Source organism: Lingula anatina, chromosome 3 (genome assembly GCF_051362555.1).
Source record: "Lingula anatina isolate TDL-2025a chromosome 3, LinAna3.0, whole genome shotgun sequence".
Lineage (NCBI taxonomy): Eukaryota > Metazoa > Brachiopoda > Lingulata > Lingulida > Lingulidae > Lingula > Lingula anatina.
The window spans coordinates 20,054,119-20,535,780 of NC_141769.1; the positions used below are offsets into that span (position 1 = coordinate 20,054,119).

Genomic DNA, 481,662 nt, shown 5'->3' on the forward strand with positions numbered 1-481,662 from the left:
GACTCTCGACGTCTCAAGCAGGGGCTGTTACAGTAAAGAATCTATCCTCAAAGCGGTCGCAAGGCTGCTGTAACGGGCTTCAGGTATGTCAAACAACCCAGCCGGCGGTGCTTACTAGTCGCTGCTTGCAGTTGACTTACCTGAGAATAATTAAAGAGAGATTACAACAATTTCAAAGACATACATTGATCATTTACAAAACATACCGTCAATCCATATTAACCGAGACCCTTACTAGTATGTTTTCTGTCGTTTGCATTGAATAATTTCCGACTTACACGGCCATGTTCATGTTGAGCTAGTTAAACGGCATTTTGGTCAATTCTGTGTGATATCGCGAAATATAAAGGACATATTTTAATTACGAAATAACCAAGCCTTTGTAATTTTGTTTACCGTGAGAAATGTGAATATTAGACCTTAAGATTGCATTGGTTAGCTTCTGTTTAGAAGTAGAACTTCAGTTAAAAAAGGTGATTTCATGTGTAAAATGCAAGCAAATAAAAATAAGAATTGGCAGGTATTGGATTTCACCACGATACACCAGAGGGATATAATTTTTTTATTAGTAATTCAATTGGTCAATAGGTCAAATGGTAATAGGTCAATACATTCGTGGTTAATTATGGCAGATTTAGGCCTATATGAAGTCTATTAATCGACTACTGCGTCATGTAAAGTTACAGGGGCTGCCACATCTAACAGACATTTGGGAAACTTAAAATTTGGACAGGTTTGTGAAATTTAAAACAGATTTTATCACTCAAAAAAATTACACCTGCAATTTTAAGTAATTTTAAGCAATTTTCTGTTGTTACCAACTTTATTCCTTCAAACAACTTTGTACAACATACATGTGTTGTGACATCGACTACATTGTTTTCATTTTCTCTTATTTTCCACATTTTTTATTGTTAATTTCCTAATATCGTATTATTGTTATCGTCATTGTATTTGTGTCCATTCATTTATTTATTTACTTATTTATTATCACAAAATACGAGCTATGGTGACTGTTATATATATTCTTTTCATTATTAGGAAAGAGAAATAGGCAGATTACAAGCAAAAATTTAATAAATACCCGATAAATGAATAAAAAATGCCATGCAATTTATACAAATTTATGCCACATGATACTGCAGACGTATAAAATCTATCTTCACATTGTGTTATTGCTGCAGCAATGATGCTCAAACAGCCTTGCTGGTTTGAAAAACGGGAAAACAATATCTCAATTACATTCTGTGTGAATGAAGTTAATGAAACTTTTCTGACACATCTAAAATGTACACACGCGTATGCAGCCTCTAAGCAAATATTGTGTGCTTCATAACACAGACCTACGCCTGAGAATGATAGAAATGGAGTTGAAAATTGTAAAATACAATTCAAAGTGCGACGCAATCTAAAAACGGCTCAACCAACCATAAACAGCCAATGCGTAAGAATGTGATTGCGTTCAACTGTCACACCTACCACAATCTATGTTACAACAAAGAATAGTAAATGACCATTTATCACAAACTAATAAGTACGATACTCACAGTCGCAACAACAACTCAACCACTGGCGGCAGGAGCAACGTCTGAGCAGACTGAAGAAAATGCCAGATTGACACTGAAACGTGTTTCTGAGAATTGTGAAAATATTAGTTTAGGACAAAAAAAAAATCTGTTACCTTAATAACATTATCAGACCGATATGCACCAATTTCAAAATCGAAGTTACAGTCGTAAGATCACTTTAATGGTGAGGCCATGCTAAGAAGGCAGTTTTTAAGGGAAGAGGGAAGGACAGGGGTAAAAAAAGTAAAAAAAGTAGGCTTAAAACTCTGCCTGCTTCCACATCTAAACGATAATGCAGGAGCGGATCCAGGATTATTCGAAGGGGGTCCGAGGATGCCGTGTCGATCTCCCCCAAATTCCTCCCCTCCCCCCACCCACTCAGCGTGGGGTGCGGGGCCACTGAAGGTTTTGGGTTTTGTGGGTTTTGTGGTTAATATGGGCATTAGTGCTAAAAGATGTGCGGGTAGTGTTAGTAAACGCTTAATCCGTTTATAGGGCCTGTATTTGACTCTCCTGCATACACCAATATAGCATTTATATCACTAGTGCCTCTGTCCCAGTTACATGTGACATTTATGCTGAATACCCGATGCCTCTCGAAACCTGTAAGCTACATGTACTGTCTAAAATGAACTCAATTCCCTAGAGAAATTCCCTTATGTGTCCTTATAAAGTTATTTACCTTTTGCCTACCCGGTGTTTGTATGTGTTAAATCTGATATGAATGTTTTCAGTAAAGCTCACTGTAAGCTTCTCATACTGGAAAGAACAGTTTCAATGCCGCGCGGTCGACATTGAATGTCTTCTGACGGAGATGTTGAGGTTCATCATTTTCATTTAGAGCAATATAGTCTACGATCAATTTTAATCAAAGTGTATTTCAAATAAAGCAGATGATTCAATGTCTAAAATCACTATCCTCTCAAAGAAATGTCTTTAAAAGAAACCTGATCGTGCCAGATGAAGTATTATAAAAGTCTATTAATTGCAATCGGTTGCAACAGAGCAGCCCATTTATGCGGTAAGGTATATCGAGAATGGCTTCTTTGTCATAAATAAAACCTCTTACCGATGCATCAGAGTCGATCATCTTTTACAACTGTGACTGTTCCAGTGGCGAATTTGGGGGGGGGGGGGTCAGGGGGGTCCTGACCCCCCCCCCCCTTCGATTTCTAAAAAAAATCACACGAATGGTCCCCTCTTGAAATTATATAGAATTTTGACTAGCAGAATCATAGTTCTAAACCGTATGAAATGGCACCGTTCGACCTATTAAATATCAATTTTTTTCGGGGCCCTTCAGCGGGCCCAGAACCCCACGCCAATGGGGGGGGGAGGAGTCAGCTTCGCATCCGCGACCCCCCCCCCTTCAAATAAACCTGGATCCGCCCCTCCTGTTCATGCAGTTTTATTTAGGTCATTTTCATAAGCAGTGTTTGGATTACGTTGTTGCTTTGTTTTGACGATACTGGCAGAGCCCGAATTTGTTTTTGAACAATTCTTCTTTGAAGTACGTAGTCACGATAAAAAGCACAGTATTCGTGTCAGTTGGGAAGAAAACCTACAGTGGTGCAGTGATGTAACTGGTTAGTGACGAATCAAGGTAAAACACGTTGACGCGTACCACAATGCCCAGTTCACATTTAGAAAATCATGAGTCGCTTTCTGAGCGCTCCTGTTTCGACCTAAATTTTATCCTCTAAACCATGAGCTAAATATGTGTTTATGCTCTGTCTTGAGAAAATACTCATAAATAGTCCACTTTCTCTCTAGCTAAAACTGGTTCGGTTCTGGCGCGCGCTCGATAGGTTCAAGACAACCAGTGTAAATCCGTTGAATTCCCACGCCTTGTGCCAGCGAGCCACGATTTACGACATCAAGATAATAACTCCATGTGCAAATTCCCACTTGAAGCCAGCTGCCAACGCGGAAATACAGAAACACGTCTGTTTCTCAAGTGGCGTGTTTTACGGTGCATTCTCGTTCGTAGAGCTCGCTAGTTGTAGTCAGAGAAGAAAAGATACCTTCAAGCATTGCGGACTGTCGGTTGACGAAAAGATCAAGGGGTATCTGCCCATATCGATCCTTGTGATGACAAATGACGAGGACATTTTGTAAAAGCTGAATGAGGTCACGGTAAGTAAAAAAATAAATTGATTATCAAACTGAAGTTTATAAAATGTGGAACGACGCACTGAAAGTGTTAATTTCACGTATTTTTCATTGACAAAATCAAATGCGTGCCTTCCATTTGAATCTGGCCCGAGAGGAGAATTTAATGAGTACAATGGCGCAGGGAAAGGCGAGGTTAACGTAAATATGTACATTTATTCCGTAAACATTTTGACTCGTAAAATAGGCATGCTTTATTACGTTCCAGTCTTATCATGAAGATAATTTATTCTGTAGTTTATTCACTAGATATGGCACTGTGAACGATAATATAAGGGAAAGCATGTTCAGTGCACAAAAATAATTCCCAGACTTGTAGATGTGAACTGAGCAAACAGTTACTCGCCGTTTCAGGTACATGTAGTTTCGCCAATGTTACTGAATTAATGCTATGTGTCGTTTCAACAAGTTATCGGAGAAATCAGATATTGGTGATTATTCGTTTAATAAGGCCATCTTGCCTAACCTAAGTTAATTTCCAAGTCATTAAAATATTCCCCTAAGACGCACTAGTGATGAGATCTTGTGAATCAGGAGCTATGTTATCAACAAGCAGCTCATTTAATAACCAGTGCGGTACCAGTTGGTGTTGGTCCTTTATACACTAGGCTATCTTTGTGTTTGCTACTTTGCTGTCTCTGAAAAGCAGATAATATATCAAACGAAACACAGGCGATAGCATACAGCAAGAATTTTTAAAATTCACTCCAATTCAATTGCAACCAACAATTCTATTCGTCTAAATCTGGTAGGTGATATGATACTTCAGAAGTATTGGCAAACTTTTTAAAAAATGCTCGCTTTGTCACCGGCCCCGGAAAATTGGTAAATATAAAAATGCCACTTAAAATCTAACTCGGCAGCAAAGCTTTTTTCTTTTATCTAAATAAAGTGTAATGTGCTCAGTCCTCCATTAAGCGATTACCACATGAATCAAAGAGTAAATTTCATTTGCAGCTTTATGACTGAGGATTGAATTTTTCATAGAGGATTGAATTGTCGAACTGTTTTTGCTATTGTTGAGAAAAGGATAAGTTACTTAGTACACCAAATGCATGTAGAATTAACCTTGATATATACATGTAAGTATAAAAAGTGACTGATCCCTTTTCAAGATAATAATTTATTTGGAGGGAGGGGGATAAACTAATAAAGCCAATTAAATAAATGATACATAGCAATGATTTATTGAAAGTAAACGCATTAAGGTAGGCGTTGTTGATTAAGAGGCCAACATTTACTCATAATGGCATAACGATGAAGTGGCCCTCAGATACATGTAGAACTGCACAGTTGTCCTGAAATGTTCTGATTGAAAATCTCGTCTGGGTGTCAATCCACAGTTGTTCAAAAGACATGCGAGACACACTCAGTGAAAAAACGGAAGCATTAGAAGTTCAGTTGCAATTAAATACTCAAGGCATTGTCTTGTTAGTTTCCCGATGCTCCCGTTGCCTTAGATATGGCCTGCGCTGTTCAGTATAATCCATTTGCGTGATTTGTTGACGTCACGGTAAACACGTGACCTGAGGCCCAGGAAACACACGGGTTTCTAAAAATGAATGGCGCCGAATACCTTTTTTTTTTTTTTTTTTTGAGAGAGAGAGAGAGAGAGAGAGAGAGAGCTTTAGTGACGGCATTGCTTGTTTCCTTTACAAAAAAGACACTGCTGCTTTCAACATGGAAGTCAAAATCGATATACTGATAGTCGAAATGCCTGGAAGGTTACATATTGGATGTGTTATTTTGCACTTCTCTTATATTTGTTTATCCCTCTAAAAAGATTTCATTATATAACTGACGAGATTCGTGACGTGTGCACTCGGTGACCGATGTTCTGAGATTATAACTTTAAATTGAATTACGGTGCACTGTAAACCTAGACTGGGAACAGATATTCATGCCAATAATCAAATCATAAAAGCAGAAAAGCATCAGTCAGTTGTTTCATTCCCATAATGGTATTTTTTTTATACTACAATCATACTGAAGTTCATCCATTACGCAAAGTGCTGAATACAAAAAATGCCATTTAACTGAAATCGATTTGCATGGCTGAATTAACAAACGTATTTTCAATTTCCTCTTATATCTAAACCAAATGCATCTTTGTTTTATTAAACAGATGAAATGCTCTTTTGTTGTCTGTAAAGATTAATGGTGTCACGTTGCAAACCGAACAGAATTATACCAACGTTTATACACATGCCACTATTGTGAACAGAGACACGTCTAGCTGGAGGAAACAAAAAGCATTTCCTAGTAAATAGAAAACAGGAGTCTCTGTGAAGCCATCGAAATCTCAATGTAATCTTCTCGAAAAATTGATACAATTTTCGAGCATCAAAGCAGCCGCCGGGGAACTTTGGGTTTTTTTTGTTTTTTTTTTGTCTCCAAATGCCTGTTATACCTTACAGAATGCAAACGGATAAATCTGTCCACAGAAACAAATGGCATTTTTGTTTGGCAGGGTTTTGTATACCATTAGTAAATTTGGATCCAGGGCTTTTGTAACGTTGTACAGGTGTAACAGAGTCTAACAGAGAATTAAAATTTCCTCTTGTGGTTTCTGGTTTGTAGTTACTGGTATACCGTGTATCTCTAGGGCGTTCCATTAAGAAAAAGATAGAGAGAAAGCAAATGCAATCATGATTTCATTTTAAGACACGCACACGCATGTTGCTATTTTGCTTATATTGAGCCAGTGATCTCGACTTCTGGGTGTCTATTTGGTCACCACTAGACTAAAGTCACTGTTATTCATTGTCACCACTCGAACTTCGAGCCTTATAAAATCATTTTGATACAAGTACGATTATTAATGGCATTTAATTGATTTTTCCACGATCCACAGGGACTGTGTCCTTTTAAAATGCTCTCTTCAGCGTGTCTGAGTTCTGGAAAAGGGCAATACTAACGCTTTCTGATAGAAATAATTGGTACGCAGAATTTAATATTTCGTGTTCTGAACTGTATAATTACACTATTACGGTCTGTTTCGCGCTTACACTTAGGCTCTATTCCCATAGATTTTAGATCGATCTATCCCCGCGGGGAGTCTCACTAGAATACTTTCAGATAATCCGACTTAAATGTCCGTCCCGCCTACTACAAGCTGTAAGGGGATAATTAACTTTCGTGTCCGCCCGGCTGACAGCTATTAAGCGTGAACCCCCAGGGAGTTAGGTCGATCTAAAGTAGGTCGATCTAATCTATGGAAATGGGGTGTAAATCTACGAAGTGCACAGATGGACAACCAGCATGAAAAGATCGTTGTATGCGATTTATTTCACTGATGCCACCATTGTGGTGAACCTTTCAGAATATTCCTGAATATTTCAACACGTCTTTGTGTACTTTTTTAAAGCTAGACAATGCAATTAAAAGCTCCATCTATATTTCACAAAGCACAAGTGTTTTCCATTGTTTTCTGTTTGTGCTTTTTTTACCCCACACTTAAAATTTCATGATTTAAGCTCCTTCCTGATTTTTATATCTCTTTTTTTATTTTTGATGTTATTCGTATTATGCTCGACACAGGTTTATAATAAAGCATTTTATGTGTCTCTTTGTTATTTCGTTAGAAATTATTGATTTTTGACGGCCACCAACCTGATGTTATTTTACTTTCGCTACCCTTTACAAATTAAGGTAATTCTGGCCAGGGTATTTAAAAATCTAAAATCCAAGCATGTACATCATTTCTATCAATTTCAACAACTGCGCCTGGGATTATTTAAGGGTGTCGATTAGCGGATCGCTTGAAATCATTTCTGTCTTCAAGGGTTTCTTGGCACATAATTATGGGTTTGCTTTACCTGCATGCAAATACAAGAGATCGTTTCGTATCTGTTAAAAAGGCGTGTTAACGTTTTTTCCTTGTCTCAGTGCAGTCATTAAGGATCCATTTCACGCAAGAATTGTGTCATGAAGCTCAAAGACATGAATTAAAGTTGAGGGGGTTCATAGTTGTTGTACTTTTATCGATATTGATACGACGGATAACAACCTGGAAAGGTAGGTAAAGTTAACAACCCAAGCTGGCAAACAACAATATGTCCGACATTTATCCAACGTTACTGAAGTGATTGGCTTCTGATGACTTCCACTCCCTGGGGAAAAACACTAGTTAAATGCAGGATAGTTCTCACCAATTTGTGCTGATTTCATTTGAAGCACCTGTAGGCCGAAAAGTTGACGCAGTTGTGATTCGTTGCCAAAACGTGAGACACGACTGCGTTATCTTTTAAATTTGCATTAAGCATCTTTCCAGACAGCCCTTTTTTTTTAAACAAAAAGGGCTTTTTGTGAATATCACTGAGAGTCGTAATTATTTGAGTCAGCATTTCCTAGAAAATTTCTCGCAGACATATATTGACGATAAAATGGAAACGAAGAAATAAATGTGAGCATGATCATTGCTGTCGCTAAAGAAACATGGCAAATGCTCTGTGCACAAGAACACCAGTGCAATTAAAAAAAAAAAAAACTCTTAGAGAAACAAGTCTTATAATGAAAAGAAATTCCCAGAAGAGTCCAACAAAAGTGTGCTTCTTGATTTTCTCCGAATATCAATTCCCCTTTCGGAGTCTCTAACAATATTAGTGGGGCAGGCTGTCTCGTTTTTAGATTAAGATTTCCTTGTAGGAAGGTGCAAAATCTTCTAGGGACTTAATCTTTACTTGTCAATGGAGTAATTGTTTGTGTTAAGGCATCAGAATTATTCACGTTAAGAGCAAATGACAAATTGGCACCGTCCATGACATTTTCACCAAAGCGTGTTATAATGTCAAAAGAGGTCCACATTGGCCGTGTAATATGATATAGCATCGCGCGCTGTGCCCCACTCGACGTCATTAGGTAAAGTGCCTCTTATTCTGTCATCACGAAACGGGTATTACGATGGATTGACTGTCAACTGGAAGCGATACAATACGGTTCACACTGTACATGTATTTAGTCACGGTATATGGTAATAGCGTCTGGTGGAGTACGCCGGTGAAGGAATAATGGGCCCTTAGCGACATTAATGGTATACTATACGCATCTGAAAATGTCCCAGAGTCATTTTTATATGTCTAAATATCCCGGGATGCTACAAATGTACTTATCTTTTCCAAACTGCACCCTAAAAGTAATAAAACCCCTGAAATAAAAGACCCCTGATGTCGTTATTCCTTCTTAAATGTAAGGAAGACTCGAGCAGTCTCAATGTATGCACAAATGCACCAAATACATACATGCACAAATGGTAAAACATATCGAATCCAAGTGCAGGAACGAATCCAGCAGTGAATTTTGAATAACTATGAGAAAATTTTTTTCTGGAGGAAAAATTTATTTGGAGCCAATTTCCGGAAAGTATACCTTCAAATGTAAGATGTACTAGGGCAAACTTAGCTATTAAGGTAAACGGATGGAAAGTGTTTGCACAGTAATGTGGGAGCCAATCACTTGGTTCGTCATTGTACGCGTCCAGACGTTTCGACTCAAGGTACGTGATCTAAGCAATTACCATTTATGTAATCGACTTAAGTGTTTTATAATTACCTATCAAATTAGCGCATTTAATGAAGTGTCTGTACGTTTCCCAGAGTGGATGGATCACTTACACGTAGCTATATCATTTGTATGTACTGGGTACGTGCATTATGTAAGCTAGGTCTACATATATCTGAAGGTGACTTTTTATTTATATTCTATTGTAGAAAATGGCGCCTGCATCCTTCTTCAAATACACATCTAAATTGTATTTTGTATGGGGTTCAAAAAGTACATATATTCAAGAAAATCCAAATTCAACTAACTGACCTCCCATGGCTTTCACACGAAATGATAGCCCTGTAGTAGATTATTACATAAGAACACACCTGGCGTAAGCTGGCCGTGGCTGTTATCACGGAGGGGTCTGGACAGGTACGTGCTTAAAATAATCCTCGTGGGACTGGGCACTACGTTATGTAGTACAGATACCTAGAACGGACCGCAGGTAATTTTTGGCATCATTGATGACGGCGTACAGGCGGTTGTGTTGCCGCTAAATAAATGGCGACAGGTGCGCATGTCTGACGGGAAGTTTTGGAAGTGGACATTCTGGCTTGTTTCTCTTAAGGGTTGCTCGGATATATTTATTTCTTTGGTGAACTTAGATCACAAATTTAGCAAGTGTGATATGCAGCTATAGCTGTCACTAAATGGCCAAGGAATCCCCTTCTATTTGTTAACAGACTTTCCTCATCTGGAAATCATAATCAAACGACTGCTTCATTGCCTTTCAATTAACATTAAATAAGTTCTTGATAAGAAGAGGCAAAATTGAGTAGGCGACATTGTTTGTCAACAGGCATAGGAATACTTCCATGTTTTTGTGAGCTCTGCAACAGATGCTTTTTTTTTTTTTTTTTTTTTTTTTTTTTTGCCAACATGGAGAGGATCCTGCCTTCCTCTGTCGCCTCTTAATCAAATTGCATATTTTCCTTCTGCCTCTTATACTCTGAACACTTCACCAGGCATTCTAATGCCAGAAGAATTCCACCTTAAAATTGACATGAATAATTAAAATCAAAATCAATTCATGGACAAAATTCGGGTAGGAAACATCCATTTCCTGCAGCATGCCATGTTTGCTTGAAAACGGAAGGTACAACTGTAGAGTTTGATTTTGCCACGGTGCGAGCGCATTTGTTAAATTTGATTTGACGAGCATGGACGCAGCTTTACTGCTCCTGGAAGAGCATTTTTCAGTAACGTTAGCACGCCTGTTGTTTTGCTCCAGTAAGAACATTAAAAGATCATCATCTGAATCTGCAAGACGGTTGTTCCTAAAATACACGGAGGATGTGGCGTGGTTGGGGGATTGAGCCAAGTTTTTGTCACGTCTGCAGATGCATTCGGAATTGTTGTCCGCCAGGTTTGTGCATATTTTTCTATTTTCAGTTGGTGCGCACCAGGGCTTGTAGAGAAAGTTACGCCTTTTTCTCAAAAATTCAGAAGGATATAATGATGCTCAGGTACTCAAGTTTTAGAAATATAAAGTACGTGTTTTTCAAGTGATGTCTCCTATAGCACACCAATTGATGGTGTCAGAATACGACTGTGTTTGTGTCACTATCGCGAACTAATATAACCACATTTATCAATCGCGTGTGTGAGCGCGTGTGCATCTCTGTCGCGCATTTTGCAAAACCATGTGTGCGCACGCGGGTATCATGCACTAGACTAATTATATTCATTGCCGGATTTATAAAAACACTGACGTTATTATATCAGATTCTGGAATATATACATGTATAAAACATTCATACAGGAAAGTATCTTTTTAATTGACTTCATAGATAAAAGGTCCGTTCTGCTGTTATCTCAAGATTTTAGAAAGCAATGCATTTTTTTTTCACTCGACAATTATTTACGTTTTGATAAATTATTATCAGATTACTCTTTCTGCGTACTTAACAGCAAAGAGAGCGATTATTTATATCAGTAATGGGATTGATGAGTATCGTGTGACTTTAATGTACCATATCCAAAACATTTTAACTATAAGAGCACCAGTTGTAATGGGAATTATCGACAATTTTGATCACGTACAGAACAATAATAGCAAAAGTAATGGCGAGTAGAGATGGCAACTTAACGGAATTAAGTGACATAGAAAACACTTTTGGACTCTGTTATGAACTAAAAAAGATTCCAGAACCAATTGAGCTAGTAAGGTGATTATAAATCATTTTAAAACTCAATAGTCTTTTTACGATAGAATTCTTCTTTGTGTCACGATATTTCCTGTATATGTAGTCTTTGTTTATCTTTCATAAAACCCCAGCTGTACGTGAGGCACTATTGTCTTTCAGTGGTGTTATACAAAGATCAATGTATCATAATTTTAATGTAGTTGCATGGTTGCTGTGGCCATGGAAATATTTCCATGGTGTGGTTAAAAGAACATGGTGGTTTGATCATGGCACGTGCGCGTTACGCCGCATAAATCGGACATCCCTAAGCAGGCAGTAATGCGCCGGGCGCGCAGACGTCTCATTAATCGAAATCTAGATCTCTTGGCCAGCGGGGATTCAGATTTGCATGATATAAGCTGCTTATTCTCTGGCGAGATGCGGTTATGGCTGAAAACACGAAGTAGGTGTATTAGCTTTTTTTTTTCAACCTAAAATTCAGTAATGTGCTAATGCTAGAGGGATTTTCGAAAAAGGGATATTAATGTGCGTGGCATTCCACGTGATCATGACGTAATACGCTTCTGACTGCTGAAAAACACAGAAAACATCTGAAAGGTCAAAGAAAATGCAGGCCTTATTCTTGGAAATTTACAAACCGCTGATTAAATGAACGGACATGTCAAAATAATTCCCCACTTCCCAAATTGCTGTACATCGTTGGAGATGTATGCGGTCAAAAGTTCACATATCCCGTGTTTTCTCCTGTTTGGGCTCTCCTTTATTTTCATAAATACACTTGAATTATCAAATGAAGATTTCTGGGCAATTTTATCATCTGATTTCCATTGTCAGTCATGATTGTCTTCTATGATCCACGCGTCTTAATTATCCTTGCACCTGAGTCTTCTACAGGTACAAAGACAGCATACTTTTTCATTATTGATTTATTTGAGTTTCCCCTGATTCCCTGTCACGATCAAGATGTGCCACCGCGGGAAGTGGTTGCAGGTGACGGCAACGGAGACTGGCACAGTGGCATTTTGATTTTAACCACTAATGATGTTTTCTCACAAAAAAGGGAAAATTAAGAGAACTGCGAAAGTGATAGGAGAGGGATAACATGATCTTCCTGTGTGTGATGACTAGAAAACGACTGGTTTCCGTGATGTAACGAGAGCGTAGCTATATTAAACGATAATGACAACAGTTTCAGAAACGGTTCTGTGAACAGAAACAGTACCCGTGTGTCGTCTGTGACGAATCCAGGATTTTTTCTAAACGCTGAGTGAAACGGCTTGGTTTCACATCACTGAAAAGGTATATATTCTTTGATTTTTGTATCGATGAGCCTTGCAAAGAGAGCATATTTATTTAAAGTGGTATCTTATTCTTTATCTACGTCCGGTAGCCTTTAGCCACTCCTACAGCAGTCAAATGTGAAGCAACCTGGGGGTAGTGGTAAGTTGGTTTTTGTCATGAATAATCCTTCTGGTATTTTTAACTTCTTTAGATTCCTAAGTAAAAAAGCCAAACCGAAAGATATTTGGGCAAATAAATATGTTGACAATAGATAACAATTGGGTCACTATTCGTATGAGTATCCAAATAAGCATATTTCGCAGATTTACCATTTTTTCAATTACGCCATCAGGAAACGGAGTATAAGGGGCATCCCCCCTCCACGCAACTACTTTTTATGGATTTTCATGCTAACCCGCCCCCTCTACCCCCCCCCCCCCCCCCCCCCACGGCCCTACCCTCTAGTGAGATCTAAGATATACAGCGGGATTTATATACATAATAAAGTTACTTCTAGGGGAGCTAATCCGACTCAGGATGATCTATGTTCGGCTCATGATTCCTGACTTGAGTTATCCCCAAAGAGAAAAGAAACGCAACACCTCAGTTTTGTTACAAAATCCAAACCTCATTTTTTCCAGGACATCGCCACTGGTTTTATAGTAGAAATCGACGTGGCAGAATTCGCAAGATCGTAAATTAAACGTTTAAGTGAGATAAGGACAATTAAAGATACGATAATGGCAACCGATAATCAGACGAATGGCGTGCACATGCATGCAACTCTATCAAAATTAATTTGTAAATTAATTTGGTTATTTGTACATCACCCCCACCCACCCCCCGCCCCACGCGCTTGCCTGGGTGAAGAATAACAAAAATGCCGGAAAACACGCTACAGCATATTATGAAGTAAATGCAAAGAATGATCAGACACGAGTAGCTGTTTTAGGTGAAAAAAAAAACATATATCTGAGACAGCGAAAAGGTCAAATGGCTGTATTCATAAACGAAGTTTAAGCTATTACCAGACATATTAGTATAAACAAGCAGACAGCAAAATGTTTTATCTTGCATGTCAAAAAATTACTTTTAGACAAGAGATGTACCATGAAATAAATGAACTGAAAAAGAGAAGGCAAGCATGTTCAAGATGATGAAGAGTACACGCGCAGTATGCTGAAATGAACGCTCCGGGAGAGGGGTGGGGGTGGCAGTTGTTGAAGTCCTGAAGTTATCAACACGCAATTTGTACCACCTTTTGTAATCATTTACACGCTAAATGAAGGAAAGTAAAAATTGTGGTGGGAGATGCTAAAACTTGATAATCGATCTCGCCCCCCCCCCAAAAAAAAAAAAAAATATATATATATATTGTAATGAATAATGACAACTGCCCACTCCCACATTTATGATCCTCCTGTAGGCCTACATTCAGTAAACTAGAAGTCACGTAAGGCCACCTTAATACAGCAGTGAAGGGCCAGCCTGCCGATAAGGGGGCAACCTGCCAAAAGACCCTTCGGAAAGCACGAAACGCTTGATTTATTAATATGATAGCTCCTAAGCTATTCTCGGTATCATATCAGTTCGGTGTTCAATACCTGACGCGTTTGGCCACGCAGAATTACCTTCGAATCATTAACTTACCGCCATGAACTAAATGGCTTTCACATCCAATATCTGGATATAATTTCTCTTAACCTGATAAAGACAAAATGAGAAATGAAATTGATAGTTCTGTTGTTTTTCGTCATATGACCGTTTTTATCATTTTGATTTATTTGCTTCCTCATGCAGTTTCATTTGAAAAATGTCAAATAATGATTTAAAGCCATGCCCATAACCATCTTTATTTCTAGACATTACAGTTTAATCAGGCATTGAAATATTTAGGTTCTGGTCTCCGTCAACGCTGATGACCAATGTTTCTCTCTCTCTCTCTCTCTCTCTCTCTTTTAGGCGTTGCCAGCTCAACGCAAATTTTTGCCTTGTATATATAAACTTCCAATGGCCATTTGAATATTGTGAATAAGAACAAACAAACCTTGTTCCGCTTATTGTCTTGAGAATACAGCCAACATGTATATATGTAACTTCAAATCCAAACCGACATAAGCGCACTTATGGGGAAAAATCTGTCTCAGGATATTTATCAGCTAACCGCGAAGGCTCTTTGATGCTGTCTACTGTCTTTGTCTTAAGATATTTACTTCATTTTTTAAAACATTGACTTTTTTCATTCTTTTAAGCCAATCACAGAATATAGCAAGTGCTAATGAACCCCTAGTTGCCCAGAGTCCTAAGCTCACGTATTTCTTATATCAGGACCGCTTTTCCTCGTATTGATTAAAAAAACTAAATTCCATGTGGACAAAGCCGTCTTACCTGTTGATAAAACTCGTATATAATCGCTTGAATGCGTCTTCTCAATCGAATGTCTCTTTTCTTCAAATCGACACCGTTCCTTTGATATAAAAGTTGTTATATAATTCGCTTCGTTGCTGCCAAGGGCCCACCGAAATTGTTACAATCATCTAAATGTAGTTTTTTAGTTAACATTATGGACGCACCCATGAACATGACAATTCAGTTAACCTGCTTGTTATTTTGAATCACCATAGCTTTCAAGTGAATTGAGACATTACGTGCTTAATGTCGTTTGATTGATCTTTTGACAGAGGTACATGTGTAGGACAATTTTACCCAATGTTGGCATAAAACACAACTGATGGTTTATTGTTACTGTTTTAAAGACACTGTGGGTGTGGATGTCTCGAAAAAAAAGTCGCTCGACAAATTTTAACTGGCGATTTCAAAAGCAGGGATATGTTTAAAAAATGGTGAGCTAAATATCTTCCATAATTAAGAATGCACACCCTGCTTAACTTTAAAAAACTCGTAAATTATAGTTTTATTTTTAAATGTCCCACTGCTCTTCTTTCGATTTGGTAATGCCTGCTCTAACAGAATTGTATTCATAAATTTTGGAGACTCTCCTTATTTATTTATTTATTTATTTGCCAGGCTTACTATCTATCGATGCATCGTGGACATCAAGCGTTTCCGTCGTCAGAGTGCCTCTGTATTATATATCAACGATGATAAAATGAGTCACGTCTTCCCCCATCCCCAGGGGGACAGTGCTGTTTACGCTGAAATGGTCTTCATAACTCCACCGTGAATGGCGCTCCCTTTTTAAAAGCACATTTAACTCTGAACAGATATCATAATCGGAGAGGACGGCGATCTTTTTAAACTATTAACTGTAGGAAACATCCATTAAGTTTTGATATGAGGCTTAATATGTAGAGTATAGTTTAGAACAGCATCCAAAGCAGAGCACAGCACTGAGTAAACAATAGACGGGGAAAAACGGGTCTTATTTCACTTAATCAGACGCCAGTTAATACCAGCAATCATTGAAAACCTGCGTGAAGCGTTTAGTCACTTTGAAACATTAATTGATATTAATGCACCTAGACATTAAATTGATGACCATATGATGAGATTAGATAGGACAGCTAATGTTTCCATTTGGATTAATAAGTTAGATGCTGATGACACAGCAGTCTAAAGGCAAGCGTACATTAACCTGGGCATGGAATGCAGTATTCATATTTTGACGGGTTATTCAGGAAGTCTGAAGTCGGCTTCGGGGGTTGGCGGCGGTTTATGTTTAATTTGCAATCAGTTGTGTCTGTCTCTATCTTAGTCTCATTTAGAGACAAAATGAAGCAGATCTAGGTCTAACGGACTACTAGGCTTGAAACAAGGATAGTTAAATTTGAACTTCTAAGGTGTGTTATATCTAAAGCAATTTACTTGTATACATTCTAAATTCCAATGTGTGAATGTCAATTATGCAATGATACAGAGACCCCAAGATTTTCACTAATAATGGTTGAATTAACAATATCAAGATCTTCAAATATTATTGACACATTATTTCCCAATGCCTTGATTCCTGACACAAAGTTTAAACCAGGGGTGTTTACTTGATGAAACCAATGTCTGTTATAGAAAGCTTTGCTAGCAATGACTTGTGTAGTTTCCGGTGTGCTCTCCCCTTGCTCGGTGTGTCTTGGGTTTGGCAATAAAAGGTACAAGCGTTTGAAAATTTACCAAAGTCATATTTTCTATGTGTTCATAGCATTCGTATCTACTCATCTTCCCCCATTCACTCACTCCTTTCGAACCATAAAGACCCACAAATAAAAGTACTTGAAGCCGATAGTTCCTTCTGAAATGTAGAGGAAGACAAAACATTAATGGTTGGCCAGTCATTTAGTACCAGATTATTTTCTTTAAGGAACATTTTACACTGTACATATATATATATATATATATATATATTGCATGAAAAACCAATATCTTAAAATCGCTAGATTCCGTTTGCGATTCAACACCCACGTATTTCGTTGAACTTAGATTTATTTAATGCACAATTACTCCTGTCGCCTTTTCGACATTAATTTCCTGCTTGGGCGCTTAAAAGATTGTTAAAGCTTCGAAATGGCAAGGTTTCCTGAGCAAAGGTAAGACTCAGCAAGCCAGATTGTAATTGGTTTTAACAACATGCAACCTCTGGTGGCAGATAATGACAGTAAGGGCAAATATTTTTGACACACGTGGCTAGTTATGACATATAATATATAGCATAGTGGAGTAGCCAGAACGCTAACAATGCAATGTTCATTTCTGTTAACTTTTCTATGCTGAAATGCATTCTCTAGGCCGAGAGAAGCAAAATTAGCTTAGTTGCCACTACCGAGACATTGAACATTTTTCAATATGGCCGTCAATTTTTGAAGAAAAACATAAAAACGACCAGAAGTCGCTAGATATATTTTATTTAGAGCTTTTTTGAACGTTTTTCCTATCAGAAGAGCAAAACAAGACTAGTGAATGCACTTAAGCGCGTAACTTTTAGCAAAAATGGCCGTCAAAAGATATGGCAAAAAGTTCAAAAGAGCTGTTAAATTATTTAGTTTTTTGCACATTTAGTTTTATTAAAACCTTATCTATTGGCCACTCCCACGAGACCCATAGTTAAAGCCTGCTATGTTATATCTTGCAAACAATTTTTAAAGAAATGATATCATCTATGCTACAATACTGAGAAAAGCCAATAAAGCTTGGCTTTCTTAGCCGGTTAGTATTAATTTTCAGATTTAAAGATGCCCTTCAATGTGTCGTATGATAACAAGAGCCCTCAAAATGTATTATTCACTCTATTGTTCATAATTGCATGTTTATGTACACATCCATGCAAATTGCTTTCCTTTTTTACACCTCTGCAATTCATTTCAATAAAAGAAAAACAAAAATGACCTCCAAAACGTAACGGAAAAGGTAAAGAAAGACCAGTAAAACTACAAGTCTTTTAACTGAAAAAACTTAATTGAATCAAATATAAATATATATATAAAGTAAAAAGATTAACCCGTGGTCAAGACAGGGTACACAATAAAACATATTCTTTGGCTAAATAATACAGTAATAAATCAATGCTACTTTATGATCGAACCAAACATTAATTACGGATATCTCAGTCATTTCGTGACAATTAGTCTTCCATTCTAAATAAAAATTTACACTGGTGATAATTTGGAAATGCATTATCGCCTTAGTATATGTAAACTAAGTCATCATTTTGAAATTAAAAATAGCTTTCAGATCGTTTTTCTAAGTACTTTTGGGTGTAGTATAGCAGGCTACATGTACAGATGATGTTGATGAGGAGACATTTGGCATTATGAAGGATGGTTTCGCAGCAAGGAAGACTGTTGTTCGAGGTAATCGGTTTGTTGTCAGGACTACAGATTGCTGTCGATCAAGTAATTGTAACAGTCTGGCACCTGAGTAATTTTAACAGATTCGTTGTCAAAGCAACCCACTTTCTTTCTATCAAGTGTAATTTACATGTTATTTTCCTCATAGACCATTTGAGAAAAGTAAAAATACATAGGGTTGGATTATTCTTATCCTTTTTTTCTAAACGTATTCTTTTAACAGCTATGGATAAAGGTATTTTTCTTTGCTTAAGGCAACCCATCAACACCATGTACTTGAAAAGATTTGTATGATGTTTTGTTTATTGACTCCAACACCACCTATGTAATTTAAAGTGACAAATCGCAAAAATTAGAAAAATTAGAAGTGCTATTACATACTGATGAAATTTGGAAAAAGAATTGTTTTGAAACGTGCAAATTTCAATAAAAAATAAGGGAATTTTTTAAAGTTAAATTATCTATATATATACATTATTCATTATTCATTATTCATTATAGTCATTATAAAAATATAAAATCACGAAAAGAAAGGTGAAGTGTAACCAACGTAAAAACTAAAAATAATAAGGTTAAAATTTTAAACTATAATTAAATGCATTTATAATTGATTTCCCCCTTATCCCCGCACACGGATCCTGGTTGGACTCCCTATAAATGAACGCCCATTCTGAACATCCTGTACCCCTAATCCTGCAGACACATCTGTTGGCCCTTGATATTCTTTCCTGTACTGAACCTGTATCAAAAAGGGAACTTACGTAACGGTCAATCCTACCTAATGGCTCATTTTTATGGAGTTTTAGTATAACTGTAACTTACTAGTACATCTTGTCATCATATTAAAGAGTGTCATATATTCAAGATGGTAAATTAGCAGTTCAAAAACGTTTTTACTTTAATTTTACTGCTCTTTTTTCTTTTTTCAACAGGTTTTAGCGGTCATTTTGTTTTATTTTCCACGGATTTAACGTATTATGTTAAAGTTAAAATCGTATTAAACATCCTTGAAAGGATCAACAGTGATTTTAATATTGAAATGCGGAATACCACACAATTTGAGCTCGACTCTTGCTATTGCAGGGGCGTAACCAGACCTTTAAAAATTGTACGCACAGTTTTTTTTAAAAATTCCCAGCAAAATGTAGACTAACGCAAGAGATGAAGGACAGCGTAATTACATGATATGTACCACACATCGCAGCTTAATTTCCATGAATAATAAAATCATCATTTAGTCAGAAACATTCTCGCAATGAAAAAAGTTTCATTATTCTTATTACCCAGAACGGTAACACTTTTGGAAACAAACAAAAGAAAAACCTTATAGGTAAAAAATAAGTGAATTATAAAATCGGCCTTTTTGACCCATTGCTGGGGCAATACGCCTCGCACCAGGGGGCTAAATGCCTACCGTGGGCGTCTTGCCCCAAACTATAGGCGTTATGCCCCGCCTTTGTACAAAGCAAAATAAAATTAAATTATATTTCTACGGGACAACTTAGTAAGCCTTTAAAGCAACAGATAATTTTTTGTGGTACTGAGATAATAAAAATACCCATCAAATTTAAATGAGCTGTAATTCTACTCTTTACGGTAGGGCACTGTGATACTTCCAAAATTAAGTTCCTAGTACAGCCACTTGCTTTGGCTTTTCCCCATATAAGTGTAATAACTGATGATATACAATAAAAAAAAGTGCATGAAAGAACACTTCCGCATCTTTTTAGAATTATTTTTTATCTAAAAACGAAAAGGGGCAAAACGCCCAGTGATCGGGGCAAAACGCCCACTATAGGCGTTTTGCCCCATATCAGCATGGGCGTTTTGCCCCAAAGTGAGATTTTGTATATTTTTGCAAAATTCGGCGGGAAAGGTTTTATAAATCTGACTTCATCGAGACTTGTATGGAGGTCTGACATCATCCTATCTGTCACCAACAAAGTTTTTTAAATTCGTGCATTTGGTAGATGGTGTCACTGATGTTAAGGAAAAGGCTAGATTACTGTAAACAGGGCAAAAATGAACAAATTATCATAAAATGCTTACTTTTTAGTTTGTGGTTATCTCCGTCATGGAGGATTAGTCTGCTAGAAATCGGAAGTGGACAAAACATCACGAGACGCGTATTTATACGTAATACCTGAAAAAAGCGGGTGGGCATTTGACTCCGACTGGGCGTTTAGCCCCGGTCTACCTATTTATTTAAAAGGAGGCTAGCTTCGCATATGTGGAACCCCCTTCGAATAATCCTGGATCCACCTCTGAGTTGAACTAACATACGGTTTCATTCACCTTACATGTGGATTCATGGGTCCCAAAAAACAACCAATTGTACGACACGACAGAGCTCTGATACATCTAAGTTTAATTATTTGTTTGTGAAAATTGCCCATGTCACTCTGTTAGTTTGGAGGGGTAAGCTGGGTCAAGTCCGTGTCAAAATTCTTTGAAGCTTTGCAGGAAAAATTCTTCCTTTGTTTCTCTAGCTCCTTCTTAAACCTGGTGTCCAGATTTTATCTAGTGCCCCCAGGGTTGCGGGAGCTGCTCTTTGAAAATAACACTCAGGCAGATTTTTACCTGAGATAAATATCCCCAGCGAGAATGCGTTTGATATTCTCAAGAAAGAGGTTACAGAAGAGTTGAGGGCCACTGAACCCTCCAATTAAGGGGTAAAGGAAGTTCCAGTTAGATGGACGATTAAGATAGGACTTGTTAAGGTTACAGGCATTGTTTACCTCAGTTTGCAAGACGGTGGGGGAGGGGGGGGGGTCAGAACAATTGTGCCTATACAATTGATACAGAGGTTTGTACATACAGTTTACTTAATAAGCAGAGGATTTTCTTTTATATTCCGTGAAAAATACGCTAAATTTATATAAAATAATATCATGGTTGGCCAAAAAATTGTACGCACAGTGCATCCGTGCGTATGCCTAGTTACGCCCATGTATTGTACTTTATTTGCGGCCATCTTGAATTTTGAAAATTGAGCAATGTCCCTGAAGTAGCAAATTGGCTTTTGTAGCCCTAAATAATTCAATTCTTCTAAAAAAAGATGACCCGTAATAATCTATGGGACCCATGGGAGTGGCAAACAAACTCTTGGCATCTTGTACACTAACCCATCCGTCAGTGGAATGTCAAATAAGCTGATTTTGAGTTTTGAGTCAAGACTAAGAAAATATCATAATGAACATAACTATAAACGCGGATTTGGTTTTAATGAGACTAAATATGCAAAATACGGACATTTTTGCAGCTGTTTTAATTTCTGCCATACATTTTGACGAACATTTTAATTTTTTGCTTACTAATTTTTTGCTCAAGTGTGTTCACTGGTCTTGCTGTGCTCTTGTGATAGGATAAACGTTCAAAAAAGCTCTAAATAAAATCTATACATGTATATAGCGACTTCTGGTCGTTTTCTTTTTTTCCTCATAAATTGACGACCATATTGAAAATGCTCAGTGTCTCGTAAGTAGCAACCAAGCTAATTTTGCTTCTCTTGGTTTGAGGAGTGCGTTTCAGCAAAAAAGTTTGTCAGAAAGAACATTGCAGGTTTCAACTATTGGGCCTATGGAAGTGGCAACTCGACTAAATAGCACACAGACAGCGCTGAACTCTGCAACGGTATATTGTGATTGTTGAGAGCACAGTTATTACACAACGGGTAGAAGTCATTGGACAAGATAAGTGATCATTTGACAAATTTATCGCTATAAGTAGAGAGACTGCTGTTCGGAACACCACCAAAAATCTAAACACTTTCAAGTACCTTGACCCATTTGTGATCTATCCTGTAAATTGCACCAAACTCCATCAATAATTTTAGGCACGCTGGCGACGAACACAAAAGGAGGTAAAAACATTCATTATGGCTTAAGCGACCAGACTAATGAACGCGTTGGCGAGAGTTAATAGCGGGATAGCATACTCTATCCCCAGTGTAACCGAGGCGTTTAACAGAATACAAATTGACTACTCTCTGGAATTATTCTTTAATCGATTTTAGCCTAACTATTCCATTGAACAACCGTTCATGTTCAGTTTTCAGATAACTCAATATGTTATACTATTAACACAGATAATACAGCACTACCGGTTACTCTTTGAAAGGTAACGGTAGCATATTGTTGGGATACTAATCTTTGGACCAAGGAGGTCATACACTATAGCTGACTTTTTGTAAAATTATTGTAAAGGATATTAGGCCCCTCCATGACTTCTAGGTTCAACGTGCAAACACTTATTCAATTACACGATGATGCACAACGTTACTCATTTAGTTTTGATTTTGCAATTGCAAATTCTTTGAGAATATTCCCGGCGCTGTATTGTATTATTGTTGTGCTAGGTGCGTTTTAAAGACACATGTCCATCAGTCTTTTATAGTGAACTCTGTTATACCAATGGATATATTCTTAACCAAATGGAAGAAAGTGTGATCTCATCTTGATGGGATACAAACTGTTCCAGATGCGACTCTACGTACTGTAGTAAGCGGTTCCAGGTACCATGTATGATACAGATCCAGAAATCAATTAATAATTAACTTAAATTCATAACCCTGTGCCCCATCTGGGCTTATATGAATAATATATCTAGAAATAATGGTCGGATTTGCACGAACGGGATAAATACGCTGATACTGATTTCTGAAAGATTTAAATAGCATTCAACTAAAAGCATCGTATGAAAAAGTTACGTTAGATTCATTTTCTAGTATTCCAGAGATTAATAAGAGGCTATTCACTCTAGTAAATCCCTGGAAATGACGGAAAACTGTGTAATGCGATTTTTTCCCCTTTTTTTCTATTGTGCTCAATCTTCGCCATATCTTCAATCACACTAAAATGACGTTTCGGAGGGAATTGCATTTTAAAGATTGCAGTAGTGAGAAACTGCTCCCAGGGTCCACTTCTGTGTGCAAGTCAAGACAAAAGCCACAAAGCCACTTGAATAATAGGAATTCATGGAAGAGTGATGGCATTCGATATCTGTCTTTATGTTTTGAATGTGAAATTCACGCAGTCAGTCTATTTTGCTTGGCTAATTCCCTCAATTGTTCTGTAAATGTCAATGACTGCTAAGTTAATTCGATACAAATTGATTTTGCAGACAAATATGTTTTTAGGAAGTTATCAATCAGACGTAGTCCACAGTGGAAGATAAAAATGACTAAACTATTTGGTTTTCTAGTGAACGCTCTCAAAAGATTAAGCGTTATTTAGTCTATATTTTACAAAGCACCAGAAGGAATTCATGACAGAATTGGTTTCAAAACTCTCTTTGGAGGTCTCCTTGTGGCAGCAAAAGGATGTATAGAGAAATTAAGGTTTTAAGTAAGTTCTGTCGTTTATCCCACAAGTAGATCTGCTTGCGTTTTAATACCCTACAGTTTCGCTTAGCTGAAACCAATATTTCAAAAATTCATTTTCCGTGCCCCCTAACGAGATTCGGTCATTTAAGATCATGAGTTGAACAACAAGATTCAGGTTTGAGTGTATCAAATTAAATCCCCCGTGTTGCGTATTGAGCAACTGAATACTCTTTTCTCTGATCACGCTTTCAAGCCTATACTTGGAGAAATTGACGAAATTCAACTGAAACACTAACATTGTGGCAATGCAGTTCCAATGATGTGTGCCAGTAAACAGTCACGCCTGTAAGCCAGATACGCCTGGTGGAAGGTAGGTCTTCGTGACATTTAAGCCCAGCTGCGCTGTGTACCTCAAACGGAAGTCATATCGTGTGACATCACAGTGTCGTGCGAAACGGTAACTGAGTTGAAAGCTAGTTTTACAGACACATCGCAAAATGCCAGGATAATACCGGGATAATACAGCTTTATCAAAGGCTCATGTCAGGTAGGCGAATAGCTAGGTGTATTGACTTTTTTTAAACAAAGTTTCGATTTTCGATTTTTTAAGAACTGTAAATATAAGGCCTGACATTTCGGTAGCAAGCCAGACATATGGGTACTATACTGACTTAAATAAGATCGACTTTATTCACATTGGAGCACATAAGGCTTAGAAGAGACGAACGAGTTGTTACAATCAGGTCGCAGCTTATCTTAATGTAATTACGATACATCTATAAATACTGGATAAACCTTGCCAATCTGCAAACAGCTTACCTCAAGAAGAAGGTGCTACAATTTCTACTTAGTTATAGATAGTATACATACTGCGATAGATAGTATACGTGTATTTCTACAGCAATTTTTCAGTTCCAACACGTAGAGTTCTTATCTCTACGACCGAAGATATAAGGTCGGTATGTTACCTGGTGTTTTGCATAAAGTTATCTGTTTCTATTCAGTTTTTTAATCCGTATTATTTTAAAGCATGGCTATACTTCAACGGGCAATAGTTTTGTACTTCGAATCCGTGCGAGTGAGTTTTGAAATAACATGGTTATTTAAAGACACGTAGACATGTTGTTTCATACAAATATATCATTGAGTGTGCTTTTTGGTTTAACAATCCAAACACCCATATTAACATATAGGCAAAGTATCCATGAAAGAGCTGATATAGATATAGTGCTACGAGACGCCTGTGTTAGCAGGATTAATTGAATTATAAACAATTCATATGTCATCATGCCAGATGTCATCTGAACTATGAATAATTAATTGACAATGTACCGTAACTTTCAATAGTTTCAAATAATTTCCGAAATGCCATCGGCGCTTTCTGCAGTCTGGGTCGAATAACGATGATCACTCACTCGAGCAAGACAATTTCCTCCACTGCTTTCGTACATTAAAAACTAGAGACATGTATAGTCGTACATTTACATGTATGGGCGTTCTTGGTACTTGTTGATGATGGTCTTATACTTGAGCAAGTGAAAATTGAGCAAATGTCCAGTGTTTGTTCAATGTAAACCACATTGGAAAATAATGGAAATGACAAGTGAATTAAAATAAAGGTCATTAAATGAAAGTTAAGACGGTCGTTCAAGAAATTAACCTGTGACAGAAGTTGAGTGAAATCAAAACAGTTGGTGTGGTATTAACAAATATGTCATTTATTAGGCACATCACCATGTCCCTTTGCCTTATAGGTATTAGTGAGACCGTACTTTTGCTATACATAGTTTATTACTTATCTGTGACTGGAGCAAATATCTCTCTCTCTCTCTCTCTCTCCCTCTCTCTCTGGCGCTCCCTTTGGAGGACAGATGCATGTAGATAAAGAGATAGATAGTTAGATAGATAGATAGATAGATACAATTGCTATCTGTCTTCAATACTAGTATATCTCAACATACCAGCAAAATATCAGCACATACTAGCAGACACATGTTTAGCAACTACGACTTTAAACCTGCCATATAAAAAGCGCACCGTCTGTACCAAAACAAACATGGCAATGCAGAAATTAATTAGAAAGCAGTGTGGTTGCAATATACCAAAAGCTGCTTGTGTTATACATGCCACTCTCACGATGAAAGCTCGTCCTTGTACATGTAGATATACTCAGATATAGTGTGAACATCTGGGGAATGCGTTCAGATACAGGAAATCGCATCATGTAGCTGTTCTTATCACAGTAGGCCAAGTATTCCAAAAGAGAAAAAGGGAAATGTTCAAATGTTAGTCCAGGTATATTTTTCTGAACCTAGAAAGTTGATGACCCCTAAGGCATTTGTCCAGATTTATCTTGGTGGCCACTTTGGCACATTCGGGCAACTTGAATTTCAAAGAAATATACACTACAGCGCATAAAGGCACTTGGTGTCGACTGGTATATCAAATAGAACACATTCGAAGGAGCTAGATATACCCTGTATACATACTGTATGTCCAGAGGTGTGCGTCCTATACCTTGTGCACAACACACTGTTTTTCTTAGATTTGGATGTGACATCTATTACCCAGTACATTTGGCCCATTTGTTTCTAATAAAAAGTAAATAAAGAGTAACTGGTGACATTTCTCTGTCCGATACATGCTCTCTACTCGATCACTGTGTACCATCCGGACTGCAGTAGTCTCTACTGAGGCGTCGCTCTTCCTCGTAGTCCTTGCCATCACCATTTTAGCTTCTAACTCTCTATCCAATTTTCTCAGGGTCTGTAACTTGACAAATTTATCAGACGCTGGGTACATGTAGTTAGCTAAAGACACAGAAACTCTCAGGGTGGCACTTGATGACTCAGAGAAGTAATGTCAGGAAAAATAAGTCGTCCGGCATTCACCAAACACGTTAGCGTCATAGGGACATTAAAAGAGAAGCTTGCTGAGATATTTAAATAGAAAATTAGTCGACGTATTCAGTTCCGAAACGATAAGTAAGTACGACGTATATGGTGTCTCGAAGCTGATACAGGGGATTGCATTTCTAGGATATCGTGCATGGTGGGTCTATATATACTTATATATTTAGTGCTTTGGTGTTAGGGTTTCTTGCAAAGATTGAAATTACTTTTAAGAACAAACAAAATTTAACGTTCAAACTAGAAGTGTCTTGCTTTGTTTCAAAAATGTAAACGAAAACTGTTTAAGCACCGTACTCTAACCATACTTTCAAAATAATAGATTGCTAGAATGTTAAGTCCATCGAACGCCGAAGGCATCTCTTGGCTCCGTTCGTACATCCAATACGTTTTCGTGTACTACGACATATAGCAGCAGCATTTTATGAAGCACAGGTTTATGGCAATGTCGTGCACTTCTCATTAGTCAGTCTCTGATTTAATTAGTTCTTGATAGACGTTTAACTATAATAGCTCGTTTACTATCTGCGAAGCTGATGAATTATTCACAAGAGCGCCCGCCGTCCGTAGCAATTGTCCACTTTGATTGATATTAATCCAATCTTCGTATCCACAACAGAATGGAAACTTCGCATTGTATGAAAGTAGACTTTTCTAATCATTTGTTTCTTTTAAATCAATTCGGCTCAATTTCTTTCCTACAGAATTTGATCCTCGTCTCAGGAAGTTTTTTGATAACTATCTTTCTTTCAAAAATAGAAAAGAAGAGAAAAAAAAGTTTTGTGGTATGATCAGCATAATTACCGGCGTTATATTCGAAAATCTGAGGATAGAAGCTCTTCCTTATTTTATAGAGTGAATTGACAACTCGTTTAACCTTTATTTCAGTACTGCATTTCTCTTCATTAACATTTGTTCAATTTTTCAGGGAGTTGGAAATAACCTAGGTAACACACCACTGCCAGCGACAGTGCAGCGTTTTGTCCTATAACGCCACCAATTCGACTCTTTTGCGTATCATGCATCCCGAATCATTTCAGTAATACACAATACATAAAGGAATGGTCATCAGAAAAAAAGATTTAATTATCGTTCCTTAGACCAATCAAACGAAAGGAGAATTAAAACCCTCGGCGCAACGCGTTTGCGTGAACTTTGCGTTTCTCAGAATTTGAAGAACAAGTCATTTGTTTGGTGCCGTGTTTAACACCAGAGAATATTGAACGGTTTGTCTCTGGTGGATACAATTCAACGTCGGATCCTGGCACATAGGAAATCAGAATCCTAGAGATTCAGATGCTGGAATGCTCTTTAAGACAATGGACTCTACGTTATTCGATTTTGCCCTAGATTTGGAACAGATTGAATGCAATTGCAGGATTCAGCAAAGGAAAGATTTTGATGTAAAGAAGTAAATATGTAACTATGATTACTGAGAATTAAGCAGGGACATAAGGCTACTTTTCAACAATGATTTAACGTCGCACTCAGTTTCAGAAGTTAGAGAGGACAAATTCTGGGTAAATATTTAGGACACACCGGCCATTTGGCTGCATTGGGAAACATGGAGGAGGCAAACGCGACCAACGCATCTTGGCCTTTTATTCACCAATTTCAAACAGCAGTGACCGCCGGCAATCATTACGTGTTTCCAGGCACGGAAGACGTTTTGGTTGCCGTGGGCATGCTTTTAACAAACACTTCGACGGAAACATTGAAACCTTTTGATTTGTGCAACATGCACGGGAAACACATGGATCTTGATGTCAATTTGACTCGTTCACCAATTTATGAAGCTACATTAAGTGCCCATAGAGCTTATACATTGTCGCATCAGTTATACATATGGCTACTGCCAGTTGTTATAATATTTGGAACTGTTGGCAATGTGTTATCATTTCTGGTGGTAAGACGGCACAAAAAGATGCAGAACTTCCCCATACGTATCTATATCAGTGTGCTGTCGGTGGCAGACACTTTGGTGCTATATTTGAGCGGATTTCGGTACTGGGTCGGTAAGGTGACAGGAGCAGACATCAAAATGCTCAACGATCTCTTCTGCGCTGTTTTTGGTGGCTTTTTGTACCATTTTGTGCGTCACCTTGCTGTCTGGACGGTCGTCGTTGTCACCTGCGAGAGATTCCTCCTCTTAACTTTTCCGACACAAACGTTCACGGTACTTCGCAGGCCAATGGTTATTATGGCGGTGTTATCGGCCGTTATCGCGGTGATAGACAGCTCGACTTTGTTCACATTTAGGATAACCGATGACTGTGTGTTTAACGACGGTTCCACCACGATGACCATACAGCACAGGTGCGTCGCCAATATGACGGTGGCAAGATCCATATGGCCCTGGATCGATTTCTCCATGTATTGCTTTATTCCCGTGACCATTCTTTGCTTTATGAACATAGCGATAATGTTTGGTCTATTTCGGGCGGACACTAAAAGAGATATGTGTAAATATAACGCCATTGTGGCTCATTCCCGCTACCACAGTCATAGAAAGTTTGCGAGGACCAGCTCAACAGCAAGTTGCGAAAGCACCGCCAGTAAACTTAGCTACGGAAAACCAGCGAATAAAAAGGGTTATTTTACAGTCATGCCACTCGTCGTGAGCACGACGCTAATTCTCTTGACCACGCCCATTACTGTATTAGAGATAATTTATTCAGACATCAAAACAGCTGACCCGCACGTGGTGTCCGTAATACGACTTATCCGCACAATTACGTTTCTGTTGATGTACGTCAATCATTCGATCAATTTACTTTTATATGTCATAACGGGAAGAACATTTCGTAAGGAGTTGTGTAATATGTTCCCATGCACTACATCGTGCAGAGAGCAGCAGCGCAGTAATTCTAGCAGAGATTTGGCAACTTTTAATGTTAGCAAAAATCGAAAAACAAAAATTAATGTTTGACGTGATGTCTCCAGTTCCAACATGAAGTGGTAAACAGATCTTTATTTGTTTTAATCTTCAAGTAATGGACTTTACCTCTTATGAGCTATGGGTCTCCACAAACTACATTGAACTATTCATTTGATCTACACGATGTGTGTGAGCTAGAATACGGAGTCCAGCAGGGAGGCAAGTTTCACTCATTGTAGTTTTATGTACATTGTAGAAGTTGCAATTTTCATTTTATTTCACAATACTTATTTAATAACTTAAAGTATCTTTATGAATTAATTCTTCAGTTAAACCAGTTGGTTAAAGAATATATATTATATCCAGGAATTCTTATTTTATTTATGTCCGTTTCGTGATAAAAAATTTCAATAAATTGTCATTATTGTCTTATTTACCCCTTATCTGCTCTCGTATACCCAATGAATGTCAGTTGGCCAGCTGCTCATCATCCATAAGTAAATGTACAAATATGCTATCAGTCAGCACGGATTATCTTTTTTAAAGACGTACACGTATGTATGATTTGCAGCCGGAGTGTACTAAACTTCCAAATTTTGATGGAAAGTAAAGATGTAAATCTTCATCTCAGAATAAAAAGACATCCGTTGGTTACATCCGTTGGAGACAAAACAATATCACATTCAAGTTGGTTTTATAAACAATAAATGCTTATATAGAAAGTGGGATTGGTTTGGATAAGTAATATTTTACCTTTAAGTAGTGTTTATCGTATGAGCTAGAATGTGACCACATCTTCAATATCAATATCGGATAATCAAGCGAAAATGCCAGGGATTATAACAGAGGATTATGGCTTATTCTGTCCACCCCTTGACAAAAATTATAAAAATGTACCATTACTAATTATTTACTTTTCTTTCATACAGTTTCATTGCGCAGATAAAGTGACAGTGCATTCTCTACTGGAGAGTGAAGAAGCACATGTACGTTGACGAGATCAGTATTTAGCGTGAAGCCATCTAAGGGCTCATTCCCAAAAAATATCGTTCGCCCTAGATCGGTCCAACTTCACGGGGACTCTCGCTGAATGCAATGACGTTGAGTTGAATACAGAGAAGCTGGTGATTAGGCCTATACTATACTATACTATACTATACTATACTATACTATACTATACTATACTATACTATACTATACTATACTATACTATACTATACTATACTATCCTATCCTATCCTATCCTATCCTATACTATACTATACTATACTATACTATACTACATGTATACTACACTACACTACACTACACTACACTACACTATGCGTTAGAAACAAGAGGAGGTACATGTATGTTAATCTGTTAATCTGACTGCATTTAACGAGAGTCAACGCGGAGTTGGATCGATCTACAGTAGAACGATAGTTTCATCGGGAATGAGCCCTTAGTGCACATGAAATGAAGATCAAGGCCACGAGCAATATGATCATTTCATACATGTTGCCTTCTGTATTGTATTAAACCCTATCTACAGAAGCTTTTAGAATTTGCCATAGAATCGAGGGTGTTAGGTTCAGTATTCGGTTCAACTGTCGTTATATTATGTTTTTACAAGTGCGAAATGTTGGAAAAATGATTTCCGTTTGGCCTGGGCTTTATTAATCACATATTAACAGAAACAGAAACTAAGAGGAAATGTGAAAATTGGATGAGTAGGTTTTTGGCAGCTTCACTCGTAAATATGCTATCAATAAACATGGGCGGCCTTAAGTACTGGTTATCGCAAGATAAAGCTGTTGGTAGAAAGTGAAAATTAAAAAAAAAAACACTCAAAAAGGGTCACTACCAGGCATTACCAAGACCATTATCAATATGGGCGGACCGGAAGTGAAACGGGACCCGTCCTCGTCCTCTTCTGAAACAGGATGGAAAATCCAGACCCTGCTGAATGCAATTTGCCAAACGGGGTGGAGTCTGCCGACTCACAAAAATACGCCCCCCTTCTTTCACCGTCCGTGATGACCTGACTGCACTAGTGTTAACCCCTGGAGATCTGCTGTATCAAAATGATATGACTTATTTATAGACAATAAAGCAATTTATATGTAAGAGAAGAAAGTAATGTGGATCCGCTCGCGATTCCAGTCCAGATTGCTTATAAAATTACCACTAGGAAGTATTCAACAGTACGAAGGTAAATTAGCACTGACTTGGTTGATGTTTTTTGGCTGTTAATGTAACATTTGAATAATTGTGTACCGATGGAAAAAGCATTGTTTTACGTCAATGATTTAAAACTAAGTAACACTCTGTCTCATCACCGCCTAAAGCAACATTTTAATACATGTACTTTTGTGTTTTCAGGAAATGTTTTATGTAATTGTTGGTAATCTCCCAATGCATTAAATAGTCATTGGCAATGCCACCTCATTTATTTTATATTAGATCATGTTGGCGCATGTTGGCGCGGCCTCAGGTCTAATTGATTTCTATTGAGAGAATCTAGGCACCACAACCATTACGTCATACCAAGAAACGGCTTTGATTATCATGAGGCACATGGTACTGGAAATAGTAAGACTCAAAGAAATAATCCCCTTGGATTAATATTTCGGAGGATGTAATTACTAACAAAGAGTATTGTCAAGCGCAGACCAGAGGGAAAGAAATCGGAACAATAAAAATAACATAGCATTTCACCTGTGACAGGTTAGAAGTATAAATATTTTGATGCATCTAGAAAGATCTACATAATAGTTGTTAAATAATTTCTAGATGCATCAAAATATTTATACTTCTAATATTACCAAGATCTATACGGTGAATCAACATGAATCCACCTGTGACAGGTTGTGTTGTTATGCTCATCAAAAAAAAAAAAAAAAAAATGAAGCTGAAAATCCCTATGAATGTTTTTTCTTCATTCCAATCTTTTTTCGAACCATATTTATGTGTGTAATATGTAACTATCACCATCGGTTGTGAAAAAAATTACAATCACGTTTAATGCATTGGTCAATAAACACCCCCAGTACAACAAACAGTCCTTGCAAACTATTGTTAATTGATTAGGTCTTTTTTAATGATACCATGCAGTTTTTATCTGCACGTTCCTAAGCAATTAAAAGTGAACATAACATATGGTCTGCTGAGTCGCCTGGGATGTGACATCTGTCTATAAAACCTAATTGAATTCCAACAGCCGGTTTCAGGATACTAAAATGGAGCATAAAACATTGACCCATGAGTTGCCCTCTCTACCAGAACTGATGTCGTAAATTCCTTGGATAAACTTTCACTGGATAGAAGAAACGTTTCTTCTGTCCTAGCTGGGACATACTATTTGCATACATCGTAATCCCCTAATAGACACAGAACAGATTCCCCGCGGGGATTAGGCGGCTAGATTTCAAGTGGGTTGGCCATATTTGATCCGCGGATCTGTTGGTTCGCGGATTAACTACGCTGTGAATGCTTTTACATGTAAGTTCCTCACTTACTCTCCAATCTATAGGTTTCATCCAAAAAGTGAATAGCTAACCATATATATGTATATACACACACATCTCCTCGCAACCCTTCAAATTGAAATGTGTGCACTATTCGTTTGGAAATTATATTTTTAATGTGGATACTTCAGGCGCACACATTATGTTAATATCATTTATCAACACTTTTCAGTGTTTATCATTTATGTGCTTCCTTTCTTTTAATTAAATGGACCTTCAATAAATGCGGCCGTCATTGGCCAAATTTCGAACATCATACTTGAGTTTGTTCCATTCTTTTGGCATGTCCTATTACTTAAATCAGCTTAGATCAAGGAGACACAAAATATGTTTTCATAGTTGGATGAATAGCTGCTGGGATAATGAACCCATCCAAGCGCTTTTTTTATGAAATTCTGAACTCGAAAGACATACATAATCCAAATGTGACATTTCAAAGAAAACGGAGATTTATTTTGCCCTTTCGAGAGTCTTAACACTGTGAAAAGACACAACCTTTGAATACCAGATACCTACGACGCATCCTATTGTACGTTATATTTTACTGGTAAATTTGCGCGCCACATGTACAGAGTAGATACCAGTATTGGTGACTGTTGACTGGAGTATACAGGCATAGGGTACAATGTAACGCCGTGCACGTGTCGGTAAAAATTGTTTACACAACTCAAAAGATCCATCAGATCCAGACTGAAAATCATAAGTTTGACATGTTTAAACGTAACGTAACCAGTTTCTATTAGAACTATTTTTAGGACCAGATACCTCATACTACAAGCATGACTCGATTCAAAAAATGCTTCTCATCAAAGTCAATTCATCTGAAAATGACACTGTATTTACATAATTTATAGCTTTTTTAGTTCTTTTATCCCATTTGCAAATTTTACTTTGGGAGAAAACCGGCTGCGTAGATCAGTTGTAAATTAATCATAATGCTTTTAAGGGAAATTCCATTTTTTCAAAGCTTTAAAGCAGCTCTGCTTAATTCACTAGTAATCATCAAATAATGCTGGGATAATGCTAAATCATAAAACGCTCATATATTTTTCATTGTTTCCCTCTAGAAAAGGACATTGCTCTTTTACTGAAAGCTTTTTGGTTGGATTGGATTATTTCGTTGATTGTGAATAATGAATTATTTATATCAACATTTGTCATAAATGCGTTTACTGCAACCGGGTAGTCCCTGGGTTTCATACGTACACCGCGGAACATGTACTAATATATTTTAAGAACATTGCGAGGCATTGGAATTTCTCGACGAAAGTACATGTGACACCGTCACCGACAACAACATCTTCAAAAATGATGGAAGTGTCAAGACGGTAGCTTATCAAATATACAGTGTGTGTGTGTGTGTGCGTGTGTGCGTGCGTGTGTGTGGTATTAGGTGTGTAGTACAACAGCTGAAACCATCACATGAGACTTTTAAAATATAGTTTACGGAATAAACCCAGAAGAAACCACTGTACACAATTAAATCATTCGTCCGAATTTATTGACTAAAGATTATTTTCGTCAGAAGTATATCGAAATTTGTAAACATCATTTCTTTTCAAGTTTACGTTTTTCTTTAAGCGCTACGTAGGCCGAAGAAGTTTCAATATGAAGTCTAGATCCTGATTTCTACTGGTATTTCCCGGCTCTGCCTGCAGTCCGCGCCTGGTTCGATTGTGTTTCTACACACACGTGTACGTATTAATGCCATCTACACAAAGAGTTCCCGGGGCACAGTCGTTGACGAGACAGTCATCATCATCTGGAAGAAAAAAGAATTAATTTGGAGAGCACATTCTGCATACACGTTCATAAATTCTGCTATTAAATAATGTCATTTATCTATAATTCCAATTAATTAACTTAGCGTGTTTTGGGTCAATCAACAAGATTCACAGTGACCATATGTGAAAAGACAAAAACAAGTGTTAGATAAGAGGAAATTTTAAAGTACCCCTTGTGGTAGGTGAACTCAATCGACCGGTAGCACTACGTGCAGGGGCTTCGTTCTGATTAACTGCTTCAGTGGCAATAAATGATTGTTTTTTTTTTTTCACAACAACAGCAATTTGCTTGCTTTGACCCGTTTCTGGTGTTTTCACTTTGTCAATATCAAATCATAATTATTGTACGAATTAGTACTAGTCCAGTTTCAGTTTTGGATACATATAATCTGAAAGCTGAGTCATGGAATAATCTGATTAATTTCGCACCAGTTTACAGGAACTTACTTCACTCTTTAATGCGGGTGCATATTATTCCTCACTTAGGACTAAGCCATAGCACCGTTTATACTACATGTATTACCAAGAGGTGAAAGTTTACTTTTACTCCTAATAATGATTTATTAAAATTAAACAAGTTGATTCAGTAATGGGGGTTCACAGCCTATGAAAATTACGAGCTTATCCAAGATCCCAAATGGGGGTGGGGAGCGAAGACCCCGATCCTCGTTCTGATGCATGCTTTTATGCGCTATTAGCTTAACATTTACCCAGTGGTGTGTGTGTGTGTGTGTGTGTGTGTGTGTGTTTAAGTTTGAAAGGGACACAAGGTTCATGTTCCCCTTTAATTTTTTTAAGTTGCCATTTTGGGGCAAGCTCTATTCATGAAAGGAGCTTCCCCATTTTTAGGAGCTTCCCCAATTTTAAGAGGAAGGGTTAGGTTCATCTGCCACATGGAAAAAGAACCCCACTGTACCGGTGGTTACCACACTTTACACACAAAACACGTTCTCCATTTTAGCCTCACCTCGGAAATACAGATACAGGCTCTTGCCTGGTTCGGGGTAGTTACAGCCAGGGTCGTAGATGTTATCCGGCCCCAGAATGTTATCCCTACCACTGGAGGTGCCGCCACTACACAAACTATGCCCCATCTGTAGAGTGGTATAACAGTCACACTGGTCGTCGTCCAGCATCAGCGACTTGATACCATTCTGGTCGCGGTACATGAAGCTGTCTTGGGCGTACGTTCCGTAGTTTGTACTGCCTGGCGGGGATCAAAGGAAGTAACACGAGGTGTAAGTATAGGTTGGGTTTAAAGTGTTATTCATAAAAGGTTTACATTAAAATGTACGTTTTTTTTTTCTTAAATCCATTGAATCTTGTATCGATCCAATCTCAATGGGCAGAGAAAACTGGTAACCCATTATCATTGAACCCTATTCAAGCTATTTTCTTTCTGTGAGATGCACGCGTATTATTAGATAATAAAAAACAATAAAAAGATAAAAGAGTAGCTGCAATTTCCTTCACTAGTTCAGAAAACGAACTTGATCGTATTCAAAGATTGGGAATTCAAAGATATACAGAAAATTTGTAGGGGAGACCGGGGCTAGTTGGACCCCGGGGTAAGTTTGCCCCCCATCAAGTCTCTAATAAATTTACTTAAATATGCTAAATTATTTCATTTGGACTCACTGCCGACGCTTTCTTAGCACTATTGGATACGGTCACTTTACAAAATGATGTGATCAATTCTTTTACCCCATAGTTACTTTGTCATAAATTGATGGGGGGCCAACTTACCCCGGGGTCCAACTAGCCCGGTCTCCCCTAAATAACGTAGGTAGTTATTTCAGGAGATGATACATGTATGATAGATAAAGTGTGTGCGAGTGTGTGTGTGTGTGAGAGAGAGAGAGAGAGAGAGAGAGAGAGAAAGGAAGAGAGAGAACGAAGAAGTGGCTCACCTGAGTTCCAATACGGTACCCAGTTGTTCTGATCTCTCAGCACGTTATACGCGTATTCAGTGCGCTCAGTCAGTGTCGTCCAGACAGCATGGGCTATGTTGTTATTGGGATCGAAAGCCCAACTGGCGGGTAAAGAAAAATAATATATAAACTATAATCACAAAATTAAAGTATGTTGTTTGTAAAAATCTCTTTATATATATAATTTAGGTAAACGGAAAAATCAGTGTGAAAAAATCAATCAACTTATTAATTAATACATGCATATCGATACATACATGTACTTGGTCCCCTGACCATCGATGGCCAACAACTCCTGTTCGGACTCGGTTAGTCCAGAGGGCAATCGCGACAAGCAGACAGCTTGGTCGGGAGTGCAAGTCCCGTAGTCATCTAAAACGAAAGGTTGAGTTTTCAGAGTAGGCATGGATAAAATGTATATCAAATTACGCTACATAAATAACGCTGTTTTTCGAAATGTTCTTGATGTGTGCATCTAGATGTGATCCGTATGCTAAATGGAGCAGTCATTTTGAAAATAGCAAAATTTTTTGTAAAACAGAAAATAATCAGCATCGACTAAGTATAGGCTCGAAATTCTTGCGAGCTGCTAAGATTAGTCCGTCATTGTATCATTATGCTATTCCAATAAATATTGACCGACCTTTCTTACTTATTGGCAGATCACATTAACATTAAATTAGTTACAGAATCAATAATCAATATCACAGGCCGAGCCAGGATATAGAAAATTGAGGTAATTCTTTCAAACATATTTGAGTAACAGCCCGATATGTACAGTATAGCGCCATCCAGGGATTTTGTAAATATACTGACACAGAAATGTGAACAACAAAAGCATGTGAAACTTAGTGTACCTTCAAGTATTCATAAAAATTGATTAGATGTATGGGCAGGGTATAGGTTTAAGTTCTAATAAATGTGAAGATTTTATTCATCCAGCAGGAAAAAAAAACAACAGGAACATACCTTAAATTAATCGAGTAAAATTAGTAAAATTACATACAAAAAGGTTTTAGAGTGAGGCCGCAACGTCAGTTTTAAAAAGCTTGAATTATACCGAGTAAGTTGTAGCAATTAATTGAGATATATATTCCTGTTTCAAAAGAACTATTCATGCACAGTGTTGTGATCTCGCTGGTCATATTATAGGAAAGAAAACTTATGCGTATTATTAATTTTATTACCCTGTAAGACATCAGTGTATCCAGAAGGCCAGGAGGCTCCAGCTTCCCACCACCAAAACAAACGGAACCGCTTGTTGTTCTCAGTGGCAACGGCATCTGAAATATAATGGAAACTGTACAGTTTCGACAATGCGGTATTGGATATCAATTGTAAGTGAAATCCTATGTAGACCAGTGTGTGATCCGTATCCCCTCCCCCCCCCCCCCCACACACACACACACAAGCATTTTCACTGTTTTTACTGTTTACTTTTTTAATACAACGACGCAGTCACAGAGCATTTCATTCCCGATGTTTATTTTATCCTATGTCAAAAAAGCTCCCTTGATCTAGGTAGGTTGCATACATGTACAATTTACCACATTTGGGTCATCCCCTCTCGAACGGTCTAATATATGACGTTTTTTGCTCATCAGAGATCGATTTGGTTACTTTTTTTTTCAAATTTGTCTCCTAGGACATTGTCTTAAAATCTATTAACAGATAACTGGAGCATTAACTGTTTCATTGTCTCTTTGTCACTATTTTACACTAATTGAATTTAAGTCACATGTCAGGTGTTCCATGTGGTGTTTTATTTAAAGTTAAAGTGAGTACAGACGGTGTTCAGGATATCTGATAATAGAAGACGAATAGCAAGACGAAAAACAAATAATGTATGTATTTAAACAAAAATTTAGTGTTGATTTTTCTGTACATTTTTGCTTAATCGTTCATCTTTGCATCGATTTTTTTAACAGTCTCGTTGGATTGCTTTGCATTTTATGCTCTCCTTTTGTGTGTTTTACTGCAACGATTACATCTATTACCCAAAACGAATGAAAGTACATTGTAAACACTCTATGTTGGATATTTAAGCAGTTGCCTTAGGTTTTTGTTTGTAATTACTTAGGACTTAACTAGACCGACAATCAAGTAAATATAAATTACTGTTGAAAGCATGTCCCACGGAAAACGTTTTAATCTCTGTATTTGACTTGGAACGTCAACTCTGTCTAGTTAAATATCGAGCTCAACGTCGTAAATTAAGTTTCTATCAGTCAGCTAACTTTATCGGATATTTAACCATATGTACAAAAATAACAATGGTAAATTCACAATACAACGACAACGTTTGACGTATTTGCAACGTACAATGACATCAGCACGATCAATGGCTGGACAAGAAAAACAACGACATTGTTGAGAATTAAACCACAACAACTTATTCAACGTAAATGAAAAACTAATAAAACAAATAAAAGTAAAAGTAAACGAATACTACAAACATCAGCAAAAAAGGAAGTCATACCGGTAAAAATAACAAAAACGTCACTATGTATCGCAATTTAACTGAACTTAATACAGGAAAATTAAATCCTAACACACACTCACACGAGTCGCAGTGCGTGGGGTCTGCGTTCGCTCCACATGCACAGCTGGGGACTAGGACGTCACCCTGGCACGCGTACGAGCACGAGCCACTGCGCCCGCACACGCCTCTTGCACACGGATTCTCTAAACGCTGCAAGGAGGATAGTACGGCAAATCAAACAAATATTCCAATCCGGCAAAAATAAAAATCCTTTAGGATGGGTCCTCTTCCCTGTTAATTCTTTATTTATTTATTTTTGTAATGAATTTGCACTATGTAATGACGCAGTCTTACTTTACATTTGACGATTTTTTTCGAGCAGGATTTATACATTAAAATTCTGTGAACGCTCAGGTTACGTTCACTGTTCAAAGGGTCTCTGAAATACTCCGTCAGAATAATCTATTCATCAGGATTACCCGATAAGCTTTATTTCCCTTCTGGAAACTACCCTTAAAGAATTGCTGTACAACTATCAACAAACACGAACAAAGTGAAGCTGGAAGGTTAGATTTCTTAATGAATAAAACAACAAGTTTCCCTAACATGTTTTTCTTTTTTCACAATCATCATCCTGTATTCAAATGCACATGTAATATACTTACAGTGAAATTCTCCCTGGAGTAATGGTGCCAACCCATCAAACAGCTCGGAGTTGTACCGCCCGGGCTTGAAGGCGCGTGAAGTTCACACGTGCCGTTTTCCTGGCGATAGTTCACGCTGTAACACTCAGAATTACCTACACGAAAATGTGTTCGACTTTAAAAAGTGCTCAAGACACGTTCCGCATCATGATTAATAAAGCATATTTAATGAACTGCTGCTATTCCTAATTGTGATCCTTAACACCACTATTAACGCCAAGTTAACGCATTTTGCTGTTGAAAAAGACAAACCATGCATGTGAATACGTGTTTACGCATGCGAAATCAACCAATGAATCCTATTAAAGCAGACCTAACTCCAAAAATTTTAGCTAATGAGGCGCCAACTCTAAAATAAATGTATAAACTTTAATTTACGTACTGAGGCATGACGAGGCGCACTGCCCGGCGCTTACGTTGGCCTTGGTGGTAAGAACCGTCAACGGATCGTCAAGGAAACGATTAAAATCACCATTGAAGTAGACACCACTGGTGTCAAAGCTTCCGTGGACAGCAACTGGGATCAAAACCGACAGAAACCACAGAACGTTCCTTCCCATTTTGATTTCGCTCTTTGACTGGAGAAAAATCAGCGGGGAGTTTCGTGCCTTAATGTATGCATCGATTTCGGATGCTCTATTGTGCTACTTCTCCGACTGGCTATGGCTTGCTTTTCATTTAAATTTTAGCATATCAAACAACATCGACCGTATGGACTGAAATACAGAGGGTATTTCATTATCAGAAGTGGGGTTTTCAATGGCAATATAGATTATTGAATATCTTGACTGATGTTTTAAAGAATCCTTACAAAGGCGAACCTGTAACAATTCATTAAGGATTGAATCCTTGCAGAAAGGTTCTCAATTGAATAATGTTATTGTACCTGTATATCACATTATAAGTTCGTGCACTCTCATTGGCTAAAACTGTCACTTGATATGTCAGTAATATTATGTGGAAAGGTCATGCACGCCCTCCCCCCCCCCCCCCCCCACCACCCCCCGATGCTCTGAAGCACAGAATACCGATATAAAACCGAAAATCTTTGAGCAAACATGAAAACATTTTATCATAATTCGAATTAATAGAAGTTAATTTAATGCCATTATACAGTAAATTATAGTGTAATATAAGAAATGGGCTAATGCTCTCAAAAACTGTACCGTTACGGGTTGTGGATAATTTCATTAGGAGACATTGTCCTCTAGAGAGTACATCTGGTCATACCTGTACATGTATATAAAGAACATCGAATTGATGAACCTTAACTCGTACTCTGAAACTTCTAGCATTAAAGAGATATTGTTAATACTCAAACATCGTTCTAGTGGCATAGTTGTAGTGTAGGTTTACTCTGTAAAGAAAAGATACACATCCTGTGTTTATCTATACACGCAGAATCAGAATCTTTCTACTGTAGACTTGTAATGAATAAAGTTATGTTTTGGGGGTATAATGAACAAACACTCAATATTACATTTTTAACTTCCATTAGTAGATAAAGTCACGCCAGAGAAAAAGTTTACATAAACTATGTAACCCTAGTAGAGGGTACATACAGCGTTATTACATGTAGTATAATTTTGGAAGGAGTTGAAAATGACTACTTCCTTCATTAACTGTTACTCATTCGTCATTTTTTTTTCTCGTGATATATATTTATACATCATCATTTTCGTGTACTGCACTCCTTTCGCTTTCTGCAAATACCAGTATTGACAGTGCTGAGTATAAACAGAGCTGCGCGCGTGGTGGTCACGTCATATACTAAATATAGTCATTCGCCAGCCCACGTGTCCCCATTGTGCTGGCAATGCAAAATATCGGTATCGATTGTTAGTCTATGTTGGCATTTCGACATAAATAGAATGGGTCAACATTCACTCCGTCATAAGCTTACAGCGTTGTTATCCGGATTTTGTGCCCTATATACATCTGAATAGGAGACTGTGTGATTTAGGAGGTGGGCTGACGGAGGTGAGGCCGAGATCTACCTACATACCAGTATATACAGTAGGTAGGTGTCTGTACAATGTAGCTGCAGAGTCTGTGTGCAGGTAAATATACAGGTATATGTATAGGTACGTCTATAGCTTGGTTTACATCCCTGTTGATTTGACGAAAACTGAAGTATATATATATATACAGTGTACATAGTTGTATATATGCCCATCTACATGTTTGTAGTTTATCAGCTGTACTGCATTCATAATGTTTAGATGTACCTGGCGTGTGTGCTCGTATGTCGACCTCGTGGACGATTTTCTGGTGTTACATGTACACTGCAATATCCAAGAGGGTCTTGATGGATATGAAGAATGTACATGCACAAACACACGAACACGTACGCAAAGGCTCAGAGAAAAATATGTTGTAAACCGTCTAAAATGACTTTAACTTTAATTTAGAACTGTACTGAATTTCAGTGTATCAATTTCCATTAACGAATTAACTAATCTATGGGCTCCGACATGACTCCAGATTCGACTCAGTCTTTCACTTTACGTGCACAGAGAAGCATAACAGAACAACCTCACATCTTCAGTCTCAGATCAAAAAGTGTCTTTATTCTGGACAAGCTTCAAGTTATATACAGATTATCTACAGGGAATCTATGTGTACATGTGGCTGCTACTTATTTACATACACGTACATGTGGCTGCTACTTATTTACATACTTATTGTTGTGCAATATTAACAGGTGATATGCATCTGTCTCAAGCATAGGCCTACCTATGGGCCTTTACAGAAAATACTATTTAAATGTATACAGGACAGACGCAAATTAGATAATAACATGTTGATTAACTATGACTACACAATGTGGAATTTATGCAGGATTCCACACGCCTTCCCCTCTTTATAAAAAATAATGGTACATTATTTTAAAATGACATCAACATGAACAACCTATATTCCCAGAATATAAAAATCCTTTTAATTAAACCCATTTAAACAGTTGTGCCAAACTTTAAATTTAATCTGTAATACTTGATCTGTAAACATGAATCCTACAAAACAAATTTTACCTTTTCATGAGGGTTAAAATCAAACAACATATTGAAACTAGATACTCTCACAACGACCACAACAATGAAATAATGATGATTATTATGATAATAACGCCGTTTAAAATGGTACAAATTATACCCCATTCCATCCTTATAAATTTTATATAGGATACTTCATATAATTATATTTTATCAAATATATGTATTCAATTATTGTTACACCCCAATAATCATTTGGTTTAAACCTATTACACTTATAACCTAATATACATATGAATGAATGCTCCACTTATAACACGTCATATATCCTGTACAATACTCTGGAATAATACGCAGATCTTCAACAGATTTTGTTTTTCATTCTGTTAGGGTGTCCAGTTCACCCAACCTCTGCCGGGAAGACCTGGCAGAGTAACCGGATTAGTCGCCGGACTACTCGACTCTTCTTCTGTAATATACACTTTTTCGCTGATTTAAAAAGTTCGGTATCCGGACTGTTTCGGGGTCTTGTGGTGTGGGTGTGGCAGTCTTTTCCTTCCCGGGCCGTCACGTATGAGTGAACTGTTGGATATCGACACTTAGTAAATCTAAGGCTTCGTTCACATGCAATTTAGAAAATAGACATTGCATGTGAATGAAGCCTAAACTTCTGTATTGCATCCTATGGATAGCTAGGCGTGTATGTTTTTCAAATGTGGTGGGGAGGGGTGATGATCTTCTTCCCCCAGGACTAAAATCTATGAGCTTCCAGCATTCTGCTTGTGCTATAACACTGGCGGAGTGGTTTGGTATAGAAGGTGACGCGGATGAAAAAAATGTCGCTTTGCACGGCAGATATGCACGTAGAATAATAGACGAGAGCATTTTTACTGCTAGGTGGGGAATGTGGGGGGGGGGGGGGGGAGGGGAGTAATTCCAAAACTAATATATGGGGGAGGAAAACAAATGACTCGCTGTGTTTCTCCCACCCCAGGTCAACCTTTGTGTAATAAATTGAACGAATAGGTCTACATGTAGGCATACAACTAAGTGGCATGTAATGTAGGCCTACGTTTTTATTGTGAGAGAAAAAAGAACACACAGTAAATGCAGCTTACACTTGATTGAATTCTGATCGAAAATAATCCGTCTACGTACACTTTTTTTACGTTATATTTCAGACTGAAAACTAAAGACTGATCCCTATAAACCTGTGCAAAAATGTCGGCCGCCATTGAAGAAGAGCTGAAATGCCCCATCTGCTTCGAGATCGCCGAGAATGCAATGGAGACCAGCTGCTGTCATAAACTGTTCTGCCTCAAGTGTCTTGCCGGTGTCGGAGAGCGATCGTGCCCCAACTGTCGTCGTCCCTACCAAGCGATAGTGTCACACTTTGCTCGGCGTTTGATCAACACGATGCCGGTGGAGTGTCCACTAGGGTGTGGTCAAACGCCACTGACCAGGGGAGATCTCCCTGACCACAACAGATTATGTGTTAAAAGAGTGTTTCAGTGTCCGGCTCCGGATTGTGACTTTCAGGGCCCAAGGCAAACATTTGTTGCTCATTTATCTGACACCCACACGTCTGCGTTGATCGATCAAGCAGAAAAACTTTTTGAGACACCGGGACAAAATATTGAATCCCTAGATCGCGTTGCTAGGACAACAAATAGTAATGGCGACGCAGCTCGTCTTGGGGAAACGGGTAAATATTACTGTAGTCAGCCGTTAAATGGTAGCTGCAGCTGCTGTAACGGTTTCTGTGGCCCTACCAATGGCTGCAACTGCACTCCTTGTATGAAACTCGACGTTAGCCGTCGCCGGCTTCCCCACGGCTGGCTGGTAAATAGGAAAGGTTTTTCGGCTAGGGTGGGACCAGAAACAGGGCGATTCTACTGCGGACGAAAAGTTATGCCTGTAAACTCGAGTTGTGACGGATACTGCGGACCAACGAATGGTCCGAACTGCGAAGCCTGTAGGAAACTTGACCGCCAGGCCAGGGATCGGTATATGGACGTGTGGGAGTAATCTCAATCTCTGAGCCTATTGCAACTGTATGGCACACTCTGCAAGAAGTTTATGACATGTAGAAACTTGTGAGGCTCATTAATATTAACAATCTGAATAGTGTCGCAGTGTGGTGAAGTTAGATAAATCTTTATCTGTTATGAATATATATTATATGTATTATGATTGTGAATTCAACCTGAACACCAGCGTGATTTTTGATAAAAAATACTTTTAAAAGCATAGAAAATTAATTTAGATATAGAAACCAAATTTTATGTTCAGTAGGCTTTACAAGATGTCTTAAAATATATGTACAATAAATAAATAGCAGTAGGATATAACACAAATGACTACGGAAATACTAATTAAGGCATATTCAAGTAAAAAGTTTAAAAAACTAAGATTTCAATATATTGTTAAAATTTTGTAAATATAAAGCCCTGAATAAAACCTCTAAAATGTATGACAGCTTCTCCTTAAATAATTCCTGCGATTCGCTTTGTCTTTAAGAAATGAATAGAAAGCCTATTCCACTACAGTGCAGCTATGAGGTATGCTGTGTCACCATATGTTATAAGCTTATAGCTTTGGGAGTTTGGTAAAAACCTGTCATCAGATTACAGATCTCTTAGCTAGAACTACAACGTAGCAGGTGCAGAGATAAAAAATATATATTATAACTTGAAAATCATCCTGCAAAGCTACTAATCCTTCAAAATTCAGACCTTAAAAACCTTATAAGCCCCCATGAATAAATTCAGTCGGTACTAGTTTCTTCTGAAATGTACAGGGAGACCTGGCGTTACCGTTCTAAATGACCGGCCATTAGATTAAAAATACAAAAAAAAAAAAAAAAAAAAAAAAAAAAACAATCAAATACAAGTACAAGGACGGGTCGAGCAATGGTTTGTGATACTAGAAATTTTATTTTTTCGCTTGGAAAATTCATTTAAATCCTGTATAGAGTATTTTTATTTGAAGAAAATGAGCATACATTGAAAGAGGGTGCCAGGCCTTCAAACCACTGATAATAAATATGCATTGTTTTTGCCATAAATTTGTCTGGCCCCTTCACCAGTAAAAGTACACTTGAAGCAAAAATGTGTCACCTGAAAATAGGTCACAATCCAGGCCCGTAGCCAGCAATTTCAAAAGGGGGGTTCTTTTTCTGAAAAAGTGAACCTTTTCCCATAAAAACTTCATGTACCTAGATCAAATTTTACCCAGAGTGGTCCTTTTCCTAGCAATAAGGGCGGTTCTTTCGAAACCCCCGAACCCCCCTGGCTACGGGCCTGCAATCGTGCCTTCAACCATATTGGTCTTTTTTCACGGAGCTACATGTACCCTTATCGAACGTGACCCATATTTGACGGATTTGTCACATGTAAACGTCCCTCGACAAGATGGCAGCAGAGGTCCAAGCTAAAACCTTCCCCGGGGAGGTATCAGAAACATACCCGGAGCCATTTACGACCATCCCCCCTCAACCTGTCGATCCTAAACCAGGGCAACTGACGGAGGAACAACTGAAGTTCTTTTTCAGCGAGGTATCGTACTACAGTTTGTGTCATTTCTGTCTATGTTTCCCTTTCAACATTTTATCCTACCGTGCTCCGAAGTCGAGATCTTCTAAACCATTTCAGTAATTTAAACATTTGTTGCATTCTTAAACAAATTTATCAACAAAAAGATATTTAATCCTTTTCAAATTAATGATATACAAATACACTGTATTAGTAACTCGTATAGGCCACCTTTTTGATGAAATTAAATGGACTGTATAATTTATACCTGAAAAGCAACATATGTCTTTGTTCTCACGGATTAAATGCTCTGCGAATATTATAACCGACAGCATGCAGAGTGGGATCTAATAATTTTTGAGTTTTTAGAATAGAAAATTATTTTAAGTTAATGACAAAAAAACATTTAATGCAAAAGAGATAAATGCGTCTACAAATATTAATCACGTTTTTTTTTTTTTCACTTACACATTTTAACTGAAATGTGTTGAATAAAGGGGCAAGTTTCTAAAACGATCCACGCTATGGCTCTTTAGTGCCGTTTTTACGTCTTTTATGGGTTTTTATACTGGAGAAATATTTGATAATTTTAAAAAATAGTTTTTACCATTTTTTAAAACTTGTACTTAACATTTTAAAGTCTGTTGAATATATTTGGATTTTTAATTTTTAATAAATATCATTATTGTTATATCGATGCGCTGGTTTGTAGGGATATTTAGTTGTGGATAAGTTTTTCACCTCTGAAGAGTTAGAACCAGTGAAACATGCAGTCGCCGCTCTAGTAGACGGCGTAGCGATGAAACTTTTTAACGCAGGGAAAATAAAAAGTGAGTTATATTATCTTTCTTTGATGTTGAAAAAATAACATCGAAACAGTTATTCATTATTTAATGTATTGCGCAATTAATGAAATGAGTGTAGTACAAATATAACATGTAGTCAATATATAGAAAGTCATGTCTACATTTGGGAATTGCATAGCGTGTGTGTATGCAAGGTGCATGATTCTAACAAAATGGCAAAATAACCAATGACGCAAATATATACCCATTCCTACTGTTTATTCATATTATTTCGTAATTGATTTTTTCATTCATTAATTTATTTATAAGACGTGTTTTTCAGCGTTTTCAGATCAAAATTTTATTTGTTTGCAGAAATCTTTCTATTTTGCTTTTGTGTTGCTTTCTCACTGTAGGTCTTTACACGGAGTACGGTCTGTTTGAGCGACTTACTAAGTTAGAAGAGGATTTTCCAGGGGCATCTATCGTTATGTTCAAAACTGGAACGTTTCAAAAGGTATCCAAGTGATCAGTGACAAACTAGTGAAATAAATTAAGGTAGCTAGTAAAGCGTATTAAAAAGTTACAATGTAATATTACACTTTGAAAAACTGTAAGAATGTGTACTTTGCGGGAGACATCCGCCAATTTAGGTCGTTTTAGTTTTTTCTTACTTTTTATTTTAATCAGCGAACATCAAGTTGACGGCCTTTTCGCCCTTTCTAACCCGCGCCCCCTTTCACACACCCACCCACCCACCTGCTCCCCTACAGCTCCAGTCCTTATAAACGGATTAGGCGTTTACTAACACTACCCGCAGATCTTTTAGCACTAACGCGCATATTAACAACCAAACCCACGAATAAACGAATAAATGCTCTATGAACAAAAACAAGGACTTTACGGTATTCCTATTTTATAAATTCACTAGGGAAACAGCCCAAACAGAGAGGGAAATTAAAGAAAATTTCTTTATTAATAAGTTTAAACCTACATTAAACAGGTAATAGCTGATCCTAAAGCATTGGTAAAAGCAACAATCAAATACCCATTTTCAGAGACATCACAATATGTCTTTATGACACAACTTTACATGTAGCAACCAAAATAAACAACCCCCCTGAAGATGCATTAACACCTGTCGGGGCAAAATAATTGCTGTTCTTTATTTCTTTTTTATCATATATATATATATATGGTCTGGACTTTCTCAGGCGATAGGCGACCTGTGGAGCAACGAACGCCTGCTGAATATGATGGAGCAACTGGTAGGACCGGATGTGGCGGGCCATCCTGTCTGGAACCTGAGGACCAAGACACCCAAAAATAACCTGTGGACCATCCCCTGGCATCAAGGTATGGGCATCATGAATTCAACCCTGAAATCTGTGAAAACTAACCACCACTATGTAGTTTCCAGTGGCATACTGACAGTGCAAGCTAGTTTGCTAGAATCACCGAAACTCGCGGTGTTACTGGGTTATCATACCGAGTTCACTAATGCGTACAGTCATACAGTTTCTACACTCAGCAGAAGCCAGTACACGCTAACACAGTCAACTGATAAAAAGGCACGAATAAAAAATGAAAAATGAATTACTAGATTGATAAATGACATTTAAAAAATATAATTAGATAAATGCATAGATTGATAAATAAATGAATAAATGGATTGACTAATTGATTCGTCAATAATAGAAGATACATGTATAATCACTTGCTTTCTGATAATGAAGGAACTATTTCAAAAGCCGTAATTCGTATTTCCAGACAGTGCCTACTTCAGCAACGACTCGTATGATCATCTGATTCCTACCGCCTGGATCCCGCTCCTGGATACCAATGCTCAGAATGGAGGAATGCAGGTTATGTTTGTCCTGGTTGTCCACAGTCCTTCCTGGCAAACACGAAACGTTGTTATCACGTTACCATAACGTTTATATAACCAAAGAACGTTATGATTAAGTCCTGTGTTTGCTAGCTATACAAATGTAGGTTAAACCTAACGCTATCTGTCGCCGCACACTCACTCATATTATTAATTTTAATGCATTTCACTTTTTAGCTCATTCTGTAAAAAAATAGATTAAAAAAAAAGGACGGAAGCATTTTATGGAAGTTTATTGTTATAATATAAATAAATTTCATAAAAGTTAAATGCGAAAATTACGTTTCGGTTTCTTTCGCAGGTTGTTAGACGTGCTCACAGGGCGGGGAAAGTAGCCCGCCACACATGTGCCTTCCAGTCCTCGTGGTACGTTGTATTGGATGAGAAGGACATTGAAAATACATTAGGTAGGTTGTGGAGAATGATCACAGTCATTGTTTTATAACACAGATTACGAGTCTTAGTATTAGTAGTTAAGGTTGTGTTTTAGTGAATGTAAAATTTGCAGTTTTTGGGAAGATTTGCTTTCATTAATTAATTCATTTTTTTAATATTAGTTTTCATCACTGTAAAGTTTGTTTATCCAGTTATACGTTGAAGCTCAGATCTGACCATCCTTTCCTTTCCTTTTCTTTCTTTCTTTCTTTTCTTTTTTTTTTCTTTTTGTAGTTAAAATAATAAAGATACTTATATCGAAAATAAAAAAAGATAATTGATCGCTGCGAAAAAATGTATTCATTCACAAAGTTTGCAGTTATACTTATAATTTGATCAGTGCTACAATAGCCTTGAATCACAATCTTTCTCTGTCAGTGACAAAAAAAATTCAAAGTTAAATCTTTGTAAATCAATCTTTAGGAGTAAATATTCAGGAAGACGTGGTCACGTGTGACGTCCCCTACGGCGGGTTCTTACTTTTCCACAATTTAACTCCGCACAGAAGGTGAGCGCTATACCTACACGTTATACTCTTAAAGGGATAATAACTCTTCGTATGAGATCTATATTTAACAATAAAAACATTGTGAATACCTCATAGAAATATAATATATTCTGTGATACCGCAAAAACGGCAGTTATAGCTATTATTCTGATATCTTAGCTTGTCTTTAGACCACGTGATCACTATTGATGGCTATGCTCTGTTAAAATCTCTTAAGAGATTTTAACAAAAAACCAACCTTTTTAGAAAAAAAATTAGGGACTAACTTTGCATGTAAAAATGGATTCAATAACCATTGGTAATTATGGGAAAATTGTTGTTTACTCCAGGAAAATTCATTTTTTGGCCGATACGAAGAGTTATTATCCTTTAAATATTGGGCAACGAAGAACAAACCTCGTGCTGTTTAAACTACAAGATTAATGATTACAGTTAAACCTATCTGTTTTTAATGAAAAGTATGAATATTATCTTTAAGGGAAAATATAAATCCCTGCATATGAAAATGATGAATATCATAAGCATAGTTGCGAACTTACACGTATCATTTAGAAATATTTTGTACGTTATTTTGCAATTCTGTACTGGCGTCAACATAATAGGTTTTTCTCCATTTCTCAAACATTGCTTACACCACGCTCATTTGTCTTTCGACTTTTTGCTATTTCTTGTTCTATTTAACCTTCCTTTTTCATGTCAACATCTCTCAGTCTACCCAACATGTCTTCTCGCATTCGTTGGAGCCTGGATCTTCGCTGGCAGTCGCCGCACCAGAAGTGGGGCTTTTACGACATTGCGGAGGGCATCCTGTTCCGATCAGTGAGCAATCCACATCTGTCCCCAAACTGGAAGAAATTCTTGTCGGTAAACAGGAAGGAAGCATGGCAGAAGAAGCACCTGCAGAAGGTAAAGTTAATGTTCTCAAGGCGTACTCTCAAGGGGTGTTTACAGACGAGCTGTATCGCTGTACCGCGGTAGAAGAACGCTGGTTTTATGTTTTAAAGACTAAAAAAGGGGTAAACAGACTAGAATGAAACGCTGTTTGGTTGAGATTCACAGCAGGCATAGCTTTACAATTTAGGCCGATTTCGATCTAATTTTTGAAATAAAGGCCAAAAGCCATTCACTGGAATGATGTAGAACGTGTGATAATGAAAATCTTTTTTTTTTTTTTTTTAATTTCCAGTATGAAGAAACGGACGAGTTTGACACAACAGTAACAGGGCCTTGGTTTTCAAGGTGGGAAATTACTCACCGCAATCGTCACACGGAAGCATTCCGCAACTGAGTCACCTTCCAAACTATTAGACAAACCTCGGTTACTTCTGTATTTTTTTCCAAATACGGAAACTCCCGAGGGAGCCCGAATGAAATGACTCGAACTACGACAGTATATATGGAATTGTCCCAAGGAATAGACAAAGCAATCGTATATTTTTGCTTCAACTATTGTAATGTGCTAAAAGCAATCAGTCTCTCCTACTGCAATGAGGACCGAGCACAGCCATCACAAAAGCTTTAATACTAAAATTTTCAGCGTTAATGAATTTACAGATCTATATTTATAGGTATTACTGCTGAAAAGTAGAGTTCAAGTAAACGGAGTAAAGAAGTGTATTTTCAGGAATACAGAATGAAGCATTGCATGTTTTGATATTTAACGAATTGTGTGAAAATCTTCTGAAACTGAATGAGTAATAAAATCACTACAACATTTGTGGTGCCCTTAAAAACATTACAGTTTACATTCATACTACAGCTGGCAAATAAAAGTAGCGTTTTAAAGATGTCAGACAACTCAAGGAGTTGGTCAGTCACCGTGAAGTTAAACGATAAAATGTTACAAGAACATGGATGCAACCCTACCAAAACGTCGTTAACCCGGTCAAATATTCCAAAAATACCATACTATCTACCTAAATAGCTGCCTTATCTCCTTAAATAGCACACTAGCTACCCGATATTACCGCCTTGGCGTTTATTTTTAAGTATCCGGTGTTTACCTTTGAAGAATATAGCATGCACAATATATTTATGAATACAAGATATAAAAAATATAATATATTCTGTATGCTATGTGGTGAACCGCAAATACATGTTCCATCTCTATCATTTGTCCCTATCTGACAAAATCTCAATGCCTCCATGCGGGTTTACCATGAGAGGTTAATAACGAATACAACAAAACAAAACGAAGGTTTCAGGTAAATTCAGTGGGTGGATTTACTTAATCGCCTTTAAAGTCGTATTGAATGACGCATTGTCGGATAAAAAGATAGTGTCCTGTAAACTCAATCTGCAATCCTACTTCAGTAACTTAGGAATTGTAAAAAATAATAAATAATAAGTCATGCTTATTGAAACAGACGCTGCTTTTTTGTAAGATCATGACACGGTTTTCTTGTGCTTTTTAGCACTACAGACAAGTCCCGGTCAAAAATCACTAAAAACACTTGTCCCCTTGGCGTGGCTTCCCTTGTCTAGAACCAGGTGACGTCACCGGGTAGGGGGACTCCGTCGACAGGTAAATTATATCACCAAATGTTCTCGTTATCATTTAAATACCAATAAAGATGATTTTAAAACCAAGATCGCGTTCATGTATACTACATGTAAAAGTTTCAATTTTAATTTAAAATGATATATTTTTCGTATCACACATTCTTGGCCTGGTTCGAAGAATCAGTGCATTTTACAAATAACGGTTTCATCATTCAAGCCCAAGAAATTCGTTCTTGTAATTAGACTTCTGCAATTATGTACACCTATTTATTTCTAGGATGGTTTTCTTTATCATTGTTGTTTTGTTCCTGCTATTAGTACTGTATAATGTTTGCGTGGGGAGTATTCCATTCGTCATAATAAGAATGGTTATGGAACACACAATGGTTAAATTAAGTACATGTAATCTAATAAATAGATAATAGATAAATGAGTTCTTTTTGACCACATGGACTTGGTATTATGTCTATGAGCTTTCTAGTCTCACTGGAAGACTGTCGTCTATTGAGATGTTAATAAGGTATTCAAAATCGGTTATTCCTCATCTTTATCAGTTGTCTAGACGGCAGGGGCGGATTTAGGCCGTCTTCTGGGTCTTCCGGAAGACGGTCAGATTTTCAAGTTTACATTGACGGGTATCTGATTTTTCTGTTTGAAGACGATCAAAAATGGAGGATGGATCAACATAGATAATTTGGAAGACTGTCAGAAAATATCTCCATGGACAGGGCTCATGTTGTCTCTTGGTACATGTAAAATAGCACATTTTGCATTTATTACTTTTAGGCAAAGCTCCAAGTATAGTGGTTTCTACATTGCCCGGTTGAATTTGGCACAGAGTCAAGGGACCGCCAGGCTCATAAGCTGCCCACGCAATTTATACAGCGTAAAATAAGTAAGCGGAGGCCATGAGTACAAAATGCACCTATGACTAATTAAAGCTATGCCGAAGGAAGTCAGTCAGCGACAGAGTTACTTTGTAATCACACTGGGCCGTTTGAAACATTGTTTACTTAAATAAAAGGTATTTTGCAGGTATAGGTAACAGCTGTCTAGGAAATCCCCCTTTGCAAATGCATATGATTCATTCTTACTGACAAATTCTTTTCGCGGCTTTCCACACACGTTTAAAGTGAACCAAGAACAGGTGTAGATAAAATACATAAGTTAAAAAAGTTATATTCGCTCATCCTTGGCACTATACTAGATCATCGGGAATCCAAGGGTCATTAAGACTAAATTCGAACACCTTGACTCTAATTATCGGCTAGTTCTTGAAGCTTTTTCATATCTCGAGGGGGGGGGGGGTGTTATACGTGTCTATGTGTGTCTCACAATGATCACCAAATTTTTAACGTCCGACCCCCCCCCCACCCCACCCCTAAGTTCCGGGACAAGCAGGTTATTTCTTTACCTGTGCCCAAAGATAACCGAACCTTCGTGTCTTCATCAAGACACTTGGTTCCTTCCGCGGGGAGCGAGTGGGTTTATCTCGTCACTAAATGTCCTCTTCCGAAATAATTATGCAAATCTTGGCCATCCGACTCTTCAAATTGACCACGACTGACGGCGGTTTTCGTGATATACAGACAAGCATATTGCGTAAAGCAAACCAGAAATCGCTTATTGAATCACTGGACACATAGGGATTTAAGCAAGGAAATTATCATCATTTTATCAATAAAACGTCGCCTCGAAGGGCGTGATTTTGAAACACAAATACAAGCACTAGGTGAGTTTGTAGGCGGTGGGCAAATTTGGATGACTCGACCTTTCGTAGTTTGCTTTAGATCAAGCCATGACCTCGCGGTTTTGTCAATGTGTGACCAACCAATTACAAAAGAGGAAATACCGTTTTAAGTGGTTTATTATATTTTATGGGTGGTGAAATGTACCACCGGGAAAGTCAACCATGTGTTATTATTTCTTAATGGCACTTTGATCGTACGGATGACTTATATCTTGAATCGGCCAGTAAACTTAATTGTTGAGGTAAAATTCCCGTTGTTTCTGTCCAGGAAATGCAGACAGAAAGAACATTTATAAAACTGACTTAAATTTCTGTGCTGTCAATCAGTTTAACAGCAAAACATTTTTGACAGTATTAAAGATATACTAGAAATTGACCGTCGATCCATAGATATTCCCGATTTGTTTGAATTTTTTTACTGAAAATTATACAGGAAGGAAAAAGCCAATTAGTTAGATAATTTCTAATATCTATGAATTAACATATTCCACTTGAATAACACACAAAGAAAAGACGCATTTTGTTATGTGAATTACACAGATAATTTCTTTTATGTTTATTGCAATTAATTTATTTGGTCAACCATGAAAAAAAAGAGCAAGAAAAAAACATTGAGTGGGAAACAAAAGTTCCGTAATAAATTGCACAACCTCCACTTCGTATTAGCAAGGAGTGCCCCTCAAATCATCCTGTGCTACCAACCACGGTGGACATATGACATAATAGCCATGTTCCATGCATGTTTTACTTTCTTACTTAGGGATGCGTTCATACTGGTCATATCAAGCACCTAGGCCCAGCTTTGAACCGGTTTTAGACTTATTTGAATCAGGTTCACAGTATGACGTTAACATTCAAGTTTGGCTGTTTGCAATCAACTTCACATCTTATTTAGTTTAACAACAAACTCCTGGTTAGACTACAGCGAAATCTGTATCTTGCGGTCCTCTGGTAATATGACATCATAATGATGAAATCACGTGCCTTATGTTGCAGATACGGGAAAGTTTACTGCTCAAGTTGACTATTTATGTATGCTTGTTACGGAGGTAACTAAGGAGCACGCGAAACGTTGGTGGTTTTCACAATGTAATGATAGGGACAAGTTTTGTTATGAGAAATTCATCACAGCTTTTTTAACCCCAGAGAGATTCCCTTTGCTCGTGTTAGCGTTGGAAGAAGTAAAAAATTTGGCAATGAAGTCCATAGTCCTCATATTGAAATACACTAGACACATATGTGAAATGGGCCTATTTCTAAGAAAATTCACACACATTCCATTTTGTTTTTGTATATTCCATAGTCGCCAATAATCTGAATCTTTTTGAAAAACAATGTTTTTAAACGACGGGAGCGGTAGTACCTATATATAGAATGTAGTATTTTTGAACCTTCGAATGCGTGTGCGTTTTCATTCTATGGTAACATATTTGATAACAGCAAGGTAAAATGGCTGTGAAGTTTTGGTTATCCAAAGCGACAAAATAAATAGCACCATATTTATTGATATTTATATATTAATACATGTAACATAGTTTTAAAAGGAGAGGTACACAGATTCATAAGGTGCAGTTGTGGCTGTGCCACTAGTTTGATGTCACACTGCACGCTAGCCTGTAGTGGTCATACCAAGGTTACTGGAAAAGTTATTGGAAAAGTAAATTTACAAGCCTTTGCCGTCCCACGTGCGATTGTTCAAGAGGCAAAATAAGAGCTACCATACATATTTTAATGAAACTGAATTTGATCATTCTTTCCAAATTGTTATACTTCTATTTCGACGTTTCTTTTAAAGATATGACGAAATTAATGAAATTACGAACCGATTGTAGAATTTAATGCAAAAAAAAAAAAAAAAAAAAGAAAGAAAGAAAATCGACAATTTTACTGCACTTACCAGTATTTCAAAATGAGCTTTAATATTCATTTTAAAGAACACTTCCTATGTCAGGTGATCGGTTATATGCACCCCTTGCTTTTCCACTTCGAAAGAAAATTTAACTACATGTATGAGCACAAGAACTTACTGCTTTCCCATACTAAGAAAAGAACGGAGTACCCTTTTGGACTTATATACATTTAAATAATGCAACCAAATGCCAGGAACGGACCGGAAAGTGATAGCAACAATTAAATTTGACAGCCTAAGATTATGCCTGAATTGGCTGTTAATCCCGTCACTTCCGTCATAAGCCACATTAAGATACGAAATCTGCACATTCTTGGGCATCTCTAACTCTTAGATATATACATTCCTCTCTGTCATGACTTCATGGTCATTGCCTCATTCGTCCTCGTGAAGTCACCGACACACAACAATTAAAGCAGGAACTATGCATAGTTATCATTCATAATAATTCATACTTATTCGTCTGGTTTTAGCTCATTTAACAACACCTTTTTGATGGTCAACCTCAGTCTGTTTACGGGTCAGGACGGAATTGTTCAGGTCATCTAATGTCTGCGGTTCTACCCGGTACTGGTCACAGCTTCACATCTTTCACAATTGATGAACGATAGTAATGGAATGCACTCACCCTGTCTGGAGCCTTATTGTTAATTGTTTTGAGAACTAAAACCAACGCCATTTAGTTTCACTCTTTTTTGTGTCTACGTCTAATGAAATAAGGACAGTTCAGTTTTCACTGACACATTACATGATAGAAAGAATGCACTGGAATATTCAGTTATAAACAGGGACATTCTATGCTTAAAATGTTAGTTGATTTAATAAACTGCCAACTTCAAGGTAATTAGAAGGGAAGTCACCAGCTCATCTTTAAAAAGTTAAATATTCTTTATTATCGTTTCGTTTAAACAGAATTTTGACGCTACTTTTGTGGAAATTGATTTGAAAAATCAGTTTGCCCAAATTATGTGGCCAAGTTTCATTGGAAAATGTAAAAATAATTTTGCCATCCCATATATTGAAGTAAAAATGGTATCCTTGGTGACGGGCATCTATACAGGGGAAGTTCTTTTTTGCAATGAGAAATAACCTGTGAACAGAGAAAATTGGTAAAATATGCTGAATTTACATCTACAATATCTTTTATACTTAAATATATTTATTTTTTTACATTCTTTAAATTTTGCAAAATTTCTCTATTTTTCATTCATTTAAAAAACCCTATACTCTTTTCCACTTTTTTTCATTTTAAAATGTTTCCACATTGACTCACATTCCATACAATTTTTCATATTCATAACTTTTACGTGTTCTTCACAGTATTTGACATTTCTCCGTACATGACTTTCGCACGATCTTTTTTTTTTTTTCATATTAAGACTTCCATTTATATTGACCTGCATTCCTGGCCACTGTTTTTATATCAACTTTCTCGACCTTTTGAATTTATTTGCGACATAAGCGTCCGCCCATAACTTGTAGCTAACGGGGCTCGTGTTATCTATCATCTTTATTATTTTTTTATCGTAATAAGCTATTCTGTAGTTAAGGGGTAGTGTCTTGCAATGTCAAGCGTACGCAATCTTTTCTCACTGTAGTTCTGTATGACATACATGTATGTAAGAAGTGAAGTTGATAGATGTGTCCTCGTTTTCCTCTAGATGTAAAAAACAAACTGTGCTGATTTCAATCATATTCAACCTATACTGAGCTCTTTGTCATATTTTGCACGCAGAAAAACATGTCTTGCTGAATGTTGTTTTTATTTCGTGACGGACATCAATTCCGATACGATCTCTACAGCAGTGAGATCTTACAAGCTTGAACTGAGGCACAACACGCCTTGTCTAGTTTAGTGAGAATGGCGTTCTGATCACCGCGTTCTTCTGATGAAGAGCTTTCTATTTACAAAAGTTAAAACTGAAAGCGTATAATCTAGTGTAGATCTAAGCGCGTACAATAAAACATGAAACACAACAACTGCGAAGACTGGAATTCTACATGAAAAAGCGCCCTGCATCCTCAGCGACCCTGGTCGAGGTATGGGCGCGCTAAACGGGTACAAAAGAAATCCTACCGATAAGGACATACCAGGTTTTTGAATTAGTCCGTTGTATTTGATAAAATCTAACAGAGAGCGACCCTGGGGCTGGGCAATTAGCCTAAATATCCTCGCATCGCCAACACCGTGACCATTCCTGGCGGCTGCAAGCCTCTTCCGATTTGGGAGGATCTTGACGGAAAACGCCGTGTTAAATGCCCGCCCACTACCGTTTTCTTCCATGTTCGCCCCTATTTGTCTCAGAAAGGCGTGTTGTAATTATAGTTTGAAATGCATATATTTGCATGGAGAAATATTAGGCTATTTTCACCTGCCTCTTAACTCGACAGTAGCTTATTTTGTAGACCTTTTTTTTATTATCCAGATTTACTGGAATTATACATGGATTATACATGGATAGTTTACAGCAAGTTCGTGCGACCTAAACAGTTAGCAAGAAACTGTCCGTAGATTGTTGCAAAAAAAATGTTAATGCAAATCGGCTGCAAATTTGCAAGAGCATCATTTGTTGCAAGTTTGTAAGAAGTCTATATTTCCTTTCATATTTAAAACAGTTTCTCATTTGCAGGGTAAATTATTTCTCGGAAATTTGCAGGAATTTTGGGCAACACTTTGCTAAAAGCCCCAAATTTTGCCAAGTAACATATCCTAATAATCTGCCTCTAAAATAATGAAATAAACTTAGCCCAAACTCTACTGGAACCAGTTTTACGCCAAGTAAAACTCCCCTTTATGTTGCAGTTTGAGAGTGGAAAAAGATTTTTTTTTGGAAAATTTTACTGAAACAAGGTGCCTACCCCGTATTGGTGCCGTTTATCCTATTCACATAAGCCTGTTGTGTATTAATGTTTTTTTCAATTTTATCATGTTTTTTCTTTCAATTTTTAGTGATCTTTATGAAAAGGGAGATTTCCCTGGACAGGACTAAATACACGCTAGCCCTAAAATAAACAATATCCCTGCGAGTGTCATGGGGAAAATAGTATTAACAGGTGTCAAATTGCCTTGTATGTTATGTTTAAAAAAGGTTTATTATTCATTTTCATTATCATTTAGAGCATATTTGCTCATGGTTTAAATCCAACTGCGTGACGGGTAGATTGAGTTTGTAGAAACCTTTCGTGAATGTAGTAAAATGAATCGATGGCAAACTTGTTAATGATTTCAAAAGATGAAATCAAGCAATTTTCATGACGCGAACTTGAAGACGGGTTTCTTTCTTTTCTAAGACATTTCCGACATACCGCAGCGCAATTCATACATTTCAAAGAAAGGTCATCTCTGGCTTATCTGAAATTAAGAACTTCCACGCGCGAAAGATAAAAGATAAACCCGATGACCAGTTACGATTATTATGCCAAAGTAGAGCATCTTATAATGAATCTAAAATGCAAGTTGAACGAAAAATTATTAGCTCTGTATAGTCTAAAGTGACATTATAAAGTATCCTGGATAATTTGACGCTGTTGTGTTTCCCTAAAGAGATCGAAATTCTGACTATAGAACATTAAAAACAAAAGAAATATCTGGGCCTTCTTTTTGGTGTGTGAAAATTGAATTGAAAATACTTAACTAAAATTAAAATATCATATATCCCTTGGAACAATTGAAATGGGCCTATCTGGGTGATCATAAGCGTTTCGCTACTGACATAAAGAACGCAAATGAGGAATTTAAGACATCAAGTGTCGATTCTATTCCATGATAATGATGTCTTTACTTTGCAGTTAAGGTATTTTCTCAACTAGATTCGAATATTCAACGACTGTATTCTATTTAAAGAATATCCCAAGCTTTGTTTTAAGTGTGATCGCGACATTTCGTGTCTCAGATTCAATTTTCGGTTCAGCATCATCAGATAACATCTGTTCACTACACTGGAAGTGGATTCTGATTCTGATGTTTATTTCGTCAAATCCATGGGTTCGACCTCAAGAGCTGGCAAGATTTCCGCATTTCATCATCTTTGGTAACTGGCAAAGAAACTGAAATATAAAAGATTGCAGCAGTCCTATGTCCCTAATGAACATACTGTATGTGTAACATCCAAGTATCATTTCCGCTCAAAAATACATCTCTCTTACGTTTACTCTTAGTACGTTAACCGCATATTATGACTTAAAAACTGACACAAACGTCTAGACGCAAGTTAGATGACAGTGGCTGATATCTGCACTACGCCTGTAAAAAGGGGGTGTAATTTTCATGTTCCATGGTGCGGAGATTATAGCATTGCCTAATGAAGAACCTCCGCACTACATTAAATCTTTCTGGGTCTATAGGCTATCCGCCCAGTATCAAAGATAAAATCTAGCGACAACCACATAATTAAGACGGGTAAACCCGTCTGAAGTAACCCCAAAATATAATATAACAACGGAGAAAAAAGTCCTCATCTATACACAGCTATATACCACTGTATCAGATTCTTCTCTGGTGAAAGTTAAGAAATATATTTGGTTCTGCAAACACACAGATCCTTTACCCAAAGTTTTTAAAACTGAATTAATATATGCACTTGTTTTATTAATCCGTTTGTGCAAGACATCTCTGTAAAAAGTTATGCGAAGAACCAGTATCGCAAAACAGGGCAGCATAATAGAAGTTTTTTCGGTTAAATCTACATATATATTTCAAATACATTCCTTCTGTTATGTCTGAAAATGATATATATTCATATATGTTATTAGGGAAATGATTTATCCGTCTACGACAAAAATGCACAGACCCATTCTAATTAAGTGTTCGCTGATTAATTAATCCAACCGCTCTATTACGGCCATGGCGTTGGCCATGGTTCGTGCCAATAATTATAAGTGAATGTCCACGCACTGCTGCCTTGCGGAATTTCGTTACACTACAATGCTCGCGCGACCCGCTTCGAAATATCTCAATGAAACCGTCAGATACGTGTCTAACGTCGCGCTCATTTGCATTTGGCCGTATGGGGTGTATATAAGTAGGATAACGGGAACCTTAGCATCACACTCAGTGTCGAAGGCCATCATCTGGTTTTGTTGGAAAGCAGTCTGAGGCGAACTAAAAAGTGAGTTCAGTTTTTCTTTGTCTTTATTCTCAAAGGACCGTGTTTAACGAAATAGCTGCAATTCTGCGTACAGGTAAATGGAATTTTGGCGGACAGTAGTGTAACACTTAAATGACGCGGTTAAGATTGCGGTGGAGTCAAATGATAAGGCGCATCATGCAATCGACCCGCCTAAGACAGCGCCGTGTTAGTCATGAAATACAAATTAAGGAAAACACGACCTCAGTGGGTAATTTGCATGAATAATTTCCTTGCTAGTTGACTAGATAAATAGCGCGATTCTGCCACATATGAAGCCAGTTGATCGATGAACCCGGAGAGTGAAACTTTATTAGGTACATTTTACAACGCTCTTTTTGAAAGGGTTTAGGCTTTTTAAACTCTCATTCAAACAAGTGAAAAGGTTGTGCAACCAGTACGTAGGTAAGTTTAAAATATTAGTTAAAATAACAAATGTAATTTTGGCTATTTTGTCCAATTATTGCAATAACGATATTTCTGAAACGAAGCCCAGACATTTGAGTAGAGTAAAGGAGGCGGTAGTCTTTTCGAATCAAGATAAAACGAGCGTTGAGATTAATAAGCATGATGTAGATATATGCAAAGTTTAAAGCTCAGTGTTTTTTGTGCGGTGTTTTTAGTGAATGAATTTACATTAGACAATTTTGGAAGCGACACCATTCAGGATAGTTGAATTGCCAGCAACGAATTTATCACATTTAATTAATTTTAGGGTCTTGTTTTCTTTGTTACACGTCAAACCAGTAAGGGAACCCCCCTCAAAACATGTTATATTTTGCAATGATTACGCTTTTTGATGTATGGAAAATGTTCCTAGCTCTCTGAGACAGGAAAGCTACAGCTACGACGACATCATTTAAGTAACCAGCAATTTACACATAGCTCATCGGTGGAAGTAAAATCTTTTAAAGAATGCACATTCAGAATGAGAAGTAATCTTGGTTAATTAGTGTGGACGAAAGATAAGGGAAATTCACATAATTGTTATCAGTTTTTAGGCAATACCTCTTTTGTGCGTTTATTATACTGCAATTTTGATTTGATTTATCACAATTTGGTAGTTTCCATCAAGTCTATAATCTTTCCTTTAGATAGTCAGACAGTCCGTGCGATAGCACATGCTTTCACTAGTGTAATTATTTAGGATTTAATAGAATAATCATTCATCTATTCTGGTATATGCAAATGAAACTTTAATTGATTATAGTGTATCAAATGATGTACAAAAAAAATCATAAAAACACAAAATTTAGTTTCACCCATGCAATTTTTTCTCGTCCATGTCATGGATTTATGCTCGTGTCTGCGGTAAGCAAATTCATCCTTATCCTATTCGTAAGATGTGCCTGTGTAAACTTTAGATTAGCAGCTATATAGCTTAGTTAAAATGGCACTTCTCTAGCTTCATTCAAGTTACATCCAAAATCATATGAAAACCAATAAAAGTGACTTCATTTTTAAATGTAAAAATTAATTACCACTAGATGAAATGGATAAAGTAATTTATTTGCAAAAGTAAGTGACCAAGTGTCTTTTTTCCCCTGGTTTGCATTAAGTCACTGCAGTAGAAGCAGATCTTCAGATAATGTCGGTAAATCAGTTAGTGATCAAAACGACGAGCTCCAGCTAACTCTGCGTTCAGGTTCACAGCCTCCGTGTTACAGAGAGCGCTTTTATCATCAAGATAGTCCAAAGCTGTGTCTGGTCAGCCCATGGACGGCGTCCGGTCCAAGGAAGATAACATCTTCACAAGTGTTGTGATTTATTATAATTTTGTGATAGCAGTGTTAAGGGGTTCCTAAAATGTGAGAAAGACAATGCAGTAATGACAGGGGGGAGATTAACATCCCATCTTCTGTGATACCGTTAGAGACCTTGTTTAATGACCCATGTTCAGGGTTCATTGTGCTTTTTCGCAAAAGTTTAAATCAAACGTGGGGCAAAACTTCTCGTTAACTGATTTATTGATTATAATTGTGCTTTCCCAGGGATTAACGCGCCACTTTAAAACAATTTTTGATATAAAAAAACAATATATCCGACATTAAAACTAACTTAGTAGTTTGACAAAAATGACGGTCCTGTCAAAAAGAGGTAAATGGACGTCGCCTACTCTTAATATAGATTATCTTATATTATTTAATATTATGCTATGCCTTATCATCAGATGAAGGAGATTTGTAAAATAACATTTCTTTGCATCTAATTATGATAATTAGCATTCGTTATCTCGCTTTGCTGGTCTTTGTGCAGTATGGCGTGGTACGATAACCGCACTTGTAGCACCTGTACTATATCACCGCGTTTCCGTTATCTCAAAATTCAGCATGTTTCCTCCTATTTGGTGAAGGGAATTTTCCATTGAAATTATTCTACTTCTCTCGGTCGCACAGGCCCAAATTGAAGTTTTTATATACATCCACTTTGGAGGGCGCCTGTTTCGAAGCTTCCGTTACAGCAGGCTTCACTGCAAAAAGAAAGTGAGAATTGATAGTTGGTGATAAATGATACCAACCTTTATATTTGCCAGTTGTATTTTAAACACATAACTATTGCAAACAGATAAAAATTTCCACATGTATTATAAGAATATATTTCTGCTTTAATAGTAGGTACTGATTTTCATAATGACAATTAATTTCCCATCATTCACCATCATTCACTTATGCATTATAAGAAAAATTCCTGACCATAATAATGGTATAGTAAGACGCCTTTCAATATCATTTCAGAACAAAGATGAAGGTGTTCATGATCGTGGCGTTCGTGTCCCAGGCACTACTGGTTAGGGCTCAGAACTTTCCTAACCCAGGAACCAACCCAGGCGCACTCCCAGGTAGACTTTGCTTTTCAAGCTGAAATTGATCTCACTTGCACATGTAAAATAAGCATCGATTGTTCAAATAACATGTATTGTACAAATCGAAACTTTTTGAATAGTTCTCAGTCCTAGTAATCACCTGTTGCACAAAAGCCATATATATATATATATCAAGCAGCCAAATCAAACTAAGAAATGCGTTGTTTATTAAGCTTTTTTATAAATAAACTAAAATTGTATGTCAAGCGTTGTGCGTTAAGAAAATTTTTGCATGCGTGCTTAATTCATGATGCCCTTATTAATATATTCTATCAATCTCACGTGAAAACGATAAACAGAATATTAGCATTTTCATGTATTCTGTTTTATTCCAGTTCCACAACAGGAGTATGACGTCGATGAGGATGCAGGTACGTTATACACTTCACAAAATAATTAAATAGTAATCATATTTTTGTAGATAAGGAAAAATGATGGGGAATATTTTTTCTGAAAGAATTCATTATACATTTTGCCTATATGATGATATATTAACGACGAAGTACCCTTTTTGTTTTTAGAATATTGCCGTAGATGTATCCAATCACGTAACGGAGTTGGTTACTACGAGGACCCTAACGACTGCCGCGCCTACCTTCACTGTAGCGAAGACCAGTACGGCCGCGCTATCGCCTTCAGGATGGGCTGTGCCTCAGGCTCGCTCTGGGAGCAGAGAGTGTCTTCATGCGTTAGCTGTACTCTGGCACAGTGTTTCGGATCGAGGCTCCCACCCGGAGTAGCAAGATGTCCACCAACTAGTAAGTTCCAAGCAAGACATATGTCCTCTCCGTTTAGGGTTGAAATAAAATATTACTAAGCTAAATAGTTCACCGGCCAAAAAGTAATTTGAGATCCAATGCCCTTGTCAATACACACGCAGAACGCGTGGTGTCTATTGGTCAAACTAATTAAAAAAATTTCACCATAGTATGCACAATATTGTTTCTCTGCCCAGGTCTTACATCAATTGGTAAAACCAATTAGACACTTATTTCAGAATTCTCTTAACCCAAGTATTGCCATATTTCAGCACCCCCACCACCAACCACCACTGTTGGACCCACCATTCTTCCCCAGTTCGCTGGCAGCTGTGTTGCCGCTAATGACCCCGCCGGCTGGACCTACCACGCCGTCCCAGGCGGTCAGAACATCTTCTACAGAGAGAAGCTTTTGGGTGACGAGCGCAAGGTAGAAAAAGTCAGCTGTGGACCATGGATCTTCGATCTGACCATCTGCGCTTGCAGAACTCCTCGTAAGTTAACAAAAGTTTTATTCAAAAGGATAAATTGCAAGTTCAAAAATGTAATATATTGCTATCTAATTCTAATATTTGTGCGTAATGAACAATAGTGAATTTTGCTCCGTGAATTAAATATGGCGAAGGGGCCTGCTGTATCTACAAAATAGGCCCAAGTAAAGTTATTGATGTTAACGATATTTTTTCAATCCTATTTCAGCTCGCCAAGCAATTGCCGTGGTTCCATTTGACAGTACCCCTTTTATCACCCTTGTGGACAACTTCTACATCGACGGTTACGGCGTAGGTGTTGGCGCTGGAAAGGTCGACGGCGCCGCCATCTTTAACGGAACTTCCCACGTAGAAATCCCACGTTTCAACAACTACCCATGGGGCGCCGGTCTCACTTTGTCGTTCTGGTTCAGCCTTGCCGATAACAACCCCAATGTAAAGAAGGGTCTCCTGAACAACGGCGACTGCCAGGTCGTCCCCACTATCCAGTTTAACTACCAAAATGGCCGTCTGATCGGTCAGATCATTGTCGCCAGCAACACCACCCTGCAGACCGTCACCGTGAATATTGCCACATCTGTGAGTTGACATTTTCTTTCTTTCTTTCTTTCTTTCTTTCTTTTTCTTTTCCGAATCTAAACAACTTTTTCAATAAATACAGATATTTAAGCATAATAAATACAGACCAATGTAAGGAAAATGTCAGAAGAAATGATAATTTTGTTAAGTTTTATTTTATGTAGTAATTTTTTTAATATTTTGATTTGCAGGAGCTCCAAAATCCACGAGCTTGGCACCACGTTGTTTTAGTGTACGATGGTCTTAAAGTGCGTGTTTTCGTCAACAACAGGATTGCCATCGATGAGATCGCTGTCGGTAAGTTTATGTTTTTGAACTTCATTTTTTAAGATTGAAAATGACGATTAAAATAACAGTTTCTTTTCTTTGCGATCTTAAGTTTTTACATTACTCATTTTTATCCAGCATTTCATTGTTTGATAGTAAAATTTTATACTTTATTATACCATATATGTAATAAAATAAAAATGGTTTTATTTGTTAATGTAGGTATCATCCCAAGCACTTTGGCCCCTCTCCTTATTGGTCGCGATCTCCATTGTGAGTTCCAAGAGGGCGTTCCACGTACCAACATCATCGGAGCCGTAGATGAGGTGAGTTAAAGACAGCACTTTCTATCATTTTATCTCATTTTATTCAACAATTCTATTGATTTTTCTCGGAACAATTTGCTTCATTTTAAAAGCAGTTACCAAATATAATTGCAATCGTTTACGTTGTTGCATAACACATTGTAGTGCGAGATAAACTGGATGTTTTAGTTTTGTGACAAATTCTTATAAATCCTAATGCCACTCTAATTTCCATTAAATGTTATCTTATATTTTTCCCCGGACGAAAATTTCCACTTATCCTGGCAAGGCACTAAACCTTTAATGTAAATATCCAACATAACATTGTAAGCAGATAATGTGATGTTTTATTAACTCCATCTTATTAATATTTCAGCTGCAAATCTACGACTGGCCAATGGACAACAACCAGGTGTCACAACTGAACGCTGGAGTACGTAACATCCAGATGGACCCCTACTCCGGATACACCATCGGCTAAGAACTGCAATTGCTTGGTGACGTTGTTAGTGACCCCTTATACTAATAACGGATATCACCAGACAATAACGGATACGGACCAGGCTGTTGTTTTCATGAGAACTGTTGCTCGTACCATCATCATTAGAAGCTAAATAATAGCACACTTAAATCAATCAAACTTTAATTCTAGAGCTATGTTACGATAATGTTACCGTATAATATGTAAAGTCCCCGCTTTCCAAGGAAGGGTCGTCTAATTGTCGACGGGGATTTGTAGAAACCAAAGGTTTCGTCAGAGCAAACCTGAAGGGCAACTGTACGTAGTTCTGTCACCCGGGACACATTTCAGACCTGCCATTGTTTTACAGGGTTTCCTGTGACTTCAAATTTTCGAGCTCACATCATGATCAGGTTTCTTAATTTTAACAAGGCGGCTGAAGGTGTGACCTAATCGACAGGGTCGAGTACGGTCCGTTTCGTTCACCGCCATGACGCTTTGCTCTTCGCTTAACCTCAATCAGTATTTGCAACACAAACCTGGCAATGCTCTTAGAATGTTCGTTGCCACACCGCCACATCTATGCCAATCTTACCGACATAGTGAATGTATGCTTAGGATTAGTTATTGCAAGGCTGTTTGAAAATACCAAAAAAATTAGATAGCGCACCAGTGCTTACGGTGAAGTATTACAGAGTGATTATTTTTGTAAGGTGGTTTCCCGCATTAATTCTTGCTATGGCCGCAGGCGTGTCATCCTCTGGCAGATGCCCTACGTTTAATTTTACTGCTCGGTAAAAATACCATCATATTTACATTATTTAATTCTTCAGATCATTCCACCTCTGACACGTGTTCTTCAGTCATTATGCTCGGCGAGCGTATGTGTGTATACGTAAGCGATGTAATCATTGAAATCTAACATAAGACATGGAATGCAGTCGCATTATTTACAAAATGTGTGTAAATCATTCTGGGAATTACAAGCCATGGTGCATTTGCAACAGTATTGTCTTGTCTATTGTGTTTATGTACTTCAGCCGTACATCGATTATATATTTATTTTTAAAAAACGGTCCACTTACTCACCAGTTACTTTGTTGGTTAAAATCCATATAATAATTAATGTACGGTATTAGGGATAGTTATATTTATACGTTTGCATATTTGATCTAAAATAAACCAAAGTATTAATGTTTATTAATGATTAGTCACGTGTTGATACATGAATGAATGCCCGATAATGCGAAATTGTGTGATCTTTCACTCTCTTTCTCTCTCTCAAGGAAATTCTACAGATTTTGTCTTGATTGTTCTGTGGACACTCAAAATCTGAAACGTCAAAATCAATTTGTTTGGGTCCTCACTTTTCAAACCTTCCAGCCTTTTTTACTGTGCAGATTTGCTATTTGCAATGTTATTTGAAAAAGACACATTCATGAGCGAACACACAATAAGAATACAGAAATATGTACATTGGTTTCTCCAGGGCGCCAAATCAAGCAATAATACATTTCTTTAAAACAACATTTCTAAAAAACAAGTCTTTTTAAATTAAAATTAAAGTTGAATATATAGACTGAATATATAGTCGTGCAATTAACCAAAGTAACGAACCCATTTTTTCACTGACTAAAAAGGAAAAAAATAATACATGTACCATGAAAATAAAAAACAACGGAAAATGAATACCAACATAAATAATAATTTTAATAATTAAAAAATATCACGCGCCTGCAATCTATTAACTGATAGCCTGTTGCATCGTAAAGATTCATATTTTATATAAAAACTGGCAAAAAAATGCAAATTTTAATGGTAAAGAAATCATTGAGAAAAAGCCAGGCTAAGAATAAACTCTCTAAATAAAATTTATGTTAACCATAATCCTAATAGGCTATTATAGGGAAGACCGAGAAAATGACGTTATTAATATCACCCTATACTACAGTATGTAGAGGTTCGTCGATTGGCTAAGTACCGGTACGTACATGGACGCTAGCGAACGAAACCTGTACAGTACCGAGTTAGTATCAAATAGGTTAATACTTGATTAAAGAAACAGTTTATTTCTATAAAGGTTAATAAAGTAATATCGTGCCTAATAAAAAAAACATATTTTAAAAATATAATCACGAACATTGTAAATTTATCTTGAAAAATGCAAATAGACTGGAAGAAAGCATTGTAAATATGAATGTTACAAAGCGAATCAAATAAACTCAAATTTGGACCTGCAAAAAACACTGATACACTACCTGACTCAAAATATGCTATTTTCTCTCGCAATTAAATTTTGAATTTTATTATTATTATTATTATTATTATTATTATTATTATTATTATTATTATTTTGTGTGTGGGGGGGGGGGGCGTTGTGGAGCCACTTCACGGCCGCTTTTAAAGAAATCTAAAAGATCCAGTGGCGTTTGGTGAGTAAAGTCCAAACTCATTGATGGAAGACAATATCAGCAACAACGCAAATAAAGATCATCTACTCAGTCCTTCTTATCTCTGGTATGGACCATTGGAAAGATAATGGCTATTCTTTTCTCAAAACAAAGGTTATCCGATCCGTCAAGTCATAATTTGGACGGCCTGTTCCACCTACGGCTGCACGACTTGTTAGAATTCTGACTGCTGTCCGACTCAAATTGTATTTTTCTTTGGCACTCTTTTGTCTTGTTGTCTAGATGCTGAGCAAAAGCAAGTTTTAACTTAATTAATATTGTTTTTTATCTCTCTTTGTATATTTTGTCTTCCTCTCACCATTTTAAATATTTTTTTCATTGTGATGTTCACTCCGTTTCCTCCTCCATACGAGCAGTTGCAGTAGTTGTTTTTAAACGTTCCTTTCGCTTTTTGCTGTTTTCGGACAGATATATTCTTTTTTATATAGTCACATTTCTGATAGAATAATTAACCTCTGACTGAAATGCCAGGATCAACAAAACTCTTTGCATGCAATGATGAAATGAACAATCGAATTGAAGTTAATTGACCTGTTTTGGCTGTCACCTGTCAATCATCTGGTTAAAAATCAAGGGATGGTGTCAATGAGTGCAAACACCTGCTGGTAGGGCAATCTACCATTAGACGTAAAATTATACCACTGAAATGAGCAATTAATTAGTTATAGGTTAGCTGCCATGTAAATAGAAAACTGTTTTATTTGCTTTCTTCCATTTATTTTGCATGCATATCCAACGCCTGTTTATCAAAAGCAGCGTTTGCCACCTGTTCTGCGACCACGCTCAGTATTCCGCGTTTCCTGGGAGCTGAACAATTAACTCGGTCTGCAATATTTTTGGGGAGAGACAGGTGAAATATAAGTAATTTTTGCGTCGTAATTTCTGCGAAGGTAAACATTGTGAAACTGATGACTTTGGTTAATTTTGATGTAAGTTTGTAATATACTCTGCTTTATAAAGTTCCTGTGCATACCAAGCAGTCGCTAGTAACTTACATATCTTTCTCGTCTGTCTTCCCATAAAAAGTTCCACACTAAGAAAAATCAATAATCGTATGGCAGACCTGTATACCTGTTTATGTAGCAGTTTTGTGGCTCTGGGGTGAATACGTGATACCGGTTGTTAGGTTATTTATGATTATATGATTAATAAACATCATCCGTCAAATCGAGTCGATTAAATGTTTCCCAATTTTTGAGCAAAAAGGAATATAACGTTTTGAATAATGAAACAAGGCAGCAAAGCTGTCAAATGTACAGACAAAAAGCAGGATATAACAAAATAGGCTACTGTCAATTCTGATGCAAAAGTACATTATGTTAAACTGCAAATTCAACATCAAATTCTAATTATGCTCAACAGGTAATACCAATGTAAGTAAAATGTGTAACAAACATAAGGCTTCAGGTTCACCCTTTGAAAATGTAAAACTTCCAGAAAAAGAAGTCAATTAGACTGCTTTTCCAACTCCGGCTGCATTTAAGTCCTGTATTTCTTTTTTGAAAGTTTGGCAATCATAAGTAACATGGTTTTCCCATAATGGTCATCATGGCAGCAGCACCCAAAATTGTGTTTTCTTCTATTCTGATGCAATATTACATAATGGTTACCAGCATAATGACAATCAATTTTTAATAATAAAATATACGTATCATGGATTTTCAGAAAATGTGACAAGCATGGGTCTTCAAGCCTGTGGAACTTCAAAGTCACACCTTGAAAATGCCAATATGTGAAAAATTAAAATTCCACAAAAAAAAAACTGTTTAACTGGTAGATTGCATTGCCTACTGAAGCTATATTTTAGTCCCATGTTTCTTTCCTGTAAGTTTGAGAACAGTAAGTGACATGGTTTTTCTTAAATGGTCATCATGGGAGCAGTGCCCAAAACAGGTTTTTTTTTCAAATTTTGATGCAATATTACATAATGTTTAACAGCATAATGACTATCAATTTTTAATAATAAAATATTAGTAACATGGATATTCAGAAAATGTGACTAGCAAAGGTCTTCAGGCCCATGGAACTTCAAAGTCACAACTTGAAAATGCCAAAATGTAAACAAGACAACACTGTTCTGAAATTTTTTTTCCATTTTTAACAATTTTTAACATAAAACAAAATTAACAGTTTACTGCCATTTTTATATGATCAACTAAGAAAATTGATGAGATGGGAAAAATATCAATAGAGCAGTGTTAAATGTCCAATTTCTTCCATTCTGAGATTCTGAACATAGTGAATGATTGAATCTGACAAACTGCAATGATATGAGTTTATTTCCATTTTTGAAACTTTATTACACAATACACGATAACAAGTTTACCATCATTTTTACAAAATCAACTAACAATGTTGTAAAGATGCAGGAAATGTCAAGCAAAAACTTTTACGTATTTTATTAGTTTAATAATGAGACTGTTAACATGCCTAAGAATTGAATCTGAGAAAATGTGAAAAATATGCTGAAAAGTGAAAAAACAGCATAACTTCTACAATAATGGCCCGATCATGCTGATTTTCGAACTTGACATGCGTTTTATGAATATCCATCAGCTCTATAAATATAAAGCCAAAAAGTAAAACTGCCCTCCACTTATCGTGTTTACAAGGAAAGTGCACGGCGCCGGCATCGGCATCGCCATCGCCATCGCCATCGGCATCGGCGACGGCGACGACAGACGCAGGTGATGGCAATATGTACAGACACAGATGTGTCTGTACATAAAAATGAGAATGAGATTAGATCTTTTTCAATTTACCTACAACCCCCCCCCCCCCAGTTCCCCTCCCCCCAAAAAAGTTTAAAGTTACTAACCTTTACTTCCAGCGACGTATGAAGTCAATGTCTGGTTAGTGTCGCTCATCATCTTCTATGTCCTGCAAAGAAAAATGAGAATGAAATTATATCTTTTTCAATTCACCTACCATAGCTCCCCCCCCCAAAAAAAAAATAAATAAAAATAAAGAATGTTTACTAACCTTAAGTTATATCAATGTGTGAAGTCAATGTCTGGGTAGAGTTGCTCATCATCTTCTGTCCTGTAAAAAGAAATAAGTATGAGATTAGATCTTTTTCAATTTACCTTCCTTCCCCCCCCCCCACCCCCCCAAAATGTTTAAAGTTTACTAACCTTAATTTCTATCTACGTATGAAGTCAATGTCTGGTTAGAGTCGCTCATCATCTTCTATGTCCTGTAAAAAAAATGAGAATGATTAGATCTCCCGTCCACCCCCCCTCCTCCAAAAAAAGTTTAAGGTTTACTAACCTTAACTTCTATTGAAGTGTCAAGTCAATGCCTGTGTAGAGTTGCTCATTATCTTCTATGTCCTGTAAAAAGAAATAAAACTAGATTAGATTTTTTTTTCAATTTTCCTATCCCCTCCAATAAAAAAAAATTACTAACCTTAAATTGTTGATCCGAAGAGTAGTCTGTGTTCGATGGTAGGCATCATCTTCTATGTTCTGTAAAAAAAATAAATACGAGATTAGATTTTTTTCAATTTACCTTTACCACCCTAAAAAGGTAAAATTTACTAACCTTTAACTGTTGATCCGAAGAGTAGTTAATGTCTGAGTGGAGGGGCTCATCATCTATGTCCTGTAAAAAGAAATGAAAATGAGATTAGATTTTTTTCAATTCACTATCCCCCCTATAAAAGTTTACTTACCTTAAGTACCTTTTGATATGAAGTGTAGTGAATAGTATATGTTCAATGGTAGGCCACTCATCTTCTTCTATGTCCTGTAAAAAAAAATAAAAACGAAATTAGATTTTTTAACTTCTGCTAACCCCCCCCCAAAAAAAAAAAGAAAAAAATAAATAAATAAAATAATAATAATATGTTTACTAACCTTAACCTGAGTGGAAGCACTCATCATCTTCTATATCCTGTAAAAAGAAAGCAAAATTTATATTATTTTTTTTTAGTTTTTTATTGACACAATACATTACAAATGCATGACAATAAGAAGAAAGGGAACAACACTAACTCACACTTAAGAGAAAACGGACATCAGCCTTAGAAAAAAGGGAACAACAACAAAACTCGACGAGCGTGACCTAAATCGGGCACATGAAAGTTTTGGTTCTAGCCTTAAAGGGCAATCAAGATCGACCTAGAAACACAGGCAGAAGAGGAATATGACAGAAATATAAAGAGAGTATGACATGGTGGCACTAACCCATCGCCAGTAGCTTGGATTTCAGTCCATTTACGATTAATTTTTCTGCGGTGGTTATTCGATGTACATTTCCCAGAGCGACGATTTTGCACCTTCAAGTTCCGTGTCACGTTTTCATATCATGCATCTTTTATTTCTACAAGTATTCTCTGCCCAAAATGCGTAAAAAAAGAGAGTTATCTTACCAGGTTGTTTAGAAAACTTCTTTTTCCTCCGACTACACGTCTTCTCTCCCGTTCACCTCCAGGTTAAAATGACCACTCAGCTTCGCTTCTAACACCACTACACGTCACTTCCGGGCACAATCAGTCTTCTCCGATTCCCTTTATTAACACACGTAGGAACTGCAAGTCTTCAAAATGGTTGAATAAGTTTAAATCAGTGAAAAGGGATCCAAAAAATATTTTTTCATTTTAATACTTATCATTCATCAGCTTTTGTATTTTCCATCTATTTTATCTCAGCTGCTTATGATAAGTGTTTAAATCATCAATTAATTCTCGTAAAATATAAATAGTTTAAGTCATGAATAATACTTAGATATACACCCAATGCATATTTTCAAAGATGCCAGTGTGTTATTGTGATGTTATACAAGTTGTTATTATTTTAACAAAAGTTAAAAGAAAATGATAAAAAAACACCAGACTAAGATATGGGTCCCGTGGCAATCTTCCTTCTACAATTTAAGTGTGAATTACTAGTAACTATGAAAACAGGAACTCACAAACAATATTACAATCACCATTTACCGAATCTGTATTAATTATTACTTTCAACCTTAAAACATTTAAGTCAACCATGAAACAATCTATAAGAGAATTGAATTGTGTTAATGGTATGGCAACTCCTGAGAACATCTTCAGTTATAATATAATGGCAGTGTTCCAAAACCACGATACATATTAAATACAGGCTTGCTTAAATCTTAAACGGAAAGGAAGTATTATCAAGTGTTGCACCTGCTCAGCAAAGCTGCAAATTTTATTTTGCAGCATCACAATTTCACTAGCACAAATCAGTAATAATTGTTAGTATATTTGCAACATATTTAATATTCGTCATTTGCCTCTAATCTTCGCTAAACATTATTAAAATATTACTACACATATTTATGATAAATGTATGCATATTTGTAATAACTAAATTTTGTCATTTGCTACGGGAATGGGGGGGGGGGTCTTAAAAATAAAAATTTTGGGCCGCAATTCCCACAGCAAATATGAAGGAGTACCAGTAGATAAGGCCGGTGCCATGAAACTGAGGGTCCGTGTGACAGAAAGTCCGTCCTCCATATAGTTAGGGTTAGTTTGACCTAAGTAGGTCAAAATCTAGGGCGAGGCTCACTTGTACAAATGAATGGGAAGCGGACTCTTTGTCATGGGGGACTTTCTGGTACATGTCACCGGTGATGGCACAGAAATGGGAAAATTCTTGGTTTTGTCTAGTTTTGCTTGCATTATACATTTATATAAAATCTGATTCTCAAAATAAATGCAATCGGCAAGTATTATGCTACAGGGATGGGAGTGAGGTGTTCTTAAGAATAAAAAAATTGGGCCTTAATTCCCTCAGCAAATATAAAATAGTGCCAGTAGATAAGGACAATAATGGCACAAGGATGGAAAAAATCTTGGTTTTGTCTAGTTTTGCTTGCTATATGCATTTATATAAAAAATTGGGCCTCAATTCCCACAGCAAAAAAAAAAAAAAAAAATAGTGCCAGTAGATAAGGATAACAATGGCACAGGAATGGGAAAAAACTAGTTTTTTTCTCGTTTTACTTGTGTTATAGTCAAGAACATATACATTTATACACAATGTACCCCTTCGTTAACATTAAGAGGTGTTGGGTTCTTAAATCTACAGTGGGATTTATTTAAGTAAGATAGTTACTTCTCTAATTTGACTCAGGAAAGTCTAGGTAACGGCTCGAGTTATTCCTGGGGCTCCGTAACTTAAAAGCATCGCGTATTGCGAACGGCGATATCACATAGAGGCTACAGTGTATTACATGGGGCGAGCATGGGCAAGTAATGGAATCGAGACGCTTGCGCTCGGTCGCAATGCGCGCTGCTTTCGAGTTACGGGGCCCGGGAGAGCAAAGTAACGCAGCACCAAAGCTTTGTATCCAAAAACCAAAATTCAACTCATTACCTGGACATCGGCTAGTTTTATGGAAGAAATCGGAGTGACAGAAATAGTGACGAGATTGTAAAAGTTTAAGTGAGAGGCGAAAGAGGATAATTTCTACTAATGATTAAACGAGCATACATGCGAGTCCATTTAAATTTATTTGCAAGTCTCGCTTTTTTTTAGCGATCTGTACACGACCACTTTTTTTACAAGAAAAAGAAAGAGAAAATTATAGAATATTTTTTATTCAACTATTATGTACAATTTTGAATATTTACAGTTGATTTAAAAAGGACTAATAATCAGTAATGAACTACGTAAACGCAATGAATTAATACATAGCAGTATTATCAAAAGTTCTAAGATTTTCCATCGTCTTCATCTAGCGTCGGAACGCACACAGTCCGATAATGCAGGTCTTGTGGTCGGAAACTGGTACCAGATGCTCTCGGGCCGTGGGGAAAAACCCGTCTAAACCCTTCGTGGGGAATGCCGGGAAAGTGCCCACGCCCGGATAATTCGGTCTTTATAACATGACGAAATCGGTTTCTATTGGCACGGCGCTGCGTACAGTTCAAGAATCGTCCCGTTTAAGACAGCATTGTGAGATGGAATAACCTTTGTCTTGACTAACTATTCTCTATATATACTATACACGAGGTGAAGCATAAAAACTTATTAAAGTAATTCTTACAGAAAAAGGCACTGAAGCCAATAAAAAACTTACAAGAGACAACAATTCAACAGAATCATTTTGACTTTATCTTGGAGAATTAAAACCATAAATAAAGTTAATCATTTTACAACTGCAAGCATCTTTCAAAACTTGATTATAGTTCTCTTTATGATAAAATGCAAACAGATTCAAGTAATATGATTATAACTCGGGAATATCAATGATTTCAACTAAACTTTGATATATAATTCGACTTAAAATACCAGGTTTCTAAAATGTAACTTTGCACTGAAATCGCAACTACCTGCATGATACAAGTACAGAATAAAGCAAGCTTGCTTCAAAATATTTCGGATCTCACATTACACTATATGACCGCCCATGTAAATTTCAATCTGAATTTTTTTGATCCGGAGAAAAGGTGCATATGTGATGAAGTGGATGTATTTGTCAACTATAACACTTGAGAAAATCTGAATATTAGTAATGTGATCTCTATCTTGAGAGATGACAGCATCTCTCAAGAAGAGCAGACTGTACGAAAAATATGAAATATTTTCTCACACGTAAAATATTTCATTACAGATTTTGCACAATCTATCAATGTAAAATCTCTTCATGTAAAAGCGTTTACATGAAGTCAGATTTTACAAAGATGTGAGGGTTTGTTAGTAAGGTTAGTGTGCAGGTTAAGACCTTTTCAAATGCCATACTGACAAACAACTCCACATCATCAAAAGCACAAATTTGAAAAATGACCATCTCAGATTGAAACAAAACACAGACGACCACAAGTGGTGGGAATGTTTTTGTGAGCAAAAAAACTATCTGCATTCAGAATGTGGATAAAGCAACTCTATATTCAAATTTACTAATATAATAATTAAAGCAACTGTAGAGGTAGACTTTTCCTACAGAAGCACACATCTTATTCAATTGATCTTGTATGGAATGAAGAATTATCTTGAACCTCAGTTTTCTCTTCTGTTATTGAAATAAAATGGTTCACTGCATAAGGCATAAAATACAAATGAAATTTGATGCAATTTCACCTTGACATGTTTGTGACCCATGCACCCCAAATATTCTCAGCATCCAAAAGACTGATACATTATTAGACTGTATTCCCACTACATTCAGTACTGTATATTGCCTTCATTACCATTCCACATTCTTTATATTTTTTTGCAGTACAAGCCGTGTCCTTCAACACCAAAACTCGTGGGATGTCCGAGCATCCATGAAAGTGTCCACAGGGCTCCTTGCTTACGCTGTAGTGTTTAACATCTTGGACATTTGGTCTTGGGTCGACGTTATCTGACATCATGCAGGCGTAATTATTGGAAAACTCCCAATTCGTAGCCTACAAATGAAATCCAACTTTTACTCAAAAGTATGAAAAGCTATATCGTAAGCTTGCAGTAACTGCAACAAAGAAAGTATATCACTGGTATTTACACACCGTTAACATTAATGAAAAGCTTGGTTCTTAAAATGATCAGCGCGTTATTTCCAAATGTACAGTGAAATATGCTTCCTTTATTGAAATATATATATTAACTTTTTAGAGTAAGTAGACAGCAGTCTTCAAAAAATAAATTATTTCAAACATTTGACAAAAAAGTAAGAAAAGATGTTGCTATATTGAATATTGTAATGTTAGCCTACATGTTAAATTGTTGACTGTCTGTGCTACTTCTAATTCTAATGTTTGTTTACATAGGATATAGTTTTTGATCACTCTCAATAATAAGAAACGCCATAATACACCAATAATAATACTTAAAAAATTCAGAACCACTTTTCTTAAGTTGTTGATCCCCAATAACTTACAAAGTTATCTGTATAAAGATCCCTCAATCCTGAAGAAGTGTTTCATCTGGAGGTTTGGTAGTTGCAATCTTCATTTTTAGAATCCACCACTTTTGGTAGCCTGCAAATTTGAATTATTACTTCAACATGTAATAAAAGTCAACCATTTGTATATGAAATGTGTTTTTAAAGTTTCAGCAGTTTGATGGGAAATAAATATCAAAAGCACTTTTGTCACAAACTTGGAAAAAACATTCAAGCGAAATATTTTGACATGCCACTGGCGACCTTCAAACTTAATGTCACAATGGTTTAGTTTTAACAAAGGAAAAGGAACACTAACAGCATTTAAACGACTCTACTCAAAGACAAGTTTAAGTAAAGCCTGAACAATCTATATCCAGCGGGAGGAGTGTACTAGTATTCCATCAAGTGTTTAATTTGTGAAGGATTTATATGGGAGAGACAAAGAGAAAGTTGAACGTTAGAGTTAAAGAACACGGGAAGGAATAAGAATTAAAGGGTACCCAAAGAGGGAAAAATACACTACAGCCCAAGGTAGCCTTCTGCTACAACGAACCATCACAAAAAACATTGATTGGGAGAGTGCCAAGATTCTACAAAAAGAAAGTGACTGGAGAACAAGAGGCGTAAAGGGAGGCATATAAACCAGGAAAATGCCTAATAATCTGAACAATATAGAGAGATGGAAATAAATACTCACTTCTATGGTGGCCTTTTATTACCACAAACACAGCACTGGAGGTGTGGGTGGTAGCTTCTAGTATACAATTTCTGGACCAGTGACAACGTCCCGGAGTCACATTGGTGGTGGGTGTTGGGGGCGGTAGCTCCAAGTAATCTGGTCCAGTAACCATGCCCTGGAGTCACATTGGTGGTGGTGGGTGGTGGGGGCGGTAGCTCCAAGTAATCTGGACCACTGACCACGCCTCGGAGTCACATTGTTGGTGGTGGGTGGTGGGGGCGGTAGCTCCAAGTAATCTGGACCACTGACCACGCCTCGGAGTCACATTGTTGGTGGTGGGTGGTGGGGGCGGTAGCTCCAAGTAATCTGGACCAGTGACCACGCCCCGGAGTCACATTGGTGGTGGTGGGTGGTGGGGGCGGTAGCTCCAAGTAATCTGGACCATTGACAACGTCCTGCAGAATATTGAGACTGTTGAGGATCTGAAAGTTGACGAATGGCATGTCAAAATATTTTGTATGAATGATAAGGTTTTTCCACATCTGTGACAAATTAAAAGAGCTTTTTACCTGTGAAAAATGAGCACTGAATTTGCTAGAGTAAATTGTAAATAGAAAACAAATGCCTGCACCGAGTGACAGGTCCCAAACATTCTTAAAACAATTGTCTAAGACCTTGCACAAAATGCTCAGTTTGTTGGAGTTGCACTGATAAAAGATTTGTATTATCTATACAATGAATGACAATCTAGTTCATTTACCCTTATCCTGCCCCATAACTTACCTTGAATGCTCTCTAATCACAACTATTGAAGGGCTCTTGAAACACTATATGACATGGCTTTCTCCATTTTAGCCTTGTTAACCTTGTTAAAATGGACCGTCATCAGGACAGGCGCTCGCCAATGCCATCTGCCTCAACTACAAAATAAAAAATTATAAGTCAAAAGTTCCCCTCTTTACTGCTCCCACCCAAATCCAATCTACTAACCATAAATATCTTAATCCTAGGAGTGGGTCATGGGTAAAAGACATTGCCTTCTGAATGTGAGTTGTCAAATTAATGTGGCTAACGGTTTTTAGTTTTTCAAGGTATGAAAAATCACTTAAGTGTTTTGTTTTCCCCCAAAAACATGAGTGATATGTACCTTTTAAGGCTTGATAGGTTTCCATCTCTGTGAAACGCCATATGCTTCTGATGCTCCCCCATGCAGCCCCCTAACATACAGACCATGGCAGGACTCAACCATGCACCAAGGACTGAATGTGACCCTCTTCTTGCACCTCTTTCAAAAAAGCGGGACTTTATCAGGAATTGCCCTAATTGAGTTCTGTAAATAGAAAGGAAAATTTGATTAGTTTTCAAAAATTGTATATCAAAAGCAGTCTGCAGCCAGAAAAATTGTTGGAATCGGTAGATTTCCAGAATGTGTCAATTTGGTGACATGGCTGTTAGATTTTTTCTATAAGTATGAAAAAGAGCTTTTGATTTATTTTAAATGTAACTGTTACATCATGATTCGAGAAAAATGTCAAGGTCTTGTTAATACAAATATTAATGCAATCCAGTCTAGTCCTATTGAACTTTGTATTCGAACCAGTGAATCAAGATTCAGACATCTATATCTAGTTTTTAGGAAAGAAGGTGGACTGAATGGTCAGTAGGGTGAAAAGTTTATGGCACAGACTGCTGCTGAAAAATCAATTTTAGTGTATTGTTCTCGCCAGTAACACGGGTTACCTTGCAGGTTTTTCCGCCTCAGTGAAACACCATATGCTTCAGACGCTTCTCCAATGCAGCCTCTTCAACAGACCGTGGCAGGACTCACTGGCACCAAGGATTGAGGGATGTATCGGAAGTGTGCACGTGGTCCTCTTCTTGCAGTTGCCATGAAACGCTGGACAGGACTCGCTGGACGCTTCCTAGTGCAGCCACCTCGTAGACAGACCATGGCAGGACTCGCTGGACGCTTCCCCAGTGCAGCCACCTCGTAGACGGACCATGACAAGACTCGCTGGACGCTTCCCCAGTGCAGCCACCTCGTAGACGGACCATGGCAGGACTCGCTGGACGCTTCCCCAGTGCAGCCACCTCGTAGACGGACCATGGCAGGACTCGCTGGACGCTTCCCCAGTGCAGCCACCTCGTAGACGGACCATGGCAGGACTCGCTGGACGCTTCCCAAGTGCAGCCACCTCGCAGATAGACCATGGCACGACTCGCCGGACGCTTCCTTAATGCAGCCACCTCGTAGACAGGCCATGACAGGACTCGCTGGACGCTTCCCCAGTGCAGCCACATCAAAGAGACAGACCATGGCAGGACTCGCTGGCACCAAGGAATGGTCAAAGTAGCTTAAGTGTAGATGTGGGACGTCTCCTTGCAGTTGTGTTCTGTCAACAGAAAGAAAAATGAATTAATGACTTTTCATACTATGTCAGCACTCTGCAGTCAGGCTTACCTTTAAGTGGTTTCCATCTCATTGAAACACCATATGACAAGACTCGCTGGACGCTTCCCCAGTGCAGCCACCTCGTAGACAGACCATGGCAGGACTCGCTGGACGCTTCCCCTGTGCAGCCACCTCGTAGACAGACCATGGCAGGACTCGCTGGACGCTTCCCCAGTGCAGCCACCTCGTAGACAGACCATGGCAGGACTCGCTGGACGCTTCCCCAGTGAAGCCACCTCGTAGACAGACCACGGCAGGACTCGCTGGCTCCAAGGGATGGTCGAAGTAGCTTAAGTGTAGATGTGGGGTTTCTCCTTGCAGTTGTGTCCTGTAAACAGAAATAAAAACGAGATTAGATTTTTTTCATTTCTCAAACCCCCCTTCCAAAAAGAAAAAAGATTACATGCCTTTAAGGAGTGTAGTCGAAGTCCCACAGGTGGCACCCATCATCTTCTATGTCCTGTAAACAGAAATAAAAACGAGATTAGATTTCTTTCATTTCTCAAACCCCCCTTCCAAAAAGAAAAAAGATTACATACCTTAAGAAGTGTAGTCGAAGTCCCACAGGTGGCGCCCATCATCTTCTATGTCCTGTAAACAGAAATAAAAACGAGATTAGATTTCTTTCATTTCTCAAACCCCCCTTCCAAAAAGAAAAAAAGATTACATACCTTAAGAAGTGTAGTCGAAGTCCCACAGGTGGCGCCCATCATCTTCTATGTCCTGTAAACAGAATTAAAAACGAGATTAGATTTCTTTCATTTCTCAAACCCCCCTTCCAAAAAGAAAAAAAGATTACATACCTTAAGAAGTGTAGTCGAAGTCCCACAGGTGGCGCCCATCATCTTCTATGTCCTGTAAACAGAATTAAAAACGAGATTAGATTTCTTTCATTTCTCAAACTCCCCTTCCAAAAAGAAAAAAGATTACATACCTTAAGGAGTGTAGTCGAAGTCCCACAGGTTGTCGGAGACATTTAATATTTCATAGACGATGTCTATAATTTCAAGTCATAACTTTTATTATTCTCCATAATACATTGTGTCAATTTTGAAGAGGCTGAGTAAGGCTTGTGTACCTGTCGCATTAAGAAGCCAGTGATAAGAAGTGCATGAAGCCATTGGCTGGAGTATGTACTAAAAGTGTGTAATATTGAAGAGAGAGGGCAGAATGTACCTGAGCAGGCAACGAGTTCACATTAAACGATAGAAACTGGTCATTTTTGTCAGTGTGGATTTCCTCTGTAGCGTCTAGACGTAAAGATTTCGACCGCGAATCTGGAAGGCTATATACTAAAGCGTTATCCTAACTAAAGTATCCAACGGTGTCCGCATTTCGAGCTCAAGTCTAAATTACGTTTATATCTAAAATTGCGTGGTTCCGGACACAGTCCCACAGGTGGCGCCATCATCTATGTCCTGTAAACAGAAATAAAAACGAGATTAGGTTTCTTTCACTTCTCAAAGTCCCCTTCCAAAAAGAAAAAAAGATTACATACCTTAAGGAGTGTAGTCGAAGTCCCACAGGTGGCGCCCATCATCTTCTATGTCCTGTAAACAGAAATAAAAACGAGATTAGATATCTTTCATTTCTCAAACTCCCCTTCCAAAAAGAAAAATAGATTACATACCTTAAGGAGTGTAGTCGAAGTCCCACAGGTGGCGCCCATCATCTTCTATGTCCTGTAAACAGAAATAAAAACGAGATTAGATTTCTTTCATTTCTCAAACCCCCCTTCCAAAAAGAAAAAAAGATTACATACCTTAAGGAGTGTAGTCGAAGTCCCACAGGTGGCGCCCACCAGTTTGCAGTCTGCTTCCTGGACCTGTAATAAAAAGAAACCTGGAAAGCATGGGAATATGCAATGACACTACGACTCCAGCCCACGACAGCAAAAAGGTGAAGTATCCTGCGAAGATGACCGAGCGACGATTCCTCGTGGGGAGAAGCGAAGATTTTAGCTGGCCAGCTAAGAGCAACGCCGAATCCACCGTCTAGACGTCTGCATGTGCAGGGAACAATATGTCGAAGAGCGATGCGTTGACGTAGGATGAGTAGAAGATTCGGAGAAATGGGAGTCGACTCCCGTGTCCTTTGTGCTTGATACAGGGCGCAGCACATGGCATCCGTCCTGTTGCTCTAGATCTGTCCGCTGTTGAGTGAACGCACTTTTAAAATTTTGCGCTTTTATACCTTTGTTGACGTATAGTCACATGTTGGCGTTCTTGTTGTCACCAATGGTCAAACTTGTTCAAAGGGGATGGCCTTTGATAGTGATGCGCAAAGTTGGTAATAATATCTTATCAACATATACATTTTCTTTTATATTTTATATTTTGATTATTCTGCCTGTCAGTTTGTTTATAATAAGAGTAATAAGTTCTAAGCAATGTCTGTGAAATGTGCAGGCAAATTTGATGAAAATTTCTGAGCAACATACCTTCTCCCTAAAATTTTTATAGGTACGATGTCCGTTAAGCTGGTAGCTGTGAACTGCTCGCAGGCTACTTTAGTGTGCGTGTATTTGAACACTGATCCAAAATGTGGATACTGTAATTTGGCGTAGGGTGACTGCATTTTTGAGGAAGAAACGAGTGAATGTATATGTCTATATTCAAAACGTCTACTGATTTAGGTAATAATTAACAACTGACGTCTCCCTTCATGGCGTCAGGTTATCAGTACTCCCACACCAGTAACATGAGTTATGAGTTGAGCAGAAACAGAAAAAGATTTTTTATAAAGATAATGCAAGTATATGTGTAGGCCCATTTATCTTTTTTATATTACTAAACGTAAGAATTGTTTGACCAAGTGAAACTTTACTTACATCAGCCTAGCAACTAAATCTGACGTTTTAACGTCTCCGAAAATAACTAGAAATTTTTGAATAACGCAATAATGCGGCCACCTTCGAGGTGTCGTCCGGTTTTTAAAAATTGAAAAAAGAAACTTTTCAGGGCGTCTTTTGTCGCGGGTCATTATTTTCAGTTGTTTGATGTTTTTTTGTAATATTTTAGCCATTGATAGAATCTTTAATTCAGTTACATCCACGATTAGCTAGACGAAATGGTGACAGGGAAAAGTCAAATTTTTTAAACGGCAAAAACTGCATTCTCTTAGAAAGCAATTAGCAAACATTCATTACCAGGCACTGTGAAAAATTCAACCGAAGTTGAAGACAAAATTTGTCAAAAATAAACGTGCATGCCGTAATACCTATTTAAAGCAGTCTAATTTTTGTTAGTATTAAAAACGTGTAAATATTATCCACATAGGATATTTTTAAAGCCTTCGATATTTAAAATATTTAAACTTCCCATACTTTGAGGCATGCATGAGTCGGAAAATGTTTGCATAATTACATAAAAAAACTAGAATTATCTCTTTATGTGACCACAGTTTACTCATGTGCCTTACATCATTCCCTTAAACCCTTTCCCAATATCGATTTCAGATATTTTGACACATTTTGTCTTCATCTGAATCGCGTGAACGTTATCAAGTGTCATAAGGCGTACATTATGAAAATATTTAGGTCTTGGAACGTGATTTGATGACTTTTTTAAATGCATATGTATACAATTATAAATTTATAATTAAGTTATTTAATATCAAATTATAAGTTCTGACCGAGTTTTAAAATTTATTTTAGGAGGGGTAAAAAACCCCAACCCCATCTAATATATATTGGATACATCCGTAGGCTTATGTCCTTAGAACTAGGCGTACAAAATGTGTTTTCTAGCTAAAGTTATTATTATGGTGTATGTGTAATTAAAAAAAAAACTACGTAAGAGTGACAAATGGTCATGTGTTTCGAATGCACCCCCACTCTCCGATCAGACATTACTTTTGTATAATTCACAGTCCATCTTCGTTGTAGTTTGTGACTTTACGTCATTTCTTAGTGAAGCGGTGTTGTCCTCAATTTAACTTAAATGTCCAAATTACTAAGAAGAAACCACTTGCAAGAATTATAAGGCTTTTTATAATGCTAGGTCTATAGACGTGATACACACGATATTTTGCAACCCCACAAAATCTGTTTCTTAAAATTTTGGTTCCACCACAAAGCTTAGCACTATCATTCTTTTTTGCTTTATTGATATATTTTCAGTACATAAATAACCATTGTCTGTTGCCCAATTTTGCACAAAATTAAGATAATCCCCAAAACCTCATTAATTGTGTTTCCTCCATCCCAAAAAATATTAAAAATTTCTCCTCATAATTTAGTAGTGCACTGGCATCTACACAGTACATAAATGTATCATTATAATAACATCTTGTTCTTACTGATAACATAATTAGCTTAATTCCATAACAATTCTAAAATGTTAATAACAATGAAAATTCAAAGTAGATGGCAAGATTCTTATTGTGCTGATAAAGATAAAATATGTAAATTCAATACTGATTAGGTACTGTATACTGGCTCATTGAAAAAAGGGAACCGTTTCACAAAAAAATTAAGCTTAGACTGCTAAATCTGGATAGCCAACTATACAAAGTCAACTTTGCGATATTGTCTTACAACTACAATTTTTTAAGAATGATTGGTCCACAGTTGATGAGTAGAATATACATAAATGGGCTACTGACACCACTGCAAGTAAAAGACTTGCCAAGACAATCAAAATGTAAATCAAAGGAAAGTGAAAAGAAAGTAAAAAGACTGGAAAAAATGAGGCAAAATTGATAACTTGGTTAATGAGCGAACAATACCCTAGTTTTGATTAAATCAGAACTTTTCTTGCACCTGTTTTTATTGTTGCCATTTTGTAAGTGAAAAAAGGGGAATAGGGGATTGGTGTAGTGAAAGCCCAACCTTAACCTTTGGATGCTATTCTCATTAAACATATGCATAAAAGACAAAATTTAGACCACAAATACATGTAGATTCATGCAATCTACCAACCTTTTTTACAGTGAGTCATTGCAACTTATCAGTTATTTCTGACCTAGGCTATCTGTAAGATTCTTACAACTGTGAAGTGCAACTTAGCCAGCTAAGTCTTTATAGGCTCAGATTTTAGACTACAAACCAACTTCAAACATTTAGTAAAGCAAGTGCAAGGAATAGTTAGTTTGAAGGCTCTGCCTCCCCATAGGGTGAGAACAAACACACTCACACTGTATGATACATTACAGAAAACATTGGTTAAAAATATACTCTGGAATTTTACATTTTCACTAGTATAGAATCAATTTGATTTCTAAAACTGACTTATTATAAAAATACTCCTGTCAATTTAAAACTTTTTCATAAAGCATATCTGAAATATACTGATAAAATGTTATTAAAAATATTAAAATTTGATATTCACAGATAAAATAGGCTCAAGTCAAAATGACTAAGACAATTATTGAAGCATTATTCAAACCCCAATTTTGATTATTTTCATACAATTAGTGATTCACAAGTTCTTTAACAGAGTTGTACCTAATCTGACTACATGATATCTATCAAAATCTCTCTAAAATCAAGTGACAAAAAATGCCCACAGTTTCAAGCACCATAAAATATGGCTTAAGTAAGTAATATCCTCAACTGTTTCATAATAAACGTCATGTCACTTGAATGTACCATTCTCCAGAAAAAAAGATGAACTTGCAAGGTTTGATAAGTCTGCGTTTACAGGTAGATGTCATAGTTTAATATACATGAGGCAGCTTTATATCGTGGTCAACAATATTATATTATACCAGTTTCTCTAGCCTCCATGTCTTATTCGTCATAATATTTTGATTTTCAAATTCAGGGTCCCCTAGTAAAAGATCTTGCATTTCCTCTTGATCACAGAAGAATCTGAGTTGAGAATACAGTTGAGAATACAGAGTTAAAATTAGGCCTCTCCTCTCCACTCGGGGTCCTCTTGCAACTGAACCTGGCTGACATCCACGGTTACATCTTGAAAAATAATATATTCCCAAAAAATTTTAAATGGTGCAGTAATAATAATAATAATAATAATAATAATAATAATAATAATAATAATAATTAAAATCAATAAATCTTGGACACATTACTTGTGGTACGTCTGAATAACACGACAGACAAGAAGAAAATAGTTGCTCTTGAAAATGGACTTTAAGTAATGAAAATGCAAGATGACAGCTAGTGGATAGTACATGTGCATGCAATTTATTTGAAATTCTGACTTTTCAGTCCTAATGATTTAGATTATTTATAGCCAATAATCTGAGAAAATAAAATATTCAACAGAGAAATTGATTGCAATAAATCCTGCTCGTACCTGACTGCTTAATATTCACTGCAGCAAACCTCTCTACGACATCGTCGAGCTGATCAATAGGGTCATTGTAGTCACATCCTGTGTACGCTTTATTCTCGAGGCACTACTTAAGGAAACTAAACCAAAGAGAAGTTGAAAATAAAGAAAGAATTGCCTACTTTCTTTTGTCTTTCTGTATGGACTTTCATTCACAATAAAAGAAAGAATTGCCTAGTAGACACTATTTTGTCTGTCAGTTTGGAGTTTAATTTACATGTTTTTTAACTTTCTTTTTTTTTCTATTTTTTTTTCATTTAACAGTCTGTCTTAACTAAAACATGATAGCTTTCTCTTTTTAATCTTTCTATCCTCTTTGTTTTGTTTTTTTGTCAGTCTGTCTGAACAAACATTAAAAATTTAATTTATGAACTTTATTAAATCCTTAACATTTCTTTTTTTGTTGGTTTGTCTGTCTGTCTGAACAAGAGTTCTTAGAAACAATGAGATTAAATAAAGATTAAATAAAGGAAAAAAAAATTGAACCTAACATGGCTGATTTGTGTTTGGTTTGAAAAAGTCTTATAATTTGATTGAACTTTTTTTGCTTACTGATCAAATAAATTAAAATAATTCACTTCACCTGTTCCAATGTTCATCTTGCGAAAGAAGAAACGGATTCCCTACAACAATCAATAGGGCCTTTGCTCTTGTGATCGACACATTAAACCTCTGAAAAAAAAAAATTAATCCCACATGTAACTGTATGTGCGGGTGAACACTGAAGACAGTATAGTCTGAGACTAACTGTTCATATCTCTTCTGTGAATTCCGCATCACATGGCATAGTCTCTGCAGTGCCATAGTGGAAAGAAATGGTGATGAAAATAGTATGGACTATAGCTGTTTAAATAACCTTACATTTCAAAATATGTGTGTGCACATCCATATGTACAAAGTCTTATGAATTATGTGTTCACGCATATACACATGCCACAGCACAATCATGGTAATGACACTATCTTTTCAATGGGCAAAAATTATCAAACTTTCAAATGTATACCTTTATAAACACATAAAGTATATAGTATTAGTGATACTCTTACTGCACAGATTAGAACTATAGAGTAGCTTACTTTTTTTATTTTGTTGTGACCATCCAATAGGAATTGGGTAGGAGTATTAAAATTTTAAAAATTAATGGCCTAAAAAAATACGGCATCTGTAAAATTCACGATTTCCCCCCCACTGAAAAAAATCAAGTTATTACCATATGCTGAGGTGGCACTAGCAATTTTTTCTAAAGCCAAATTACTACTTTTTCATCACTTTTTTCTCCAAAATGGTTTAAATTTGACTAAAATAAGTCAAATCAACCCTATTTTGTTTAGCCAATTGAAGTCAGTTTTAGCATTTGGCTTAATTGGGCAGTGTTAACTCTACCCCAGTTTGTGTGTCCACATGCATAAGTGTACAAATGACTGACCTGTGGGTTCTTTAAAAAGCCCAGCTTGAACTCTGCGTCCAGAGCCAGGTAATCGGGGTTACTCCTCACGGTGGACACCATGATGACCCGTCTCTCCTGACCCTGAAATTCCTCCACACTGCCCACCTTTATGTCCCGAAAGTTTTTCTTGAACAGCAGTTGCCTCAGTTTTTGAACCTGTGGAGAGAATAAAAAGGGATGTCTGTGCATTTACAGGCCCGTAACCAGCAATTTCAAAAGGGGGGTTCTTTTTCTGAAAAAGTGGACCTTTTTCCATAAAAACTTCATGTACCTACATGTAGATCAAATTTTACCCACAGTGGACCTTTTCCCAGCAAAAGTGGCAGTTCTTTAAAACCTACGAAACCCCCCCCCCACCACAATTTTAATTTTAATTTTTAAAATTTTTCTTTATACTTGATCACATGTACACTTCTGTAGTTAAAGTAGGACTTTTCATAAGCCTAACATATCTATAACATACTATTAACTCAGATGTATTGTGGCTGTACTTTAAGGTAAATGGAATGTTGGACCTTTAAAGAATGTTGACTACTGGCTCTTTAGAGCTACGCCACATTCTTAGAATCTATTGCCCTAACTCAGCAAAAAGGCCCAGTTAATAATTGTAAACAAATTTGCAAAGTTTTACTAGGCAGCTTCAATTAATTGGCATTTGGCGTGAAGCCCGATTTGATATTGCAAACTGTTGTTAGTAACTTGAAAAGGGAGAGGGACTGGGGAGGGGTTGCCTGTATTCATCATGGAATAAGCTCTGTCATATTTCCCTCACTTGTTTTCTGTAGGGGGAAATACATGTAATTCCAATTTCATTCTGCAAGACTCGGATGCCTCTGGCCTCCAGTAGCTTCTCCACATATCCCAACACAATAGTTGCTTCTTCTGGATTGAAGAATGATGGACTCCTTTCCTCCCTCATGTCCTCCCCAACCACTCCATGGAATACAAAGGGACACCCCGTTTTTGGTAAACCTTCCCAGTTGCAGAGGGACTCCCTGGCAAGTCGGTCAGCACAGGCTTCTAGCTCGTTGTCGTAGAACTGATCGTTTGGAAGCTTGAGGATAGCAGGATGTGATCTGTAGTTTTTGAGGAGTTTTGTGAGGATCGAGAAATGGGTTGTAATGGCCTTGACGTTGGTACAGTACATCTTGATCGTCGTCATCTGAGCCAGGACTCGAACCACCCCTCTTCTTGTACACATCACAGTAGGTCATGTATCTTTCTAAAAGTGAGAGTCCTGTAAGACATTAAAATGATGAGACATTTCATATACATGTATAAATATATAAATGAAGTTATTCTTTATCAAAGAAACTAAATAACTATGAGGTTCAAAAGGTTTTAATTTCACCATTATATGTACAAAAGAGATGAAAGAGACATTTTGTCAATGCTTGAGTACAAAATCTCTACTACCACATGTAAAAGTATTTCAGTGTTTGCAATTTTACCAGAGCTTATAGAACTACCAAAAAAAAAAACTGATCCTTGTCAAAACCTAGTCCTAGTCAAAAGAAAGACTTTCTTTTGTCAAATTTAAAATTATTGAAGGAATAATTCTGGGCACATCCATAGCAGTAAAAATGTTTCATTAATTGCATTACTTTTTATTTTACTTAAATCTTAGAAGCAGAAATCACTGGTCAATAAAAAGCTTTTAGAATAAGTCCTACATGTATATCATTTTACCAGACTCTCAAACACCTTTGTAAATATTATAGTTAATCTTAGTACTTTTGTCCACAATTTTCAACTTCACTTTTCTTTTAGTCATAGTCTTATTTCATTTTTATTTAAGCCCAAGGTAGTAATGTACCTTCCCCTTTTAATGCATTTCATAACACATACACTCACACACACTGGCAGATTAAAACTTTACTATTACTCATATTATCATTTTTATTATAATGGCTGTTGGGGGCATATTATTATAATTAAATATATTAAAAACTATTATAATTATAATTATATATATTAAAAACTTATTTGCAATATAAAACAAAATTTACCTGCATAATTATCACTGCTTCCTTATTATTAATCCAGCAGAGAGCTTCACCTTTGGGAGTTTACAGGGAAATATCAACAAGTGTGCCTTATGTAATCTCATTTAATGGCCTATTAATTAGGCAAATGACTTTATAACTTTATAACTTAGCCTAGTGAGACCCAAGGGAAATTTACAGACTGACCCTCTCAAAGGTCTTCAGGCCCATAAGTCACACCCTTAAGAAATGCACAAAACAATAATGCACAAAATAGGAGACTATCAAATCTGATACAATAATACATTATGTTTAACTGCACAGTCAACATCAAATGTTTTAAAATTATGCACAACAGGTAACACCGACAAAAGTAAAAGCATAAGGCTTCAGGCCCATCAGAGTTCAAGTTTATACTTAGAAAGTGCCAAAATGAGAAAAATGAAAATTTCACAAAAAATGCATAAATTTAATAAAAGTGATAATCTAATAGAGCTGGTTTTCTAATATGAGCTGCATGTCAATCCTAAGAATCATTCTTGTAAGACTAGTTGAAAAAACAGAAAGTAACAGTTTTCTTTCTATAACGTTAATGGTGGCAGTGTACAAAAGAGGTTTTTTGTCAATTTTGATGCAAAATTACATAATGATTAACTGTATAAATACCACCAATTTTTAAATATTTACTATTAAAAACATGGACATTAAAAAAAGGTGATTACCACTGGGCTTCATGCCCAAGGGAGCTCTAAGTCCCACATTGAAAATTCCAGTATGTGAAAGATAAAAATTTTCACAAAAAACTCTATAACTTCCAGAAAATTAACTAATGAGACAGATTTTCCAACTGAAGCTGTATTTCAGTCCTATGTTTCTTTCCTTTAAGTGTAAAAAGAGCAAGTGACATGGTTTTCCTTTCACGGTCACTAAGGAGGCAGTGCCTAAAATAGGGTTTTGTTCAATTTTGATGCAATATTACATAATGCTTAACAGCATAATAACCATCAGTTTTTTAATGATAAAATAAAACTATCATGGATATTCACAAAATGTGTCTAGCCCATAGAGTTCAAAAACACATTGAAAATCCTAAAATCTAAACAAGAGAAACTGTATTAAAAAGAGTTTATTTCCATTTTCAATACCTTTTTTACATGAAAAAAAATAATCGATTTACTGTCATTTTTATATGATCAATTAAAATATGTTGTCAAAGGAAAAATATCAATAGAACAAATTTAAATGTCCAACTTGCTCCATTCTGAGATTCTTAACTTAGTGAATGATTGAATCTGACGAACTTCAATGATATGAGTTCCCTTCCATTTTTGATACTTTATTACACAATGCACAATAAAAGGTGTACTGTCATTTTTATATAATCAACTAACAATATTTTTAAGACGCAGAAAATGTCAAAACAACACTTTTACATATCTAATTTGTTCCATATTGAGACTGTTAACATGCCTAAGAATTAAATCTGAAGAAAAGCCACTTATATGCAAAAAGGCTAATAACTTAATCAAAACTTAACTGATCAAGCTTATTTTCAAACTTGATCTGTATATTAGTCAGACTGATCACTCCTGTAAGTTTCAAGACAAAAGGCTGATTGGTTTTCCTTAAAATGTGTTATCAGTGTTGCATATATGCTGAATAATGGAAAAAAACAGCATAACTTTAAATTTGTAAAAATAGTCCAATCAAGCCAATTTTCGAACTTGACCTGCGTATTATGAATATTCATCAGTTCTGTAAGTTTCAAGCCAAAAGGTAAAATGGTTTTCCACTTATCGTGTTATCAGTGCTGCATATATGCTGAAAAAATGCAGAAAATGGTTCATTTTGATGCAATAATAAATCATGCCTACAATAGCACTGTCAATCAACACTGAATTTTAATCATGCACAACAGGTGACATCGTCAATAACAGGAGCGGATAAAGAGATATTTTCTGACAGTATTCCAAATTATCTTTGTTGATCCCTCCTACATTTTTGATGGTCTTCCAACAGAAAAAAACAGATACCCATCAATATGAACTTTAAAATCTGAAAGACCCAGAAGACGGCCTCAATCCACCCCTGCAATAAGATTACAGTTTCAGGACCAAATTCACATAATGAAAATCCCAATATTTGAATAATGATGACAATGCATAAAATAATATTACATAATGTTTAAAGACATAAAAACCAATGCAACTGGAAATACAGAGAATGTGAAGAGCTTCAGGTGAATGGGAGCTGAAAATGCCAGTGTTTGAATAATAAATTAAAAAGAAAACACAACAAAAATATCCCATTAAAGCTGCTATTCAAACTTTTAATCTTGCTGTAATAAATGATATGAATAACCCCAATGTGTTTGAGGATAATAAGGCACTGTTATTCAAATATATTTTTTTCTTTTGTTAACTTATTTGCAATACTAAACAACATTTACCTGCATAATTATCACAGATTCCTAATTATGTGACACAGTTAAGAGAGCTTAACCTATGGGACTTTACTGGGAAATCTCAACGTGTGTTTTATGTAATCTTATTTAATGGGCACTTGGAAATTAATTAGGCAAATGATTTTATAGCTCTGAATTTAGCTTGTGACTACCCCAAGGGACAATTACCACCATCCATAAACAGTAGCCCCATATAGCAGTCTATAGAGCTGCATTGCTTCCAGAACAGAAAACAATCACTCTGATTTTCCAACACAAACTGCACGTCAGTCTTACAAAACTTTTCAGTAAGTTTGAGTATCATAAGTAACATGGTTTTTCCTTAATGGTCATTCCGGCAGCCATTTCCAAAATAGGGTTTTCTTCAACTTTTATGCAATATAACATAATGACCATCAATTTTTAATAATAAAATAAAAGTATCATGGATATACAGAAAATGTGACATGGAAAGGTCTTCAAGGCCATGGAAGTTCAGAGTCACACTTTCAAAATGCCAAAATGTACCTGTATACAAGAGATAACTGTATTGAATTGATTTTCTTCCATTTTCAACACCTTTTTTTCATATAACAAAGTAATGAATTTACTGTCATTTTTAAATGAACAACTGAGAAAATTGTTGACATAGGAAAAATATCAATAGAACAATTTTAAATGTCCAGTTTGCTCCATTCTGAGATTCTGAACATGGTGAATGATTGAATCTGACAAACTGTAAAGATATGAGTTTATTATTATTTCCATGTTTTGACACTATATTACACAATTACAGTTTACCATCTTTTTTATATAATCAACTAACAATATTGTTAAGATGCAGAAAATGTCAAAAGAACACCTTTACATATCTAATTAGTTCACAGATGAGATTGTTAACATGCCTAAGAATTAAATCAAAGGAAAAAACACTTATTTACAAAAAAGACAGAACTTCACCAGAACTGAACCAATGGAGCTTATTTTCGAACTCCATCTGTATTTCAGTAAGACTGATCACCCCTGTAAATTTCAAGACAATTGGCCAATTGATTTTCCTTGAAACGCGTTATCGGTATTGCATACATGCTAAAAAAAGTAAAAAAACAGCATAACTTCCATAAAATTGGTCCAATCACGCTGATTTTCAAACTTGACCTGCGTATTATGTATATTCATTAGTTCCATAAGTTTCAAGCCAAAAGGTAAAACGGTTTTTCACTTATCGTGTTATCGGTGTTGCATATATGCTGAAAAAAGTGAAAAAACAGCATAACTTCCATATAGATGGCCATATTATGCTGATTTTCGAACTTGACCTGCATATTATGAAAGCTCATCAGTTCTGTAAGTTTCAAGCCAAAAGGTAAAACGGTTTTTCACTTATCATGTTATCGGTGGTCAAAGTGCACGGCGACGACGACAGACGCAGGTGATGGCTATAAGTACAGACACATCTGTGTCTGTACATAAAAATGCACTCGATCCAAAAGCTGGAAAAAATTGTCTTATGTGCAAATTACCTTGCCTAGATAATAAATTTGGCCGGATGTAATGTTCATATTTGAGATTTCAAATTGTGACAATCTTGGTGACCAGTTTTCAATCATTACGTCTGAAGGGCTGGTTTGTCATACTGGATCCCTTCAGATTTTTCAGATGTTATAATAAAAAGTTCTCCAAAATGTGCCCTGTCACCGTCTTTATATGAATGATATTAAAGGGATAACAATTCTTCATATGGGATTCAAAATTCTACAATAAATATATTGTAAACAATCAATAGCAATTAAACTCTTGGAAGAGCATGGCTTCTCAGAATGATAAACATGTTAACAACAGACAGAAATATAAAATCCATGTAGCACCAACAAAGCAGTTAGCGCAATTATTCTGAAATCTGTGCTTGCTATCGGACCATGTGGACCTTCATGTATGGCTACCCACCATAATAATCTCTTAAGAAATGAAAAACAACCAACTTTGAATGTTGCAACAAATTCTTTAACCACTGGTAAGTATGGGAAAGCTGATGTTTACCCCAGGAAAATCCTGTTTTATGGCACTTTTCCCACCAATCCAATTTGTTATTCCTTTAATTTATAATGAAAAAATGAAGTAATATATTGATTTATAGATTTCTATGGCATATCTATATCGATTACATTCCTTCAAAATCTTTACGAAATAAAATGTTGTTTCTCTTTTAACACAGACACTCAATGTATTTCAAATTTATGACAGTTACTGATTTTTCATTTTTTGTGTGTAATCAGCAACATACACCCTATGAGTGTCAAACTGTTTGTTTTACTTCAAATTTGCTGAGTAGCTGTGAATGATAAAAATAATAAGCTATCTGTCGTGTTGTCCATGTGCACTTTTGCTGTTCAATAATGTTTCTTTGCCATATATATGATGATGAAACACATCAACTTTTCTTTTTCCATCTTCTGAAAAGTAAGTCTTTGAAATAAAAACTTTTTCAAACAACTGTGAACCTTTCTAAAGTTTTAAAGAGGTGTGGTTATGTCAGCTTGTGGATGAAATCCTTTGAATGTGCGGTCGTAACGCTGACATGGTAATCAAAATGGCCTCCTGAAATAATAAATAAACAACACTATAGGTATAAACTGAATTTCAGCAGTAATTTATCCAGATCTTTACGCTTGGTTTAAACAAGTGGTGTAATCAATTTTTGTGAAACTCCATGGATTCTCTATATTTATTGTTAAAATTTTACTTTATTCATCTAAAGTATAGGTTTTCTTACTAAGAAGTATTTTACATGCATTTTTAAGGCTAAAATTTACATCTAATCAAGGGCAAATTTGAGGAGCTGTGATTCATTATAATTTCACCCATCAAATCTACTTAACAAAATTTAAAAAAATCATAAATGGGCAATCTGCCAGCTGTGAGCTCTGCTTAGTCCTGCTGTATAGGCACAATTACAACGGTCCATAGAGCCCTGCTGCATAACTTACCTCAGTTCTTATAGTCCTACTCCCCTGACCAGGGCATGTGTTAAGATAATGGTCAAACAGTAAACTAGGGTCCTCTATGTCCAACTTAGTGTCCACCTCCAGACTGGCCTCTAGACCCTGGACACCACCATATACTATTAGTAAGTGTCTGGAATATAGAGAATGACCAGGGAATTGAGTAATCACAGGGTGCTGAAAATGTGATTTTGAGGAATGTGGTATTATATTTCTGTGCTCTCATATCCCAAACCGATACAGCTATAATTTTTGAATAATTTCAAATTCAAGGTGAAGGATGATTTGCAAAACTGGATCTGGGTTTCTTGCAAATCATAAACTTTATGTGACTATCTAACAACAAGCTATGGCTAATTTGTTGGCATAATAAAGAAATGGTTATTTACAGATAGCTTAACAAAACAATAAATTGCAGCATTTCCAAAATCTGGAATCTCACCTAAAATCCTTCATTTTCAGAGTGTCCACATTTTCCCCTCTTTCTGAAGTCCCAATCATCAAATCATATCCACCGTCATAGGGAGATTCTGTGAACACAGAGCTGAGACTGTCAGCTAGACGCACACTGTATCCCCAGTAAAGGTCCTCCTTCTGTCTTGGAACAGAAGGTGGGACGACTTTGCCTTTCAGAGTCTTTTTATCTAGGTAAGACGCAAGAATTGAAACCAAAAACTGAACTATAAAACCAGTATCTTCTTTACAAACACCCAATTCTGTTAAAATACTTCAAACTAATGTGTTAGAAATAGATTATTATTCAAAATAAGATATAAAAATTATTTTCCCTGTAAAAAAATTTCATCTGATTCCAAACAGCTTAAACCACCATCAAGCAATCTTGCTGACAGTAACTTACTACTGCCCGGAAAGAGACCCAAATTATTTTCATAGGCAAAATCTTAAAATATCATTTTAATTTGTCTTGTTTTGCAAAAGAATACAGCCAAAAGAAATATATAATTATAGTTATAACAAATATTGTATTATCCTAATGATAACTTCTTTCCATTCATAGTTTAATGCGAGAGGAAGTATCTATGTTAAAATATCTTAGAAATACTGTATGATTTTTCACAAATATAAAGTCAAATCAGTGACTTCAGATTATCAGTGTGATTCAAGTCTTACATGTATTACCTGATTGTGTAGACTTTAATTTCACAGTTACTCTCACACCAGTTTGTAATTGTAAATCCACTTGACACTCCTGAAAATGTACAACATCTGTAGGGAACAACACACAACTGGAAACAGAGTAGCTGTTTTATAACATGGAAATAATGGCATGCTGTTTTGGCTCAACAATTACTTTAATTCCTAAAGTGACTGCTGTATATTCAATCTTAATTACGAGTCACTAAAGTAAACAGAGTTTTAGTCAAAAAGTTAAGGTGAACTTTAAGTGTGTAGTTCCTTTGTGAATATTCTTGATTTATATAATATTATTATCATTCTGAGTCACAAACCTTCCTTAACCCAATGTTAACATAAGATCCTTTCCCTTCTTTAACAGGTTTGTCCAGCACCACACCTTCCCTGTAGTTACACTCGTCCTCTGCCCGCATGTGGTGGGGACAGTCCAGAGGATTCAGAAGACCTGGAAGCAGAAATATTTGGCAAACTTAAAGATGCACTTGAAATCAAACTTTTGCCACAAACCCGGCCAAATGCCACTGTATAGTTTCAAATAGCATATCAACTTAAAGAAATATCAAATGGCATCATTTCATATTTTCCAAAAAATGATATATGGACAGATTATTGTGCTTTCTTTGTGTGCTATAAATATCCCTCAGCTGTCTCTTTGAAAAAGTATGCACTTGCACTCACAGCTATACATCCATTCATGAGAGTGAGAGTGATGATACTGCAATGTGCACACAGTACTTTGTCTTTAGCTGACCTTTATGAACTAGATAGTCAGAAAAATAGGTCAATTTATGACCAAAGTTTAGAAGAAGGTCCTGTTTTAAAGCTATTTTTGGCTGAACTAGAGATTAATTTGATTTATGATTGGCATGCTGACTTTATTTCAGTTGTATAAAAACTAGCAGAAGTAGTTTATATGCGTTACTGGAAATTCAAATCTACACTTGCTTAATATGTATCTTAAATTTTATATACACCTTTTTGATTCAGAACATCCAGGCACAGATACATTTGGTAATTTTTTTTTTTTTTTTGGCAATTTTGATTTTATGCATTATTTTAAAAACCATTCTGATAGTAGTTATGTAGCATCTAGGGCAGCAGAAAACAGTAAGGCTTGATTCTTTGCAACAAGAGATAATGATCTTCCTACACTGCAGTAAATCTACATGATACTAGTAACTGACAGACATGCAAATAAACTGTTTTTTTTAAGTCATTATTTGGTTCAAAATGAAGAATTCTTTAAGCAAAACTTTAGGTAACTTTTAAAACTTAGTCTGCTAACTTTCTGTGCAGTCTTTGCTTTCAGTTCTTTTCCTTTAGTGAAAGGCTCTCCACTCCAGAATACAAAGACTCACTTTGCCAATCAAGATAATTAAAACACTACTCTGAAATAAAACAGCCAGAGACAATGGTTAGAGGAATAACATCAGACCTGCATACTGTAGATCAGTGTGCTGTGGAAACAGGGACTTTCTCAGGTATTGTGGACACTCCAGGTACTGCAGTATACGGGCCAGCTGGACATTAGCATGTCCCTTCTTACCTACGCCCGTGTAGAAACCACTGGTTGTACTGAAATATATATAACAAAGCTAGCTGCATTTGGGGATTTTAAAATGAGGAGATCACAGCTGCAGTATTGATGAGAATTGACACAAAATACAATGAGATGCTTTTGTACTGTTATTAAAATAATATAATTTCTTTTACAGACCAAAATAACATGCCAATCTCTCTCTATATTTCTAATTTCACTTTGAATAAAACAAAATATGTTATTTCAATCTTGAATAAAATATAAACAGCAAAACAGACAAAGCAAAAAAGCTTCCCTGCCATAAATATTTCTGAAATAAACATGCTAGCTATGCAACTAGTAATAAATGTGGGTTTATCGCAAGGCATTTGTATTGCATTTAAAAACTGCCACTATTTCTTACTTTTCAGCTGATCCCGTCTCGTCAAAGATGATCACTTCATCCACCTTGAAGACTACTGCTGCTCTGGCTATCTGCAACCAGGGTATATATATATATGTTGCAGGCCAGATTGAAATCCAGGCTGGTGTAAAATCGACCATAGTCAAATTTTATTTTCAAATGCTATGTTTGTTTTCGCAAATTCTTCCTGAAATGTAACAACTAGATTATATAGGATACACGCCATCTTTTGTACTCATGGCCACTATAATGAAGTGGGCACCTGAAAGACAACATCATAAGAAGTGAATGGAAAAAAGCAGGACTCTCGCCTGGGTATGAGGTTAAAAATATATATATGTCATAAACAATTAAATAGTCAGGATTACATTTGTCACCTGATTTAAATCTTCCTAAGTCAAATTGGAGTTTTGATCCTGAATAAGCCCAATTAAAATCTGAAAATAAAATTTGACTATGGTTGATTTTACACCAGCCTGGATTTCAATCTGGCCTGCAACATATATATCACACACACATACACATAAACCTGTATGATCAGTAACAAAAACCTATATATTGTAACCAACATCAGGGAAAAATAATGTGTTTGCCTTAACATCCATGTAAAACATTCATCACAATAGCAAACAAGAGAAAGTATTCATATTTTCTGTACTTTCAAGAGTACATTCATGAACTAAGCTCATCATGAGCAGTGCTGCCACCAACACAAAGTTTAAGAGGCATTCTTTTTTAAATAATAATTATAACTATAAATTCTTTTATGGCACACATTCCATTAAAAAATCTCTGTGCGTCCCACAGAATATCTAAAATCAATTTTTTAAAACAGTGAAAATAAAGAAATTTAAATTACACTGACAATAAAAAGAATCCTCAAGAATTTTCTTTGATATAATTGTCATTAATTTCCCACCTGTCCTGCCAAGTATGTCCTCAACTCTGGGGACTGGGCATTGTCCAAGATGGACCCAGGCAAGGCAATGCTGACTGTCCTTGTTATGGCATCTGATAGAGAAGCAAATTTCAGAAAATACATACATACATACATATGTACTTAACTAAATTATCATAATGAACATAGTTGTATAGACTAAAGGCAAATTAGCAGTTAAAATGCTACAACCATAACTTACTGTAACTTGGATCACATCAAACAAATGATGAAATATTTCATTTTAATACTTTTTTAAAATACAACTATTAAAATGAAAGTTACTGTAATTCGAAGAGACATATTTTCTCACCTAACACCAATTATAGTAACACTTTGTACAACATCACTGACCTTCTTCTTTCTTTTCTTTATTCTTGGGATCGTCATCAGTTTTCCTTTTCTTATGTTTTTCTAATTCACTAAGCAGTTTTTCTTCCTTCCATTTTCTTCTTTGGGCTTTTACTATTTAATTTAACAGTGCAGTGTTTACAGTGATATTACCTTACAGTCACATGATATATTATGGGGGCGTCTCGATAGTCCGAAGGTTCATTGGTCCGAAGGTTCATTAGTCCGAAAAGTGGTAACATTTTCATCGATTTTTTTAATCAAAGGTTCATTGGTCCGAAGGTTCTATAGTGAACATTCGGACCAATGAACCTTCGGACCAATGAACCTTCGGACTATCGCTACGGCCCCTACATTATTAGACGTTTCATACAAAATGGTTGCTCAACTGTTGTTTGCAATTTGATTTATAACTACAAATGGCTGTAATAACATGATTTTGTCTTCTACAAGCAAGTTGGACATCTTCAACTACCAATAATAATCCAAACATAACCATTAACAGTATGTATTCATTGCCAATTATTGCCCAATTATGCCATAAAACCAAATAACAATTGCTCCTTTTGTATAAAGCTGACTTACTTTCTTTCCAGTTTTTGTGGTTTATTTGCTGTAAAATGAATATTGATCACATGTATAAATCACTATTAGCCCAGATCATCACAGTAAGCCATTAAAGTGAATATAAAAAGACAATAATAAATAAGCTAAAAAAAAAATGATAATAATACCAATAATTCATAAACAAATAATAAAAAATAAAGAAATAATATAGACAACTGCCATGTTTGTTGGGGCTTGTCTCGATGGTTATTCTGGGTATTTTCTCAAAATGCATATAAAACGAGAATATGAGTGCTCAAAACTGATTAAGAAGACTGGGTGCGGGGGGGGGGGGGGGGGGGAGGGCGAAGGACTTCGAATTTTATTTAGTACATGTACCATGATTTTTTGACGCAATACACAAGCTTAAACAGATGGAAGCATCAAAACACAAAACACTGCTCTTTACTTAATTCAATGACGATTTAGTATTATCATCACCTCTGTCGACTTCTTGTAATCTTGAAATGAATCCATCTCACAACACGCACCTTGTCTCTCCACGATGTGACACAGTTTTATCCTAGCTTGACCTACTTACAAACAGTGACATCTATCGGTGTACAAACCAAGACAGGCTACTTTATTTACCCGCAGTCAGTCCATAGATACCTTGAAATTTGATCGACGTATTGTTTAAACCCATGTGACACCATACGAATTAAGAATTCAGTATTATAAAGGGTGCAAATAGGTCTTATGATTGTAGAAACAAAACTCTGAATACTGCAAAGATAACTGTTCACGAGTTGTTGAAGATTTTCGATCGGTTTGTCGATCAACAATACGTTGCCATCTTCAGTGACCCCATTTTCTCTGACCGTGGCGCTGTCCTCTGCGTCAGGTTGCGGCCAGGTAAAGATAATTTGTTATCAATTACGTATCATATGAGTGGGTACATTTGACTTGCAGATATGTGTAGTGTTATCAGGGGTATAATTTTTCATTGGAGAATTTAAATTTACTCTACAATCAATACTATAGTTTCACTTTTTGATGTCCATTTTCCGTTCTTTTTTTCACCTCGTACCATCTTCATGGCGGGGTGTATACCGCCGTACAGTATGGTGGAAATTCAGAGGCTTTATGCTTTAAATTTCGAATGAGTGATGAATTATTTATTTCAAATTATTTGTACTGGATTTTATGAGTCTGATAGTGAGTTTTTGTCTGTTCATGATTTCTGTCCTGATTATATGAATCCAGGCAGTGGAAGCTGTTACTGCCTGCGGTTTATTAGTCAGTGTTAATAAAGATTATACACAACTTTTTTTACAACTTTTATAATGACTTAACTGAGCAGTTTAGAATGTATATAAGGGGCCGTAGCAATAGTCCGAAGGTTCAATAGTCCGAAGGTTCATTGGTCCAAATATTCACTATAGAACCTTCGGACCAATGAACCCTTGATTAAAAAATCGATGAAAATGTTACCACTTTTCGGACCAATGAACCTTCGGACCAACGAACCTTCGGACTATCGAGACGCCCCCGTATATAATACATGCACCAGTATTTACATGTATGTAAACAAGACTATAATTTGGTTTGTTATTGTGAACATTATTTAATTTTTTAACTCTTAATTTTATTTTTGTAGTGAGAGATGGATTTCAGTCAAGGCCATTATGCATATTGTGTTGGTTCAGCATTTGAAAGTTCAGCCAAATCAACAGACAAGTAAGTAAATTAGCTGAGTTATATTCAGATATGCATATTAGATAAAATGTTTTGTCAGACATCTATATGAAATAAAAATAATTAATTTAAAGGTTGTTACACCTATATATAATACTGGGCATGCAACTATTAGAGCATGGAAAAATATTTGCATAGTTATATCACATCTGCAGGGTTCTGATGAATCACTTGGTAATTGACATACCGTATATACAGGTGGCTACACACAGACTTGAAACCAGTCCTTTAAAACATAGTAATGGACGTTAAAAATTACGGTTTGGATCTCCATGAAATTTGGCACAGTCGTTGAGAGTGTAAGAGAAAGATACAGAGAAGATGATCTAATCTTAATATTACACTATTTCAGTGGCCTTCCAACCCCAGTGGAGGTCCGAGACAAGACATGGCTGGTCTATTTTAGCTTACCCAAACAAGTGCCAAATTGGAAGAAGAAAAAACGCACAAAAACTATAGTATTTGTGGCCGATAGCTCTGTAAGGATAATAAGTGAAAATTCCATGACATTGTGCTCTGTAAAGGTTTAATGTACATTGTAAGGCCTAAAGTTAATATCAAGTTATTCTGTGCATTGAGTAATTGAAATGTGCCAGTTTGCACTCAAGCAAATCTTTATTTTCCTGTAAATACCTATATATAATACCTGGTTTGTGGACATTTTTCATTATGATAACTACAATAGATTATTTATCATGATAAAAGTTTTGATAGGGATGGTTGCAAGATGAGCCTCTATCTATTTTTTTTTTCTTAAGGAATCTTTGCCTGCATGGCTTAGTAAAATCACTAGCTGCCCAGATACAAGAGATGCATTGATATATCATGTTGTGGTCCTTCAAACCAGTGGGAAAAGTACTATAGAGGTGGATGCTCAGTTAAGTGACTACCCACTTGGTGTCCTAGCCCTGGTCAGCCAGTGTTTAAAACTGTCCACAAAAGAGAAGAACCTTTCAGGACTTGTGGAATTGATGATTTTAGTAACTTTACAAAAAGGTAGGATTGGTGAATTAATTGTAATATAATCAGAGAGAGAGAGAGAGAGAGAGAGAGAGAGAGAGAGAGAGAGAGAAATTGCTCTTAGACTCTAAAGAAGTGTCTTAACCATTATGATAAAGATAGCACTGAAAAAAAAGTTTGCAGAATAACAAATTGAAATGCAATACTTGGTCTGTTTATTTTTAAATTGGTGAATATAATAAATTCCTAAGTGATATTTCTTAAATTGTGACTATGTTTTCAATAATCAGGATAATCAATAATCAAGATTAGATAGCTTGTCATGTTAGGAATTTTCTTATTGAAATATGTTCATCATAATATGGCAGTCATATTGTGACACATTGATTTATAACTGCACAACAAAAAGCTGAGTGAGAAAAAAGATCTTACAATATACATTCATCTTTAGATGTATATTTTCAGTATAAACAAACAAATAAATGAAATGATCGATTTTGAATTAACACATGTACGTGATAGTTAACACATCAGGTATGTTGTAATGGATTGCAAGCAATTATTTGGTTAATAATCAAAGTGTTTTTAATTAATTTTTAAAATTTCTATTGTATTTTTATAGAACTCCCGATTCTCAGGAACTGCTCCCTGCCAGACAGTCTTCGACAACAAAGGGTGGGCTGTTATGATACTGTGGAGCTGTTTGTAAGTGTTTTAATGAAGGCCAATGATTGTAATGTCGTAATTATTGCTTTATGTTGTTGACTGTATCGTAACAGTTCTTGTTTTCTTTTTAGATAAGTAAATTTGTTTATTTATAAGTAATGTTTCATTCTGTCTTATTTCAATAAGATAGAAATACAGTTCCCATCCCTGCTCAAAAAATTAGTTCCTAGTATTGCTAATGTAAATTTAAACGCATGTTATAGCCATTCAGTTGCAGTGTTAAGAGGCTTTTCCAGGAACCTATATATTGAGAACTTTTTTAAACATTCTTTTATAAATTGTGGATGACACCTGGATATTTTTATCTCTGGAATACGTGTACCACAAATGGTCCCACTGGAATTGATGTATTTGGCCCTACAGTTCACTAAAAGCTGTTTTTCCTTTTGTAAGTTGACATTTTCTCTCCAGAACTACATCAGCCAAGTACCAGAGGTTGAGTCCATCTTGTTTGTGAATGATGCTTGCCTTACAGACGTATTCTTCAAGATGTGTGACAATTTTAAGAAGGCAGGTTTCTTTTCTTTTTTTAAAACAAAGACTATTAGAGAAAGAAGCTGGTATAAGCTGTATTTTTGATTTTAAAATGATATATTTTATATTCAGTGGTAAACCTAAGTATCAGGTCATATATGCTAACACACTACAATATATAATTATACTACTGATATTGATATTGATAAATCCAACAAGGCAAATAATAACGATTTCAATTTTAGGACAAAATGGCTAAGCTGAAGAGAGTTGCCATCATGAACTGTCCACGTATCACAGACAATGGTTTATACTGGTTAGCCCAGCTGGTCAATGTGGACACACAGGTTAGTGGTCAGCCTCTTGCCAGGGGGATGTTATGCCCCTATTTCACACAGACCACGAATCCCACGAATGGCCATGAATTGACAAATTTTACGATTCGTGGTTGAATCGTAAACAGTTCGTGAAGTTCTTAACAGATTCGTATATATTCTTAGTCAGTTCTTGCACTTCTTGACCAACAAGAATTGGTGGCAAAAACTTTGTTGCCCCTATTTATCACAGACCACGAATCCCACGAATTGCCAGGAATTGAAAATTTCAGGATTCGTGGTTGAATCGTAATCAGTTCGTGAAGTTATTAACAGATTCATATATAATCGTAGTCAGTTCTTGCAATTCTTGATCAATCGGGAATTCGTGGCAAAAAAATTGAGCTGTTCAAAGTCTTGGCCACGAACTCCCGATTCCAAAAAATCGTAGTGAATTTCTGGACAATATTCGTGCAATTCCAGCCGAATCCCACGAATATTCGTAACACTATTGCACCTGTATCATAACTGAATCGTGAGCATGTCGAATTAGACCAGAAAATTTCACGAATCCTCACGAATCCTGATATTTGTCAATTCCTGGCGATTCGTGGGATTCGTGGTCTGTGTAAAATAGGGGCCTTAGTGGTCAGCCTCATGCCAGAGGGACGTGAGCAATGGGGTCTGTTGTTGGTTTGAATGCTTTTGAAATTGTGTGTGGATAAGTGGTGGTATTGAGGTCCCCACAGGGAAATTTCTCATTCTTTGGTTGGTCCTAGGTATGAGATTGAGTTAGTTTATACAGTGTATTAAAATCATGTGTGTGTGTATGTGTATGTGTGGGGTACGTACAAGCTGTATTGTAAACATTGTTACAAATACATCATTGTAGCAGAAATCAAGTGCATCTATGTATATACTGTAACATTCAATGTACATATGTAACTACACTGCAGGCTCTACTATTTACTAATCAAAATGTCAAATGCAGTCAGTGAATCACTTCTGATTTCAGTAATATACTAAGATATATTTAATAAATATATATATTATATTTTATAGTTTTCTATTGCGTCTCTTCCCAGGTGACAATAGCAGATTGTCCCAAGGTGACAGAGCTGGGGCTTTCATACATACAGTATGAAATGGGGATACAAGTGGATACATTAGAGGGTGAAAAAGAAACAGGTATATGATCCTATGGAGTGTATTCTGGTATGATGTGGTTATGGTGCTGTGTAAGACTAGTGTCTCTATGCAGCTGTAGAATTCAACCCAGTCAAGGGATGAATTTTAAGAAAATTGCCTTTTCGAAGACTTTTAGCCTAATATGAAAAAATGTTCATTCATTGGTTATGAAAATCTTTGAGCATTGCAAATTTAAGCTTTTCTTATGAAGTTGCCACCGAGTGCTTTATTTATGCACTTTATCCCTTATATTAACTCAGATGATTGAACTTAAAAGTGATTTTGTTGTAAGGATGATTTGTTTTCTTGTTTGAAATAGTTCTGAAAGGAACGTTATGTGGAATCCTTGCACCATTTTTATGTACAGACACAGATGTGTCTGTACATATAGCTATCATCTGCGTCTGTCGTCGCCGTCGCCGTCGCCGTCGTCGCTGTCGTCGCCGTCGTCGCCGTCGCCGTGCACTTTTACCGATAACACGATAAGTGGAAAACCATTTTACCTTTTGACTTGAAACTTGCAGAACTGATGAATATTCATAATACGCAGGTCAAGTTCGAAAATCAGCATGATTGGGTCACTTTTAAGGAATTAATGCAGTTTTTTCACTTTTTTCAGCATATATGCAGCACCGATAACACGATAAGTGGAAAACCATTTTACCTTTTGACTTGAAACTTACAGAACTGATGAATATTCATAATACGCAGGTCAAGTTCTAAAATCAGCATGATCGGGTCTATTTTAGGTAATTTATGCTGTTTTTTCACTTTTTTCAATATAAATGCAACACTGATAACACAATATAAGAAAAACGGATTGGCCAATTGTAATTATACTCACAGGAGTGGTCAATCTTACTAAAACGCAGGTTGAGTTCGAAAATCAGCATAATCGGGCCATTATTTTAGAAGTTATACTGTTTTTTTCACATTTCCTCAGATTCAATTCTTAAGCATGTTAACAGTCTCATTATTTAACTAATAAGATGCCTTAAAAGTGTTTGTTTGATATTTCCTGCATCTTTACAACATTATTAGTTAATTATGTAAAAAACATGGTAAACTTGTTATCATGTATTGTGTAATAAAGTGTCAAAAATGGAAATAAACTCATATCATTGCAGTTTGTCAGATTCAATCATCCACTATGTTCATAATCTCAGAATGGAGGAAATTGGACATTTAACACTGTTCTATTGATACTTTTCCCATCTCATCAATTTTTTTAGTTGGTCATATAAAAATGGCAGTAAAATGATTATTTTGTTTTATGTTAAAAAAGTGTTAAAAATGGAAATAAACCCATTTCAGAACAGTGCTGTCTTGTTTACATTTTGGCATTTTCAAGGCGTGACTTTGAAGTTCCATGGGCCTTAAGACCTTTGCTAGTCACATTTTCTGAATATCTGTGATACAAATATTTTATAATTAAAAATTGATGGTCCTTAAGCTGTTAAACATTATGTAATATTGCATTAAAATTTGAAGAAACCCCTATTTTGGGCACTGCTTCCATGATGACTATTTAAGGAAAATCATGTCACTTACTGTTCTCAAACTTACAGGAAAGAAACATGGGACTAAAATACAGCTTCAGTAGGCAATGCAGTCTGTTTGGTTTTTTTTTCTGGCAATTTAACAGTTTTTTGTGAAAATTTAATTTTTCACTTATTTGCATCTTTATTTAAAAAATTACTTGTTTTTATGTACAGACACAGATGTGTCTGTACATATAGCCATCACCTGCGTCTGTCGTTGCCGCTGTCGCCGTCGTTGCCGTGCACTTTTACCGATAACACGATAAGTGGAAAACTGTTTTTCATTTCAGCTTGAAACTTACAGAATTGATAAATATTTATAATATGCAGGTCAAGTTCGAAAATCAGCATGATCGGGTCACTTGTAGGGAAGTTATGCTGTTTTTTCACTTTTTTCAGCATATATGCAACACCGATAACACGATAAGTGAAAAACCATTTTACCTTTTGGCTTGAAACTTACAGAATCGATGAATATTCATAATACGCAGGTCAAGTTCGAAAATCAGCATGATCGGGCCATGTTTGTGGAAGTTATGCCATTTTTTCATCTTTTTCAGCATAAATGCAACACCGATAACACGATAAGCGAAAAATCGTTTTACTTTTTGGCTTATAAGTTTCTGAAATGATGAATATTCATAATACGCAGGTCAAGTTCGAAAATCAGTCTGATCGGGCCATTTTTATGGAAGTTATGCTGTTTTTTCACTATTTCAGCATATGTGCAACACCGATAACACATTTCAAGGAAAATCAATTGGCCAATCGTCTTAAAATTCACAGGGGTGATCAGATTTACTAAAATACAGATGAGGTTTGAAAATAAGCTTGATCGGTTCAGTTTTGGTGAAATTGTGCCTTTTTTTGTATGTAAGTCTTTTTTCCTCGGATTTAATTCTTAGGCATGTTAACAATCTCATTTGTGAACTAATTAGTAATGTAAAGGTGTTCTTTTGACATTTTCTGCATCTTAACAATATTGTTAGTTGATTGTATAAAAATGATGGTAAACCTGTTATTGTGCATTTTGTAATAAAGTGTCAAAAATGGAAATAAACTCATATCTTTACAGTTTGTCAGATTCAATCATTCACCATGTTCAGAATCTCAGAATGGAACAAATTGGACATTTAAAATTGTTCTATTGATATTTTTCCTATGTCAACAACTTTCTTAGTTGATCTTTTAAAAACAACAGTAAATTGATTATTTTGATATATGTAAAAAAAGTGTTGAAAGTGGAAAGAAATTCATTTCAGTACGGTTATCTCTTGTGTACATTTTGGCATTTTGAAGTTGTGACTCTGAACTTCCATGGCCCTGAAGACCTTTCCATATCAAATTTTCTGAATATCCATGATACTTTTATTATGTACAGACACAGATGTGTCTGTACATATAGCCATCACCTGCGTCTGTCGTCGCCGTCGCCGTCGTTGCCGTGCACTTTTACCGATAACACGATAAGTGGAAAACTGTTTTTCATTTCAGCTTGAAACTTACAGAATTGATAAATATTTATAATATGCAGGTCAAGTTCGAAAATCAGCATGATTGGGTCACTTGTAGGGAAGTTATGCTGCTTTTTCACTTTTTTCAGCATATATGCAGCACCGATAACACGATAAGTGGAAAACTATTTTACTTTTTGTGTTGAAACTTACAAAACTGATGAATATTCATAATACGCAGGTCAAGTTCGAAAATCAGCATGATCGGGTCACTCTTAGGGAATTTATGCTGTTTTTTCACTTTTTTCAACATATATGCAGCACCGATAACACAATAAGTGGAAAACCATTGTACCTTTTGACTTGAAACTTACAGAACTGATGAGTATTCATAATATGCAGGTCAAGTTCGAAAATCGGCATGATTGGGCCATTTTTAGGGAATTTATGCTGTTTTTTCACTTTTCTCAGCATTTATGCAACACCGATAACATGATAAGTGAAAAAAATTTTTACCTTTTGGCTTGAAACTAACAGAACTGATGGATATTTATAATACTCAGGTCAAGTTCGAAAATCAGCATGATCGGGCCTTTATTTTAGAAGTTTAGCTGTTTTTTCACATTTCCTCAGATTCAATTATTAGGCATGTTAACAGTCTCATTATTTAACTAATAAGATACGTAAAAGTGTTTGTTTGATATTTCCTGCATCTTTACAACATTGTTAATTGATTGTGTAAAAATGATGGTAAACTTGTTATCGTGTATTGTGTAATAAAGTGTCAAAAATGGTAATAAACTCATCATTGCAGTTTGTCAGATTCAATCATCCACTATGTTCAGAATCTCAGAATGAAGGAAATTGGACATTAAACACTGTTCTATTGATATTTTTCCCATCTCATCAATTTTCTTAGTTGGTCATATAAAAATGGCAACAAACTGTTTATTTTGTTTTATGTTAAAAAAATGTTAAAAATGGAAATAAACCCATTTCAGAACAGTGCTGTCTTGTTTACATTTTGGCATTTTTAAGATGTGACTTTGAAGTTTCATGAGCCTGCAGACCTTTGCTAATGACATTTTCTGAATATCCATGATACTAATATTTTATGATTAAAAATTGATGGTCATTATGCTGTTAAACATTATGTAACGTTGCATCAAAATTTGAAGAAACCCCTATTTAGGGCACTGCTCCTGTGATGACCATTTAAGGGAAAACATGTCACTTACTGTTTTCAAACTTACAGGAAAGAAACATAGGGCTAAAATATAGCTTCAGTAGGCAATGCAGTCTGTTTGGTAATTTTTTCTGGCAGTTAAACAGTTTTTTGTGAAAATTTAATTTTTCACATATTGGCATTTTCAAGGTGTGACTTTGAAGTTCCATGAGCCTGCAGACCTTTGCTAGTCACGTTTTCTGAATGTTCATGTTACTAATATTCTATTATTAAAAATTGATGGTCATTATGCTGTTAAACATTATGTAATATTGCATCAAAATTTGAAGAAACCCCTATTTTGGGCACTGATCCCATGATGACCATTTAAGAAAAACCATGTCACTTACTGTTTTCAAACTTACAGGAAAGAAACATGGGGCTAAAATACAGCTTCAGTAGGCAATGCAGTCTGTTTGGTAATTTTTTCTGGCAGTTAAACAGTTTTTTGTGAAAATTTAATTTTTCACATATTGGCATTTTCAAGGTGTGACTTTGAAGTTCCATGAGCCTGCAGACCTTTGCTAGTCACGTTTTCTGAATGTTCATGTGACTAATATTCCATTATTAAAAATTGATGGTCATTATGCTGTTAAACATTATGTAATATTGCATCAAAATTTGAAGAAACCCCTATTTTGGGCACTGCTCTCATAATGACCATTTAACAAAAATCATGTCAATTACTGTTCTCAAACTTACAGGAAAGAAACATGGGTCTAAAATACAGCTTCAGTTGGCAATGCAGTCTGTTTGGTAATTTTTTCTGGCAGTTAAACAGTTTTTTGTGAAAATTTAATTTTTCACTTATTGGCATTTTCAAGGTGTGACTTTGAAGTTCCATGATCCTGAAGACCTTTGCTTGTCACGTTTTCTGAATGTCCATGTTACTAATATTCTATTATTAGAAATTGATGGTCATTATGCTGTTAAGCATTATGTAATATTGCATCAAAATAGAAGAAAACACAATTTTTGGTGCTGCTGCTATGATGAGCATTATGGGAAAACCGTGTTATGACTGTCAAACCTTTAAAAAAGAAACACAGTACTAAAATGTAGAATGAGTATGAAAAGCAATCTAATTGGCTTCTTTTTCTGGAAGTTACAATGTATACATTTGAGTGAAAGATTCATTATCTTTTTGGCATATTCTTTGTGGGACTCGGAGCTCCCATGGACATGAAGCCGAATGGTAATCAAATTTTCTACATGTCCATGCTATTTATTGTCAATAATCAAAGATTGGTGATAATTATTCTATAATTTATTATGTAATGTTACATCAAAATTGACAACAATATTTTTGCATTGCTACTGCAAACATTATGAAAAGAAAACTGTGTTACTTATTATTATTTTTAACTTACAAGTATGATTTTTAGGATTGGCATGCAGTTCAAATTAGAAAGCCAGGTCAATTGGGTTATCATTTATTATTGAATTTATGCAATTTTGTGTGAAATTTTCATTTTTCTCATTCTGGCACTTTCTAAGTATAAACTTGAACTCTGATGGGCCTGAAGCGTTATGCTTTTACTTTCGTCGTTGTTACCTGTTGTGCATAATTAAAATTTGATGTTGACTGTGCAGTAAAACATAATGTATTATTGCATCAGAATTGGTAGTCTCCTATTTTGTGCATTATTGTTTTGTGCTTTTCTTAAGATGTGACTTATGGGCCTGAAAGACCTTTGAGAGGGTCAGTCTGTTAATATCCCTTGGGTATCACTTAGCTAATTTCTGAGTTATAAAGTCATTTGCCTAATTGATAGGCCATTAAAGGAGATTACATAAAGCACACTTGTTGATATTTCCTTGTAAACTCCCAAAAGTTAAGCTCTCTGCTAGATTAATAATAAGGAAGCAGTGATAATTATGCAGGTTATTATATATATATATATATATATATATATATATATATATATATATATATATAATCAAAGATTAAAAGTTTGAATAGCAGCTTCATTGAAATTATATTTACCTCAGGCTCTGCCTAGGAGGTTATATTTTCACCCCTGTTTGTCTGTCATCAACATAACTCAAAAAGTTATGGACTGATTTTGCTGAAATTTTCAGGAACTGTCAGAATTGGGCCAAAGAGGACAATGATTAGTTTTTAGTGGTGGTCTGGCTCAATAATCAATCAATAATCAACAATAATCAACAATTGCTGCCTTGGCAGAGGTCTGCACTCTCGGTGGTTTTCTAGTTTTGTTATGTTTTCCTTTACAATTTTTTCTCAAACACTTGCATTTGTGACTTTTAACTCTCATCCGCTCGAGGCTCTGCACATTTTCTGTATTTCCACATAAGCAATTGTATTGTTTTTTATGTCTTTAAACATTATATAAAATTATTTTATGCACTGTCATCATTTTTCAAATATTGAGACTTTCATCATGTGACTATAGTCTCTCATGGTCCTGAAACTGTAATCTTATTGAAGGGGTGGATTGAGACCATTTTCTGGGTCTTCTTGAAGACAGGTTATTAAGTTTATATTGATTGGTATCTATTTTTTTCTGTTGGAAGACCATCAAAATGTCGGAGAGATGAACATAGATACTTTGGAATACTGTCAGAAAATATCTCAGGGTCCGCTCCTGTTATTGACCATGTTACCTGTTGTGCATGATTAAAATTCAGTGTTGACTGACAGTGCTATTATAAGCATTATTTATTATTGCATCAAAATTGACAAAATGACCTTTTTTGCATCTTTATTTTCTGTTTTTTGTCTGTACATTTGACAGCTTTGCTGCCTTGTTTTATTATTAAAAATTGATGGTCATTATGCTGTTAAGCATTATGTAATATTGCATCAAAATTGAAGACAACCCCATTTTAGACAATGCCTCCATAGTGACCATTAAAGGAAAACCAAGTCACTTACTCTTCTCAAACTTACAGAAATGTAGCATAGCACTAAATTATAGCTTCAGTTGGAAAACCTGTTATATCGGTTAACTTTCTTGGAAATTATATAGTTTTTTGTTACAATTAAAATTTTCACATCTGGACATTTTCAAGGCGTGACTTAGTCTTTGAACTTCCATTGGCTTGAATACCATTGCTAGTCACATCTTTTGAATAGCTATGATACATTTTCTTTATTATTAAAAATTGATGGCCATTGTGCTGTTAAGCATTATGTTAAATTGCATAAAAGATGAATAAAAAAAACCTTTTTTGGACATCGCTGCTGGGATGACCATTAAGGAATAACCATTTTACTTATGATATTCTAACTTACTGAAAAGTTTCATAGGACTGAAGTGTAGCTTGTGTTGGAAATCAGTGTGATTGTTTCTGTTTTGGAAGCAATGCAGCTCTATGGAGTGCTATATGGGGCTACTGTTTATGGATGGTGGTAATTGTCCCTTGGGATAATCACTAGCTAAATTCAGAGCTATAAAATTACTTGCCTAATTGATTTTCAAGTGCCCATTAAATAAGATTACATAAAACACACGTTGAGATTTCCCATTCAAGTCCTATAGGTTAAGCTCTCTTAACTGTGTCACATAATTAGGAATTGGTGATAATTATGCAGGTAAATGTTGTTTAATATTGCAAATAAGTTTACAAAAGAAAAAAATTTGTGCAATGCCAACATTAATGCTATAGATGAATAACAGTGCCTTATTATCCTCAAACACATTGGGATTATTCATATCATGTTAATACAGAAAGATTAAAAGTTTGAATAGCAGCTTTATTGGAATATTTTTTTTTTATTTGTGTTTTCTTTTTAATTTTTTTCTAAACACTGGCATTTTCAACTCCCATCCACCTGAAGCTCTTCAGATTTTCTGTATTTCCACATAAGCAGTTGCATAGGTTTTTATGTCTTTAAACAATATGTAACATTATTTTATGCACTGTCAACATTTTTCAAATATTGGGATTTTCATTATGTGAATTTGAACTCTCATGGTCCAGAAACTATAATCTTATTGCAGGGGTGGATTGAGGCCGTCTTCTGGGTCTTTCAGATGACGGTCAGATTTTAAAGTTTACATTGACTGGTATCAATTTTTTTTCTGTTGGAAGACCAACAAAAGTGTAGGATGGATCAACAAATATAGTTTGGAATACTGTCAGAAAATACCTCTGGATCTGCTCCTGTTATTGAGCATGTTACCTGTTGTGCATGATTAAAATTCAGTGTTGATTGACAGTGCTATTATAAGCATTATTTATTATTGCATCAAAATTGACAAAATGACCTATTTTGCATCTTTATTTTCTGTTTTTTGTCTGTACATTTGACAGCTTTGCTGCCTTGTTTCACTTTTTCAGCATATATGCAGCACCGATAACACAATAAGTGGAAAACCATTTTACCCTTTGGCTTGAAACTTACAGAACTGATGAAAATTCTTAATGCGCAGGTCAAGTTCGAAAGTCCGCATGATCGGGTCATTTTTAGGGAATTTATGCTGTTTTTTCACTTTTTTCTACATATATGCAGCACCGATAACACAATAAGTGGAAAACCATTTTACCTTTTGGCTTGAAACTTACAGAACTGATGAAAATTCTTAATACGCAGGTCAAGTTAAAAAATCAGCATGATCGGGTCACTTTTAGGGAATTTATGCTGTTTTTATTTCAATTTTTTCAGCATATATGCAGCACCGATAACACGATAAGTGGAAAAACCATTGTACCTTTTAGCTTTAAACTTACAGAACTGATAAATATTTATAATAAGCAAGTCAAGTTTGAAAATCAGCATGATCGGGTCATTTTTAGAGAATTTATGCGTTTTTTCCACTTTTTTCAGCATATATGCAGCACCGATAACATGATAAGTGGAAAACCATTGTACCTTTTGGTTTGAAACTCACAGAACTGATAAATATTCATAATATGCAGGTCAAGTTCGAAAATCAGCATGATCTGGCCATTTTTTAAAAAATTACTTGTATTTTCACTTTTTCATCATATATGCAACACTGAGAAGACAATAAGTGGAAAACCGTTTTACTTTTTGGCTTGAAACTTTAAAAACTGATGAATATTCATAATACGCAGGTCAAGTCAGAAAATCAGCATGATCGGGCCATATTTGTGGAAGTTATTCTATTTTTTCAGTTTTTTCAGCATAAATGCAACACCGATAACACGATAAGTGAAAAACCGTTTTACCTTTTGGCTTGAAACTTACAGAACTGATGAATATTCTTAATACGCAGGTCAAGTTCGAAAATCAGCATGATCGGGCCATATTTGTGGAAGTTATGCCATTTTTTCATTTTTTTTCAGCATAAATGCAGCACCGATAACACGATAAGTGAAAAATCGTTTTACTTTTTGGCTTATAAGTTACTGAAATGATGAATATTCATAATACACAGGTCAAGTTCGAAAATCAGTCTGATCGGGCCATTTTTATGGAAGTTATGCTGTTTTTTCACTATTTCAGCATATTGCAACACCGATAACACATTTCAAGGAAAATCAATTGGCCAATCGTCTTGAAATTCACAGGGGTGATCAGATTTACTAAAATACAGATGAGGTTCGAAAATAAGCTTGATCGGTTCAGTTTTGGTGAAATTGTGCCTTTTTATGTACAGACACAGATGTGTCTGTACATATAGCCATCCTCTGCGTCTGTCGTCGCCGTCGTCGCCATCGTCGCCGTCGTCGCCGTCGTGCACTTTTACCGATAACACGATAAGTGGAACACCGTTTTTGCTTTTGGCTTGAAACTTACAGAACTGGTGAATATTCCTAATACGCAGGTCAAGTTCGAAATTCAGCATGATCGGGCCATTTTTAGGGAAGTTATGCTGTTTTTTCACTTTTTTCAGCATATATGCAGCACCGATAACACGATAAGTGGAAAACCATTTTACTTTTTGGCTTGAAACTTACAAAACTGATGAATATTCATAATCTGCAGGTCAAGTTCGAAAATCAGCATGATCGGGTCATTTTTAGGGAAGTTAAGCTGTTTTTTCACTTTTCTCAGCAAATATACAACACCGATAACACGATAAGTGAAATAACATTTTACCTTTTGGCTTGAAACTAACAGAACTGATGGATATTCATAATACTCAGGTCAAGTTCGAAAATCAGCATGATCGGGCCTTTATTTTAGAAGTTATGCTGTTTTTTCTCATTTCCTCAGATTCAATTATTAGGTATGTTAACAGTCTCATTGTTTAACTAATAAGATACGTAAAAGTGTTTGTTTGATATTTCCTGCATCTTTACAACATTGTTAATTGATTGTGTAAAAATGATGGTAAACTTGTTATCGTGTATTGTGTAATAAAGTGTCAAAAATGGTAATAAACTCATCATTGCAGTTTGTCAGATTCAATCATCCACTATGTTCAGAATCTCAGAATGGAGGAAATTGGACATTAAACACTGTTCTATTGATATTTTTCCCATCTCATCAATTTTCTTAGTTGGTCATATAAAAATGGCAACAAACTGTTTATTTTGTTTTATGTTAAAAAAATGTTAAAAATGGAAATAAACCCATTTCAGAACAGTGCTGTCTTGTTTACATTTTGGCATTTTCAAGGTGTGACTTTGAAGTTCCATGAGCCTGCAGACCTTTGCTAGTCACGTTTTCTGAATGTTCATGTTACTAATATTCTATTATTAAAAATTGATGGTCATTATGCTGTTAAACATTATGTAATATTGCATCAAAATTTGAAGAAACCCCTATTTTGGGCACTGCTCCCATGATGACCATTTAAGAAAAACCATGTCACTTACTGTTTTCAAACTTACAGGAAAGAAACATAGGGCTAAAATACAGCTTCAGTTGGCAATGCAGTCTGTTTGGTAATTTTTTCTGGCAGTTAAACAGTTTTTTGTGAAAATTTAATTTTTCACATATTGGCATTTTCAAGGTGTGACTTTGAAGTTCCATGAGCCTGCAGACCTTTGCTAGTCACGTTTTCTGAATGTTCATGTTACTAATATTCTATTATTAAAAATTGATGGTCATTATGCTGTTAAACATTATGTAATATTGCATCAAAATTTGAAGAAACCCCTATTATGGGCACTGCTCCCATGATGACCATTTAAGAAAAACCATGTCACTTATGGTTTTCAAACTTACAGGAAAGAAACATAGGGCTAAAATACAGCTTCAGTAGGCAATGCAGTCTGTTTGGTAATTTTTTCTGGCAGTTAAACAGTTTTTGTGAAAATTTAATTTTTCACTTATTGGCATTTTCAAGGTGTGACTTTTAAGTTCCATGAGCCTGCAGACCTTTGCTAGTCACGTTTTCTTAATGTTCATGTGACTAATATTCCATTATTAAAAATTGATGGTCATTATGCGGTTAAACATTATGTAATATTGCATCAAAATTTGAAGAAACCCCTATTTTGGGCACTGCTCTCATAATGACCATTTAACAAAAATCATGTCAATTACTGTTCGCAAACTTACAGGAAAGAAACATGGGTCTAAAATACAGCTTCAGTTGGCAATGCAGTCTGTTTGGTAATTTTTTCTGGCAGTTAAACAGTTTTTTGTGAAAATTTAATTTTTCACTTATTGGCGTTTTCAAGGTGTGACTTTGAAGTTCCATGATCCTGAAGACCTTTGCTTGTCACGTTTTCTGAATGTCCATGTTACTAATATTCTATTATTAAAAATTGATGGTCATTATGCTGTTAAGCATTATGTAATATTGCATCAAAATAGAAGAAAACACAATTTTTGGTGCTGCTGCTATGATGAGCATTATGGGAAAACCGTGTTATGACTGTCAAACCTTTAAAAAAGAAACACAGTACTAAAATGCAGAATGAGTTGGAAAAGCAGTCTAATTGGCTTCTTTTTCTGGAAGTTATACATTTGAGTGAAATATTCATTATCTTTTTGGCATATTCATTGTGGGACTCGGAGCTCCCATGGACATGAAGCCGAATGGTAATCAAATTTTCTACATGTCCATGCTATTTATTGTCAATAATCAAAGATTGGTGATAATTATTCTATAATTTATTATGCAATGTTACATCAAAATTGACAACAATATTTTTGCATTGCTACTGCAAACATTATGAAAAGAAAACTGTGTTACTTATTATTATTTTTAACTTACAAGTATGATTTTTAGGATTGGCATGCAGTTCAAATTAGAAAGCCAGGTCAATTGGGTTATCATTTATTATTGAATTTATGCAATTTTGTGTGAAATTTTCATTTTTCTCATTCTGGCACTTTCTAAGTATAAACTTGAACTCTGATGGTCCTGAAGCCTTATGCTTTTACTTTCGTCGTTGTTACCTGTTGTGCATAATTAAAATTTGATGTTGACTGTGCAGTAAAACATAATGTATTATTGCATCAGAATTGGTAGTCTCCTGTTTTGTGCATTATTGTTTTGTGCTTTTCTTAAGTGACTTATGGGCCTGAAAGACCTTTGAGAGGGTCAGTCTGTTAATATCCCTTGGGTATCACTTAGCTAATTTCTGAGTTATAAAGTCATTTGCCTAATTGATAGGCCATTAAAGGAGATTACATAAAGCACACTTGTTGTTATTTCCTTGTAAACTCCCAAAAGTTAAGCTCTCTGCTAGATTAATAATAAGGAAGCAGTGATAATTATGCAGGTTATTATATATATTTTCACCCCTGTTTGTCTGTCATCAACATAACTCAAAAAGTTATGGACCGATTTTGCTGAAATTTTCAGGAACTGTCAGATTTGGGCCAAAGAGGACAATGATTAGTTTTTAGTGGTGGTCTGGCTCAATAATCAATCAATAATCAATAATCAACAATAATCAACAATTGCTGCCTTGGCAGAGGTCTGCACTCTCGGTGGTTTTCTAGTTTTGTTATGTTTTCCTTTACAATTTTTTCTCAAACACTTGCATTTGTGACTTTTAACTCTCATCTGCTCGAGGCTCTACACATTTTCTGTATTTCCACATAAGCAATTGTATTGTGTTTTATGTCTTTAAACATTATATACAATTATTTTATGCACTGTCATCATTTTTCAAATATTGAGACTTTCATCATGTGACTATAGTCTCTCATGGTCCTGAAACTGTAATCTTATTGAAGGGGTGGATTGAGACCATCTTCTGGGTCTTCTTGAAGACAGGTTATTAAGTTTATATTGACTGGTATCTATTTTTTTCTGTTGGAAGACCATAAAAAATGGAGGATGGATCAACATAGGTACTTTGGAATACTGTCAGAAAATATTTCAGGGTCCGCTCCTGTTATTGACCATGTTACCTGTTGTGCATGATTAAAATTCAGTGTTGACTGACAGTGCTATTATAAGCATTATTTATTATTGCATCAAAATTGACAAAATGACCTTTTTTGCATCTTTATTTTCTGTTTTTTGTCTGTACATTTGACAGCTTTGCTGCCTTGTTTAATTAGTGGGAGCTTGTGAGGGTATGGGAGGGCATGTACTCCTGATACTCTGAACTGTAAGTGTATATAATATTGACAAAGTTTATCTCTTAATTGTATTTTTGATGTAGCTAAGCAAAATCAAGAGCACCTAGCCCTTGTCTGTCCTCCGATGGATCTAAATATCAGTGTTGCAAGCTTAATTCGCCGTGGGACCAGCATAGAAGACCCAAATGTTCAAAAGCAGGCAGCGTTCAGTTATATCAAGAAGGCAAAGATGGGAGAAAGTACCTGGAATTTGCTAGAACTGCCTCTTTCCCATGTAAGTTCTGTTCCAAAGTCTTAATTTTATTTGATAAAGCATGTATTGTCTTAACTTGTCCTTGTTATTTATGTTTTATGTTTGTATGTGATTGACAAATTTAAGATAAAGAGCTGGAAAATAATTTTAAGCCTACCTTTTTGTATGTATGATTGTAGCTCAAAATAATAATAATAATAGGAAGTGAAGAGATTTGCTATTTTTTCAAAATTAATAATAAAAGCATTGATTTAATGATATTTGTTCAGTAGCAATAGCATTATTACACTTTGATGTTAAACATTTAATTTTATTTCATTGCCTAGCCATTGTTTGAGTCTGTTGCCCCACGAAGAGTTAGTCAAGTGATAATACCTGTTGACTTTGCCAAGAGCAAAGAAGAAAGTGTGCAGCATGTTTCACAAGTGATAACAAATGTAATTGCCAAGGTAAGACGAGAAATCTAGGTATGTTTGCATGTTAAAGCCAGGTTTAGTTTATCAAAAAAAGCAAAGCCCAGTATATTGAAGAAGTTTGCTTAAAGGTACCCGCCATGGGTTTAAAAATCCCTCATATGCTTATTTTTGCCATTCATTTAAAACTTCTTAAAAAACCTTTACATACACCTTAAAAACTATTTTTAAACCTCCCTAAATAATTTTTTTCTGGAGCATACCTGATTTTGATACTTCCATTGGAGCTTAGGAAGATGGTTGCAGGTTTAAATGACAGGCCAGTCATTTTAAACTAAATCTACTTTTATATATTAAGTTCAAGTCCAGTTTATGTCAAGTCCAAACATTTATTACTGACATCCACTTTAAACAAAAGCATATTTACAAAACGCTATAGTTTATGGTCACTTATACATGATATTAGATAGATAACATGAATACTCAAAACTGTTTTTGCAGGATCAGTCTTTGCCGCCAATTATGAAGGAACTGCCAGTATCTAAATCTATAACCTGTGCAAGATTGGAAGGGATAGAAGAAGTGGAAGGAGACTTCAAGTAAATATCCCTGAATTTTGAAAATTACCCCTCCATACTAACCATTATTTCTAGTAGAAGAACTGATACTTTGCCCTTGTTGTATAAATTGCTGGAAGCTCTTCCTCTGTTGTCAGCTTCTCTTTGCTGTTTTTAGCATTAAAAAAGGAACTGTAACAGAAATGACAGGGATTTTAATAGAGGAGGTATTTCCTGTAATCTGTAAAACAGACAATTACTGTACTATAGTTATGTATGTACAGTACATGTCTCTAACAGCACGTCCATGGTATCAACTTCTTATCTTTAGGAACAGTAAACCATATTTTATCTCTATAATTCTTGTAAACTAGAATTAAAACCGTTACAAGAATTATAGAAACATGACAAATCTGATTGGGTACTTATTGGTTCTTTCTTATCATTTTTTTTTTTTCAGGTACACTTTTAACTCAAATGTTGCTCTTTTCATTGCAAATGAAAAGATCTGCAAGGATTTGAACTACTTTGAGATAGAAGTTGTGGACACTGGTCGCAGCGGCACTATTACAATGGGCTGTGTCTCCGCAAGTCACAGGTCTAACAGACAGCCAGGGTGGGAACGGAACTCAGTGGCATACCATTTAGATGACGGAAGGTGAGATTTCTCTGACTTTGTTTGTTTCTTTGTTTCTTTGTTTTGTCTGTTTGTGTTTTCATAGTAAAGTTCATATATCTTATCATTTCTGGTTTGCTCTCTGTGGTTATGCAGGTACTAAAATTATTCTAGAAAAATAGACTGTTTAAAAATACAGGAAGGATTAGCAAATTGTGGGCAGTGGGGAGGGAGGAGGAGGTTGGGTGAAACACAAAAAATTTACCAGCCATCCATCCTTGGAATCTTAATGTGTGTTCACAGTGAAACTTTAGTTATGGTACTACACTCCACTGGGACTCTTGCTGAATGTAAGCAGATTGAAAGCCCTGTAGTTAGATTAACACCCAGTCCCCCTCCTGGCACTATGTTGAATACTGAAGCTCTGGTGATTATACGAGGACACTGGAGACAAGAGGAAGCATGTTAATCTGATTGCATATCAATGATAGGCATTGGATAGGATGAAACATGCATACTTAAAATTATTGTCAGGCATAATCAACACAAAAATCCTTGCTGGCAAATTTGTATGAGTGGTTAACCATTATTTTCTTTTACTTGCAGTTTATTTGATAGAGAGAGTGGAAGTTCAAATTCGACAGCCTCTTCATCCAAAGTGGGCCGTCCAGGGGACATTGTGGCTTGCCAGGTTTTAAGACCATTTGATGAAAAGGGAAACCTAAAGTTGAACGTCCCCGTGGATATTCAATTTTTGAAGAATGGGAACCTGGTATATAATGTCCTATTATCTGATTTAAAAAAGGATTGAAGATTAAAATACTCAATGGAATTTTATTAAAGATACATTGATATAGAATTTGAAAAATATGTATACTCAATGGAATTTCATTAAAGACTCCTTGATATGAAATTTGAAAAAAATATCTGGTTATAATGAAAACAAAAATAATTTTGGGGGGGGTCACACAGCATATTTGCTAAATTAATAATTATAACAATTATTTTTCACCTAGTCCAGTTGGCCATGATTTAACCATCATGGTGATATTATTAACAAAACTGTAACTATGTGGTGCCCATGTTTCCTCTAGAAAGCTGATTTTATATATGTTTACATTAATATATTACATATTAGTGTAAGAATAGTGGCTTTGTTATAATCTATGCATTTTTCTTTTATGTCTAGATGCACGAGAGCAGATTCACATTTTCTGCTCAACCCTATCCTGCAGTTGGTATGCACAGCAGAGGAGAGATTTTCAGATTCAAAACTGTAAGTCCAATGTAAACTGTTTTTACTAATGATATTAAAATTTTATATTAAAATTCAGTTCTATAAAAAACTTGTATCATGGGCTGTGCATTTCAATTTGTGGAGACCTGAAATAAAACTGATGTGTCCTGCATTAAATTCATACCTTCTATAGCACGCAAGGACTATATAGGTGTATTAAAAGTCAAAGAAAAGGCATGTGTTTTTCACTGGATCTTGGTTTATTCACATGGATTCACAAGACACGTAAAAACTAAAAAGAAGAAAAAAGAAAAAGAAAATTACAACAATGTACTTACTAACGGTTATTTACGTGTTCAAATTTACTTACTCAAAAAACTTGTACATTTCAATTATCACCAATAATAAATAACTAATCATCAATAATCAATAATAATCAATAAACAGTATTAAAACTCACCATTTCTGCCATTCCTTTAAACTATAAATTTCAAGTAGAAATAACAGATTCAAAAGTAAGAGTACTATGTGTTTCTCCTACGGAGACACTGTGATGAATGAAATAAAGTGCAAAACTCATGGGGCACCACCCTGAATGAAAAGTTGTCACTTATGCAAATGAGTGCATTAGATGAGCCGGACACCAGGCTCCTCAATCACAACAAATGTAAACTAAACCTTACATACCGGCCACCGAAAGGCGATTTAATCAAGATTCAAAATAGCCTTTCTAATCAAATATAAACACTATTTAATTTACTCAAAAAATGTCCTATAAAGTCACTGTCACTTAAATGCATTGCACATTAAACAAAATTTCCTTCCAATAAACACAATTTTCGCACATCACGGCGAAAGCGTCCCTTGGCTGTTTTAACAATCACCTGGCGCACATGTCCGTATTTATCAGGAAAAGTTTCCTCTATCAGTCCTTTAGGCCACTGGCCGCGAAAGGCATTTTCATCAATAAGCAAAACAAAGTCACCTTTTTCAAAGTTTTTTGCTGGTCGGAGCCATTTCTGACGTTCTTGAAGCACTGGCAAGTATTCTTTAATCCATCGCTGCCAAAATTGGTCTGCAATTAACTGCGCGTGTTTCCACTGTTCATTATATTGATCACGTTCTGTGAAATTGTCAGCGGGCAAACAGGGATTCGAACGCAGCAACAGTAGTTGATTTGGTGACAAAGTTTCTAGTTCGTAATAATGGTCTGCTTTGCGGATCAACGGACGATCATTCATGATTTTCTCAACTTCAGTAAGTACAGTAAGTAATGTCTCGTCATCTACCAATCTATTTCCCAAAATCGAACGCATGATTTTCCGCACTGATCTGATTAAACGCTCCCATACGCCACCTGCGTGGCTTGCATTTGGAGGATTGAAATACCACTGAATGTTGCGTCGTAACAGAGAATCACTGATTTTTTCTTGATTCCACTGCTGTAAAATGCGTTTTAGATCTGCTTCAGCACCTCTGAAATTGGTCCCGTTGTCACTGAAAATTTCACACGGCGGTCCTCGCCGACTAATGAAACGCAAAACTGCTTGAATGAACGAGTCTGATGACAGATTATATGACATCTCCAAATGAACTGCTCTAGTCGCCATGCACGTAAAAATGCAACCATAACGCTTATTTGTTCGTCTTCCGCATTTCACTAACAGTGGTCCAAAGTAGTCGACACCAACTGAATGAAATGGTGGCTTCCCTGGTGTCACACGACTTCTTGGAAGTGGGGCCATAACTTGACTGCTGGGAACTGCATTCCATCTTCGGCACACCATGCACTTGCGAATGACTTTTTTCACTGTTGACAATCCTCGCGTTATCCAAAATTCTTGACGTATCACAGATAACACGTGATATGCTCCCACATGTCCTTCTTTAATGTGATAGTGTCGCACAATGATTTCAGTGACGTGATGATCATGCGGTAGAATTTTCGGGTGTTTCTGTGAGGTAGATATCGCTGCATTCTGGAGACGTCCTCCTACACAAAGAATCCCTTCAATTTTGATCGGAGATAGCTTGCGCAATGGGCTCACGTATCCCTTGGAATCAGGTTTTTTGGTCATTGCAGATGATACAACGTTGCACTCTTTGGGAAATGATTTTGCTTGTATATACATCACGATAGCATCAGTAGCAAGCGCGATTTCCTGTACTGTTAATGGTTCATTGTTTCTATCTACTGTCAATTGTCTCACGCGGGACAGTAAGTAGCGTTTGAAACGCAAAATCCAGGCAACTGATTTCTGTAAAGTATACCACGATGAGAAATGATGCAACAATCGCTCTACACCGTCCGATACTTCCGACGACGTAGTGACGTGTATCTGAGCTGATTTACGTTTCACTTCTCTGTCATTTTCTGGAATTTCATGTAGATTATCTGGTTGTTTCGGCCAGTGTATCTCGGGCTGATACAAGAAAGCTGGGCCATGTAACCAACGATGTATGTCATCACCGTTGTCACTTCTGAGCTGTATTCCTCTGGAAGCGTAATCTGCCGGGTTCTGATCTGAATCAACATGATACCACTGCGATGGGGATGAAACATCATGTATCATTTGTAAACGATTGGCAACAAAAACATGGAATCTGGTCGCGGAATTCCGAATGTACTGGAGCACAATCGTAGAATCTGTCCAGAAAACAACACGATGAATGGGCAGTTGTAGTTCTTCCATCATTTGTTTGTGGACTTTCGCAGACAATGTAGCAGCTGTTAGCTCCATTCGAGGAACAGTCACTGTTTTCAGAGGCGCAACACGTGATTTCCCCATGACAATGGTGCAAGATACTTGCTGGTTAATATCAACAAATCGCAAGTAGGAAACAATGCCATAGCCGGATAAGGAGGCATCTGAAAAATGGTGAAGTTCAATGGACTGAATATCTGCTAATTGAGCTGATTTGTAGCATCTTGGGACTTCAATTGTTTGTAAATTGTCCAATCCTTCTCTCCACTGTGTCCATGCATTAAGATGCTCTGCAGGTAAGTCACTGTCCCACGCAATGCCTTCCCGACACAATTCTTGGAGTATCTGTTTAGGTTTGAGAATAAGTGGCGCTGCAAAACCCAGTGGATCATATATCGATGCAATAAATGACAAAATACCTCTGCGAGTATTCTTTATATCTCTCTCACGGACGCAGTATCCAAATGTATCCTTTTCTATGTTCCACTGTACGCCTAACGCATGTTCTATCGGCTGTTTGTTAAAGTTTACATTTCTGACCGACGGTGCTTGCTCCGCAGTGGGCACACTGGATAGAACTTCCTCCTGGTTCGATATCCACTTGGTCAGATGAAATCCACCTTTCTGCAGTAGCGAGGTGAGTTGAGTGATCATCATCTTAGCTTCATCAACGGTCTCTACAGACTTTAAGCAATCGTCAACATAGAAGTTTCTGTAGACAGTTTCAACGGTCTGGAAATCAAAGTCCTTTCCATGATCTTCTGCATTTTTGAGGAGAGCGTAGACTGTACAACTTGCAGAGGAAGTAGCACCAAACACGTGGACTAACATTTGGTATTCTTCTGGTTGTTTGCTGAGATCTCCTGCCGGCCACCATAGGAATCGTAAGGCGTCACGATCATCAGGGTGCACTCTCACTTGATGATACATTTGCTCAATATCAGCAACAATGGCTATCTTCTCCTGGCGGAATCTAAGGAGAACTCCAATGAGTGAATTGGTCAAATCCGGACCCTGTAACAAGGAATCATTCAGCGAAACGCCTGCATATTTCGCTGCACAATCGAAGACAACTCTAATTTTGGACTTCTTTGAATTGATCACAGGGTGATGAGGTAAGTACCAAACAGAATTGCTGTTGTTATGCAGATTTCTGTGGTCAATCTTCTGAGCGTGTCCTTTATCAATATACTCCTGGAGAGCTTGAGTATACTTCTCTCGTAGTTTTTCGTCACGCTGTAAACGTCTTTTGAGCAGATTCAAGCGCTTTTCAGCTGCTGGCTTATTATTGGGTAAGAGCTCGTCTGACTTCCAAGGAAGTGAAACTTGGTAATGTCCGTCAACAAATACCACGGACTCATCCATGATTCTCTTCGCTTTCCTATCTTCAAATGACATGCACTGGTTGCTGCTGACTGAAGACTCACTGAATTCATTGTTGTACATCTTGGATAGTTGGGCAGAAATGGAATCGCAGCCTCTCAGAGAATTGTCACATCCGAGTACCTGGTCTGCGTGAATGAAATTAACCGTGACGTCACCATCATTTGGTCTTTTCATGGGACCTAATATAGTCCATCCTAAAATCGTTCGGATCGCGTACGGTTGTTTCTTATCGCCTCGTCTCTCTTCTATGCGCCAATGAGCTTCAGGGTGATCATTACCGATGAGAATGGTAACTGTTTTGTCATCTAGCTCTGGCAGTTGCACATCTTTCAAATGGCTCCACTCTAAAATGTCCTCATTGTTTGGAATGTTCTTTTCACAGATGGGTAGTCTGTCGGTCGTCCAAACTTGATCTAGAATCAATCCTTGCTGGCTATTGATAGCTTTCACTTCTAGCTGTACTTCTTGTCCTTGGTTTACGCAACTTTCATCGTTAACTGTACTGACACTGTACTGGATAGATTTCCCTCTGACACCTAACTTTTCAGCTAAACTGTGTAAACATAAACTGTGATCAGATCCATTATCTAAAAATGCATAAGTTTCAATAATCGGTCCACCATTGCCGCCGCTCACGGTCACTGGGACAATCTGTAGACTGATTCTTCTTCCTGTCGCTACCGCAGCACTCTGGACTGCAACTACGGGGTCAGTAACAACAGACGTAGCGTTGGCACCAGGCTCACGTTGCAGTGCGGGGCTGTTGGCAGGTACACAGGGTGGGTGTAGTAACGCGTGATGTCGCTTGCCACATCCAGGGACTTGACACAATTGTTTCCATTGACACGTTCTCGCCGTGTGTGGAGGGTTGGACTGAAGACAATTGAAACACAGTTTGTTTTCCGACACAAAATTTCTCCTATCGCTGTAATTCATTCTAGCAAATTTGAAACATTGCTTGATAGTATGATTTCCAGAGCAAAACACACACGGGTCTTTCTGGACTGACGATGGCTGGGACTTGTTGGAGTTGCTTTTCTCGGCAGGGTGAACGTTAGTGGCTAGGGTAGTGGTCTTATAGGACGGGTTGTGACAACTGACCTTTGACTTAGGTTTCACATCCGGCTTGGATCCTACCAATTGTCCGAACCTTGTGTTGGCAATCTGTACCATTTCCTCCAGGTAATCTGAGAGATCCTTGAACTTGACCTCAATCCACTGATTTAACAATTTTCCGGAACGTTTGGCCCATCCAGCTTGGAGATATTGCGGTAATCGCCGGACCACTTTTTCCAGAGTATCCATAGAATTCAAATCTTCATAGTATCCCATCTTGGATGCTGTCATTTGGCACGTAGTCATGTCTCTTGAGAGCTTGGAGAGTCGTGTAATGTCTGATGCTTTAATGGGAGGACCTGTTACTATTTTCTCCAACATAGCTTTGATGATAATGTGTTTTTGTCCGAAATGGGTCTGTAATATGTTTCTAGCCTGGAAATAACCTTCCTCTGGTTCAAGTATGACACAGCTTTTTATGGCTTCTTTGGCTTCACCTGTGCAGTACTGTATGAGATATGACAGTTTACTTCTAAATTCTGGTACTCTTTGTTCAATATTAGTCTCAAAGTTTCTTATGAAAGTCGGGTATGATACGGGATCACCATTGAAATACAAGTACTCACGTTTGGGCATTTCTTGGTTCAGCGTGATTTCTTGTAAAGTTCGTTGTTGTTGTTGAAGTAAGTGTGCTACTTGGTCATTCATGGTAAGCTGACGTTGTTGCTCTATGGTAGACGTACCTATTGACTGCGCCGTCATAGGTGTATATTCCGTTGCATGTGGGTTTAACGTCATGGTTGGATCTGTATGTGATGGCACAATGTACGGTTGTGGTAGCTGTGACGGTTGTGACGACTGGGCTGCCGTAGGGAACTGCTGTGGTTGATTTGTCCTTGACATCGGTTTCGGTTGAGTGGGCTCCGTCTCATATGATACTCCTAATTGCTGAAGCTGTTGCGTGGAATGCGGGTGATGTGCATTCATGCGTGACCGCTGTTGCTCACTCTGCTGTTGCTGTTGTGCACCGATATGCTGATGAGAAACATGATCGGAATTTGTCAGATTATGTGCATCAATAGTATCAACGTTACCTTCTTCCATGGAATTAAAGTAGCGATCAATCGTGAAGTTGTGTTCCGATAAAGATGCGTCTTCCTGAATTTCAGCCTCAATTTCCCGCCGTCTCACCTGGGCTCGTAGGGAAAGCATTCTCATTTCATCTTTTAGTTCTTGCTCACGATACCGACGTCTTAGTGCAGTTTCCGCTTCTTCTAATTCCAACTGAGCATTAGCAATAGCGAGTGCTGCTTTTGTTCTTTGGGATTCCGATGCCGAACGCAAACTGTTGGTTCTGAATCGTCTATGGGATAGTCCGAAATCTTGTAAGCTGCCGTGGTACGCCATGATGGAATTTTCCGTGGGATGATTGAGAAATGTTTTTACTTTATATAGCACGCAAGGACTATATAGGTGTATTAAAAGTCAAAGAAAAGGCATGTGTTTTTCACTGGATCTTGGTTTATTCACATGGATTCACAAGACACGTAAAAACTAAAAAGAAGAAAAAAGAAAAAGAAAATTACAACAATGTACTTACTAACGGTTATTTACGTGTTCAAATTTACTTACTCAAAAAACTTGTACATTTCAATTATCACCAATAATAAATAACTAATCATCAATAATCAATAATAATCAATAAACAGTATTAAAACTCACCATTTCTGCCATTCCTTTAAACTATAAATTTCAAGTAGAAATAACAGATTCAAAAGTAAGAGTACTATGTGTTTCTCCTACGGAGACACTGTGATGAATGAAATAAAGTGCAAAACTCATGGGGCACCACCCTGAATGAAAAGTTGTCACTTATGCAAATGAGTGCATTAGATGAGCCGGACACCAGGCTCCTCAATCACAACAAATGTAAACTAAACCTTACACCTTCTTTCAATTTCACAATGGATTTGCAGAGCTAAGTATTCAGATCATATTATTTGATATTATTTGTTGCTCTCTGTGTAATTGCAGCCCAAGTTCAAGCGTCCACCATTAATGAGAAGAGTTGAATTGCTGGATGGTAATTATTTGCGGTAAGTATTTTATGTATGGTGTTTTTATTTATGTATTGTGTGTATGTGTGTGTGTTTGCGTGCGTGCATGCATGCATGCGTGTGTGAGAGAGAGAAAGGCGAACTTAATAGTAATGCTATGAAACTGTACATTGTTTAGTGCAGGTTTGGGGGATGGGGGGTTAATGGTGCTGTTAAATGCATCCTGAGTCTGCAGAGTACAGGGGTTATTAGAATGCTTCAAGGAATGAAGTATAAATTGAGGTTCAAAGTATAAAATTAAGCAATGTTTGATATGCTTTTATACGGAGATTAAATTTCTATGTTTTTGTCACTCAGTATGAAATTCAATCACCCAGTCTTGCTTGGGACTGTATATCTTTGGAGTGGTTGAAATCTCACATCAGTGATGTATAATAAGAATGATCATTATTTATTGATTGTTTATTTTCTCTCTCAGGAGCACCGGTGGAGGAATGGGGCAGTATATTGGTATTGTTCCTCTTGAGGTCAATGACTATTTTGAATTTGAGATTTTGAACATAGATATGCAACACCACGCCATCACAATAGGAGCTGTGTCGAAATCCCATTCAGAATCTGACCAGCCCGGTTGGAGGAGAAATTCTATTGGACTTCATGCTGATGACAGAAAGTAAGATACTTTTTTTGAATTAATTTCTTTCCTGTGAACATCTGGTTCTTAAAGGGTGTGAAAAAAAAGGAAGGAGTTTTAGAAATCTAGTTCCTGCTGTCAAGTGCGAGTATTTTGTTTCATTTGGTGTATTGGAGCTATTTGAGAAGTTGCATATTTAACAAGTAGAGCATAGTCCAATGTGGATTTAGAAGTATATAATAAGTATGATACTTTGCAAAATAGGAGATTTCAACTCACCAAATGGAGGCCTGAAATTCCACAAGACTTAAAAGTTATTATACACATTGTCATAGTTGGAATTTGCTTAAGTCAGTTATCTGTATTTGATTAAAAAAAATGCTAAATAAATTTTTGTTGCTTGTCCCTTTGTACAAGTCATATAGTTTACTGGCCTTACCGCAAACTCTTTCACATTGACTGTACCCCCAGATTTTAGCTATTTTTCCATTTATTTATTCAATATATAAATTTTTTTATTATTACAAGTTTTGACATGCTTTGAGAGCTTGTAGTAAGTTATCTGCATATAGCTGTAAATTAAAAGTTTGTGGAAAACACGATAACTGAATAATAACTTAAAAGTAATTTTCCACTTTTAGATGTTTTCGGGGAGGGGGATCTTTTGTGCCCAACTATCCAGAAAACTTGGCAGGCAAAGATTTTGCAGTAGGAGACAAGATGGGGTGTGGACTGCGTCACTTTGACGTGCCAAATGGCCAGAATGTCCTCTGCATTTACTTCACATGGAGTGGGTCAATAGTATGTCTGTTCTCTCTCTCTCTCTCTCTCTCTCTCTCTCTCTCTCTCTCTCTCTCTCACGCACATAAGTGTATGAACACACGTTCAGGCATAGACACACATTCACACAACGAGCGTGCACAGTATTACACAAACACACACATCACCTGCATATCTTTGGAGGCATTATTCTTCATTTTTTTTTCAATTTTAGGTAGTAAAAGTACCCAGAGAGGAAGTTGCCCCACCTGACGTCCCATTGTTTCCCTTCATAAACCCTGGGCTGCATTCGAATAACGAAAGTGGTGTGAAAATAACAAGACCTTTCTTGTCCAGTAAGGTAAGATGGCTCCAATGAAAATAATATTGAAAACTTAAAACATGTATAAGCAAAATGAGGTAGGCCTATAACACTTGGCAAAGGAACATTCAATTTGGAGATTTCCTAATTTTAGTAGTCAGCTTGATCCCTCTCAGAGATAATGTGAAGGTGTTTGTCTTTGTGATTTGGGCACATTGGATTTATTGGAAGGTGATTAAAGAGAGAGAGAGAGAGAGAGAGAGAGACTTAGGCATATTATGTATTTGAAACTAGACTTTGTGTGTTTTTATTAACTTTTCTTTGTGTATAATTTTCTTAATTTGTGATTACTTTGTTTAGGATGGTCCTTCACACGCTGGTGCAATCCCCCCTGAGCTTGTTAAGGCATCCCCTTCACAGATCTTGTATTGGGGCACACCCTTCCAAATTGCAGGGGTTGGGAAGGGCACTTTGAATGACCTGATGGAAATATATACCCAAGCTGTGAACAAAGTACAGCAAACACATGCTGGCCTGTTGAAGCAGATGACAGCTTACAGTGATGGCTTGATGAGTGGGAAGATGTATGTATAGCAGAGCAATACTATATTGATATCGACTTTGTGAATATCAGATGCATAAATGACACACGTAGCATTGCAAATAATGATCATAGAATCTGATTTGTGTCTCAGGAAGGGCAGGGTGCATCTTTTTTTTTTTTGGTCTCAAAACTGAGGCCTTAAAAATAATTGTCTAACTTGACACTTTTTAATGACAGGCCTGAGCTTATATAGTAGCCATCTCTATTAAAGAGGTCAGTGCCAGGCCAACTGCATTTTACTCAGTCAGTCATTTTTAAAGTGTTCTTCAACTGGTGCTTCAGTACATATATTATTACAAAGCTGTCTTGTATGACAAATTTGTCTTTTTCTTACCTAAAGCCTAAAACTGAGGTTATTTGTGAAAAAGAGTCCACAGCCAGTCGTCAGCACCCTGCAGCTGAAAGAATCTCTCTTAACTTGGCATGAACTGATGTACTTTTTTTTATGTACAGACACAGGTGTGTCTGTACATATAGCCATCATCTGCGTCTGTCGTCGCCGTCGTCGCCGTCGTCGCCGTCGTGCACTTTTACCGATAACACGATAAGTGGAACACCGTTTTTGCTTTTGGCTTGAAACTTACAGAACTGATAAATATTCATAATACGCAGGTCAAGTTCGAAAATCAGCATGATCGGGCCATTTTTAGGGAAGTTATGCTGTTTTTTCACTTTTTTCAGCATATATGCAGCACCGATAACACGATAAGTGGAAAACCATTTTACTTTTTGGCTTGAAACTTACAAAACTGATGAATATTCATAATCCGCAGGTTAAGTTCGAAAATCAGCATGATCGGGTCATTTTTAGGGAAGTTACGCTGTTTTTTCACTTTTCTCAGCATATATGCAACACCGATAACACGATAAGTGAAATAACATTTTACCTTTTGGCTTGAAACTAACAGAACTGATGGATATTCATAATACGCAGGTCAAGTTCGAAAATCAGCATGATCGGGCCTTTATTTTAGAAGTTATGCTGTTTTTTCACATTTCCTCAGATTCAATTATTAGGCATGTTAACAGTCTCATTATTTAACTAATAAGATACGTAAAAGTGTTTGTTTGATATTTCCTGCATTTTTACAACATTGTTAATTGATTGTGTAAAAATGATGGTAAACTTGTTATCGTGTATTGTGAAATAAAGTGTCAAAAACGGTAATAAACTCATCATTGCAGTTTGTCAGATTCAATCATCCACTATGTTCAGAATCTCAGAATGGAGGAAATTGGACATTAAACACTGTTCTATTGATATTTTTCCCATCTCATCAATTTTCTTAGTTGGTCATATAAAAATGGCAACAAACTGTTTATTTTGTTTTATGTTAAAAAATGTTAAAAATGGAAAGAAACCCATTTCAGAACAGTGCTATCTTGTTTACATTTTGGCATTTTTAAGATGTGACTTTGAAGTTCCATGAGCCTGCAGACCTTTGCTAGTCACGTTTTCTGAATGTTCATGTTACTAATATTCTATTATTAAAAATTGATGGTCATTATGCTGTAAAACATTATGTAATATTGCATCAAAATTTGAAGAAACCCCTATTTTGGGCACTGCTCCCATGATGACCATTTAAGAAAAACCATGTCACTTACTGTTTTCAAACTTACAGGAAAGAAACATGGGGCTAAAATACAGCGTCAGTAGGCAATGCAGTCTGTTTGGTAATTTTTTCTGGCAGTTAAACAGTTTTTTTGTGAAAATTTAATTTTTCACATATTGGCATTTTCAAGGTGTGACTTTGAAGTTCCATGAGCCTGCAGACCTTTGCTAGTCACGTTTTCTGAATGTTCATGTTACTAATATTCCATTATTAAAAATTGATGGTCATTATGCTGTTAAACATTATGTAATATTGCATCAAAATTTGAAGAAACCCCTATTTTGGGCACTGCTCCCATGATGACTATTTAAGAAAAACCATGTCACTTACTGTTTTCAAACTTACAGGAAAGAAACATAGGGCTAAAATACAGCTTCAGTAGGCAATGCAGTCTGTTTGGTAATTTTTTCTGGCAGTTAAACAGTTTTTTGTGAAAATTTAATTTTTCACATATTGGCATTTTCAAGGTGTGACTTTGAAGTTCCATGAGCCTGCAGACCTTTGCTAGTCACGTTTTCTGAATGTTCATGTTACTAATATTCTATTATTAAAAATTGATGGTCATTATGCTGTAAAACATTATGTAATATTGCATCAAAATTTGAAGAAACCCCTATTTTGGGCACTGCTCCCATGATGACCATTTAAGAAAAACCATGTCACTTACTGTTTTCAAACTTACAGGAAAGAAACATGGGGCTAAAATACAGCGTCAGTAGGCAATGCAGTCTGTTTGGTAATTTTTTCTGGCAGTTAAACAGTTTTTTTGTGAAAATTTAATTTTTCACATATTGGCATTTTCAAGGTGTGACTTTGAAGTTCCATGAGCCTGCAGACCTTTGCTAGTCACGTTTTCTGAATGTTCATGTTACTAATATTCCATTATTAAAAATTGATGGTCATTATGCTGGTAAACATTATGTAATATTGCATCAAAATTTGAAGAAACCCCTATTTTGGGCACTGCTCTCATAATGACCATTTAACAAAAATCATGTCAATTACCGTTCTCAAACTTACAGGAAAGAAACATGGATCTAAAGTACAGCTTCAGTTGGCAATGCAGTCTGTTTGGTAATTTTTTCTGGCAGTTAAACAGTTTTTTGTGAAAATTTAATTTTTCACTTATTGGCATTTTCAAGGTGTGACTTTGAAGTTCCATGATCCTGAAGACCTTTGCTTGTCACGTTTTCTGAATGTCCATGTTACTAATATTATATTATTAAAAATTGATGGTCATTATGCTGTTAAGCATTATGTAATATTGCATCAAAATAGAAGAAAACACAATTTTTGGTGCTGCTGCTATGATGAGCATTATGGGAAAACCGTGTTATGACTGTCAAACCTTTAAAAAAGAAACACAGGACTAAAATGCAGAATGAGTTGGAAAAGCAGTCTAATTGGCTTCTTTTTCTGGAAGTTATACATTTGAGTGAAATATTCATTATCTTTTTGGCATATTCATTGTGGGACTCGGAGCTCCCATGGACATGAAGCCAAATGGTAATCAAATTTTCTACATGTCCATGCTATTTATTGTCAATAATCAAAGTTTGGTGATAATTATTCTATAATTTATTATGTAATGTTACATCAAAATTGACAACAATATTTTTGCATTGCTACTGCAAACATTATGAAAAGAAAACTGTGTTACTTATTATTATTTTTATCTTACAAGTATGATTTTTAGGATTGGCATGCAGTTCAAATTAGAAAGCCAGGTCAATTGGGTTATCATTTATTATTGACTATTGAATTATTGAATTTATGCAATTTTATGTGAAATTTTCATTTTTCTCATTCTGGCACTTTCTAAGTATAAACTTGAACTCTGATGGGCCTGAAGCCTTATGCTTTTACTTTTGTCGTTGTTACCTGTTGTGCATAATTAAAATTTGATGTTGACTGTGCAGTAAAACATAATGTATTATTGCATCAGAATTGGTAGTCTCCTATTTTGTGCATTATTGTTTTGTGCTTTTCTTAAGATGTGACTTATGGGCCTGAAAGACCTTTGAGAGGGTCAGTCTGTTAATATCCCTTGGGTATCACTTAGCTAATTTCTGAGTTATAAAGTCATTTGCCTAATTGATAGGCCAATAAAGGAGATTACATAAAGCACACTTGTTGATATTTCCTTGTAAACTCCCAAAAGTTAAGCTCTCTGCTAGATTAATATTAAGGAAGCAGTGATAATTATGCAGGTTATTATATATATATATATATATATATATATATATATATATATATATATATATATATATATATATATAATCAAAGATTAAAAGTTTGAATAGCAGCTTCATTGAAATTATATTTACCTCAGGCTCTGCCTTGGAGGTTATATTTTCACCCCTGTTTGTCTGTTATCAACATAACTCAAAAAGTTATGGACCGATTTTGCTGAAATTTTCAGGAACTGTCAGAATTGGGCCAAAGAGGACAATGATTAGTTTTTAGTGGTGGTCTGGCTCAATAATCAATCAATAATCAACAATAATCAACAATTGCTGCCTTGGCAGAGGTCTGCACTCTCGGTGGTTTTCTAGTTTTGTTATGTTTTCCTTTACAATTTTTTCTCAAACACTTGCATTTGTGACTTTTAACTCTCATCCGCTCGAGGCTCTGCACATTTTCTGTATTTCCACATAAGTAATTGTATTGTTTTTTATGTCTTTAAACATTATATAAAATTATTTTATGCACTGTCATCATTTTTCAAATATTGAGACTTTCATCATGTGACTATAGTCTCTCATGGTCCTGAAACTGTAATCTTATTGAAGGGGTGGATTGAGACCATCTTCTGGGTCTTCTTGAAGACAGGTTATTAAGTTTATATTGACTGGTATCTATTTTTTCTGTTGGAAGACCATCAAAATGGAGGATGGATCAACATAGATACTTTGGAATACTGTCAGAAAATATCTCAGGGTCCGCTCCTGTTATTGACCATGTTACCTGTTGTGCATGATTAAAATTCAGTGTTGACTGACAGTGCTATTATGAGCATTATTTATTATTGCATCAAAATTGACAAAATGACCTTTTTTTGCATCTTTATTTTCTGTTTTTTGTCTGTACATTTGACAGCTTTGCTGCCTTGTTTAAACAGAAGATAAATTTTTTTGCACATCAATAGAAGTTATTCCATAAAGGACTTTTTTTATATTATTTCATGTGAAAATCCTTTTCAGCTCTGTGAAGAAATTCTCCTTGCTGCAGGAATTCTGCACTTTGAGCGTCCAGCTGGATAGATTTTCGAGATTCCTGGGAGCTCAAAAGGACATAGTGAAGCATGTCTGCCTGGATGAAAAGGTAAGGCCAGACAAATTTTGTAGATTGGTTGGGTACAACCTACCCTAATTTTGAGGAAATCAGTTATTGCACCTATTTTTATGTATAAAAAAAAAATTCACGGGGTATTGATGTGGTAAGAGGAAGAAATTTACAATTTACAACTCTAAAAATATCCACGCTATGGGTTTGACATTTCCCCTTGAAATGAATATTCACCACCCTTAAAATAAAAGAAAAACACTGGCCAGCCCTGAAATTAAATTGATATGTTCGTTAAACTTCATGATGTTTTGAAAAAACAAAAACAAAGTTTAACCTAAATTTCCTCTGTCTGCCCCGTTTACTGAGAGTTGTCACACGAGAACCAGTTGATCAATTTTGTCAAAACTAATGATGAACAATGTCCATTATAAAAAGCTATGTAAGATATTAATTTTAAGAAGTTAATTTTAATGTTAAAATTTAAATGTTAACTAATAAGAAGTAAAATGTATTATTTTTCTATTTCAAGGATCTCTCAGAAAAAGTTATGTAAGAAGTTAATTCTAAGACGTTAATTTTAATGTTAAAATGTAAATGTTAACTTAAGAATTAAAATGTATTATTTTTCTATTGCAAGGGTCTCCCAGAAATGTTCAATGGTCTTCTAATATGTCAGAAGATCAAGGATTTTGTTAGTCCCTGGCAGACAGACAGCAAGGAGCAGAAAATAGTCCAGAGGTACGCTAGAGTGAATGCAGGCGGGATTGCAGATGACAGTTGGAAAAACATCCATGGGATCCATCACAAGGTCCTGAAAGATTTACATTCTCAGGTAAAAAGGCTTTATAAGTTTTCTTTTTATTGCAAATTTTTGCATACTTTAGGGTTTTTCTTTTTGCTGACAAATACATAACTGATTGTAGTATAATATATATTGAAGAATCTATTTTCTTTATCATATTTACTTTCAGTAAAGTTTATTTAATTAAAAAAACTTAATATCAGAATTGTAAAAGAATGATTGTTAAGTGTCAAAATTTTAAAGGTTGAATAATATTGATTATATTTATTTATCTTATTTTATGACAGAGTATATAATTGTCATTCTGCAGTAATTGTTTAAAATTTTTATAAAAAATTAAACAGTGAACTAGAAAAATGTTACAGTCTTTTATTCAAGAAGTGTATAGATGGTTTCAGGTTATTTATTGCCAGTATATTGATATATACACATCTCAGATTGTGCTACTGAATGTATTGAGACAAAACATTAAATTTCCATGATCTCAATTGTATCCAGAAACAATCTTTTTAATTCTGTCCCAGTTTATTGTGTTCATGATTTCATTTGTGACAGTACATAAATAAAAAAAACATTTATTTTGGGCATGAACTTTTTAATGATGTAATGACTTTTAACTGATCACTGTATTTTAATATTAAGATTAAAATCTCTTGTTTTAGGGTATTATTCTGTACCTGAGTCAGCTTCCAGAGCCGATAGTGATCTTGAACATTGAGGTGTTTGCAGCAGTGATGAACAAGGCACTCAACTGTAGCACTCCTGTTCCCATGTCAACCCCTGTGCTATATCTGCCAGATGGGCAGAAGGTTTATACCTGTCAAAATTTGAAGGAGGCAGTTACCAGCATTGATTCTGCAATTGATGATAAAAACTTCCAGGTAACCATATATATAAGTATTCTTTTAACCAAGCTGTTTTTGTAAAGTATATACTGTGCATGTTGTACAGTTCTGGCTTAGTTAAGTTAACATTAGATATTGGACGGAAAAAATTATAGAGATCATTATTAACATATATATATCCCTTTGAGTTTGTAAGTGCTGATCTCTTCTATGAATTTTCGCTGTCATAAAACAATGTTAATATAAGTTATCTACAGACACTGTGATTGAAATTGTGTTATTTTGCTACTTTCAGATACTGTACAAGATGATTAATGACCTGGGGATTCTCCAACAGGCGAAAAGTTTCCGCACCAGCCTCACCCCAGAAGATTGGACATATCTTTTCTTCAATTGTCGGACTGTCCAACAGCCCAGCATTCCACTGGTCAGTCAGAAATATTACATATTACGTAATTAAGTAAATGTAGATTGTCAAAAATTACTGTTAGAGGCAAAGTAGGCAAATTATTATTCAAAAATACTTTCTTTGAAGTTGATAATTGCAGGTAATGGATTTTAAAATTATTATTCAAAAATACTTTCTTTGAAGTTGATAATTGCAGGTAATGGATTTTAAAATTAACAATTCTCGTTCATCTAAATTTTAGCACTTTGTTCTTAACAATATGATGGCTGGTTCAAACAGGAAGCCAAGGGGTTATTCTGTTTAGTCTTTCGTTCCTCATCATATTCATTAGTGGCTACAGAGATCTTATTTTGGGATGTGTGTGCAATTAATGATAATAATAATAATAATGATAATAATAAAATAATAATAATAATAATAATAATAATAATAATAATAATTATTATTATTATTATTATTATTATTATTATTATTATTATTATTATTATTATTATAACATGAATTCTACTGCTCAGATGAGTGATAAATATTATTGTTATCTAGAATTAATGTAGAATTTTATGCTCCTTTATATTTCAGGAAGATTTCAATTGTCCTCCCAATGCACCAGTCATCAAGAAGACACAAACCTATACATACCCTGCCGGGTTCCACAGGGATCTTTTGCCGGCCATTTTTGCAGCTTGTGAACAGTTTGTTTCACCTGAAATTGTTTGGGCACAAGGATTTCTGTGTCGGCATGATGGAATTGAAGTCATGGTCAATGAAACTATTACTGGTGCGGTAATTTCCTAAGTAATACAAAAAAGGATTAATCATATTTTTGACCGCATATTTCTTTTTGGACAAAACTCAAATGACGAAATGCTTGTTGAATGGGTTCATTTAAGAAAGTTGCCTGTTGAAGGCTGGGTTTTATAAGTTAAAAAAATTATTTGAAATAGCAAATTTTAATATTAAAAAAATCTGAAATAGAGATGATTAATAATTTTGAGTTGTGGCAAACTATGTACCAATATATGTTAATGGGATACAGATAATCTTACATTTCTGTTACTTAGTTATAGTTACTGTAATAAATAATAGATTTTTTGTGAATTTTTTTTTTCATAGGTGTGGGCACAGGTATGATTACCCTCTCTGGACAAAGCTACAGACCAGAGGATGAAAGGGCAAAGGCTGAGATGGAAAGAAGCATCTTGTTAGAGATGTATATCTATGGCATGGTCATTGACTCAGTGCTGGGAGAGACACAGACTCTAGCTTTTCGACAAGGTGGGTGGTTTATTTAGTAGCCCCTCTCTCAGACATCTGATAATAGCAGTCTTCATCATTTCACTTCATTTGTCAAGAGGGATTAGGAAACTGCTAATCTGGAGTTAAAATCTGTTGATAATGGGGATAACTATCTGATTCAGAAACCAATCTTGAGCTGCAATTTTCTTTTATCTTACCAGTAATCACACAGTCAAGTAACTAATAATAAAATTATCTTAGTTTTTATACCAGTCTGACATTATATATATCTGATAGTACCAGTCATGTAACAGTGACCTATTTTATTTAGGTTGTTGGTTGTCCTGCTAAATATTTTTTTTTATTTAAGATTTTTATATTTTAAGAGTGTTCAGATAATATGTGTTGCTTTTGTTTATCGTTTTATTACTTTTACATTCATATATTGTGCATTTGTCTTAGATCAGTAGTTTAAAAACGTTTTCTGTGATCCAGATAAAACACTAGTCAAGAAAGCTGGGAAATGTGAAAATTTACAGTGTAGAGTTCAAAATATAATCATTATCTAACTTCAATCACAGGTGACCTGTCCGAGCTGCTGGACATAAAGGTGGACCCTTGCCTATGCCAGGAACATGTGTGGAGCCGGCCAGATGGGACATACCCTTGGGACTACAAGGTGACCGTGTGCACTCGGTGTAACAACTGCTCAGATAAAGGGATAACATGTCCATGGAATGGCATAAAGGAGAGGAGACTCAGGTATGCCTTACGCTGACTGCAGAGACATCTATAGGAGGGATAATTCATTTGACTTGAATTACTAGACATGTACATCTTAATGGAAGTATTGGTTTTAGAAAAGAGAATGTATGAACAAATTATTGTTATTTGAACAAAAAGAATGCTCTGACGTATGTTTGTGGATCAGAGAGTGATTAAAAAGCTCTGAAAATAAATCTGTAGGAATAAATCTAAGAAATTAATGGAAACTTTTAAAAATTATCAAACTGAATGTTTTATTATTATTATTATTATTATTATTATTATTATTATTATTTTTATTATTATTATTCAGTTCTGGAGAGGTGTGGGCATCATCTCTCAAACAGCTGGACTCTGGTCAGGAAACCTGTCACCTGGGCACAGAGTGGCACCTCCCGGTCATGTTTGAAAACTTGGAGGAATGTGGATGTGACACAGAAATCCGTGCTTGTCGTCGCTGTGGACTGTGCAGACATTGTGCTTACGTTTTAGTGAGTTTGATAGTGTGCATGTTTTTTTCATTGCTTGGTTGATGCAGTTTGTACTGAAAAATTTGAATCAAAACATGTATTTGTCTGTTGTTTAAGAGACCAATGAATTTGTAGAAGAGTTCAAATTGTATGCAATAATTATACTAAGACCCCATTCCCAGAGATTAGATCGATCCAACTAGATTGACCTAACTCCCTGGGGGTTCACGCTAAATAGCTGTCAGCCGCGCGGGCACGAAAGTTAATTACCCCCTTACAGCTTGTAGTAGGCGGGACGGACACTTAAGCCGGATTATCTGACAGTTATCTAGTGAGACTCCCCACGGGGATAGATCGATGTAAAATCTATGGGAATGCGCCCTAAGTCAAATTTTTGTTCACATTATTGCCTAGTATTATATTTTTATACATGTATGAATTATCCCACAGTATGTGTCAATTATCTCACAGAATCATGCAAACATTCCCTTTTATTTTATCTCTTTATGATGATAATGTACAACTGACACGTTTCAGGGCACTATTCATGCGAGGGTGGACCCTGGCTATGGGTCTCTGATGAATAATCTTGTGACACACGAAGCAGCGATGACCACCTACCGTTGTGAATACCCTCTAGATGGCACTGTCCATCAGATAGTCAATATTTCTGCCATGAAATACTTGAACCAAGACTTTCAGGGCATTGTTTTGCTGACTAGGTAATTGTCAAAAATATTAATTAATTAATTTTTTTTTTTTAAGAAATGAAGTAAATTTGGATGCATCGTATAACAAATGCAAATAAATGTTAGCAGGTAAACAGAAAGGTCATTGCAATGAAGATTTTTAGGTATATTTCATGTCAAATATTATACTGACTTGTTAAAAAAAAAACTTTCCATGATGAGCATCTTCCAGTTTCATTATATTCAGATCTCTTGCACTGAGATAGTAGATATTTATGCTTGCAATAAAAATAAACAGTAAACCACCAGTTTTAATCACCATTTTCAATTTTTCTCCAAAGTCATTTTTCACGAAAAAATCTCAAAGAGTTTTTTTGTGGTTCTCTGTCATGTTCATTACAATCTACTTTCAGTTTTCTTCAAGACAAAGAATTGAAGTTGTTGATTGGGGAGGGTGGGACAGTGACACTGATGGTAGGGCAGCAGGCTGATTATCCAGCAGCTTCCTACGGTCTGCTCCGTTCTCTAGAGAAAGGAGATGTTTTGACTCTGAAAGTAACTGTGTACCCTGGATCCATGGAGCGGTAAAAAATCATTGAATTCAGATTCTTTTTTACGTATTTGAATTTTTCACAGACTGACAAATATTAGACTTGATTTCAAGATATACTATATAAAGAATATGGAATTTTTCTTAGATGTGTGCTCCACAATTTCTTTGGTTTAAATTAAAGGCCTCCATTGTGATTTTGTTAAATTAAGAAACAATCCTCAGTGCAGTTCAAGATGGCATTTTCAGATTTTGATAGAATTTAAATTTTGAAATTTGTTATGTTTATTATCATTTTATAAGTATTGTTCTCTGAGTACATGCCAATAAAGTTAATAGGATTTGCATCAACATTAAATACTTTTTCAGTTTTGACCAAAATGGAGTGACAAAGTTGATAGATGAAGATGCATCTGTTGTGGTAAGCAACGTATTGAATTTTTCAACTTTCAGTCAAGTACAATATCTGTAGTAAATAGAAATGTTCTTAGATAAAAATGTATCTTGATAATATAATTCATGGTAAATGATTAAATATATTACATTTGCACCTGACAGTTGTAACTACTAGAGCATCCAGATCACCAGAGAAAAGATGGATCCATTTCTCATTTATTTAAAACATTTGATTATCTTTACTCAGCAAAATATAATGTGAATGAATATTTTGACAGTGAGACCAAAAAAATTTATTGTGGCTCGGTTCTTGTTAGAAAGTATGTTTTTGTGAATGAGGATAGATCATAAATCTTGAAATAAAAAAAATAAAAAATTTATTAAAGATGTGTTATTTGGATTTTCTCATATATGGCAAAATTTCATACTTTTCACTTACTATGTTATGTTACTTTTTCATGATATGTCATTTTAGTTACTTACACAAATGTACTAACTGACACAAAGTTAATGGTATGTTCACCTTTTTTAAGCTTTTGACTCAAAATTTCTTTGTAAGTATTGCTAACGCCGGTAAGCATTCCTTTGTGGAAAATTATATATTTATTTTGTTCAAAAAGTATTATTATAAGTAACTATAAAACACCTACATTTTTCTGTCTCATAGCAGCTGCCAATGTATCTCCAAGTGATTCTGAATGGCGTCTGTCTGAATACGTACATGATTCCTAATCTGGAGTGGTACCCCACACTGGTCACCCAGGGGCAGCAGGCAGGGGAGTTCAGGGGCTGGAACTTTGAATGTCCAACGATGCCCTTGGTCATCAGGGTTAGTATTTCTGTCAATTAAAGTTGCAAGTGCAGTGCATACATTCTATAAAAGAGAATTCTTAATTATGTGCCACATAAACAGTGATAATATACAGTCCGAAACAAAAAATGATATTATAATGCAAACTTTGTAATATGTTTTGTAATATGTGAAGGTATTTTTATAAGTTCAATTCTGTTACGCCAACTAAGTGACATTTAATAAAGACTGTTAGTGACAAAGATCTAATTCAGTAAGGATTTAGCACAGCCATCCTTGATGTATTGAAACTGTGTTCATGGTCTAGAGAAATTGCAAGATCTCTTTTTATGTTCACAGTCCAGTTTTCCTGGAGGGAGTGTGCCTACACTGACTGCTCTTGATGAAGAAGAAGACTGCTACGTCTACAACTGCTCTGTTGATGAATCGCCCAGAGGAACTGTTGTTTCCTTCAGGTTAGACAGATATAGACCATCATTTTTGTAGTACATGTTTTCAGTGAATATTATTCCTTATATCATAGATGTTGAGAGCTAAAGATACAAAATTAATGTGGCATTTCTCAACAACACATGTCATGCATGAAGAACAGCTACACCACACCTGGGTCCGGTTTCATCAAGGCTGGATAGCGCTGTCCAGAGGATAGCGGCCATTATTAGCCACTGGATAGCACTATGCAGCCTTGATGAAACCAGGCCCTGACTTTTTAGTTATATATTGAGTAAGATACAGCCTTAGTCCACAAGGTTTAAATGACATCAATTCATGTGCTTAAATTATGTCCCATGCACCTCTGTGTCTCGTGGTGTAACTATTACATACGATTACAACGGTCAGTGCAATCCCCTTTATGTGTATAAAAACCAATTTCACTTTGACACAAGTTAGAAAAGAAAGTTTTTCCTTGTGCAAAAATGTTACACTATGCTTAATGCGTTTAAGGTTCCAAACAAATATTTTTGTTTTCTGGTCTATTTTTTTCCACCCTGAGTTTCAAACATGACAGAGGGTTGCTGTTGGTAGAGGATAGTCAGGGACAGATTGGGGCCATCTTCTGGTCTTCCATAAGACGGTTAGATTTTCAAGTTTATATTGACGGGTATCTAATTTTTTCTGTCAAAAGATGGTCAAAAATGGAGATGGATTAACAAAGATAATTTGGAAGACTGTCAGAAAATATCTCTGAATCCGCCCCTGATAGTTTTGGGAACCTCTGCAGTTGGGGTAGTTTTCCTTAGAATCGACACATTGTGATATTTGAATTTTATATTCACCTGCAGCTGTATTTATTGCATAGTTTCTTTGGATTTTCTTTTTAGTTGAGAATTCAAATTCTACAGACAAATGCATTTATTAATATTTATGTTTTACATTGCAGAAAAGAAGAAGACCCATTTTTGTCCTACTGCATTATCAAGATACCATTGGCTGGACTAGACCCTGCAAATTTTATGGAAGTAGAATTCCAAGATGTGGACATTTGTGGGAAGTTCTATATGGGACCTATCTGGTTTTCTGATGCAGAGGTGGAGGCCATGGATTTTAGAGAGACTGTGTCCTATGTTCTATCAGTTTGGGACGAGTATGTGTGAATGGTTTTATTTTTCACTTGTCCTTATATAATATCATGCAAGTTTTGTCACATTTGTTATCAGTTAATTAGTTTTATGAACTTTTCAAATTTTAGTGAAGTGTTTGTCACATCTGTTTTTAAGAATTTGATGCACCTTGGTTTGATAGATTAAAAAATATATTTTTAAATTGATAACCTAAAAATCCATTTTGTTTGTAAAGTTTGATAAGCTTTTGTGGAATTCTAACTCTATGACTTACATTTAGAAGTTGGATTTTGGTATAGTTAGTACAGATACATGTACCTAAAATGTTATTTCAGTGAGAAATTGAAGAGGAGCTTGGACTGTGGGGACAGAGTGTCTGTGGTTGTTGACATAGATAGTGTCCAGAATGTCAGCGCTGAGAACACAGAGGTTCGTGTCACTTGGGAGCTGCCAGCAGGAAGAAGCATTGTGACAACTGTAAGTCCATGTGCCTTAATTGTAATAGAAATATGCAGATAAGGACTCTTTCAGATTGATGTAGATTTAATATGTATTACATCTTTACAGTAGATCTTCATAGATGCATCAATATTATAACTTATTTACTTCTTTAAGATCTATATGGTGATTTGATATGCATTTTCAGATTGATGCAAACATTTGTGAATGTTTTCAAAATGATAAATTTTGAGAGCTTCAAATTTTGAAGTTCTTAATCTTATCACATTCACTTTTTTGTAACCTGCTAAAAACAAAATACAGTTTGAAGTAGGAAAGCAACTTTTGAGAGCATAAGCATTATTTCACTTCTTAAGTATTTTCCAATGAGAAATTTTAATTTTAAAAATGTTAAGGTATTATATGTAATGGTCAAAAGCCAGTCATTGAGAGGCAGGGGAATTATGTTTGAGGGGAGTAGACTGAAGAAGATTAGTAGACTGTAAAATGATGTGACTGCATTTAAGCCTGGATCTACCGGCATCTTTATCGTCCCCCATTTTTTCAGCTACCACTATACAACCAGCCAGAGCCTGGGGTCAAAGGTCGGGTCCATATGGCCATTTTGTTCCAGAAGAATCCAGAATTTCCTTCACCTAAAGGGCCCACTGTCAGAGTCACCAAGGTAATTGTAATATAAATAGGATGACTGTGTTTAACTGATTACTAATTATACAAAATGCTTTGCTTAATAAATAATTATAGAACTGATTTGACCACCTTTAAATTTTTTTCCAGGGTTGCTAATGTCATCAAGTAATACATGATCAGTTGTGATTGCCTTTTTATCTGCTTTTTATTACACTTGCTTGATAGCATAAATTTTAAAAATATCATTTTTCTACTTATATATTATAATATATTTTATATGAAACAAGAAAATGTATGTGATGGTGCTAAATAGTGTCATGCTATTTAATTTAAGATGTAATAGTCTTTTTGTTACTTTAAAAATAGTATTTTTGGGAAATACAGTTTTCCCTTTCATACTTATATTCACTAAGATTCACTATTAATTTTAGTTTGGAAATCTGGATTATAACCTTCTGCCTGCCCCCGTAAAAACACTGTCTTGCAGAAGAGTTGACCCAGGAGACAGGACTGAAATAGGTAAAATCCACAAGAAAAAAAATGCATTTTATACATATTTTGTTCATTTATAGTGTATTTCCCTGGACTGCACACGGTCTTCCCTGAATACATGTGTTACTAGAATATTGTGCAAAATTTGTCTTGCCCTATAGAATTTTTTGTAACTTTTTTATATCATTGCTATTAAGAAATGCATATTTTCCAGCCTTTTGCAAAAAAAAAAAAAAAAAGAGAGAGAGAGAGAGAGAGAGAGAGAGAGAGAGAGAGAGAGAGAGAGAGAGAAAAGAAAAATGTTGCTGATAAAATTGGATTCACAAGTTTAATTATAATTTTGGCATTTTTCTTCATTTTTTTCAGCTCTCACCTACAGTTCTGGTACAATGACAGCCAATGACACCCCACTTGGCACTTGGCTTCTACTCCCAGAACTAACTGAAGCAGTTCTGAAGAAGGTTACCTTGAAGAAACTTCTGGAATTTGGCAATCTGACGGCCATGTTGGCATGTCAGAATACCAGGCCTGCTTGGATACACCCGCGAGGCTACCCGCGATATCCAGGTAAGCTCAAATACAAGACTATGTCCAAGTTCATTAGCAAAAAAATTACACTAAATGGTTTAAGAAAATAAAAATAGAAATAGTTATTTGACTATTTTTGGTCATGTGATATGTGTTACTGCCAGATCATCTGATGTTGCCAGTGCACTTGTCTACTCTGAAGTCTCTTTTCCACACATGACAGCCAGCTGCAACCAACTTTTGAAATTTAAAGGGATAATTACTCTTCATATGAGGTCTATATTTCACTATAAAAACATTGTGAATAATTCACAGAAATATAATATATTCTGTTGTACGACAAAAGCAGCAGTTATAGCTATTATTCTGATATCTGAGCTTGTCTTCAGACCACGTGACCTCCATTGATGGCTATACTCTGTTACAATCTCTTAAGAGATTTAAACAAAAAACCAAACTTTTTAGAAAAAAACAGGGACTAACTTTGAATGTAAAAATGGATTCATTAGCCATTGGCAAGTATGGGAAAATTGTTGTTTACTCCAGGAAAATTCATTTTTTGGCCAAACGAAGAGTTATTATCCCTTTAAGCTGTGCACAATAAAAAAACTAATTCCATTATTCATGATACTGCAATAAAATGTTTGCATTTGTGCCAAGTGTACTTTTTTAATATGGCTATCTGGCTGCATCTAGATGTTTGTGTGATCATTTGTGATGGAAAATTCAATTTAATCAGCTTGCCTCACAGAATATTTCATAGAAAGTACTCAACTTATTTGCCATGTTTAAATGGTAACATTTCTTCAAATTCTTGCAGCTCATTTTCATTTGATTGACATGGCTCCCCAGAAGGTAAAGACCAGTGCTGAGGCAGTGCTGATGTTTGAGAATATGCTGATGAACAGAATTTACAGAGGCCTCGCCCAGAGAAAAGTAAGTGCACAGATATATGTTATAAAAATTATCATTTCTTAAATCTAGAGTTCATGTAGGTACATGTGGGGATAACTTGTAGACAGTACTTGTATGAGATAAGAAGCACCATAGTTCAGCTATTTCACATAGTTTCTTAGTAGTATTTATACTGATTGTTATGATTTCATAAAACAGTTACGGTAGAAATATCACTATTTCAATATTTCAATTTCACTATATCAATGTTTTAAAAGGCAGTATGGAATAACAAGGACTTAAACATATGAAATGTATGATGATTTGATAAATTATACCATGTTATGTACAGTAGCATAATTTTCACAGAGAGCAAAAAAAAATGATGATAAACAGTACTTTTCTGTAAATTTTATGCTGTTTAATTGTAAGCTCTAAACATAATTAATTTTTTGCTTCTCTAGGTCTCATTGCCCCTGTTAGATTCAACAAACCCACAAGAGCGGGAAAAGGTATTGTGCAGTCACTTCCTGTTGTACTAGTACACAAGAAATATGCATCATGACCTTTTGATATATTTTGAAATGTAATCTGTAATCTTTGAATATGTCAAATATCAAAAAATATTTCAAATTAAATCTTGTGAAACCTAGTTTAACTAATAGATAGTTTTCTTATTAATTGTTCTGTCATGGCTGCCGAATCAATACATTGCTGATATTATAAGCAGGTACCAGTAATTGGAAGCAAAGTATTTGTCAATGATTTATAAGTACCTGTGTCACGATCCAAAATAATTTTACTCAGATATTATCAAAATACAATTTTCTGAGAAGGTTGCATATCTTTTTAAAAAGATATTTCCACATTACAAGAACAAAAAGTTCTCATCATTTAATTACAATGTATTCCAGATAGAGTATCTTTTCCAAGAAAGATATCTCTCCTTTTGTGCTGCCATCTGCAGGCATGTTTGGAAAGGAGGCTTCACATCGGAGAGGCAAGCTGCAGTGCCATGGATCAAGGAGTTAAGTGAGACCTATGGAGACCTGCAAGCTGGTTTAATGGAAAATCACAACCATGGTTGCAGGGAGATTCATGACAAGCCAGACGAAGTTTTTAAGGGTCCTCACGTCAGCTTGAAGCAAGGGGAAAATCTGGAAAAGTTCAAATTTGATAAAAATCGAGGCACCGAATATGCTGTTGCTGTTGTTTTGCAAAAAACAGATACAGATCTGGAGAAGATTCCTGTACAAAGTGAAGATCTGTCCACGCTATACCTTACCTGTGGTCAGCCATCGTGGTTTGAGCCGTCCACATACTCTGATGGCAATCTGGAATTGACTACTCAGCTCCCATCGACGTGGAAAATGAAAAATCTCGCAAAATTTTGTGTCAATGGCCTCATCACAACAAGCCAGAATGTTTCATCTATGGAGTGTAAAAACTTGACAGTGGTGGATGTCTCTGAGTCTCTAGTAGAGACTTTGCCAGACTTCAGGTAAATGATCCAAAGATTAAGATATTTGATAATGAATATTAATTGGAAACAGTGTCATGTTGCAGGTGGAATTATAGTAAATAATGATGAAGGTTTTCTAGAAGTCAAAAGATAATCATGCAGAATATTTAATAGATTACTGTTTGCTTGGACTTAAGAAAGACAAAAGTATTATGAAAAACCTTTTTTATTTTGCTAATTAGTAATTCATTTATTTAGTAAAATATAGAAAATTTTAATGGAAGCATGATAATCAGTAAGAAGGTCATTCATGCTTTATTTTGATATTCAATATGTTTTTATTATTTTCAGAGTTCTGCCTAAAGTGAGGGAGGTCAATGCATCTCATTGTATGGTGACCATTCAGTCTCTGACCAGTTGTCATATTGATCAGCTGAAATATCTGGTCAGCCTGTCACTGGATGAACTGTTACTGGACTCTTTGCCAAGGAGCTTTGGACAACTGAAAACACTTCAGTATCTGTCCATTAAAGGTAGTGTTTCTCTTATCTGTGCATGGATTTATTGACTTGTTGGGTGGCCATTTGAGTGAATGAACAAATGAATGAATTGCCATTTATTTTGTTCTTAATTTGCACTTTGATTAGATATTCACCTGTTACAGATTTCAAATTGTTTAAGTTTTAGATAAAAGAATTTTATTAACAAAAGCCGAGTTATGTCTCATTTCTTACTAGTAGATGAAATTATATAAAAACAAGTGAGAAATGAGGTTTTTGAGGGTCTCTCAACATATTTCCATAAATGACATGAGATTTAGTAGACACATACTTGTAAAACTTTATTATATCTCATTCCAAGCACAATGTATTGACCTTTCCAAGGTTTATTGTCTATGACTGAGAAAATTATAAGATGTTAACTGTAAATCAGAAAATAATATAGTATAAAGTGAGAACTTTTGAGAGCATATTATATAATATTTGTAAGCAACATTTTCCTTTTAGCTATTTTCCCCTGTGAAAAAAATTGTCAATTTCAAGTACCATGAAAATCTTTTACAAATCTTAAATAAATCTTTGGATTCACAACTCTCATAATATTAATTCAATTTGCAATGATGCAATTGTTTAAGTTTTACCCTATAATAAACTTAGTACATATTTCCCAGGTATCCCCTGGCTGCGAGGGGACGAGGACCCGCAGTGTGGCCAGGCAGAAACATCTGGACTCTCAAATTCTGTAGCAAAAGTTGCTGCCCGTACATCCTGCATTGAAGTAAGGAAATATGTTTTTATGATCCTGATTTTTTGAATGAATGGCACTTTTTCACTAATTTTTCTATTTAAAGTAAATTTATATAACTTAGACAGTTGATAATCTTTTATCTTTTTAGTATTCACTAAAACTTGATATAAGTTTTCAACATTTCAACATAACCAGATTTCAACTTTTTAAACAATTTATTCAATTTTTTTTCAGTCTCCAAATGAGCTGTTGAAGAAGTATGACTATGACAACAATGACATACTGAATGTGAAAGAGGAGATACCTGGTCTGAACACAGAGTTGTTCATGAGTGTACCAAGATTGGGACAGACATTTAAAGGTTTTACTGTGCTTTGATCTTGCCTTTTATAATATAATCATATCTATGTTCCTTTCTATCACATATTGATCTTTTAATGAGCCATTTTGATAATTCAGTGGAGTTGATATTAACCAACTAAACTGTGTATCACAAGTTTTAATTTTGCAAGATTTTGAAAAATTAATGTTTTTTCTTAAAATCATTTTAGCTTCCATGATTTGATTCCATTATTTTCAAGAATCCCTACAATAATTTATCAATTGTTAATAAATTAAGTATTGTATAAATCCAGATGCAGACTCAAGTGGCATCCCTCTAGCCGTGTTTGAGATGGAAAATTTGAGAGAGCTTCGTCTTGCCAACCAGGGCATAAACTCTGTTCCACAAACCATCGCCAAGCTGAAGAGACTCCGGGTATTGGAGCTGTCTAACAATCCCCTTCTGGAGAGTGTTGCAGGAGAAGTGGCCTTCTTACCCATTAGAGGTTAGTTTTGACTGTTTGCCTGTTTTGAATTAAAATTTGGTCTTAGATTCTGTGTCATTTTACAATTTTGATCAATGAAGCAGTACAAAGATGCACATTTTTAGATAAAGAAGTGTTTTTTGAATTATATTAATTTCACTGACTAGAAGCCTGAGATTGAATGAATTGATATTCAACTTCAGATAATGTTAGCCAAGGCTTGAAGCTGGATGGATGCCCTTCCCTGAAGAGTCCTCCAAATGACATAGTGGGCAGAGGAGGAGGCGCTGTCATCAGCTTCCTCAAACGTGTAGCAGGCGGCTTTACTGTCTGCAGGAGGACAAAGCTCATGTTTGTTGGACTGGGAGGAGCTGGGAAAACAAGGTGAGTTAGGGACCATTCCCAGACCCTATCATACTAACTGTGGAGCATCTATCTCCAGTGGCATTCTCGCTAAATTGCAATGAACTTAAGCTGCAGGTTAGATGTCTGTCAGGCCTACTAAAGCTGCTTTGGGGTTATTAATTATCGTATAGCAGCTAAAGTAGGCGTGCCAGACATTTAAGCTGCTTAAGCTGAAGGCGATTTATTGAGAAACCCCTTGGAGATGGATTGATCCTGTTAGATTGACTTAGGTGAGGGAGGCCAGTCTTAGACATAGTACAGGGAGTAGCTGGTAAAAAGAGGTGAGGTATTTAATTAAAGATTTGACTGGGAGGAGCTGGGAAATGCAGTAAGTGAAAGCATTTGGAAAATTTGGTAAGACTTTATTTGGCCTTTCATGTTGAACTTTTGAAAATCTGAATGTTCTCTTGCCAGGACGTAAAAGGTGGCATTGACAAAAGACAAAGATGTTGAATTTTATGCTACTTAAACAGTTAAAATTCACCTAAGGTCTGTGATAACTGGTAAATTTTCACATGTCTACTTCAGTTTGCTGCGTGCTTTAATGAGTGGTAACTACAAAACAAAATCTCTGGGTGCCAAAGAAGTCACTGATGGCATTGACATCAAAGCGTGGACAGTGAAGAAGAATGATGGGCCAGAAGTGACCTTCAGCACTTGGGATTTTGCTGGACAGAAAGTGTACTACAACACACATCAGGTGGGTGACAGTCTTATTTGACACTCATTTTCATAAGCTGGGAAACAAAATCACAGGTCTCTAGTCTGCAATTTCAGTTTCCTAATAAGCTGGTAAACAAAAATTTTTTTTAAGTCTGTGGCCAGCAATTTTTATAAGCCAGTAAGCAAAATACAGGTCCCTGAACAGCAATTTGAAAGGGAGGTTTTTTTCTGACAAAGTGGACCTCTTTACCCTCTTAGTTGACCCCTTTTGAAAAGTAGAATAAAATGAATATCAAGTTTTTATGACAGACCCTTTCCAGCCAAAAAGGCAGTTTTTTTACCCCCCCCCCCCCCCCCTGCATACTGACCTGTACATAAACAGCTGCAAAATATTTAATTTATTTGTACACATCTGACCAGGTTAATCTTCACCATGTTAAAACATGATTTATTATCACAGTGGATGCTGATGTGGTTTAAACTAAAATTAAACTATTTTGTACATTATTCTTTGTGTTCTGTTTCCCTAGTTTTTCCTGTCCAGTAGAGCAGTGTACCTGCTGCTGTGGACCACCAGATCTGGCTACGAACATGCAGGACTGGAGTTTTGGCTGAGCTCCATCGCCAGCCACGCTCCTGGAGCACCTGTTTTTGTCATCGGGACGCGAGCAGATGAGGTATGACTGTGTCAATCTCTGTCTGATATAAACACTGAATAGTGGAGATATTTCTCTTTCCTAATAAGGATGCTGGGCTTTTTGGTAACATCACAGGCAAATATTGAATCTTTAAATCTGTAAATTTTAATTTATTTTTAAAAGTTAATACAGCTTCAAATGAGTTCTCAATCAGATGTTTTGATTTTGATGGATTGAAATTTGAAGAGTTAACATAAAAATTCACTTGTTAAAGATACACAGTGACTGTTTTTTAGATTGTTTCACTTTGATAGTATGATTAACATTCTTATTACCTTCTACAGGTTGATAAGCCAGAAATTCCCATGGAGAAACTACAGAAGAAATTCCCCCAAATTGCCGGCTTTCATTTCATCAGCTCTCTCACTGGACAGGTATGAAATATGAAGTGGTCAGCTGGATTTGAAAGACTGAATTGTTAATCTGGGCTCTAAATTGAAAGCATCACTAATTGCAATAGCTTTATCACTTTTTAATTCGCGGCTATTATATAGGGCGAGTAAATCCCGAGTTATGGAATAGAGGCAAATCTCCATGCTTGCACTCAGTCGCAATTTGCGGTGCTTTTAAGTTACGGAGCCCTGGTGCTGTTATGGCGATTTATTAAATTAATCTCAAGATTTTGCAGTTTGGACAAGGTTGTTACTATTTATTACTTGGTCAATACTTTTAGGTTATAACGTACGTGTAAAGTTGATAGAGTCAGTTGGTGTTTTCAAGGTTAATAGAGCAAGTGCTGAGTTTTTCAAATGAAATTATGTACTGAATTGTTTTCCAGTAGATAAAAAAAAATTATGCTGCTAAGGTATGTGAGAAAACAATGATATTGCGCATAAAAATAGACTAATCATTATAAGTGAATAAATAACATAATGCAGAATTAAACCTTAATAATGATCATTATACAGTGAAGGCTGATTTAAGAAACCATATTCTATTGTGTTGTCAGGGTATCCGTGTGTTGGAGGACCGGTTGGTGGATGTGACTTTGGCACAGAAATATATGGGTGAACAGATCCCCACTGTCTGGCTGAAACTGGAGACCGCTATTCTCACGTAGGCTTTATTAGGACACGCAGGCCCATGCATGCACACACCCACACACACATCAAATGCATAATTTATCAATTATTAAGTACATGTTGTACGGAGATAATACCAACATATCTTCAGTCTGAATGCCACTGTTTCCTTGCTAGCTTTATTTATCTTTTTTAGCGAGATATGCAGTCATTTGACTCTAAAATATGTTATTGAGTAAACAGCTTTAATGTTTTATTTTGATTTCATGTCATTTTATTTTGTTTTATTTCACAGCATGAAGGAGAAGAAGAAAGTGAGCATTGTTAAGTGGGAAGAGATTGCTGCAATGGCAAATGAAGTTGGAATTTATGAAGAAGATGATGTAAGGATGTTTATGCTTTTGTTCCTCATACAAGAGACTTCTGTGACTTTTAGATTTTTTTTAAGCAACTGCATTTAAATCTGAAAACAAACCACTTAAGAAATTCTCAGAGCAGTGACACAGATCTGTGTTTCAATGATGATTGACTAATGATGTTTCCTCAACTCTACCAAAATGTTATTAATAATTGTGATTTTTCATAAACAATATTCTTATTATGCTATTTCAAGGCTTTGTCTTTAAATGTAATGTTAGTAAGAAACTATTTCACTTTGTGTACATGCCTGATCCAGCAAAATATATAACCATCAATATACGGATTATGACAATGTTTTCATGAAAAATGTTTTCAAAACATGATAATATTTCAAGAAAACATAGAAATCATTTTAAAACCATTAAAAAATGCTTTTGAATAACCTTTTAGAAAAAGTTCTTATCCTTCATATTTAAAAAATACTAAGTCTTTGACTTTCATTTTTATCCTATATCCTGACTTGTATTCACTGTGAATCACTGTGTTCTTGCAGCTGAAGGAAGCCATCCAGTTCCTGACCTACCTAGGCTCAGTGCAGTATTTTGACAATGAGTTCCTTAGGAAATATGTGGTCATCAACCCGCAGTGGATTGCTGATGTCATGGCATGCGTGGTGTCCATTAAGGCCAATGCCATTAAGGTGAGACCAATCTAGATAGAGACTGAGATAATTTATTTTAACCTGAGCAGAGAATACAAAAATTACAATAAATATTCTAAAATTAAATTAATATGATAAAACTTAACAATATTTTACAGTCAAATAATTATTATTAATAAAACTTGCATTGCGGCTTTCCATACTTTTTAATGACTCAGATATACCTAAATGTCAATATGAACATACAGTCCTTATAATCAGTTAGAGACACAAATATTAACCAGAGTCACTTACAGAAACATTACTTCTAGTACACTTAGACTTCTACACTATTGAAATAAATAAAATTTTACTACATTTCTACTTCTTCTCTCAGGACGGTCGCCTGAACCACTCAGACATCGGTGTCATTTGGAAGGCGTATGACAAGGAGTATCACGAGTGGCTGCTGATGTTGACCCAGGAGTTTGATCTGACCTTCCCTTTGCCAGATCAGAAGGTCAACCTGGTACCATGTCTGCTGCCTGGAGAGGAGCCAAAGGTCAGTCTTAAACTGACCAAATTTTGATTTTTTTTCTTTGTTTATTTTTATGTAGTTATTAATTCACTTTTGTATTTTTTTTAGAGTTTTAAAAAATTAAGAGTCTTTCATGAAGTCCATGTTCATTTATCATAAAAGAGTAGTCATGCATGAAAACTCACTTCCTAGATAGATCAACAAAATTCAGTGTGGGATATTTTTGCTTGCATAGTAATATTACATGTAATAGATGTACAACTGATGTGTGCTTTTAAAATTTTTAGCACAAGTAGTGTATTTAGGAATTTCTTTCCACCAGAGGAACTGGTAATTTGTCAAGCTGAATAGCTACTAGGTGTGTAGACATTATAAGCTTCTCAACACGTAAAGTTCTGAAGTAAAATAATTTAAACTTTTGTCCCAGCACCAATTTCTGTCACCCAGGGGCAGTAATCTCTTTTCCTCGCCCTCAAATTCACTAATCTAATTTTAATAACCATTTTTCATATTTCCAGTATGACTGGCCTGATCTGGAGGCAGACTCGGGGATCAGAGAGACCAGGATGTTGTATCAGTTCACGTATTTGCCAACTGGATTGTTCAACAGGGCACAGGTACAAACATCTGTTTTACAAAATGACTGGAGTTTTGTGCTTTGTGAAGACAGCTTAGTTTTCATAAGTTAGTTTATAAAATTAGTTTTGTCTTATCAGCCTCAAACAATTTTATAAATGGATACTATTTTTGTTTACAGTTTTTCTTGAATCATTATAATAAAGTTTTCATATTGTTTTCTAAAAGGTCATTCAAAACCATTTTTTAAAATGCTTTTAAAATGTTTTCTGTGTTTTCTCAACATATTATCATGTTTTGAAAACATTTTTCTTGAAACATAATAATTTTTAAAAAAATGTTTGCGAATGTTTTAGAGAAACATTTTTAAAAAGTTATCAAATAACATTTCAGAAAATCATTTTTAAAATGTTTGTAAATAACGTTTTAGAAAAACATTTTTAAAATGTTTTGAAATAATGTTTTAGAAAAACATTTTTAAAATGTTTTTAAATAACATTTTAGAAAAAACATTTTTAAAATGTTTTTTAAATAACATTTTAGAAAAACATTTTTAAATGTTTTCATATAACATTGTAGAAAAACATTTTAAAAAGTTATAGAAATATTTTTGAAGTAACGATTTAGAGAAACATTTAAAAAATGTGTTTGAATAACGTTTTAGAAAAACATTTTTAAATGTTTTCGATAATGTTTAAGAAAAACATTTTCAAAATGTTTTCAAATAACATTTTACAAAAATATTTTAAAGATGTTTTCAAATAACATTTTAGAAAAACATTTAAAAAAAATTTTAATAAAGTTTTAGAAAAACATTTTTAAAATGTTTTTAAATAATGTTTTAAAAAAACATTTTAAAAATGTTTTTAAATAACATTTAAGAAAAACATTTTTAAAATGTTTTTTAAATAACATTTTAGAAAAACATTTTTAAATGTTTTCGAATAACGTTTTAGAAACACATTTAAAATATGTTTTTAAATAATGTTTTAGAAAAACATTTTAAAAATGTTTTTAAATAACATTTTAGAAAAAACATTTTAAAAATGTTTTTTAAATAACATTTTAGAAAAACATTTTTAAATGTTTTCATATAACATTGTAGAAAAACATTTTAAAAAGTTATAGAAATATTTTTGAAGTAACGATTTAGAGAAACATTTAAAAAATGTGTTCGAATAACGTTTTAGAAAAACATTTTTAAATGTTTTCGAATAATGTTTTAGAAAAACATTTTCAAAATGTTTTCAAATAACATTTTACAAAAATATTTTAAAGATGTTTTCAAATAACATTTTAGAAAAACATTAAAAAAAATTTTTAATAAAGTTTTAGAAAAACATTTTAAAAATGTTTTTAAATAATGTTTTAGAAAAACATTTTAAAAATGTTTTTAAATAACATTTTAGAAAAACATTTTTAAAATGTTTTTTAAATAACATTTTAGAAAAACATTTTTAAATGTTTTCGAATAACGTTTTAGAAAAACATTTTAAAAATGTTTTTAAATAACGTTTTAGAAAAACATTTTAAAAATGTTTTTAAATAACATTTTAGAAAAACATCTTTAAAATGTTTTCATATAACATTGTAGAAAAACATTTTAAAAAGTTATCGAAATATTTTAGAAAAACATTTTAAAAATGTTTTTAAATAACATTTTAGAAAAACATTTTTAAAATGTTTTTTAAATAACATTTTAGAAAAACATTTTTAAATGTTTTCGAATAACCTTTTAGAAAAACATTTTAAAAATAAAAAGTTATCGAAATATTTTAGAAAAACATTTTAAAAATGTTTTTAAATAACATTTTAGAAAAACATTTTAAAAATGTTTTTAAATAACATTTTAGAAAAACATTTTAAAATGTTTTTTAAACAACATTTTAGAAAAACATCTTTAAAATGTTTTCATATAACATTGTAGAAAAACATTTTAAAAAGTTATCAAAATATTTTCGAAGTAACGTTTTAGAGAAACATTTAAAAAATGTTTGCGAATAATGTTTTATAAAAACATTTTTTAAATGTTTTCCAATAATGTTTTAGAAAAACATTTTCAAAATGTTTTTAAATAACGATTTACAAAAATATTTTAAAGATGTTTTCAAATAACATTTTAGAAAAACATTAAGAAAATTTTTTAATAACATTTTAGAAAAAAAGCATTTTAGAAAAAAAGCATTTTAGAAAAAAATAATTTTGGAAAAACATTTTTTAAATGTTTTCAAATAACATTGTGGTAAAACATTTTGAAAAAGCTTTAATAATGTTTTCTTATATTTTTGAAATTCTATAACATTTGCGAAAACATGTTAATAACATTTTAATTTTACTGTGACTATATGACAAACATGGTCTGATTCTTAACTTTTGTTATCAGTTTATTTTCACAATTATGTCACTACAGGTGAGACTGTTCCAGTTCACAGACGGCAAGGCAATTTGGAAGGAAGGATCATTCCTGAAGAAGAATGCCCATATTGCTCTCATAAAGCAGACAAGGTAATCCCTGCAGACATAACATTTAGCTTTCTTCATTCCATTATAATAAAGTTACTGTAGAATTTCAATACACCAAACAGTTTTCAGAAATTTTCAAGATATACGTCTAAACATGTTGAAAGTTCACTTAGTCTAATAGTTGACAAGGTGGTGGTCTAACATTTTATTGTATTTTTAAAATAATCCAGAGAGAATGAACTGTCAGTGAAGGTTCAAGGTCCAGAGCCTGAGAATGTGTTGCTGTTGATTCACGAGGTGTTTGAAGGGTTGATAGCCGAGGCCTACCATGGGGTCACTTACACCTACCTTGTCCAGTGCCCTGACTGTGTGAACAAACAGGTAATGTGGTCATTGATGTCTGAGCAAGATAACCTTATTTTTTCTATTATTGTATCTCAGTTTACAGCTATGTAAAAGCAACCTGAATGAAGGTTAATATGCACACATCCATCAAGCCTGCATATAATTAAAAAAAATAAAGAACTTGGAGCATGAAAAAGAGAGGTAACAAAATGCATATACTTTATATTGTAGCGAACACATGATCCCTTTCTGTTCCCAAATAACTTGATCCGCCAAGCGTCTAACCATGCTGGAGCTTTCCTGCAGTGTCACAGGTTCTTCCACAGCATCTCCCTCAATGAACTGGAAGGTATGATAGCCATTAATAGCAAATCTTCATACGAAAATGCTAGGGCCTTATTTGTTGTTTTCATTAAGCCACATATTTTCCTTACATTTGATATATTTAGTATTGTTTTGTATTTTTGTAAATGATGTTGGCAAAATTAACTTAATTGGTTGGCAAATTAATTTTGTTTTTTCAGAAATGAATATCAAACTAATTTTTAAGCATTTAAACAATCAGCTGGCTAAAATAATCAGATCATCTGCCAACAGTTGTCCTAGACAGCCTTAGTTTGTTACAAGATTAAGACAAAGACTGAAGAAAACCTTTATCATGATATGGTTATTATTGTGTGTGTGTTTGCATGTGCGTGTGAGCATATGTGTGTGTGTGTGTGTGTGTGTGTGTGTGTGTGTGTGTGTGTATTTAAGGTACCTTGAATAACACTCCACTGGTATTTTTTCACGACTCCAGCCATAATGCCGCCAGACAGCAAGAGTGACCTGGACATGCAGCTGGAGAATTCTATCAGAAAGTTACGTGACATGAGAAAGAACAACTCCACCGACATCTTGGTGTCCTACTGTGCAGCTAACCTGACTGAGAATGCCGCAAATCCCATTAAAGTGGTTCAAGATATCAACAACATGGGCTACACCTGGTACATTGAGTTTACTTTATAGTTGTCACATGAACAATATTATAGGATATAGGTCAACGAGACATCATTACAACATGGCACTGACCTAATTGTTTCTGCTAGTTGTTAATGTTTTATCCTTCCTTGAACAAACCATTTTAATAATGGGTGTTTCCAGAGTGATGTATGTTTCTTTTGTAAAAAATATAATTCCTATACACAAGGGAAGAAGCTTATAAATTAATATTTTTGCCAATTTACAAGTCAGATGGATATTGAAGGAATTAAAATTTCACTGTACAGTAGATATATTAAAATAATTGCCAATGGCATAGACAGTTTTGAAGCATATCCAGTGCATTATTATTGGCAGTTGTTGTATAATTTTAGTTGGTTTGATGAAGATATTGGGACTAAGACATTGAGCGACTTCATTGTTCCTCTCAAAGATTCAAAGGTAAGTTGTTCCAAGGCATATGGTGTCTTTATCTTGGATAAATTAAATTTAATTTATTGTTCCAGTAATTTATTCCCCTGATGAAAACATATAAAGTTGTGTTTGTTTATTTGTTTCTTTTTTTTTTTATTATTTCTTATTATTTGTTTAAGTGCATGCACGAGGGAAGACATGATGTATTGCATCACCAGCTTTCAATTGAAGGTTTATTGATAACATTTCTAATCTAATCTCAAAAAATAAAGTAATGGAGTTATAATATTATTCTTGCCATGATGAAAATTGAACTATTTTAATTTTATCCTTTGCATTTTATTTTGCAGCTTCTATTGGCAATGGTGTCCAAGGAGTATGCAGAAGATGAGAAATGTAAGGAGCTCTTTCAGTATGCCAGCCAGAAGTTGAAGAAACCATATGTCATAGTCACCATTACCAAAAGTTTTGATTGGACAAAAAGTGAACTGGGCATGAATATTGGACTCCAAGAAGTAAGAGTAATTAATGATAATGATAATAATATATTGATGAGATTGTAACCCAGTGAATTTCAGTTGATAAAAAATTTAAGTGCAATGCAATAATACAATTATGTAATTAAAAGCTTTATGTTTAAATAGAATAAAGTTTTAAGTTTAAACACTGCTACTAGTCTAAGAGCTTTAAAAATACTGCACATGGAAAAAAATGTAGCATTTTACTATTGGAAACTTAAAAGTGCATAGGGAATAAAGAAGCATTGGAATCTTTCATGCTTAAATTGTGGCACAACATATCTATTGTATATGGTGCATTACATCTTGCTGGACCTTAAAATTTGCTGTGATTTACATTTTTTTGTGCATAAATAATGGGTACTGGGTAAGAGTAAAATTATATCTATTCATTTTGGAAAATATTATTTAAAATAGGGAAGTTGCTAACCCAGGTATTTTGTATTTGTTAGATCTTTGTTGACTTGTCAAAGGAGGATGTTTATGATACAAAGCTAGATGAACTTAAGGAGAAGTTGAAGTCAAAACTGGAAGAAGAAGAGAAGGTGAGGAAGATGCTTGAAAATTATTTATATTTGTGTGATTATGATTTTTGTATCACAAAAAATTTTCATCATTTAAGGTCATAGTTCGTCATCATTTTCTGTGATAGAAAGCATGTCCAATGAGCTTTATGTAGCCATTTTTAAAAAGGCATCTTTGATTTGTCAATTTTATTGGATGAAACCTAGTCAATTTGGAAGACAATTTTTACCTGCTTTAAAGTGCCAATCCACTCCAACATACATGGGTATGGGTAACCTACCAGTACATATAGCAAGTTTGCTAAACCTCTGATGATTAGTGGATGGGTATGGTTAGATTACCAGTACCCATTACCATAATTTTTCTGTACCTCCTCTATTTTATTTTTGGATTGTGGTATTTTTGTTAAAAGAGGGATAATTTAACTTATTTATATTTATATACTGGTATTTTCTTAAAGTTACAGATAGTTAGGTATACAAGAGTGAATCAATCACTGGTACTTCTTGCACTCTTTCTTACATATATAGATGAGAAATTAGTATTAAAAAAGAAGTCAGTATCATGATATTACTAAGGAAAAGATCAAAATATAATTTTAAGACTGTCACAGGAATCTTTACTGGTTTTTGTAACTGTTATTGTAGAAAGAGCAAGATGCTGTGGACGTATTCATTAGTTACTGCTGGTCCAATTCTCACGATGCTGTGAAGAAAGGCACCGCCGAAAAGGATGGAGCCCTTGGATGGGAAAAGGGAGACCCCCGTGAAATTAGAAGCTACCTGGAATCCCAGGGAGTCCGGTGCTGGCTTGATATTGAGCAAGCCGGAAAGGTAAATACAGAAAATCTTTACTAATATTTTCATATGTTATTTTACCCGAACTTGACTGATATTTCCATTTGCTATTTTACCCAAATTTGACTGTCGCCTTGATATTAAAGTTTATGACATTGAATATAAATAGGAGAATTAATTTTATGGTCAATATTGTAACATACTCAACCGTACAATTTGATGCCACTTCAAGGTCTCCTTGGTTTATGTAGACTCCTAACAGTCTGTATCAAACACCATTTAGACCATTGGTCTTACAAGTTGCCAGGGTTTTACATTGTGAGATCTATGGACCCAGAGCAAAAACTGTTACCAGTAACTAAGTATACACCCAGTTTTAGGGGTACTTCAATTTTACTGGCATTTGGGAATTGCAAGTGACAATGTTCATATTACAGGGGGTACTAGTAGCATTGTCTTTTTAATGCCTGAAACTTAAAGTAAGGGGTAAATCTTAGCAAGTGATGTGCCCTCTCTTTTTTAACTGCTCTTGTAATGCCTGCTCTTTCAGACTGGTTTGTTTGAAGACATCAGTGAAGGGTTGAAAAAGGCCAAGGTGGTCGTGGCATGTGTCTCAGATGAGGTAGGTAGTATTCAATAACTAGAAAAGCACTCAGAGTGCGCAGACCTCTGCCAAGGCAGCAAAGTCTCCATCCAATGCCGTTTCACCCCTAAATTTTCGATATTTTTTATTATTGATTGATTATTTATCTGGATCACCACAAAAAACCAGTCATCTGTTCCTTGGCCCACTTTTGACAGTTCCTGAAAATTTCATTAAAATCGGTCCATAACTTTTTGAGTTATGTTGATGAAAGACAGACAGAAAGACACAGACAAACAGGGGTGAAAACATAACCTCTTTGATAGAGGTAATAAAATGAGAACATTCAGTAAACTGCATGTATGCATAATACCCAATATACTGCATTTGTTTAGACTGCTTTGTAGGATGTAGAACCTAGGATGTAATTTATTTATTTCAGCGAGAAAACTCCCCATAATGCTTGTTGAAGCTTAGATCTGCTTTCTACCCCCACCCCCACCCCCAGATATTTATATTGAATAGAACTAATATCTATTTTAGTATGCCAACTCGCCTAACTGCATGATGGAGCTAAGATTCGCCATGCTGAACTTACGCAAGCCTCTCGTGGCGTGTGTGGTGGGAACTAAGAGCGAATGGGAAACCAGTGAGGTTTGTAAAGAGAGAAGTCTCATTCAACATTTTTATAAGTAGTTTTTTCTCCATGGCTGTTTTTTTTATGGTTTTCTCTTAGTTGAATTTAAGTCCTTTGCATAACAATCCTTATTTATCATGCTTTGTATATGTTAACTACTTCTCTATTGCTTTTAAAGACAACATTCTTGACTTTTATTTATCAGTAAGATACACAATGTCTGAGACATATAGATTTTGGCAACATACATACTTTGATGGGACATGTGCGCAGTATTTAGGGAGGGTATTTAAAGTTGATCTGTTTGATATCTTAGGTCAGCATCCTTCTAATGCGTGGACGGGCCTCTGACACAAGTAAGAAGAATACTCTTCCCCCCAAGTTCAACTTTCAGCAGAATCTGAAGGAATATCCACCTATGTTCCTGAAGGAAATACAAGACAGAATTGCTCAGGTGAAGGAGGAAATGGAAAAGAAAGAGGCTGTCAAGGCCCAACCTGCGGAAGCTGCAGATCACACACCGGCAGCCGAGAAACGACAGAAACAAGAGAAAATTGTCTCTTTCCAGGTGATAAAATAGTTACATTTTAAGGGTTGGTTTGAAACCTGATTAAATGTTTCATTTTACAATTTTGAAGTTTGAAATGTTTATGAAATGCCACTTTCACATGAAATGGCCCCAGTATATGCACTGCAGTGACTGTATCCATAACAGGGGATAAAATTCTTATTCTTATGGAATCAAAATTACACAGCACTTGGATCTTTTTTTAAAGATAATGAATTATATGTTGATAAACAAAAACCTTATATTTTTATGAGTTAATCTATTGATCTTTTGAGATTAATTAAAATTAAAATGAATTAAAATTAAAATTTGTTTAAGTATGATAGTTTTTGATATTCTCCCAAGGTGGAGCCACTAGTAACTGTCTTCTGTCTCATTTTCCTTTCAACAGACACTACTAGCTGTAGCCTTCTTTCCTTCTGTAACAGGTATTTCTAGATCTTACTTTACATCTTTTACCTGTACATGTATATACCCTCTTAGCCTCACTTTATAAAACAACTTAGTACTCAGAAGTTGCTCCATGTTTTGAGACTGAGTCTGACTATTTTTAGGCTACGTACTTTAATCCAGGATAGATCTTAATTGTAGTGCCTGTCTCTCGAATATTTGAGCCATTTCTTACTCATTGTTCAATACTTTCTACTGATTGATTATGTGTCAAATTAGACTGCATTTTTCAGTTGTAAAGTTGAGACTAACTTCATTATTTCCTTCTTCTTTGAAATGAGACCTTGCACTCTGTCCTGTGTTTCTGGCAATGATCATCATCATCATTATCAACAATCGTCATTATATCTACTTTCTTAGGAGGAGTTTGAGCTCATCCAGAGAAAGCTGATGAGGTTTATTGAAGTCCACCATGCCATCAATCTTGATATCATGCCATACCCAAAACTGTGCGTACTGGACTACGTGGACCTGGAAGGTACAGTTTTGTACTCAGTACACTTTTTTAAATTTTGAAACTTTTTTTTTCTGTTTTTTGATGAATTTGCTTTGATTTGCTTCTTTTATTACATGTGGTTCAGTGAGTTAACTGAAAAGAAAGAGAGAGGTGGAATTTTATGATGTGTGGTGATAAAAATTCTTTAATGCCAAGTGACTGTGATGATTAAAAACTTTTTTTTTCAGTAGCAAATAAATATACAATCTTACAGTTTTTTGGCTTATGAATTGCACACACACACACACACACACACACACACACACACACACACACACACACACACACACACACACACTTGGACTCTCTCTCTCTCTCAGTAAAAAAAGGTTGTACAGTTACAGTATTGCATAAAAGGATAGAAGTAGAGATTGACAGTTCATGTTGGTAACCTTACAATTGAACACTAAGAGGTTTATCATTAACTAGTTGCTTGTCAATTAAGCTGTAATATGTGATCAATATTTTCCCATTTTCTTTTAACATGTTGTTGTTTTTTTTGTCGGTATACATATAAAAAGCATATAAACAAATATTTCTGTAGTAATTAACATATTGTCTAGTTCCTTCCCATGTTGGGATTTCTGTTTTTGTTCTACATATATTAATATATTTCTTAACTATGATAAGTCAATAAAAACCTTTTATATCACATGCTTGCACAAGCCTGAGTATAAAAATCTCAGGAGATTTCTCAATTACAAAACCTAAATTATCTTTTACGGAACAAATGACACTCGTCCAAACATTCTGTACATGAGGGCAATTAAAATCTTGTTAATTAGATAATTAACCTTCCAAAAACTCCAATGTTTCTAGCAGGGTACTTTAATTCTTTTCAAAAGATAATTATATGTTAACTTATGTATTTGTGAACATTTTATATTAAGGGGACATAATTTATTTCATTTTATTCATTTATTGATTACAAGTTTCTAAATTATGTGGTTGGAATTTTAGGTCATGCTGAGGCCGTTAAGAAGAGTATGGTCAATCTTCAGCCACCTGTCAGCGAGCCCGATGATCAAACTGGCCAGCAGCGCAAGTTGGTATGCAAGATTCTCTGTGAATATGAACAGGTAAAGACATGGGATTTATTTATTTACATTTTTCCAGCGTAAGTTCCAATACAATAAAATCATAGGTCTGCTTTTTTTCCCCTCCCCCTTAGGTGTAATTTTATGCAGCAAAAAGTTGAGTATAATTTCTGTAACTGAATCAAATAGGGTATTTATCACTTCACTTTCACCAGCTCAGTCTAGTGTGAAAGTATGAATAAAGGTATCATTTAAATACCATGATATTTTTTTTCGAAAACTTAACTTTGAACTGTCACAGTAGTATTATGATTTCTTTGTATATAAGATTATACATTTAAATGATAAAGGACACTATTGTACAAAATATCTTCTAAATGATGGGATTATAATAAAATTTACTGTGTAGGTTACTTTATGTCTTACATGCACAATAAGATTTAAAAGTCCACCTTCATAGTTCATATTATTAAAAAATTTTTGTCTAATTTTCAGGGCTGGCACTTGAGTGGGCCACCTATCCTCCTGAAGCTGAAAGACCAGGAGAAGTTTATAGCCGACTCGGCAGCCTATCTGGCCAGAATGAATGCCGTTCTCAAACACAGTGGGGTCAACCTGACCTGTATGGGGGGCTCGGATGAGGCACTGGAGTTTGTCAGAGACATTGAGCTGGTAGGCACTTGCTTGTATCCAAAGGATGCCATCAGAAGAGTCATCTAGTACAGTAACATTGAAAAGAAAACATTTATAAGTTTCTTAATAATTAAAAATCCTACCCCTCCGGAGCCAGACCTAGCCCTGTTGTGCATTGGTCTTTCCAGGCCTAACCAAATATAGCCGTTGATATCAATCTTGTCACAGTTACTGGAGCACAAATGTGTCTCTGCTAATCCTATAATTTCCATTTCTTGTTTTATAATTATGGATGACAGAATTCCATGTTGTTTATCCTGATTGGAAGTCCTTGTTTGTATTCCGTTGTTACTCTTCTTCCTGCCTGTCCTGTTATCATTGTCGCTCTGCCTGCCCGTACTGCTATCGTTGTCACTGCCTGCCTGTCCTACCATCATTGTCACTGCCTGCCTGTCCTACTATCATTGTGGTCAAGCATCACGGAGGTCCCTCTTATGTGGATATTCCCCTTCCCTGAATCAATGTGATTCACTATTGCACGGATATTGTTACTTTTTCTACATTGCTCCACAGTTGTAAATTCTTCTATGTACACATTTCTGAAGTTCCTCGTGTCTTTTAGCAGTTTTTTGGCTTGGGATTTCCTTTCTATCTTCTGGTTTTGCACACTTGGCTATTACTAAACCAGGTCGATCCACATATGGAGAATAGGAAATGTTGATCACATAAAAATGAAACCATTTATGAGATTTTTAACCATGGACAGACAGAAGATGTTTGAATTATGACCTGTATGGTTTGACAATGCTACATCACTCTTCCCAAATATCCCTTAAAGATTAAAATTTAATTTATTCATTCAGACATGATTCTGATGACTTACATGTAATGGCATTAGATTTTTTTTCACATTGTAAGTTTTGTATCATATACTAGTAGTATGAGTAATAAATTTAAATGTGTCTGTTATTTATCTGTATAATTACAGAAAGGAACAGACACTTCCGGCTTTGCCAAGGCCTTCAAACATTTCCGTGAAGAGGTGATGAAGAATGATGTGCATAAAGTTAGAGGACATTTGAAAAGGTTGGTACCGCAGATAATGGGAAACAGCAGCAGGAGAAAACGCTCAGAATTTTCTAGGTTTGCTGTGAGGGAAGAGTACTGTAAATTGTGTATAATTGTTATAGTTTACTTAAAATTCTGTACAGCTTTATTTGGTGATTGAAGTGCTTATTCAAACAAGTCATTAAATTAAGATTATTATGTTTAAATGTATATATTTTCCATAAAGTTTATCCTCACATAGGATATTTCTAATTCTACTTAAATAATATCATGACATTGTCTTGTTTTAGATGTTTGTTGCCCAGTGGTAAAATCCGCTGGTTATGTCCCAAGCATGCAGACGGGCCTCGTATAACTATCTTGAACAGCGACCTGGCCACAGCCAAAGATGCTGTGTTGCCGTACTCGAAATGTGATGAAGAAACAATGCAGCTCATCAAAGGTGATTTGAAAATTGATGCACTCTACCATGCCAAAATGATACAATTACAACAATATTTTAGTGTTCTTAAAGAAAATTATAAAAAAAAAGTTAGAAGGAAGAGCACCTTAATTATATTTGCCTTACAAGGAGATCTGCTTTGTTGTCCTTTCATGAAGTTTACAATTAATGTTATTTTAACATGATTCAGTAATTAATTTTATAGGCAATCCTCTGCATCTTGACAGTATACTACATGTATCAAAGTCACAAACATATTTGCAGTTTAACTGATGCTTAAAAAAAGTAAAGAAAATATGTATAGAACGTCTAAGTGGTCTAATTTCAGCGGATTCTAAATATGAGCAAACTGTACAGGCCAGACAGACCCAGGGGCAGGATGCAGCCAGCGCCCTGAAAATCACTGCCCAAGACCTGCAAGGTAAACAACATCCATTTGATGCATTGACATTGCTTAATCATTTTTTAAATTAGCCTTACTTTGTGTTTTTCATTACATATGACACACAATAGTCCAAATGCCAAGAGAGGATTTACAGTATAGATATACTGAAATAAAGACTTTCTAATAGATCCTTTCAATCTATACTTTATAGTTAATGACTGTTTCAAGCAGACACTCTACTGACTTGAATATATCAGATATGATCAATTCAGCAATAAAACTTTCTTGTGGTAGTAGGGCATATTTTATATACTTCTTCTCTGTTCACTAATATCAGTTGTATTACCTCGATTTTGAACATACTCATGTGTTTCAACATTTATTATGCAGTTACAGACCCATTGATATGAGTGGCACCTAAACCTTCATGCTATGGGAATTGTAATCAGTCATCCCTGAAATAAAGCAATGAATGTGTATCAAGAAATATTCTTTAGAAGCCAAAATTGATCTAATTTTGACTTTCTGTACTTCTAGCTCCTAGAATTGCAGAGCATGTGACCATCAATGGTCCCGCCTCACCAAAGAAATTGGAAAAGAAAAAATCTACCAGAAAGATGAAAGCTACACAAGCTGCTGCCAGAGTTGCTGGATCATATGCCAAGGCCAAAAAGAACAATTCTGTGGCCCAGGAGAGTAATGGTCAGGCACCTGCTCAGGCACCTGCCCAGGCACAAGGTGAAGGAAATGGGGAGAAGAAGAGCAAAGCATGTGTGATAATGTAATTATATTATCCTCAAAGTCAACAACAGTGGTTGCCTGGTTGATTTTGTTTGTGCCATATGAGGATGTGACTTTGTGGAAGTATAATTATTTAAGCAAGAGGTTCTGATGTTGGACTATTCATTATTCCAAAAAATTTGATTTTACAAGTGTGCTTACGCAATTAATGTTGTGATATTTCTGCTTGATTGTAATTTTCAACCACAAATCAGGGATAGAAAGTTCCCTCCCTCTAGAGAATCACCTCATTACTCAAACAAGAAATTTGAAAGCTGCTGGAGTCTGAATAAAATTTTAAGAAAGGGAACGTTTCTGGAGGGTGAGAGTTTTCCTCCTTTTTTTAAGGCTGATCTCTTTCCATCACCGATAAATATATTTACGAGGTGATATATATTATGTTCACAATTTGGTAGCAGTATTTGGCAGTACCATTTAGGACTAGAACTACTCGATGTGTCTTGGTTGATCTCTGTTTTAGAGTACTTAATAGGGAACATTCATCTGAGGGTAAATATACGCATGTTGAAAGCTTTTTATTTTTAGATAGAGGCAAATGCTTTATGATTGAACATTCCATATTTATTAAGATTTTCCAAAAACAGTGATATTTATTAATTTCAATATATATAGCTGTGATATAAGAATTTTTGGACAATGTCATTTACAGATTTTTTCAACTCTCTCTTTGCTGTGTTATGTACATGTATAAGATGTATGACATTCCCAAAGAAAATAAGACTAAACTTAGATATTTTTCTTGAATTTATGCAATACAGTCATTGTTTTAATGCATTTAACTTATACATGTTACAGTATTGTTACTGTTTGACTGCTTTTATTCCGTCCAATTAATGTCACTAACAACTGGTCTTTATACTTGATATATGCATTTATATTTTGTTTATAAACTTAAAGCACTATTTTTATGTGCATATCCGTCCTCATCTACACCATGTCCATTTCTATAGAAATGTGATTTATCAATATTTCAATGTTTTTTTTTTGTTTTTTTTTTTTTGCATTTGTCGATTTTTTAAACAAACAGCATTATTTATAGGCAATATAAGTCAAATAAGTGTGTAGGCTTCTTTTAACTTTTTTCTTCATTATTTTTAATGCATATTTTAGACACTAGAAACACGGATTTTCTTATATAATAGTAACTCAGTGTCATCACTTGACGTTTGATCTTCACACACATGTATAAAGTATGTCTCCTTAATCTAAGCCAATTTAAGTAATAAGACATGTCAGTTAAAGGAATAGAACAAACTCAAGCATGATGTTCGAAATTTGGCTGATGAAGGTCCCATTAATAAAAAGAAATGGAGCGGATAAGTGATAAACATTGAATAGTGTTGATTAATGATTTTAACTTATGCGTAAGCTTGAAATATCTACATTTAAAATATAATTTCCAAACAAAAAGAGCACGCATAATGTTAAATAGGTAGGATAAGGAAGATATTTTACACGGAAAAGAGCACTGATAGATGTAGTGATATTATCTGTACGGATGTTACATGTTGTGATACGATCAGTAAATGAGTTGCTTTATGTTCATAATGTCGTTGTTTTCTTTAATTCCGCCGCACTTGGAATTACATGTATGTAGTGTTCATTTGTGATCATTACATAAAGCAAAACGAGTGCATTTCTTCGGGTCATTCTCTGCTAACGGTGTGGCTTTGGGCAGAACGTCACAACGTTTACGTGGTTTAAACAAACAACCGCTGAATATTTGCGTGCCTGTCAACACTGGGGACGCACCTCCCGATTCAAACTAAATATCTCGATCTGTCAAGAATACTTACTTTCTCAGTTTCACTGATTGTTTGAGTGGTCAGGGAGAGTGGAGTGTAAGGGGTGCATGGATATCTCCCTGTCTGGCTGGTGTTAATGTTGCCGCACAGGATGAGATTTTACTGTCTCTCCAAGACAACCTATAGAGAACTGCATTTTTTATGATCGTTAACGACCGAGTGGAGAGGCCAATTCTCATATTTCGCCAAAGGATTTCAAAAAGACTTGACCGTCTGGACTGGATGGAGTTTTACGGGAGAACATGCTATATTATACGCCTCAGTGACTAAAATAGTATACGATTTCATCGCACGGCGCTCGTAGCAAATGTCAGAGATAAAGTAACCTTTTATGGTTTGAAAAAATTCGTTTTGTTAAACAAGGAAGGATGACGCATATGAAAAACCTCTTAGAGCCTTTAGAACAATAAAAAAGATCAAAACCAAGTATTCAGCTCACCTTACCTACCAATAGCTGACCAACCGTACATAAAGTTTGAAACTTTATATTCTGTCAATCAAATTCACTTGATTGACGGCTGTACAATCGAACGTCAAAAACGTGAAAGCTAGCAGTGAGATTACTTTAATAGCAAAAGGATTTTATTAATACATACTCGTACAATATCAATATTGATTAGTGGTATCAATTCGTAATAACGAGCCATCACTCATCAAAATAGCCCTAGATTAATTCCCGATTCTTGATTTGTGATCACGGAAATAGAGTTTAACTCACAAGTGTTCGAGAAGAGATACCGTGTCACGTTCGAACTGGGACTCATCTACTGGGTATATATACATAGAAGTTACCTTGAGGATAGAGGAATAGCTGTGTTCCTCAACAGTAATACCTCAGTGGCGACACTTGTACAGGGGTAGTAGTGCTAGGACTCTAAGATCTTTTATACAGTGTGATGGAAATACACAAAAAAGAATAATATAAGATAGAAACTAAATGCACAGTTCCGACCGAAAAGAATCAAAGACCGAATGTCAGGAATGAATGATCCAGACACAAAACAGCCGTAAAAGTGTAAAAAGAATAACATATTTTTCTTTTGTTTTACAAGAGGACAAGTTTGCACAATAACCTGATGGTAACGTTTTAAAGTCGACACAATCTCTTCTAACACAATACGGTTCCACTGATTTTTTATTTATTTATTTTTTTTTGGGGGGGGGGAGGATGTTCATTCGTTAAAATAAATTTGATTGCTGAATCTGCTCACTTGATACACCATGTATCGTATATGATGGCTGATGAATTGTGATTCCTTTTTCCATTATGATTTCAGCAAACCCAAATCAACTTCCCGGGATAGGCATTCACTGTGCGTTATCGTATCACAAAGACTAATCCTTAAATCAAGGCCACAGTCCGGAAAGATGGTATATATTATCAAGTGAATCAGAATCGGAATGACTCACACAGTGTTCTCACAAGCATGTGGTCCTGGTATGTACCTGGGTTTCTCGTTTTTTCTTCTTTAGTTTCCCACATATCTTGATATTGGCAAGAGTGTATAACATCGGGTTCATGGCGGAGTTGATAGGTAAGATAAAGACTGCGACCCAACTTGAGACCTCAGGATTAATTGGGACGCCTGCCATGCTCAAAATCCCAAGCACCGTAACTGGGACCCAGCACAAAAAGTCGGTTATCAAAATCAGAGAGACCCTTTTTAATAACTGCACATCCCTATGTGTCTCTTCTCTCCCAGATTGCTTCCTCGATTGATAGACATGTCTCAGAATGGCAACATAGGCAGAAGAGATGAAAAGAAAGGCAGTAAAATTGAAAAATACGAATATTACGTAGGCGTATTCCCTGCCCCCGAACTCGACCCTGCTCAACGTGAACGGCAAACAGACCGAGTTATGTCCGTAAAAATCTTTGAAGTAACCGACTTCAATAAGAGGAACTGTACTTAACATAACAACTACGACCCAACTGAGACCAGTCATCAATAAGCTCGCCTTCGTGTCCATCTTTTGAATCTTCATGGCATATACAATAGACACCAGTCTATCTGTCGTGATCAAAACTAAGATCACCACAGACATTTCACTGGAAACCATGGACAGAAATCCTGCAAATTTACACAGACCACTAGACATCCATTTGGTGGCTTGAGAGGCGTAAAAACCACGGTAGCTAGTGTCGGCTGCGGCTATAATGACAAGGTACACCCCCATCAAGAGGTCCGACAAGGCAAGATTCATGACCAATATGCTAGAGGTCTCTATGTCTTAGCCAATATATGAGCACGACTGCATTACCCAAGCATGCTAAAATTCCCATAACCCAGATGGACACCTGCAGAAATTGATTTTGCAGCAGGTCAGAGCAGGAGGAGAACTCGTCTTTTGGGGGAAAGCAAACGCCAACATTACCCTTCCGCTGAGCCAGGCAACAAATACCAAATTGATCGGACTTCAGTGTCTCTGCGCTAAGCTCTACAAATGCCTCAGGTTCTACCAGAGCGTCCTTGTTACCTGATATATCTAAAACCTTAAGTCTTGGCAGACCCCTGAATGCACCGTCTGCCACGGACGATAATGCATTATGGCTTATGTTAAGAACAGAAAGAGATTTCAAGCCTCTGAAAGTATCTCTTGATAAAACGTTGATATTAAAGAAGCTGAGGTTCAAAATCCCTAAGCTTCTTAAGCCTTCGAATGCACCGGGTTCAATCATTTGCAGAGAGTTTCCTTCAAGAATCAAGTGTTGAAGGTTGATCATTCCAGTAAAGACATCGGAAGTAAAAGCTGCTATCTGATTGTATGAAAGATCTAGATATAAAACATTTCTTAAGTGTAAGAAGACCCTAGGTGGAATCGTTTTCAAATGGTTGAAACTGATATCGAGTCTCACTAATAAAAAGTATCCTTTAAACGCTTTACTCCTAAGAGACAAATTGTTTCTGGCAAAATCCAGCCCCCTAATATCAGGAGAATACTTAGGTATGGAACTTAATCCTTTCCCCGTGCAGTCCAAAAAGTATCCTTTGTGCTTGCAACCATTGGATAAGGTTGCATTTATGTCACAGAAAGCTTCGTCGTCAGTTGAGTGTTTACAATTCACTACACCATTGCAAACTTCACTCTGGTGCAAACACTGGCGTTCTCCTCTACACCGAAAATGTCCTGGACATGTATAATTGGTGCATCTTGCTTTATCCTCGTCTTCCCCGCGAGGACAATCTTTTTCCCCGTCGCAGACTTGTCGCAATGGAATGCAGTATGTGTTGGGGCATTTAAACATACTGGGGCATTCATACGTCTGGCACTGTTGAAGATGCTCAAAATGTCTACAGTCATTTAACGCTTTCTGTTGCACTTTATCGTGAATACAGGCCAAATGACGAGGAAAGCAGTGGTTATGACCAGGGGTACATCTGATTTGGTCTAGAGATGGGCAATAAGTGTAGTTGATTTGTTGGCTGAATGTGCTGGATTCGCAGCTGGTTTCCTTGGCATAAGGAAGGGCTTCGATGGGCTCATCCTCTTGTGATAAACCCGGGCAGTCCGGGTACCTGTCATCCTTAGTGTTAATATGTATGCATGGCCCTGCGAAGCACTGGACTCTGTTATCACACGGCCCCGGATGTCGAGGAGACGGAGGGTGTCTGTTAGGGTTTTCAGTAGTAGTAGGGTTTCTTTCAAATATTAGGGAAATGTTGCTGCATTGTCCATTTTGGCACCTGTAATGTTGATCACTGTAAACAGGAAATAAACACCAGTCTTCGTCACTTCCGTCTGTGCAGTCATAGACGCGATCACACACCTTACTTATAGGAATGCACGATTCATTCGTGCAGCGAAAGCTATCTGAACCACAAAAGCAGTTAAATTCGTCCTCTCCACCCAGACAATTCTTCTCCCCGTCACAAACATTTCTGACAGAGATGCACGTCCCGTCACTACACCGGTATTGATGTGTGGAGCAGTCTTGTTTTTCTGTTAACAACGCCGTCTCGCAGAGAGCAAAAAGGGAGCCTTGTGTCGCATCTGACAAGCACAAGCCAGAAGTCATTATCATGACGGAGTTGGACATCAGCTCGTCACTTGCAACTGACACGAGCGCACAGTTTCCTGATGGGGTTCGGAACCAAGGCAAAACAAATTCCGAAAATCTTTTCACATTGGTAAGTTTATCACTAGTATCTAAAATGGCGCTTTGGTTCACCCACTGAGTTTCTTTAGCCCAGATCCTATGATAATATCGCATGTATTTACTATCCGAAAACGAAGAAGCATCGAACACTGCGACTGCTCCTCCATAAGAGCTGCACATTTCTACTGCACTTTTAAAAGTGAGGCTGTTCTTGCCTTCCTTTGTCCAGTGGCTGGACTGTGAATATGCGACGTATCTTGTTTTATCAGTTATGGATATATTCAGCAGTCCGAAACTATCCAGTCGATACAAATAAAAGCACCGACCGCTGATGTACACCCATTTCTCGGGGCAGTAATGTTTTGGTATGAAAGACTCTCTACGCATCACTGCATTTTTAAATAAAGTGTTGGTTTCTGGCAAATTACTTTTTGATTGATTTGAATCTGTTTTCAGCGTCTTGGATGACTTCTTGCAGACGGACATCATGCAGCAGATTGGTTGTTGACATGGAATTCTTGCCCAATTTGACCACCGACTCTTGCCATGGAAATGTTCACGTTTCGGAGGAAAAGGCATCATTAGCGTGCACTCCAAAGTAAACTCTATTAGTGGTTGTAATAGGGTCTTTTCTACAACGGGCTTTAGGGGTTGGGGGATTTCAAGCTCGTTGTAGCCATACTTTACTGGTCCGTACCACTCAGAATATACAAGGGCATTTTTATCTGTCCAGCGTAAGGGTGTTCCCTGAAAATTTGAATTGCATTCACTATACAAATGGGAGGAAAAACATTAAAAAGTATTGGTTTTCTTAATACCGATCTTGTTCCGTTGTAGTCTCGCTACCTATGAAAAACATGACATATATTGTTTATTTAGCATGTGGCTTGTCAAGATTGTTTCAAATGCGATTAAAGTAAACATAATTTTATGCACTAAAACTTTGTGAAATCTGGAGTCAACTTGAAAAGGCAGCCATACTGGCTGTTTGTCTAGAGTCACTGGTGTATCCACATCACATAGGAATAAACTATGGGAAACTCGATATCGTTTATTTTCCACTCTCTCCCGGGGGATGGCATCGTAGATTGCGACAATATCTCCATGGAAACCTGTACATGGTGAAAGGGTAATAACCATCTGGTCCGTGTTGCCGTGAATAGAAAATGTTGTCGAAGTTCTATTCACGTGATGTTTTCCCAACAGTTTTTCCACGCCTTCATCAATGTCATAAAAAGTTAAATCGCCACACGTTTCCTCTTCAGGTACTTGAACTGTGACATTTAGAACGCGATCCCCCGGGGCAGTTAGGTAAAATTTACACTGAGAGAGTTTTGACTGTGCTTTGATCCAACCTGATTGTAATCCGATGAAATGTGTACATGGTGAACTGACCTCTGATGAGAAATTAGAGATGCGGAATACATCCCCGGTAAATCCCGCCGCAGCTACCTCGTAATCGCTGCTGAAAAGCAAATCTAAGTGCCCCCTTGGTTGAAAAAGCAGCATGACATTGAAGATGTTCGCGTGGAAGGCACGCAAGAAGGTTTCCTGGCGGCCGCATACTGGTCCCCAAAGAATGGCATGATCTTCTGTAATTACAACGTAGTCCTTGTCACAGCCAGGCGAATCCTCTAGGACAAAATGCTGAAAGTGAACGCCAACAAACCTTTGTCGCTCGGTTGTATCATTGTTCAAAGGAATCTTCTGCATGAGGTTTAACGGGTAGAGATCAGGGTGGAGCTTGTCTTCTTGATTTTTAAAAGAGAAGCGATCTTTTGTCAGCGGGGAGACGGTCGGTGGCGATATCGTTACGGTGCCAGGTTTGCTGGTAGAGTTTCCCAATTCTGACGACATCCCTTGACAATTTGTTATCAGTGAGACAGTCATAAGAAACTTTGTTCGAAGCGACATGGTATGGCGACGTGGCATCCCTTGCTTTCATCTAGTTTCTTTATCGTAGTAACGACTGTGGATACTCGCTGCAATATATATATATATATAGGCTGTCCAGAAACGTAGATAAATGACGTGTAATTGGACATCATTTTCCTCTCTCAGAAGCCAGGTGATAATTCAAAGTAATATTCTTATTGTTAATTGCCATTCGATTCGGTTTATAGATCAATCTGCAAAAATACAAATGTCAAGTTTAAATAGACAGGAAAACTGACAACGACAAGATTTATCTCTTCTGGCCATTACTCTTATCATTATAAACTCTCGGATGAAATAGAGTAATAATGTTTACGTGATTAATCATAATAAACGCTTTTCCAGAGACCATTAATCCTAATGACCATTTATCTACCAGTTAATTGTCAACAAAAGAAATAAAAAAGTAATTATTTATCTTTTTCGACAATTGACATCAGTCAAATTATGTGGGTTAGGAAAGGGTTTGCGACTACAGTTTGAAATCCCTAATTATGCTCGGTAGGGTAGATAACGATCGCGAACATATACATGACTACAAGTATTTTAACCATTTTTATGTAAAAAGTTAAGAAAAAAATTTGTCGACATTTTAACGAATTTGCTACAATTTTTGATCCACACTAACTGTTCGTATTGTTAGTATGCGTTTGGTTCGTAAGAAAAGAAAAATGAGCCCTAAACTGATTTACTGTTTTTCCACAGATTATTGGCATGTGACCTTATCTATAACCATGAAATTATAGACAGATGTAGGATACTGGTAAGTAAATCTGATCAACTTCTAATGCAGAGTCACATTAATAATTAGCTTCAAGCTGGTGCAAAACCCAACACGTCAACTTGATAAAGAATTGCGATATTGTCAAACTATAAATAATTGTCGACTGTGAAATATCTTATTGCAAGAATAGCCAAAATTGGTACTGAAGTCCCATGAACTCATGGGTGTTTTTTAATTTCTCAATTTTTTTACCAGATCTTCTAATTTTTTATTTCCTTTTCAAATGAAAAAATGTACTAGATAATAGTAAAATACAATCTTACGTGAAAATGTGTAAACCTTTCAGAGGGAAAGCAACAAGAAATGCTGCAAATCTCTGCAAAAGTCGAGATCCTTGATAACGGTTCATCTTCAGGTATGTGTATACGTAGCATGATTTTTGCGTTATAAATTCTTAGGGACGAAATCTTTTCAAAATCAACAGGATGCCCAAATACGATACCAGATATCCATGTCAATAATCACTAATTGCTGAAGTCCATTACCCCCACGCGGCAAGCATAATTGCCCTGCTTGAAGAGTAAAGACAGCCATAATGGTGAAGTATATGGTTTAAATTGACAACGATCTGATGACCACGCAATAATGAGGTAGTAATGAATCTTGCCAGTTAAACCTTTATCTTCACATTTATCATGTTCCTATAACTGTCACTAGCTAACTCATGTTTATCACATTTTGGCCGAAGTTATCGATCGAAAGTATCAATTTAATTGTTGTCTTTGACATAAGTTGACCCCTACTGACCTGTACATGTATGTAAATGTTGGCATATAAGTAAACGAAACTTATCCCAAGGAGGGTAAAACTGGTAAAATTTAAATATTTGAAGACCTAAGGACAGAAATAGGCTAATACTGACAGTAAAGTAATCGGTAGATAAAAGTTTTATTATTTTACTTGCTTAAGCCCTTTTTAAACAGGAAGGTGACCATTGTGCCTTCTTTGTTCGCCCGTGAAACTGACCAGGTCACCGTTGACGACTCAAAAGGGGGACGGTGATTGCTAAAATTGTATGAAGAATGTTCGCGATGTGGACGCCATGGTCAGCGCAAAGTTTTGAACATATTCAAAGTAATCGAACAAAGGACGCGGTGCAGGTTGGTCGGTGCAAGCTGTGGTTGAAGACAGGGGACACAAGCACTGCTTTGGTTGCAGAATGGATGCTCAGTGATCGACCTGTGATCGGCATATTTGCAAATTTTTTGTTAAACTGGGACTTGCTTGGGTATTTTTTTGAGAGGCAAAAAACCTGAAAGTAACAGCTACATGTATTAGTGGTCTTACATTGGCCCCTAAGCAGAAAAACGAAAGGGGGTTGTGAGACTTATGTCATATACCTCTTGGGTACGCAGGCAAACTTTGTAGTACGTCCTCATACGCTCAGGGAGATGAGGTGTTTTGAGCATGTTCGTTAAACAATTTAATATGCTAGAAAAAGGATGATTTCATAGCAACAATTCTCAAGGTGTTTTATTATTGGGCAGTTAGGCCGGCATGTCTAAGGTATGACAAACTTCAATGAGAACTGTACTTTTGAATGTACTTTTTAATGCAAAATGGCTTAAAGACAATAACTTAAGATATAACTCCCGTATGATCGATTTCACGTGCGATACTCATGAAGAGTACGGTACGGAGTATCGCACATGAAAAGAAGAGGAGCAAACGTTATTTAAATTGCAGGTATATTTAAAAAACGATTCTGCAAGCCATTGGTTCATTTTCTTCAAAGCTGGTGGTGGTATAATCGATTTCACGTGTGGTACTCATATGGACCTACATTGTACATATGTAGGTGTAACAGAGCTTAGATTAACTGGTCAGCGGTGCATTCAAGATTGTTGGGAAAAAAAGAGAAGCAAAACATTTCCCCTCGCTTGCCGCTGTGAACATTATAAATATTTAAACTGCAGGTATATTTAAAACACGCTATTGTTTCATTTACTTCAAAGCTTAAGAAAAAGAAACAACAGTCCCGTTTTGAGAGCCAATCTCTTAAATATCCATTATAAATGAAGAAAAGTTTCGGGCACCCAATCAGGTCATCCACCCTATGGTCAGGTATTTGGACAGGGCTTATTATTGTAATCAGTGTCTACTGAAGTTTAGGGTAATATACTCTATATTTGGTAAGATTAACTTACGATTAATGAACTCCCATTACAAAGTTGATCAAAGAAAAGGATGCATTCTGTTTACCACGCTTAAGCCGTTAGTGGTTTGTGTGCTGCGCGCTCTTAAAAGCGCACCATTTCTGATGCAAATAGACTGGTATTTTACGAAGTTTAATCGGCAATTTGCACTTACGTATTTATGGCGTATTAAAAGAGGGTATTCATCTGAAACCTACGTAGACAAGGAAGGAAGTCAAACGTTAAAATTAAGATCGCCGAAAGTGATTAAAGTGGTTGTTTATGTTTTGAGCATGGCACAAGTGTGAATAAAGTATTAGAGTCGCATGCTGTGGTTCACCATAGCTATACGGGAGTGTTATGCCAATGAGTACCTATGACATACCAGATAAAATGGCGGACACGCTATGGATAAGTGCAGGCACAAAATTAACAAACTATTTCTTCCTGGTGTCTTGTATATCACAGAAATATTTATATGTCTTCAAATTTATACTTGCAGAGCAAAGAGGTCCAAACACATTTATCGTTTCCCCCTCCCCAGGCATGTACATATCCTAAGCAAAATTCTAGAACCGCCAGTTAACACGATCTAATGAAGGCGAAGAACGCTTGGTGTTGATATAATATGGTTATTATTTCAGATATTATGAGTCACAACATAAATTATTGTGAAGGCACACGCCTTCTTCTGTTTATAGCAACCAATGACTTTTTATTCCATTTGTGCTGTTCGTCACCCGCCTTTATGAAAACTTTTTAAAATGAAAAGTTCAGATGACACCGAACATTCAACATAATTCTTTACATGATAAGTTACATGTTTGAGTAAACGAAACACGTTTCTTTTCTTGTGGAATATTTATGTAAACGTTATTTAATGTAAATGAGCATATAACTTACCTCAGTTCTTATAGTCCTACTCCCCTGACCAGGGCAAGTGTTAAGATAATGGTCAAACAGCAAACTAGGGTCCTCTATGTCCAACTTAGTGTCCACCTCTAGACTGGCCTCCATACACTATAAGTAAGTGTCTGGAATAAAAAGCAACAAATTCATTGCTTTTCAAACAATTTTGGGGAGAAGGCATGTTGCTCAGAAATTGTCATCCAATTTGCCTGCACATTTCGAAGTCACTGCTTATTACTTATTACTCTTATTATAAAATAAAATGATAAACAAAATAATCAAAATAAGAAAAAGCTAATAATATGTGTATGTTAATCAATTAGTAATTATATAATTATATAATCAATTATGGGCATCACTATCAAACGCCACCCCCTATGAACAAGTTGAGCAGGAACGCCACCATGTGACTTTACATCACTAAAGGTATAAAAGCGCAAAATTTTGAAATTGCGTTCATTCAACGCAGACAGTTTTGGAGGAACAAGACGGATGCTATGTACTGCGCCCAGTATCAAGCACAAAGGACACAGGAGTCGACTCGCATTTCTCCGAATCGTTTCCTCGTCCCAAGTCAACGCATCGCTCATCGACATGTTTCTTTCACACGCAGTCGTCTGGACGGAGGATCCGACGTTTCTCTAAGCTGACCAGCTAAAACCTTCGCTTTTATCCACAAGGAATCGTCGCTCAGGAATCTTCGCAGGATTTGTCATCGGCTCTCTGCTGTTGTGGGCTATCTTGTTGTAGTGTCATTGCATACATTTCCATTCATTCCAGGTTTCTTCTTATTACATATATAGGTAGGAAAAGTCATTAATCCGTTTTTCTTTCTTTTAACAGAACTCGATTATGGCGATTCTCGATACAGCTCCCACTGACAACTGCAAGGAGAAGGGGGCCACATCGACCCTTCAGATACTTCGATCAATCCTTGGGGTCAGCGAGTCCTGCTACCAGTATGCTCTGTCTACGAGGTGGCTGCAGTGGGTAAGCGTCCAAGGCATGTGGTGTTTCACTGAGATGGAAACCCTTAAAGGTAAGCCTGAATGCAGATTGCTGACATAGGTAGGAAAAGTCATTAATCCATTTTCTTTCTGTTAACAGAACTCGACTATGGCGATTCTCGATAGAGCTCCCACTGACAGCTGCGAGCAGAAAAGGGCCACGTCTACACTTCAGCTACTTCGATCAATTCTTGGTGCCAGCGAGTCCTGCCAGAGTCTGTCTGCAGGGTCCAGCATTTGGGAAGCGTCCAGCAAGTCCTGTCATGGTCTGTCAACGAGGTGGTTGCTACAAGGTGGCTGCATTGGGGAAGCGTCCAGCGAGTCCTGTCATATGGTCTGTCTACGAGGTGGCTGCATTGGGGAAGCGTCCAAGCCATGTGGTGTGTTTCACGAAGGAGTTATAACAGAAGGAGATTACACGCAAGCCTCTGTATTGTCCGATGTCTGTTACGGTGGGCGGAGCTAGCTACGGGGGGGGCCTCCTGTCTCAAGGTTTCGTCTGGGTCGCTCTCCTCCGCTTGGAGATTGATTTTATATGCGTTATTTCGCGTTAGAATTCGAGATCAGTAGTGTCAAAGCGGCGCTGTATGCTGACGATTTTTTTTCACCGTTAGTTATCTGGACGATGTGCTGGGAGGGAACGATATCATAGAAAGCGATTATAAGGTGGTGACTGAGGATGGTCGCCATGAGTTTTTTTTTTTTTTTTTTTTTTTTTTTTTTTTTGAGTCGGTGATAGATGTTTTTTCTTTTGCACAACACAGTGAAAAATCACCAAGGATAAGTCAAAAGAAAACGTCCCAACTGTGGTTTGTGAAAATGACATTCAAGTGAACGTTTGGACCCCCCTGCCCTTTGGTCCCATAAACATTGAGACAGCGCCTAAGCTTTGTGACTGGTTTTTAATTTCTTTAAGTATTTTTTTCTCTCACTCAGTATAATTTTAATATCATAATGCATTAAAGTGAAATTTTAATCAAAGGTTGAGGCAATGCCACATGTCAGTTTACTAAATACTCGTTATAAATTTCTTTATCTTGGAAATCTCCCTTTTTATTTTCAGGATTATTTTGACACATACTAACACTTCTTATTTGTCGGTAAACAAGTGCACAGTGCTAAACATTAAGAATAATTTTTATTCATTCATAAATATATTTATGTACAAAATATATCAGAAATTTTAGTATTAACTGAGCTCTTTAAAGTGAAACAAATAAAGATGAGAATTTTGAATTTCAAACTATTACTATATTAACTTAAAATATCTTTTAAGTCAACTCTATACTCAAGCATCATGATAGTAGCATCTGTGAGTAAAACCATTTTATTATATCAATAGAAGAACAAAAACAAAATTTTAAACATAAGCAGTAATTAATGAAGTCATAAGAATGATTAAGTTGCTATAGTTTTCCAGTTTTATGCAGTCTGTGTTGGAATTTTTTTCAACCATGCACATAGAAATAATTATATTCTTTTTTATCTGACTTGCTGATACCAGTCTGTGCCAGATACTATTCCACTCCCAAGCCAGCAAGGTCTGAGAATCTAATGGGCTGAATGAAAAAAAAAAAACCTAGAAGATAAAAGTGGCTAATTCTTACAAATAGGATAAAAAACATGGGATTTTCAAAAGGTTATTATAAATCAAGACAACATTTAGTAAGAACATTTATAAAATGAACTGGAGTACATGTTACAGCTGAAAAAATGAACTGGGCCAGTAAGTGACTGCTTTAAAGAAATTTCACTGAAACAGTCCAAATTTTACTGGCAATCAAGTAGACTGTCATACCATGGCACTCAACAAATTATATATAGGTTTTTAATTTTTTCCACGTGACAGTAACATAAATTTTATGTCAACTTTTGAAATGTATAGAGTCAGTTAGGTGACTGAAAATATTTTAAAATGTCATGAAGGAGCACTATTAATTTAATGCAATCTCTGTTGGCCAGTCTTATCCAGTTTCTTCTCCAAAAAGGACAACTCAAGTGAGAATTTCTTCAGGGCCTTTTCTTCTGCCTGCCAATGCCATGCCACTCAAAAGAGAGAAACCTGTAGGTTAGAAAAAAAAAAAAAACATGATAATAGCATTATGAACTACTAGTATCCATGTAGACATTACGGAATTACGCAGTGAAGTTTAATGTGTTTTGTTATGACTTGACTGAAATAATGTTCACCACATAAATGAACAATTTACAACTAAATTTATGTAGAATATCAAGATTCATGATCACAAGCTAATAACCCCAAGAAATTGAAAGAAATTGTACTTATTACAAGAAATTATTTAAATCCAGCCTGGTTCCTACTCTTCTGACAGGACAAAAAGGGGATTTCATAGAGGCTGGTTGCTAAAAGGAAAATGCCCAAGGTTGTTGTATTTTGAAATAAATTAAAAAGGGTACTGTTGTTAGTGAATGTTTAATGCATCTTAGGCATTATGACAAAAGTAACTCACCCCAGACACGCTGACATTTTAAATTTTTTTCCAGTCTGACCATAATTCATATTTTCAATGCAGCCTTCTCCCATATCTATAATAGAAGAAAAAAAAAAAACTTAAGTAGTGTTAAGATATGCATGTAAAATTCATTATCAATTTTGAGAGAATTTCTGTTTCAACACTGCAAGATGAAATATTTACTTTCAAGTAATGAATAAACCTTAAAAGAGTTCTATTCTTTTGTAACCACCAAGGCAAAGCTTCTTTCTTAAAATGAACTGAAACATCCAAACTTGCCACCTAACATGCCAAGGTAGTGAAGTATAGTTAAAGTAGAGAAGCAAGTACCCCTTAATAATAGAGGTGCCTTACACAATAAGGTGTGTCTTACACACCTTGACTCAAAGGGAGATGTGTAGTGAGATAACAGGTAAAGTAATTGGTGGAGCCTAGGTGAACTTAAAACCTTAAGACTTTAAATTAAGAAGCACCAGGATTCATGGGTGTTCTTTTTTCAAAGGTTAAATATGAATTAAAACATATATATGTAAAAAGAAGACTAAATAAGTTTAAAATAACTATACCAAAGACACTGTGAAGTCAAACTTCCCGTTAGACCGCCATGATGGAAAATGCTGAGTGGAGGCAAAACTTTTCCAGTCAAAATAACTGAGCACCTTACTTTAACAACAAAGTTACCACTCCAAAGCCACCCACCATGGTGAGAAGAAAATTGATGACCAACTGTCATGATAAGTCTTTTTAGATTTAAACATGAAAAAGGTAAAGGCCAAAATGGTACATAACACTAGAGTAAAAAATTGGTATTCTGAACAAATCAGGTTATTTTTTTCAAGAAATATTGGAGCAGTATCCATGCAATATATACCACGCCACGACCAAGATGTTCAAGAATCTAAACACACCAAATTTTTTTATAATCTTGCATTTGAAAAGTACAAAAAGCGGTAAGGCTTTTGGCCGTAACAAGCGTAACACTTTTTGATCGGAACTCATGAAAATTGTCAATTGTCGTATCCAAGCTAGACCACATGTAAAATCGCAAAAAAAAAAAGAAAACAATACTGCTCAAGCAAGTGTGTTGCACACATAACAATTAGTTAAATTTTATGACTGTCATGTGACACAAGTTTGAAAAAGTAGGAGGAAAATGTCTTTTGGAGTAATTTTTTTTTCGAAATATTAACAAGATGGCGGCTTAAGCATCTGCTTGTTATTCGGCTACTGAAAGTGCACCTAAGTTTTATTCTTTGCTATTGCCACAAATTACTTAACAATTGCAACTGTATAAAGACCAAACATTCTTCATCTGATACTATATTTATAGGCACTTGTTATGAGTGGGAAATATTTTTCGTGCAATATTTATTCTCCACACACCACCTCGCGAGATCAACGTGTAGCTGGACACTTACACAGTGAGACCCTACGACATAAAAGTTGCAATTTATCTTCATATTTCGTGTAGTTATGCATTTAAAAGCACTTACCTGTTTTTTGAATACCTTGTCCAACGTAATATCATATAAATTCTGTATTTCTCTCATTTTTTAGAAACTTGGGACTCCGTTTCTGTTTCTGTCCTCAAAAATCAACAGACAAAGGCACAGATACTAACAAACGAGATTTAAACGAGAGTAACAATTAAGCGTAACAGAGATAGGCATCCATTGTTCTCTGGGTTCTATTCATTCCGACCAATGAGAGACCGTAATACGGGCTCCGCCCCCACGCGTGTAATCTCCTTCTGTTATAACTCCTTGGTTTCACTGAGATGGAAAACCTGTAGTGCCAACGGGTATGTTTACGTCTCGATCTGGAAAGGCAGATCACGTGAGAGGACTGAGAACGAGACTGACGGACAGATTACATATCGGACTTCTATATGAAGAGACGGACTATTGCACATTGCGAAAAAAGTGACTCATTGGTTCAAGCTAAAGAGCTTAAAAGGTAAGAAACTACACTATTACCTTAAATAGAATCCAAAGGGAATTCTACAAACCCTTCAAGGTAAGCCTGAATGCACAGTGCTCAGGGGCGTAACCAGACCTTTAAAAATTGTACGCACAGATTTTTAAAATTCCCAGCAAAATGTAGACTAACGCAAGAGATGAAGGACAGCGTAATTACAGCATATGTACCACACATCGCAGCTTAATTTCCATTAATAAAATCATCATTTAGTCAGAAATATTCTCGCAGTTAAAAAAGTTCCAATATTCTTATTACCCAGAACGGGGGGGCGGGGGGGGGGGGGGTCAGAACAATTGTGCCTATACAATTGATACAGAGGATTTGTACATACAGGTGACTTTAATAAGCAGAGGCTTTTCTTTTATATTCCGTGAAAAATACACTAAATTTATATAAAATAATATCATGGTTGGCCAAAAAATTGTACGCACAGTGCATCCGTGCGTATGCCTTGTTACGCCCATGGTGCTGACATAGGTAGGAAAAGTCATTAATCCATTTTCCTTCTGTTAACAGAACTCAACTATGGCGATTCCCGATAGAGCTCCCACTGACAGCTGCAAGGAGACGGCCAAATCTAAGCTTCAGCTACTTCCATCAATCCTTGGTGCCAGCGGGTCTTACCATAGACTTCTATGAGATGACTGCATTGAGGAAGGGTCCAGCGTCCGTCTACGAGGTAGCTGCATTGGGGAAGCGTCCAGCGAGTCCTGTCATATGGTCCGTCTACGAGGTGGCTGCATTGGGGAAGCGTCCAAGCCATGTGGCGTTTCACTAAGATGGAAAACCTGAAAGGTAAACCTGAATGCAAAGTTCTGACATAGGCAGCAAAAGTCATTTTTAGTTAGAATTAGGATGTAACAGTTACATTAAAAAATGGAATCAAACCAAAAGTTAATCCGGTTTTCATTCTTTTAACAGAACTCGATTATGGTGATTCTAGATAGAGCTCCCACTGACAGCAGCAAGGAGAAGGCCACATCTAAGCTTCAGCTACTTCAATCAATCCTTGGTGCCAGCGAGTCCTACCATAGACTTCTACGAGATGACTGAAATTGAGGAAGCGTCCAGCGACTCTGCCATGGTCTGTCTACGAGGTGGCTGCTATGAGGTGGCTGCATTGGGGAAGCGTCCAGCGAGTCCTGTCATGGTCTGTCTGCGAGGTGACTGCTATGAGGTAGCTGCATTGGGGAAGCGTCCAGCGAGTCCTGTCATACGGTCTGTCTACGAGGTGGCTGCATCGGGGAAGCGTCCAGCGAGTCCTGTCATGGTCTGTCGATGGGGTGGCTGCACTGGGGAAGTGTCCAAGGCATATGGTGTTTCACTGAGATGGAAAACCCTTAAAGGTAACTCCTGTTATTCGGGAGAGAAATAGACTAAAATGTTTTTTCAGTTGCAGTTTTTGCCATAAACTTTTCACCTTACTGGCCATTCGGACTTCAACTTTCCTAAAAACTACTGGTCTGAGCCAGGATTTACTGGTCAGAATACAAATTTTAATAAAACTGGACTGGAATGCATTTAACATAATTATTAACAAATTCTTGGCGTTTTTAGATAGAATTGGGATGTAACAGTTACATTTAAATGAAATCAAATCAAAAGTTAATCCAATTTTCTTTCTTTCAACAGAACTCTATTATGGCGATTCTAGATAAAGCTCCCACTGACAACTGCAAGCAGAAGAGGGCCACATCTACACTTCAGCTACTTCGGTCAATCCGTGGTGGCAGCGAGTCCTGCCATGGTCTGTCTGCGAAGTGGGTGCATTGGGGAAGCGTCCAAGGCACATGGCGTTTCACTGAGATGGAAAACCCTTAAAGGTAACTTGTGTTATTGGGGAGAGAAATAGACTAAAATGTTTTTTCAGTTGCAGTCTTTGCCATAAACTTTTCGCCTCACTCGCCATTCGGACTTCAACTTTCCTAAAAACAACTGGTTTGGCCAGGATTTACTGGTCAGAATACAAATTTTAATAAAACTGGACAGGAATGCATTTAACATAATTATTAACAAATTCTTGGCATTGTTCGATAGAATTAGGATGTAACAGTTACATTAAAAATGAAATCAAATCAAAGTTAATCCAATTTTCTTTCTTTCTTTCAACAAAACTCGATGATGGCTATCTCGATAGAGCTCCCACTGACAACTGCAAGCAGAAGAGGGCCACATCTACACTTCAACTACTTCGGTCAATCCGTGGTGTCAGCAAGGCCTGCCATGGTCTGTCTATGAGGTGGCTGCATTGTGGAAGCGTCCAAGCCATGTGGTGTGTTTCACTGATATGGAAAACCCTTAAAGGTAAGCCTGAATGCAGAGTGCTGACATAGGTAGGAAAAGGCATTAATCCATTTTCTTTCTGTTAACAGAACTCGACTGTGGCGTTTCCCGGTAGAGCTTCCACTGACAGCTGCAAGGAGAAGGCCACATCTAAGCTACTTCGATCAATCCTTGGTGCCAGCGAGTCCTACCATAGACTTCTACAAGATGGCTGCTTTGAGGAAGTGTCCAACGACTCTGCCATGGTCCGTCTACGAGGTAGCTGCATTGGGGAAGCGTTCAGCGAGTCCTGCCATGGTCTGTCTATGAGGTGGCTGCTACGAGGTAGCTGCATTGGGGAAGCGTCCAGCGAGTCCTGTCATGGTCTGTCGATGAGGTGGCTGCTACGGGGTGGCTGCATTGGGGAAGCGTCCAGCGAGTCCTGTCATATGGTCTGTCTACGAGGTGGCTGCATTGGGGAAGCGTCCAAGCCATGTGGTGTTTCACTGAGATGGAAAACCCTTAAAGGTTAGCCTGAATGCACAGTGCTGACATAGGTAGGAAAAGTCATTAATCCATTTTCCTTCTGTTAACAGAACTCGACTAAGGTGATTCCCGATAGAGCTCCTACTGACAGCTGCAAGGAGAAGGCCACATCTACGCTTCAGCTACTTCCATCAATCCTTGGTGCCAGCGAGTCCTACCATAGACTTAACGAGGTGGCTGCATTGAAGAAGCGTCCAGCGACTGTGTCATGGTCTGTCTGCGAGGTGGCTGCTATGAGATGGCTGCATCGGGGAAGCGTCCAGCGAGTCCTATCATATGGTCTGTCTACGAGGTGGCTGCTTTGGGGAAGCGTCCAAGCCATGTGGTGTGTTTCACTGAGATGGAAAACCCTTAAAGGTAACTCGTGTTCTTGCGGAGAGAAATAGACGTAAATGTTTTTTCAGTTGCAGGCTTTGCCATAAACTTTTCACCTCAGTGACCATTCGGACTTCAATTTTCCTAAAAACTACTGGTCTGAGCCAGGATTTACTGGTCAGAATACAAAATTTAATAAAACTGGACTGGATTGCTTTTTCCATTATTATAAACAAATTTTTGGCGTTTTTAGATAAAATTAGGATGTAACAGTTACATTAAAAATGAAATCAAATCAAAAGTTAATCCAATTTTCTTTCCTTAAACAGAACTCGATGATGTCGATTCTCGATTGAGCTCCCACTGACAACTGTAAGCAGAAGAGGGCCATATCTACACTTTAGGTACTTCGATCAATCCGTGGTGACTGCATTGGGAAAGCGTCCAGCGAGTCCTGCTATGGTCTGTTTACGAGGTGACTGCATTGGGGAGCGTCCAGCGAGTCCTGCCATGATCTATCTATTAAGTTGCTGGAAGCGGGAAGCGTCCAATACATATAGCGTTTCAATGAGATGGAAAACCCTTAAAGGTAACTTGTGTTATAAGGGAGAGAAATAGACTTAAATGTTTTTCAGTTGCAGTCTTTGCCATAAACTTTTCACCTTCCTGGCCATTTGGACCTGTACTTTCCTAAAAACTACTGGTCTGAGCCAGGATTCACTTGTCCGAATACAAATTTTAATAAAACTGGACAAGATTGCATTTTTATATTAGTAACAATCATTTACAATTAATATAAATTAATATTTCAATATTAGTATTATTAATAAGAACTTGACAATTTTTAGAATTAGGATGTAATGGTTACATTGAAAATTAAATCAAATCAAGTACTTTAATCAATTTAAACATTCTGACACATCTACATGTCCTAACAATTAGTATGTCAGTCGCTGATTACACAGAAAATAGACATTGATACAACAAAGGGTTGGTTATTCAATGAATAGTCTTTAAAATAATAATTTGAAAGTGTTACCGTTTTAGAGAATAAAAGAAACCCTAGAGAATCGCAACGTGAAAACAAAGCGGCTGGACAGCAAGAAGTGCAGTGACCTAATAGTGCTGGGTTTGCACACGGGAAGAGCACAGACGATGCCTTGAAGGCTTACTTCTCGCAATTTGGTGAAGTCATCATGGCTCAGGTACTCATTGCTACTCATTAAGATCACTGTTATGGGTTTCATGAAAAAAGTTCTTTAAAGTTAGTCTTTAATTTTTGACCAAATTCCGAAGATGCTTGACAACTAATTTTCATTTTAAGATTCTGGTAGAAAAGCCCTTAACCACGCACTGTCATGACACGATCCACTGTCACCGTAAAAATGATTTCTCTCGGCCATTAACCGCCCTTTTGGGATAAATCACTTTTCAAAGTTAGTACTATTGGGTAGGTAAAGGGAAAAACTAATGCTATTTTTCCTTTCTTCTTACAGAATTCCATGATGGCAGGTCCAGATAGAGCTCCCATTTTTCGTAAGAAGATTCCAGCCATGGTCTGTTTATAAGGTGTATGCATGGGGAACATCAGAAGCATTTGGTGTTTCTCGGAAATGGAAATCTTCCAAGCCGTAAAAGGTAACTCATGTTATTGCAGAGAATAATACACTAAAGTCATTTTTACCTTACAAAATTCTTGAGATAAAACCATTGGCCACATTTAACTTTACAGCTCGCTTTCACAAGGCAGTGCATTTCCCCCTTGACCTTCTTCTGGAAAAAAAACTAAACTGGGTTGGGTAGGGAGAAGAGGTAAATAGGGAAACTAATGTCTTCTAAATTTCTGTTTTGAAGTTGAGGCAGATAGCATTGGTGAACGCCTGGCCTGATGATGGTCCACTTTCATAAGGTTAAATGGAGAAAGCGATATGGGATTTCAAAAGTCCTTGCCTAGTTGTGACACCATTGGAATGTAGGACCCTTCAAGGTAAGTTATGACCTCAATTGTCATTTATCCTATAGATATTACAAAACCTTTGTCAATGCAAATTTAAAAAAAACTGGACATTTTGTGCAACACCCAAGACAAAATTGTTTTAAAGTAGACTGTTTGGAAACTGTTGTCTAGCCACTAAATGTAGACATTTGTTTTCTATTTACAATTTACTCAAGGACATCCATTTAGCAGGCATTTTAGAATCCGAAAGTTCTTTCAATTTGTCTCAAACTTGCAAAAAGAATCACTCATGCAAAATATATTGAGATCCTATCGACCAACTTTCAGATCTTCATAAGTAACAATACAATGTGACATAAGTTGCGTTGCCACCGGTCTAGAATACGAAGAGCTACTACCTCCCGCCCCCCCCCCCCCAACCTCGCCCTCAGTTCTGCGGTTGTGATACTAAGAGACCGACGTACAGGTGAGCATTTATTTTCATCTCTTTATATTGTTAGGTATTTTCGTAATACATATTCCTCCCTTTATTCCTCTTATTTTCTAGTCACTTTCTTTTTGTAGAATCTTAGCACTCTCCTAAATCATAATGTGGTTTTCTTGTGTTGTTATAGAAATATAATAAGATAAAATAATCGTGTTAAGAACCAAAGTATTGTGAAACATCAAAATACTTATTAGAATTAACGGTGTCTAATTACCAGTGACTTACATGTTCTTTGTTGCAATTACTGCAACCTTTCAATTATTTTCCATACTTTTGTGTGAACATGTTACATTCTTTTTTTTAGGCTACGAAAGGGCAGTTTTCCAGAAATAATGTCCGAACGCAGATACCATCAATGCTAGCCCAAATGTCCAAGATGTCAAACACTTAAAGGCGCTTGCAACGAGCCCCCGTATCCCCTTCATTGATATCTGATTAAAAATTGTATGCAAAAAATATTTAGAGAATATGGAAGGGTACTGAAGAGAAATTCAATTTAATTATATATTGAGAATTTTTGCGCTTCATTGGTCACAGATAAGAGTCGGGTGAAATTGTATTTACCAAGTTTTATTCTTTCACTTATGGCAGTGAAATATTTCATCCAAATAGCTTAAGAGAAAACTGTAGTTCAGTATGATCATTCATAATTCCATAAATGTTCAATTGAATAAGATGAATTGTGGTTCTGTGTGCAAATTTTGTCTGCCTCAACATTTATTATTAAAATTTGAAGGAGAATATTCAGTTGCTTTATCCACATTATAAATGCAGATAGGTTTTGCTCGCAAAGCATTGGTATTATCACCATGGTCGTCTGTGTTTTATTTCAATCTTAGGGATGTAGTCATTTTTCATATTTGTGCTTTTGATGATGTGGGGTTGTTCATCAGTATAGCGTTTGAGAAGATCATAATCCGCACACTTACCTCAACTAACCCTCACATCTTTGTAAAATACAACTTGATGTAAATGCTTTTACATGAAGAGGTTTTACATTGATAGCTTGTGCAAAATCTATAATGAAATATTTTACATTTGAGAAAATATTTCATATTTTTTGTACACAGCTCCTCGTGAGGGATGGGTGGGTGATAAAACCTATCAATGTGAAATTCACCAAACACTTTTACACTTAAAAAAAGGAATATAACATTTTGAATAATGAAAAAAAATGCACTCAATCCAAAAGCAGGGTCTTATGTGCAAATTACCTTGCCCAGATAATAAATTTAGCCAGATGTAATGTTCATATTTGAGATTTTAAATTGTGACGATCTTGGTGACCAGTCTTCAATCATTACGTCTGAAGGGCTGGTTTGCCACACTGGATCACTTCAGGATTTTTAGAAGATGTTTTCATAAAGTTTTCAAAAATGTGCTCGGTCACTGTCTTTATATGAATGACATTAAAGGGATAACAACTCTTCATATGGGATTCAAAATTCTACAATAAATATATTGTAAACAATCAATCAATAGCAAACTCTTGGAAGAGCATGGCTTCTCAGAATGATAAACATGTTAACAACAGACAGAAATATAATACAAGGCAGCAAAGCTGTCAAATGTACAGACAAAAAACAGAAAATAAAGATGCAAAAAAGGTCATTTTGTCAATTTTGATGCAATAATAAATAATGCTTATAATAGCACTATCAGTCATTACTGAATTTTAATCATGCACAACAGGTAAAATGGTCAATAACATGAGCAGACCCAGAGATATTCTCTGACAGTATTCCAAAGTATCTATTTTGATCCATCTTCCATTTTGATGGTCTTCCAAAAGAAGAAAAAATAGATACCAGGCAATATAAACTTAATAACCTGACTGTCTTCCGGAAGTCCCAGAAGATGGTCTCAATCTACCCTTTCAATAAGATTACAGTTTCAGGACCATGAGAGTTCAAATTCACATGATGAAAGTCTCAATATTTGAAAAATGATGACAGTGCATAAAATAATATTACATAAGTAACATAATGTTGAAAGACATAAAAAACAATACAACTGCTTATGTGGAAATACAGAAATGTCAGAGTCTAAGGGGGATGAGAGTTAAAAGTCACAAATGCAAGTGTTTGAGAAAAAATTATAAAGGAAAACATAACAAAACTAGAAAAGCACTCTGAGAGTGCAGACCTCTGCCAAGGTAGCAATTGTTGATTATTATTGATTTTTGTCCTCTTTGGCCCACTTCTGACAGTTCCTGAAAATTTCAGCAAAATCGGTCCATAACTTTTTGAGTTATGTTGATGACAAACAGGGGTGAAAATATAACCTCCTTGGCAGAGGTAAATATAATTCCAAAGAAGCTGCTATTCAAACTTTTAATCTTTCAGTTTGATATATATATATATAAACTTATTTGCAATATTAAACAAAATTTACCTGCATAATTATCACTGCTTCCTTATTATTAATCTAGCAGAGAGCTTAACCTATGGGAGTTTACAGGGAAATATCAACAAGTGTGCTTTATGTAATCTCAAATCACAAGTGTGCTTTATGTAGCCTATAAATTAGGCAAATTACTTTATAACTGAAATTAGCGAAGTGATACCCAAGGGAAATTTATAGACTTACCCTCTCAAAGATCTTTCAGGCCCATAAGTCACAACTTAAGAAGAGCACAAAACAATAATGCACAAAATAGGAGACTACCACTTCTGATGCAATAATACATTATGTTTAACTGCACAGTCAACATCAAATTTTAATTTTGCACAACAGGTGACATCGACGAAAGTAAAAGCATAAGGCTTCAGGCCCATCAGAGTTCAAGTTTATACTTAGAAAGTGCCAGAATGAGAAAAACGAAATTTCACACAAAATTGCATTAAATTCAATAATAAATGATAACCCAATTGACCTGGCTTTCTAATTTGAACTGCTTGCCAATCCTAAAAATCATACTCTTAAGTTAAATATAATAATAAATAACACAGTTTTCTTTTCATAACGTTTGCAGTAGCAGTGCAAAAAGATAATTGTCAATTTTGATGTAACATTACATAATAAATTATAGAATAATTATCACCAATTTTTGATTATTGACTATAAATAGCATGAACATGGAGAAAATTTGATTACCATCCAGCTTCATGTCCATGGGAGCTCCGAGTCCCACAATGAATATGCCAAAAAGATAATGAATATTTCACTAAAATGTATAACTTCCAGAAAAAGAAGCCCATTAGACTGCTTTTCCAACTCGGGCTGCATTTTAGTCCTGTGTTCCTTTTTTTAAAGTTTGACAATCATAAGTAACACGGTTTTCCTATCATGGTCATCATGGCAGATGTGGATGATTGAATCTGACAAACTGCAATGATATGAGTTTATTTCCATTTTTGACACTTGATTACACAATACATGATAACAAGTTTACCATCATTTTTACATAATCAACTAACAATGTTGTAAAGATGCAGGAAATATCAAACAAACACTTTTACGTATCTTATTAGTTCAATAATGAGACTGTTAACATGCCTAAGAATTGAATCCTAGGAAATTTGAAAAAACAGTACAACTTGTAAAATAATGGCCTGATAACGCTGATTTTCGAACTCAACCTGCATTTTTGTAAGATTGACCACTCCTGTGAGTATAATGACAATTGGCTAAGCTGTTTTTCTTATATTGTTAATAATTAATTGTTAATATTGTTAATAATTAATTGTTAATTATTAATGTTGCATATATGTTGAAAAAAGTGAAAAAACAGCATAAAAAATTAAAAGAAAATGTAAAAAAAACATAATAAAAAATACCAATAAAGCTGCTATTCAAACTTTTAATCTAGCTGTACAATTACTAACATGATATGAATAACCCTATTGAGTTTGAGAATAATAAGGCACTGTTATTCATCTTTAGCATTAATGTAAGCGTTACACAAAATCTTTTTTGTAAACTTATTTTCCATATTAAATAACATTTACCTGCATAATAATCATCGATTCCTAATTATGTGACACAGTTAAGAAAGCTTAACCCTCATCCACAAGGAAATGGAACCCTACGTAAACCCTGAAACCGGGCCTCAGAGGCCTGGTGTACCATGTAAATCTGACTCCCCCCAAAAAACATTCAAAAATCTAATTTAATTTGAGTAAATGACTATAATATTGTAGTATGCATAATGGAGGACACATTGGCACTTTTTGTTAGTTTGCAGGTGAAAATTTTCATGAAAAAATAAAGAAAAATTAAAGATTTGTATTTTACCACCCAAGGACTCCCCTATGAAAAAGCTATTTATTTGACATTTGATGACCATTTCAACATCTTTTCTTTGAGGATACTTTATGAGGAATATATTGAAAGTACTTGAAAGTTTAATGGTTAAAAAATTGGGTGAAAAAAATAATAATAAAAAAAACACATTAAAAGATAAGAAAAATTAAAGATTTTTATTCTCACACCCAATGACCCCCCTATGAAAAAGCTATTTATTTTATGTTTGATGATCATTCTGACATCTTTTCTTTGAGGATACTTTATGAGGAATATATTGAAAGTACTTGAAAGTTTGATGGTTAAAAAATTGGGTGAAAAAAATAATAAAAAAACACATGAAAAATAAGAAAAATTAAAGATTTGTATTCTAACACCCAATGACTCCCCTATGAAAAGGCTATCTATTTGATATTTGATGATCATTCTGACATCTTTTCTTTAAGGATACTTAATGAAGAATATATTGGAAATATTTGAAAGTTTGAATGGTAAAATACTGGGTATGCTATATAAGAAGAATTCAGTAAAAAGGCGATGGGGCCAATTTCCTGAGTTAAAAATGTAGCATTTTGACATGGAAGTGCAAAACCTACAGGTAGTAAGATGAATACTTGTTTTAAAAATATTCACCAAAATTTTCACCACCAAACTTTTAAATAATAACAAAAAGTACATTTCTGTGCAAATGGTGACTGAATATAAAATAGGTCCTTTTCTTTATGGGAATCCAAATCTCATGGGTATAAAAATGAAGATTTTCATGATTTATTTTTCATTCTTTCACTCACTATTTAATCATCAAACTTTTAAATATTTCCAATATATTTTTCATAAAGTATCCTAATAGAAAAGATGTCAGAAGGATCATCAAATATCAAATAAATAGCTTTTTCATAGGGGAGTTATTGGGTGATAAAATGCACATTTTTAATTTTCTATTTTTCATGTTTTTTTTTTTAGTTTTTTCACCCAATAGTTTACCATCAAACTTTCAAATATTTCCAATGTAATCTTCATAAAGTACATTTAGAGGAAAGATGTAGAAATGATCATCCAATATCAAATAAATAGCTTTTTCAAAGGGGAGACAATGGGCGGTTAAGTACACATTTTTAATTTTCATATTTTTTTCATGAAAATATTCACCTGCAAACTTAAAAAAAAGTGCCAAAGTATCCTCCATTTTACATACTACAATATCACAGTCATATACTCAAATAAAATAAGATTTACGAACATTTGTGGAGGGGGAGTCAAATTTTTATGGGGAGTCAGATTTTCATTATGAAAATCTGACTGGGGGAGTCAGATTTTCATGTTACACCAGTCCCTTGCTTGCTTTACCTCCACCTGGGTGCATGAGTATCCCTGTGTATGGAAAATGCGGAAAAACGTTTTTTTTTTCTCAAAATGGAAAGTTTCGCAAAGGTAGCACAGTCTATCAGGTATGTAATAATGATAGATTTAAACTGATATCTGCATATCAGGTGACCATGCAAGGTGATCGATTACTCATAAATAATAATTTCCCCAGGTCTTGAATCTTTCACAGGCAGATTTCATTGACCATACTGATAGTCATAGCACACATGATATTGCTTGTATAAAAACATTTTGTAGCAAAGCTATTTGAGGTAACATGGACTTATTTATCCCATGTGGAAGTAAAATTATCAAGCGACCGGGCCTCAGAGGCCCGGTTTCCAGGAAATGGGACTAACTTTTGGAAAAGTTAATTTCTACATATGTTGTAAATTATTTCAAAACTAATTATTTATCCATTGATGGGGTATAAGTTGCTTGAGGATTACATGAAAGGAACAGGCTCAAAACCTCATGCTAATGAAGAGAGAGCAAAAGATACATGGGTCCGGGCCTGCGAGGCCCCTGAAAGGTGATTGAGGGTTAAAGATGCATACAAAGTCAATTTTTTGTCACAAAAACCAACCAAATGCCAGCATATAGTTCCAAGTAGTATAACTAAGAGAATTACCAAAAGGCATTGTTTAATTTTACCCGAAAATGATGTTTGAACAGATTTTTCTGCCGGCATTCTAAGCTGTATGTCAATGGGGCAGGAAAGTAGGTCACGGAAGTAGGTTAAATTTACAACCATAAATTTAAAAAAGGAGCAGTCTAAAGGTCTTTTATGGCTGATAGAGTGATCTATTCAGTTTATCCCTTGGCATGTCGAATTTATATGAGTCATATGAGAATCTAGTAGAAGTGGTTTACATGTGTTACTCGGAATCCACACTCCACCGATGCTCGGTTCGTATGTACCTTTAACCGATGGGACTTTACAATGAAATCTCAATGTGTGTTTATGTAATCTCATTTAATGCCCACTTGAAAATTAATTAAGCAAATTATTTTATAACCCTGAAATAACTTGAAAATCAATTAAGCAAATTATTTTAAAACCCTAAATTAACTGCCTACTATCCATATACATTTATTGCACCAAATAGCACTGTACTGCATTGCTTTCAAAACAGAAAACAATTACGATGGTTTTCCAACACAAGCTGCACTTCAGTCTTTACAGTAAGGTTGATTATCATAAGTAACATGGTTTTCCCTTAATCGCTATCCTGGCAGCAGTGTCCAAAATAGGGTTTTCTTTAACTTTCATGCAATATAACATAATACTTAACAACATAATGACCATCAATTTTTTTTATAAAAAAATAAAAGTATCATGGATATTCAGAAAATGTGATATGGAAAGGTCTCCAAGGACATGGAAGTTGGGGTCACACTTTCAAAATGCCAAAATGTTAACAAGAGATAACTGTACTGAAATGATTTTCTTTCCATTTTCAACACCTTTTTTACATAAAACCATAATCAATTAACTGTCATTTTTAAATGATCAACTAGGAAAATTGTTGACATAGGAAAAATATCAATAGAACAATTTATAATGTCCAATTAGCTCCATTTGGAGATTCTGAACATAGTGAATGATTGAATCTGACGATCTGCAATGATGAGTTTCTTTCCATTTTTGATACTTTATTACACAATGCACAATAATAGGTTTACCGTCATTTTTATGTACAGACACAGATGTGTCTGTACATATTGCCATCACCTGCGTCTGTCGTCGCCGTCGCCGTCGCCGATCATGTCGCCGTCGCCGTCGCCGTCGCCGTGCACTTTCAGCGTTAACACCATAAGTGGAAGACAGTTTTACTTTTTGGCTTTATATTTACAGAGCTGACTAATATTCATAAAATGCAGGTCAAGTTCGAAAATCAGCATGATCGGGCCATTATTGTAGAATTTATCCTGTTTTTTCACTTTTTAGCATATATGCAACACTGTTAACACATTTCAAGGAAAAATGATAGGCCTGTTGTCATGAAACTCACAGGAGTTATCAATCTTACTAAAATGCAGATCAAGTTCGAAAATCGGCATGATCGGGCCACTATTTTAGTAGTTATGCTGTTTTTTCACTTTTCAGCATATGTGCAACACTGTTAACACATTTCAAGGAAAACCGATAGACCTGTTGTCATGAAACTCACAGGAGTAATCAATCTTACTAAAACGCAGGTCAAGTTCGAAAATCAGCATAATCGGGCCATTATTTTATAAGTTATGCTGTTTTTTCACATTTCCTCAGATTCAATTCTTAGGCATGTTAACAGTCTCATTATTTAACTAATAAGATTAGTAAAAGTGTTTGTTTGACATTTCCTGCATCTTTACATCATTGTTAGTTGATTATGTAAAAATGATGGTAAACTTGTTATCATGTATTGTATAATAGAGTTTCAAAAATGGAAATAAACTCATATCATTGCAGTTTGTCAGATTCATTCATTCACTATGTTCAGAAACTCAGAATGGAGGAAATTGGACATTAAACACTGTTCTATTGATATTTTTCCCATCTCATCAATTTTCTTAGTTGATCATATATAAATGGCAGTAAATTGTTAATTTTGTTATATGTTAAAAAATTGTTAAAAATGGAAAAAAAAAAACATTTCAGGACAGTGCTGTCTTGTCTACATTTTAGCATTTTCAAGGTGTGACTTTGAAGTTCCATGGACCTGAAGACCTTTGCTAGGAACATTTTCTGAATATCCATGATACTAATATTTTATTATTAAAAATTGATGGTAATTATCCTGTTAAACATTATGTAATATTGCATCAAAATTTGAAGACACCCCTATTTTGGACACTGCTCCCATGATGACCATTTAAGGAAAACCATGTCACTTACTGTTCTCAAACTTACAGGAAGAAACATGGGACTTGAATAAAGCTTCAGTGGGCAATGCAGTCTATTTGGTAAATTTTTTTGGCAGTTAATCAGTTTTTTGTGAAAATTTAATTTTTCACATATTGGCATTTTCAAGGTGTGACTTAAGAATCTCCACTGGCTTGAAGACCCATGCTAGTCACTTTTCTGAAAATCCATGATTCGGATCTTTTATTATTAAAAACTGATGGTCATTATGCTGTTAAGCATTATGTAATATTGCATTAAAATAGAAGAAAACACAATTTTGGGTGCTGCTCCCATGGACATGAAGCCAAATGGTAATCAAATTTTCTACATGTCCATGCTATTTATAGTCAATAATCAAAAATTGGTGATAATTATTCTGTAATTTATTATGTAATGTTACATCAAAATTGACAAAAATCTTTTTGCACTGCTACTACAAACATTATGAAAAGAAAACTGTGTTACTTATTATTATTTTCAACTTACAAGTATGATTTGTAGGATTGGCATGCAGTTCAAATAGGAAGCCAGCTCAAATGGGTTATCATTTATTATTGAATTTAAGCAGTTTTATGTGAAATTTTCATTTTTCTCATTCTGGCATTTTCAAAGTGTGAACTTAAACTCCCATGGGCCTGAAGCCTTACGCTTGTTACACATTTCACTTACATTGGTATTACCTGTTGAGCATAATTAAAATTTGATGTTGAATTTGCAGTTAAACATAATGTACTTTTGCATCAGAATTGACAGTAGCCTGTTTTGTTATTTCTTGCTTTTTGTCTGTACATTTGACAGCTTTGCTGCCTTGTTATATAATCAACTAACAATATTGTTAAGAAGCAGAAAATGTTAAAACAACACTTTTACATATCCAATTAGTTCCGTAATGAGACTGTTAACATGCTTAAGAATTAAGTCTGAAGAAAAACCACTTATATACAAAAAGGCTTATAACTTCATCAAAACTTAACTGATCAAGCTTATTTTCAAACTTGATCTGTATACTGGTCAGATTGATCACTCCTGTGAGTTGCAAGACAAAAGGCTGATTGGTTTTCCTTAAAATGCGTTATCAGTATTGCATGTATGCTGAATAAAGGGAAAAAAACAGCATTACTTTTGTAAAAATAGTCCAATCATGCCAATTTTCAAACTTGACCTGCGTATTATAAAGATTCACCAGTTCTGTAAATTTCAATCCAAAAGGAAAAACATTTTTACACTTATCATGTTATCGGTGTTATAAAAGTGCTGAAAAAATTGAAAAAAAAAAAAAAAACAAACAAACAAACAAACAAAAAAAAAAAACAAAACAGGATAACTTCCATAAAAATTGCCCGATCTTGCTGATTTTCAAACTTGACCTGCGTATTACGAATATTCATTAGTTCTGTAAGTTTCAAGCCAAATGAAAAAATAGTTTTCCACTTGTTGTGTTATCAGTGCTGCATATATGCTGAAAAAAAGTGAAAAAACAGCATAAATTCCCTAACAATAATCGAATCATGCTGATTTTCAAACTTGACTTGCGTATTATGAATATTTATCAGTTCTGCAAGTTTCAAGCCAAAAGGTAAATTGGTTTTCCGCTTATGGTGTTATCGGTGCTGCATATATGCTGAAAAAAGTGAACAAGGCAGCAAAGCTGTCAAATGTACAGACAAAAAACAGAAAATAAAGATGCAAAAAAGGTCATTTTGTTAATTTTGATGCAATAATAAATAATGCTTATAATAGCACTGTTGGTCAACACTGAATTTTACTCTTGCACAACAGGTAACATGGTCAATAACAGGAGCAGACCCAGAGATATTTTCTGACAGTATTACAAAGTATCTATGTTGATCCATCCTCCATTTTGATGGTCTTCCAACAGAAAAAAATAGATACCAGTCAATGTAAACTTAATAACCTGACTGTCTTCCGGAAGACCCAGAAGATGGTCTCAATCCACCCCTTCAATAAGATTACAGTTTCAGGACCATGAGAGTTCAAATTCACATTATGAAAGTCTCAATATTTGAAAAATGATGACAGTGCATAAAATAATATTACATAATGTTTAAAGACATAAAAAACAATACAACTGCTTATGTGGAAATACAGAAAATGTGCAGAGCCCCAGGCAGATGAGAGTTACAAATGCAAGTGTTTGAGAAAAAATTATAAAGGAAAACAACAAAACTAGAAAAGCACTTTGAGAGTGCAGACCTCTGCCAAGGCAGCAATTGTTGATTATTATTGATAATTGATTGATTATTGATCCAGACCACCACCAAAAATTAATCATTGTCCTCTTTGGCCCACTTTCGACAGTTCCTGAAAATTTCTGCAAAATCGGTCCATAACTTTTTGTGTTATGTGGATGACAGACAAACAGGGGTGAAAATATAACCCCCTTGGCAGAGCTTGAGGTAAATATAATTCCAATGAAGATGCTATTCAAACTTTTAACCTTCCAGTTTGATATATATATATATATATATATATATATATATATATATATATATATATATATATATATAACTTATTTGCAATAATAAACAAAATTTACCTGCATAATTATCACTGCTTCCTTATTATTAATCTAGCAGAGAGCTTTACCTTTGGGAGTTTACAGGGAAATATCAACAAGTGTGCTTTACGTAATCTCATTTAATGGCCTATTAAAGCAAATGACTTTATAACTCTCAAATTAATCTACTGATACCCAAGGGTAATTTACAGACTGACCCACTCAAAGGTCTTCAGGCCCATAAGTCACACCTTAAGCAAAGCACAAAACCATAATGCCCAAAATAGGAGACTACCAATCCTGATGCAGTAATACATTATGTTTAACTGCACAGTCAACATCAACTTATGCACAACAGGTAACACAGACGAAAGTAAAAGCATAAGGCTCCAGGCCCATCAGAGTTCAAGTTTATACTTAGAAAGTGCCAGAATGAGAAAAATGAAAATTTCACAAAAAATGCATAAATACATTTTTGATAATCAAATAGAGCTGGTTTTCTCATGAGCTGAAGGCCAATCCTAAAAATCGTACTTGTAAGTTTAAAATTATAATAAGTAGCACAGTTTTCTTTTCATAATGTTTGCAGTAGCAGTGCAAAAAGATTGTTGTCAATTTTGATGTAACATTACATAATAAATTAGAGAATAATTATCACCAATTTTTGTTTATTGACTATAAATAGGATGGACATGTAGAAAATATGATTACCATTTGGCTTCATGTCCATGGGAGCTCCGAGTCCCACAATGAATATGCCAAAAAGATAATGAATATTACACTAAAATGTATAACTTCCAGAAAAAGAAGCCAATTAGACTGCTTTTCTCACTCAGGCTGCATTTTAGTCCTGTGTTTCTTTTTTGAATGTTTGACAGTCATAAGTAACACGGTTTTCCCATAATGGTCATCAAGGCAGCAGCACCAAAAATTGTTTTTTCTTCTATTTTGATGCAACATTACATAATGCTTAACAGCATAATGACCATCGATTTTTAATAATAAAATATAAGTGTCATGGATTTTCACAAAATGTGACTAGCATGGGTCTTCAAGCCTGTGGAGGTTCTAAGTCACACCTTGGAAATGCCAATATGTGAAAAATTAAATTTTCACAAAAAACTGTTTAATTGCCAGAAAAATTTACCAAACAGAATGCATTGCCTACTGAAGCTGTATTTTAGTCCCATGTTTCTTTCCTGTAAGTTTGAGAACAGTAAGTGACATGATTTTCCTTAAATGGTCATCATGGGAGCAGTGCCCAAAATAGGGGTTTCTTCAAATTTTGATGCAATATTACATAATGTTTTACAGCATAATGACCATCAATTTTTAATTATAAAATATTAGTATATATTAATATTAATAATAATATTAATATTAGGTTATTCAGAAAATGTAACTAGCAAACGTCTTCAGGCCCATGGAACTTCAAAGTCACATATAGAAAATGCCAAAATGTAAACAAGACAGCACTGTTCTGAAATGGGCTTATTTCCATTTTTAACACTTTTTTAATATAAAACAAAATAAACAGTTTACTGCCATTTTTATATGACCAATGAAGAAAATTGATGAGATGGGAAAAGTATCAATAGAACAGTGTTAAATGTCCAACTTCCTCCATTCTGAGATTCTGAACATAGTGGATGAATGCATCTGACAAACTGCAATGATATGAGTTTATTTCCATTTTTGACACTTTATTACACAATACATGATAACAAGTTTACCATCATTTTTACAAAATCAACTAACAATGTTGTAAAGATGCAGGAAATGTCAAACAAACACTTTTACGTATCTTATTAATTCAATAATGAGACTGTTAACATGCCTAAGAATTGAATGTAAGGAAATGTGAAAAAACAGCAGAACTTCTAAAATAATGGACTGATTATGCTGATTTTCAAACTCAACCTGCGTTTTAGTAAGATTGGCCCCTCCTGTGAGTATAATGACAATTGGCCAATCTGTTTTTCTTATATTGTGTTATCAGTGTTGCATATATACTGAAAAAAGTGAAAAAACAGCATAAATTCCCTATAAGTGACCCGATCGTGCTGATTTTCGAACTTGACCTGCATATTATGAATATTTATCAGTTCTATAAGTTTCAAGCCAAAAGGTAAAATGGTTTTCCACTTATCGTGTTATCGGTGCTGCATATATGCTGAAAAAAGAGAAAAAATAGCCTAAATTCACTAAAAATGACCCAATCACGCTGATTTTCGAACTTGACCTGCGTATTATGTATATTCATCAGTTCTGTAAGTTTCAAGCCAAAAGGTAAAATGGTTTTCCACTTATCGTGTTATCGGTGCTGCATATATGCTGAAAAAAGTGAAAAAACAGCATAAATTCCCTATAAGTGACCCGATCATGCTGATTTTCGAACTTGACCTGCGTATTATGAATATTCATCAGTTCTGTAAGCTTCAAACAAAAAGAAAAAACAGTTTTCCACTTATCGTGTTATCGGTAAAAGTGCACGGCGACGGCGACGACGGCAACGACGGCGACGACAGACGCAGATGACGGCTATATGTGTCAGTACATAAAAAACAGCATAAATTCCCGAAAAATGACCCAATCATGCTGATTTTCGAACTTGACCTGTGTATTATGAATATTCATCAGTTTTGTAAGTTTCAAGTCAAAAGGTAAAATGGTTTTCCACTTATCGTGTTATCAGTGCTGCATATATGCTGAAAAAAGTGAAACAAGGCAGCAAAGCTGTCAAATGTACAGACAAAAAACAGAAAAAAAAAGATGCAAAATAGGTCATTATGTCAATTTTGATGCAATAATAAATGCTTATAATAGCACAGTCAGTCAACACTGATTTTTAATCATGCACAACAGGTAACATGGTCAATAACAGGAGCAGATTCAGAGATATTTTCTGACAGTATTCCAAAGTATCTTTGTTGATCCATCCTCCATTTTGATAGTCTTCCAACAGAAACCCGTTAATATAAACTGTAAAATCTGACTGTCTTCCAGGAGACCCAGAAGATGGTCTTAATCCACCCTTTCAATAAGATTACAATGTCAGGACCATGAGAGTTAAAATTCACATGATGAAAGTCCCTATATATGAAAAATGATGACAGTGCATAAAATAATATTACATTGTGTTTAAAGACATAAATACCAATACAGCTGCTTATGTGGAAATACTGAAAATGTGCACAGCCTCAGGTGGATGGGAGTTAAAAATCACATCTTCAAAAATGCCAGTGTTGGAGAAAAAATTAAATAGAAACAACAAAAATATAATTCTAATGAAGCTGTTATTCACTGCTTCCTTATTATGGACACTATGTTATCTAGCAGAGAGCTTAACAGGGAAATATCAACAAGTGTGCTTTATGAAATTTCAATTAATGGCTACTTAATTAGGTAAATGAGTTTATAGCACTGAAATTAGCCTTGTGAATACCCAAGGGGAATTAACAGACTGACCACACAAATTTGTCTATCAAAGGTCTTCAGGCCCATAAGTCACACCTTAAGAAAAGCAGAAAACAATAATGCACAAAAACAGGAGACTGCCCAATTCTGATGCAATAATACATTATGTTTAACTGCACAGTCAACATAAAATTTTAATTATGCACAACAGGTAACACTGATGAAAGTAAAAGCATAAGGCTCCAGGCCCATCAGAGTTCAAGTTTTCAATTAGAAAGTGCCAGAATGAGAAAAATGAAAATTTCACAAAAAATGCATAAATTTAATAAAAATGATGACCCAATTGACCTGGCTTTCTAATTTGAACTGCATGCCAATCCTAAAAATCGTACTTATAAGTTAAATATAATAATAAGTAACACAGTTTTCTTTTCATAATGTTTGCAGTAGCAGTGCAAAAAGATTATTGTCAATTTTGATGTAACATTACATAATAATTATAGAATAATTATCACCAATTTTTGATTATTGACTATAAATAGCATGGACATGTAGAAAATTTGATTACCATTAGGCTTCATGTCCATGGGAGCTCTGAGTCCCACAATGAATATGCCAAAAAGATAATGAATATTTCACTAAGTGTATAACTTCCAGAAAAAGAAGCCAATTAGACTGCTTTTCCAACTCGGGCTGCATTTTAGTCCTGTGTTTCTTTTTTGAAAGTTTGACAGTAATAAGTAACACCGTTTTCCCATAATGGTCATCATGGCAGCAGCACCAAATAGTGTTTTCTTCTATTTTGATGCAACATTACATAATGCTTAACAGCATAATGACCATCAATTTTAAATGATAAAATATACGTGTCATGGATTTTCAGAAAATGTGACTAGCAAGGGTCTTCAAGCCCGTGGAGGTTCTAAGTCGCACCTTGAAAATGTCAATAAGTGAAAAATTAAATTTTCACAAAAAACTGTTAAATTGCCAGAAAAATTTACCAAACAGACTGCATTGCCTACTGAGGCTGTAAGTTAGACCCATGTTTCTTTCTTGTAAGTTTGAAAACAGCAAGTGACATGTTTTCCCTTAAATGGTCATCATAGGAGCAGTGCCCTAAATAGGGGTTTCTTCAAATTTTGATGCAACGTTACATAATGTTTAACAGCATAATAACCATCAAATGTTATTAATAAAATATTAGTAACATGGACATTCAGAAAACATGACAAGCAAAGGTCTTCAGGCCCATGGAACTTCAAAGTCACATCTTGAAAATGCCAAAATGTAAACAAGACAGCACTGTCCTGAAATGGGTTTATTTCCATTTTTAACACTTTTTTAACATAAAACAAAATAAACATTTTACTGCCATTTTTATATGACCAACTAAGAAAATTGATGAGATGGGAAAAGTATCAATAGAACAGTGTTAAATGTCCAATTTCCTCCATTCTGAGATTCTGAACATAGTGGATGATTGAATCTGACAAACTGCAATGATATGAGTTTATTTCCATTTTTGACACTTTATTACACAATACATGATAACAAGTTTACCATGTTTTTTTACATAATCAACTAACAATGTTGTAAAGATGCAGGAAATATCAAACAAACACTTTTACACATCTAATTAGTTCAATAATGAGACTGTTAACATGCCTAATAATTGAATCTGAGGAAATGTGAAAAAACAGTATAACTTCTAAAATAATGACCCGATTATGCTGATTTTCGAACTCAACCTGCATTTTAGTAAGATTGACCACTCCTGTGAATATAATGCCAATTGGCCAATCCGTTTTTCTTATATTGTGTTATCAGTGTTGCATTTATATTGAAAAGTGAAAAAACAGCATAAATTCCCTAAAAATGGCCCAATCATGCTGATTTTCGAACTTGACCTGCGTATTAAGAATTTTCATCAGTTCTGTAAGTTTCAAGCCAAAAGGTAAAATGGTTTTCCACTTACTGTGTTATCGGTGCTGCATATATGCTGAAAAAGTGAAAAAACAACATAAATTCCCTAAAAATGGCCCAATCATGCCGATTTTCGAACTTGAACTGCATATTATGAATATTCATCAGTTCTGTAAGTTTCAAGTCAAAAGGTACAATGGTTTTCCACTTATGGTGTTATTGGTGCTGCATATATGTTGAAAAAAGTGAAACAAGACAGCACTGTCCTGAAATGGGTTTATTTCCATTTTTAACACTTTTTTAACATAAAACAAAATAAACATTTTACTGCCATTTTTATATGACCAACTAAGAAAATTGATGAGATGGGAAAAGTATCAATAGAACAGTGTTAAATGTCCAATTTCCTCCATTCTGAGATTCTGAACATAGTGGATGATTGAATCTGACAAACTGCAATGATATGAGTTTATTTCCATTTTTGACACTTTATTACACAATACATGATAACAAGTTTACCATGTTTTTTTACATAATCAACTAACAATGTTGTAAAGATGCAGGAAATATCAAACAAACACTTTTACGCATCTAATTAGTTCAATAATGAGACTGTTAACATGCCTAATAATTGAATCTGAGGAAATGTGAAAAAACAGTATAACTTCTAAAATAATGGCCCGATTATGCTGATTTTCGAACTCAACCTGCATTTTAGTAAGATTGACCACTCCTGTGAATATAATGCCAATTGGCTAATCCGTTTTTCTTATATTGTGTTATCAGTGTTGCATTTATATTGAAAAGTGAAAAAACAGCATAAATTCCCTAAAAATGGCCCAATCATGCTGATTTTCGAACTTGACCTGCGTATTAAGAATTTTCATCAGTTCTGTAAGTTTCAAGCCAAAAGGTAAAATGGTTTTCCACTTATTGTGTTATCGGTGCTGCATATATGCTGAAAAAGTGAAAAAACAACATAAATTCCCTAAAATTGGCCCAATCATGCCGATTTTCGAACTTGACCTGCATATTATGAATATACATCAGTTCTGTAAGTTTCAAGTCAAAAGGTACAATGGTTTTCCACTTATCGTGTTATCGGTGCTGCATATATGTTGAAAAAAGTGAAAAAACAGCATAAATTCCCTAAGAGTGACCCGATCATGCTGATTTTCGAACTTGACCTGCGTATTATGAATATTCATCAGTTCTGCAAGTTTCAAATCAAAAGGCAAAATGGTTTTCCACTTATCGTGTTATCGGTAAAAGTGCACGGCGACGGCGACGACGGCGACGACAGACGCAGATGATGGCTATATGTACAGACACATCTGTGTCTGTACATAAAAACAGCATAAATTCCCTAAAAGTGACCCGATCATGCTAATTTTCGAACTTGACCTGTGTATTATGAATAATCATCAGTTCTGTAACTTTCATACCAAAAGGTAAAATGGTTTTTCACTTATCGTGTTATCGGTGCTGCATATATGCTAAAAAAGGGAAAAAACAGCATAACTTCCCTAAAAATGGCCGATCATGCTGATTTTCGAACTTGACCTGCGTATTATGAATATTCATCAGTTTTGTAAGTTTCAAGCCAAAAGGTATAATGGTTTTCCACTTATCGTGTTATCGGTGCTGCATATATGCTAAAAAAGGGAAAAAACAGCATAACTTCCCTAAAAATGGCCCGATCACGCTGATTTTCGAACTTGACCTGCGGATTATGAATATTCATCAGTTTTTTAAATTGGAATACAAAATGTAAAACGGTATTCCACTTATCGTGTTATCACTGAGTGCACGGCGACGGCGACGGCGACAGCGACGGCGACGACAGACGCAGGTGACGGCTATATGTACAGACACATCTGTGTCTGTACATAAAAATCCATGTAGCACCAATAAGGTGGTTAGCCCAATTATTCCAAAATCTGTGCTTGCTATCGGACCACGTGCACCTTCATATATGGCTACCCTCCATAATAATCTCTTAAGAAATGATAAACAACTAACTTTGAGTGTTGCAACAAATTCATTAACCATTGGTAAGTATGGAAAATGTTTACCCCAGGAAAATTCTGTTTTATGGCACTTTTCCCACCAAACCAAATTGTTATCCCTTTTTACATTTATAATAAAAAAATTCATAATCAAAAAATGAAGTGATATATTGAATAATAGATTTCTATCATGGCATATTTATATCGGTTCTATTACATTCTTTCAAAATCTTTAGGAAATAAAATACTTTCTTTTTTTAACACAGACTGTTAAGGTCCACTAAATGCATGTGATGAAATCACTCATTTACATATTATGTTTATACTTGTAATCAGTCAGCATATTATCATTCACCTTACTTCAGTCTTGAATGAATATTTATCATCCTCTGTATAGGTATACCTGATATGTAGGACTGATATAACTTTAAAGTAGAAGCCCTCAATTGTTATCTATTGCATTGCAATTAGTATTTAAGGTAGTAATTAACAGTAAATTGTCAAAATTTGGGTGTTTTTCTGAATTTGTCAGTATTAGATAGATGAAATATCAACTACATATCAGCCTATCTTAAAATAATGGAAGTTTACAAATAAACCCGTAATTGTAGCCTAATTGCTGATTTACCCCTGTGGTAGCGTGTCTGAGTTTTAAAGTAGGTCACACTTGTCCATATATGTGTTTGATTGGCAGCTCCACTGTGCAGCTGTATATTTCCCCGTACTAGATTGCTGCTAAGCCTTTCACATTCTGTGAGTAACGTCGCGCTTTCACTTGCCAAACAATACTTTTCATTTTGAATTTATCAGTGAACTTAATTCTGACGATCTATTAAAGCTTTAAAAAGCAGACATATAGATGAGACGTATATGGGCAAAGGCACTCCCCCTAGGTGTCACGTGGTGAAGAAGGCTGACGTCACGACTAACATGGTGGCTGCTGTCAATGCATGGAGGGGGCCTCCGGTTGAAAATGTTCAATAATAATGTTGAAAATGGATGAAAGACATAGTGACAGTTACATAGGCAGTGAGTAGAGGGCTGAACCAGTATAAATAACTAAATTTCTCAGCTTGCCAATGCAGCTCACTGATTATATAACGTTGGAATCTCCGGGGAGCACTAAAAGGCTGATTTCTCTGCTTCAGTTTATGGCTTCAAGAGAACGATATAGACCAGTGTCAAAATTAATTAGAACTTTCAACCGATGAAAGCTGGTATTCATTCGTTAGATCTAAGGTTTGTCTGAAAGTATGTGTCTGGGATTTCATAACATCAGCTCCGTTTTCAACTTAGGCATGCTTTAGTTAGGCTAGGGGGTCTCGTTGAACTGGAAACCAAGTTTATTTTGATATCTCTGCTAGTTTAACACATATCGCTAATTTGAGGCGCATTCTTGTTGATCCCTATGAGGGCTCACGAGTCAAGCTGTCTACACATGTCCATTTGTAGTGGACTTCTAGTTTTTAAGGTGTAAAGATCATGTTGAGCACACCTATTAAGCATTATATCTCATTACGTAACGATTACATAATAAAATAAGGATATGAAATGAAGAGCTGTTGAAATAAGCTTTCTATTGATATGTAACATGTCGGTATATCTTGGCCGGTTTAGAAGATAGCTACCCCTGTTATCTACATCCTTAAATGAGTTGCTGCCACTGTGGCATGCAGATAGATTCTCTGGAGATAGTGTGTATAAAGGCTGAATGCTTGGACTTAATAAAGGACTTTTAGACTTGGAACTGAATATGTGAGTCTGTGGTTATATTCCCTCTCCCAAGCATCAGTGACAAGTAGAATATTAGAAGAACCTGGGTAGGGTGGAACATGGACCCCTACAAGACACTGAATGTACTTCAAATTTATGAAAGTTACCGATTTTTCATTTTTTGCATGTAATTTGGCATCATTCACCCTATGAGTGCCAAACTGTTTGTTTTACTTCAAATTTGCAGAGTAGCTTTGAATGATAAAAGTAAAAACGAGCTATCTGTCAAGCTATCTTTTTTACTGTTCAATAATGTTTCTTTGCCATATGTATGATGAAGAAACACATCAACTTTTCTTTTCCCATCTTCTGAAAAGTTAGTCTGTGAAATAAAAAGCAACAAATCCATTGCTTTTCAAACAACTGTGAACTGCTCTAAAGTCTTAAGGAGGTGTGGTTATGTCAGCTTGTGGATGAAATCCTTTGAATGTGTGGTCGTAAGGCTGACATGGTAATCAAAATGGCCTCCTGAAATAATAAATAAACAACAATAGGTACATAATTAATTTAAGCAGTGATTTATCTAGACAGAACTTAATATTCATGCTTGGTGTCAGCAGAGATTTCATATGGTGGATAGGTGTAATCAAATTGTGTGGAACCCTGTGGATTCTCTATTATAATTTTTTTGCCACAATTCTACTTAATTCACTTACAGTATGGGTGTTCTTACTAGGAAGTATTTTACATGCATTTTTAAAGCCAAATTTTACATCTAACTTTAAACGCTGTATTTGAGGAGCTGTGATTTATCTAATTTTCACCCATCAAATCCAATTAACAAATTGAATAAAACCATTAATGGGCAACCTGCCAGTGACCTTTGCTTCTTCCTGCTGTATACATACAATTACCACAGTCCACACAGTCGTGCTATATAACTTACCTCAGTTCTTATAGTCCTACTCCCCTGACCAGGGCAAGTGTTAAGATAATGGTCAAACAGCAAACTAGGGTCCTCTATGTGCAACTTAGTGTCCACCTCTAGACTGGCCTCCAGACCCTGGACACCACCATACACTACAAGTAAGTGTCTGGAATAAAGAGAATGGCCAAGGAACTGAGTAAAATCATAGGGTGCTGAAAATGTAATTTTGAGGAAAGTGGTATTATATTTCTGTGCTCTCATATCCCAAACAGATACAGCTACAATTTTTTAATAATTTCAAATTCACAGTGAAAAATGCTTTGTAAAACTGTATCTGCAGATCATAAACTATATGGGACTATTTAACAACAAGCTATGGCTGATTTGTTGGCATCATAAGAAATGGTTATTTATAGAAAGCTTTACAAAACAATAAATTGGAGTATTTCCAAAATCTGGATTCTCACCTAAAATCCTTCATCTTCAGAGTGTCCACATTTTCTCCTCTCTCTGAAGTCCCAATCATCAAATCATATCCACCATCATAAGGAGATTCTGTGAACACAGAGCTGAGACTGTCAGCTAGACGCACACTGTATCCCCAGTAAAAATCCTCCTCCTGTCTTGGAACAGAAGGGGGGACGACTTTGCCTTTCAGAGTCTTTTTATCTAGGAAAGATAAATTAGATGAAGTCTGCTACTGAACTATAAAACTACAATCTTCTTTACATAATACCCACTTTTATTAAAGGATGTCTTTCCGCTGTAGACGCTTAAATAGGCCTTTCTCTGAAACTTTGCCTATTTGATCCTGAACCCCAAAGCATGTCTCACACGAAACCGTTGAGAAAATAAAGGTCGAGGTATAGGTTTTTAAGATCACTTAAAGAAAAAAAAGCGCAGCATTTTTTTTTTCGTCTAAACTTCTCGCCATTACTCCCCTACGCATGGAATTCTGGGACTTGCCTCAATTTGCATATGACTGAATACTACTGTTTACTACGCTCTGGAGAAGACCCGGATGTCACTGCAAACCAAGATGGAGGGTAGTCCGAGTACACGTGAGTTGAAAGAGAGAAGAATAACTCTACGGGACAATGAAAAAGGAAATAAAACGGGAAATGCAGAAGCAGAGGATGTTATTTTCATTGGCAGGCCGGTGAGGTAGACAAAGCAGAAGTAGGAAATAAAACTGACAAGCGAGAAACTGACAAAATTCTGCTGGATATGGGTAGGTTATTTCGATCTCTTATCACGTCCGACTCTTTCATTGAGAACATATTCAGGAGGCGGATTTAGGGCGTCTTCTGGTTCTTCCGGAAGACGGTTAGATTTTCAAGTTTTCATTGGCGGGTATATGTAATATTTCTGTCGAAAGGCGGTCAAAAATGGAGGATGGATCAACATTACTCGGAAGACTGTCAGAATAGATCTATATCTCTGGATCCGCCCCTGTTATCCCTGCTGTACGCAGAAAAGTTTATTATTCTTTAGAGCAGTCAGTACAAACAAGGATTGAGCTAAATAGTCTTCTATTAAAGACTGGTTTTTGTCGGCTTACTTAACGTCGTTATATACTCAAGTCCAAAAAAAAAAAAAAAAAAAAAAAAAAAAAGAGAAAAAACAACCTTTCACTATTTACCTTATTTGAATTTAATTTAAATTAAAAGATTTAAAGCGAGCACATTAATTGCAGCATCTGATGGTAGTAAATGTTTATTCTCTGTAATGTTTTTAAAGTTGACTTCATGGGGAATCTCTGGAGAATGAGGATAATACACTGGTATATATATTTTTTTATCCAGGTAATATGCATGTGGTAACATCTACCCCTACATCAGGTTCAAGGCCAACATAGAGCCAGAGCCAAAGTAAGTACCTGACACCCAGAATCCAAACACACAATAGCTGTTTATTTTACCATGTTCAGTACACCTTGCCATCAATATCAATCTAATGCATGTTAGTACTTGGAACAATGCCATTTTATTATAAAGTTTAACACTGCCATGGCAGCTAGTCCTAGAATTGTGACAAGCACAGGATATCAGTACTTATTGTGGGGAACATTATATAATAAATTGGATTTTGAAACAAATAATTTTGATAACCATGCTCTATTCAGTGCTCTTATGTCTGGCGTAGACATTACAGATAGTGGGTGCTATTAATTTCACAAAAAAATGCATTGAAGTCTTTCCAATAGTCGATGTTTTGTTTTTAGGTATACTAAGCAGCAAAGCAAGCACTCAAAATCATGGATGACAGTAAGACCTCAAGCTGTTACATAACAATTAGCACAAATAAAGGTACATTCCAGTCTTACAAACCAGGAATTTGACATGGGAATTACAAGTACACATTTCTAAGCAGCCATGGTGCAGATGGAACCAAGAGACTCAAGGCACCGTGGTCCTTATATGTATATAAGATTTTTTTTTTAATCAAAATGATGATTACCTCACATAAACTTTTCTTTTATAAATCCATCCAGACATACATTATTTCCTTGTATGACATTAACTTTTAAAATGATTGATTTTATGAACAGATTGTGTACAGAGTTGCATTTTACTTTTGATATGAGAAAGGGATAAATGAAAGCACCTTGTTTTTCTATGCCTTTATTTTTTATGTTCACTGAATGGTTGCACAAATTACAGTAGAATGAAAAGAATCCTTCTACTCAGTGACTTGCATATTACAGGTTTTATGAATGTTTGGTCAGTAAACTGATACTCGTAGTAATAGTTATTCTGTGATTTTCTTCAAAGTGAAGTAATCCAGCAAATTCAACGGCAGTCAAAATGTAGGGGACATTACAGTGAGTGGGAGATGGGCCAGTCCCATCTCCACTGATGCTGAGTCATTGCTTGGTAAATTCTCTAGCAAAAGCATCTTTATATCCAGTGCAAGGCCAGGATTTCCATCACACTTGTCACAATGTATTCAGCACTTTCCTTGGCAACACCATCATTTTCTTGGCAACACCATCATGTATGCTCTGATAATGAAAAAAAATATATTCACTTTTATATCTGTCATTTCTGTTTTGATATGTACAATAGCTTACTTCAAAAATAAAATATTTGAAAATGTATGAACACTAAAACAACCATAAGGACTGGATTTCACACCACCAAATTTTATCGAATAAATTTACTTTGAAAATAAGAAGGAATATGAATGGTGTTTGTGTATTGTGAGAAACTTAGAATTTATCTTTTCAATAAAGATTTAATGAGTTTTATACCTCTTCTGTGAGTTACTGAATTCTCCTTTCATGTTCTTGAGTCAATCCTCCTGATCTCACACCTCTTCCAAGCCTTGTACTACTGGACCTAGAAGTGCTATGTATCACTGCCAACTCTACTAAACCTTTATACAGGGCTTTTTTTCTAATGAGGCTGACATCACAAGATAGTATGCTGTAAAATAATAATAAAACTAATAATAATAATAATTGTCACTGATTTAATTGCATGCTAGTAATAATGTTGTGAACTGTTCAAAATGGGTTTCACTTCAATTAATCATTGTCCTGCACTCAAGCGTATCAATTGTTATCCCTAAACTATAAGTTTTTTGTATGTGTGGATTATTACATGTGAATATAGGTGAGGGTAAGGTGGGTCCTACACATTACTATCAAAACTAAGGAATATGCCAGATTAACTAAAAGGCCTGTATTATTTAAAAATAACAGAAAACTCTTTACCTCAGGGAGCTCTTTACCCTCTAGTTCTGGACTGCTCTGACTGCTTGCCTCATCAACAATAGGCCTACTCTCGATCTGAAAAGTATAAAAACAGATCGACTAGAAAAGCAAGATAAGATACGTGTGTGCGTAGCACAAAATTCAGGCACTCCTATTGACGATTTTGACATCTGCACGATGCTCACCACTACTGCCAGTAAGTATCAAAATCGTCTGGAACGCATTTGTAGTCCGTGCTACGCTGTGCGTGCAAATCGCGATGTCAAAATTGCGGCTCAGAAAGCATAGCAAACAACAAAAAAAAGTAACAGTCGTTCATAAATATCCAACCGAAAAGGGCTGGTTCAGTTGACCCGAAAAATATCACTGTCTCTAATCATGTCACTGGTATATTTCCTGGTACAAGTTACTCATTCGGTGAATCGGCATTGAGAATTACGGCATCAAGCACTGTTGACATAATAGGCTACACTCCGTCGTAAATATTTCCAAGCCATTCGTTGATTTTTGGACTATTTTAACCGACGAGAAGTTAAATGAATTCTTTAAATGTTTAAGTGCACAAACCTGTTCACGAACAATGAAGGGAGAGAGTTTTAACTAACGTGCATCTGTAAACGACTTACTTCGAACTCCACCGCGCCATATTTGTTTCTCCTAGTGTACGAGCGCTATTTTAGGCAACGCACTCTGATTGGCTAAAACCTTTCGGTAGTCGTCTTCTCTTTTTTGGGGAGAGGACGTTCTCCAATACAGACTCGAATGTGAAATAATTAATTATTTTGATTGCCGTCTACCTCAAAGGTGAATTTTGGTTTAGATCGTGACCTTCATATATAAGAAAAAGTTTGGGATATGTTTTATTTTCCCTCATATCGGAAAGACCCCCTTTAAACATCATTTCAATTTGTCTTATATGTTTGATTGAAGACTACAGCCCAAAGAAATATATAATAGTAAAAAAAATACATTATTATCTTTTTGATATCATCTTTTAATTCATAGTTAATAGTGAAAAGAAGTATCTATGTTAAAAATTATATGCTGTTTATACAGAATGATTTCTTTCAAATATAGAGTCAAATCAGTGGCTTCAGACTTCGCATGTATTCTTATTCTTATTACCTGATTGTGTAGATTTTAATTTCACAGTTACTCTCACACCCATTTGTAACTGTAAATCCACCTGACACTCCTGAAAAAAAATGTACACCATCTGAAGATCAATTCACACAACTGTACACAAAATAGCTGTTTTAATTTATAGCATGGAAATCATGGCATGCTGTTTCAGTTTCTACTTTTCCTAAGAAGACTACTACAGATCTATCCTGAATTACGAGTCGGAAGTAAACTGAATTTTAGTCAATAAGTTTAGGTGAATTTTGGGAGGAGATAGAGAGTGCTGCTGCCGACCAAACAAGTTGGAAAGAGTTTGCCGTCCAATGTCCTACATTGGACAGGAGGACCTAAGACTAAGACTAAGTTCTTTGGTGAATATTCTTGTTAGACTTATACCATTACTATTATTATAACAATTATTGATATTAGTACTAATATTACTACTACTAATACTACTATTATTATTATTATTATTATTATTATTATTCTGAGTCACAAACCTTCCTTAACCCAATGTTAACATAGGATCCTTTCCCTTCCTTCACTGGTTTGTCCAGCACCACGCCTTCCCTGTAGCTACACTCGTCCTCCGCCCGCATGTGATGGGGACAGTCCAGGGGATTCAGGAGACCTGGAAGCAGAAATATTTGGCAAACTTCAAGATGCATTTGAAATCAAACTTTTGCCACTGAACCAGACCAAATGCCACTGAATAGTTTCAAAAAGCGTAACTTAAAGAAATACCAAAGGGTACCTATCATTTCGTATTTTCCAAAAATGATATAGGAACAGTTTGTTGTGCTTTCTTTATGTGGTATAAATATCCCTCAGCAGTCTCTTTGAATAAGTATGCAGTTGCACACCCAGCTATACATACATACATGTGAGTGATAGTGATGATTATGCAATATACACAGGTCCGTAGTGGACCTTTATGAATTAGGGGGTCAGAAAAATAGGTCATTCAAATAACAAACACAGATTAAAAGTAGGTGCAGTTTTAATTTAAGCTATTTTTGGCTGAACTCGAGTTTGATTTGGTTTGCAACTTGGCATGTTGACATTACTTAAGTCATATAAAATCTAGCAGAAGTAGTTTATATGCACATTCCATTACTGGAAATCTACACTTGCTTAATATGCATCTCACACTTGCTTCATGTGTATCTAAAATTTTATATAAACCCTTTTGATTCACAAGACCCAGAGGCAGAAACATATGGCAATCTTGACATTATACATATTACTATATCATTCTGACAGCAGCTAGCATCTAGGGCAGCTGAAAACAGTAAGTCTTGATTCTTTGCAGCAAGAGATAGTGATCTTCCTACACTGCAGTAAATCTACATGATTCTAGTACCTGACAAACATAAAAATAAATTGGCTGTTTTTTACAAAAAAGTCATTATCTTGTTTAAAAAATAACAATTTTCTCAAAATTTAGTAAAAAATTAAAAATTCTATAAGCAATATTTTAGGTAATTTTGAAAACTTAGTCTGCCAACTTTCTGTGTCATCTTTGCTTTCAGCTCTTTTCCTTTAGTGAAACAGACCAAAGACTCTAACCAGACTCCACTCCAGAATACAAAGACTCACTTTACCAATCAAGATAACTAAAATGCTGTTCTGAAATAAAACAGCTAGATACAATAGCTAGAAGAAAGATGTCAGACCTGCATACTGTAGATCAGTGTGCTGTGGAAACAGGGACTTTCTCAGGTATTGTGGACACTCCAGGTACTGCAGTATCCGGGCCAGCTGGACATTAGCGTGTCCCTTCTTACCAACGCCTGTGTATGAACCACTGGTTGTACTGAAATATATATAACAAAGCTAACTGCATTTGGGGGATTCTAAAATGAGGAGATCACAGCTGCGGCATTGTTGAGAATTGACACAAAATACAATGAGATGCTTTTGTTCTGTTATTAAAATAATGCAATTTCTTTTACAGACCAAAATAACATACCAATCTCTCTATATAATTCCAATTTCACTTTGAATAAAACAAAATACATTGTTTATTTCTTTTATTTTCATTTACAATCTTGAATAAAAAATAAACAGCAAAAACAAAGCTAAATAACTTCTCTGTCAAATTTTTTTTCTGAAATGAACATGCTAGCTATGCAACTAGTAATAAATGTGTGTTTATCCCTTATTGCTTTGCATATAAAAATTTTCACTATTTCTTACTTTTCAGCTGATCCTGTCTCATCGAAGATGATCACTTCGTCCACCTTGAAGACTACAGCTGCTCTGGCTATCTGCAACCAAAACTGATGTTTATATACCAGTATATACACACATACACATAAACCTGTATGATAAGTAGCAAATACCTAATACATATAGTAACCCACAAAAGGGGACAAATAATGCATTTGCCTTAACATCCATGAAAAACATTTATTGCATAGCAAATGAGATAAAGTATTAATAATATTTGCTGAACTTTTAAGAGTATATTCATGAACTAAGCTCGTCATAAGCAGAGCCCACCAGCACCCAGCTTCAGAGGCATTCTTCTCAAATAATAAAATATAATAAATTCTTTTATGACACATTCCATAAAAAATATCCCCGTGCGTCCCACAGATTTTCTAAAATCAGTTAAAACAGTGAAAATAAAATAATAAAATTACAGTAACAATAAAAAGAATCCTCAAGAATTTTCTTTGATATATAATTGTCATTAATACCCACCTGTCCTGCCAGGTATGTCCTCAACTCTGGAGACTGGGCATTGTCCAAGATGGACCCAGGCAAGGCAATGCTGACCGTCCTAGTTATGGCATCTGATAGAGAAGCAAAGTTAAGAGAATACATACATACATATGTACTTAACTAAATTATCATACTGTACATAGTTGACTCATGGGCGGATTTAGGCCGTCTTCTGGGTCTTCCGGAAGACGGTCAGATTTTCAAGTTTACATTGTCGGGCATCTAATGTTTTTTGTCGGAAGACGGTCAAAAATGGAGGACAGATCAACAAAGATAATTTGGAAGACTGTCAGAAAATATATCTGGATCCGCCCCTGAGTTGTATAGACTTAAGGCAAATTAACAGTTAAAATGCTACAACCATAACTTACTGTAACTTGGATCACATATTTTCAAGCAAATGATGAAATGTTTTATTTTAATACTTTTTTTAAAAGACAACTATTAAAATGAAAGTTACTGTAATTCAAAGAGACAATTTTTCACCTAACACCAATTATAGTAACACTTTGTACGAACTCACTGACCTTCTTCTTTCTCTTCTTTTTTCTTGGGATCATCATCAGTTTTCCTTTTCTTATGTTTTTCTAATTCATTAAGCAGTTTTTCTTCCTTCCATTTTCTTCTTTGGGCTTTTACTATTTAATTTAAGAGTGCAGTGTTTGCAGTGATATTACCTTACAGTGCACATGATATATTAATACGTTTCATACAAAATGGTTGCTCAACTGTTGTTTGCAATTTGATTTATAACTACAAATGGCTGTAGTAACATGATTTTGTCCTCTACAAGCAAGTTGGACATCTACAACTACCAATAATAATAATCCAAACATAACCACCCAGCAGGCACACAATGTTGATTCAACGTTGATTCAACGTTGAATTTATGTTGAGACGTTGATAAACGTTGAATCAACGTTGATTCAACGACCATAATTCAACGTTGACATTTCAATGTTGATTCAACGTTGATTCAACGACAACAAATTCAACGTTGGCATTTCAACGTTGATTCAACGACAACAAATTCAACATTGGCATTTCAACGTTGATTCAACATTGATTCAACGACAACAAATTCAACAGTGGCATTTCAACGTTGATTTAACTTTGATTCAACGACAACAAATTCAACGTTGGCATTTCAACGTTGATTCAACTTTGATTCAACGACAACAAATTCAACGTTGACTTTTCAACATTGATTCAACGTTGATTCAACGACAACAAATTCAACGTTGGCATATCAACATTGATTCAACTTTGATTCAACGACAACAAATTCAACGTTGGCATTTCAACATTGACTCAACTTTGATTCAATGACAACAAATTCAACGTTGGCATGTCAACATTGATTCAACTTTGAAGTAAGATTGAGTTGATAAACCTACATTATTTCAACCTTATTCAACTTGCATTTTTGAATGTTGATGTTTGAGTAAATTTTTCACATTGATTCAATTATTCCTCCCAACATTGATTTTCTGGTCAGGTTTTAACATTGATTCAACTTTGGCATTTCAAGTTAACATAATGACTATTCAGGAGGTAACTTATAATTAGTCAAAGATGTTAATTCAACATGGATTCAGTTTTTGCATTTCAACTTGAGACAGTATGCATGCCGACCGCGACGACAGACCGCAGGTGACAGTTATTTGAAGCCTATACAGAAAAATCAATATATATATTGCCATCAAGCCAATATTTGGTGATGTCATTTATTTTATTATTTATTTATTTTATTATTTTAATTATTTAATTTTTGTCTATTTTTGTGAGCTGAATGCATTGAACTAACGTCATTTGATCAATTTTGATTTATCCCTCTCTTTCTCTCTTTTCTTCAAAGTCCCCTCATCATATTTGTACAATTTGATATAAATTGGACTTGACATTTGAATGAACTGTTAACTTTTTAGAGCTAAGTACTCGTTCCGCTATTTTTAAATTCCGCTTTTTATGACAAGCCGGTCAAGTACCCGGATGTAGCGTTTTTAGAGTTGTGGATACGAAGAAGCACAGGCGTCAGTCTGTCCGGAGATCTGGCATATCAATGCGTAAGCGGTGATTATTACAAAAAATCCTACGCGCTTGCACAAAATAGTCCGCGACGTGTGTTTCGCGCCATATTTTGCAAAATCCATATCTGTTATGAAAATCCATGAAACTCTGTGAATAGCCCATTATTCTGCTTGAAACTTTCAAAAAATAAAATTTAGAACTTGATGTAAACGCACAATGTAAAATTAACATTTCATTTCCGTGGAAAAATTTGTATCAGCTGTCTAAAAATAGCACACGCGTTTTTCCCAAGCTGACCTTGGAATTTTTTACCCAAAAATGAAATGATTGCAGAAAAAATGGACAAACCTAATTTTTTGATTTTATAATGATTTATGAAACTATATATGCTCAAATTACACCACGAAGAATAATTTTTTTGTGAGACCTTCCTTCTTTGTAAAATCTCTATTTTAGTGCGAATTATGTAGGTCAGTCGAAATTGGGACTGTCACGTTGCACTGAGCAAGTGACTCGAGAGCGTTTTTCTCGGTAAATCTTGCATTTCGGTTGAAAATATGGAATGTTCAGCTTTTCAAGTGTATATTTATAGTATACAGTGTGTCACTGTCATAGTGAGAGCTGTTATGGAAAACAATACATGAAGAAACGACATCGGTGCTGCTGATAGCCCATATCGCTGCCATAACATGGTTTCGGACTGGAAAATTTTGCCGTTTGCCTTTCAAGTTACATAGCTTTGGGTTTGCAGACTAAAAGGTGAGTCTTTTTTGCATTCACTAAGTCTCATAGAAGCGCCGAAATATATAGAAATGATTTTGGAGTAACCTCCCTTCGCATAGTTCAAATGCACTTGTTGACGTTCAGTCATAGTGAAATGTTACATTTTGTTGCAAAGTTACAGTTGCACTTTGTAAAATGTGTACTTGCGTACCTTTATCCCTTCTATTTCCTTATGGAGTTGGAATCTAGACCTTTTCCAAAATAGGGGGTGTGTGTCTATACACACCTGTTAACTAGCATATTGCGCAATCAGCAATTATTATTAATTAAATTGTTTGACCAAAGCATACTTTATGACCTATGCATTGTGCTTTTTCAGTTTTAGTGAAATGCTGACAGCATACAGGTCTATCCCTGCCTAAGCTATAGCATGAGAATGGACTTGATGGCATGAAATGAAAAGATACCAGTTAGAAGGTAATTAAGTGTTTATCAAAAAAAAAAAAAAAAAAAAAAAAAAAAAAAAAAAAAAAAAAAAAAGAAAGCCAATACTTCTGTATTTTTTTTATAACTGGCCTATAACTAGTAGGACCAAGGAATTATTAATACTATATAGTACTTTGATAAACAACTGGTGTGAGACTGACAATGAGGTGATTTTTTTTTTTAATCTATAGATTTTTCATTAAATTTCAGTTTTTATCTGCTTTGTATAAATTTGTTTCCACATGTATGATTTTATCATTATATTATAATTATTTTTAACAGATTCCTGAATTTCATATCAGCTGACAATAAGGGAAGAGGTGTTCTAGTCAAGACCAGGGAAAATTTATTTCCACACAATTTTGTGTGATGGTGCTGTTGATGCAGGTGTGACTGAACAAGAGATGGTGTTTTGTAGAGTCTTGGATATTATTTACCCTAGAAACCTTTCTCATAGCAGACTAGTTCTGGAACATTATTTTCTTCCAGTAAGCAGGGGTCAAAACAGACGGTCGCCCACTCGCCAATGCGACTTAGAAACGTCCCGGGCGACTACCTGTCAGGGGTACTGGTCCGTTTTGGCGACCGCTGAAAAGTGCCGAACATCGTTGCCAAACCCACAGTCTGCGACGTTAAGCACTAGCCCGAGGCAATTGCCCACCTATAGTGGCACCGGGCTAGTAAAAAAGATGAAATTTTATAAAGCACTAGCTGTAATTTTGAACCTATTTTAACACTCAGTAAGATTTCAAAAATATGAGTCGCCAGTCTTCTTTGTCCCTGCCTCTTATTTGACGTTTCTAGATAGTATGATATGCCTCTCAGTTGAAAAAAACTCACACCTAGCTCAAACTACTGAATATTGATTAGTTGCTATAAATAACTTCACTGTAGTTATTCATAGTAGCAGTCTGTCTGATCAGCGTGTCGGCATCTTTTAATTTGACCAGTTTGTTGTCATGACTACAAATTGCTGTCAATCAAGAAACTGGATCAGACCGGAATTCTTTGGTACTAGCAACAGGTTCTTTGTCAAAACAACACTGTCTCCGAAGCAAGTGTAATGTATGCGTTATCTCATAGAACATTTAGGTTAGGACCACTTAGCAGACTGAGGGGTGGAGTATTCTATTTCCTTTTTTGTTTATATTTTTTATTTATAATTTTAATGTCCATGAGTAAATACATGGCAGTTACATAAATACCCTATGAACTATTCTTGACAATGTGGGATAGTTCAGTTTATGCCATGGCTACCCCTCCACACTTTGTCCTGGTAAAGTCCTTGAAAAGTTGTTTTTACAAATATATAACCAAAAGAATTGTTACCAAAAAAAATTGTAAGACGTTTGTTTAATTACCCTTACAGCACCTATGTATTTTAAATTAGAAGTGGCATTATATACCGATGTAATTGGAAATAAATTGTCAGAAAAGAGCCATTGTCAATAAAAAGAATAGGAATTTAAAAAACATTTTGATTGCATATAAAAAATGGAAAAAAAAGATATAATAAAAATATGAAAAGTAAGGGTAACTATATTCAGTATTACAAATTTTAAAAAATAATTTTTTCAATATTAAATGAATTAAATATGTTTTTAATTAATTTTACCACCCCATCAACTGGAAATTAACCTGCTTGACTTTGTTATTCACTTGCTCTACTTCTATAATAAGGTTTATAAGAAAGTACAGTATGGTACCACAACTCTTTACAGCATCTGCTTAAACTTTTTAAATGAATTATTTAAATTGGGCTAGTGTTTTTTGGTTCGGGCTAGTAAAGTTTGAGAGAAGTTTTTTCGTCTCGCGTTCAACCCCAGCAATTAAAATTAAATTAAATTTTTAAGATTAAAATATGGATATATGTAGAAGTTATATTTATTTCATAATAATTTTTTATATATCCATTTTATTTTTTATATATTATGATAATGATGAGCTAGCAGAGGAGGATGTGTACAAACAGTTAAAGGAACTGACTAGAATATGAATGTGTTTAGATAATCATATAGAAATAAAAATGGATGTTAAACATGTATGCATTTACGTTATATCTAGTAGCTTGAAACTACTAATTTTTAACGTAAAATTTTACGGACCAGTACTTCTTGGTACGGACCAGTACCTCTAAGATCCACTGGTCCGTATTGGCCAGTCCTGCCCAAATTCTGTTTTGACCCCTGAGTATTAAACAGGATGGGCTTTGACCCAAAAGACTTCCATTGAGAGTGGCCTGCCTTTAAAGAGTACATAGGTGGCAGGTTTATAGTGAATTAAAAAAAAAAAAAGACGTGTACCGATTTGTTTCAAGGCTAGGAGACCAGACAAAGATTAGAATACATACAATAATGCTAACTGAAATTGCCTTGTTCAGCCTGTCCACTTCTCAGGTGGAGAGAGGATACAGTGCTCTCAAAAGAATCAAATCTGACTGGAGGTCAAGTTTGGGGAATATTATGCTTAAGTTAACAAATTTTTGACGGCAGTTTTAAGGGGCCAAGTTTTGATGATCATTTAGTCAAGGAATCTATCAACCACTGGGTGGCAGGGAAAACAGCACAATTTTGAACTTGAAAATTGGTTTAGTTTTCTGATTGTCATATCCAGGTAAATGACCTGACCATTGAAGATTCTAGGGAAATAAAAAATTGAAACATACTCGTATACAATACTGAAGTTTTTTTTTTTTCATTTTTAATGCATTTTACTTTGATATGTAGACTATTTAATTACAAATTATATTTAAGAATTTTCAGCTGGGGAGGATCTTATTTGTATGTCAGTTTTGGCTAAAGTAATATTCATGACTTGATGGGGCAGGTGCTTCTCCTGCCCCCAGAATAGACAGATCAAGTTTGCCAAATAGTTTATTGCAGCCTTGTTAACTGATTTGATTTAAAAGGCAAACTTTGAAAAAGTTCAGTGCATATTCATGAGGCTGAATGAACATTTCCCAGGAACAGTGTTTTAAGGACACAAGTTTACTTAGTTGTGTTTATTACACAGATTTTAATATTTTGCATGTAAATTTAAGTAGATAAGGGATTTTTTCAAATCATAATTGGAAGGGCCTCATTTTAAATAGTTTAATATGTAAGAGACAAAAATAGTACTAGTACATAGAAATAAATCTTGAGCAGTAAAATAAGAGAACAAGGCATTAGTGCAGATCTTAATATAATGAATAAACCGGTGCTGAATGATTTTTTTTATTATCAAAACCCTTTCAGGCTTTAAAAAGTACAACCTGGCCATAGGCCAGTACTTCATTGTACAGTAAATATATATCCAAATAAAAAATCGTGTTTTATTTATTACTAGATATAGCAATATCTTCCTATATTAGTCAAAATTCACACTGGATTTCTTGTGGGGTGGATCATAACTATACCATTTTTGATGTTTTCAGAATGAAGCATATAACTCTTAAGATAAATCTGATGTTTGATGTACAGTCCTTGTTCGTATTTTTATTTTCATTGTAATCTGTTTGCTCTGATATTCAGAATATTTAAGAAAACTTGTAGTCTTTCTAAGTCGGGTCAGTGCTTCAGGGGCCGGTTTCACAAAGCAGTAGTTAGTTAGCGATCGGTAGTTAGCCTCTCGCTAGTTATAGTGCCGTTTCACGAAGTAGTCGCTAGTTCTCTCGCTCGTTATTGTCTCGTTGTTACCTTGGATATTTAACGACTGGTCAGACCAGTCGCTAACTCTAGAGTTTCATCGTACGCATGCGTAATGAGTGAAATAAAAAGGTTGCTTAGTTACCGTTGTCTGTCGTTTGTCTTTGTATCCAATATGGCGGCTACCTTTCTTGCTATCCGTACCGCCAGACGGCAACGTAGACTACGACGTTTTCATAAAAGGCAGAATCTATTAGAATATACACACGATGATGCAATTTACGAGAGGTTGCGCCTAGCTGTGACAAAAAGAGCGGCAAAAAGGTGGTGGAGATCCTTTACGACGACCTCAAAGCAGACGTTCTTATGCATTTCCAGCCACCAAAAATTGGAGAATTAGTGCTTTCGTGACACTTTTACGCAAGAGTTCCACTTCCGGCAGACGGTTTCGAGACTACGGTGAGTAACGAGAGAACTAACGACCGAACTTTACGACTGAACTTAGCGATAAGTTAACTACTGCTTCGTGAAACACCCCTCGAAAATCGCTAAGTTTGCTCGTTAGCGAGGTAGTTCAGTAGTTAGTTGTTCTAACTAACTACTGCTTTGTGAAACCGGCCCCAGGTTGGTCACGTGACGCTATAAATTATGACGAAAATGGGGTTCCATTTTGTCGTCGTTTTGGAGATTCACTTATTTCCCCACACAAAATGGGTAAAAATTGTAGGAGACATACCTTATGATATAGCATTTGAAAGTTTATGATCTCGTCTTTCTGCAAGATATAATTGTTTGAAAATATTTTGCGTTTCCTGCGATACATAATCACAGTAACCTACTGCACTTGAAATAATCGGTTTTGCCAACTTTTACACAGACTTCACGGGATTATTAACACTTTGCCAGCCAGTTGGGACCCGAACGCAACATATATTTAATTTCAACACGAAGCCCACTTGTTTAGCTTTTAGAATATATGTAAAACGCTGGTGAAATAAACATTGTAGCAATTTTGTAATAGTTGAAACGCAGCACTAGTGTGACACGCTTCAGAAATGCGAGTGCTTGGCGTCGATTTCACCTCGCGCTAAAAAAAAATGGACAAAGCTGAATTTACAAAACATATATACTGCCAGAAACCCAGCTTAATTGGCTTTCATGATTTAGTTTTTAAAAAATTGTGAGATTTCAAATTCTTACAGAAATCTTTAAATAGAAAATTGCGGACACCTGAAACGGGGCTCCATTTGCAATCACCCGCGTGGATAAATCTCCCATTTTACAGTTCTAAATCTATTTTTTATGACAACTAACCTTAAAATTCCGAATCCCTAGACATTCCCGCTTCCTTTTATATACATATCGTTTAATCACATCAACAGTTGACAAAAATACACATGAAAACAAGAAGAGATCAAAAGTCGTCCATTTTCACTCGATTTTGCTGAAAGTAGTGCGGAAATGGAGACGAGGATTAACTTTAGTGCAAAACTGCGAGCCAACTTTCTTTGAGAAAATGGAGGAAAAACGTGAAATTACGAAATTCGAAGCGTACAGAAGTCCGGAGAAATACGGGCCACGCTGGCTAGACAGTTTGCAGGATGAGAAAGAGAGAGATAAATCATTTGCTGACGGAAAAGGTTTGATCTTTTCAGAACCAACGGACGAAAAGAAATAATGAACAAAGACAGAAAATTAAAAAATACATGTCAGAAGAGACGCGCGCTGATGTAGCATTCAGGGGGACATGTGTACAAGATATTTTCATGACTCTCCCAAACATACTGCAGGTGTGAAACATGGATACACATAGAATGTTAACGCTTTAAATGAAAGTGCAACTCCAGAAACTGTGAGTATGTTAAAAACCGAAGTCATTTGACAAACCAATTTACTCAGTCTAAACACCACGAGTTCAGACATGAAAAAACGAAGTAGAAACCACCCCGACTGAGAAAACATGGAACGTGCAACAAGTCTGCAAAACTGAAACTAAGATTCATGTATATGACAGTTATGAACATGATAATCCAGGAGTGCATATACATTTGGTGTGGGGTAACCAATGCAATATACACTGAGACTTGGTGGAAATAGAGATAGGCGGCATTAATCTCAGTGTACTAGCTGTATTACCAGATTCAGGCGCATATTGTAATATCACTGATGAAAATACATGGGGAATGCTGCAATCCAAGAAAAAAAAAATGCGTCTCAGGCTCTTGTGCAGGACCACAAAACAAACAGTATTATTCAGACACGTCTGAGAAACCTTTAAAGTGAAGGGAGCATTTGAATGTGACTTAAAGGCAGGCAAAGAAAGAGACCATGTGGAATTTGTAGTAGTGAAAGGGACATGGGGTTTGATATGAGTTGATTAGATTTGAGAATTTTCAATGTGGTTAGAATAATTATAGTTGGAGTTCATATGTTATTCTGCAAATGTTTGAAAAGACAATTTAAAGACTGAACTGTCAATTAGCATATATTTGAAAGGACAGTTTAATTCTCTTTAACAAATTAGGAAGGGATGTTGTGTTTTTACCTGACATTTAAATGAGCTGTTGTTAATTTGGTAGATGTACTTGTTGCATTGTTAATTCCTTTAATTACTATTAGCTTGTCAAGGAGCCTGATGTATCATTTCTTAGTGATATGGATATGAAAAAAGCACAAGTGTTCCAAACTGGTTCAACTCATTGAGTGATTTTATTCATGATGTAATTTCATTCAAAAGCATCAACAATATACTGGGGTTTGTGTTTGTGCACATGTAATTGTCTTTTTATTGTACATCTATATCTATGGGGTATACATAATTCTTTTTTCAGAGTTTGCATGTATGTAGACAGCATGCAAGTTTAATTGAAACAGTTACTGCATGGTTATTTATAATTTTGTTATAATGAACTCTCTGTCATCTAAAAAACAATGTTTTTTCATTCATTATTCAAGATTTATTTATTACAGAACTAGTGATTATGATTATAAATGATATGTTTGAATTATAATTTACTTTAAAAATGACAATGTATAGTATAATTTAGGTTAAGGTGTGCAAAAATCTCTCCCCCCCCCCCATGTACATGCATCATTACAATTTTTGTGTTAGTTCAGATTCGATGTGCAGCTTTGTTTTGTAAAAAAAAAAAGTGTTGTTCTTATTTTTTTATTTATTATTGCTATGTTGTAAACTATGTATATTTTAACTACTTAAATTAGCAGCATTTTTCCTTTTATGTAGTGACAAAATAAAGACAATGAAAATGCTATTTGTCTCAACTTTTATTTAATGTTAAATCAAGATATAATCAATGCTAAATCAACATATAATCAACGGTAATTGAGATTTCTAATGTTGAAACAACGTTGAACTATCAATCATGATTCAACGTTGAATTGCCAACGTTGATTCAACGTTGACTTTTCAACGTTGATTCAACGTTGACTTTTCAACGTTGACACAAACTTCCGTTTTCAAACATAAATTCAACATTGATTCAACGTTGAGACTCACGCTAAAAAAAACGTTGTGTGCCTGCTGGGCATGAACAGTATGTATTCAGTGTCAATTATTGCCCAATTATGCCACAATACCAAATAACTATATTGCTCCTTTTTTATAAAGCTGACTTACTTTCTTTCCAGTTTTTGTGGTTTATTTGCTGTAAAATAAATATTGATCACATGCATAAATCACTATTAGCCCAGATCATTACAGTGAGCCATTAAACTTGTGAATAAAAAGACAATAATATGAATAAGCTAAATAAAAAATGATAATAATACCAATAATTAATAAACAAATAATAATAAAATAAGAAATAATATAGATAACTGCCATGTTTGGTTGGGCTTGTCTCGATGGTGATTCTGGGTATTTTCTCAAAATACATATAAAACGAAAATATGAGTGCTAAAGATTGAGTATATATGAAGACTGGGTGCGGGTGGGGGGGGGGGGGGGGGCGAAGGACTACGAATTTTTAATTAGTACATGTACCATGATTTTTTGACACAAAACACATGCTTAAACAGATGGAAGCATCAAAACACAAAACACTGCTCTTTACTTAATTCAATGACGATTTAGGATTATCATCACCTCTGTCGACTTCTTGTAATCTTGAAATGAATCCATCTCACAACACGCACCTTGTCTGTCCACGATGTGACACAGTTTGATCCTAGCTTGACCTACTTACAAACAGCGACGTCTATCGGTGTACAAACCAAGACAGGCTACTTTATTTACCCGCAGTCAGTCCGTAGAACCTTGAAATTTGATCGACGTATTGTTTTAACACATATGACACCATACGAATTAAGAATTCAGTGTTATAAAGGATGCAAATAGGTCTTATGATTGTAGAAAGAAAACACTGCACACTGCAAAGATAAACTGTTCACGAGCTGTTGGATATTGTCGATCAACAATACGTTGCAATCTTCAGTGACCCCATTTTCTCGGACCGTGGCGCTGTGCTCTGCGCCTGATTGCGGTCAGGTAAAGATAATTTGTTATCAACAACGTATCATATAATGGGTATATTTGACATGAAGATATGTATAGTGTTATCAGAGATATAATTTTCCATTTGAGAAGTTAAAATTACTCTTCAATGAATAGTATAGTTTCACTTTCCGATGTCCATTTTTCACCTCGTACCATCTTCATGCTCGTACCATCTCCATGGCGGGGTGTATCCTGCCGTAGAGTATCGTGGTAATTCTGAGTGTTTATGCTTTAAATTACGAACAAGTGTTGTGTTATTAATTTCAAATTATTTAGACTATAGTGGATTTTATGAGTCTGATGGTGACTATTTGTCTGCTTATGATTTCTGTCTTGATACAGTCATATGGCAACTGGCTGCGCGTAGGAAAATATTCAGAACGGAGCGCGTGCGCTGACGTCGCGGTCGAAATTTTGTAAAATTCGTAACCATCGCAGAAATTCATACATTTTCCTAAATTGCCCTCATACGTGCTTGTGAAAAATTAAGACGTGGTAGCAGAGTTCACTACGTGTCTCGACGTGTGCGATTCAGTTGCAAAGAAACAGAAATGAACGAGTTAGAACTCGACGAATTTGGCAAACGGGTCAGTTTTGGGCCGTAGCAACACTGTAACAATTTGAGATTTCTCCTTTATTAGAAATAACGCATTTAAGTAAAGTCCGTAAAATGTGGCTTTTTAAATAAGAAATATAATTGTCAAGTTTCATCGAAGTTAATTGTAGCAACTTTTTATGCGAGCTGTTGAAGTGCATTTTTTGACCCTATTCCGCTAGATGTCAGCCATATTCTGACGTCATATTCTCCAATACAGAAGCAAGTGAAGGTCTGAAGATTTCATTAAATTTCGAGAAGTAAAATACTTTTCACTTATTTGCACAATAAAATGGCCTTTTTAGTATAATAAATAATATCTAAGGTGTTTAACTCATTTTACCTCTCTAGATGTCTTATTTCAAAAGACGGATGTTCATCGGTTTCGCACCTGCACAAAACAAGCCGAGTGATGCGAATCCTCCTCGAAATTTGCTGCCATAAGTTTAATCTGCACAATCCTGAGTTACAAGTACACTGAACACAACATATTCATTCTGTTTACCATTGCGGACTGCGGCTCTGCTTACACTGTATGTTTTTTATTCATAGTAAAAATAATGAAAATTAACCGACTTCTTATCAGCTCGGAACGGTGAATTGAGAACGGCTTCGATATTTTTCCCCGTGGTGTGGAGGAGTTCTATTAGTAGGATATAAGATCAAGAAAAATTTGGCTTTTAAGGAAAAAGAAGAACTATATTTCTCATGGAAATCCTAAATTTTCCAGCTTAAAATATTCTTCAAAAACTCATATGTCAATTTAAGTCAAATCTAAAATTATTTACCCTAAAATCTTGATTCTTCTTTTATTCCCACACCCCCTTCATTTTGCAACTATGGACTTAGCTACCCAGCTATTTGAGATGTGGCATTTGAATCTTTGATACTTTTTGGATACATTTTTTCACTTGTCAAACTTGTTTACGAAAATTTTTACAAAATATAGGTCAACATATAACCTCCTGCATTAATGATATCAGAATACACAAACCCTAGAAATGATAAACCCCCATTGATGAAATCTAACAGAATTGGAGCAATTTTCTAAATGCACCTACAAAGTTACAGGGTTGCCTGTCGCATGTCACGCATCAAGGATAGGTGAAGGTCATTCAGGAAAATACTCACTGGAACTAGTTTAAATCGGTTGCGTCCGATTCAACATCGTTCTCAGGTTAGTTTTTATTATATCTGAATAAAAATTTCAACCTTCAGCAGTATCAAGGTCGAGAAATTTCAGTTTGGCAGAGGTATCGAGAAACGTCATTTTTTCAGTTTTATTTCGTTGACTGTTGAATTCGGGAGCAATGTAACTATACTAGAGATAGAGGTCTAACGCATTCTTGAAACTTCGAAATTTAAAACCTATGATGATATTTTAACTTATATCTAAAAATGGTAAGAATTCAGGCTGGCAACTTTTTTCCTCGCAGTATAGTCCCACCCCATACGAGATACATTTTTTGGTTCATTATTTTCCGAAGTCCTAATATCGTGTCCATATTTCATTCATAAATAATGCTCATTTCCGTAATGCTTTGAATCCACGGGTAAGAGTACATGATTTTCTACATGTCTTTAAAAAATGACTGCACAGAGTGCCCTTGTTAGATTTTAATAGAGCTTTATTTGTAAGGTATGGTTTTTCACGTCGGCCATCGCAGTTGTCCAATAACGGCGCTATTTCGTGACGCGGACTCACTGAAAAGTTTCAAATAACCGCCATGACGTTACGTTTTTCCATAGAAGTAGAGAAAATGGAATGCCAACTTCAAATCTCGCAGGCCGAGCTTGTGACCCCGAGAGTTGGGCGAGAGTTTCACTTCCGGTTTCCATACCGCTGCATTCAACTCACGCTCTACATGTTTCAATAACTACTATTCATAGTGACTAGAGTTAGTTTTTACGATTATGTGATTTGATATGGCGTAAACGGGAGTCTTGACACTCTAACTGCAGTTTTTATGGTGTGAAAACGGAATCATTAAAAACCAAATCGCTTTATTTGGTGCGTGTGACAGAGTGTATTACCGAAGTAGAAGATAACACGGAATATAATTTAGCAATGTAAGTAATATCTTTTGTATTTTAATACAATATTGTGTTCTTTAAACGTAAATTTTAGGAGTAAGAGGCTCATTCATGATATGATCCGTCCTTGAATACAATGGTCGTCTGACGCCGATTGTTTTCCGTGTATCCCTCAAGTGTCCACGTACGGTCTTCGAGAAATCTGTAAACTAAATGTCGTTATCCAAGCTGTTAATAAAAGCACAGAATATTCATACATATAAACATTACATATTTAGTTATCCCGTTTTTATTTTATGCATTTGTACAAGCAAAATACGAACATGTTTTATAAGAAAAAATTAAAGATTCAAGTCATAATTGGATTTGGGGCATACCACCAGAAAATCATTGCATCACTAAACTATATCTGTTACAGCTGGCTATTACTCCTGGAGATATAGCTTCAACATATAATTAAGATATACCTGACTATGTAGGTCTAATAATGACAATTTATTATAAATGTAAATTTTTATTCTGTTCTTTTGAAGGGTGTCAGGAAGGAGCTTCTGTTGTGTTGTTTTATGCAGTGCCTCTTCAAAGAAGTGCAAGGGTCTTTCTTTTCACCGCTTGCCTTAGGTAAAATTGAAGCAACACAAAATAATTATCAAGCAAACCATTTTATTATTATCCCTCTTCCACCTTTCCGCAAGCGAATATCTACTTTCACAATAATTATATATAAAACGACAATTTATGATATCTCATAATGTTCAATATTTTACACCTTCATATGCCAGCTTTTTGATTCCACAAAGAAACTCCTCATTTCCAAGGCAAGTACAAGAATTAAGGTGGTAAATGTATCTTTTCATATCCACAGGAGTGTCTGAGGTTTCAGACAAATGGAGAAGTCAGCTAATCCACTGCATCAACAGATGTGACGACAACTTTAATCCAGAGAAAGCCAAGATCTGTTCCAGGTATTTTGAAGCACTGTTTCATTAAATGTACATTCAGGTTGTATAACTGGGGGATGAATATTATCTCATGAAAGTTTATTGAAGCTGTTTGAATTGAATTAAAATTACTTTCACCTCCTTATTACAACTTCAATTCAACATTGCTGTTTGCTGAACAAATAAGGACTTATGTCTCAGTTTCATAGCTTTATTTTTTTACATCAGACATTTAGCAGTGCACACATGTATGGTGAAACTGATTGCAGTTACATACACATTGAGACTATCCTTACTTTAAAATAGAAATTTATGAATTAAGAAATGTGTATAATAAGGGCAGAATTTGTATATTTAGCATGTTATGTAGAACTATTATGGCACTCTGGAATAACAGAATTACAGCATTGTAAAAATGCATCTGTAAAGGAAAGGTTTTCCTAATTTTTTCTTTATATTTATATAGACTTTGCATTTGTAGTGATAGATTCAAGTCTGCCTTGTGACGTAGCAGGCTGCAGTGTCTGCTTCTGACTGTGTACTGTTATCTCTGGGTTGACTCAGTTCTTCATGCTTATCACTTCCTCTACATATATGTTTCAGTTTGCTGACTACAAAAACCACCATGCACTAATAGGGCTGATGAAATGTACAACCAGGACTTTACTGAAGATCTCAAGTGTCAACCAGACAGAGTTGGTCATGTTCTGTGACTGCTATAATGTCTGTCATTCTGGTTGTAGCAGTGAAGATGCTGACTGGGATGCCTCTGAGCTCTCTGTTCAACCTGGGGACCTTGGACTTCTTTACCAAACAGGGAGATATGCATTGTCCCAAAAGTTTGCAGATAGCTGAAACTAAATAAGAACTGTGTGTTAGTCATGCATATTTTTAAACTTCTAATGGCAGAGTACAACTAATTCTGTCTGAGAAATCAGTTTCAATACTACATCTTTATTTTAAACAATGACTATATGAAACATTAGTGTTTAAATGTGTATTATAGAATAACCCACAGCATAACATGAGCAAGAGCTGTAAATAAATCGAGTATGTAGGCAAGGTAAAGTTACCATTATTATAAACAAGTTGAAACACTATTGTGATAAAGTTCAACCCCATCTTGCATTTACACCTTCTAATAAAATGATTGCACCAATAGTATTCTATGGGTCAGATGTATGGGGCTTCAAATGTGTAAACCGATGCTGATATTATTTTGAAGGAAAATATAAGGTGTAAAATCAATTAGCTATCTTAGCTATCCGAATTAGCTATCTTAGGTGATCGCATCAGATAACCAATGCTTTGCAGCTAAGAGTAAAAAATAAACATTAATAATAAATAAAATAAAATAAATAAAAATTAAAAAATAATAATAAATTTTTTAAAAAATTGGAATAAACTGAGGAGAATATAGCAAACTATACAATTCTCTTGAAGTTAGACGAGGCATGATGTATAACATGGACAACAAGCAAAATCATTTTTATGTAGTTTTGGAAGTGTGTGGTATAATTAAGGCACAGGTAATAATTTATTTTTTAGATACCTTGAACATTAGACTGAAAGACTAACATGTTTAAAAATGTTTTAAACAACTGCAAAATACCTCTAAACTGAAATCACTGAATTTTTTAAATGTCCAGCTGAAGATTGTTTATGTATTTGTATCTGATTTCTCTAAATTTCATTGTTCTTATCATATACTGATGATTGATTAAGTAGACACAAAACATTCCATAGAAAGATAACTTTTATATGTAGGTCACAGTAAAATCCATTTGCTATTATTGTTATGGGGTCCGCCATATAGATAAACGTCCCAATAAAGTATTCGTCCCGATAGAAACGTCTCTATACATACACGTCTCAATAGATTTACGTCTCGTTAAATTTACGTTCCGATAGATCCACCAACAGTTTCCTATAAACCCACGTATCTTTAGATCCAGGTACCGCTAGATCCATCTATCTGACATCGTAATTAATCGGCTAAAATGCCGATATAAACTTGAGATACAGGTATGAGGCTTTCGAGAGATAGTCTGGATGCGAGTAGGCCTACTGACCCACTCAATGAGATGACTTAATTACAACCTGATATTTATTTATTTATATATTTATTAGGTGTTCAAAGAACACATAGGCCTACATGTACGTTCGCGTCTACACGTCTTTACTATCGTTTACTATATCATTTACTCCATTCCGCAATGTACGCACGTTACTTCATCAATGTAAACTACTTGGACATAAAAACGACACAAATTCGTTATTATGTCCAAGATGTAAGTAACTTCTAATGTATATATATACAGCCGATTTTTGCCTGCAAACTTTGGGTATGTTTGTCAACCATAAAGTAATGGTTTCTATCAAGTAGGCCTATACAAGACAGTTATCAGGCAGAATCATTCATGAAATGCCCAAATAAATCATACACAGTATAAAATATGAAGGGTTTACGTGTAAAACTCTTAACATTATTTCATCAACTTTCGCCGAGTTCTTAATTGACGGGGGTGGTGTGTGTGTGTGTGTTTTCTTGGATTAATCGCCATGAAAAAATATATAATCTTAGGTTCCTGTCAGAAGCCTTCGTAATCAAAACTAAATGAATGTAACATGAAAATAACAAAACATCTAGTGAAATCGTAAATTTCTGTCAGATAATGCATGAGTAGGCCTAATGTAAATTACCCGAGTATTGCGTAAAAACGATCTATAGTAGAATAATAAATTGCTGAAAGGATTAATATGTGTACTCTCGTTTTAAACAGTGCATTTTATGTACTGAGTAGTATACCAACCATTTTGAGCAACAGTGTACCTGTAATGGATCTATCGGTATTTGGATCTAAAAATACGTGGATCTATAGGTATGCGGATTTAAAGGACGTGGGTTTATGAGGACGTCGTATCTATAGGAACGCAAATTTATAGGACGGTGGTAAAAAATCGGATCTATCGGTATTTAAATCTAAAAAGACGTTTTTTCAGTTTTCCCTTTATGTATCTATCGGTAATGGGAGTATAGGGACGAGTAATATTTTGGGATTAAATTTTTTCCGTACGTACCCATTGTTATAGCTGTCATTGCTACTATAACTGATACATAATTGGTACTTTGTAATTTGACAAAAGCCTTGAAATACTGAAATAAATATATATTCTATAACAATGTACCTTTTGATGTGTCCTTTTGCATTTCTAAACTACTGTATGTCAATAAAATGCTGGATGCAGCTTTTCCAGGGATTGCTCCACTAAATGTGAGATTTGAGTCACCTGAAGAAGCAAAATTTACAAAGCACTGTCAAAATATTTTTGTATTTTTATCATGTTTCATTAGTAATGTAAATACATAATATCAAATGAAAAGGAATGTATTTTATCAATTTCCATGTAGCTATACATTGTTTGAATATAAAATATAAAAAAATCAGACAGATCATTATTTTTATTTTTTAAACATACCAGGGTGGTGCTCTGTAAGGCAAGTTGCAGCTCACTGAATATCTCTTCAAGATCAGCCTGTAGGCAGAAAATTTACCTAAGATTTTGCAAAAAAAAAAAAAAATAATAATAAAATAACTTTCAAAGAAATTAAAAAGTTTAACGATAATTAATGTGAGTCTGACTGAACTTTATAAGTTGATTTAATATCGGTAGAAAAAATATATATTGGGTCGCCTTTGCCTTGGCAGGAAAATTGCTGGCAGCCTTGTATTAAAAGCACTGTCAAAATATTTTTGTATTTGTATCATGTTTCATTATTAATGTAAATACATAATATCAAATGAAAAGGAATGTATTCTATCAATTTCCATGTAACTATACATTGTTTGAATATAAAATATTTTTTCAAACAAAAAAAAATCAGAAAGATTATTATTTTTATTTTTTAAACATACCAGGGTGGTGCTACTGGTTGCGTGGTGCTCTGTAAGGCAAGTTGCAGCTCACTGAATATCTCTTCAAGATCAGCCTGTAGGCAGAAAATTTACTTAAAATTTTGCAAAAAAAATAACTTTCAAAAAATTTAAAAGTTAAACAATAACAGTGTGAGTAGGATTGAACTTTATGAGTTGATTTAATATCGGTAAAAATTGCTGGCAGGCTTGTATTAGTTGTAAACAAAAGCATTAAATATTAAATTCCCTAGTTAAGGGACAGAATTTTATCCTAAATTTTTTCAATTATGATGTGCAGTCAAACTACAGTTCACGGCTGGTAGTAGACTATTCGGACTTATATTCACTTGCTCTGGTACTGAAATATCATAACTTGATCACAACATGGAAAGTAAAACTCTGCCGGCTGTCCACGTGTTTTGTGTGAGATCGCTCGATTATCGTCGATTTTATTCACATGCTGCAACCAAGCTTTGTTGAATCAAGTTAAGAGACACACTTACCTCCAAAGATGTCAACTTTGAAGCCATTTTTAATCAACTCGAGTGAAAAATCTGTGAAAATGACGCAAAATATTCTAAGCACGCCAGCTCCCCGTTCACATGTAGTGCAACGAAAGTTGACCGGAAGTGAAACTCCCCAACTCTCGCCCAACTCTCGTGGTCACAAGCTCATAACACAGAGGGCAATACAAATCTCGCGGGAGTTGGCATTCCATTTTCTCTACTTCTATGGTTTTTCAGCCAGTTGCCATCTGACTGGATAAGGTTTATATATAGTCAGTGTAGACCTAAATAAAAATCATAGACTACACAATATCTTTTTTACAACTTTTATAATGACTTACCTGAACAGTTCATACTGTATATAATACATGCACCAGTATTTACATGTAAACAAGACTATAATTTGGTTTGGTTTTTTTAACATTATTATAAATTATTCTTATTTTTATTTTTAATTTTATTTTTGTATAGTGAGAGATGGATTTTAGTCAAGGCCACTAAGTCTGTCTTGTTAAGGTTTATAGTCAGTGTAATTAAAAATCATACACAATATCTTTTTTACAACTTTTATAATGACTTACCTGAACAGTTCATACTGTATATAATACATGCACCAGTATTTACATGTAAACAAGACTATAATTTGGTTTGGGTTTTTTAACATTATTATAAATTATTATTATTTTTATTTTTAATTTTATTTTTGTATAGTGAGAGATGGATTTTAGTCAAGGCCACTATGCATATTGTGTTGGTTCAGCATTTGAAAGTTCAGCCAAATCAACAGACAAGTAAGTAAATTAGCTGCGGAGGTATATTCAGATATGCATGTAAGAGCGCATTCTCAACGAATTAAGCCATGCTTTACAAAGCCGGTGACCTAAAAATGGCGGACGTACATGAAAGAAAAAACGCCTAATCTTTTAATAGTCTCTCCGCCTCCCCACACGTCGTCCCTGCGGGGTACAGTAATTAAATCGCATCTCCGTTCGCCATGCGGAAGCTACCTGAGAAATATTAAGTGCGCATGCTCATCAGTTAAATTCGTGGTGAAGAAAGCATGGCGGCTGAAGGCGATCGAAGGAAAAAAGCTCTTCTGTTCTATTATCTTTGAAAACAGGGGCGAAAAAGGAATAATTTGGCCCGTAGAGCAGCAATGAATCGACTATCTACGGAGATAATATCACCAGAGATATTCACGGAAATATTAATGTTCGGAGCCGAGATTTAATTACTGTACCCCGCAGGGACGACGTGTGGGGAGGCGTGTGAGAGGCGGAGAGACTATTAAAAGATTAGGCGGTTTTTCTTTCATGTACGTCCGCCATTTTTAGGTCACCGGCTTTGTAAAGCCTGGCTTAATTCGTTGAGAATGCGCTCTAAGATAAAATGTTTTGTCAGACATCTATATGAAATGAAGATAATTAATTTAAAAGGTTTTTACACCTACACATAATACTGGGCATGCAAATATTAGAGCATGAAAAACTATTTGCAAAGTTATCACATCTGCAGGGTTCTGATGAATCACTTGGTAATTGACATACTGAGTATATATAGGTGACTACACACAGACATAAAACCAGTCCTTTAAAACATAGAAATGGATAGAAATGAATATTAAAAATTACAGTTTGGATCTCCTTGAAATTTGGCACAGTTGCTGAGATTGTAAGAGAAAGATACAGAGAAGATGATCTAATCTTAATATATTATACTATTTCAGTGGCCTTCCAACCCCAGTGGAGGTTCGAGACAAGACGTGGCTGGTCTGTTTTAGCTTACCCAAACCAGTGCCAAACTGGAAGAAGAAAAAACGCACAAAAACTATAGTATTTGTGGCGGATAGCTCTGTAAGGATGATAAGTGAAAATTCCATGATATTGTGCTCTGTGAAGGTTTAATGTACATTGTGAGGCCTAAAGTTAATATCAAGTAATTCTGTGCATTGAGACTTGAGTAATTGAAATGTGCCAGTTTGCACTCAAGCAAATCTTTATTTTCCTGTAAATACCTATATAATACCTGGTTTGTGGACATTTTTCATTACGATAACTACAATAGATTATTTATCATGATAAAAGTTTTGATAGGGATGGTTGCAAGATGAGCCTCTATCTATTTTTTCTTAAGGAATCTTTGCCTGCATGGCTTAGTAAAATCACTAGCTGCCCAGATACACGAGATGCGCTGATTTATCATGTTGTGGTCCTTCAAACCAGTGGGAAAAGTACTATAGATGTGGACGCCCAGTTAGGTGAATACCCACTTGGTGTCTTAGCCCTGGTCAACCAGTGTTTAAAACTGTCCACCAAGGAGAAGAACCTTTCTGGACTTGTGGATTTGATGATTTTAGCAACTTCACAAAGAGGTAGGATTGGTGAATTAATTGTAACATAATCATAGAGAGAGAGAGAGAGAGAGAGAGAGAGAGAGAGAAATTGCTCTTAGACTCTAAAGAAGTGTGTCTTAAACATTATGATAAAGATAGCACTGAAAAAAGTTTGCAGCATAACAAATTGAAATGCAATACTTGGTTCGTTTATTTTTAAATTGGTGAATATGATAAATGGTTAAGTGATATTCTTAAATTGTAACCATGTTTTCAATAATCAGGCAAGGCTTAAGATTAGATAGCTTGTCATGTTGGGAATTTTCTTATTGAAATATGTTCATCATAATATGACAGTCATATTGTGACACATTGATTCATAACTGCACAACAAAAAAGTTCAATGAGAAGAAAGATCTTACAATATACATTCATATTTAGATATTTTGGTATAAACAAACAAATAAATGAAATTCTAAACCAACACATGCAACAGTTAACACATCAGGTATATTGTGATGGATTACCAGCAATTATTTGGTTAATTATCAGAGTGTTTTTAATTGATTTTTTTGAAATTTCTATTGTATTTTTGTATTTATGTAGAACCCCCAATTCTCAGGAACTGCTCCCTGCCAGACAGTCTTCGACAACAAAGGGTGGGCTGTTATGATACTGTGGAGCTGTTTGTAAGTTTTTTAATGAAAGATACATCAGTAACCTTAAATTTATAATACTGCAAAGTAAGTACTTTTGATGTGGTGAAGTCAACCCCTGAAATATTGAAAAAATTGTCCATTTTGTTCTAAATGACCATTTTAACGTTTTCAGTTATATCTGTTTGGAAATTACAGAAACTGTGTTGAAAATATGGCCCCATTCGGAACAGTTTGATCCTTGGGCTAACTGGTCTGTAGATCATATATGGTGGACTCACTTGAAAGCAAGGCCACATAATTCCTTAATGATCTCCCCACCTTCCACACACACCATCCCTGCATGGACTATACAATAAAAGTTAAATTGAAACGACTCTGAGATTGATTTCATGTGGAGGCGGGGAGACCACTAAGGGGTCATGCGGCTTTGCTTGGAAGAGGGTCCTCCATATCTGATCTTGAATCAGTTAGTTGATCAAACTGTTCTGAATATGGCCAGTGATTGTAATGTCATAATTATTGCTTTATTTTGTTGACTCTATTGTTACAGTTTTTGTTTTCTTTTTAAATAAGTAAATTTGTTTATTTATAAGTTTTTTATATGTTTTTCATTATACAAGTTTACATTTTCTTTCCAGAACTACATCAGCCAAGTACCAGAGGTTGAGTCCATTTTGTTTGTGAATGATGCTTGCCTTACAGACGTGTTCTTCATGATGTGTGTCAAATTCCAGGCAGGTTTCTTTTCTTTTGAGAAAATTTAACAAAGAATATTAGAGAAACAAGTTGGTATCAGTTGTATTTTTTAATTTTTAAATGATCTGAGATAGATTTAATATTCAGTGGTAAAATTAGGTATCAGGTCATATATGCTAACATACTACAATTTATAGCTAGAAAAGCACTCCGAGAGTGCCAAGGCAGCAGTCTCCACCCAATGCTAACCCCTAAATTTTCATTCTATAATAATTTAGTTTTTTGATTATTGATTGATTGATTTTGGATTCGGATCACCACCAAAATTGGTCCATAACTTTTTGAGTTATGTTGATGACAGACAGACAGACAGACAGACAAACAAACAAACAGGGGTGAAAACATAACCTCCTTGGCGGTGGTAATTATAGTACTGATATTGATAAATTGATTGCTTCATAAATCAAACAATATTTTAATATCTATATACCTATAGTGCTGTTAGCAGGTGGTTTGATTTAAACCCCGTTATGATAAGTTGATTTTATTGGGATCATATCTGATCTAATCCCACTGTTATCCCACTGACGACAAGTAAGTTGTGTGACTTGAGACAGATTAGTGCGGTTGGTTAATACTCGGACATGATGGGCTGATTAAACTTGCTTTCAAATGTCACCGAAGTTTGTATCTGAGAGAACTTCAGAAAAAAAGTATACAGCCATCACCAAAAAATGAGGTGAAAAGTATTGGTATTGATTTCAAAATTGTTGAAAGCAAATAATATGATTTCACTTTTAGGACAAAATGGCTAAGCTGAAGAGAGTTGCCATCATGAACTGTCCACGTATCACAGACAATGGTTTATACTGGTTAGCCCGGCTGGTCAATGTGGACACACAGGTTAGTGGTCAGCCTCTTGCCAGGGGGACATGAGCAATGGGGTCTGTTGTTGGTTTGAATGCTTTTGAAATGATATGTTTCAGTTTGCAAGAGCTTCTTGTTTTGTATGGATATGTGATGGTATTGAGGACTCAACAGGAAAATTTCTCATTCTTTGGTTGGACCTAGGTATTACAGCAAGTTAGTTTGTACAGTGTAAAAAAAATGTGTGTGTGTGTGTGTGTGTGTGTGTGTGTGTGTTACATAAAGGCTTCATTGTGAACAAATACATCATTGTAGCAGAAATCTAGTACATATATATAATAGATATACTGTAACAAGCAACATATACACCTGTAACTACACTAGAGGCTCTACTATTTACTAATCAAAATCTTTAATGCAGTCTGAGATTCATTTCTGATTTTAGTATTATACTGAGATATATTTAAATGTACATGTTATTTTTTAAATAGTTTTTTATCCGTCTCCTCCCAGGTGACAATAGCAGATTGTCCCAAGGTGACAGAGCTGGGGCTTGCATACATGAAGTATGAAATGGGCATACAAGTGGATACGTTAGAGGGTGAAAAAGAAACAGGTATATGATCCTATGCAGTGTATTCTGGTGTGATGTGGTTACTCAGTAAGGTGCTGTTTAAGAGTAGTGTCTCTATGCAGCTGTAGAATTCAACCCAGTCAAGGGATGAATTTTAAGAAAATTGCCTTTTTGAAGACTTTTAGCCTAATATGAAAAATGTTTATTCATTGGTTATGAACATCTTTGAGCATTGCATTATGAAGTTGCCACCGAGTGCTTTATTTATGCACTTTATCCCTAATATAAGCCCAGATGATTGAACGGAAAAGTGATTTTGTTGTAAGGATGATTTGTTTTCATATTTGAAAAAGTTTTGAAAGGAATTTTTTGTATAATCCTTGTGAGGGTGTGAGAGGGCATAGACTCATGCTACTCTGAACTTTAACTATATAAAATAATATTGACAGTTATACAAAATTTATCTCTTAATTTTATTTTTGATAAAGCTAAGCAAAATCAAGAGCACCTAGCCCTTGTGTGTCCTCCGATGGATCTGAATATCAGTGTTGCAAGCTTAATTCGCCGTGGGACCAGCTTAGAAGACCCAAATGTTCAAAAGCAGGCATCGTTCAGTTATATCAAGAAGGCAAAGATGGGAGAAAGTACCTGGAATTTGCTAGAGCTGCCTCTTTCCCATGTAAGTTCTATTCTTGTCTTGATTTTATTTGATAAAGCATGTATTGTCTTAACTTGTCCTAGTTATTATGTTTTATGTTAGTATGTGATTGACAACTTTAAGATAAAGAGCTGGAAAATATTTTTAAGCCTACCTTTTTGTATGTATGATTGTAGCTCAACAAAATTATTAATAATAATAATAGGAAGTGAAGAGATTTGCTATTTTTTCAAAATTAATAATAAAAGCATTTATTTAATGATATTTGTTCAGTAGCAATAGCATTATTACACTTTGATATTAAACATTTAATTTTATTTCATTGCCTAGCCATTGTTTGAGTCTGTTGCCCCACGAAGAGTTAGTCAAGTGATAATACCTGTTGACTTTGCCAAGAGCAAAGAAGAAAGTGTGCAGCATGTTTCACAAGTGATAACAAATGTTATTGCCAAGGTAAGAAAAGAAATCTAGGTATGTTTGTATGTTATAGCTGGGTTTAGTTTATCAAAAAAAAGAAAAGCCCAGTATATTGAAAAAGTTTGCTTAAAGGTACACTCCAAGGGTTTGAAAATCCCCCATATGCTTATTTTTGCCATCCATATAAAACTTCTTATAAAACCTTTCATACACCTTACAAATTATTTTTAAAACTCCCTAAATAATTTTTTCCTGGAGCATACCTGATTTTGATACTTCCATTGGAGCCTAGGAAGTTGGTTCTGATTATAATGACTGGCCAGTCATTTTAAACTAAATCTACTTTTATAAATTTAGTTAAAAGTCAAGTCCAAAGGTCTATTACCGATGAGCACTTTTAACAAAAACATATTAACCAAAGACTATAGTTTATGGTCATTTATACATGTTATTAGATAGATAACCTGTACTCAATATTGTTTTTGCAGGATCAGTCTTTGCCACCAATTATGAAGAAACTGCCAGAATCTAAGTCTATAACGTGTGCAAGATTGGAAGGAATAGAAGAAGTGGAAGGAGACTTCAAGTAAATATCCCCTGAATTTTGAAAATTTTCCCACCATACTAAACATTATTTCTAAAAGTAGAAGTGATAGTTTGCCCTTGTTGCATAAATTTCTGGAAGCTCTTCCTCTGTTGTCAGCTACTCTTTGTGTTTCTAGTAATGAAATTAATAGAGGAGGTATTTCCTGTAATCTGTAAAACTTACAGTTACTGTACTACTTGTGTATGGAGATGTCTCTAATAGTCCATCCGTTGTATTGGCTTCTTATCCTTAGTAACAGTAAATCATATTTAATTCTATAATTATTGTAAACAGGAAACATTTTTCATTTATTTATCGTAAGATTTTTGATTGAAAACAAACTGCTGAAAGAATTATAGAAACGTGACAAATCTGATCGGTCAGTCTTCTGGGTACTTCATGTTTCTTTCTTATCATTTTTATTATTTGTTTTTCAGGTACACTTTTAACTCAAATGTTGCTCTTTTCATTGCAAATGAAAAAATCTGCAAGGATCTGAATTACTTTGAGATAGAAGTTGTGGACACTGGTCGTAGCGGCACTATTACAATGGGCTGTGTCTCCGCAAGTCACAGGTCTAACAGACAGCCAGGGTGGGAACGGAACTCAGTGGCATACCATTTAGATGACGGAAGGTGAGATTTCTGTTACTTTGTTTATTTGTTTCTTTGTTTTGTCTGTTTGTGTTATCATTCCATAATAAAGTTCATATCTATCTTATCATTTCTGGCTTGCTCTCTATGGTAATGCAGATACAAAAATTATCTAAAAAATTGACTGTTTTCAAATACAGAACACAATACATTGAGGAATACACTAATTGTGGGCAGTAGGGAAGGAAGAGAGGGTTGGGTGAAACTTCAAAAAAAATTACCAGCCCTCCATCCTTAGAATCTTAGCGTGTGTTCACAGTGAAACTAAAGTCACGGTACTAACTAACTCCATTACCTAACTACAATCTGGCTGAATGCAATCAGATATAAGTCATGTGGTAAGATTAGCACCCAGTACCCCTCCTGGCACTTTGTAGAATACAGAAGCACTGGTGATTATATGAGGACACTGGAGACAAGAGGAAGCATGTTTTAAAATCTGTTAATCTGATCTTATTCAGTGATAGGCATTGGATAGGGTGAAACGTAACATACGTAAAATTATTGTCAGGTATAATCAACACAAAAATCTTGCTGCCAAATATGTATGAGTGGTTAGCCATTATTTTCTTTTACTTGCAGTTTATTTGATAGAGAGAGTGGAAGTTCAAATTCGACAGCCTCTTCATCAAAAGTGGGCCGTCCAGGGGACATTGTGGCTTGCCAGGTTTTAGGACCATTTGATGATAAGGGAAACCTAATGTTGAACGTCCCCGTGGATATTAATTTTTTGAAGAATGGGAACCTGGTATATAATGTCCTATTATCTATTTTAAAAATGATTGTAGATTAAAATACTTGATGAAATTTCATTAAAGACACCTTGATATGAAATTTGAAAAATATCTGGTTAAAATGAAAACAAAAATAATATTTGGGGGTCACACAAGCATATTTGCTAAATTAATAATTCTATATCAAACAATTATATTGGTTCGTCATGAAATGAGAATGCACAGTGCGCATGCGCGTCAGTAGCACGAGGCGAGAAGCGCGTGGTTCACAAGAAAATTTTCTTCTGTATATGTATCTTGACTTTTTTGTCAATACATTGGTGTATTTTGTCGTTTTTTTTTTGACAATACATCTTTTCTCCAACATGTCGGAGAAAAATGAGATAGCGGAGAAAGACTAGAAAGAGAAACAAGTTGCAAGAAATAAGAAATCAACTGGTGCTGTTGCAAATACCACTAGTGTTGCTGCTAAAACCGCAACTAACCAAGATTCTAAGATTCTAGAATACTTGCAAAGTCTGAATGAAAAACTGTCGTCTAATGATGCCAAATTAGACGTGTTATCCTCTAGGATAACGGATATTGAAGAAACTGTGAACAGGGACGTTTTACCTGGCACGTCCTTTGACTACAGCTTTGACAACGATAGTCGGTGTTCTGATGCTAAGCGACCTCTGGATGAGGTAGATCCCCAAAGCAAATTTGCGGATATGGCCAAGCGGTTTAAAGGGGAAGACGTCGTGGGCTCTCCATTGGATGAAACACTGGCAGCAAATATTAATGATTTATTTCGCCAGGGATTGGAGGAGACTCAGTTTGAAAAGTTGATTGAGAGCATTGCTAGGCCAGACAATTGCCAAGCACTTACCACCGTACGTTGCAATAAGCTAATTTTGAAGCTATGTACACCGCAAATCAGACACACAGACAGAACACTGCAGACAGTGGGCACGTCTCTGGTGAAAGGCTCCATACTTATTGCACAAGCAGCAAGTAAGATAGCTGAACTTGATTTTTCTGGTTTTCAGTCAGGCTCGGAGTCAGAGTATGACATTCAAGGGGAAGCTAATAGTGTATTGGATTTATGCAAAGATGCATTGGCTCTCTTTGGACACTGTAATCAACAGATGTGTATGATCAGGAGAAATTGCATTAAGCCTGTCATCAGTAAGGAGTACAGTCATTTGTGTAATCCTGCTGTACCATTTACCACTGAACTGTTTGGAGATGATGTCTCACAAACGGCCAGAGAGTTGGAATACTCAGCCAAAATAGGCAATAAAATTCAAGGCAAAAGAGAGGTCTATAAAGGAAACTATAGACTCGGTAAAAACAAGACTTTTCATACCGGGCAAGCCAAGTATGCTGGAAAACAGCAAGGCAGATACACTGAAAAGTTCTCAGGGTATCAGACGACCCGTGGCAGTGATCCAAAAAAGGGAGTTTGGCGCAAGGACCCAAAATAAATAGGGTAAGTACCCTAGTAGATTATAAAGTTGGAGGTAGATTGAAATATTTCTCCTCTCAATGGGAACCCATTACACATGACGAAAATATTCTTGACATAGTGAAACATTGCCACTTTGATTTTAGTGAAAGTGCTCTGCCTATGCAACATAGTTTCTCTCAATCTAGTTTTGACAGACTTGAGAGTGAAGTAATTGATAATGAAATAGCTAAATTGGTCAGAGATTAAGTTATTATGCCAGTGAGCTATCAAACTGACCAGTATCTTTCACCTATTTTCTAAACCAAGAAGAAAAATGGAGAATTTAGAATGATTCTAAATTTGAAGAAATTAAACATGTTTCTTCCATATCATCATTTTAAGATGGAAAATTTTGAAAGTGCATTGCATATTGTGTCAAAAAATATGTATTTTTGTTCAGTAGATATACGTATGGCATATTATTCAATACCTCTGGCAGTTGAACAACAAAAATATTTTTGTTTTAAATGGAGAGGACAAATATATCAGTACAGGGCAATGCCAAATAGGGTTGGCCCAGGTCCGCGCCTTTTTACCAAGTTAATGAAACCTGTGTATGCTTGGTTACGTAATAAAGGTTACATTAGCACCTCATACATTGATGATACTCTGTTAGGTGCTGAGACTAGTGAACTTTGTGTGAGAAATGCACATGCCACTATCAGTCTGCTATCCAAGCTAGGATTTATGATAAATTTTGAAAAAAGTATGCTCTTGCCATCTACTAGTAGGCAGATTACCTACTTGGGGAATATTATTGACTCTGAAAAGATGTTAGTATATTTACCAAATGAAAGAAAGAATAAAATAAAGGATGCATGTTTAAAATTGCATTATTGTGAATTTGAAACGATCAGACAAGTGGCTAAAGTTATTGGACTTTTAGTTGCCTCCTTCTCAGCAGTTGAGTTAGGAAAACTTCATTACAGAGTACTGGAAAAGGCAAAGATAAATGCATTGAAACTAAATAAATGCAATTTTAATGTTAAGATGCATATCACAATTGATATGAAATCAGAACTTCAGTGGTGGATAGAAAATATTGATACACAGGTACGGGTTATTTGTAGAGAAAATCCCGAGCTTACTATACAGACTGATAGCAGTATGCTTGGCTGGGGTGCAGTCATGAATGACATTAGAATAGGTGGCAGATGGACTAATTTTGAGTCAAGAAGTCATATAAATGTCCTAGAATTACGTGCTGTTTTGTTTGCTTTGAAGTCCTTTTTGTCACAGATAGAGGGAAAATATATAAAAATATTAACTGATTCTTCTACTGCTGTTGCATACATAAATAATTTTGGGGGAATTAAATCTCCAAGTTGTGATGAACTCAGCAAACAAATTTGGAATATGTGTATAAAACATAACATTTGGATAATGTGTTCACATATACCAGGTATTCAGAATGAAGCAGATGAGCCTTCACGAAGATTTAAAGATAATATTGAGTGGGAATTACAAAATGTTATATTCACTAAGATATGTGAACATTATGGTCAGCCTACCGTTGACTTATTTGCAACGAGAATAAACAAAAAAGTAGAACAATTTTGTTCTTGGACACCAGATCCTGATGCCACATTTATTGATGCATTCAGTTTAAATTGGAAAAAATTTGAACTTTGTTATATTTTTCCTCCTTTCAGCCTTATAACAAGGTGTCTGCAGAAAATAAAAACAGACAAAGCAAGAGCTCTTATACACTTTAGTGGTACCACTGTGGACAACACAAATATGGTGGCCAATGTTGATGCAAATGCTGGTGAAAGCTCCTTTGATTTTACCACCAGTGGAAGAAACTTTGATGCTGCAGTTTTCAGAGAAAGTTCATCCTCTATCCAATCAAATGACCTTGATTGCATGCAAGTTATCAGGAAGTCTTTTAGAGACCGTGGATTTTCAGAACAATCAATCAACATATTTATGGCATCATGGAGAGCAAAGACTAAATGTCAGTACAAAACGTATTTATCAAAATGCTTTCAGTTCTGTTGCGAACGGAGTATTAATTCATTTTATGTTTCTGTAAATGATATTATTGAGTTTTTGACTGAACTGTATAACAAGGGCTTAGGATATAGTTCCTTGAACACAGCCAGGAGTGCCCTGTCATCACTTGGAATTTTACTGGAACAGTATACAGCAGGATCGCACCCACAAGTTGTCCGTTTTATGAAAGGTGTATTTAATCTACGCCCACCTACAAGTAGATATATGGATATTTGGGATGTTGATAAAGTTTTATGTTATTTGCGCAAATTGTCACCTGTGCGTAATATTAGTTTGAAAGACTTGACTTTGAAACTTGCTATATATTTATTGCATTAGTAAATGCTGCCAGGATTCAGACTGTACACTTGTTGACTGTTAAGAATTTTAAAAAGTTAACGTCTGAATATGTTTTCTGTTGTGATGGTTTAATTAAGCAAAGTAGACCAGGAGTTCATTTTTCCAAAGTTCATTTAAGGGCTTACCCTCCTCATAGGAGACTTTGTGTGTACACTGTCATGAAAGAGTACTTGAAACGTACTAAAATGTTGAGACACAGTAAAGAAAACAGGTTGTTGATAAGTTTCAGAAAACCACATAAAGCAGTGTCAAAGGACACTGTTGCACGGTGGATTAAAGTGGTCTTGATAAGATCAGGAATAGATACTGTGAAGTATGGTGCTCATAGTGTGAGAGCAGCAGCAACCTCTAAAGCTAAGCTGATGGATGTACCTCTTGCGGATATAATGAAACATGCTGGTTGGTCAAATAAGAGTACATTTACAAGATTTTATGACAAAGAAATAGTCAAAAATGACACAGTAGTGAAAGCTGTACTTGAATTGGATAAGCAAAGGTCTTAAGTCAGTTCATTTATTAACTGCTAGTACTTATCTGTTTGATAACCAATAAAGTTTCTTGTTTGAATTTAAACATGATTTTACGTTGTTATTTTTGCATGATTTGTGCTTTAAAGTCTCATTTCACGACGAACCAATATAATTGTTCGATATAGAATTAAAAAATTAAACGAAACTTACCTGTAAGTTGATGTTTGATTGTAATTCTATGAGACAATTATCAACTTACAGGTAAGTTTCGTTTAATTTTTTAATTATAACATTTATTTTTCACCTAGACCAGTTGGCCATGATTTAACCATCATGGTTATATTATTAACAAAACTATATGTATGTGGTGCCCCTGTTTCCTCTAGAAAGCGGATTTTATATACGTTTAACTTGATATATTACAATATTAGTGTAAAAATAGAGGCATTTTTATAATTTGTACATTTTTCTTTTATGTCTAGATGCACAAGAGCAGATTCACATTTTCTGTTCAACCCTATCCTGCAGTTGGTATGCACAGCAGAGGAGAGATTTTCAGATTCAAAACTGTAAGTCCAATGTAAACTGTTTTTACTAATTATATTAAAATTTTATATTAAAATTTAATTCCATAAAAAACTTGTATCATGGGCTGTGCATTTCAATTTGTGGAGACCTGAAATAAAACTGACGTGTCCTGCATTAAATTCATACCTTCTTTCAATTTCACAATGGATTTGCAGAGCTTAGTATTCAGATCATATTATTTTATATTATTTGTTGCTCTCTGTGTAATTGCAGCCCAAGTTCAAGCATGCTCCATTAATGAGAAGAGTTGAATTGCTGGATGGTAATTATTTGCGGTAAGTATTTTGTGTATGGTGATTGTGTGTATGTGTGTGTGTTTCCGTGCATGCGTGTGTGCGTGCGTGCATGAGAGATAGAAAGGCGAACTTAATAGTAATGCTATGAAACTGTACATTGTTTAGTGCAGGTTTGGGGGATGGGGGGTTAATGGTGCTGTTAAATGCATCCTGAGTCTGCAGAGTACAGGGGTTATTAGAATGCTGCAAGGAATGAAGTATAAATTGAGGTTCAAAGTATAAAATTAAGCAATGTTTGATATGCTTTTATACGGAGATTAAATTTTTATGTTTTTGTCACTCAGTATGAAATTCAATCACCCATTCCTGCTTGGGACTGTATATCTTTGGAGTGGTTGAAATCTCACATCAGTGATGTATAATAAGAATGATCATTATTTATTGATTATTTATCTTCTTTCTCAGGAGCACCGGTGGAGGAATGGGGCAGTATATTGGTATTGTTCCTCTTGAGGTCAATGACTATTTTGAATTTGAGATTTTGAACGTAGATATGCAACGCCACGCCATCACAATAGGTGCTGTGCCGAAATCCCATTCAGAATCTGACCAGCCCGGTTGGAGGAGAAATTCTATTGGACTTCATGCTGATGACAGAAAGTAAGATACTTTTTTGAATTAATTTCTTTCCTGTGAACATCTGGTTCTTAAAGGGTGTGAAAAAAAAGGAAGGAGTTTTAGAAATCTAGTTCCTGCTGTCAAGTGCGAGTATTTTGTTTCATTTGGTGTATTGGAGTTATTTGAGTATTTGGAGAAATTGCATCTTTAACAAGTAGAGCATAGTCCAATGTGGATTTTGAAGTATATAGTATGATACTTTGCAAAATAGGAGATTACAACTCACCAAATGGAGGCCTGAAATTCCACGAGACTTAAAAGTTATTATACACATTGTCATAGTTTGTCATAATTTGCTTAAGTCAGTTATCTGTATTTGATAAAAAATGCTACGTAAATAAATCTTTGTTGCTTGTCCCTTTGTACAAGTCATATAGTTTACTGGACTTACAGCAAACTCTTTCACATTGACTGTACCCCCAGATTTTAGCTATTTTTCCATTTATTTATTCAATATTAAATTTTTTTTTATTATTACAAGTTTTGACATGCTTTGACAGCTTGTAGTAAGTTATCTGTATATAGCTGTAAAATAAAAGTTTGTGGAAAACATGATAACTGAATAATAACTTAAAGTAATTTTTCACTTTTAGATGTTTTCAGGGAGGGGGATCTTTTGTGCCCAACTATCCAGAAAACTTGGCACGCAAAGATTTTGCAGTAGGAGACAAGATGGGGTGTGGACTGCGTCCCTTTGACATGCCGAATGGCCAGAATGTCCTCTGCATTTACTTCACATGGAGTGGGTCAATAGTATGTCTGTTTTCTCTCTCTCTCTCTCTCTCTCTCTCTCTCTCTCTCTCATGCACATAAGTGTATGAACACACGTTCAGGCATAGACACACATTCACACACTGAGCATGCACAGTATTACACAAACACACACATCACCTGCATATCTTTGGAGGCATTCTTCATTTTTTGTTCAATTTTAGGTAGTAAAAGTACCCAGAGAGGAAGTTGCCCCACCTGACGTCCCATTGTTTCCCTTCATAAACCCTGGGCTGCATTCGAATAACGAAAGTGGTGTGAAAATAACAAGACCTTTCTTGTCCAGTAAGGTAAGATGGCTCCAATGAAAATAATATTGAAAACTTAAAACATATGTAAGCAAAATGAGGTAGGCCTATAACACTTAGCAAAGGAACATTCAATTTGGAGATTTCCTAATTTTAGTAGTCAGTTTGATCCCTCTCAGAGATAATGTGAAGGTGTTTGTCTTTGTGATTTGGGCACATTGGATTTATTGGAAGGTGGTTAACGAGAGAGAGAGAGAGAGAGAGAGAGAGAGAGAGACTTAGGCATATTATGTATTTGAAACTAGACTGTGTGTGTTTTTATTAACTTTTCTTTGTGTATAATTTTCTTAATTTGTGATTACTTTGTTTAGGATGGTCCTTCACACGCTGGTGCAATCCCCCCTGAGCTTGTTAAGGCATCCCCTTCACAGATCTTGTATTGGGGCACACCCTTCCAAATTGCAGGGGTTGGGAAGGGCACTTTGGATGACCTGATGGATGTATATACCCAGGCTGTGAACAAAGTACAGCAAACACATGCTGGCCTGTTGAAGCAAATGACAGCTTACAGTGATGGCTTGATGAGTGGGAAGACGTATGTATAGCAGAGTAATACTATATTGTATTTTGACATTGTGATTATTAGATGAGACTTAAGCTTGCATAAATGACACACGTAGCATTGCAAATAATGATCATAGGATCTGATTTGTGTCTCAGAAAGAGCAGGAAGGGCAGGGTGCATTTATTTTTTTGGTCTCAAAACTGAGGCCTTAAAAATAAATGTCTAACTTGACACTTTTTAATGACAGGCCTGAGCTTATATAGTAGCCATCTCTATTAAAGAGGTCAGTGCCAGGCCAACTGCATTTTACTCAGTCAGTCATTTTTAAAGTGTTCTTCAACTGGTGCTTCAGTACATATATTATTACAAAGCTGCCTTGTATGACAAATTTGTCTTTTTCTTACCTAAAGCCTAAAACTGAGGTTATTTGTGAAAAAGAGTCCACAGCCAGTCGTCAGCACCCTGCAGCTGAAAGAATCTCTCTTAACTTGGCATGAACTGATGTACTTTTTTTTAAACAGAAGATAAATTTTTTTGCACATCAATAGAAGTTATTCCATAAAGGACTTTTTTTATATTAGTAGGGGAGCCAAGGCAAAAAATTAGGGTGAAAAAAAATTTTTATGATATAAAATTTTCGAATATATGGTCGGAGAGCCTGATACCTGGGGTTTATGAATCTGCTTATTGGACAAATGGGCTCAATTGCGAAAGTGCCCAAAAATCCAAGATGGCCGCCACCCCTAAGGAATATGCAATAAATGGATAAATTATGAAAAATGGTTGATATTTTCATTTAGTTTCAGGGTAGATATTTTTATTGTCCATATATTGTGGAAATATGTACTATCTGGTGATCTGTAGCAGAAATTGGTCAATTGGATTCAAAATGGCCGTTCTATCCAAGATGGCGGCCAATATTTCAACATTTTTTGCAATTAAATCCTCTTTTCATTGATCTACAATTTCTTTCAATCATGATATGAGCAAACATTTATCAAATAAAGATTGCCTCTACTATTTTCTGCATTTGTACCATCTATGTGTAATATAGAGGCTTTGTGAATACAAAAAAATCCAATATGGCCGCCATGCACCCTTTACCATTATGAGTCAAGGGTACTACCTGTCTTTTATAGAAAAGTTCAAATATCTACTTTAATGAAGCAAATGCTATTTCTATTTAACAATTTTTGGGTGAAGGGGAATTGCTTCAGTATTTTAGAGGTAAATTCAAAGAGCTATTTCAATCCAAGATGGCAACTTTATCCAAGATGGCGGCCAAATTTTCACAAGTTTTTGCAATGAAGTCATGGTTTCTGTAATCTAGAACTACTTTCAATCATGGAAAAAGCTTAATTTTATCAAATATAGAATTTCTCCAATACTGTGTGCATTTTTGCTATCTGAATGCATAATTAAAGTTAGATGATTAGAGAAAAATCTAATATGGCTGCCATACACCCCTTACCAATATGAGTCAAAGGCGAAACATATCATATCAAAAGTTGGTATATCTCATTCAATGAAGTATATTATACTTTCATTTTAAAACATTTGGTAAAGTACACTTGTTTTTTATTTTATGATGTTTAATTATACACTACCTATTAATCCAATATGGCTACTCTATCCAATATGGCAGCCAAAATTTGACCAATTTTGCAATTTAATCCCTTTTCTTTTTGTCAGAATTTTTTTCAATCTTCTAGAAGCAAAATTTCATCAAACATAGATGCTCTACCCTAATTTCCTGCATTTTTACTATCTTTATACAGAAAGAAGGCTTTATGCCTATAGAAATACCCAAAATGGCCACCATAAATCCCTTATCATTACCCTCATATGAAACAAAGCGACATATCTCATAAAAAGTTGAAATATCTCCTTTGATGAAGTACATTTCATTTTTATTTTACAATATATGGGTATATGAGAATTTTTTCACTTTTTGCAGATAAATTTAAGATGGCATGTTTATTCACAGTAAATTATTTACAAGTTTCTTCACATTCATATGCATGTTCTTGGACCATTGTATTTTTAGCCTAACAACTATGTTGTCAAATTACATGTCTAGAATAACATCATTATCTATTTATTTGTTTATCAAAAAGAAGCTCAAAGGTTTTGTACAATAATAATTCCAATTCCATGCAAATTTCACTTCATGGAATCAAAGCTAAACTCATATTTTATTGAAACTTCAAACAACATTTATTTAAACTATGCAATAGATACTAGTTTCATTTATTACATTGGTGTTTTAGTTACCTCCGCCAAGGAGGTTATGTTTTTACCCCTGCTTGTTTGTTTTTTGTTTGTTTGTCATCAACATGACTCAGAAAGTTATGGATGAATTTCGATAGAATTTTCAGGGTAGGTCAGAAATGGGTTAACTTAGAAGTGACCTGGATCAATAATCAATCAATAATCAAAAATAAAAAAATCAAGTTATGGACCAATTTTGATGAAATATTCAGAAGCTGCCAGAAGTGGGCCAAGGAACAGATTATTAGTTTTTGGTGGTGATCCAGATCAATAATCAATCAATAATAAAAAAACTAGATCATTATAGAATGAAAATTTAGGGGTGAAACAGCATTGGGTGGAGACTTTGCTGCCTTGACAGAGGTCTGCGCTCTCGAGGTGCTTTTCTAGTTGCAATTTATTTTTGGGAATACAGATGGTGGCCACAACTATCCATTTTGCTGTTTAGCAGTTTATAATGTCCCACATCATTAAGTCATCATTAATTTTATTGCTGCTGATTTGCAGAATATTGCAGCAAATTGGAAAGAAGGAATTGCAATTTGCAGAAGATTTGCAGCAATAAAGCAGTAAATTTGCAACTGACCTGATATTTTGGTAAGGGTAAAGCTCATAAGGTATAGAAATGAAAAGCATCCTCAGTTGGGAGGAGAAACCTAAGATCTGCTTTGCAAGAAGCAAATATGCAGGGCCTTTGGTCATATCTTAAGACCCAAAAATCCATATAGCTGTACAAAAATCATGCGCTCCTCTTCCATAATACCATGTAACTGTAAGGTGGTGACATTCTCCTCCATGCTGGAAAAGATTACAAAATGCCAAGCATTTGCACTTCCCATGCTTATAAGGAGAGTTAAAGAAACTACGCCCGGTAAGCTCATAAACCGTACTCAAACCACATCCATGTGGACCATAAGTGCTTTATGTAATATGTAAGACAAAGATCAATGTATGAATTGGAAGAAACCTTCCAATTTTCGCAACCTGCAGTGACCTATGTGTATGGCTAGGTTCTGAGGAATATACCCATGACCTCTTTACCAATATGCTTAATGAAATACCCAAGTACTAAATGCTCCAATTCTCCAATCCACTGTAACACCATGTTTCCTCAGGAGGAATCTTAGACGCGTCGGATCCTTTAGTTTCCACTCTCCTTTGGGAAAAGAAAATCTGATCACCAAGCACAAAAAGGTTTTTCACCCATTGGGCAATGAACTGAAGGAACCATAACATAAGGTTTTCGATAAGCATTATTTTGACGTGGGTCTTGTCCCTGTATCTACTATGCTGATTTGAGCTGGTGAAACCTGTGGAAAATATTGTATCCTTCCAAGGCAGCAGGGTGGTGGAGGATTCATAATGTTAAGAGATGGATACACCCATGACCACAGATTGTCCTTGGTTCTTATTCCATGACCCTTTAACAGTGCCAGAAACAGGGAAGAAGTATTGATCAATGTAGTGTCCCTACATATTCAGGTGCACATCGAATAGCAACTCATTTTTATGGACAAAAAAGGCATGCCCCCGCAGAGAAATTCAAAACTGCTTATAAGGTGGTTAGTTTGGTATGGCCAGCAGCTTCTCAAAGTCTTATTCCAAAAGATAACTATCAGGACAGCATCCAGAGGTATAGAAACATGTTACAGTTGGAGAGAGCTTGTCAGGAATGATGGATGAGCAGAGATGTTATGAAAAATGAATATATGCCTGTTGTGTGAAGGATAATTACCACATATTTTGAAATCTGTTTGTAATCCTGTTTTACCTCTGAAATCAAGTTTTAAAGGTCCACATCATCTAAATAAACCCAACTTAATATTAATTGTTAAGTTAAAAGTAATGCTGCATGGCAACATTAAAGTAACATACATGCCTGTCATGTCCAGTGTTAAGATAAAAAATATATTTTATGAAGTCTCATGATGTAACCTGATGTGGTCCAACAGCTTTGGAGTTTTGTGTCGGCCTCTTTGTATTATGCTCATGTGAAAAATTTAACTATACAATTATAGGAAATTAATGTTTAGATCTACATAAGATAAGAAATTGGTATATAAGCAATATGAATTTATATCTTTGGGAGAGAAAAGAAGAAGAGGAGAGGAGATTGGGAAAAACGGAGCAGACGTGTTTTCAAGAAGTTAGGATTTGGAGACTTAGAAACATCAACGAATAAATCCTTTAACTGGTCATTATGTGGACTTGGGTTCTCTTTGTGCGACCTTATGTAAATCTGGCATGAAGTGTAGAATCTTTAGATTGCATTATCCACTAAGTTAGTCGAAATCGTCCTATTTCAAGCCCACACTTGAATTAAGCATCCTACATTTTTATGACATTCAATCCATATATAAAGAAAAGTTCATTACATGACATCTGGGATGACAAGTCTTTGATGTCATCTATAAAATCTATATCAGTGCCACCTGAAAAATATACATTAAATAACAGATTTCAACTATCAGTAAAGTACACATGGTACCATTGATTTGTAATGGTAAGGGGTATATGGCAGCCAAATTGGATTTTTCTCTAATGAAAAAGGCTTAATCATATTCTTTACAAATATTAAAATGTAGGAGATATTTAGGAGAATTTATATTTCTTAAAATATTGCTTTTACCATGTTTGAAATAATTTCTAGATTATAGAACATGTGCCTCAGTTGCGAAAATGGTAAAATAAAGGCAGCCATCTTGGATAAATAAGCCATTTTGAAAAAGGATATGGTCTCAGCTTTACATTCAAAAATAAGCAATTGTCCTTTACCAATAAATTGCAAAGGAAACATGGAATATACTTCATTGAAGAAGATATTTGATCTTGCAAATAAGGTGCATGCTGTGCGCACCTTTGGGCCATAACGGTCGACATGCATGGTGGCCATGTTGGATTTTTTTCTAACTATAAAGATTAATACTGTACAGAGAGAGGAAATACAGGTCATACTGTACATAACTTATATTTGATGGTGTGTTGCTTCTATCAAGATTGAAAGTAATTCTAGATTAAATAAAACATGACCTAACTGCAAAAATTGCCAAATTTTTGGCCGCCATCTTGAATAAAGCAGCCATCTTGGGTCAAGACACCATCTCAAATTTACCTTGAAATATTTAAAGCAATTGTTCTATACCTGCATATTGTAAAATAAAAATAAAATATACTTCATTTAATAAGGTATTTCAACTTTCAAAAAGATATACATTGTGCTTTTGACTCATTATGGTGAGGGGTGTGTGGCGGCCATATTGGATTTTTCTCTTAATCAAAAAGCCTACATAGTGCATGCAGACAACAGAAATGTGTGAAATATTATAAATAAAAATATGTTATGACAGTTATTTCTAATATCACTCTTAAAAGAAATTTAAAATTGAAGAAAACATGACTTAATTGCAAAAAATAGTGAAATATTGTCCGCCATCTTGGATGATGCGGCCATTTTGAACCCAGTTGTCAAATTATTGTTACAGATAACCAGGAAGTGCATATTTCCACAATATATACACAATAAAAGTAATGTAGACTTCAGCAAAAAAAAATATTAATCACTTTTCATAATTGATGCTTATTCTGTGTATTCACCATGGCTGGCGGCCATCTTGGATTTTTCTCTTATCCATCAAGCCATCATTCTGTAAACAGATACTTGAAATGCAGGAAATGATGTAGACAACCTATATTTGATAACAGTTTGCTTTAATAATAATTGAATATAATACAAAATGAAAGCAAACATTATTTAATTGCAAAAAATGGTGAAAAATTGGCCGCCACCTTGGATAAAGCGGCCATTTTGAGTCCAATTGACTAAATCTAGCTTTTGATCACCAGAGAGTACATATTTCCACAATATATGGACAACACAAACATCTAAACCTAAAGAAACTGAAAATATCAACCATTTTTCATAATTGATGCTTGTTCTCTGTATTCACCATTGCTGGCGGCCATCTTGGATTTTTGGGCACTTTCGCAATTGAGCCCATTTGTCCAATAAGCAGATTCATAAACCCCAGGTATCATGCTCTCCAACGATATGTTCGAAAATTTTATATCATTAAATTTTTTTTACTACCCTTTTTTGGAGGCTTTTGGAGTTTGGCTCCCCTACTATATTATTTCATGTGAAAATCCTTTTCAGCTCTGTGAAGAAATTCTCCTTGCTGCAGGAATTCTGCACTTTGAGCATCCAGCTGGATAGATTTTCGAGATTCCTGGGAGCTCAAAAGGACATAGTGAAGCATGTCTGCCTGGATGAAAAGGTAAGGCCAGACAAATTTTGTAGATTGGTTGGGTACAACCTACCCTAATTTTGAGGAAATCAGTTATTGCACCTATTTTTATGTATAAAAAAAAAATTCACGGGGTATTGATGTGGTAAGAGGAAGAAATTTACAATTTACAACTCAAAAAATATCCACGCTATGGGTTTGACATTTCCCCTTGAAATGAATATTCACCACCCTTAAAATAAAAGAAAAACACTGGCCAGCCCTGAAATTAAATTGATATGTTCGTTAAACTTCATGATGTTTTGAAAAAACAAAAGCAAAGTTTAACCTAAATTTCCTCTGTCTGCCCCGTTTACTGAGAGTTGTCACGCGAGAACCAGTGGATCAATTTTGTCAAAACTAATGATGAACAATGTCCATTATAAAAAGCTATGTAAGATATTAATTTTAAGAAGTTAATTTTAATGTTAAAATTTAAATGTTAACTAATAAGAAGTAAAATGTATTATTTTTCTATTTCAAGGATCTCTCAGAAAAAGTTATGTAAGAAGTTAATTCTAAGACTTTAATTTTAATGTTAAAATGTAAATGTTAACTTAAGAATTAAAATATATTATTTTTCTATTGCAAGGGTCTCCCAGAAATGTTCAATGGTCTTCTAATATGTCAGAAGATCAAGGATTTTGTTAGTCCCTGGCAGACAGACAGCAAGGAGCAGAAAATAGTCCAGAGGTACGCTGGAGTGAACGCAGGGGGGATTGCAGATGACAGTTGGAAAAACATCCATGGGATCCATCACAAGGTCCTGAAAGATTTACATTCTCAGGTAAAAAGGCTTTATAAGTTTTCTTTTAATTGCAAATCTTTGCATACTTTAGGGTTTTTCTTTTTGCTGACAAATACATGACTGATTGTAGTATAATATATATTGAAGAATCTATTTTCTTTATCATATTTACTTTCAGTAAAGTTTATTTAATTAAAAAAACTTAATGTCAGAATTGAAGAAGAATGATTGTTAAGTGTCAAAATTTTAAAGGTTGAATAATTATATAATATTGATTTTACTTTATCTTATTTTATGGCAGAATATATCATCATCATTCTGCAGTAATTGTTTAAATTTTTTATAAAAAATTAAACAATGAACTAGAAAAATGTTAGAGTCTTTTAGTCAAGAAGTGTATAGATGGTTTCAGGTTATTTATTGCCAGTATATTGATATATATACACGTCTCAGATTGTGCTACTGAATGAATTATGACAAAACATTAAATTTCCATCTCAGTTGTATCCAGAAACAATCTTTTTAATTCTGTCCCAATTTATTGTATTCATGAATTTATTTGTGACAGTACATAAATAAAAAAAAAACATTTATTTTGGGCATGAACTTTTTAATGATGTAATGACTTTTAACTGATCACTGTATTTTAATATTAAGATTAAAATCTCTTGTTTTAGGGTATTATTCTGTACCTGAGTCAGCTTCCAGAGCCGATAGTGATCTTGAACATAGAGGTGTTTGCAGCAGTGATGAACAAGGCACTCAACTGTAGCACTCCTGTTCCCATGTCAACCCCTGTGCTATATCTGCCAGATGGGCAGAAGGTTTATACCTGGCAAAATTTGAAGGAGGCAGTTACCAGTATTGATTCTGCAATTGATGATAAAAACTTCCAGGTAACCATATATATATAAGTATTCTTTTAACCAAGCTGTTTTTGTAAAGTATATACTGTGCATGTTGTACAGTTCTGGCTTAGTTAAGTTAACATTAGATATTGGACGGAAAAAATTATAGAGATCATTATTAACATATATATCCCTTTGAGTTTGTAAGTGCTGATCTCTTCTATGAATTTTCACTGTCATAAAACAATGTTAATATATGTTATCTACAGACACTGTGATTGAAATTGTGTTATTTTGCTACTTTCAGATACTGTACAAGATGATTAATGACCTGGGGATTCTCCAAGAGGCGAAAAGTTTCCGCACCAGCCTCACCCCAGAAGATTGGACATATCTTTTCTTCAATTGTCGGACTGTCCAACAGCCCAGCATTCCACTGGTCAGTCAGAAATATTACATATTACGTAATTAAGTAAATGTAGATTGTCAAAAATTACTGTTAGAGGCAAAGTATAGGCAAATTATTATTCAAAAATACTTTCTTTGAAGTTGATAATTGCAGGTAATGGATTTTAAAATTAACAATTCTTGTTCATCTAAATTTTAGCACTTTGTTCTTAACAATATGATGGCTGGTTCAAACAGTAAGCCAAGGGGTTATTCTGTTTAGTCTTTCGTTCCTCATCATATTCATTAGTGGCTACAGAGATCTTATTTTGGGATGTGTGTGCAATTAATGATAATAATAATAATAATGATAATAATAATAATAATAATAATAATAATTATTATTATTATTATTATTATTATTATTATTATTATAACATGAATTCTACTGCTCAGATGAGTGATAAATATTATTGTTATCTAGAATTAATGTAGAATTTTATGCTCCTTTATATTTCAGGAAGATTTCAATTGTCCTCCCAATGCACCAGTCATCAAGAAGACACAAACCTATACATACCCTGCCGGGTTCCACAGGGATCTTTTGCCGGCCATTTTTGCAGCTTGTGAACAGTTTGTTTCACCTGAAATTGTTTGGGCACAAGGATTTCTGTGTCGGCATGATGGAATCGAAGTCATGGTCAATGAAACTATTACTGGTGCGGTAATTTCCTAAGTAATACAAAAAAAAAGTATTAATCATATTTTTTTGACAGCATAGTTCTTTTGGATAAAACTCAAATGACGAAGTGCTTGTTGAATGGGTTTATTCAAGAAAGTTGCCCGCTGAAAGTTGGGTTTTATAAGTTAAAAAATTGATTTGAAATAGCAAAAATTTATATTAAAAAAATCTGAAATAGAGACAATTAATAATTTTGAGTTTTGTTACGTACCAATGTATGTTCATGGGATAAAGATCTTACATTTCTGTTACTTAGTTATAGTTACTGTAATAAATAATGTTTTTTTTTGTGAATTTTTATTATTTTTTTTTCATAGGTATGGGCACAGGTATGATTACCCTCTCTGGGCAAAGCTACAGACCAGAGGATGAAAGGGCAAAGGCTGAGATGGAAAGGAGCATCTTGTTAGAGATGTATATCTATGGCATGGTCATTGACTCAGTGCTGGGAGAGACGCAGACTCTAGCTTTTCGACAAGGTGGGTGGTTTACTTAGTAGACCCTCTTTCAGACATCTGATATTAGCAGTCTTTACTGTTTCAGTTTCAGTTGTTTCATTAGTCAAGAGGGATTTGGAAACTGCTAATCTGGAGTTGAAATCTATTGATAATGGGGATAATTATCTGATTCAGAAACCAATCTTTAGCTGCCAGTAATCACACAGTCAAGTAACTAATAATAAAATTATCTTAGTTTTTATACCAGTTTGACATGATACATATCTAATAGTACCAGTCAGTTGCCATGAAAAAGTGACCTATTTTATGAAGATTGTTGGTTCTTCTGCTAAGTAATTTTTTATGTACAGACACAGATGTGTCTGTACATATAGCCATCATCTGCGTCTGTCGTCGCCGTCGCCGTCGTTGCCGTCGCCGTGCACTTTTACCGATAACACGATAAGTGGAAAACCATTTTGCCTTTTGATTTGAAACTTGCAGAACTGATGAATATTCATAATACGCAGGTCAAGTTCGAAAATCAGCATGATCGGGTCACTCTTAGGGAATTTATGCTGTTTTTATGTACAGACACAGATGTGTCTGTACATATAGCCATCATCTGCGTCTGTCGTCGATGTCCCGTCGTCGCCGTCGCCGTGCACTTTTACTGATAACACGATAAGTGGAAAACTGTTTTTTCTTTTGGCTTGAAACTTACAGAACTGATGAATATTTGTATTACGCAGGTCAAGTTCGAAAATCAGCATGATCGGGTCACTTATAGGGAATTTATGCTGTTTTTTCACTTTTTTCAGCATATATGCAGCACTGATAACATGATAAGTGGAAAACCATTTTACCTTTTCCCTTGAAACTTACAAAACTGATGAATATTCATAATACACAGGTCAAGTTTGAAAATCAGCATGATCGGGTCATATTTAGGGAAGTTATGCTGTTTTTCACTTTTTTCACCATATATGCAACACTGATAACATGATAACTGAAAAATCATTTTACCTTTTGACTTGAAACTTACAGAACTGATGAATATTCATAATACGCAGGTCAAGTTCGAAAATCAGCATGATCGGGTCATTTTTAGGGAAGTTATGCTGTTTTTCACTTTTTTAACCATATATGCAACACTGATAACATGATAAGTGAAAAATCATTTTACCTTTTGGTTTCAAACCTACAGAACTGATGAATATTCATAATACGCAGGTCAAGTTTGAAAATCAGTATGATTGGGTCATTTTTATGTACAGACACAGATGTGTATATATAGCCATCATCTGCGTCTGTCGTCGTCGCCGTCGTGCACTTTCACCGATAACACGATAAGTGAAGAACCGTTTTATCTTTTGGCTTGAAACCTGCAGAACTGATGAATATTCATAATACGCAGGTCGAGTTCGAAAATCAGCATGATCGGGTGACTTGTAGGGAAGTTATGCTGTTTTTTCACTTTTTTCAGCACATATGCAGCACCGATAACACGATAAGTGGAAAACCATTTTACTTTTTGGCTTGAAACTTACAAAACTGATGAATATTCACAATCCGCAGGTCAAGTTCGAAAATCAGCATGATTGGGCCATTTTGAGGGGAGTTATGCTGTTTTTTCACTTTTTTCAACATATATGCAACACTGATAACACAATATAAGAAAAACAGATCGACCAATTGTCATTATATTCACAGGAGTGGTCAATCTTACTAAAACGCAGGTTGAGTTCGAAAATCAGCATAATTGGGCCATTATTTCAAAAGTTGTGCTGTTTTTTCACATTTCCTCTTGATTCAATTCTTAGGCATGTTAACAGTCTCATTATTTAACTAATAAGATACGTAAAAGTATTTGTTTGATATTTCCTGCATCTTTACAACATTGTTAGTTGATTATGTAAAAATGATGGTAAACTTGTTATTGTGTATCGTGTAATAAAGTGTCAAAAATGGAAATAAACTCATATCATTGCAGTTTGTTAGATTCAATCATCCACTATGTTCAGAATCTCAGAATGGAGGGAATTGGACATTTAACACTGTTCTATTGATATTTTTCCCATCTCATCAATTTTCTTAGTTGGTCATATAAAAATGTAAGCAAATTGTTTATTTTATGTTAAAAAAGTGTTAAAAATGGAAATAAACCCATTTGAGAACAGTGCTGTCTTGTTTACATTTTGGCATTTTTAAGATGTGATTTTGAAGTTCCATGAGCCTGCAGACCTTCGCTAGTCACATTTTCAGAATATCCATGATACTAATATTTAAGTACCAGTCTCTGTAAGGTTCAGAATAGGGTGGCACATGACCATCTCAGATTTTGATGAAAATTGGTGTATTTGTTCATTATAGCCCCAAACCAACATAATGGATATTGGTTTGTTTGAATCACCCTCGGTTGCCATGGTAACAGCACTTAAAAATTTTCACCCAAGATGGCGGAATCCAGATTGCAAAATTTCAATTTCAGCTATATTTGAGCTAAAAAAAAACATAAATGTGGATAAATAAACATTTTTCATTTTCAGACATTGTTAAATATCATATCCAATTTGAACTAAAAACATATAAATAAATGTTTTTGGTGGCCTTTAAAAATTAGAAAAATAACTTTGAAAATGGGGAATTTTCAAAAATTCAAATTTTTGCTAAAATGCCCAAATTTGCAAATTTCAAATACATTTTTCATAGACTGGCCAAAGCCATCTATTATCACCATACATTACATAAGAAAGTACATGTACTGTCCTTTTATAATCAAAAATAAAATTTTTTTCAAACACATTTTTCAAAAAATTATTCAATTTTTAAAATTCTTAATCCAAGATGGCGGCAACCAAATTGCACATTTTACATATTTGTGTATATTAAAAATACCAAACATGGTTAAACACATATTTTATATTTGTATGTTGCTAAATCCCAAATCTTGATTAAGTGAAAAACATAAAAAATATTGTTTTTTGCTGGCCTTTAAAAATTAAAAAAATAACTTTGAAAATGGGGAATTTTCAAAAATTCAAAATTTTGCTAAAATGCCCAAATTTGCCATTTTCAAATACACTTTTCATAGACTGGCCAAAGCCACCTATTATTGACATACATTACATAAGGAAGTACATATACTGAACTGTTTTAATCAAAAATAAAATTTTTTTCAAACACATTTTTCAAAAAATTATTCAAATTTTAAAATTCTTAATCCAAGATGGCGGCAGTCAAATGGCAAAATGTCCCTATTTCTGCTTTAAACTAAACAAGCATGGATAAAACACACATTTCATTTTAGCATCCTGCTAAATATTATATCTTGATTTAGTCAAATGCATATTACTTAATATTTTAAACAGTCCTAAAAATTGAGAAAAACAACTCTAAAAATGGCAGATTTCCAAATTTCAAATTTTAGCTAAAATGCCCAAATTTTGCCATTTTTAAATACATTTTCCATAGACTGGCCAAAGCCACCTAATATTGTCATACATTATAAGTAAATGTTTTGAGTTAATATTATAAAAAAAAATCTTTTTTCAAACATTAAAAAAAAAAAATTGCAAATTTTTAAATTCACAATTCAAGATGGCGTCAACCAAATTATCCATTTTTCGCTATTTCTGCTTTAAAAATGGATTAAAATACAAATTTTGTACTTGTGTCCTGCTAAATAACTTGATTTAGTCAAAAGCACACAGGTAAATATTTTTGTGATCTTTAAAAAAAACTTTAAAATGATGAATTTTCACAATGGGACTATGGGTGTTAATCTTTCAAGGTCATACAATAACAGCAATGTGGTGGTATTCTTTTGGTTGACATCTAATAGTTGAGAAATATCTCCTACCAGTCTCAGCTTCAGTTTCAATCTCTTGTGGACTTTCTACCACTGTCCAGGAAAAAAATTCCCTTATTCATAAACTACTATCTATAATGTGCGTGGATTTAGCAGTGCCTACCCCAGATTAGTTAACATTTTTATTTGATTCTTTTAATTGTATATGAATATATTTTAAACAAGTCACAGTGAAATAAAACATGTATTTAGTCTTTCTTATTTGAAAGAAAATGAGGCATCTTCTCTGCATAGTAGTAAATTATATGAATATTTATTATGGTGTTCAGCATTTTTGTCACAAACTTAAAATACCAATATATATTTTCCCTCATGCTCCTTGCCCTAAGATGTTCATAATTTATTAATTTTGCTAATTTCCTTTTGGTATACAACTTATTTGTAAGAATATTTGTTGTAGGTTAAGTCCATTGGTAACCAGCTACACTGTTAGAAGTTGAGATATCAAAGCAAAGCAGTTATCAATGTTAAGGGTGCCTCAACATGATAGTATTTGATGCATTTTTTCCCGAGAATCATGCATGATCATACATTTTGACGAGTCCAACATCTGCCTCAACACTGAGGACTAATTTGGCATGTTACAATCAGGTAGAAAGTATCATTATGATAATTTCCCCTATTTAAGTTACTATTTACAATTTTTAATGTAAAGAGTAAAGTTAGGTCACCTGCTAGTTTTCAGTAAAGAAATATGAGAAAAATTTATGGATAACACAGACTTTATGATATCAAAACTGTGGGAGCATTATACTAAGCAGGACTTGATGAGGTGAGTCTTTAATACAAATAGCATGATTATCAAGGCTTATAAAGTAATGCTAACTTGTTTTCTCATTTAGTATTTTTTGTGACTGAAAATCTAATGTACTGCTATATCTTTCCGAGAAAAACTGAGCTGCAAGACTGGTTTGTCAAATAAAGTGTAATAGTACACACCATATCACTCCCATTCTGAAAGGATAAAACTGGCTGCTTGTATTTGTATTATTTTTAAGGCTATACATACACAAGGACCATTATATTTATCTGATCCTATCTGTTTTAACTCACCATGGCGGTCCACACATTTTAATACTGAGAATGACCTTATTTTAGAACAGTCTATTTTAGAGAAGGGGTACCTCAAAAGTTATGGAGATTGGGCTTTTATAATCTATGCCCCCAAATTATGGAACGCCTTACCAAATTTTATAAGAAAAGCAGACGACTTTTACAGTTTTAAATCCCTTCTTAAAACTCACATGTTTAAATCTGTCTATATCTCTTAGGTTTATATATATATATATATATATATATATATATATATATATATATATATATGTTTTTAGTAGTGTTAATTTTAAATGGTTTCCAAGTGTTTCAGATTTAAATATTGTAGTGATTTTAATGATTTTAGGTAGCACGTAAGGCACCATATAAGAATATTATTATTATTATTGACAGATATCTTTTACATGTCTATTTTATTTTACAAGTTTTTTCATTTAGAATCCTGGTTGTGAAGAACTAGAAATTTCTTCCACTTGTATGAATCCCGATTTCTACTATATATATATTAAGTATTCAAGTAATCTGTTCTGTTATCGACTTCAAGTACCTGAGAGGGCACGACGGGCCTTACAGGGCGCTGTTTTAAATTGGAGGTAGACCATACTCAAGCAGTAAATAGCCGTAAAACACAAACTCACGTTGAACATCAAAACTTTATTAGAAAACCTGTATCAAAGTTGACACTGACTGTAATTTAGAGTATAGTAACTGACAGTACTTTACTTCTTTGTCGATTATATCGGATATTAACGGCAACTGCACGTGAGGGAGAAGACGAGGTTTTCACAGTGGTACATGTACCTGGTAGTTTTCTTGATATCCGTAGTTACTAGTGCCGATTATTTACGACCATAAAGTTCTACCAGTCCTTTCTTGTGGGTAATTTATGAAAAATTGCATATCATGCCGTAAATAAATAACTGTGTGCATTCTCCTTCCACATACGAAACCGTCGGCAATCAGAGCTCCCGCCATCTTGGATAAAATTAGTTATGTTGTATATAAAAAAACGATGTGCGGAAACAAATACTACACACCAGTCGGCATAAAAACAGTCCAAGCAATAAATGATCCAGAAAACAAGTGCCATTTATCCAAAAAATATCCATTTCATGAGATAAATAACCTTAATTCAATTTATTTACATCTGAATGAGTTCGTAGTTTAGCAGTCACCGCTACTGCGCATGCGCAGATGGTCTTTTTCGCGTAGTTTTAGTGTTGATTGTTTTTAATGTAATTTAACCATTTTGTGTTTTGAAAAAAAATTTATTTCATTTTTTGGTACCTGAATATATGCTGTAAACATCTTGTATAGCCATCTTACATAACTACGTCGGCCATACGAGTTATTTGTCAGTGAATATGGGGTTACCTGAACATTTTATATAGAAAAGCATATGGGAGAAAAATTTCAGGCTTAAATATAAAACGCTCTAAAAAATAAATTATTTTAAATATGCAACTTTTCGGGCTCAATTTATTAGTTTTTAGCATAGTTCTTCACAATAAATTAAAAGAAAACAAAATCTGGGAGGGTCATGTTCCAATGCCCCTATGTTATTTTTCTGATTCTTACAGAGACTGGTACTTAATGATTAAAAATTGATGGTCATTATGCTGTTAAACATTATGTAATATTGCATCAAAATTTGAAGAAACCCCTATTTTGGGCACTGCTCCCATGATGACCATTTAAAGAAAATCATGTCAGTTACTGTTCTCAAACTTGCAGGAAAGAAACATGGCACTTAAATACAGCTTCAGTAGGCAATGCAGTCTGTTTGGTAATTTTTTTCTGGCAGTTAAACAGTTTTTTTTTGTGAAAATTTAATTTTTCACATATTGGCATTTTCAAGGTGTGACTTTGAAGTTCCATGATCCTGAAGACCTTTGCGTGTCACGTTTTCTAAATGTCCATGTTACTAATATTCTATTATTAAAAATTGATGGTCATTATGCTGTTAAACATTATGTAATGTTGCATCAAAATTTGAAGAAACCCCTATTTTGGGCACTGCTCCCATGATGACCATTATGGGAAAACCGTGTTACTTATGACTGTCAAACCTTTAAAAAAGAAACACTGGACTAAAATGCAGCCTGACTTGGAAAAGCAGCCTAATTGGCTTCTTTTTCTGGAAGTTATACATTTGAGTGAAATATTTATTATCTCTTTGGCATATTGATTGTGGGACTCAGAGCTCCCATGGACATGAAGCCGAATGGTAATCAAATTTTCTACATGTCCATGCTATTTATAGTCAATAATCAAAAATCGCTGATAATTTTTCTGTAATTTATTTTGTAATGTTACAAAATTGACAACAATTTTTCTGTAATTTATTTCGTAATGTTACAAAATTGACAACAATATTTTTGCATTGCTACTGCAAACATTATGAAAAGAAAACTGTGTTACTTATTATTATTTTTAACTTACAAGTATGATTTTTAGGATTGGCATGCAGTTCAAATTAGAAAGCCAGGTCAATTGGGTTATCATTTATTATTGAATATATGCAATTTTGTGTGAAATTTTCATTTTTCTCATTCTGGCACTTTCTAAGTATAAACTTGAACTCTGATGGGCCTGAAGCCTTATGCTTTTACTTTCGTCGTTGTTACCTGTTATGCATAATTAAAATTTAATGTTGACTGTGCAGTAAAACATAATGTATTATTGCATCAGAATTGGTAGTCTCCTATTTTGTGCATTATTGTTTTGTGCTTTTCTTAAGATGTGACTTATGGGCCTGAAAGACCTTTGAGAGGGTCAGTCTGTTAATATCCCTTGGGTATCACTTAGCTAATTTCTGAGTTATAAAGTCATTTGCTTAATTGATAGGCCATTAAAGGAGATTACATAAAGCACACTTGTTGATATTTCCTTGTAAACTCCCAAAAGTTAAGCTTTCTGTTAGATTAATAATAAGGAAGCAGTGATAATTATGCAGGTTATTATATATATATATCAAAGATTAAAAGTTTGAATAGCAGCTTCATTGAAATTATATTTACCTCAGGCTCTGCCTAGGAGGTTATAGAACAGTTTCATTAGCTATGTTATTATAATAGACTTGTGAAGATTCTTTTGTCTATAGCTATTTTTTTTTTTTTTTTTTAGTTTGATCTTACCATCCAATATTTCATCTGCTTGCAGTCAGATTTCATCAGGGAATGAGGTTGTGACAGGTATGACAACCTGTCACCCCCTCTGGTGTGCTATTTGGGGGGGGATCTGCCCAAATAGCACACCAGAGGGGGTGACAGGTTGTCATACCTGTCACAACCTCATTCCCTGATGAAATCTGACTGCAAGCAGATGAAATATTGGATGGTAAGATCAAAAAAAAAAAAAAAAAAATAGCTATAGACAAAAGAATCTTCACAAGTCTATTATAATAACATAGCTAATGAAACTGTTCTACACTATACGTGAGAAACTAGGAGTAGATGGTGTGCATTTAGTTAGAAAATGGGAAACAATATCATCCCAGATAGCCAAGCACAGGAACCATCTAAAATTCAACCTACGGTGCAAAGAAGAAGATTTAACACCAGTTAGTATTAAACTTAAGACCACTATTAAGACAGAGAAGGCCAAGAAAATCATAAAAAATGCTGAAAGACAGCTGCTTAGGGAACGTATCAATCTCACAACACATAGGATAAATGAACTAAAAAGGGACAAGGAAAATGTGGAAAACAACGTAAAAAGCTGTTGGGAGAACCATAACATCAGTGACAATGAATTATTGGATATGGTCAAAGAACACATCCATAACAAAGAAGAAAGCGTGTTCAGGAAAAGCAGACAAACTCAGATCAACAAACTTGATAGACTACAGGGAAGAACATCACTGAAAGACAAAAAGGAGTCCATTGACCTATCTGGCACACAATTAAAAAAGTGGGTCAAAGTGTTGTCAAAATACCAACCCACAGACACAGAAATCAAAGTATTAGCAAAAGGCCTCAACTATGCCATTGCCCCAAGAAAAACTCCAACAAAAGAAATAATTGCTACTACAGAGGTGATTTGTGAACAACTACACCTCCCTCCAGAGGAAGCTGATACCCTAAGGCATGAAGTTGTGAACATCATCAAGAATACCAAGCCTCCAAAGGACAACCTCAGCCATGAGGAAAGGAAAGCCCTGAAGTCACTAAAAAGCAATAAAGAGATAATGATTGTACCTGCAGACAAAGGAAAGTGTGTAGTGGTAATGGACAGGGACAATTATATAGAAGAATGCAAACACCTGTTAGATGATCACACCACATACAAAGAGATACCTGAGGATCCAACTAAAGTAATGAAGGGCAGAATACAAAGGAAATTGAGGGCACTGAAGAATAAGGGATATTTAGACCAGATCACCTATAACAAAATATACCCTACATCGGATGCTACTCCGAGATTTTATGCAACACCTAAGATCCACAAAGACCCTATAAAAATGCGTCCTATTGTCTCTGGTATCAACTCCATTACGTACAACCTTGCAAGATTCCTAGCAGATCTTCTGAAACCTTTAGTAGGGAAGAAACCAAGCCATATCAACAACTCACAAGACCTGGTGAAAAAAGTGGAAGAGATCACTCTGGAAGAGGGGGAGGTGTTAACCTCATTCGACGTAACAGCCCTATTCACCAGCGTACCAGGCAACGAAGTGACAAATATGGCAGTAGAAAGGGCCAAGAAGGATAAAACCTGGAAAAACAGAACACTGCTTCCTCCAGAGGACTTTGGGGACTTACTAAAGCTAACAATTGAGACAACCTACTTCCGGTACCAAGGGCGTATTTACGAACAGGTATATGGAATGGCAATGGGCTCTCCACTCTCTCCTGTCCTGGCCAACCTATTCATGGAAGAGTTTGAAGAGCAGGCACTAAGAACAGCCACCCACCCACCAAAATTTTGGGCCAGATACGTCGATGATACAGGGGTTATAATACAGAAACAACACGAGGAGGAGCTTTTCCGACATATCAATGCACAACATGACAGCATTAAGTTCACAATAGAAAGGGAAGATGACAACCAGACATTACACATGCTGGACTTACAGCTTATTAGGAAGAATGATAACATCACAACAGACATTTATAGAAAACCTATGCATACAGACCACTACCTTCAGTGGACATCCCACCACCCTGTCCAACAGAAGATAGGAATCATCAAGACGCTGATGCATAGGGCAGACACACTGATAAAAGAGAAACCCAAGATAGAGATAGAGAAGGAAAAAATCAGAGTGGCTTTTAGAAACTGTGGTTACCCGGAATGGGCTATAAAAGAAGGGGAAAAGAAAGGAAGAGAAAAACAACAAAGGCCCGAGAACATGACTGAAAAAGAAAAACCCAAAGGATATGCAGTACTACCTTACATGAAAGGGGTTAGTGAAAAGCTAAAAAGAGCATTCAGAAAAAGGAATGTAGTATTACACCATAAGGCAGGACAGACACTAAGAGGCATCCTAGTATCCCCAAAGGACAAATTAGACCCAGGAGAACAGTGTGGAGTTGTATACCAGTGTGAGTGTCAGGTGTGTGGAGAGAAATACATCGGAGAGACAGGACGTTCCTTAACTGAAAGAATCGCTGAACATCAAAAATCGATCAAAAAAACATGATAAAAAATCTGCCCTCAGCCAACACCAGGAACAGACAGGGTATTGTATAACATCAACAACCACAGAAGACATGATAATCTTGGAAAGAGAGCCACGAGATCTACACCGGAAAGTTCTTGAAGCAATTAACATCCGCTTACATGGGGCCAAGTTGAATCGGAATGATGGGACTGAGCTACCCAACCTCTACCTACCACTCCTTAGGGAGGGGCAGGCAAGGGGGGGGATCTGACCAAATAGCACACCAGAGGGGGTGACAGGTTGTCATACCTGTCACAACCTCATTCCCTGATGAAATCTGACTGCAAGCAGATGAAATATTGGATGGTAAGATCAAACTAAAAAAAAAAAAAAATAGCTATAGGAAAAAGAATCTTCACAAGTCTAGGAGGTTATATTTTCACCCCTGTTTGTCTGTCATCAACATACAGGATAACTCAAAAAGTTATAGACCGATTTTGCTGAAATTTTCAGGAACTGTCAGAATTGGGCCAAAGAGGACAATGATTAGTTTTTAGTGGTGGTCTGGCTCAATAATCAATCAATAATCAACAATAATCAACAATTGCTGCCTTGGCAGAGGTCTGCACTCTCGGTGGTTTTCTAGTTTTGTTATGTTTTCCTTTACAATTTTTTCTCAAACACTTGCATTTGTGACTTTTAACTCTCATCTGCTCGAGGCTCTGCACATTTTCTGTATTTCCACATAAGCAATTGTATTGTTTTTTATGTCTTTAAACATTATATAAAATTATTTTATGCACTGTCATCATTTTTCAAATATTGAGACTTTCATCATGTGACTATAGTCTCTCATGGTCCTGAAACTGCAATCTTATTGAAGGGGTGGATTGAGACCATCTTCTGGGTCTTCTTGAAGACAGGTTATTAAGTTTATATTGACTGGTATCTATTTTTTTCTGTTGGAAGACCATCAAAATGGAGGATGGATCAACATAGATACTTTGGAATACTGTCAGAAAATATCTCAGGGTCCGCTCCTGTTATTGACCATGTTACCTGTTGTGCATGATTAAAATTCAGTGTTGACTGACAGTGCTATTATAAGCATTATTTATTATTGCATCAAAATTGACAAAATGACCTTTTTTTGCATCTTTATTTGTCTGTACATTTGACAGCTTTGCTGCCTTGTTCAGCATATATGCAGCACCGATAACACAGTAAGTGGAAAACCATTTTACCTTTTGGCTTGAAACTTACAGAACTGATGAAAATTCTTAATACGCAGGTCAAGTTTGAAAATCAGCGTGATTGGGCCATTTTTAGGGAATTTATGCTGTTTTTTCACTTTTCAATATAAATGCAACACTGATAACACAATATAAGAAAAACGGATTGGCCAATTGGCATTATATTCACAGGAGTGGTCAATCTTACTAAAACGCAGGTTGAGTTCGAAAATCAGCATAATCGGGCCATTATTTTAGAAGTTATACTGTTTTTTCACATTTCCTCAGATTCAATTATTAGGCATGTTAACAGTCTCATTATTGAACTAATTAGATGCGTAAAAGTGTTTGTTTGATATTTCCTGCATCTTTACAACATTGTTAGTTGATTATGTAAAAAAACATGGTAAACTTGTTATCATGTATTGTGTAATTAAGTGTCAAAAATGGAAATAAACTCATATCATTGCAGTTTGTCAGATTCAATCATCCACTATGTTCAGAATCTCAGAATGGAGGAAATTGGACATTTAACACTGTTCTATTGATACTTTTCCCATCTCATCAATTTTCTTAGTTGGTCATATAAAAATGGCAGTAAAATGTTTATTTTGTTTTATGTTAAAAAGTGTTAAAAATGGAAATAAACCCATTTCAGGACAGTGCTGTCTTGTTTACATTTTGGCATTTTCAAGTTGTGACTTTGAAGTTCCATGGGCCTGAAGACCTTTGCTTGTCATGTTTTCTGAATGTCCATGTTACTAATATTTTATTAATAACATTTGATGGTTATTATGCTGTTAAACATTATGTAACGTTGCATCAAAATTTGAAGAAACCCCTATTTAGGGCACTGCTCCTATGATGACCATTTAAGGGAAAACATGTCACTTGCTGTTCTCAAACTTACAAGAAAGAAACATGGGTCTAACATACAGCCTCAGTAGGCAATGCATACTGTTTGGTAAATTTCTCTGGCAGTTTTTTGTGAAAATTTAATTTTTCACTTATTGGCAATTTCAAGGTGCAACTTAGAACCTCCACAGGCTTGAAGACCCATACTAGTCACATTTTCTGAAAATCCATGACATGTTTATTTTGTTATTAAAAATTGATGGTCATTTTGCTGTTAAGCATTATGTAATGTTGCATCAAAATAGAAGAAAACACAATTTTTGGTGCTGCTGCCATGATGACCATTATGGGAAAACCGTGTTACTTATGATTGTATATATATATATACATCAAACTCAAAGATTAAAAGTTTGAATAGCAGCTTCTTTGGAATTATATTTACCTCTGCCAAGGAGGTTATATTTTCACCCCTGTTTGTCTGTCATCAACATAACTCAAAAAGTTATGTACCGATTTTGCTGAAATTTTCAGGAACTGTCAGAAGTGGGCCAAAGAGGACAATAATAATAATCAACAATTGCTGCCTTGTAGCTTTAAACCTACAGAACTGATAAATATTCATAATATGCAGGTCAAGTTCGAAAATCAGCATGATCTGGCCATTTTTTAAAAAATTACTTGTTTTTTCACTTTTTCAGCATATATGCAGCACCGATAACACAATAAGTGGAAAACCATTTTACCCTTTGGCTTGAAACTTACAGAACTGATGAAAATTCTTAATACGCAGGTCAAGTTCGAAAATCAGCATGATCGGGTCATTTTTAGGGAATTTATGCTGTTTTTTCACTTTTTTCTACATATATGCAGCACCCATAACACAATAAGTGGAAAACCATTTTACCTTTTGGCTTGAAACTTACAGAACTGATGAATATTCATAATACACAGGTCAAGTTGGAAAATCAGCATGATTGGGTCATTTTTAGGGAATTTATGCTGTTTTTTCACTTTTTTCAGCATATATGCAGCACCGATAACATGATAAGTGGAAAACCATTTTACCTTTTGGCTTGAAACTTACAGAACTGATGAATATTCATAATATGCAGGTCAAGTTTGAAAATCAGCTTGATCGGGCCATTTTTATGGAAGTTATGCTATTTTTTCATTTTTTAGCATATATGCAACACTGATACACGATAAGTGAAAAACTGTTTTACCTTTTGGCTTGAAACTTACAGAACTGATGAATATTCATATTACATAGGCAAAGTTTGAAAATCAGCGTGATCGGACCAATTTTATGGAAGTTATGCTGTTTTTTTCACTTTTTTCAGCATGTATGCAATACCGCTAACGCATTTCAAGAAAAATCAATTGGCCAATTGTCTTGAAATTTACAGGGGAGATCAGTCTTACTGAAATACAGATGAAGTTTGAAAATGGTTCAGTTTTGGTGAAGTTATGCCTTTTTTTGTATATAAGTGGGTTTTTTTTCCTTTGATTTAATTCTTAGGCATGTTAACAATCTTCTCTGTGAACTAATTAAATGTGTAAAGGTGTTCTTTTGACATTTTCTGCATCTTAACAATATTGTTAGTTGATTATATAAAAAAGATGGTTAATCTGTTATTGTGTATTATGTAACAAAGTGTCAAAAATGGAAATAATAATAAACTCATATCTTTACAGTTTGTCAGATTCAATCATTCACCATGTTCAGAATCTCAGAATGGAGCAAAATGGACATTTAAAATTGTTCTATTGATATTTTTCCTATGTTAGCAATTTTCTTAGTTGTTCATTTAAAAATGACAGTAAATTGATTATTTTGTTATATGAAAAAAAGATGTTGAAAATGGAAAGAAAATCAATTCAATACAGTTATCTTTTGTTTACATTTTAGCATTTTGAAAGTGTGACTCTGAACTTCCATGGCCTTGAAGACATTTCCATGTCACATTTTCTGTAAATACATGATACTTTTATTTTATTATTAAAAATTGATGGTCATTATGTTATATTGCATAAAAGTTGAAGAAAACCCTAATTTTGGAAATGGCTGCCAGAATGACCATTAAGGAAAAACCATGTTACTTATGATACTCAAACTTACTGAAAAGTTTCGTAAGACTGATGTGCAGTTTGTGTTGGAAAATCAGTGTGATTGTTTTCTGTTTTGGAAGCAATGTAGCTCTATAGAGTGCTATATGGGGCTACTGCGTATGGATGGTGGTAATTGCCCCTTGGGGTAGTCACAAGCTAAATTCAGAGCTATAAAATCATTTGCCTAATTGATTTCCAAGTGCCCATTAAATAAGATTACATAAAACACACGCTGAGACTTCCCAGTAAAGTCCCATAGGTTAAGCTCTCTTAACTATGTCACATAATTAGGAATCTATGATAATTATGCAGGTAAATGTTGTTTAATATTGCAAATAAGTTAACAAAACAAAACAAAAAAATAGATGAATAACAGTGTCTTATTATCCTCAAACACATTGGGGTTATTCATATCATGTTATTACAGCAAGATTAAAAGTTTGAATAGCAGCTTTAATGGGATATTTTTGTGTTTTCTTTTTAATTTTTTTTTTTCAAACACTGGCATTTTCAGCTCCCATCCACCTGAAGCTCTTCACATTTTCTGTATTTCCACATAAGCAGTTGCATTGGTTTTTATGTCTTTAAACATTATGTAATATTATTTTATGCACTGTCATCATTATTTAGATATTGGGATTTTCATTATGTGAATTTGGTCCTGAAACTGTAATCTTATTGCAGGGGTGGATTGAGGCCATCTTCTGGGTCTTTCAGATTTTAAAGTTCACATTGATGGGTATCTCTTTTTTCTGTTGGAAGACCATCAAAAATGTAGGATGAATCAACAAAGATAATTTGGAATACTGTCAGAAAATATCTCTGGATCAGCTCCTGTTATTGACGATGTCACCTGTTGTGCATGATTAAATTTCAGTGTTGATTGACAGTGCTATTGTAGGCATCAAAATTGACAAAATGAACCATTTTCTGCATTTTTATTTTGTGTTTTTGTCTGTACATTTGACAGCTTTGCTGCCTTGTTTTTATTCAAGATTGCTATATTCAGTCATAAGTGAGTCATGCTTTTCAAGCAGTACAGAGTTGCTCCACCAGAAATATGCCACTGATTTCCTTTATTTATATACATACATGTAGTATGGTTTTTCATTTGTTTGTTAGTAGAGTGTTCAGATAATATGTGTTGCTTTTGTTTATCGTTTTATTACTTTTACATTCATATATTGTGCATTTGTCTTAGATCAGTAGTTTAAAAACGTTTTCTGTGATCCAGATAAAACACTAGTCAAGAAAGCTGGGAAATGTGAACATTTACAGTGTAGAGTTCAAAATATAATCATTATCTAACTTCAATCACAGGTGACCTGTCCGAGCTGCTGGACATAAAGGTGGACCCTTGCCTATGCCAGGAACATGTGTGGAGCCGGCCAGATGGGACATACCCTTGGGACTACAAGGTGACCGTGTGCACTCGGTGTAACAACTGCTCAGATAAGGGGAAAACATGTCCATGGAACGGCGTAAAGGAGAGGAGACTCAGGTATGCCTTACGCTGACTGCAGAGACATCTATAGGAGAGATAATTCTTTTGACTTGAATCACTAGACATGAACATCTTAATGGAAGTATTGATTTTAGAAAAGAGAATGTATGAACAAATTATTGTTATTTGAACATAAAGAATGCTCTGACGTATGTTTGTGGATCAGAGAGTGATTAAAAAGCTCTGAAAATAAATCTGTGGGAATAAATCTAAGAAATTAATGGAAACTTTTTAAAAGTATCAAATTGGATGTTTTTTGTTTTTTTTCTAGTTCTGGAGAGGTGTGGGCATCGTCTCTCAAACAGCTGGACTCTGGTCAGGAAACCTGTCACCTGGGCACAGAGTGGCACCTCCCGGTCATGTTTGAAAACTTGGAGGAATGTGGATGTGACACAGAAATCTGTGCTTGTCGTCGCTGTGGACTGTGCAGACATTGTGCTTACGTTTTAGTGAGTTTGATAGTGTGCATGTTTTTTTCATTGCTTGGTTGAGGCAGTTTGTACTGAAAAATTGGAATCAAAACATGTATTTGTCTGTTGTTTAAGAGACCACTGAATTTGTAAAAGAATTCAAATTGTATGCATTAATTATACTAAGACCCCATTCCCAGAGATTAGATCAATCCAACTAGATCGACCTAACTCCCTGGGGGTTCACGCTAAATAGCTGTCAGCCGCGCGGGCACGAAAGTTAATTACCCCCTTACAGCTTGTAGTAGGCGGGACGGACACTTAAGCCGGATTATCTGACAGTAATCTAGTGAGACTCCCCACGGGGATAGATCGATGTAAAATCTATGGGAATGCGCCCTAAGTCAAATTTTTGTTCACATTATTGCCTAGTATTATATTTTTATACATGAATTATCCCACAGTATGTGTCAATTATCTCACAGAATCATGCAAACATTCCCTTTTATTTTATCTCTTTATGATGATAATGTACAACTGACACGTTTCAGGGCACTATTCATGCGAGGGTGGACCCTGGCTATGGGTCTCTGATGAATAATCTTGTGACACACGAAGCAGCGATGACCACCTACCGTTGTGAATACCCTCTAGATGGCACTGTCCATCAGATAGTCAATATTTCTGCCATGAAATACTTGAACCAAGACTTTCAGGGCATTGTTTTGCTGACTAGGTAATTGTTAAAAATAGTTATTTTTGTACTTATTGATTTCTTTGTTATATTTATTATTATTATTATTTTGAAAAATGTAGTAAATTTGGATCTGTCATATAACAAAATGCAAATAAATGTTAGCAGGTAAACAGAAAGGGCATTTTTTCTGAGTTTTTTAGATATATTCTATGTCAAATATTATACTGACTTGTTAAAAAAACTTTCCATGATGAGCATCTTCCAGTTTCATTATATTCAGATCTCTTGCACTGAGATAGTAGATATTTATGCTTGCAATAAAAATAAACAGTAAACCACCAGTTTTAATCACCATTTTCAATTTTTCTCCAAAGTCATTTTTCACGAAAAAAATCTCTAAGAATTTTTTGTGGTTCTCTGTCATGTTCATTACAATCTACTTTCAGTTTTCTTCAAGACAAAGAATTGAAGTTGTTGATTGGGGAGGGTGGGACAGTGACACTGATGGTAGGGCAGCAGGCTGATTATCCAGCAGCTTCCTACGGTCTGCTCCGTTCTCTAGAGAAAGGAGATGTTTTAACTCTGAAAGTAGCTGTGTACCCTGGATCCATGGAGCGGTAAAGAATCATTGAATTCAGATCCTTTTTTACGTATTTGAATTTTTCACAGACTGACAAATATTAGACTTGATTTAAAGATATACTATATAAAGAATATGGAATTTTTCTTAGATGTGTGCTCCACAATTTCTTTGGTTTAAATTAAATGCCTCCATTGTGATTTTGTTAAATTAAGAAACAATCCTCAGTGCAGTTCAAGATGGCATTTTCAGATTTTGATAGAATTTAAATTTTGAAATTTGTTATGTTTATTATCATTTTATAAGTATTGTTTTCTGAGTACATGCCAATAAAGTTACTAGGATTTGCATCAACATTAAATACTTTTTCAGTTTTGACCAAAATGGAGTGACAAAGTTGATAGATGAAGATGCATCTGTTGTGGTAAGCAACATATTGAATTTTTTTAACTTTCAGTCAAGTACAATATCTGTAATAAATAGAAATGTTCTTACATAAAAATGTATCTTGATAATATAATTCATGGTAAATGATTAAATATATTACATTTGCACCTGACAGTTGTACCTACTAGAGCATCCAGATCACCAGAGAAAAGATGGATCAATTTCTCATTTAATTAAAACATTTGATTATCTTTACTCAGCAAAATATAATATGAATGAATATTTTGACAGTGAGACCAGAAAAATTTATTGTGGCTCGGTTCTTATTAGAAAGTATGTTTTTGTGAATGAGGATAGATCATAAATCTTGAAATAAAAAGAATAAAAAATTTAATAAAGATGTGTTATTTGGATTTTCTCATATATGGCAAAATTTCATACTTTTCACTTACTATGTTATGTTACTTTTTTTTTTTTTTTTTTTTTTTTTTTTTTTTTTTTTTTTTTTTTTTTTTTTGCATTTATTCACTCAAAAAAAAAAAAAGAAAATACACATATATAATAAAATATTTAAGCAGATAATCAAAGATTGAATGCATGTAATACAATGCTGGTGATAATTACGGTAATTAAATACTAATAGGTAAATAAAAAGATCATAAATATATAGATTTACACTCACTCACTCATCCATCCATACATACTACGCGTATGCATGCTTGTTGTGAGCTACATCTCGGCAACTATAACATATACAATGAAATATTTAGACAGAAAATCAAAGATTAAATACATATGATACTGATAATAATTAAGGTAATTAAATACTGATAAATAAATAAGAACATAAATATATAGACTTACTTTCACTCACTCATCCATCCATACATACTACACGTATACATGCTTGTTGTGAACTACATAACGGCAACTATAGCGTACTAGAGGTGAAAATTTTAACACGTTATGGTAGGAATGCGTTTCCATTTTGTATTGAACCTGTCTTCTTTTCCTGTCTTTATAGCAATGTATTTTTCTATTTTCTTCTTCTGACTAAGAAAATGTAGAAACAGTTCAAAATCATAGACTGATGGATTTTCTGAATTTTTGTTTATGAATTGTTTAGCCACAATAATACAGAAATTTAAAGCTTTTACGCGCTGGTCGCTTGACAGACACCCGTACATTATAGTTTTTTCATTTTTTCTGAAGTGTATGGTGTTATTCGGAATGTTCCACCAGTTTTCAAATGCAATCCAAAAATTTCTTGCACGTACACATTCTACAAAATGATGTATTATTGTTTCTTTCATATGGCAGTTAATACATCCTGGGCTAGTAACTATTTTCATTTTGAACAGTGTAGAATTTGTGTACAGCACATTGTGAATTATTCTGTATTGCATTACTTGTAGTTGAGTTTCTTTGACAGACTCAAATGGTATCAAGAAAACTCTCTGCCAATCATTTTCACTTACGCCTGATTTGATAAGATGCAAACTTGCTGTGGGTAAATTTATTACATTTCTTTCTATTAGCTTATCGTAAATGGTTTTTGTAGAGGCTAGAGTCCATACTATCTCATCTGAGTCTGTGTTGTCAACTGTTTCTGCATTTTCCCGAAGTTTACGTAACCATGATATCGGAACTTTTTCGTATTCTAGAAAATTCGGCAGCTTAATGTCGAAGTTGTGTTGATTTATTATTTCTTCTAATGATATAAATTCACCATTAATATTTATAATATCTTGCATATAATTTACTCCGGCTTTTGACCAATGCCTTAGATATATTGATTTTTTGTTTACAAGTATGAATCTATTATTCCATATTATCTGTTTCTTTATATCGGAGGCATTATTAGGGTCTGTTTGTATTAAATCACTCCATGCATCCAGCATGGCTACGTAAAAAGGTGGTATGTCCGAAATGTTAATATTCTTCAGTTCATAATTACAACTGAAAATAAGTTTTCCTCCCACACTTCTTAAATATTTCAGTATGTTTATAACCCACGGATCATCGTTGTCAGCTAACATTATGCGCTTAACCATTGAGGCCTTCAGAGACCGCACGTGCGATGGCACATGCGTCAAATTTAAACCACCTTTACTCTTTGGGGCTATTAATGTATTTTGCTTTAATTTTGGTTTTTTATCATTCCATAGAAATTTTTTGAATAAAGCATCTATCCTCAAAATGATATCATTTGGGGTCTCAAGAACTGTATTAGCATAAACCAGTTTAGCCAGACCCAATGTTTTCAGTATTTGTATCTTTCCAATCCATGTGAGGTCTCTGCTGGACCAAAGGTTAAGCAGCTTTTCAATTTGATCAACTTTACTATCGAAGTCTAGAAACCTGCAGCTTTCGTAATCGTAAGAGAAATTAATTCCGAGAGCTTTTATTGGTCTATCCGGCCATACCAACCCGAGGGGTGTTTCGTCGTTGAATCTATTGCTTCCAAGCCACAGGGCTTCGGACTTGCTCAAGTTTAGTTCTAAACCAGAAATTTGTTTGAATTCAGATATTAATTTCAATGCGTTTTTAGCGGATCCAACATCATTTAGAAATAGCGTTGTATCGTCGGCATATTGGCATAATTTGTGTTCATGACAATCAATAGTAATTCCCCGTATGGATGGATCTGCGCGTATTGCGCAGGCTAGTATTTCTACGGCCAGCACGAATAGAGGGACGGACAGTGGGCATCCTTGTCTTACACCTCTTGTAATTGAAAAGAATCGCGAGGAATATCCGTTGTTTGTAATACAACTGGAAGCATTGGCGTACATAATGTCAAACCACTGAATGAAGTCAGGGCCAAAGTTGAATATTTTCAGGCATTTTTTTATAAATTCCCATTCAATGCAATCGAACGCTTTTTTAAAATCTAAGAAAATTGCCATCCCTTCTTTATTTTGCCTTTTTGTTGAGTACATAAGATCCCAGATGAGTCTTATATTTTCACCGATATATCTTTTTTTAACGTACCCGGTTTGGTTTTTGTTGATAATGGTTGGTAAAGTCATTTCCATTCGTTTTGCAAGTGCTTTTGCGGCTAATTTGTAGCTTACGCTTAGCAAAGAAATAGGTTGCCAGTTTTCCAAACGGTGTCTATCCTTGTCTTTTTTGGGAATTAGTGTTATTAGGCCCTGCCGTTGGCTAATATTTAACTGACCAGTTTCAAAAGCAAAATTTAAACAGTCTGCAATTTCCTCTCCTAATTCTTCCCAGAATTTCATGTAAAATTCTGCGGAGAGCCCATCGACACCCGGGGTTTTATTCTTCTTTTTTGTAAGTTCTTTGAGTGCGTTTTTGCACTTGTTGATGGTTAGCTTTCCTTCACATGCAATTTTTAGGTTGTTTGGAATTTGGGGTATGTTTTGTACATTGAAAAATTTGTTTGAGATTCTCTCGTTAAAGGTAGTGTTCTGTGAGGTGTACAAATTTTCATAAAACTTTTCCTGTTCTTGTAGAATATCTTTATCGTTAGTTACTGTAAGTGTATCATTAATTTCTAGTTTTGTAATTGTATTTCTGACCCGATTCCGTTTTTCCAAGTTGATAAAGTAATTTGTATTGCGTTCGCCCTTTTCGTACCATCTCACTTTACTGCGCATTATTGCACCTTCAGTTTTAGCTTCTAAGATTAAATCATATTCAGTCTTAAGTTTTTCTAATTCTTTAGCTTTTTCTTTATTAAATTGATTGTCTATCTCGGCTTGTAGCACGTTGATTTTTTTCCAAATGTCTCTTTCATTTTCTCTATGTTGTTTAGATTTTTGCTTTGAAAATTTTATTGAAAACTGCCGTATTTCCATGGTTATCATATCAAATGCTAAACCACGGTCCTCTAAGTAATTGTATCTGTTTTTTGCTTCATTAATTACAACTTTCATTTCGTTAATATATCTTTCGTCTCCTAGTAAAGTATTATTGTGTTTCCAAAACCCTCGCCCTCTAACTGTCACATCTTTTGTCTTTAAAAACAAAGATATTGCATCATGATCAGTGTAAGGTGCGTACAGTATCTCCGCCTTTTCTATAAAACAATTTTCTATAAGTTCGTTAGATGTTATCCAGTAGTCTAGTCTGCAGGAAATTTTTGATTCGGAGTTTTTCCATGTGTATCTTCTTTCTGCACCATGGAACTTTCTCCATGTGTCATTTAAATGATATTTTTTCATAATAGTTTGTATTTCATGTATAACTTTATCTTTAATGTGTGTGGACAGTCCACCATGTTTATCTAGCTTGGACAATGTGCAGTTGAAGTCACCCCCTATAATTACATAATCAGATTCATATTTAGCTAGTTCTTTATAGAGAAATCTGTAAAATTCAACTTGTTCATTTATTTGATTTGGGGCATATATATTACACATAAGAAAAGTGCTCGTACCAATTTTAATTTTCACGCCTAGAAGACGACCATCCGGGTCTGTAACTGTGTCTATAATGTCATATTCTATGTTATTTTTAAATAAAATCATCACCCCTTTGCTATGCCCAGTACCATGATTATACCAAACCTTTCCACCCCACTGAGCGCGCCATAATTTTTCGACTTTCTGCGAGCTGTAGGTTTCTTGTAGGAGGAAAACATTTTCAGGCCTTTTATGTAGCCACCTAAATACTCCCTTTCTTTTTTTAAAGTTATTAAGCCCCCGGACATTTAAGGATAATATACTAAAATCAAAACTCATAATAGCATTTTAATGTATTGACAGACATAACGTTTTCGTTGATATATATGTATGTACGACAATGAGTCACACCATTCTTTTCATCGCTTAACAAACAGACATGTACCACGTGCACACTTTTACTTTCGTACACAATCTCAGTCTTACGCACGGCCATTATCCACTTACTCACCTCATTTAAACACAAACATACACTCACACAATATACTACATATAGGAAAACGCACATGGGAGAGCGTTCAGTTTTGTGCGACAATTGGTTTTATGTGCGAAATTAAAGCAAGAGGAAATGGAAAAGGGAGAAATAAAGTTAATGCTCAAGCGTTTCTTATCTTTAAATTAATATCATCATGCAGGTCAAATTTCACCCTTTTTGTGCTGTCTTTCGGCCGACCATAGACTGACCCATTAAAGTACCATGCTTGTTATGTTACTTTTTCATGATATGTCATTTTAGTTACTTACACAAATGTACTAACTGACACAAAGTTAATGGTATGTTCACCTTTTTTAAGCTTTTGACTCAAAATTTCTTTGTAAGTATTGCTAACGCCGATAGCATTCCTTTGTGGAAAATGATATATTTATTTTGTTCAAAAAGTATTATTATAAGTAACTATAAAACATGAACCTACATTTTTCTGTCTCATAGCAGCTGCCAATGTATCTCCAAGTGATTCTGAATGGCGTCTGTCTGAATACGTACATGATTCCTAATCTGGAGTGGTACCCCACCCTGGTCACCCAGGGGCAGCAGGCAGGGGAGTTCAGGGGCTGGAACTTTGAATGTCCAACAATGCCCTTGGTCATCAGGGTTAGTATTTCTGTCAATTAAAGTTGCAAGTGCAGTGCATACGTTCTATAAAAGAGAATTCTTAATTGTGTGCCACATAAACAATGATAATATACAGTCAGAAACAAATGATATTATAATGCAAACTTTGTAATATGCTTTAATTGTAATGTGTGAAGGCATTTTTATGTACAGACACAGATGTGTCTGTACATATAGCCATCATCTGCGTCTGTCGTCGCCGTCGTTGCCGTCGTCACCGTGCACTTTTAGCGATAACACGATAAGTGGAAAACCATTTTACCTTTTGACTTGAAACTTGCAGAACTGATGAATATTCATAATACGCAGGTCAAGTTCGAAAATCAGCATGATCGGGTCACTTTTAGGGAATTTATGCTGTTTTTTCACTTTTTTCAGCATATATGCAGCACCGATAACACGATAAGTGGAAAACCATTTTACCTTTTGACTTGAAACTTACAGAACTGATGAATATTCATAATACGCAGGTCAAGTTCGAAAATCAGCATGATCGGGTCACTTTTAGGGAATTTATGCTGTTTTTTCATGTTTTTCAGCATATATGCAGCACCGATAACACGATAAGTGGAAAACCATTTTACATTTTGACTTGAAACTTACAGAACTGATGAATATTCATAATACGCAGGTCGAGTTCGAAAATCAGCATGATTGGGTCACTTTTAGGGAATTTATGCTGTTTTTTCACTTTTTTCAGCATATATGCAGCACCGATAACACGATAAGTAGAAAACCATTTTACCTTTTGACTTGAAACTTACAGAACTGATGAATATTCATAATACGCAGGTCAAGTTCAAAAATCAGCATGATTGGGCCATTTTTAGGGAATTTATGGTGTTTTTTCACTATTTTCAATATAAATGCAACACTGATAACACAATATAAGAAACATAAAAACAGATTGGCCAATTGTAATTATACTCACAGGAGTGGTCAATCTTACTAAAACGCAGGATGAGTTCGAAAATCAGCATAATCGGGCCATTATTTTAGAAGTTATACTGTTTTTTCACATGTCTTCAGATTCAATTATTAAGCATGTTAACAGTCTCATTATTTAACTAATAAGATGCCTAAAAGTGTTTGTTTGATATTTCCTGCATCTTTACAACATTGTTAGTTGATTATGTAAAAAACATGGTAAACTTGTTATCATGTATTGTGTAATAAAGTGTCAAAAATGGAAATAAACTCATATCATTGCAGTTTGTCAGATTCAATCATCCACTATGTTCAGAATCTCAGAATGGAGGAAATTGGACATTTAACACTGTTCTATTGATAGTTTTCCCATCTCATCAATTTTCTTAGTTGGTCATATAAAAATGGCAGTAAAATGTTTATTTTGTTTTATGTTAAAAAAGTGTTAAAAATGGAAAGAAACCCATTTCAGAACAGTGCTGTCTTGTTTACATTTTGGCATTTTCAAGGTGTGACTTTGAAGTTCCATGGGCCTAAAGACCTTTGCTAGTCACATTTTCTGAATATCTGTGATACAAATATTTTATAATTAAAAATTGATGGTCATTAAGCTGTTAAACATTATGTAATAGGGCATCAAAATTAGAAGAAACCCCTATTTTGGGCACTGCTTCCATGATGACCATTTAAGGAAAATCATGTCACTTACTGTTCTCAAACTTACAGGAAAGAAACCTGGGACTAAAATACAGCTTCAGTAGGCAATGCAGTCTGTTTGGTATTTTTTTTTTTTTTTTTTTTTTTTTTTTTTGGCAGTTAAACAGTTTTTTGTGAAAATTTAATTTTTCACATATTGGCATTTACAAGGTGTGACTTTAAAGTTCCATGATCCTGAAGACTTTTGCTTGTCACATTTTCTGAATGTCCATGTTACTTATATTTTATTAATAACATTTGATTGTCATCATGCTGTTCAACATTATGTAATGTTGCATCAAAATTTGAAGAAACCCCTATTTTGGGCACTGCTCCTATGATGACCATTTAAGGGAAATCATGTCACTTACTGTTCTCAAACTTACAGGAAAGAAACATGGGTCTAACATACAGCTTCAATAGGCAATGCAGTCTGTTTGGTAAATTTTTCTGGCAATTTAACAGTTTTTTGTGAAAATTAAATTTTTCACTTATTTGCATCTTTATTTTCTGTTTTTTTGTCTGTACATTTGACAGCTTTGCTGCCTTGTTATAAGTTCAGTACTGTTACTCCAACTAAGTGACATTTAATAAAGACTGTTAGTGACAAAGATCTAATTCAGTAAGGATTTAGCACAGCCATCCTTGATGTATTGAAACTGTGTTCATGGTCTAGCAGAGAAATTGCAAGATCTCTTTTTATGTTCACAGTCCAGTTTTCCTGGAGGGAGTGTGCCTACACTGACTGCTCTTGATGAAGAAGAAGACTGCTACGTCTACAACTGCTCTGTTGATGAATCGACCAGAGGAACTGTTGTTTCCTTCAGGTTAGACAGATATAAACCATCATTTTTGTAGTACATGTTTTCAGTGAATATTATTCCTTATATCATAGATGTTGAGAGCTAAAGATACAAAATTAATGTGGCATTTCTCAACAACACATATCATGCATGAAGGACAGCTACACCACACCTGGGCCCGGTTTCATCAAGGCTGGATAGCGCTGTCCAGAGGATAGCGGCCATTTTTAGCCACTGGATAGCGCTATGCAGCCTTGATGAAACCAGGCCCTGACTTTTTACTTGATATATTGAGTAAGATACAGCCTTAGTCCACGAGGTTTAAATGACATCAGTTCACGTGCTTAAATTATGTCCCATGCACCTCCCTGTCTCGTGGTGTAACTATTACATACTATTACAACGGTCAGTGAAATCCACTTTATGTGTATAAAAAACAATTTCACTTTGACACAAGTTAGAAAAGAAAGTTTTTCCTTGTGCAAAAATGTTACACTATGCATAATGAGTTTAAGGTTTCAAACAAATATTTTTTTCTGGTCTGTTTTCTTCCCCCTGAGTTTCAAACATGGCAGAGGCTTGCTGTTGGTAGAGGATAGTCAGGGACAGATTGAGGCCATCTTCTGGTCTTCTGCAAGACGGTTAGATTTTCAAGTTTATATTGACGGGTATCTAATTTTTTCTGTCGAAAGATGGTCAAAAATGGAGATGGATTAACAAAGATAATTTGGAAGACTGTCAGAAAATATCTCTGAATTGCGCCCCTGATAGTTTTGGGAACCTCTGCAGTTGGGGTAGTTTTCCTTAGAATTGACACGATAAGATATTAGATTTCTGTATGCATAGTTTCTTTGGATTTTCTCTTTAGTTTAGAATTCATATTCCACATACAAATGCATTTATTAATATTTATGTTTTACATTGCAGAAAAGAAGAAGACCCATTTTTGTCCTACTGCATTATCAAGATACCATTGGCTGGACTAGACCCTGCAAATTTTATGAAAGTAGAATTCCAAGATGTGGACATTTGTGGGAAGTTCTATATGGGACCCATCTGGTTTTCTGATGCAGAGGTGGAGGCCATGGATTTTAGAGAGACTGTGTCCTATGTTCTATCAGTTTGGGACGAGTATGTGTGAATGGCTTTATTTTTATGTACAGACACAAATGTGTCTGTACATATAGCCATCATCTGCGTCTGTCGTCGTCGCCGTCGTGCACTTTCACCGATAACACGATAAGTGAAGAACCGTTTTTTCTTTTGGCTTGAAACCTGCAGAACTGATGAATATTCATAATACGCAGGTTGAGTTCGAAAATCAGCATGATGGGGTGACTTGTAGGGAAGTTATGCTGTTTTTTCACTTTTTATGTACAGACACAGATGTGTCTGTACATATAGCCATCATCTGCGTCTGTCGTCGCCGTCATCGCCGTCGTCGCCGTCGTGCACTTTCACCGATAACACCATAAGTGAAGAACCGTTTTTTCTTTTGGCTTGAAACCTGCAGAACTGATGAATATTCATAATACGCAGGTCGAATTCAAAAATCAGCATGATGGGGTGACTTGTAGGGAAGTTATGCTGTTTTTTCACTTTTTTCAGCATATATGCAGCACCGATAACACGATAAGTGGAAAACCATTTTTACTTTTTGGCTTGAAACTTACAAAACTGATGAATATTCATAATCCGCAGGTCAAGTTTGAAAATCAGCATGATCAGGCCATTTTTAGGGGAGTTATGCTGTTTTTTCACTTTTTTCAACATATATGCAACACTGATAACACAATATAAGAAAAACAGATTGGCCAATTGTCATTTTACTCACAGGAGTGGTCAATCTTACTAAAACGCAGGTAGAGTTCGAAAATCAGCATAATTGGGCCATTATTTTAGAAGTTATACTGTTTTTTCACATGTCTTCAGATTCAATTATTAGGCATGTTAACAGTCTCATTATTTAACTAATAAGATATGTAAAAGTGCTTGTTTGATATTTCCTGCATCTTTACAACATTGTTAGTTGATTATGTAAAAAAGATGGTAAACTTGTTATCGTGTATTGTGTAATAAAGTGTCAAAAATGGAAATAAACTCATATCATTGCAGTTTGTCAGATTCAATCATCCACTATGTTCAGAATCTCAGAATGGAGGGAATTGGACATTTAACACTGTTCTATTGAAATTTTTCCCATCTCATCAATTTTCTTAGTTGGTCATATAAAAATGGCAGTAAACTGTTTATTTTGCTTTATGTTAAAAAAGTGTTAAAAATGGAAATAAACCCATTTCAGAAATGTGCTGTCTTGTTTACATTTTGGCATTTTTAAGATGTGACTTTGAAGTTCCACGAGCCTACAGACCTTTGCTAGTCACATTTTCTGAATATCCATGATACTAATATTTTATGATTAAAAATTGATGGTCATTATGCTGTTTAACATTATGTAATATTACATCAAAATTTGAAGAAACCCCTATTTTGGGCACTGCTCCCATGATGACCATTTAAAGAAAATCATGTCACTTACTGTTCTCATACTTTAAGGAAAGAAACATGGGTCTAAAATACAGCTTCAGTAGGCAATGCAGTCTGTTTGGTAATTTTTTCTGGCAGTTAAACAGTTTTTTGTGAAAATTTAATTTTTCACATATTGGCATTTTCAAGGTGTGACTTTAAAGTTCCATGATCCTGAAGACCTTTGCTTGTCACATTTTCTAAATGTCCATGTTACTAATATTCTATTATTAAAAATTGATGGTCATTATGCTGTTAAACATTATGTAATGTTGCATCAAAATTTGAAGAAACCCCTATTTTGGGCACTGCTCCCATGATGACCATTTAAGGAAAATCATGTCACTTACTGTTCTCAAACTTACAGGAAAGAAACATAGGTCTAAAATACAGCTTCAGAAGACAATGCAGTCTGTTTGGTAATTTTTTCTGGCAATTAAACAGTTTTTTGTGAAAATTTAATTTTTCACATATTGGCATTTTCAAGGTGTGACTTTGAAGTTCCATGATGCTGAAGACCTTTGCTTGTCACGTTTTCTAAATGTCCATGTTACTAATATTCTATTATTAAAAATTGATGGTCATCATGCTGTTAAACATTATGTAATGTTGCATCAAAATTTGAAGAAACCCCTATTTTGGGCACTGCTCCCATGATGACCATTTAAGGAAAATCATGTCACTTACTGTTCTCAAACTTTAAGGAAAGAAACATTGGTCTAAAATACAGCTTCAGTAGACAATGCAGTCTGTTTGGTAATTTTTTCTGGCAATTAAACAGTTTTTTGTGATAATTTAATTTTTCACTTATTGGCATTTTCAAGGTGTGACTTTGAAGTTCCATTATCCTGAAGACCTTTGCTTGTCACATTTTCTGAATGTCCGTGTTACTAATATTCTATTATTAAAAATTGATGGTCATTATGCTGTTAAGCATTATGTAATGTTGCATCAAAATAGAAGAAAACACAATTTTTGGTGCTGCTGCCATGATGACCATTATGGGAAAACCGTGTTACTTATGACTGTCAAACCTTTAAAAAAGGAACACTGGACTAAAATGCAGCCTGAGTTGGAAAAGCAGTCTTATTGGCTTCTTTTTCTGGAAGTTATACATTTGAGTGAAATATTTATTATCTCTTTGGCATATTCATTGTGGGACTTGGAGCTCCCATAGACATGAAGGCGAATGGTAATCAAATTTTCTACATGTCCATGCTATTTATAGTCAATAATCAAAAATTGGTGATAATTATTCTGTAATTTATTATGTAATGGTACATCAAAATTGACAACAATTTTTTTGCACTGCTACTGCAAACATTATGAAAAGAAAACTGTGTAACTTATTATTATTTTTAACTTACAAGTATGATTTTTAGGATTGGCATGTAGTTCAAATTAGAAAGCCAGGTCAATTGGGTTATCATTTATTATTGAATTTATGCAATTTTGTGTGAAAATTTCATTTTTCTCATTCTGGCACTTTCTAAGTATAAACTTGAACTTTGATGAGCCTGAAGCCTTATGCTTTTACTTTTGTTGGTGTTACCTGTTGTGCATAATTAAAATTTGATGTTGACTGTGCAGTTAAACATAATGTATTATTGCATCAGAATTGGTAGTCACCTATTTTGTGCATTATTGTTTTGTGCTTTTCTTAAGATGTGACTTATGGGCCTGAAAGAGAGGGTCAGAGAGGGTCAGTCTATAAATTTCCCTTGGGTATCACTTAGGTCAGTTATAAAATCATTTGCCTAATTAATAGGCCATTAAATGAGATTACATAAAGCACACTTGTTGATATTTCCCTGTAAACTGCCAAAGGTTAAGCTCTCTGCTAGATAAATAATAAGGAAGCAGTGATAATTATACAGGTAAATTATGCAGGTAATTATATATATATATATATATATATATATATATATATATATATAGACCTTTGAGAGGGTCAGTCTATAAATTTCCCTTGGGTATCACTTAGGTCAGTTATAAAATCATTTGCCTAATTAATAGGCCATTAAATGAGATTACATAAAGGGAAGTTTGGCGGCTGAGTCAAATGTTGTTTTATGGCGACGGATTGTAACCTAGTTCCGACGGGATTCGCATTGTAATTTTGCCATACTTGTACAAACCTTGGATTGAGTGCTGCATGAACTGACAAGCCTCGGATTCAATGCTGCACATAGAATCGTGGATTCAGTGCTGCATCGGCAATGTGCTGTGATTGGCCAATCCTTCTTATCCAATCAGAGTATTTGGTTCGTTACTATTTTTTGCCCAATCAGGTTGAACTAGGTCAGGTGTGTTCCACAAGGTACGCGCCGTCGCTTTTAACGAAATGTACGATAGTATTCTTTCTCACTTTGCTCTCACGCACGACAGTCGCAAGAGAACAATCAACGGATCACTCCTCAATTCGCCTCAGTACGATTTTGATCAGCTAACAAGTAAGTTTTTTCTCTTTTTCAATATAATTTGCTAGTTTTTGACTCACATACTTACGATCACCATGGCAGTTCTAGTTATTGGTCATTCATTTGTTCATAGACTCCGTTCATTTCTCGACCAGGGTCGGGACGTACGGGCGGTGAAAGATTTCGGTTTCCCCAATTCTGTGCACTGCGAGGAGTTATCTCGTCGTTTTCACGACGTATTTGGTGTTTCACATGTGGTGGTGAACCAAGTTCACCACAGGCTACGTCCCCCTCACCCCTCGTTTAATGACCAAGTAGATCAGCTCAATATTCTCCTAGCAGACTTGCCCCTAAGAAATCCATTTATTTCCTTTTGGAAGAACGTAGGTCTGCGGAGAGTTAACCGGCTCCACATCAAGCCAGACGGGGTGCATCTCTCGGATGTGGGCCAGTATAAACTTTATCGTAGTCTACGGGGCGCCATCATTAGGAAGGCCTCCCGGCTTCGCGTTTCGCTTTCCTAAATTGTCCTCCAACACGTCCTTTTCAGGCCCATAGCATTTCCTTTATCCATAGCTCTTAGTCCATATCTACATCACTTCCTTGAGATTTCTTGTTGTATATCTATTGTCACCCTTATCACATGTCCTTTTCAGGCCCATAGGCGCATCTCCCCTTTTGTCAGGTCCCGACCTTTTCAGGACCACCGGTAATTTTCCTTTCTTTTATCCTTTATCCTACTCCAGTCAGCAACGACGTGGCATAATTTTTCATGCCTTATTTTTGTAATATTTTTGTCCGCCTAGCTACGCCTAGGTGAGTGGCACATTTTGTGTCTTTATATTCCGCTCTGCTTCGTCAGAGTGAGTGGCACGTTTTGTGTCTTTACATTTCCGACCTGGTTTTCAGGTTGAGTGGCATATTTTTTCATGCCTTATTTTTGTAATATTTTTGTCCGCCTAGCTACGCCTAGGTGAGTGGCACGTTTTGTGTCTTTATATTCTGCTCTGCTTCGTCAGAGTGAGTGGCACGTTTTGTGTCTTTACTTTTCCGACCTGGTTTTCAGGTTGAGTGGCATATTTTTTCATGCCTTATTTTTGTAATATTTTTGTCCGCCTAGCTTCGCCTAGGTGAGTGGCACGTTTTGTGTCTTTATATTCCGCTCTGCTTCGTCAGAGTGAGTGGCACGTTTTGTGTCTTTACTTTTCCTACCTGGTTTTCAGGTTGAGTGGCATATTTTTTCATGCCTTATTTTTGTAATATTTTTGTCCGCCTAGCTACGCCTAGGTGAGTGGCACGTTTTGTGTCTTTACATTTCCGACCTTCTACTCATTACGCACTACTTACTCATCTGGAAACTTTCTGTCCTTATCAGCAGGCTCCTTTGTCCTTTTTGGGGTTTTCCTTGGCCTCTGCGATCCCAAGGTTATGGCCTCTTTGCAACCCCACAAATTAAAACGTCTGCACTATGTTCTTTGGGAATTATATATAAAATAGTCTTTTCAGGCGTAAAAACTACGTATTTTGGCACTGTCACAATTATTTAATTTTAACATCAAAATTTAATTCATTTTAGTATAAGGATTCACAATAAAAGCGGCCGGCATCGGCCAAGTTTCGAACATCATACTTGTGTTTGTCACTTTATTGCTCCTTTCTCGGCATCGTATTGAACCTTTAGATCAAGGAGACATAAAGCACACTTGTTGATATTTCCCTGTAAACTGCCAAAGGTTAAGCTCTCTGCTAGATAAATAATAAGGAAGCAGTGATAATTATACAGGTAAATTATGCAGGTAATTATATATATATATATATATATATATATATATATATATATATATATCAAACTTGAAGATTAAAAGTTTGAATAGCAGCTTCATTGGAATTATATTTACCTCAGGCTCTGCCAAGGAGGTTATAGTTTGTCTGTCATCAACATAACTCAAAAGTTATGGACCGATTTTGCTGAAATTTTCAGGAACTGTCAGAAGTGGGCCAAAGAGGACAATGATTAGTTTTTGGTGGTGGTCTGGCTCAATAATCAATCAATAATAATCAACAATTGCTGCCTTGGCAGAGGTCTGCACTCTCGGAGTGCTTTTCTAGTTTTGTTATGTTTCCTTTATAATTTTTTCTCAAACACTGCATTTGTGACTTTTAACTCTCATCCACCTGAGGCTCTGCACATTTTCTGTATTTCCACATAAGCAGTTGTTTTTTATGTCTTTAAATAAACATAATAATGTAATAAAATGTAATATTATTTTATGCACTATCATCATTTTTCAAATATTGAGACTTTCATCATGTGACTTTGGTCTCTCATGGTCCTGAAACTGTAATCTTATTTAAGGGGTGGATTGAGACCATCTTCTCGGTCTTCCGGAAGACAGTCAGGTTATTAAGTTTATATTGACTGGTATCTTTTTTTTCTGTTGGAAGACCATCAAAATGGAGGATGGATCAACATAGATACTTTGGAATACTGTCAGAAAATATCTCAGGGTCCGCTCCTGTTATTGACCATGTTACCTATTGTGCATGATAAAAATTCAATGTTGACTGATAGTGCTATTATAAGCATTATTTATTTTTGCATCAAAATTGACAAAATGACCTTTTTTGCATCTTTATTTTCTGTTTTTTGTCTGTACATTTGACAGCTTTGCTGCCTTGTTCACTTGTCCTTTTATCAAGTTTTGTCACATTTGTTATCAGATAGAGCTGGTTTTATGAACCTTTCAAATTTTAGTGAAGTGTTTGTCACATGTATTTTTAAGAATTTGATGCATTTTGGTTTGATAGATTAAAAAATTTATTTTTAAATTGATAACCCTAAAAATCCATTTTGTTTGTAAAGTTTGATAAGCTTTCGTGGAATTCTAACTCTAAGACTTAAACTTAGAACTTGGACTTTGGGATAGAAAGGACATATACATGTACCTAAAATGTTATTCCAGTGAGAAATTAAAGAGGAGCTTGGACTGTGGGGACAGAGTATCTGTGGTTGTTGACATGGACAGTGTCCAGAATGTCAGCGCTGAGAATTCAGAGGTTCGTGTCACTTGGGAGCTGCCGGCAGGAAGAAGCATTGTGACAACTGTAAGTCTGTGTGCCTTAATTGTAATAGAAATATGCAGATAAGGACTCTTTCAGATTGATGTAGATTTAATATGTATCTTTACAGTAGATCTTCATAGATGCATCAATATTATAACTTATTTACTTCTTTAAGATCTATATGGTGATTTGATATGAATTTTCAGATTGATACAAACATATGTGATTGTTTTCAAAATGGTAATTTTTTGAGAGCTTTAAATTTTGAAAGTCTTAATCTTATCACATTCCTTTTTTTGTAAGCTGCTAAAAACAAAATTCAGTTTGAAGTAGGAAAGCAAATTTTGAGAGCATAAGCATTATTTCACTTCTTAGGTAATTTCCAGTGTGAAATTTTAATTTTAAAACATGTTCAGGTATTATATGTTATGGTCAGAAAGTCAGTCATTGAGAGGCAGGGAAATTATGTTTGAAGGGAGTAGACTGAAAAAAAAGTGCTTTTGATTAGTAGCTGTAAAATGATGTGACTGCATTTTAGCCTAGATCTACTGGCATCTTTATCATCCCCCATTTTTTCAGCTGCCACTGTACAACCAGCCAGAGCCTGGGGTCAAAGGTCAGGTCCATATGGCCATTTTGTTCCAGAAGAATCCAGAATTTCCTTCACCTAAAGGGCCCACTGTCAGAGTCACTAAGGTTATTTTAATAATATAAATAAGATGATTGTGTTTAGCTTATCACTAATTATACAAAATGTTTTGCTTAATGGATTATTATAGAATTGATTTGACCACCTTTGAATTTTTTTCCAGGGTTGCTAATGTCATAAAGTAATACATGATCAGTTGTGATCAGTTGTCATTTGTGATTCACTTTTTGTCTGCTTTTTATTACACTTGTTTGAAAGCATGAATTTAAAAAATAACATTTTACTACTTATATGTTATAATATATTTTATATGAATCAAGAAAAATGTACATGATGGTGCTAAACAGTGTCATGCTATTTAATTTAAGAGGTAATAGTCTTTTTGTTACTGTAAAAATAGTATTTTTTGGAAACACAGTTTTCCCTTTCAAAACTATATTCACTAAGATCCACTATTTATTTTAGTTTGGAAATCTGGATTATAACCTGCTGCCTGCCCCTGTAAAAACACTGTCTTGCAGAAGAGTTGACCCAGGAGACAGGACTGAAATAGGTAAAATCCACAAGAAAAAAATGCCTTTTATACATATTTTGTTCATTTATAGTGTATTTCCCTGGACTGCACCCGGTCTTCCCTGAATACATGTGCAACAAAGCCTTTCATTTGTCTTGCCCTATAGACTTTTTTGTAATTTTTTTTATCATTGCTATTGAGAAATGCTTATTTTCCAGCATTTTGCAAAAAAAAAAAAAAAAAAAAAAAGAGAGAGAGAGAGAGAAAAGAAAAATGTTGCTGATATAATTGGTTTGAAAATCACAAGTTGAATTATAATTTTGACATTTTTCTTCATTTTTTCAGCTCTCACCTACAGTTCAGGTACGATGACAGCCAATGACACCCCACTTGGAACATGGCTTCTACTCCCAGAACTCACTGAAGCAATTCTTAAGAAGGTTACCTTGAAGAAACTTCTGGAATTTGGCAATCTGACGGCCATGTTGGCATGTCAGAATACCAGGCCTGCTTGGATACACCCACGAGGCTACCCGCGATATCCAGGTAACCTCAATACAGGACTTGTGGAAGTTCATTAGCAAAAAGCAAAAAGACTCATTGGTTTAAGAAAATAAAAATATAAAGAGTTATTTGACTATTTTTGGTCATGTGATATATGTAACTGCCAGATTATCTGCTGTTCCCAGTTCATCTCTCTGCGCTGAAGCTTCTTTTCCACACATGACAGCTAGCTGCAACTAATTTTTGTAATTTAGAATTTTCATGACACTGCAATAAATATTTGCATTTGAGCAATGTGTACTTTTATAAGAGCTATTTGGCTGCATCTAGATGTTTGTGTGATCATTTCTGATGGCAAATTTGACTTAATCAGCTTGCCCCAGAGAAAAATTCATAGAAAATACGAATCTTTTTTGTTTAAATGGTATAATTTCTTCAAATTCTTGCAGCACATTTTCATTTGGTTGACATGGCTCCCCAGAAGGTAAAGACCAGTGCTGAGGCAGTGTTGATGTTTGAGAATATGCTGATGAACAGAATTTACAGAGGGCTCGCCCAGAGAAAAGTAAGTGCATAGATATGTGTAATAAAAATAATCATTTCTAAAATCTAGAGTTCATGTAGGTACATGTGGCGATAACTTGTAGACAGTACTAGTATGAGATAAGAAGCACCATAGTTTAGCTATTTCACATAGTATCTTAGTAGTTTTTTATATTGATTGTTATGATTTCATAAAACAGTTACAGTAGAAATATCACTATTTCAATATTTTAATTTCACTACATCAATATTTTAAAAGGCAGTATGGAATAACAAGGACTTAAACATATGAAATGTATGATTTGATAAATCATACCATGTTATGTACAGTAGCATAATTTTCACAGATAGCAAAAAAGTACATGATGATAATTTTATGCTGTTTATTTTTAACCTCTAAACATAATTAGTTTTTTGCTTCTCTAGGTCTCATTGCCCCTGTTAGATTCAACAAACCCACAAGAACGAGAAAAGGTATTGTGCAGTCACTTCCTGTTGTACTAGTACACAAGAAATATGTATCATGACCTTTTGATATATTTTGAATTTTAATCTGTAATCCTTTGAATATGTAAAATTAAATCTTGTGAAACTTAGTTTAACTAATGGATAGTTGTCCTATTAATTGTTCAGTCACAGCTGCTGAATCAATACATTGCTGATATTATAAGCAGGCACCAGTAATTGGGAGCAAAATACTTGTCAATGATTTATAAGAGCCTTTGTCACAATCCAAAATAATTTTACTCAGATATTATTGAAATAAAATTTTCTGAAAAGGTTTTCTGAAACAGCAAGTCCTCATCATTTATTACAATGTATTCCAGATAGAGTATCTTTTCCAAGAAAGATATCTCTCCTTTTGTGCTGCCATCTGCAGGCATGTTTGGAAAGGAGGCTTCACGTCGGAGAGGCAAGCTGCAGTGCCATGGATCAAGGAATTAAGTGAGACCTATGGAGACCTGCAAGCTGGTTTGATGGAAAATCACAACCATGGTTGCAGGGAGATTCATGACAAACCAGACGAAGTTAAGGGTCCTCATGTCAGCTTGAAGCAAGGGGAAAATCTTGAAAAGTTCAAATTTGATAAAAATCGAGGCACCGAATATGCTGTTGCTGTTGTTTTGCAAAAAACAGATACAGACCTGGAGAAGATTCCTGTACAAAGTGAAGATCTGTCCACGCTGTACCTTACCTGTGGTCAGCCATCGTGGTTTGAGCCGTCCACATACTCTGACGGCAATCTGGAATTGACTACACAGCTCCCAGCGACGTGGAAGATGAAAAATCTCGGCAAATTTTGTGTCAATGGCCTCATCACAACAAGCCAGAATGTTTCATCTATGGAGTGTAAAAACTTGACAGTGGTGGATGTCTCTGAGTCTCTAGTAGAGACTTTGCCAGACTTCAGGTAAATGATCCAAAGATTAAGATATTTGATATTGAATATTAATTGAAAACAGTGTCATCTTTCAGGCAGAATTATTAACCCATTACAGTGACGTCATATTTGCTCCTTAACACTCGTCCAGCGGCCATTCTGGAGGGAAAGAATGACGGGGAATAGTAGCGTAAATATAGGTGAACCAAATAAAATGAAATAATCTTCATATCGTGATCAAGTACACCAAAAGGAAAATAGTATATACATGTGAAAACTTCAGCTGATCAGCGTGATCGACCCATATAAACTCAAGACAGTCCAAAGACGTGAAATCCTGACCTACCCCTGTATCCCAACATCGTGGAATGTTGTCAGGAGCTAGTTCAGTTATCTTGTACTTCATTTTTCTTGTTCATTGGGTAATAACAGTTATAGTTTTAGCGAGTTTACTGTGTAATCATAAGTTCATCCTTTCATAGAAGCAACTTTTTACATAAAGGATAGATATAAGGAGAAATTTGAGCTGACTATCGGGATCAACCCTTACGGACTCAAAGAAGACAGTATGCAGGGTTGTGACAAGAAATATTGCTGTCAGATATGATTTAACTGTACATCATGAAGCTGTCAGAAATGATTTCAGCATTCTTGTACTTCATTTTGGTTCATTAGGAAGTACATGTAACATGACTGTTGTTTGAGAGTTCAATATTTTATTATGAATTCAACCATGCACATTAGCAACATTGTTAGCATTTTATTATTAGTCCAGACATTCACAGAAGCAAGGCATTTTTCAAACTTATTAATTTATGATATCCAATGTAGCATAACAACAAGTCAGTTCATGAATTGATCTTCATTTGATTAAAAATATAGGAAAATGCACATTTTGTATGAATAAAAGTAAACAAAATGCAAAACATTGTTGACATTGTTGCACAATTCAATGACAGATTATCAGGGTCCCTTTCCTTTCGGTTGACATGAAAAATATTTCCATACTTTTAATGATGCAATGCAACATGTACATGAGCATATTAAGTCGAATCAAGTCACCATAATCTGAGAAACCTGTTTGGTATATATTTATCTATGTCAGATGTCTAGAGAAATGCTTGATTGAAGACTTACAACTGATATGTGCTGTGTGCAATAATTGTGTGTAGGTATGTACATATAAGTCCTTAGATGGTGTTACTAAGCAGTTTTTAATTTCATTTAGGAGAATTCCACAACTGGTGGTCACAATTTAAAAAATGCGCAACCTACAAGAGCTTAATCTTTTCTTGATACAGGACAGCCATCTGTTTCTGCATATCAGGCCATCTGTGAGAAGTGCACCATACAAAGTATTATATTTCTTGCAGACTTTTCCATTTAGCCTTTAAAAATATGAGAAAGAAAAAGTGTTTTCATTTCTTCTTGTGCTTCTGCTCACAATTCTAAATAAATAGAATACCTATCCTTGTTGTATGCAAGCTATCAGGATAACAACTTTAAAACAACAAATGAACAATTAAATAAACAAACAAATCCAATTAAATAACTCCTGTCATGCACTGAATTTCACTCTCCTGATGTTCATATCCTGTCTCCTCAGCTGGTCACAAAGATAAGAATATTCTTTCGCTGCTTCTACCTTGTGTGTCATCTAGCTGCCTTTTGTATCTGTCACCTTTTTTTTTTTTTTTTTTTTTTTTTTTTATAATCAAGATTTACTTGCACCCAATCATTCAGTGTGGCTTGGTGGGTAAATGCCAGATCAATTTCCTAAATGTAAATTAACAAAATAAAAAGGTAACAATAGTTATTTTTATTCATACTGTATTGTAACTTGAAATACAGTAGGAAAACACAGAATTTAACATTTTTCAAATTCATTTCATTAAGTTATATGTCAATTAAATGATACCTGAGCTAGAATATAAACTTACAAAACAGATTTACTCTTAACACTACACCAAATCTAAAATCAAGCCACTAACTTCCAAATACACATGACACAGGTAATTGCTTTAATTGGCCCAGCTGAGCTGTGTGTACAAATGTATGTACATTGTACTGTAGCCTTGACACTAATTGACAATAATGCTAACCAGGTATTAAAGAGGTAGATGACAGCAGATAAAATCTGAAGAGCACCATAACTGATAACAAATTACACCCAAGGCAATGAAGTGAGTCTTCATAATGAAAGTCGAACCTTGCCTGGGTATTTCCACACGTTTTTACAACACACTCTCCACCCAAACTTTTTAGGCACTAGTAACATGCAGTGTACGTGCGCTCCAAACTTATACACCTCGGTCTTTGGTTTTCTACTGTTTTTTTTTTTTTTTTTTATGGTAAAGGCTGCACAGCTGGGTCTTCATTCTTTGCTGTAAAATAAATTAGTTTTATCCTTTACTTGTCCGATGAGTCTTGATTCAAAGCCACTCCTCGGTCTCTCCTCCGTTTACGATTTTCGTCCCTACACCTTGGATTGTTACCACTGCAAGCAGTCTGTGAACGCTTGTTAAGTTAGTTATCTTCTCTCTATCATATACCCTGCAGTAATTCATCATTTTACTTGTTTAATATCAAAGAAAACACAGAAATAAAATACTAAATTCTGCATGTAGACATGATCATGCGCAGCAGACGATTCCGGTCTCCCTCCAGTATGGCTGCCGTTTGTTTTGATGACGAGGGCTACAATGGGTTAATAGTAGATATTTATGAAGGTTTTCTAGAAGTCAGAAGATAATCATGTAGAATATTTAATAGATTACTGTTTGCTTAGTCTTAAGAAAGACAAAAGTATTATGAAAAACCTTTTTTATTTTGCTAATTAGTAATTCATTTATTTAGTAAAATATAGAAACTTGGAAATTTAAAGGAAGCATGATAATAAGTAAGAAGGTCATTCATGCTTTATTTTGATATTCAATATGTTTTTATTATTTTCAGAGTTCTGCCTAAAGTGAGGGAGGTCAATGCATCTCATAGTATGGTGACCATTCAGTCTCTGACCAGTTGTCATATTGATCAGCTGAAATATCTGGTCAGCCTGTCACTAGATGAACTGTTACTGGACTCTTTGCCAAGGAGCTTTGGACAACTGAAAACACTTCAGTATCTGTCCATTAAAGGTAGTGTTTCTCTTAACTGTGCGTGGATTTATTGACTTGTTAGCTGCCCATTTGAATGAATGAACAAATGAATTAATTGATGTCTAATTTGTTCTTAGTTTGCACTTTGATTAGATATTCAACTGTTACAGATTTCAAATTGTTTAATTTTCAGGTAAGAGAATTTTATTAACAAAAGCTGAGATATGTCTCATTTCTTTCTAGTAGATAAAATTATTTAAAAACAAGTGAGAAATGAGGTTTTTAGGGGTCTCTCAACATATTTCCAGAAATGACATGAGATTTAGTAGACACATACTCGTAAAACTTAATTATATCTTATTACAAGCACAATGTATTGACGTTTCCAAAGTTTTTGTCTATGACTGAGAAAATTATAAGATGTTAACCGTAAATCAGAAAATTTAGCTTTAAATTTAGTATAAAGTGAGAATTTTTGAGAGCATATTATATAATATTTGTAAGCAACATTTCCCTTTTAGGCATTTTCCCCTGTGAAAAAAAAAAGTCAGTTTCAAATACCATGAAAATCTTTAACAAATCTTTAAAAAATCAGTGGATTCACAACTCTAATAAAATTAATTCAATTTGCTATGACGCAATTAAGTTTTACTCTAAAATAAACTTACGTATTTCCCAGGTATCCCCTGGCTGCGAGGGGATGAGGATCCGCAGTGTGGCCAGGCAGAGACATCTGGACTCTCAAATTCTGTGGCAAAAGTTGCTGCCCGTACATCCTGCATTGTAGTAAGGAACTATGTTTTTATGATCCTTTTTATGTACAGACACAGATGTGTCTGTACATATAGCCATCACCTGTGTCTGTCGTCGCCGTCACCGTCGCTGTCGCCGTTGTCGCCGTCACCTTGCACTTTAACCGATAACACGATAAGTGGAAAACTTTTTTTTATTTCAGCTTGAAACTTACAGAATTGATACATATTTATAATACCCAGGTCAAGTTCGAAAATCAGCATGATGGGGTCACTTGTAGGGAAGTTATGCTGTTTTTTCACTTTTTTCAGCATCTATGCAGCACCGATAACACGATAAGTGGAAAACCATTTTACTTTTTGGCTTGAAACTTACAAAACTGATGAATATTCATAATACGCAGGTCAAGTTCGAAAATCAGCATGATCGAGCCATATTTGTGGAAGTTATGCTATTTTTTCATTTTTTTTCAGCATAAATGCAACACCGATAACACGATAAGTGAAAAACCGTTTCACCTTTTGGCTTGAAACTTACAGAACCGATGAATATTCTTAATACGCAGGTCAACTTCGAAAATCAGCATGATCGGGCCATATTTGTGGAAGTTATTCTATTTTTTCATTTTTTTCAGCATAAATGCAACACCGATAACACGATAAGCGAAAAATCGTTTTACTTTTTGGCTTATAAGTTACTGAAATGATGAATATTCCTAATACGCAGGTCAACTTCGAAAATCAGTCTGATCGGGCCATTTTTATGGAAGTTATGCTGTTTTTTCACTATTTCAGCATATGTGCAACACCGATAACACATTTCAAGGAAAATCAATTGGCTAATCGTCTTGAAATTCACAGGGGTGATCAGACTTACTAAAATACAGATGAGGTTGGAAAATAAGCTTGATCGGTTCAGTTTTGGTGAAATTGTGCCTTTTTTTGTATATAAGTCTTTTTTCCTGGGATTTAATTCTTAGGCATGTTAACAATCTCATTTGTGAACTAATTAGTAATGTAAAGGTGTTCTTTTGACATTTTCTGCATCTTAACAATATTGTTAGTTGATTATATAAAAATGATGGTAAACCTGTTATTGTGAATTTTGTAATAAAGTGTCAAAAATGGAAATAAACTCATATCTTTACAGTTTGTCAGATTCAATCATTCAGCATGTTCAGAATCTCAGAATGGAACAAATTGGACATTTAAAATTGTTCTATTGATATTTTTTGTATATAAGTCTTTTTTCCTGGGATTTAATTCTTAGGCATGTTAACAATCTCATTTGTGAACTAATTAGTAATGTAAAGGTGTTCTTTTGACATTTTCTGCATCTTAACAATATTGTTAGTTGATTATATAAAAATGATGGTAAACCTGTTATTGTGAATTTTGTAATAAAGTGTCAAAAATGGAAATAAACTCATATCTTTACAGTTTGTCAGATTCAATCATTCAGCATGTTCAGAATCTCAGAATGGAACAAATTGGACATTTAAAATTGTTCTATTGATATTTTTTGTATATAAGTCTTTTTTCCTGGGATTTAATTCTTAGGCATGTTAACAATCTCATTTGTGAACTAATTAGTAATGTAAAGGTGTTCTTTTGACATTTTCTGCATCTTAACAATATTGTTAGTTGATTATATAAAAATGATGGTAAACCTGTTATTGTGAATTTTGTAATAAAGTGTCAAAAATGGAAATAAACTCATATCTTTACAGTTTGTCAGATTCAATCATTCAGCATGTTCAGAATCTCAGAATGGAACAAATTGGACATTTAAAATTGTTCTATTGATATTTTTCCTATGTCAACAACTTTCTTAGTTGATCATTTAAAAACGACAGTAAATTGATTATTTTGATATATGTAAAAAAAGTGTTGAAAGTGGAAAGAAATTCATTTCAGTACAGTTATCTCTTGTGTACATTTTGGCATTTTGAAGTTGTGACTCTGAACTTCTATGGACCTGAAGACCTTTCCATATCAAATTTCCTGAATATCCATGATACTTTTATTTTATTACGGTAATATGCCAAACAATTCGACCAAGATTAATTAATTAATTTCATGGAAATGTCAGTTTGGTCGAATTGATTAAAATACAGCAAATGGAAACCTTTGATATCGTCGGATTGTTAGGGGCATCTGCCAAAACGTCCATCTTTCCGGAAGTATTGCATTTTACCGAAAGTGTTAAGCAAGATAAGCCGCAATTTTCGCCTAACACGTGTTTCAGGCTCGTTTTATCCTCCTTTTAAAATCTTATTTTGCTGTGTACAATATGTGCTAACATTACTTAACATTAAAAAAGACGACAATTATAATTTCTAATTATATATTTCCCTCACCTACGATCATTTTCATGATGCGCTTCACGAGTGGGACGAGTATTTCCCCAGAGACAGGTGTTGTAAACAAAGGCCGGTCACTTATATTTGAAACCGGTAGCTTTAGTAGACTAGTTATGTGATCTACGTACGCCCTATTTGAATTTTAATATGACAACTGAAATCAACCGAATTGAAATTTTTTACCAGTCTGAGATCAGTTGTTTTCAACCCGCAAGGCTTGCTCAGCGTCGAGGCGAAGAAGAAAATTCAATCCGAAGAAAATTCAATCACCCGTATCAAAGAATACCAACTGGTACTCAAACGGAATTCAGTGTAACTTCAAATTACTTATAAGTATTTTATTTAAAAAGCATGTCATATTAAAACATATTGAGAAGGCAAAATACGGAGCCTACCTGTGCCGATAGACATACAGGAGGCCTATCTTGCTGGCACTCTTCCGATTTTCTTACTTATATACTCTCGCTGTGCACAAACCACGGTGCATATTGAAAACCCCACTGATACAACCCGATCGTAAAAAAAGCATTTAATTGCCATAATTTTCACAAAACAAGTGCATTTATAATTTGACGCGAGAATTGAGCACATGCAGAAATGAAACTGGTCTTATCTGGTCTGGTCCAGCATAGCGCAAACCACATGTTAATGAAGACGGTCCCATTTTGGGGGAGGGGGGTCACAGGAATGGAGTTCTTCGTGGATTACGCTAACTATCATCAAAATTTCATGCATCTGGGGAAATAAAAAGTGACTCACAGGTAACGTAAATATCCAGTGGAACTCTCTATGAAGCTCTCATGGAGTTAAGGAAGATGTCATTTTTATTGTTGACAAATCAGTTATCCATGTAGGTGAACAGCTACACGTGTTCGTCAGATTTTGACAGCGCGTGGTATTTGGCGCCAAGAAGTCTGGGCGGTCGATCCCGCTGATCTTTCGGTTGATTGTAGGAAATGTAAGATCTTGCGGTGTTGACTTCAAGAATGTTTCCCCATCTGCATATATATTTCAATCAAACTTGAAAATAAATTGCTTATTCTTCCCAAACTTTTTATTGCTAGCAATATATGGTCTATATGAAGGTGTTTACGACGTATTCTACCCACTGTCGATATTTGGTTTCATCCAGAATGGACCTTTTTTAACCCCCCCCCTTCCCAATTTACAGGCGTGATGAATCAGTCAGCGAGGGCAAGTCTGCTTAATTAGCACAAATTGTATGTCTATAACACTATTTTGTCATCGGGGACAAAGGGAATGACAGGTACGTCATGCTTCCAGATTAGATCTTCAATTAATAGTTTCTTCCTCATTGACGAGAGCTATTGAAAGAACAACAATTGACAAAGGGCCCGGCATGCAGCATCTATATGACTGGCTTGAAAATTTACCGAGTCTTGCCGACGATGTGGTCGAACAATCGGAACAAGAAAAAAATTCTGTCGCATGATTTTGACGTATGGACTAAATGTTTGAGCCCAGAAAAATTAATTTTATAATATAATTTTTATGGTCGGATTGACTGGGCCCGTCGAAATGCTTGGCACATTACCGTATTAAAAATTGATGGTCATTATGCTGTTAAGCATTATGTAATATTGCATCAAAATTGAAGACAACCCCATTTTAGACAATGCCTCCATAGTGACCATTAAAGGAAAATCAAGTCACTTACTCTTCTCAAACTTACAGAAATGTAGCATAGCACTAAATTATAGCTTCAGTTGGAAAACCTGTTATATTGGTTAACTTTCTTGGATATTATATAGTTTTTTGTTACAATTAAAATTTTCACATATGGACATTTTCAAGGTGTGACTTAGTCATTGGCTTGAATACCATTGCTAGTCACATCTTTTGAATAGCTATGATACATTTTCTTTATTATTAAAAATTGATGGCCATTGTGCTGTTAAGCATTATGTTAAATTGCATAAAAGATGAAAAAAAAAACTTTTTTGGACATCGCTGCTGGGATGACCATTAAGGAAAAACCATTTTACTTATGATATTCTAACTTACTGAAAAGTTTCATAGGACTGAAGTGTAGCTTGTGTTGGAAATCAGTGTGATTGTTTTCTGTTTTGGAAGCAATGCAGCTCTATGGAGTGCTATATGGGGCTACTGTTTATGGATGGTGGTAATTGTCCCTTGGGATAATCACTAGCTAAATTCAGAGCTATAAAATTACTTGCCTAATTGATTTTCAAGTGCCCATTAAATAAGATTACATAAAACACACGTTGAGATTTCCCATTCAAGTCCTATAGGTTAAGCTCTCTTAACTGTGTCACATAATTAGGGATTGGTGCTAATTATGCAGGTAAATGTTGTTTAATATTGCAAATAAGTTTACAAAAGAAAAAAAATTTGTGCAATGCCAACATTAATGCTATAGATGAATAACAGTGCCTTATTATCCTCAAACACATTGGGATTATTCATATCATGTTAATACAGCAAGATTAAAAGTTTAAATAGCAGCTTTATTGGAATATTTTTTTTTATTTGTGTTTTCTTTTTAATTTTTTTCTAAACACTGGCATTTTCAACTCCCATCCACCTGAAGCTCTTCAGATTTTCTGTATTTCCACATAAGCAGTTGCATAGGTTTTTATGTCTTTAAACATTATGTAACATTATTTTATGCACTGTCAACATTTTTCAAATTTTGGGATTTTCATTATGTGAATTTGAACTCTCATGGTCCAGAAACTATAATCTTATTGCAGGGGTGGATTGAGGCCGTCTTCTGGGTCTTTCAGATGACGGTCAGATTTTAGAGTTTACATTGACTGGTATCAATTTTTTTCTGTTGGAAGACCATCAAATGTGTAGGATGGATCAACAAATATAGTTTGGAATACTGTCAGAAAATACCTCTGGATCTGCTCCTGTTATTGACCATGTTACCTGTTGTGCATGATTAAAATTCAGTGTTGATTGACAGTGCTATTATAAGCATTATTTATTATTGCATCAAAATTGACAAAATGACCTATTTTGCATCTTTATTTTCTGTTTTTTGTCTGTACATTTGACAGCTTTGCTGCCTTGTTTTCAAATAATGGCAATTTTTCATTAATTTTTTATCTATTTGAAGTAAATTTATTTTTCTCTTATATGTGACTTAAGACAGTTGATAATCTTTTATCTTTTAAGTCTTCATTAAAAATTGACACAAATTTTCAACATTTCAACATAACCAGATTTTTAACTTTTGTAATAATTTATTCAATTTTTCTCAGTCTCCAAATGAGCTGTTGAAGAAGTATGACTATGACAACAATGATATACTGAATGTGAAAGAGGAGATACCTGGTCTAAACACAGAGTTGTTCATGAGTGTACCAAGATTGGGACAGACATTTAAAGGTTTTACTGTGCTTTGATCTTGTCTTTTATAACATAATCATGTCAATGTTCCTTTCTATCACATATTAATTTTTTAATGAGCCATTGTGATAATTCAGTGGAGTTGTTATAAACAAACTAAACTGTGTATCACAAGTTTTAATTTTGTGAGATTTTGAAAAATTAAAGTTTTTTCTTAAAATCATTTTAGCTTCCATGATTTGATCCCATTATTTTCAAGAATCCCTACAATAATTTATCAATTGTTAATGAATTAAGTATTGTATAAATCCAGATGCAGACTCAAGTGGCATCCCTCTAGCCGTGTTTGAGATGGAAAATTTGAGAGAACTTCGTCTTGCCAACCAGGGCATAAACTCAGTTCCGCAAGCCATCGCCAAGCTGAAGAGACTCCGGGTCTTGGAGCTGTCTAACAATCCCCTTCTGGAGAGCGTTGCGGGAGAAGTGGCCTTCTTACCCATTAGAGGTTAGTTTCGACTATTTGCCTGAATTAAAAGTTGATCTTAGATTCTGTGTCATTTTTCAACTTTGATCAATGAATGGGTAAAAAGGTTCACATTTTTAGAAAAAGGAGTGATTTTTAAATTGTATTAATTTATTGACAAGGCCTGAAATTGATTGAATTGATATTCAACTTCAGATAATGTTGGTCAAGGCTTGAAGCTGGATGGATGTCCTTCCCTGAAGAGTCCTCCGAATGAAATAGTGGGCAGAGGAGGAGGAGCTGTCATCAGCTTCCTCAAACGTGTAGCAGGCGGCTTTACTGTCTGCAGGAGGACAAAGCTCATGTTTGTTGGACTGGGAGGAGCTGGGAAAACAAGGTGAGTTAGGGACCATTCCCAGACCCTATCGCACTAACTGTGGATCAATCTATCTCCAAGGGCATTCTCGCTAAATTGCAATGAACTTAAGGTGCAGGTTAGATGTCTGTTAGGCCCTCTTAAAGCTGCTTGGGGGTTATTAATTATCGTATAGCAGCTATAGTAGGCATGCCAGACATTTAAGCCGCTTAAGCTGAAGGCAATTAAGTGAGAAACCCCTTGGAGATGGATCGATCCAGGGAGGAGCTGGTAAAAAGAGGTAAGTTAGACAGAATCGGGAGGAGCTGGGAAAACAAGATGAGTCAGACAGTACTGGGAGTAGGGAACAAGGTGAGTTAAAGATTTGACTGGGAGGAGCTAGGAAAATGCAGTAAGTGAAAGCATTTGGAAAATTTGGTAAGACTTTATTTGGGCTTTCATGTTGAACTTTTGAAAATCTGAATGTTCTCTTGCCAGGGTATAAAAGGTGGCATTGACAAAAGACCAAAATGTTGAATTTTATGCTCCTTTAACAGTTGAAATTCAGTTAACATTTGTGATAACGGGATGATTTTCTCTCTTCTACTTCAGTTTGCTGCGTGCTTTAATGAGTGGTAACTACAAAACAAAATCATTGGGTGCCAAGGAAGTGACCGATGGCATTGACATCAAAGCATGGACAGTGAAGAAGAATGATGGGCCAGAAGTGACCTTCAGCACCTGGGATTTTGCTGGACAGAAAGTGTACTACAACACACATCAGGTGGGTGACAGTCTTATTTGACACTCATTTTCATAAGCTGGGAAACAAAATCACAGGTCTCTAGTCTGCAATTTCAAAGTTTCTCAATAAGCTGGTAAACAAAAAATTTAAAGTCTGTGGCCAGCAATTTTCATCAACCGGTAAGCAAAATACAGGTCCCTGAACAGCAATTTGAAAGGGAGTTTTTTTTCCTGACAAAGTGGACCTTTTTACCCTCTTAGTTGACCCCTTTTGAAAAGTGGAATAAAACCAATATAAAGTTTTTATGACAGACCCTTTCCAGCCAAAAAGGTAGTTTTTTACCCCCCCCCAACCCCCCCCCCCCCCCCCTTGCGTACAGACCTGTACATAAACAGCTGCACCAATCAAAACATGGACAAAGGCACTGTGGTGCAAAACATGGGAGTATTTATGGTAGATAGCCTTGGGTGTTTGGTTGCTTATCAACTGGGGGAAAAAGTGTGAAATATCTTCTTTGTCTTCTCACAGGACAAAATGAATAGAGAAAAGCAGTTTATGTCTAAACACAAAGGGGACTGTATAATAGTGTCCTCCAGTGAGTTATCAACTTTGGATTTAGATCAAGACAATATTAGTATTAGAGCAACAGATTACGCGTGTATGTGATGTACAGTAGTACTGTACCTGGCAAAAGTCTGTTGTGAACTAATAATAATTTACACACAGCTGACCAGTTTAATCTTCACCTCATTAAAACATTGCATCTTTAAAGGTGATTTATTACCAGAGTCAGTGCTGATGAGATTAATGTTTGTACATTATTCTTGACAATGTGTTCTATTTCCCTAGTTTTTCCTGTCCAGTAGAGCAGTGTACCTGCTGCTGTGGACCACCAGATCTGGCTACGAACACGCAGGACTGGAGTTTTGGCTGAGCTCCATCGCCAGTCACGCTCCTGGAGCACCTGTTTTTGTCATCGGGACGCGAGCAGATGAGGTATGGTTGGGTTGATCTCGGTCTGATACCAAGCGCTGGTGATATTTCTCTTTCCTAATAAGTATGATGGGCTTTTTGGTAACATGACTGGAATATATAATTGAATCTTTAAATCTGTACGTTTTAATTTGTTGTAAAAAACAAGTACAACAGTACTTCAAATGAGTTCACCATCAGATGTTATGATTTCGATGAATTGAAATTTGAAGAGTTAACATAAAAATTCACTGGTTAAAGAAACACTGTATTTAAGATTGTTTCACTTTGATGGTATAATTAACATGGTCCTAATTACATTCTGCAGGTTGATAAGCCAGAAATTCCCAAGGAAAAACTGCGGAAGAAATTTCCCCAAATTGTCGACTTTCATTTCATCAGCTCTCTCACTGGAAAGGTAGGAAACATGAAGTGGTCAGCTGGATTTGATAGACTGAATTGTTCATATGGGCTCCGTAACTTGAAAGCATCGCAAATTGTGATCATAGCAATATCATACTTTAATTTTGAAGCTATTATATGGGGCGATTAAATGCCGAGTTATGGACTAGAGACGCTTATGCTCAGTCGCAATTCACGTTGCTTTTGAGTTACAGAGTCCTGGTGCTGTAAGGGTGATTTATAAAGTTCATCTCAAGATTTCGCAGTTTGAACAAGGTTGTGAACAAACTTGGTGAATACTTGTAGGTTATAACGTACATGTAAAGTTGATAGAGTCAGTTGGTGTGTTCAAGGTTAATTGAGCAAGTGCTGAATTTTTGAATGAAATTATGAACTGACCTTTTTTCCAGGGGATAAAAAAAATAATACTGCAAAGGTGTGTGAGAAAACAATTATGATATTGTGTAGAAAAATAGACTTATTATTATAAGTAAATAATTAACAGTATGCAGAATAAAACTTCAATGATCATTATACAATGAAGGCTGATTTAAGGAACCATATTCTATTTTGTTGTCAGAATATCCGTGAGTTGGAGGACCAGCTGGTGGATGTGACTTTGGCACAGAAATATATGGGTGAACAGATCCCCACTGTCTGGCTGAAACTGGAGACTGCTATTCTCACGTAGGCTTTATTAGGACATGCAGGCGCATGCATGCACACACCCACACACATCAAACGCATAATTTGATCAATTATTAAGTGCATGTTGACAGAGATAATACCAACATATCTTCAGTCTGAATGCCACTGTTTCCTTGCTAGCTTTATTTATCATTGTTTTAGCCAAATATACAGTCATTTGACTTTGAAATATGTCATTGAGTAAACTGCTTTGTTTTATTTTATTTTATTTCATTTTATTTTGTTTTGTTTTATTTCACAGCATGAAGGAGAAGAAGAAAGTGAGCATAGTTAAGTGGGAAGAGATTGCTGCAATGGCAAATGAAGTTGGAATTTATGAAGAGAAAGATGTAAGGATGCTTATGCTTTTGTTTCTCATACAAGAGACTTCTGTGACTTGTACTTTTTTCTTTAAGCAACTGCATTTAAATCTGAAAACAAACCACTTAAGAAATTCTAAGAGCAGAGACATAGATCTGTGTTTCAGTGATGATAATGTTTGCATGTTTTATATATAAAAATACTAAATCTTTGATTTTCATTTTCCCTAAGTCGCTGATTTTTATCTTTAACCTATATCCTGCCTTGAATTAACTCTGAATCAATGTGTTCTTACAGCTGAAGGAAGCCATCCAGTTCCTGACCTACCTAGGCTCAGTGCAGTATTTTGACAATGAATTCCTCAGGAAATATGTGGTCATCAACCCGCAGTGGATTGCTGATGTCATGGCATGTGTGGTGTCCATTAAGGCCAATGCCATTAAGGTGAGACCACTCTAGATGAGACCGAGATGATCATTTATTTCACCCTGAGCAGAGAGTACAAAAATTACAATAAATATTCTAAAATTAAATAAATATGATAAAACTTAATAATATTTTACAGTTAAATAATTATTATTAATAAAACTTGCATTGCGGCTTTCCATACTTTTTAGTGACTCAGATATACCTAAATGTTAATATGAACATACAGTCCTTATATCAGTTAGAGACACAAATATTAACCAAAGTAACTTACAGAAATATTATTTTTAGTACCCTTAGACTTCTAGACTATTTAAATAGATAGAATTTTACTACATTTCTACTTCTTCTCTCAGAACGGTCGCCTCAACCACTCGGACATCGGTGTCATCTGGAAGGCGTATGACAAGGAGTATCACGAGTGGCTGCTGATGTTGACCCAGGAGTTTGATCTGACTTTCCCCTTGCCAGATCAGAAGGTCAACTTGGTGCCATGTCTGCTGCCCGGAGAGGAGCCACAGGTCAGTCTGAAACTGACTGAATTTTGATTTATTTCTTTGTTTATTTTTAAGTATTTATTAATTCGCTTTTGTATTTTTTTAGAGTTTTAAAAAATTAAGTCTTTCATGAAGTCCATGTTCATTTATCATAAAAGATTAATCATGCATAAAAACACACATCCTAGATAGATCAACAAGATTTAATGTGGGACATTTTTGCTTGCATAGTTGTATTACATGTAATACATCTTCTACTGTTGTGTGCTTTTAAAAATTTAGCACAATCATGTAGTGTATTGGGGTCTTTCTGCCAGTGGAACTGGTAATTTGTCAAGTTGAATAGCTCATAGGTGTGCAGACATTGCTAAACTAAAGTTCTAAACTTTTATACCAGCACCAATTTCTGTCAACCACGGGCAGTATTCTGTTTTCCTCTCTCTAAAATACATTAATCTAATTTTAATGAACATTTTTCACATTTCCAGTATGACTGGCCTGAGCTGGAGGCAGACTCTGGGATCAGAGAGACCAGGATGTTGTATCAGTTCACATATTTGCCAACTGGATTGTTCAACAGGGCACAGGTACAAACATCTATTTTACAAAGTGACTGGAGTGTTTGTGCTTTGTGAAGACAACTTAGTTTTCATAAGTTAGTTTATAAAATTAGTTTTGTCTTATCAGTTTCAAACAATTTTATGAATGAATATTATTTTTGTTTACAGTTTTTCTTGAATCATTATAATAAGTTTTCATATTGTTTTCTAAAAGGTCATTCAAAACCATTTTTTTAAATGCTTTTAAAATGTTTTCTGTGTTTTCTCAAAATATCATGTTTTGAAAACATATTTCTCGAAACATAAAAAAATTGTTTTCAAATAATGTTTTAGAGAAACATTTTTAAAATGTTTTTAAATAACGTTTTAGGAAAACATTTTTAAAATGTTTGTTAAATAACATTTTAGAAAAACATTTTTAAATGTTTTTAAATAACGTTTTAGAAAAAAAATTTTAATGTTTTCATACAACATTGTAGAAAAACATATTAGAAAGTTATAGAAATATTTTCGAAGTAACGTTTAAGAGAAACATTTAAAAAATGTTTTTTGAATAATGTTTTAGAAAAAAATTTTTTTAATGTTTTCGAATTATGTTTTAGAAAAACATTTTAAAAATGTTTTCAAATAACGTTTTACAAAAACATTTAAAAAATTTTTAAATAACATTTTAGAAAAACATTTTTAAATGTTTTCATATAACGCTTTAGAAAAACATTTTGAAAATGTTTTCAAATATCATTTTGGAAAAACGTTTTTTAAATGTTTTCAAATAACATTGTGGAAAAACATTTTTAAAAAGCTTTAGAAATGTTTTCTCATACTGTTTTTGAAATTCTGTAACATTTGCGAAAACATCTTAATAACATTTTAATTTAACTGCGCCTATATGACAAACATGGTCTGATTCTTAACTTTTGTTATCAGTTTATTTTCACAATTATGTCGCTACAGGTGAGACTGTTCCAGTTCACTGATGGCAAGGCAATATGGAAGGAAGGATCATTCCTGAAGAAGAATGCCCATATTGCTCTCATAAAGCAGACAAGGTAATCCCAGGCTGCAGACATAACATTTAGCTTTCTTCATTCCATAATAATAAAGTTACTGTAGCATTTCAATACACCAAACAGTTTTCAGACATTTTCAAGTCGAAAGATGTTGAAAGTTCACTTAGTCTAATAGTTGACACATTGGTAATATTTTATTATATTTTTAAAATAATCCAGAGAGAATGAACTGTCAGTGAAGGTTCAAGGTCCAGAGCCTGAGAATGTGTTGCTGTTGATTCATGAGGTGTTTGAAGGGTTGATAGCCGAGGCCTACGATGGGGTCACCTACACCTACCTAGTCCAGTGTCCTGACTGTGTGAACAAACAGGTACGTAATGTGGTCAAACTGAAAGTTTGACTTCATCCAGACCAGTTGTTTTGAACTGTGATAAAGATAGACTTATAACTACTTCTCATACATGAAGAAAGCCTAATGATTAAGGCTGAGAGGTAATGATATCTATGAGCACATTCAGAACAAGATGATATGCCAACCAACGGATCCACTGGTTTAATTGGTAGGCTCCTGCAGCGACAGCGTGTGTGGAGGCCGGGAGACTAGCATGGAAATAGCAGCATGGCTTTTGAAGTGGGGTCAGCCATACTTAATTGGTGGATCAGTTAGAACTCGGATCATCTTTTCTGAATGTACCCTGTTTCAAACATAATCCCCAGTATGAGATTTAATTATAATTCCTTCTTTATCTAAGCCTTTACAGGAAAACGTTTTTACACATCACAGGTTTGTTTTTTCTCAGTACAATAATTCATTAACTCATGTATCCTTTAAGTGATAAATGCACATTGTTTTTCTTCAATCTAATTTAACAGCACTAAAAATACAGTTTTGTGATTGTGGTATCTGTCACAGGGTATGAACATTGTATAAATGGCAACTAGAATGGTTGGCAATGAAACATGCTGAAGACAAATCCACATTGGGGCTAAATTACACAAAATATTGCTGTGATTTTAAAGTTATAATTATAATTAATGTGAAATTACAAGAACATTGTTTGCAATAAATGATGTAGTGGCATTAAAAAGTGAGAGGTCAGATATTAGATTGTCAATGATATCTGCACAAGATAAGTTTTCTATTACTATAACAGTTATATAACAGTTTTGCAGCCTGAATAAAGGTTAATATGTGCACATATCCATCAAGCCTGAATATAATATTAAAAAAATAGAGAACTTGGAGCATGAAAAAGAGAGGTAACAAAATGTATATACTTTATATTGTAGCGAACACATGATCCCTTTTTGTTCCCCAATAACTTGATCCGCCAAGCGTCTAACCATTCTGGAGCCTTCCTGCAGTGTCACAGGCTCTTCCACAGCATCTCTCTCAATGAACTGGAAGGTACAATGGCCATTAATAGCAAATATTTATATGGAAATGCTTGGGCCTTATTTTCTGTTTTAATTAAGCCATATGTTATCCTTACATTTTATTGATTTATTATTTTTTTTATTGTACCACCAGCGCTGGCGCTGGCGGTACACATGGATTTAGTATGTCCAAACTGTTCCTCTGGCTCCGCCGCCATATTACCTTTACCGCTTCTCCTCCTAGACGGTAAGGGCCTGCATATCCATTTCTTGGTTTTAGGTCACCTATAATCTCAACTCGCTCCATGTCTAGGTGTTGCACTCATTGCAATGCACCCTTGTCCAAAATTGGCAAAATTAAATGCTAATTATCTATACATAAGGAATTATGGGAAAAAATTCTATAGATGGCTGACCGAAAGTCATATGTGGAGATTTCAAATATGCCCTTGGATTTGACCTTTGACCTTTATTTCAAGGTCAAACGGGCCAAAATTTTCAAAAAAATTATTTGTCCTTATTTTTAGAAACTGCTCAGACCTAACCTATAATAGTATTGGCAGGTGTTACCCTTCAGGTTATCTTTCATCTCCGTGAGTTTGGGGTCAGTGGGTGCATTTTCACGGGAGTAGCGGCCATAATTGACTGAAACTGAAAATTGTCTCTAATTCAGGAACCGTTGGTGCAGAGACCTGTTCTTTTTATGTACAGACACAGATGTGTCTGTACATATAGCCATCACCTGCGTCTGTCGTCGCCGTCGCCGTCGTCGCCGTGCACTTTTACCGATAACACGATAAGTGGAAAACTGTTTTTCATTTCAGCTTGAAACTTACAGAATTGATAAATATTTATAATACGCAGGTCAAGTTCGAAAATCAGCATGATCGGGTCACTTGTAGGGAAGTTATGCTGTTTTTTCACTTTTTTCAGCATATATGCAGCACCGATAACACGATAAGTGGAAAACCATTTTACTTTTTGGCTTGAAACTTACAAAACTGATGAATATTCATAATACGCAGGTCAAGTTCAAAAATCAGCATGATTGGGCCATATTTGTGGAAGTTGTGCTATTTTTTTTCATTTTTTCAGCATAAATGCAACACCGATAACACGATAAGTGAAAAACCGTTTTACCTTTTGGCTTGAAACTTACAGAACCGATGAATATTCATAATACACAGGTCAAGTTCGAAAATCAGCATGATCGGGTCATTTTTAGGGAAGTTATGCTGTTTTTCACTTTTTTCACCATATATGCAACACTGATGACACGATAAGTGAAAAACCATTTCACCTTTTGGCTTGAAACTTACAGAACCGATGAATATTCATAATACGTAGGTCAAGTTTGAAAATCAGCATGATCGGGCCATATTTGTGGAAGTTATGCTGTTTTTTCACTATTTCAGCATATGTGCAACACCGATAACACATTTCAAGGAAAATCGATTGGCCAATCGTCTTGAAATTCACAGGGGTGATCAGATTTACTTAAATAAAGATGAGGTTCGAAAATAAGCTTGATCGGTTCAGTTTTGGTGAAATTGTGCCTTTTTTTGTATATAACTCTTTTTTTCCTCGGATTTAATTCTTAGGCATGTTAACAATCTCATTTGTGAACTAATTAGTAATGTAAAGGTGTTCTTTTGACATTTTTTGCATCTTAACAATATTGTCAGTTGATTATATAAAAATGATGGTAAACCTGTTATTGTGCATTGTGTAATAAAGTGTCAAAAATGGAAATAAACTCATATCTTTACAGTTTGTCAGATTCAATCATTCACTATGTTCAGAATCTCAGAATGGAACAAATTGGACATTTAAAATTGTTCTATTGATATTTTTCCTATGTCAGCAACTTTTTTAGTTGATCATTCAAAAACGACAGTAAATTGATTATTTCGATATATGTAAAAAAAAGTGTTGAAAGTGGAAAGAAATTCATTTCAGTACAGTTATCTCTTGTGTACATTTTGGCATTTTGAAGTTGTGACTCTGAACTTCCATGGCCCTGAAGACCTTTCCATATCAAATTTTCTGAATATCCATGATACTTTTATTTTATTATTAAAAATTGATGCTGTTAAGCATTATGTAATATTGCATCAAAATTGAAGACAACCCCATTTTAGACAATGCCTCCATAGTGACCATTAAAGGAAAACCAAGTCACTTACTCTTCTCAAACTTACAGAAATGTAGCATAGCACTAAATTATAGTTTCAGTTGGAAAACCTGTTATATCGGTTAACTTTCTTGGAAATTATATAGTTTTTTGTTACAATTAAAATTTTCACATATGGACATTTTCAAGGTGTGACTTAGTCTTTGAACTTCCATTGGCTTGAATACCATTGCTAGTCACATCTTTTGAATAGCTATGATACATTTACTTTATTATTAAAAATTGATGGCCATTGTGCTGTTAAGCATTATGTTAAATTGCATAAAAGATGAAAAAAAAACTTTTTTGGACATCGCTGCTGGGATGACCATTAAGGAAAAACCATTTTACTTATGATATTCTAACTTACTGAAAAGTTTCATAGGACTGAAGTGTAGCTTGTGTTGGAAATCAGTGTGATTGTTTTCTGTTTTGGAAGCAATGCAGCTCTATAGAGTGCTATATGGGGCTACTGTTTATGGATGGTGGTAATTGTCCCTTGGGATAACCACTAGCTAAATTCAGAGCTATAAAATTACTTGCCTAATTGATTTTCAAGTGCCCATAAAATAAGATTACATAAAACACACGTTGAGATTTCCCATTCAAGTCCTATAGGTTATAAGCTCTCTTAACTGTGTCACATAATTAGGAATTGGTGATAATTATGCAGGTAAATGTTGTTCAATATTGCAAATAAGTTTACAAAAGAATAAAAAATTTGTGTAATGCCAACATTAATGCTATAGATGAATAACAGTGCCTTATTATCCTCAAACACATTGGGATTATTCATATCATGTTAATACAGCAAGATTAAAAGTTTGAATAGCAGCTTTATTGGATTTTTTTTTTTTTTTTTTTTTTTTTTTTTTTGTGTTTTCTTTTTAATTTTTTTCTAAACACTGGCATTTTCAACTCCCATCCACCTGAAGCTCTTCAGATTTTCTGTATTTCCACATAAGCAGTTGCATAGGTTTTTATGTCTTTAAACAATATGTAATATTATTTAATGCACTGTCAACATTTTTCAAATATTGGGATTTTCATTATGTGAATTTGAACTCTCATGGTCCAGAAACTGTAAACTTATTGCAGGGGTGGATTGAGGCCGTCTTCTGGGTCTTTCAGATGACGGTCAGATTTTAAAATTTACATTGACTGGTATCAATTTTTATGTACAGACACAGATGTGTCTGTACATATAGCCATCACCTGCGTCTGTCGTCGCCGTCGCCGTCGTCGCCGTGCACTTTTACCGATAACACGATAAGTGGAAAACCGTTTTTTCTTTTGGTTTGAAACTTACAGAATTGATGAATATTCATAATACGCAGGTCAAGTTCGAAAATCAGCATGATCGGGCTATTTTTAGGGTAGTTATGCTGTTTTTTCACTTTTTTCAGCATATATGCAGCACCGATAACACGATAAGTGGAAAACCATTTTACCTTTTGGCTTGAAACTTACAGAACTGATGAATATTCATAATACGCAGATCAAGTTCGAAAATCAGCATGATCGGGCCATTTTTAGGGAAGTTATGCTGTTTTTTCACTTTTTTCAGCATATATGCAGCACCGATAACATGATAAGTGGAAAACCATTTTACCTTTTGGCTTGAAACTTGCAAAACTGATAAATATTCATAATACGCAGGTCAAGTTCGAAAATCAGCATGATCGGGCCATTTTTAGGGAATTTATGCTGTTTTTTCACTTTTTTCAGCATATATGCAGCACCGATAACACGATAGATGGAAAACCATATTACTTTTTGGCTTGAAACTTATGAAACTGATGAATATTCATAATACGCAGGTCAAGTTTGAAAATCAGCATGATCGGGCCATTTTTAGGGAAGTTATGCTGTTTTTTCACTTTTTTTCAGCATTTATGCAGCAACGATAACATGATAAGTGGAAAACCATTTTACCTTTTGGCTTGAAACTTACAGAACTGATGAATATTAATAATACGCAGGTCAAGTTTGAAAATTGGCTTGATTGGACTTTTTTTACAAATTTAAAGTTATGCTGTTTTTTCCCATTATTCAGCATATATGCAACACTGATAACACATTTTAAGGAAAACCAATCAGCCTTTTGTCTTGAAACTCACAGGAGTGATCAGTCTGACTAGTATACAGATCAAGTTTGAAAATAAGCTTGATCAGTTAAGTTTTGATGAAGTTATTAGCCCTTTTGTATATAAGTGGTTTTTCTTCAGATTTAATTCTTAGGCATGTTGACCGTCTCATTATGGAACTAATTAGATATGAAAAAGTGTTGTTTTGACATTTTCTGCTTCTTAACAATATTGTTAGTTGATTATATAAAAATGACGGTACACCTTTTATTGTGCATTGTGTAATAAAGTGTCAAAAATGGAAAGGAACTCATATCATTGCAGTTCGTCATATTCAATCATTCACTATGTTCAGAATCTCAGAATGGAGCAAGTTGGACATTTATAATTGTTCTATTGATATTTTTGCTTTGACAGCATATTTTTTGATTGATCATATAAAAATGACAGTAAATTGATTATTTTGCTTTATGTAAAAAAGGTGTTGAAAATGGAAATAAACTCTTTCAACACAGTTTACTCTTGTTTACATTTTGGGATTTTCAAAGTATGACTCTGAACTCTATGGGCTAGTCACATTTTCTGAATATCCATGATACTTTTGTTTTATCATTAAAAAATTTATGGTTATTATGCTGTTAAGCATTGTGTAATATTGCATCAAAATTGAACAAAACCCTATTCTGGGCACTGCCTCTGTAGTGGTGGTGAAAAGAAAACCATGTCACTTGCTCTTCTCACACTTACAGGAAAGAAACAGGACTGAAATACAGCTTCAGTTGAAAAATTGTCTCATTAGTTAATTGTTTGGAAGTAATACAGGTTTTTTGTGAAAATTTTTATCTTTCATAGTTGCAATTTTCAATGTGACTTAGAGCTCCCTTGGGCATGAAGCCTAGTGGTAATCAAATTTTTTTCTTAATGCCCATGTTTTTAATAGTAGATATTTTAAAATTGGTGGTATTTAATTAGTTAATCATTATGTAATGTTGCATCAAAATTGACAAAAAACCTACTTTGTGCTCTGCCACCATTTTCAAAGTATGACTCTGACTCTGAAAGAGTAAAGTTTTACTTTCTATTTTTTTAACTATTCTTACAAGAATGATTCTTAGGATTGACATACAGCTCATATTAGAAAACCAGCTCTATTGGATTATCATTTTTATTAAATTTATGCATTATTTGTGAAATTTTCATTTTTCTCATTCTGGCACTTTCTAATTGAAAACTTGAACTCTGATGGGCCTGGAGCCTTATGCTTTTACTTTCATCAGTATTACCTGTTGTGCATAATTAAAATTTGATGTTGACTGTGCAGTTAAACATAATGTATTATTGCATCAGAATTGGCAGTCTCCTGTTTTTGTGCATTATTGTTTTCTGCTTTTCTTAAGGTGCGACTTATGGGCCTGAAGACCTTTGATTGACAAATTTGTGTGGTCGGTCTGTAAATTCCCCTTGGGTATTCACTAGGCTAATTTCAGTGATATAAACTCATTTCATTAAGCACACTTGTTGATATATCCCTGTAAACTCCCAAAGGTTAAGCTCTCTGCTAGATAACATAGTGTCCATAATAAGAAAGCAGTGAATAGTAGCTTCATTGGAATTATATTTTTGTTGTTTTCTTTTTTTTTTTTTCTCCAACACTGGCATTTTTAATATGTGATTTTTAACTCCCATCTACCTGAGGCTCTGCAAATTTTCAGTATTTCCACATAAGCAGCTGTATTGGTATTTATGTCTTTAAACACGCTGTAATATTATTTTATGCACTGTCATCATTTTTCATATATTGGGACTTTCATCATGTGAATTTTAACTCTCATGGTCCTGACACTGTAATCTTATTGAAAGGGTGGATTGAGACCATCTTCTGGGTCTCCTGGAAGACAGTCAGATTTTAAAGTTTATATTAACGGGTTTCTGTTGGAAGACCATCAAAATGGAGGATGGATCAACAAAGATACTTTGGAATACTGTCAGAAAATATCTCTGGATCTGCTCCTGTTATTGACCATGTTACCTGTTGTGCATGATTAAAAATCAGTGTTGACTGACTGTGCTATTATAAGCATTCATTATTGCATCAAAATTGACAAAATAACCTATTTTGCATCTTTTTTTCTGTTTTTTGTCTGTACATTTGACAGCTTTGCTGCCTTGTTTTCTGTTGGAAGACCATCAAAAGTGGAGGATGGATCAACAAAGATACTTTGGAATACTGTCAGAAAATATCTCTGGATCTGCTCCTGTTATTGACCATGTTACCTGTTGTGCATGATTAAAATTCACTGTTGATTGACAGTGCTATTATAAGCATTATTTATTATTGCATCAAAATTGACAAAATGACCCATTTTCTATAGGTTAAGCTCTCTTAACTGTGTCACATAATTAGGAATTGGTGATAATTATGCAGGTAAATGTTGTTTAATATTGTAAATAAGTTTACAAAAGAAAAAAAATTGTGTAATGCCAACATTAATGCTATAGATGAATAACAGTGCCTTATTATCCTCAAACACATTGGGGTTATTCATATCATGTTAATACAGCAAGATTAAAAGTTTGAATAGCAGCTTTATTGGAATTTTTTTTTTCTTTTTTGTGTGTGTTTTCTTTTTAATTTCTTTTTCTAAACACTGGCATTTTCAACTCCCATCCACCTGAAGCTCTTCAGATTTTCTGTATTTCCACATAAACAGTTGCATAGGTTTTTATGTCTTTAAACAATATGTAATATTATTTTATGCACTGTCAACATTTTTCAAATATTGGGATTTTCATTATGTGAATTTGAACTCTCATGGTCCAGAAACTGTGGATTGAGGCCGTCTTCTGAGTCTTTCAGATGACGGTCAGATTTTAAAGTTTACATTGACTGGTATCAATTTTTTTCTGTTGGAAGACCATCATAAGTGGAGGATGGATCAACAAAGATACTTTGGAATACTGTCAGAAAATATCTCTGGATCTGCTCCTGTTATTGACCATGTTACCTGTTTTGCATGATTAAAAATCAGTTTTAACTGATTGTGTTATTATAAGCATTATTTATAATTGCATCAAAATTGACAAAATGACCTATTTTGCATCTTTATTTTCTGTTTTGTTGTCTGTACATTTGACAGCTTTGCTGCCTTGTTTACATTTTGTAGAGCATGTCAAGCCCAACACTGGAAGTGGTCTCCGTTTTTTAATTTCCTTACGGTTTTCGAGTTCTGCTGTATCAAAAAGTACATTGTGTGGTGAAAGCAAAATGTGCAATACAGCAATGTGTAATAAATTTTGCACCTCTGGAAAATAAAATAAAAGCTTTTATCTCCAAAACTAGCAGAGATACGCCCATAGTTACTATTGCACTTGAATAGGAAGTCATATACTGGCAATCTTAAAATGACCTTAAAATTGACCCTTGACCTACTTTTCACCATAAACTGAACTTTGCAACTTTTTTAATGTTATAATTTCAATACTGGCAGAGATATGCCCATAGTTACTATTTAACTTGAATAGGAAGTCATATGCTGATTATCTAACTGTGACCTTGATATTGACCTTTGACCTACTTTTTATCATGAATTGAACTTTGCAAATTTCTTTCCCTTTTTAACTCCAAAACTGGCAGAGATATGTCCATAGTTACTATTGAAGTTGAATAGGAAGTCATATACTGGTAATCTTACTGTCACCTTGAATTTGACCTTTGACCTACTTTTTCATGATAAACTGCTCTTTACATCTCAAAAACTGTCAAAGATATGCACATAGTTTCTATTGAACTTGAATATAGGTAGTCATATGCTATCTGTGACCTTTAAATTGACCTTTGACCTAATTTTCACCATGAATGAACTTTGCTAATTTTCCTCCCCTTTTAACTCCAAAACTGGCAGAAATAGGTGCATAGTTTCTATTGAAGTTGAATAGGAAGTCATATACTGGTAATCTTACTGTCACTTTGAAATTGACCTTTGACCTTTTTATGTACAGACATAGATGTGTCTGTACATATAGCCATCACCTGCGTCTGTCGCCGTCGCCGTCGCCGTCGCCGTCGTGCACTTTGACTGATAACACGATAAGTAGAAAACCGTTTCTGCTTTTGGCTTGAAACTTACAGAACTGATGAATATTCATAATACGCAGGTCAAGTTCGAAAATCAGCGTGAACGGGCCATTTTTAGGGAAGTTATGCTGTTTTTTCACTTTTTTCAGCATATATGCAGCACCGATAACACGACAGGTGGAAAACCATTTTACCTTTTGGCATGAAACTTACAGAACTGATGAATATTTATAATATGCAGGTCAAGTTTGAAAATCAGCATGATCGGGCAATTTTTATGGAAGTTATCCATTTTTATTATGTACAGACACAGATGTGTCTGTACATATAGCCGTCATCTGCGTCTGTCGTCACCGTCGCCGTCGTTGCCGTCGTCACCGTGCACTTTTACCGATAACACGATAAGTGGAAAAATGTTTTTTCTTTTGGCTTGAAACTTACAGAACTGATGAATATTCATAATACGCAGGTCAAGTTCGAAAATCAGCATGATCGGGTCACTTATAGGGAATTTATGCTGTTTTTTCACTTTTTTCAGCATATATGCAGCACCGATAACACGATAAGTGGAAAACCGTTTTACTTTTTGGCTTGAAACTTACAGAACTGATGAATATTTATAATACGCAGGTCAAGTTCGAAAATCAGCATGATCGGGTCACTTATAGGGAATTTATGCTGTTTTTTCACTTTTTTCAGCATATATGCAGCACAGATAACACGATAAGTGGAAAACCGTTTTACCTTTTGGCTTGAAACTTACAGAACTGATGAATATTCATAATACGCAGGTCAAGTTCGAAAATCAGCATGATCGGGTCACTTATAGGGAATTTATGCTGTTTTTTTCACTTTTTTCAGCATATATGCAGCACCGATAACACGATAAGTGGAAAACCATTTTACCTTTTGGCTTGAAACTTACAGAACTGATGAATATTCATAATATGCAGGTCAAGTTCGAAAATCAGCATGATCGGGTCACTTATAGGGAATTTATGCTATTATTTCTCTTTTTTCAGCATATATACAGCACAGATAACACCATATATGGAAAACCATTTTACCTTTTGGCTTGAAACTTACCGAACTGATGAATATTCATAATACACAGGTCGAGTTTGAAAATCAGCATGATTGGGTCATTTTTACTGAATTTAGTCTATTTTTTTCACTTTTTTTTCAGCATTTTTGCAACACTGATAACACAATAAATGGAAAGCTGTTTTACCCTTTGGCTTGAAACTTACAGAACTGATAAATTTTCATAATACACAGGTCGAGTTTGAAAATCAGCATGATTGGACCACTTTTATAGAAGTTAAGCTGTTTTTTTTTCACTTTTTTCAGCATATATGCAACACTGATAACACGATAAGTGAAAAACAGATAGGCCAATTGTCATAATACTCATAGGAGTGGCCAATCTTACTAAAACGAAGGTTGAGTTGGAAAATCAGCATAATCGGTCTATTATTTTAGAAGTTATGCTGTTTTTTCACATTTCCTCACATTCAATTCTTAGGCATGTTAACAGTCTCATTAGTTAAGTAATAAGATACGTAAAAGTGTTTGTTTGACATTTCCTGCATCTTTACAACATTGTTAGTTGATTTTGTAAAACCTGTTATCGTGTATTGTGTAATAAAGTGTCAAAAATGGAAATAAACACATTTCATTGCAGTTTGTCAGATTCAATCATCCTCTATGTTCAGTATCTCATAATGGAGGAAATTGGACATATAACACTGTTTTATTGATATTTTCCCATCTCATCAATTTTCTTAGTTGGTCATATAAAAATGGCAGTAAACTGTTTATTTTGTTTTATGTTTAAAAAGTCTTAAAAATGGTAATTAACCCGTTTCAGAACAGTGCTGTCTTGTTTCACTTTTTTCAGCATTTATGTAGCACCGATAACACGATAAGTAAAATACCATTTTACTTTTTGGCTTGAAACTTACAGAACTGATTAATATTTATAATACGCAGGTCAAGTTTGAAATTCAGCATGATCCGGCCAATTTTAGGGAAGTTATGATGGTTTTTTTTTCAAAATTTTCAGCATTTTTGTAACACGGAAAACAGGATCAGTGTAAAAATGTTTTTCTTTTTGGATTGAAACTGATGAATATTCATAATACGCATTTCAAGTTTGAAAATTGGCTTGATTGGACTATATTTACAACTGTTATGCTGTTTTTTTCCTTATTCAGCATATATGCAACACTGATAACAAGTTTTAAGGAAAACCAATCAGCCTTTTGTCTTGCAACTCACAGCAGTGATTAGTCTGACTAGTATACAGATAAAGTTTGAAAATAAGCTTGATCAGTTAAGTTTTGATGAAGTTATTAGCCTTTTTGTATATAAGTGTTTTTTTTCTTCAGATTTAATTCTTAGGCATGTTAACAGTCTCAATATGGAACTAATTAGATATGTAAAAGTGTTGTTTTGACATTTTCTGCTTCTTAACAATATTGTTAGTTGATTATATAAAAATGATGGTAAACCTGTTATCATGCATTGTGTAATAAAGTATCAAAAATGGAAAGGAACTCATCATTGCAGTTTGTCAGATCCAATCATTCACTATGTTCAGAATCTGCAAATGGAGCAAATTGGACATTTAAAATTGTTCTATTGATATTTTTCCTATGTCGACAATTTTCCTAGATGATCATTTAAAAATGACAGTAAATTGATTATTTTGTTTTATGTAAAAAGGTGTTGAAAATGGAAAGAAAATCATTTCAGTACAGTTATCTCTTGTTTACATTTTGGCATTTTGAACTTTGAACTTTGAACTTCCATGGTCTTGAAGACCTTCCCATATCACATTTTCTGAATATCTATGATGCTTTTATTTTTTATGTACAGACACAGATGTGTCTGTACATATTGCCATCACCTGCGTCTGTCGTCGCCGATGGCGATGGCGATGGCGATGCCGATGCCGATGCCGGCGCCGTGCACTTTCCTTGTAAACACGATAAGTGGATGGCAGTTTTACTTTTTGGCTTCATATTTACAGAGCTGATGAATATTCATAAAACGCAGGTCAAGTTCAAAAATCAGCATGATCGGGCCATTATTGTAGAAGTTATGCTGTTTTTTCACTTTTCAGCATATATGCAACACTGTAAACACATTCCAAGGAAAACCGATTGGCCTGTTGTCATGAAACTCACAGGAGTAATCTATCTTACTACAACGCAGGTCAAGTTAGAAAATCGGCATGATCAGGCCACTATTTTAGTAGTTATGCTTTTTTTTTTCACTTTTCAGCATATATGCAACACTGTAAACACAATATAAGAAAAACAGATAGGCCAATTGTCATTAAACTCACAGGAGTGGTCAATCCTTCTAAAACGCAGGTTGAGTTAAAAGATCAGCATAATCGGGCCATTATTTTAGAAGTTATGTTGTTTTTTCACATTTTTTCAGATTCAATTCTTAGGCATGTTAACAGTTTCATTATTTAATTAATAAGATATTAAAAGTGTTTGTTTGACATTTCCTGCATCTTTACAACATTGTTAGTTGATTTTGTAAAAATGATGGTTAATTTGTTATCGTGTATTGTGTAATAAAGTTTCAAAAATGGAAATAAACTCATATCATTGCAGTTTGTCAGATTCAATCATTCACTATGTTCAGAATCTCAGAATGGAGGAAATTGGACATTTAACACTGTTCTATTGATATTTTTCCCATCTCATCAATTTTTTTAGTTGATCATATAAAAATGGCAGTAAACTGTTAATTTTGTTTTATGTTAAAAATTGTTAAAAATGGAGAAAAAAAACCATTTCAGAACAGTGCTGTCTTGTTTATATTTTGACATTTTCAAGATGTGACTTTGAAGTTCCATGGTCCTGAAGACCTTTGCTAGTCACATTTTCTGAATATCCATGATACTAACATTTTATTATTAAAAATTGATGGTTATTATGCTGTTAAGCATTATGTAATATTGCATCCAAATTTGCAGAAACCCCTATTTTGGGCACTGCTCCCATGATGATCATTTAAGGAAAATCATGTCACTCACAGGAAAGAAGCATGGGACTAAAATATAGCTTCAGTAGGCAATGCAGTCTGTTTGGTAAATTTTTCTGGCAATTAAACAGTTTTTTGTGAAAATTTAATTTTTCACTTATTGGCATTTTCAAGGTGTGACTTAGAACCTCCACGGGCTTGAAGACCTTTGCTAGTCACATTTTCTGATTATCCATGATACTAATATTTTATTAAAAATTGATGGTCATTTTGCTGTTAAACATTATGTAATATTGCATCAAAATAGAAGAAAACACAATTTTTGGTGTTGCTGCCATGATGACCATTATGGGAAAACCATGTTACTTATGACTGTCAAACTTTCAAAAAAAGAAACACAGGACTAAAATGCAGCCTGAGTTGGAAAAGCAGTCTAATTAGCCTCTTTTTCTGGAAGTTATACATTTTAGTGAAATATTCATTATTATCTTTTTGGCATATTCATTGTGGGACTCAGAACTCCCATGGACATGAAGCCGAATGGTAATCAAATTTTCTACATGTCCTTGCTATTTACAGTCAATAATAAAAAATTGGTGATAATTATTCTATAATTTATTATGTAATGTTACATCAAAATTGACAAAAATCTTTTTGCACTGCTACTGCAAACATTATGAAATAAAACTATGTTACCTATTATTATTTTTAACATACAAGTATGATTTTTAGGATTGGCATGCAGTTCAAATTAGAAGGCCAGGTCAATTGGTCAATTCTTTTATTGACTTTATGCAATTTTGTGTGAAATTTTCATTTTTATGTACAGACACAGATGTGTCTGTACATATAGCTGTCATCTGCCTCTGTCATCGCCATCGCCGTCGTCGCCGTCGCCGTGCACTTTTACCGATAACACGATAAGTGGAAAACTGTTTTTTCTTTTTGTTTGAAACTTACAGAACTGATGAATATTCATAATACGCAGGTCGAGTTCGAAAATCAGCATGATCAGGTCACTTATAGGGAATTTATGCTGTAAGGTTTAGTTTACTTTTGTTGTGATTGAGGAGCCTGGTGTCCAGCTCATCTAATGCATTCATTTGCATAAATGACAAGTTTTCATGCAGGCTGATGCCCTGTGAGTTTTGCACTTTGTTTCATTCATCACAGTGTCTCCGTAGGAGAAACACATAGTACTCTTACTTTTGAATCTGTTATTTCTACTTGAAATTTATAGTTTAAAGGAATGGCAGAAATGGTGAGTTTTAATACTGTTTATTGATTATTATTGATTATTGATGATTAGTTATTTATTATTGGTGATTATTGAAATGTATAAGTTTTTTGAGTAAGTAAATTTGAACACGTAAATAACCCTTAGTAAGTACATTGTTGTAATTTTCTTTTTCTCTTCTTCTTTTTTAGTTTTTACGTGTCTTGTGAATCCATGTGAATAAACCAAGATCCAGTGAAAAACACATGCCTTTTCTTTGACTTTTATTTAACCTATATAACCCCTGCGTGTTATATAAAGTAAAAACATTTCTCAATCATCCCACGGAAATTTCCATCATGGCGTACCACGGCAGCTTACAAGATTTCGGACTATCTCATAGACGATTCAGAACCAACAGTTTACATTCGGCATCAGAATCCCAAAGGACAAAAACAGCACTCGCTATTGCCAATGCTCAGCTGGAATTCGAAGAAGCGGAAACTGCACTAAGGCGTCGGTATCGCGAGCAAGAGCTAAAAGACGAAATGAGAATGCTTTCCCTACGAGCCCAGGTGAGACGGCGGGAAATTGAGGCTGAAATTCAGGAAGACGAATCTTTGTCGGAACACAACTTCACGATTGATCGCTACTTTAATTCCATGGAAGAAGGTAACGTTGATACTACTGATGCACATAATCTGACAAATTCCGATCATGTTTCTCATCAACATATCAGTGCACAACAGCAACAGCAGAGTGAGCAACAGCGGTCACGCATGAATGCACATCACCCGCATTCCACGCAACAGTTTCAGCAATTAGGAGTGTCATATGAGACGGAGCCCACTCAACCAAAACCTATGTCAAGGACAAATCAACCACAGCAGTTCCCTACGGCAGCACAGTCATCACAACTGTCACAGCTACAGCAACCGTACATTGTGCCATCCCATACAGATCCAGCGATGACATTTAACCCCCATGCAACAGAATATACACCGATGACAGCACAGTCAATAGGTACGTCTACCATAGAGCAACAACGTCAGCTTACCATGAATGACCAAGTAGCACACTTACTTCAACAACAACAACGAGCTTTACAAGAAATCACGCTGAACCAAGAAATGCCCAAACGTGAGTACTTGTATTTCAATGGTGATCCCGTATCATACCCGACTTTCATAAGAAACTTTGAGACTAATATTGAACAAAGAGTACCAGACTTTAGAAGCAAACTGTCATATCTCATACAGTACTGCACAGGTGAAGCCAAAGAAACCATAAAAAGCTGTGTCATACTTGAACCAGAGGAAGGTTATTTCCAGGCTAGAAACATTTTACAGACTCATTTCGGACAAAAACACATCATCATCAAAGCTATGTTGGAGAAAATAGTAACAGGTCCTCCCATTAAAGCGTCAGACGTTACACGACTCTCCAAGCTCTCAAGAGACATGACTACGTGCCAAATGACAGCATCCAAGATGGGATACTATGAAGATTTGAATTCTATGGATACTCTGGAAAAAGTGGTCCGGCGATTACCGCAATATCTCCAAGCTGGATGGGCCAAACGTTCCGGAAAATTGTTAAATCAGTGGATTGAGGTCAAGTTCAAGGATCTCTCAAATTACCGGGAGGAAATGGTACAGATTGCCAACACAAGGTTCAGACAATTGGTAGGATCCAAGCCGGATGTGAAACCCAAGTCGAAGGTCAGTAGTCACAACTCGTCCTATAAGACCACTACCCTAGCCACTAACGTTCACCCTGCCGAGAAAAGTAACTCCAACAAGTCCCAGCCATCGTCAGTCCAGAAAGACCCATGTGTGTTTTGCTCTGGAAATCATACTATCAAGCAATGTTTCAAATTTGCTAGAATGAATTACAGCGATAGGAAAAATTTTGTGTCGGAAAACAAACTGTGTTTCAATTGTCTTCAGTCCAGCCCTTCGCACACTGCAAGAACGTGTCAATGGAAACAATTGTGTCAAGTCCCTGGATGTGGCAAGCGACATCACGCATTACTACACCCACCCTGTGTACCTGCCAACAGCTCCGCACTGCAACATGAGCCTGGTGCCAACGCTACGTCTGTTGTTACTGACCCCGTAGTTGCAGTCCAGAGTGCAGCGGTAGCGACAGGAAGAAGAATCAGTCTACAGATTGTCCCAGTGACAGTGAGCGGCGGCAATGGTGGACCGATTATTGAAACTTATGCATTTCTAGACAGTGGATCTGATCACAGTTTATGTTTACACAGTTTAGCTGAAAAGTTAGGTGTCAGAGGGAAATCTATCCAGTACAGTGTCAGTACAGTTAACGATGAAAGTTGCGTAAATCAAGGGCAAGAAGTACAGCTAGAAGTGAAAGCTATCAATAGCCAACAAGGATTGATTCTAGATCAAGTTTGGACGACTGACAGACTACCCATCTGTGAAAAGAACATTCCAAACAATGAGGACATTTTAGAGTGGAGCCATTTGAAAGATGTGCAACTGCCAGAGCTAGATGACAAAACAGTTACCATTCTCATCGGTAATGATCACCCTGAAGCTCATTGGCGCATAGAAGAGAGACGAGGCGATAAGAAACAACCGTACGCGATCTGAATGATTTTAGGATGGACTATATTAGGTCCCATGAAAAGACCAAATGATGGTGACGTCACGGTTAATTTCATTCACGCAGACCAGGTACTCGGATGTGACAATTCTCTGAGAGGCTGCGATTCTATTTCTACCTAACTAAGCAAGATTTACAACAGTGAATTCAGTGAGTCTTCAGTCAGCAGCAACCAGTGCATGTCATTAGAAGATAGGAAAGCGAAGAGAATCATGGATGAGTCCGTGGTATTTGTTGACGGACATTACCAAGTTTCACTTCCTTGGAAGTCAGACGAGCTCTTACCCAATAACAAGCCAGCAGCTGAAAAACGCTTGAATCTGCTCAAGACGTTTACAGCGTGACGAAAAACTACGAGAGAAGTATACTCAAGCTCTTCAGGAGTATATTGATAAAGGACACGCTCAGAAGATTGACCACAGAAATCTGCATAATAACAGCAATTCTGTTTGGTACTTACCTCATCACCCTGTGATCAATTCAAAGAAGTCCAAAATTAGAGTTGTCTTCGATTGTGCAGCGAAATATGCAGGCGTTTCTCTGAACGATTCCTTGTTACAGGGTCCGGATTTAACCAATTCACTCATTGGAGTTCTCCTTAGATTCCGCCAGGAGAAGATAGCCATTGTTGCTGATATTGAGCAAATGTATCATCAAGTGAGAGTGCACCCTGATTATCGTGACGCCTTACGATTCCTATGGTGGCCAGCAGGAGATCTCAGCAAACAACCAGAAGAATACCAAATGTTAGTCCACGTGTTTGGTGCTACTTCCTCTGCAAGTTGTACAGTCTACGCTCTCCTCAAAAATGCAGAAGATCATGGAAAGGACTTTGATTTCCAGACCGTTGAAACTGTCTACAGAAACTTCTATGTTGACGATTGCTTAAAGTCTGTAGAGACCATTGATGAAGCTAAGATGGTGATCACTCAACTCACCTCGCTACTGCAGAAAGGTGGATTTCATCTGACCAAGTGGATATCGAACCAGGAGGAAGTTCTATCCAGTGTGCCCACTGCAGAGCAAGCACCGTCGGTCAGAAATGTAAACTTTGACAAACAGCCGATAGAACATGCGTTAGGCGTACAGTGGAACATAGAAAAGGATACATTTGGATACTGCGTCCGTGAGAGGGATGTAAAGAATACCCGCAGAGGTATTTTGTCATTTATTGCATCAATATGTGATCCACTGGGTTTTGCAGCGCCACTTATTCTCAAACCTAAACAGATACTCCAAGAATTGTGTCGGGAAGGCATTGCGTGGGACAGTGACTTACCTGCAGAGCATCTTAATGCATGGACACAGTGGAGAGAAGGATTGGACAATTTACAAACAATTGAAGTCCCAAGATGCTACAAATCAGCTCAATTAGCAGATATTCAGTCCATTGAACTTCACCATTTTTCAGATGCCTCGTTATCCGGCTACGGCATTGTTTCCTACTTGCGGTTTGTTGATATTAATCAGCAGGTATATTGCAACATTGTCATGGGGAAATCACGTGTAGCGCCTCTGAAAACAGTGACTGTTCCTCGAATGGAGCTAACAGCTGCTACATTGTCTGCGAAAGTCCACAAACAAATGATGGAAGAACTACAACTGCCCATTCATCGTATTGTTTTCTGGACAGATTCTACGATTGTGCTCCAGTACATTCGGAATTCCGCGACCAGATTCCATGTTTTTGTTGCCAATCGTCTACAAATGATACATGATGTTTCATCCCCATCGCAGTGGTATCATGTTGATTCAGATCAGAACCCGGCAGATTACGCTTCCAGAGGAATACAGCTCAGAAGTGATAACAGTGATGACATACAGCGTTGGTTACATGGCCCAGCTTTCTTGTATCAGCCCGAGATACACTGGCCGAAACAGCCAGATAATCTACATGAAATTCCAGAAAATGATAGAGAAGTGAAATGTAAATCAGCTCAAGTACATGTCACTACGTCGTCCGAAGTATTGGACGGTGTAGAACGATTGTTACATCATTTCTCATCATGGTATGCGTTACAGAAATCAGTTGCCTGGATTTTGCGTTTCAAACGCTACTTACTGTCCCGCGTGAGACAATTGACAGTAGATAGAAACAATGAACCATTAACAGTACAGGAAATCGCGCTTGCTACTGATGCTATTGTGATGTATGTACAAGCAAAATCATTTCCCAAAGAGTGCAACGTTGTATCATCTGCAATGACCAAAAAACCCAATTCCAAGGGATATGTGAGCCCATTGCGCAAGCTATCTCCGATCAAAATTGATGGGATTCTGTGTGTAGGAGGACGTCTCCAGAATGCAGCGATATCTACCTCACAGAAACACCCGAAAATTCTTCCACATGATCATCACGTTACTGAAATCATTGTGCGACACTATCACATTAAGGAAGGACATGTGGGAGCATATCACGTGTTATCTGTGATACGTCAAGAATTTTGGATAACGCGTGGATTGTCAACAGTGAAAAAAGTCATTCGCAAGTGCATGGTGTGCCGCAGATGGAATGCAGTTCCCAGCAGTCAAGTTATGGCCCCACTTCCAAGAAGTCGTGTGACACCAGGGAAGCCACCATTTCATTCAGTTGGTGTCGACTACTTTGGCACTGTTAGTGAAATGCGGAAGACGAACAAATAAGCGTTATGGTTGCATTTTACGTGCATGGCGACTAGAGCAGTTCATTTGGAGATATCATATAATCTGTCATCAGACTCGTTCATTCAAGCAGTTTTGCGTTTTATAAGTCGGCGAGGACCGCCGTGTGAAATTTTCAGTGACAACGGGACCAATTTCAGAGGTGCTGAAGCAGATCTAAAACGCATTTTACAGCAGTGGAATCAAGAAAAAATCAGTGATTCTCTGTTACGACGCAACATTCAGTGGTATTTCAATCCGCCAAATGCAAGCCACGCAGGTGGCGTATGGGAGCGTTTAATCAGATCAGTGCGGAAAATTATGCGTTCGATTTTGGGAAATAGATTGGTAGATGACGAGACATTACTTACTGTACTTGCTGAAGTTGAGAAAATCATGAATATTCGTCCGTTGATCCGCAAAGCAGACCATTATTACGAACTAGAAACCCTGTCACCAAATCAACTACTGTTGCTGCGTACGAATCCCTGTTTGCCCGCTGACAATTTCACAGAACGTGATCAATATAATGAACAGTGGAAACACGCGCAGTTAATTGCAGACCAATTCTGGCAGCGATGGATTAAAGAATACTTGCCTGTGCTTCAGGAGCGTCAGAAATGGCTCCGACCAGCAAAGAACTTTGAAAAAGGTGACTTTGTTTTGCTTATTGATGAAAATGCCTTTCGTGGTCAGTGGCCTAAAGGACTGATAGGGGAAACTTTTCCTGATAAATACGGACATGTGCGCCAGGTGATTGTTAAAACAGCCAAGGGACGCTTTCGCCGTGATGTGCGAAAACTGTGTTTATTGGAAGGAAATTTTGTTTAATGTGCAATGCATTTAAGTGACAATGACTTTATAGGACATTTTTTGAGTAAATTAAATAGTGTTTATATTTGATTAGAAAGGCTATTTTGAATCTTGATTAAATCGCCTTTCGGTGGCCGGTATGTAAGGTTTAGTTTACTTTTGTTGTGATTGAGGAGCCTGGTGTCCAGCTCATCTAATGCATTCATTTGCATAAATGACAAGTTTTCATGCAGGCTGATGCCCTGTGAGTTTTGCACTTTGTTTCATTCATCACAGTGTCTCCGTAGGAGAAACACATAGTACTCTTACTTTTGAATCTGTTATTTCTACTTGAAATTTATAGTTTAAAGGAATGGCAGAAATGGTGAGTTTTAATACTGTTTATTGATTATTATTGATTATTGGTGATTAGTTATTTATTATTGGTGATTATTGAAATGTATAAGTTTTTTGAGTAAGTAAATTTGAACACGTAAATAACCCTTAGTAAGTACATTGTTGTAATTTTCTTTTTCTCTTCTGTTTTTTTAGTTTTTACGTGTCTTGTGAATCCATGTGAATAAACCAAGATCCAGTGAAAAACACATGCCTTTTCTTTGACTTTTATTTAACCTATATAACCCCTGCGTGTTATATATATGCTGTTTTTATGTACAGACACAGATGTGTCTGTACATATTGCCATCATCTGCGTCTGTCGTCGCCGTCGTCGCCGTCGTCGCTGTCGCCGTCGCCGTCGCCGTCGCCGTCGCCGTCGCCGTGCACTTTTACCGATAACACGATAAGTGGAAAACCATTTTGCCTTTTGATTTGAAACTTGCAGAACTGATGAATATTCATAATACGCAGGTCAAGTTCGAAAATCAGCATGATCGGGTCACTTATAGGGAATTTATGCTGTTTTTTCACTTTTTTCAGCATATATGCAGCACCGATAACACCATAAGTGGAAAACCATTTTACCTTTTGGCTTGAAACTTACAGAACTGATGAATATACATAATACGCAGGTCAAGTTCGAAAATCAGCATGATTGGGTCATTTTTAGTGAATTTAGGCTATTTTTTCACTTTTTTTCAGCATTTTTGCAACACTGATAACACAATAAATGAAGAGCTGTTTTACCCTTTGGCTTGAAACTTACAGAACTGATAAATATTCATAATACGCAGGTCAAGTTCGAAAATCAGCACGATCGGGTCACTTATAGGGCATTTATGCTGTTTTTTTTCACTTTTTTCAGTATATATGCAACACTGATAACACAATATAAGAAAAACAGATTGGCCAATTGTCATTATACTCACAGGAGGGGCCAATCTTACTAAAACGCAGGTTGAGTTTGAAAATCAGCATAATCAGTCCATTATTTTAAAAGGTAATGCTGTTTTTTCACATTTCCTCACATTCAATTCTTAGGCGTGTCTGTACATATTGCCATCATCTGCGTCTGTCGTCGCCGTCGTCGCCGTCGTCGCTGTCGCCGTCGCCGTCGCCGTCGCCGTCGCCGTCGCCGTGCACTTTTACCGATAACACGATAAGTGGAAAACCATTTTGCCTTTTGATTTGAAACTTGCAGAACTGATGAATATTCATAATACGCAGGTCAAGTTCGAAAATCAGCGTGATTGGGTCATTTTTAGTGAATTTAGGCTATTTTTTCTATTTTTTCAGCATATATGCAGCACCGATAACACGATAAGTGGAAAACCATTTTACCTTTTGGCTTGAAACTTACAGAACTGATAAATATTCATAATACGCAGGTCAAGTTCGAAAATCAGCACGATCGGGTCACTTATAGGGAATTTATGCTGTTTTTTCACTTTTTTCAGTATATATGCAACACTGATAACACAATATAAGAAAAACAGATTGGCCAATTGTCATTATACTCACAGGAGTGGTCAATCTTACTAAAACGCAGGTTGAGTTTGAAAATCAGCATAATCAGTCCATTATTTTAGAAGTTATGCTGTTTTTTCACATTTCCTCACATTCAATTCTTAGGCATGTTAACAGTCTCATTATTGAACTAATAAGATACGTAAAAGTGTTTGTTTGACATTTCCTGCATCTTTACAACATTGTTAGTTGATTTTGTAAAAATGATGGTAAACTTGTTATCATGTATTGTGTAATAAAGTGTCAAAAATGGAAATAAACTCATATCATTGCAGTTTGTCAGATGCATTCATCCACTATGTTCAGAATCTCAGAATGGAGGAAGTTGGGCATTTAAAACTGTTCTATTGATACTTTTCCCATCAATTTCTCATCAATTTTCTTCATTGGTCATATAAAAATGGCAGTAAACTGTTTATTTTGTTTTATGTTTAAAAAGTGTTAAAAATGGAAATAAACCCATTTCAGAACAGTGCTGTATTGTTTACATTTTGGCATTTTCAATATGTGACTTTGAAGTTCCATGGGCCTGAAGGCTTTTGCTAGTCACATTTTCTGAATAACCATGATACTAATATTTTATAATTAAAAATTGATGGTCATTATGCTGTAAAACATTATGTAATATTGCATGAAAATTTGAAGAAACCCCTATTTTGGGCACTGCTCTGATGATGACCATTTAACAAAAATCATGTCAATTACTGTTCTCAAACTTACAGGAAAGAAACATGGGTCTAAAATACAGCTTCAGTATGCAATGCAGTCTGTTTGGTAAATTTTTCTGGCAATTAAACAGTTTTTTGTGAAAATTTAATTTTTCACATATTGGCATTTCCAAGGTGCGACTTAGAACCTCCACGGGCTTGAAGACCCGTGCTAGTCACATTTTGTGAAAATCCATGACACTTATATTTTATTATTAAAAATCGATGGTCATTATGCTGTTAAGCATTATGTAATGTTGCATCAAAATAGAAGAAAACACAATTTTTGGTGCTGCTGCCTTGATGACCATTATGGAAAAACCGTGTTACTTATGACTGTCAAACTTTCAAAAAAGAAACACAGGACTAAAATGCAGCCTGAGTTAGAAAAGCAGTCTAATTGGCTTCTTTTTCTGGAAGTTATACATTTTAGTGTTATATTCATTATCTTTTTTGGCATATTCATTGTGGGACTCGGAGCTCCCATGGACATGAAGCCAAATGGTAATCATATTTTCTACATGTCCATCCTATTTATAGTCAATAAACAAAAATTGGTGATAATTATTCTCTAATTTATTATGTATTGTTACATCAAAATTGACAATCTTTTTGCACTGCTACTGCAAACATTATGAAAAGAAAACTGTGCTACTTATTATAATTTTAAATTTACAAGTACGATTTTTAGGATTGGCCTTCAGCTCATGAGAAAACCAGCTCTATTGGATTATCATGTTTATTGTATTTATGCATTTTTTGTGAAATTTTCATTTTTCTCATTCTGGCACTTTCTAAGTATAAACTTGAACTCTGATGGGCCTGAAGCCTTATGCTTTTACTTTCGTCTGTGTTACCTGTTGTGCATAAGTTGATGTTGACTGTGCAGTTAAACATAATGTATTATTGCATCAGGATTGGTAGTCTCCTATTTTGGGCATTATGGTTTTGTGCTTTTCTTAAGGTGTGACTTATGGGCCTGAAGACCTTTGAGTGGGTCAGTCTGTAAATTACCCTTGGGTATCACTAGATTAATTTCAGAGTTATAAAGTCATTTGCTTTAATAGGCCATTAAATGAGATTACGTAAAGCACACTTGTTGATATTTCCCTGTAAACTCCCAAAGGTAAAGCTCTCTGCTAGATTAATAATAAGGAAGCAGTGATAATTATGCAGGTAAATTTTGTTTAATATTGCAAATAAGTTTTAAATATATATATATATATATATATATATATATATATATATATATATATATATATATATATATATCAAACTGGAAGATTAAAAGTTTGAATAGCAGCTTCATTGGAATTATATTTTACCTCAAGCTCTGCCAAGGAGGTTATATTTTCACCCCTGTTTGTCTGTCATCCACATAACACAAAAAGTTATGGACTGATTTTGCAGAAATTTTCAGGAACTGTCGGAAGTGGGCCAAAGAGGACAATGATTAATTTTTGGTGGTGGTCCGGATCAATAATCAATCAATTATCACTAATAATCAACAATTGCTGCCTTGGCAGAGGTCTGCACTCTCAAAGTGCTTTTCTAGTTTTGTTGTTTTCCTTTATAATTTTTTCTCAAACACTTGCATTTGTGACTTTTAGCCCCAGGCAGGCTGTCATCTGCCTGGGGCTCTGCACATTTTCTGTATTTCTACATAAGCAGTTATATTGTTTTTTATGTCTTTAAACATTATGTAATATTATTTTATGCACTGTCATCATTTTTCAAATATTGAGACTTTCATAATGTGAATTTGAACTCTCATGGTCCTAAAACTGTAATCTTATTGAAGGGGTGGATTGGGACCATCTTCTGGGTCTTCCGGAAGACAGTCAGGTTATTAGTTTATATTGACTGGTATCTATTTTTTTCTGTTGGAACACCATCAAAATGGAGGATGGATCAACATAGATACTTTGTAATACTGTCAGAAAATATCTCTGGGTCCGCTCCTGTTATTGACCATGTTACCTGTTGTGCAAGATTAAAATTCAGTGTTGACTGACAGTGCTATTATAAGCATTATTTATTATTGCATCAAAATTGACAAAATGACCTTTTTTGCATCTTTATTTTCTGTTTTCTGTCTGTACATTTGACAGCTTTGCTGCCTTGTTTCACTTTTTTCAGCATATATGCAGCACCGATAACATGATAAGTGGAAAACCATTTTACTTTTTGGCTTGAAACTTACAGAACTGATGAATATACTTAATACGCAGGTCAAGTTCGAAAATCAGCGTGATTGGGTCATTTTTAGTGAATTTAGGCTATTTTTTCTATTTTTTCAGCATATATGCAGCACCGATAACACGATAAGTGGAAAACCATTTTACCTTTTGGCTTGAAACTTACAGAACTGATAAATATTCATAATACGCAGGTCAAGTTCGAAAATCAGCACGATCGGGTCACTTATAGGGAATTTATGCTGTTTTTTCACTTTTTTCAGTATATATGCAACACTGATAACACAATATAAGAAAAACAGATTGGCCAATTGTCATTATACTCACAGGAGTGGTCAATCTTACTAAAACGCAGGTTGAGTTTGAAAATCAGCATAATCAGTCCATTATTTTAGAAGTTATGCTGTTTTTTCACATTTCCTCACATTCAATTCTTAGGCATGTTAACAGTCTCATTATTGAACTAATAAGATACGTAAAAGTGTTTGTTTGACATTTCCTGCATCTTTACAACATTGTTAGTTGATTTTGTAAAAATGATGGTAAACTTGTTATCATGTATTGTGTAATAAAGTGTCAAAAATGGAAATAAACTCATTACAGTTTGTCAGATGCATTCATCCACTATGTTCAGAATCTCAGAATGGAGGAAGTTGGACATTTAACACTGTTCTGTTGATACTTTTCCCATCTCATCAATTTTCTTCATTGGTCATATAAAAATGGCAGTAAACTGTTTATTTTGTTTTATGTTAAAAAAGTGTTAAAAATGGAAATAAACCCATTTCAGAACAGTGCTGTCTTGTTTACATTTTGGCATTTTCAATATGTGACTTTGAAGTTCCATGGGCCTGAAGACTTTTGCTAGTTACATTTTCTGAATAACCATGATACTAATATTTTATAATTAAAAATTGATGGTCATTATGCTGCAAAACATTATGTAATATTGCATCAAAATTTGAAGAAACCCCTATTTTGGGCAGTGCTTCCATGATGACCATTTAAGGAAAATCATGTCACTTACTGTTCTCAAACTTACAGGAAAGAAACATGGGACTAAAATACAGCTTCAGTAGGCAATGCAGTCTGTTTGGTAAATTTTTCTGGCAATTAAACAGTTTTTTTGTGAAAATTTAATTTTTCACATATTGGCATTTCCAAGGTGTGACTTAGAACCTCCACGGGCTTGAAGACCCATGCTAGTCACATTTTGTGAAAATCCATGACACTTATATTTTATTATTAAAAATCGATGGTCATTATGCTGTTAAGCATTATGTAATGTTGCATCAAAATAGAAGAAAACACAATTTTTGGTGCTGCTGCCTTGATGACCATTATGGGAAAACCGTGTTACTTATGACTGTCAAACTTTCAAAAAAGAAACACAGGACTAAAATGCAGCCTGAGTTAGAAAAGCAGTCTAATTGGCTTCTTTTTCTGGAAGTTATACATTTTAGTGTAATATTCATTATCTTTTTGGCATATTCATTGTGGGACTCGGAGCTCCCATGGACATGAAGCCAAATGGTAATCATATTTTCTACATGTCCATCCTATTTATAGTCAATAAACAAAAATTGGTGATAATTATTCTCTAATTTATTATGTAATGTTACATCAAAATTGACAACAATCTCTTTGCACTGCTACTGCAAACATTATGAAAAGAAAACTGTGCTACTTATTATAATTTTAAACTTACAAGTACGATTTTTAGGATTGGCCTTCAGCTCATGAGAAAACCAGCTCTATTGGATTATCATGTTTATTGTATTTATGCATTTTTTGTGAAATTTTCATTTTTCTCATTCTGGCACTTTCTAAGTATAAACTTGAACTCCGATGGGCCTGGAGCCTTATGCATTTACTTTTGTCTGTGTTACCTGTTGTGCATAAGTTGATGTTGACTGTGCAGTTAAACATAATGTATTATTGCATCAGGATTGGTAGTCTCCTATTTTGGGCATTATGGTTTTGTGCTTTTCTTAAGGTGTGACTTATGGGCCTGAAGACCTTTGAGTGGGTCAGTCTGTAAATTACCCTTGGGTATCACTAGATTAATTTCAGAGTTATAAAGTCATTTGCTTTAATAGGCCATTAAATGAGATTACGTAAAGCACACTTGTTGATATTTCCCTGTAAACTCCCAAAGGTAAAGCTCTCTGCTAGATTAATAATAAGGAAGCAGTGATAATTATGCAGGTAAATTTTGTTTAATATTGCAAATAAGTTATATATATATATATATATATCAAACTGGAAGATTAAAAGTTTGAATAGCATCTTCATTGGAATTATATTTACCTCAAGCTCTGCCAAGGGGTTTATATTTTCACCCCTGTTTGTCTGTCATCCACATAACACAAAAAGTTATGGACCAATTTTGCAGAAATTTTCAGGAACTGTCGGAAGTGGGCCAAAGAGGACAATGATTAATTTTTGGTGGTGGTCCAGATCAATAATCAATCAATTATCACTAATAATCAACAATTGCTGCCTTGGCAGAGGTCTGCAATCTCAAAGTGCTTTTCTAGTTTTGTTGTTTTCCTTTATAATTTTTTCTCAAACACTTGCATTTGTGACTTTTAACTCTCATCTGCCTGGGGCTCTGCACATTTTCTGTATTTCTACATAAGCAGTTGTATTGTTTTTTATGTCTTTAAACATTATGTAATATTATTTTATGCACTGTCATCATTTTTCAAATATTGAGACTTTCATAATGTGAATTTGAACTCTCATGGTCCTGAAACTGTAAGTTTATTGAAGGGGTGGATAGAGACCATCTTCTGGGTCTTCCGGAAGACAGTCAGGTTATTAAGTTTATATTGACTGGTATCTTTTTTTTCTGTTGGAAGACCATCAAAATGGAGGATGGATCAACATAGATACTTTGTAATACTGTCAGAAAATATCTCTGGGTCTGCTCCTGTTATTGACCATGTTACCCGTTGTGCAAGATTAAAATTCAGTGTTGACTGACAGTGCTATTATAAGCATTTATTATTGCATCAAAATTGACAAAATGACCTTTTTTGCATCTTTATTTTCTGTTTTTTGTCTGTACATTTGACAGCTTTGCTGCCTTGTTCTCATTCTGGCACTTTCAAAGTATAAACTTGAACTCTGATGGGCGTGAAGCCTTATGCTTTTACTTTCATCGGTGTTACCTGTTGTGCATAATTAAAATTTGATATTGACTGTGCAGTTAAACATAATGTATTATTGCATCAGAATTGGTAGTCTCCTATTTTGTACATTATTGTTTTGTGCTTTTCTTAAGATGTGACTTATGGGCCTGAAAGACCTTTGAGAGGGTCAATCTGTAAATTTCCCTTGGGTATCACTAGGCTAAGTGCAGAGTTATAAAGTCATTTGCCTAATTAATAGGCCATTAAATGAGATTACATAAAGCACACTTGTTGATATTTCCTTGTAAACTCCCAAATGTTAAGCTCTCTGCTAGATTAATAATAAGGAAGCAGTGATAATTAAGCAGGTAAATTTTGTTTAATATTGCAAATAAGTTTATATATATATATATATATATATATATATATATATATATATATATATATATATATATATACAGTCATAAGATTATGTATGTGTGCATTTATTCCATCTAACGTAAGAAGATTAGATACAATTATAACGTCAGAAAATACAATAGAGGGAGTGTGATAATGATAGGGTCGCTAAACGAATTTGACGGAATATAGTGACTAGCCTAATCCTCTTGTCGCCTGGTTAGGCACACGCCCTTAGAGTACTTATGTAAACAAAAGGTCTTCCATAGAGAACTATCCTTTTGTTCAACAGCTTCGCGCGTGCAGCGGATTATGTATATAGTGACGCTATACAGCTAACTGCAGTTAAATCTGTAAAAGCTGTTATTTAATTTATTCTGATGTGTCGGACGTTGTGGGCCAGCCCAGTGGTTCAATCACTCATTCTTTTCTGAAGATTGGTGATGCATATTTTGAATGCTTAATTATTTGCCCTCCTTCTTACAAGAGAAAGGAAAAGGGGAGAGAAACAGAGACAGTGTCAAATAAAAGGGGTAAAGAGTAATATAATACATTAATTAAAGGGACTCGCGGTGCGAGAAACGATAGACTGTTTTGCATCAAGGTATGCAATTATAATCCCACATGGCCATCGCATATACGGCCGTAGTTTAAATACATTACTCATAGTTGTATTAAATTACATTATTTTGCTGAATAGACATACATTTTAAAGTTGGTCTTTCAGGAAATCGTTTTGTTTGAAATAACACAAACGACAGAGGTGAAATCACATATAAATTTATTTTGAAATAAAATGTTTCGCTAGATCTTGTTTACACTCAGCGAAATGCACATAGTGATTATATTCAATGTGTCATCATTTAATTGCATTCTCGGTTTAATTAATTAACGATAATAATTGCAGTAAGCAGGAAGGAGGAAATGCTGAAGACAAAACAATGCCGTGGGTATGTGTGACTTTCTCCCTTAACATATTCTATGATGCTGTCATAGAAAAAGGAACCGAGATAGCGATCATTTAAACCGCTGCTGTTTACAGGTGGACTTCTTCGTTTATCATTTAAATGCCCCCTCCCCCAGCAGACCCAACTTGAGGAATGCCATTGTAGCTACAGTACACTGTATATCAAACTCCGGTCCAAGTTATGAACTTTTTTAAATATCGATTACAACATGCTGTACAATGACTGAGTCGTGAAAGGGGTATTGGACTTCTTTACGTTAAAAACAAATTCATTTCGAAATCAAAAGAGCATTTTTTTGGGGGGAGGGGGGGCGTGGGGGGAGGTAAATAGTAACTCATTCCGTAATCCTTCTTGCACATTTATTTAATCGTATCAAAACGTTTGATACACAATGTTCACTAGTGTCATGATTTTGGCGATTTATTAAAACCATATTTGTACAAAATAGGTTAGCATAAGTTAGGCAAAAACCAGTGTGAAGAACAACTCCCTTTTTAAGTGAGGCAAGACAACCTATTCAAACTGATTATAACCTTGATAAAGACACAAGGCAAAGGAGTTATGTAAACTAGCGTGTGAAAACACATTCTTTGTCACTGTTACAAGACAATGGAGGCGACCAAGTGGAGTAATTACAATATACCCTTGTACAGTCAAAGAGAAATTAGTTATGCCAGCTTACTTCGGGTCAGCCCTTAATTTGCTTGTTCGAAAGAAAGAGATAGATGTCGCAATGCGAATCCTTTTATTAACCCTTCATGTGTTTGTGTAAAAGTGTGAAAGACAGGCAACGATCTCGAGTCGCTGTTGATATTGTTCGCAATTAATATTGGAGTATACCGCCTACATGTAAACATCAGACAAGGCGTTGAGATCGATAAAAGTGGAGGTTTATCTGAAAAATTAGATGTCATTTTTGTGAAATGACTTATTAAATGATGTGCATGTACCTAACATGTTTAAATTCTTGATTCTTATTATTTGAAACATCTTCATACACGGCCTCATATTTATATTTCTCTCAGGCCATACTCATTTGCTTGTATAACATGGGACTCTAAAGCACAGGGCATTGTGAAAGTTAATTGGCTACAGAGACTTGTTATCCTTCATGTATTTATAGCGTGGATGAACTAGAAACATGCTTTACTTAGCTTTACTTAATTTGACTTGATGTTAACCTAACACTGGTTTTAAAAGAAGAAATATAAATATGTTCGATGGATTAAATCAGCGACACCGTTCTATTTTAACTTGGTCAAATACACAGTAACACAGATAATATTTATAAGTTGTCTGTCGTTCAGCACGCATTATAGGCTAGTAGCCAAACAGTGACGATGATCAATCCAAGTAAAATTTAGGCATGTATTGTTTACAAAATAGATCATGATGAATAAACCTACGCTTTAATAAACAATCACCACACGGTTCTGTTTTTGTCACTTAAAAGCTTTCGTTTAAAGACGCTCAATGATTTCAAAAATGATTCGACGCTGCAAAAATTGACCGGTTCAAGGGGCATTTTTTGTTTCAGCTAGGGGGATTTCAGGAAGAGGATTCAGTGTAGGTGTTTCCTCGGATGATAGCAGCATCACACCCTAGGTCTAAGCCAGTTGACTAGAAGCTTTTTGTCCAACCATCCTATTCCTACTACTAAACTTATAACTCTAAACCACAAAGGTTTATGCGGTAAAAATATTTAAACTAAATGAGGTGCATTGACAGAGGCACAAGTACAATCCAACGCCAACGTGCAACAGGGGAAAGTCTGTCAGTGTATTACATAATATATGAAAGTGCGGTCAATATTAACAGTGTAAGACATCAGTTAAAGAGGAGGGGGTCTTACTATCTTTTGTTAAACGCGACTGTTATTATCTCTCGAACAAGCTTAAACCATGCCTTATACAATTACTGTGTCTCCGGCTGTCGTGCAGAAACGGCATGTCGAACATATTTGCTACAGTTACAAACAGGGCAAACTAGCGACTTGTTCTAGATCGCTCTAGTAAGAAAGCATAAGTGCGGCGCCCGGGCAAAACAATCAACTACCCGGTATAACATTCACATCTTAGCGTTTACATATGACGCGCAATGAGCTAAGCAATTAGCCTTAACAAAGTGGTCCGTTTTAAAACAACAACGAGAAAAAAGAACGCCTTGTCATAGTTATGAGACAAATCGCTTGCAACGTGCAACAAGGGGGATGGCTGACAGTGTGGTCACACTACATGTTTATGTACGTAGAATTAACAGTCTTAATCATCACCATCGACATCGCCCAAAGAGGAAGGACTTACTATAGCCCTCAATCTATTGTTAATCGCGATCATTATCTGTTCTCATGCAACCTTAAACAAAACCTAAACAATAAGATTGTTAAATCAGATAAATGATGTAAAATCATATTGGAAATTTACGTTAACGACGGAGACTTTCATTCGCAAAGTTAATGAAACAAGACTGGTCCAAGTTAACTGCCCATATTGAATAAATCTTAGGCTGATAAACCTAAAGCCCTGCTTTACTTTGGTAATAGTTAATTAGTAAGCTAGGTTTATTCACATCACTTATGCTGCAAACAATCCATTTTGAACGCAATCGTCATCGCTCAAGAACAACCTGAAATCATGCCTATACAATATTAGGAGATGCACGTCGAGTAAAAGATTCAACACCTGGGTGCCCAGCACTATTATGAAAAGGAAAAAAGACTTGATGTTTCATGCACAATCATCATCGAAAGCCTAATATCATTATGCTTCGTGCGCAGTCGATTTTTATCAGAATAAAAAGTGTGTTTTATACAAGCAAAATCTAGCTTTCCTTTATAACTGTTACTGAACAGCGAAGAGTTACATACACCCGGTTATAAATTTACAAATGTAATTATGAGGCTAATTTCTCTAATGTGGAATGAAATATTTTGTTGGCTTTGAAATGATAGGACACTCACTTTAATCTTAAAAGAAATTAGTTTATATGCTCGTTCCCCTAACGCGCGTGCAAAAAAGTCCCATCAAATAAACAGATACATATCTGTCTATACTGGCAACTAGTGAAAATCTATCTGTGGCCCTGATAATGGGTAGACTTCACAGCGATTTATTCATTTAATTATTAAATCAAAATTTATTTATGAAATTATTTAAAATTATTTATCTTTTATTTAATGATTTATACCATCTTATTTCTATCTATCTTTTTTATTTGATTCTTAATGTCATCTTATTATTTACTTTATTCTTTAAATAATTTATTTATTTATCAAGCCCGTAGCCAGCAATTTCAAAGGGGGGGGGGGGGGGATCCTTTTCTGACAAAGTGGACCTTTTACCGGAAAATCCCCATGTAATTATGTCAAATTTTACCCAGAGTGGACCTTTTTTCAGCAAAAGGGGGGTCTTTCGAACCTCCCGAACTCCCCCTGGCTGCGGGCCTGTTTATTTATTTATTTATTTATTTATTTATTTATTTATTTATTTATTAAGACTTTCTATTATTATCCTTTTACGGATTCGCTCTATTATTTTATATAAAATGTAACTTAATGTAGTAATTGAGGCAACACGTCAGCTTGTAATGTGAAAAAATTGTTTTAATAATGTTTCTTTCTTTGTTATTTCTAAACAGTTATCATTTTTACACAGGTAGCGATGATGGAAATTTGTGTACGGAGCATCTTTAAACTTTTTGAGACGGGGTGATTTGTTGATCATGCTGATGTACGTTGCTGATACATGTATATCAAATTCAATTTTTGACCACAGAACACTTCATATTGAATAAAATAACTGATACTAAATCAAACTAGCAGTTTTCTTGCAACACTTAATTAAAACATGATCTGCTGCGCGTGCCAAGCTAGTGAAGAAAAGGATAGGTGGCCACGGGAGTGGCACGCGTTAGCATGGGTTCTAGCATCTTAAAGCTATAATCCTATCGCCGCAACAAACAATAGGCACCTTCTGGCTGATGTATCCTGCTGTTAATTACACCTGGTCACAGCGGATTGTCGCGCTCGCGCTGGACCACAGAAACGGGCGTCATGGGGTTCACTCGCCTAAGGTATTGTGTGTTATTACGTCTAAACTATTGTGTTTTGGCGTTCGAATTTTGAAGGGATTAGACGGCTCTCCATTGTTTGTCCGCCCCCTTCTATTCATAGGATAGGGATTAAAACGTTTCTGACGTTTTTAAAACGTCGTACAACGGAAACTTAATTTTTATTACTACTGTATATATATATATACCATGTATATATATATATATATATATATATATATATTCTTAAATTCCTATTTCTATTTTTCTATTTTAAAGAAATTAAAGAATTTCTATAGAATACTATAAGATTGTGCATTATAAACAATAAAAAGCATTTTTGCTTTAATAGTGATATATAATTGACAATTCAACTGATGAAATTGACCGATATCAAATATCTATTGTTTAGAATGATATTTGTTTATAAGATAATGATATTTGTTTATAAGATTTATCTCAAGATTTTAACTTACAACAATTTCCTATAGGATCCTATAGGAAATCCTATAGGAAATGTGCCCTATAGGATCCTATTAGATTTCCTGTAGGATCCTATAGGAAATTTTTGTAAGGGAAATACAGGTCAATTCGAAAATTTGCTTGATTGTACCATTTTTATGTACAGACACAGATGTATCTGTACATATAGCCGTCACCTGCGTCTGTCGTCGCCGTTGCCGTTGGCGTGCACTTTTACCGTAAACATGATAAGTGGAAAACGGTTTTACGTTTTGACTTGAAACTTACAGAACTGATGAATATTCATAATATTCAGGTCAAGTTCGAAAATCAGCATGATCGGGCCATTTTTAGGGAAGTTATGCTGTTTTTTCACTTTTTTCAGCATATTTGCAACACCGTAAACACAATAAGTGGAAAACCGTTTTACCTTTTGGTTTGAAACTTACAGAACTGATGAATTTGTATAATACACAGGTCAAGTTCGAAAATCAGCATGATCGGGTCATTTTTAGGGAAGTTTTGCTTTTTTTTTCACTTTTTTCAGCATATATGCAACACCGTAAACACAATAAGTGGAAAACGGTTTTACCTTTTGGTTTGAAACTTACAGAACTGATGAATATTTATAATACGCAGGTCAAGTTCGAAAATCAGCATGATTGGGTCATTTTTAGGGAAGTTATGCTTTTTTTTCACATTTTCTCTGATTCAATTCATAGGCATGTCAATAGTCTCATTATTGAACTAATAAGATATGTGAAAGTGTTTTTTTGACATTTCCTGCATCTTTACAACATTGTTAGTTGATTATGTAAAAATGATGGTAAACTTGTTATCGTGTATTAGTGTAATGAAGTGTCAAAAATGGAAATAAACACATATCATTGCAGTTTGTCAGATTCAATCATCCACTATGTTCAGAATCTCAGAATGGAGGAAATTGGACTTTTAATACTGTTCTATTGATATTTTTCCCATCTCATCAATTTTCTTAGTTGGTCATGTAAAAATGGGACCTTGTTAGTTAAATTTTTTCGCATATTTTGAGAACTCTTGTTGATTGCATTTTATTGAGCTTGTCAAGCACAAGACTGGTAGTGGTGTCCCTTTTTGGGAGGGGTTTCCATACGAATGCACTTACTCCAGCTGGTGGCACAATATCTAGAGGTGGTATTGCCTCTCTGATCCTCTAGTTATCGTCATCATCATCATCATCATCATCATTATTATTATTATTATTATTATTTATTTATTTTCTTGTTGTTGTTGTTGTTGTTGTTGGCAAAAGTAACTTAATTGGTTGCCAAATTAATCTTTTTTTTTTAAGAAATGAAACTTATTTTGAAGCATTTCACCCATCAGCTGACAACAGTTGTCCTAGACAGCCTTAGTTTGTTACAAGATTAAAACAAAGACTTACCAAAACATTTATCATGATATGGTTATTATTGTGTGTGTGTTTGCATGTGTGAGTGTGTGTGTGTGTACATGTGTGTGTGTATGTGTGTGTGTGTGTGTGTGTATTTAAGGTACCTTGAATAACACCTCACTGACATTTTTTCACGTCTCCAGCCATAATGCCGCCAGACAGCAAGAGTAACCTGGACATGCAGCTGGAGAATTCTATCAGGAAGTTACGTGACATGAGAAAGAACAACTCCACAGATATTTTGGTATCCTACTGTGCAGCTAACCTGACTGAGAATGCCGCAGATCCCATTAAAGTGGTTCAAGATATCAACAACATGGGCTACACCTGGTACATTGCGTTTAGTTGTCACAGAGACAATATAAGAGCGCATTCAGAACAGCAGACTAACAGATCCGTGGATGAAATATGGCCAACTCATTTAATGCTTGTTGCATATTCCAGGTGGGGAATCAATTCGGTGTCTAATAGGTAATTGGATGGCAAGCTTTGAGTGGGTCACCATATTTGTTCCATGGATCTGTTAGTCCCCTGTTCTGAATGGGCTCTAAAAGTATATAGGTCAGTGAGATGCCATTCTGACAATGCACTGACCTAGTTGTTTTTTGCTAGTTGTTAATGTTTTATCCTTTCTTGAACAAACCATTTTTATGACGGTGTCCAGAGTGATGCACGTTTCATTTGTAAAAAAATATGATTCCTAGACATGAGGGAAGAAGCTTATAAAATTAAAGGGACAATAACTCTTTGTTTTGGCCAAAATATGAATATTCCTGGAGTAAACAACAATTTTCCCATACTTACCAATGGTTAATGAAACCATTTTTACATTCGAAGTTAGTCCATGTTTTTTTTTTTTTTTTGTTTTTTTTTTTTTTTTGTTATAACCTCTTAAGAGATTATATCAGAGTATAGCCATCAATGAAGGTCACGTGGTCTAAAGACAAGCTTAGATATCAGAATAATAGCTATAACTGGGCCAGAATTTTATTTAAGGTTTTAGTTTTTACACATGCTGCTTTTTCTAACCTAGCTCCACCATATATAATTGTTCTGGTCAAACATTTTGGTCCTCAAAGGTCCCTGAAAGTTCCCAAATCGAAGTTAAAAACATATGGTGACATATCATTTTGTGTAGAATTTTTTGTGCACCAGTAGAATGGAATAATTAAGTTACCAATTTTTATTAGACAATAGAATCACAAGAATCTTTTAAAAAGGAATTGAAAATTCACATTTTAATACATTTTATTCATGAATTTTTAAATTTTACATGAAAGAAAACTTGGATTTTTTACTTTAAATTACTGTCTATTACAATTTAGTCTAGCTCTGATTTATATAATATATATCTTAATCATTTTAATCTATAAACCTGTTTGTATTTTATGTTGTACAGTCTATTGAACATTTTATGGATTTTAGACTCGAAATAAATAAATATATTATTATTATTATTATTATTATTAACTGCCATTTTGGTGGTAAAACAGAATGTATTATATTTCTGTGAGTTGTTCAGAATGTTTTTATTGTGAAATATAGATCTCATACAGAGAGTTATTATCTCTTTAATATTTCTGCCACTTTATAAGTCATAAGGATATTGAAATATTATTATAATTTCACTGTATATAAATTTAAATAATTACCAATGTCATTGACAGTTTTGAAGCATATTCAGTGCATTATTATTGGCAATTGTATAATTTCAGTTGGTTTGATGAGGATATTGCGACTAAGACATTGAGTGACTTCATTGTTCCTCTCAAAGATTCAAAGGCAAGTTGTTCCACAGCATATGGTGTTGCAGTAATTTATTCCCCTGATGAAAATGTATAAAGTTTTGTTTGTTTGTTTGTTTTTTATTTCTAAAAAGTTCATTGTTGACTCAGAAGTGCATGCACCAGGGAAAACATGATGTATTCCATCACCAGCTTGCAATTGAAAAAATTTTGATTACATTTCTAAATCTATCTCGAAAATAAAGTAATGGAGTCATACCCTGTAATATTATACTTGCCATGATGAAAATTGAAGTTTGTTATTTCTTTGTGTTTTATTTTGCAGCTTCTCTTGGCAATGGTGTCCAAAGAGTATGCAGAAGATGAGAAATGTTTGGAGCTCTTTCAGTATGCCAGCCAGAAGCTGAAGAAACCATATGTCATAGTCACCATTACCAAAAGTTTTGATTGGACAAAAAGTGCACTTGGCATGAATATTGGACTCCAAGAAGTAAGAGTAATTAATAATAATAATAATAAAAATAATAATAATGATAGTAATTTAATGATGAAATAATCATTGTAACCGAGTGAGTTTCAACAGTACATAAAATGTTAGGGCAATGCAATAATAATTAAATTCTTTATATTTGAATAGAATTAAGCTTAAAGACTGCTACTAGAGCTTTAAAACTACTGCACATGGAAAAGAATAATGCATTTTCTTATTGGAAACTTAGAAGTGCATGTGGAATAAAGAAGCATGGGAATCTTTCGTGCTTAAATTGTATCTATTGAAGATGGTGCATTACATCACTTGCTTGCTGGACCTTAAAAATTACTGTGATTTATATATGATTTGTGAATAAATAATAGGTATTGGGTAGGAGTAAGATTATATCTATTCGTCTTGGAAAATATTATTTAAAATACAGAAGTTGCTCACCCAGGTATTTTGTATTTGTTAGATCTTTGTTGACTTGTCAAAAAAGGATGTTTATGATACAAAGCTAGATGAACTGAAGGAGAAGTTGAAGTCAAAACTGGCAGAAGAAGAGAAGGTGAGGAAGATGATTGAAAATTATCAATATTTGCGTGATTATGATTTTTGTGTCAAAAAGTATTTTCATGATTTAAAGTAATAGTTCATCATTTTCTGTGACAGAAAGCACGTCCAATGTTCTTTATGTAGCCATTTTTAAAAATGCCTATTTTATTTGTTGATTTTATTGGATGAAACTGTGGAAGACAATTTTTACCTGCTTTAAAGTGCCAATCCACTCCAACATACATGGGTATGGGTAACCTACCAGTACATATAGGGAGTTTACTAAACCTCTCATGATTAGCTGATGGGTATGGTTAGATTATCAGTATATATATATATACCATATTTTTTCTATACCTCTATCTCTATTTTATTTTGGGATTGTATTATTTTTGTTAGAAGAAGGTTAGTTTAACTTATTTTAATATACTGGTATTTTCTTTAAGTTACAGATAGTTAGGTATGCATGAGTGAATTAATCTCTGGTACTTTTTACACTCTTTCTTACCATGGGCAGGTGAGAAATGAGTATTAAAAAAGAAATCAATATTATGATATTACAAACGTGAAGATCAAAATATAATTTTAAGACTGTCACAGGAATCTTTACTGGTTTTTGTAACTGTTATTGTAGAAAGAGCAAGATGCTGTGGACGTATTCATTAGTTACTGCTGGTCCAATTCTCACGATGCTGTGAAGAAAGGTACCGCCGAAAAGGATGGAGCTCTTGGATGGGAAAAGGGAGACCCCCGTGAAATTAGAAGCTACCTGGAATCCCAGGGAGTCCGGTGCTGGCTCGATATTGAGCAAGCTGGAAAGGTAAATATAATATAAAATCTTTACTTATATGTTGAGATGTTATTTATTTTACCCAAACTTGACTGATATTTCCATAATTATACTATTTTACCCAAATTTGACTTGATAAATTCATGTCATTGAATAAAAATAAACCACATGACTGTGCTCTTTATAGGAGAATTAATTTTAATTTTATGGTCATGTTGTCACATACTCAACCATACAATTTGATGCCAAGTAAAATTAAGGTCTCCTTGGTTTATGTATGAAATCAGACAAACCCAGCTGTCACTGTTTATATAGCATGCAAGGACTATATAGATAAATTAAAAGTCAAGGAAGGCACAAGTAGTTCACTGGATCTTGGTTTATTTCTCTCGGGAATTCACAAGACACATAAAAACTAAAAAGAAGAAAAGAGAAAGAAAATGACAATAATGCACTCACTGCCGGTTATTAGTACCACCAGCGTGTACGCTGGCGGTACTCATGGTTTTAGTCCCGACCCGTCTCGTACAGCTCCGCTGGCTCCGCCGGCTCCTGCAGCTCCTGCGGCTCCGCAGGATGACGTGGGATACGAGTCACTGTTACCGCTTCTCCTCCTAGACAGCAAGGACCTGTGTCCTCATCTCTTGGATTTAGGTCACATATAATCTCAACTTGAACCCCCAGGTTTTTTGTCTCAGTTGGTGCATTGGCCTGGGTGTGACGCTCGTTGAAAACACCCTTATCAAAATTTTTGAAAATTCAGTGCTAAATATCTCCCAAACTGATGGAATTGTGGGAAAAATTTCTACAGATGGCTGACCAAAAGTCATATATGGAGATTTCAAATATGCCCTTGGATTTGACCTTTGACCTTTATTTCAAGGTCAAATGGGCCAAAATTAAAAAAAAAAACAATTTTTTACAAAAAAAAATTAATTGCGCTGATATTCAGAAACTACACAGACCTAACCAATAATATTATTGGAAAGTGTTACCCTTCGGGTCATCTTTCATCTACGTGAATTTGGGGTCAATTGGTGCATTTTGACAGGAGAAGGGGCAATAAGTTACCGAAACTGAAAACTCTCTAATTCGGGAACTGTTAATGCTAGAGACCCATTCTTTTTTGCATTTTGTAGAGCATGTAAAGCCCAACACTGAAGGTGGTCTCTGTTTTTTTGTATTCCATATGGTTTTCGAGTTATGCTGTATCAAAAAGTACATTGTGGTGGTGAAGGCAAAATGTGCAGTACGGTAATGTATAATAAATTTTGAACCCCGGGTAAATAAAACATAAGGCTTGGCGAGGCAGACAATTTCTGGTAAAAAATGACATTATTTCATGAAATTGGAACATCTGGAACTTCTGAGCACCTCCCATTTCAAGAATTTCAACCAAAATGACCTTTTCTTTATTTTTATTAATTTTTTTTATTAATTTATGGCACATTATTGTACCACCAGCGTTAGCGCTGGTGGTACACATGGTTTCGGTCCCGTCCGGATCGTTCCGCCGGCTCCGCCGGCTCCGCCGGATGGCTACCGTTACCGCTTCTCCTCCTAGACGGTAAGGGCCCCCGTACCCATCTCATGGATTTAGGTCACCTATAATCTCAACTCGTTCCACGTAAAATTTGGGCTTTGTCGGTATTGGGGTCTGGGTGTGGCATTCATTACAATGCACCCTTGTCTAAAAATGGCAAAATTAAATGCTAATTATCTACCCTACGGAAGGAGTTATGGGAAAAATTTCTATAGACGGCTTTCCAAAAGTCATATGTGTAGATTTCAAATATACTTTTGGATTTGACCTTTGACCTTTACTTCAAGGTCAAATGGGTCAAAATTTTCAAAAAAATGAAATTTTTTACGAAAAAAATTTTTTTGGCCCTGTTATTCAGACACTACACAGACTTAACCAATAATATTATTGAAAAGTGTTACCCTTCAGGTCATCTTTCATCTCTATGAATTTGGGGTCAATCGGTGCATTTTCACGGGAGTAGCGGCCATAAGATACCGAAACTGAAAACTGTCTCTAATTCGGGAACCGTTAATGCTAGAGACCCATTCTTTTTATGTACAGACACAGATGTGTCTGTACATATAGCTATCATCTGCGTCTGTCGTCGCCGTCGCCGTCGCCGTCGTCGCCGTCGCCGTCGCCGTGCACTTTTACCGATAACACGATAAATGGAAAACTGTTTTTTCTTTTGGTATGAAACTTACAGAACTGATGAATATTCATAATACGCAGGTCAAGTTCGAAAATCAGCATGATCGGGTCACTTTTAGGGAATTTATGCTGTTTTTTCACTTTTTTCAGCATATATGCAGCACTGATAACACGGTAAGTGGAAAACCATTTTACCTTTTGACTTGAAACTTACAAAACTGATGAATATTCATAATACGCAGGTCAAGTTCGAAAATCAGCATGATCGGGTCACTTTTAGGGAATTTATGCTGTTTTTTCACTTTTTTCAGCATATATGCAGCACCGATAACACGATAAGTGAAAAACCATTTTACCTTTTGGCTTGAAAGTTACAGAACTGATGAATATTCATAATACGCAGGTCAAGTTCGAAAATCAGCATGATCGGGTCATTTTTAGGGAATTTATGCTGTTTTTTCACTTTTTTCAGCATATATGCAACCCCGATAACACGATAAGTGGAAAACCATCCTACCTTTTGGCTTGAAACTTACAAAACTGATTAATATTCATAATACACAGGTCAAGTTCGAAAATCAGCATGATCGGGTCACTTTTAGGGAATTTATGCTGTTTTTTCACTTTTTTCAGCATATATGCAGCACTGATAACACGATAAGTGGAAAACCATTTTACCTTTTGACTTGAAACTTACAAAACTGATGAATATTCATAATACGCAGGTCAAGTTCGAAAATCAGCATGATCGGGTCACTTTTAGGGAATTTATGCTGTTTTTTCACTTTTTTCAGCATATATGCAGCACCGATAACACGATAAGTGAAAAACCATTTTACCTTTTGGCTTGAAAGTTACAGAACTGATGAATATTCATAATACGCAGGTCAAGTTCGAAAATCAGCATGATCGGGTCATTTTTAGGGAATTTATGCTGTTTTTTCACTTTTTTCAGCATATATGCAACCCCGATAACACGATAAGTGGAAAACCATCCTACCTTTTGGCTTGAAACTTACAAAACTGATTAATATTCATAATACACAGGTCAAGTTCGAAAATCAGCATGATTGGGTCATTTTTAGGGAATTTATGCTGTTTTTTCACTATTTTTCAGCATATATGCAGCACCGATAACACCATAAGTGGAAAACCAATTTACCTTTTGGCTTGAAACTTGTAGAACTGATAAATATTCATAATACGCAAGTCAAGTTCGAAAATCAGCATGATTCGATTATTGTTAGGGAATTTATGCTGTTTTTTCACTTTTTTCAGCATATATGCAGCACTGATAACACAATAAGTGGAAAACTGTTTTTTCATTTGGCTTGAAACTTACAGAACTAATGAATATTCATAATACACAGGGCAAGTTTGAAAATCAGCAAGATCGGGCAATTTTTATGGAAGTTATCCTGTTTTTTTTTTTTTTTTTTTTTCAATTTTTTCAGCACTTTTATAACACCGATAACATGATAAGTGTAAAAATGTTTTTCCTTTCCTTGGATTGAAATTTACAGAACTGGTGAATATTTATTATACGCAGGTCAAGTTTGAAAATTGGCATGATTGGACTATTTTTACAAAAGTAATGCTGTTTTTTTTCCCTTTATTCAGCATACATGCAACACTGATAACGCATTTTAAGGAAAACCAATCAGCCTTTTGTCTTGCAACTCACAGGAGTGATCAATCTGACCAGTATACAGATCAAGTTTGAAAATAAGCTTGATCAGTTAAGTTTTGATGAAGTTATTAGCCTTTTTGTATATAAGTGGTTTTTCTTCAGATTTAATTCTTAAGCATGTTAACAGTCTCATAACGGTACTAATTGGATATGTTAAAGTGTTGTTTTAACATTTTCTGCTTCTTAACAATATTGTTAGTTGATTATATAAAAATGACGGTAAACCTATTATCCTGCATTGTGTAATAAAGTATCAAAAATGGAAAGGAACTCATCATTGCAGTTCGTCAGATTCAATCATTCAGTTTGTTCAGAATCTCCAAATGGAGCTAATTGGACATTATAAATTGTTCTATTGATATTTTTCCTATGTCAACAATTTTCCTAGTTGATCATTTAAAAATGACAGTTATGATGGTTTTATGTAAAAAAAGGTGTTGAAAATGGAAAGAAAATCATTTCAGTACAGTTATCTCTTGTTAACATTTTGGCATTTTGAAAGTGTGACCCTAACTTCCATGTCCTTGGAGACCTTTCCATATCACATTTTCTGAATATCCATGATACTTTTATTTTTTTATAAAAAATTTGATGGTCATTATGCTGTTAAGTATTATGTTATATTGCATGAAAGTTAAAGAAAACCCTATTTTGGACACTGCTGCCAGGATAGCGATTAAGGGAAAACCATGTTACTTATGATAATCAACCTTACTGAAAAGAGTGAAGTGCAGCTTGTGTTGGAAAACCATCGTAATTGTTTTCTGTTTTGAAAGCAATGCAGTACAGTGCTATTTGGTGCAATAAATGTATATGGATAGTAGGCAGTTAATTCAGGGTTATAAAATAATTTGCTTAATTGATTTTCAAGTTATTTCAGGGTTATAAAATAATTTGCTTAATTAATTTTCAAGTGGGTATTAAATGAGATTACATAAACACACATTGAGATTTCATTGTAAAGTCCCATCGGTTTAGCTTTCTTAACTGTGTCACATAATTAGGAATCGATGATTATTATGCAGGTAAATGTTATTTAATATGGAAAATAAGTTTACAAAAAAAAATTTGTGTAACGCTTACATTAATGCTAAAGATGAATAACAGTGCCTTATTATTCTCAAACTCAATAGGGTTATTCATATCATGTTAGTAATTGTACAGCTAGATTAAAAGTTTGAATAGCAGCTTTATTGGTATTTTTTGTTATGTTTTATTTTACATTTTCTTTTAATTTTTTTATGCTGTTTTTTCACTTTTTTCAACATATATGCAACATTAATAACACAATATAAAAAAACAGCTTAGCCAATTGTCATTATACTCACAGGAGTGGTCAATCTTACAAAAATGCAGGTTGAGTTCGAAAATCAGTGTTATCGGGCCATTATTTTAGAAGTTGTACTGTTTTTTCAAATTTCCTCAGATTCAGTTCTTAGGCATGTTAACAGTCTCATTATTGAACTAATAAGATACGTAAAAGTGTGTGTTTGATATTTCCTGCATCTTTACAACATTGTTAGTTGATTATGTAAAAATGATGGTAAACTTGTTATCATGTATTGTGTAATCAAGTGTCCAAAACGGAAATAAACTCATATCATTGCAGTTTGTCAGATTCAATCATCCACATCTGCCATGATGACCATGATGGGAAAACCGTGTTCATTATGATTGTCAAACTTTCAAAAAAGAAACACAGGACTAAAATGCAGCCCAAGTTGGAAAAGCAGTCTAATGGGCTTCTTTTTCTGGAAGTTATTCATTTTAGTGAAATATTCATTATCTTTTTGGCATATTCATTGTGGGACTCGGAGCTCCCATGGACATGAAGCCGGATGGTAATCAAATTTTCTACATGTTCATGCTATTTTGGTCAATAATCAAAAATTGGTGATAATTATTCTATAATTTATTATGTAATGTTACATCAAAATTGACAATAATCTTTTTGCACTGCTACTGCAAACATTATGAAAAGAAAATTGTGTTATTTATTATTATATTTAACTTAAGAGTATGATTTTTAGGATTGGCATGCAGTTCAAATTAGAAAGCCAGGTCAATTGGGTTATCATTTATTATTGAATTTAATGCAATTTTGTGTGAAATTTCATTTTTCTCATTCTGGCACTTTCTAAGTATAAACTTGAACTCTGATGGGCCTGAAGCCTTATGCTTTTACTCTCATCGGTGTTACCTGTTGTGCAAAATTAAAATTTGATGTTGACTGTGCAGTTAAACATAATGTATTATTGCATCAGAAGTTGTAGTCTCCTATTTTGTGCATTATTGTTTTGTGCTCTTCTTAAGTTGTGACTTATGGGCCTGAAAGACCTTTGAGAGGGTCAGTCTATAAATTTCCCTTGGGTATCACTTCGCTAATTTCAGTTATAAAGTAATTTGCCTAATTGATAGGCTACATAAAGCACACTTGTGATTTGAGATTACATAAAGCACACTTGTTGATATTTCCCTGTAAACTCCCATAGGTTAAGCTCTCTGCTAGATTAATAATAAGGAAGCAGTGATAATTATGCAGGTAAATTTTGTTTAATATTGCAAATAAGTTTTATATATATATATATATATATATATATATATATATATATATATATATATATCAAACTGAAAGATTAAAAGTTTGAATAGCAGCTTCATTGGAATTATATTTACCTCTGCCAAGGAGGTTATATTTTCACCCCTGTTTGTCATCAACATAACTCAAAAAGTTATGGACCGATTTTGCTGAAATTTTCAGGAACTGTCAGAAGTGGGCCAAAGAGGACAAAAATCAATAATAATCAACAATTGCTACCTTGGCAGAGGTCTGCACTCTCGGAGTGCTTTTCTAGTTTTGTTGTTTTCCTTTATAATTTTTTCTCAAACACTTGCATTTGTGACTTTAAACTCTCATCCGCCTGAGACTCTGACATTTCTGTTTTTCCACATAAGCAGTTGTATTGTTTTTTATGTCTTTAAACATTATGTTACTTATGTAATATTATTTTATGCACTGTCATCATTTTTCAAATATTGAGACTTACATCATGTGAATTTGAACTCTCATGGTCCTGAAACTGTAATCTTATTGAAAGGGTAGATTGAGACCATCTTCTGGGACTTCCGGAAGACAGTCAGGTTATTAAGTTTATATTGCCTGGTATCTATTTTTTCTTCTGTTGGAAGACCATCAAAATGGAGGATGGATCAAAATAGATACTTTGGAATACTGTCAGAAAATATCTCTGGGTCCGCTCATGTTATTGACCATTTTACCTGTTGTGCATGATTAAAATTCAGTGTTGACTGACAGTGCTATTATAAGCATTATTTATTATTGCATCAAAATTGACAAAATGACCTATTTTGCATCTTTATTTTCTGTTTTTTGTCTGTACATTTGACAGCTTTGCTGCCTTGTTTGCATTTTGTAGAGCATGTAAAGCCCAACACTGAAGGTGGTCTCGGATTTTTTGTATTCCATACGGTTTTCGAGTTACGCTGTATCAAAAAGTACATATTGGTGGTAAAAGCAAAATGTGCAGTACGGTAATGGATAATAAATTTTGAACTCTGGAAAAATAAAACATAAGGCTTTTTCTTTATTTTAATTAATTTTTTCTGTACGAAATTTAAGGCACATTATGGTAACTCCAAAATTATAACATTTAGTCCCTTATATCTCCAAAACTGGCAGAGATAGGTCCATAGTTACTATTGAAGTTGAATAGGAAGTCATATACTGGCAATCTTACTGTGACCTTGAAATTGACCTTTGACCTACTTTTCACCATGAAGTGAACTTTGCAAATTTTGCTTCCCTTTTATCTCCAAAACTGGCAGAGATAGGTCCATAGTTACTATTGAACTTGAATAGGAAGTCATATACTGGCAATCTAAATGTGACCTTGAAATTGACTTTTGACCTACTTTTCACCATGAATTGAACTTTGCAAATTTTGCTTCCCTTTTATCTCCAAAACTGGCAGAGATAGGTCCGTAGTTACTATTGAACTTGAATAGAAAGTCATATACTGGCAATCTTACTGTGACCTTAAAATTGACCTTTGACCTACTTTTCACCATGAACTGAATTTTGCAAATTTTGCTTTCCTTTTATCTCCAAAACTGGCCGAGATAGGTCCGTAGTTACTATTGAACTTGAATAGAAAGTCATATACTGGCAATCTTACTGTGACCTTGAAATTGACCTATGACCTACTTTTCACCATAAACTGAACTTTGCAAATTTTGCTTCCCTTTTATCTCCAAAACTGGCAGAGATAGGTCCATAGTTACTATTGAACTTGAATAGGAAGTCATATACTGGCAATCTAAATATGACCTTAAAATTGACCTTTGACCTACTTTCACCATGAACTGGCAATCTAAATGTGACCTTAAAATTGACCTTTGACCTACTTTCACCATGAACTGAACTTTGCAAATTTTGCTTTGCTTTTATCTCCAAAACTGGCCGAGATAGGTCCGTAGTTACTATTGAACTTGAATAGAAAGTCATATACTGGCAATCTTACTGTGACCTTGAAATTGACCTATGACCTACTTTTCACCATAAACTGAACTTTGCAAATTTTGCTTTGCTTTTATCTCCAAAACTGGCCGAGATAGGTCCGTAGTTACTATTGAACTTGAATAGAAAGTCATATACTGGCAATCTAAATGTGACCTTAAAATTGACCTTTGACCTACTTTTCACCATAAACTGAACTTTGCAAATTTTGCTTCCCTTTTATCTCCAAAACTGGCAGAGATAGGTCCATAGTTACTATTGAACTTGAATAGGAAGTCATATACTGGCAATCTAAATGTGACCTTAAAATTGACCTTTGACCTACTTTTCACCATGAACTGAATTTTGCAAATTTTGCTTTCCTTTTATCTCCAAAACTGGCTGAGATAGGTCTGTAGTTACTATTGAACTTGAATAGAAAGTCATATACTGGCAATCTTACTGTGACCTTGAAATTGACCTTTGACCTACTTTTCACCATAAACTGAACTTTGCAAATTTTGCTTCCCTTTTATCTCCAAAACTGGCAGAGATAGGTCCATAGTTACTATTGAACTTGAATAGGAAGTCATATACTGGCAATCTAAGTATGACCTTAAAATTGACCTTTGACCTACTTTCACCATGAACTGAACTTTGCAAATTTTGCTTCCCTTTTATCTCCAAAACTGGCAGAGATAGGTCCATAGTTACTATTGAACTTGAATAGGAAGTCATATACTGGCAATCTAAATATGACCTTAAAATTGACCTTTGACCTACTTTCACCATGAACTGAACTTTGCAAATTTTGCTTTGCTTTTATCTCCAAAACTGGCAGAGATAGGTCCGTAGTTACTATTGAACTTGAATAGAAAGTCATATACTGGCAATCTAAATGTGACCTTAAAATTGACCTTTGACCTACTTTTCACCATGAACTGAATTTTGCAAATTTTGCTTTCCTTTTATCTCCAAAACTGGCAGATATAGGTCCGTAGTTACTATTGAACTTGAATAGGAAGTCATATACTGGCAATCTTACTGTGACCTTGAAATTGACCTTTGACCTACTTTTCACCATAAACTGAACTTTGCAAATTTTGCTTCCCTTTTATCTCCAAAACTGGCAGAGATAGGTCCATAGTTACTATTGAACTTGAATAGGAAGTCATATACTGGCAATCTAAATATGACCTTAAAATTGACCTTTGACCTACTTTCACCATGAACTGAACTTTGCAAATTTTGCTTTGCTTTTATCTCCAAAACTGGCAGAGATAGGTCCATAGTTACTATTGAACTTGAATAGGAAGTCATATACTGGCAATCTAAATGTGACCTTAAAATTGACCTTTGACCTACTTTTCACCATGAACTGAACTTTGCAAATTTTGCTTTCCTTTTATCTCCAAAACTGGCAGATATAGGTCCGTAGTTACTATTGAACTTGAATAGGAAGTCATATACTGGCAATCTAAATGTGACCTTAAAATTGACCTTTGACCTACTTTTTACCATAAACTGAACTTTGCAAATTTTGCTTCCCTTTTATCTCCAAAACTGGCAGAGATAGGTCCATAGTTACTATTGAACTTGAATAGGAAATCATATACTGGCAATCTAAATGTGACCTTAAAATTGACCTTTGACCTACTTTTCACCATGAACTGAACTTTGCAAATTTTGCTTCCCTTTTATCTCCAAATCTGGCAGAGATAGGTCCATAGTTACTATTGAACTTGAATAGGAAGTCATATACTGGCAATCTAAATGTGACCTTAAAATTGACTTTTGACCTACTTTTCACCATGAACTGAACTTTGCAAATTTTGCTTTCCTTTTATCTCCAAAACTGGCAGAGATGGTTCCATAGTTACTATTGAACTTGAATAGGAAGTCCTATACTGGCAATCTAAGTGTGACCTTGAAATTGACCTTTGACCTACTTTTCACCATGAACTGAATTTTGCAAATTTTGCTTCCCTTTTATCTCCAAAACTGGCAGAGATAGGTCCATAGTTACTATTGAACTTTAATAGGAAGTCCTATACTGGCAATCTAAGTGTGACCTTGAAATTGACCTTTGACCTACTTTTTAACATGAAGTGAACTTTGCTAATTTCTTTCTCTTTTAACTTCAAACTTGACAGAGATAGGTCCATAGTTACTCTTGAACTTGAATAGGAAGTCATATACTGGCAATTTACTGTGACCTTGAAATTGACCCTTGACCTATCTTACAAAGAACTTAAATTTGATTGTACCATATATATTTTTTGCAATAGTTTAAAAATTCTTGTTGATTGCATTTTTACAGCTTGTCAAGCACAAAACTGGTGGCTGTGTCCCTTATTTTGTGTATGTGGGGGTCTATACGAACGCGCTTGCTCCAGCTGGTGGTACAATATTCGGAGGCGGTATCGCCTCTCTGATCCTCTAGTTGTAACTCCACAGTTGTAACATTTAGTCCCTTATATCTCCAAAACTGGCAGAGATAGGTCCAAAGTTACTATTAAAGTTGAATAGGAAGTCACATACTGGCAATTTAACTGTGACCTTGAAATTGACCTTTGACCTACTTTTCACCATGAACTGAACTTTGCCAATTTTCGTTCCCTTTTATCTTCAAAACTGGCAGAGATAGGTCCATAATTGCTATTGAACTTGAATAGGAAGTCATATACTGGCAATCTAAGTGTGACCTTGAAATTGACCTTTGACCTACTTTTCATCATGAATTAAACTTTGCAAATTTTTGTTCCCTTTTATCTCCAAAACTGGCAGAGATAGATCCATAGTTACTATTGAACTTGAATAGGAAGCCATATACTGGCAATTAACTCTGACACTGAAATTTACCTTTGACCTACTTTTCACCATGAACTGAACTTTGCAAATTTTTGTTCCCTTTTATCTCCAAAACTGGCAAAGGTAGGTCCTTAGTTACTATTAAAGTTGAATAGGAAGTCATATACTGGCAATCTAAGTGTGACCTTAAAATTGACCTTTGACCTACTTTTTACCATGAACTGAACTTTGCAAATTTTCATTCCCTTTTATCTCCAAAACTGGCAAAGATAGGTCCATAGTTACTATTGAATAAGAATAGAAAGTCACTAGAGGCAATTTACTGTGACCTTTTAATTGACCTTTGACCTACTTTTCACCATGAACTGAACTTTGCTAATTTCTTTCCCTTTTATCTCCAAAACTGGCAGAGATAGGTCCATAGTTACTATTGAACTTGAATAGGAAGTAATACACTGGCAATCTGTGACCTTGAAATTCATCTTTGACCTACTTTTTTATGATGAACTGCTTTTTGCATGTTTTCTGGCCTTTAAATCTGCAAAATTGGTAAAGAAATGCCCATGGTTACTATTGAACTTGAATAGAAATTCATATACTATGATATTGAAATTGACCTTTGACCTACTTTTTCACCATGAACTGAGCTTTGCATATTTTCTTGCTCCTCATATCTTCAAAACTAGCAGAGATGTGCCCGTTGTTGCCCCTAGGTTTTCTCTTTTGTCAGCATATATGCACCACTGACAACACATTTCAAGGGAAACCAATAGGCCTTTTGTCTAGAGAATCGCAGGAGTGATCAATGGTAGGAAAATGCAAGTCAATTCAAAAATCTGCTTGATTGTACCATTTTTAGTTATTTTATTTATTTATTTTTTTTTTTTTTTTGCATATTTTGAGAACTCTCGTTGGTTGTATTTTATAGAGCTTATCAAGCACAAGACTGGTGGTGGTGTCCCCTTTTTTTTTGGGGGGGGGGTCCATACGAATGCGCTTACTCCAGCTGGTGGTACAATATCCGGAGGCGGTATCGCCTCTCTGATCCTCTAGTTTACATGCTTAAATTTACTTACACAAAAACTGATAAATTTCAGTAATCATCAATAGTCAATAATAATCAATAAACAGTATTTAAAACTCACCATTTCTGCCATTCCTTTAACTATAAATTGCAAGTAGCAAAAGTGAAATAACTGATCAAAAAAGAGAAACTATACTGTGTGTTACTCCTACCAAGGCACTGTGCTGAATGAAACAAAGTGCAAAACTCATGGGGCACCACCCTGAATGAAAAGTTGTCATTTATGCAAATGAATGTCCATTGCATTAGTTGAACCGGACACCCAGCTCCTCAATCTCAATAAGAGTAAACTAAACTTTACACTGTATATATATATATATATATTTATTTATTTATTTAGCTACTGGTATCATAAGTATAAGGCTTCCAGATTTGCATCCTGTAAGAACAATAAACAATATGAATTTATTCTAAATAATATTCAACTTCTGGCTGTTAATAATATACAATTACAGCATTTGCTTATTTAACCAAACACTAAAACACAGTACATAGCACATAAACTTGATTTCAAATTATACGAGTAGCATAATACTGTATAAACTCCCTGTTCTTGTTTCACTGCTAACAATAGAAAGTCCAGTATATATTCCAATAATAAATAATACTATAAAACAATGTAAACTTACATTGTTACCAACTTGTGTGTCCAATATATATATATATATATATATATATATATATATATATATATATATATATGCGCCCAGGTAGAAACTCAACTGCAATGCTGTCTTAGTTCAATCCTCAATTTGACAGTGTCCACAAGTAGAGGCTATATACCATGTTAGCAAACTCCTCTACTCTTCAACTGTCCAGCTACACAGACCAACTCCCAACTCACAAGTGGAAGTGTCCTAGTATATCTGACTTACACCTCACTGTCCACTAGGTCATATTACTAGTGAGTAGTAATCAAGTAAATGTTCTGATACGGTAAAGTCTTGAAAATTTCGTCGTTCTTGAAAATTTCGTCGGCAGACGATTTTCCGCCGACGTAATTTTTTTCCCTTTGAAAACTTCGTCGACCTTGAAAATCAGGTACTCGATAATTTTTGAAAAATTCGTCACCAAATATGGCCGCATTGTCCAGCTCAAACATGAAGGTAATGCGTCAGTTGATTCAAGACAATGATAAGATCAGGATATCATTGCCGATAACACTCTCAATGGGAGATAGGAACAATAGTGCGCTCCTGCGAGCGGTTACTCACAATATAGATGGTTTAGATGTGAATTCCCGTTCTCAGTTGCGGGAACGTCGGCCTTTTGTCTTTAGTTTCATTACTATTACCTGGCTTAAGGTGCATTATCAAGCCGGCAAATAGAAGTCACAGGCCGCAGCTTTGTCATTTGTAACGCCGTTATTGTTATCGGCGGCTGTCCTAAATGAGAAAGACACAATGAAAAAATCAAGATATTATCTCGAAGTGAAATGTACCCTTCACTGCTATACATGTCCATGTTCAATTTAGGACCATTTAACGATTACCTGGCTCGTACATGGAGATCGTTCGCAATGCGAATGGGACAAGATGGCAATTTTCATATCTTCAGCGGAGAATCGTTCGCGTAATATCGTCAACAGATCGTTCGCGATCCAAACAAGACGAGAAGATAATTTACATATTTGTAGGGGACTCCGTTCGCATAAGATCATCAGCGGGAGATCGTTTGCGATCCGAGCGAGACGAAAAGGCAATTTTCATATCATCATCGGGAGATCGTTCGCGATGTAAGTAAGAATGAAATGCAATTTTCATATTAGTTCAAGGGAATTAGGGAACTTCGTTCGTGGAAGATCGTCAGCGGGAGATTAATTCACACCCCCCCCCCCCCCCCCACACACACACACACACTTTGGATTTTTCAAAAATATTCATTTGATCTCTAATCCGCCCCCCCCCCCTTCCCCGCTCATGGTATATCTTTGGCGGAGAATCGTTCGCGTAATATCCTCAGGACTTTGTTTGGTAAAATCATATCAGAGGGAGATCGTTCGGGATCCTAGCTTGACGTAAAGGCAATTTTCATATCTTCATCAGGAGATTGTTTGCGATATACGGTAATGTGCCAAGCATTTCGACGGGCCCAGTCAATCCGACCACAAAAATTATTTTATAAAATTAATTTTTCTGGACTCAAACAATTAGTCCATACGTCAAAATCATGGGACAGAATTTTTTTCTTGTTCCGATTGTTCGACCACATCGTCGACAAGACTCGGTAAATTTTCAAGCCAGTGAAATAGATGCTGCATGCCTCGGCCCTTTGTCAATTGTTGTCCTTTCAATAGCTCTCGTCAATGAGGAAGAAACAATTAATTGAAGATCTAATCTGGAAGCATGACGTACCTGTCTTTTCCTTTGTCCCCGATGACAATAATAGTGCTTATAGACATACAAATTTTGCTATTAAGCAGACTTGCCCTCGCTGACTGATTCATCACGCCCGTAACTGGGGAGGGGGGGGGTTAAAAAAAAGGTCTATTCTGGATGAAACCAAATATCGACAGTGGGTAAAATACGTCGTAAACACCTTCATATATAGACCATATATCGCGTTTGCTAGCAATAAAAAGTTTGGGAAGAATAAGCAATTTATTTTCAAGTTCGATTGAAATATATATGCAGATGGGGAAACGTTCTTGAAGTCAACACAGCAAGATCTTACATTTACTACAATCGACCAAAAGATCAGCGGGATCGACCGCCCAGACTTCTTGGCGCCAAATACCACGCGCTGTCAAAATCTGACGAACACGTGTCGCTGTTCACCTACATGGATAACTGATTTGTCAACAATAAAAATGATGTCTTCCTTAACTCCATGGGAGCTTCATAGAGAGTTCCACTGGGTATTTACGTTACCTGTGAGTCTCTTTCTATTTCCCCAGATGCATGAAATGTTGATAATATTTAGCGTAATCCACGACGAACTCCATTCCTGTGACCCCCTCCCCCAAAATGGGACCGTCTTCATTACCATGTGGTTTTCGCTATGCTGGAACAGACCAGATAAAACCAGTCTCTCATTTCTGCATGTGCTCAATTCTCACGTCAAAATATAAATGCACCTGTTTTGTGAAAATTATGGCAAGTAAATGCTTTTTTTACGTTCAGGTTGTATCAGTGGGGTTTTCAATATGCACCGTGGTTTGTGCACAGCGAGAGTATATAAGTAAGAAAATCGGAAGAATGCCAGCAAAATACTGTATGTCTATCGGCACAGGTACGCTCCGTATTTTGCCTTTACTCAATATGTTTTTATATGACATGCTTTTTAAATAAAATACTTAATAGTAATTTGAAGTTACACCGATTTCCGTTTGAGTACCAGTTGGTATTCTTTGATACGGGTGATTGAATTTTCTTCGGAAGTACGTACGTCTACGCCTCGACGCTGAGCAAGCCTTGCGGGTTGAAAAAAAACTGATCTCAGACTTGTAAAAAATTTCAATTCGGTTGATTTCAGTTGTCATATTAAAATTCAAATAGGGCGTACGTAGATCACATAACTAGTTAAAGTCCACTTAAGCTACCGGTTTCAAATATAAGTGACCGGCCTTTGTTTACAACACCTGTCTCCAGGGAAATACTCGTCCCACTTGTGAAGCGCATCATGAAAGTGATCGTAGGTGAGGGAAATATATAAATAAAAATTATAATTGTCGTCTTTTTTAATGTTAAGTAATGTTAGCACATATTGTACACAGCAAAATAAGATTTCAGGAGGATAAAACATGCCTGAAACACGTTAGGCGAAAATTGCGGCTTATCTTGCGTAACACTTCCGGTAAAATGCAATACTTCCAGAAAGATGGACGTTTTGGCAGATGCCCCTAACAATCCAACGATATCAAAGGTTTCCATTTGCTGTATTTTAATCAATTCGACCAAACTGACATTTCCATGAAATTAATTAATTAATCTTGGTCGAATTGTTTGGCATATTACCGTAAGCAATAATAAAATGCACTTTTCATATTAGTTCAAAGAACTTAGTTTGCGAACGATCGTCAGCGGGAGATCATAATTTTAACTCCGCCTCCCCCTTTGAATATTATAAATAATATATATATTTAGTTTTATCTTTAACCCCCCTTCCCCGCTCACGGCATATCTTCGGCGGAGAATCATTTGCGTAATATCGTCAGAACTTTGTTCGCGTAAAATCGTCAGAGGGAGATCATTCGCAATCCGAGCGAGACGAAAAGGCAATTTTCAAATCATCATCGGGAGATCGTTCGCGAAAAAATTAGTCGGATTTACACAATTAAAAATATTAATTAATTTTTAAGCGACGAAATTTTCAAGACTTTACCGTAATCATACACCAAGTGTTAGGAGACGCATTATTTCTATTGGGTATATATGTGTAGACTACTAACAGGCTGTGTCAAACACCATGTAGACCATTGGTCTTACAAGTCACCAGGGATTTCATTGTGAAATCTATGGACCCAGAGCAAAAACTGTTACCAGTTACTACGTGTACACACAGTTTTAGGGGTACTTCAATTTTACTGGCATTTGGCAATTGCAAGGGACAATGTTCATATCACAGGGGGTACTAGTAGCATTGTCTTTTTAATGCCTGAAACAGTAACTAAGACTGCATGGGTTCCCACAGATTTAGATCGGTCCATCTGGATCGACCTAACTCACTGGGAGATCATGCTAAATTGCTGTCAGCTTCCAGAAGCCAAGGGTGCACAAAAGCTAATTGCCCCCTTAAAGGTTTTAGTAGGCAGGACATATATTTAAGCCGGTAAAGCTGACAGCAATCTAGTGAGACTCCCCAGGGCAATAGATTGATCTAAATATCTGTGGGAATGGTCTCTATGCATACACTCAGTTTTAGGGGGACTTCAATTTTACTGGCATTTGGCAAGTGACAAATGTTGATATCACATGGTGAATTAGCAGCATTGTCTTTTTAAGACCTGAAACTTAAAGTAAGGGGTAAATCTAAGCAATTGATGTGTCCTCTCTTTTTTAACTGCTCTTGTAATGCGTGCTCTTTCAGACTGGTTTGTTTGAAGACATCAGTGAAGGGTTGAAAAAAGCCAAGGTGGTCGTGGCATGCATCTCGGATGAGGTAGGTAGTCTTCAATAATAATATGAGAACATTTATCATTACGCCTTTACAGGTTTAATAGTATAATAATAATAATAATAATAATAATAATAATAATGCTGTCATAGTGATAATACGTGTATGCGTAAAACCTAATATAGTGCATTTGTTTAGACTGCTTTGTCGGATGTGGAACCTAGGATGTAATTTATTAATTTCAGCACGCAAACTCCCCATAATGCTTGTTGAAGCTTACGCTAAAGTGCCATGAATTTCGAACGGCTCTTGAATTTCGAACGATCTTAAAATCGGCCGTCTGGAGTTTTTTCTGGACCATGAATTTCGGCCAGTAAGCAATTTTGCGCGATCTTGATTTCGTGAATTTCGTACACCTTAAAATCGGCCACCGGGCTATTCTCGCGCTTAGAAAGATCTAACAGTTGGCAATGTTGCCCTAGCGTACCTTTACCTGAGTACTACATGTGCGGCCCAAGGTGCAAGATAATGATCGGTACAGTTAGTTTAGGACGCTAAACAACATCGTCATATCCATTCATTCAGATAACAGGAGAATCTATTAAGAGTTGTACTGTCAGGCTGTTGTTTCTTTACCGCAGTATTCGGTGTGAGATAGCGATCGGTAGTTTTGCTGAGGCGCACAATAGCATTGTTAACAGTAGAGACTTCAGTAACAGAACAAAAGAGCAATATTAAGAGCTGCAATAAAGATTACCATTATTGCTCTCTTGTCTCGCTCAGATCGTTCACGATCTCCCGCTGACGATCTTCCGCTAATGAAGTCCCTTGAAATGTACAAATGAAATGAAAAATATTTTTAAAAATTATAAATTCCAATAGGGAGGGATGGAGGGTTAAAAACAATCGAGAACGATCTCCGGCTGACGATCTTCCGCTGACGAAAGCCACTGAACGTGAATGAGCTTTCTCGTTTCACTCGGATTGCGACGCTGACGATACGAAAATTGCGTTCTCGTCTCGCCCTTTGGCTTACGAAGTCTCTTTAACAAATATGAAAATTGCCTCCTGGTCTCTCTCGGATTGCGAACGATCTCTCGCTGAAAATTTGAGAATAATATCATGGTTGGCCAAAAAATTATATACGCACAGTGTATCCGTGCTGTGTATCCGTTAGGAAGTAGTTTCGTCTTGACTGAATATCAGCGTACACTACAAAGTAGTACCATTCATCTGTGACGCATCATAAAAGCAAGGTACGTCAAATTACTCTAAGAAAATTTCTTACAACGTCCACGGCTGTCCCGACAAGCCAAGACGTCATTAAAAAAAAAGTCGCAAGCCGTCTAGCCGTCTTTGAAAATATAGGCCGTCCGTTGATGTCAGCGGCCGTCCAAATGACGCCTGGACGGTTCGCTGGGAAAAGCCTTGCTCATAAGGGTATATTTATTTAACTAGGGGCTTACTGACATCACCCAGCTTACATGCGGGTGCATGCCTCCCAAAATTATATTAAAGGATAAAATTGTAATATATCTAAGTTTAATTGTTTGTAAATTTTGTAAAAATTACCCATGCCACCCCGTTAGTTTGGAGGGTTAAGCTGGATCAAGTCCGTGTCAAAATTCTTTGAAACTTTGCAGGAAAAATCAATCTTCCTTTGTTTCTCTGGCTCCTTGTTTAGCCCGATGATCAGATTTATCTAGTGCCCCCAGGTCTGCTGGAACAGCTCTTTGAAAATAACACACAGGTAGATTTTTATCTGAGATAAATATCGCATTCGATACACTCAAGACAAAAGCTACCTGTGAGCTGAAGGGCACTTTACCCTCTAATTAAGAGGTAAAGCAAGTTCCAGCTAGATGGACGATTAAGATCGGACTTCAGATGGTAACTAGTATTGTTTACCTCAGTTCTGTGAAAGCAAACGAGAAGGGTATCAGAACAATGGTGCATATATAAATTATACAGAGAATTGGTACATTCAGGTGACGTTAACTTATAATCGAAGGGGATTTTTGATAATATTCCTTGAAAAGTACACTAGATTTATAGAGAATTATATCATGGTTGGCCAAAAAATTATATACGCAGTGTATCCGTGCTGTGTATCCGTTAGGAAGTAATTTCATCTTGACTGAATATCAGCGTACACTACAAAGTAGTACCATTCATCTGTGACGCATCATAAAAGCAAGGTACGTCAAATTACTCTAAGAAAATTTCTTACAACGTCCACGGCTGTCCCGACAAGCCAAGACGTCATTAAAAAAAAAGTCGCAAGCCGTCTAGCCGTCTTTGAAAATATAGGCCGTCCGGTGATGTCAGCGGCCGTCCTAATGATGGCTGGACGGTTCGCTGGGAAAAGCCTTGCTCATAAGGGTATATTTATTTAACTAGGGGCTTACTGACATCACCCAGCTTACATGCGGGTGCATGCCTCCCAAAATTATATTAAAGGATAAAATTGTAATATATCTAAGTTTAATTGTTTGTAAATTTTGTAAAAATTGCCCATGCCACCCTGTTAGTTTGGAGGGTTAAGCTGGATCAAGTCCGTGTCAAAATTCTTTGAAACTTTGCAGGAAAAATCAATCTTCCTTTGTTTCTCTGGCTCCTTGTTTAGCCCGATGATCAGATTTATCTAGTGCCCCCAGGTCTGCTGGAACAGCTCTTTGAAAATAACACACAGGTAGGTTTTTATCTGAGATAAATATCGCGTTCGATACACTCAAGACAAAAGCTACCTGTGAGCTGAAGGGCACTTTACCCTCTAATTAAGAGGTAAAGCAAGTTCCAGCTAGATGGACGATTAAGATCGGACTTCAGATGGTAACTAGTATTGTTTACCTCAGTTCTGTGAAAGCAAACGAGAAGGGTGTCAGAACAATGGTGCATATATAAATTATACAGAGAATTGGTACATTCAGGTGACGTTAACTTATAATCGAAGGGGATTTTTGATAATATTCCTTGAAAAGTACACTAGATTTATAGAGAATAATATCATGGTTGGCCAAAAAATTATATACGCACAGTGTATCCGTGCGTTTGCCTGGTTACGCCCCTGTCGCAAACCAGCAAACCATATCCTGCTGACTACATGAAAATTGCCTTCTAGCATGGACAAAAAAATCCAAGCTTCTATGCTTGCTCGGATCGCTGACGATCTCTTGCTGACGAATATAGTAACGAAGTCCCTTGAACTAGTGTGGAAATTGGCTTATTGTCATGCTCAGATCACTCACTATCTCCCACTGACGATCTTCCAGTCCCTCGAACGAATATAAAAACTGCCTTTTCGGTTTACTCTAGATTACCTATCTCTCGCGTTTGTTTGAAGATGGTTGCAATGACAAAACGTACACGCTTTTCAAATGCGTACATTGACGCAGAAGACACTTATCGCAGATGAAGGCTACCTGCACGTGCGCCATAGACACTGATCGGCTGTCGTCTCGGTTTCAGTGCACGGAAAGGAGCAACGGTAACACTAAGCTTCCATAGTAAAGGTTATCTGGCCATGGCAGACGCTAATCGTCGGCCGTCTCTCCCTCCGTCCACTCCCGTTCTGAGCGCCAGGATTGTTTTTGAAAAACGACACTAGTTTCTGGCTGCCAGAATCGCTTTTGAAAAACGACACTACTGATAACGATGCTGTTTTGCAGCCCTAGACAACAGTACTGCTCTATCTATGGGCCATAAACAGTGATCGGGTGAAAGTACGTGTATACCTTTGGTCGCAATTACCGACACTCACACATCATACATTATGGTAACTCTAAATAGAACGTCGGGAGAAGATAACTGAAGGCCTAGCAAAGAAGAGACAACTTCCGGTCAAAATTGACAGAATTCCATGAAATTCAAACTTTCGGAAGTTCTGAGCACCTCCATTTCATGAATTTCGGCCAGAACGATTTTTTCCCAAATTTAATTATTTTCTGCTGTTCGAAATTCATGGCACATTACCGTAGATCTGCTTCCCCCCTCCCCACCCCCATATATTTATATTGAATAGAACTAATATCTATTTTAGTATGCCAACTCACCTAACTGCATGATGGAGCTAAGATTCGCCATGCTGAACTTATGCAAGCCTCTCGTGGCGTGTGTGGTGGGAACTAAGAACGAATGGGAAAGCAGTGAGGTTTGTAAAGAGAGAAGTCTCATTTTAACATTTTTATAAGCAGTTTTTTCTCCATGGCTGTTTTTTTCAGGTTTTCTCTTAAAGTCTGTTGAATTTAAGTCCTTTGCATATCAATCCTTATTTATCATGCTTTGTATGTTACTTCTGAATTGCTTTGTAAGACTGCATTCTTGACTTCTATTTATCAGTAAAATAATGTCTGAAAAATATAAATTCTGGCAACATACATATTTTGATGTGACATGTGCACAGTTTTTAGGGAGGTTATTTAAAGTTGATCTGTTTGATATCTTAGGTCAGCATCCTTCTAGTGCGTGGACAGGCCTCTGACACAAGTGAGAAGAATACTCTTCCCCCCAAGTTCAACTTTCAGGATAATCTGAAGGAATATCCACCAATGTTCCTGCAGGAAATACAAGACAAAATTGCTCAGGTGAAGGAGGAAATGGAAAAGAAAGAAGCTGTCAAGGCCCAACCTGCAGAAGCTGCAGATCATACACCAGCAGTGGAGAAACGACAGAAACAAGAGAAAATTATCTCTTTCCAGGTGATAAAATTGCAACATTTTAGGGGTGGGTTCGAAGCCCGATGAAATAAATGTTTCATTTTACAATTTTGAAGTTTGAAATTTTTATGAAATGCCACATTCACATGAAATGGCCCCAGTACATGCACTGCAGTGATTGTATCTATAAGGCCACACTTTTTTATTTTTATTGATGACATCCTGCGCGCGCACCGATTTTCATCCATTCTTAAAAAAAAAAAAAAAATCACCCCCAAAGAAGTCGGTTGTCGCAAATGTCGTTATTGAAATTGCTGGAAAATGAGCTTTCTGCCCATGCGCATTATCACCACGTGGAAATAGATTCAGATTCTTAATTGACAAACACCTTTACATGCAAGGTACAATCAATAACAATACTAGTCACTATAACATAGCACAGACAAAAAAATAGATAAATAAATATAGATTATCATATTATTAATATAAATAACTATACAAACGGATAATTATGTCTTATTTCATAATCAGTTTACCAGGTTTGACCTACACGCCCAGTCTCTGCTGACAGCGCATAACGAATTTCACACTGGTATTATGTCAGAAATATATTATGAAATATATCAGCTTTGCCGTCAAATTCATCTCTAGGATTACTTTCAAATTACACGTCAATAAAGTCATAAAGAGAACGGGGGCCGTCTTTTTGGATTGGTATGCCATTAATTTTGGGCATGGAGATATCATCTTTTTACAATTATACGAAAGGCTGGCGGTGGCCAGGGATTATCGCCCGGAACATTTCAGTGACATTCTGTCCAAAGCAGCATACATACCAGGTTTTTTGTAGCGAAAAAAAGGTTGACAACGGCGTCGGGGTATTTGGTGGGCTGAAGGTCGGACAGGCCACCCGACAGTTTGGGTGCTTCGTGTGAGTCCAAGTAGACAAAATGGCATCGACCGAAATGACTTTTAATGGATTTGTTAGTATTAGGCATATCCTTGCATCATTATTTTTAACATATCTGTGAAGTGTTCATTATGCTTAAATATATTCTGAGAATACAAATAAAGACACACTGTTTGTTTGATATTTGTTTTATTGATTGCTATACCAACAAAATGCATGAAATAACCTTAAATAGATTTGGTAATATGCAGCATATCTATTCATGACTTTTTTTACCTTTTACGAAGTGTTCACAATGCTTTAATATTTTGAGAGCATTCATGGATAAAGACATATTGTTAGTTTGATACGTGTTTCTGTGGTAAATTTGTGTTTCCATCTGTGCACTGACAGCATTCCTTTATTTAAGCAGAATTTTTTTTTTTTTTTTTTTTTTTTTGGACTTTTTTATCGCCCTCTCGCACCGATTTCGGGGTCCCCAGAGGATGTCATCCATAAAAATAAAAAAGTGTGGCCTAACAGGGGATAAAATTCTTATTATTATAAAATCAAAATTACACAGCACTTGGATCTTTTTTAAAGATAATGAATTATTTGTTGCTAAACAAAAACCATATATTTTTATGAGTTAATCTATTGATTTTTTAAGATTAATTAAAATTGAAATTAATTAAAATTAAAATTTGTTTAAAAAACATGTATGATAGTTTTTTATATTCTCCCAAGGTGGAGTCACTAGCAACTGTTTTCCTTCTCATTTTCCTCTCAACAGACACTACTAGCTGTAGCCTTCTTTCCTTCTGTAACAGGTATTTCTAGATCTTACTTCACATCTTTTACCTGTGCATGTATATACCCTCTTAGCCTCACTTTATAAAACAACTTAGTACTTGGAAGTTGCTCCATGTTTTGAGACTGAGTCTGACTATTTTTAGGCTACTTTAATCCAGGATAGATCTTAATTGTAGTGCCTGTCTCTCTAATATTTGAGCCATTTCTTACTCATTGTTCAATACTTTCTACTGATTGATTATGTGTCAAATTAGACTGCATTTTTCAGTTGTAAAGTTGAGGCTAACATTATTTCATTCTTCTTTGAAATGAGACCTTGAACTCTGTCCTGTGTTTCTGGCAATGATGATCATCATCATCGTCGTCGTCATTATATCTACTTTCTTAGGAGGAGTTTGAGCTTATCCAGAGAAAGCTGATGAGGTTTATTGAAGTCCACCATGCCATCAATCTTGATATCATGCCGTACCCAAAACTGTGTGTACTGGACTATGTGGACCTGGAAGGTACAGTGCACTTTTTTTTAATTTGGAAACTTTTTTTTCTGTTTTTTGATGAACTTGCCTTGATTTGCTTCTTTTATTACATGTGGTTCAGTGAGTTAACTTAAAAGAAAAAGAGATGATGAGGAATTTTATGATGTGTGGTGATAAAATTTTTTTAATGCCAAGTGATTGTGATGATTAAAAACTTGTTAATTAGATAATTAACCTTCCAAAAACTCCAATGTTTCTAGCAGGGTTTCAAAAGATAATATTATTATATATTATGTATTTGTGAACATTTTATTTTAAGGGGACATAATTTATTTCATTTTCTTCACTTATTGATTACAAGTTTCTAAAAAATGTTGTTGGAATTTAAGGTCATGCTGAGGCCATCAAGAAGAGTATGGTCAATCTTCAGCCACCTGTCAGTGATCCCGATGATCAAACTGGCCAGCACCGCAAGCTTGTGTGCAAGATACTCTGTGAATATGAACAGGTAGAGACACTGGGTTTATTTATTTATTTACATTTTCTTAAGTTCCAATACAATAAAATCATAGGTCTGCTTTTTTCACTCCCCCTTAGGTGTTATTTCATGCAGCAAAAAGTTAAGTATTATTTGTAGATTTCTGTAACTGAATCAGATAGGGTATTTATCACTACACTTTCACCAGTTCAGTCTGGTGTGAAAGTATGATTAAAGGTATAATTTAAATACCATGATATTTTTTTTCGAAAACTTAACTTTGAACTGTCACAGTAGTATTATGGTTTTTTTGTATATAAGATTATACATTTAAATGATAAAGGACACTATTGTACAAAATATCATCTAAATGATGGGATTATAATAAAATTTACTGTGTAGGTTACTTTATGTCTAACATGCACAATAAGATTTAAAAGTCCCCCTTCATAGTTCAAATTAATTAAAAATTTTTGTCTAATTTTCAGGGCTGGCACTTGAGTGGGCCACCTATCCTCCTGAAGCTGAAAGACCAGGAGAAGTTTATAGCCAACTCGGCAGCCTATCTGGCCAGAATGAATGCCGTTCTCAAACACAGTGGGGTCAACCTGACCTGTATGGGGGGCTCGGACGAGGCACTGGAGTTTGTCAGAGACATTGAGCTGGTAGGCACTTGCTTGTATCCAAAGAATGCCATCAGAAGAGTCATCTAGTACAGTAACATTAAAATCATTTATAAGTTTCTTAATAATTAAAAATCCTACCCCTCCAGAGCCAGACCTAGCCCTCTTGTGCATTGGCCTATTCTGGCCTAACCAAATATAGCCGTTGATACCGATATTGTCACATTTACTGGAGCACAACTGTGTCTCCGCTAATCCTATAATTTTCAACTCTTGTTCTATTATGGATGACAGAATTGCATGTTCATCCTGATTGGAAGTCCTTGTTTGTCTTCCGTTGTTACTCTTCTTCCTGCCTGTCCTGTTATCATTGTCGCTCTGCCTGCCCATACTGCTATCGTTGTCACTCTGCCTGCCTGTCCTACCATCATTGTCACTGCCTGCCTGTCCTACTATCATTGTGGTCAAGCATCACGGAGGTCCCTCTTATGTGGATTTTCCCCTTCCCTGAATCAATGTGATTCACTGTTGCACAGATATTGTTACTTTTTCTACGTTGCTCCACAGTTGTAAATTCTTCTATGTACACATTTTTGAAGTTCCTCGAGTCTTTTAGCAGATTTTTGGCTTAGAATATTTCCTTTCTATCTTCTGGTTTTGCACACTTGGCTATTACTAAACCAGGTCGATCCACATATGGCGAATAGGAAATGTTGATCATATAAAAATGAAACCATTTACGAGAATTTTAACTATGGACAGACAGAAGATATTTGAATTATGACCTATGTGGTTTGACAAAGCTGTATCACTCTTCCCAAATCTCCCTTAAAGATTAGAATTTAATTTATTCATTCAGACATGATTCTGATGACTTACATGTAATGGCATTAGATTTTTTTCACATTGTAAGTTTTGTATCATATACTAGTAGTATGAGTAATAAATTTAAATGTATCTGTTATTTATCTGTATAATTACAGAAAGGAACAGACACTTCCGGCTTTGCCAAGGCCTTCAAACATTTCCGTGAAGAGGTGATGAAGAATGATGTGCATAAAGTCAGAGGACATTTGAAAAGGTTGGTACTGCAGAAAATAGTGAAGGCTATAGGAGAAAATGCTCTGAATTCTCTGGGTGTTCTGTGGGGGGAGGAGTACTGAAAATTTGTTATAGTTTACTTAAAGTAATCACAAATTATGTACAGCTTTGGTGATTGAAGTGCTTATGCAAACAAGTCATTAAATTAAGATCAATTATTTTGGTATTCTTTTGACATATGATCATTCAGTAATGATTCAGTAATGATCATATGTCATATGATTTAACATATATACATTTAAAAAATGTATAATTACATTTTCCATAAAGTGTATCCTCACATAGGATATTTCTACTTCTACTTAAATAATATCATGTCTTGTTTTAGATGTTTGCTGCCCAGTGGTAAAATGCGCTGGTTATGTCCCAAGCATGCAGACGGACCTCGTATAACTATCTTGAACAGCGACCTGGCAACAGCCAAAGATGCTGTGTTGCCGTACTCGAAATGTGATGAAGAAACAATGCAGCTCATCAAAGGTGATTTGAAAATTGATGCACTCTACCATGCCAAAATGATACAATTACAACAATATTTTAGTGTTCTTAAAGAAAATTATTTTTAAAAAATGATAAGAAGGTACAGCACCATTATTATATTTGGCTTACAAAGAGATCTGCTTTGGTTTCCTTTCACGAAGTTTACAATTAATGTTATTTTAACATGATTCAGTAATTAATTTTATAGGCAATCCTCTGCATCTTGACAGTATACTACATGTATCAAAGTCACCAACATATTTGCAGTTTAACTGATGCTTAAAAAAAGTAAAGAAAATATGGATAAAACGTCAAAATGGTCTAATTTCAGCGGATTCTAAATACAAGGAAACTGTACAGGCCAGACACACCCAGGGACAGGATGCAGCCAGCGCCCTGAAAATCACTGCCCAGGACCTGCAAGGTAAACAACATTGATCTGATGCATTGTCATTACATAACCATTATTTAAGAATTAGCCTTAGTTTGTGTTTCGCGGCCGCATTCAGAACAGTGGACTAAGCAGTCCGCGGGTCAAGTATGGTGATGACCCACTAAAATCCATTAATAGACACTGTATAGATTCCCCATGGGGAGGTATACAAGTGGGTTGGCCATATTTGATCTGCAGACTTGTTAGTCCACCGTTCTGAATGCGACCTAGGCCACACAATAGACCAAACAACTAGAAAAGAGCTAAATGTTATAGTATAGATATACTGAAATAAAGACTTTAAATTCTTAATAGATCCTTTCAATCTGTACTTTATAGTTTTAACTGTTTCAAGCAGACACTCTAATGACTTAGATATATCAGATCAATTCAGCAGAGAAGCTGCCCCACAAAACAGTCATTTAGGAAAGTGGTATCTATACCAAATAAAACTTTCTTGTGGTAATAGGGCATATTTTATATAATACTTCTGCTCTGTTCAGTTGCATTTCCTCAAGTCTGAACATACATACTCAAGTACCATGTGTTTCAACATTTATTAGGCAGTTACAGACCCATCAATATGAGTGGCACCTAAACCTTCATGCTATGGAAATTATAATCAGTGAACCCTGAAATAAAGCAGTCAATATGTATCAAAAAATATTCTTTAGAATCCAAAATTGATCCAATTTTGACTTTCTGTACTTCTAGCTCCTAGAATTGCTGATCACGTGACGGTCAATGGTCCCGCCTCACTAAAGAAATTGGAAAAGAAAAAATCTACCAGAAAGCTGAAAGCTTCACAAGCTGCTGCCAGAGTTGCTGGATCATATGCAAAGGCCAAAAAGAACAATTCTGTGGCCCAGGAGAGTAATGGTCAGGCACCTGCTCAGGCACCTGCCCAGGCACAAAGTGAAGGAAATGGGGAGAAGAAGAGCAAAGCGTGTGTGATAATGTAATTATATAATCCTCAAAGTCAACAACAGTTGTTGCCTGGCTGATTTTGTCAGTGTCATATGAGGATGTGACTTTGTGGAAGTATAATTATTTAAGCAAGAGGTTCTGATGTTGAACTATTCATTATTCCCAAAATTTTGATTTTACAAGTGTGCTTACGCAATTAATGTTGTGATATTTCTGCTTGATTGTAATTTTCAACCACAAATCTGGGATAGAAAGTTCCCTCCCTCTAGAGAATCACCTCATTACTCAAACAAGAAGTTTGAAAGCTGCTGAAGGCTGAATAAAATTTTAAGAAAGGGAACGTTTCTGGAGGGTGAGAGTTTTCCTCCTTTTTTTAAGGCTGATCTCTTTCCATCACTTATAAATATATGTAAGGGTTGATATATATTATGTTCACAATTTGGTAGTAGTATTTGGCAGAAGCATTTAGGACTAGAACTACATGATTGTGCCTTGGTTGATCTCTGTTTTAGAGTACTTAATAGGGAACATTCATCTGAGGGTAAATATACGCATGTTGAAAGCTTTTTATTTTTAGATAGAGGCAAATGCTTTATGATTGAACATTCCATATTTATTAAGATTTTCCAAAAACAGTGATATTTATTAATTTCAATTTATATAGCTGTGATATAAGAATTTTTGGACAATGTCAATTACAGATTTTTTCAACTCTCTCTTTGCTGTGTTATGTACCTGTATAAGATGTATGACTTTCCCAAAGAAAATAAGACTAAACTTAATTATTTTTCTTGAAATTATGCAATACAGTCATTGTTTTAATGTATTTAACTTATACATGTTACAGGATTGTTACTGTTTGACTGCTTTTATTCCGTCCAATTAATGTCACTAACAACTGGACTTTATACTTGATATATGCATTTATATTTTGTTTATAAACTTAAAGCACTATTTTTGTGTGCATATCCGTCCTCATCTACACCATGTCCATTTCTATAGAAATGTGATTTATCAATATTTCAATGTTTTTTTTTTTTTTTTTTTTTTGCATTTGTTGATTTTTTAAACAAACAGCATTATTTATAGGCAATATAAGTCAAATAAGTGTGTAGGCTTCTTTTAACTTTTTTCTTCATTATTTTTAATGCATAATTTAGGCACTAGAAACACAGATTTTCTTAATATAATAGTAACTCAATGTCATCACTTCACGTTTGATCTTCACACACATGTATAAAGTATGTCTCCTTAATCTAAGCCAATTTAAGTAATAAGGCATGTCAGTTAAAGGAATAGAACAAACTCAAGCATGATGTTCGAAATTTGGCCGATGAAGGTCCCATTAATAAAAAGAAATGAAGCGGATAAGTGATTAACATTGAATAGTGTTGATTAATGATTTTAACTTATGCGTAAGCCTGAAATATCTACATTTAACATATAATTTCCAAACAAATAGTGCACGCATAATGTTAAATAGGTACCGGTAGGATAAGGAAGATATTTTACACGGAAAAGAGCACTGGTAAATGTAGTGATATTATCTGTACGGATGTAACATGTTGTGATACGATCAATAAATGAATTGCTTTATGTTCATAATGTCGTTGTTTTCTTTAATTCCGTCGTACTTGGAATTACATGTACCTGTAGGGTTCATTTGTGATCATTACATACAGCAAAACGGCGTGGCTTTGGGCAGAACGTCACAACGTTTACGTGGTTTAAACAAACAACCGCTGAATATTTGCATGCCTTTCAACACTGGGGACGCACCTCCCGATTCAAACTAAATATCTCGATCTGTCAAGAAAAAGTGTCAAGAATACTTACTTTCTCAGTTTCACTGATTGTTTGAGTGGTCAGGGAGAGTGGAGTGTAAGGGGCGCATGGATATCTCCCTGTCTGGCTGGTGTTAATGTTGCCGCACAAGCTGAGATTTTACTGTTTCTCCAAGGCAACCTATAGAGAACTGCATTTTTTATGATCGTTAACGACCGAGTGGAGAAGCCAATTCTCATATTTCGCCAAAGGATTTCAAAAAGACTTGGCCGTCTGGACTGGACGGAGTTTTACGGGAAAACATGCTATATTATACGCCTCAGTGACTAAAATAGTATACGATTTCATCGCACGGCGCTCGTGGCAAATGTCAGAGATAAAGTAACCTTTTATGATTTGAAAAAAAGCCTTTAGAACAACAAAAAAAGATCAAAACCAATTATTCAACTCACCTTACCTACCAATAGCTGGCCAACCGTACATTAAGTTTGAAATCTTATATTCTTTCAATCAAATTCACTTGATTGACGGCTGTATAATCGAACGTTAAAAACGTGAAAGCCAGCAATGAGATAACAAAGAATTACTGTTTGGCTGACTGCATTTAAAAGCAAAATAATTTTATTAATACATACTAGTACAATATCAAGCTTTAAGAATTAATTAGTGGTATCAATTCGTAATAAGGGGCCATTACTCATCAAAATAGCCTTAGATTAATTCCCGATTCTTGATTTGTGATCACGGAAATAGAGTTTAACTCACAAGTGTTCGAGAAGAGATACCGTGTCACGTTCAAACTGGGACTCATCTACTGGATATATATACATAGAAGTTACCTTGAGGATAGAGGAATTGCTGTGTTCCTCAACAGTAATACCTCAGTGGCGGCACTTGTAGTAGTGCTAGGCCACTAAGATCTTTTATACAATGATGAAAATACACAAAAAGAATAATATAAGATGGAAACTAAATACACAGTTCCGACCGAAAAGAATCAAAGACTGAATTTTTATGCCAGGAACAAATGATACAGACACAAAAACCACCGTAAAAGTATAAAAAGAATAACATATTTTTCTTTTGTTTTACAAGAGGACAAGTTTGCACAATAACCTGATGGTAACGTTTTAAATTCGACACAATCTTTTCTAACACAATACGGTTCCACTGAATCTTTTTTTTTTTTTTTTGGGGGGGTCGGGGGAGGATGTTAATTCGTGAAAATAAATTTGATTGCTGAATCTGCTCCCTTGATACACCATGTATCGTATATGATGGCTGATGAATTGTGATTCCTTTTTCCATTATGATTTCAGCAAACCCAAATCAACTTCCCGGGATAGGCATTCACTGTGCGTTATCGTATCACAAAGACTAATCCTTAAATCGAGGCTACAGTCCGGAAAGATGGTATATATTATCAAGTGAATCAGGTGAGCATATTCTTCGGAATGACTCACATAGTGTTCTCACAAGCATGTGTTCCTGGTTTGCATCTGGGTTTCTCGTTTTTTCTTCTTTAGTTTCCCACATATCTTGATATTGGCAAGAGTGTATAATATCGGGTTCATGGCGGAGTTGACAGGTAAGATAAAGACTGCGACCCAACTTGAGACCTCAGGATTAATTGGGACGCCTGCCATGCTCAAAATCCCAAGCACCGTAACTGGGACCCAGCACAAAAAGTCGGTTATCAAAATCAGAGAGACCCTTTTTAATAACTGCACATCCCTATGTGTCTCTTCTCTCCCAGATTGCTTCCTCGATTGATAGACATGTCTCAGAATGGCAACATAGGCAGAAGAGATGAAAAGAAAGGCAGTAAAATTGAAAAATACGAATATTACGTAGGCGTATTCCCTGCCCCCGAACTCAACCCTGCTCAACGTGAACGGCAAACAGACCGAGTTATGTCCGTAAAAATCTTTGAAGTAACCGACTTCAATAAGAGGGACTGTACTTACCATAACAACTACGACCCAACTGAGACCAGTCATCAATAAGCTCGCCTTCGTGTCCATCTTTTGAATCTTCATGGCATATACAATAGACACCAGTCTATCTGTCGTGATCAAAACTAAGATCACCACAGACATTTCACTGGAAACCATGGACAGGAATCCTGCAAATTTACACAGACCACTAGACATCCATTTGGTGGCTTGAGAGGCGTAAAAACCACGGTAGCTAGTGTCGGCTGCGGCTATAATGACAAGGTAAACCCCCATCAAGAGGTCCGACAAGGCAAGATTCATGACCAATATACTAGAGGCAGCAGAGTCTCTATATCTTAGCCAATATATGAGCACGACTGCATTACCCAAGCATGCTAAAATTCCCATAACCCAGATGGACACCTGCAGAAATTGATTTTGCAACAGGTCAGAGCAGGAGGAGAACTCGTCTTTTGGGGGAAAACAAACGCCAACATTACCCTTCCGCTGAGCCAGGCAACAAATACCAAATTGATCGGACTTCAGTGTCTCTGCGCTAAGCTCTACAAATGCCTCAGGTTCTACCAGAGCGTCCTTGTTACCTGATATATCTAAAACCTTAAGTCTTGGCAGTCCCCTGAATGCACCGTCTGCCACGGACGATAATGCATTATGGCTTATGTTAAGAACAGAAAGAGATTCCAAGCCTCTGAAAGTATCTCTTGACAAAACGTTGATATTAAAGAAGCTGAGGTTCAAAATCCTTAAGCTTCCTAAGCCTTCAAATGCACCGGGTTCAATCATTTGCAGAGAGTTTCCTTCAAGAATCAAGTGTTGAAGGTTGATCATTCCAGTAAAGACATCGGAAGCAAAAGCTGCTATCCGATTGTACGAAAGATCTAGATATAAAACATTTCTTAAGTGTAAGAATACCCTAGGCGGAATCGTTTTCAAATTGTTGAAACTGATATCGAGTCTCACTAATAAAAAGTATCCTTTAAACGCTTTACTCCAAAGAGACAAATTGTTTCTGGCAAAATCCAGCCCCCTAATATCAGGAGAATACTTAGGTATGGAACTTAATCTTTTCCCCGTGCAGTCCAAAAAGTATCCTTTGTGCTTGCAACCATTGGATAAGGTTGCATTTATGTCACAGAAAGCTTCGTCGTCATTCGAGTGTTTACAATTCACTACACCATTGCAAACTTCACTCTGGTGCACACACTGGCGTTCTCCTCTACACCGAAAATGTCCTGGACACGTATAATTGGTGCATCTTGCATTATCCTCGTCTTCCCCGCGAGGACAATCTTTTTCCCCGTCGCAGACCTGGCGCAATGGAATGCAGTATGTGTTCGGACATTTAAACATACTGGGGCATTCATACGTCTGGCACTGTTGAAGATGCTCAAAATGTCTACAATCATTTAACGCTTTCTGTTGCACTTTATCGTGAATACAGGCCAAATGACGAGGAAAGCAGTGGGTATGACCAGGGGTACATCTGATTTGGTCTAGAGATGGGCAATATGTGAAGTTGATTTGTTGGCTGAATGTGCTGGATTCGCAGCTGGTTTCCTTGGCATAAGGAATGGCTTCGATGGGCTCATCCTCTTGTGATAAACCTGGGCAGTCCGGGTACCTGTCATCCTTAGTGTTAATATGCATGCATGGCCCTGCGAAGCACTGGACTCTGTTATCACACGGCCCCGGATGTCGAGGAGACGGAGGGTGTCTGTTAGGGTTTTCAGTAGTAGTAGGGTTTCTTTCAAATATTAGGGATATGTTGCTGCATTGTCCATTTTGGCATCTGTAATGTTGATCACTGTAAACAGGAAATAAACACCAATCTTCGTCACTTCCGTCTGTGCAGTCATAGACGCGATCACACACCTTACTTATAGGAATGCACGATTCGTTCGTGCAGCGAAAGCTATCTGAACCACAAAAGCAGTTAAATTCGTCCTCTCCACCCAGACAATTCTTCTCCCCGTCACAAACATTTCTGACAGATATGCACGTCCCGTCACTACACCGGTATTGATGTGTGGAGCAGTCTTGTTTTTCTGTTAACAACGCCGTCTCGCAGAGAGCAAAAAGGGAGCCTTGTGTCGCATCTGACAAGCACAAGTCAGAAGTCATTATCATGACGGAGTTGGACATTAGCTCGTCACTTGCAACTGACACGAGCGCACAGTTTCCTGATGGGGTTCGGAACCAAGGCAAAACAAATTCCGAAAATCTTTTCACATTGGTAAGTTTATCACTAGTATCTAAAATGGCGCTTTGGTTCACCCACTGAGTTTCTTTAGCCCAGATCCTATGATAATATCGCATGTATTTACTATCCGAAAACGAAGAAGCATCGAACACTGCGACTGCTCCTCCATAAGAGCTGCACATTTCTACTGCACTTTTAAAAGTGAGGCTGTTCTTGCCTTCCTTTGTCCAGTGGCTGGACTGTGAATATGCGACGTATCTTGTTTTATCAGTTATGGATATATTCAGCAGTCCGAAACTATCCAGTCGATACAAATAAAAGCACCGACCGCTGATGTACACCCATTTCTCGGGGCAGTAATGTTTTGGTGTGAAAGACTCTTTACGCATCACTGCATTTTCAAATAAAGTGCTGGTTTCTGGCAAATTACTTTTTGATTGATTTGAATCTGTTTTCAGCGTCTTGGATGACTTCTTGCAGACGGACATCATGCAGCAGATTGGTTGTTGACATGGAATTCTTGCCCAATTTGACCACCGACTCTTGCCATGGAAATGTTCACGTTTCGGAGGAAAAGGCATCATTAGCGTGCACTCCAAAGTAAACTCTATTAGTGGTTGTAATAGGGTCTTTTCTACAACGGGCTTTAAGGGTTGGGGGATTTCAAGCTCGTTGTAGCCATACTTTACTGGTCCGTACCACTCAGAATATACAAGGGCATTTTTATCTGTCCAGCGTAAGGGTGTTCCCTGAAAATTTCAATTGCATTCACTATACAAATGGGAGGGAAAACATTAAAAATTATTGGTTTGCGTAATACCGATCTTGTTCCGTTCTAGTCTCGCTACTTTATGAAAAACATGACATATATTGTTTATTTAGCATGTGGCTTGTCAAGATTGTTTCAAATGCAATTAAAGTAAACATAATTTTATGCACTAAAACTTTGTGAAATCTGGTGTCAACTTGAAAAGGCAGCCATACTGGCTGTTTGTCTAGAGTCACTGGTGTATATCCACATCACTTACACATAAATTTGTCTAGGAATACACTATGGGAAACTCGATATATTACCACGAACACATTTTAATCCTGCTGGAATGTAAAGTCCTAAGGTACAGGTATACAATTCTTGCATTTTAGGAACGTAATTATACAGGTACTTATCGACTTACCCCTGACAGTACTACTCTCGAGTGTAACCCAATAAAAACACCACCAGTCATTTTGCAGTTGGTGGAAGGACTCAGAACCCCATTTCTGTTTGCTATTCTGCTGAGGAAGCGCATCTCACGTCTGCTTTGGATACTGGCAAGATGGGCGTCCTCCGCCACACAGTCTCGTTCTGCTTGCACCCAGGTTGAAACGTTGGGATAATTCTTAAACGAGTAACAAAAACCTTCAAAAAGTGTGTAACCGTCAGAACAACGTTTATTTTCCACTCTCTCCCGGGGAATGGCATCGTAGATTGCGACAATATCTCCCTGGAAACCTGTACATGGTGAAAGGGTAATAACCATTTGGTCCGTGGTGCCGTGAATAGAAAATGTTGTCGAAGTTCTATTCACGTGATGTTTTCCCAACAGTTTATCCACGCCTTCATCAATGTCATAAAAAGTTAAATCTCCACACGTTTCCTCTTCAGGTACTTGAATTGTGACATTTAGAACGCGATCCCCCGGGGCAGTTAGGTAAAATTTACACTGACAGAGTTTTGACTGTGCTTTGATCCAACCTGATTGTAATCCGATGAAATGTGTACATGGTGAACTGACCTCTGATGAGAAATTATGCATGTAGAACACATCCCCGGTAAATCCCGTAGCAGCTACCTCGTAATCGCTGCTGAAAAGCAAATCTAAGTGCCCCCTTGGTTGAAAAAGCAGCATGACATTGAAGATGTTTGCATGGAAGGCACGCAAGAAGGTTTCCTGGCGGCCGCATACTGGTCCCCAAAGAATGGCATGATCTTCTGTAATTACAACGTAGTCCTTGTCACAGCCAGGCGAATCCTCTAGGACAAAATGCTGAAAGTGAACGCCAACAAACCTTTGTCGTTCGGTTGTGTCATTGTTCAAAAGAATCTTCTGCATGAGGTTTAACGGGTAGAGATCAGGATGGAGCTTGTCTTCTTGATTTTTAAAAGAGAAGCGATCTTTTGTCAGCGGGGAGACGGTCGGTGGCGGTATCGTTAGGGTACCAGGTTTGCTGGTAGAGTTTCCCAATTCTGATGACATCCCTTGACAATTTGTTATCAGTGAGACAGTCATAAGAAACTTTGTTCGAAGCGACATGGTGTGGCGACGTGACATCCCTTGCCTACAATTAGTTTCTTTATCGTAGTAACGACTGTGGATACTCGCTGCAAAAATATATATAGGCTGTCCAGAAACGTAGATAAATGACGTGTAATTGGACATCATTTTCCTCTCTCAGAAGCCAGGTGATAATTCAAAGTAATATTCTTATTGTTAATTGCCATTCGATTCGGTTTATAGATCAATCTGCAAAAATACAAATGTCAAGTTTAAATAGACAGGAAAACTGACAACGACAAGATTTATCTCTTCTGGCCATTACTCTTATCATTATAAACTCTCGGATGAAATAGAGTGATAATGTTTACGTGATTAATCATAATAAACGCTTTTCCAGAGACCATTAATCCTAATGACCATTTATCTACCAGTCAATTGTCAACGAAAGAAATTAAAAAGTTATTATCTATCTTTTTCGACAATTGACATCAGTCAAATTATGTGGGTTTGGAAAGGGTTTGCGACTACAGTTTGAAATCCCTAATTATGTTCGGTAGGGTAGATACCGATCACGAACATATACATGACTACAAGTATTTTAACCATTTTTATGTAAAAAGTTAAGTAAAAATTTGTTGACATTCCACGAATTTGCTACAATTTCTGATCCACATCAACTATCCAGATTGCTAGTAATCTATGAGTTTGTTTCGTGAGAAAAGAAAAAAGAGCTCTAAACTGGTTTACTGTTTTTTCACAGATTATTGGCCTGTGACCTTATCTATAACCATGAAATTTAGCCAGATGTAGAATACTGGTAAGTGAATCTGATCAACTTCTAATGCAGAGTCACACTAATAATTAGCTTCAAGCTGGTGCAAAACCCAACACGTCAACTTGATAGAGAGTTGCGATATTGTAAAACTATAAATATTTGTCGACTGTGAAATATCTTATTGCAAGAATAGCCAAAATTGGTACTGAAGTCCCATGGATTTTCCCAGCAATGACGGAAAGAAGCTGTCTTTCGACTCTTTTTTAATTTCTCGATTTTTTTTACCAGATCTTCTAATTTTTTATTTCCTTTTCAAATGTACTAGATAATAGTAAAATACAATCTTACGTGAAAATGTGTAAACCTCTCGTAGGGAAAGCAACAAGAAATGCCTCAAATATCCGCAAAAGTCCAGATCCTTGATAACGGTTCATCTTCAGGTACGTGCATACGTAGCATGATTTTTGCATTCTAAAATCTTAGGGACGAAATCTTTTCAAAATCAACAGGATGCCCAAATACGATACAAGATATCCATGTCAATAATCACTAATTACTGAAGTCCATTACCCCCACGCGGCAAGCATAATTGCCCTGCTTGACGAGTAAAGACAGCCATAATGGTGAAGTATATGGTTTAAATTGACAACGATCTGATGACCACGCAATAATGAGGTAGTAATGAATCCTGCCAGTTAAACCTTCATCTTCACATTTATCATGTTCCTTTAACTGTCACTGGCTAACTCATGTTAATCACATTTATGGCCGCAGTAATCGATCGAAAATATCAATTTAATTGTTGTCTTTGACATAAGTTGACCCCTTATGACCTGTACATGTATGTAAATGTTGACATATAAGTAAACGAAACTTATCGCAAGGAGGGTAAAACTGGTAAAATTTAAATATTTGAAGACCTAAGGACAGAAATAGACTAAAACTGACAGTAAAGTAATCGGTAGATAAAAGTTTTATTCTTTAACTTGCTTAAACCCTTTTTTAAACAGGAAGCTGACCATTGTGCATTCTTCGTTCGCCCTAGAAACTAACCAGGTCACCGTTGGCGATTCAAAAGGGGCACGGTGATTTCTAAAACTGTATGAAGAATGTTCGCGATGTGGACGCCATGGTCAGCGCAAAGTTTGGAACATATTCAAAGTAATCGCACAAAGCACGTGGTGGAGGTTGGTCAGAGCAAGCTGTAGTTGAAGACAGGGGACACAAGCACTGCTTTGGTAACAGAATGGATGCTCAGTGATCGACCTGTGATCGGCATATTTGCAAATTTTTTTGTTAAACTGGGACTTGCTTGGGTATTTTTAAAAGAGGCAAGAAACTTGAAAGTAACAGCTACATGTATAAGTGGTCTTACATTAGCCCCTAAGCAGAAAAACGAAAGGGGGTTGTGAGACTTATGTCATATACTTCTCGGGTACGCAGTCAAACTTTGGAGAACGTCCGCATACGCTCAGGGAGAGGAAGTGTTTTGAACGTGTTCATCAAACAATTTTACATGCTAGAAAAAGGATGATTTCATAAGCTGTGTGTATGATCGATTTTACGTGCGATACTCATGAAGAGTACGGTACGGAGTATCGCACGTGAAAAAAGAGGAGCAAAAGTTATCTAAATTGCAGGTACATTTAAAAAACGTTTCTTCAAGCCAGAGGTTCATATTTTCTTCAAAGCTGGTGGTGGTATAATCGATTTCACGTGTGGTACTCATACGGACCTACATTGTACATGTAGGTGTAACAGAGCTTAAACTGGCTTTCAGCAGTGCATTCAAGATTGTCGATAAAAAAAGAAAAGCAAAACATTTCCCCTCGCTTGCCGCCACTGAGAATAAAATCGGAGTCCAAATGTCTCCAAACTTGGAGTCCAGCAGGATTTAATTGGTCCAATTGGAGTTAAGTTGACTCCGATGGAGAAATGCCATCTCAGACCCCACAGGAGGGTCACAATTGACTCCATTCACACATCCCTTCATCCCTTGATTTATCTCTACAAAAGAGTCACCCTGACCCCATATTAAGGGAATTTTGACAACAACAGTGACAAGGGGAGAAACAGCATATCACATCAGACTGTTTTGTTTCGGGACGGGCTCGAACCTACGACCTTTCACTCCAGAGGGGGACACCCAAACCACTAGGCCATGCAGTAACATATTTTGTTTGAATAGCAATGACGAGCAGTTTGTAAATCTGGTAATAAACAGCATGACACACACATATATATATATATATATATATACCACAAATATACTACTGAGTGAGCATAACTCTCCACTGACATGCATTGGTTGGTCAAACTACAACCTGGAAACAAAACCTGCTGACCTGTATACCAACATATCACATAAAGGGTGTGGCAACTGAAAGCCCGAGCCAGTAATAATTAAGTGCGCGAGTTCAGCACGCAGAAACACACAGAAAACCAATTGTTCATGCATAAAACCAACTATGGCCAATAAAGTAATGTTAATACTGACAAAGGATGATAAAAATTGTTCTCTCCACGCCGTCTGCTCACTGCCATCACAAGTAATGAAACGAAGCTTCCTGTCCAGCGAGCGAAAAGAGTCGCTGAAAGGGGTCAGCCAGACACTGGCCCCCGATAATTTGACTCTGGGTTTAGAGTCAGATTGACTCCATGAGAGCAGGGGGTGATTGACTCTGATAAGAGAGTCTAAAGCTCTGGTAGTGGGGTAATTTGACCCTTATATAGGAGTCAAATTAACTCCATGAGGGTCAAGGGGTGCTGGACTCTGACTAGAGAGTCAAATGACTCCAATTTTATTCCAGTGGCTGTGAACATTTTTTAAACTGCAGGTATATCTAAAACACGCTGTTGTCTCATTTTCTTCAAAGCTTCCATATTTAAACTGGATTGGTATCATCGATAACGACTTAGGCGCCAAGAAAAAGAAACGACAGTCCCGTTTTGATATCCAAATCCATTATAAACGAAGAAAAGTTTCGGGCACCCAATCAGGTCATCCACCCTATGGTCAGGTATTTGGACAGGGCTTATTATTGTAATCAGTGTCTACTGAAGTTTAGGGTAATATACTCTATATTTGGTAAGATTAACTTACGATTAATGAACTCCCATTACAAAGTTGATCAAAGAAGAGGATACATTCTGTTTACCACGCTTAAGCCGTTAGTGGTTTGTGTGCTGCGCGCTCTTGAAAGCGCACCATTGCTGATGCAAAGACTGATATTTTATGAAGTTTAATCGGCAATTTGCACTTACGTATTTATGGCGTTTTAAAAGAGGGTATTCATCTGAAACCTACGTAGACAAGGAAGGAAGTCAAACGTTAAAATTAAAATCGCCGAAAGTGATTAAAGTGGTTGTTTATGTTTTGAGCATGGCACAAGTGTGAATAAAGTATTAGAGTCGCATGCTGTGGTTCACCATAGCTATACGGGAGTGTTATTCCAATGAGTAACTATGGCATACCAGATATAATGGCGGACACGCTAGGGATAAATGGACAAAGTACTTCTTCCCGGTGTCTTGTATATGACAGAAAATTTATCCATCTTCAAATTGATGCAGAGCAAAGAGGGCCAAACAATTTATCGTTGCCTCCCTCCCCAAGCATGTACATATCCTAAGCAAAATTCTAGAACCGCCAGTTAACACGATCTAATGAAGGCGAAGAACGCTTGGTGTTGATATGATATGATTATTATTTTAGATATTATGAGTCATAACATAAACTACTGTGAAGGCACACGCCTTCTTCTGTTTATAACAACCAATGACTTTTTATTCCATTTGTGCTGTCGTCACCCGCCTTTATGAAAACTTATGAAAACAAATAAAAAGTTAAGATAAGATGACACCGAACATTCAATATAATTCTTTACATGATGAGTTACATGTTTGAGTAATCAAAACACGTTTCTTCTCTTGTGGAATATTTATGTAAACGTTATTTAATGTAAATGAGCATTGAATTTATGACAATTAGGAAGGAAATTTTTGAATTTGGAGAAGTTTTAAACGCCTAGCGGTGTATATTACTCATGCCTGAATCGTTTTGCAAACAATTGCAACATTTTGAACGACATTAAAAAAATACTAATAGCTTTTTTTAGTTGCGTATTCAGATGTTTGTGGAAGGGAAATACTTATTTGTGCATACTGTGGTCAAATCAACAAAACATAATCTCGGTTGGTCTTGCAGCGTGACAAGAATGAAAGAAAATTTAAAGCGAACACCGGTAAAATACGAAAAAATTTATTTTACTATGAAATCAATGAAACCTTCGGATGCGCATTCATATTTAAAACAGTGTAGCAGAGAAAAGAAAATGAAAGAATATTCTCACAGGAATCAGACATTTCTTGTCTACAAACTAAAGTGATCAAATTTGAAACATTTTGTGTCCTGAAAGTGAAATACTTACTCAGTGAAATACTTACTCTCCTCGTAACTTTTTTTTGTCTTTGGAGCATTATAGTGAAAAAACAAGTACATCTAGAACCCCCGTTAAGCAATGGAATTTATATATATATATATGTGTGATACACTTTCGTCAGATATGAAAACTAATAACCTTTAGACACACTGTACTTACATGTGTACATGTAACATAACAGTAAGGTCTATCTTCTAGTGAAAATGTCAAAAACATTACCAGCTTACTCGCCCTAGCTTCACAGTACCAGACTTGAATTCATTATCTTTGCGATTATATTACAATCACATAAAAGTCAAACTAATGCTCTTTTAAGGCATTACTGTCAAATAAAAAGTTACAAATGAATCCGCTTTTGGATAACATAAAGACACGAAGGTATAACTTTCAGTAATACATGTAGGTAACTGCGTTCGGTGTCATTGCTACAATGTACTTCGACACAGAAAAATACATGTACATTGGTTCACACATCTTGTATCTGATATTTATTTTTCACAGACAAAATAACTATCAATGAAAGTGGATATTCCCCTTACTTATCAACATCAATAAAACACAGGAGGCTACAGGTTATAATAAAGGGTGGGGGTATCCAAATGGTACCATGAATCCTAATATGCTGAGAGTCATAAGGTTCATTTGTAAAATATGTTGTCAGTCCCCAAGCAGAACGGACAATGTTTTAATCGTCATTTAAGTAGAGGTAATATCGCACGTTAGCATGACCGAGCTGTATAATGTTTAGTGTTGTAAAAATTCACGCTTAATGCGCATTGTGGCATTCTATTAATGGGCAATGACGGAATCTACCAAGCGAGTCACATCTCCCCTATGTAAGGAGTGTTAAGATCGTATAAAACCTGTGTCATTAGCTGGCAATTACTTACGTACTGGGGCCAAAAGACAAGCACGCATCTCGGCGCGTTGTAGGAAGAAATGAGCAACGTTTCCACATAAAAGGGATTTAAGTACAGAAATCTGGTGCGGCTATCTACAGAACAAGTAGGTGTTTTAGTACTTTATTAAAGATTCCACACTTAAAAGAAAGGCATCGACTTATATGCATTTCTGATTGTCTTTTAATCATTTAAATCACCCATAACCACCTTAACCTTATCATGCTTCGAAAAAGTTGAAATGCACCAAAGGAAAAACAGCTGTATGTAATGTTGAACTAAACGATGTTTTCATGGCATTTTTCTATTTGCTGCCGAAGATCAAGCAAAATGAAATGCGATAACTTTTACTTCCTTCCGTCTCATTAAGTGCATTATTCTATCACAGACGCACTTTGGATGGTCAAAAAGTTAATCAGTTGAGTTAATGATTTTATTGAAAGAAACTTACTGAAAGAAACAAGAAATAGATGTCCCATGAAAAATAATTCAGACTCCATTTGTTATGAAAGTTTAAAGTCCCATAAGGAGGCCTTTGTGTAGCTTCACTCTGAACGGATTTCAAAAGTTGGCATAGATAACGTCTCTGGATTCACTCTTTTGTACAGGCGAAAGACGAAATTTGATTCACACAGAAAGTTGTTGGAAGTATGCTTAAATAATAGTCCACTTAATCAAGAAAGAGACAAAACATTACTATATCCATTACAATATGCTGATAAATATAAGTCAACAAGAAAAAAGTAAATTAGAATAAGGCAGTTATATCTTCAAATATTGTTGTTAAGCGATTTTGCATTTAAAAGTACATTTTGCTTTGAACATTGTCGTAATCGTTTGTCATACCTATGACATACCGGCCTAACTGCCCAATAATAAAACACCTTGAGCATTGTTGCAATAAATAAAGTACCGTCCAAGCAACCATTTACGGGCTAGAAGGACAAGAAATCAGATGTATAGCCAGCCAATGTTACATTTCAAGTTTGGAGGGAGCATATTTTTTAAGTACACATGTATTAACTCCAAATATTTGGCAATCTTAAAACTCGGCATAAAGTTTGTCTCGAACAAATTTTCTGGACCGATGTTTTTTCTTCGGACTTTTCTGAAACCAACATTGCCTAACCGGTCGGATTTTTGTGTCCCAGTTATCGAAGCCAAATTAATTCAGTTACCTAGTGCGCCCAAAAAACCACCATCTATATATAATGTAAAACCGAATAAACGCCTTCCAGAACACTTGAAGTCCAATATCTAGTCCAAAATTTAATAAGTGTTGGTTCCAATACGTTTGAACACATGGATACTCGGAATTATCACTTGGGGACAATCGAAGAAGCCTATTGTATGTTTTATCGCATTTTTAAGTCGACGGGTTGTCTTTTCATTTTCATTAATTTAATAGAACAGCAGGATCATCTTTCCATTGTGAAGGACATCGAGGTGTATACAGAGACAGCAATACATGTATATGATATTGATATATTATATCAATATCATACATGGATATTGATATGAAATATCAGTATCATATTTTGATATGTTTTCAATAGAAATATTAGAGGATTCGAATATTTGAATGCACGGACCATAGAAAAATAAAACAACGAGACACAGAGATAGAACGGAAGGAAACTCTTACATGCATCATCTCCGTCTGAATATTCAGAGGCAGAATTAGGGGGTGGGGGACAGGAAATCCTGACCCCCTTGCGGTATTTGAAAAAAAAAAAAAAACAGAAAAAAGAGAATTTTGACAAGCTGCATCATAGGTCCAAATGCCGTACCAAATGCCATTGTTTGCCCTCCAAAACACCAACATTTTTCGGAGCCCATGAGTAGCCAAGGGGGCGTGGAACTGCTTCCCATCTGAGGCCTGTCATTCCTGAAAAAAAAACACCCCCTATCAAATAATCCTATACAATATACCTATACAATAATCCTATAAAATACAAGGGGTGGCCCTTGTATAATACATGCTGGACGCCCAAAACTGAAAACACCAAAGTGCTAGTAAGACCAGCCGGCTTTTGTAGACAGTCAAATGTTCTTTATACTTCCATATGCTACGACCTTCATTTAAAGAAAGTGTTCACTCACAGCATATACGGGGTATACAGGTATGTTGAAGCTGCAACATACACTTCACTGCTAAAAGCATACCCACATCATGCACTACCCAGAATGATAGATGAAAATGCAATTTAGTTCAATACGTTTTTTTACATTGTTTACGACGGTTGGTACATTTTGAACAGCGCAGCGCACAGGCTACAAAAACGTCTTTTACTCGACTAAACTGAAAAACGTTATGTTGGCCGAACTTCACGTCAAAAGATTTTCCTCCTTCAGCCTGCTTTAGTTGTTTCAATTTCCAGGTAGGCTTACGTTTGTTTGTGGCCTGGAAAGAAGGTACGTTCATTTAACACTACGCCACGATACTCTAAAACCTGAGGTATGGAGTATTTTAGGACTAAGCAGTGGTGAATGCATCTGCCAAAAAGACACTTAAAGTAAATTACAGGGACTGTAAATGGCGATTTAGTGTTTACCAAATATAATTAACGCATTTCCCTAAAACGCCTATAATTTTCTAGTTGGCTGCCGGTGATCAATTGTGTTACAAGTCCATTTTTCTTCATTTGCGTAGGATGGTGACATGTAAAACTTTCTTTTTCATTGGCATAAAAATGCAATTGTTACGCAGGTGTGGTGATTTCATGACTTGATGAAACGTGCCCTTAAACATGATAGGCCTACATGGTACAGGTTTTCTAAAAGGAAACGTATTGGTATGGTTTCGTGAAAAAGAACCGTTTATGGAGTGTAATGGATGTAATGGAGAGGATATGTATACATAAAAACAAGAAGAAATAGCTATTGTCCTTCGGTGCAGTTTGGAGAATTTTGCAATGACCGCGGGGGAGGGGGGGGGGGCATTGATCACACTTGTCTGTCCCTTTGCTAAAAATATACAGGTAGGCTGAATTCGCCATTTTGGAAAAAGGAGTTGCTTGCATCCTACTTTCGTTGCCTGTGACAACCCGATATGTCCGACAGGCCAGATATGTCGGACACAACTGGCTCTTTTTTGTCGGACATATTTGGCCTGTCGGACACATCTGGCTCTTTTTTTGTCGGACATATCTGGCCTGTCGGACATATCTGGCTTGTTCTCTGGTCGTAGGACATATCTGGCCTATCGGACATATCGGGTCGTCACAGTCGCCTCCTAAAGTAATATATGTATTCTGTCTTAGAGGCATTAAATTATATCAACATGACTTTTCCATATTTTTTCATGTTTTATTTATTTTTCGTTATTATTATTATTATTATTATTATTATTATTATTATTATTGTGCATCACGCAGACAGCAATGGCAAGCAGAAAAAGCCTCTTAGCTGTGGTCACTGTGCTGTTTTGGACATCACTGGTCGCAAGCCCTCTGCAGAGTTTTATTCATCATATAAATAAAAGACAGCTTGGTGGTAAGTAAATGCGTTTTTGATAATGAAGCTTGCCTGATCTTTCTGTGTATGTGTGTGTGGCCCTTGCTGTCAAATTACTCGTCTAGTTTTACTTCACGACGACACCCGCACAAGTTTTGTACTAAAGTAGGCCTATTTCATGTGAGTTCTCTCTACCTGTGAACTATACAGTATATCTTAATAACTCAGGTTACGTTAAATAATTGGTATGCATCTTTCTTTTCAATACGGGCATATTTTTATCCAATGGTTTCATTCAGTTTCTTCTCCCCATGTGAAAGAGAATGCATCACTTTTCTAAAGTCACTAAGTGCAAGTGAAAACCTTCCGCCATATTGAGTCTCTTTGGCAAAGAAATTCATGCAGGTGTCTTGTGGGATACGAAACGTTGGAATGGTAGTAACTCTGATATTTAGCTGTTGTTGGAAGAACCTAACATTATAAGTTTTGGTCTCTGAATTTCAAATGAAAAATAAGCCATCAAATTACAGGTGCGTCCCTGCGTTGCGGTTGCGGGGACGACGCTGCCAAACATCGCTGGGAGCCAGTAAGCGACACATGTCCCATGGGATGTATGACATTTAGGGTCAACGAAGGCTCGGTCAGATCCAGGGAAGGGAGAGACTATCTCATCAGCAGAAATGAGGCTCGGTCCTACTGCGCAGAAATAGGTGGCAGACTGGTCGATAACCTCATCTACAGCCTGCAAGACACGCCCCGTTGCTGGTCTGACCTGGAGCACTGGATCCAAGGTGCAGGTAAGTGGTGGTCAGCGGTTTCCTGTGGACATTGCCTTTTAGTATAGGGACTCGGTGGGGCTTTACAGGGACCTTATACGGGGTTTTCTCCACCAAAAGCGACTTTCCCATGAAAAGAGAGCTTTCTACACAAGAAGCACTACTCCATCCGACCCTGCGCTTGAATGCGACGTTTAATGTCATAATTACGTAATTAAAATAGTTCTAAAATGTTTGTAGTAGGCCTAACGAAAATATCGCTATGCCCTTTGTACGTTTCATAATAAAAATATCGCCACCAAGTACTTTAATTTTAGTTCTAACGTATTTTGTGTCTGAAATGGCACATACAGTATGTGCAGCTTAAATTTGCACGATATATGTAGATCTACGAAATGGGACAATTTCAAACCCGAATAGATTCAGGGCAGCAGATTATCATTAATGATTTGACAAAACATAAGTGATATATGTATTTTGTATTTTTAATTTGTATTTTGATACATGTATTTTTTATACCCATCCCAAACTGATGTATAACTATACGTGTATAAGCATGTACATCTTTTATGTTAACGTATTTCACGAGCCTCTTCTACGTACTAGTACGACCATAATGAGAGAGAGAGAGAGAGAGAGAGAGCAAAAACAACTGCCAATTTAAATGCCTATCTTCCATTTGTAGGATATGTGGATCCTTTTCCTCGATTCACGCAACCCATCACTTTCTGGACAGGAGGGGTTGTAGAACAAGTGTTAAATGGCGGACAAAGAATTCGAGTGAAGTGGAATGGCGGTACAAACTATTTAGAAAAATTATATACATGCCCTACTCATGCACATACTGTTGATTGGACCATTGGTTATAAGACCTACAAAACGATATTCTTTTATGTTTAAAGTAATTTTCTAACCATACTTACAAACACTGAAGTTACCAGTATGCAGAATTCAAATATACATCTATGGCCAGGTCATTTTAGTCCCATACTCCATTGTTTCCAGTTGGAAATAATGAATACAATATTTGTGTCCGTGATGTGTTTCATTTTAATAGAGCTCAAGATACCCCTATACTGTATGAATGTGAAACAGAACAGAAACAAGATAACCAATTCTCTTTCATAGGTCCCGTCGATGTTTTGGACCTTCCTAAAATAAGTGTCGGTACTCCGAAGAAGGGCGATTCTTTAGTGCTTCGCTACAGCGGCAGCAACAGGGCCGTCAGTGCCACTGATCACAGGCTAGCGTTCCAGTTTACCAACAATGGGAACGATCTTCACTTTCCCCTCTGCAGCAGAAATTGTTCTGTTGGTAAGACTATAATCAGAAGGTGTATATTTTTTTTTATTTGTTTGTGTGATTAATTATTTTTCATTTGTTAAATTGTCTGTTTGTATGAATGACGCTTTATCTTCATTATCTTCTTCCTTTTCAGCAACATTAAATATTTTGTTTGTGTTTATTATTCAATCTTGTCCTGTGAACAGTCTTTGCCACCCCTCTTTTCAGACATATGTGACGACCCAACTGACGTGATGTTTATTCTGGATGCTTCTAGCAGCGTTCTTGACGAAAATTTTGAAAAGATGAAGGCCTTCGTGAAAGAAGTCATACATGGCTGGGAAATAGGAACAGTTCGCGCCGGAATGATAACGTATGCATTGCCTGCTTCCACAAAACTGGAATTCGATCTGAAAACATATCTCAACAAGCAAGAACTGCTTGAGGCTGTGGATGAAGTTGTCTACACAAGCTGTCCTCCGGAAGCGGAAGCGTGCACCGCCACCGGGAATGCGTTGAGGTTAATGAGGCAGACGATGACCCAAAACAGGGCGGGGATTCGAAATGACGCGCCCAAAATCGCAATTATTCTCACCGATGGAAATACTAATATTGGTAATGCTAAATCCTTATTAGCGAAATTTTTGTCTCTGGTAGATGTAATAGCTTAGTTTTCAGCTTTTCTTTTTTTGTGTTTCAGAATTTCAATATACGTCAACGAAACAAATTATGTTCGAAAAAAACGCGTTAAAGCAGATTTTGAATACATCTCATACTTTTTAATTGTTTTAATTCTGGTTTTATTATTTGTCTTTCGTTTGCACTTATATATGGATACCTGCCACGGTATCAGTTCAGCTCAATTTTAACAGTTTTAAAAATGCATTTTAAGGTCTTAACAGCACGGAAGAAGCCATCAGGGCCAAAGCAGAGGGGATTGCTATTTACGCCGTTGGTATTGGTCCTGATATCGACTACGAAGAATTGGTTCGGATCTCGGCTTTTGAACCAAAGAGAGTTGCTCAGACAACATTCGGCTTGTTGCCGACATTGATTAAGTCTGTTTCAAAGAGGGCTTGCAGGGGTAGGTAAAATGTGCTTCTGATGTTGATATATTTGTAAAGTAAATTCTAATTTTAGAGTAGAGCTACACCTCTCATTTTAACCAAAAAAATTTTGCCCGTGCAAAAAAGTCACACAACTTTCTTTCATTATAAAGAATGAAAGCATTTTTGAGCGTATTGTGTAGGCCTACAATGTGCGTCGCTGCATGTAAATATTAAAAGTTTGTCGAATAATCCTTAATCTACGGGACTTAAGAACTTTCTATACCCAATCTGTTGACACATATTTCGATTTCGTTAACACAGTGGGTATACTGATTATTCTTTTTTTATAAGAACAGTTCCGTACTGAACTATCGGGGTATGGACAAATTTGTTATTAGATTTGGGTGGAACATGCTATTTCAACACTGTATATTCTTCAGGTGTATCATTTTAATTCTGTTCATTTTTATTTTAGCTTCAATGTCTTTAAGTGCGGTAGTCTTCCATTCAAAACTTTTCTCACATTTAATTTGCATTTGACATTTCTATGGATATCGTATTTTTGTAATTCTAAAACAATTACACGTTTTGCCTACATAGTAATTGCAATGATACTTACATTTAATCTAATGTGAGAGGAAGCTTCACGCGTGCGGTGAAATCTCAATAGAGCATTACAATCTTGATGTTAATTTTCAAGTTCTTCTTAAAATTCAATACACAGGCAATATGTAGGTTTAATATATCATTTCAGGTGACTGCGTACCTGTCCCGAGCACCACGTGTTCAAGTAAGTCTCCTGGCGTTTCTGTTATTGCCTTAATTGTCAATAATCATGTAATATTCAAAACTTGATGTGAGTTGCGGTCGTATCTAGTTATCTAATACGACCTGAGTAAACGTTTTGGCAACATCATTTAGGAAAATGTTATGGCACATGTAATCTTTATCCCGCATATCAATTGGTCACAAGAGCCGAAACCCCATAAACAACATCAATTTTGCAGATAAATGCCCATATCTAAGGTTTTACAGTTATTTGCTGTTATTAGTGTAATTTGAAATGTGCCTCTCAAACTATGCATATACTTTTGGAAATAGCAATATATCTCTAGTCACAAATACATTCATGGAGCCAAATGTTCACAAGCACAACAAAGCTTAGTTTTTGCTCAAAATGAAAAAAGAAATAATTCCATATGACTGATATTGTCATTTAATTGATCTGTCATTTCATTTTGAAGAATGTATGCTAAGGTACAACTGCGAGGCCAACAAATACAGCATTCCTCTCCAGTGTCCGGATGACTCAAGTATCAATGTGCTGGGCTTCTGTAACGCCGGGGACCTGACGTGCCTGGATCACAATCAGAGACATAATCCGCTCCTGGTGTTCGCGCGAACCCAGTGTGATGGCAAGAGCGAGTGTAAACTGGACGTGATACAAGACTGTCTGTCACCGTCACCGCCTCCGCCTCTCAGAGTGAATTATATGTGCTGCGAGTGTAAGTATCATTATTATTAAATATTATGTTATGAAGCAATGTCTTTATTAAAGCTTTTTTCGTAGTAAGGGCGATTTTTTACCGCAGTTTTATCTCACTAACACTAATACAGAAATACAAATAAGTAATCACATGATTTATTAACTGGATTTGTGAACAGAATTTTTTTGTCCAGTAGATATGAAAAATATACTGTATGCTTGCAATTTAAAGTTCAAGTGTAATATGAACATAATTAGCAGCTGCCACACTGACGGATAAATCATAACCTATCGAAATTTCACCGAATGATGGAGCAAAATGGATTGTTTTCAGCGACCATTAGTTTGTGTCCATGTCCCTGCTCTCCTAACCCGTGTAATAATGGCGGACAATGTACTCCACTCACGGAGCGGAGTTACAAGTGCGCCTGTCGCCCTGGCTTCACCGGACTGAACTGCGAAACACGTAAGTGAAATCTTACTCTCTCTCTCTCTCTCTCTCTGTGTGTGTGCGCGCGCGTGTGTGTGTAAGTGTATGTGTGTAACATGTATCTTGCCCTATACTCATTTAACTGAATTTGGCCAATTTTGAGTATTAGGAAGATAAGATAAGCAGCATATGCACCTGCATGCGAAAAAATTGAATGCTTGTTTCTTTGAACGTCGTTATTATCTTTACCTTCTTCAACCAGCATTAAAATCTGAACACCAACTGAAACAATATTGTCAATCTACCGGTATATTGCCCACCGTCACTTCCAGATTTATGTGCAAGAACAATAACTTGTGGGACCGTCACTTCAGACACTGATTGACTTGCTACATACGTGACTGCTTGTTTATACAACTGCTACTATACATGTATACTGAAGTACAATTTAAAATATGTGTCATTTGTCTTAAGACAAAATTGCCGTCGTTTTCAGCACTGTTCTGCGCAGATTCTCCTTGTCTCAATGGCGGCACGTGTCAGGCACGTGATGATGGCTGGGGGTACTACTGCGACTGTCCCGTTGGTTACTACGGCTTCAAATGTCAACATGCTCGCACGTGCACATGTGCATGCGCGCCAAATCCATGTCAGAATGGCGGCGAATGCAGCGTCGGGGAGAGAGGTGGACCGAGCTGCAAATGTCGGCCTGGGTTCACTGGAGCTCTGTGTCAAACATGTAAGTATGGAAAAAAGAAACTCCGCAGTCTGGACTAATCTGATGTTTTTTCATTGCTTAATTTTCTATAGTAATGTAGATATTTACATTAATTAACGAACGGAAAATGCATACATTATATTTAGATAGATTCTAGGCTACTTATTTTACTCAATGTTTTAACTGAAATATTCATACCGGTTTAGTTTTTTGAGTTTGAATATTGTTTTCACTTTTCTGTACACTTCAGTTCTTTATAAAAACTTTCATTATCTCCTGCAATGTGCCGTGATAGTTTTTATAAAACGTTGCAAAATTAAATATCGATAGATACAGCAACTAAAAACAGGCCAGTAGTTAACACCTATAATTATACCCTATTTCAGCACTAATCTGCAGGGGCAGTAACCCGTGCCAAAATGGGGGCACCTGCGTCGTGCGTGACGATGGATTTGGCTATTGGTGTGAATGCCCATTTGGTTACTATGGTTACGCTTGTCAACATAAACAAGCCTGTCTGCCCAATCCTTGTGTGAATGGCGGTACCTGCATGTCTCTGTCCACGGGGGGATACACCTGCTCCTGTTACCCGTGGTTCACCGGAGAAAACTGTGAAAAATGTAGGTGCTTTTAGATTTGCTCAGTTTCAGATATCTCATCGGGGGTGTATCCAGTAATTTCAAACAGGGCCTTTTACCGAAAAAGTACATCTTTTTACCTGCTTCGTTGACCGAGTTGAGATTAAAACTAAGATCTTTGATGTACAGCGTTCCTTTCCGTCGAAAGAGCGTTTTTTTCCAGATTCTAAGGGCCTGTATTACCATTTTTATATACGAAAATAAACTGTGTGTGTGTATTGCTAGATTATATAGTTTTTTATTATATTGATGTGCATTACACAGTTGACTTTGTTTTTAGCTCAGATCTGCGACCCTAACCCCTGTATAAACGGTGGAACTTGTGTGTCTTCTCACAACGGTCACAATTTCTATTGCGATTGCGAGTTTCCTTTCTTCGGGGAAGTATGCCAGCTGAGTAAGTTGTTACTTGATCTTTTTACTATAGTGCGATGACAGATGGAGAAAGTGGTTTAAGCTATTAAGTTAAAAGTCTGTATATTTTTTTTCAGCTTTTACATGCATCAGGTTAATTCTTATTTTGTTCCTGCAAGTTAGTTTATTTCACTGTTGAATATGTAACGATGCCTGGCTGTAATGTTGCATTTCGGTCATAACTATTCAGTTGCAGTGAGAGATCTCAAAACAGATCGATTATTTGTGTGCGATGTTTGGTTTAATTATCCAAATATGATTTGCCATGTACACATTGCTACAAAGTTGCCAAAGCACATGTCTCTCTCTCTCTCTCTCTGTGTGTGTGTGTGTGTGTGTGTGTGTGTGTGTGTGTGTGTGTGCGTGCGTTCGTGCATGCGTGTGTTTCGGTAGTAGGGGGATTCTCAAAGTCACTCGATTTTAAAGAAGTGTTCCTATTATCGTTGTATATTATCGTTGTATGTTATCGTCATAGGTTTCCAGAACTACATTACGACCCTAATGTTAACCAGCCCAGTCGTTTTTGGTGCCACGGGTCCTCCAGGACCAGCTGGCCCTACTGGTCCCACGGGCCCAAGCGGAAGCGACGGAGAACCAGGAGCTAGTGGCCAGACCGGCTCAACGGGGCGAACAGGGGCCAGAGGTGAAACCGGCCAAGACGGTGACGATGGACCAGTGGGTCCCGCCGGACCAACAGGGGACCGAGGACCCATTGGAGAGACAGGTACAAGCTATTTGTTGGTTTGTTAGGTGTTAAAACGAGTAAAATGCTGTAAAAAAGAATAAAGCAAGTATGGGTTTACACACTGAAAAGACACGCATTTAATTGATTTTACGATGACAAACTTCGTTATAATCGTAACAAATTTTCACAAGTGGTCTGGATAAGTTCCCAAATGATTTAACAACCAAAATAATTTTAACATATGCCTTAAAACTATGCCTTGCAAAAACTTAATATCTTTCTGTATAAAATCAGAGATCTCCTTGACTTACACTGTACGATACGTCTTTAATGCACCTATACGATATTTCAGGTCCGGCCGGACCTCAGGGCTCCAGAGGTGATCGTGGCCCAACTGGTGTTTCCGGAGAAACCGGCTCCGCGGGAAGAGACGGCGAACCCGGGCGACCAGGGTCAACTGGCTCCACCGGGCCACAAGGACCAGCTGGGGGTGCAGGGCCTCAAGGACCCACTGGACCTGCTGGACCCAGAGGCCAGCAGGGTGAAATGGGTGAGAATGTCCGTCTTATTGATCTGAAGCGGTGTTTATTTGATGCTATGTTTATACCTGGTCATCAGCTTCAGGTTGTGACAAGAATGGTAGTCCTCTAGGAGCCGTAGTCCATTTCTTGAAACAAGTTGACATTCGTTCCATATGCAAACCCCTATAATTCCACTTACCCTAACCCGTACCAATTAAATGGGACCCAGCACTTCCTGTCACACCAACATAGAGGGTGATCCCTCACTTTTGAGTTCAAAAGTGGGTCATCTTAATCCAAGTTTCCTACATTAAACAATAGATTGATCCATTATTTATTATTTTATCAACAGTTGTGAGAATTGTGCTGTCTTAACAGAGGTCTGTACTCTCCGGGTGCCTTTCTGGGTTCATATTGCTTTGTTTAAGTCGCGTTGCACTTAACACATTCCTTAGGCCTATACTTGTTTATCTTGAAGTCGATGGATGCAAATCTTTCTTATGTTCTTCTATAGGAGAAACAGGTGCGCCCGGTCCTGCAGGCGCAACAGGAGAAGCAGGTCCTAAAGGGGACAGCGGAGCACCAGGTGAACCAGGACGCACTGGTGCCCCTGGCCCCACTGGAGCTCAAGGTGTCTCCGGCGCATCTGGAAGTCCTGGGAAAGACGGCAACCAGGGGCCTACCGGTCCTGCCGGACCACAAGGTGGGCCACGCTCAGCATGCATATATTATGTATTGTAAAACTTAAAGATATCATTAAGAATACTTCATATTATTTTACAGTCCTCCTTTTATAGTACTTCTGTTCTTCCTACCGAGTAAAAAGTTTTACAGGGTTTAAAATGCAAATAATCGTAGAGTTCTAGATCAACTATCACAGACATTAGGTTTTGTATTTTCACAGTAGTTTCTTCATATGAACAGGTCCGAGAGGCCCTACGGGCACAGCAGGTGCAACAGGTGCTCCAGGTGAACAAGGTGCCCAGGGACGCCCTGGCATGACTGGAGCTCGAGGCGAGACTGGACCTAGGGGTGCTGTAGGTCCACCGGGACCAGCCGGATCAGCCGGACCCAGTGGCAGTACAGGCCCCATCGGGCCAAGAGGGCCAACTGGGTTCAGAGGGGAAGCAGGAGAGAGAGGTCCAAAGGGAGATAGTGGACAACCAGGGCCAACAGGCCAGTCTGGTGTACCAGGCGAACCCGGACGCACAGGAGACGCTGGCCCGGTAGGGCCTAGGGGCCAAACTGGCAGTCCTGGAGTCAGTGGAGGAACGGGTGCAGCAGGGCCAGCAGGTGCCCGTGGGCCTACGGGTGATCGTGGACCGACTGGTGCAGGCAGCACTGGACCCACAGGGCCCACGGGACCACAAGGACCTGCTGGCCGCACTGGTGCTGCAGGCGCTGATGGAGAGGACGGTCGTCCTGGACAAACTGGTGCAAAAGGTGCTGATGGTTCACCAGGCTCCCCAGGTCCAAGGGGACCTACCGGTGCACAGGGTCCTGCTGGAGATAGAGGCCTACCCGGTGCCAGAGGGTCAACTGGACCTGCAGGCCCTGAGGGTCCCAGAGGAGCAACGGGCGCACAAGGTAGTTCTGGCACGACTGGACCGCAAGGAACACAAGGGGCGTCAGGAAAGGACGGCAGCCCAGGGCCAACAGGTGCCCAGGGTCAAGCCGGAGCACCAGGAGCTACCGGACCAGCTGGCCCTGCAGGTCCACGAGGCCCCAGTGGTGCACAAGGCAGACCAGGTGCAACTGGTCCTAGTGGACCTGCTGGACAGAGTGGCAGAGATGGTTCACCTGGTGCGACTGGTGCGCCAGGTAGGACTGGAGCTAGGGGACAGACCGGTGACCGTGGTGCAGACGGGGAACCTGGTGAAGATGGGGCTCCAGGTGCTACTGGACCAGCGGGTGCCCCTGGTAAACCAGGAGCTACCGGGGAAGCAGGTAGACCTGGTTCCACAGGTGCTCAGGGTCCTCCTGGCCCACAAGGCTTTGCTGGTCCAGCTGGTACACAAGGAGAGACTGGTCCTCCTGGTCCTCCAGGCAGTACCGGCGCTAGGGGCCAGGACGGAAGTGACGGCGCGAAAGGTGATAGCGGTCCACCCGGGCCCACTGGACCCGCGGGAGCACGAGGCCAAACTGGCACTCCCGGCCTTCCTGGTCAGAGTGGAGAAGATGGAGCTCCCGGTCCCAAAGGGGAAGACGGTGAAGATGGACAACCAGGAGCCCGTGGCCCGCCAGGACCCACGGGGCCCAGTGGGCAACCTGGACCTAGAGGAGAGGCTGGTGAACCTGGAAGTCCTGGACCGACCGGTCCTGCTGGTCAGCAGGGAGCTGATGGTGAAGATGGACCACCAGGCCCTACAGGTCCTGCAGGCCCCAGAGGTGAGACAGGAGAAGCGGGAAGTTCGGGTAGTCCAGGTCCACAAGGGCCTACGGGACCGACAGGGGCATCGGGAGATTCAGGAATGGTTGACAGTTGCTTTCCAACCTTGCATTGCCCAGTACCTTGCTACAGCGGATATACATCACGTAAGCTTTTTTTCTCGATTTAATCTATTACTTTTTGGTCCAGTTAAGTGATATTCCAAATTTAATGGAACTGCATTGTTTTTAGAGTAGAACGCGTGCAAATTTTAACAGGTATAGTATTATTGCGGAAGAAATAAATATATGCATTTGTGTATAATACCATACTTACATCTTAATCGAATTTTCATGCTCTTAGTGTGTAACGGAAATATGTGGCAGAATCCAACAGCGCTGGTAAGCAGAGCCGTATCTCTCATCGACCAGTGTGGGATATTCCCCCGGAATAACGTTAACTTTCTTTGGCGGTCTTACTGGATGAATCCCTACACCGTCAATCTTCCTGGCAGCGGGGGGTGCGGCCCAGGCGGGTGTCTCGGGGGAGGTTTCCCAACTGGTATTCATTATGGCGGCTACCCCGGCCCAAACTCTGGGCCCGTAGGAGCACCAGCAGGTCTCATGGCTCACTTTCAGCCTCCGGACGGCAGCAACACATCCGTACAGGCGGCGTGGAAAGCAGTCATGAACGTGAACGGCGGGTCCCCAATGACTGTAGACCCTCAGAAACTTGGGGCGGGCGGACTGTGGCAGGTGAGAAAGAATCTGCTGATATTACACCAATCAGTAGAAGTCGACGACAGAACGTTATAATAACGTTACCATAATGTTTTTTTTGTTTTTATCAACGTTATGGTAAAGTTATAATAACGTTATGTGTTTATGGGATAGGAGCGGAGCCGGTGTGATAGGAATGGTAGTCCTAGGAATGGAAGTGCGGAGTCCCGTATGATTAGTACTAGTTAGGATTAGTCGGATATTGGGGTTAGTATATGGGACGATAATGGACCACCTGTACAAATTAATGGGGAACGGAGTACGATTCCCAGCAATCTACCATTCCTGTCACACCGGTAGTGGGGCTTGAGCACTTTTTTCAACCAGTTCAGTAATAACCACGAAGGGCAGAGACCTAAGGGAGGGCTGGGTTCCACTGCTTTGAAACTAAATGTAAACTTCAGTGTATCATTAAAATGTTGCGCCGAGGACTGCGACTTATTTTCTCAACCAGCTTGCAACATCATTTACATCATTTTTTGCCATTTCCCCTTTCTCTGTCGCTAATTGTGTGTCTACTTATGATTCCCCCTTGCAGCTTATACTTTTCATCATACGAGCCTGAATAATTTTCATTCGTTAGTAGAATTGTGGATGTTCTACCGCATGTAGCAACGCTTGAAATTAAACACATGTTAGATTAAGGGGGTAAGCGACTCAAGCGTTGCAAGTTAATGTATGGCAAGCCAGCAATTTCAAAAAGGGGGGTTCTTTTTCTGAATATAGTTTTTCCCATAAAAACTTCATGTACCTAGATCAAATTTTCCCAGAGTGGACCTTTTCCTAGCAAAAAGGGCGGTTCTTCGAACCCCCCGAACCCCCCTGGCTACGGGCCTGTATGGGTATCTCTGGATAGACTTCAGCCCTTCCTTCAGCTACAAGTGCAAGTGGGTACAAACAAGCCGCCCACTTCCCTTAGCTAGTATAGCGTATAGTTATAGGGTTTGGACCTAGGACTATGCGCTACAATGGAGCATCGCAAGATCTCCCCTAAATATTCAAAACTTTGGTATGATTTTCTGCCTTCCAGGTTCCAGAGAAAATGTTCAACGCCACCAAAAGGGCCGCTGATCGTCGCGCCTTACAGAACTACTACCAACAGATACAACGGCAGTTCTGCGTGGATTGGACACAGATGCCGTACGGCTGTTTGCGCAACCCCCTTTACTCCGCCATGGCAACACAGATGTACCTCTTAGTACAGCCCAGGCCAGTGCCCTCGGGATGCGCCCAGCAGGCTACGATGTGGTCCAATTTCGTTCAGCAGTCCAATATGCGGCAAGCGTTTGTACAGAACTGTTACTCAGCCCCGAACTATAATCAGTTGAATCAACAGCTTCAGTATTTTCTTGTGTAAGACATGTGTACCTTCGGCCCAACCGGGCACTGGATTATAACATATTGACATGAGGTGGCGTTGGTTTAATTGACTTTGATGATAACGGAAATGCAACCCGGTTCCAATTTATGAAAAGCAAGCATTTCTTTATATTTGCTTTAGAATTGGTAATCTGCACTTGAACCAAACTTTCTGGAGTGTGAAAAATGTATTCTTTAATAAAAAGTTGAATTTGCTGGACTTTAAGATTTAAGATGTGATAGTGCTGAAGTAAAATTGCTGGCTTCTCAACTATCGCAACGGGGACGTAAACCAGTGTTTAAAATCTCTCTCTCTCTCTCTCAATTATAAACTCTACCACTGCTCCAAGGGATAATTTAATGCCTTGCAAACAATTATCGAACTACTTATGCAAGATATTCTCGTTTGACAAAAGACATAAAATCAGGGAATTCAATTTTGTTGGACTTAACTATAGATGTATAGAACTGTTGTTAACACCATGAAAAATTCATCTCCTTACAAGCCATGATCGTTGATTTAAAAAAAATTGATTATCCCTGGAAAGTCTATTAAAATGTTATTCTGATTAATGAACTACCCCCCCCCCCCCCCATCGTTGTCAGTAAAATAAGTAACTCATAAGGTCAAAGATTATCTGTATTTCTTACAAAAGTATAGAGAAAAAGAAAGGTTTTGTCTTAAGTTAAAAAATGTAAAAAACGCAAGCTTATATGACAACCATCAAAGTCGGGTTTCATTTAAAACGAAAAAAGTTTGTCCTGGAGAAGTTCCAAGATGTAAATTAAAACTTCTTAATTCACCAGAAGCGTGACGCGTGTATGTTTCTTTATGTATTAACCGCCGTAACCCTCCTTGCCATGACAGATTTAAGACACTCCGGAACTAAAGATTATCTACAAAATGCAAATATGCTGGGAGATAACATACTTAGGGGATAGACTTGACAGCGGAAAAGATTTTTTAACCGCAAAGTTATTGTGTAGCTAACTGCGAAGTGAACTTATTCACTCAAAATGCATGCATGTAACTCCATAATTTGACACTGAAAGAGGGTTTGTGAACTTTTATGAAAATTAGGCTAAATTCATTTGATATTAATTTAGCATGTTTGTTCGTTTTTTTAATTTTTTGTTTATTAATTTTTTTTCAAATCGGTTGAGTTATTTCATTTTGGTTTACTTAAATAATAGACCCCCACCCCACGTTTAGGACCAATATGAAGACAGTTAAAGCGCAACAATTTAATGATTGTGATTGATTATAATATAATATTATCTGCAACGTCTATCTATAATCGTTGTGCCCTCACTATCGTATTTCTCAACGGAAATCTGTAATAACCACGTCAGACCATACCTGTAAGTGGTCATGCAGTATCTGTTGTTTTTTTTTCTAATATGCAGTGCGTTACCATTTGCCTTGCCTTCAATCAATAAGGTGATGTCGATAAAAATATCATTAACAATAAAATAATGAATTAGTAAAAACTCCCTGGACAGATGATTCAAACACGTTATAAATGTCAGTCATAACAGTGCCATTTATTTTCACTAAGTGAACAGAGCACACGCACCCCCCCCCCCCCCCCCCCCCCGTAAATGTAGCATACGCTGGGATATTTGAAGGTTTAGCTATAATGAGATCTAGAGTTGTGAGTCCTTATAAAATGAAGAATATAAAATATAATATAGTGTATTAATAAAAATGACAGTTTTGTAAAAAAAATACTTGTATTAACCTTATCATACTTAGATGTAACCAGAATTTGTACATGAGTCGAGTCCGTGTTTTTGATAAAACTACTGTTATTTACAGAAAATATATATCTATAGTAGAAAATAACAATTTGTTTCACTGAACAAGTAATGAATATAATACGATATGGCTCAAATTACTTCTTTTCTCCACAGAGACCACTATTACTCCGCCATGGCGCAAAGCTGTTAATTTGTGACAGAGGCGTCGGTTGTTTCATCCATTCAATAACCTGGCTACTAGTGACAAAGAAAACGTCATCCATTTTGTTAATGTATCGAATAAAACGCTTTAGTCCATCAAAAGCTTGGTTATTTTCCAGCCACTTTCCTTGGAAATAAAGCCCGTATGGAGCGCGCTTTCTGTTGTAATATTCCGAGAAAAACTGAGCCAGCAAGACATTGAAAGTATCGTCTGAGGTGGTCACTTTGCAATCGTCCATCATGGCGCACCCTTGACCGTCTGTGCCGTACATTCGATTAATTGGAATTTCCCAAAGTCCTGGGTAAGATGCGTTTGGGCAGTTTGAAGGGTAGATATCACAGAGTGTATTATTTGGCGGGATATCTAACGTGAATGGATAGAAAGGTGGGAAAACTGCGTAATTGTGTGCCGACGTCGGTCCCGTTACCATGGAGGAATCGTAGGTGAAATTATAGTCTCGCAGCATTCTGTACATGTTATTTCCTCCCGGCTGCAAATATGGCACTCGCATGCCAGTTATTTTACCCTCGGGTATATCTGTTCCTGTTTCCAAGTTGATTCTCTGTCCGTAGATTTCGTAAACGTAGTCCAAGTAGGAGGCGCTGTTCCACCACAGAGGAGGCTGTCGTCTGCTCTGGCTGTTACTTGCGATCTCGTGGCCCCGCGCGTATAGCTGCCGGACAGCGTTGTAATCCGTCCTTTCCTGATCCGGTACGAAAAATGTAGCTGCGATGGGGCATCCGTTGGGATTGATAATGTCGATGGGGAATAATTGTTCGAAGAAGCTGGCAACGTACGCGGTAACGGCGAGATCAAATGAAACTATGACCATCTGAGGCACAGCGCTGGGGTTTAAATTATTTGGCGGGTTAGGACTCGGGCAGCGACAAGCTGGGGGCTGGCAGAAGCGCTCCGTACATGGAGCTAGCGGTCCAGATATCAGATCGTAGCACGCCACTGGGCTGAGTTCTCGTAGTAACAAACAGGACGCTGTCAAAATAAATAAGATATACCAAGTTCCTGTGTTTTTTCTAGTCATTGTCTGAGATGCTGTTGATGATGATGATGGTGCTGACGATGAATGAGTACGACCGACCTTCTTCAGTCACTCATTCAGTCTAACCTTGTATATTTCTTTTCACACACGTGTATACCGTCCTTAAATGAATCTTTTTGAATTTTGGTTGACTTTGCGGTCACTCTCTTCAAGTGGACTTAGTTGACCTCCAACTTTGACAAGTGTTCTCCACTTGCAGCTTGCCTCCAGTCGATTTATGGGAGGTGCTTCATTAATTCATTTACGCTTTCCCTCCTGAAGTGTTTTTTAATTTAAATAAAGTTCACTTCTTGATTTAACCGAAACTTAAGGAATTGGAACCACTATCTATCGTCACACCGAAATTGAAACTGAATCAGCTATCCTTCTTCGTTCCTCTCTCTGTCGTGAATGGTAACATTGCTTTTTGAATTATACCACCGAGGAGACAAGGGCCCGTATCTTATGGATCTGATCAGATATGAAGGGGTGACGAATTTTGGAAAGGTCGTGAAAATCAGGGAATAGATTTAATGTCTCTTTTGTATCGGTAGAACTTACAAACATTAATGTACAAGTTACAATGTAGCTTACTTGATGACAAAAACGCAATTTTTTACTGTACATTTATCTCTGTAGAACTGCCCCTTGAAAACGTTTTATTCAAGGACCCACTTTGTTTCCCCTTTATGAACTTATGCTAATTTTAACCCTCTGTGCTTTTGCCCGATCGCGCTGATATGGCGTAATTGGTGCACTTGAGTTGATAAAGCTTCCTGTAATTAGCCAAGCAAAACAACTGATATGGTAGGTGAGCATGTCGACGTCTTCAGTTTGCAATTTCTATATTAAAAATCTATTTATACCAGGTCTTTGTCCAGCCCATAGTTACTTCATTGTTTGCAATATAATAGATACCAGGACTATAATAAAATATATGAACATAGATAATTATCCTTTATTTGAGGACTGGGCAGTACTGCTACTTAGAATGCAATAAATATTGTGTGATGAATAAGAGCTGGCACGTGAAGGGTTTTCCACTGCATTATAACCGCCCCTTGTCATGAGCTATTTCTTTTTGATTTTTCTTTCAAATAAAATTTGAATGATTTTGAATTTATCTAGGGACCACAAATTTAACATTCAGTACATTAGCAATAGAGGCTCCTACATATAAACTGATGGAATAGACGGGGAGGCAATCTTAACAGACCGCCATTGAGAAATACCAGAAAATTAGCTTAAAAATGTGTATTGTTTATTTCCTTTTGTAAAACAGTGAGAGTAATGAAAATATAAATGCTTTTCGTAGTAAATAATATTTTGTTATGGTTGAAATTTGTGACTTCAAATGCATACGAGATAGCTCTAATTATAGATAAAATTGTATGAATGATAGCGATAGTGATTAGATAAAATCAAAGAAATTGTTTTTGTTTACACCGAACTCCCCATGAGGCGCTTGTAATTCTTAGTCATATACCGAGTACATATACATGTATGCGTCAAAAGCTTTTCTTAGCGATAGAATCCAAATATTCAGGTTGTGGTCGGGACTTCAGTCAAAATGCGACAGGTGAGACAAGTAAAACATCAGGCACACCGCAACGCAGATTTTCAGAATAACACAACATGTACAGCTGAAATTGTAAAGTAGAGAGTGAGTAATCAAGTTTAAAAATCAGTTCTCGATAGTGGGAAACAGTCAGAACTGGCAGTAATTAGACTGAAGTGTTGTTAGACTGAAGTGTTGTTGTCTGAAGATTGTTACAGAGTTTAAACAGTACATCGATAGTACCGCCGTACAAGGTGTACAGAAAGCTGTATCCATCGATAAACAAAATGACACTTTTCGTAAATATTTATGATATACATGCTGGCATTAAAATGACGAGATTTGACCCGATAAGCTAGTATCCGATGTATCAGATTGCATCGTCGAATCCTTCTTTCTGAAATATATCCGCTTTTGTTACCTTCGCTGATACCTTCGCTGAGGGATACCGAACTGAAAGGGGAATCTTATTATTGGGAGTATTCGGGGTATTGTTTATACATAAAAAGGAGTGTTTCCTTTATTACTGGCCTTTTCCATACACGCGGACGGCTATATATTGTTTGCATTTTCATAAAAACTAAGATTCTACTTTACCCTATTGCCGCTAATTGTGCATTTTAAAGTGTTCACGATACAAAAATCCCCCGCAAAACTGACAAAATCTCCTGTCTGTATTTACAGAACGACTAGACAAAACCAGGAAATATCAAATATTTGCCTTAGCACTATGTAAAATTCTTCGGCAAATATCGGCTAACATTGGAATATGTTAGCGAGCAGATATACGAGGTATATCAAGCCGTTATTACTTGCATCATAGTTCTGTCTTTATTTCGAATTGCAATCAATGCAATCTGAAAACGCGCTCTCTTAAACCTGTTTAAGATTACTGAATAATAAAATTTTGTTCCATACATCAAGTAATATTGCCGAATATTTGTAGCTTGACATATTGAATTCTGAGCGCGATATTGTACATAGAACCTTGTTAAATCATGTAGAGTATATGTTCTAGTCTCCACGCATGTCCAAAGCTACCATGGCCATTGTAAATCATCAATTATTCAATTAACTAATTAACTGCTAACTGTTTGTATCATCGCTCAAAAAATGATACTATTCTCTGTCAATCATTGCAGTTTTTGGCCCATTGCAACACTGTCAAATGGTCCTTTTTTCCATTTTTAATACTTTGAACGATGCTTGCGTGGTTTTGATGCTTTTATTTGTTGATTTTATTAAACAAATGTAATTCATCAGCAGTCATAATTCCTCTACACGCGCTCAGTCTATTTCAATCGATATTTTCCCGGGCATTGTCACTCTGCAGCGGTTGGTCTTTGGACAATGCAAATTAAAAATAAGGATTTCTTGAACAAACAACTGGGATGGTGTATTGAAACGGACTTCTCACAAACCAAGTGGGGGGGGGGGGGAGGTTCGGGATCGTTCAGCATCTTAAATTAACTGCGGTAAAGATCGCGAAATCGCAAACATAAATAATAAGGGCGTGTCTTGCGCTTAGATTACATTTACACGGGTGCCGTGCGATGAAATTGTGAGTACGATTTTTTTAATCGTAAGGAGCTACGGGCTACGCCGAGTATGTCTACTTTACATGGCCTTAAATCCGCACGATTCTGTGCGATTTCGTACGGCTACCGTCTACCTCCGCTCAGACGCTGTACGAAAAGGGTATTACGGGCAGTATGCGTGCACCGTACGGGCATCGCATTTCATATGTAATCTAGGCTTTATCTCTAATAACGTCCTTCCTCTTATACAAAAAACACGTTATTCTATACTTACTATGGCGTTGGAAGCTTATGTAACTTCATCTCTGGTTTGTTGTTAAAACAAAATTTATATGCACCACAACATATATTAAAGAAAACGTTTTGAATGGATTTTAATAAAAAAAAAAAAAACTGCAGTGCTTCTTAGAGGGATGGGTGGTATTGATTTAGTTGCCGAAGTAAAACAATATAATTTTTGTGAGGGAGATACGTTCCGATAATACCTGAATATTTTTATCAATATTCCCAGCATCCCGGGAATTCAGTTGAAATGTATTTTCAAGGAGTAAGCTTTCCATGAATCAACTACATTTATTTTTAATCCATCTGGAAAATTCAGCGAACGGGTCAGACGTGTATAGCATAGGTATGTTTGCGATTGTCACAGGAGTTCTGTTTAGTTTGTTGTCGGTTGTCGCAGACCAAACAAGGAAATATTCGAGTAGTTGTCAGGAAGGCCCGTGTTGCCGTCTGGCGCCCCGTGCCCTCTCATACATCTCTGTCAGTCATAGATGGACAGATTTTCAGTCGACTGATCTAAAGTCTTGTTCCTCTGTGTAAACTTTTGTAGTCGTTATAAATAAATAATCCCCCTTCTGATGTGATGGTTGTGTTGAGGCAGCCATTTGGAACATTTTGCTTCATTTCATTCTGTGCTTCTTCATTAATGCGATCATCAAACACCTGGATCTTTCGAACGCCATCCGGGGGGCTGGGCTGGGGTGCGGGTAGAGACTATTTTAGGGCGTCTATCCACTGAAAAAAACTGCGCAAAAAAACATTTCAATATCACACCATAAACAGTGATCGCAGCTAAATTAAAGCACAATAAATAATCCAGGGTTATATATATATATATATATATTAAATGTATAGTGTAGTTGGAGCCGGGACTTGGGTTTCTCTAGAACTTTCTAGAGGCCTATTTGTCCCATTGTCTGCCATACACTGAATACACAGTGTATGAATAATAGGCTCGAGAACTCAACAACCGAACTCCTTTCCTAAATGACTGTCATCTGTCATCGATGCCATCTAATTAAGGGACAAATAGTGCTATGAAAAGATTAATAAACAATCTCATATAGTTTCGAGGAGGATGCCTAAATGTATTATCTGAGTTGCAAACGGCTTCATTAGAATATTAGTTTATTCCAACAACGGAGAACGAATGCACAATTGAAAGCTCACAGTCAATAGCACATTGTACTTGATATTAAACGCATGGCCATTGTTCGTTGTCGAGTGTTTTATTTTCTGGGGGAACAAATATATATCAAAGGAAGGCTCCAAACTGAATAATCTTTATCGTAATATCGACAATGAACGGATGGGGCGTGTAAAATTACTTGATCTTGATTGTGCTGTTCACGCTTTTAATGACATCGGCAACTCAATGCACGCAATAGGTGCATCCTTTGCCCATTGTTTTTAACAAGGCACCTGAGACTTTGCACTCTCTCGTTTAGTGTAACAGGTGCAGTGTTCAATTTCCCGTTTTTTAATCTTACCATATGATCTAAATGCAACTACACAATTGAAGTAAAGTGGGCGAGGAGGGGGGGGGGCAGGGACGATGAGTTTGTAATTAGACAAAGCGAGTCTTGAAAATATCTCAATTTTCCATTTAAAAAACTCATCTTAAATAAACGTGTACTATGGTCAGCGTTGGGTTATTTGTAATACAGACAGGAACTATAGAAGTGAAGATAGGCCAGGGGTAAACAATATTTACAATGATATTTTTTTCTTTTACAAATGGTACATTTTTTAAGATATGCTAGTGCCCATTGTCTATAGCCTATCTAATTGATGGGTCCTGAGGTCAGTGCTACATGAATTACAGCATGGAGTAAAGAGACACTAAAACTTTATAAAAGTAACAGGTTTTGCCGATCAAATAAGCTTTATGTACTAGCGCACTGTGTTGCGAAAAGTGCGAAAATAGGGTTTTGTGACGTACGTGTATACACGAATCAGTAATGTATGTGTGTGTTGAAGCAAGGAGTTATAACTCCTTGGTTGAAGTATGTTAATGTCAAACCTTGAGCAGATACGCCTCCGTATAAGGGGTCACCAGTTCTAGATGAGAAACAAATCAGTAATTTGGTTAATGGACTGGGTCGTACATGGATTGTTAGCATCCGTTATGCACAGTATGTAATTTACACATCATGCCAGGACGCGGAAGCGCGACGCGTGTCAGTGTTGAGTGACCCACCAATTACTCAAACCTGCCTTGGACGCGAGACGGACAAATGCGATCTTGAGAAATGATCGTTTTCATGTTTGTAGACGCAATAGAATTACTTGAGTTACGAGCTTGCCCGAACAGCTTGGCACACGGCCTGGACAGGGTCATAAATTGGTCGATGTCGATTGCATTTGGAGGGCGTGGATGAACTCGGAAAGCTCCATGGCATTTAATATGTCAACATCCTCGCGTGCACAAGCCCACACGCGCAAACGCTTTCCATTTCTTTTGAGATAGAAATGCTTGCAAAAGCAAATTATATTAAGCCGTACTGAAATGGGTTTACGAACTCTTACCAATGGGCACAGTTATAAACATTTTACAGCCTATCACGACGCTTTTATACCATGACCTCTATGCACTTGTTTTTTACCTTGTAATTACAATACAGCTGGCATATAACATGGACGAGCGATGAATATTCTAAAAAAAAAAGAAATTTGAAAAAATGTAAAAGTCCACAGTAAATAAAACTTGAAAAGAAAGTTGATAGAAAAATTAATCAATTTACCTTTTTATTAAGACAAAAGTCTGGAAATACAGTCATTCTATTTTTATCAAAATAATTAGAATGAAAACTTAACTAATCATTACATAATATCATATCGAAGACAGTAGATGAAGCCAAACCCATATAAATGAATGGACAAAATCCTGCAAATCCTGATCTAGAGTAAAATATATTTTCTTCAAGGAAACTGCATAAGCATGTGCGTCCTGGGTTTTCCTAATCCACAATAAGCCCTAACACGACCTAATATGTAAAATTAGAAAATGTCAGTTTTAAATCACATTTCTACCGGATACTTGGGAAGAAAACCAATAAGAACACCGAAAAGTAAAACCCTTTTTTTTTTCCTGAGACCCATTAGAACCTCAAATTCCCCATTCAGAATAGGGGACCAACTAGTCCATGGGTCAAATATGGCGACCCACTACAAAGTTCGCCGTCTAATCCCGCTGATAGACACTGAATAGATATCCCGTGGGGAAGTATTCAAGTGGGACAGCCATATTTGACCCTCAGGCTAGTGAGTCCCCTATTCTGAATGGGGCTATATTGGCACGTTGCAGGGGGGGGGGGTGTTCTCTGGCTTCTCCGTGTATTTCCTTGGACTCTAGGCGAAATGTAGCAATTATGATCATTATTACTTAAAAATTAATACAATGTCACATTTGGTATTGGTTTGAAACACGGGGCTTCTTTCTTGTCTTTAAAACGACATGAAGGTCTGTCATGACAAAAGCGAATGGAAATTTAAAACTATTAGTAAATATTAACTGATTACAGTTATTTATTGGAAAATGTCGCTATGGGCTTCTGTTTAAAAAATCATGATGATCGTTATTTATGCTAATGTTAATTTTTAATTTATATGAAATTATATGATATTAATGTATATATCTCCAGTAGCTAAATAGATATTCGTGACAATGTTTTATCAGATTGACGAACTTATGATTGGAGCACCCAAGGTATTTGTAAATTTGTTTTATTTTGATTCATTGCATCACGTTTTAATAGTTACTCAAAAAACCACTATGATTTCCTAGAGTTATCTACAACAGGAAGTTGATACAGGAAGTTGATACAAGCCACGATTGTTTCCATGAAGTTTTCAGTTGTTTACATATAATTTTCAAATGTATTAAATAAATAAATACAATATACTTAATTTGTACAAAGTTAAAGATATATCATAGTGCTACAAAATGCCATTTAACTATAAAAATGGCTCTGTCTGTTTACCTTTTAAGAACCATTTCTTCGATAGCCTTGAATTTACTGTTTTATTTATCCATCAGTCTTATTTATTTATTTATTTATTTATTTATTTATTTATTTATTCATTTATTGTGTTCACCCCCACAGACCTGAGATTACGCCGTCTTTTTACTCAACGTCCAGGTCACAAAAAAAAAACGTACCTTGGTCAAACTTTTTAACCTAACGTTTCTATATAGAATACATCTGTAAAAGTCTGTACAGGCAGTCTAAAGCATCACATATTTCTTGCTTTTTTGAAACAGGACTGTAATACATATCCTGTTTTTCTTTGAATCAAAATAGAAAAGCAAAAATGTAAAGCATTATAAGCCATTTTAAACGCATACTCTACGGCCAACTTGCATCTTTTATGACAGCGCACAAGGCTGGGGCTTTTGGTTTCACTCAAATAACAATAGCAATTGTACTGCTTTCAACGGGGACTACAAAAGAGTAAAATATATTTTGTTCGAGGAAATTGCACAGCCCTGTGCGTTTTGGCTTTCCTAGACCCTGGGGCTGTTTACCTGAACAATAAACTGACGGGAGAGACGGTATTTTAAGTTATTATTCGCAAACCCTTTCAAAGTTTGGACTCGAATTTTATGAAACGGAAGTGCAAAAACTGATCAGATCTCACACCCCCACCACAAATTCATGAATTCGAAAACAATTTTGTGTTAATATGGCTGTTCTCTGGTTGGTAAAATGTGTTGTCTTGATTGCCAAAAGAGGATGCCATCGTGTCGATCTTGGAAAACGCCGCACCTTTGTGGAACAATTAATCTAATTTTCTGTTGATCTTGTGCTTCCTCGGTCCGACAAGCACGCTATTTTCCCTAATCCGTGGTTATACATCATACTCAGGGGCTCGCGACAGATATTAATTTTGTCAATTTTCTCTCCATCTCGTGCAACAGCGGGTTGTGGCAGGTAAATTGAACGATTTCGCACATTATTTTCACACAGCATGTTCATCAATTGATTAATCAGGACGGGGTTTTCCCTCGGGTCCGGCAAGGCCGTTAACCAATCACCTCTTCTGAATTGGTTGGATAACAAAATGCAATTCAACTGATGGAGGTATAAAGTCTTGTTTGGTTGCTTTCGGGTTTAGTAGATGACGAACATCATTTGCACATTTTACATTCTCACTTTTTACATACTCCATTAAACATTTTACCAAACGACACTCATATAATTCGCAGACGACAGGACATTTTTCCGTCAGAATTATTTTTAGAGGTTCTTTGTCGTCAGAGGTAAAGCATTTAGGCCTCAGTCAAAGTTACCAGAAGTCGTCGTAAATAAGTGGATAAGGACAAAATCTAGACTGGTTTGCTGAAGCAGTGGTCATATGTTGCACTCTACAATGGACAGTATGGGACGGAATGTCGGCTCGTACGGGCTTTACTCACACCCCCACCAGGTAAGGTTATTATACACAAGAATAAGGGGCAAATTCTGTATTTTGATTTTAAATTCAAATCATATGATTCTTTAACTATGAAAGCAACACAAGAAGCATGGGGCGCTCGGTTGGATACGAAATAGCGTGACGGCTTAGACTAATTTCTAATAAATTACCTTTCTGTTGGGGTGCTAATAGGTAAGATTTTAGATATTTCTATTCCTATTTTAAAGATATTTTTGTGTGTATATTTGCATTACATCAAATATCGGCGCTGGTGGCTTAAAAAGAAATAACATAGCAATCCCTTTTTCGAATATCAATCTGTCGCAGTGAAAAAAGTAGGTAACTTTTCGTTTTGTGTCTAAATTAATCTTTAACTCAACGAATCTGTTGCATAAATTATTCATTCAATGGTAAAATACTGCTGCGCTGGATGTCAATGAGCGCAGTTAAACTTTCTTGTTTGTGCATTAAAAGTGCTTTTACATTATTGACTAACCAGATTATATTCAAAACAAATTTTTTCACTAATGAATACCCGAAGTCAGTAGTTTGAAGAGAGATTATGCTACATTCTCTTTCCCAAAATGCTGCTCCAATAGCTCCTACTCTGAATATTTAAGACATATAAATATTTGTTTTGCGATAATCATTAATGTGTTCATTACTTTTATATTTTTTTCAATTGTTTTTTTTTCCTGTATATTTCTGTTATCGTCCTTACCATTTTGATGGCAAGGAATCATGCCTGTTAATAAGTCAATCAATTAGCAGTATTTTCACTTTCTTGTTATTCATTTATTAACTTTTCTAATTAATTCATTCTTCTAAATATGTTTAATGTGTAAATTTTAAGCAGTGCTACATGGCACATTCGCAGTAAAGCAGCTCTCGGAAGTTGTTTATTTCCAATGGTTCTTGCACTAGTTTGGCGCTCAGCGGCCACTGAGTAGACACGCTTATGTCACCGATTGTCGCGACAACATATGTTCTTGATGAAATAAGCTCGCAGTAGGTATAAATAATTATGCCCAAAATCCAACCAATTAAGGGAGTTATCCACTGTACTCAGTAGCTCTCCGACCTCTTTATAGGCGATTTAAGGCCTATTTTGTTTAATGGCGAAAACAGAAGCTTTATTGTATGCGGTCACTTGTGGGCAAAGATACAGCAATCCACTTAATTAATGTTCTTAATACCTGTATTTCGTTGTGTGGACGAACGGGCAGGAGGCACCAGTATGTTGCAGTAATATTCCTCGAGTCCTCAAGTTGTTGGTAGGTCAGCACGGTACTGGACTAATACTCTAAACTTTACTTTTGATAGGAAGAATGGTACTCATGCTGTACACTAAGTCTGGTGTCTAAAAAAAGCCATGCACCATGAAAGCTACATGTATATTCATATAAACCTGTTTGCATATTTGATAATGTCGCAATTAAGTTATTGTATTAATTAAGCAAATATTTATTAGACAAACCGTTTACCCATGCCTTCTTTCTATGAACAAATGTAATTATCAAATGGAAAAATGGCGTACACAATGTATACGGACTACATGTCTAGCATTAAATGGCGGGACTCGGCAATTATATTAGGTTGCATATGTCGCTTGTACATATTCCAGTATTCAACAATTTTTATCACAAACTTTTTAAGTTCAAAAGAATATTACTTCCTTGTTCCATACCCCCCTCCCCCTCCCCAGTGCCGGTATGTGTTATGAGAGGATTTTTGCTGCTGTTTGCTCTGTCAAATTAATATAAGTTGATGCGTCTATAAACTGACATAAATGTAGCTAGTTTAGGATGTATATGTTACAGTGTAGTTTATGAATGAGCGAGGGTCATCAAGAATTAGTCGAAACTTCGAACAAGCAGTCCAGATACTGTGATGCTGTCTAGAGTATTGTACAGCGTGTATCTCCTCCTATCTACAATAAACATGTAAAAGTTAGTTTTGTTTAATATTCTAGGGCTGTATATGCTGCTTGTCGATATCTGCCTTATTTTTCTGTCCTCCGAAAGAGGTCGCTTCACTCAGCATCTCTCTCTCCTTCTCTCTCTCTCTCTCTCTCTCTCTCTCTCTCTCTCTCTCTCGTATATAATATGATAATATGTATAATTTTTGGGACTCGAGTTCAATGCTTTGGAAAGGCCGAGGCAAATATGATAAATGCTCATAGTTGTGAAAGCGAATGTTTGACTGGAAACAAGCAAGAACGTCCTATGGGAACGGTAATGGATTGTCAATGCTAGATATTAAGGGGCTGAAGTTTAATCGCAGAAGAGTACAGAATATTGCAATAATAAATAAATTGTTGGGAAGTAAACTACAGGGAGGTATGGGAAATTATATCAATTTCTCAAATCGGTTTGAAAGTAAACGCGTACTACTCATAGGCCCGCACTCCCTGATTTGAAGAAATTAAAAGAAATAAACTGTGGTACTTCAAGATTAAATATGATTTTTCTTTATTTACCTTTTGAAGTGATAACAGCTACAAAGACAGACAGTTAACACAGTGAACATTGACGACACTTGGTCTTAATGACGGACATTTTAACGGCAAGTTGACATCGTTCACCATACACTTTAGGATGTAGAAGCACATGTATATATGGATCATTTGATCAGAAACACTGTATTCTATTCAGATAACGTCTGCAGATCCGCGGCTCAGTTCCTCTTACTGGCCGCTATACTACTGACAACTAGCGATACTGTATTACCTCTGTGCATCACGACGTTAATTACTGTGCGTATTCCTTAATAATTCGTGTGTGCGTGCGTTTGTGTGTGTGTGTGTGTGTGTGTGTGTGTTTGTGTGTGTTTGCAAGAAAACAAACAAATAAACACGCTTGTGAAGACATTACTTTTTCATTAAACACTTACACAGACAGTACTACAAAGTGAAAACGAAAGGGAAGAAGTTGGGAAAATAACAGATCACCAAGTTGATAATGTTGATGAAATCTGCCTGATAAAGGACAGCCTTAATCGAGGCACGTACAGAAGATCTGTCGTCTTGTGTCCCCGTTTCATACGCGCAATGTATGGCACCATATGTACAGATTATCATTTATTCATTTACCAACATCCAGAATCTGGATTTAGTGAACAGGCGATATTGCAGGTTAGAAATAAACCCTTAAAATATACGGGAAAAGGTCGAGAGATTTTGCAATTTAACAATCCTTGCAGTGTTGTAGACTATTCTGAACTTATTCACAGCTTTTCTGAAATATTTGCTAATAACATATACTGGTAGATTTAAATGTGTGGATTTTCCTTTCCCTTAATACTAGTAGCTCTAAATGTGTGAATTTCCTTTTCCTTTCAAAAGATTCATGGCAAGTAATTAAACGGAATTTAAAAGGTGTAGCCAGTTCATGATAAAAGTGATTTTTAAGACACAACAAATGACATCTTTTTCAATCTTATTCAAGACAACAGCATTAGTATAGCATATCGAACCAACAAGTATTTAAAATAATCTGTATCAATATGCGGGTAGATTTACGACACTGGAAAAAAAGGCAAATCTCTTTCATAAGTTCGACCAAGTTATATCGTCCTTGGGAAATACCTAAAATAATTCTAGTAACAACAAAATTTTGAAAATAACAAGCCATAGTATCTCGAGGTGTACGAGACGTTCGCAAGTTCCTGTACCTAGTTTAAATTTAATCATAGTGTTAATATTCACACATGTTCGTGCTGTACATTAGAATGCAGTCATTCGCCGTGATTGTACTCAAACGTAAGTTCATGAGTAATTATTACACATCTGCTTATTATGTAGTCTTGAGAGTCACATTATCATGCTGTTTTACAGTTCATAGTATACAAGGTCAGCATCAGTGGCAGAATAATATGTAATGTGAGAAAACTCCCCCCCCCCCCAACCCCCGCCGTAGCCTATCCTCGAGCGTTCCTTAAAGAAAAGAAAATACCACAGATGAGCTTTTTTGGAGTTTCTTCGACTTATTTTTGTTAAAGGCTGGGTTAGTGCGGGAGGGTCAACCCCTCAATCCAGCCATGTGCCTTAATATTTCATTTCTGTACCATGAATATCGTATAACTTTTGGTTAATTGTTTTTAAACTTTGATGCTACTTAAACGTAACATCTAGGCAAATCTTGTTTCAAAACATAATTGCTGAATTATATATATTTACATCATCGAATTAGACAGGTATATTTTTTCCATTTCTTAAATAATCACAACTGAGTATTTTTACATCAATTTTTGATTCCCTTATACAGATGATCAAGTGTATCAGCATAAATAAGCAATTACACTAGCACTGGTTTGCCTATTTTGAAAATGGAAATCTTACGCAAATGGTAGGCCTACTGTGTGTATATATATATATATATATATATATGAATAAACAGCTATTGTGAAAACAAATCATTTATAAACACAACATGTAATTTATCATAACGCTTTAATGTTATAATTATAACAGACGATGTTAATGCAAATTAAATTAATTGTAAGCGATCTTAAACATGTTACTAAATCAGTAATAATTTTTTATCTTTATGCTCGTTCACAGAACGTGTGAAATATGATCAAGAAGTGCTGGATTCATCAAGAATTGCACTGACTACTACAATGCAAAGTTCCATGGTGAACTTGCCATTATGGAGCTTTCATTGTAGGAAATCAGTTTTTTAGTACGATCAAACAGTTTGCAGGAATAAACACACAATTAGAAAATATATACATCTTTTATGCCGAGAATCGAGCTCATTTTTCTCAAGCTTCTGCCTGTGAGAATATGAAATCGAGTGAAAACTGCCCCCATGTAATTAAATCCAAGACAAACTGTCAATAATGACGTTTATAAATTTTGAATAGTTCTTGGATTTGACAATCAGAGAAACTGCGCCATCAAAAATGCCGAGGCAGCTGTCACGGATGAGACTTCTACTTTCCATGGTGGTTGGTAAATAAATTATCAATTTTCTTCCACGTTGAGGTGTGTCACCAAATATTAATGCGCAAATGACAGCTAAGATAGCGGTCTGACAAATGGAAGAGAAAGGAGCGCACTTCGCCTCCGCAAAGAGCAGCAGATGTTGACAACACTCCTCACTTTCTGATTTCTGTCTTTGTTCTGCAAGTGTCCAGTACTTATTTTCTCGACACTTTCGATCAAAATTAAATCTCTCTTGAAAGAGAAATTCTTCTTCTTGTTTTTTTTGCTTTCATATCAATATCAGTCTGGGAGTGTATATATATATTAGCAAACGCGTTGAGCGGTTTCTTCTAATACTGCCGGGTGCTATAAAATTGATGTCGTCTGCTTCGTGTTGAAACTTTGCAATTTTCATTCTTCTTCAATGATTTAAGATGTAAGCATCTTGAAAAATGCAGGGCCACTAAATGTCTTGAGTGTCCAACCATTCAAAATGCGCGATGCCACATTTAGTATTTATCAAAGTATAGTCAAATAGACACATAAAATTGCTCTGTTTCAATTATGCACCACTGGAATTCCATTTGAATACGGAAGCTCGGACGTTAAGAATTTATTTGTACAAATAAATGACAAGCGCATTAATATGAACTAAAATGTAATAGCAGATAATGTATGTGTTGATCTATTGTTAATTTATTAGGAATAACATCTCTCTAGAATGAAAGAACAGTATGCAAGTGAGGTCTCTGATTTAGATAGATTATTATTCCAAGTAGTGCAGCTGTTTAGTTTTGGCATTTCATTTTTACTAAACACACCAAACAGCAAATAGGATGATTGCAAATTATATGCTCATTATGTCATATTCGGTTCCTACTAAGTATTTCAACATGGTTTCAGTTGCGTTAATATTTTTTAATCATCAATTCGCGTGCAGTTTGATTAAGCGAATAAGTCCGACGATCAGGACACGATATATTTTAAGCAAAGGATCCTAGAAAATGCAACTACATATCAACTACTTTTTTAAAAACTGTTACTTGTAATAGTAACAGTTAGTAATTGGATGATTTGTTTCTTCATTTTTAAAAATATCATTTTTTTTGGTTACAGACCGATTAGGATTTTTGATATTATTTTTAAACACTTGAAGCATGCTTCGACCACTCACATCTTAAAGCTGGTACGTTAAATACGAGTGGAACGAGTACACGTTTTCGTTTGGCACTTTTGCACTATACGCCTTTAAAAATAAATCACAAAATGTGTTATTAATTAGTGTCTGATATCACTGCACTTTCTACACCTTATCATCGCTAAACAACATTTTACATGATTCATTACTGAAATGAAAGAGGTAACGACAATTAGCGAATTCAATCAATGTTTAAGCGATGGTTAAAAATGAAAATATTTCCAAAAAGTCTTGTAATTATTTCATGCACAATGAATTATTTCCAAGGCATACGCATAGAGCGAGTAAAAGTACTTGTGCTTTAGCGAGACATAAGTTTTGATCCGGTCACAGTAAGTTATCCAGGCTGTTTAGTGAAGTTCTTCTGTTGCACAAAGGAAACGATAACGGGCTCACTGAAGTGATCGCACTTGGCACGCGCCTGATGACCCGCCGTCTTTCTGTAGTGAAATACAAGGCCAGGGCGGGTCTCAAGGTCTGAAGGGGGCGTCGTTGCAAGTGAACCCTTACCTTTTCTGACAAGGAAATTACATGCTGACACGCCAAGTAAAGCGAGTTGAAAACATTATTATTTCGACACCATGCCCCCACATGTAGTTTCCATGGCACATAACTAAACCTTGTGTTCACCCTTGAGCGTGACCGTGAACGTCACATCTAACGTTTAAGAAGGAAATAGGAAAGCAGATACAGTTATCCTGGTTAAGACATCTCATATTTCGATAACAACTGGTTAACAAATACACGATAATAGAGTTTTGAAAAAGATTAACTTCGCGTATTAGAATAAGCTTTTGACGATGCGTGATATATGAAGAGGTAACGTGTCCTTATATTTCTATTATCTAAAAAAAATTTGAAGAAGAATTGTGAAAACAAATAAGCGAGGTGTTTCTTGGTTGTTACCTCAAAGAGGAACTCTGCCAGAAAATAAAAGAATTAAAGAGAAAAATAGAATTTGACTTCCTAATGAAAAATACAGGTGGAAGAAACTGTTTCAAGTCAAAGTATTCACGTTTGGCCAGGTAAGAATGAAACATAAACGAGAAATAAACTTATTCATAATAAAATCAGCCAGCAGCGATACTTTTATTGATGAAGATGTTAGGAGACCGATTTTTCTATAACTTGCCAAATATTAGTATGTTTTTTTGTGAAGACGGCCTTGAAAAATGTTTTTTAGGTGATAAAAACAAGATTTGGGACCCTGACAATGCGATCAATGTTTCAGTGATTGTGTGCGCCATTTCAGCCTGAAACTGACACGGGGGATTGAAATCGACTCCGACACAGCTTTTTCTTAAGCAAAGTATCCCAGTGTACATAACAATGTCTGGGCCACGAACTCGTTCCACCTGTCGGTTCTCAGGCTATCCTGACACCCGTGTCTTCTCCAGTTGCTGCCCCTGCCCCCGGCCTGTGTGCTTTCTCTATAGAAGAACTACTTTTATTGATTGGATAGAGTTTAAACAGACACTTAACGCGAGGAAGTGAACACACTTGCTGGCTACTTGTCTTATTTCTTTGTATTAATTATGCAGGGTTTTACTTTAACGGGCTGATTACAAGTATAACATAACATCGTGCTCTTTGCAACATGCGGGAGCGGCTGAACTGTTCCCGGCTTGACATTTGACAGTGCCATCACAAAGAGTCTATTTGCCTAGACCCCGGTTTTATCTCGACGACCCCGCGAGAAAAGGATCTTAACGTGTGTTTGTAAGGAAATAATGTATGGATTATCCGACAACAGACCTTTGTTTCCTAACAGAATAATACAAAAACAATTCCCCAATATCCGCACCGCAAAACAAAAAGAGTACAATCAATAACATACTTCAACATAGACCCACAAACTGTTGAGACGGTTTGAAAGGTTGTCTTTGCCTTTCCGTTGCATTTGTTCTTAATTGGTTCATAATCTCGATAATTTTATGTAATATTTTCTTATTTACTGTTCTTATTTATCTATTTATCTATTTTTGTTCTCATAAGTGGATAATTTACCCAAATAATTCATTCTAATGCTGATTGCTCCGGTGACACCCGAGACGGTGAAAAATCTCACTCTCAGTTTGAATAATAAAAATGCAATGCAAAACTAGATGTAATGAGTATATAACTAATTTTCAAGAGATAAAAATGATAGTGTGTCGCAATGGGAAGTAATTGATAGTTAATAAACATGTAATCTTTAGCACATTTAGAGGTAAAGCGCTCAATTCAACATTCCTATTGCTTTCTAACTAATGGCAATGTCTCTCCGAGCAAGGAGTTGTATGCCATAGGAGGAGGAGCTGCTGAAGCTTGCCCATCTTACGAAAAAAAATCCGTAAGAAAACCCACCCCACCCAAACAGAGATTTATTTATCATGAAAAATGTCGTTATTTCGTGGGAACATCCAAAACTGGAAAAAAAATCACCTCGGTAAGCGATGCGTGCAAACAATGCATAATTTTTCGAATACCATTTTTTTAATAATTTGGAGACAAAATATCCGTCTATTTTGATTTATCTGTGCGTCTTTTTATCTGCATTTTTTAAAAATCTTTAGAACCCAGTTCGCATTCTTTTCCATGCTCGAACCACAGGTGCCATACTCGTCGTTTCACGTCACTTTTTGCATCAGCCCACACAAAGTATTGTTGGACGGTATCGGTTTTTATTTTTAAAATCGAACGCTGATCGATAGGACGGCTATTCAACAATTGTTATGTCAACTTTCTCCCTGCTACTTGTTTCACCGCTGTTGACACGCGCCACTTTCGGGAACAAATTAACGTCGTCTGTGATGAAAGTAATTGGCGAGGAGATAATACGATAACTAAAATGATACATTTTAAGAACAATAGTGCGCAGCGGGTGTTTGAGAGCTGGGGGTAAATAAAGACGGTTGTTTCAAAACTTTTACGGTAGAATGTCCCCTAAAAAGGTAGTTAATTAAGAACAAAACCTTTATACCCCTGTGCAGTGTGTCTTTCTGTGCTCCCAAAACTTGCAAAAAAAAAAAAAAAAGAAAGAAAGAAAGAAAAAAAGCAAGTGTTCTTGTTTTGCGACAACCGGATCTTCTCTGTCAAAATAATAACCAGTTAATCCATACATTTAGCACGTAACCTTTAACCCTACTTTAATGTCGACTAGACAAAAATGCACAGTAGATTTAACATAAAATAGACCCATGAGGCACCCAGCAACAAGTTTTACGAATCTCGTTGGTTTCTTATTAACCCTGGCCGGACGTTATGGAATACACACCCGGATGGGAAAAGTGAGAGGCTATCAAATTACTATTTGATGGGGCATTTCGAGAATCGAATATCACGAAAAGAGTAAGGCACAATGACAGCTCTCCTATTATTACTACAAACGCGTGTCCGCATTTCAAAATTGAGACCCATCGCATGCATGGGAAATGGGGAAACTCTAATGATGCGTTAGTGTGATATGTAAAAGCGTCACGTTGCGTAATGACGTATGGCGTCATATTCCAGCCGCTGCAAAATGTTTAATCACCCTTTAATGCAGAGACACTGTGGGAAAGTTTCACCCGTAAATCATAGCCATACTTTTGCTGTCACAAATGTCAAAACCCGTCATTCTTTTCAGTGAAATGAATGAGCGAGGAGGGGGAGTATCAATTTAAGGCATATGCCACTGGGAGAAACTGAAACCTATACTTATGTCTAAAACCTATATTTATGTCAACGGTAGATGTCTTTAAAGAGGAGTCTCATAAAGTAAGACCCCCTAACCAGTGAAAGTAGTACAGAATGACTTTCTTTTTTATTGCAGTTCCAAATAAGTGTTCTTTGAAGTAACACTTTTTTGCACAGTAGATAATAAAAAGATTGCCACAAATTCTCGGAAAAAAATGAGACAAACAAGAGAAAGTTTGCTTCCATATCAATCTCGCGTTGTTGATGCCCCTAGATCCGCCTCATTTTCATCGTCAACTGAAACAAATCCACGTGCCGTCAACAAGGCTAAGCGGTCTTTAAAAAGTATTTAGCACATCAAACGCACACCTTGAAGCACGTCCACGTTTCTCTTTCGGATCATTAGTGACAGAAGAGTGCTGGGAGAAGCCCGCAGATCTGTTAAACGACTTAACAATTTGAGTTCCACAATGCCAAGAGACGCTGATACCGGTGTATTGTGGCCTTGCGCGTGAGAATTGTCTGTGCCACCTTCCTTGTCCGGTAATCGCTACGTAAACGGAGCTCTGCATCAGGGCCCGCTCTTCTTCTCTGTCTCTCTTCCACGAAAGCTCGGAAGGCTCAAAAGATAATTTGCTTTGTTTGAGCTACTGAAGTTTTTGAATTTGGTCAAAACTCACTCCAAGTCAAAGGGTCAACCCTTAGAATTTTGCTCGAAAATTAAGTTACAAATGCTGAGTCAACTTCAACCATGCGGGTTGCAGCCAATAGCTAGGTATTACATATCTGAGGGCAAAGTGAATGAATATAAACCTCCCTGCTCAAGTTATTTTTAACAATGCGTACTATATCGAAATAATCCCTTTCGTTTCATTTCGGTACCTTTGAAGACAGTAGAATACACAATTTTTTTTTTAGTATTCTGATCTGTGGATAAGCCGGGGTTTTTTTATTCATTTTACTGAGCATCTTCGTGTATTCCAGCACTGAGATAACTGCCAAGCCGTGGAACATTAGTGACCAGTCACTAGGTATGGCAACTGTTATGCTCACAATCATAAAAGCAAATTTCCGTGGTAAAAGCGACTGAATACTGTTAATCAGCATTGGTAAAAAGTTTCTGAGTGAATGGTTAGCGTTATGCTCGCACCTTAATATTGGTCTCAAACGGCAAATTAACACACAAATGGATAGGCAGCGATGTCGTTCTTTCTCTCTCAATGGGAGGCTGTAACGTGAAAATAACAATTTGTAAGAGCAAACTTATTCGCCTAACAAGACAAAACAATCGTCCCACGTCGGGAGATTTCTATGGTCTCGATTATATCATAAAAAGGAAATGTTTTCTTAAACTCGTCAAGTCGAACGGTTGTCATTCAAGTAAATCAAGACGGTTGGTCTCTACCGTTCGACCAGCAATGAGAATCAATTTTCCGGGCGATTGTCTTCCAATTTTCCAGGCTTTTTTGAGCAATTTTACGGCTTTCCCTCGCCAAATAATTCGCATAATACTACGACTGTGACTAAATGCAATCAAATTAGTCGTCTCCAGGATAATAGACAAAGTATACATTTTGCACTCAAATGCGAAGCTTGAAAGACTTATTACTTATTGTGAAGAATGTTTAGCATTTTTTTGGCTTAAAATGGTGTGATTTGTATTATTGTGTCCTCCGCTGTGCAAACTATAAAAATAGCAATAAAAACATAAAAAAGCATATCCTTGTATGTAAAAATAAATAAAGAGAAAGTGGGTGATGGTAATGACTCCCACACGTAGCAGAACATTATTCAAATTTTCCAAAGTAATGGTTTCTTTCATTGTACAGTGAATACTTCAAGAAAAGAGAAATTGTTTGGTAATATGATTATACCCGAATATAAAGTTCCTCAAGACAATAAATGGCAACAGAAATGGAATTGAAATGAAATCTGCTGACGACGCAGAGGCGGGGGGCTCCTAGAAGCACGTGTATAGTCAGATGTTTCCTACATAAATACGTAAACGCCATTGAAAAGCGTATGCTTTCAGACAATGACGACGTTGATAAAACTTATCTGACAACGGCAATTTCTCCAATTTTCCTGTTATGAAATTAAGCGATTATTTCAATGGGAAAGTATGGTTCTCTTCTATCCTTATCGTTTTTAATCTAGCTAATCATTTCAGGGGAGTGATCTTTTTCTTTTAATTCTGAACGCATATGGGATTTACCGAGCGTAATTGTACTTATTTGGAAATCGAGGAACACAAGTTCACGTTTTATAAAATTACTATATGGATTCACAATGGAAAGAGCTAAAATCTTTTTACGGTTAACACAATTAAAATACGGGAAATTTGAAAATAAAGGGAAGTGTTGAGATAGTCACTTTAGCATTAGGTGCTAGGTAGCAATCAATAGCGGTCCCATGTGTTGGTTTGCCTATTAGAATAGAAAATGAACTTGAACAGTTCTTTCTGAGGATTGCTTTTTTAACCTCTCTCTCTCTCTCTCTCTCTCTCTCTCCGCTGTTCCTACGAATTCAAAAGCATCTCTGCTATTATAGCATGGAAATTTTATTGTTATTTTCCTTTGGATCAAACAGTTACATCTGATGTTGTGATTACCGGAAAACATATAAGCAATTGTACATTTGATAACTTATTCATTCATCTGTATGTCAACTCCTGATTACACCTATAAAGCGCCGCCTTCCTTCCGAGGTGATTTCTCGATTTCTTCCACAAAGCCCGGGCACGTGCGTGTTGCCGTCGTCCCACTCGAAGACAACCGATATTTCCATAGATATGCTTCATCCTAATACACATTATGATGTGTAATGCGTGCTTTACTTCCTACCGCTAACACATGCTCAATTCTTCTATATTGTTAGTCAATACAAATTCGTGTGTATTCAAAGCGATTACCAAGGCGTATTAAGTACTCAGCGCATAAAGGCTACATGAATCGCATAATATTTATCAGACTTAATGACAAGAATGCTGCTAGTCTGGAGGGACTTTGAAAACCAAGGCAGATCAGAGGGGCAGAGACAATGCATGGCGTTTGTCAGCGGTCGCGGTATCGCTATGTGTTACTTCAATACCAACGAGCGCGTGCCAACGTACGTAAAGAAAATATTTTCCTTCTTGAGGCAAACGCGACAGGTGACTTCTCTCCTCGCATTGTCAACATTGATATTTCCATTGTACCAGCAACAAGGAAAACACGGTTATTTTTCCTGACACCGTAGTTATTAGGTGCGTCGAAGATATAAAGACACAGGCACTGACTTTGTTACCGAATAAAGCGCAGTGTGTGCATGTGCCCTTTAAACCACGCTCGTATATAGTAATATCAACAATGTACTAACATAATGATCCTTACTTTGTTGAGGATGGAGTTTACATCCAGTTCACGGTATGAACTTGCTCAATATAAAACGCCTACCCAAGTTAGATAATTGTTCCTGTAGCGTTAAAAGGACAAATGGGTTTTATAGCGCAGACTAATTTTAGCTGGTGAATTCATTAGCTAATTAACAAGATACAATGGTCATCAATGTCATTCAATCGTCAATTAACTTAGGTCTATCTAGAACTGTTTTATCGGATTTGCACCGTGAATGAATCTCTCCGGTGATTTTGATCATCTAACATTCTGATAATTATTTGCGTATTCAAAATTTCCTGAATGGTTGCAAATTTTCATTTTTATGTACTCAGAGGTAGACAAATGGAATGTGAAGGTTCTCTTGTGCTTTAGGTTTTGTGTCCATATTATAAGATGGCTAAACCTATGAAACTACTATACCACATGTTTTAACACGATAGATATAACACGTAAACATTTAGTGAATTTATGAATGCACTTCATCATTCCCACACACCCCCTGCTCTACCAACGTGGTACAGATATAATCCAATATTTAATACTTACAACAATCTCAGGCTACAGAAGAAATCAAGAATAAAGTCAAAACCTCAAACATTTACAGAAGGTTTTCTTTCAATATTTTATACTGAACTCGAGGTTTATACCTGCGGTCTAGTTCTTCTTACCACACTGTAGGTTCCCTTTTTATTTACATATGAAGCAGCCTCCTGGCTTAATATTGTTATTTCTGTTAACCTATTCTATACAGGTGTGGATGTAGGCCGTCTTCTGGGTCTTCCAGAAATGGTCAGAATTTTTCAAGTTTACACTGACGTGCATCTAATTTTTTTTCTGTAGGAAGACAGTCAAAAATGAAGGATGGGTCAGCAAAGATAATTTGGAAGACTGTCAGAAAATATCTCTGGATCCACCCCTGCTATGTACACATAAGCATGTATAACATTAGGCCTTGATTATTAAAGAAATTATACAGATGCTTTAATTTCGCTATAATGGCCCCTAAGTACAGACAGTGCAATCAAGAAATTAATTAGGACGAGCGAAGGCGTCATTAACAATTGTTGTTTGCCTTTATTTCAGACCGACAATCTGTTCATCAGGACGCGAAACAAAATTAATTAATTCCCAGTGAAAAAAATCTGCACTAGAAAAAACCAAGGGAAGACTAAGCTCTAGTATTATTTGTTGTCTAGAATCAACAGTTATTACCATCAACGCCATCGGCATCTAGCTTGACAAACCTTGGCTGGTATGCTTCTTAGTAATAATTTATGCCCATCACTTTAGTGTATTTAGCTACCTAACAAACCCTGTATGGTTAAGCTAAAATAGACGATACTTTAGTTGTTGCAGTTACCCTAACACAATACCCAGGGTCAAAAAGTTACATCTGAAATATAAATAATAGATCGGAACAAATAAATCCCCTGAAAAGGGAAAGCTGTCAATTTAGCATCGTGGAGTTTAATAGGGCGGTCATGTTACCGTAGGTGAAATCAGGGAAACGCTAATTGGTCCTCGCATTTTAATTATTTAATAAAATAACTGATAATTTTCTCCTTGCCTGTCCCGAGTCAATAATCTCGGTGTATAGCTAATATCGCAGTCACCTATCGGGTAAACATATTAACATAAAAAATTTACAAGATTAAACACAAGACATTAACTGACACAGTTGCCCTTTTTTCGCTACAATTCCCGCACAGGGGCTTTGATTGTGGCAGAGAGATGTTGAGACTTCAGGCAATATTATCGAGCCTTAATCACCCCAACGACTCTTCATGAAAGTGTACATGAATAAGACAATCGCGTGAGGATTTTCACCTTAATTAAGATAAAACTGCATTATCCTCGGTAGCCTTGCGTCAAATAAAGACCAAAACAGTCGATGGCGAGGTTTGGTAGGCGCACCTGCTGGCCACTGTACCATTTTTATCTATAAAACTTTTTACTTCACATGAAATGTGCTGGGTCACAACATGCTAATTATTTTAGGTCGTCTTCTCTTCTATGTAGGCTAAAGCGATGAGATTTTACTTTTGTGCATATTTTATAATTGCATAGCACAACTGAGAAATCATTCACGTCTTGAAAACGTGGGTTTGTGCTGCTGTGTGTTTTTCTTTTTTTTTTTTTCAAAATTAACAAACAAATACCCGAGCAATATATTTTCACCAGCAGTATATAACAGTAAGAAATCACTACAAAAATCTCAAGTGGTCTTCAAAATGACCGCGTCCAGTGCCACAGGATGCCAAACTCCCGCGTCATTTCAGTGGAGAACGACCCTTTAAATTCTATTCCCTGCGACTTTCCCCACTTGAGGCCTCTGCGTTTTAATTAGCGTAATATGAAGTGGTGGGCCCACGGAATCTTCCAATCAATAAGACTCCATTTTGTTACTTTATTTTTCGGACTGACTCTTACCACTTTCCAGGGAATAAAATACCAGGTCCAGCTATAGATTAGTTGAACGGCGCCCGCGTGAGAAGTGAGGAAATAAATTTTCACGTCCAAAAATATCGATATTTTCCCGATATGTATTAATTAAGGCAGTAAGGTTTTGCACATAGAATACAGCGTGATATCGGTAGGTAAACAAACGTTGTACTCCGAGCTTGAGAAACCGACACATTTTCTCGTCATTTCACGGCAAGTGAAAACAAACTGCTGAATAGCACACCTGAAAGGCTATTGTCTTAACAACCAACTTAGTCATCTTTCATCCCTTTACAATTGATCAAACAATCGGCCGTCAACCCTTCGGATGGATGGATTTTTAAATCGTAATTTGTTGTAGTGTCATTACTCCGTTAATACAGGGACCCACCTGCCTATGTTCACAGTAGCGATGAAATTAGAATTATGAAATATTTTTCATCGAGATTACATTAAATTTCATATAAAGTATATTTATATCGTTTCACGCGAATTCTGTGATATTGTTTTCATTTCAAAGACGATTTTCTCAGTAATGTATAACCAATCTACATATTTTGTTCTTAAATATGCTCTTTTTAAGACGTTATATATTTTGTCGCTGTTTACTTAGTATTAAATAGTGTTTTGATGATCAGGTTTCTTTCTTACAATTTAAAACCGGTAATCCAAAGTCGATTCCACTAAGTGATTATTTACAAGTGTTCATTATTTATAACAAATATGTGTTTTAAATGCATATTTCATAGAAATCTTTTACAAATCAACAAACACCACACACCTTTTATCATCTAACAAAATGGAATAAATAAGATTTACAAAATGTAGAGAAATGACGGGGCGGTATCTTTTTTTGGCCTAGTTGAAGCGGAAGTTTTAATGTTATCAACATTAAGCTGCTCGGACTCACTGTGGGGACTCTTCGTAGTTGCCGGTGAATCAGTCGAGGGTTGTACTTAGCGTTCCCCGGAGTGGCTCTCTGTTCTCGTCCAAGCCATTACAAGCTCCACACTTGATTAGCCGTACAAGCACAATGCAATCAACCCGGTCCCCAGAGCGCACAATCAAGCGGTAATGCCTCAATAGGCCTCTGAAGTGAAGGGAGCCCTACGCGCGCATGCGCGTTGCACCTTGCGTGACGTTTGCTCTGAACCAGAAGCACCTGCGTTTATGAACCAATGCAGTAGGAAAGCTAGTCATTTCTCCATGCCTTCCACTTTCCACCAGCATCATCTTGGGTCGTCTGTCATTATAAGAACAAACGACAACATAGAATTCGCACAGTGTTTACATGTTGGTCGAAGGCAGGAGTCGGTTATATTAGAGCTTGGTGACAGAATTCAGTGGGTCTCGGGGAAGTTTTACGAGGACGCTCTCCACCATGATGAACACTAAACAGACTTTAGGGCTTCCAAATCATCATCTCAACTCTGGCAGTCTGTCCGGAAGATATTCCCCTCCCTTTCGACCGGACACGATGCGACGTTTGCAAAACACATCGGTAGGTGACGTCGGCTGCGGTGGCAGGGCGCGTGACGGCAGCGCGACGGCAGCGTCGTGTACATATAACCCGAATGCATAATGCAGGGCGAATCGCAGCCACGCTTATCCGACCGTGTATACTATAAGATATTAGCAATCACTAGAAGAAGTGCTTAACACTTTATCTTTTTCATATTTTATGAAGTGGATATTTTCTGTGTCAACTACGCCGGGGGTGAGGTGAGAAAAGTATGCATCACTTACAGATTGATTACCTTGGCGTGTTTGTCGTTAATTAATTACTTATATTCACAATCTTTTGTTTTGACTTTTGCAGGGAAACATTTTTGGTGGTATTGGAAGTATCGATGACTCCATGCTTGCAAGAGTGGAGGCGTTGGCCGCGGGAGCAGTGGATATTTCGAAGACTCCCCAGTCACTGATGAAGTCGGATAGTCTGTATGGACACCATGTACAAGATATGAGAGACATGCGGGACATGAGGGATATGAGAGACATGAGAGACATGAATATGCACGGGCACCCGGGGGGTTCAGGGGGCATGTCCCGTCACCACCAGGTGCCCCTGCACGGCTTTGGGGCCCCGTCGACAGATTCCATGATGTTAGACCAAATCTCAGCGTCCATGCCTCTCTCGATGGCGGATCACAACAACATGATCACCTCCCACTCTCACTCACAGGTTTACGCGCAAGCGTACGGGCACACAAACATTATGAATCCCCAGCCTACCCTCCCTGCTCACCACGCCATGCAGCACAGCATGCACGATCTAGACTGTGACCCCAGGGAGCTGGAGGCGTTTGCTGAACGCTTTAAGCAGCGCCGTATAAAATTAGGCGTTACACAGGCCGACGTCGGAGGGGCGCTGGCCAAGCTGAAACTCCCTGGGGTAGGAGCGCTCAGTCAGAGCACCATATGTCGGTTTGAAAGTCTAACTCTTAGCCATAATAATATGATTGCATTAAAACCCATTCTCCAGGCCTGGTTGGAGGAGGCGGAACGACAGGCGAAGGAGAAGAAGGAAGGGGCGGCTCTTTTAGGAAACTTGGAGAAAAAACGTAAACGTACCTCAATCGCAGCTCCTGAGAAACGCTCTCTCGAAGCATATTTCGCCGTGCAGCCCAGACCATCGGGAGAAAAAATCGCGCAGATCGCAGAGAAATTAGATCTAAAAAAGAATGTGGTCCGTGTGTGGTTCTGCAATCAGAGACAAAAACAGAAGAGAATGAAATTTTCTGCTGTAAACCACTAACAATCATCTGTTGTTCATTTTCACTAATCTGCCCCCTCCTCGTCCCAAGAACTGTCCGTCGCCAAGGTAGAAATGTCAAAATAATTGCGCTGGAGGAAAAGAATCTCTACGGACTTTGGGATCATTGCCATTTTCATCTTCATCATTTTGGTCTGGGCGGACCGTTCCTCGCTACGCTCCATGAACTCTTTAGAATATTGTATCATCGAATTATGTCATTGACTGTAAAATGGTGGGGAAACGACCACAAGTGCAGTGTGGACAAGTGCAATCAGGACTTGACTTTTATTTTATATTTTAATCAATTTATATTTCTTTATTGATTGTGATATGTTGTGGTGGTAAGCGTGTTCAGCCTTGCACTCGTTTCTAGATGGATCTTCAGTCCTGTGGCGGTCTAATGGAATGTTCTCGTTCTTCACTTCAACGTTTTAAATTGAAATTTTAGTCTGAAAGAATTTTGTGTTCTCAGGAGAAATATAGACAGATTCATCTGCTGTATAAATTGATCATCAAACGCTGCAAACAATACAAATGTGACAGGAAAAAGACTTCGATTTGTGCGTTGAGAAAAATTTGTAGTTAAAATTCGTTTACTGTGGAAAGAGAACGAAAGGACAAATCCATTACAAAGAACAATGGTCGTCTTCATCTGTCCAGTTATTGAGAAAACTGAAGGCGGCAAACCAAGTGGCGGTACTGTACATAGCTTTCTATATTCATCTTAAATTAAAATTTTTGAGAGGGAACTTGATTTATTATTTATATTAATTTATTCATAGTCTTGTCTTGGAAAGCTCTTAGAGCTCGTTCGCTGTGTATTTGTAGGTATTTAAGCTTTTAAATAAGATATGTTGATTTTTATACGGACTGTTCCTTTAAAATTATAATTATTAGTACCACGATAAAGCGGGATCTTGGAATTGAAAAACGTTGTGTGCATGGCGTTGTTTCTATAAGATGTTGGCTTAATAGATCGTTAGAAGAAAATGTGTATAGATTTCGGATTTTGAAGCACCCGCTGACTTGCGTACCTTCGATGTAATCCTATGGAGTCGAAGAATATCAATCGATCTGCTTTCTGTTCAACCCAATTAATCTCCAAAGTATAAAGCCAAAATAGCGTCAATAGAATATTTTGGTTCAATAACTTTTCGGTCGAAATTTTATGAACAAATTTGCATTGTTTTAACCACAGTGTGACCTGCATTGCAGTAGGGTATATGTATTACGCGGGCAGTATTGTCGTGTATTCCATATTGAAATGACCCGCATATGCTCTCTGCCTTCCCCAGAGTTCAATACTAACGCTACAGCGGCTGGGAATAACGCAGTTGCCAAACGTTTGTCACCAGCTTGGCAATTATTTGTACAATAAATACATACATTGCACCTTTCACATTCCCACTGTAACGAAGATTGGAGCAATCTGAACAATATGACGCAGAGCAACGTAATTATTTTATTCTAGTAATGACAAGATTCGGTATCACCAAGTATCAGTTAAGTCACGCGCTTTCATCGTCTGTTTATATGGATGTGTACAATCAACACGTGCTAGTAGATTATAGAGGTTAGGGGTTTTCCGATCAGCGTATGAAATATTAAGCAGCTCTCTGTATAGGACCGGCATTAAAATTTTATGGGGGAAATTCCAAATTCCAAAGCGTACTATTGAACGGCGAGTAAACTGCAGTGATTGAATATAATGAAAATATAGATATTGAGAAGGGGAATTAGCGTATAAATATTTATCATCCGGATGGTGATTTTACACAATCTGGAACAGTTACACTATCAAATTCATTGCCCTGCCTGCGAAATTCAATAGAACAACCCTCGGTAGCTACGAAAGCCGCGCGTAATGTAATAAAAAGAACTGTTCCTGTAATTAACATTGATGCAAGCCGAAGATCGTACAGTTACTGAATAGCTGTGCTGGAGCTCGTAAGAATAAGGTTTTTGATATTTATCTATTTACTCTGTAACAGAGCTGCAAACCGACTCCGCTCCTTCTATTTTTTTTAATTGCCAAGGGATAAGTTTAAGAGAGGAGTGTAAAATTACACAAACTACAAAAAATCTCCAATTTACCAGGAGGAATGGAAATCCTTGTCAGCAGAATTAAAACAGAGCAGATTAGCGAGAAAACCATTCAGAGTTTTTTTTTTCATATTTTTTCTGTTTTTGCATGTTATTGACTGCCTTGTATTGTAGCACGGTTTATTGAGTATTTCGATTGTTTCGTCAAGTCGCGGCTGTTACGGTAGTCTGCCTTCGTAAAGTGTCATTCACTTACCTCAGCGCCCACCTTTCACTACAATAGCTACGTATTGTATTTCTGTTTTTGTTCCATTGATAAGAACAGCCTGTAGCTAGCAATTCATAGGTTTTATTATATTGTTGTTGTTACTATTGTCAGACCCAGCTGTTCTATCTACGTTGATCTATTTGAAGTGAGCAAATGACACTGGCCATTACCTTTTGATTAGCCGAGGAATCGTAACGTTGTCGTTTTCCATCAATGCCACCTTTATTTTTTGAGTATTGGATCATTCTCGTGTGAACATTTACGGACAATAATGGCACGCGTTGATACAAACTACCTGCCACACTTTTGTAATTGATTCAACTTCAAGGATATCATCTGGGACGAGGAAGTTGATTTGTTTGGAAAATACTCATTCATTTACGAGCTTTCCCTCCAACGTTTTATGTCACATTACGACAGTTGCGGATCCCTGTCACCGAACCTCTGCTTGTATTCATCATGTTGAGAGGTAGCTGACAACCTACCTCAATTAATCGACTTAAAGAGATATTTCAACTCTCTGTGCAAGCGCCGTGACTGCTCTAATCAGTTTTACTGGGAAAATGATTGATTCCAGTCATTTCACCCCGTGTTAAATTGTGTAACAAGATCTCCAAATCTAGACGCCCGCCATTTTGAAACCTTACTCTACACTCAATATGTATATTTACAAAGACATACAAGACATAATTATGGCTTCATCACATTGATCGAAAAAATAATCACCTAATCACTTAATGATTCACTTCCCGTCTGCTAATTAATTTGCTTTGTCGCTTATTCGGTCCAGGTAGAAATTGATTGTTTCCGATGGCACACGCCACACGATTAGAAAGGAAAGAAGAGAACGCGTTCAAAGACGTTTTCAATTCTATTGGAATGTTTAAGTTTTACTATAAATACAAGTACAAATCCGATTTAGAGAGATCCCCCCAAGGTGAACTCTCTAATTTTTCTACAGAGAAAGAAAAAAACGACTTAATTAAGCTAGTTTCTACATGTATTAGAATTTCCAATGCCATGTTTGCTTTGTAGCTATATCCTGAATTGAGATGTTCGGTGTCTAGAAAAATAGAAATGGCACTTCTCAGTACAAGAAAAAGGACACCTTTTTTGGGGGAGATTCAACACATTAAAAAAGAAGCAAATAAGTCAGTATTATACCTCTGTTGTGAGGCTTCCTTAAAATATGGGCAGTATTAAGGTTAATGAGTTGATTGCATTATGACATAGCCATTTATCAATATGATTTCTTAAATTAAGCCGATCAGTCAGCATTCTAAATAAATCATTTTTGGATATAGTCTATATAAACAAGGCATTTTAACTCCAATGTCAATTTTTATTATATAGCGCAATGATCGATCTTTTTGAACCACCGTCCCATTTTTCCTCTCAGACAAAATTCAAGCATAGGTTTCCAAGAAAATATCTTAAAATAAAATTTTAGTTAATAATTTTGAACTCTACAAGGGTTAAGTTATTGAGGCGGATTTTAATGGATTTACATTCGCGTTTGGAAACAACATACACCGACCGGAATGATAAAATTACATTATTTCTTAGCTCTTTCTCTCTCCCCGTCTTTTCCTATCACGCTTGATTTGGCAATTAACTGAAGCTGTATTTCTCAGAGGGACAGAACCATCTGTACAGAGTGTTCTTAATGCAAAGCCTTGTCCCAAAACATTCAAAGGGATATTCGGAACATTCTTCTGAAGCGTGAGTGATGCTTCTTATATCTATCTGTTAATTCATGTTCATCTGTCAATTTATTCTTTATTTATCTCTTGACTCGTCTATTTATTATTTTTTGTTTTTATTTTTTGTTTTTATTTATTATTTTGTTTTCTATTTTTATTGTTTCAAATGTGACCTTACTAACAGAATATAAACGTTACCCTTCGCGGGTCAAATATAAAAATGTTTCGATGAGCATGCACTTATGCATCGCGTGTGGATTCACTGCGCCTAGACGGTCTTAGTCTCCGCCAACAAAGTTCCAGTTGCAAAATAATTAATCCAAAGCGTCACACGCGACACTGGGAATAAGAGGAGGAAAGACTACAGCAAATCGAGAGATCCGGGATTATGACGTGATGTCTGTGAATGTTATTGAATGATTAAGATGTTATGATAATTTGTGTATGTTTCGAACTAGTGGTCGACCACGGAACACAGGGTTTTTGTATATATTTTAGATTTAACCCTGTTTCAGCTCGGTTGATAAAACTCGTGATTGAAAAGAAAAATATTCTCTTAATTTTTCAGGCATGTGAAATTTTTCTTTATCTGCCTACTTTCCCCTTTCTAAAACAGCGTACATGTATTGCACTGAAAGAGCCCATATGTTTTACTGTTGTTTAGTAAATTAAATTTTGATCAAAACATATTTTCTCTGGAGGAGTAATTTCACAGCTGAAGAAGCAGCGGAAATATTCAACACTCTCAGCTGCTTTTAGTAGCTACTTCATATACATGGTCGCTAATACCATTTGAGTACACATTATTTCATATTACAATACAGATTATATCAACTGATCGCGAAGTACACAATACAATACTCTAGCAAAACTGAAAATAACAAATTAAATGCTTGTACAATTGATGTGTTTAGCAGTCGGAGGCGGCCATCGATCATTTTTTTTTTCAAAACACCAATGCCTGGTGTAGCGTGTTATAGTTCTTTTAAAAGGAAACCAACGAAATAACTCTTCGGACATTTCGTGGTTGGTTTAAATTGGAATAATATTCCAGCAGCTTAATCTGACATTACCAAAAAAATGTCAAAGTGCAGTTCAGAAACCTGACAAAATCATCCGCCTTCAGAAATTTAAATGTCGTCAGATAGAAGCAGAATTATGAAGTGAAATATCTTGATTTTATACCTTTTGCCAAATAGAGAGGTGCAGATACGAATCCCCCCCCTCCCGCTGCTAAAGTACACGGCCACGTCGCAGTCAGAATAGAACAAGGTAAACTAGAAACTTCAATATTATCTATAATTACACCAAATTAACCCGAGATCTCCGGGAAAGCCTGCACGTGACGGATAGGCATGAAGGCGCTATAATGTCAGTTTGTAACGAAAGCAACATTGAAATACAGAGGCTAAATTTCTTGTTTACGTGTCTGCAATATTAATGTGTAAGTATCTCCGTGCCGTTAATGTATAGGATTTTGGAGTCCGAGGTCAAAAGCAGACGCGCCGCTATACAAATGGGACTTTCAAAACGTGAGAAATGTTTAAGTTGCACGTTCGCTCTATTTGATACACCTCTTCATATTGATATGTATATCGTTTTGCAGAAAATACAGTAAACCTTCAGTTGTTGCATTTACATGCTAAATTGGTAGTAGCATATACTGCAAAAAAGCTCAGAAAAGTACGTACAAAAATACGACATAGAAGAACCCATTTGATGTTGTATAGAGGTGAGTTTCAATAATGAAAGTACAATCTTTTGAGAAAAAGAAATGAAATGTCTCTCTGGCTAAGAGCATGTTATCGTTTCCACTTCCTGAATTCATATTTTTGGAATTTATAGGCATATAGGCACAGAACCGGTATATCTGAGAGTACGCTACTCCAAGGTTTGACGACGCGAGTGGTTTTACATGTACACACCAGTTTCAGTTTGCTTGGATTATAAGACAAAAATATCATATCCATATTATTTCATTTAGACAAAACACAAAAATGATTTAGTGAAATAATACTTTGTTTTAAATCTACTCGAATAAGGCGCTAACATGGAGCAAGCAAGCCGTGTCTCTCTCTGTGTGTATGTGCAATGAATTAAGTACAGCCAGTCTTGCTTGTACCACAATCAGTCATGAGTACTGTACTCGTGCCCCCTTAGGAGGACAAATTCCTGTTTTAGAGTTGTTCTGTGCATAAAGGAATCGACGGCAACTGCCCTGAGCTGCTATGTGGACGACATGTTAGTGGCAGTGACCGCTGGTTACCGTGACTTTCGGCAACGAGAATCCCCCCCCCCCTCCCTCCCGTGTAAGTAGCATGGTAGCAGTTGCCCATGAGCACCTCCCTTAATTGGCCTTCCGCTACATTTTCAAAATCAATACAAATAGTCCCAAGTGTGGAACAACGGACTACGTTACACTGCAGTATAGTGATTCAAAAATAAGAAGACAGTACAATGATTCAAAACAGAAGATCGCCGGCAAAAAGAAAGAATTAAGGTAGGTTTGTGTAAAGAATTATAAGAGATGGTTCTAAAAATGTTTTCAGATTGCAGCGTCGTTTGTCTAATCTAGTAAGTTTTGTTCAATCATATTTAAGCAGAAGCTCAATTGGCGAGAAGGACAGGGCTTATTTGGCTTTTACAAACCTCTCGCCCACCTCCCGTCTTTGCTCGCCCAAACATATTTAAATCACTTATGGTTAATTCTGCACTGAAACAATCGAGATCCGGATTAATATGTCTCTAAATGCATTTTATTTGTTAACGCGTGATTTTGTACGTATACAGAACAGGTTACCCATAAATAAGTCTACTCCGAAGTGCTTACCAGATGAGACGAAAAATTCGCTAGAGTAAAAAGTATTTTTGTTATAGTCAGATTAAGAGCCCGAGCGACTAATGCCTTTATATTGATTTTCAGATTCATCCGGAATTAGCGTCTCTTTTTCATTCAAATTACCTACTAAAATTATAATGTTATTAAAAAATAACCCGTAAAATTGATTAACAACGTAAAATTGCTCCGATTGTTTGCTCTACGGGCAGTCTGCCGTGACTGTTCTTGCACGGTGATACGTGTACGGAGAAAGCAGATGATAAGAAGTATTGCTGGGAAATTGAAGACATTCATTGTTGAATCGTGAAACGAGAGTGCAACATTTTGATTAGCAGATTGTAGGTTGGAAATTATTAAACAGGGACACGGAAATGTGGAAAAGAAAAAAAAACGAGAAATTATCAATAAATTAGAAAAGTTATTTTAATGGTACATGGGGACTTTTTGTGTGTGTTTTTATGTATCATGCGATTTTTCTTTTGTTATAGCTGTCAAAAGGTTATTCATTATTTCAATCATTTATTCATTTACTAATGCCGGCATAAATATGTGTTTTTGACATCAGAATAATCACACGCCATGCCGTCCTATTTGAATGACACAGAATGTGAAGTGTGAGAAATTATAGTCTAAAAGAAATATGATTGTGAGAATTTAATGTCACCGCTAGAATGGGGATGAATTTAATTGTCATGAAAAAACATTGAGGTCTTAATATAATTTGACTGGCATGCACCCGCTTTTTGTCCGACCTAATGCGAAACGCCCCCGGCCGTCACCGAGGGCATGGCAGGTACGATGAGGGAAACAATTTGACAAGATGACAAACCGCTGGCGTCCAAGTGGCGGGCCTTGTTCTTCCACCTGATTTAGGGGGCAACAGATAACTATTGATAATTGACGGAATGATATATGAAGCATATTTGTAATCCAATCTACTACCAGCTGAGGGCGACAAGTCGGGAATCTGCGTGTTGTGAAGGCGCTTATATAGATAAAATGGAATGTGATTCAATATTTTTTCCCTGGCTTTTTTTTTTCAGTTCACACTTTGCTAAGTTTGTTTAATTTATCATAAACACTTAATCTCTCTTTCTCTTTTTCTTTGAGTTCGTATTTACTTTTTACCCACGTTCTTAGCCATTGTTCTTTTCCTCCACGTGCTTCATGCGAACGTGCCGCAAGTGCGGGTATAGAGACAACTTGCAATTAAACCTGAGCTTAAAGATACCCCCTTTCACTAAAACAGCCCTTATGAGCAGATGTGCCGTCGATGAAACATCTCATTTTCCTGTCTGTCCCTCCCCTCCTAGCGTGGATAGTGCACCCTCTCACCAGCACAATGAGTTTTTCGGGGGGGTAAAAAACCAAGGTTTCATTGCAGTCAGGCTTCAGTATATTTAGTATACAGAACGCATGCAGTTAAATACATAGGGGCGAAATATTAGCTCAAATTACTCAATTAAAAGAGATTTTGATAGCGTTTTCGATATTTTTTTAAATGTCCTATTCAATTTTGCCTGTTTTTTTTTTTTTTTTTGTTTCTTTTTTATTTAAAGCACTGGGTACAATTGAGTTCTCTGTATGTTGTGTCAGATCACTCAAGAATAACTGCGCAGGGAAGGCTGGGAACGCTCACTCACTCCTTAAACATTGAGAGACAGACTTATAGTAACTGGCTCGCGCTGCCAGTAATTACGCAGCGGGATATTAAGGGCACAGACCGTGATCATAAGACATACCGCGAATAGAAAATAGAATTTAGAAAATAGACATTGCATGTGAACGAAGCCAAAGTTTCATGCAAAAGAAAAAAACTGTCTCGTCTGTGGTTACCCACTGGAAGACGAAAAAACAATTCATATCCCACTGTCAAAATATTAAAAGGAATGCTAGATATAAGATAAACCGTAAGTCGTTTTCCACCCAGATCAACAGGAAATAAACTCTTCAGATAAATTTTGTAGAATACTAAGGTGTAAAGAGACATAAGTCATCCTAAACACAAGCAAATTTGTACAAACGTTTTTTTAAATAAGAATGTAAAGATGTAAAGAGACATAAGTCATCCTAAACACAAGCAAATTTGTACAAAGTTGTTTTTTTTAATCAGGATTGGATGTCTGCCTGCATTGGATGTTATAGTCTATATTATGCATATATTTATTTTCTCCCTGGTCAGTGTGTACTTACAAGAGATAAGAGGGAAAAGTAGAAAAAGCCTGGCAGTTTACAATATTTATGATGAAAAGATAAATAAGATGTTGTAATATAGACGTGTGTTAGTATAACACGAATTACACTAATAAGTACAAGTGATATTGCAAAGACATGGAGGAACATAATAAGATAAACAAGTGTAATTAGAACACAAATAGTACTCATTGTAAATAAGTTAACACACTTAATATATTGTAAATATACCTGATCATCGCTATATATAGTGTTGTATTTGTTATAATAAATCTTTAATATTTTTTTCTGAACAAGGACAATATTACTGCACCTCTCCAGCATAGCTCTATGCGAACTTGTCTTTCAGTGATTTTATATGTAGATATTAAATGTACCAAAGAAAAATAATTGCGCAAAATGGAAAGTTTAAAAAAGTTCTGTCTGATAGGCCAAATTGTGAAACGATATTAGCGGTTGATAGAATAACATCAGTCATTTACGTGGTATTTGACGTCTTGTAATCCTCGTGAATCTTTATTTGTTTACTCCCTGTAAAATGTCAACAGGTGGCAGACGGCTGAAGACGCCACAGTATACCATCTTTTACTTTTACCTTTTTGGAACATATCATATTTAGTTTCAAATGGCTGTAAAAATGCCAGTAGGCTGTGTGTAGCTTTCCTGTGATTTTTGGTGGCGTGGTAAGATTCTCAGCAAAACTGTGCGTGACACCATCATTGTAGTAAGCAGAGTAAAAAATAATTATAAACACACATTTCTTGAGTGAGGTTAAATACCCGTAAGTCCCCCAAGTTTACATTGCCGTTACTACACATCCAAGCGCCCGGATAAGGAAGAAAGGAGATTCTGATCCGGTCATTTTACACTTTTCCATTCACTTATCAAATTACACCCCTATCCCATCTGTATATATGTCCAGTCCGTGAAGTTCGCCGCACGTGCCTGCTGTCTCAACGCGCCGCGCGCGTGCTTATAATGGCCGTGATTACGTACCTGTCAACGAGGAAAACACAAGGCAGCTGTCGCTCACTTTGTCATGACGGTTTCCCCACATATAAAGTGACATTACGCCACCATTATTGGTCATCGACAGCGTTTTCTGTTCGCTTACAAAAAAACATTTAGTGCAATGTTTTCGAAATTCCGTTTTCAAAAATTGAAAAAATAAGGGCGATGTCAAGACTGAATAAAACGAGGTTGAAAAGTAATTCCTAATTTTACCTGGTATGAAATATAGAATAAATACTCGTACACCAACCATAAAAATGTACTCAAAAACAAGGAAACACTTTTATTAGAACCAGATAGAGGTGTAGAGACAAAAAAAGCGTTTGCCTAAAAGACATTTCTCATATCCGATATCTTGTCTCAGAATTTTTTTTTTTCGAGTTGAGCCTAATGCCCGTAGTAAATATGGCATGCGTTCAAATATTTTTCTTATACAATTAATGTATACTTATATTTCTTCTACTTCAGTATTTGAACCTATTTTTCAAATTAGTGTCTACATTCCCTGCACATATGCATCTTGGTTATACTTCAAAAACGACCAAATAGGACCTATGTGTCTGTGCGTTATCATTCAACTGTTACGTCTAATGTGTGACTCTCACTCAAACATCTGATCATTTTCCGGGTTTCAACTAAGTAGCTACAAAACAGACTCGGTAGTAGTATTTACCAATCTACTTCTTAAGCCGATAGACCTGACATTTCTATGAATAATATATCATCAAAACACTTTAGCAGTTTCAACGTGGTCGACTCTTGGTATGTGATAATTTATTCATCAACCTTAGCAATCAGTTGAGCAGTTAAGAGCAAAAAACAAAAAATTGAATTAGGATGAAGCTCTATCGACCGGCCCCATTAAGTCAAACGCATATTAGCCGCCTGCGTTTACTCTCGCTCGCCGCGAAAGACTTTATCAGATTACGGAATTAAACCGCAGTTTATAATTCCGCCATCTAAGGCTCTTAATGACTGAAGAAAAGATCTGATAGCGACAAATTAAATGACAGCCATCTATCTATGCCTACCCCGCAGAATCTCCCCTAGGACCGCACAAACACTCTGTAGGCAGCAGCCGAGGATTAGAGCTTGGGGACCGGGGTTGTTCCTTGATTAACCTAATGGCGATTTAAATGCAGTTAATGTGGAGGGAATTTGACGTGGCCCAGCTGTTCATAATGACGACGGGGCTACGACACGACTAGAAAACACTTCAAGAGCTCGCTCCTATCTGTATGGCCTTTTGGTAGAGAGAACTCAAAGTAACAGCTCATTCCAGGTTACTGAGAAAATTATGAAGAATTGGAAGCTAGCGACGCCTATGGCCTGCTCTGGGAAATCAAGAAGATGGTACGATTTGTCTTTCTTTGGCTCTTGACAAGCTGTACAATCTCTAGGAGTCAGAATACGCAACATCAGCTTGAGCAGCGGACCATGAATACGCCTCGGCTTCCAGTAGCGCAGTCCGTGGTGCGCAGTGTGTTTGATGTTCCAGCTCGCCTTGGCATGGCTGCTGGGCGCATTGGTGGTGGCATATCCCGTAAAATACACAGCTTTGATCGGAAAAGATCTCACCTTTTTTTCTATAGTATAAGGAATAGAGAAGCATTCCCGTTGGGACTTAATGTTTAATGAATTTCTTGTGTATTGCAAAATGTGTCAAAAATTAATTTTATTATATCGACTCGTTTAAATGCCACGGGAGATTTAATTATATTTTTAAAGCAATAAATGTCACATTTGTAAAGGAACAGGTGCTATACGCCACAATGAATGCAGCGTTAAACGCTGAAAAAGATCTGTAGCATAGAACAAAAGAAATGATAAAGATAAATTCTCATTGTCCTCGATTGGTCCAGGTTTGTACGAGTACATGTATTTTATTGAACCACCTCTATTAATATGCGGGCAATGTCACAATACAATATTACGGTACGCACAGTGACAGCTTGTAAATTAAATGAGGATAAGAAGAGAGTCAAGTGTCCGTGTATAAACAGACCAAATATATACAATACACTTGTGAATGTATGTGGGTATGCACGTGTCTTGTGATAGTCTTAGAAGTTTACGCATTCAGTAAGTACACAACCTGCGTAATGTTTGATTATCTCATTAACTCCTGTGTTATGATATCCTACCAATTCTTAATAAAATACAGAACGGATGGCAAGAAGTATTAAGGTTAATGACCATCTACATGTGCGCGTGTTCATGTGTGTGTGCGTGTGCTTCTGCGTGCTTGACGAATGTTGAAATTGAGAAGTGAGTTGGGTGATCCTTGTAGAGCTGAATAGTGTCTTGAATGATCAAAATTATTTTCAGAGCTTTGATGATTTATGTCATTATGAAGTTGCCCTACTATATTTTTTGTAAAAAGCAAAGTGGCCGTGTACGGTAAACGATAATGCAATTAAAGATATTGCTTTTACTAAGAACGGTATTCTAGTATTGTTTTTTGAAATGCATACACATTTTTTGGATATTCCATTTTGATTAATCTCATCTACAACGTACTCGAACCTCACGACGTGAGATATTTCAGACAGTGTATGAATTTTGCTTCCCTTACATTAATTTTTTGTGAGAAATTTTTTTGTCAGGATTATCAAATTTCAGTCATTATCATTGTCATTTTTCAATGTTGAATTAGTTGAATTGCCATCCAGGTATCCTTCCATTCTTTCCAGTGCAGCGTTCACCTAGTCCTGCCCTGGCGAATTACCCCCAAGACGACATAGGCCATTACGGAACAAAAGACTAAGGAAACCTTCCTCTCTCGACATATTTTATGTATGAGTACCATTCTATCGAGTCCAAATACTAATAACTGAATTGCTGTTATTTTCCTTTGTTTTGGATAAATCTCTGCTTCCTTATTCAAATTTCGTGATGAACTGGGAATGGAATGAACACAGGGAAGTGAAGTTTTTTCTTTGTCCTTAATCTTACCTGTAGGGTTCGTGTACGACCTCAGGCAAATCTCTTTTAACCTAAAAAAATATTAACACGCATATATTTTTCATGAAAATGCACGAACTCGTCACAAATTTTATCAGTTTTTATTAGGACATCCTATCAGAAGAGAACTGAAAGGGTCGGAAATGCTCCTACTTGTGTAGATTTTCACCAGTGATTGTTCACAAACTACCTTTTGGTCAGTATTTGGTGTTAATAATAAGAAACGTTTAAAGCACAGTAAAATTTCAAGACAATTTTTTTTTTTTTTTTTTGAAAAAGCATACTGCAAAATATGCATTGCTTATTTTTCATTAAATGCAATTTCAGTTGTCTAGAGCCTGCCAAGATGTCGGAAAAAAAGAATATTGAGTCGCAAGTAACCTTAGGTTCCTGTTGCAAGACATGCTGGTATGATTTGGGGTAATTAATGAATTCTTCAATACTTTATCCACTTTATTTTACGCGTTTTTAATTCGCCTTTTGTTGGGTCCTCTGAAACTTGGAACAAAAACGAAATTGCCCTCTTGAGCGGGAAGGTTTTGTCGGTGAAGAGATTGCAGACAAGACGAATAGCCGTCCAGGGATTTGCATCGTCTCGGACTGATCATTTTGCACCTGACTTTTATCTCTCCTCGGAGTTTTCTGACTGAGTGATTTGCCCCAAAGGAAGGGCCTGAGCAACAGGCGCATCAATACTTAACTATTCTGGTCTTAGTTCCTTCACGCATTTCCACGTGCACCTGTACTAAAACGCCAGTACTTGTCTTTGTTTTGTTTTGTTTTGTTTTGTTTTAACCTTTGTCATTGTACGCAGATAAGATATCGAGACGGTCAAGTTTGAGGGGATATTCCATAAATCCCTCTTTGCCGATTCAGCACTCACTGCCATATCTAACAGGAAAAGGCCCTAGTACATGTACATGGCGTATAACTTAGTTTATTGACAATGTCCGCGTAAGCCGCTAGTCATTGTTTCTGGAAAAATCCCATTAACCTCTGTTGCTTTTTCAAAAATTCTCAGCAAATTTCTCCTTAAACTGCATTATACAACTTACTGTGTCTAATAATGTCTGACAGAATATTTTCCACCATTTAATATCCGCTTTTGCATTAATGGGCACGAGAATTTTAAGTATTCTTTAAATTGTTTATGTAAATCTCCGACTTTGAACTTTCAACTTCTCCATTTACTTATTGGTGTAATCTGTGCTGTACTATACGCATGTCTATATTAAAACATCTTATTCAGCTTTTCATATTAAATGGTTTAAACCAACCGTGTGTCTTGAGTTTTCCCTCTTTTCATCTCTACCTAGTAACTATTTTTTTTTTTATTATATAAATTCAACGTCCCCCATCAAGCCGGAAATTTATAATTTTCTGTATTGACGTATTCGAGTAAGATGTGGATCTAGTTTCGCCCCATATTTTTAATAATATTTAACGTTACCATCAAAACATATTACAGTAAATTTATACTTATTTAATTCTCAAAAAGTCAATATTTTCAGTTTAGCGGAATCCAACCAACGAGTTGGCAATTTAGGCACTGACAAATACGAGTTATTTTCATAATTGTAGACTGACGATAACTTGATATAATCTGTTTGGCTTTCAACTGCATGTTTCACCCACTAGTAAAGCAATATAATATCTGTTTTTCTTTTACTAAAAATGTACACTATTCTAATTTACATCGATGTTTAATTATTTAACCTATTTGTATTTTAATCTGATCATTTCTTTTCCTCAAAATCAATCTAGTTTTGTAATTATATAGCTAATGAACATTTTTGCTCATTTAGTTTTGTAATTGTTCACCACATTTATTTATTATACATGTATAGCGTATCTACATATCAAGAAAAGCGAAACTTATTATTATTTATTATTATTGTTATTACTCATTTATTTATTTATTTGTTAATAGGTTTCTCTCTCTGCTGAAAGTGCGTATTTAAAAGACACTCTTATCTTTCAATAGTGCTCACTTTTTTCTTTTATTCATGTTCATCAAAAGGTTTTGTCCGATTGTGTCGCCAGTCATTTCTTTAATAATTTTAATAACTTACAAACCAATCTGCTAATTACACATTTCCAATGCAACGGAGCTTCTTTGTTTCTTTTTCTTCAAAATATTATCTCAGTAAGAAAGGCCAAAACCACAGAAAACCACAGACTGAAATTCGAGCTTCTTGAATTGTACAGTAGATATATTCAAACAATGCTTTAAATCGAGAACAATAGTATACAGAATGCATACACCCTATTTATCAAATCAATCATCAGCACCTGTTACACATACGAATGAAGAAGATTTCGATAAAATTAAAGTCTGAATTAAAAAACCAGGAACTTATTTTGTTGGCACTCGTCCTTCTTCATCTGGTACATGTAATTAATTTAACCCATATCACTATTACTACCTGAATAAATGACATATTGGCGGAACAAACGCCTGATTGGCTACGACGTGATTAAACTGAAAAAAAGGTCGAGTAAAACAACAAAAGGGAGGATATTACCCAATTTATATAATCAATCTCCAGCACCTGTTACACATACGAATGAAGAAGTGTTAGATAAGGTCTGTATTAAAAAACCAGGAACTTATTTTGCTGGCACTCGTGCCTCTTCATCTGGTAGATGTGATTAATTTAACCCATATCACTATTACTACCTGAATAAATGACATATTGTCGGAACAAACGCCTGATTGGCTGCGACGTGATTAAACTGAAGAAATGAGATCGAGTAAAACAACAAAAGGAAGGATATTACCCGTAGTTTTATGCATGTTCTAACAGCCAAGAATACAAGGTTCTCTTTTACGATGTTACACATCGATTTGTAATCAAAAACTTCCTTCGCGGACCCTTTCATCGGTGTTTACATACTACGAAATCACATCGGGGCAGCTTTTATAGCTTTTCTTTGATTCTGAAATAGATATGGTGGTCTTTTAACGCATTTTTTTTCTGCGCCATGGCTAAAAACACTGGCAATTAAATTGAAAATCACGATATCATTGTTCTTGACTAAATAACACTTTTAGACCTTATGAGTCTAAAGCTACCATGATATATTAATTTACATTAGTCTAGCGCTGTTTTTTTATTTTGATTATCTTACTAAGTTGAATTACTACCACCAGCGAATTAAGATGGGGACTCGAAGTGTTCGGTGGTGAAAGATGGCGCATTTACACAGCGCGAACAAGTTTTTCTTTCATGTCGCAGTCAGGGGCGAAATAAAAATCTTGTTACAAAGCTTATTCGAACAAGTAACGTCTTTAAAAATTTAAGTTCGAAATGTAAGTGATCGTTCTGAGTTTACATGACCCTGGGTTGATTATTATACTGATATATATATATATATATATATATATATATATATTCAAGTTCTAAAATATAGCTCCTTATCATCACCACCTCAATAACAAACAGTTTTATTTATCTTTTTATCTTGGTTCAAGTTCAAGATGGGAAAATGTGAAATTACTTTGTAGAAGGAACGGAAAAGGTGTACATTGAATTCATTGCTTACTGCGAAAATACTAGAGTTGGTTCAAGACACACTGGTTCTAATATATATATATATATTTTTTTTTCGTAAGTTCACTTTTGAAATAAGGTCTAAATCAGGATTTTTGAATAGCCTTAACGTTGAAATTATCTATTTTTTAAAAATTTCCTCGCCTTTCACCAAACACGAAAAGTCTAACCTACCTTTCAAGCTATTTGGCGGTTTTTACTTTCATACAGCCTATTTATTGTACAGTTTAGCTGTGGCCTACAGTTAAATGATTTATTGGCCCTTGCATGAATCGCGCCACTTTTATAAAATCTTGTAACTATTTCTAATATATAATTTACGCACGTTCTGGCGTCCTTATGACTTCACTGTGAACCAATACCAGTTAGACTTTTCCATAGGTTGTATGTATTATATTACCATCGGCTTTCAAACTGATTTATTTTAGACAGTACTGGTTCATACATTATTTCGTTATCTGCGAGGCAACTATGGCGGTGCGTATGTCAGACCTTTTTAGCCATCAATTATCCATTATAGCGTAAGGAAAAGCATCGCTGAATACAGACTCCGATGTAAAGATAAATGACTGTATTGTTTTCAGTTAAATGATAGTCGTAAGGGCTTTCAAGCATAAAACGTGGGGCTCTTGAAATTGTTGTCAAATGTTGACGTATACTGCATTGTTTCCAAGTGATGCAGCTTGTTTGTCACTCGTGTGTGCGTGGAAACAAGACCTTACGACTTATTTGTTTTCACCATTTATATTTTTACTTGGCGTCGAGGAAAACTACGTAATACCGTATGTCATTCTCTAAAGAACCATTTGATTATCAGCAAGACGCTCCTGAAGCAAAAACCATCATACATTAAGCCAAAGCTTCAACAAAATGTCCACCATTGCACTCTGTGACCGGTTAATACTTTGTTTTGATATCATGTGGTGAGTATATAAATGTAAAATATAACTGCGATTTTTAATTCATAATAATATTTTACTAAAAGCTACACCCCTACGTAAACGCTAGAAGTGCCATTAGTTACGTTGCCACTTCATTTAGCTAAATAAGAAATAAGAAATAAAACGAAATTTACACAGTTGAGATAGCCTATGGAATTAATTATTTTGGGCATCTTTTCATTTTATTGAGAAGCGTGCAATAAACAATGGCATTGCTTAGCAATTTGCATTTTTGCCCTTCATGTTGAAACCTTGAATATGCTCATAAATATCTAAACTTTCATGAACAATATTTTTATTCCTTTTTTATTGTATCTAAAATTTTGATGAATTTGTTTTGTTTTCTGCCTAGTGCATGGTGAAACGACCATCATGTTCTTACTCCGTTGTTAATTAACGTTTTCATGTGCTTGATTCTGCTATGCTGCATTTTATTCAGAAAAAAAGGTGAAACAGAAAACAGAGACGGAAGTGGAGCATTCCACTTCTAAAAGAAGTGTAATTTTCATCAACAAAAAGTGTACTATATAGCCGTCTAACCCCCTTTTTGTTGGACCTCACATGGGGACAGGCCCAGCACAAAGCCAGAGATAGGGCCAAGTGGAAAGAAGTGACTGTGGCCTTATGTCCCACACGGGACGAAGAGGAATGATGATGATGATGAACCCCTTTTTAGACCCAAAGCCAGTGTTACGCTGTTTTACGGACTAAAATATGGAATTATGGTTTCGCGTCTAAAATCGGTCTGAGCCAAAAACTTCTTGCGTATGTTTTAACTTTTGTCTTCTGACATGTGCAGTCTGCTTGTTATAATTTCTTGCTACAAGGCAAAGACATGCGTAAAGAAACCTTGTTTGAAGTGTCGCTCAGTTCTTTGCGAAACAAATTATCCATGGCCAATATGCTGCTATGTTTATACATTTTAGCATGTTTGTGTTAAAAGATTTAAATCAAGTCTTCGTACAACAAACACCAGGTACATAAAATTCGGTCTTTCCAACACTGGGATTAAACTGAGGGAGGGTGCGTAATTCTGCTTTTTATTCGTATTTTCATCTACCAAAGCAGTTCGTCTCCAATGCACTGACCCCACTTGCGCTTTATTATTTTTTTCATCCGCTATCACTCACCATTTCGTTATCTTTTTTCAACCACATCAAAGTAAATGGCGTCGGCGTCCATGACCATTGCGACAGGTGAGACTGGTCTCAACTTGAACACATTTCGCGGCTTGCTGAGGCTTTGAATATATCCTTTAGACTGGGTTCCCATCCCTAGATCAGGAACGGTCCATCTCTACTAGGTTTTTTGCTAAATTGATTTCGATTTAAGTGGCTTAGATGTCTGGGACGTCTACTAAAACTGCTAAACGATAGTTAATTACCCCTATCAGCCTCAGTAGGCGTGACAGACATCTAAGCCGCTTAAGTTAATTGCATTAATCGAGAATCCCCTTGAAGATAGTTCGATCCAAAGTTAGTTCGATAGGGTCTGGGAACGGTCTCTTAGATGTAGGGACAGCTAACCACAAAACTTCTTCCCTCGAAAAAATTAGGCGAGGCGGGGGGGGGGGGTATTTAGAAATTTAACAGATAAAGTGTTAAACTGAAGTAGTAAGAGTTTATCTATTAAAATAATAAAAAATCAACATTGGACTAGTAAAAAGATTTGAACTACTTTATCAAAAGAGAGTTTATTCACAAGCAACGGAGGCAAACCGCATGGAAGCATGAAATACAGGATATACATGTCACAGCTTTTAAAAATAAACATTTTTATTGATGAATTTGAACTACATTGTTCATTATTGCTACAAGTTCATGACTGGGTACAGTAAAACGAGGCAGTTCGGTATAAAAGTGTTTATATATCGTTATTTGGATCAAAATAATTATCTTTGATAGGGCTATTTTCCAAAAGATGGTTAATCTCTGCAGGCTTGTAGACCGCAGAGGGTTATAAAATATAGTCTGGAAAGCAGTTGGCACATTTTTTTCTTTTTCCTGTCTTTCAGTACACAAATAGTCTTTTACTGAATGCTGAAATGTAGAATGCATGTTTTTTATGCTTACTGAAATTCTTTTGAAAAACGTAACAGGACTAGTTAAGATAAATGTTTAATATTTGTTATTGTCTTAACGCTTGATCGTAATAAACAAATAATTCATTCTAAACAACAAAGGACCGTTTTGCTTATTTTGGTGAATGAAAGCTCTAACAACTTCAGCATAATAAATTTGATCAGAGATTAGAAATGACAGAAATATTCAGCATGTCGCTATAAAGGCCTGACCATAATAGGTTCTCGCTCTACGCCTTTCACTACCGAACGAACATTCCCGTAATTAGCAAAGGAAATGCATGCAGCGGAGTAAATTTTAACAATACAAATAGAATATACAGGTCAAGGAACAGAATTTGAAATGTCAGCGGGATGGGTAAAGCAGGTTACCGCTTTTCTTGTGAGAAAATAATTATTGAGATCTATTCATTTTCCTATAGAAAAAGAAAATTCAGCCGTTGGTGCAGGTGATGTAGTTGATATCAACCGTAATAATTCAATTCAATTATTATTTATTATTCAATTTATGTCTCTGCTGGTACATAGATTATCATGACCTTGTTCAATATAATATAATATAGGCCTTATAACAACAATGCAACTGATGCATCACCCATTTGCATTTGGTATTTGCGTTGTCAGTATATCTGACTGAACTGATATTCTCCTAGAAAATAACCGACATTGTACATGTATAACATTAAGCATAAAACAACACGAACAGCATATAAAGTGCATGGATGCAGTTAGCGCATGTTTTATTTCAAGCCATCTTCAATCATTTACAACAAACCACAATACCAAAAAAAAAAAAAGTAAATAGATAAATCATAAACACGAGTAGACCCTTTCCTCATCAACATCCATATCATCTCTTCCTTTTATATATAAAAAGGAACTGCCGTGATATCACATCCCTAACAGCTCTTCCGAGCTCATTTCTTCCTTTTATAGGGAATCACCGGGACCCCACCTCCCAAAAAGACTCTTATTGAGCACAACCATGCATTTAGTAAATTCATGATCATAAATGCACCCAAACTTGCACTAGCAATTTCTGAAAATTAAACAAGATAATAATATCATTATTCACACAAGTATTCATACAGTACATAAGCACGTAATTGTAAACATAGTAACGTAAAACAACACAAACACATGCGTGTACATGGTATGCCTACAATAATTTACACGTGCATACTAGCATTGTAACAAAATTGAAAAAAATAAACTAATCACTGCAGCAAAAACTATTGTAGTTACAACATAAAAACAAACATGTAGATAAGCAAATTTTAATTATACTAACCAACGAACCGAAAAACAGCAAAAAATTTACGTGTCAACTGGACTGCGCTAACTGGTCGAATAATCAACTATATCGTAATTAATCCACAATTCTTACAAATGGCACAACTAACACAATATACAGTGTCGCCCCCTATTAGGAGAAAATAATTCCATTCTGATTAACTTCGCTCAACCAAATAGAATTTTATCTTTATATAATGGACATAACTAGTTAAATTACTTATTAAAATATTTATAAGTTAAGCGGTGAGATATAACTTCTTGGTGTGATTACAGAATTATCATAAACATAAATCATGAAGCATACGGTTACAATCATATGTACTATAATATGGAGTGATTCAAATTAACAACGAAGGAGGGGTGAACTACAATTACATAATGTAGTTCGGAAACGACGTCATTTTGAATATTTATAAATGAACCATAAGAGCTAAGGTAAATATTCAAACTAAATATTGGTAGACAATGCACCTACAATTCATTACTTTTCGTAATTTTGCCAAGAAAGAAATTCTGTTGGCATTACAACAACAATTTTAATGTGGGGTGAAATCCCATCTACACAAATCGTGCATTTACTTAGCCGTATTAACATACAATGAAATACCCTGGTGAGTTTGACAATAATAAGGTGCACTGTTATTCTTCTATAGCATTTATGTTGACAGTACACAAAACAGTTTTTTTTTTTTTTTTTTTTTTTGTTAATTTATATTCAATATTGTGCAAAATTTACATGCAAAATTATTAGCAATTCTTTATTATTTAACACAGTTAATGTAAACTTCCAGGAACTGCGTCTGACACAGGGCTTATTCTAGGAGTTCAAAGTCACTCCCAATATGTTGGTTTAAAGTAATCTCATATAACGACCACTTGACATTAATTAAATATTGTCTTAATATAAAGTGATTAAATAGCCATCTAATTACCCAAGGAACAATTAACTGAACTAATCAGCCCACGTGTCCATATACCACAAACTACATGTGTACTAAGAAAAGGTGAATTTCACAAAAATTAAAAAAGGAAAACTTTAAGACAAATATTCCAAACAGGCTGATTTTAAAAATTGAACTTAATATTTTAATAATATTAAATCCTCCTGTATGTTTGAAGACAAAAGTTCAATCGGTTCTCTGCTTAATGTGTTATCTGCATTGCATATAATATAATATATGTTTTCATACCAAAGACATTACCTTTTTTGTTATTTATTTGGGTTCTGTGATCTAGACCACATTTCTCTGCTCTGACCTTGACGTGCTGTTTGTTTCTTATCGGTCGTGTTGTACTCCTTATGACAGCAAACTCGGCAAAAGATGTCATCACACATGAACCATGCATAAAAGTCGTTGTGATAGTTTTTTTGGCAGCAGACACCCACGCATGTTCTCCTGAAAATTTCGCAAAGATCCCATCGCGGCCACTCACAGCAGTTGTTACAACGACGTGAACAGCACCCAAGACACACGTAAAAGACGGGGATGTAAATTAAAACCATTCCAACAAGCACAAAAGCTGTTATTCCGGTCGGATACAAGAATGATTTTATCGCCAACACCACATTACAGACGTTAATGAGAGCTAAATAGTATTTTATCATTATTGATAAAACAACACCGAAGACAGCTAATGCAAAAATCAAAGCACAAGTGTAGAGAAACAAAAGGCAACAATATGAAAGCTGGTACAGTTTTGATTGGCGCTTCACAAAGCAGCGGTTAAACAAAACAAACAAGCAGGATGGTAGGGCGAAGCAGATGATTAAGAAGCACAGTAAGCCAACAGCCAGCATTCCATATTTGATAGGGTCTGATATACATCTCTCTGCGGGTTGGCTTGGTGATATTGGGTTATTTATGACCTCTGCAAACCCCATGCCCATTGCAATAACAACTAAAATGAGAAATACTATAATGGCTGACAGGCAGCAGCAGTGAACACGCCCATGCGACCTATATACTTCTTGTTCTGTCTTCAGATGGTGCAGAAGCCGTCGGCTTTCAAGATGAGACTTGTCGGCGTCGTGGAACACGGCGTTGTTTTTAATGAAGATATCCTTCATGCTTCTTTCCGCTCCCTGCTCGTCAATGGTCTGAAGCAGGTCGATCACATGAATATCAACTTTGTCGGCGTCCCATTTTGTTTTCTGTAAAAATATAGTCAAAAATCCTTTTAAATCAAAGACGAATGAGCAAATGCCTGAAATGTACGAAAATCTTATCGTATATATATATATCATAAACAATTCCCCTTTTCCAAGTTAGTAGTACATATAAAGCCATCAGTATACATGTACGTGACCGGAATACACGTAAACAAGGAGTGTATACAATGTGAATTAACAGTTTTTTTCCTAAAATCCTTAGCCAAACACAAACGATATGCTAAATTAAGTAAAAGTTACAATATATATTAAAACTTTTATACTAGCATTGTATCAAATAAAAACGAATGTTTCTCACTTTACCTTTCCTTGACTTTCCACGTCCTCGTCGTCCATGTTGAAGGTTTTGTTGAGGTAAGCGACCTTAACCCAGATAGCAATGAGCGGTCGGGCCGACGTCGGCATTGGTCGGCACGGTCGCGGTCGGCAGTCGTTGTCGGGCCGACGTCGGGCCACTATTAGTGACCCGACGTCGGGCCGACGACTGCTTCACGCCGTCGGCCCGACGTCGGTATAACGGTGGCTCATCAGCTGTGCGTCGGGCCACTACTGGTGACCCGACGTCGGGCCGACGACTGCTTCACGCCGTCGGCCCGACGTCGGTATAACGGTGGCTCACCAGCTGTGCTCGATTTGCACTAAGCGGCCAATTTCAAATCGAGGTCACCCACACTAAGCGGCCATAGATCGTTGCAAGTGCACTTGACGGTTATTTCATATTTTCCGTATTTTGCACCAAATTGTTAGGTAAGTATTTACTTTAAAGTGTTTATGTTTTTCGTACTATAGGTGGAGGTTTATTTGTTGTAGATGAATTAACGAAAACAAGCAAATCTGTCAATAATTTGTTAGTCGTAGCTGCAGGCAGTTGGCGCGCTGCATGCCACCTTTGAACCAACGTCGGGGCGACGTTGGGTTTCCGGCGGCCAAAAAGATTTTCCCGCTCAAATTCTTTTATGCTTTGAAAGACATTTCAATTACCACATTTCATGTATAGACAATTTATAAATGTGAATGAGCAACGTTCTAGTACTTTTTTTGTACTTAGGAGTATATATATATTGTTTATATTTTCTCTAGTTGAATTTGAAATGCTTATATAATAGGGGTATATAGCAAGGCTGCATGATACTAACATGTAAACTTATAATGTCAGCATGGGTTTAACACTGGATAAACCTTACGGCATACATTCCAAACTGAGTTTAGCATTAAGGGGTATAATGTCCACTCAGATTTTTACAGGTTTTCTGTTCAAAATTGGACCTCAGTAGGCTAACCTAAAATATCCAGAGGTGGTTCTTTTAGGGAGGGGGAGGGGGGCAAGTTTAAATTGAATTTTTTTCTAGATGTTTATTCAAATACCCACAGGGTATGATAAAATAATGTTTCTTTTTTTGGTTTAGGCTCATAATTAGACAAGGCATTTTGTGCACATTACAAAGCCACACTTAATATGTATCTCATATTTCTCTTATAGTCTTCCATCATGCATTACTACCTATTTGTCGCCTGTGTTGAGCAGTCAATCCTCACAAGAAAATACACTTGAAAGGTATGTGTGTATATAGTTAAAGTGCTTCAGTGTGTCATTGCCATGGTAAGATGCAGTAGTTTAACTTATATCATCCCTATCAATGGATTAAGTAGTAAACAACTAAGAAATTAATTTAGCCTACTTCTTGCCTGCGACTCTCTTCTGGAATTTAGTACATTATTCTTCTTAAAATATATGTAAATGACAGGGATGGGGGTAGGAGGAGGAGGCTGGAGAAGAAGAAGGGTAATATATTAAGCAGAGTAACCACTTCCCTGGAAAATAATTACATTATTTCGTCTACATTTCAAAGTATACATTAACAACTTCATTTCAATATGCAACATTACGAATAAGCGCGGGTGGATTGGATGCGAACTAGGAAATAAGTCATTAGAAGACAACTGAAACCAACGGTTCAATAATACGATAGAGAAACATGGATTGTTGATTCGTTGCGGCCAAAATCGAGCGTACAAAACTAACCTGTCTGTCCCTGACCTCATAAAGTTTAGAACATTTCACATCGCAAATAGAAAAAATAATAGTTAGAGAAACGTGGATCAGTATCATGCTAGATTCCTTAAGCTTGGTTTCAGTTGTCTTCTTAGCCGTTTTTTATTTTGCATATCAGTGAAATAACATATGATATTAACGGTGAATTTTGTATGTTTTATTAGATTAAGTGTGAGTTTTTATATTTTTTCTATTCTCTTCACAGAGAGAGAAGCAGCCCAGGCGCCGCAGCAGAGTTCCTCAGATAAATCTTAGTCATCATCATCATTCCTCTTCGTCCCGTGTGGGAATTAAGGCCACAGTCACTTCTTTCCAGCGTAGTGTCGTAGTCAAAGATATGCTGCAAATCTTGCGACTCACAGAGCGTCATCTATTTGATATGATGTTAACAATGCCATCAAATGTACGTCGGGGAAACGAGGCAGAAATTAAAAGACAGAATTAGACACCACCGCTGCCCTATAAACAACAAAAACCTCTTCGTGCCTGTGGGACAACACAACACTCAGCTAAAGGCATCACCGTCACCGTCTTAAAAGGAAACGACACTAGCCAAAGACGGATCGTCGTACAGAAATGTATTAGAACACTAGAGACCTTGAATAATGGACTCAGTAGGGACAATAGTTTTTTAAATGAATATTGATTTTTTATATGTTACGTTTAGCGTTTAGGACGCTTTTGCAGCATCGCGTGCCTTTAACACATCATCGACGCCACATACCCCAGTAGTTTTTCTTCACCATTTTTTTAATGTCTCTGAAGAAGGCCTAGGGACCGAAAGCTTGGATTATATATGACATCTGTAAAGTAGATCTTTAGAGATGCATCAGTAATAATATTTATTTTCAATAACTAATTGAATTATCGTTATTAACTCACTCAGATTTATAAAGATGTTTCTTCACAAAACATGATTCACGTTGTTATTATTATTATCTTTTAGGCCAACGGGACTTTTTCACTTCAGTGAGAGGGTTATTACGAAGAAACGCCGCTGCTACCCTATTGCCAACGTTCGCCAATTGAGTCATAGCTGGCTGACCATGGAGAGTCCATAATAACATTGGCTAATTAAAGAACGGCATTATTTGCATAACGGTGGTAAAACGATGGTTAACGACGTTGGCGCGAAGTTGGCAAGAAGGTGGCACCGTTGGCATAACAGCGGCTAACCGCCGATAGTAATAGCTCATAAGGACATTGGCCCAACGTTGGCGCGACGTCGGCAAAAGGTCGGCATTATAGTGGCTGACCGCCGGTTATCGATAATAACGTTGGCCCGACGTTGGCGCGACGTCGGCAAAAGGTCGGCATAACAGCGGCTAACCGCCGATAGTAATAGCTCATAACGACGTTGGCCCGACGTTGGCGCGAAGTTGGCAAATTGTCGGCATGACAGCGGCTGACCGCCGTTTATCCATAATGACGTCGGCCCAGCGTCGGTGCGACGTTGGCAAAAGGGTGGCAGACCACCGGTGGGCCGACGGCGGGCCGCCGGACACGCCGACTTCGAACCGACGTCGTCTGCCAACGTTGGCCCGACGGAGGCAAAGTCGTCGGGCCGACGTTGGCGCGACCACTCTTTGCTATCTGGGAAGAGGATACGTACTGAGGATGGTATTGTCCAGGGGGTCAGACAGGGAGAGGTCATCTCGCAAACTCTGCAGCAAGATATATAATTTACCACGCATTATCAAAGTGTGGATAATGTATTGAGCAAAATTGTTTACATTGTCAGCGTGAAGTAAGTAAATGTTCAATAGCGCTTTTTTGTAATCAAATATTAAAAATGAACTGTTCCTGATCTGTTGATCAGAGAGCAAATATTAAAGATGAAATGTCATAGTTCTGTACATCAATTAACATAATGGAATACTACTTTTATGGTAACTATCAAAATACATGTAGAATAAGCATGTGGGTTTTGACTATTTCGATTCTTTAATCGGCACAAAAACGAGGCAAGTCAGTCCTTATAAAGCCTGTTTATCAATTTGACATCTTTCAAGAAGTGGACATTAAGTCGGGTAAAACACCGCAATAGGGGGCATTCAGAACAAGTTGATCCGTGGACTAACTGATTCGCTGATCAAATATGGCCGACCCACATGAAAGCAATGCCCCATAACCCCCCATGTGCCGTCTCTGCAGGGGCAAAATCTCGTCTCCACATTGATCAGGGCACAGTTCGTTCTTATTATGATGTTTGCCTTGTTCCCTACACCTGACCGAAGTAGGAATAAAAAATTGTCAGGTTAAAACAACCTTGAAAGTTATGGTGCTTTAAAGATGAAGACAGGTGGGTGTCAGCAGCTTGACTATCTTCTTAATCGACCAAGATATACCTACATGTTGCATATCAAAAAAAGAGAAAAATTTAGGTCAACAGTTTTATTAAATTACATGTACGCATTATATAATGCTTTCAATGCTTTTCTCAGAGAAATCATATTGGTCGGTTAAGGAGACCACTTTCCTGGCAACCGCCGTCTTCACCCCTTCACTTCACTATAGGCTTACCTTGAGGGCTCTAAATCCGCTTTGGTTTTCCTTGGGTGTCTTGCCCATGATTTCGGTCTGTTCATCACTGAAAGTGCACTGCCAAAAATCACCAGCAGTGACAAAGAAACAGTGTTGAATTGGCCCAGTGGTCAGTTGGTTCAGTTCTACTGTCTTCTTTTTCTTGTCTCTTTCATCGGAATCTGAAAGACGGCATTGTTGTTGTATCACTTGTAGGAACAATAAGAAGTAGCAAACAAATTAATAATAAAAGTTTCTTCAAACAATTGCTAAAAATTAGGGTAATTGCCATTCTAATATTTCATTGACTTTTAAAAGACGCATTTATTAGGGAATGAGGTTATGGATGGTTATGGATAGCCTCAGCCTTTTAAGGAACAAATGTACTCCTGGGTTTTACTTTTTGTTAAAATTTAAGCTTGCAATCCTAAGTACAATTATCGGCCTCAAGTTTCCATATTCATAACACTAGATGAATATTATAGTGACAATAACGACGATCTAGAGCTTTCTTTTCATATAATTTCACGAGTATTTATACTCTATTTCTCCGTACTGATCATGCGTTTACTTGTTTTCTTTCCGTAGTCTTTGCGTGATTACAAGGAATAATCCATTCTCATGTTGCAAACCACCATTTAACATTTCCTTATTAGGTAATTTCTAAGAGACTTGTTTTCAACATAAAATATTAAAGATGGTATTTGAATAACTCATGCTTGGACCATGTCGATCCTTCGTTTGCATGTGTTTTAAACATGTCAGAAACTTACAAATCTATTGAAAAATTAACCAATCAAATCAAACTATATGTGACTTTGACATATTCCATCTTTTCCTACCACTCCTACCACGAAAACAATTTCTACACTTGTTGACTCTTAAAGAAATTTCACTTCAACTCAATAATTCCCTATCCTTTTACTCGTTTGATTTCGCTCTAATTATTATCTGCAATTAGTGAAAGTGTTAGTCATTTACTCTACAACTTTCTTCAAAATATTCGCCCTCGAACTCTATAACTTTACAACATCCATTTTTCGTTTTTTTAAGCAAAGCAAATACTAAATATTAGAAAATCGTAAATTACCAAAACTAGCCACGCAATCTCGATGTAGTAAGAGATACCTTTCATAAATCAATGCCTCATGCATAATGCTCAATGTATTTACAAATAGGACAGTGTGTCATTGTACGTATAATAAGATCAGAACAAATTCCTTTCTTTGTTATTTTATGAATAAGTCGTCAAAACGTCATTTCTCGATCATCATTCATCAATTAAACATAATAATGCTAAACAGCAACATTTAAACGTCGCAGTTATAATACAGTAACTACAAGTAAGTCAGTAACACTCCATGCATAATATAAAGCTTGAATAATACATTTACCAAAATGACTTAACAAAACAACTCTTGGCTGTATTTTGTTTGGGCTAATTTAGCAAATTAATTGCACCTCCACCTGAAGCGCTAACAAACAAAAAAGCAAATTACTTGAGGTGCAAGCAGAGGACAATGCCACCCGTCGTGCGTGGACGCCACTCTACACACCAAGACGCAAAAATGGCGAATGCAAAGAAAGAATTACTCCGAGAAATGGCCGAATGTGGGTATGTATCAGCCAGAGTGCCAAGACCCTAATATGCGAGTTTGAAAATGTTTTGGCAATATTATTTATAAACTTCCTTGCTGTTACGATCTTTATTGTGAATAAAATGATTGCCTAACGATTTTTCCTGACAACCCCAGACGTGGTACGAATACTGGCTGGCTACCTGCATACGCGAAGACTCCCATTCATGACATGTTGGGTTTTCCATTCACTAGAAGCACTCTTTTTAAAATTTCTCTGGCTTTCCACGCCCATCCGTTTTCTCGCAACTTTCTTTTTTCCCATGACTGTGTATATAACTGTTCTGCTTAGCTGACGTAAGACTTATTAGCTGCCAGTGCACGCGTAACAGCTTAAGACAAGTTAGACAACCATTCTTGCCCCCATTGTAACGGTGCTTGACAACGGAACTTTTATAACAGATCCATCAACAACTGAAACTTCTTTTAATGATACTCTAAAAACGAACAGCAATACAAGAACGCTGAAGAAAGGAAATGTACAGTATATATTATGTGCGTGCGTGTGCATGTGCGTGTGTGTGTGTGTGTGTGTGTGTGACAGGTCGTTCTTAAACGGTAAGAAAATCTTGCAACGTCATACTTACAGCTTATAAAACCATCCACTCTAAGCGCAAATGTCAAATCAACTTTGACTTCATACTTGTTCTTCTTTCCTCTTTCAGAACAACTGAGGTACAGAGTGACTGCGGGGCCGTTGGTGGTGACAGCATTAGAATTTGGACGACTGAGAACCTCACAGACCATTTTCCGTAAATTCTCTGTCACATGCTGTGCTGGTAAGTCAATCTTTCTGTTACCATCTGTCGACGCGTCGGTAAGACTGCGGAGTGGCATCTCTGTCACATTCTGTGCTGGTATCTCTCCGTTACCATATGTCGGCGGGAGGGTAAAACTGCGGAGTGCCGTCTCGACTTCCTGGTCTTTTGTACCGAGGCTGAAATAGGACAGGTGCTGGACAGGACGATCCCGTCTATTTTTGATGGTTGGTAGATACTTTCTTGTCATGGTTAGTTTTGAGCCGATCTCTATACGATTCTGCTGCAGGTTGGTCTTGTCTTCAATGTAAGGGACGAGTAGAAAGTCGAATTCATTGGCACGTTTGACTTTCACGCCTTCGTAGAAGCTCCCCACTGGGATCAAATCAAATTTCAAAATGTGTTGTGACGATTCATTTCCGCTACTAGGTTTCAGTTTGCCTATGATTTCATCCACCAAATACTTTTCAACGCTGTTTCTAACACCCTCTCTTTTTTCCAGCAGTTTTGCCTCGTAGATATCTACATAGCTTATGTACCGGTTGAGGAAGGGATCAATTTTGTTTGATTTGCTTCCTGTTATCGACTCTTTGGAGTTTTGTTGCCCGCTCCTCTGGCTGTGTGGTACGATTTCCTCTGGGTTGACTTCGAATGCAAATGGCGAGTTCAGACTCCTTTTGAAGGCCTGATAATCTGCATCGTTTAGCAAAGATAATTCCCATTCGTCGTTTTCTCCTGCGTTACTGCAAAAAAAAAAAAACGAAAACGTGAACATTTGCCCTTATTAAGTGTTAAGAAGACAGTAAGTGTTCAAATAAGCAACTTCCATAACTTAATTTGTTCCCTATAAGTCAATGTGTGCATATTTACAATATATATATGTGTGTGCGAGTGATTGTGTAGGTGTTTGAGAGAGAGAGAGAGAGAGAGAGAGAGAGGGAGAGGGTATTTCTTAATAAAAAGGTAAAATGAGTAAATAAAGTTGATTGTCCGACCAGTATCAGCAGGATATGTAGACACTGAGGTATAATTTTGGGACAGTTTCTAAATGCACACACACACACACACACACACACACACACACGTGCTCCACAAATCGAAAGTAGGTGTCATTTTGTCATGTCAGTATTTTTACCAACAGAACACAACTTATTACGTCGCAATCAGCAGCGCCCTGCTTCGATCTTTCCCCGTTAACGTGCTCCTAACCTCTAATACATTTCTAGCAAGGAAAACCTATCTTACCTGTTGGCAGATTCATATAATGGCTCAGTGTCCTCCATTGTAAAGAGCACAGTAACGCCCCTTATGAGGTCGCACACCCTCCAAAATATCGCGCGATTCTCGCGACCCTTGTCTCGCGAAGTTAGATAAGATAAGTTTTTACATGTAGATATTGGTAATATTTTAACGTATATGACGTGATGTTAAAATATGGGTATAAAAAGGACTTCGAGTGAAGTGATTTCTGTGCGGCTCCGTGTGAAGTTTTCGGTCTTGCAGGCAAAGGAGTTGCAAGTACTAATTTAACCCTCTATGATGACACACTTGATACATTGACCCATCACTGGGTGGAAATCATCGGCAACTCTAAATCAATAAAAGCAATGTATTTTCCACACCCAGGACTTCTCACTAGGTAGATATTTTGCCGTGCTGGAGGAACTGTTGAAACAGCTTAGTGTGAAAAAATAATTTCCACTTACAGATCTGATGATTATTTAAAATACGCAGGTCACGTTCGAAAATCAGCATGATCGGGCCATTTTTCCACAGTTGTGCTGTTTTTATTCTTTTTTCCTCATCTATGCAGCACCGATAACATGATAAGTGGAAACAGTTTTACCTTTTGGCTTGAAACTTACAGAACTGATGGATATTCATATTATATAGATAAGTTCGAAAACCAGCATGATTGGGCCATTATTTAATAAGTAATGTTGTTTTTTCTCTTTTTT

The 481,662-nt window shown here is 36.0% G+C and overlaps 21 protein-coding genes, 8 long non-coding RNA genes and 1 pseudogene across 47 annotated transcripts; 20 read left to right on the forward strand and 10 right to left on the reverse strand.

The window, feature by feature from the left end:
* The first annotated feature begins 3,383 nt into the window (after nucleotides 1-3,383).
* LOC106161169 (uncharacterized) lies at nucleotides 3,384-30,266 on the forward strand. Of its 2 annotated transcripts, none has more exons than XM_024075892.2 (2): nucleotides 3,384-3,704; nucleotides 27,668-30,266. In XM_024075892.2, the coding sequence occupies exon 2, from the start codon at nucleotides 28,304-28,306 to the stop codon at nucleotides 29,666-29,668; it is 1,365 nt and encodes a 454-aa protein (XP_023931660.2). In that variant the 5' UTR covers nucleotides 3,384-3,704; nucleotides 27,668-28,303; the 3' UTR covers nucleotides 29,669-30,266. The 2 variants fall into 2 exon arrangements, with proteins under 2 accessions (XP_023931660.2, XP_013393494.3); XM_013538040.3 differs by lacking the exon at nucleotides 3,384-3,704 and adding an exon at nucleotides 24,192-24,377.
* A 4,343-nt stretch (nucleotides 30,267-34,609) lies between these two features.
* LOC106159394 (uncharacterized) lies at nucleotides 34,610-40,631 on the reverse strand. Its single transcript, XM_013535675.3, has 8 exons — nucleotides 40,410-40,631; nucleotides 39,989-40,122; nucleotides 39,404-39,533; nucleotides 38,029-38,124; nucleotides 37,099-37,213; nucleotides 36,821-36,942; nucleotides 35,878-36,117; nucleotides 34,610-34,888 (listed from the first exon to the last, which is right to left on the reverse strand). The coding sequence occupies exons 1-8, from the start codon at nucleotides 40,585-40,587 to the stop codon at nucleotides 34,809-34,811; spliced, it is 1,095 nt and encodes a 364-aa protein (XP_013391129.2). The 5' UTR covers nucleotides 40,588-40,631; the 3' UTR covers nucleotides 34,610-34,808.
* A 1,187-nt stretch (nucleotides 40,632-41,818) lies between these two features.
* On the forward strand, nucleotides 41,819-45,493 carry LOC106159390 (uncharacterized). 3 transcript variants are annotated; one of them, XM_013535670.3, is made up of 2 exons: nucleotides 41,819-42,111; nucleotides 44,202-45,493. In XM_013535670.3, exon 2 carries the CDS (start codon nucleotides 44,242-44,244, stop codon nucleotides 45,046-45,048), a length of 807 nt encoding a protein of 268 aa, XP_013391124.2. In that variant the 5' UTR covers nucleotides 41,819-42,111; nucleotides 44,202-44,241; the 3' UTR covers nucleotides 45,049-45,493. The 3 variants fall into 3 exon arrangements, with proteins under 3 accessions (XP_013391124.2, XP_013391123.2, XP_013391120.2); XM_013535669.3 differs by having other exon boundaries at nucleotides 41,819-42,087; XM_013535666.3 differs by having other exon boundaries at nucleotides 41,821-42,047.
* An 845-nt stretch (nucleotides 45,494-46,338) lies between these two features.
* On the forward strand, nucleotides 46,339-51,904 carry LOC106159393 (uncharacterized). Its single transcript, XM_013535674.3, has 9 exons — nucleotides 46,339-46,577; nucleotides 47,266-47,383; nucleotides 47,755-47,855; nucleotides 48,553-48,694; nucleotides 49,109-49,203; nucleotides 49,528-49,633; nucleotides 50,085-50,169; nucleotides 50,880-51,075; nucleotides 51,356-51,904. The coding sequence occupies exons 1-9, from the start codon at nucleotides 46,434-46,436 to the stop codon at nucleotides 51,455-51,457; spliced, it is 1,089 nt and encodes a 362-aa protein (XP_013391128.2). The 5' UTR covers nucleotides 46,339-46,433; the 3' UTR covers nucleotides 51,458-51,904.
* A 9,349-nt stretch (nucleotides 51,905-61,253) lies between these two features.
* Nucleotides 61,254-68,383, forward strand: LOC106161170 (uncharacterized). 3 transcript variants are annotated; one of them, XM_013538042.3, is made up of 9 exons: nucleotides 61,254-61,438; nucleotides 64,192-64,295; nucleotides 64,655-64,690; nucleotides 64,841-65,077; nucleotides 65,350-65,571; nucleotides 65,777-66,147; nucleotides 66,339-66,444; nucleotides 66,637-66,740; nucleotides 67,096-68,383. In XM_013538042.3, the coding sequence occupies exons 2-9, from the start codon at nucleotides 64,199-64,201 to the stop codon at nucleotides 67,198-67,200; spliced, it is 1,278 nt and encodes a 425-aa protein (XP_013393496.1). In that variant the 5' UTR covers nucleotides 61,254-61,438; nucleotides 64,192-64,198; the 3' UTR covers nucleotides 67,201-68,383. The 3 variants fall into 3 exon arrangements, with proteins under 3 accessions (XP_013393496.1, XP_013393495.1, XP_086865177.1); XM_013538041.3 differs by lacking the exon at nucleotides 61,254-61,438 and adding an exon at nucleotides 61,672-61,861; XM_087009051.1 differs by lacking the exon at nucleotides 61,254-61,438 and adding an exon at nucleotides 61,715-61,853.
* A 7,819-nt stretch (nucleotides 68,384-76,202) lies between these two features.
* LOC147763042 (uncharacterized) lies at nucleotides 76,203-82,334 on the reverse strand. 6 transcript variants are annotated; one of them, XM_087009044.1, is made up of 8 exons: nucleotides 82,159-82,334; nucleotides 81,629-82,079; nucleotides 80,908-81,560; nucleotides 80,315-80,497; nucleotides 79,951-80,087; nucleotides 79,186-79,649; nucleotides 78,483-78,582; nucleotides 76,203-78,012 (listed from the first exon to the last, which is right to left on the reverse strand). In XM_087009044.1, the coding sequence occupies exon 3, from the start codon at nucleotides 81,466-81,468 to the stop codon at nucleotides 80,992-80,994; it is 477 nt and encodes a 158-aa protein (XP_086865170.1). In that variant the 5' UTR covers nucleotides 81,469-81,560; nucleotides 81,629-82,079; nucleotides 82,159-82,334; the 3' UTR covers nucleotides 76,203-78,012; nucleotides 78,483-78,582; nucleotides 79,186-79,649; nucleotides 79,951-80,087; nucleotides 80,315-80,497; nucleotides 80,908-80,991. The 6 variants fall into 6 exon arrangements, with proteins under 6 accessions (XP_086865170.1, XP_086865169.1, XP_086865165.1 ...); XM_087009043.1 differs by lacking the exon at nucleotides 82,159-82,334 and having other exon boundaries at nucleotides 81,629-82,058; XM_087009039.1 differs by lacking the exon at nucleotides 82,159-82,334 and having other exon boundaries at nucleotides 80,908-81,994.
* A 3,370-nt stretch (nucleotides 82,335-85,704) lies between these two features.
* On the reverse strand, nucleotides 85,705-382,111 carry LOC147763043 (RNA helicase MOV-10-like). 2 transcript variants are annotated; one of them, XM_087007838.1, is made up of 6 exons: nucleotides 382,097-382,111; nucleotides 90,135-90,599; nucleotides 89,342-89,518; nucleotides 88,499-88,587; nucleotides 87,880-87,995; nucleotides 85,705-87,533 (listed from the first exon to the last, which is right to left on the reverse strand). In XM_087007838.1, exons 2-5 carry the CDS (start codon nucleotides 90,561-90,563, stop codon nucleotides 87,983-87,985), a joined length of 708 nt encoding a protein of 235 aa, XP_086863964.1. In that variant the 5' UTR covers nucleotides 90,564-90,599; nucleotides 382,097-382,111; the 3' UTR covers nucleotides 85,705-87,533; nucleotides 87,880-87,982. The 2 variants fall into 2 exon arrangements, with proteins under 2 accessions (XP_086863964.1, XP_086863963.1); XM_087007837.1 differs by lacking the exon at nucleotides 382,097-382,111 and adding an exon at nucleotides 95,314-95,446.
* On the reverse strand, nucleotides 95,773-102,376 carry LOC106158205 (28S rRNA (uridine-N(3))-methyltransferase). Its single transcript, XM_087007835.1, has 11 exons — nucleotides 102,226-102,376; nucleotides 101,764-101,791; nucleotides 101,182-101,292; nucleotides 100,810-100,901; nucleotides 99,891-99,961; nucleotides 99,383-99,522; nucleotides 98,262-98,392; nucleotides 97,933-98,002; nucleotides 97,235-97,436; nucleotides 96,778-96,925; nucleotides 95,773-96,388 (listed from the first exon to the last, which is right to left on the reverse strand). The coding sequence occupies exons 1-11, from the start codon at nucleotides 102,259-102,261 to the stop codon at nucleotides 96,323-96,325; spliced, it is 1,095 nt and encodes a 364-aa protein (XP_086863961.1). The 5' UTR covers nucleotides 102,262-102,376; the 3' UTR covers nucleotides 95,773-96,322.
* On the forward strand, nucleotides 102,401-105,780 carry LOC147763044 (uncharacterized). Its single transcript, XM_087008728.1, has 7 exons — nucleotides 102,401-102,639; nucleotides 103,385-103,464; nucleotides 103,835-103,961; nucleotides 104,241-104,478; nucleotides 105,065-105,147; nucleotides 105,580-105,678; nucleotides 105,775-105,780. Exons 2-7 carry the CDS (start codon nucleotides 103,391-103,393, stop codon nucleotides 105,778-105,780), a joined length of 627 nt encoding a protein of 208 aa, XP_086864854.1. The 5' UTR covers nucleotides 102,401-102,639; nucleotides 103,385-103,390.
* On the forward strand, nucleotides 105,863-172,941 carry LOC106160503 (uncharacterized). 2 transcript variants are annotated; one of them, XM_087007831.1, is made up of 65 exons: nucleotides 105,863-105,989; nucleotides 107,042-107,144; nucleotides 120,875-121,065; nucleotides 121,371-121,493; nucleotides 121,959-122,056; nucleotides 122,475-122,672; nucleotides 123,237-123,402; nucleotides 123,820-123,906; nucleotides 131,049-131,110; nucleotides 131,550-131,744; nucleotides 132,347-132,506; nucleotides 132,700-132,825; nucleotides 133,147-133,370; nucleotides 138,210-138,330; nucleotides 138,932-139,126; nucleotides 139,759-139,977; nucleotides 140,237-140,368; nucleotides 140,930-141,128; nucleotides 141,464-141,625; nucleotides 142,168-142,348; nucleotides 142,665-142,842; nucleotides 143,359-143,543; nucleotides 143,924-144,094; nucleotides 144,430-144,481; nucleotides 145,124-145,285; nucleotides 145,607-145,722; nucleotides 146,649-146,852; nucleotides 147,165-147,306; nucleotides 147,836-147,952; nucleotides 148,350-148,437; nucleotides 148,777-148,977; nucleotides 149,759-149,874; nucleotides 150,297-150,344; nucleotides 150,747-151,333; nucleotides 151,646-151,827; nucleotides 152,466-152,572; nucleotides 152,777-152,903; nucleotides 153,178-153,369; nucleotides 153,552-153,732; nucleotides 154,282-154,453; nucleotides 154,947-155,093; nucleotides 155,399-155,488; nucleotides 156,064-156,170; nucleotides 156,432-156,519; nucleotides 157,050-157,196; nucleotides 157,534-157,698; nucleotides 158,193-158,291; nucleotides 160,661-160,755; nucleotides 160,944-161,094; nucleotides 161,290-161,407; nucleotides 161,858-162,044; nucleotides 162,414-162,480; nucleotides 162,804-162,968; nucleotides 163,424-163,516; nucleotides 164,144-164,329; nucleotides 164,844-164,915; nucleotides 165,420-165,530; nucleotides 165,830-166,081; nucleotides 166,892-167,009; nucleotides 167,988-168,106; nucleotides 168,560-168,736; nucleotides 169,686-169,783; nucleotides 170,056-170,207; nucleotides 170,536-170,628; nucleotides 171,130-172,941. In XM_087007831.1, the coding sequence occupies exons 1-65, from the start codon at nucleotides 105,894-105,896 to the stop codon at nucleotides 171,375-171,377; spliced, it is 9,711 nt and encodes a 3,236-aa protein (XP_086863957.1). In that variant the 5' UTR covers nucleotides 105,863-105,893; the 3' UTR covers nucleotides 171,378-172,941. The 2 variants fall into 2 exon arrangements, with proteins under 2 accessions (XP_086863957.1, XP_086863958.1); XM_087007832.1 differs by having other exon boundaries at nucleotides 145,127-145,285.
* Nucleotides 124,107-130,957, reverse strand: LOC106165898 (uncharacterized). Of its 3 annotated transcripts, XM_087009437.1 has the most exons (4): nucleotides 130,737-130,957; nucleotides 129,060-130,568; nucleotides 124,328-128,831; nucleotides 124,107-124,159 (listed from the first exon to the last, which is right to left on the reverse strand). In XM_087009437.1, exons 2-3 carry the CDS (start codon nucleotides 130,419-130,421, stop codon nucleotides 124,674-124,676), a joined length of 5,520 nt encoding a protein of 1,839 aa, XP_086865563.1. In that variant the 5' UTR covers nucleotides 130,422-130,568; nucleotides 130,737-130,957; the 3' UTR covers nucleotides 124,107-124,159; nucleotides 124,328-124,673. The 3 variants fall into 3 exon arrangements, with proteins under 3 accessions (XP_086865563.1, XP_086865561.1, XP_086865562.1); XM_087009435.1 differs by having other exon boundaries at nucleotides 124,328-130,568; XM_087009436.1 differs by having other exon boundaries at nucleotides 124,107-130,568.
* LOC147763045 (G protein-coupled receptor GRL101-like) lies at nucleotides 174,618-175,403 on the reverse strand. Its single transcript, XM_087008729.1, has one exon. The coding sequence runs from the start codon at nucleotides 175,401-175,403 to the stop codon at nucleotides 174,618-174,620; it is 786 nt and encodes a 261-aa protein (XP_086864855.1).
* LOC147763046 (uncharacterized) lies at nucleotides 186,383-189,310 on the forward strand. The gene is made up of 2 exons (XM_087007839.1): nucleotides 186,383-188,497; nucleotides 189,038-189,310. Exons 1-2 carry the CDS (start codon nucleotides 188,430-188,432, stop codon nucleotides 189,297-189,299), a joined length of 330 nt encoding a protein of 109 aa, XP_086863965.1. The 5' UTR covers nucleotides 186,383-188,429; the 3' UTR covers nucleotides 189,300-189,310.
* LOC147763047 (uncharacterized) lies at nucleotides 190,414-194,014 on the forward strand. Its single transcript, XR_015333353.1, has 6 exons — nucleotides 190,414-191,686; nucleotides 191,974-192,233; nucleotides 192,692-192,849; nucleotides 193,141-193,282; nucleotides 193,499-193,631; nucleotides 193,929-194,014. It is a non-coding gene; the product is annotated as an uncharacterized LOC147763047 (long non-coding RNA).
* LOC147763048 (uncharacterized) lies at nucleotides 194,006-195,743 on the forward strand. Its single transcript, XR_015333355.1, has 2 exons — nucleotides 194,006-194,067; nucleotides 194,393-195,743. It is a non-coding gene; the product is annotated as an uncharacterized LOC147763048 (long non-coding RNA).
* On the reverse strand, nucleotides 214,107-233,733 carry LOC147763049 (28S rRNA (uridine-N(3))-methyltransferase-like). Its single transcript, XM_087007836.1, has 11 exons — nucleotides 233,638-233,733; nucleotides 233,170-233,197; nucleotides 223,194-223,304; nucleotides 222,646-222,737; nucleotides 222,136-222,206; nucleotides 221,613-221,752; nucleotides 220,437-220,567; nucleotides 219,940-220,009; nucleotides 215,564-215,765; nucleotides 215,115-215,262; nucleotides 214,107-214,696 (listed from the first exon to the last, which is right to left on the reverse strand). Exons 1-11 carry the CDS (start codon nucleotides 233,671-233,673, stop codon nucleotides 214,631-214,633), a joined length of 1,095 nt encoding a protein of 364 aa, XP_086863962.1. The 5' UTR covers nucleotides 233,674-233,733; the 3' UTR covers nucleotides 214,107-214,630.
* Nucleotides 215,849-218,346, forward strand: LOC147763050 (uncharacterized). Of its 2 annotated transcripts, XR_015333352.1 has the most exons (3): nucleotides 215,849-216,327; nucleotides 216,902-216,967; nucleotides 217,321-218,346. It is a non-coding gene; the product is annotated as an uncharacterized LOC147763050 (long non-coding RNA). The 2 variants fall into 2 exon arrangements; XR_015333351.1 differs by lacking the exon at nucleotides 215,849-216,327 and having other exon boundaries at nucleotides 216,569-216,967.
* On the forward strand, nucleotides 224,702-227,392 carry LOC147763051 (uncharacterized). Its single transcript, XR_015333350.1, has 3 exons — nucleotides 224,702-225,456; nucleotides 225,800-225,897; nucleotides 226,189-227,392. It is a non-coding gene; the product is annotated as an uncharacterized LOC147763051 (long non-coding RNA).
* Nucleotides 236,490-238,933, forward strand: LOC106171854 (uncharacterized). Of its 2 annotated transcripts, XR_015333348.1 has the most exons (4): nucleotides 236,490-236,713; nucleotides 237,211-237,298; nucleotides 237,543-237,642; nucleotides 238,222-238,933. It is a non-coding gene; the product is annotated as an uncharacterized LOC106171854 (long non-coding RNA). The 2 variants fall into 2 exon arrangements; XR_015333349.1 differs by lacking the exon at nucleotides 236,490-236,713 and having other exon boundaries at nucleotides 237,109-237,298.
* Nucleotides 242,757-359,310, forward strand: LOC147763052 (uncharacterized). Its single transcript, XM_087008730.1, has 57 exons — nucleotides 242,757-242,832; nucleotides 243,768-243,894; nucleotides 244,175-244,412; nucleotides 244,980-245,062; nucleotides 245,671-245,766; nucleotides 246,530-246,631; nucleotides 247,109-247,211; nucleotides 247,658-247,848; nucleotides 248,158-248,280; nucleotides 248,733-248,830; nucleotides 249,268-249,465; nucleotides 250,066-250,231; nucleotides 255,014-255,100; nucleotides 255,333-255,394; nucleotides 255,821-256,015; nucleotides 256,627-256,786; nucleotides 256,969-257,094; nucleotides 257,424-257,647; nucleotides 264,042-264,162; nucleotides 264,764-264,958; nucleotides 265,597-265,815; nucleotides 266,075-266,206; nucleotides 266,675-266,873; nucleotides 267,214-267,375; nucleotides 283,379-283,559; nucleotides 283,834-284,011; nucleotides 284,524-284,708; nucleotides 285,116-285,286; nucleotides 285,622-285,673; nucleotides 290,998-291,159; nucleotides 293,515-293,630; nucleotides 294,534-294,737; nucleotides 301,516-301,657; nucleotides 302,195-302,311; nucleotides 302,730-302,817; nucleotides 303,124-303,324; nucleotides 303,732-303,847; nucleotides 304,252-304,299; nucleotides 304,653-305,236; nucleotides 308,162-308,343; nucleotides 308,984-309,090; nucleotides 314,671-314,797; nucleotides 315,072-315,263; nucleotides 315,438-315,618; nucleotides 316,189-316,360; nucleotides 317,171-317,317; nucleotides 317,622-317,711; nucleotides 318,276-318,382; nucleotides 318,645-318,732; nucleotides 319,001-319,147; nucleotides 319,486-319,650; nucleotides 320,115-320,213; nucleotides 321,141-321,235; nucleotides 321,416-321,566; nucleotides 322,487-322,604; nucleotides 357,612-357,798; nucleotides 359,184-359,310. Exons 1-57 carry the CDS (start codon nucleotides 242,759-242,761, stop codon nucleotides 359,308-359,310), a joined length of 8,508 nt encoding a protein of 2,835 aa, XP_086864856.1. The 5' UTR covers nucleotides 242,757-242,758.
* On the forward strand, nucleotides 253,404-254,609 carry LOC147763053 (uncharacterized; annotated as a pseudogene).
* On the forward strand, nucleotides 336,055-339,078 carry LOC147763054 (uncharacterized). Its single transcript, XM_087007833.1, has 2 exons — nucleotides 336,055-336,174; nucleotides 336,342-339,078. Exon 2 carries the CDS (start codon nucleotides 336,489-336,491, stop codon nucleotides 338,745-338,747), a length of 2,259 nt encoding a protein of 752 aa, XP_086863959.1. The 5' UTR covers nucleotides 336,055-336,174; nucleotides 336,342-336,488; the 3' UTR covers nucleotides 338,748-339,078.
* On the forward strand, nucleotides 341,850-342,797 carry LOC147763055 (uncharacterized). The gene is made up of 2 exons (XR_015333354.1): nucleotides 341,850-342,577; nucleotides 342,745-342,797. It is a non-coding gene; the product is annotated as an uncharacterized LOC147763055 (long non-coding RNA).
* Nucleotides 359,545-390,842, forward strand: LOC147763056 (uncharacterized). The gene is made up of 13 exons (XM_087007834.1): nucleotides 359,545-359,703; nucleotides 360,161-360,253; nucleotides 360,875-361,060; nucleotides 378,336-378,407; nucleotides 382,402-382,512; nucleotides 382,808-383,059; nucleotides 385,108-385,225; nucleotides 385,585-385,703; nucleotides 386,162-386,338; nucleotides 387,280-387,377; nucleotides 387,726-387,877; nucleotides 388,209-388,301; nucleotides 389,025-390,842. Exons 1-13 carry the CDS (start codon nucleotides 359,551-359,553, stop codon nucleotides 389,270-389,272), a joined length of 1,872 nt encoding a protein of 623 aa, XP_086863960.1. The 5' UTR covers nucleotides 359,545-359,550; the 3' UTR covers nucleotides 389,273-390,842.
* Nucleotides 390,843-392,262: 1,420 nt separating this feature from the next.
* Nucleotides 392,263-395,899, reverse strand: LOC106160504 (uncharacterized). The gene has a single exon (XM_013537123.2). The coding sequence runs from the start codon at nucleotides 395,762-395,764 to the stop codon at nucleotides 392,495-392,497; it is 3,270 nt and encodes a 1,089-aa protein (XP_013392577.2). The 5' UTR covers nucleotides 395,765-395,899; the 3' UTR covers nucleotides 392,263-392,494.
* Nucleotides 395,900-403,506: 7,607 nt separating this feature from the next.
* Nucleotides 403,507-419,737, forward strand: LOC106179800 (uncharacterized). The gene is made up of 19 exons (XM_087008615.1): nucleotides 403,507-403,660; nucleotides 406,932-407,049; nucleotides 407,541-407,807; nucleotides 408,472-408,582; nucleotides 408,915-409,100; nucleotides 409,299-409,685; nucleotides 409,963-410,154; nucleotides 410,874-410,909; nucleotides 411,364-411,624; nucleotides 411,940-412,071; nucleotides 412,532-412,774; nucleotides 413,140-413,373; nucleotides 413,672-413,788; nucleotides 414,281-414,529; nucleotides 414,843-415,040; nucleotides 415,526-415,714; nucleotides 415,936-417,546; nucleotides 417,743-418,134; nucleotides 419,189-419,737. The coding sequence occupies exons 2-19, from the start codon at nucleotides 406,938-406,940 to the stop codon at nucleotides 419,513-419,515; spliced, it is 5,244 nt and encodes a 1,747-aa protein (XP_086864741.1). The 5' UTR covers nucleotides 403,507-403,660; nucleotides 406,932-406,937; the 3' UTR covers nucleotides 419,516-419,737.
* A 1,502-nt stretch (nucleotides 419,738-421,239) lies between these two features.
* LOC106179801 (chitin deacetylase 1) lies at nucleotides 421,240-423,057 on the reverse strand. Its single transcript, XM_013563568.2, has one exon. The coding sequence runs from the start codon at nucleotides 422,517-422,519 to the stop codon at nucleotides 421,413-421,415; it is 1,107 nt and encodes a 368-aa protein (XP_013419022.2). The 5' UTR covers nucleotides 422,520-423,057; the 3' UTR covers nucleotides 421,240-421,412.
* Nucleotides 423,058-426,165: 3,108 nt separating this feature from the next.
* LOC147763057 (uncharacterized) lies at nucleotides 426,166-448,020 on the reverse strand. Its single transcript, XR_015333517.1, has 2 exons — nucleotides 447,824-448,020; nucleotides 426,166-426,639 (listed from the first exon to the last, which is right to left on the reverse strand). It is a non-coding gene; the product is annotated as an uncharacterized LOC147763057 (long non-coding RNA).
* LOC106179787 (POU domain, class 4, transcription factor 3-like) lies at nucleotides 431,037-450,535 on the forward strand. Of its 3 annotated transcripts, none has more exons than XM_087009205.1 (2): nucleotides 431,037-431,324; nucleotides 448,733-450,535. In XM_087009205.1, the coding sequence occupies exons 1-2, from the start codon at nucleotides 431,253-431,255 to the stop codon at nucleotides 449,669-449,671; spliced, it is 1,011 nt and encodes a 336-aa protein (XP_086865331.1). In that variant the 5' UTR covers nucleotides 431,037-431,252; the 3' UTR covers nucleotides 449,672-450,535. The 3 variants fall into 3 exon arrangements, with proteins under 3 accessions (XP_086865331.1, XP_013419009.2, XP_086865332.1); XM_013563555.2 differs by lacking the exon at nucleotides 431,037-431,324 and adding an exon at nucleotides 448,118-448,414; XM_087009206.1 differs by lacking the exon at nucleotides 431,037-431,324 and adding an exon at nucleotides 448,465-448,635.
* A 22,569-nt stretch (nucleotides 450,536-473,104) lies between these two features.
* LOC147763058 (uncharacterized) lies at nucleotides 473,105-475,703 on the forward strand. Its single transcript, XR_015333516.1, has 3 exons — nucleotides 473,105-473,480; nucleotides 474,214-474,288; nucleotides 474,992-475,703. It is a non-coding gene; the product is annotated as an uncharacterized LOC147763058 (long non-coding RNA).
* The last annotated feature ends 5,959 nt before the right edge of the window (nucleotides 475,704-481,662 follow it).

Excerpts from the sequence above, each read along its gene's own strand:
- LOC106161169 (XM_024075892.2), top strand. The coding sequence starts at position 28,304 with ATGGAGGAGGCAAACGCGACCAACGCATCTTGGCCTTTTATTCACCAA.
- LOC106159394 (XM_013535675.3), bottom strand. The coding sequence starts at position 40,587 with ATGGGAAGGAACGTTCTGTGGTTTCTGTCGGTTTTGATCCCAGTTGCT. Across the intron at positions 39,534-39,988 it reads ACTCCAGGGAGAATTTCACT|CGTTTAGAGAATCCGTGTGC; the intron begins GTAAGTATATTA and ends TCCTCCTTGCAG. Across the intron at positions 37,214-38,028 it reads ATACACTGATGTCTTACAGG|ATGACTACGGGACTTGCACT; the intron begins GTAATAAAATTA and ends CTTTCGTTTTAG.
- LOC106159390 (XM_013535670.3), top strand. The coding sequence starts at position 44,242 with ATGTCGGCCGCCATTGAAGAAGAGCTGAAATGCCCCATCTGCTTCGAG.
- LOC106159393 (XM_013535674.3), top strand. The coding sequence starts at position 46,434 with ATGGCAGCAGAGGTCCAAGCTAAAACCTTCCCCGGGGAGGTATCAGAA. Across the intron at positions 46,578-47,265 it reads TGAAGTTCTTTTTCAGCGAG|GGATATTTAGTTGTGGATAA; the intron begins GTATCGTACTAC and ends GCTGGTTTGTAG. Across the intron at positions 48,695-49,108 it reads GACCATCCCCTGGCATCAAG|ACAGTGCCTACTTCAGCAAC; the intron begins GTATGGGCATCA and ends TCGTATTTCCAG.
- LOC106161170 (XM_013538042.3), top strand. The coding sequence starts at position 64,199 with ATGAAGGTGTTCATGATCGTGGCGTTCGTGTCCCAGGCACTACTGGTT. Across the intron at positions 64,296-64,654 it reads CAACCCAGGCGCACTCCCAG|TTCCACAACAGGAGTATGAC; the intron begins GTAGACTTTGCT and ends GTTTTATTCCAG. Across the intron at positions 65,078-65,349 it reads AGCAAGATGTCCACCAACTA|CACCCCCACCACCAACCACC; the intron begins GTAAGTTCCAAG and ends GCCATATTTCAG.
- LOC147763042 (XM_087009043.1), bottom strand. The coding sequence starts at position 81,484 with ATGGTCTGTCTCTTTGATGTGGCTGCACTGGGGAAGCGTCCAGCGAGT.
- LOC147763043 (XM_087007838.1), bottom strand. The coding sequence starts at position 90,563 with ATGTGTACAAGAAGAGGGGTGGTTCGAGTCCTGGCTCAGATGACGACG. Across the intron at positions 89,519-90,134 it reads TTTCCCCCTACAGAAAACAA|GTTCAAAAACTGAGGCAACT; the intron begins GTGAGGGAAATA and ends TTCTCTCCACAG. Across the intron at positions 88,588-89,341 it reads GCTTTTTAAAGAACCCACAG|AGGTTTAATGTGTCGATCAC; the intron begins GTCAGTCATTTG and ends TTTTTTTTTCAG.
- LOC106158205 (XM_087007835.1), bottom strand. The coding sequence starts at position 102,261 with ATGGATTCATTTCAAGATTACAAGAAGTCGACAGAG. Across the intron at positions 98,393-99,382 it reads CACTGATCTACAGTATGCAG|GTCTTCTGAATCCTCTGGAC; the intron begins GTCTGATGTTAT and ends TTCTGCTTCCAG. Across the intron at positions 96,389-96,777 it reads GTAGGACTATAAGAACTGAG|GAGGCCATTTTGATTACCAT; the intron begins GTAAGTTATGCA and ends TTATTATTTCAG.
- LOC147763044 (XM_087008728.1), top strand. The coding sequence starts at position 103,391 with ATGGATTTCAGTCAAGGCCATTATGCATATTGTGTTGGTTCAGCATTT. Across the intron at positions 103,465-103,834 it reads TCAGCCAAATCAACAGACAA|TGGCCTTCCAACCCCAGTGG; the intron begins GTAAGTAAATTA and ends ACACTATTTCAG. Across the intron at positions 104,479-105,064 it reads TTTAGTAACTTTACAAAAAG|AACTCCCGATTCTCAGGAAC; the intron begins GTAGGATTGGTG and ends GTATTTTTATAG.
- LOC106160503 (XM_087007831.1), top strand. The coding sequence starts at position 105,894 with ATGGCTAAGCTGAAGAGAGTTGCCATCATGAACTGTCCACGTATCACA. Across the intron at positions 139,127-139,758 it reads TGAAAGATTTACATTCTCAG|GGTATTATTCTGTACCTGAG; the intron begins GTAAAAAGGCTT and ends CTCTTGTTTTAG. Across the intron at positions 165,531-165,829 it reads GCGAATGGGAAACCAGTGAG|GTCAGCATCCTTCTAATGCG; the intron begins GTTTGTAAAGAG and ends TTGATATCTTAG.
- LOC106165898 (XM_087009435.1), bottom strand. The coding sequence starts at position 130,421 with ATGGCGTACCACGGCAGCTTACAAGATTTCGGACTATCCCATAGACGA.
- LOC147763045 (XM_087008729.1), bottom strand. The coding sequence starts at position 175,403 with ATGAATCTTGCCTTGTCGGACCTCTTGATGGGGGTGTACCTTGTCATT.
- LOC147763046 (XM_087007839.1), top strand. The coding sequence starts at position 188,430 with ATGAAGAGACGGACTATTGCACATTGCGAAAAAAGTGACTCATTGGTT. Across the intron at positions 188,498-189,037 it reads CAAGCTAAAGAGCTTAAAAG|AACTCAACTATGGCGATTCC; the intron begins GTAAGAAACTAC and ends TTCTGTTAACAG.
- LOC147763049 (XM_087007836.1), bottom strand. The coding sequence starts at position 233,673 with ATGGATTCATTTCAAGATTACAAGAAGTCGACAGAG. Across the intron at positions 220,568-221,612 it reads CACTGATCTACAGTATGCAG|GTCTCCTGAATCCCCTGGAC; the intron begins GTCTGACATCTT and ends TTCTGCTTCCAG. Across the intron at positions 214,697-215,114 it reads GTAGGACTATAAGAACTGAG|GAGGCCATTTTGATTACCAT; the intron begins GTAAGTTATATA and ends TTATTATTTCAG.
- LOC147763052 (XM_087008730.1), top strand. The coding sequence starts at position 242,759 with ATGGATTTTAGTCAAGGCCACTATGCATATTGTGTTGGTTCAGCATTT. Across the intron at positions 319,148-319,485 it reads TTAAGGCCAATGCCATTAAG|AACGGTCGCCTCAACCACTC; the intron begins GTGAGACCACTC and ends TTCTTCTCTCAG. Across the intron at positions 357,799-359,183 it reads AACAACATGGGCTACACCTG|TTGGTTTGATGAGGATATTG; the intron begins GTACATTGCGTT and ends GTATAATTTCAG.
- LOC147763054 (XM_087007833.1), top strand. The coding sequence starts at position 336,489 with ATGGCGTACCACGGCAGCTTACAAGATTTCGGACTATCTCATAGACGA.
- LOC147763056 (XM_087007834.1), top strand. The coding sequence starts at position 359,551 with ATGGTGTCCAAAGAGTATGCAGAAGATGAGAAATGTTTGGAGCTCTTT. Across the intron at positions 383,060-385,107 it reads AGAAAATTATCTCTTTCCAG|GAGGAGTTTGAGCTTATCCA; the intron begins GTGATAAAATTG and ends CTACTTTCTTAG. Across the intron at positions 385,704-386,161 it reads TACTCTGTGAATATGAACAG|GGCTGGCACTTGAGTGGGCC; the intron begins GTAGAGACACTG and ends TCTAATTTTCAG.
- LOC106160504 (XM_013537123.2), bottom strand. The coding sequence starts at position 395,764 with ATGATGCCTTTTCCTCCGAAACGTGAACATTTCCATGGCAAGAGTCGG.
- LOC106179800 (XM_087008615.1), top strand. The coding sequence starts at position 406,938 with ATGGCAAGCAGAAAAAGCCTCTTAGCTGTGGTCACTGTGCTGTTTTGG. Across the intron at positions 408,583-408,914 it reads TCGAGTGAAGTGGAATGGCG|GTCCCGTCGATGTTTTGGAC; the intron begins GTACAAACTATT and ends TCTCTTTCATAG. Across the intron at positions 410,155-410,873 it reads TTCAAAGAGGGCTTGCAGGG|GTGACTGCGTACCTGTCCCG; the intron begins GTAGGTAAAATG and ends ATATCATTTCAG.
- LOC106179801 (XM_013563568.2), bottom strand. The coding sequence starts at position 422,519 with ATGACTAGAAAAAACACAGGAACTTGGTATATCTTATTTATTTTGACA.
- LOC106179787 (XM_013563555.2), top strand. The coding sequence starts at position 448,295 with ATGATGAACACTAAACAGACTTTAGGGCTTCCAAATCATCATCTCAAC. Across the intron at positions 448,415-448,732 it reads GACGTTTGCAAAACACATCG|GGAAACATTTTTGGTGGTAT; the intron begins GTAGGTGACGTC and ends TGACTTTTGCAG.